This window comes from Heloderma suspectum, chromosome 5, assembly GCF_057233095.1.
Source record: "Heloderma suspectum isolate Gila_16-S chromosome 5, 16-S_ref, whole genome shotgun sequence".
NCBI lineage: Eukaryota > Metazoa > Chordata > Lepidosauria > Squamata > Helodermatidae > Heloderma > Heloderma suspectum.
The window spans coordinates 85,919,570-86,481,718 of record NC_139462.1 but is presented as its reverse complement, the minus strand read 5'-3'; the positions used below and the strand labels follow the sequence as shown (position 1 = coordinate 86,481,718).

General features: G+C 42.6%; 8 protein-coding genes and 1 non-coding gene across 27 annotated transcripts; 4 read left to right on the top strand and 5 right to left on the bottom strand.

Moving 5' to 3' along the window:
- The first annotated feature begins 28,295 nt into the window (after nucleotides 1–28,295).
- On the top strand, nucleotides 28,296–77,461 carry IRF2 (interferon regulatory factor 2). 4 transcript variants are annotated; one of them, XM_084856535.1, is made up of 10 exons: nucleotides 28,460–28,735; nucleotides 61,916–62,019; nucleotides 62,816–62,910; nucleotides 63,840–63,939; nucleotides 65,655–65,831; nucleotides 67,157–67,203; nucleotides 68,666–68,780; nucleotides 69,907–70,071; nucleotides 72,776–72,822; nucleotides 76,650–77,461. In XM_084856535.1, exons 3-10 carry the CDS (start codon nucleotides 62,824–62,826, stop codon nucleotides 76,968–76,970), a joined length of 1,059 nt encoding a protein of 352 aa, XP_084712661.1. In that variant the 5' UTR covers nucleotides 28,460–28,735; nucleotides 61,916–62,019; nucleotides 62,816–62,823; the 3' UTR covers nucleotides 76,971–77,461. The 4 variants fall into 4 exon arrangements, with proteins under 4 accessions (XP_084712660.1, XP_084712661.1, XP_084712659.1 ...); XM_084856534.1 differs by lacking the exon at nucleotides 61,916–62,019 and having other exon boundaries at nucleotides 28,296–28,735; XM_084856533.1 differs by lacking the exons at nucleotides 28,460–28,735; nucleotides 61,916–62,019 and adding an exon at nucleotides 28,942–29,362.
- A 30,092-nt stretch (nucleotides 77,462–107,553) lies between these two features.
- Nucleotides 107,554–162,596, top strand: ENPP6 (ectonucleotide pyrophosphatase/phosphodiesterase 6). The gene is made up of 8 exons (XM_084860300.1): nucleotides 107,554–107,948; nucleotides 129,685–129,864; nucleotides 140,146–140,257; nucleotides 142,937–143,078; nucleotides 148,648–148,827; nucleotides 150,363–150,500; nucleotides 157,890–158,013; nucleotides 160,055–162,596. The coding sequence occupies exons 1-8, from the start codon at nucleotides 107,711–107,713 to the stop codon at nucleotides 160,258–160,260; spliced, it is 1,320 nt and encodes a 439-aa protein (XP_084716426.1). The 5' UTR covers nucleotides 107,554–107,710; the 3' UTR covers nucleotides 160,261–162,596.
- A 7,609-nt stretch (nucleotides 162,597–170,205) lies between these two features.
- STOX2 (storkhead box 2) lies at nucleotides 170,206–377,190 on the bottom strand. 4 transcript variants are annotated; one of them, XM_084856531.1, is made up of 5 exons: nucleotides 282,697–282,714; nucleotides 232,426–232,717; nucleotides 216,491–216,643; nucleotides 189,712–191,974; nucleotides 170,206–182,357 (listed from the first exon to the last, which is right to left on the bottom strand). In XM_084856531.1, exons 2-5 carry the CDS (start codon nucleotides 232,472–232,474, stop codon nucleotides 182,162–182,164), a joined length of 2,661 nt encoding a protein of 886 aa, XP_084712657.1. In that variant the 5' UTR covers nucleotides 232,475–232,717; nucleotides 282,697–282,714; the 3' UTR covers nucleotides 170,206–182,161. The 4 variants fall into 4 exon arrangements, with proteins under 4 accessions (XP_084712657.1, XP_084712656.1, XP_084712654.1 ...); XM_084856530.1 differs by lacking the exon at nucleotides 282,697–282,714 and adding an exon at nucleotides 233,086–235,185; XM_084856528.1 differs by lacking the exons at nucleotides 232,426–232,717; nucleotides 282,697–282,714 and adding an exon at nucleotides 375,919–377,190.
- An 18,184-nt stretch (nucleotides 377,191–395,374) lies between these two features.
- On the bottom strand, nucleotides 395,375–439,466 carry TRAPPC11 (trafficking protein particle complex subunit 11). 6 transcript variants are annotated; one of them, XM_084856515.1, is made up of 32 exons: nucleotides 439,261–439,347; nucleotides 437,961–438,053; nucleotides 437,109–437,333; nucleotides 436,387–436,556; nucleotides 435,844–435,914; nucleotides 433,610–433,724; nucleotides 432,069–432,168; nucleotides 430,708–430,781; nucleotides 429,842–429,938; nucleotides 424,166–424,299; nucleotides 422,773–422,920; nucleotides 421,681–421,774; nucleotides 418,687–418,766; nucleotides 418,529–418,607; nucleotides 418,391–418,445; nucleotides 417,158–417,303; nucleotides 415,339–415,400; nucleotides 415,113–415,245; nucleotides 414,040–414,170; nucleotides 411,937–412,092; nucleotides 410,983–411,170; nucleotides 409,776–409,924; nucleotides 408,624–408,745; nucleotides 408,063–408,182; nucleotides 406,397–406,462; nucleotides 406,153–406,309; nucleotides 403,807–403,915; nucleotides 401,941–402,029; nucleotides 400,422–400,555; nucleotides 398,430–398,597; nucleotides 397,788–397,827; nucleotides 395,375–396,746 (listed from the first exon to the last, which is right to left on the bottom strand). In XM_084856515.1, exons 2-32 carry the CDS (start codon nucleotides 438,006–438,008, stop codon nucleotides 396,724–396,726), a joined length of 3,483 nt encoding a protein of 1,160 aa, XP_084712641.1. In that variant the 5' UTR covers nucleotides 438,009–438,053; nucleotides 439,261–439,347; the 3' UTR covers nucleotides 395,375–396,723. The 6 variants fall into 6 exon arrangements, with proteins under 6 accessions (XP_084712641.1, XP_084712647.1, XP_084712643.1 ...); XM_084856521.1 differs by lacking the exon at nucleotides 437,961–438,053 and having other exon boundaries at nucleotides 439,261–439,464; XM_084856517.1 differs by lacking the exon at nucleotides 437,961–438,053 and having other exon boundaries at nucleotides 439,304–439,390.
- A 302-nt stretch (nucleotides 439,467–439,768) lies between these two features.
- RWDD4 (RWD domain containing 4) lies at nucleotides 439,769–448,670 on the top strand. 7 transcript variants are annotated; one of them, XR_014792137.1, is made up of 8 exons: nucleotides 439,769–439,927; nucleotides 440,702–440,782; nucleotides 442,573–442,682; nucleotides 442,780–442,924; nucleotides 443,799–443,916; nucleotides 444,529–444,578; nucleotides 445,786–447,609; nucleotides 447,718–448,670. XR_014792137.1 is itself a non-coding variant. In XM_084856524.1 (8 exons), the coding sequence occupies exons 1-8, from the start codon at nucleotides 439,904–439,906 to the stop codon at nucleotides 445,816–445,818; spliced, it is 564 nt and encodes a 187-aa protein (XP_084712650.1). In that variant the 5' UTR covers nucleotides 439,769–439,903; the 3' UTR covers nucleotides 445,819–446,130. The 7 variants fall into 7 exon arrangements, 5 of the variants coding, with proteins under 5 accessions (XP_084712650.1, XP_084712651.1, XP_084712648.1 ...); XM_084856524.1 differs by lacking the exon at nucleotides 447,718–448,670 and adding an exon at nucleotides 444,742–444,744 and having other exon boundaries at nucleotides 445,786–446,130; XR_014792138.1 differs by lacking the exon at nucleotides 439,769–439,927 and adding an exon at nucleotides 440,065–440,290 and having other exon boundaries at nucleotides 445,786–447,430.
- Nucleotides 448,671–454,494: 5,824 nt separating this feature from the next.
- On the top strand, nucleotides 454,495–545,301 carry LOC146344075 (uncharacterized). The gene is made up of 29 exons (XM_084856512.1): nucleotides 454,495–454,545; nucleotides 456,462–456,539; nucleotides 456,623–456,715; nucleotides 458,857–459,406; nucleotides 460,700–460,899; nucleotides 461,285–461,694; nucleotides 463,992–464,146; nucleotides 464,244–464,452; nucleotides 465,218–465,357; nucleotides 467,239–467,349; nucleotides 481,614–481,772; nucleotides 483,802–483,925; nucleotides 485,807–486,016; nucleotides 490,387–491,267; nucleotides 491,790–491,929; nucleotides 493,362–493,490; nucleotides 499,469–499,800; nucleotides 507,413–507,546; nucleotides 508,516–508,644; nucleotides 511,589–511,836; nucleotides 513,763–513,931; nucleotides 515,316–515,517; nucleotides 515,675–515,805; nucleotides 516,415–516,575; nucleotides 520,764–520,918; nucleotides 534,084–534,290; nucleotides 534,866–534,960; nucleotides 535,892–536,013; nucleotides 542,062–545,301. Exons 1-29 carry the CDS (start codon nucleotides 454,495–454,497, stop codon nucleotides 542,298–542,300), a joined length of 5,964 nt encoding a protein of 1,987 aa, XP_084712638.1. The 3' UTR covers nucleotides 542,301–545,301.
- Nucleotides 541,190–550,324, bottom strand: ING2 (inhibitor of growth family member 2). The gene is made up of 2 exons (XM_084856514.1): nucleotides 549,710–550,324; nucleotides 541,190–547,286 (listed from the first exon to the last, which is right to left on the bottom strand). The coding sequence occupies exons 1-2, from the start codon at nucleotides 549,945–549,947 to the stop codon at nucleotides 546,616–546,618; spliced, it is 909 nt and encodes a 302-aa protein (XP_084712640.1). The 5' UTR covers nucleotides 549,948–550,324; the 3' UTR covers nucleotides 541,190–546,615.
- A 1,209-nt stretch (nucleotides 550,325–551,533) lies between these two features.
- On the bottom strand, nucleotides 551,534–551,827 carry LOC146344073 (RNase MRP). Its single transcript, XR_014792802.1, has one exon.
- Nucleotides 551,828–554,850: 3,023 nt separating this feature from the next.
- Nucleotides 554,851–561,846, bottom strand: CDKN2AIP (CDKN2A interacting protein). Of its 2 annotated transcripts, XM_084856511.1 has the most exons (4): nucleotides 561,366–561,846; nucleotides 559,492–559,619; nucleotides 558,775–558,983; nucleotides 554,851–558,702 (listed from the first exon to the last, which is right to left on the bottom strand). In XM_084856511.1, exons 1-4 carry the CDS (start codon nucleotides 561,644–561,646, stop codon nucleotides 557,428–557,430), a joined length of 1,893 nt encoding a protein of 630 aa, XP_084712637.1. In that variant the 5' UTR covers nucleotides 561,647–561,846; the 3' UTR covers nucleotides 554,851–557,427. The 2 variants fall into 2 exon arrangements, with proteins under 2 accessions (XP_084712637.1, XP_084712636.1); XM_084856510.1 differs by having other exon boundaries at nucleotides 554,851–558,983; nucleotides 561,366–561,743.
- Nucleotides 561,847–562,149: the final 303 nt, after the last annotated feature.

Sequence of the window (562,149 nt, the reverse complement as noted above, 5' to 3'; positions counted from 1 at the left end):
TAAACCACCATGGCTTATTGTGTAATTTGCAAGCAGTTTTCCCCTACCATGGTGGCTTATTAAGCCAAAATAAGCCACTCTGATAATCCATGGTCTGCAGTGAGGTTTATTTAAACCATTGTGGCTTATTGTGTCGTCCGGCTCTCCGCAGCGGCTTAAAGAGTGGCTTAAATATTGCCTACAGAGTTGCTTGGCAAGAACGGTCAAAACCCCTGCTACAGCCAGCAGAAGAGCAGCATCACGTAGCACCAATTGCCCTATATCCCAAGTGCACAACTGCAAAGTAGTTACTCAGTGCAACAATGCTACTGTGAAATAGTGCTACTGCAAAATAGTGCACAGTGGAGAATGAAACCTGTGTCAAAAGCATGCTACTGCCAGTGGGGAAGGAACACAGGGTTTTGATGGAGCATCGGGTGCCTCCCTACTAGGGGAAGCTGTGTATGAAGTTTTGTCCCGATCCTGCAAACTTCCAAGGGTTTATAGATGCTACCGCCTTTTTAGTGCAAACAGGGTTTTCACTCCTTTGAGCGGCTCAGAGAGAGGAACATGACATAGCTGCAGCGTAAGGGCAGAGAGTGGTATCCAGTGCAAAGGAAGCTGGGATACCATCCTGGCTGAGGGGGAGTCAGGATGGAGGGAGAAGGGGCCAGGGCAAGGAAAATAAGCTAAGCACAGTAGCTTATTTGTCTGATCATGTGTGGGATACAGTTAGGGATGCTGGAGAAATCTGCTGCAGACTCAAATGAGGCTGGATTCCAAAGAATCCAACCTCCAGAGTACACTGCAGACCAGCTGCACTCACCTCCACGTCCAGAAGAGTTCCCACAGGGCGGCTCTGCAGCTTTCTAAAAAACACGATACACTAATGGTAGCTTCCATTAGCCTATTGCAGGAAAATTACAGCCATAAATGGTGTATCGTACATCATTTGTGGCTGTAAAGCGCTTTTACCTAAATACAGCCGTAAACAGCTGCAATTTAGGTAAAAGGTGCTTTGCGGCCACAAATGGCATAAAATACACCATTCACGACCGTAATTTTCCTGCAATAGGCTAATGGAAGCTGCCATTAGTATCTTGTGTTTTTAGAAAGCCAGAGAGCCACTCCAGTGGATGCAGCAGGGCTCTGGAGGAATCCACGGGGCCCTAAGCAGCCCAAATTGCCCTGCAGTGGATGCCCCCTGGACTGGACATTGCGGGTTCGTACATCCCTAGATACAGTAGCTTATTGGCTACTACAAGTAGCTCATAAACCACCATGGCGTAAAGTGATGTGTGAACCCGCCCAGTGTTTCACTGATGTCCAAGAGCTGTAAATTAACATATAATTGCTGTTATATATATTCAAACAGTAATGGTATTTTGGGCATGCTTGCCGTGGGAATTTTTCTTCTGCAAGCAAAGATGCAAAGCTTAGTGAGTTGTCCCACAAATGTAAAAATAATAAACATTTAACAAAACGCTGTTTACTAGAAAATTAAAAGGGAGTACAATTTGTATCATTCTATTTTATCTTGTCAAATTTGTGGCATTTAATGAGAGATCATTGCCTAGTAGGAAATGCTGTCTTGTTTTGGGGAAGATAATCAAAGGCTTTAGATACCTGTACAGCTATCATCACGGAATGGAGTGTCTGAGAGCATCTCTATGCAAGAAGTAGTGCCTAGAGTGGTAAAAAAGATTTTAAACCAGGGATAAGCTAGACCACGATAGGCAACCTGTGGCCTTATAACTCCCATCAGCCCTAGCCAACATAGTCAATGAGGGATGATGGGAGTTGTAGGGAAAAACATTTTGAGGTCACAATTTGCCCACCCCAGTCAAGGCCAGAAATATTGGAACAAGGATAACTGTTTTGGCAGTTGACCTCTGTACACCACCACAATGAAGTTGAAAGGAAACACACCCAGATGGGAGCGAGGCCAGGACTTTCAGCTGTAATTCAAGGAGTTGGACAAAAGTGGGGCACTAACCATTCAGGAAGTACAGCCAGTGGCATACACCCCCATCATTGGTGGCTCATAAGTAATAGAACAAATGGCTGACAAGCAGCTGCATGGCCAGGTGTGGCCTGTTTCCTGGGTACCCCATGACCAATCAGGCAGATAAAAGGCCTGGAGGTGGTTCTGAGTGTTACATTTGCATGTGGTAGCTGTTCACTGGAACTCCCAACATGAGGTCCAAAGAGGTGTCCATGCAAGTGAAGGAGGCCATCGTTAGGCTGAGAAAACAAACTCATCAGAGAGAGAGCAAAAACAGGGGGAGTGACCAACACAACAGTTTGGAACATCCTGAAAAAGAAGGACTTAACTGGCAAGCTCAGTGACAGCAAAAGGCCTGGAAGACTACGGAAGACAACTAAAGTGGATGACGGCAGAATTCTGCTCATGGTGAAGAGGAACCCTTTCACAACATCTAGCCAGGGCAAGAACGCTCTTGAGGAGGTAGGCATGTCACTGTCAACATCTACAGTCAAGAGATGGCTTTATGAATGTAAATACAGAGGCTTCACAACAAGGTGCAAACCACTGGTAACACTCAAGAACAGACAGGCCAGATTAGCCTTTGCCTGCAAACACCTAAAAAAGCCTGCCCAGTTCTGGAATAAGATTCTTTGGACTGATGAAACCAAGATTAACTTGTACCAGAATGATGGGAAGAGAAAAGTATGGAGAAGGAAAGGAACAGCTCATGATCCAAAGCATACCACATCAGTCAAACATGGTGGAGGCAATGTGATGGCATGGGCATGTATGGCTGCCAATGGAACTGGGTCACTGGTGTTTATTAATGACCTGACTGCTGATAAAAACAGCAGGATGAATTCTGAAGTGTATAGGGCTATACTTTCTGCTCAGATTCAGCCGAATGCTGCCAACCTGATAGGACGCCGCTTCATATGGCAGATGGATAACGACCCAAAACATACAGCAAAAGCTACCCAAGAGTTTCTAAAGGCAAAGAAGAGGGATGTTCTTCAATGGCCAAGTCAGTCAACTGATCTCAAGCCACTAGAGCATGCTTCTTACTGAAGGCGAGACTGAAGGCAGAAAGACCCACAAACAAGCAGCAGCTGAAGGCAGCTGCAGTAAAGGCCTGGCAAAGCATCTCAAGAGAGGAAACTCAGCATTTGGTCATGTCCCTGGGTTCCAGACTTCAGGCAGTCATTGACTGCAAAGGATTTTCATCCAGGTATTAAAGGCAATCCTTAAATTTGAAATGATGTTGGTTTGTTCCATTACTTATGATCCACTAACGATGGGGGGCAAGGATATATGCCACTAAATGGTTAGTGCCCCACTTTTGTTAAACGCCTTGAATTACAGGTGAAAGTCCTGCCTTCGCTCCCATCTGGGTGTGTTTCCTTTCAACTTCAGTGTGGTGGTGTACAGAGGCCAACTGCCAAAACAGTTATCCTTGTTCCAATATTTCTGACCCTGACTGTAAAACAATGCAAAATTAGTGCTTTTTTCCAGCTAAGAAACCCATCCTCTTACTTCAGCTAGCTAGGCTAAACAAAATGTCAGCACTACTACTAGTGAAGCCTTTTAGTAGTGCGGGCTATCATTTATGACTATATCACGAATATCTCTTCCAAAAACCACACACACAAATCACCATAATTTATTTAGACACATTCCTGGAGGAGAAGGCTATCAATGACTACTAGTCCTGATGGCTATATGTGACCTCCAGTATCGGAGGCAGTATGCCTATATACACCACTTTCTGGGGAACATGGGTGGGGGGGGTTCTGTATTTTAATATATTGTACTTTCAACAGTCATCCATTCTGCACTGACCTTGACTAGCTTAGTTTATATTAATGCAAAAGCAAAGTGTGTGTGTGTGTGTGTGTGTGTATATATATATATATATATATTTGCAAGGAGAGACAAGAAGGCCTTCTTAAATGAACTATGCAAATAAATCGAGGAAAATAATAGAATGGTAAAGACTAGAGATCTTTTCAAGAAAATCGAAGGTATCAAGGGAACGTTTTGTGCAAAGACGGGCATGATAAAGGACAAAGAAGGCAGGGACCTAACAGAAGCAGATGAGATTAAGAAGAGGTGGAAAGAATACACAGAAGAACTATACAGGAAAGATCTGAATGTCCCTGATAGCCATGATAGTGCGGTCGCTGAACTTGAGCCGGACATCCTCGAGAGTGAAGTCAAGTGGGCCTTAGGAAGCATTACTAACAACAAAGCTAGCGGAGATGACAGTATTCCAGCTGAGCTATTTAAAATCCTAAAAGATGATGCTATTAAAGTGCTGCATTCAATGTACCAACAAATTTGGAACACCCAACAGTGGCCACAAGACTGGAAAAGGTCAGTTTACATTCCAATTCCAAAGAAGGGCAATGCCAAAGAGTGTTCAAACTACCGTACAATTGTGCTCATCTCACATGCCAGCAAGGTTATGCTCAAAATCCTACAAGCTAGGCTTCAGCAGTATATGAACTGAGAACTACCGGAAGTACAAGCTGGGTTTCGAAGAGGCAGAGGAACTAGAGATCAAATCACCAACATTCGCTGGATCATGGAGAAAGCAAGAGAATTCCAGAAAAACGTCTATTTCTGCTTCCTTGACTACGCTAAAGCCTTTGATTGTGTAGATCACAACAAACTGTGGCAAATACTTAAAGAGATGGGAGTACCAGACCACCTTACCTGTCTCCTGAGAAACCTGTACGAGGGTCAAGAAGCAACAGTGAGAACCAGACATGGAACAACCGATTGGTTCCAAATTGGGAAAGGAGTACGACAAGGCTGCATATTGTCGCCCTGCTTATTTAACTTATATGCAGAGTACATCATGAGAAATGCCAGGTTAGATGAATCACAGGTCGGAATTAAGATTGCCGGGAGAATTATCAACAACCTCCGATATGCAGACGATACCACCCTAATGGCAGAAAACGAAGAGGATCTCAAGAGCCTCTTGTTGAGGGTGAAAGAGGAGAGTGCAAAAGCTGGTTTGAAACTCAACATTAAAAAAACGAAGATCATGGCATCTGGCCCCATCACTTCCTGGCATATAGAAGGGGAAGAAATGGAAGCAGTGACAGATTTTATTTTCTTGGGCTCCAAGATGACCGCAGACAGTGACTGTAGCCGTGAAATTAAAAGACGCTTGCTCCTTGGGAGGAAAGCTATGGCAAACCTAGACAGCATAGTAAGAAGCAGAGACATCACCTTGCCGACAAAGGTCCGTCTAATCAAAGCTATGGTTTTCCCAGTAGTAATGTATGGCTGTGAGAGCTGGACTATAAGGAAGGCCAAGCGCCGAAGAATTGATGCTTTCGAACTGTGGTGCTGGAGAAGACTCTTACGAGTCCCCTGGACTGCAAGGAGGTCAAATCAGTCCATCCTAAAGGAAATCAACCCTGAGTGCTCATTGGAAGGACAGATACTGAAGCTGAAGCTCAAATATTTTGGCCACCTAATGCGAAGAGAAAACTCCCTGGAAAAGACCCTGATGCTGGGAAAGATTGAAGGCAAAAGGAGAAGGGGACGGCAGAGGATGAGATGGCTAGATAGCATCACCGATGCAATGAATATGAACTTGAGCACCCTCCGGGAGAGAGCGGAGGACAGGAAGGCCTGGCGTGCTATGGTCCATGGTGTCACAAAGAGTTGGACACGACTTAACAACTGAACAAAGCATATAATTAAATAACGCAAACTATGACCAAAATGGTCAAAAGAACTGCTTTTACATTTAGCTTGTGTGGATCAGATGTGCAAAGCTGCTACAGCAAAGTTGTTCTCCCTGGTTTTAAAATGCTGTACAATCTTGCAAGTGCTGAAAAATCCTAAGTCTCTTGGCTTTTGTTTTAAATAAAAAGGAAGGTAATGGTCTTGATTTTGCTGTGAAAAATGTTCACAGCAAAAATCAAGAGATACCAGTGGAGTTCTGAATGAGAATATTGGAATATGGGAGAAAAACCATTTGGCATAGCACCTACTCTCTGGCCTTCTACTGATACATACCCTTTCTCCTAAAATGCTTTCTCATTCCCAACATTTTTTCCCCACTTTATGGCAAAACAAACGAATGCACAGAGAGATAATATAATGAACTCTGCTATCTGAATACAGTACATAATAGTGTTTCAATCACTGACATCCCCTGAGAAGCATGTGTATCAGATATTCAACTTTCAAGAGTTACAAGAAGGTACATTTTAAAAAAATCAGCGTGGCAGCTGGACCTGCGATGTACTTTATTTTAAAACAGTACAGATAATTTAACAGAGTACAACTTTGATTAAGGGCCATTCAACCCATGAATAATGTTACTGTGACTGGCAATTGTACAAATTAATTACTTCAAGCTAACTCATGGTATTGATGCAGGGAGATTACATTTCATTATGTGTAGAAACTATATCTATGACCCTGAGCACACTTATATGGAAGTGTGAAACATTCCTATCTTTAAGGTTTTGTAACTTCTTAAAATTCAAGCCTACCTATTTCAGATAACTAAATAATAATTTCATCTTCTAGGTACCCTTCTGTCCAGCAGAATCAAGGCGTTTATTCAATATCCACTAACTATAATTACAACCTGAGTTTTGCCTCGTTTAATCTGGTCCCCAAAGTGATTTGTGAAAGCTGTTTCACAAACTACATTTTAGTAGTAAGTGTTACAGACCTGCTGCATTATTTATCATAGCACCCACCGCATGTATTTGTTAAAAACTTTATGTGTGAGGGAATCCTGCAACCCAAATGAATTGGAGGTAGGATTGCAGCCCAAATCACACAAAGGGGCCCTATACGCACTTACCTAGGAGTAAGCCCTACTGCACTCAGAGGGACCTATTTCTGTGTAGGTGGATGTACTCAGATGCATTAACTTTTTATTGCTATTTACTCCTAACGTGTTTACTATTGGAATTTACCTTGTAAACTCTGCGGGGCAGGGGACTCTTTTCTTTGGTAAAGTTACACTATGAAGCTCCCTGTAAACTTATGATCTTGTTGAAACCACCAGCACCACTGAAAGGAATCTCACTGTATTATTATTATTATTATTATTATTATTATTATTATTATTATTATCCTCCCACCTTTTCCCAGTACTGGGACTGTAAAGGCAGCTTTACAACATTACAAACTTGTACAGTTAAAACATTTAAATAGAAATATACAAAAGTTAAAAATATAATTAAATCATCAATAATATTAACATTGTATAAAATATCAGAATTTTAAAAGGCAACAACAATATAAACAATAGTATCAAACATATTCTCACAGGTCCAGACTATCCCCACAGGCTTGCTGGAACAAAAAAGTTTTTGCCTGCCTGTGGAAACATACCAAGGATGGTGCCACTCTTGCCTCCCTGGGAAGGGAGTTCTAGAGCCTTGGGGCAGCCAGTGAGAAGGCCCTCTCCTGCGTTCCCACCAGGCGAGCCTGTGATGGTGGTGGGACCCCGAGAAGGGCCTCCCTGGAAGAGCTCAGGGCACGAGAAGGCTCATAGGAGAGAATACAGTCTTTCAGATAACCTGGACCCAAGCCATATAGGGCTTTATAGGTCATGACCAGCACTTTGAATTGTGCCTGGAAACAGACTGGGAGCCAGTGAAGCTGTTTTAGCAGAGTTGTATGCTCGCTCTAGCCAGTCCCGTTCAACAGTCTGGCAGCAGCTCTTTGAACCAGCTGAAGTTTCCAAACACTCTTCAGAGGCAGCCCCATCCAGCTACTGGGATGGCATATCGATCTGCTACAGATGCAGATGCTGCACGCATCATAGACACTTTCAGGACCTTGGGATATACTGTCAAGCCTTGTAACAATCTTGCATGTAAAGAAACCATTGATGTTTTGCAAAACGGTGAGTAGCAACTTGATGGATGCATTACCAATTGTGTTGCAAGATTCCCCATCTGTCAGAACATCAGAAGCTAAGTAGGGTCAGCCCTGGTTAGTACTTGGATGGGAGACCGCCTGGGAATCAGGCTTCCTACACTGAGCAGGGGGTTGGACTCGATGGTCTTGTAGGCCCCTTCCAACCCTATGATTCTATGTACAGCGCGTTACAGTAATCCAAACGAGATGTAACTAAGGCATGTGTCACTGTGGCCAAGTCAGACATCTCAAGGACTATTATTGAAGTGTGCTGTGCGGGCATCAAATCATTACCACAGGGTGTCACTAGAGATAATAAAATAACTTGCACCGGATAAAAGAAGCTAAAGAGTGTCTTAGGTTAATTGAAAAGCAACATCCTCTGTGAAGTAATCTCATCTAGATGTATGTCTTAGGCTGCAATCTTACGCACACATATTTGTGAGGGTGTGTCACTCAACACAGTGAAACTTATTTCTGAATAAACACAGATAGGATTGTGTTTTATGTCAATCTCTTTTTTCTCTTTACACTGGCTTCCCTTCTCTTGTTGTATTCATTTTAGTTTTTTACTTTTAAATGCTTGCCCTCTGTTGCGCTACAGTAGGGATGGGCAGAAAATAGATCTCCAGATATTTTGGACTTTAACTCCTGCCAGCATGGCCAATGGTCAGGGATGCTGGGAATTGGTCCAAAACATCTGGAGATCAATTTCTGCCCATCCCTGCTCTAGAGAATGATTCATCTGTACACTCTGTACACTTCTCTGTACACTCCTCCTAGACCTCTGAATTCTTCTCCTCCAAAGATTAAATCAGGTTCCACATTTCCATTCATTTTCTTTGGCAACACCTTATCTTTGGAACTTATTACCTCCAGCTATTTGTCCCTACCAGTCTTTTAGAAGTACCCTGAGATATCTATTTTCATTTGTCTCTTCTAATTAATGGAAGGGTTTTAATTCAGTGTCTTACTCCATTGTATTCCCTTCAAATGAAGAAAAGGAAAAGATACAGATATATGTTTATAGGGCCGCCCTATATTGACAAGACAGATGAATCACTTCAGCCATTATAACCAGATTGGGGTGGGGTGGGGCAGTAGATGCTACAGCTTATATGTATAAAATGGCTTAACAGATCATTTTGAAACTTGGAGATATGGGAGAGGTAGGTTTGGTTCATGCCAATTTTGAGGCAGAAAGGATAAGAAATGGCTTATTTTGATAGGAGTTAAAGTTTGACAAATGACTCCAGCAGTTTGACAGGTTTTTGTCTGGTTTATTGCCATGCAGTTTGCTGGGGCCTGGACTGTCAGCTGATTTCTCCCATTTGTACTGTCTTTTGAAAAACATTTTTTGTATTAGGTCAAAGGGAATGCCTACTATTGAAGGAGAAAGTCACTTGTATTTGCTCAGAACTTGACTCCACAGTCATTGGAGTCTAGTGGGGGGTGTCCAGTGCTCTGTCTGATTGTGTTTCCTGGGATCAGTTTCCTCTGTTGCAGCCTGATGATGTGGACAAGACGCTTGAATCATCCTGTCCCACCACATGTATGCTTGATCCTTGCCCATCTTGGCTAATACAATCCAGCAGGGGTGGATTGGCTGGTTGGGTCCAGGGGGTGGTGCCTGCCGCCTTGAAAGAGGCTGTAGTGCACCCTTTCCTGAAGAGGACCTCCCTGGACCCAGAGGTATGTAAGAACTACCACTCCATTGCTCATATCCCCTTTTTGGGCAAGATGCTTGAGTCTGTTTGTGGCTGGGCAGCTTCAGACGTTCTTGGAAGAAACTGATTACCTGGACCCATTTTAGTCTGGCTTCAGGCCAGGGCACAGTACTGAAACGGCCTTGGTTGTTCTGACTTACGACCTATTCCAAATGAAAAATACAGAGAGTCTTACCCTGTTGGTCTTCTGGGATCTCTAAGCCGTTGATCATGCTATCTTGCTGAATTGGGTTTGTATTGTGGGAGTTGGGGCACTGTGCTACAGTGGTTCTGCTCCTACCTGCAGATAGTGGTAATGGGGGATTCCTGTTCTACCCCATGTCTATTAAGCTATGGGATGCCCCAGGGTTCTATTCTTTCCCCCATGCTGTTCAACATCTGTGTGAAGCCGCTGGGTGAGGTCATTAGTTTTGGCGTGAGATGTCACCAATATGCTGATGATGTTCAGCTCTACTTGTCCTTGTCATCAGAGTCAGCTGGGGCGGTGAAGGTACTGGACCAGTGCCTGGAGGCTGTAATGGGCTGGATGAGGGCCAATAAACTGAAGCTGAATCTTGACAAGATGGAAGCTCTGTGGATTGGTGGCTCCCAAGTCCAGGAATTGGGTAAGTGACCTGTCCTGGATGGGGTTGCAGTCCTCCTGAAGGAGCTTGGGAGTACTCCTAGATCTTTTTCTGTCACTGGAGCCCCAGGTGGACTCTGTGGCCCAGAGTACTTGGGGCCAGCTTCGGCTAATCTGTCAGCTATGGCCTTTCCTGGACAGGGATAACTTAGCCACAGTAGTGCACGTGCTGGTAACTTCCCGATTAGACTACTGTAATGCACTTTACGTGGGGCTGCCCTTGAAGCCAACTCGGAAATTGCAGCTAGTGCAGAATGCAGCAGCTACACTGTTGACTGGAACATCATGGAGAAATCATATAATGCCAGTTTTAAGGATTGCACTGGCTGCCAATATGCTTCTGGTCAGAATTCAAAATGCTGGTGATGACATTTAAAGCCATAAATGGCTTGAGACCTCGATATTTGAGGGAGCGCCTCTCCCTATATATGCCTACCTGGGGATTGAGATCTGTTGGAGGGGCCCTCCTCTGTGTCCCACCAGTGCGAGACACACACTATGGTGGGATGAGGGAGAGGGACATCTCTGCTGTGACACTCTAGTTGTGGAATGCCCTCCCCTTGGAGGCCCGATTGGTGCAAATGCTGGTTTCGTTTCAGCGCCAAGTTAAAATATGGCTTTTCACCAAAGCCTTTGAGGGCTAATTGAATTCCCTAAAGTTGCACACTGTTTCATTGTTTTAGATTTTCTAATTGGTATTAGCTTATTTAATGTTTTAATATGCTTATTTAAAGATATAATATTAAATGCTGGAAACTGTAGGCCTTTTCTCTGTCTAAACATGCATAGGATTGTGCCTTTAATCTTTTATACGGTTTAAATAGATTTTATCTGTATGCTGCCCTGAGATCTTAATGATATAGGGTGGGATACAAATTTTTAAATAAATAAAATACTATGTGCTTTACCTTAGTAGTAGTGTAACATGTTTGTAGTTTTTTATTAAAATGATGATAAAGTTTGACATGGCACACATTCAGTAGGGCCCTGTGTTGTCTAGCAATAGCTTTAGCTACATAAGCTGTCTGTTTGGAGTGGTGGAATGAGAGCCTGTGCGAGGGGGATGACAAGCCTGATTTATTTAGTAGCTCAGTTGGTTTATGACAGGGGTGGGCAACTTGTCACCCTCCAGATATTTTGGCCTACAATTCCCATCATCCCTCACCATTGGCTATGCTGACTAGGCTTGTTAGGAGTTGTAGATCAAAACTTCTGGAAGGCTACAAGTTGCTTTTCCCCTGGTTTAGAATGTGATGCTAATAACACCATGGTGATGGGTTTGATCCCCATAAAGGCCAAGAGGGCTTTTTTTAACCTTTGTTTTTTGCCTTACTCATTTACCTCAATTTTTAAATGAATTTAAAAACAGAGGCCAACAAGTGCACAATTAACCAAGTCAACTATTAAAGGAGGGAGTTCATCAAAGCATATGCAGAGTGCCTGATCATTATTTCTGAGAATTCACTTCTTTTTTTCAGACATTTTCTCCATTCAGCTGTTTCCTTTCCTCTATGGGGTGGATTGTGGATGCCATCTGAGTCATTCTTCTTCTGTTGGCAACTGAGTGATTCAGCTGTAGTTTCCCTTTTGTCTAGTTCTTTTGTACTTCCCAGACAGAGAGATTGCATCTAACTTGCTGTTTCTATTCTAAGATATGAAAAGGATTTAAGAGACAGAATATATGAGAAAGTGTGTGTGTGTGTGTGTGTGAGAGAGAGAGAGAAGTGCTTTGCCTAGTAGTAGTGTAACATGTTTGTTGTTTTTATTATAGAAATACAGTTTTTGGCCTATTTTAGCCTAAGGTTGGTAGTAAGGTTTGTTGCGGCACATGTGAAGTAGGGAGCTTAGTTGCCTAACAACAGTTTCAATTAAAGAAGCTGTCAGTGTAGAATGGTGGAATGAGAGCCCCTGAGAGGGGGATGACACACAGAATAAGAGGTTGGACTAGATGACCTTCAAGATCTCTTCCAACCCTATCATTCTGTGCATGGTATTGGTTGCTTGTTGGGTATTGCCTAAATAAGGGCCTTTAGCAGCTGTAATTTCCCTGCATTCTGGAGCTTACGTGAACATGGAAAACCCTTAACACAACATCTTAAATCGAACTTTTTTTGTTAATAGAATATTGATTAGAATGTGTATAGTATGTACACAAGAGGATTTACTACATACGTTCTACTGAACGTGCATAGGTCAGGGCATGGGAATGGAACCTCAGGCCCAGGGGCCAGATCCAGCCCTACAGAGACCCCAATCTGGTCCTCCACAGAAGGCCACCCCCCTTTCCCTGGCCCTGCCTGCTTTCCCCTGACTGCTGATTGTTTCATTGCTTCCCAGCTTTTGTACAGATCTTTCCCTCTATTTTAAAAGGCTGAAATGGCTCTCCTAAGGCTTAGTTTCTGGTAGTAAGAGCTTTAAGCTAAAATATGCTGGAATTTTTGGTCCAGCTCCAGCAGAATCTACAGGGACACACTCCACCTGTCCAGTTCTCAGCATAGATTATCCACCAAAGCAGTCTCTGCTCTATGACCAGGCCTAAATCCAGATGGAAATGGATCTAGATAAACCACCTTATTCAGAATCACCTGGAGCTCAAACACTACCACATGCTCTATGACCTTGCCCAAAAATGGAATGTTGGAGATTAGCCATATGTTTTCCAGGATGGTTTGGTTCAGGGTGGGTTTTTTAAACCACTGCCTCTTTCAGGCATGCTGGAGTCATACCCTTCTGTAAAGAGGTTTTCACCACTACTGCTACCTAGGAAGGGCAAGGGTCTAGCACACACATGGTAGGTCTCCCCTCTTCAGAACATCCTCAGGCAATACAAATTGAAATGTATCCATTTAAACTGTGCAAGCAGAGGGCAACAAGAGGCTCTTTAGATCTTCTTCGCTTTCTGTCATTAGGGTGGTATTGTCTGCGTAACTGAGGTTGTTGATAATTCTCCCGGCAATCTTAATTCCGACCTGTGATTCATCCAACCCGGTGTTTCTCATGATGTACTCTGCATATAAGTTAAATAAGCAGGGTGACAATATGCAGCCTTGTCGTCCTCCTTTCCCAATTTTGAACCAATCGGTTGTTCCATGTCTGGTTCTTACTGTTGCTTCTTGACCCTCGTACAGGTTTCTCAGGAGACAGCTAAGGTGGTCTGGTACTCCCATCTCTTTAAGAATTTGCCAGAGTTTGTTGTGATCCACACAATCAAAGGCTTTAGCGTAGTCAAGGAAGCAGAAATAGATGTTTTTCTGGAATTCCCTTGCTTTCTCCATGATCCAGCGAATGTTGGCGATTTGATCTCTAGTTCCTCTGCCTCTTCGAAACCCCACTTGTACTTCCGGTAGTTCTCGGTTCACATACTGCTGAAGCCTAGCTTGTAGGATTTTGAGCATAACCTTGCTGGCATGTGAAATGAGCGCAATTGTATGGTACTTTGAACACTCTTTGGCATTGCCCTTCTTTGGAATTGGAATTGGAATGTAAACTGAACTTTTCCAGTCTTGTGGCCACTGTTGAGCGTTCCAAATTTGTTGGCATATTGAGTGCAGCACTTTAACAGTATCATTAACATTAAAAAAACTAAGATCATGGCATCTGGCCCATCACCTCCTGGCATATAGAAGGGGAAGAAATGGAAGCAGTGACAGATTTTATTTTCTTGGGCTCCAAGATCACCGCAGACAGTGACTGTAGCCATGAAATTAAAAGACGCTTACTCCTGGGGAGGAAAGCTATGGCAAACCTAGACAGCATAGTAAGAAGCAGAGACATCACCTTGCCGACAAAGGTCCGCATAATCAAAGCTATGGTTTTCCCAGTAGTAACATATGGCTGTGGGAGTTGGACTATAAGGAAGGCCGAGTGCCGAAGAACTGAAGCTTTCAAACTGTGGTGCTGGAGAAGACTCTTACGAGTCCCCTGGACTGCAAGGAGGTCAAATCAGTCAATCCTAAAGGAAATCAACCCTGAGTGCTCCTTGGAAGGACAGATACTGAAGCTGAAGCTCAAATATTTTGGCCACCTAATGCGAAGAGAAAACCCCCTGGAAAAGACCCTGATGCCAGTATGGAAAGAGAATGAAAAGCATTCAGAGAAGAATATGAAGTAGAAAAAGACAAAACAATTGAGAATACTTGCCATCAGGCATTTGGGGAGCTGCCACATGTTTATCGTATTACAGCTGTTTTACATGGCACAAAATATGCCCACCAAGTGTCTATGATGGGCTAGTTTAAAGGTATCTGAAAAAAAAAATAGCATAAGGATACACCAAGAGGTTACATTTAGCTAATAGCAACACATCACAAGAAATAAACTATGAAATAACACCTTGTCCTAAGTTACATTTTGTAAATAGCAATGCAGCTGCTAAGTTCAGCTGTAATAACATAAATTGCTAGGGAATAAGACCCATGGAACACAGTGAGAATTACTTCCAAGTAAACATGCATAGGACTGCATGATTGCTTGGCTGCAAGTTCCTAAAGGTTGGTCTTTTATAGTGATGTTATATAACTTTGTTGAACATATTTGTAACACAAGAGAGTACCACCTCTTAATTCTTTTCCTAGTAGAGTGGTGCTTGAGTTATGAGGAATAATAGACAGATTATTACATTTGAGTATAATGAAATCTTCCTGTTCCCCTTTGCAGGTACATTTATTCATTAAGATAATGCTTATGAATCTTCTCAAACTCTGTACACATGATCTGCCTATCTAACCATTTACAAAACATTTACACTTTCAGATTATTTTCTTGCTCCCAGATTTTGAAGATGGCACCAGGATGCTCACAACAATTATTCTGGAAGGGGTCAGAAATCTAAATAGATGCATTTCTGTTGGGATATAAATTCTTAGTGCAAACATTTCCTTTACTTCCCACCCCTTACTAGCTCCTTGTTTAAGTAGTTGTGTGTGTTTTTTAAGTGGAGCTGGAGGGCAGAGAATAGGTTCTTTTCTTTTTCTAAAGCCACTTTTTCTGGCAGCTTACTCAAAACCACAGCACACATTTTTCCTGTTTTGATATGGTATTTAAAATAAATGTTAACAGAAAAAAATGCAAATCTATAATCTGCAAAGGGATTCCCCAGTAACGATGTGCATTAGCAATTACGTGCATTAAGGCAGAGGAACATATTTGGGAGGGGCTGAGATGAGCCCAGAATGACTGAGTGTATGTGCTATGACAGTCGGTTAAAAACTTGGTGAATACTGACAGTTACCAGTAATTGTTAAGATTTTAGCAACATGAAAGAAAGAGGTGTCAGAAAACTCTGACATTTAGCAATAAAGGCCAGCAACATTTTCTGTGGTGGGTTTGTAACCATCCAATGCAATGCAAGCTTCATTGCAACGATTTACTACTAAATCTCAAGGCCATCGGCAAACCAAAGTTCTGTGCCCAGCACCAGCCGTTGTAATGGCTAGGCCATCTGCCAGGGCCCATCCCTCCGCAAGGGGCTACCACCAACTAGACCGAACCCTCCAAATTGCTACAGTGATCACTGTGGTGCTGAGGAAGAGAAGAAGGAGCAAAAACACAAGGGGAATGATAGAGACTCTGTTGGGGCTTCCAGACAAAGGTGGCAGTAGTACGCTCAGCCAATGGACAGCATCATCACAAATACTGCTGGTTATCGTCGTTTGTTCTGTGTTTTAGAATGAAAGGTCAGCTTCCTGTTGATGCTGAAGTGACAAGAGGTGGGGACAAAAAGCGATCACAGGTTTAGAATCAGTAAGAGGAGAGTAAGCAGCAACAGAGAGGTGCAACAGCACTTGCCCTCTCCAGCTAGGTTTGTTTGTGACGTAAGCCATGGTCAAGGCCATCCTATACAAGTAAATTAAAAGAAATGAAGAGGAGATTCCACCATTTACCAAAGGCACTTGGCTGGCTTTGAGACTTACCAGGAGCTGTCAGCATTTCCTGGCATTTCCTGAAATTTCCTGCTAATGTCCTAAAAAAAATCTCCAAGGCCACCAACCTTTCACTACTTTTCTGACATTTGCCATAACATCTATGTCAATGCTTAGCTTAGCCATTTATCTTCCTGTCCAGTGCTGAATTAAAATTGCTGCTGGCCAGAATAGCAATACTTCCTCTACTACCTGGCAGAGAGAACATCCCGAGCCAAAGTCTGCTCTGTAACAGCAGGAAAAGCAGCATGGCACATGAGCAGGGAACACAAAGTGATTTATGACAGCTCCTCACACAGGAGCTCCAATGGTGTATGTCACTGCATTGCTCAACATGCAAATGACACTGCGATCCTAAACATGTCTACTCAGAAGTAAATCCCATTGAGTTCAATAGGACTTCTATGGGAGTAAGTGCATATAAAATTGCAGCCAAAATGTAATTAACAGCATGCTCCACTAGCGCTAGTACAGAATTCACTGCTTGACTTCCAAATGTACAAGAAGTTTGCCCATGCAGAAGCAAACCTAGTTCAAGCTTATGGTATATAGTATTTCGTGTACATTGCCATGACAAGAACCACCCTCTTCTTCCTGCCTAGTTAATTTTTCCCATCAACCAGATGCTGTAAAAACTTGAAAGGAATTTTCCAATTTCTGTCAGACTATCCCCATTGAGTGCAGTAGCAGCAATGTTCTTCATGGATCTATCTCACATTAAAGATGAGCAGACATTGGGGGGGGGGCAGTAATAAGAGAAATTGAGGTATCTCCAAATGGACATTGGAGTGGTGGTAGCTGATGGCCACCCTTTGGGAGATTTATTTGCTTTTAATTTGGGAACCTGCTGAGAGCGTAAGGTGAAGAGATTCATCATCATCATGATCTAGCTTGACCCAAAGATTTCCCACAGCCTTAATAACAGATCTCAGGAACAAACAGGACATGGCTTTCTTCCTGGCAGACATTAAGCTTGCAAAATCTCCTCTCTTTTTTCACTGGAACTCCAAGGTCCACCAAATGGGGCCAGGTGCAACACAATGGCTCAGGCAGACAAAAATTGAATTGAAAAAAAAAAAAACCTCTGATCATATGCTCAGCCCAGGAATTTGTTTTCAGTACCAGAATTGGATGTTTCACACAAATCCTTGTATACACAAAGCTACAGCTTCCCCCAGAGCTTTCTTGGTTTTAGCAGACTAATTTAGGAGGGGGCTTTTTGCTTATGCTATTTTAAAACCATTGGGAGTTGGAAATCCTTGCCAATCTACCACAAATTACCAAGAGATCTACCAGTAGATCCCAAACTACCTTCTGCCCATCTGGCTAGCTACTGTCAGAAGGCACAATTCTGAACTAGATGTAGTCTTGATATGGCCCACTCATCATGTTATTTTTGACCCAGCTATGGACCTAACCATAACATTATATACTTTTCCCCAATTCACAAAGTGAACTGGGAGACACAGCACTTCTGGCCTTTCTGGGTTCAGTATCTGTAACAAAAGGATTTCTTCAGAGTGCCCAGTTTTGATCCCAACAGGCAGTGGAGATACTTAGTTTGTTTATAAGATTTATATGTCTCTTAATATACTAAAATCTCAGTCCTTTACATACAAAAATACTACACAAACCTGACTCTTAAAAGTGAATATATAATACAGTAAAAAACAAACAGTTCCAATTTACAAAAAAAACAACAAAAAGCACTACAACAGAGCAAAGGCTTTATGACCACATATAGACACACACACACACACACACACACACACACACCTGAAATCACAGCTGCCAAATTGCTACTGAACTCTGGCTATGAGAAAAAAGCCCCGAGTGAGCATGATTTTGCATTTTAAAAAGGTAAGTGCTTCACATGTGCCTTGTTTTACTGTGAAAACACAGCTTTTTCCCTTGACACTGCCATGCACCACCAACATTTGCTGTCAATTTGGTGGTGGTGATTTGGGGGCAATGGGGACTGCAAAAGGGGTCAGGAGGGCCACATGTAGCCCACAGCTGATCTAAAGCATTATATTATTTCATATTGGAACCAGCCCTCAGAATCATTAGTCTATGTGTAGAAATGTAGATCTTTTGATAATGATATCTGAGCAGCAAATTGAAAATGTAAATTGACTCTGCTGTCACATGGAGTCTTTCTGACTTGAGCTCCTTTAGTCCATGGGCAAGGATGATTAGTGTGAACTAAAACATTAATGGAACTGAAATAGATAGAATGTCATAACCGAAATTAAAACTCCCTTGTCATGTAGTGCTTCACATTTGTCTGGCTGATTAATATCTATGTTGCCAATCAATATGTAAAATGCTTTGGGGAGTTATGTGCGGCACCAAATAAATTTAAAGTCATTATCTTCTCTCTCACTGAAAATAATTTATCTTTATTTAAACAGTGTGTTTCCTTTAGCAAATGCCTCTAGATTCTTTTGAATTTCAGATGATTTGATAAACAGAAAGGGTAATAAAGGTGTCACACTGAAAAGAAATTCTCAGAACACATGAATGGGAATTAATTTTGGCATCTGCCCAGAGGGGTTCTCCTGCCCTTTTTCAAGCCTTGGTACTGATAGTCTATGCTTTTGTCCAGTACATGAAATAAGTTTTTGCTTTTGATATATCCCTTGAGCAAAGATGAAAAGAGTGAAGTGTGAGAGTGATGGAAATGACCAGATGAAAAAAGAAGTGAAGACAGAGAGGCAAAGAGATGAATGAGTCATCATTGTCTGCATTCAAGAAACAGCACATCTAGGCCAGAAGTTCAACATCATCTTGTGGAATCATCTCACAAAGTGAATGGGCTGCAAAACAAACAAACAAAAATGATGGTCCACCAAACTATGGCCCACCACAAACCCCATCTCTCTACTGGCCTGAGAGATGTACCTGATTTATACCAAGACTGAAATCAGTCTTTGGGGGTTGGGGGTGGGGAGATGGAAGTTCTGTAAGCAAGGAAGTCTACTTGAATAATTTAGGTGGTCACTACCTTAGATGGCATAAAATAATTAGAGAAATTCATTATCTACCACAATTGGTGGATTGTATGTTTACTTCATGGACTATACAGGCCCTTCAGTCCATATTTCCCAGGGTAGTTAACAATGAAAAGGAAATACATTAACAGCAATGAAAGCCTTTAAAAGCCTACAATAAACAATAAAACAGCAAACAAAAACAGTGGTGTTAAAAACTCAATAGATGCTAATAGGCCTGGGAAAATAAAAAGGCCCTTGCCTGGCACTGAGACATCAGAGTAGGTGCTAGGGAAGCTTCCCTGGGTATTGAATTCCATAGGCAGGACACCACACCCAAGAAGACCCTCTCCCTAGTTGCCACCCACCTCACCTGAGATGGCAGAGACACCCAGAGGATGGTCTCTGAAGCCAATCTCAGTGCAGAGGGAAATTAGGGCCATCAGAAAGAAGCTGCACTATACCAGGTTGGAGCATTTATCCATCTAACCCAGTATTGTCTTTTCTGACTGATAGCAGCTCTCTAGAGTCTTTCATATTAACTGCTAACTTTTTTGTTAATTGGAGATGCCAGAGACTGAATGTGGAACCTTCTGCATGCAAAGCATTATGTTTTACCCCTGAGCCATGGTTCCTGGCTGCTTCAAGATGAGGATTTATTGTAGAATGACCATGGCTCCTTCACTCACATTTTATGGGCATCTAATCCTCCCATGTTTACCCACTGTATCTTCCATCTTTCCCCCCTTTCCACAAAAAACGCATTAAGGAAGAAAAGATGGAATAGCTGCACAGTGTTGTTTGACTGGTAACACTAGGACCTGTCTCTCTGGAAGCACTCAGGTTATCAAGAACAATAGCTAAATGGAATCCGGATGTTCAAAGGACAACTATGGGCTTCATCACACAGAGCTTTTATCCTGCGATTGAAATTGCTCCTTCATGGAAGTTTGCGGGCTCTTTACATGACGCCGTGACCCTCCTGCACTAAATGCCCTTTGTTCCGTTTTTAAATAGATCGCAGATAATGAACTATCAAATTACCCTTTGTGTTCTGCTTCAGTTTCCTCCGTGAAAAGAGTTACAGCGGCAAGAAGAGGCACAAGATCAATGACAGATAATGGAAGACTCAGATACAGGGAGAAGGGTGGGGGGAGAAAGGAAGTGCACGTAAAGGGACTCAGTTGTGATCCGACATTTAAAACGGAAGCAGAAAGCCCCATTCTAAATGCAGAATTTTAGGCTGGTGTAGAGATGCCCTATAGGACGCTTGAGACAAATAATGAGGAAGTGCTATTGCTTATATGTCTTGTTTGTGAGCTTCTCAGAGGCATCTGACTGGCCACTGTTGGAAACAGAATACTGGACTGGATGGATCTTTGATGTGACCCAGTTGGGCTCTTATGTCCCAGGACACTCTGTCAATGACCTTAAGGTGGCCATTCTTGAACACAGTGGTGCTGTACTGAAAATTGATCCCACAATTTTTTTTATCAGATTGAAAAGCAGTTGCTTTTGAAAAGACAATCAAAGGAGAAGAAAACTTTGGAGATATTGTTATGGGCTGAGTTTTGCGTTCCTGTGTTTACCTTAATTATGAGGTAGCTGAGGAGTGTATGTGACAGTCCTGTCTTTCATTGTATAATCAACTCTCTGACAGCCTTTAGCCTCCTCAGCTTCCCACACTTCAATTAAAGGGGAAAACATAATGAGGTAACTCCTCCCATAGGGCTTTTTGAGATCAGGAAATGCAGGCAGTCTGGGAGGCTCCAGAGCAATGGAGGGATGCATAATAGACAGGAAAAAACACACACACACACACAGAGCACCCTCCATAACCTTGTAGTGATTAGTTAAGCTCAAAAACACCACCCAAAGAAATTAAAAATAAAGTATAGAATGCCCTGGGAATGAAGTAGTAAAACAGAAACCTCTTCCATGGCAGGAAAAAACGTTTCAGGAAACTGGAGGACAGATTTTGGCACAGCACTAGCCCCATCTCTTCCCTATAGCTGGGCACAACTCTACCCCCCTCACACCTGCTACAAGGCTTTCAGGGATGTAGTGGTATTATAAGCATCTGTATTATAGACAAGGTGTATCTACCATCACCCCTCAGAAATTTAACATCTGGAAGACCCTAGGGAAAGTGCTGAACCCTGAAGAACAACTAGAGCTGAGCCAAAAAGTTTCAAAATATATTTTTCACAGAAAAGTTCCAAGATTTTCCTTCTTTTAACCCATGCCTAGAAATAAAAGGCCACTTTGCAGAATTTTCTTCACCTGGCGGGAGGAGGGTTGTGGCTTCCTTCCTTTTCTCTCCCCTACCACAAAGTCCTGGAATAAGGCTATCTATGGCACATTGTGGAGCATGCAAAATGGGGGCTAGGTTGCCAACACAGTCAATCCTGTTGCCACTTACAATGGCAAAAACAAAGAGAAACCTTAGGCAAAAAGAAGCTGTGCTACAACACTGCACTATAAATGGTGTCCCCTGCCTGTGAGAAACCACTGGAGGATTTCTCCTGCCCCTAGAGAAATTCAGTGAAATTGTCCCCTCCAACTCCACCATTCTTTCTGCCCACAAATAGGGTGGAGAATTTTGAGAGGCCTTTTGCACACAGCTCTATTTCAAAGACAGATACCAACATGAAATTCCTAAAATACAATTCATCAAGAGATTCAACTCTATTTTCTGTGGGTTGAATAAGGACAAAGGTCAATTCACTATTGTAAAGAGGGTGTGTTATCACCCAATAACGTTTTGTGAATGGCAAGTGTTAAGGTAATCAGCGCTGTCAGTACTTTTTGCATTTCAATTCCCTCTGAAAACACAGTTTACATCTCTCCTGGCACCCCAACCACCCAACATGTGCATATGAAATTGCCCATTTGAGGTTAACAATTCATGTATCTGGCGAAGTGGACAGTGTCCATGAAAGCTTATACCAGAATAAGGATGCAATCCTATGCATGGTTACACAGAAAAAAGTCTTACAATTCCCAGCATGCCGGGAATGCTGGGAGTTGTAGGAATATTTTCTGTCTAAACATGCATAGGGTTGCGCCCTTAATTTATTATTTATTTATAGTATTTTTATCCCGCTCCTCAGCCAAAAAAGACTCTCGGAGCAGCTTACAATCAATGAACAAAGAAGACAGTCCCTGCCCTCAGGCTTACAACCTAAAAAAGACAGGATGCACAAGGTGCCACAAGACTCTTTGTTGTTGTCGGTAGAATAGTTTCTCAAGGATTTTTCTTTTAATACAACTGAGGGGTAAGATATATCAAACTAACTGAGGAGTCCAGTAAGAATATTTTTTTTGTTTTATTGTATTCTATTTCAAAAATATTCTATACTGTTTTTCAGTTAAAAAACAATAATCCCAAAGCAGTTTAGGCTGCAATCCTATGCATCTTTAGACAGAAAAAAAAGTCCTACAACTCCCAGCATGCCCCAGCCAGCCATGCTGTCTGGGGCATGCTGGGAGTTGTAGGACCTTTTCTGTCCAAACATACATAGGATTGTACCCTTACAATATAAAATCATGATAAAATACAATAAAGCCAATAAATAAAACAATAAAACAGTGATAAAAACAATAAAAGCGCAATTAAAAGTGCAATCCTACACATGAAAAAGTCCTACAACTCCCAGCATCCCCCAGAATAGGAATTGTAGGACTTTTTTTTCCCATCTAAACATGCATAGGATTGCACCCTAAAATACCAAGGGGTAGTTGATGATACTCCCCTTCATGGATCACTGATCTTGGGAGTCAGCGAACTAAAATGGACAGGCATGGGCGAATTTAATTCAGGTGACCATCATATCTACTATTGTGGGCAAGAATCCCTTAGAAGAAATGGAGTAGCACTCATAGTCAACAAAAGGGTGGGAAAAGCAGTACTGGGGTACAATCTTAAAAATGATAGAAAGATCTCAGTACGAATCCAAGGCAAACCATTCAACATCACAGTAATTCAAGTCTATGCCCCAACCACTGAGGCCGAAGAAGCTGAGGTTGATCGGTTCTATGAAGACCTACAACACCTTCTAGAACTAACACCAAAAAAAGATGTCCTCTTCATCATAGGGGATTGGAATGCTAAAGTAGGAAATCAAGAAATCACCGGGATAACAGGCAGGCATGGCCTTGGTGTACAAAATGAAGCAGGACAAAAGCTAATAGAGTTTTGCCAAGAGAACACGCTGATCATAGCAAACACTCTTTTCCAACAGCACAAGAGGCGACTCTACACATGGACGTCACCAGATGGTCAATATCGAAATCAGATTGATTATGTCCTTTGCAGCCAAAGATGGAGAAGCTCCATACAGTCAGTAAAAACAAGACCTGGAGCTGACTGTGGCTCAGATCGTGAGCTCCTTCTTGCAAAATTTCGTCTTAAATTGAAGAACATCGGGAAAACCACTAAATCGTTCAGGTATGACCTAAATGATATCCCTGATGAATATACAGTGGAGGTGAGGAATAGATTTCAGGGATTAGACCTGATAGACAGAGTGCCTGAGGAACTATGGATGGAGGTCCGTAACATTGTTCAGGAGGCAGCAACGAAATCCATCCCAAAGAAAAAGAAATGCAAGAAAGCAAAGTGGCTGTCTGATGAGGCTTTACAAGTAGCTCACGAAAGAAGGGAAGCGAAAAGCAAGGGAGAAAGGGGAAGATATACCCAACTGAACGCAGAGTTCCAGAGAATAGCAAGGAGAGACAAGAAGGCCTTCTTAAATGAACAATGCAAAGAAATCGAGGAAAACAACAGAATGGGAAAGACTAGAGATCTCTTCAAGAAAATTGGAGATCTCAAGGGAACATTTTGTGCAAAGACGGGCATGATAAAGGACAAAGAAGGCAGGGACCTAACAGAAGCAGATGAGATTAAGAAGAGGTGGCAAGAATACACAGAAGAACTATACAGGAAAGATCTGAATGTCCCTGATAGCCATGATAGTGCGGTCATTGAACTTGAGCCGGACATCCTAGAGAGTGAAGTCAAGTGGGCCTTAGGAAGCATTGGTAACAACAAAGCTAGCGGAGATGACAGTATTCCAGCCGAACTATTTAAAATCCTAAAAGATGATGCTGTTAAAGTGCTGCATTCAATATGTCAGCAAATCTGGAACACTCAACAGTGGCCACAAGACTGGAAAAGGTCAGTTTACATTCCAATTCCAAAGAAGGGCAACGCCAAAGAGTGTTCAAACTACCGCACAATTGCGCTCATTTCACATGCCAGCAAGGTTATGCTCAAAATCCTACAAGCTAGGCTTCAGCAGTATGTGAACCGAGAACTACCGGAAGTACAAGCTGGGTTTAGAAGAGGCAGAGGAACTAGAGATCAAATCGCCAACATTCGCTGCATCATGGAGAAAGCAAGAGAATTCCAGAAAAACGTCTATTTCTGCTTCCTTGACTACGCTAAAGCCTTTGTGTGGATCACAACAAACTCTGGCAAATTCTTAAAGAGATGGGAGTACCAGACCACCTTACCTGTCTCCTGAGAAACCTGTACGAGGGTCAAGAAGCAACAGTAAGAACCAGACATGAACAACCGATTGGTTCAAAATTGGGAAAGGAGTACGACAAGGCTGCATATTGTCACCCTGCTTATTTAACTTATATGCAGAGTACATCATGAGAAATGCCGGGTTGGATGAATCAGAGGTCGGAATTAAGATTGCTGGGAGAATTATCAACAACCTCCGATATGCAGACGATACCACCCTAATGGCAGAAAGCGAAGAGGATCTAAAGAGCCTCTTGTTGAGGGTGAAAGAGGAGAGTGCAAAAGCTGGTTTGAAACTCAACATTAAAAAAACGAAGATCATGGCATCTGGCCCCATCACTTCCTGGCATATAGAAGGGGAAGAAATGGAAGCAGTGACAGATTTTACTTTCTTGGGCTCCAAGATCACCGCAGACGGTGACTGTAGCCATGAAATTAAAAGACGCTTGCTCCTTGGGAGGAAAGCTATGGCCAACCTAGACAGCATAGTAAGAAGCAGAGACATCACCTTGCCGACAAAGGTCCGTCTAATTAAAGCTATGGTTTTCCCAGTAGTAATGTATGGCTGTGAGAGCTGGACTATAAGGAAGGCTGAGCGCCGAAGAATTGATGCTTTCGAACTGTGGTGCTGGAGAAGACTCTTACGAGTCCCCTGGACAGGAAGGAGGTTAAATCAGTCCATCCTAAAGGAAATCAACCCTGACTGCTCATTAGAAGGACAGATACTGAAGCTGAAGCTCCAATATTTTGGCCACCTAATGCGAAGAGAAAACTCCCTGGAAAAGACCCTGATGCTGGGAAAGACTGAAGGCAAAAGGAGAAGGGGACGGCAGAGGATGAGATGGCTAGATAGCATCACGGATGCAATGAATATGAACTTGAGCACGCTCCGGGAGAGAGCGCAGGACAGGAAGGCCTGGCGTGCTATGGTCCATGGGGTCACGAAGAGTCGGACACGACTGAACGACTGAACAACAACAACAACAACAACAACAAGTTGACGATACTAGAAGTCAGGGAAATGCCTGGGCAAACAAGCGTGTCCACAGTTGTTGGCAGAAACGCTCCATACTTGGAGCCCGCCTGATCTCAATGGGGAGCTCATTCCACATGGTGAGCACCACAGCTGAGAAGACTGTCCTCTGGACCATGGCCGCATGAGCTTCAGTAGACTGCGGTATGGTCAGCAAGCCCTCCCCCTCAGAACATAAGGACCTGGATGGCATATACAGAATCCTACAGGAAAGTCCACAAAAGTAAGCTGTTGTTTAAATAAGACTATTGATTAAACAAGACTTAAACAAGACTAATTACAGGTCAGAATTAAGATTGCCGGGAGAATTATCAACAACCTCAGATACGCAGACAATACCACCCTAATGGCAGAAAGCGAAGAGGATCTAAAGAGCCTCTTGTTGAGGGTGAAAGAGGAGAGTGCAAAAGCTGGTTTGAAACTCAACATTAAAAAAACTAAGATCGTGGCATCTGGCCCTATCACTTCCTGGCATATAGAAGGGGAAGAAATGGAAGCAGTGACAGATTTTACTTTCTTGGGCTCCAAGATCACCGCAGACGGTGACTGTAGCCATGAAATTAAAAGACGCTTGCTCCTTGGGAGGAAAGCTATGGCCAACCTAGACAGCATAGTAAGAAGCAGAGACATCACCTTGCCGACAAAGGTCCGCATAATCAAAGCTATGGTTTTCCCAGTAGTAACGTATGGCTGTGAGAGCTGGACTATAAGGAAGGCTGAGCACCAAAGAATCGATGCTTTCAAACTGTGGTGCTGGAGAAGACTGTTACGAGTCCCCTGGACAGGAAGGAGGTTAAATCAGTCAATCCTAAAGGAAATCAACCCTGACTGCTCATTGGAAGGACAGATACTGAAGCTGAAGCTCAAATATTTTGAATATTTGAATATTTTGGCCACCTAATGCGAAAACTCCCTGGAAAAGACCCTGATGCTGGGAAAGATTGAAGGCAAAAGCAGAAGGGGGCGGCAGAGGATGAGATGGCTAGATAGCATCACCGATGCAATGAATATGGACTTGAGCACGCTCCCGGAGAGAGCGGCGGACAGGAAGGCCTGGCGTGCTATGGTCCATGGGGTCATGAAGAGTCGGACACGACTGAACGACTGAACAACAACAAAATATTTAATGATTAATCAAATTGCAGGAAACTACAATAGGAGACTACTGCAGGCAAAAATGACAGAGGAAATAATCCTGCATGAGCCAAACATGAAAAGCAATGTAAGGCCATCATCCAATGGCATTCAGTAGAGCAGCTTTTCCCAACCTGGTGCCCTCCAGATGTGTTGGACTTTGGCTCCCAGGATCTCCCAGCCAGCAATGCTGGGTGGAAGATGCTGGGAACCAAAGTCCAACACATCTAGATTAGGAAAAGCTGCAGTAGAGCATTCCACTCCCACACCGCCTTGCCAGCTGTGCAGCATCGTTACCAGCCCATGTGTTTCAACGCAAACCCATGTGCACCTCCCCTATAAATATCCACAAACTTGTTCTCTCCTAGGCTGCCATGCTTTTCCTGGGAATAACTTGCATACCAGGAGCCTGGGATAAGAGTGCGCTTGTGCATACATGCTCAGGAAATACAGAAGATCCAGCTTTACAACAAATGGTTTGACCAACATATACCTTGTGCCTGAGCACGCAGATGCAACACAGCCTGGCAGAAGAATGGAAAGCTACTATGTACATTCGGGCAGTGTGGGATACGAAACACTTTTATTTCTGCAGAAAAACTTGAAAAATATGCAGTCAATGTTTTTACTGAACACACAAGCCCAGATCCAAAGAACTGTGCAACTAATAACACATACAGAAGAGGGATCTGGTCCTGTGTTTCTTGAACAGTAGCACATATACTCCATGCAAAAAGAACACCTTTTGAAACTGAGAGGGCTTTCAGTTTGTCATAGGAATCTAGCATTCAAAGTTTTTTAAAAAAATTTAAAACATAATTCTACTGGGGAGCCCCAAGTTTTCAAACCATTCTTAAAAACAACAACAGTGTACACTCTGCTTTTTAAAATCCTCAGTTACTCCAGTCCTATGCATTCTTACTCAAAAGTCCTATTACACTCAGTGGGGCTTACTCCCAAGTAAGAGTGCACTGTATAGGATTGTCGCCCGAGCGAGGAAACCCGAGCATCGTACTTTCTGAATTTTCCCCCACAATGACAACTAGAAACGTACTCTTTTGGATATGAAATAACCCGACTCGCAGGACATAAGGGGGGGGGGGGGAAGCCAAATCGCATGATTCACGCCCTGCCTCTGTGCACGAAGCTTTCTAGTTGTTTTTGAAGCAGAGAGAATGGGAACGTCTTCCCCTCCAAAACTGCAGAGGCGTGCAAATGTCTCACTTCTCCTAAAAGAGTCTCTTCGCAGAAGGATCTGCAAGATGCTCAGCCAGACGCCATTCCGTCCCCAGGATACAGCATCCGATGTGGAGGAGGGCTGCAAAAAAAAAAAAAAAAAAGCGGGGGGAGGCGGCGATGGTGGGGGAATCGGTTGTTGTTTATAAGCCCTGGCTTTCCCTGCCGAGGAACTGAAACCTCTATTTCCGCCTCGCCCCCACCCCCTCTTTCCCCCCCACACACTGGCAGCGTGCTGAGGTCACTGTTGCTGGAGGGAAGTGAAAATGAAATCGACTTTTCTGAGAAATGATGAAAGCGGCTGCGCCTGCCAATGAGCGGCTGCGGCAAACTTCCGCACCTCTTTCTCTCCTTCCAGCCCCCACCTCCCCCTCGCTCGCTCTCCGCACAAACAGGCCTGGGAGAGGTGGAGGAGGGAGGGAGGGAGAGGGAGAAGGAAGGGAGGAAGGAGGGGAGGGGGAATTTCCAAGATTCGGCTCCTCGCGGCTTCTCTCCTTGTTTTGCTTTCGATCTGGACTAATCTCCGCCAAAAGCAGAGGAGGAATAACTTTTAGTTTTGCTCCCGCGATTTTATTCATCCGCCTGTTTTCCTTTCCATTTTGCGTCTCTTGGCAACCGTGATAACCTTGAGGAATTACATAAATACCGCGAAACAAATTATTGGTAAGATAAAACCAGAATTTCACCTTTAAAAATACGCGTTTTCATTAATTTTTATTTTTTGTAATCTACACATATACTTGACACACTCGCTTCCAGAAATAATTGTGTTTGAAAACAAAAAAATTAAAAGGCCAGGGCCGTTTCGGGTCATATGATTTTAGGCGCAGCTACTGGCAAGTGAAAGCAGGGCTTTTAATTTCACTTTTGGATTTGCAGAGGCAGGGAAGGGATCGGCTGGAAGGATGAGTTTCTCTCTCCGGCCCCGAAACGTGCGATTTACTTGGAGGGGTGCGGGATGATGAAAAATGTCAGCAGCAGAAACAAAGGCGAGGAGTGATTATGTTTCTCCACCGCCACCAACCCTACTAAAGGGTTGGTGGCAGGGAGCAGATCCGCTGGATTTCGGAGTGCGGAATAATAACTATCAGAATATAACAGAGCCAAGAAAGATCCCACCGGGGGAATCTGAACGAAGCAACTTTATTTAACTCCGGCGGAGGTTACGACAGGAGAGCTAATGGAGTTGCTAAGCTGGACACTTGTTGTTTTCGATCCCGGAATCCGTTGGCGATGCGGATATTATTTCTCGCAGCTGATCATCAGCCTCTTCGCGGCTGTGGAATAAAAGTAGGTGAGCGAGTGGGAATAGGAGCCCCCTTTAAAAAAAAATTTATGCAATTCTCTCCCTCGCCAGGGGTCGTGTGCACGAAACCGGGGGAGGAATTGTGCTTCTGCCCCACCCAGGACTTTGAACCCAGCGATGGCGGGATAAGGCCCAGCGTGGCGGTAGAAGGTGCTGCGCCGAGCGCCGCGGGCAGTTCCCCAGGCCATGCCGCAGCCGCCGCAGGCCTTCGCGTTTGAGCTGCGAGGAGATCGCGGGGGGCCCGTGCTTGGGAGGCAAATACGTGGGTGCTTGGTACTGTAGGGCGTCGTTCGCCGGCGCCGCCGCTTCTGCCTTTCCCCGCAGAGGCCTCGCGGCTGCCATCTAAGCCTAACCTGCCCCTCCCCAGTGCCTGTACGAGGAAGAACAAGGCAGCCACTCGCGTCGAGGGCGGGCTCGGCTAGATCTGGGGAGAAGGGGAGGAAGTTGCCACTTTCCCTAGGCAGCAACTGGTGCTTTGGGGAACCGGGGCGGGGGGCGGGGGGGAGGGCGCTCGAGCTGCGCTCCCCGCCTTGATGCCCCGCGAGCTCGGTTGTTACACAAGCCTGTCTCGGTCACTTCCTCTTCCTCAGCGGCCGGAGCGAGCCGTGACGTGGCGCCTCCCCTTGGCCAATCGGGTTGCGGCTTCGCGGCAGTCGAACGCGCGCCTGGGTACTTTTTCGGGTTGCGGCGGGGGAGGGGAGGGGGAGACCAGCTACATTTTGTTCCGGGAAGTTGGGGCTGGAGACCGCCAGGCTGGTTGGCGGCAGCAAAAACATTCATCTGCTTGGGGTGGGAGGGTTGTCAGATATCCCTGGGGCACCGATCTGATGCATTTTTGCTGGGAAGGAATAGGTTGGAAGCCGTATTTTTCTAGAGGACTGTTCCTCATTCCAGAACATTTTATTTATAGGTTTGTTTATAAGATTTATATGCCTCTTAATATAATAAAATCACTAAGTCCTTTACATACAAATATACTAAACAAACGCGACTCTTAAAAGTGCATATATAATACAATATAAAACACACAAAAAACGACAAAAAGCAATGCAACAGAGCAACAGCTTTATGACCACACATAGCCACACTTATTTCTTTACATATTGTATGTTGGCTACCACTAGTCCAGATGTATGCACTTGGAGAATGTACCCTAGAGCTGAATTGATAGTTCCAAAGGGTTATGATGCCACATTGGACAAGATCGAACCCCTTTATGCTGGATTAATTGATTAAACCAGAGTAGTTTTTGCCCAGCTTGAAGCGCTGATGCTAGTTACCTCTGGTGAGATGACAGCCACTTCTTCCTCTGTGTTTTAACTATCAGTGGCATATTTGGAGGCAGTCATGTGCAGGCTTGTGCCACATGGAGAACTAAGCTCACATTGTCTTTTAGTACAGCATGTGGCTCTTTTTGAGCAATAGTGCTGGTGTGCCCAAACTTGGTGCACACTGAGTTCTGTGCATCTTAAAAGTCTCATTCCTTTCAAGAGGACTTCAGTGCAACTAAATTGCACTGGGCCAGAGTCCATCAGTGTAAGGAAGTTCTGGTGTAAATGTTTGTTTGGAGCCTAAGGGTTTGTGGAGTTCTGGATGTTTGTTTATGGCGTTATTAAGCTTTATTTTCCCCCCACCTCAAAACTGGAAAATTGTACTAGATGGTCTGGCAGTACTAATTTGAGGAAATTATGACCATTTAAAAAAATTTAGTCTGCTTCTCTGGGCTTTTTCTGTTCCCTTGTCTTAGGAAAAGGACTTACCATTGACTCTGGAATCTAAATATTCCTAAAGGCTCAGTTGTTGCAAACACAGCAAAGTAATTTCCCACAACCACGTGTGGAAAGTAAGTCTGGGCACAGGTGCAATTCTCAATGAATTTTTCAGCTATGGCACAGTGTTTCTCAGGGCAGAAATTGGGTTTTTACTGAATCATACAGTTGGAAAGGACTTCAAAGCTCATATAGAATGACTGTTTAAAAATAATCTGAAAACTGTTAACCACAGGCCTGTATGTGCTCTTCTCTGTTAAAAACAACAACAAAAAACTGAACCAAAATTACCTTAACTCCATGCCATAGAATACAGAATTTTGTGATTTGGGCACAATTTGTAACACATATTTGCTATATTCTGTAATGCTGAAGCATGTGATGGGTTCATTGCTGAAGCTAAGCATATCTTAGCTTGATCAGTGCTTGGATGTGAGACTCACTGGGGGCCCCATGAGAAGTGCTCTGAGTTCCTTGAAAGTAATGTGTGATGTAAATGAAATCAGTAACCACATCTCCTCCTTCTGGTCATGGGTCTGGGCAAAGACACTGAATCTCAACCTCCTGACCAATGGTTTTCTTAAATACACCCTTCCAGCTTCTGCCACTTTTCCAGACATTATCAACACTATTTTAAAATGTGATAAGGCAGGCTTCCTCAACCTGGGGTAAGTGCAAACTGATATTTTAAGATTTGAATTACAAAAGATACAGCATTTCATTTTGTAACATGCAGTATATGCCCCTTTATAGTGTACCTTAGTTCCATCATATGGCCTCCACGAGGAAGACCTGCATGTATACCAATGCGCAGATGCTTCAGTATTCTAGGAATAAATAGAACCCACAGCTTTGAACCTGTTATATACATGTCACTTTAGCATTGTATTCTTCCATTGCTCAGGGGCCTAAAAAAAAAAAAATCAGCCAAGGTCAGCGTAGCAGAGAACATTACAATTAGATCTCACTGTTCTCACTTCGTGGAACTAGGTGTTTCTGGTCAACTAACAATTAGGAGCAAGGATCACCCCTTTTTTAATGCTAGGGAAGAGCCCTAGAACATGGGGCTGTTTGCACATAACAGTGGCATTTTGCAGCAAGATGTGTGCTGTGCATAAGCCAGTGGCCATTTGCAGCAACAACCTACGAATGCTTCATTCGTAGGTAGTTAGCGTGACATCTGAACTGGAACACTTTAGGTTATTTGTGGGTTAAACAACCCAAAGTTAACTTAAGAACAAATCATGGGTCCCCGCAAAACACGGGTTAATTAGCCCACAGTTTGCTATGGAATGCTGCTGTCATGTGCGAATCAGGTTCATGTGTAACAAGAAACAAAAGAGTCCTTACGAGCATCCATCAAAAGAGGATGAAATCTGTCAGCATCGGCACTTCTCTTCAGGAAATAAATACAACCTAGGAGGCAGAAATTCAATAGGGATAAGTGATTAAGAAACTGTATTTTATTTTTAAAAATATGTATGCTCCCTTTTTGGCCATAAATGGTATTTATTAGTTTAACAATTAATTTCAAAAAAACATCAAAATGACCATAATGACGCATAAGAGGGAGTGGGGGAGATAAAACAACAGAACATACATTTGCATAGCAAATAAAATGCAAATAGAACTCAGCAGTTAGATAATTTAGCAGCCAATAAACAAGTCAAGCAGACAAACATGGCACAACAAACACCAAACAGTACAACACGTTAATTAAACTTCCAAGGCCTGGGTAAACAGAACAGTCTGCCTGACACCTGAAAGATAGTAGAGAAGACACCAAGTGGATCTTGCTTGGGAGAGAATTTCACACTTTTTAATGTATTTGTTATCTAAAATCTTGGCTTCTATTGCTAACTGCCTTAAGCACCATTTCCTAGTAGAAAGGCAGGTATAAAGTAAGCAAGTAAATAAATAGATAACTCAGGGTACCACCATGGAAAATGCCCTTTCTGTGGTAGTTACCTGCAGGCAAAAGCACCTGGAGAAGGACCTCTGATTATGATCTCAGGTGCTGGGCAGGGGTGTAACACAAAGGACAAGATTCCCAAAGTTTCCTTGAATGAGAAATCTTGTTTCAACTGAGGAATGTTTTGGTTTCCATTTGATTTTGATGAAGCAATGAAATAGGATATGATCTGGAGATCTTGTCAAGAAACAGCTTTCCACTAACCACAACAACTGTAACCATTGCTTTTATATTATTTTATTTATTAAATTTCTTAATCGCCCATCTGGCCGGTCACCCGGCCACTCTGGGCGATGTACAGTAGTACAATTTAAAACAGTAAAATTACACTTTAAAACATCATTTAAAAATACCCTAACCCACCCCAAATGCCTGCCTGAACAACCAAGTTTTCAATGCGTGGCGGAAGCTCATTAAAGAGGGGGCATGGCGGAGTTCCCTAGGGAGGGAGTTCCACATAGTGGGGGCCACCATAGAGAAGGCCCTCTCCCTTGTCCTCACCAGCCTAGCTGTCCTGGCTGCTGGGACAGAGAGAAGGCCATCCGAGGCTGATCTTGTTGAGCGGCCTATCTGGTGTTAAAACCATATAGGGTTTTAAAGGTCTAAACCAACACTTTGAATTTGGCCCAGAAAACAACTGGTAGCCAGTGCAATTCCTTCAGCACCAGAGTGATGTGATCATGCTGGCAGCTGCTTTTAATCAGGCGAGCCACTGCGTTCTGCACCAGTGGCAGCACTGTCTTCAAGGGTAACCCCACGTAGAGCGCATTACAGTAGTCTAGACAAGAGGTGACCAGGGTATGTACTACCGATGGGAGCAGATGGTCGGGAAGATAGGGCTGCAGCCACGGTATCAGATGGAGTTGGTACAGCGCTGTCTGGCTCACAGCTGACACCTGAGCCTCCATGGACAGCTGGGAGACTAAAATGACCCCCAGGCTGCTGATCTGGTCTTTCAAGGGTAGCCGTACCCCATTCAACACCAGGTCAACATCCCCCAACCTCCTCTTGTCTCCCACCAAAAGTACCTCGGTCTTTTCAGGGTTCAGCTTCAGCTTATTCTTCCCCATCCAGCCACTCGCTGTCTCCAAACATTTGGACAGGGATTCTGCAGCCAACCCTGGTGAAGATTTGAATGAGAGATAGAGCTGCATGTCATCTGCATATTGATGACACCGCACCCCAAATCTCCTGATGATAGCCCCCAGTGGCTTCATATAGATGTTAAATAGCATCGGGGAGAGGATGGAACCCTGTGGCACCCCAGAAGTGAGCGGCCATGGGTCCAAAACCACCTCTCCCAGTGCTACCCTCTGGTACCTGCTGGAGAGGAAGGACTGGAACCACCGTAATACGATGTCTCCAATGCCCAACCTCTCCAGGCAGTCCAAGAGGATACCGTGGTCAACGGTATCAAAAGCCACTGAGAGGTCAAGGAGAACAAGGAAGGAGCATTCACCCCTATCCAAAGCCCTCCTCATATCATTCACCATGGCAACCAAGGCTGTTTCTTTCCCATGCCCAGGCCTGAAGCCCAATTGAAATGGATCTAGATAATCATCTTCTTCCAAGTTTGCCTTCAACTGCATCGTGTTGAGTTCTCCTGTAGTTCCTACCAAAGTAGAAAAATATTCCAGAAAATAACAGCAACAAAAATATAGTAACTTATTCTGTTCTCGTAGATCAAGGGTCCCCAACCTTTTTGGACCTGTGGGCACATTTGGGAACTGCTGTGGACACTACTACAAAATGGCTCCCACAGAGAATGTGGCTAGCCACATAATGGTTGCTGTGGGGGCCTGGCTAGTCAAAAGTGAGCTAAAGAGGTGAAGGGGGAAGGAATAATTGAGGCTAGAGGCTGGGAGGGAGGGGGAAATAGTAAGGCAAATGGGTAGAGGGGAGAGAAAGCACAAGACTAAAGGCTAGAAAGGGAGAGAAAGAAGAGTACTGTGACATTTTCCAAAGTTTTTAATAAAACATTTTTTTTAAGGGGGCAGGGAATGGAGAGCTTTGTTGGTGCCTTTGGAGATCCCTGCAGGTGCCATGGCACTCAGGGGCACCACAGTGGGGACCCCTGTCTTAGATGATTACTGTATTGCAGAATTAGAGTATAATTCTGCACTGAAAAGGTGACTGTGCCAAACAGTTCTGTCTCAATTTGATACCAACCCCTGGTTTGGTGAAGTCAGGCCTACACAGCTTAAATCCCAGCTGTTATGTGCGGTAACCCACCAGGGCTTGCTGTGTGCCCAGGACTGCAAAAACAAGGTAAGGGTATTGTTGTTGTAGGCAAGCTAGCAGGAGGCCACAATATAAGCCTTGGGGCTGCATTCAGCTTGCTGAGGCACAAAATGTGCCCACCTGGGTAAGGGTGTGGGTTTTCAGCTTCCCCCACTCCAGTCTAGCAGAACCTGTGGTAGATGCACTCATCTCTAGGATAGTTGCAAAACCTTTACATGGAATGTGATGCATTGTGCTTTTTTTGCTTGCTTTTTTTTTTTGGTTGTTGCTCTCCCATGTTAAGGATATTTGATTTATTATTGGGTATATTCAGTCATTACCTTACTGTCATTACATATTCAATAACTCTTAACCAATATGACTATAAGGTGCAGGGTTCCACAATTCCACTTGCTGTGGAATTCCACTATGGCAAATGACTCACGCCTTCTGGTGAATGTCTTAAGCTCCAGCCTTCCTTCCAACTTTGGAGCTGGGGAAGAGATGGTTTAGCACTGTAAGGGTGCAATCCTATGCATGTTTAGACAGAGAAAAGGCCTACAACTCCCAGCATTCCCCAGCCAGCCATGCTGGGGAATGCTGGGAGTTGTAGGCTTTTTCTCTGTCTAAACATGCATAGGATTGTTCCCTAAGTGCCTCAGAAGGGCAACCTGACAAACAGATGCTCCAGCCCTTCTCTGAAGTTTGGAGGTGGAGAGGGGTAGGGTAGCTTTCCCAGGCTGGGTTAGGGAGCTGTACTGTCCGGAGGTGAAAAGAGCTTCAGAAACACAGCTGTGTGGATAACCTGTTGCCACTTCTTTAGATCCAGCTTGAGAGAAGGGACAGTGGCGGGTCTTTTAATGCTGCATTTGGAGGTAGATAAGGGAGCTGGGATTGTTCCTGAGCTGTTCCTGAGTTTTGGAGGTAGAATATGAGGTCATTGATAAGACCCCACCCCTTGAAAGAGGGGCAAGTCTGGCAACCACTAATGTTTGTTTGGCCACCAAACCAAAATATGCAAAATGATCTAGTGTGTACAAACCCACCTTATGGGAAGAAAGTAATGAGTGACTAAGGTTCTTCCATGTTTATTTTAACATGGAATCTCTCTGACCACCTGATTAAAAACCCCATTTATCATGGGGAGAGCCCATGTAGTTAAGTGCAGGATGTCTCAGTTCATTGGCTACTTTCTCTCTAGAGGAGGAAACTGAGGGACACAGAAGAGCCTAAAACCCATACCAGGTTGCGAGTTCTTTGGATATAATGCCTGAGCAGGCTCTTGTTCTGAGTGAGAAAACTGGGATCATTTATGCATTGAAGTAGTATGAAACTGGATGTACTAGATTGAAAATAATGGTTTTTCTTTCAACTTGCATTAGCGAGATGGCAAACTTGGGGGGGGGAATCCTTTGCACAGAAGAAGGACATGGGATGGAATGGGGGCTATCCATTGTTAAGAGTGTATTCATGCCATCTGATCCTATGAATGTGGAATAAGAAGTAAGTCGGGGGTCCCCAATGTGGGGCTGCCAATGGACATTTCTCTTGGTGCCTGCCATGCTCCCTGCCCCTCAATTTTAATTTGATTTCCTAAGGTTATTTAAATTATTATTATTTAACTGGGAGGTTGCCATGCTGCAAAGCAAAGTGCTGCCCTCCAGCACCATCTTTATTTGTGTTCAACAGAGTTGTTTTGTGTTTTGGACCTCAGACCCCATCTCTCTGCCTTATATTTCTTGGGGAAGTTATTTTCTTTTAGTATCACCAGTTAGCCTTCTTGGAAATAAGTGTTTTGTGACTAGTCAAGCCCTACATGGCAGCTATTTTATTAATGAGCAAGCCCCTCACCCTAGCAGCCATTTTATGAGAGTGCCCGTGACACACTATCGACATTTCAAATGCACCAACTGACCCCGAAAGTTTGGGGACCCCTTTTGGTTGAACTTACTGGAATGTATTCTCAAGTAGGTGTGCATTCATAGGGGTTCTTGATCCCATTCACAAAAGTCTCCACCTGTACAAGCCCCGTTCCATTCCGAATGACTTTGACTGATGGGACACTTGGTGTATTAGCCTGCTGAGCTGCAATTTTAGAAACACTTGTAACCTCAAAACTACACTGATGTTGTTCTGCTTTACTGGCACAAGTGCTCTCAAAAGCACAGCCTGAGACACTAATTGACATGTATGAGTCATTTTTCAAGTGTTAAACAAGAACATACTGTGCTCCAAACATATTGTTGATGTTCTTTATAGTAACGTACTCTCAGCATCAATGGGTGCTTTTTTCCCTTTCTTTTTTTAACGGTGCCTGATGCTGTTGTACAGAACACTTGTTTTAAAAAAGCACCTTATTAGTTTTATTTTCTGTTTAAGGGATTTCTTTGCCATGAGTAGGAGTGTGGTGCAGGGCTACCCATCACATTCTGGGTGTATGAACTGTGTGCAAAAAAGAAAACTAATTGGCCGGGGTCCAAAAAGATCATTTAGGCACGCCCAGGGTTTTGTGCAAGCCTACTGGGGTTTGTTTTTACTTCTTTTGTTTGAACAGTAGATCTCCATGCTGTATCACAAACTATTTTTGTAAATCCCCTATGTTGCAAATGCAGTTTGCCATATGGCAGCCTTCTCCAACCTGGTGCCCTCCAGATGTTTTGGACTTCAACTCCCATCAGCCCCAACCAGCATGGCCAATGGTCAGAAATGCCACGAATTGTCATCCAAAACATCTGGAAGGCACCAGTTTGGGAAAGACTGGGGTAGAATCTTGGAGGTATACTTAAAAGTTCCAATTTCCACTGCATTTAGATGCAAGTTAATTTTCAAGTGATTTGTGTGTTTCGTTTTGTTTTAACTTTGCTTCTCTGTTTGTATGCTTTAAGAGTTTCATAAGTCATTCCTTTCAATCTCAGTTTCTCACCCAACAGGCAAGGTGTTCCTAGCGGTTGTACGCAAACACTGTGCTACTGGCTGCAGTGGCATTTTGTATAAAGTAAAGCAGTCTGTATGCTCAAAATACTACTTTTGTGATTAATAGGGAATACAAGAATGGTTGGATATTATGTTCTCACTAAAGGGCAATCGATCTAAAGAAAGGAGTGAGCAGCCACCAGCTGTGCACTCCTAATCTTTAAGGAGTGAGACTGTAGCTTTTGTTGTCTGAACAGCCCCAACTCCCATAAAAGTGAGGCAATCTGTGCATGCAAAAATCCCCACAAATTACAAAGCAAAAAGAGAAGAAGGGAAAGAAATTCTTAAAGCAATAGAATAAGGCGTACTCATAGAGCAGCTGCTGAATCATGGGGAAGTCCAGCGCACCTTGTCAGGCAAAATTCCCCTTGGCAGCTGGAAATGTTTGTTTATGGAGTGTGAGATTAAGCTTTCAGAGCTGATTTTGTAACGTACAGTACTGGACTTTTGTCCTTTTCCCTCCATACAACCGACAGTGCCCTTGAGCAGTTAAGTTCCTACCGTTATACTTTATTACTTAACCCCATACACACACACACAATAGTCTGTGCTCACAAGCAACCTATTTCTGCGTAGCTGCATGAAATCAATGGGACTGATTCAGATTTTGTGGTTAGCAGCTCCTAAATACCTTGTACCTTGATCTTCTGTGCTGCTCAACTTGGTTCCGATGCAATGCCAAGATTGTAGTTTGGTGCTCCAAGGAGGCGCCTTCAAGGAGCATCGTGCACCTGTGTTCCTTCCTTTACATTTTTCATTTTCATTTATTATATTTCCTCCCCTTGTCCTTGATGATTCCCTCCCTTCGTTCCTAGTTTGAAGCAAATCATTGCAATCCTGGTTTGTAGGACAAGCCCAAGGCATAATTTACCATTTCAGATGAAACCGTGCTACGGTTTGCCTCAGCGCAGGAGAGGAGGGAGAGAATCTCCACGCATGAGAGGAGGAGGAAATGTGCAGGCCTGTGCCGGCTTATAGGCTGGCTCTCATAGCACCAAACCATGGTTTGGCACTGCATCTGAACCAAGCCAGTGGCTCACAGGTTGTAAGGCTCCTGGTTCTGGCATGAGGGGGCCATTCATACCTAGTTGCCTCAGCGTGAGCACTGAATTGACTGCTTATGGACCTGGGAGCAAGGGGCGTTGCTGCAGTCTTTTGCCACTGCATCGGCTTAAGTGGCAGTTGGTTTGCAGGCCTTAAACCTGGACGCATATGTATATCCAAACAGACCACATCTGAGACAAAGTGATGTGCTGATCTAGGCACTTTTCAGGTTTTTCACAGTGTACTGACATCTTAACGTTTAGATGGTACACTGTACCATCTAATCCAAGCAGTTACGCAGGTGCATCTCCCTGCCGTGCTTTCATAACATGGCTGCTATGTTGGTCAAATGCAAGGGAAGGCAACCTGGTGTCTCCAAATGTTTTGCACTACTGCTCCAATAATCCCTGACCACCGGCCATCTTGGCTGGGGCAGATGAGAGTTGTAGCCAAAATGCCTGGTGGGTGCCAGGTTGCCTACGCCTGGTCTAACATCATGCTTTTGTTACATGGCTCTGGCAGAACAGTTGGGCAGTTGGCATCTCCCTTCCTAAGTGTTTCTTCGCTAGCGCAGTACATTTCAAGATGGTGCAGGTTGTTACTCTTTCCTTGACATCCATTCTGTACATTGTGTGGCATATGTTGCTAGTATAGAGGCAGCCAGGAAAGTATCCTGTTCCTCCACAATATGAGAGGCAGTCACAGCTAGAGACAGGTGACTTGTGCGCTTCCCAAAATACTTGGATAACTGGGAATAGGCTTTGTTGATGTCCACTGTATTTGGGGTCTGGAAAGAATTTTCAGCCATGTCAGTTTTGCTAGTGGGGAAGGTGAGGTTGCCTTTCCTTTTACCATGTGACTCTGATATTACTGTAAGCACCGCAGGGATATTACCTTTGTATTACGGACAGATATGCTGGCACAACTGTTAAATATGAAGGTGCATGACTGTGATCCAAAAAAGATATTAAACCAGCGCTCTTAGTTACTTTAATGGATTGTGCATTGGACTAAAACTGATTATATATGCAAGAATTCCAAGTTAAATGGTTTGTAGATCGCTGTGTAAATCTCTGGGCATCTTAACATTAAGAAAATGCTTTTCCTCATTCTGTAATAGTTGACAGAACTGATTATTAGAGCAAGAATGCTAGTATCATGTATCCCCACTGGCACTATTGCTGAGTATTAATAACCAATACTTTATATTATGTGTGTGTGTGTGTGTGTATGTATATATGTGTGTGTGTATGTGTGTGTGTGTATGTATATGTGTGTATATATATATATATATATATATATATATATATAAAAATTACAGTAGGATCAGCAGTAAACAGAAGCCACTTCTACTAAATGTTCCTATGATTTGAACTGATCAGTACATGAGCTCCATCCATGGAAGCATGGCAAAAATTTCCTTGAACAGAAAATTAAACTCCACATAAGGAGTAAAAACAACAACAAGTACTACAGTAGCAGACACTGTCCTTGTAATAATCAAGTGATTGTAATTTCCTGCTCACACCTACTTTAATTATTTTATTTTTGTAATTGCAAAGAAGTATATGTATTCATTATTATGGTTTTGGTATGGTTCAGATTGTTCACCTTTGAAACTCAACGTTACAGCAAGACTTGAATAAGCCATGCAGAGCAGAAATGAGCAAGTACAAACAAATACAGAAATATTCAACAGTGACACTTCCATGCTTGGGAAAATTCCAGGTCCTTAAAGATGAAGAGGGAGGTGGGGAACTCCAGTCTGTAAAGAGGTTTTGGGTTTTGATTTCCACCCTAAGTACAGGTGGTCTGAAGATGAGAATGGCTCTAGCCCAAAGCTGGCAGCTATTATGCTGACAATTGGAAGGTTTCAACTTAGTGGAGCTTAGCTGTGAGCAGCGAGAACAGCCCACACCCAGATAATAAAACAAACTCTTTAATCAAATATTATCACATACTTTTACTGCATTGTGCAAATAGCCATTGCTTCTGGTTACAGAGAACAGTTTTACAAAAACAAAGCTGAATATGAATAGCAAGTATAATTACAGCTTGTGAAGCTTGTACCTCAGATCATCTGAAATCTTGCTCTTGTGCACGTTCATCAGGTTAACATCACTGAAACATATTTGTTCTGGTTGCTATTTAGAAATGATAACGTACTCCTGTTCTGTATGGCACCAATTACTGGGGTATATGAAGTGTTCTTTAAGGACCCATTTATCCTTGGTCTCTTGCTTCTGTGTATTTTAAAGGGGAAAGCTGCTTCTGAAAAATATGTACACACTTCATAATGGTATGGGTGTAATTTGTACAAGGGTATCCATACCCAAGTACACATTTTGAGGCAAGCAGCTATTGGAGAAGAGTCTATATGTGATATATAGATATATGTCACGCTATTGTGTGTATGTTCAATTTATCACATGAAAATGTGTTTCTTTGAATTTTAAACTAGCTTGAACAGTGTTTTTGTTGAGGGGGAGAGGGTCATTATGATGATCTCCTGAAATAAATGGATGTAACTCCAAAATAAATCTCTTAAAGTTACACTGTTCTTTCAAAGAACCTGGCCCATTTATCTTAATTCGTCTTGCTTTTGGTACACATATAATTTCAGTGATATTTATTAAAAAGTGCCCTTCAAGCATAAGAGCTAATCTTTAATTCTGTTGTATGTGGATATAACTCAGATTTTCACCTGGGCAATTTTGGCTTTCCGTGATGGTGCAGCTCCCTAATAGCTCTCCAGGGGTGCTTCCAGGCAAGGTTTTTATGGAGCTATTACCCTACGTCATTCATGGAATTCTGTGGGAGATCTAGATGTCGTCATCTTCCACTCATAGCCCTCCCATGTTTTCCAACCTCTTCTTCTGTCTTTTTCCTTACTGCAGAAAATTGGTTAAGGAAGAAAAGACAGAATTGGTGCACAATGCCTTCTTCTTGATAGTTAGCAGTTGGAGCCCTCCATCTGGCAGCACCCCTAGAGTCCATAATGAAGGGGAATACTTGTACAAAGTATTTTTATATTTGTACGAGTACAAATATAAAAACAATTTGTTGCCCTTTTTAGAGAGCTGTCATTTTTTTCATGCATCCCATCACAGAGTAAATATGGAGTGGCCTGTCATCCACTCTAAGATTAACCAATGTTTCCTAGCAACTGCCTATATATGCCCTTACCACATGCTTTACCAGTTGTCTCCAGCTGAATTCTTGATGAACTCTATGTATGTCTTCAAGTAAGAGTTTAGCTGATACTTAGGCAACTGCCAATGCGTATCCTATTGTTTTTCTTTAGTGCTCCCCCCCCCCCACATACACATACTGCACCAGACAGGGAAGAGTCAACAATAGCAGTGGTTTTTGGCCTACGCTTTTGTCGTACATGTGAGTGCCTCCTGACTGCAGGAAGTCACTTCAAAAGCATGAAGTTCCTTGGCTAGGGGCCCAATAATATTTGGCGCAGGGTTGGGCATTTTACCTTGATTCTACAATAACAACGTTTTTTTTTTTTCAGTTAACATTTTGGTTAAACATCTACATTCACTGAAGTGACTGCGGGGTTGCATTTCCTAAGAAGTTAGCATGATACCCTGCACATTTGAGATTACAGTGCCACTTTTGTGAAGGTATTAAAGGCAAAATGTTTGTTCTTTGTTATAGCCTTGTGACTGGAGACTGGGTGGAGTAGACCTGTTTATGCATATTTCAGTCTTTTTGTCTTTTAAAATGCACGTTCAAATAAGCACTGGACTGCCTCAGCTTTTCTGTTTCATACAATATTCTAAGGAAGTTGGAGAAAGGTTCAGCTCTCTGATCCCTTTTTCATAGCATTCGGAATGTGACTTCAAGTATATGGATGGGATGAACAGTGGCATAATAGACATGGAAGGTAGTGTGTCTGGAAGTTAGTGTGTACACACACATGCACTTCAAGATGGATACAGTTTTCAAGGATCATTCCTTATTCCACTCAGCCTTCCCCTACCTGGTGCTCTCCAGATGTTTTGGACTTCAACTCCCATCAGTTCCAGCCAGCAGGGCCAATGCTTAGGAATGCTGGGAGCTGTATTCCAAACCATCAGGAGAGCACCAGGTTGGGGAAGGCTGACATAAGAGATATCAGTTGCCATCAGTTATCTGTGATCACATTGCATAGATCAGATTGGATGTATGTTATTTCATATCCCAACTGCGCTCTGGTCACCTTTGAACCTAAGTAGAGCCTGGCTAAATAGGCAGACTGCACTGCAGGACCGCAGGTTAGCATGGGTGAGTTTCCATATGCTCTGTGGAAAAGATTGCATGCATGTGAAGCTATGAACTTCTTCAGAAGTGTTTTGTGAAAAGAAAGTTGTGCGGGGAGGTCCTCTGGCTTCATGGGATTGCTTGCGTTTATCATCTGCTAGACGTTTGGTGGAATGCAAGTTTCATGTCCTGTGCGAAGACCATTCTTCCCTTTCTTTGTTGAAGTGCGAAAGGAAGCAGTGGAGAAACATGGAATCGATGGATGCATGTTGTTCTCCTTCCTTAAGAACTACACACAGGCACTGGCTTAATATTTATTTTCATGTGCCAAGAGCTTGGTTGAAGTGCGTGAAGGATCATAGTGCAACTCAGCTGCTTAGCTTCACTACTGTCTCTGTAATGCTAATATGATTGCCAGAGCAAGAAAACTGATCCTCATTTAATGAGGAAATAGAGCTCTGGAGGTTTGTCTAAATTAGGAAAACATATGAATGTCATCTCTTTTATCTCTGTGCACACTTGGACTCTTTCGTGGGTGTAGCCTTTCTCCCCTCACCCCCCATATCTTCGCCAGATGCATCAAGTTAGATGAAGCCTAAATTAGGGAAAATGTCAAAATGTGCTTTGAAGTAGCTGATTGGTGCATTTTCCATGTGTGGAACAACTGAGTTCAGATATACCCAGCAAGCCATATAATGTGTTCAGGGGATTTATAGGAGGATTTCAAAGGCAGTTACTTAAGACAATTAAGGTTAGAAGTGACTTATCTCAGTATACTTAAATACCTGTGCTAGAAAAATTTAAAATGGTGAAAAATGAGTGCCCAGGCCCACCATCCTGCTCCATTTGCCACCAGACACATGTGTAAGTGGGATGGGATAGGACATAAAGCGCTGCTAATGCCTTCCCGAGTGCTCCTTTGCCCATCTCCTGGCTTTAAATGGCCTTTAGAAAGTAGCACATATTTATGGCAAAACAGATGAAGATCAAATAGGTGCAGGTTGCCACTTGGCAGTTCCCCTGGGGGATTTGTTTCGCATGTATATTGGTGCTGTACAGCCAAATTACCCCCCATGGCAGCTTATAAGATCACAATATTAACAAATTTATTAAAAAGCAACAAATCCCATTAAAACCCACTAGAACAGAGATGCGTAATCTTTTGGGCCCTGAGGGCCACATCAAGCAGCACCAAGGAGCTGGTAGGTCGCGTGCGCGCTTGCTCTCTCTCTCTCTCTCTCTCTCTCTCTCACACACACACACAGACACACACACACAGTAAACCCGACCAACATAGCTATTTCCACACTTCTGTTGGTGGTATGGAAGCAATGATGCCAGCTGCTTCTGGTTCACTGGGTGAAGGAGTAGGTTTCAACTTCCTCCTCCCGGCAGCCTGACTAGCATCTCTGCTTTCGCACTGACACTAGCAGCATAGAAGCTGTGGGTTGCCAGTCTCCAGGCGACTCTGGTGAGCATTGCTGCTTCCATGTTGCTGACGGCAGTGTGAAAGCGGCGATGCTGGCTACTGTAGAATCACTTTAGCCTCCTCCTTTCCCCACACCCCGTACAGCCACTGCTGCTTCTGTGTGGCGGCCGTTAGCAGCGTGCAAGCAGCAGTGTCGATCAGGGGCAGCAGCAAAGGGAAGAAGGATTCAGCGGCATGGAGGGAACACTGGAGGCACAAAACATGCATCCAGGGAATGCATGCAGCCCACTAAAATACTGAACACTGCAGCAAATAAACACTACCAGGTCAGTTAAAAGCAGCAGTCTACCTCACCCTCCAAATTTCTGTTGGGATTGAAAACATTTGAACTGATTTTTGAAATGTGAGCCTCATAAAGTTCACCAAGGCGGTGAATAACTAAGAGAGGGAGCCAATGTTGAGAAGGCCCCATTCCTTTTTGCTACCAGCCTAACCTACGAGAAAGTGAGGATTTGGAAGAGGACCTCCTATGAAATCCTCCATGCATAGGGATGCTAGTAAGGGCTACTCCCAGATGGCTGCTCTTAGGCTTTGGAACTACCTCTAGTTCCATCTCTGTTATCCTCAGCAGGCAAATATCTTTTTATTCATGCAGGCTTTTGGCATGTACACTGATTTGCTGCTGAACTGGTTTTTTAATCTGGTGGGTGCTGTTACTTCTTACTGATATGCTTTTATTTGTCTTTTATTTATTTGTCTTTTACTGGATGTATATTCATTGATTATGAGTTTTAATGTTTTAAGCATTACTTGTCATTTTTTCATATTTTATTGTACACCACTTTGAGCAGTATTTTAGTGGAAAGGCAGGATGTAAATTTCATAAATAAGCAAGAAGATATTCACTTAGATAACCTGACTCAGTCCATTTATCTAACTACCTGTCTAGTTATAAAATTATTTCTGAGTCACTTTTCAGCCCAGAAGAAGCCCGCAAAGCAAATTTACAATTTACAACTTTTAAACAATTTAAAAACTTTAAAACATCATGTGACAGCAAAGTTAAGAACAGGCTTTTAAAAACAGAGCAGAGTAAATACATTTAAAATCACTTGGAAGCCAATTTAGGGTTTAAGAGGCTGCAACCAGCAGCTTGAATTGCACCATGAAATTAATTGGGAGCCAGTGCAGCTGTTTTAGCATGGGGTAGTAGGCCCCCTCCAGCTCGCCCCCGTAATTACACAGGTGGATGCATTTTGAACACATTAACATTTCCACGCAAGCCCTGTTCACACATTACTCATGCGAATAGGGTAAGCAGGATGGAAAGGGCGATGCTGTCATGGAAGTTCCTTGCACAATTTAGAGCCCTGCATTATCATTGTTCAAAATCACACAAGGATTCTCTCTGAGTACAGGTCCCCCCCTACTTCACAGGTGATGACATACACGACATTAGTGGGGGTGAAAGGAGCAGTGTACCTTTGGGGGAGCCTCTGCTGCTCCTTCACCAGGATTACCTTATTCATGTGAGTAATGTATGAATAGGGCAAATGTCTTCAGAGGCAGCCCCACATAAAAAATGTTATAATAGTCCAAGCTAGAAGTTCCCAAAGCATGTATCACGGTAGCCAAGTCATCTTTTTCTTGGAGCAGCCATAGCTGATGCACTGCCCTGAGCAGTTGGATGGCACGTTTGGCTATCGCCCCCATGTGGGGATCCACCAGCAATGTCTGGTACTCACCCTGGATAAATGGCGTATTGCATGACTGGATTAGTCTTGTGAAAGCATATATTTATGTGTGTCTAGGATTCTGCAAGCAGAAAGCAAGATACTCTTAAAGTGGTATTTACTAGGGATGTGCATCAGATTTGGCCAAAGTCTGAGCCAAATTGGGCCCCTTTGGAGTGTTTATGGTGCTCCCTGAAGAGACCAGAACCAAAGCTAGACCCTGCATAAGGCTTTGTTTGTGATTTGTCTTCAGAAAGGCAGACAGCGTATCTCCAAAAATAGTGTCTCTTGCTTTATTTCTCTAAACCAGGGGTCTACAACACAGGGACCTCCAGTGGTACCCAGAAAGCTTTCCACTCCCTGCCCCCTTCAAAATATATTGTTTTAATAAAAACCTTGGGGAAATTAGGGTAGTCTTCTTTCTCTCCCCTCTACCCCTTTGCCTTGCTGTTTCCATTCCCTCTCAGCCTCTAGATCTGCTTTTTCTCTCGCCACCTCTTTACCTTGCTGTTTCTCCCCCTCCTAGCCTTTAGTCTTGCTCTTTCTCTCCCTCTACCCCTTTGCCTTGTGATTTCCCCTTCCCTGCCAGCCTCTAGTCTCACTATTTCTCTCCCCCCAACACTCATGTTTTCAGCTCACTTTTGACTAGCCAGGCCTCCATGGTAGCTATTATGTGATTAGCCATATCTTCTGTGGGAACCATTTTGTGGTGGCACCCACAGCAGTTTATGAAATTCCCAAATGTGACCACGGGTCCAAAAAGGTTGGGGACCCCTGCTGTACACAGTCATGAAGGGGGAAGGAGGCTGAATGACTAACAGGTCCTTGTAATAGCAAGGGCTGGTTTACTAGGGATCCTTTTTTTCTTTTTTCTTTTGGATAACCTCAAAATGTAAAGGCTGCTCTTGCACAAATACCCCTACACCTATTCATCTGAAACTTGGTAGACTCGATTCCCTTAGAAGAAGCAACTATCCCTGCAAATTTCATCCAATTTTGCCAAGAAATAAAAATGTTATCAGGTGCTCCCATTTAAAAAATAAAAAATAAAAATCAAAGTATAAAGGTGCATAGCACAAAAATACCCCTGTGCATACTTTTCTAACATTTGAGAGGCATAATCCCCTCCTAAGGGGCTAGAGTGCCTGCAAATTTCATCCATGCTTGACAATAAAATAAAATCATTTCCCATGATAGTCCAGAGGAGCATGAAGCTTTGGATTTCTGAATCTCAACTTGGGTTTGGTATTTGAGTTGACATGGACAGCCTCTGAATCAGTCCAAGCAGAAATGGGGCATTTTCCAAAGCACCAAATCAGAGTCCAGATCAAATTTAGTGGTCAGAGCACATTTCTAGTATTTAGTGAGCAATTAGAATAAATGTTGCAAATTACCATGAAAACTTTGTGTACTTTATTGTAGATGCACGGCGGAGAGTCCTGAAGCCTATTTGGATGTTCCTTATGTATGTAGAATAAACACGGGAGGAGGGGGTCACAAATCAGCCAGCCTCACCCTCTCCTCACATGTTTCCATTGCTCAATACTCATGGAGGGCAAGTTTTTGAAGAGGAGAACTCCCTGTATCTGTGAAAGCTCCGCACAATTCAGAGTTCTGATTTTTGCGGTGTTCTCAATCATGTGGAGAACCTCCATGGATACAAGAGGTTTTCCTCTTCAGAAAGTTGCCCTCCACAACGGGAATGTGTGTGGGGGGGCTAGTGCACTCCCCCTCCTCGCATATTTATTCCTACACACACAAGGAGCGCCTGAATTGGGCTATGGTCAAATGTACATTCAAGGTTCAGAACTTTCTTGCATTCAGTGTTACTTAAAATAGGGCTGGTGCTGCTTTACATTCTGGACTGGGTCCAGCTTCAGTTCCGTGAATCCTATAATTAGAGTACAGATTCATCTGAGCAATTCTGTCTGGTCACACACAAGATAAGATCTAGGGTTATGAAATGAATGTGAGTTTGTGGAAGAGTTTCCCATTATGAAACAAAGCCTTGCCATTTAATTTTGTAAATCATATTTCCCAGGTGTAGATTTTGTGAAAGTATAAAAAAAACCATCTTTCTTCAGGAAGTTTTCCCCTATGTTAAATTGAAGGTTGTACCACAGATGTGGAGGCAGAGGTGGGATGAGGAACTTGAGTTCCCCTTTTATCTGACCTCTATTAACACCCATGAGCCTTGCTTTAGGGCAGCCCAGCAACTGTCCCTTCAGTGTGTAAGGGACATAGCCAAGGCCATGATCAAATGGGGCTTGTTAAGGTTGCGGAGGAGCAAGTATGTGGATGGGATCTTGTGGCTAACATGACACTGAACTGAAGAGAAGAGCTAGTTAACAAGACATGCTGGCTGCTGGTTTTCTATTTATACAGCTCAAGGCATAGATTGGGTTTCACTTTCTCTCCAGAGATGAAAAATCAGGGGAGGGACTTTGAGCCATACATAATTTGTAAGCATAGGTAAGGCCAGAATACATAGGTTTTCTCTGTCAGCCACTGATTCCTGGTGGTTTTCTTTGTACTATAAATCCTACTTGGGGAGCATAGTAAAGGAGGCTAGTATGGCCTATTTGTCTTAGTATGGACAGTTTTGTTTTAAACCTAGCATGACTGTAGGCAATGTCCACAGACGTGGCAAAAGTGGAGACAATGGGGCTGTTGTAGAGCATAGCCCACTGCAGTAGCTTATGGGAGATTTCCCCAAGAGGAGGCTACTGCTGCTAAGTCTAGTGGGATTTGCCCTGCTTAAGAGTGAGGAACCAAGGCGCTGTCTTCACAAGCAATTTAGTGCAAAGTCAGAGCAGTCTGAATTCCTTCGCGACAGATGACGTCGTCACCCACCCGCTGCCAAACAGCCACTTCCCCCTTGTAAAGCCACTTCCCTCTGAAACTCCTTTTACTCCAACTCTTTTTACTGAAAGCGACTCACTGGCGGTTTTACCACAGTGTGTCCTGTGCCCCCTGCATTAAATCCTGGGCGTGCCTCTGTGACCTAGCAGTGACATGGTCAAGGGGGCGGGATGCCCCATTCCCCCTTTTCCCCCCAATGAAAATAGTTTTTCCCATTCCCATTAAGAAAATCCACAGGAGCACAGCAGCAACCCCTCCCATTACCATAGTAGTGGGGATACTCAATCACCTTAGGCAGCCTGCTTTTAATTTTTAACATATCCCCCCTCTTCTGTGCATGTTTACTCAGAAGTAAGGAATAAATCTCACTCCCCTGCATTGAAAGCATTAAAGGATAACTTTAGTAACTCGCCCTGAAGTGCTCTTTCACGTCTCCAATGCTTTCTTAAATTGCTATTGCGATGTTGTGCTCAGGGAGAAGGAGAAAGGGGGCTGGAAGCAATAGGCAAAAGTGCACACATGGAAAAATGGGGTGGGAGCAATAACTCCTCACCAGATTGCTGGGATGTGGCAAAATTGATGGGGGGAGCTCTCAGGAGCCTTCAGATGCTGCACTGGAGAACTGGGGATTTTGGTTTCTTCAGGAAAAACTGCACACACAGGGAAAATTAGTTGCTCTCCATTCATAATGCAGTAGCAGAGGGGAGCTTGGACAGGGGCAGGAAACAAGCCTCTTATTGGTTGAGCAGCCCCTGCCAGTTTGATGACATTCAGTTCTACTCCCCACACCCCACCCGGAAGTATGTTTCTTTCACGTGCTGAAAACCAGATGTTAAAGATATGCTACACTCAGCTTATCTTGCTTCGTGTGTCCCTGACAAACCAAAGCCAATTCCATGAAAATCCAGGTAATACCCCAATGCGCTTCTCATTCTGTTGTCGTGAAGATCCCCCCAGAGAGACTTCTGTTTCTTTTGATACCTGCTCTGCTACAGGGGAACTTTTGCAAAAGTTGATCCCATAGAGCAAGGGCTCGATGGGAAGAACTGGGGCATCCTTGGTTCCTTGTTTTGCACCTGTCTGTTCTGGGGAGAGAGATTCATGTAGAGAACAGTAGTGTGTAAACTGATCCTCCTGTGGATAAGCTGCGGTTTCTATCCTGGCAGAGATTCCCATGGTTATGGTAGCTGGAAAGCTTGCTGCCGCAGTCACATGAATTCTTTTTTTAAAAAGTTCTTTTAATTTAAAATTTGAATTCTGATTTCAGGTTGTTCTTTCATTACATCATTCCAAATAAATTGATCACTTAATTTCCATATTATATCCATTCATAAATAAAAATATTAACAAAGAAGATCTATAACTTGTTCAAAGGCATACCAGTCAACTAGCCCCTAACAGTAAATAAGGTTGTATTGAATCCTGAACATTCTTGTTCCAATGTAAAATTAAAAGACTTAAGTTTTTCTATAAAATAATTATTTAATAACTGTTCTTCTCTGACTCCTATCATATTAGTTAATTTAATCATGGAGCCATATCCCATAACCTCATACATCAATTGTCAATTATGGGGTTGTTGTTGTTGTTCAGTCGTAAAGTCGTGTCTGACTCTTCGTGACCCCATGGACCATAGCACGCCAGGCCTTCCTGTCCTCCGCTCTCTCCCGGAGCGTGCTCAAGTTCATATTCATTGCATCGGTGATGCTATCTAGCCATCTCATCCTCTGCCATCCCCTTCTCCTTTTGCCTTCAATCTTTCCCAGCATCAGGGTCTTTTCCAGTGACAGTTATGGGGGGGGGGGGTTAATTCTCTTCAACATATAACTTATTGTCATATGGGTAGCCATCAGTAAATGAATAGTCATTTCCACATCATCAATTGAGACTATATCCTTAATATATCCAAATAAAAATACTAATGGGTCTAAAGAGAGCTCAGCACCTACAATTTTCATAATGTCATCCTTTATTGTCCTCCAAAAATTACTATTTGGGGGTGGGATGAAAAAAGTATGAAATATATTTACTCTGCTAGAACCATACATCCAACATCTATCCGCTGGGTGTGAGTTCTTACCAGGAAACTATCCGGGTATCTATTGACGCATGGCTCTTTGGGTCATGGCTTTGCACACAGATGTGTTTGCTTGTTTATTACATTTCTATACTGCCCGATAGCCGAAGCTCTCTGGGTGGTTCACAAGAATTAAAACCACAAAGTACAGAATAAAAATAGTATAAAATATAAAAGCTTAAAACTACAGTATAAAAATACATCCAGAATAAAACCTAGCAGCAATGCAGAAATTTAAAATACAGTAAAGATTTAAAACAGCAAAGTTAAAAGACTGTAATGCAAAAATGTTGGGAAAATACAAAAGTCTTCACCTGGCGCCTGAAAGAATGTAACGCAGGCGCCAGGCAAACCTCTGTAGGGAGCTTATTCCACAGCCAGGGTGCCACAGCAGAAAAGGCCCTCTTCCTGGTAGCCACCTGTCTCACTTCCTTTGGCAAGGGCTCCCGGAGAAGAACCCCTGTAGATGATAGGGTCTGGGCAGGTATATATGTTCACAGGGACAGTAGGGGCACATCGCTTATAAAGCCCTTTTGTAACACATGAACCAGACTTATATGTGCAATAGTATGTGTGTGTGAGGAGGACATGTGTTTTTCAGTGGTAGCAGTCCCCACTCCCCAAAGTTGTTCACCCCTGCTTTAAGTCTTTAAAGCAAGGCTGAATGACTTTTTAAAGGCTCTGACCTAACCAAATAAATGTTTTACCAAGTGTGACATCTACCCCTCAAGGACCTTTCTGAAGAATTTTAATTTGCCCATCTACCAGAAGGCACTTTAAAATAAGAACAAGAGCCCTGAAAGTAGTGAGAAAACTTGAAGGTTAACTACCCCTTGAGAGAAAAGGCAAAAATTACAGAGTTAACATGAATGATGGAGCGAGAGAAAAGGTCATTCAGTTACTCCTGTGGGTTCCACTTAAAACTATTTTTCCAGCTGCTGACAAAAATTGAAACTCAGCAAAATACCCAGTCCAGTTTCGTTTCTAATTTCTTCTCTATGTTGGTTTTCGTTTCTGTGTCGTTTCTGATTCTGACAAGATGTGCAGCCCCCAAAGTTGCACTTTCTGTATTACATCAGTGTTTCTAGCCAGTGAAGTTGATATTGAGGTTTATAAAGAATTGTTTAGAGATGCTTGGAAGCAACTTCCGTTATAGGCTCTGCCTATATAGAACAATTCCAGATATAAAATCATCTCCAACACTGTACCTTTTTATTTCACTTAAATGGGTGCAGATCTCCAAGACAGAGAAATGCCTGCTTCCTCCTTCTTATTATATATACCCATGCTAATTTTGAACCAATATAAGTGTGTATTAACTTTGATGCCAATCTAGTGCTGTCATCTATAAAAAAAACAATGGTGGCAAAAACTCTCCTTGAGTGGTATAGTATATAGATGGCCTGGTTTTAAATATATGAAATGCCTACTCAGGCATTCTCAACCTGAATAGAGCAAATGTGAAAAGAAAGAGTGCTCCAGCCTTGCCGGCCTCCATCGTTGCATTTGTTGCCCTCAACTCATAGAGGGCAACTCTCGTAACTGTTAAGGTCTCCTAGGACACACCACAGCTGATCACAAAGTCAGCATACTTCAAAGGGAAGTACTGGTGTGAAATTCCTGAACTACAATTTATCAGCAAATTTGATTCTATTCCATTTGCATGCAGGATTCTGGGTTTCTCTCCCACCATGTGTGTTCAGTTAGAATAGCATAACTAGAAAGACACACTCACTCATGACAGATGTTATAAATGGGTCTCTTTCTCAGTTCTTGGATTATTTACATTATAGAAAGGTCACAGAAATATAGCAGCACCTTGCATTTTCTGGCCTTTTGCCCCCATACTTTTCAGTTTATTTCTCTATACTCATGCATATATATTTGCCAGCTGAGAATAACACTTCATGTATCTGACAACTGTGGGCTCAGATCCACAAAACGTAAGCCTGTTGATTTTTAAGGTGCTACAGCTTGAACTTTTGCTACAACATACTCCTTTGTCAGAAGCTTGAACATTTTTGTGGAATTTTGGTATGTCTTAATAAACATATTATCCAACTGGATTTTGGATTGTTTTCTCATAGACCAGCACTGCTATCTTTTGCTTTCCCCCTCTGTCACTCATTTTCCTGGTTGTATAAATTTTCTTTATACTGGAGCTGGACTTTCTGAAGCACTGGATCTACTGCTCAAGAGGTACAAGAATAAACAAAGCATGTGTATGTTGGTTTGTGGCGATTAGAAGGAAAAAACCTGAGGCGCAGTTTTTGTTACATAGATATCTACATTAGTTCATTGGGGGAGGGGTTAGGAAAAGAATTGTATAGAGGTGCTATCTGATACTAATCAGTTTATTTACACTTTTATATCCATTATTGTTTCATGCATGTACTATTGGTTTGCGCTATGTCAGGCTATTGGAGAAGAGTGTTTGCGGAGTCATTAGAGGAAAGGCTTTGTATGCTGCTGATGGAAGAGATAGGCAAGTGAATGGGGGTCTATTCACACTGTGTTCTGTTTTGATCTCTGTGTGGGGTGGGGGGCAATTAAGAGCAGGCACGCTACATCCTCGCCTCTGGGCAAAATGTATGACCCCTGGCTTAAGATCTTATATTTTTATATACCAGTGAAAGGCACCAGCTTCTTTGTGGGGTGGGGGAACTCTGAGCAGTTCAGCATTTGTAGGGAAATGACAGGGAGATCTTCCTGGGGAAAAGGCCAAAGTTATCTGTCTGTCATCATTTTTGTATTCCATGCTTTCTCCAAGGCTCAGGATAGCACACATGGGATTTTCATGCCACCTATTAGTGATGTGGCTGCCCCACATGCAAGAATGCTGGCGGCCCAGGGGTAGTGTCAAGGGCTGAGGAGTGCCGGTGTGCGCTGCCCTCATGGTGCCTCTGGACATGGTCAGCAGAGAGTGGCACAGAGGTGCCAGCAGGGCAGGGCTGGGTTTCCCCTCAACCTGGAGCCTAGGGAGTTGGACTCAGATGCATGCCCTTGCCATTCTCCCAGGACCACGGGGAACCAAAATTATTCTTCAGGAAAACACATGGTGAGGTCCACATTCTCCAATTCCAGTTCCTTCCACAATAGGCTCTTTTAATCCATGTGGATAAATGGCTACTCACAGGTGTGTATGTGTGTGTGAGGGAAGGGGAGGGGGGAGAAATTGCTGAGGTGAGTATTCTGCAAGCCCACCCCAGCCCCCAAGGCCCAGGCCAATCCCTCTGCTTAGACATGGTTCTTCCCAGTGCAAACAGAGGGCTGCAGTAGCTTTCCTCAGAGCTGGCTCCATGAAGCTGGGCTTGCAAATAAGGAGATCCAGGAGAGGCAGTAGGCCCCACCACATATATCCCTTGCTGTGTCAGTGGATGTTGGATAGACGTGGGTCTTAATGTTGACAAACGGTGGGACTGAGCTGCAGCCTCATAGTACTGAGAAACGTACACCTAATTTGTATTTAAGTTTATGCCTCTGCACCCAACTGTAATTGCTTACAAGATGGCTAAATAGGAACTAGTTGTTTAAAGTTCAGCAGCAACAGAAACCCACGGCTTCCCCTCTTTTGCCTTTGTTCTTTGCACTGTGGTCTGAGACGGTAGTTTAACGTAGCGTAGACTTCTTGAGCTTTGACTTCCCCTGCCCCTTCTGAATTTATTGTGTCTTCTGCTTATGCCACACCATGTGGATGTGCAGAGATCCTCACACCCAGTCAAGTGCATGTAAAGATAGCTGTATTTTTGCCTCCTGGAAGGATGTCTCCAAGGCGCACAAAAGGTGGTGGCTGCACTAGTGTGCTTCAGCTGATAGGGGGAGTGAGAAGTTCTGACTGCCACAGGATCCTTCCCCTCCCTAAAATTTGTGGCAGGGGGTGGGTGGAGAACATCTCTCACAGCAGTGCCTGATTTTCTTTTTCTTGGATGCAACAGCAGTGGCAGTGCCAAGCTTTGACGTTGCTTATTTGAAAGTGCCCATGCTCTCCCTGCCAAAGCCATAACCTCGGGGAGAAAGGCTAAGTAGAGCCGTTCCCACTGACATGCTGGCTTTGCATAGGCACGTAGAATTGGTTGTGGGGGAAAGGCACCCTCCACATGTCTCAGGGCTTAAGAGGAAGGGGGAATCAGCAATGCTCGAACTCCCTGAGATTCTCTGAGCTCCGCGTTGAAGCTCAGACTCTCTCACTCCCATTTTCGATTGTGAACTTGTTTTCTTTTCGTTCAGATGGGGAAAGTGTGCATTTCAGTATGCCTTTTTTTTAGTATGCCTTTTTCCCCTCCATAAAATGTGAATATGTGTGTGTTTTTAAAAAATTCGAGTTAAAAACGAATCACAATGAAACTCTTGTAGAACCTTACCTAAGTCTCTTTTCCCCTTCTGGAAGCTAGTCCTGCCTCCCTCCAAATGAGTGCACCTCTCCACTCACCCACTTGGGATAGCTGTGCCACAAGAATTCAATGTTGCTAGTTGTGATGCTGGCCGCTGGCTTGGATGGCTTTAAAGGGGGATTAGACAAATTCATAGAATCATAGAATAGTAGGGTTGGAAGGGGCCTACAAGGCCATCGTGGAGGCCATCCTCCACAAGGATGGCCATCCACAAGGCCATCCTCCAATTCATGGAGGAAGAAGTCTATCTATGGCTACCAGACATGATTTCTTAGGGGCTAGAAGTCTCTGCTGCTACAGACCATCTGATGGTGTCATCACATCTGTATGACGGAGGTGAAGCTGCTTCCTAACCCAGCCGATTTAAGCATCATACTGCCCAATGGGGTTGTGTTGGCTGGCTGCTGAAGGGTAGTGCCAAATAATACTGCCTCTTTGCTGTCCATTAAGTGCCTGTTTGGAGCAGAGGTTAAGAATCACCTGCAGCCCCTTCTGTTGCCCAGCCCATGGAGTCCCCGTTTCATGTGCTACATTTGAGGGCAAAGGTACCGCATTGTTTCCCTGTTGTGGGAGAGGGTCAATTAAAAGCCAACTTGCAGTTGGTTGTTTGGTATTGGTTACCTGGGTGCGAGTGCAGGGACACTTGTTGGCCTGGAGGTAAATAAGGTTGCCATGAAGACTTCAGAGTAGAGAAATTCTCCTCCTGGAAGCTTGGATTCACAGGCTACATTTGGATGTGTGGCCATAACTTCATAAACCATGGTTTATGAAGCTGTGGGTGAGTGCTGTGGATTGTGTGAATGTTGCTGGATGCACTCTCCTGACTTGCAGTAACCCTGAGTTCTCCAATGTGTTCAAATCAAGATCCTCACTGCCAGCAACAAAGCCTTAGGAGAAGCATTTCAACTTTTTAGAATGGGGAAAAAACTGCACAAAAGCTAGAAAACCACCAAACTATCAGCAGCTGGAAGGAAGGGGGTGTGGTGTCTGGGGAGCCCCAAATGGATTTGGTCCCCAGGGCTGAGGTTCCCCACCCCTGATATATGGAGTGGGCCACAGCATTTTGGTAATTGTTGTAGTTATACTTCCATACCCTCATTGGATTGAATTGTTCTAGGATGTGATTTTTGTTATACATTTTGTCATTCCTGTGGGTTGCTTTTGCCTTCATGTCCTGTTTGTGAGCTTCCCATAGGCATATGATAGTTAAATGTGGACAACAGGATGGTGGAGAACCTGGACTTTTGGTTCGATCCAGCAGGGCTGCTCTTATGTTCACAGTGAATCTAGGGCTTCATAGCAGTAGAAGAAAGCTAGTCTGTTTTGCTCATGCGTACCAGCCTGTTGTTCATTTTGCAGCAAGAATTCTGGCATGGAGACCAAGCCTTTATGGAGTGATATATTGTGCAATAGGCTTTTCTATATAATCTCATATTACTTTCTTTGGACGACAAGAAGGACTTCTGGGGCTACTGGTTGTAGGGAATAACAAAAGTGTCCCTTCCTTTACACAACTTGCTTAATCCTGTTGCAAATCTGTTTTCATGGGCGAGGGCCACTTCTCATGTTACAGGTGTGCTGTCTTGAATTACATCCCAATGTGAAGGTGCTTGAAAAAGTAATGGAAGGTTTTTGGTACAAAAGGCCTGTCTCAAATAATAGAACCTCTGAACTCCAGTATAACTTCAAAGTCTTGCCAAGGAGCAGTTGTTCAGGGTGTGAGGTGAGCCTCTCAAAGAAGGCATGGACACCAGCCAGGCAATGTTTGATTGGGCTAGAATGCTAGATTGGACTAGAAGAGTACTAACCTATTGCTCCAGTTAATACACTGGAGAAGGTTTTTTACCTGATCTGTTGCCAGTCAAAAGGGACAATCCTGTTTTAGGGTGCTTCTTTCATGCACATGAAAGCATGCTAGACCTCTGGGGACCTCTTGCTTGCTTGCTTACACACAAGCCACAGACAGTAGCAAACTCTGCCAGTGCCTCAATTCAAGTTTCCGTGTACCACTTCTTCCCCACTCTGGATGCTGCTGCTCACTATCATTCTCCAACCATTGAGGGACTACCCCAGTTAACCATACTGGCCTAGATAGTGGAAATCAAACTGTGTACACAGCCACTATAGCTGTGCTTATTACAGTGTGAATCTACAACCCTCTCATATACATTTGCTTTCTTTTAGCCTTAAAAGCTGCTGGTTCTAGAGAATGTGGCCCATGCGGTCTCTGTGGTGCTGCACTGTATTAAACAATGCACAGTGCTATGGCAGATGTTATTCTTATGGTGGAAATAGTTTGTCGCTTGGATGCAATTGCTGCTTGGTCCAGGCGAGTGGTTAATTGCAAGGCTGAGTTAATTCTGTTTAGGGAGGCTCACTGGAAGATTTCTGCCATAAACTCTTATTTTCAGAGATAAATGTGTAGGATAACTCAGGCAGTTTCAGTACAAACACTCCAGGTGTAAGAGACCTACACTACTGCTGGGGCAGCATCTACTGTCTGTTTGGTGACTGGTCTTGAGAATATCTACACATTCTGGGAAGGGTAAGCTGGAAAAAATCAGAGGGATTACCTCACTCTTAATCCACAAATAAAGGAGGCCATTTTGCCCTCATTGGCCAGTATACCACTGAAAGAATTTGTCCATGCAGGAAGTGAAATTTATATTCTTCAACATTATCAGTTACTGCAAGTTGTTATTGGACATGACATGTCTGCAGGAGTACCTGATGGATACTATGTAGAGTCAAAACAGAAACACACCATAAGTGATATAGTTGTTTTGAAATTTTGACTGATTGTTTATAATTGGAGAGCCACTGTGGTGTAGTGGTGAGAGCATTGGACTGGGAGCCGGGAGATCCAGGTTCTAGTCCCCACTCAGCCAGGGAAGCTTACTGGGTGACTTTGGGCCAATCACAGACTCTCAGCCTAACCTATCTCACAGGGTTGTTGTCATGAGGATAAAATAGAGAGGAGGAGGATAATGTAAGCCGCCTTGAGTTCCTTGCAAGAGGAAAAAAGGTGGGATATAAATGCAATAAATAAATAAGGGAGCAATCCTTTGGCCACTAGTCAGCTGCTAGATGACCATAGGATATGTCGGTTTCTGGGAACCAATCTCCCCACTCTCCCACACTGCCTCGCAAGCAGCTTGGAATGGCCCCGCGCTCCGTGCTTGGAAGAGGAGCGCAGAGCGGTGAAAATGGGGCGTTCTGGGGGCCGTTCCGGGGCAGGGAAGGCGGACAGGCCCGCCCAACACATCCTATGTGTCATCCAGCAGCCACTTCCCCCGCTCTGCCATCCTGCGGCTAGACAGCTGAAATCAGCTGTCTAGCCGCAAATGCAGGGTGGCTGAAGCACGGAGCGGACGATCCCCTCTGTGCTTTTCCTGCCCTGCATTGGGTAGGCGGTCGCCTCTGAGTTAGGAAGCGGCTGCCTATCCCCATAGGATTGCACCCTAAATAAATGTTGTTTCGTAAAAATCCAATTGGCATAGTTGTACCACTAATCACTACAAATTTTGTAATTAACTGGTCTGGTGCAGTAGTGTAGGTCTCTTATACCTAGAGTGTTTGTACTAAAACTGTTATTGGGGATCTTGTCATTTCTCTTTTGGATAGCTCAGGCAGCCATTTCATACATAATGCAAAACCATTGGTTAGTTCTAAGTAAGTGCATGAGAAGCAGAGAGCTTTGCACCCCCCACCCCACCCTCTGGCACAGCTTCAAGAAAGAGATTAGAAGCATGTACTTAAAGTAGCTAGAGTTTTCCATATGTCCAAACTGGTGGATTCTGCTTAGTTTAAATTCTAGTTCATTAATAAGCCAAGATCATAAATCAGTTATATATTCTGACTTCTTTGAACAAACCAGAGTGTAAAGCAGCCTTCCCCAACATGGTGCCCACCAGGTGTTTTGCACTACAACTCCCAGCATTCCTGACCATTGGCCATGTTGGCTGAGGCGGATAAGTCCAAAACATCTGGAGAGCGCCAGGTTGGGGAAGCCTGGTTTAAAGTAATCATAATTCTCCCAAGTTCAAGCATAATGGGGAACTCTAATTAGATTAAAAGCAGAGGTGGATGCTTCCGATTGCCTCTTCACAGCCACGCTGGAGAAGGAAGGGGAAGGGGGAGCACACTGTAATATAGCGTTGCATGCAAAGTGGGCTATTTTTGTGTATTTTTGGACAAGTCTGAGATTTACCATAGTGGAACTTTGTATTTGCAAACTGGTAGGAGAACTGGACCTAAGAGTTTACTTTGCTATTTTACAAGGTTTTAAAAAAGTATTTAGCAGGTTATTAATTTTTATTATCTTAGTATCCTCAGATAATATCATTCTGGTTGCTGAGAATGGGTTCATATTTCAATTGGTTGTTTGGTCCAAACATGCATGTATTATGCACGATTGGACCAATTTGCACACATTAATTCGAATAGATATTTGCTGATATACATGTAGGATGACTAGTTCTCCATAGAGATGCAGACTGAAATGTGTGTGCATTAGGTATCCATATAACTAAAACACTTAGGGTGCAATCCTATGCGTGTTTAGACAGAAAAAAGTCCCACAATTCCCAGCATTCCCCAGCCAGCAATGCTGGGAGTTGTAGGACTTTTTTCTATCTAAACATGCATAGGATTGTGCCCTAAATAACTAAGTGCCAATGGACTCACCAGGAGCATCAACAAGGTTCAAAAAGTGCTCATGCACATTTGCCACAGAGATGCACTGAAAACAGTCTCCCAGTGATGAACTGTAGCTTCTTCAGCCCCACCATCAGTATTTGGAGTATCTTTCCATCCATATTGTCAGCATGATATTAATATTCTCCATGCTCCTGCCAGACAGATGCCAGTGGGGCCATGGACCTCATACTCTGCCAGTAGCAGCATTACCAAGTTGGCAGTAATGGTGGTGGTAAACTGTTACAGCTGGGGCATAACCCATTCATAGTCCATGTTAATCTGAAACTTGTTCATGTGATACAGAAGGCAAAGTGGAGACATTGTTAAGGGAATATCCATTCTGATCTGTGTCTTCATTTGATTATGGATATAAGAAATTATCTTGTTTGCTTCCTTGTCTTAGACCAGTGAAGCAGTCAATTTAACCATTTCTATACTATCCCATACCCTGTATAACCATCCAGAAATCCTTGGCTTCTTTCCACCTTTTTTTTTTTTTTTGCCTAGACTACTTTTGATGCTGTAAACATATCTGTTTGTTTGTTTGTGATATTTATATGCTGCTAAATACAATAAAATCTCAAGCAGTTCACATATAAATATTAAAATCACATTTACAATACAATATTAAAAACACAGCATTAAAAAAGCCCCAATATCTACTGACAGCGGACAATCAAACACCATTTAGCATTGCTGATAAAAGCAAATGAACACACTCTTAGAAATACTTCACCATCATATACACTAGGAGTTGAAAATGTGACTAGCAAATATATTTAGTTGTGTAAACTGAGACACTAATGGCACAAGTTGTTAGTTCTTTTGTACAAGCTTTGGCGCTCATTTTGTCCTGAAAATCACCCCCACCCCCTGAGTCTTATGCTAGCTATCTTAAAGTAATAGCCATTTTGAAATTCTTTTGACAGTGCACAAATAATGAACACCATAGTGAACAGTTCTTTGGATAGTTTGTTTTTAGAACAGTGCTACAGTGGTTGGCTTACATTTGGCATCTTTTTGACTAAGCAAGGAAAACATATTTGATCTCAGGAGGCTGTCCTGGCTTTTGTAAATTTACCTACCTGAATTCTACCTGTATTTGTTGATCCTAGCCTGAAGTCACTTCTATATTCACCACAACACAGCACACCATTGTACTTTCTTGAAGCATGACAACATCCATTTAGAGACTATGACATTCCCGATTCATGAAAACGTAAAGTATATGATGTCTAAAATTACATTTGCTTCATTTTACTAATATATTGCATTGAAGGTTCATCAATTACTGTATAGTATTATTTGCTCATGGGCCACTGTTAATAGTGTGTGGTATCTAATGCATGATTCCAACCATCCATAAAGTACAAAGCAAATTAAAATAGATGGGTGTAATCCAGCCAAAGTGCACAACAACCTGATCCTCTCCACGTTTCCTGAGAAGTGAGTCCCACTGAGTTCAAATGGGTCATCTCTTATTAAGAGTGCATAGGATTACATGCTTACTCATAAGTCTCCCTGAATTGAAAGAGACTTATTCAATTAAATGTGCATAGATTGCAGCCAGCATCTCACTGATTTCTGAGCTGAGCACATGCTTAGCTCTCCCAGTGAAATCAGTGAGACTCAAGTGAGTGTTTAACTTTTAATTATGACATGGGTACATAGAACTGATGTTGTAGCAGAAACGGCTAAGAGCTGTTTTCAGGGAATTATTATAAATTGTTGGAAAGCTCTGTCAAGTAAACAGTGATTAAACCTTCTCATGCAATCCCAGAGTTTGTCTCTCTAGATCAAAGGTCAGCCAGTGGGAAGGTTTGTATTGCCAGCGTTCTTGTTAGGCCTATTCTGTGAATGAGCAGGAACCTTTGTTGCCAAAACTGTCCAATGTTAAATAATACCATAAAGTTTATAATACTTTTTAAAAAATCGTTAATTTCTCTTCTGTATATAATAAAAAGGAAACTTGTCTGGTGTTCAAAATAATGTATTAGTGCTTCCTCTTCTTGCAGAGGAAACAATGCCAGTGGAAAGAATGCGGATGCGGCCATGGCTAGAGGAACAAATAAATTCAAACAAAATACCAGGCCTGAAATGGCTAAATGAGGTAAGGTGTGTCTGTATTTTTAAACAGTGATAACCAAATCAGACAGACAGTTGTTTCATCTATATTGATTTGGTGCTATGGGAATGAGACTTGTGCTCACGTGATCAAACCCATGTTTACAATCCTGGTTGGCAGAGCAGGCACAAACCAGTTTTCTGCTTCAGCTGTAACCAGAAACTATGGTTTGCTGCAGACCAGAAGTAAATAATTATGTGCAGTGTGCAAGGGGAGAATGAAGGCAATGAAGGAGGGAGCATGTGTGTTCCGGTTTTATTTCTGTAATACCAAACTGTGATTTGGCATTACGTGTGTAGCAAATAATAGCATTTGATATTCATGGCTTTCTGGAAAATGTTGAACTGACCGGTCAGGTTTGCTAATCTTATCCCACAACTAGATGTCATGGGTTGCCAGTTGCCAAAATATTTAAAAATTATTTTATGGCATGCCCTATTCTGAGGGTTCAGAGCAAGTTATGCCCATTTTCCAGATATGTACATTTCTGTCCCCAAGGGGTCCGCTGTAAGCAACATAACTAACTGAAATGTTTAGAAGACACCAATGAAATTTAAAATGCTTGCTTGAAATCACAGTAGCTCACATCCAATAGTACCTCAGTTAGAATATTTTTACATTCATACTGCAGCATATTCTATCCATGTGCCTTCTTGAGAACTTACCACAGGTTTAAGCCATGAAGGGGCACCTAAGTATTTTCAAATGTTTAGTGCGTTTGCTTAATCTCAAGAACATCAACAGCTATTTAGTTACTGACTTGTATTCTGTGGGGAAGTACTATTGAGCCAGAAAGTGATCAAGCGACAGAAAATATGTGCAACTGTACAACTGCAGTCTCTTTTATAAAACAACAAAATGTAAGACAATCTGTGCGTTAAATGTTGCCATTTCCACTTTGTTTACTTTTCCAGGAAAAGAAGATTTTTCAGATTCCTTGGATGCATGCTGCACGCCACGGGTGGGATGTTGAAAAAGATGCCCCGTTATTTAGGAACTGGGCCATTCACACAGGCAAGAGCAACTCATTTCTACTGGGCAGATTTATTGTGGGGCTTGCTTTCAATATAATTTTCTGTTTTGATTTCCCACATGATTATGCTGACTAGTGCCCCATGTATAGTGCAGTGAGCACATTGTACTCTTGTAGCTGCAAGGACTTATCCTGTTTAATCAGCTGGAGGAGGCAGACCCACACATGCATTCCTTTGCCTGCCCCATGCTGTCATCTCCATTCAGGTGAATAGGGAAGCCCTTTGAGCATGACAAGGTCATGTGCATAACAGAGGTATCCATGCTGATCATTGCTGATTTTATGGGTCCAAAATAGATAGATATGGACTAGAATTGAGCAATTTCCTGTGCACATCATGCACATGGTGTTCAGAACTTCTCGGCCTAACTGTAAAGCCCTGAAGGGATCTAGTTTACTACACTGGTAGCACGAAACCACAAATTGCAGAATCTGACTTGTGTCATATGGTCAGTTTGGCATCTGCAGCATTTGGCAGGGAAAGGAACATACAAGAAAATCATTTCCATGCTTGCTAGCACGCTGGTAAGTTTCAGTGTGTCTACACTAAAACCTCACTCAGCTTTGTGCAAGGGAAGGCTAGACACCTGCTGAGATGTCCTGCAAATTGTATGCTCTCAAAAAACAATTTCTACTTTCTTCAGCTCTGATTCATGCATAGCAGGCACCCACGGGGCAAGGCAGCACCATGGACAATTCAATGGGCAGAGGTCCCTTAAGCTTACACCACGTTAGTGCAATGATATTGTTGGATACATTCCCAAGTGGGCCACTTGCTCCAACAAAGGCTGGTGGTGATCTAAGACCTTATGAGTCTCTTCCCCCAGTCCTCCCTTCTCAGGCTCCACCCCTCTTGCTTGAAGAATGTGGGTCTTAAAAGGCCAACCCCTGGCCTACAGTCAAGCACTTCTTAGCCTTTCTGTGGCCTCCTTCCTGGCATGCTCCCTGCACCACTGGGCATGCACAGTAGTGCAGGAGGTACTTCACTCTTCTGGTGTGTTGGGCTCAGGGGGAGGTATCCATAAGGGTTTGGACTTGGATGCAGTGACAGGAGCCTGGTCTTGTCCACCAGCTGGTGGTACAGCAGCCCCAGAGTCTGGTGGCTTATCTTTCTCTGATTCAGAGCTTGAGACCAGGCCATGACATCTTCAACTGATTAGTGATTTTGGTTATTTGTACGCCTGGTGTACAGTCCAGTTCACACTTATGTTTCTCCAAGTAATCTTGCATATGGGAAGGATCTGTTTAATAACGTTTAAAAGAAATTACAGGAAGGATTTATTTTATAAACTAAGGGCGCAATCTTATGGATGTTTAGACAGAAGAAAGTCCTACAACTCCCAGGATTCCCCAGCCAACATATGCTGGTTGGGGAATACTGGCACTTGTAGGACTTTTTTCTGTCTAAACATGCATAAGATTGCACCCTAATAATATCGACATGTCAGTGAGTTTTGTGTAGGAACAAGTTTGGCAGATTATGCCAGCAGCATCTTTCATAGGCTTTCATTCAAATGTTCCCCACCCCATCCGGCATTCCTTTTTTTACAGTTCCTGCCTTTTCATGGCCTTCTTGTATTGCCTTTCCTTCCTCTCACTGAAATTAACCCAGTGCTAAGCTGTTGCTGCCAGAACATTCTCCTCAACTTAAAGTCAAATCCCAGTTCAATGATTACTTTTTTCTGTTCTTCCTTAGGAAAGTACCAGCCAGGAGTTGATAAAGCAGATCCAAAGACATGGAAGGCAAATTTTCGATGTGCTATGAACTCTTTACCTGATATTGAAGAAGTCAAAGACAAAAGCATAAAGAAAGGAAACAATGCCTTCAGGGTATACCGGATGCTGCCAATATCCGAGAGGCCTTCTAAGAAAGGTAGATGAAAGGAACATGGTGGGTCTAGCAAGTGGTTCGAGGATGGAGACTGATATGCTGGAAGTCTGAGAACTGTGCTGATTGTGCACCGCTGCTCATATTGTTTAAAGACAAGCTAGGTGCAGATGAATGGGCAGCTGTTTCCTTTGCGGCAGGGGCATGCGGACTGCAAAATCTCCATTCATAGTAATAATGTGTATAATGTCTTCAGTTCTGTGCTGAGACAAGGGGCAATTGCCCTTAGCTAAACAGATGAGGGGCAAATGGCTATAGCGAAGGCATAGGCAGCATGGTGCCCACGGGCACCAATGTGCCCCTGACACCTTTCTTGGTGCCTGGCAAGGTGCCCTACCCCTCCTGCTTACGTTTTTAATTAATACATTTTCTTGCCGGCAGCTGGGATTGCTGTGAAACCGGTTTCTGTTGGTGCTGAAAATTGTGGGTTCAAAGGACTTGTTTAGTGTGTGGAGCTCAAGACCCCACCTCTGCCTTATACTCAATCCTTGGGTCAGGTTACCTGTCCTTTGCCATACCTCCCATGGCAGCCGTTTTGTGGTGGCAACCAGGACAGTTTCTCAAATTGTGAGATGTGCCCCCAAAAGTTGCCTACCGCTCATCTAGCCCCATCTTCTTTTCCACCAAGCACTCCAAGAGACATCATCAAACCATTCATTTTTCTGATCCGACTGCTTATGACCAGTGAGGAGAAGGGCCGTAGGCATACACTTTGCATGCAGATGCAGAAGGTCCAGGTTCTGCATCTTTTTATTAAACTACAATCCCTGGCATCTGTAGTTTAATAAAAAGATCAGAAAACAACGACATCTGCTCGAGACCCACTGCTAGTTATAGTAGGCAATATTGGGCAAGATAGACAAATAGTCTGGCGTATGATCATTTCGTATGTTCCAGTGATGTGGGGCAGGATCAGAGAAATGCATGGTGCAATGATGTAGCATCATGCATTATATTTTGTTAGACATTCCCAGAAAGAGAGGAGAAAAAGAAACAGAGTGATGGCTCTGTGGCTCTTGCAACACCTATTTTCAGCCTGTATTCCTAATTTAGTGAGGCATTTCAGTCCTTGCTCATACTGGTGGTCTTGCAGGGCCAGCTGCAACAAATGCTGCTTTGCATCTTCCTGTAATTTTGATATGATCTCAATGGGTTGTTCCTTTCAAGTGCCACTGAAATGATTATTATGAACAATGTTAAGCTCAGTAGCTTTCCGATCTTTGGAGATGCTTGGGAGTTTGTTGGAGTCAAGCAAAATTGTCGAGTCTATCAGGAAACGATTGCAAAAAGTTTTCCTTATATTTCTACAGGAAAGAAACCCAAGCCAGACAAGGAAGACAAAGTGAAACAAATTAAGGTACTTTTTATCATTTCATGGACAAAGACATTACAATTTCAGGTTGGAAGAGTAATGGTAAACCTTTTCATGATACAGTACCTCCCAAAATGGCCCAAGAATTCTCTCTCTATACTAGTGCACTCTAAAGAAGGGCTTGATATCATTATAACAGCAGCCCTCTTCAGATAACATCCCTGCAATATGAGATGCAAGCACACATTACTTTGAATATGTAGCCAGCAGATGGATTTTTTTTTCTTTTTTACCCTAGAATAAGTGCAGGGATCTGGATTGGTACCCTAACACTCTCCTCCCTATTGTGGTTCTACTCTGGGACAGGAGCCCCACACCTAAAATTTGTAGTGCCAAATAGTGATCTGTTTGCATTAATAAGTCACTCTTTGGCAATATAAATTGCAGGCACAGGGAGGGGCAGCCAATTGGGACTGCAGTGCAGGGGAAGGAGTAAAGCTCCCTACCCCCACAGTAGGGCCCTGATCCAGATTGGGACTCCTGCATTTACTGTAGAGTAAAAAAAGAAAAAGACATAGCCACTAGCTACTTCTTTAAAGCAATGTTGTGCTTTCGCCTTCATAAAGGGCTAAACTACACAGGATCCTTCGCTATGGTGATGATGTACTACTTGGTCTAGATGGTTGCCCGTTTCTGCCCATTGTCATTGATGGTGTCCATTCTGCTGTTCTAAGAGATTTTATGGCGCAAAGAGAAATCACATGTAGTGCTGAGATCACTCTGAGGATCACTCAGTGGTCTTGGCATGCTGTTTGGCATCAGCAGGAGTGTTGAACAAATTTGCATAATTTATCTTGTGTTGCATAATTTATTTTGCCATTTCCCCCCATAATTCTGAGCAAGGAGCAATGCAGGACACTGAATTACCCAAGAGCCCCTCCAACCCTTGGACATCTTACCCAGCCAGCTTCTGAAATTTCAGCAGGCATTGCCCACACGCTGTTAAGCTTATGCTGTCAGGGTGCACTCCTATGCATGCTTAGACAGAAAAAAAATCCTACATGCTGACTGGGAAGTGCTGGGAGTGTATCATGCATTCCCTGCTCAAGGCACTTCACTGTATTTGGAGAGCTGTGATAAATATTTCATAAGAATAAACATTTGAGGCAGTACCTCACCCTTGTAGCTTGTAATACTAATTGTTCATTACAAACCACACATTAACATTTTTGGGAAGGCGCCTTATATATTTTGCACAGTGCTTTTATGTGTGCAAGCAAGATTTATATAAAAGGCCGGGCAGGGTTGCAGTTTCAGTTCTGATCTTGGAAAGTTTGCAATGTTTGTCTGCTTTAGTCTGGCTATACCATCATGGCTGAGAAGGTTGTGTTGAAGACAGTATGGTGAAGGGCAGGGTTAATAGGGGAGAGTCATGGGAGGAAAGGAGACAGTACTTCCACATACCTCCTCTTCTCCACAATCCTAACGCCCGGTGTTTTCTTTCTAGCAAGAACCAGAGGAGTCATCTTATGAACTGAGTAATGGAACAAGTCAGGGGTTTTCTGATTACTACTTATCTTCCACAATAAAAACTGAAGTCGACAGTACAATAAATATTGTAGGTAAGCAGTCCCAGCGCATTCCTTTTCGTATCTGGTAAACTCTTACAGCAGTAGCTTTGGCTTTTAAAGTTCAGTTTCACTATATTGTCAGTAACATGACAGAATGATCATAGCAACTGGATAATCTGGTTTAATTAGGAACCCTGGTAAAAGCTACTTGGAGCTGGCACAAATAAGAACAACGTATGTGTTTCTTTAGCTGGTGTGGGCCTTGATAGTGATCCAGACTTAGTCATGCTTAGAGTAGACACACTGAAATCAGTGGGACAAGTTAGTTGTGATTTCAGTGGGTCTACTCTAAGCATGTCGAAATCTGGAGCCAACCCTTTGTCACCAGTAAAAATCAGGAGCTTAAATAACTGTCCTCAGCTAGAATAAATATCCAGATTATGAGGAGAGAGATGAAATAAAAGAATTTTTATGGCTTCATCTGTAGCTAGAAAGACTTCTTGTTTTAAACTAAGGAAAACATAATACTTCTAATCATACACAAAAGCCCATGTTAATTACAGTTTTATAATCCCTATCAATGAAGGAATTTTTCAGATTAAATAGATTTTTTCCCTCTTCTTTGAGTGGCCCAATGTAAATGTGATTTTAATCCCCTGTGATTTTAGTCCCCTCTTTTGTAGATTGGGAACCAGCCTTGGAAATGTTTGCTTTTACCCCTTTCCTTCCCCATGGTTTAGCATTGCATCTATTCCAAGGGTGGACAGCTTGTGGCCCTCCAGATGTTTTGGCCTACAACTCCCATCAGTCCTATCCAGCATAGCCAATTGAGAGGGATCGTGGGAGTTGTAGGTCAAAACATCTGGACGGCCACAAGCTGGCCAACCCTGATCTACCACAGACTAACTACCAACTAACTACCATTAACTACCAACCTGTAGTTAATGCTAAGCAGGTTCCCTCTTAACCTGGTTTTCAAACCTTTGTTTCAGATTGCAGGTAAGATGGGTTATATGTTGAACCCTCTACCTAATGAACCAATCTTAGGACTAGATCCCTCTCTATTGTAGGGAATATTTTGGGTCCATGACAGTTCTTTTTGCTTAATTGTAATACATGCTTTTGATTAATATGACCATAGATAACCATCATTACACTTTCTTGTTTTCATCAAAAGTTGTAGGAGATACGCACTTTGAGGTTGGTCCTGAGGATCATATGATTGTTCCCAATCCTCCTGATGTTTGCCAAGTAGTGGAGGTGACAACAGAGTGTGATGACCAGCCCAGCAGTATGAGTCAACTATATCCGCTACAGATCTCCCCGGTCTCCTCCTATGTAGGTAAGCAACCTTGTACTGGCAAAAGAGCTTAAGGTCTTAGTTTAAGTTGCTGCCACATTTGAACTTTTGGTAGGTGCTTTTCTTTTCTGTTTTAGGATAGTTGGCAGAGATCCTGTTGGTGCCTTTGGGGAAAGAGCTTTCATAAACACATGTATGTCTTAATGTATTTTGTTGCTGTAAGCTGGCTTGGGAGGGCTTCTGCCCTGAAAGGCAACCAAAAAATGTTTTAAATAAAATACATAAAATGTATTTTGTTGTTGTTGTAAAACAAAAGAACTAATCCTGTTGTATTATACTGAAACAAAAATGGGAATTAAAATTGAATGTATCCTTACAAATATGTCCAGTATAGCTCACTGTGCATACAAAAATTATTAGGCAGATAATTCCTAAATAGGACAAAATCTAAATTTGAAAGGGCAAAAGTATCAGGTGTTATTCGATTTTCATTTATTTATATAAAATACTTATATCCCACCTTTCTGTCTTTTGCTAAATGGGGAAAATTCGCATTTTGTATGTGCACTTTTAAAAATGCATTTTTCCTGATGGAAAATGCGTGTTTTTCCCAATCAGAGTGGGGGTAAAACATGCTCACTTTCTGGAAAATTTGCCCATCCCTAGTATTATTGGATACATATGCTCTATACATTTCAGTCCAGTCAAAACTTTGGCGGCGGCATTTTGGACTAGTTGAAGTTTATGAGCAGTTTTCAGAGGCGCCCCCAAATAGAGTACATTACAGTAGTCTAATCTTGATGTTTCTAAGACATGGATGACCATGGCTCCGCCAGGAAAAGCCACAGCTGGTGAGCCAGCCTAAGCCAGTATAAGGCAGTCCTAGCCACCATCACTGCTTGAACATCCAGTTGCAGTGATGGATCCGGGAGTATCTAGGCTGTAAAACTGATCCTTAATGAGCAGGTCCAACCCCATCCAAAACAGGTTGGACACCCAAACCCCAATCAGCAGAACCTGAAAGAAAGAGAGAATTATTCTTAGCTTACAGTGTATCTTCCATCAACAAGGAAGAGTCTTTGGATTCATTTTGGGAAGGAGGGAAGTAATATGGAGGGAGGACATGGCCCCAATCCATGAGGGGCAGGTTAAGTGACCCACTGTACTTGTTCATCCAGATTTTTTTCTTCCTGTCCCTCCACCCCATATGGCAAGATGTTTTTTAGACATGAAGAATGAACATCGGGGAAGGTTTCTGGAGGGAAAACATGCCCATTAATGACCAATATCATCAGATCACAGCTTTGGGGGGAAGTGCAGGGTACAGAAGCCCTTGTTTATTGACCACTAGAAGCCCTGCTTGAAGTTGCCTTTGTTTTCTGTGCCTTGCCTGAGGAGCCCTAATCAATGTGTGTCCTGAGCATTGCTTCTTAAATGTAAGCACTGCCATGTTGTGTAACTTTCAAGGGATCCAGCCCAAAGCGCTGAATGTAATGGGAGGAAAATGGTTGCACAGTCCAGTTCATTGGTTCCTGCACATGTGGTAACTATTTTGCCTAGTTACCACTTCCAGCTGTGGCTCCTTTGAGGCTGTATGGGTTGTGTGAAGGGAGGAATGTCAGAATCCCTGATGTACCTGTGGAAGTCCCATGTGCAGCCCAGCCCAAAAGTGCAAGGTGGCATGATCAAGATAATTTATATGAGTGGCTTGTTATGAGAAGCTGCCATGAGTGGGCTTTTGTTTAGAAAGGTAGGACATACATTTCAGTATGTACGTAAATAAACAGCTTGATATATGCAGAATGGGAGCAGAAAGCGATGAGGTTTCCGTGCAGGCTTCAGGCGAACAGGTAATTTTGAAGCCTTGTAGTGGTGCTGTTGCACCTGGGAAACTTGGGCTCTCATGTGGTCTTCTGCATAAAACCCTGTTTATGTGGCAGTGAAACTGCGAAGGGTGTGAACTATAATATGTAATGGTAAACGCTTAGTTCTGGAAGAGCACAGCATAACATAACTCTAATACAGTTAAAAATAAGGCCTTGAGCCTGGAAGTCTAGATAAACATTACCAAGTGAAATAAGTTTTATTGCTTCTTGGGCGTGGGTGCTGATAGCAGTGCTTGGAGGTAAGCCAAAGGAATGTGCAAAGACTCTGCCGTGTGATTATGGCTGTAGCTGCAGGGACGATTGAGAAGAGGCTGTTGACCCTGAAGCAGGCTGACAAATAGTAATTTCCACATTTTGGCCCACAAACTGAAAGTTTTACATCCCCTTTTCTTTAGCAACTTCTAATTTTAGTGTAATCTTACCCTCCGTTTTTAGTTGTGTGACTGTATCCACCTGGCAGCATTGTGGCATTTTATTGTCCAGCTGCTTTCACACTGAGTATGCTGGTTCTGCATAAACCTTATAATGTTGACTTGGAGTCCATTGTTGGATACAGGGAGACATAATCTATTGTACCTAAAAACAAAACATTGTGTTGGATCCCAATTTAGTCATACTTGCAGTATTTATTTATTTATTTATTTATTTGTGGCATTTATATACCGCTGAATATAATAAAATCTCTCAGTGGTTCCCAATATTAAAATACAATTTTAAGAGTAGATTTACTCTTAAGTATGACTACATCTGGATCCAGCCCATTAACTATATGTAGTGGATTCCTGTTTATTTTGGCTATTGACAAGCAAGATGTTACATGTTTGCAGTACTCATATTGTTGCCCTCATTGTGTTCAACAGAAAGTGAAACGACAGATAGTATCCCAAGTGATGAAGAAAACACACAGGTAAGCATAGGACTATTAAGATATTTCCCCACCCCAAATATGCTTCAATTCATTACTTTTATGATTTCAAAATGTGGAGATTTTTAATTATTTGTCCAGTTGTTTGCTTGTTTGCTTAAGAATTTCTGTCCTTCCTTTTGTCCACAAAGGCCCCCAAGGCAGTTCACAACAGAATAAAAACAGTATACAATAAAATTAAAATCACAACAATTACATGTAAATAATACCCAAGAGATTTTAAATAACTGGAGCAGCATTGAAACAAACATAGCAGCAAAGGGAAAACCAACCATTAAAATAATCCAAACACCTGGTTAAACAAAAAGGTCTTCACCATTCCCCTAGAGGCCGAAAGAGAAGGAACCAACTAGAAGTGCCACAATCTTGGCACTGTTACTGAGAAGTACCTGTCCTGTATCCTAGACAATGAAGCTTCTGAAGGCAAAGAAAAGAATGCTGAGCAAGGCCTTAGGTGATGAACATAAAGGGTAAACAAGCACATGTCTTTCAAATGACTTGGTCCCAAACTATGGCACAGAAAGGTCCACAGTCTATCTGAACACAGTCCAAAAATCAAGACTGCTATCCCAAAACCTCTATTTCATAGCAAGGCCACTGAAATAAGTGATACTGCTTTGGCGTATGTGGTTTAGGGCACAATCCTATACATGTTTAGACAGAAAATATTCCTACAACTCCCAGCTTTCCCCATGCTGGTTGGGGAATGCTGGGAGATGTAGGACTTTTTTCTGTCTAAACGTGCATAGGATTGCACCCTTAAGAGCCAGTTGAAATGCAACTAGTGAAAATTGTCACTACATGGCTCTCCACACCTGCAGCAGTCTTCAGCTTTCCTCGTGGTCAAGTAGATCATGTGGCCCGTATGCATCCCAGCACCAACATTCTCCAGAGAGGTGTGGCGCTGGCAGGGCTACTTCACCATGCAGGCCAGCTGATCCATATGTGAAGTAAGTAACTAAATAAATGTTCTGTTTCAGCCAGTGGCTGTAACCATCTTGTTTCAGCTTGTGATGCTGGACCAATAAAGCAATACTAAAAATACAGCCGTCATGAGGCATATTCATGTTTCATCTCCAGTTCAGCAGACAGTGTTTGTACTCAGAAACTCCCTGGGGAACTTTGCTGTAGCTTTGGCAGCCGTTAGTTTTCCATTTGAGAAGTGGAATCAAGAAGTTACCACAACTCCTGTGGAGCTCCAGCCACAACAGCTCCAGAAGCTGTTTTCAGTAACAACCGTGCCACTCCAGTAACATTAGAATCACTCCCAGTTCAGCCTTAATTCAAGAATTTTGGCTTTGCTGGTTTACAGATCAGGCTGATGGAATCCGCTGAATAGGCCCTGGTGTCAATGCAAGGGAAATACTTGCCGCAGTATTAATATTCACACTTGGTGCTGGACAGGAGCCTCTCGTTCCTGCATGACACAGCTGTGCTGCAAAGGACTCCAAGGAAGGCCAGAAGAGGCCAAGCCTGTCCCCCTTCTTGTGTCCTCACGTAGACCTCTGTGCTGGTTTTGTGGCCCAGAACAGCCATTGAGGCCGCTGAACTGTACCACACATGGCTAGTAGTTATTTTGGCGCAATGTATATTTTCCACCTCAGCTTGCTTCCCCTCACACTTCAGCACTCATGGTATTACTGCACTTTAAGCCAAACCATAGGATAAGAGTATATGACACTACTTTGCCCTGTGAAATTAGCAGTAAAGTATTTCTGGGGAAATTAAACATACAGTTGGGAAGTTCTATGAACAAGCCATGGTGTGTGTATAAAAGCTATGCTGGGAATGCATTTGTTACAGCTTGTTTGTTTGTCATATCTTGGTCACAAGCTGCCACTTTTGGATTTCCTGAGTTCATGTGTGGTTGACACAATGGCAGGAAGTTCTCCTAACCATGATGGAAAGCTTCTTACACATGTGATGCCTGTGAGATGAAAAGTATTTCTGGCCAGCCTCTCATTCGGAGCATGAGAGAAAAATCAGGAGGAGAAAAAAAAAAATTTAAACTGCAGTTTTGATTGCTGACTTTTGTTTTTAACTCAGCTATTGGACCTGCTTTTGGAATTGTAGTTTCTGCATGTCTGTAAATTGAGGGCACAATTCAGCCAAAGTTAAGCATTTTGGATTCCCGTTGATCTCAGTGGTAAAGGGTTACGCCAAACGACTTGTAATGCAGGTAGATGCATTGCTTTAAATATGAGCCTGCCCCATCATGCGTACAGTGGGGGTGGACTGGGGTGAGAAGGTGATGTAAAATGCAAAGCAGGGGGGATTTGAGGCTAGGACCCTGCCTTTCACTGCTCACTCTGGTTCCAGACCCCCCACTCTTTCCTGATTGACATGTGATTGGAATACACCCTGATTTAGCCATACGCATGTAAGAGTACTTAACTTGGGTTGGATTGCACCTTAATGCACTCACCAAGTTTGACTTGGAATGTCCTGTCTCAGTAGGTCTGTGCAGATGTCCTCCTTCTTTATATATATATACTGAATATATATAAAGCCCCTACCATTAGCTTTATCCCATTGCCAATGTTGAAGTAAGCTGCAGTTGCCAGCCCAGTCAGTTTCTGTGCATGGACTGTGGAAGGAGCACCATTTCATCATTCACCGCAGGCAGCAAAAGGTCTTGGGCCAGCCCTGACTGAATGCATGGTGGGGGAGCCCTGCATCTGGTAGCAGAGAGGTGGGAAGCCTTTTTCAGCCTGAGCGCCAAATTGGTTCTGGACAAGCATGTTGGGGGCCACGTGCCAGCAGTGGGCAGGGCCACCTCACTGCTGGCATGCAGCCTCAGCACGATCACCCAAAGTCCATTAATTAAAACGCTCCTTCGTATGCACATACACACACAGTCAAGCTTCTAAGAAGCCACCGTGGGTGGCAGTGGAGGCTTTTAAAGGACCTAAATGCGCTGGCTGGGGGCATGATTTTTCAGGGCGGCTCGCAGAGTTGGGTTAACCCCTCCCTCCCTCCCTCCCTCCCTCCCTCCCTCCCAGCAACAACCCTGCCCCCCAAATGCTCCTATGCTGTAATTAGGCTGTTTAAAGCCTCTATTATCACCTCACTTGCAGTGTAGGGATGAGGAGGGGAAATCTCCTAACTCCAAGGGCAGGGACTGGGTGGGGAGCTCTTGTGGGCCATATCCAGCCCATGAGCCAGAGGTTCCCAGCCCTGTGCTTGCCCCACCCCTGACATCAGCATGTGCACCAGCCCCACTCCCTGACCTCTGCGTGTTTGGCAGAAGATCTGTATGGGCTGCCTACGCCACCTGGAGCCCTGGGCGACGTGATGAGCCTAGGCACGTTCAGTCATACATTCCCTAAAGGCATGGAAGTTAGGAGGCTGGGGCTGGCACATGTGCCCAGTGGGCATAGCTCCATTTCTCCCTCGACATATTTGGTATATGCATGGGAGGGAGATGTCTACACAGCCCTTTTATCACATTCCAGCATGGCCACAAAGCAAAACCCAGGACAGGGTATGCAAGTTAAAGGAGTGAAGTTACAGAGATATGGGAGAATCAATAAGGTCCCCTATCTATGGTGCAAAAGAAATACGCTGCAATATGGAGCACAGTTAATTAGGGACAAACGCAGCCTTGTGTCCTAAACACTGCTGCTCGGAGTCTTGCCTTTCTTGCCTTTTCCCCACCTTACCAGTATGATGACAACCATTTTGTAAACTCGATTATAGTGTCTCCTCTAGAACAGAGGACTTTTGCAATTGCAGGTAATGCCCTAATTGCAGGCTATCCTATATGTCATGCTAGCAGAATTGATAAACTGACGGTCTCTTCTTTGCAGGGTCAGCTTCAGTGGCAAAAGGAAAATGTTGGCGGCAAGCAATACTATAGCAACTTGGGGACAAGGAACCCCCCCTATCCACTTCCTGGCATGGCTACCTTTGTGACTTCTAACAAACCTGACCTCCAGGTCACCATCAAAGAAGAAAGCTGCCCTCTGCCTTACAACAGCACGTGGCCTTCTTTCTCAGAGTTCCCTCTCCAACAAATCATGTGTTCAGCTTCTACCAGTTACAGCAGCAGGCCGCCGGATCATGAGAACCGGGCAAGCGTTATCAAGAAAACATCAGATATTACTCAATCAAGGGTCAAGAGCAGCTAAGCCATAAGCTGGTATGTTCTTGGCAGATCTTGCGTTGTGGCTTTGAGGAACACATCTAACGTACATTCAACAAATCTAAGGAAAAAGCCTTGATAATGCAGAACATGACTGTGTCCAACTCCAGTACTGGAGCATTTTAAACTCAGGACTCCAGCCATCAGAATGTAGACATGAAGCAAGTTTGGAGTTCCAAGGTGACAAACCCTGGGGCTAGGGTTTCTAAGCCCTAGAAAAGAAGGCCCACATTGGTATGTTCCAGAGCTTCATCAAGAGGACCACCCCCCACCCACCGCCCTCGGAGTTGCTGCACTTCTTGTAGTTGAGGCCATAATGGAACTGAAAACCTTGGAATGGAAGAGAAAATGTGAACTAGCTGGATTTTTTTTCAGAATATATTGTGAATATGTACATAGCGCAGTACTAGCAATATTGCAGTCTGCTTTCGCACCTTATTAAAAAAAAAAAGCACTTGCAAAAAAGGCCTTTCATTATCTTGCTCTAATTAATGGCACACTTACACCCTCCCTCCTACTCCCAATGTTGTTCTTTCCCAAGGCTCATCCAGCTAATATGGCCTTGGACTATGGAAAAATGAATTAAATAGGAAGGTAAAATCTTCCCATGTACATTTCACAGATTGTTTTTAAGAGTGCTTGTCTTATATGTGTCTAATCTGCTATGCTTGAAAGCTGTGTGGTACAATAGAAGAAAATCTATTACAGGTATATTATGCAAATTCCCAGGTTTTAAAGAGAGAAAAAATACTCTAATTCTAACCAGAGTAAGCTTTTTTATTTTTTTATACAGTGGAATATTTTATTCTAAGTAAAATTCTAAAGTGAATATAATTGTTTCAAGTTTTTTATCTTTTCTACAGCAAATTTATAATTTTACAATTCAGAGTCTTGGTTGTCAGTAACAATTACATCTTTGTGGCACATTTTCTTTCATTTCTCTCTCTCTTTTTTTTTTTTTACAATTTGTAAAGGTGAAATAGCTTTTAATGAATTTTATGTAGCAATCAAACTATCCTGTGGATTGATAATAAATATTATATATAGTTAAGTTTTTAAACAAATACTTTGTCTGTGTTTATGGGATTTGATAAAAGGTATGAACTGAGAGGTATTGAGACATGAGTGAACCTTGACCAGTGGCAGGAGGAAACGGTGAATGCCTGTTCTAAAACCAACAGACACAATCCGACTGAAGTGAAGTATATTTTAAGTCTTGTTGCTTCTTCACCATTAAAACCAATGAAATTTCACAGTGCTTAAATTGGCCAGGACCATGCCCCACAGTTTCAAAAAGAATCGCCTGTATGTTATATTTAGTGTTAAAAGCGCTTTACAATTGCTCCATTTGCATATCATGGTAAGCCAGAATCCTGAGAATTCTGGCTTACTGTGAATGAGTGAGGGAGCTGGTACATGCTGCTCAATCGCTCCTGCATGGCTCTCCCTGATGGGGGGAGCTGCTTGCACTGCATTTACAGCATGAATAATTAACTTTCCTTCTGCCCTGCCTGACACAGTTCGACTGTACCTTACCTATTTTCCATCTTTTGCTACTGTAGTATATCTTTTTCATTTAATAGATATGTATGTGTGTATCAGTCATCATTGTATTGCTTTGGTAATAGTTTTGTTGCACAATGTTTTTGCATTTAGAAAAAAAACAAACCTCTTCAAGTAGCAGGTGAACATTATCCTGTTATTTTGACAATAACAAAATATCCTGTTCTTGGAAGTTGGTAATTTATCATACAGCGCAGATCCAGAGCACAACTAGGAAACCACAAGTGGGCATAAGCGTCACGCTCATGTCTGTTACTGATAATGGATTTTTCCAAGTATGCATTGTTTTTCTCATATGTTAGCAGTAATATCGTTGGCGTGCAGTGCAGCATTTTAACTGTTTCGTAACACCTGGGATGACAAGTCCAGATACCTGATGCAGTACTAAGAACGCTTAGAAAGGTCCTCCTTCTTTGGCCCAGTTCTGAGTATTCAGGATACAACTACATTTGGGCATTCTTCTTGAGCTGTGTAGATCCAGAATGTGACTTCTACTCCATGTCTCAGGGAGCATATGTCTTCCTAGAACAAAAGGATGCGTGATTCAAAATGCAATCCTATGCAAGTTTAGACCAAAAAAAGGGCCTACAACTCTCAGCATGCTGGCTAGGGAATACTGGGAATTGTAGGCCCTTTTTTCTGTCTAAACTTGCATAGGATTGCACTCTCAGTCTTCCTTATACATCAGGGATCCCTGGCTTGTCTAACTCCAAAGGGTTAAAAGAAAACCCCTTACCAACATATGCAATGGTTTTTCTATATGATGGCTCTGATCCACCAGCTCACAAGTGCAGCAGCCGGGTTAGATAATCAGCAACCCGGTGATCATCTGTTCAGAGAGAGAACAGAGAGGAGGCTAGATCCAGCTGTACCTCTGCTTTGCTATCACAGATTTTCTGACCAGGGCTACACATGTCCAGTCCCAGCACCTGGACTACGTGTGCAGTACCTGTTTCTGCATGCAGTTCTTCAGACAGCTTAGTGATATTCACATGACCCTGTAGCTGGACCAGGGCACATGAATTTACTGCAGGGCAGTGCCAAGTTCAAAGTTCGTTGAGTCAGCAAATAATCTGCAAGTATTTACAATAAAACATAATTATGGGTTTACTAGTTGCTCTTAGAGAAGTACGGATTTTGTTTAATCTGTTCCATCTGTGTTTTATAGATTGTGGGGTGTCCTTCATTCGTTGCCTGCTCATTAACGGAATTGGATTGGTTTTCCCCTTTGAAAAAGTACACGAAAAGATATGGCCCAATTTAGATAACTTTCAGCGGCACATAACATTTTGCGCTCCATGTCACCTGGAAGATGCCAGTCCATTGCAGAATCCGTGGGTCAGATTCATATAAATCTGAAGTTGGTTGAATCTGTTTCAGATTCCTCCAACATCCCTAGTAACTCTTCTTCAGTGACCTGTAAAAATATTTTTTAAAATCACCTAATAATAAAAACAATAACAGAGATACACTTCTAAGATAAACAAATTGCTAATAAATTGTCCTGATGTACCAATGTGGCACTGGATATTTAAGAGAACACCAACAGTAACACTGCCCTGTTGGCACACACTAATACAAACATAGTCTAGTGAGCACCTTGTACAGCAGGGACAACTTCAACTATGTCAATAAGGCATCCGTTCCACACCTGCTACTCTGAAACAAATACATAAGAAACTAAACAAATAGCTGTTAAAGGAAATACAAAGTACTTGTGGGGGCAGGGAAAATCTTGGAAGAAGAACAATGTTATAGAAACAAATACAAAGCAACTCTTTGTATCAGCTAAAAGCATCCACCAGATGGAGACAATTATTCTACTATAGCATTGGGTTCGTGTGGAGGTGTCCAAAGTGATACACAAAATAAAACATAACACCAATAAATAAATGCAACAAAACAATCACTAAACACACACACTCCACTAAAAATGCAATGAGAATACAGAATATTAAATCCAAAAGGGAGACAGGAAAAAATAAAGCAATCTATACAAGAACTAATTCAAAAACTTGCTGGAAATGAGAGTCATTATAAGACTGTGATGGGACACCGACAAAGCAGGAGACGCCCTAGCTTCCTATGACCTTGCTCATGCCCCCACCATTGAACCCCAGATGGCAGCATAACATGCAAAAGGTCATCAGCAGATGATGTCAGAGAGATGGTAGATTCAAAAGAAGGGGGAAATAGCTCTTCAGATGTTTGATCCATTTACAGTATGAAGTCCACCAAAGTGTTGTGCCTCCATGACATTCCAAAACAATATGAAGCAACCAGTCGTAGAAACTTCCCATTGCAGCTGCAGCAGCAGCTTTTGAATAAAATACATATTTGCTGTAAAATAAGGTAAGTTTGTCATTACTTCTGCCCTTGTCCCCACAATATGGACCAAGTATGTGATCACCTTCAAATAAGCACACAAAACTCCCATGTGTGTGTACATTCACTCATAAGAGTGGTCAATATTGTCCAAAATATTTGTAATTCAATTCAGTTAGAAGCATCATAATAACCCACCTCTACAAGTTTCCATGCAAAAAGACTGTGTCAATTGAAAAGTGAACTGTGCATGGATAAATATTATGATGTTTTTATTTTTAAACCCCTTCCCATTTACTCTTCTTGCCTGGCAGAAGTATTTGGAATGGTTAGCCTTTTCTTTGTCAAGCGTGATATCTGAGAGCCATCAAATTTAGGAACAATTCAGCAGCAGAGTTCACCATTAAAGCCTGTTCTCTCTCCTCATGCAATTACATTAAAAAGATTGTGTATATATATATATATATTATTAACAGATACATGATCATATTTTGTAAGCTGAGGTACAAAAAGGTTTGCAAAATTTAGGGAGCCAGTGAGATTTTCTAGGAGCGATATAGAAGGAGATAACTGGGGGTGTATCCAGATAGATAGCTTCTAGCACTTCTAATCAAAAGACATTGTGCAGCTATAACAACTTTCCTTCTGAATTTTTTAGGGGGAGAAAAAAGATGGAAGAAGCAGCTGGAAAACATGGGAGGGTTCCAAATGAGAGATGGCATTTGGATCCCCTGCAGAATTTGGTGAATTTTACAGGCAGAGCAATTGCACAATAAAAGCCTGGTCTAGAAGGACCTTTAATATCTAACACAAACTACTCTTTCCTTGATTCCTTCCACTTTTCAGCTGCAGTAGATTCCTCTATTAAGAAATCGTTTTGGCACCTTCTGTATCAGGAGGGTCAAGGCTGGCATGAGGGGTTGGCATCATAAGGGCACCTGTGAAGGTCCACACCCCTGCAAAGGGCCTACTGCCGACTTTTGTGTCTCTTGTCCTTGCTCCTCCTCCTCCTTTCTGTTGCTATCTAAGAGCAATGACAGGAGTGAGAAGACTGAGCATCACCTTCCACTTGCCTTGTACTCTCCCTATGGCTAGTTGTGTGGATTGGACCAAAGGGAGGGGACAAACAAAGGGGCAACGGTGACAGTGGCCAGTCAGAGATGTGGGCCCATCAAGTGCATCTTGCCCATGTCTTCCCCCAAAAGCTGGAGCCAGCACTGAGTAGGGTTGCCAAGGGTCGGTGTGTGCGTTTTTGCCAACTGTGTTCCTGTGCCTTTAACAACTACCCAAAATATTTAAACAAATTACATTTTTCTTGCCATGCCAGAAGCCTTTGTCCCTACTTACAGCAAGATTTGAAAGACTGATATTAAAACAGACTGTTAGCAATTAAGTAGACTGCATTCTAAAGTAGTAACATTGATTTTTTAAAAATCCAAAGGTTGTCATTCATCTGCACCTGGGGTATGTATAATCACATAATTTAGGTATCAAAACAAAGCTATTCTTTTCCTTGCATGTTCAATTTACATTTACTATGGGTCAGTAAGTGCAAGAAAGGGTGCTAATTACTGACGTGTACCCAACAATCCATAGACTTTGAACTTTAACACTATACACTATCTACCCATGAACGCTCATATAAGGCGTTGGATTACAAAACAAGCTCATTGTAATTGCCTTTGAACTTTAGAAGCATTAGACTGAAATCACTGAATATCTAGAAGATCCTATTGTAGCACAGATTACAGAGTTTTAACTTTAGCGCTGACTTGGGACTGTCTAGTTTTGTAGAAAATCACAGCTCATAGACAAAGTGAGCTGACTTGCCCTGAGCCAAAAAGATAGTGTAAAGACACATTATTATTAACAGATACACAACAATATTTTTTAAGCAGAGGCACAAACATGTTTGCAGACGTTAGGAGCAGTGAGATCTTCTAGGAGCCAGATATGGGGAGAACCTGGGGGTGTTTCCAGATGGACAGCTTCTAGTGCTACTAATCAAAAAGCATTGTGCGATTATTCCATCTTTCCTTCCTTAACAGAACTTTGGGGATAAGAAAAAAGATGGAAGAGGCAATGGAAAAACTTGGGAGGGTTACAAATGGAAGACAACATCTGGATCCCCTGTTGTTGTTGTTGTTGTTCAGTCGTTCAGTCGTGTCCGACTCTTCGTGACCCCATGGACCATAGCACACCAGGCCTTCCTGTCCTGCGCACTCTCCCGGAGTGTGCTCAGGTTCATATTCATTGCATCGGTGATGCTATCTAGCCATCTCATCCTCTGCCGTCCCCTTCTCCTTTTGCCTTCAGTCTTTCCCAGCATCAGGGTCTTTTCCAGAGAGTTTTCTCTTTGCATTAGGTGGCCAAAATATTTGAGCTTCAGCTTCAGTATCTGTCCTTCCAATGAGCACTCAGGGTTGATTTCCTTTAGGATTGACTGACTGGACCTCCTTGCAGTCCAGGGGACTCGTAAGAGTCTTCTCCAGCACCACAGTTCGAAAGCATCAATTCTTCGGCGCTTGGCCTTCCTTATAGTCCAGCTCTCACAGCCATACATTACTACTGGGAAAACCATAGCTTTGATTAGACGGACCTTTGTCGGCAAGGTGATGTCTCTGCTTCTTACTATGCTGTCTAGGCTGGCCATAGCTTTCCTCCCAAGGAGCAAGCGTCTTTTAATTTCATGGCTACAGTCACCGTCTGCGGTGATCTTGGAGCCCAAGAAAGTAAAATCTGTCACTGCTTCCATTTCTTCCCCTTCTATATGCCAGGAAGTGATGGGGCCAGATGCCATGATCTTAGTTTTTTTAATGTTGAGTTTCAAACCAGCTTTTGCACTCTCCTCTTTCACCCTCAACAAGAGACTCTTGAGATCCTCTTCGCTTTCTGCCATTAGGGTGGTATCGTCTGCATATCGGAGGTTGTTGATAATTCTCCCAGCAATCTTAATTCCAACCTCTGATTCATCCAACCCGGCGTTTCTCATGATGTACTCTGCATATAAGTTAAATAAGCAGGGTGACAATATGCAGCCTTGTATACAGGATACAGGATTATATACAGGATCCCCTGTAACAGATTGTAAATGGCAACTCACACTAAAAGCCTGGTCTAGAAGCAACCTGGATTCCTAGGTGCCAACCCATGGTCCACATTTTTTTTAAGGTACCTGTGGCTATTTGGCATTTGGATATTTTTCTTTCAGGCTGTGAATTTAAGTATATGTGTATTAATTTCAGGAACAGGATGATCTTGAGATCATATTAAGTTATACTTAAATATTCCCTTAATTTTGAATAAGGATTGCCAGCCTAAATGGTAAGTGATGGAAAAAGCTTAATCTGCTGCATTTCTGTGTTAAAAGCTCAGGAACAATGTTGTTGATGTAGGGTTTTTTAAAGTAGCAGTCCTATGAATAAATGTACACACTGTAAGTGTATTTGGTAATTTCAACAAAAAGTGTGGGCCTTTTGGAAACAAATACAATGTGGATAGATAAATTTGTAACCTAAGTTCTGTTTTTTGTTTTTCTTTAAAGTACTGAACTGCTAAAAAGACACAGCAGCTCAAACATGACTAATTAAGTAAATGCAAACATTATACTGCAAAACCTTGTCATAAAGATTGATGTTTTTACAGATCATCAAAACTCTGACACCTGAAAAACTGACTTTGTCAATATATGTTTGCACTTTCAGTTTACACAACTTGCTCAGCTAGTCCCTGCTCCAAGTTGCCATAGTAACAGTTCATGTGACTGCCTTGCCATGGTAACTGCATTTTATTTCCCAGCACCTGAATGACCTTAGAGCTATAGAACAATTCTTAAAGAAACAAGGTAGACAATTTTCTTGTGTAGGGAGGAAATATACACTCATACGTCCCAATCCTGTAATTTCTTGTGGGCGTTCATGATGGATTCTCCATTCACTTCAATAGAGGGAGAAATGCCACACACACACAGGGACACATGAACAGAATTCAAGTGAAAGGAGAAACCTACATGCACATGAGTTATGTACACACATTAAGCTCTAGTTCAGGGTGTTGTTGTTGTTGTTCAGTCGTTCAGTCGTGTCCGACTCTTCGTGTCCCCATGGACCATAGCACGCCAGGCCTTCCTGTCCTAGTTCAGGGTGATTAACATGCAATGTGATCCATTTTGCATTACATTATATTTAGAGCTTCAGTTGCATTTAGAAACAGACAACATTAGCGAACTAAAATAAATCTTCTGGCAGAGTACATCAAGAGAATAGGCATCATTCTTATTTCTAAGGGTAACTTTCAATTAATTCAAATATAAATAATAAACAAAAATATGAAAAATATAACATTGAATGAATCAGTAGACATATAGTATTTGAAATGCAGGTATAACATTAAATAAATTGATTGTATACCCTATTTCAAATATTGTATAGATAGATTATACAGAAAGATTTGACATTTTAATTTTTGCTGTTACTTACACACACAAAATTTAAATGTCTTCTGTTACCCTCTCAGTGTTTCAGATGTGAAATTATTGACAATCATAAACTGTGTAGCATACAGCATATACGAACGAACTTATGGAACTTAGTAGGTTTCAGGCACAATCTTATGTATGTTTAGACAGGAAACAGTGCTACAACTGTTTGCCAGCCAGCCATACTGGCTGGGGAATGCTGGGAGTTGTTGGACTTCTTCTTGTCTAAACACATATAGGATGTTGCCCTTTGTTTTTGTAGATTTGCAGCTTTCTAGTGACAAAGACCACTAGATCGCTGAGAATACTAACTTTTATTCCTGATATCCCTACTCAGTTGTTTTAGATGATTAGAAAATAGATATTATTGGATTAAATCCAACATCATGCTAGCGAGATGGGACTTTCTCCCTTTCCTCCCCCCACCCCCTCTGCTCTGGTGGGTATCCAAGCTGGAGGGGAGGCTTCAGGGAAGAGAGGATGGCCCTGCTCCCAGTTCTACTGATGGAGCTGTTTCCATCAGTAGAGTGACACAATTGGATACAAACCACTTTTAAAAACCTTAATGTTTTCAACGTTTTCTGGTTTCAGTGCTTTTTATATTTAACTATCAGAATGTTGTCTTCAAGCACAATCCTATATATGTCTACTCAGAAGTGTCCTGTCCACTCCGATGGGGCTTACTGCCAGGTAAATGGGCATAAGAGTACTTTAACAAACAATTATTTTACAAGGCTTCTGACTTAATATTAATTTTTAAAGGAAAATAAATAAATTATCTCCCTGTTAGTTATTCACTTCCTCTGCTATGCTGATATCCTTGCAATATATGTGCTGGAAACAGTAGTTTACATTCTTTTCCTGGTATTTATTCTAGAAACAGCTGGTGAAGTCAAGGCTAGCATCAGAACCCAACAAGGTTGGATACCAGCCCAGGGACAATGGATGGTTGGGTATGCCAAGACCCAGAACAATCCCTAACCTATCTTCCTTCTTGCTCTCCCAGCTGGATTAATGATCACTATACTGAGCAAGTGATATGTTCTCACTCAGTGTGGGTGGCTGCTGCTTTCAAATGAGGGTGTACATTTACAGATCAGTGCTGGTGAGTTTTGTTGACCTGGAATTTCCCAGGTGGGTGATATACCATCTCACAGAGACTTTGTGTCATATCTGTGTTCTGTATGATATTTAGCATTTAACTGATGCTATATGAAAGTAAACAAGTTTCCTAAAAGAAAAGCAAGTATGGTAGTACGCTGGGGGTTGGAGGGGGCATGAGATGTAGCAGCAAAGAGGGAGAAAGTTCCTGGAATATTACATTGGAATATTTTAACCTGGATACTGAGCAACATGCCCTCTCCTGCTGAGTTTTCCTTCTAGCTCCCTTTATTTATTTGTTCAATAGAGGTATATACTGCCAAACATATTTAGAATAGCTCTACGTTAACAAAATACATTATAAAATACAGTTAAAATACATAAAAATGGCTAAAACATTAATAAAAACATTAAAATAAATTAAAACACTGTAATTACAAATAAACAAACTGGGGACCACATTCACTCAAGGAAGGCCGGGGTAAAAAAATGTATCTTTAATTGGCACATAAAGCACGCTACAGTTGGCGCCTCCTGAATGCCAGTGGAGAGATAATTCCATAAATTGGGTTCCACCACAGAGGAGGCCCTGCTTCCTGGTTGCTGTGAGATGGCAACCTGCAAGTTGTAGTACAACCAGCAAGACCTCCTCTGATGATGTTAATGATCGCACAGGTCTGTACTGGGGAAGGTGATCTGTTGCTTCAAACTTATCAGTGCTTCTCTCCACACTCTCCTCAGAGATAATATCTTGCATAGTTTATGAACAAGTAGCCTTTCCCTTTGCCAGTGGCCAAGCTGGCTGGGAATTATGGGAGTTGCAGACCAACTTGGAGGGCACCAAGTTGTCATAGGATCAGAATAGTTGACCTAATAGCAGTCCTTTACCCCTCTCTGACATTAGAACAGCTCACTGCCACCAGTTTCATCGCCACCACAAAATCGCTTTGTCTTAGTGTATTATCATATAGATAATGAAGTAAATGTGCAAGGATTTCTAACCACTCAAGAACAGAAGATGAACAAACTGCTCCTAAATCTTGCTCAGTTTGAAGAAGAATCGGAGACGCAAAGGTAAAAGCGCTGCCAATGCTGAAGCTAAGGGAAGTAGTACCACTGCATAGTGAATAGGTTGAGAGAACAGACCTATTATTCCAATCCTAAACACACTGGCTGAGTTCACATATAATGTGAAATTATGTTGAACTGGATGTGTAACAGGCAAACTATGGTTTAGAGCTCAGCTCCGTAAATTCGTTCCTCAAGCAGTGTGGCAACCTCTTGAGACAGAGCAGCTCCAGTTTCCAGGGAGCTCCTTGGGGCAGAGCAATGATGCTGCCAATGGACTGAATTCAGAAGTAACAGTTTGCGCAGACAGTGATTTACAAACTGCTTCAAGCCATCATTTTCAGACTCACAATTTATGGGCAGGGGCAAATTTAGATATAATGCTAAATCAGTTTAATGTTGCATGAATTAGTTGCTCCCCCCCCCTCCTCCAGCATGTGCCAGAGGAGGAAATCAGAAGCATCTATTTCAGGTTTTATCCATTATGTATAAGAAGGACAAACTGGTTAGTTCAACTATGATGTATTGAAAGAAGCCAATATCAAAATGTGGTTTCTGATTCTGGCTTGTTAAAAGAAGCTATAGTTTAAATCAGAAGTGGGCAATCTGTGGCCCTCCAAATGTTTTGGCCTAGAATTCCCATCAGCCCTAGCCAGCATAACAAGTAGCGAGGGGTCATGGAAATTATAGGCCAAAACATCTGGAGGGCCACAAGTTGCCCACCTGCAGTTTAAACCCATCACAGTTTCTAGTTCAGCTGTAACAAACTGTGGTTAGTTTAAACCAAGAAGCGGGCATGGGCCCAAGGACTGAACAGGGTCATTCAGATGGTTTAGTGTTACATCTGAGCCAGGCCATTAAAAAACATGGTTTAGCTCAACCTTCCCCAACCTGGTACATTCCAGATGTTTTGGACTACAACTCCCAACATTCCTGACCACTGGCCATGCTGGCTGGAGCTGATAGAAGTTGAAGTCCAAAACATCTGGAATGTACCAAGTTCGTGAAGGCTGGTCTAGATAAACAAACCATGGTTTCACGTTATGCCTGAACCCTGGCTTCAACCTCATAGTTCCTATTGAGGTATATGTGCATTGAAATATGAATAGTAGATGATGTGTTAGGCATGCAGACACATCGTACAGTTTCGAGACAATGTGAAAACAAAGTGCTGCTTTATACTGAATGGATTCTTTATCTATCTAAACCAGTCCTACCCAGCTTGGTGCCCTCCAGATGTACCAGTTTTAAAATGATGGGGGTTGTAGCCCAACATATCTGGAGGGCACCTAGTTGGGGGCAGCTGGTCTAGATTGGTTCTGCCATCCTTCACTGGTCGCAGAACACTGAGCCTCTCAGGCAGTATCAATAGCAGAAAAGATGTAACAATTCTAGCCAAAGAGGTTGTGGCATTCTGTATAAGAGCAAATGAACAAACTCGGCCCAAAGCTCCCAGTATTTAGCTCTCCTTTTATAACTCTGGCTCTTTGGGCAACCAAATAGCAACTATGATGCAAGCTCATCAAATATTGCACTGCGGAAATAGGCCAATTCAAAAATAAACCACTTGCACTAAAACAGTTCAAAGGTTACATCAGATTGTTTTAAACACTCCCAGCTACGACTGTAATGTTAGAGCGCTTAGGCATTTCAGAAAACTGAGAGGTAAAATCAACAACCAAGTCAATGAAAGAGTACGTATTGCAAACCTTCATAGCCCACCTTTCCTCAAAAGAGCTTAAGGCAGCTAACAAGAATCATTTAACATCTCTTACAATCCAATACTAAAACTGCACCAGGAAAGAACACAATACAGCAGCAATAAAAATATTCAAAATCCAGACAGTTAAAACCAGTGCAAACAGCTACCTATAGTCAAAAGGCCTTCTTAAAAATGACGGTTTGGACCATCCTATGAGCCTGCCTTGGTAGGCAGTCACAAAAACAGCCATCCCCTTGGTCACAACTAAGCATATTTGGGGGGATGTTAAGACCATAAAAAGGACAGTGATATACTCTCCTGTAAGTTTCTCACTTTTTTCCTGGCTAGGCTCCTGTGCTTTTAAAAGCCACATCTTTGTCAGACATGCCAATAGGTGAAAGTTTTCCCATCACTCATTGCACCTCCATGCCAGGAAAAGATGCAATTCTTTAAAGCTGCATAACAGGAAGGAAGGTAGAAGCTCAGGAACCCTGCCAGTAAAAGGTGGGAACTGTAATGGCAGCATTATCTTTTTTAGTTGTTTGCCTTGGTATTATATTGCTGTCACGTAATAACAAAGCAACCTGATTTCCTTCCATTTCAATGTACAGGAGGACTACTATAAATTCCGCCTTTAGCAAACATGGCGCTGTAAGTACAGCAATGGTCTTGTACAACAGAGCCTAGGGTTCAAATCCTTGCTCAGCTATAAAGCAACTTAAATAGCCTCAGACAAGTCAGTTTCGCTCAGCCTAACTCACCTGAGAGGGTTTTTGACTGATCAGTAAACATGATTGCCACAAAAAGGGTGAAGCAGCTTTCTGACTCCAACCCCATATTATATATCACTTGAAGTGAAGGGATTGGGGTTGTTTTTGGACACCTCACAAATTCAACAGATATTGTTAGTTTTTGTTTTTAAATGGGTTTCTTGTCTTGAGAAATCCCATAACAGAAATGACCCCTTAGCCTTGGGTCAATCACTGTCCTTCAGCATAATAATTCTCACGGGATAATTGTGAAAATAAACTGGGATAGCTCCATGTGTTGGGACTAGAGCTGCATGCAAATGGCCTCTCAAAATTCTCCAGCCTATTTGTGGGCAGAGAAACTGGGGGGACAATTCACCAAATTTCTCCTAAGGGAGGAGAAAACTCCAACAGTTTCTCACAGATAGGGCTCGCTATTGGCACGGGTTGTAGCACAAGTTCTTTCTTTTTTTCCTATGGGTTTTTGGTTTATTGCACTGTTGCTGCAAGTAGCAACAGCATCAACTATGTTGAAGCTTCCACTTTTCTGAGGCAGAATTTTGAATTTCTTTTGGTTTTTGAGTTTACCTAATCACTACGAAGTGGCCAAGGGTGCAATGTGTGTTTTCTCTCTCTATTACACATCTTTCCACTGCTCTGCAGCAACCCAGGCCACCTGCCATTCCTGAACTGAAAAAGCTCCATGGGAGGAATTATCTCATGATGTCTTCCTCATGATAGCTTTAACTGCAGTGTGGGAAGCTGAGGAGGCTACAGGCTGCCACATAAATTATTGTACAATGAAATATAGGACAATCACGCACACTCCACCTGATAAGTAAAGTAAGGACAAGAACCCCAAACCCATCCCATGAGAATTTCTCTGAAATTTCTTCTCCTTTGAATTTCTTTTCAAAAGCAATTTCTTTTCTATCAATTTGAATGAGATTGGTTTAAAAAAATGTGGGAGAAGTTTTTGGCACAGCACTAGTCAGGACTGCAAAGTATGCACTGCCTCAAAGAATTACTGTTTTATTTTTTTGTACAGTACCGAAAAGGCAGCATGAGAAAATTATCAGTTTGCATGCCCTGCCTCTTTCAGCTTAAAAGGGGCCCACTGCCTATGATGGGGACCCCCCCACACACACACCCCAGATCCATGTGTTGTCTTGAACTCGTTGAAGGAAAGGCAAAATACAAACATAACTCCATCGAACAAAATGCTCAATATTGGTTTATCGTATTTATTTGTCAGGCTCAAAGAATTAAGTTACAGATGATTCCGGCCACAATATCTGAAACATGTCTACACAAATGAAAACAAAAGAGGCATGCACATGCGGCTTCTAAACATATTTACTAGGAAGTACACTAATAATCCGATCCTCATTGAGATGGACATACGTATGGGAATACATATGGGAAGTACATATGGGAATACATATGGGAATACATATAGGCATACATATGGGAAGTGGCATACGTGCTGTGCCAGCAGCAGAGAAGGATTTCTGCCTGTGGTACAACATCTCCACTACTGGAGGCCCCTCTGGTTCACCTGTGGAAAGGTCCACCAGTGTAGGCATCATGCTGTTGATGTTCCGCCAGTGATGGTGAGCAAAATGGAGCATTCTGGGGACATGTCAGTGGCAAGCTGAGGCTGCCACGCATCTGAAGGATTATCGGCGTGGTGTTTGCTTCACCATAAAATCTCCCCCCACCCAGCCATGTTGGCTGGGGAATGCTGGGAGTTATAGGACTTTTTTTCAGTCTACACATGCATAGGATTGCACCCTAAAGATCTTAAGGAGTCTTTCACGTGGTTGGAAGTGTGAGTGTGGTTCCCTTCAAGTTCTTCTTGCTCTAGCGCATGATTCACTTGCATCTGAATACAGAAAAGCTGTTGAGTGATTAAAGAGTCTTGTGAAACTTGAGAAGGAATCCTGCTCACTGCAGGGTAAACACTGCCCTGAGGGTTGTTTTCTGCTTCCCTTCAGCAGCCATGACAACAGCCAGTCACTTATAAAACAGTTGCTAGGACGCCAGCCAAGCACACAGTTGGAGGGAAGGAAACAGAAGGAATGCTGACATGGTGTCATTTAAATGCAAGGAAGACCTACATTTAAAATGTTCAGTAATTTCACTAGCATACTGTATAAGAAAATGTCACATACATATATTTTTCTGGAAAGAAATTATCGTGACGGTCATTGGGTAAGCTTGGCCCCAGGTCAGCTTAGCCTAACCCATGGGCTAGTCATGATGACAAAAGTGGGACAGCAGGCCATCCAAGCTCTCTGGAGTAAGGCTTGAGTTAGGTAATTTTAGATCTGGGCTGGGGGGGGGGAGGGGGGAAAGGCCTTTAGATGGCCATATGTATACAGCTAACATTTCTTTTCTCCATCACTTGATCTGCACTTAGAACAAAAAAGGTACATTCGTACAAATAAGGGGCAGGTAGATGATGATGATTCCCTATATTACTATATCCACAATTATTCTCATGGTTTAGAAGATTTACTAGGCATACAATGTACATAGATACATAGGAAGCTGCCTTATATGAAGATGCTGAGGCAGACTGATATGAAGCTGGCATCTTCTGCACTGTATAAAAATATAATAAAAGGGTTAGAGACAATTGGGAACAATACATCCATATTAATCAGTACATAACATTCATGACAACATTCTGTGTTTCAAGGACAAGCACCAGCTCAACCCACATCCATTTGCAAAGGGGGAAGAAAAGCTCTGAAAATAATGCCTTATAGGAATAACAATGCAATCCTATATATGTTTACAGAGCTAAATCCAAGTATGTTCTGTGAGGTTTACTTCCTAGTAAACATGTTTATGATTGAAGCCTAAGACATGCTGAAGTGCTTTAAAATTCTCCCCTCACCCACTTTAACTTCTTCCTAATGTCTTCTAAGCCTTTGCGTATAGTCACGCTCGCTCTAGTACTGGGTGCCAAATCCTACATGATTTTTTTAAAGCAAGTTTCTAGCTTCTTGACTTGTGAAAATGAAGATAAATCTGAACATGTGTGTGAAAATCAAGTCAAAGTTCGGGCAGAAGTTCCTGCACTTGGGGAGGCATGTTCAGTGCTCTGGATAGCTTCTTTCCCCTCCTCATGCAGATGCATAATATATTATACAAAATAAGTAAACATATGGAAAGCCGCTTCATTTGCTCAAGTCATTCAAATTTGGCTTTTCTTGGTGCAGAATTTAGATCTTTAATTTGCAATCCTATGAACAGTTACTTAGGAATTAGCCCCATTGAACTTAATCTATCTTCCTCCAAACTATACATACATAGGATTGCGCTGCTAAAGTACACAACACACAATCCCATCAGCAGCATTCAGGGAAAAACCACTCTCATTCCTAGATGCCCCCCACAAGATTATCTCAATAATTAAGAGGCAATTTTAATTGTTGCCATTTTTTTCATGCATTTGTACAATATACACACATTTATCTTCTTGCATTCTGAAATAGCCAGTTCTGTCACCAGAATACAATGCAGTGAGCTACCCCTAGCCATACAGCCATTATTTTTAAAGGTGTAGGTGAGTGGGGAAAATACTTTTCTTTTGTTTGGGTGGGCAGGATTAATGCAGAGTTCCACCGCATTAAAGTTTTAAAGTTTTGCATAGAAGAGCACTCCCTCTTTAGGATCAAAATGGCAAAACACTGCGGGGGTGGGGGGATATCCTGGCCAATGTATTTTGCACACAGCTGTATTTTTTATTGATCAGAAGTCAGAAAGAACCAGAAAGTAAGTTTAAACAATGCTGACACCTAGTGGTTGCACGCCACCCAGAAGACCAAGACGTTCCATGCTAGAACAAACTAAAGTCAATCTAGTCAAACATTCTTCAGTGCTTAGTATTTTTTTTTTTTTTTAAGTACAGTGCTCACTGCCTGTTTAAAAATTTTTTTAAGGGTGAACACTGATGCAGTTCGCACCTAATGGCTAACTATGGGCTAAACAACCCATAGTCAGCCATGGCTGCAGCAGAGCACGTGAGCGTGCTGCCTCTTGCAAGCTCACCACTTCTGCTTTCTTTCTGGATCACCAAACAACTAAGGAATGTCTCATTCCTGAGTTGTGGCCATGCCATGCAAACCCAACAATGGTTTGTTGTTGGGTTAAAACTCTGAGTTGTTTTCCCCTCAACAATCCAGAGTGCCAGGTTTGCACATCACGGCAACAACCCAGGAACATGGTATTCCTGGGTTGTTTGGCGATCTGGAAAGAAAGCGGAAGTGGTGTGCACACAAGGGAACACACTTGTTTGCTCTGGCGCAGCCATGGCTAACTATGGGTTGTTTAGTCCATAGTTAGCTGTTACATGTGACTGGGTCACTGTATCACTCCTTGGCATGGCTAATGCCTCCACATTCATTACCCAAAAGATAATAGTCCTGTTGGAGCACACATTATGATTGTATCACAGTCATAGTTTATGGTTTGGAGTTGTATCAATACAGCACCAATTAACAGTGGCCTTGTTGAAGTTACAACAGGTCTGGCTCTGGTCAGTGCCTAGATGGAGAACCACCTGAGAAAACCAAGCATGCTGCTTTCAGTTTCATGGTGGAAGAAAGGCAAAATATAAATGTACTAAAGCAAACATGATTGACATCAATGTTTTCTGTAGATGCTTGCCAAAGTACCCCAAATTCTCTTTAATGAAGAAGTAAACAAACAAACAAACATAGTGAACATACTCCCTTGGACAGCTTTTTGTTTTCTAGGAATTAAAAAAATTGTAGTGGTTGAATCTACCTTTATGCTAAATCAACTGTGCTGATGCAAGTGGACTTTCCCACTGCTTCCTTCTCATGGCAGTCCCTCCAGCCTCCTGAAAACGCTACACAGAGACCTAGTTCACACGACCACTATGGCTTAAATAAGCTACAGGGTAGGTTGTGCGAGGGTTAAACAACCCTTGCATAACCCTAAACCAAGGCATGGGTTATGCGAGGGTTGTTTAATTCTCACACAACCCACCCCCTGCTGGGTTTGGGCGACACAACAAGCCATAGTTGCAGCTTGAATATTCAAAATGATTGCCTGCCCACCCGCAAAGCTGCCCATTGAGTCAGGAGACCCTGCTGAATTGGGTGAGCTGTAGTGTTGGGGGATCCCCCAAAATCAGGCAGAGGGACATTCCATGAGTGGAGCCCTTCCTCTTGTGGAAGTTCTCTTCCTCTTGCAGAAGGCAGATCCTTGATCCAACCCTAGATGCAGTACTTATGTTCTATACTAGATAACATATGCATATATACTATAGTAATAGTTGGTGTACATGTTTCACCTATTTTCTTACTGATATTGCTTTGGTTTCTAGAAACCTTCTAAAATGGGGTCCCCAGCCCTTTTGAGATGGTGGGCACATCTGGAATTTTTAGAGAGTGTTGTGGTCACCGATTCATAAAATGGCTGCCATAGTGGGCATGGCCGATCACAAAACACTGATTTCCCAGAAGGCAAACTAGAAGAAAAGTAACTTTCCCAAGAACCTAAGTACAAGATAGAGGTGGGATCTGGGCTCCAAAATACAAAACCACTCTTTTGAACCCAAATAAAGATGGCACTGGAGGGCAGCCCTTCACTTTGCAGCATGCCAATCTCTCAATTAAAAAAATAATTTCAAAGATCATAAGAAATAAATATATACAAAACAACATCAGTTGAGCCAGTGTGGTGTAGTGGCTAGAGTGTTGGACTGGGAGTCGGGAGATCCGGGTTCTAGTCCCCACTCAGCCATGGAAGCTCACTGGGTGACTTTGGGGCAGTCACAAACTGTCAGCCGAAGCTACCTCATGGTTGTTGTTGGGAGGATAAAATGGAGAGGAGAAGGATTATATATGCCACCTTGGGTTCCTTAAGGAGGAAAAAAGGTGGGATATAAATGCAATACATTAAATAAACATCACCAGACTGTTGGAGGGGGTGTAATACATTAACTATGTACCATCATATGTGGTGGGAATGTGGACAAATACATAGCTTTTGGAGGCAGGTCTTTCAAGAATGCAGTAATATAACAGGAGTGGAGGTTCACATGGATCCTAAATTGGCACTACTATCTATCTTTAGTGGCCCTAATAAAAATTTACCAGACAAAGAAAAGCTGACTTTTATGATGATAGTGTCTTGTCCATTAATAGCAAAGAATTGGAAAGAATCTACAGATCTATCAATAATTCTAGTATAACTACCTTTGGAATATTGTGTTGGCTGAAAAACTAACTAAACAGATAAGGGCGCAAAGACAAAAAGAATCTAACACCTTCCATACAATCTGGTATAAATTCATTGACTATTAACAAACAGGGTTCCCAGAGAAAACCACCACCATGTCGCAGACAGATATGAAAAGATACATTTAAGGAGCAATCCTATGGCCACTAGACAGCAGCTAGACAGCCATAGGATATGCTGTTTTCCAGGAACCAACCTCAGAGCCTGTGCTCCTAGGTCGGTTCCCGGAAAACTGACCTCCCCCAATGTCTGTGCTGCCTCAGAGGCAGCGTGGAGAAACCTCGTCCTCCGCACTCAGAAGAGGAATGCAGAGCGGCTGAAAAGGGGTGGGGCTGGGAGCATTCCGGGGCGGGGAGAGCGGACAGCTTTTTCCGGCTGTCTAGCAGAAAAAGCAGAGCAGGAGAGGTGCGGAGGGAACGACCCTCCCCCCGCGTGCTTCTCCTGCCTTGCTTTGGATAGGCAGTCACCTCTGAGTTCTGAGACGGCCGCCTATATAGATAGGATTGCGCCCTTAGATAATTACAACTGAATCTTAAACCCTGAAGAACTTCTGTAGATAAATGTAAGGTAATTGATACACTGAAACTCCTGTGTTTCCTGTTGACTGTCATTGGATTTCCTATGTAATGTTCGTGTTTTGTTAGAATATTTTTATGTGCCCATTGATTACATTGAAACATGTGATTCAAACCCAAAAAAAATAATTTTAAAAAGAAAAGAAATAAAATTAAAAATTGGGCAGGGAGCTCAGCAGCCACCAAGAGAAGGGTATTCAGGTATTTTGGTCATTGTGGGCACCATGTTGTAAACCCCAGTTCTAAGTTTCTCCCTCCCTTTTAAAAACTTTCTGTGACCTAGGAAATATGTTTATGACACAGACACAACAAAATACATTATTTTGCTTATGAGTGATTGATTTTAAAAGAGAAAGAGAAGGAAGTTAATTTTATTCATAAATGATCTGCAGTTAGGAGTGAGCAGTGAACTGGCCAAGTTTGCTGATGACACAAATGATGTACAGTTGTTAAAACAAAAAGGGATTGTGAGGAACTCCAAAAGAATCTCTCTGAACTGGGATAATGGCATCAAAATGGCAAATGCAGTTCAATGTAAGCCAAGTGATGAATGTTGGGGCAAAAAAATTCCAACTTCAGATATAAGCTGATGGGATCTGAGCTAGCAGTGACTGACCAAGAAATTGGTCTGGAGGTTGTGGTGGACAACTTGATGAAAATGTCAACCCAGACAGAAAAAATGTCTGTCCAACCCCCAGCTGGGGAATGCTGGGGGTTGGAAGACTTTTTCTGAGTAAACATGCATCGGATTGCACCCTAAAATGGTCAATGGCCTGGAGCAACTCCCCTATGAGGTAAGGTTACAACATCTGCGATAGTTTAGCTTAGAAAAGAGGTGAGCATGGGAAGACATGATAGAGGTGTACACAATTATGCATGGTGTGGAGAAAGTAGATAGGGAGACGTCTTTTACAAGATGTAGTGATGGTCACCAATTTGGATGGCTTTAAAGGGGGAATGGACACATTCATGGAGGATAAGGCCACCAGTGGTTACTAGTCCTGATGACTATAAGCTATCTCCAATTTCAGAGGCAGTATGCCTACATACACCAGTTCCTGGGGAACATGGGCAGGAGGTAGAGGTGTACGAAACCCCCTTACCAGGGGTCCGTGGGGGGGAGGCGATCCACTGGCTCCACCCCGCAGCAAGTCCACAGAGCCACCAGCCGGCTCCGAAGTGCCAGCGATACAGCCACTATTGCTGTATCGCTGGTGGGCCGGATTGGCAGTCAATCCGGCCCACCAGCGATATGGCAATGGCGGCCGTATCACTGGCACTTCGGAGCCGGCCGGCAGGGAGGATCCGGCCAGCGAGGATTCCTCATGGAGGCAGAGGTAAGTCTTCCGATCCTCCACAGGGGGGGCGGATTCTTTTGAATCCGGCCTCGCTGGGGTCCGTGGAGGATTTCTCCCCCATCCCTAGCGGGAGGGTGCTGTTGCATTCATGTCTTGGTTGTGGGTTTCCTTTGGGCAGCTGGCTGGCCACTATGTGAACAGAATGCTGGACTAGGTGGACCCTTGGTATGATCCAGCATGGATCTTCTTGTGTTCTTATGATTAAGCATGCCAAGAAATCATACCTTTGACTTGGTTTCCTTATCCAAATGTGGGCTAATGTTGCTCAGTGGTGGAAAAAATACTCTGCATATGCTCAGGGACACTGTCTCATATTCACATTTGCCCAGGTTGTACCCTAGAATGGGGTGAGGGGTAGAATCCAGGGCTGAGCCCTTTCTCCAATAAAACTTACTTTTCCTAGATTGCATCCAAATAGTATGTAGCTTTACATATCATAACGACATAGAGGGACTGCAATAAAATGGTTGTTGTTACGCAACATTATGAAAAGTTTGGACCTGAAATATAAGGAGGGCTGTCCTAAGTTATATTTTTCTATCAGTCTCTGTCACTGGAAGAAGCTTCTATCATCCTCTAGATCAAAATGTTCAGCCAACTGTTTTAGCTCATTTTATTTGCTGATTCAAAAGCTCCCAGTCTGCATTTTTCTAATTAGTCAGCAATTAAAATCATGTGCAACCCATGCAATTAATGAGTAAACAAAAAGAGAGCGAACTGGAATAGAGAGACTAGATGTTTTGGCAGTTTAGGGGGTTTATTAGAGGAGTAACCTATCTCCATGCCAAACAATTTAAGTTTCAGTATTACTTGAGTACACAATTACTTACATGGGATAACTGAGGTCCTCAACCTAGTTCTCAAAGCAAGTGTTTGTATCACAGTTTCATGACCACACTGTTCTCTTTCAAGAATGTATTGCTAGAAAGGCCAACAAGCAGAAGAGATGGAAGCCATGGGCCTGTATTTGTTACTAGTTCTTTCTAGATCAAGACAAACCTTTAGGAGATGAAGGACAGAAGAGTCGGCCTCATTGGGTCGGTTCTCAGGTCACAATAAGCCACCATAAAAATAAGCTACAGTAGATTGGTTGCTCACGAACCCATGTTAGTCCCAACAGACGATCAGGCACTCTGCAGCTTGCCATGGCTTGCTTCACCCTTAGTCCTCCTGCCAGCTCCTGGCACATATCCCATGGGCCTTTGCAGCACAACCTCAGCAGCCTACAAATGTACTCATTAGTGGAGTAGAGTTTATTTTGTAGATTTGTTTTCATGTTCAGGAAGATTTGCACATATTGAATGTGTGTTTCCTGCCCCCATCTTTGGAGAGATTTAGTGTTATTCTTTTTTCATCTTTGGGGAGATTTGCGCAAATTTAACTTTTTTGTTTTTAAAAAACTTTCGGGGAGATTTGTGGAAGTTCACTAAAGTGCAGTAGCTACCTCTTCTGCATTCCATCTGCATTATTATTAACCTGTATTAGGGGGCTAGTGCAATAGTTACAGTAAGGGGAAAGTCACTCTCATTACTGCACACAAATAAAAGCTTGAGAGCAGCATGCATGTGCAGCTCAACACTGAATCTGCTTGGCTGCTAGAGATTCCAGGTGCCAGCACAAGGCTTGCACCTTTATTGACGCAAGTGAGCTGCTTTAAAAAACAGAGAAAGCAGGATGCTACCAATGGACCATGAAAGATTGCCAGCAAGTCTGCAATTCTGCTCTTGGCACTGTGCCTTGGATTTGCTCTTCTTTGTCATTCCAGGTTGCCCTCACCCTTTCTTGATACAGCTCTGACCCACACCGCTCAACTATTTGCTGGGCTGTCCTTGACGCTCTTAGACTGCTAAAGACTTACTTCTGAAAGTTCCTAATTCTTGGCTGACAAACTCTTTGTTTTGGCTCTGTTCTGGATCCTTGGACTTTGCACTGGCCTGGCTCCAACCACATTAAGTACGATCCGGTCTTTCACTTGGCTCTTGACAAAGAAGAGCTCCACAAGAGTACAAGGGGCAAAGACTGTTAAAAAAAATAAAGAACAGTTTTCTATTGAAAGGATGTCTTATCATAGCAAAATGGAGTCAAAATAATAACCATACATAATAATTATATAGTCCTTTTTCTTAACAGCTCGAAGTGTTTCATATACCTTATTTAAGTATAACGATTTCATAGTGTGGGCCAGCATTATTATTACCGTATTACAGACAGCAGAATGTAGAATGAGGCAGCAGACACAGAAGTTGAGGTTTAAAAGGCCACCACTAAAGGCAAAATCTTTGGCCAGGCTATTGTAAAAATAGACAAAGTACAGTTTTGTCACCCTCTATGCTCCTTTCTTACATGAAATGAACAGAACAGGTTCTGAGTTAAGCACTGGGAAACATAATGAGCAACTAATAATTATACCTAGCATTTTGTAGCATCACTTTGATCCCTGACAGCTTATGTGCATGGTCTTTCGGTTTTTTCATGGGTAGAATTGGCCCCTAAAGCCATCAGAGTAAAAAAAAACCTCAGTTTTTAACTAAATTAAAGTTAGGCAGGGGCTGAAACACCACATGGCAATTCACATGTTGTCATGGTTGAAGGACTACCTAGTACATGGGGTTGTGGAAGACTGACACAAAAGTTTTATAATGCCCCTCGCCCTGCTTCGGTATGCATTTAACTCTACCTGTCCATAAATTAAATGTGTATACTGCAAACAGAATATTAGAAACTCCTAAAGAAAAGTACTGGAGAAAATAAATGCAATCTGTGTAACAGCTGGGTAGGGCTCTTTGATGGGCCATCTTGCAGAACTTAATGACAGCTCACTGAATTTGCAGGAGCAGTGATAGCAAAAACAAATTCATCTAGTGATGCTTTGCTACTTAGAAAGGAGACAGAATAGATTCCAAGGTTTAACAGTTTGACATCCAGAGGTTTAAATTTAAGGATTTATTATTACGTAGAATATAGTGTTAACATAAGTTTTTTAATTGTCTCCATTAGAATATTTGAATATGAAATTACATTAGAATATTGCCATTTAAATCAGTTTTGTTTAGTAAATGTAGGCAGATTTCATTCATGTTAATGATGGCTATTATACTGATGATGATGGTTTTTATTACCTTATGGGTGCTACCCATTTAATGATACCTTTATACATGTATATATACTCACCATTTCTTTTGATTCTACTTTTGAATTCTAGAAAGGTATTCCTTTTTAACACCATTCAGAGTATTTTGTTGTTCGGTCATTAAGTCGTGTCCGACTCTTCGTGGCCCCATGGACCATAGCACGCCAGGCCTTCCTGTCCTGCGCTCTCTCCCGGAGCGTGCTCAAGTTCATATTCATTGCATCCGTGATACTATCTAGCCATCTCATCCTCTGCCGTCCCCTTCTCCTTTTGCCTTCAGTCTTTCCCAGCATCAGGGTCTTTTCCAGGGAGTTTTCTCTTCGCATTAGGTGGCCAAAATATTTGAGCTTCAGCTTCAGTATCTGTCCTTCCAATGAGCACTCAGGGTTGATTTCCTTTAGGATGGACTGATTGGACCTCCTTGCAGTCCAGGGGACTCGTAAGAGTCTTCTCCAGCACCACAGTTCGAAAGCATCAATTCTTCGGCGCTCAGCCTTCCTTATAGTCCAGCTCTCACAGCCATACATTACTATTGGGAAAAACATAGCTTTGATTATATGAACCTTTGTCGGCAAGGTGATGTCTCTGCTTCTTACTATGCTGTCTAGGTTTGCCATAGCTTTCCTCCCAAGGAGCAAGTGTCTTTGAATTTCATGGCTACAGTCACCGTCTGCAGTGATCCTGGAGCCCAAGAAAGTAAAATCTGTTACTGCTTCCATTTCTTCCCCTTCTATATGCCAGGAAGTGATGGGACCAGATGCCACGATCTTAGTTTTTTTAATGTTGAGTTTCAAACCAGCTTTTGCACTCTCCACTTTCACCCTCAACAAGAGGCTCTTTAGATCCTCTTCGCTTTCTGCCATTAGGGTGGTATTCTCTGCGTATCTGAGGTTGTTGATAATTCTCCCGGCAATCTTAATTCCGACCTGTGATTCATCCAACCCGGCATTTCTCATGATGTACTCTGCATATAAATTAAATAAGCAAGGTGACAATATGCAGCCTTGTCATACTCCTTTCCCAATTTGTAACCAATCGGTTGTTCCATGTCCGGTTCTTACTGTTGCTTCTTGACCCTCGTACAGGTTTCTCAGGAGACAGGTAAGGTGGTCTGGTACTCCCATCTCTTTAAGAATTTGCCACAGTTTGTTGTGATCCACACAATCAAAGTCTTTAGCGTAGTCAATGAAGCAGAAATAGATGTTTTTCTGGAATTCTCTTGCTTTCTCCATGATGCAGCGAATGTTGGCGATTTGATCTCTAGTTCCTCTGCCTATTCGAAACCCAGCTTGTACTTCCGGTAGTTCCCAGTTCACATGCTTTTGAAGCCTAGCTTGTAGGATTTTGAGCATAACCTTGCTGGCATGTGAAATGAGTGCAATTGTGCGGTAGTTTGAACACTCTTTGGCATTGCCCTTCTTTGGAATTGAAATGTCAACTGACCTTTCCCAGTCTTGTGGCCACTGTTGAGTGTTCCAAATTTGTTGGCATATTGAGTGCAGCACTTTAACAGCATCATCTTTTAGGATTTTAAGTAGCTCAGCTGGAATACTGTCATCTCCGCTAGCTTTGTTGTTAGTAATGCTTCCTAAGGCCCACTTGACTTCACTCTCGAGGATGTCTGGCTCAAGTTTAGTGATGCACTATCATGGCTATCAGGGACATTAAGATCTTTCCTGTATAGTTCTTCTGTGTATTCTTTCCTCCTCTTCTTAATCTCATCTGCTTCTGTTAGGTCCCTGCCTTCTTTGTCCTTTATCATGCCCATCTTTGCACAAAACGTTCCCTTGATATCTCCAATTTTTTTGAAAAGATCTCTAGTCTTTCCCATTCCATTGTTTTCCTCGATTTCTTTGTATTGTTCATTTAAGAAGGCCTTCTTGTCTCTCCTTGTTATTCTCTGGAACTCTGCATTTAGTTGGATATATCTTCCCCTTTCTCCCTTGCTTTTCGCTTCCCTTCTTTCCACAGCTACTTGTGAAGCCTCATCAGACAGCCACTTGGCTTTCTTGCATTTCTTTTTCTTTGGGATGGATTGAGTTGCTGCCTCCTGAACAATGTTACGGACCTCCGTCCATAGTTCCTCAGGCACTCTGTCTATCAGGTCTAATCCCTGAAATCTATTCCTCACCTCCACTGTATATTCATAAGGGATATGATTTAGGTCATACCTGAATGATTTAGTGGTTTTCCCTACTATCTTCAATTTTAGCCGAAATTTTGCAATAAGAAGCTCATGATCTGAGCTACAGTCAGCTCCAGGTCTTGTTTTTACTGACTGTATAGAGCTTCTCCATCTTTGGCTGCAAAGGACATAATCAATCTGATTTTGACATTGACCATCTGGTGATGTCCATGTGTAGAGTCGCCTCTTGTGCTGTTGGAAAAGAGTGTTTGCTATGATCAGCGTGTTCTCTTGGCAAAACTCTATTAGCCTTTGTCCTGCTTCATTTTGTACACCAAGGCCATGCTTGCCTGTTATCCCGGTGATTTCTTGACTTCCTACTTTAGCATTCCAATCCCCTATGATGAAGAGGACATCTTTTTTTGGTGTTAGTTCTAGAAGGTGTTGTAGGTCTTCATAGAACCGATCAACCTCAGCTTCTTCAGTCTCAGTGGTTGGGGCATAGACTTGAATTACTGCAATGTTGAATGCAAACATAAAACAAAAACAAAATGTAATATAAACAAAAATTGGTCAGCAGCACAATGTGCTGGATCTTAGAGAGAATTTGACATATAACAAGTAATTGGTCTCGATACGATACAAATGCCTTGATAATCTGAAACAGTCTGATAAGTAATTTAGGGAGTAATCCTATCTAGATCAACGGTCGCCTCCGACCCCAGAGGTGACCGCCTATCCAATGCAGGGTAGGGGCAGCGTGGAGGGGATGTTCCCCACCGCACTTCAGCTGCTCTGCATTCGCAGCTAGACAGCTGATTTCGGCTGCCTAGCCACAGGAAGTCAGAGCGGGGGGACCCCCAATGCCGGACAACGCATAAGAAGCATTGGAAAGGCACATCTGCCCTTCCCGCCCTCCCCGCCTTGGCCCGCCTCCAGGGACACCCTGTTTTTGCTGCTCCACACTCCTCTTCTGGGTGTGGAGTGCAGGGCCAATCCATACCGCCTACAAGGCAGCATGGGAGGGGGCAGTGGTCAGTTCTCAGGGAACCCATCTATCCTATGGCCGTCTAGCCGCTGACTAGCAGCCATAGGATTGCGCCATTAATTAATTTGAGTAGATAACATATTATATTTAGCCATTCAATTTTGCTGGACTCAATTTTTGGTTTCCAGTGTTTGGCAAAAACTATCCAAGCAGCTGTTAAGATGTAGAGAAGAGATGTATGGATTAAATGTACTTGACAAAATTCAACAAAAAATAATATTGAGCATATCATCTGTAACTGGAATATCTCATTGACAATATTCCAATATTTTCTGCCTCATAGGACAATGCCACCATATATGAAGAAAGTCCCATTTAGCTGACCAGCAAGACTAACACTTATGGTTATCTCATTGAACCAACTTCGAACTTGGCTGCATGATTAGATCCCTGCTTGCAATTAATCCTTAGAGTTCTGAATGATGTTAAGAAGGCAAATTTAGTGAGCTGTCATTATGTTTTGCAAGATGGTCCACCAAAGAGCCCTACACAGCTGTTACATATATTGCATTTGTTTTCTCCAGTACTTTTCTTCAGGAGTTTCTAAAATTATGTTTGCAGTATACACATTTACTTCATGGAAAATGGTGATATAGAGGTGTTATTCCTAATAAGAATAATTGCATTGAATGTATCTGAAAACTTGTGTCAATATGAAATACCAGTCCTTGATTCTGAGGTCCTTTTATATGCAGTAATAGGATTAACCTGACAACAAGCCAATATTTGCCACTAAATGGCAAATAATGCTCCTTTAATACCAGGCTAATGCAATCAAGTCAAACTGGTACAGAAGTTACCTTCAGCAGGCATTCCAATCTTTTGACAAAGTCCTGCTTTCCCCTATGTGATAAAGAAATAACTCTTATACGAGTTGTGCCTTTCCTACATCAGTTTTCTACTCCATGGTGTATAGTCTTGTTCACAGTGCCATTTTCACCACAGAATGCCTATCACTACAGCATTTCCTCTAAAGAACATAAGAAGCACACATCTAGTCCAGCATTCTGTTCCTACAATGATCAACAACATGCCTATGGGAATCCCACAAGCAGGACATGAGGGCAATAGCACCCTCCCACTCATGTTCCCCAGCAACTATTATTCAGAGGCATACTGCCTCTGAGACTGGAGGCAATGACCTGGTTCACACGTAATGATAAACCGTAATTTAATTAACCATGGTTTGTTGAATCGTGGATTGTCCTTAACGTTCATACCTGGAACTATGGGTTAACTATGGATTGTTAACCACAAACAATCCACAAGGAGAACCCATGGTTTGTTGTTGGGTTGTAAACTGGACTGTTTAAACCAGGGGTTGTCATTACCTGAGAAGCCAGAATTGTGGATTGTTCATGGGTTGTTTTGCCAGGCTACAGAGGCAGTGGGTAAAAGCAGTCACAAACTCCATTCTGTTTACATGCCAATACTGCAGTGCTGCAATGGCAGTTGCGATACAGGGGGAGAGCAGTCAAAGGAGGAGGGAAACAAACAAACCAATGACTGAGAAACCATGTGTCAGGAAGGACACTGAGCCCATAGAATCCCAGAGTAGTTCTGATTCTGAGGAAGAGCAGTCGCTCCTGGGAGAGGAGCGCGCTCCTCTTTCCCAGGGCCAACAGCTGACGGAGATTCCTCCCACCAGCATTCCTAGCTTAGATAGCAGTCCAGGGAGTGACAGAGCACAGGAAGCAGACTTGGTGGACGCGCGACGTCGACGCAGACAGCGGCGCCAAATGGAGGGCGCAGAAAGGAGGCGTAGTGCCCGGTTAGCGCGCAAACAACGACTGCGCCCAGAGGATCCAAGGGAAAAGGGGAGGGACTCTCCCTAGTCCTTAAGTTCAGGGGTCTGCCAGTAATTCCCTTTCAAACAGGGACCAACTGTTCCAACTTAGGGCATAGGTACTCTGCTGCTCAGATCTAGTTGCTAATTTGGTAGATTTGTTAAGTTGTAAAAGAGGAATAAAGCTTTGAAAAGAATCCATTTGTCTGTGTCTGGACTTGGCTACTGGATTAGACTAAGAGAGGATCCAAGGAGCCCTTGATACCATGGTTTGTTCAATCATCTCCCAAGACACCCTAGGTAGGGCAACAAACCATGGTTTAAATAAACCATGGGTTAGTGTTACATGTAAAGCAGGCCAATATGTAGTCATCATGACTAGCATCCATTGGTAGCCTTATCCTCCACTGATTTGTCTAATCCCCTTTTAAAGCCATCCAAGTTGGTGACCATCACTACATCTTGTGGTAGTAAATTCCATAGTTTAATTATGCACTGTGTGAAGAAGTACTTCTTTTTATCTGTCCTGAATCTCCCGCTATTCCTCTTCATGGGATGCCCCTGGGTTCTAGTATTATGACAGAAAGAGAAAAACCTCTTCCTATCCACTTTCTCCAAATAATGCATAATTCTACATATCTCTATCAAGTGTCCCCATACTCACCTTTTTTCTAAGCTAAAAAGCTCCAAACATTGTAACCTTCACTCAGACCATATAACCATATCGAACTGTAAAATACAAAGAGGCGTGCCCCCTGCTTTCCTCAGGAAATAGACTATAAATACAGCAAGCCTTTTACATATGGGGAAAATGTCTGCATTGGTTAACAAATATCTCTAAATTTGCAAATATCTGATACCAATGTAATAGAAGATAATATACAAGTTAAAGAGAGAAATAAAACTGACTCCTTATCTTTAAAATTATATTGACTTACTGACTTTAAGGGAAAGATTTAATACCCTTAGAAATGTATTTTGTTTTCAAATTTATCTATGTTCTATGAAGTGCTCTGAAAATCTGACAAGTCAGAACAGAGAGGCTCTATTATTACCATGTTAACCTTTTGCATGTCTAGGAAGCAGCATTAGATTTAATACACAGAAGTACGTGTCTTAGTCCAGCTCCTTTAGTGCTGTGTTTGTTCTCTAATTAGAAATGTGGTCAATGGCATCTCCCTACTTTATCTTAGAAGTCAATGTTCAAAATCTTACATTAGTTAGCCTGTAACTTTTAAACTCTGCCAAGTTCAATTGGTGCTACTGTCCCTTTAAACTCTGGAATTAAACCAGCAAAGTGAGAACAAGGAGTGAGGTCCAGTCCAGCCCTTGAGAGCAGCTTCAGATGCCTCATTCAGAGTTACTGCACAGGGACAGGCAGTGCTGAGAGTGCTGTCACTGCTCTGGCAAAACTCTGGCAACACTCCATCTACTAACATGGAAAAGCGCATGGCCCCCTCTCTCCTGCTTGTCCTCACCCTGGCAAGCTCATCCCTCGCACGTCAAAAGCTCTTGGTGTTCTTGATTGATGGGCTTCGCCATGATTATATCAGCGATGAAGTGCTAGAATCCTTGCCTGGCTTTAAAGAGATTGCCAACAGGGGAGTGAAAGTGGATTACCTAACACCAGACTTTCCCAGTCTTTCCTATCCAAACTATTATACACTGATGACCGGTGAGTACATTTTTTAACTTTCTCATTGCAGTGCTCTCAAAGTCCGACAGCCTGAACTGCTGCAGATCACATACGGTCACTAGGTTCCGTAACATGTGGGGATGAGTACAGACGATGAATGCTCATCTGAAAGCTTTCTCAGTGAAGTTGAAAAGGCATAATTGGAATGAGCTGTAAAAAAAAAAAAAAAAAGACAAATTAATCATTCACTCCACTATGACATAAGACACTTTTTGCACAGATATGATCTTGTCAAATAGTTAGAGCTTGTTGGCTCATTTCAAGAGCCCACAGTGTAAAAATGCAACCAGATAGTTTTAGTAAATGTACATTGACTTGTACTGTTCTATTTAAATTATAATAATTTGCTCTAAATTTGCATCTATATATAAATTAGCACTTGAAAATTTTATTTAACAGTACAAGTATTGACTTGAATTCTCCTCTCCAGAGAGAGAATTTACTAATGCATACCTGGCATTAGTAATAGTAATTAAGGGTGCAATCCTATGCATGTTTAGATAGAGAGAAAGCCTACAAGGAGTTGTAAGCCTTTTCTCTGTCTAAACATGCATAGGATTGCATCCTTAGGGAGCAATCCTATGGCCGCCAGTCAGCCATAGGATACGTCGGTTTCCGGGAGCTGACCTCGGAGTCCGCGCTCTGAGGTCGGTTCCCTGAGAACCGACCTTCCCCCCTTCCTGTGCTGCCTCACAGGCAGCTCGGAATGGCCCCGTGCTCGGCGCTTGGAAGAGAACTGCAGAGCAGTGAAAACAGGGTGTTCCAGGGGGCGTTCCGGGGCAGGGAAGGCAAGTGCCGGTACAACACATCCTATGTGTCGTCCAGGAGCCTCTTCCCCTGCTCTGCCTTCCCTCAGCTAGACAGCTGAAAGCGGCTGTCTAGCCACAAATGCAGGGTGGCTGAAGCGTGGAGGGGACAATCCCCTCCATGCTTCTGCCTGCACTGGATAGGCAGTCACTTCCGAGTTCAGAAGCGGCCACCTCTCCCAATAGGATTGAGCCCTAAATGATTCTTGAAGACAGAATACTTTTCTCAGCTGGTGCATATCCCATCATTGGAACATTAGATTCTGCTGAGTGTTCTTCCACACCTTTCAGTCACTGATTAAGACATATTTGGCTCACTGCTGAAAATGTACATACAAGTTTCGGGACAGTTTTAAAAAATACTTCATGATCTGAAACATTCCAACTAAAAATTAAAAGTCACATTAGATAAGGTTGTAATTATTTTCTTTTCCTTTTTGTGACCTGTCACATAGGAGAATACAAATGCTTCCATGCCTTGTTTGTACAGTAAATAATGCCTTTTGCTGTAAACCTGGGCAGCATCTAAGGTACTGTTCTGGGTTTGGGGATAGCCTGAATGATCTCTCAAGGATCCCCCAACTCTGTGAGTCTGGTTGTGAAAAGAGATGGTTAGAATGGGTCAAACTAGTTGGACATGTTTAGCCTGGCAGATTCCCTACTGTTATGGTGATTAGCCCCCCACTCCAAGGACTGTGCAAACTGAGTCTGGGGAGAGAACAACAGAAGCAAGCTAAGTGTGTGTGTTTAACAGTCTGTGCTGGAACTGGATCTGAAAAGGAGGCAGAGAGCTGACTTTGCTCTCTCTGCATGAAATCCCATGGGACTATGGGTTCCCCTAAACATCTGATGGGAAACAGGAGCCTGTTCTATATATTGTAGTATATTTGATGTATAATTGTTTTCCATTTTCTCAGCAATGTCTGCAATTGTTGTCCTGACCAGTTTTCATATGAATGGGCAGGATATTATTTCTATTTGTGTAATACATATTAGTAGTAAATAATGTTGTTGCAGGCACGAACATTCCAATATATGCTACGACAAGATTTTTTCACCCTTGGTAAACTGCCATTTATATAATTCTCTAGAATACCTTAAGGGCACAATCCTATGCATGTTTAGACAGGAAAAAGTCCGACAGCTCCCTATATTCCCCAGCCAGCCATGCATAGGATTGCACCATAAATGTTTTACAACCTGATTCTAAGCATTTGTGCCAACATCAATGCATGTGGCACTTGCATAACAAAACGCTTTGTAAAACCAGCATCACATCATGGTTTGTGGCTTTGTGCTGGTGCTCTGGTATGTATATTGTATTCTGTGATGGTACAATAGGCTTTATGATTGGCAGCTAACCACATCGGCTGGCCACTTAGATTACTTACCCTGGAAAAGTCCTATTCACTTCAACAGGAGTCCTTCAGGGTCAGCAGTTTGTGGACTGGAACTTCTGTAGTGTTTCCAAAGTTCACATTTCCTTCTTGATTCAGTTACACAGCAGGAATGCACAAGAAGAGAAAAGGAATATAAATAAGGGAAAATGTGTCCAGAAACTGCACACTGATCCTGGAACTGAAAGGCAAGACGAACATTTTGTATAAACTAAAGGCCACAACTTTATCAAACATAAAGGAACTGCCACAGTTTAATACATTCCTAGTTGTTATTATTGAATTCCAACATGTACACCTCTCCATTTCTTGGGATGAGCTGAGGGTGACAGTCTCATGGAGAATCAATCATCCCTACCCTGCAATGATGAAAAGTGCCACATTGTCTAAGTCCGCACAACACACTAACCCACAGTGGGTTGTTGTCTGAAACAACCCATGGTTGGTTAGCATGTCGTGTGAACCTTGATGGGGGGGGGATGTTTTAAATTACCCACTTCCCAATGGGACACCCATGTTTTTAAGGCTGGACTACACCCTTAGAGTGGTCCCCCACCTAGCCCGCCTCTACCTGTGCCAGCCTCCCCACTGCTTCATATGAAACTAGATGCCCACCCCACTTAATCCTGAAGATCGCTCTCACCACTTTTATTTTGACAGCTGTGACAACAGAAGTGGCTTCAGCAATCTTGAGGGAGAAGGGGAACTGCATGTGGGGCACCCTGAAAAATGGATGCAGGGGACTAGATGCAGCCTATCCTCAACTGCAACCCTGTATGTTTGCTAAGTGCAACATGCAGGGCTCCAGTCAGGGCAAGCTGGGTTTCTTCGTTAACCTGCTGTTGCGCAAGTAAGTGTACAGCAGTGATAAACTGAAGGAAAAAAACATTAAAAAATAGGGAGACATGAGTGCATGTTCCCTGGGCACAGGGAAGTACATAAAAGATTTTCCTGGCCCTGTTTTTGCTCAAAAACAGGGCTGGGAAATTTTTTTTTAAAGGGCTCTGACCACAGTCGCAATGGGGGACCTGGCAGGAGAAAATATGGGTTCTGCCGCCAAGTCCCCTGGGATGCCAGGTGGAGCCGGCTGAAAGACTGAGGGAGAAGTGGGGGAACAACCATTGCACTGTGGGTGGTGCACCCAGTCATCTGTTGAGTGCACCAACCATGCACTGGGGGTTGTTCACAAAACAACCGCCAGTGCATGGCTAGTCACCCATCATGGGTTAGCGTGTCATGCAAATGTGCCCAGTGTCTCAGAACTATGATGGGAGGTAGGGCAACAGGCCTTAAAAAGACAGATGGAGCCTATCTTCCATTGGCTACCCTGTGTAAAGCTGGAACTCTAAGCAAAGCCATGCCCCAGGACAGGGGTGGGTAACCTGGTGCCCTCCAGATGTTTTGGACTACAACTTCCACAACCCCTGACCATTGGTCATGGTGGCTGGCACTGATGGGAGTTGTAGTCAAAAACATCTGGAGGGCACCATGCACAATACTGCCCTTCCACCTACAATGCAAGGTGAGAGAGAAAGAGGCTAACATACATATGCATGCCAGGAAAGCTGTTTTTGCACAAGACAAATGGATACGTTGCCTCTTCAGTTTTATGTGTGAGATTTACTAGGCTGTGCTACTGTCGTACTCATCCCTTTCTGCATTCCCCACCTTCCTGCAACAGCAATTCATCCATCCAGGTCGAAATGTGGCTCTCCATTGAACGTTTGTGATGTGCATGCAGCCAAGCTTATGGATGTTTACATGGAAGCAAGTCCCCACTTTATTGAAATAAACTTTCTTCCAAGTAGCTGCCCATAGGACTCCAGCTTTAATTGTTTCTGAATGCTGAGTAGCGATTGCTGGTGGTGGTGTATCATACAGAGGACTATATAGTACTCTAGGAGAACACTGCCAATTAATATAATGCTTGGGCACACATAAATTGTGCTCCTAAAAGTTGAATCGAATAGTGTCATTCCATTAGCACAAAGCTTCTACCAATTGCGGAAACCCAAGTTTATCCTTGCGCAAGTGTCAGATCCAATACTTTGATTCCATTTGCACAAGCTGTTGGACAAGTTTTGTACAAGTCTTTGTGCAAGCCATTGTGCTAGCTGTTCATAAGGTGTTGCACAAGCTGTTGTACAATGCATTGCACCAGCTGTTCTACAATTTTTTTCACAGAACACTGCGGAAAGCACTACAAAAGCTGTTCTGCAAGTTATTGCACAAGGTGCTGCACAGAGTATTACAACAAAGTGTTGCTTGTGCTAGGTGTTCTAGTTATATCTGGCGTTATGCTAGCAGAAAAATTACAAGGGTTGGTGTTGCTCTCCCAGTGGTTGCACAACAGTAGTTTTATGTCTTCCCCACCCCCCCACCCCCCAGCACCGTTCTCCCTAGCACCTAGTGGCTTCCCTGATTCCCATGCTGCCTTTCTCCAGCTCTGCAGTTCCTTCCCTGATCTCTGCACTGTCTTCCCTACACCGCCGCCCCTCTCCCATGGCTTTCCCAATCCCTGTGGTGCACCGCGGTGCCAACCCCATTATAAAGGTAATCTACAATGATAGTCCTGTTCACAGAAATCCAGTAAACTCATGGCAATATTACTGCTTGAGTCACGCGGGCATCTTAGATAAGGGCCATCTTGTTCATTCTTGTTCAGTGTTTATGGCACACTATAACAGAGGATAGGCCCTAATCTCTCAGGGTGTTACCATTTTAGTGGATTGTTGCACATCTACCTAACTGACAACAGACTAGTGAGGCTGAGGCCTAAACAAGATCTTCCCTTGCAGCTTTTAAAAAAAGATTAAAAGAACCCATGGGAAAATCTGTATCATATGGTGCCCTGGTGCTGGGAGTGTGTGTGTGTATGTGTGTGTGGTAATTTCCCTCCCCTCATGCTGAGTTTTCCCAACCTAAATCCTGCCCCCACCCCAAAATAAGAGAACCTGTATATTCTCCCCTGCAGGGCAAAAATAGCAGCTTTGGAGGAAGAAGACTTTCAGTCAGGAGGAAAATAGCTTGTCTGAGCGTCCAGCACCAAAACACACCTTTGATCTCTCATTGGCTACTACACAGAACACCCATTTCACAGAAGAGAAATTAGTGAGGCTGGGGAACAAGGCCACAAATGTGTGCTTGTTGGGGGACAGGGTGGAAGGGAAAATCCCTTTTCCCAAGGGGCTGAAAGAGGTACACATACGTGAAAACACTTCATCTGTGATCCTCAAGGAAACAACCAAAATAAAAACTACAATAGAAAATGGGATCCAAGTGGGGGAGGCTGAGGTGTGTTTGCAAAATAGCTCGTCTAAATCCACCAAAATCCACCTACAATGGTCACAGACCAAGATCTTAAAATAACAAAAGGAGCCCCATCAAAGACGGACCTTGTCAAAGAATGAGAAATAGGAGAGCAAAGTGCTAACTTACCAGGGTTGAAGAGGCATGAAGATGGAAGGGGAGCTTTGCTGCCTGCCTGCCTGCCTGCTATGCTCCACCCCCACCCATTCCCTCTAACCTACATGGAACCCTGATTTCTCCCACATGGGGCTTTTCTAGTCCCTTTGTAAAACATTTCTTTTGCCCCACATCAGCTGCTGGGGACAGCACGGGGGAAAGGATCAAGAGAGGAATGGGGCAGGAGAAATAATGACAGAAAGCTCTCTCATGACTGCAGTGTTATGGAAAGAAGTTACCTATCTCAGAGTCTTCTTCAACCTTTCAAAAGTCAACTCCAGAGTCCTGATGTTGTTGTTCAGTCGTTAAGTTGTGTCCGACTCTTCGTGACCCCATGGACCATAGCACGCCAGGCCTTCCTATCCTCCACTCTCTCCCGGAGGGTGCTCAAGTTCATATTCATTGCATCGCTGATGCTATCTAGCCATCTCATCCTCTGCCGTCCCCTTCTCCTTTTGCCATCAATTTTTCCCAGCATCAGGGTCTTTTCCAGTGACTTTTCTCTTCGCATTAGGTGGCCAAAATATTTGAGCTTCAGCTTCAGTATCTGTCCTTCCAAGGAGCACTCAGGGTTGATTTCCTTTAGGATGGACTGATTGGACCTCCTTGCAGTCCAGGGGACTCGTAAGAGTCTTCTCCAGCACCACAGTTCGAAAGCATCAATTCTTCGGCGCTCAGCCTTCCTTATAGTCCAGCTCTCACAGCCATACATTACTACTGGGAAAACCATAGCTTTGATTAGACGGACCTTTGTCAGCAAGGTGATGTCTCTGCTTCTTACTATGCTGTCTAGGTTTGCCATAGCTTCCCTCCCAAGGAGCAAGCGTCTTTTAATTTCATGGCTACAGTCACCGTCTGTGGTGATCCTGGAGCCCAAGAAAGTAAAATCTGTCACTGCTTCCATTTCTTCCCCTTCTATATGCCAGGAAGTGATGGGGCCAGATGCCATGATCATAGTTTTTTTAATGTTGAGTTTCAAACCAGCTTTTGCACTCTCCTCTTTCACCCTCAACAAGAGGCTCTTGAGATCCTCTTCGCTTTCTGCCTTAGGGTGGCATCGTCTGCATATCTGAGGTTGTTGATAATTCCCCCGGCAATCTTAATTCCGACCTTCATCCAACCCGGCGTTTCTCATGATGTACTCGGCATATACATTAAATAAGCAGGGTGACAATATACAGCCTTGTCGTACTCCTTTCCCAATTTTGAACCAATCAGTTGTTCCATGTCCGGTTCTTACTGTTGCTTCTTGACCCTCGTACAGGTTTCTCAGGAGACAGGTAAGGTGGTCTGGTACTCCCATCTCTTTAAGAATTTGCCACAGTTTGTTGTGATCCACACAATCAAAGGCTTTAGCATAGTCAATGAAGCAGAAATAGATTTTTTTCTGGAAATCTCTTGCTTCCTCCATGATCCAGCGAATGTTGGTGATTTGATCTCTAGTTCCTCTGCCTCTTTGAAACTCAGCTTGTACTTCCGGTAGTTCTCCGTTCACATACTGTCGAAGCCTAGTTTGTAGGATTTTGAGCATAACCTTGCTGGCATGTGAAATGAGCGCAATTGTACAGTAGTTTGAACACTCTTTGGCATTGCCCTTCTTTGGAACTGGAATGTCAACTGACCTTTTCCAGTCTTGTGGCCACTGTTGAGTGTTCCAAATTAGTTGGCATATTGAGTGCAGCACTTTAACAGCATCATCTTTTAGGATTTTAAGTAGCTCAGCTGGAATATTGTCATCTCCGCTAGCTTTGTTGTTAGTAATGCTTCCTAAGGCCCACTTGACTTCACTCTCTAGGATGTCCGGCTCAAGTTCAGTGACGCACTATCATGGTTATCAGGGACATTCAGATCTTTCCTGTATAGTTCTTCTGTGTATTCTTTCCACCTCTACTTAATCTCATCTGCTTCTGTTAGGTCCCTGCCTTCTTTGTCCTTTATCATGCCCATCTTTGCACAAAACGTTCCCTTGATATCTCCAATTTTTTTTAAAAGATCTCTAGTTTTTCCCATTCTCTTGTTTTCCTCGATTTCTTTGCATTGTTCATTTAAGAAGGCCTTCTTGTCTCTCCTTGCTATTCTCTGGAACTCTGCATTTAGTTGGATATATCTTCCCCTTTCTCCCTTGCTTTTCACCCCCCTTTCCTCAGCTACTTCTAAACCGCCACTTTGCTTTCTTGCATTTCTTTTTCTTTGGGATGGATTTAGTTGCTGCCTCCTGAACAATGTTACAGAATTCCATCCATAGTTCCTCAGGCACTCTATCAGGTCTAATCCCTGAAATCTATTCCTCACCTCCACTGTATATGCATAAGGGATATGATTTAGGTCATACCTGAATGGTTTAGTGGTTTTCCCTACGTTCTTCAATTTAAGCCAAAATTGTGCAAGAAGCAGCTCATGATATGAGCCACAGTCAGCTCCAGGTCTTGCTTATATACGGTTAATTTCAGAGGAATTACTGGAAAATCTGTATCAGACAAATTATCTAGTCCAATGGTGGGCAAATCTGGATCTACTTGTAGATCTTCTGGTGAGGAAGAACAGTGGGATAATGCCGAGTGGATTTTTGTGTGGAAGGACTGTGAGCTCCGTTCAGTTTTGGTACTCAAATTCGTGGGATCACAGTTCTGTACTTCAGAGTTTAGGTCTTTTGCACCAGGCTCCAGTTTTTTAATCTTGAGGCTCTGGTGCAAAAACCAAGTAGCTCCCACAAGCCTGAAGTCTGTCCATCCCTTATCTAGCCCATAATGTTACAGCTCTCTGATTTGTAATGAATTTTCATACTTGCGCTGTCATTTATGAAGCTATTCTTGCAACTGGAAATAAGACAATACTACTCCTAACAACCTGAATGTATGGGTCTTGGTTTTTAGGCTCAAATTATGAAACACTTACATTTCCTTTCCCAAGCCCAGCTTAACAACAAGCAATTTTCTTGCTCTTTTAAGAGAAACTGAATCTGTTAATGTCATAACTCAGCTCAAAATTTTTTGGACTAAAACAAATACTGTCACTATTTAAATTTATCTAGCATCTCCCTACAACCCCATTGTTCTATTCAGTGCCTGGGATTTATAGACCAATGAGTACTACTAGTAATTTACAGCAATATGAAAACAAAAGCCAGCTGAATTCTTTTCTCTTTCTCCTTTTGCTCATTAAGTGGTTTCCCTTTGCTTTAAGTTTTGCTTCTCAGTTTGGGGGTGGGGGTAAGGAAATCATCATCATCATCCCACCTTTTCCCCAATACTGGGACTCAAGGCGGCTTTACGACACTAAAAACTTAAACAGTTTTTATCCATTGTACTGGAAATCAGAACTCTGTTTGGTTAGGAAAAGGGACATCACAACTACAGGAACCACTTAGAGAGCAGGTACAATGAACTCTGCTATGATCATGGACAGATTAGTTCAATCTTGTTTCAACAGTGGAATATAGTCATAAAATGAGAAAACAGCCTCGATAACAGCAGACCCAAGGCTAATTCACACTAGTACTTCAACCACATGTTTTTATATGCTTTGTACCAGAAAATATACTGAATAGCTGGTGCAGTATTGCTTGTCCTGTAGTGCTCTACATCTGAGTTTCTTTGTGTAAAAGTCAGCACTTTATTAACTTTACTGAAGCGTCTTTTGTTTGGACAGTCACTTCACAGTGCCCTTCATCCAGGCTGTTGTCCCCATCCCTTCCTCAAAATGAGACTCATATTGTGAGAAGCATGTGTGGTACATAACAGGGCAAAATGTGCCTTAAAAAGAGACTCCAGTACGGACTGTTCATGCACAAAACATCCCCTGTAATATTCTGCCTCCAAAGATTACTTCAAAAGATTTACGTTGTGCAAATTTGATATGACCCAACAACTCATAATCTGGGAACTGGGTAAAAACCTTTACCCTTTGTTTATATTGTTTTGCATGCCCTACACCCCTAAGTAGTGGGAAGTTCTAGGAGCGGCACCACCAGTTGTAAGTTACTTTGTATGCGAGAGCACTGGAACATGTCCTTGTAATATATGCTTTACTTACAAATTTATAAGCAGAGCAAGTGGAGCCAAACAGGCACTTCACAAGGCATAGTCCCAGAGATATATTTGGGCAACCCCCAAGGCTGCACCCCAGTTCGAGAAACCAGGGCTGGCATCAGGGTTTGGCACCAATGGGCACCTGCCAGGGTCCACTGCCAACTCTCAGAATCTTCTTCCTTCTTGTGCTCCCTCCTTCCTGTCATTGCTATTGCTACACTTGTTTGGGTCATACATCTCCACACACGTCAAAACCCATTTTCCTTGTTCGAGGCATAAGCCCCTCAGGAACAATGACAGACTAGGGAAAAAGTAACTTTAAGCATGTTAAGTTCTGTGGAAAAGAGTTTTCTGGAGGTACAAAAGGGGCGGAGTTGCCAAAACTACTTTTTGAAAAGAGGGGCAAATAGACACTGGATGGGTGTTTGGTGCTAGATGGAAGTTACCCACTTGTGTGGTTTTTATCTTGTACACTGCCTTGAGAGGGTTCCACCCTTAAAGGTGTCCTAGAAATAATTTTAGATGATAGATAGATAGATAGATAGATAGGGAGACTGGTTTTTGTGACTCCAAGAGTTCCATAGCCCAGGGTACTTAGGGTTAGGAAACTGCCCTTTTCATGTCAATAAAGGATGGCGGTCAGTCCTAGCAGTCAAGCATCTTTGTTTTTAGATGCAAGTCCTTCACTTGCTTAGCAACTATAAGTAGACTAGAAAGAAGCAGACACAAAATGGAGGCTATCTGGCAACACTGCTTGTTTATCTACCCTCACTGAATATGCAGACAGAGAGCTCCTGCTATTGGGCGGTAGAATGTAACAAACCAACAAACAAAAACAGGAGTGAGAAGACAGAGTAACATCCTCCACTTGCCTTTGCACTCTTTCTGTCTCTCTGGGCAGTTATGCAGACTGGGTAGAAAGGGCAAGTGAATGGACAGAGTGAGAGTGTCCAAGGAGTAGCAAGGAGGTGAAGGATCCACTAAGGACATCTTGGCCACCCACCCCCAAACCTGAAGCCAGCACTACTAGAAAATCTCAGTTCTGTTGCTATGTCTTCCCTGTCTTTTCCAAACTGCCAGCCACTGTTTGTCACACATATCTGCCCTACTCCTTAGCTGGAAGGGTTTCATTTTCTACAGGCTCTGATTAATGTCTCATTCAAAGAGACAAAGACCTGGTTTGCACTTAATGAGAAGCCACCATAGAGGAATGTCCCCTGGGGCTTCTTGTTGTGGCAGATGCCATTTTGAATATTTGAGCCATGGTGGGGGCATGCCATAGCTTGTAGGTACATGTGAACCCAGTGAGGGTGGGCTGTTGGGTTGCCTGACAAGCCACCCACAGCCCTAAAACAACCTATGGGTTCTGGATGGCTTGTCAAGCACCCCAACAACCCATCCTCGCTATGTTTGCACATAATGACAAGCTACGGCACCCTGGCCATGCCTTGAATATTCAAAATGGCAGCCACCACAGCAAGAAGCCCCACAGGGAAATGGTAGCATCTTGTCCTGTGGGAACGTGCCCAGAGAGATCCCCAGTTTTCAGAAGACCATCTCCTAATCATGAGCAATCATTGATGAAAAAACAACAACCATCCAGCCTGGACCATTAACCAGCTATCTGTCTAACAAAGGACTGGTTGTGCAACAGCTGTAACACCCTCCCCCAGCCCCAGTAATAAAAACAGAGGAAGGAGCCAAGCCACAAAAATGTCAACACAGGGTACATCCTTCAAACTCAAGGTCATTCAAAGTTCAGGCTAAAATCATACAATATAGCTTAAACCGAAGACAACACTTTGGTGGGTGACATTGTAGAGCTCCTTCACATTTGGGCATCAAGCTGCTGAATCCTTCAGTACTTCAGAAATATCAGGCATTGAAGCTTGATTATTTTATTTAAATTTATTTCTATAGGCTTGATCAGGCTAAATGTACTGGGGAGTGAAATGTAACATGCTAACCTGGGGCCTGTTTCCAAGACTGATTTACTCCGAACTGGCTGCGTGTGGAAGTTGTTAGGGATACCTGATGTCGTGGCCATCCAGCTGCCACCCCAGAGCTTATCACGGAAAAAAATGATTTCCTGAGACTACTTATAGTCCGATTCTTTTCCTTAATTCGGCTTGTCTGCGCTTCTGTTGTGGTGTACACCAACCTGCCACATTTACTCCAGTGTGTTAGCCCTGCCCAGATATGTGCCTTTCAAAGTGACTCCAGTCAAGGGGTGTTTCCCCAATGTTTTCCCACGTGCATTTTCCTGATGTTTCCACCATTTCCCTGCTGGCCACCAGAGTTCTTAAAAAAAAAAAAGAAGGATTAAACCAAAACAGTACTTTAGCACTATGTCACAAACCAGAAGTAAGCACTCCCCATTCACCAGCCACCAACTGTATCTATGTTGGACATTTAAAGCTGTTACTCTGTCAGGAGCTAAGGCTTACACTACTAAAAGATCCATGAAGTGAGGTGTGCATATATAAAGTTCCTTGCCAGATCACAGTTCTAGAGGTAGTTACTGCAGAATCCTCAGTTGTGCATTTAGAAGGCATCGCTATCACTCGACAGTGAAAAAAGGCCCAGTACTCCAGCAGCACCTCTATCCCCCATCTCTCACTATCTCATTATAACACTATTGTGCATTTCTTCCATAAGTATGCATACCCCCTATGTCAATATCTCGCTATCACTGTATCACTCAATCGCGAAATAGCACTAACATGTATTTGTGCTATCACACGACAGTGCATTAGTTCAGCGAGTCTTGCTAACTCCTGTTGTAGTCAATTAGGCTTGTTCCTGAAAGTTTGCTATCACGTGACAGCACATTTATTCAGGGGTGCCTGCTAATACAGAAGCCTGGTATTTAGAGGGAAAGGGGGGAAAAGGGGCGGAATTGGGCATAGGTCTGGAAAGTCTACTCAGAAGTAACTCCTGTTGCAGTCAATGAGGTTTGTTCCCAAATTTGCTGAGATTGCCATTAAGCCAAAAATACTAAGTACACCCAGGGTACATAATGTATTCATCTGGTAAAAGGCATAGTAACTTCCCTAATGGCTGTGGAGTGCTATTTCCAAAGCTTTGTATCTCTGCTGTTTGGTTCAAGGCTTTTAGGAGTAATTAATGCCAGCTTCAATCCTTTCCATCATTGCCTAACCAGGGGGGCAGGAGAAAGGCGAGTAGAGCTTGGAGGGGGGAGCCTCTCTTATTGGTTGAGCAGCCCCTGCCAGTCTGATGATGTTCACTTCTAATCCCCCCACCCCACCTGGAAGTATGTTTCTGTCAGCGACTTATAATGGTGCAGTGCAGTCCTTCGTGGAGCCCTGCCGATTCCATGAAAAAAACAATATTCCTTCATTTGCTTCACCCTTCCGTTGTCATGGAAACATGGCCCTGGAAGTAATTCTTTCCAGACTGACTGCACCTTATCTTCCTAGTCTAGTATAAAACCTGAGATAGCCTGCAACTACTCAGAGAACTGTGGGATGCTCAGGCCCAAATTTGGATGTATCCTCCTGGCTAGCGATGTCTGAAAAATTCATTTCAGTACATTTTAGATCAGAATTTACCCAGTTCTCGCTTCCTGGACTCGAATGCAATTTCCTATTTTCTGTACGTTTTCGAGCTTTCAATGCAATTTACAGACCAAAGAAAAGTGCATTCAAAAACACATACATTTGAAAAATACACATGAAAAAATGTGTACAATTGAAAAATGTACACAAAATCAATCAGAAAAAATGTGTACTTTTCAAAAATGCATCCATTTCGAAATGCATTTGGAAAATGTGCGCTGAAGTACGCACAAACTTTCATGTGAATAATAATTTTAAAAGCTCGCAATCCGATAGGGATACAAGTTGGGGCAAGCTTTGAGGTGGAATTCGGGGAACCTCAACTTGAGTTTTCCTGATTTGCACATCCCTCATCCTGGCAGCTGTGCGTGCGCCTGCCCTGTCACATATCAAGGGGTTGGTGGGGATCTAGTATTACATGAAAAGGAGAATACCAGGGCGGGAAACAAAACCTACCCATTTCTCCCATCTTACTTTGCTGTCTTTTTTATTTTTAAAGTCGTTTCCCACCAGTTTGGTTTTGATATGCGAAGTAAGCTGGGCAAGGAGAAAACTGCTTAAAACTACTGAGTGCAGTGAGGTACATGGGGCTTCCCATCTCCCCCACCTGCTCCTTTAGGTCCCTTGACATGGAGTTTTTATCCTATTGAGATTGTTCACTCACGGAACTTTGTGGGTCCTTTTCATGACGTCATTAACCTCCAGGGCACATCCAAAGGTATTTCCTGGTTATTTTGCTTCAAAAAGTTCCAGAACTAATGAACCATCTTTAAAAGTCGGATTGTTACGCTATTAAAACAGCCACTAGATGGCACTGTTTCATTGAGTTCTATGGAACCTTGAAAATTAAAGGCTTCCCGTCTCAGCAATCACATGGCTGCTGTCTGGGAGCCCGCGATAAACATGGAAAGGCTCCAGAACGGGAAGACTGTGGGGTTTTCCTTTAGTGTAAAGGCAGCCTTTATCTGTAAAGAATCATTCACATCCCATCTCTGCTTTGCCTGAGATCGGTGCATACACACCAACAAAATACACTTGCCTGCCCAGTCACATCTTGTTGTCTGTTGGGGTACTCTAGGACCTTGGAATTAATGCATCATAAACATTACAAAGGAGTGCCTGCTAAATGAAGGTGAATCAACCAGACCCGCCCTATTGCACATCTCTTTCTTTGCAATGTCACATTGCATAAATTAAATACACTTCCTTGAACCACCTTTGAAGGACTATGGTTGTCATACTTAGCATAGCTCTTGATAGATTGAATTAATAAAACACAAAAAAGCAATGCCTTCGCCCACAGTTCTTGCAAAGGAGCTACCAGCACTGGTGCTTGCCTTAGCAAATGCTCAAGTAGCAACAAGGCACACTACACAGCCGTTCTTTTCTTTCTGGCACTTGCTATGGTGAATCGATCCTTTGCATATCAGAAGCATTTAGCATTTCAGATTAATTGACTGGTGCTACAATTTCTTGAACAAGACACCTTGAGAACTCATGGTTTGTTGCTGGGTTGTTCTGGGTGGTTAACAAGCCACACTGCATGGTTAACAAGCAACCCTGTGGAAAATGTCCTGGGTTCAGAGAACACTCTAACCCACAGTTCAACAACAACCTACATTCAACCATGGAGTGTGAGTCAGAGTGTTGCATGAACAGCACGTCTTGCTGTAATGCTCACAAACACTGCCACCTTTTAATGAGGGAAGTTAGGTTGGATTTTGATATACTATTGGATGAAAACACCTGGTGGGTAGGAATCTAGAGAGGCCCTTTTTCCAGACCACCACCTTCAGAGGCGTGTTGGTGGCAACCTGAGAAAGGGCCTTTTTGGTGGTTGCTCCCAGGCTGTGGAACTGTCTCACAAGGAAGGCTAGGTTTGCTTCCTCTCTGCTGGCAGGCAAAGACTGCTTTTCTCAAGAAGGCCTTTGGCCTGTAAATGGGTCTGCTGGATTGGGTGCTGTTTTTAATTTTTTCTGTAATATGTTTTTATTGTATTTTAATGTATTTAATGTTTTAATACCCTGGACAAACTACGATTTGCAGGATTCTTTGGTGGAAATGATGACATTTAAGTTGATATAAGCCTCTAGTGATGATAGGCCTTAAGACTATATACTCACTGGCAACACTCCTGGAAAGGTACCTATGTATGTACCATCCTGAATCATAAACATTCAGATTCACAGATGTGCTAAAGTTTGCAATAATATCTTGCAAATATAGCATCATTTCTTCATCCAGTGTTCCAGTCCTGTTTTTTTAATCTTTATAGTCCATTTCCCCCGCCCCACCATCCCTTCACTGCCACAGAAGATTATCATTTCAGATAAAGAAAGAACAAATGAACTTTTAAAAACAGGTTCTTTGGGGCAAGCATCTAGAGACCTGAAGCACTAAACAGAAAGTAATATGGAAGTAGTTTTCTCTGTTTTCTAGAAGGGGTCAACAGCTCTTTAACCTACACTGCATTTCATCTAGGTTGACTGATGCTTGAAGATGGGAACTCCCTGGCATGTGAGGCTTGTCAGTGGCAATGAAGTGGAATCAGGAAGGTTACAACAGCAGGGAGATGTGTGAAAAAGTACTTTTCTAAGAGAAAGGAGAGGCTGTTGATGCTGAAGCTGGATAGGATATGTGGTGATGAAATGCTCCAGTGGAAATGTGGTCTTCTTTTTTTACAGATGGTTTAGATTCTAAATAAAGTTGTCATGAAAGCTTGGGTGAATGGCAGAAAGGTTTGTTAACTGTTGACAGAAGACCAGATCAACTGTAGCAACTTGATCACTATGTGTTGTATCCAGTGGTAGTCTAATTTATGTCCTACTCATTTCAGTAAAGCAGGACTAACATTGGATACAACCCCATATACCTGAGGTCTTCTTTCCACAAAGTAGTTCATTATTCTTTATTTCTCAGATATTATGAAGCCTTACAATGTAGGGCACCACATTAAAAGAGGAAGTATTCCAAGAGTCAGTCCATATGAACAAATTGTAATGGACTGAAAATGTGAACCTTTCTGCCAATAATGTGGCAGTAACAAGGGCCAGGTTCTTAGAGAGAGAGAGAGAGAGAGAGAGAGAGAGAGAGAGAGAGAGAGATTGGCAAAGCAACCACACAGAAATCTGAGAATTTAGATAGGCTACCTGGGTGCCTTAGACTGCAATTCCACTTCCAATGCACCAAGGTACAGGATGATGCAAAGAACTATATTTATTTTGAGGACCAAGTAAAGGGAAAGAGAAATGGGGATGAGGGGGGAAGTCTCTTTGTTAGAAGTGCCAAAGCCCTGTTGCATGAGTGGTTGGTCCTGTGAGTGCATGAACACAATAGGATACTACCCTCAGGCAACACCCAATAATGGTGATTCCAGCTCTCGCTTGGGGTATGCCAAGGTCAGAACTCTACTACTTTGGCAGATTAGCACAATAGATGGAAGTTATTCTTAAACCTAAGCGTTCAAACAAAGATTAAAAGCAATGTGTGAAGAGAAGGAGTGTTCCAGCCCCACCTCTCTCCCTGGCTTGCACGGAGAGCCCCCACGGATACAGGAGACTCCCCTCTTCAGACAGTTGCCCTTCATGAGTACAGAGCAACAAACGCGATGAGGGAGAGGGATGGGTTTCTCCTTAATCATTGTTTTTAACCCTTTTTTGAATGCCTTAACAGGGCTTCAGCATCTACAGATTCAGCACGAGGCAGTCTCAATAAATTCCCCCTTCCACCTGAAAATATGTCACATGGAATATATTCAAGCTCCCCTCAGCTCCACCCAACACAAAAAAGAAAGTATGAATATTGGAAACATAAAATCTGATATTCACACAACTTGGGCAGCTGGTACTCTAAGAAATCATGACTGGATTAGTAACTAATCCACCACACTCTTTACAAAGCAAAGCCCCCTCCTCTTTTACTCTCCTTCAGGCCTACTGACTTCCACATTTTCCTCATAGTTGCATGCTGCCTTTTTAATTCTAAACAGCTGCTTAAGACTGGAAAGATTAACGTTCTCTCTGCCTTGCACAGTGCTGAATGAATGAAGTCCATCACACCATGAATTTATTCTTCTCAAATGTCTCTTGAGCACCCTTGTGGTAAAGGCCTCTAAAGAAAGCATAGTATGTAAATTCCTTGGCCCAGCTGCTGAGAATAATCTTGTGTCCAATACAGGAAAGCTATAGTAGGCCTAAAACTTATACTTAGGGGGCATATCATCTGAAGATACAGAAGTACGTCACTCGCGTCAGTGTATGATATGACAAAACAACAGCTAGCTCTGCAGTCACACAGAGTGAGCTGCACAAGTACTCCTGAAGGCTAAAAATCTATAGATGGAGCTGGGGAAATATAGTGGTTAGAGTGTGAGCTATGAAGTAAGTTGCAAGTTCAAATCCCACCTCAGCCAAAAGTCACCCAGAGGCTCAGGCAAATTACTATTGCCTCAGCCATCCCACGTTTACTTTGTTGCTTTAAAAAACAACTGCCTTTCCACACTTCAAAGCAGCTTTCACAATGAGAAGAACAAACAAATACTATATTTTATTTAGGGATAATGATAGTAACCTACCTGACAGGGTTGTTGTAAGGATTGAGATAATGTGTGTAAAATGCTTTGAAAACTGAAAAAAGGAACATAACTATCAAGTGGTGTTATTATATTGGTTTATTCTCTTACTATGCTCCCTCTGTCTCTCTACATATACACTGAGCCACAACAACGGGTGGTTAAATGCAGCAGGGGAGGTTATAAATAGCCAGTAATTATGGCAACATTCATTGTTTTGCATAGTAATTTGCTTGTGCAGTTTTTAATTTCATCCACTGCATAGCTTTTTGTTTACACAAAATTACCAGTAGGGAAGAGATTGCTGCATGAAAGTAGGCAAACTGCAATAAAAAGATAGTGGCTGACATTAGTTTGGGGACAAATAAATTTGTTGGCAGACTTTTAGGAGTGTATTTAAACTACCATATTTTTGGTTTCTATCTCCTCTTTGGTTTTGCCATCACACAAAAACATTCTTTTCACAGCAGATAGAATCTTAGTAGAATCTGACATCTACTAAGTCCTAAAAGAATGTGCCTTTTGCCCTGTTGCTAAAAGGGGTCCTTAAATAGCCGGGAAATACTTTTCCCAGAACAGTTTAATTCTTCCTCGGAGCTCCTGGTTTGTGGGGTTTGTGGATTAATGTCTTCTCACAGCAGTAGTAATACAGTTGTAAAACGGCCTCCATGGAGAGGCTAGCTATGTAACATGTTTGTTGCAACAAGATTAGCAAAACTGTACTTGTTCCATTCCAGGACATTTTGTGGGAAGAGGTAAGAAGTAGTACTGTAACCTCTGGGTCAGCACCCAGGACTGGATACAGCATCTAGGAGTTATTCACCTTCTTTTATATTACGTCCTGGCTTGACTCCCTATCCAGGAATATCTGGAACCCCAATTTGGATGTCTCTGTAGCAGTCCCCCCCCCCCACACACACACACATAAACACATCCAAGATATGGGCAAAACCAGAATTTATTCAAATTAACAAACAACAGTACATCAACAAGAGATTAGCAACATGGATAAAACCAGAAAGATATCATCAAGTCCAACACTTCTCAGCTCCTCCCAGGGTGTAAAGTTATTTACTGATTTATGACCTGCCTTTCTCCCAAGAAAATGGTACTCAAGGTGTCTGATGTGCTAATGAAAGCCTATGTCCTTTAGCCTAACTCAGTTAAATGAAAGATGCAGTTGATGGGTAGGGATCACTTGCATTCCACAAAGATGCAAAATCTGAGTGTTGCAATATACTCTGTTCCAGTGTGAGCATCAGCAAATTGGGTGCATTGCAATATATCCTGCTCTAGTAGGGGGCAGCAGCAAAATGGGTGTGTTGCAATATAGACTCCAAGCAGAAGATGGCAGTAAAAAAGGCTCCTGGAGCTTTTTTTCTCTGAAGCTCCAAGCCAATAGGATTTGCAAAGACAGATCCAAACTGCTAGTGTAGCTTAAAACCTCCCATCCTAGTAGTGATTTCAACCAGGAAGGTTGAGCATGCCTATTTTTTTATTTCAGCCAATAGAAGTTACAGAAAAACCTAGCAAATCTCTTTTTAAAGCATTCAGCAGTAAGATACTTCAGGTTTTACAGACCCTGTAGTAACAAGATCTAACAGCAACGAGTCAGCTCTTTAATCATCACTCCATAAAAAGGAACGCGTGGTTCTTGCTCTCAACCTCCTTTCCTGATCAGATCAGCACCCCCTGTGCTCCCGCTGCCACTTGTGCTCCGGGTGACCCCACACTCAGACTGTTACTTAGGGTGGCTGCTGTCCCAAGCACCCATTTGTTCCATAACATATTCCAACAGTTATAATAAAGCCTATGTTGCAACTCCCTCTGCATGCAAATTGACTCCTTCACAGTGATGTATACATCTTGGGTTTTCCTACAATAGTAGTGCACTACCAGCCTCCACTACTTGATGGCTTATGTTTTTGTCTCCATACCTTCTTAGTACTGCTGCTACTCCTTTTTTCTTGTAATTGCGAGTTTATGTGTATATTTTATTGCTTGGGAGTTTAGTGTCATTCTATAGTAAGATTTTCTTATATAGAGAGATGATGTACATTCCCATGGGTGCTTTTCACAGAGAAGCGATCACTACGTAAAAGATGATACCTTTTGAGGAAGGATATCACAGAAGGTTGGATCCAAGATCTATCTTATGCTAGAGGATGGGGCCTTCCGCTCACAGAAGGACTCTGCTCACAGAAGGGCTCTTTGCCTGATTTTTTAGGATCCCCCTCCCCCCATACAACAGCTCATCCCATTCAGCAGGGTCTCCTGAGTCTCTGTGTAATGTTTTCACGGGGTTGGAGGACTGCTGTGGGAAGGAGGGGCGGTGGCAAACTATTGTGTGATGGAACACAGTTCCATGAGCTGGTCTTGTCATTTAAGCTATTGCAGACAGTTCCTTATTCAAAAAATGTGAAAACAGCCTTGCAATCGGAACTCATGCCTTGCGGCCTTGTTGAGTTTGCAGTGCAGGGAGACTGAACTGACAGCTGCCTGACCATCCACAACTGATCTTTGCTCTTTATTTCACAAACAATTTAATCACAGCAAAGGCCTGCATGGCACTCATATTAGGCACATTAGATACACAGAAGATCTGTGGCAGTTAAGAGATTCAAGGTCTTAAATGTCTAAAGATTGCTCACACATGGGAAGAAAAGCATTGGTGCGAGATGTTTCTATTGTGGATTATGGATGAAGGCAGATGTTACCATTGTAGAGCAGTGGGGCTAGCCTTCAATCCATTTGCCTTTTCCTTTCCAGGGTTGAGCTCTGTTAAACACATACACACACACACACACACACACACTCACAGTTCCGGAGCAGTTTTGCAACTCTTTTTAAAATGGTGCCATTAAAAAAAAAGGAATAAGGAGCAAGGTTCATATAGAAATGGTAAATGTACATGTGGCACTTTACAAATAAAAAAGGTGAGCATCCCACCCTCAGTTTAGGAGGCAGAATTGACAACTGATCCAGTGCTTAACTCACTGGAATGTACACCTGTCATTCAAATGGCGAATGGTGGTAAGCCAGATTTGCGCTGTGAGTGACAGGATAAATCCACTGTAACTTCTCTTTGTATCTTATGTTCGTCTTTGTAGTAAGTCATAAATAAGAACATAAACAAAGATGACCAAGAAATGAGTCCAATAGAGCCTTCCACATCCAAATACCAAGCAATTTCTTGAGAGACCAGGAGGTGCAGATGGGGATTGGGGGAGCCTAGTACCAAGCAGCTGTTCCTCTGCTTACCTTGACTTCCTTCCATAGCCATCCTTTGTCCTCAGTAGTGGTGAAAGTGGGAGAAGACAGATTGAATTTATTGGGGATGCAGCTACACAATGACACCACTGCCTCTCCCATCCTCCTATCCAGCGCCAATCAGTCCCTTCTGGATGTGTTCTCTGTTTGCACAAGGGTTGCCCACAGCATGGGTTCCCAGATGAAGGACAGACAAGTGAGAGGTTCAAACGGGCTACAGCAGCGTCACCCTTTTCTCTTCTTGTTTTATATGATAACAACACTAGATAACCAATCTAGATGGTTGATGAGAACAGATGTTGGAGGGATTGTACAAGTAATTTCATTCATCCATACTTGAGAGGCAGCAGTACTGTGCAGCTCCTCTGGAGGAAAACACAAACTAACAGTGCAGAAGATTCCCCCTCCCACATTGAATTTTTACCTTTATGTCTTTAGTTTCCACATCTGCAACATTTGAGCATGAGCAATTATTTATCTGGTCCTCAAAGAGATAGTTTCAGAATTTATTCTGCAGGGCTTTGAAAACAGTAAGGCAGCTTTATGACAGCTAAATATGATTGCGCACGTGAAACTATAAAGCAACTCTTTCACCTTCCAGGTCGCCACTGCGAGGTCCATCAAATGACTGGAAACTACATGTGGGATCCAGCTACAAATAAGTCTTTTGATATCGGCGTGAACGAAGAAAGCATGTTGCCTCTTTGGTGGAATGGATCAGAACCATTGTGGGTGACTATGATGAAAGCAAAGAGGAAAGTCTCTATGTACTATTGGCCTGGTTAGTATTGCTGAAGTCAGCATCTCTTCAACTGCTGACTAACATTGCAAGTTCTACTTTTTAACAGCTATGCAAAACAAGTTTATGACTGATTGCCTTGGCCCTGATCCAGCACAGAGCACACCTGGCGTCTTTTTGAAAAAGTTGCAGTCTCACAGACAGCTGCAATAGAATCCCACCCACCATTTGTTCCTCCTTCCACACAGATGATTGGAGGGATTTCAGCCTTTGACAAAGAGCTCAGCACACAGGGCAGTAGTGGTGGGTGGTTTCCCCTTTCTGTTGCCATCCTGTTTTGAATTTGGTGTTTTGTGTGTATTACTTTTTAAAGTGCCATGAACACTGATGGCGTGGTGGTGGTGGTGGAGGAGGAGGAAGAGGTGGTTGTCTTCATCATAATCGCTGTACTATTTAAATATAGGTCACTCGAAACGTACATTAAAAAAGGAGGACCACACCAAAACCTATGGGACAATCAAGTTTAAGCAACAGTGAGCTATCTTTAACACAGCCTTCCCCATCCTGTCAGCATCCCTGACAATTGGCCATGCTGGCTGGGTCTGTTAGGAGTTGCAGTCCAAAATGTCTGGAGAGCACCAGGTTGGAGAAGGCTGCTTTAACTATACAGAAAAGGTACATGCCAGTTAATTAGTGTAGCTACACTGAGGCCGATGTTAGCACTTCTCCGAAGTAACTAACTGATGGACTGCAGGCATGACATGCTATATAGATGGGCAAAACATTCTGACTTCCAGCTGCAAACTTTGTGCCCTGTGCCTTTGGTCTTAATCACCTTCATATGCAGTACTTCCAAATGGTTCAATTTTTGCTTAATTCTGTTCATACTGTAAAAAATCATACTGATTTCAATCTGTTTTCCAATAAGACTAACATGTTTATCAACACTATTAATGAATCATGCCATCCATGCTGGTTATCCATTGGAACGTTGATAGCATGCCCATATGCAAATAAAAGTAAACAATTTACTTTCCATGAAATATTTGTCTCTATATCCCAGACACGTACCACAGAATATATTGGTGAATTTCCTAGTTAACTAGTGACCCTGCTCAATCAACAAACCACGGTTTGGATGGTGGGTTCAGTGTGGGAACACTGAATACGAAACTGTCAATAAAACTCTGACATATGTACCGGATTATAAGCTTTGGGTGGTATCCAACTAGCTTCCCTCCAATGACAGAGGCTTCTGTCAGCAGAATGGGAAGGGACACAGTTTGCACCTATTCCCTGTCCTCCCTGAAGCCCTTTATACCCCCAGATCTGCTCTAGAGGATTGGAGGACCCTCCAGAGCAGAGTGCGAGGGGGGGGGGACAAAGGGCTACAGGAGAAGGGGGAATAGCTGAAATTTGCACCCCTCCTCATATCGCTGTTGGAAGTATTCTGTCAATGGAGGGAAAAGTTAAATTCCACCCTTTATTTGTACACATTTAATTCCACATTAATATTGTCTTTGTAGTTGTAATAGTTTGCTGTTAGCTCATGTCAGTGTGATATATATGCATGTCTCTCAGTGTGTATGTGCATATAGAGTGCCAACGATGCAGCTGATCAACTCATTCATGTCCTATGCTAGTTCACCTCATCCCACCGCATATGCACCAGTCACGTCACCCCTCATACAATACTGCGTAAGAGCATTCAACAGACACGGCAGTGTCTCAGCAACAGACAAACAAAAAAACACATAAATGGCAACAGTACAAATTTGTATTTGCTCAACTTTGATAGGGGGAGAAATAAGCCAAGCCATTCTTCCTTTCTTAAATAGGACAGCTGATGAACAACTAAAATATCACAGCACTTTAAGCTTAGCACACAAGTGGCTATAGCTGTCAAATGTTCCCCAAATCCATCAAAATACAATCTCATCTTGTGATAATTCCCAAATGATCACTACATAATATCAGCCTACCCAATTCTTATTAAAACTAGTATAGCATTATGAAGAATTAACGCCTTTCTATAAATTTTAAAACATGAGTAATTTTGTAATTGGAGAACAGATTCTCAACTTTCAACTAAGTTTAAAAACCATGAAAATTATTTTCATTAACTACTAAAAGATTTTTCATATATATATATATATCCATATATATATATATATATATATATCCATCCCAAGTAATGTATCTTTTTTCAGTGGCTAAACTATCCTATCCCAAGAGTTCAGGCGAGATAGATAGCAACATTTTAAATAACTATCTGATCAAAAACCATACAAGACAAAATAACCACTAACATTTAAAATACTAGATATCAAGCTACTAGATATTAAAAGAACTTCTAATAGCCACACAGAACAAGGTCTGAAAATTCATCTAGAACATACTAGAAGCTCAAAGCTGAAACTGCTGAAAATATTCTTATTTGATCTTAAAGGTTGCAGTTCCATGGAGCTGCTGCTGCAACCTGGGCATATCTCCATGCCCACATTTGGCCCAATGTGACATTGTGACCAGCACAGCAAGAGGTGAGGGGTGGGGAAAAGACCATTGTCACACCAAGTGCACAACATGATCCTGAATCAAGTGATTTCTCCACCTGCAGTCTGAAATGGTACAGTCTAGACATCTATAACAGCCTATCCTAAAGATCTATATGCCTCAGGTCACATGGCCTCTCATGACAAACCCAGGACTGGGCATGGATACCTATTTGGATCACTTATATTGTAGTCACAGAACAGCACAAATTATTTGTCTGCTACCAAACTTGTTACAGAGAAAGGATTACAATTCTCTGCTTCTTAAAAACAAACAAAACCCTGGTGATATATGTCATATTTTCAAATGACCATGCAGCTACTTGGTTTTTCAAGAGCATGGATAAGTTTGCTTCTACTGAAGTTTAATGGCTGCATCATCATGAGAAAAAATGTTGAAAAAATAAAGGAAAGAAACACCATTCAGATTCCATTCCTGTTTTTCCCTCTACACAAGACATTTCCCAGACCTTTTGCGCAGGTCTGGAAAGCTTTAAAAAGTGTTTGTTATGACATTCAGCATCCAACTGTTAAACCAATGTTTAGACATGCAATTTTAAAATGACAGAGGTTCAGGTCCCTGTGTCAAACATATAAAAGATGCAGAAAAACATACATTTTGTTATTGGAATAACCATTTATTTCTTAAAAGCTCAAATTGTATAGCTCAAATTATACTGTAAAATCAGTACAATACAAAATGGTGCAACTTGGGTATTCAAATGCTTTGAATACTGAACATTTGTATACAGAGCAAACTGAAAGATTGCAGACAGATGAAAGCTTTGTCAGATAGCTGAAAGTCATGCAACAAATGCAGAGTGACCCGTGATGTGCATGTACATCTCACTATAATATCTGTTCATAGTTTTTTGTAGTGCTTAAGAAACTGGAAAACTGTTTGACTGGAGATGACCGTGTGCCAAAAAATGTGTGCATATTCCACAGGGAATAAAGAATATAACTATCATATAACTTTCAGCTCTGAAAAGCTATGGTTTCCAGGTGGGTAGAGCAATCCTTGGGAGAGTGTCCCAGCGACCATAGGATAAGATAGATTCCTACTCCCAAGGCCGTAGACTCTGCAGTGACGTTGGGAGGGGGAAATCCAAGATCAGGCCATTCCCTTTCCAAGCCACCTCTTCCAAGGTCACAACAGCAACTTCAGAAGAGCTCGGGGAGGACAAAAAGGGGAAGGGATGGTGGACAGGGAGAGGAGAGGCATGGATCCACAGTATCCTACAGCCTCTCCATTCATGCCCACCACCAGTTAGTCAGTTAGGCAGGCTCAGGGGCCTGTCTAGCTGAAACTGCTTTTTTTTAAAGGAGGAACAGGGGGTGAAATTGCCTCTGCTGTTCTTCCCACCTTGCCTGGCTCTTGCCAGCAGGGCTTTGGATAGATGGATAGATCTCAGATCCTGCAAATAGAGGCCAAAAAACTATCTTTTGCAAGTCATACTTTTGGTCAGCATTTCTACTCATTGGCAAGTAGGAAATACAAAACACATAGTATTTGTCACTGCTCATGTGGGCTTTAAAATTTAGGCAAGTGTGCTTTATGAAGTTCTCTGTAGACTTTATTTATAAAATGCAGCAAAAAATAAAACAGGAAGTGGAAATGGAAAAGATTTATAACACAGATTCCAGACCATTAACTACTTAATGACTGAGCAGCAAGTATTTAAGGAGACAGCAAGCTCTCTGAGGACTTGGGCCTGGTGTCAGCACCTGGCAACCTACAGCAACTAGCAAAGCCACAGAGCCCTGGCAAGGCCCACCAGTGCTGACACTTGTCCTGAGCCTCCCCTAAGCCAGCCAGCTGTGAGCAGCCATTCTAATTTCCCACACAATGTCCTGAAGTGACACTGTATTTAGCATCCCAGGACATTGTGGGAAATTACAGCTGCAGCTACAATTTTCCAGGTAAACGTGAGTGACACCACTGATATATTAGGCAAGGGCCCACCAGAGGGTGTCCAGAATCCCCTCAAATCTGGAGATGTCCTTGATAAAGACTGGGGCTAAATCATCTGTTATGAGAAGTCTGCTGTAGTGTAGAGCCACAGGAAAAATCTGGATCTTGCTGTAACATATCTAAGAGCACTTCTGAGTAAAGGGCACGTTCATCACTTGCCCTGTGTTGCACTGTTTTAAAATAAAAATTTCCAAGTTCACAATATAAAAGCTGCCTCCTCATCACATGACAAGGGAGGATTATCAAACAAGGCTGTGGCCTAGGCCCTGTGCTTTTCATCATATGGCACTGGTGCATTGTACTAACTTTGCCCTTAAAATGTACCAGTTGAAAGGGCACTTCACAGCAGCATGGACTAGTGCCCATGATTTTCCAAATATAGCACGGGGGGGGGGGGTTATGGTGAAGGAAAAAAGTTATTAAAGTATGAGTTATGCATGTGCTTTGACCTGTAGAGCAGAAGATGTTTACTCAGAGGTGCCTTAAGACACTCAGCAATTTTCAAGTGGTTTGTTGGGGGGCTGAGTTTGAGAACCACTTATTAAGGACCCTTTACAGGAGAATATGCAAGTCTTCAAACTATAGGTGATCTACTGCTAATTCTTATGCAAGAGAAACTAGACTGGTGTGTGTGTAGGCACATGTATATACTCTTTGACTCTCTTAACTTTTATAATGGCATTTTAACAATTTGCAGGGCAAGTGGTTTTCACCTTGTCAAGACCATCCATACCGCTATAGTTTCACTATTAAATTATAATCCTCTTACCTACATGCCACTTAGGGAGCTTCCCACAGCTACTATGGGAGAGCAGTGTAATTCACACAGGGCTGCGCTGATCCCAACACTAACTGCTGCTAATCTGGATGATTCTTAGGATCAACAAGGGTGGCCCAGCAAATATTGTGCAAAAACAGAGGTGGAAGCTCCAGACTTCATCCTTGTTAGCACTTCCTTCTTGGAGGTACTTTCCTTCTTAATTCTGGGTTGGCACTACCAATTGTCACTGCTGAAAGCAACATCTGGAAATGCCTATAGATTTCCATTCATCCAGCTTCCAAAAATATTAAGTGACATGGGTCTTTACACGAGGCCTTTATCTTGGGCTCACGATTGGTGACTCACAGAAGTTTGCTGGTCATTTACATGATGACATCAACCTCCAGGGCACATCCAGCTGTATCTGATCTTTATCCCGCAAAAAAAAAAAAAAAACCCTTGAGATAATCCACTATTTAAATGTAAATCCACTTTAATGGCTTTGTGTAAATGTGCAGTTCTGCTACAGCCACAGCCTGGGAAGAAGAAGCTATTGAGAAGAGCAGGAAAATCTCCTCCAGTGTGTCTGCCTGTTGACCTGGGCTAAGAGGAGAGTTTTCTTGGCTGGGCTAGGAGAGGTCAAAGCAAGTGTGGAGCTGGCCAGGGGAGGAAGAAGAAGATGGTGACTCCCCATGTAAACAGTTGACAGCATCAAACCAACCCCCAATGCTGCTTTGAAGAGAGAAAGAGAGAGAGAGTTCAATCCCTCTAGAGACCCACTGATTCACTGCTTGCTCTCTGCCCCGAGGCTGCAGAGAACTTGTCTGTTTAAAGAGCTGATCTTTATCTCACCTAGAATGCAGGAACAGATGCCTTGGTAAATTGCGAAATAAACAGCCTTGTGTGATGAACCCTATGGCTGCAATTATATGTGGTTAACAACACTCTATTTAGAACACCAGTTAATAGCTCATTTCACACCTATGGATCAAACTTACATTGACAAGTATTCCAATATATATTACACTTTTGGAATAATTAATAGAAATTAGAATGACTTTGGATAATTCAGCTGTTATGCAATTTTAGTAGTAATCTAAATTACCCAATTTCAAAATTCTTGGCCTAAACATACAGGCTAGTCAGATGAACAAACTGATCAAAGCAAGGAATCTGTCCACTACAGCTATGGAAATATATCCCCAAGGGAATTTAATATGATTTGGGGGAAAAAATTAATCTCTGCAACCACATTATTGTTCACATTAGTTCATCTATCTTGGTATACATGAATCTGATTGTGTGTTAGTGTCCCACTAAATAATATACAGATTTGAAAGTATTCAATGTATCATTTATTTAGAGACAGCATCAGTTGTTTTTCTTCTAGAAGACTCTTCAGTGGAAGGACTTCCCACATGACTTGCTTTCTTCAGTGCAGGCACTGTTTCCCAGCCTTCAGTGAGGTTTATTCTCTCACTCTCTGGCTGCAATCCTATACCTGCTTTCCTAAGAGTAAGCTCCATTTAACTCAATGGGACTTAATTCTTAGACATATCTAGGGTTGCACTGTCAAAATAAGAACCAGATTACCCAAATTTAGGCAGCACTCCTGGCATGCTATGGTCCATGGGGTCACGAAGAGTCGGACACGACTGAACAACAACAACAACTTCCTGTATAGGCTAGGAAAACTTTGTCAATTTCCTTTCATTCCACCTTATGTGTTCATATCTTGGGACTATTTATGGAAATATACATTAAAGCACTATGATTTCAGGGCTCTTGGATTATTAAAAACTAAATTGCTTCTATTTTTTGTTGCTGAGCAGAGCATCTATGAATATTAATATTAAAACATGGTTCTGCTGTGTACAGAGCCCATGTTCTCCTTTAGGAGTTGTTGCCACAGGTTTCTAGGACTCCAAACATAGTGTATTTTGTTGGAAATGGCTTGAGGTGACAGAAAGTTAATTGTGTAAAATGCTTTAATAAGATCCTGTGGGCAAATAGATTCAACCATTCAATATACCAGTTCCACAAAGAGGTGTTCTGCATCAAAATACAAAATATTTGGTTAAAGTAGTTTTGAAATCTAGACTTTTACTGCACTTAATTTCTCAGAATACAGGGCAGTGTGACTGTTTACTCAGACCCAAATGGAACCAAACTTGTGGCAACCTTTGCTAACAGTTTTTTATTTTATTTTAATTACAGTTTGAAATTCAGCCAATTTTCTCAAATAAAAATAGCTTAATTCTAACAAGAAGCTAATTAAACAGATACTAAAATTACAATGTTTTGTATTGGGAGCTATCAGAGATATTAGGAACTGGTGTCTAAGTTAACATTTCTAATAAAATGTGAGTTTCAAGATGAGTGATTTTGTTTTGTTTGTTGACATTTTTCACTTGGTGATATTTGTATTGGTGATTTCAGTCTGAAAGCATTGTATTCCACTTAATTTATGTGTAAATGATTACTCTAAAAGGATTCAGTAAGTCAGCCTTGCTCAACCTGGTATCCTCCAGATGTGGTTGACCACAGCTCACATCATCCCCAGCCAGCATGATGCCCTGGGATTATGAGAGTTGTAGTCAAGGACACATGGAGGACACCAGTTGCAAGTGCTCGGTTTGCACAATCACAGAGGGGAAATAAGCCACAGTAGCTCCCCGTGTGTTGGTCACATGCCAGGGTGATTTGCATAATTACCCTTGACAGCATGGCTTGTCAGGTCATGTGAACCCAGCCAGGGTAGCTCAATGCCATGGGTAACAAGCCACCCAGAACCCTACAGTCGGTTCCAGCTTCTTCTTTCTGAAGAAGTGGACAAGTTGCTTTCATCTGTAAGGCCGACCACCTGCTTACTTGATCCTTGCCCATCTTGGCTCATTATGAGCTGCAGAGAGAGGCTGGGTGAGGGGATCAAGGCAGTGGTGAATGCCTCCCTTGAGGAGGGAGTGATGCCATCAGCCCTCAAGGAGGCAGTGATAAGACCGCTTTTAAAAAAGCCCTCCTTGGATACGCAAGTTCTGAACAACTTTCGCCCAGTCTCGAATCTGCCTTTTTTGGGCAAGGTTGGTGGTGATGCAGCGGGTGGTGGTGATGCAGTTGAAGGCACACTTGGAAGAAGCCGATTATCTAGATCCATTTCAGTCAGGCTTCAGGCCTGGGCATGGGACAGAAACGGCCTTGGTCGCCTCGGTGGATGATAGGAGGAGGGCTCTGGATAGGGGTGAATGCTCCTTCCTTGTTCTCCTCAATCTCTCAGTGGCTTTTGATACCGTTGACCATGGTATCCTCCTGGACTGCCTGGAGGGGTTGGGCATTGGAGACACTGTATTACGGTGGTTCCGGTCCTTCCTCTCCGGCAGGTACCAGAGGCTAGCACTGGGAGAGGAGGTTTTGGACCCGTGGCCACTCACTTGTGGGGTGCCACAGGGTTCCATCCTCTCCCCGATGCTATTTATCATCTATGTGAAGCCGCTGGGGGCTATAATCGGAGGTTTGGGGTGCGGTGTCATCAATATGCGGATGACATGCAGCTCTACCTCTCGTTCAACTCTTCACCAAGGTTGGCCGTAGAATCCCTGTCCAAATGTCTGGAGATGGTGAGTGGCTGGATGGGGAGGAATAAGCTGAAGCTGAACCCTAACAAGACCCAGGTACTTTTGGTGGGAGACAAGAGGAGGTTGGGGGATGTTGACCTGGTGTTGAATGGGGTACGGTTACCCTTGAAAGACCAGGTCCACAGTTTGGGGGTCATCTTAGACTCTCAGCTGTCCATGGAGGCTCAAGTGTCAGCTGTGAGCCAGACAGCGCTGTACCAACTCCATCTGATATGGCGGCTGCGCCCCTACCTTCCCAACCATCTGCTCCCATCGGTAATACATGCCTGATCTCCTCTCGTTTAGACTACTGTAATGCGCTCTACTTGAAGACAGTTCAGAAGCTGCAGCTGGTACAGAACGTGGTGGCTTGCCTGATTAAAGGCAGCCGCCAGCGAGATCACATCACTCCAGTGCTGAAGGATCTGCACTGGCTACCAGTTGTTTTCCGGGCCAAATTCAAGGTGTTGGTTTTGACCTTTAAAACCCTATATGGTTTTAAATATGGTGTTAAAACCATATATAAACCCTATATGGTTTTAACACCAGATAGGCCGCTCAACAAGATCGGCCTTGGATGGCCTTCTCTCTGTCCCATCAGCCAGGACAGTAGTGATGACGAGAGAGAGGGCCTTCTCTGTGGTGGCCCCCACTCTGTGGAACTCCTGCCCTAGGGAACTCTACCATGCCCCCTCTTTAATGAGCTTCCACCATGCATTAAAAACATGGTTGTTCAGGCAGGCATTTGGGGTGGGCTAGGGTAATTTTAGAAATGTGATCTTTTAATGTTGAATTTTATTTTGTAAACTGTTTTTATTGTTGTACATCACCCAGAGTGGCTCGCTAACTGGCCAGATGGGTGATTAATAAATTTAATAAATAAATACAATAAATACAATAGCACACATGCAAGGGGGGGATAAGCTACTGTGGCTTATTTCCCCCTCCGTGTTCATGCTAACCTGGTCAATGGCTGGGTTCAGACAACACAGTAACCCACACTCAAAAACTGAGTATGCGTTGAGTGTAGGTTGTTGTTGAAGTGTGGGTTATAGTGTTGTCTGAACCCAACCACACTAACAAACCATGGTTTGTTAAGCATGGACAACGCATGGTTAGGTTTCTTGTTAGGCTATGAACTGTGGGTTGTTCGTGGTTAACAAACCATGCTTTGTTATCGCAGCTGGGTTCAGACAACATGATAACCCATGTTTCAACAACACCCCATGGTTCAACGACAACCCACACTTAACCCATACTCAACCCTTAAGTGTGGGTTATTGTGTTGTCTGAACCCAGCCTATATATCAATCTGGGAGCAGAGCTCCTCAAATAAATCTATTGCTATCTTAAATCTTGTTGATAAATTCAAATTTGTCATTCAAAATTTGGAATTCGAGCAACTAATGAAATGTTTCTCTTTAGGCTGTGAAGTTGAAATCCTTGGAATCAGACCTACCTACTGCCTACCGTATTATAGTGTTCCAACAGATGGCAATTTCTCCAATGCTGTAAATAACGCTATTGAGTCTTTGAGGTAAAGTAATCCAAATACTGTATTTATTTATTTGTGGAATAAAAGCCTCTTTCTATAAGGTCAGCAACATTTATTGCTGAAAAGTAAGAGGTGAATCTGAGAAGCGGCTGAGATAGATATTACTTTCACCACACTGCCGCATATCCAAGTATGAATGGACAACTCAAAGGGTGGCTACTTCTGAATCTACAAACAAAGAGGAAACGCACCACTAAAAAAGAGGACAGCGATTTGCATAAGATCTGCATATGCTAATTTATATGTATAAATGCAAATTTAGAAATAGTTATTATAATTTAAATAGAAATACAGTACATCTTACCATAATGTGGAAGGCGGTGACCTGTGTGCCTTGTTCAGTCTGGTGTCCAGGTTCTGTTGAACGGTTACTTGAAGGCTCAGTCTTCCTTCTGATGGTTCTTTACTTTTAAACTGGACTTGGACTGGATAGCCCTTCAAATAGAGTACTGTCCTCTGTAAAAGAGGGCACATGGCCACCCTAACTCAACATGGCACAAGCAGTGTGTAGATGTCTAGCCCTGCCCTTCAGTAGACCAGACCTGAATCTCTAGCAAGCAGCAGTACAGGCCATAGAAAAAAGCTCAGACTAGGTGTCTAAATTGAGGAGCTATAAAGCTCTTGACCTGCTGTCAGCCCACTTTAACAGCAGAGCTAAAGAAATTCCTGCAGGAAGTGTTTTTAGTCTGTACATATCTTTAATCAAGGGCATATAATAAAAGTATATATTAGTTGTGTGAACATTTGTCTTTGTTCATCTGTATCACTGATTTGGCAGGCTGCTTCCAATAAATACTTGCAGCTCTAGAAAACAGAATGAATAGAAATAGATCATAAAATAGAATCAATCCACAAAATCAGTTTGGCCTGGTTTGCACGATTGCAGCGAGGGAAATACACCATGGTGGTTTATTTTGTCCACTGAATGTGCTGGTCATATACCAGCCAGATTTCCCTAATTACCCTCGCTGGTGCGGCTTGGTATATTGTCCGAATCTGAGCAGCATGGCTTATTGGGGGGTGAAGGTGCAGCAACCCTCAAATAACCCAACAACCCATGGGTTATTTGAGGGCTGCTCCCCCTCAAACAAGCCATGCTGCCCAGGTTTGGATGACACAGCAAGGTGTGCCAGTGCAGGTAATTAGGGAAATGTGACCGGCAGTGCAGCAGGGTTAACAAGCCACCATGGCTTGTTAACCATGCTGCGATCGTGCGAACTGTATGTGATTTTTACATGATAAAACTCGTGTAAAATTTTGACCTCAAAAAATTTCCAGTATGTATTTTGGGGCCTTAGTCAATACACGTTGTGGGTGGCCTAATAGAAATTCAAATTGCATCTGGGCTAGTTTCCATATGAACTGCATGTAAATATTACAAATAATCACAAAGGAATCTCCAGCACCTTCTCTATCAGAGCCAAACTAAACAGGATGTCACTCATGCATTTAAAACAAGCATGCTTAACCTGGCTGCTTTTATTTTGGAGAAAAAGCAGCAGTGGGCCTTTGATCCAGAACATGCTCTTAATCTGGATCAGGGCTGCACATTAGTTTTCTGCTGAAAATTTCCCCCTCCTGGCTGGTATTGGACTCTGAAAGAGCTATTTCCAGGTGCAAGAAGCCAGAGGCAAGTAATAGCCAGAAAACAAGCACAGGTCTCGAATTTGGACTGGGAGCAGGTTTTGGATAGGGGCCCCAGAGCTGCTTCCGCATCAACACCCCCCCCCCCCCGCAAAATAAAAGCAGCCGGGTTATGTATGCTTGACTACACATGACTAATGTAAGAGGTAGTTTGGCCCTCAGTTAGAATGGGCTGATATCAAGGCAAAACAAATTTGTAGTTTAGGTATGAGAAACAACAGGTGAGTCCCAAATGAAATGTTAAATTCTATTTGTGGGTCTCCTTAGTTAAAAGATATAAACTGGCATTACAGGACAGCATAAGAAGGATACTGAAAATTTCCTTTAGTGGGCACCAGAGATTTTCTGGTTTAGCTCTCACAAGACACTTCTTACAGATATTCCGTAATATTCTCACAGATTTTCAAGAAGTACAACAAAGTGTCTGTGTACACGCACATGTGTGTGGTGGGGAGTGGGAGTGGCATCACAGCAGCAGGTTCTGCCCCCAACCTCTGGATTAATTTGAACATGAGGAGAGAGCCTATGTGCAGACAAGACTACATGTGTAGGGACTTCTTCACATGATCAGGATCTCAGCTAAGCATGTAAGAAGTTGAGGTGATTGATGCATGGATATCATGGTGCAAATTTATCAGAGGAGGAGTGAGGGAGGAACGGTCCAATAAGAAGGGTGTAATCCTGGCTGGGAAGAGGGATATCATGATATTTCCACCCAGACATATTTTAGGTATAAGGTCTTCATGAGAAAAATGTAGCGCATTTTTCAGGAACAAAGGGTAGCAGGCTATAGGACACAGTGTGGTCTGCCCTTCCTTCCTTTGCCACATTTTGTAGTACATCACATGGAAAAACATCCCAGTCTAGATGCCAGACCTGAAAGACACCCTAAGGGCACAATCCTATGCATGTTTAGATAGAAATATATCCTGCAACTCTCAGCATGCCCCAGCCAGGATAGGACTGTGTCCTAAGAAACATTTTACCCTTAACTCTTTTGTGGTGTTGCCACTCCAGCAATGGCTCTGCAGATATGGCGGCAGTGTATTATGAACGGATTGATGTAGAAGGCCACCATTTCGGCCCGTCATCTATTCAGAGGAAGAATGCCTTAAAAGCTGTGGATAACGTATTGCACAATATGACTAAGCTTATCAAGGTTAGTATCACTCGGAAGCTAGAGTGTCCTTTTGTATTTTTTACCATGCTCTGTTCCTTATTCTTATTAAATATTCTTTGTAATTCTTCATCAAAGGCTGCTTCACATTGTACCAACTGTACTTGTGAGTATGCACAGTCATTCCAGGAAACTATGGCCAGTCATGGGTACTTGTGTCTTGTGGTAAAACATAATAGTGTACACGAATGTACACTTGGTGTGTCAGTCTTACCATGTGAAGTGGCCCTTACTAGGCATGGTAACATTACAACTTCTAAATGTGGAGAAGCCATAATTCAGTGTTGTACATGCAAAGGGTCCCAACGAGGGGGTCAGATCAGTCTTTTGCTGGGGCCCCAACACTAGCAGACACCCCGCCAGCAAAGTCAGAATGGCAGTGCATGGAACCTCCAATAAATCCAGTGGCAGAGTAAGATTTACCAGTTTCATACTCCAGCTGTTCCAAGTTAAAGGGGCCTCCTAAAGATGCCTAGTCTGATGGCCCCCAAATTCCCAGAGTCCCAAGTTCAGTGCCTCAGGTAGCAGAGCCAGTGCTCAAATTTGGAGGGGAAGGCAAGGGGTCCTTTTTATTTTATTTATTTTATTTATTATTAAATTTATTAATCGCCCATCTGGCTGGTCACCCAGCCACTCTGGGCGACGTACAGCGTATAATAAAACAGTTTAAAACAATAAAATTCTACAATAAAAACGTTTTCTAAAATACCCTAACCCACCCCAAATGCCTGCCTGAACAACCACGTTTTTAATGCACCGTGGAAGCTCATTAAAGAGGGGGCATGGCGGAGTTCCCTAGGGAGGGAGTTCCACAGAGTGGAGGCCACCACAGAGAAGGCCCTCTCCCTCGTCCCCACCAGTCTAGCTGTCCTGACTGATGGGACAGAGAGAAGGCCATCCGAGGCTGATCTTGTTAAGCGGCCTGTCTGGTGTCGCTGGAGGCGCTCCTTGAGATAGGCTGGGCCGGAACCGTATAGGGTTTTAAAGGTCAAAACTAACACCTTGAATTTGGCCCAGAAAACAACTGGTAACCAGTGCAACTCCTTCAGCACTGGAGTGATGTGAGCTCGCCGGCGGCTGCCTTTAATCAGGTGAGCCACCGCGTTCTGTACCATCTGCAGCTTCCGAACTGTCTTCAAGGGTAACCCCACGTAGAGCGCATTACAATAGTCTAAACAAGAGGAGACAAGGGCATGTACTACCGATGGGAGCAGATGGTTGGGAAGGAAGGGGCACAGCCGCCGTATCAGATGGAGTTGGTACAGCGCTGTCTGGCTCACAGCTGACACCTGAGCCTCCATGGACAGCTGGGAGTCCAAAATGACCCCCAGGCTGCGAACCTGGTCTTTCAAGGGTAACCGTACCCCATTCAACACCAGGTCAACATCCCCCAACCTCCTCTTGTCTCCCACCAAAAGTACCTCAGTCTTTTCAGGGTTCAGCTTCAGCTTATTCCTCCTCATCCAGCCACTCACCGTCTCCAGACATTTGGACAGGGATTCTGCAGCCAACCCTGGTGAAGATTTGAATGAGAGATAGAGCTGCGTGTCACCCGCATATTGATGACACTGCACACCAAACCTCCTGATGATAGCCCCCAGCGGCTTCACATAGATGTTAAATAGCATCGGGGAGAGGATGGAACCCTGTGGCACCCCACAAGTAAGTGGCCACGGGTCCGAAACCTCCTCTCCCAGTGCTACCCTCTGGTACCTGCCAGAGAGGAAGGACTGGAACCACCGCAATACGGTGTCTCCAATGCCCAACCCCTCCAGGCGGTCCAGGAGGAAACCGTGGTTAACGGTATCAAAAGCTGCTGAGAGGTCGAGGAGGACAAGGAAGGAGCATTCACCCCTATCCAGAGCCCTCCTCATATCATCTACCAAGGCGACCAAGGCCGTTTCTGTCCCATGCCCAAGCCTGAAGCCTGACTGAAATGGGTCTAGATAATCCTTAATTAAATCCACAAGCCCTTCTGACGCCCACCCAAATTTTGGACAAATCATGCTCTCCGGAGGGGCTGTCATAAAAGGTAAGGTGTCAGACTCTCTTTGCCTCCCTCCCCACTACAATTTGATAGCTAAGCAGGGCTGGGAGCAACCACTTCCTCAAGTTGTTGGATTGGATTGGAATATATGCTAATATGTTCCTTCAAAGGATGGTAACATTCATTATATTAAACTGGAAACCCCATGGGAAGGGACTGCTTGCATTCTGAACAGCACCTAACACTTTGCTGATATATAATAAATGTACTAAGTAGAGTTGACTACATCTTGTACCCATAACAAATTGACTCATGTCATCCAGATTACAGCATTCCACAAACAGAATCAAGAGTAAGGTGAAACTGTAGCCTGCCTCCTCACAAGGGTGGCAATGTGGGGAAATAGACAACTTATTCTGTAGTGATGATATTGCCTACAAGGTCCTAATCTGGATCTTTAAAGCCTTTCTTGGCCTGGGACATGCATGTATAGTGTCTCTCCACATATGAAATCCATAAGCACCCCAGACATTTAAGACTTATGTGTAACACTCTGCTCAAGATCCCATTACTGAAAGAGGCTAGAATGAGTGTAAGCAGGAAAAGGGCCTTATGCAATTGTCCCTGCTACTCCATGTCTTAACCCAACTCCTACTGGATTTAACATGGTAAGTCATTATTGTATTTTTAAAGAAACCATGAGCGATAAAGGCCCTGATTCAGAAGTTAGTCACACCCAAGTCTTGTTGAAATCAATGGGGTAAGTTAGTTGTGAAGAAGCAGATGTTATCATCAAAAATAGCTGGACCCAGCCCTATCATTAGGCATAGTGAGACAACCATTTCAGGCAGCAGATGCTGGGAGGCAGCAACAAGATGGCAGAGGACAGAGCTGTGTGTTTCATGTGGCATGCCTTGTGCCCCCTAACCTACCTTGCTGCCTCCTGGTACAGAAGAGGATATTGTCCCCTCACCAGTGTTTAACTGCCAGTCTGGTCTACTTCTGTACATTGAAAGGGAGGAGAGTACCATCTTGTCCTTTGCCTGAGCCAGAAAAAATGTCTTGGGCCAGCCCTGACCCTCCATATGGCAAATCATCCCTGCCCCAGCAGGAATGTTAAGAAATACTCAACACATGAATTGGGAACATCACAATGTATGTTCTGCCACTCCCAGCCATCACCACTGAGAATATGGTGGCATCCCCATCATAAACCTGTATTCCACCTCTAACTTATACAATCTGAAGAGAAAACAGAGTATACACCTCTAACTTAAGTCCCACTGATTTCAATTTAAATGGGACTACCTTTTTCTGGATAGATTTAAGGGATTAGACCTGATAGACAGAGTGCCTGAGGAACTATGGATGGAGGTCCATAACATTGTTCAGGAGGCAGCAACTAAATCCATCCCAAAGAAAAATAAATGCAAGAAAGCAAAGTGGCTGTCTGATGAGGCTTTACAAGTAGCTGCGGAAAGAAGGGAAGCGAAAAGCAAGGAAGAAAGGGGAAGATATACCCAACGGAATGCAGATTTCCAGAGAATAGCAAGGAGAGTTCATTTAAGGCCTTCTTAAATGAACAATGCAAAGAAATTGAGGAAAACAACAGAATGGGAAAGACTAGAGATCTCTTCAAGAAAATCGGAGATCTCAAGGGAACGTTTTGTGCAAAGATGGGCATGATAAAGGATAAAGAAGGCAGGGACCTAACAGAAGCAGATGAGATTAAGAAGAGGTGGAAAGAATACACAGAAGAACTATACAGGAAAGATCTTAATGTCCCTGATAGCCATGATAGTGCGGTCACTGAACTTGAGCCAGACATCCTAGAGAGTGAAGTCAAGTGGGCCTTAGGGAGCATTACTAACAATAAAGCTAGCGGAGATGACAGTCTTCCAGCTGAGCTATTTAAGATCCTAAAAGATGATGCTGTTAAAGTGCTGCACTCAATATGCCAACAAATTTGGAACACTCAACAATGGCCACAAGACTGGAAAAGGTCAGTTTACATTCCATTTCCAAAGAAGGGTAATGCCAAAGAGTGTTCAAACTACTGTACAATTGTGCTCATTTCACATGCCAGCAAGGTTATGCTCAAAATCCAACAAGCTAGGCTTCAGCAGTAGGTGAACCGAGAACTACCGGAAGTACAAGCTGGGTTTTGAAGAGGCAGAGGAACTAGAGATCAAATCGCCAACATTCGCTGGATTATGGAGAAAGCAAGAGAATTCCAGAAAAACGTCTATTTCTGCTTCATTGTCTACACTAAAGCCTTTGATTGTGTGGATCACAACAAACTCTGGCAAATTCTTAAAGAGATGGGAGTACCAGACCACCTTACCTGTCTCCTGAGAAACCTGTACGAGGGTCAAGAAGCAACAGTAAGAACCGGACATGGAACAACCGATTGGTTCAAAATTGGGAAAGGAGTACGACAAGGCTGTATATTGTCGCCCTGCTTATTTAATTTATATGCAGAGTACATCATGAGAAATGCTGGGTTGGATGAATCATAGGTCGGAATTAAGATTGCCGGGAGAATTATCAACAAACTCAGATACGCAGACGATACCACCCTAATGGCAGAAAGTGAAGAGGATCTAAAGAGCCTCTTGTTGAGGGTGGAAGTGGAGAGTGCAAAAGCTGGTTTGAAACTCAGCATTAAAAAAACTAAGATCATGGCATCTGGCCCCATCACTTCCTGGTATATAGAAGGGGAAGAAATGGAAGCAGTGACCGGTTTTATTTTTGTGGACTCCAAGATCACCGCAGACGGTGACTGTAGCCATGAAATTAAAAGACGCTTGCTCCTTGGGAGGAAAGGTATGGCAAACCTAGACAGCATAGTAAGAAGCAGAGACATCACCTTGCCGACAAAGGTTCGTATAATCAAAGCTATGGTTTTCCCAGTAGCAACGTATGGCTGTGAGAGCTGGACTATAAGGAAGGCTGAGCGCCAAAGAATCAATGCTTTCCAACTGTGGTGCTGGAGAAGACTCTTACGAGTCCCCTGGACTGCAAGGAGGTCCAATCAGTCAATCCTAAAGGAAATCAACCCTGAGTGCTCCTTGGAAGGACAGATACTGAAGCTGAAGCTCAAATATTTTGGCCACCTAATGCAAAGAGAAAACTCCCTGGAAAAGACCTTGATGCTGGGAAAGATTGAAGGCAAAAGGAGAAGGGGACGGCAGAGGATGAGATGGCTAGATAGCATCAGCGATGCAATGAATATGGACTTGAGCACGCTCCAGGAGAGAGTGGAGGATAGGAAGGCCTGGTGTGCTATGGTCCATGGGGTCACAAAGAGTCGGACACGACTTAACAACTGAACAACAACCTTTTTCTGGATCATGAGAATTTTTATTCTAAAATCATCCCCTTTAATACTGTCAGCTCCACAGGGAGTGAGGAAGGGTGGATGAAGGGATTAATCCCCAGTGTGCATTGTCTCATATCAATGGCATTGCAGGTAAGGAGAATCTGCTTACCAAACTGGAAAGGGGGAGGCACATTATGTTCTTTTCAAGCTGTAATCACAATCTTTTTTTACTATCTTGACAGGACAAGGGCCTGCAGAATGACCTGAATGTCATTCTTTTCTCGGATCATGGGATGACTGACATTTACTGGATGGAAAAAGTGATTGAACTGAGAAACTGTATCAACATGAGTGATGTTATACAAGTAAAGGACCGAGGGCCTGTTGTAAGCCTGTGGCCCGCCAAACAGAAGCAGCTTGAGGCAAGGGAAACAGCCACCTTTTCTCTTCCTTAATCCACCTTTTCTCTTCCTTAATCCACCTTCCTTAATCCACCTTAATCCACCATTATTCTGTGCTTTATTGTAATTTTCTACACCCTATTCTGCTGCTCAGCCACACCACACTCTTGCCTTCCTTCTGCATTCAAAAACATACCATTATACTCTGCCAGAGAAAGGAAAATGGATAAATTCTTGGCGTCTGGGTTGTAACCATGAACAACCCAGAAAGAGAACCCATGGTTTGTCGTTGGGTTGTGAACTCTGGTTTGTTCATGGTTAACAACCCATAGTTAAAGCACAGTGTAGGGTTCACACATAACAACAACCCATGATTCAACAACAACCTATACTCAATCCATACTCTGGGTTGTCATTACATGCAAACCAGGTCAGTGTTTACAGCTTTTTCACAATGGTTACAGAGGGAGAGGCATCTTCTCTATCCTGCCAACTGTTTACGGTGGGATGTGAGGGAAGCTGGCTCTCCTGGTCTGCTGACGATGGAGAACTGAGAGTAGAAAGATTCAGCCTTCTCCAACCTGATGCCTTCCAGATGTTTTGGACATCAACTCCCATCAGCCCCCTTCCACTCCTATCCTTATATGGAGAACCTGGGGAAATGTAACACTTTTAGAGACACAATCTGAGTTCTCTGGGACCTCCAAAGCTCTTGAGATAGCCCTGAGGCTTTGCGGTTGGTCCACTTTAGTTTGGGATGCCTTGGAAGACATCTGCTTTGCCTTGGAAGAGCCCCGCATTGATCCAAAGCAGCCCGGTTCAGCTTAGGATTCAACCAAACCAAATGCATTATTCCTAACAAAGTAAAATACGTTGTCTTCCCAAAATGCCCAATAATTTCCTGAAGCTTCTTGTTCAAACTGGAGTAACTTTTGCCCTGAAAGTGTAAATAAATTACTCTCTCTCAACATTATGGAACCCTAGAGTCCGTACAACACTGTGTATTCTCTTATACATTTCTCTCTCTTCCTTCCCTGACATGATTTTAACTATTCTCTGTGCTAGGCAGAACTCTTCTATAGATTTGTTTCAATGTTCAAAGGCAAACTCTGCTTGATGGCCATTCAATAAGCATCCCAGTTGTTGGCATCTATCCAATCTTTTTTTTTTTTCAAAGTCAAAAGATTTATTGAATGGCTATTGGATAGCTATTGCTTTCAACAGCCCCAAATGACCCAGTAAAATAAACCCAAGAGATATTGGAATAGGGTCTGTTACATCCTTGTGCAAAATCAGAGAGGATATGGATGGAGAAGAAAGCCTAAATTTGCTTCCCCCCTCTAATCTCCTTATTTCTTAGTTCATTTCTTAGTTCAAATTTTTATGATGAAAATTTTCCAAAGCCTTTCCCATACAAGTTAAGAAGTCCACAGTATACATAATACTTAAAAAATAAGGGAAATGTGTCTTACAACAATTGGTATTCAGTGTGATCATCCATGCTGACTTGTAGTAATTATGTGCATTAAGATTTCATAACTTTTGTTTCTTTGCAGGTGTATAACAAGCTGAAAAATGTGCCACACATGACCGTTTACATGAAAGAGGATATCCCTGCTAGATTCTATTATAAAAAAGGGAAATTTGTCTCTCCTTTGACACTTGTTGCTGAAGAAGGATGGTTCATAGTGGAGGTAAATCATGGCTGGCTGGGGAATGCTGGCAGTTGTGGGACTTTTTTTCTGTCTAAACATGCATAGGATTGCTCCCTAACTGTATTTGGATGAAACGTGAGAAGTTAACACTCGCTCAGTGTAAAAAGCTGAAGTCACATTTGAATTTCAGGAATATACGAAGATGTTTACAGCTATTTTAATTAACTATTTTAATTAGTTATTCTAAAATTATTTTCACATTACCAAGATCAGGATGGAGAACAGTTTTACATGTTTCAGGTTTCTTTTATAAATGCTAGAAACATTGTCAGACCCTTACAGTAGGCACTATCCAACTGTGTCATGCTGTTAGCACAAATGATGTTGCATTAGCAGAAACTAGGTTCTAAACTATGCACAAGAGGAGAACCCAACTAAAGCTACATTTGTGCAATTGTCTGTGCATTGCACTTGTGCAATTGTAATGCGCAGCCACTTGCACAATAGAAAGATTCAGCAGAGCTCTGCTAGTGCTATTTGAGTTTGTCGAATGACAACATTGGATACTGGCCATTATACACAGAGTTATGTCTGCTTTTCTCCTCCTCGATTTTTATTGTTTCTTGTTGTTGGGGATATCTTCCTATTTCACTACTCCTGAGTGACGCTATTAGTTCATTATCAACAGAATCAATGTAAAAATGATTTTCAAATGACATATGATTTCAAAGTAATAATAAATTTTCCATTTTTCCCTATCGAAGTGTTAACACTGCCAAGTGTTACCTTATTATATCTAAGTTGTTCAAAAAGCATTATTGTTGGAAGTGCTTTAACAACTTAAAATTGTTTAATTAATCAGCACCTCATATAATTTTGAAAAGGCATAAGCAGAGAATGGAGTTTAGTAACATGTTTGTAATGTTAGGCCCATTCAGTAGTCTGCATATATAAAACATTTCTTAAAAACCCAGATTCAGCCTGTAAGATTTATGACATTGTAAGATTTGGAGATATAAGGCAGTGTCCAATGGTGTCATTCCACAAACTCAAATAGCACTAATAATGTGCAAACGCTTGCACACTGGAAAGGCTTGGTGGAATGCCACTAGAGCTATTTGAGTTTGCAAAATGACACCATTGGATGCTGCCCTATATCTCCAAGTGTTACAATGGCATAAGTCTTACAGGTTGGGTCTTAATTTTGGAACTGAACAGGTTGCGCAAATATAACTTTAGTTGGACTCTCCTCTCGTACATAGTTCAGAACCTAATGTCATTTGCACTAGTGGAAATAATCTGCTGAATTTCTGCATTAGGGCAGTTATTAAAATTACAGGACCCCTGGTAGAAAAAGGCAACGACAACTCTAAGTATGATTGTACTTGGGTCCTACCCTATGATCACCTTTAATATATATTATCAAAATAACATGTGTTTAAAACTGCCAATATTCAGGGCTAGTCTATGAAAATTCTAGACATTTCACAGGAAAGAAGGGAGGCAAATTAGGATATCTCAGAGCCAGCTTTTCTACTTTTGCGTTCTGATATAATGCGGAGATTTTATTATGAGATTGAGGGTACTTTCATATCCATGCTCTCACATAGAGCATGGTCTAATGCACAAAATGGAGCAGTTTTGCCAGTGCTAAGCAAGTTTGGGTCTGGTCACTGCCTGGATGGGAGACCATAGCTCTGTTTGGGCATTCTAAAAACTATTTATTTGCACAGGCAATCAGGGCTCTATTTTGTAGATGTCTGCATGGACATCAGGGGAATGGGGAAGTGCTGTGTGCTCTGTTCCCTGATTGCATGTGCAAATAAATAGTTTTCAGAATGCCCGAATAGGGCTCATAATGTACCCTTATGTATGCCAGTGTTAGTTCCTATGAAAGAAATATAGTATATCCATGAAATATAAGCAAAACAAAGAGAAGTTCAAAGGGACCTTCTCAAACCGGTGAGAGGTAACGAGCGGGGTACCGCAGGGCTCAGTCCTGGGCCCAGTGCTCTTCAACATTTTCATTAATTACTTGGAGGAGGAGGTGCAGGGAATGCTGATCAAATTTGCAGATGACACAAAATTGAGTGGGATAGCTAATACCCTGGATGACAAACAAAATTCAGAGTGAACTTGAGAGGCTGGAGTGCTGGGCTGAAAACATCAGAATGAAATTTAATAGGGATAAATGCCAAGTTCTGCACCTAGGAAAAAGAAACCCAATACACAGTTACAAGATGGGGGATACATGGCTCAACAATACAAGTGAGATGGATCTTGGAATTGCTGTAGATCACAAGCTGAATATGAGCCAACAATGTGATGTGGCTGCAAAAAAGGCAAATGCTATTTTGGGCTGCATTAATAGAAGCATAGCTTCCAAATCACAGGAAGTACTAGTTCCCCTCTACTCAGCACTGGCTAGGCCTCATCTGGAGTACTGTGTCCAGTTCTGGGCACCACACTTGAAGAAGGATGCAGACAAACTGGAGAGGGTTCAGAGGAGGGCAACGAAGATGATCAGGGGACTGGAAACAAAGCTCTATGAGGAGAGACTGAAAGAACTGGGCACGTTTAGCCTTGAGAAGAGAAGACTGAGGGGAGATATGATAGCACTCTTCAAGTACTTGAAAGGTTGTCACAGAGAGGAAGGCCAGCATCTCTTCTTGATCATCCCAGAGTGCAGGACACGGAATCATGGGCTCAAGTTACAGGAAGCCAGATTCCGGCTGAACATCAGGGAAAACTTCCTGACTGTTAGAGCAATGTGACAATGGAACCAATTACCAAGGGAGGTAGTGGGCTCTCCCACACTGGAGGCATTTAAGACTGGACAGCCATCTGTCAGGGATGCTCTGACTTGGATTCCTGCATTGAGCAAGGGGTTGGACTCGATGGCCTTGTAGGCCCCTCCCAATCCTACTATTTTATGAAGTCTTTTACTGCAACAGTAAAATACTTGACTTCTGAACTGTTCACACTGTTAACTTGGTGGAGAGGACTTTATTGTGGAGTAAACTGTTAGAAAGGTGTGAATATTTATTTAGGAAATTTGTAAGCTGCCCCCTTCAGCATATGCTCCACTCCCAAGGCAGAACAGTTAAAAGAATAAAACTATAAAATGAAAAAATCAACAGTTAAACAATATATAACACAGGGATAGCAGCAACCAATAAAGCCAGACCAAAGTGTAAAACTGCAATTGAAGTAACTATTCAGTGTTCTGAAATACCTGGACAAATTTTTTAAAAGCCATTGCCTGGTATCAAGTGCAAGACCAACGAGCTTCTCTGGGGAGGGCATTTCAAATCCAAGGTGTCACGTCCAAGAAGGCATCTTTGGTCATCACCTGCTTAATCTCAGATAGTTATTTTTAATATTTATAGGCTACATTATAACAAAACATTTTCAGATAGCAGAGGAATACACCCTAAGTCTGGGGTGGAAAGTCATATAGGCAAATGGAAGGTCAATAAGCAAATGCTATTTTGGGCTGCATTAATAGACACATAGCTTCCAAATCCCAGGAAGTACTAGTTCCCCTCTACTCAGCACTGGTTAGACCTCATCTGGAGTACTGTGTCCAGTTCTGGGCACCACACTTGAAGAAGGATGCAAACAAACTGGAGAGGGTTCAGAGGAGGGCAACGAAGATGATCAGGGGACTGGAAACAAAGCCCTATGAGGAGAGACTGAAAGAACTGGGCATGTTTAGCCTTGAGAAGAGAAGACTGAGGGGAGATATGATAGCACTCTTCAAGTACTTGAAAGGTTGTCACAGAGAGGAAGGCCAGCATCTCTTCTCAATCATTCCAGAGTGCAGGATGCGGAATCATCGGCTCAAGTTATAGGAAGCCAGATTCCGGCTGAATATCAGGAAAAACTTCCTGACTGTTAGAGCAATATGACAACGGAACCAATTACCTAGGGAGGTAGTGGGCTCTCCCACACTGCAGGCGTTCAAGACGAGGCTGGACAGCCATCTGTCAGGGATGCTCTGACTTGGATTCCTGCATTGAGCAGGGGGTTGGACTCGATGGCCTTGTAGGCCCCTTCCAACCCTACTATTCTATGATTCTATGATATGATACCTGTGGTCTGCTATCAGTAACAAGCACCAATTCCAGCTGTATTATTTGGGGAGAGCAGTAGGAACATGAGCTCAGTATCTCAGCTAGATCTCTTGCATCACCCGTTAGTGCCTCTTTTGCTTTTGTAAGCAATTGCCAAAAGCGACATTCGTTGGAAGCTAAGTGACCCCCAGGGAGGGCAGCTGGGCCTAGAGGTCTTCATGAACAAATAATGTTGAATTTCCAAATCAACCTATTTTAACTGATTAATTCCTATCAGATTACTTCCTGCCACAAGTGCTAGCACAGAGAATAAGTCATTATTAAGGACCCCATTAATAAACGTTGTTGATTTGGCTGGCTCCACAGGTCTTCCTTTCCCAGACAGAACAGAAGTAGAGCTCATCATTAAAGATATCTTTAATGTCTTTAAAACATTAAAGACCATGTAAAACATGGTCTTACAACACCTGGAGTCTGATTATCAGAGCTGATCCAGTAGGTACCTTCTGGAGCTTCCTAAAGTATGAGCAACAGAAGGACCTGTTGTGATTTGGGTACTGCTAGGGATAAATATGCACAGTTTGAATGCCACCTGCATCACACATCATTATCTCTCCTGTTGAATTTGAGCCTTATACGTTGGAGAGATTCATGATTTCAGCTATACCCAGATCCTGCATACAGCCACTGCTTTCACATTAGCTTATTCAAATTCCCCTTCCTTTTTGAGTGATTCTGACAACAACACAAATGACTGATGGCTCAACCCAAGAATGATGCCCTTTCAATTTATGGTTTCAGTGAATTTGAGCTAGTAACACGATAAATTGATCCTGGGCTGCCTTTTGATTTTTATTCTATTTATGATGAGAATCTATGCCTAGAAACTGTCAGCGCTGTAGTCATTTAAAAAAAAAAACACAACACCTTGAAAACTTCAGAATCCCAAGAGTAGCCATATATTTCTTTGTATCTAATAGTCAGCAGATGCACTAGATAATTGAACAATTCTAGCTGACAAATTAAATCTGTTTCCTTTTCTCTATCTATTTACACTGACAGCATTCAGAGTGAGCAAAGAAGAAAATGGACTCCCTTAGCATACTGCAGGGCCCTCTTGCACTGCTGTTCTGTTTAATTCAGTTCCAGAGAGCTAACCGTCAGTGGCCTGAACACCATTAGGCAGCGTCTACCATGTTTGCTATCATCCGCCTATGGCCTGCCAAAGCTTACCTAATTTGCAAACTCTCTAGAATCAGCATGACATAACTCAAGTTAAGCCTTTCAACAGCAGACATCGCTGTTGGCTCAGTTAGTGGTGTGTCAAAACCAAGAAATTAAATGTCCTCTGTTCAGGCTGTTGTATAAAGAGAATGGGTATGTCAGCACATACTGAGCATGCAGTCCAAAAGCACAGCAACTTTCATTTTATGTGCACACCTTCAAATGCAATACAGATTTTCTAGAATTTGTAAGTAAATGGTGATTTCATAAAACTGATATGCCAGCAGAGTGAAGTGGAAGGCTAAAAATAATTATAATTATCATAGAAAGTGGGAACTGAGTCAGTGGAAAGCATATATACAAAGTAGGCATGAGGCTGGCCCTCCAGCTGTGACCCATCGCTTGTTGCAGCTGTCATGGCTGATGTGACAATGTACCAACCCCCAATACACACACACACACACACACACACAGTGCTTTTCTGACTGAAGAGGAAGCATAGACTGCAACAGGGATTTGGTGCATAGGGTGGTGCAACTCAGTAGAATGTTGGACAATGAGTTCTGGACTCTCAGATACAGAATATAGAGCAGAAAGAACCCTAATGTATGTGGTTCAAAGAGCAGCTCAAAGAGTTGCTATGACCTCTTCTCAAATTTCATCAAGGCTTACTCAAAAATGTCTCCAATGTCAACAAGTTATCCTGAATTGTTCTCACAATTACTGATAATGCAAGTTAAAAAGATGTCTGAGTTTTCTAGGTGCTCTTTGAAAAGATGGGGGTCACCTTGCAAAACAATATTGATCCAACTGTGTTAATAAAATAATGCTTAATGGTAAGTAAGCAATACTGAATGGTCATATAGAATGACCAACTAGACCAGTTATACCTAAGAGTTGTCATTTGCAATGGTATTCTGGCCATTGTGTGAATAGAATGCTGGACTAGATGGACCCTTGGTCTGATCCAGCATGGCTCTTCTTATATTCTTTTGTTCTATTCTGCTTTTTCATCTAGTATGCCATTTCTATTTTTTTTTTTTATCCCAGCACCCTTATGTCTATAAAAGGCAAAACTTAAATCACCATGTAAAACTAAACCTAAGGCTGCAGTCCTGTACACACACCCTAATTAAGTTCCACTGAGCTGGTAACTTTTTTCCAGCTTTGACTGGTTCCAGCTGTGGCCTTTCATAGTCTGTGATAACCTGGCTACAGTGAAACATACTCTGGTAACCTCCAGGTTGGATTACAGTAATGTGTTATATGTGAGGCTGCCCCTGAAGATAGTTTGGAAGCTTCAACTAGTGCAGAATTACGCAGATGGGATTCTGACGATTTTGAGTAGGTGGAACCATATTACACCAATTCTGAATTCTATTGTCTTCCCATTTGCTCCTGAGCCCAATTCAAGGTGCTGGTGCTTACCTTTAAAGCTCCAAACAGTTTGGGATCCAAATACTTTAGGAAGCACCTCCTCCCATACCAACCTGCCTGTATGTTGGGATAATTGGATGGGTTCCTTCTCCAGGTGTCTTTGGTCAGAGAAGTGTATTAGGAAGGAATGAAGGAGGGGGCCTTTTCTGTGCTGGTGTCTTGACTCGAATGCCCTCCCAAGGGATATTCACCTGACACCAGCATTGTATTCTTTTAGGCTCCAGGTTAAAATGTTTGTTTGCCTGCACATTTTAATTATTCTTTTAAAACACTGTGACATGCTTTTAGCTGGTTGATGAGTTCCTTTTATTCCCCACATTTTTGGACTTTTTATTTTATTGTTGATGTGCTGTTTTCTTTGTACACTGTTCCAGAACCCACTTTGATGCGTGAAAGGTGGTATAGGTTTTTTAAAACTGAGTTTTTAAAACTCAATGGGACCTACACCTAAGTAGACATGTATCATATCCTTTGCATATGTTCTGTATTTTCAGTACTGTGACCTTTTGTCAATGCAACTAAATACAATTACTTACTTAATTTAATATCTTCATTCTTTAAATCCATTCATACCAACAACCACCTTTTCTTGGAAGGAGGTTTGATTGGTTTCACAAGGAAATCTCTTCCCAAGTAGGTAGCTTGAGATACTTAACAAGTTGATGCTGTACAGAGTTTCTTTTCCCTGCAGAGCAAACATACCCTTCCGTTTTGGGAGAATGGCACTGGAAAAAGAAATGCCTGGCAAAATGGATGGCATGGTTATGATAATGAACTGATGGATATGAGAGGATTCTTCCTTGCATATGGGCCAGGTAGGACAACCAGAGAAGTAGATAATCACCATAAAGCCCTTTCCTTCCTTTTTCTGTTGCAGTTTTTAGCACTGTGTTAATTGCACATGGATGAGATAGTTCATTGTGAAAAATCAGCTGGTCCACTAGGGTACAAGGAAGCAGACACAGAGTTACACTACTTTTAGCTCCCATGTCTCTTTCAAAGTGCTTGGTCAAATAACATTTGTTTTACCAGCATAATGGCCCAGCTACCTTGTTAAAATGTCAGTGTAGTAGCTGTTATGATTCACTTAAGGGTGCATAACTAATAAAGTCTCTTCCTGTTAATGCAGTTGTGACTTGCTGGAGAGCACAGAATGAGAAAGTGTAAAATTTGCATAATTTGGGATCATAAATTATTTAAATCCTAATCCGAAATTTGTCACCAGCCACAGCAATACATGCACAGCTTTTTTCCTAGATCTGGACCAATCCAAAATTATTCAAAGCTGAGATGATGAAGCCTCAGGCTGGGTTTCTTCAAATTCCACCCCAAGCCACCTCCAGCCCACAAAATAGGGTGCATGAGCCACACCATTTTCTAAAGTGGTATACACAAGAGTGTATCAGCAGCCACCTGTCCAACTGCCATCGATTTACCAAATCTGAAGAACCACATCCTACAATTATAATTGGGAGGATTGAGTTGGTTCTTTATCAAGTAAGATCCAAAGCCAAGATAGTAAAATATGTAGCTATATGCTCTGATACTGTATCTCACTGTATTACCGTAACTGGGCATACTTTGATGTAGTAGAAAGGTAGAGAAACATTACTGTACAAACTCTTGAAAATGAAGATTATCATGGGTATAAACGGAGGCATATTTTAGGTATGTGCATCACAACTGCCAAAGAAGAAGATATGGCACATTCACCCAAGGTTACTTTACAGAAATAAGTCTTAGCTGGATACTGTCCAAGGCTGATCCAGCACAGCAAGCAGGCATGCATAGTTGGGAGCAAGCAGAATTGTTACCATGGAATCCATCCAATTGGGCTGAGATGCTAGTGGAGAAAGAGGCAAAGTGAAGTCAAGAGCCAAAGATATGATTAAAGGAAGCAGGAACAGGGAGGAGCAGACAATACCAAAAACAATACAGGAGCACAATGGAACAATAAACTAGTACTTAAACTAGGTGTTCAGAACCTCTTTCATCCCGAAGGCCGAACTCCATTTTGGGAAAGATCTCAGTGGCCGCATTCCAGTGGTGAGTGGACTGAAAGCAAAAGGAACAGGGCTAAAGGCAAAAGGAGAGGGGCAAAAGTACGACGAATACCAGCATATTGTAGCTTAAGAGCGCAGTGCTATCGGGATGCCCGTCGGCTTCCAAATGAGGAATCTGAACTATCCCATGGCTCCCCAGATGCTGCCTAGGGGCCATAGGATTGCTCTCCAAAGCTCTTACTGTTAGTAACTAAGCCTCAAGAGAGGCATTTCAACCTTTTAGAATGGGAAGGAACTGTACAAAAGCCAGGAAACTGCCAAACGACTGGGAGTTGGGGAAAGTGGGTAGGGCAAGAGGAGGGGGCATGGCCATTTGGGGAACCCTGGAGGGCCAAACAGGGATCCTAAGAGGGGCTGGATTTGGCCCACAGGCCTGAAATTCTTCACACTTGGTTTAAACAATAGCTCTAGAAATATCTGTATGTGCCCAAGGTCAGCAAGATCCAGTAATTAGGGCTGGAGGTTCTACCTTGTTCATCCAGAAACCTCTGATGATGGACCAGGTAATGATCAGGTTTCCACATGGTTGAGGGAATTTTTAAATCAACTTCACACATGGGATGGCCACTTGGTTTAAGTATTCATGTGAGCACTAAGCAAAAACTAAACATTTAAATGGTGGCCATGCTTGCTAACTTTTAATTTTGTTGCTACCTAACTTTATCAGATACTTGCACTTATGCAAAATGAGACAAACATTAACTCCCAGAACATTGGAATTTATTTAGCCTGTGTAGCACTTCCATCAATACTAGTGGTTTAAAATGCCTCATTTGTTGTCATTTTATTTTAGATTTCAAGTCTAACTTCAGAGCAGCACCAATCAGATCGGTTGACGTTTATAACATTATGTGCAAAGTTGCAGGAATACAGCCACAGCCAAACAATGGATCCTGGTCGAGAGTGGAGTGCATGTTAAAAAATAATGCCAATTTGGCACAGTCATTCCAGTGGAGCAGCTGTGTGCTGGCACTAATTCTGTTTTCATTGTTCGTATAACAGACCTTGTTACTCTGGTCCCAATACAATGTCAGTCAGTGTGTCCAGTCCCCCCCCCCCCCCGCTGCCCTTCATCATTTGAATAGCGGCATTAACAGAATGCTGTCTGGGGAAGATTGTGCAAATTCATTTCTAAAAAGTTAAGCCTGCTTTCAAGTGCTCATGGACCCTAAGAAACAAATCTCATGTTTGCTCCTTCTTGGGGTGGGTAGGTGCAGCCTGTGCATTACTAAAGACAGAAAGAGGAAACACTTTCAGTGGTACCCCATCTCCAGGCCCTAAATCAATCTCCAGGTGACCAAAGCAAATGCTGAAGGCTCACCATCACTGAGCAATAAGATTAGTGATTCTTTATTTGTATCTTTGCAGGCTTTCTGGATTTGCATTTTTCTGTCCTTAGATGATGTGGAGAAATATCCATGTGCTCCCTGGATATCCACCCCCACATATGCCATTGCCCACCCTGTGCACCAGTCATTTTTTCTAAGCCAGAAGTAGGCAACCTGTCCTCCAGATACTTTGGACTACAAGTCCCATCCTCCCTGACCATTGGTCATGCTTGGTGGGTCTTGATGGGAGTTGTAGTCCAAACATCTGGAGTACACCAGGGTGTCTACCCCTGCTTTAAACTATTGTTTTTAATCTGTGGATGGCCTTCCCTGACATGAAGACTGGCATTTGGCAATACAATTGTAGGCGTTTACATAAGGGAAAGTCTACCTGATTTTACTAGAGGTTGCAATGCCATTCAATTTCAAAAAAATGTTAAGGAACCAGGTGCCCATTTTCTATACTGGCATGGAAACTGGCCCACATCAGTATCATAAGCCAATTCCCTCTCTTCATTCTTGTTGTATGTTGATGCTGTTGATGTGTATGATTTCATATATATTTTTAATACTTCCAATGGAAAATAAAACAGAATCCTTACTGTCTGGAACTCATGTAGCCACATTTAAAATGTGTTCCCAACTTAGCTTAATGCCAGAGTCACCATATTTAGTAATTAGCATTTCCTTGCATTCAGGCCATTCACATAAATTAGAGTGCACTGTCTTGTAGAAAAGGGACAGACATCAAAAACCTTCCATTGTTTTAAAGAGGAGACAAGAGTGTATATGCTCAGCATAACTGCCCGAGCAAAATTTGCATAGGGAATGTGAAATATCAGCGTGAACGTTAAAAACAGCTTTCAAAAAATCCTCTGTTAAAGTAATTGTGATTACACATATCACAGACCTAGAATACATCATATCTTTGACTGCTTTGAGAGAAGCTCTTTCAAGGATAACTACAATGCATGAGCATCTGCGTGTCTCAAACCCACATATACAGATATTAAGCCTGACAAAAGAGTTCTGTAATAACTGGTAAACATTTATGCAATTTTAAAGCTCAAGTGAACCATCAAATCCATTGGAAGGGGGAAAAAAGAAAAGGAAAGGAAAGAAAAGCAGTCTTTTGTTATTAGGCTATTGAGTATAAAAGGCAATTTAGTTCTCTCTAAGCATTTGCAGTAGCTGGGAAACAAACATTTATTGTTTAGAGGTCTGTGTTTCTCATTAATAGACAGACCAGCCTCTTTCAATTTTTTGGAGCACTTTCCTCCTCCTTGCCATTGAAAAAGATAAAATCATCATTCAAAACCATCATTAAAATTTCTGAATTGTAAGTTTCAATTTTCCAACAAGATAGTCAAATAGGAAGAACCACTATAACAGTACAGTTAATCTTCTATATTCTTGTGACCAAAAAGTTTCAGTTATTCCTTTGCCTCCATTATGCATCATCTTCAATCCTAAATGCATTTACAGGGCAATTCTATACATGTCTACTCAGGAGTAGGTTCCACTATGTTCAATGAAACTTGTATCCCAGTAAGTGTGCACAGAAAGTGTGCACAGAATTAGCCACTTTGTTTATTAAATACAATGCAAATTTAGCATAAAACTTCTTTGTGACAGTTGAATTATTCCAGATTTCACCAGTGGAATACAGTTTTGAATTGAACCATTATTGTATGCATATAGGAAATAAGTGCCTTTATTGAATGATGCAGGATCTCTTGAACAATTATTGTGGGGCGGTTTTGAAGGTGTATGCAGTTTATTAGGGGCTTTGTGCAAATACGTACAGCATGATACCTTGCTAACATGATGGTCCCCAAAGATACCAAGCATTTGTAAGGGAAACAAGAGAAGTAGCTATTCCTGGGGCTGATTGACTTCAAGAAAAACGATTTAATTATGTCCTCAGTATTTGTATGTTTTGTATTGATTCATGTTACAATTCAAAAAGAAAATCAAGTATTTGTACTATAAAACCCCAATGTGTATAGATCATAAGCAGATACATGTTTTTAAAACATGGAAATACTAAACAATAGCTAAAAAGCACCAAAGAGCTTGGCTTGGCAATTGCTACATCAAGGAACTCAGTTTGGTTCTCTTCTCATGGCCTAACTAGTTATGAAGTTAAATGTGTCTTTGCACTTAACAAACATGTTTTAAAAATGCAAATAGCTGTTGGGGGTAGGGGCTGACAATTATTCGATCACAGCAGGTGCAGAGGGTGAGTTTACTTCTTTCCTCCCTTGCTGCAATCCTGATGAATGGCTCCTCTGAAGCTGCTATTTGCATTGGGCAGAGCCTTCCCCCTCCTTGGCATCATGGGGGATTTCCTTCCAATGCAAATAGGTTCTTCAGAAGAACAGTTTTCACCAGGGTGGCAGCAGAGGAGGAAAGGGTTAAATTTCCCCATCTCACCTCCTGTGATCCCCAAAATTATCAGCCGTCTAGACCCAGCTGCTTTTTTGCATTTAAAAAGGAGCATGTTTAATGCAAGAACACACTGAATGTCACTCCTGGCTTGGCCCCCAGTAGCAAAGTTTTGATTTAAAACAGTCTGGTACATGGGTGGGGCCAGGAGGTGGAGTTTGGGGCAGGTCTGGAGGCAGATTTTGGTGCACATTAAAGGACCATGGGATACATGTAACAGCAATAACTTTCTATTTACTTCCATGGCTGGTGCTGGTAAGCATGGGAGGTTTAGCTTAGCCTTCCTCAACCTGGTGCCCTCTAGATGGTGTTGGACTACTATCATGTCCCAGCTAGCCTGGCTGGTTGGAGCATGCTGGGAGTTGTAGACCAACATATCTGGAGAGCACCAGGTTGGGGAAGGTTGGCTTAGCCAGTACTTGCATTTTAACACGAGATGGAGAACCCACCTGGAGAAGTGTGTGTAAGACCAATCTCCCAACACCTGCCCTTCCGTGCTGCTATATTGCTCTGTCCCACTTCATCATTTTTCTTCTGGTACCCAGCCACCCTCTGCACAACATAGCTCATGAAATGAGACCATAGAAGAACCATCTGCATGCATCCAGCAGTCTCACATGCAACAGTATGTAAACTGCTTTGGCAGAATCCATTCATTGAACTTAGTGCCAATGCAAGTGGGCATACAAAAAACTCTGGCAAACCTGCCAACATTTCCAGCATTTCTACAAAAAATCCTTGCATCTGACTGTGGGGATCTCCCTAGGTGCCCCCCCCCCCAGTTGACTACTCTACTTTGGACAGAAATGGTCAACAGTGTTGGAGACTTATCCTGATTCATAATCAGCTTAATGAATGATGGCACTGTTCAATCATCAAAATAGGACATCCAGGTTGGAAAATGGAAAGTAAACTAGATAATACAATTTTCTAAGGGTAGGATAATCTTTCCAGAAGTATTTAAAATAAAATTAAACATTTAAATATGATGCTTTCTCTCTCTCTTTCCATGGTGCATATAGATAGACGATAGATAGGAAGATAGGACAAAAAGGTTGATATGTCTGTTGCAGCAAGAGTCTTCTTTGAAGCGTGTGTATGTGGGGTGGGAGAGGGAGAATTCTACAAGGTCCAGGCCTTGCTCTGTTGAAATAAACAGGACCATGGACACTGATATAAAATTGTACTCAGTACAGGATCAGTTCTTAAGGTATATTCACACACCTCAAATTGTGAAACCTCTAGATAGTTTTAAGGGCTTCCTCACATGTACACAACACAACGCAGATTGCAACATGCAGTGATTCTGCTGTCTGGCTTCCTCAGTTTGCGCAGACAGGGAAGAGTAACCCTCCAGACCAGTAAAGGTATTGGTGAGAAACTGAACATATTGCTTGGACTTGTGTGATGTCATCTGTGTGATATATTTTAATTACATTTTTATTTTGCCCGTCCTCCAAGGAAAAATATATGTGGAGTATATGGTTCTCTCCCCACCCCTGGTTCTACCCTCACAACCACACTGTGAGGTAGGATAACAGAGAGAATCCCAAGTACACCCAGTTGAGATTCAAAATTAGTGGGGATTTGAGCCCAGTCCTCATCTTGCAATTTTTTTTTAAAAAAAATGCCACTGGTATTTTTTTGAGGTACAACCCTTGGGGCAGCCATGTATAATCCATCTCAAGGCCTCAGTTCATAGAAATTATGACTCCAACCAATTAGGGTGGGCAGGGGCCCAAGGACCAAATTTAGTTTCAGAGACGCTCTCAGGGGCTGCATTCCAGTGGTGGGCAGGGTCAAAGGCAAAAGGGGTGGGACAAAAAGTACCAGGACATTGTGGTTAAGAGAGCAATCCTACCAGGATAGGCAGTCGCCTCCGAACTTGGAGGTGACCGCCTATCCAAGGCAGGGCAGGAGAAGCACAGAAGGGATCATCCCCTCTGCGCTTCAGCTGCCTTGCATTTGCGGCTAGTTGGCTGATTTCGGCTGTCTAGCTACGGGAAAGCGGAGCGGGGGAAGCAGCTGCTGGACAACACGTTGCAGGCGTTGTACCAGCATTTCTGCCCTCCCTGCCCCAGAATGCCCCGTTTTCGCTGCTCTGCACTCCTCTTCTGAGCGCAGGGCTGTTCTGAGCTGCCTGCGAGGCAGCGCGGGAGGGGGGAAGGTCATTTCTCAGGGAACTGACCTTGGAGTGCGGGCTGTGAGGTCAGTTCCCAGAAACCGATATATCCTATGGCCGTATAGCCACTGACTAGCAGCCATAGGATTGCTCCCTAAAGCTCTTATTGACAGTAGCTAAGCCTTAGAGGAGAGCCATGTCAACCTTTTAGAATGGGGGGAAAAACTGCACAAAAGCCAAGAAACCATCAAGAAAGGTTGGGGGAAAAGGGAGCAGTGCCATCTGGAGGAAGCCTAGAGGGCTACATTGGGACCCCTGGGCCAGAGGTTCCCTGCCTAACTAGGTCCCCACTTGTGCAGGCTTCCGCAGCATTCATGCAGGGCCCACCTTGTGCGTATGACCTTGTAGTCTGCTTAAAAATAACAACAACTGAGCTTCTCAGGATGCCAGTGACCAGAAACCTTATGGACACAGGCTAGATAGCTTTAGTAAGATGTATATTTACATTGTAGAATATTATTAGGAATCGTGTATATATTACCACAACATTTGTGTAACATTCCAACAGTCTGTTACACAGACCAGTTTAAATGTTTTGATTATGACATTCTATTAGCTTAATCTTACTCATGTCTAAGCCAAGTGCAGAAGGCAGGTGGAAGATAGATGGCTGATAGAATTAATTTTTCCAACAACGCCCATGGCTTCTCAGCAAGAGAGTAACATGTATATGTAGTATTACTACACTCAGGCATTGGCACGCTCTGAGCGAGTAAGGGCCCCATATAATGCTATTTGGGACAGTGGCTCTTGCAACATGGACCTCTTTAAAGCAATACTAATGTCTTATTTCAAAGAACACTGAATAGTCATCAATTATGTGTGCCTTTAAGTAGCTACAGAATTAGGTTGCAATTATTCTCAAGTAATTGCACTGATGTCAGCTCATAAGGAGACATTGTTTGCAAGCCATTACTAAATCCTCAAGGAAGTGCCTCTACAGTCACTTCAAAAACAGAATAAAGATGTTTAGTTATCTCTTTAGACCATGAAAACTACGTGCAGGCTAAAGCTCAGAGACAAGACACTTCTTGCCTGTGGCACATGCGTATGTATCTCCCATTATTACCAAACTCAGAGCTCCCTCTCCTGGCCTTACAGAGGCCTACCCTTCTACTTTTAAAATAAGTAAATTTCAAATACTCAAGAGATTATTTTTTTTCTTACATACATACATCTTTCCTTTATAAAAACAACCTGAAAAACAATATTCTGTAATTATTATTCAGGTTTTATAACTGAATAGTTGTGGCCAGAGTGATTCCATGGAAATCTGCAAATTTTCATTTTTAACAGATTTTTTTTGCACCAATTTACAGCAAAAAGGAGAAAGACAGAGATCCAGATACCATGGCCTAGTTCGCACTGAGCAAGCCAGTGTGTTAGTGCAAGTGGCTCAATCACTTCCGCTTGGCTCCTCGTGTCAGTAGGAGTAGCTAAACAAACCTTGGGTTACAACTTCGGCATACTGGGAGAGAGACAAGCCAGAGTTCTGAGTTTCGATGTAACGCTAACCAAGCCAGAAACTGAGGAATCATGCATTTGTATCCAGTATATTGTTTCAGCTTCTTGAACAAAAAAGAACACAAAGACATAATTTTAATCCAACTCTTCCCCTCTCTCCCAAGCATAGGGAAGTTTTGACATCAGTGCCACCTCTGGTAATCTGAACCAACAATATCAGAGATGGTACCATCAAGTCCAGATGGAAGCATACCTTACTTTCTAACATGCATAAAAACAGGCATTAGGTATACATGCTGCTTAAAGTTGAAAATACATGTTTTATTTTAACAAGCGAAGGAGAAAAAGTCCTTTATTGAAATTCAGAAAAGAAGCAATGAGAACACGTGTGTGTGTGTGTGTGTGTGTGTGTGTGAAACCAGTGATAATGTCAGTTGTTCAAGTGATGGTTACTTTATATGTCACACTTATTGCAGTAGGCTTAGGGTTGCTTCAGACAAAGGCCCATGCATGTAGGTTGTACACATGGCAGTGCACAGGAGAGCAAATTGGGCATAAGCACCCTCTTCTAAATGTGAAGCTAGGCTCTGTGTGTGTACAAGTAAAGGCCCCTGTTTAGTGTGAAAAAGGAATGGATGCAGCATGGATCCCTACTTACATACACATGGATATACAGAGCCCTGGGTTATGCTAAAAGTCCTACAACAGGGGTGGGAAACCTTGGGGGGGGTGCTAGGGGCCATTTTTCACTTAGGCCCCACCCTGGTGAACCAGAATCCATGGGTGGGCTGTGCACTCTGCAGGACAACAGGAAATACTGCCAGCAGCAAACCGCTAAGGAAGCCTAAAATGTCCAAATCTTACTTATTTTTTCAAGCAAGATTTGGCCTATTTAAGCTTCTGCAGGGGTAGCAAACTGCTACAGAAACCTAAAACAGTCAAATCTCCTTTGAAAATTGCTGGCATTTTTGTTTTTGCCACCATTGTGAATTTCGGCAGCAAAGGCTGCATGCTGTCTGCCTATCTCTGTTCTACAGTGTGGTAGCTGTGCTGCCCCAGCCCACTCCCCAATTTTAGCCAAGTCATGCTCCTGTAGCCTCTTAAAAACAGTGTATGCATGTATGCAGCCAACACTGGGGGCAGTGTATGAAACAGTTCTTTGTCAATTTAATATTTGAAAAACCTGTTTTACTGCATTGTTTTCCCCATCATCATTTACTGCCATCGGCAAAATGTTTAAAACTTGGATATAGCTGCACAAACCACACATTATGCTGCTTACCTGCTATTTAGCCTTTGTTGTGCTATTCTGTGTCAGGACACACGTTCCCTAAATAGAAGTATTTTAACTATTTCAAAGTTTTGTTCAAAGAAAAGGCATTTCAGGAAGAAAACAAAGGGAAAAAATCCAAATGGAAATCTAAAGAAGCCCATGATTCCTACACCTTCCAATTTCTTTCAGCTTGCCATCTAATTGTTTGTATGAAGACAATATTATTGCTTTCATTGCATTTTACAGAGTAACATAAACCAAAACCAAAAGAGATCCCTGCCCCAAGATACTTACCATCTAAATTTCAACGGTGAGGAAAACAACTTAGGAACAGAAAGGAGATGCAAGGGTGAAAAGCTTTCTCCCACCTTTCATCTTCATGGAGGACCTGGAGTTCCAGTGTTGACTGAGAGGGAGAAAAATCTCTCGTTTTCTACATTTTCTACACCTCTATCATTTTATAACCTAGTATAGATAAATACTACATATTAACATTGTGATTCCTATATTTGTTGAGAGAGTAACATAATTTGTTCAGTCGTTCAGTCGTGTCCGACTCTTCGTGACCCCATGGACCATAGCACGCCAGGCCTTCCTGTCCTGCGCTCTCTCCCGGAGTGTGCTCAAGTCCATATTCATTGCATCAGTGATGCTATCTAGCCATCTCATCCTCTGCCGTCCCCTTCTCCTTTTGCCTTCAGTTTTTCCCAGCATCAGGGTCTTTTCCAGGGAGTTTTCTCTTCGCATTAGATGGCCAAAATATTTGAGCTTCAGCTTCAGTATCTGTCCTTCCAAGGAGCACTCAGGGTTGATTTCCTTTAGGATGGACTGATTTGACCTCCTTGCAGTCCAGGGGACTCGTAAGAGTCTTCTCCAGCACCACAGTTCGAAAGCATCAATTCTTTGGCGCTCAGCCTTCCTTAGAGTCCAGCTCTCACAGCCATACATTACTACTGGGAAAACCATAGCTTTGATTAGACGGACCTTTGTCAGCAAGGTGATGTCTCTGCTTCTTACTATGCTGTCTAGGTTTGCCATAGCTTTCCTCCCAAGGAGCAAGCGTCTTTTAATTTCATGGCTGCAGTCACCGTCTGCGGTGATCTTGGAGCCCAAGAAAATAAAATCTGTCACTGCTTCCATTTCTTCCCTTTCTATATGCCAGGAAGTGATGGGGCCAGATGCCATGATCTTCGTTTTTTTAATGTTGAGTTTCGAAACAGCTTTTGCACTCTCCTCTTTCACCCTCAACAAGAGGCTCTTTAGATCCTCTTCGCTTTCTGCCATTAGGGTGGTATCGTCTGCATATCGGAGGTTGTTGATAATTCTCCCGGCAATCTTAATTCCGACCTGTGATTCATCCAACCCGACGTTTCTCATGATGTACTCTGCATATAAGTTAAATAAGCAGGGCGACAATATGCAGCCTTGTCGCACTCCTTTCCCAATTTTGAACCAATTGGTTGTTCCATGTCCGGTTGTTACTGTTGCTTTTTGACCCTCGTACAGGTTTCTCAGGAGACAGGTAAGGTGGTCTGGTACTCCCATCACTTTAAGAATTTGCCAGAGTTTGTTGTGATCCACACAATCAAAGGCTTTGGCGTAGTCAATGAAGCAGAAATAGACATTTTTCTGGAATTCTCTTGCTTTCTCCATGATCCAGCGAAGGTTGGCTATTTCTTTTACTGAATCACTTAAAATAAACAACTTATAGCAAGATTTCAGACTGCAGAAGGTTGGGGATTAAGTATGCCTGTTTGGAACAAAACAACATACATTTTTTACTCCAGTTCTAAACGCATTTGCTTGGAATATGTTCCTGTGAAACCTGTTGTGCCTACTTCCAAGTAATACTTCGAATTTGGCTGTTTCTGTAGTTACATGTCTAAGGGTTGCATCTTATAACATAGTATCTCAAAGTGCAAAACGTATGCATGTTTAGACAGAAAACATGTCTAAACGTACATACGATTGGCCCCTTAGTGACAAAAGAGTGAAACAGCTGGGTTACAATTTGAAGAGGTTTACTAAAGGGATGGCTGTGATTTCAAGGATTTTCAGAACAATGTTGCAAATATAATCACTATTATTAAGTTAGGCATTTTAATAATTGACTGAGGGGATTATTAATTTTTGTATTGTCTATGCTAAGGGTTAACCAGGAGAGACCAACCCAAATGAAGGGTTCTGAGAGGTCCTAGATGCTGATTTTTGATAGCTGAACTTTAATTTGAAAGTTGTGTTTCCTCCTTCTCTTTGTTTTCACTTTATATGTTGCCACCTTTGGAAAAAGGTACGCAAACACTCTTTAATGCTTATTTTTTTTTCTTTCTCTGGGTTATTCTATTAACTTTCTAAATTGCTAAGCTCTTCCTTTTCTTCACTATATACGCTACTGTCAACACTTTGCCACACACCATCTATTTTTGCACTCACATACTGTAAAGATCTTTCATCACTTCTTACATTCTTACCATTTTCTTAGTTTTAAATTGCTTCTCTCTGAACGTCAACATCTGATCTGTGATTTTTGCCTTATTTTTTCTCTGTCATTGTACATCCTTAGATGTACAATGCTTTCATCTTTATTCCTTTTATAATTTTTGCTCACTCACTATTTTTCTGTTTATATTATTTGTTTTCCCTCTTGCCTATCACTCTGCTATATTTTTCCCCTCAGTCCCATAAACTGGTCTGCAATACCATCTGTAACCCCTTTTCTCTTAACTAGTCTGCCATGGTTGTGATCAGGTTTTACTGCTGTTTTTCAGACCATCTGTCACTCTTACCATTCACTTCGCTCATCTCCCCCTCCCCTCCCCTCCCCTCCACTCCCCCCACTTCCACATCTACTGAAAGTGAGTGGGATGCACACTTTCCTTGCATTCTGCCCAGCTTTCCTCATATTTAGTGAAGCTAGATCTTCCCCCCTTGTTTTTTCACTTACTTTTATCAATTGAGATTTTTTTAAAAAAACAATAACATGATTTTGCTGTGTACCTCCAACCAGGGATGTTCAAGGATTTTGTTTGGTCTGAGTCTTTATGGGAACTGAGCTGATTTGAACTACCTAGACTAATATGCAGATCAGAACACTTGTTCTTCCATATTCTCACTTCTCTGAATTTTGCAATAGAGTTTATGACTCAAATAATATACTGAAGTACATATAAATACATATTTTAGGTAAAAATGTGTTTTGGGGCTAAAATGTGTGCAAAAATGTGTTGTAGGGTAAAATGCATATAAAATGTGTATGAAAAAATACATTTACAATAATATAAATTTCATGTTTTTTTTTAATTGATATGGAAACAGGATGGAGTGGACTTATGAATGAACACATGAAAACTGACTTGGACCCCAAATAAAATGATCCATCCATCCCTACCTGTCACTCGCGGTTGCTATCCCCTTTGGCATTTAGCCTATCTATGCATAGGATATGCACAGGAACGGTGATAATAAGTCTTGTATAGCCAAATATTATTTCTCTCTCATTTAATAGATAATGTGAAGCAACAAGATTATGGCAACACACAGCAAGAATTAGAACCTCAATGAAGCCATTTGCTTCTTCTTAGGGATCATACAAAACAACTCACCAAAAGCCACTTCTTTGTGGCATGAAAGATGAGAGAAAGAATGCATGAGTCCATGACTCAACTATAGCAAATGGGTAAATCCACAGGCTTTTCATCAAGAACAAATTCCTGAAAACATGTTGTTCCATAATGTCCTTTTATAAAACAGAGGGTAAAAAAAGACTTGGTATTATTCACAGCAAACATGTAAACTCTTTACAAATCGTTTTCTTCGATGTTTTGCTATATGCCAAAATATAAGGAATTACTCTCATGAGAAGAAGGGAGAGAGGGAGATTCCTTACCTGAAAACCTCTTAAGATACACCAGGGAAATCACATAATGGAATGGCATCTGTATACAGCGAAGATATAACACATTGGGAATGTTACTGCTGTTTTGGTTCTAGAGAAAGCTACACCCACACAAAGTTAATTCCTGTAAACATGGGAGGCTGGGTCAGGGTAACCAGGTATCTAGAATAGCAGTGTCCAGTTCGACAATAAGACTCCATCCAACTAGACGTTACCTACTGCTACAGACTGTATGTATGACAGCATCAGCTGCTACAGGGCATGTTCTGAGTGGATCACATTCTATCCCATTCCAATATTCCATTTTTTTTTCATTACTGCCAAGGTGTCAACACAGAAAAAGGTAGCAGAATAGGATCTCTCCAGTGGCAGATTGGAGAAAATATCGTTTTTAAGATTAAGCTTCTAGCCTCATTTATCACCAAAACTAGCCAATATTCTAAATCATAAACCGTTTTGTGTAAGAGAGGAGTTTGTGATCACTCCAGACCAAGTTGTTGTTAAACTTTCAGAGGATTGTGCTATGACAGAGGTTTGTTATCAGAGTTCAGAATTTAAAAGAATGTCTTATTTAGTATTGATATCACACTGACACAAGCTTCAGAATATAGCCAAAATGGACCAAAAGGAAGGAGTCAGCATCCTTGGGGAAACACCAGGGTTTGCTGAAGTACAAAGAAGATGGGAGGACCACAAGGGGCAAACTCCCTGAAAGAATGCTCAGTGGCCACAGAATGCTGAATATCTATGGGGGCGTGGGGTGGCGGCGGCATGGAATGAACGGAATGGAGTATCCTTGAAGAGATGATGACTGGAATACTGAACCAGAGCATTCCAAACTGCAACATTTTGTTGTATACTCCACATGTGACTGTATAATAATTAGGTTTAATAATGCACTGAAGGAAGTGTAATTTGTGTATGGCTGCTTCAAGTTGAGGTCCCTGTTTAGTTAAGAAACTTGGATTGATTTCACAACGTTCCCCTCACCCCAAATCTGTTGGGTCACAAAACATGATTAATGTAACATCACACGTAAACACATGCACATTTGTATCTTAAAGAAGACAGTCGCTGGTAACCACAGCATGAATACTTACTAGTACATTGATCATTTCCTACACAGCAAATTTAATTGAATACATCATCAACACGTGAAGTGCTGGGTTTAGACCAGGTTCAACTCCTTCACTTAGACATCAAGATCTCTTTGAGTGGTCTTGGAATAGTCACTCTAGGCCTCTACCTTCTTACAGGTATTTACATACATACTTCATGAAAGCCCACCCCAAGACAAGTTTCAGCATGCCTTCTCTGTCTGGTGGCAGCCATCTTTTTATTGGGAAGAGGTGCCACGTAAAAAGAGTCAGTCCGACCCTGACTTGCATTGCAATATGACTTGGTTAAATGATTTATATAGGAATTTTAAACCATATTTTTATGAATACACACTGGATTCGCCAAACCAGGAAGGGCACAACTCATGAAGTTTCCTTTATTCATTTTAAATAACCTAAACTGGCAAAAGGGATCTTGGGTGTGCAAAAAACGGTTGTGAACATGAACATTTCCTGAAAAACAAAAAAATTTAAAACTGCTGGATCTCAAGACTTAAAAATCAGATTCATCCGAACTTTGGCCAGTTTATAAGCACTCACCACATATATTTCCTGACTCAAGTTTTGACTAGTTGGAACATATAATCTTGATTTTATTATTAGAATATTCAAGCATTATGATAGAACACTGACTCATCTGCCTTAACTATAAGGGCACAATCCTATGAATGTTTACACAGAAAGAAGTCCTACAACTCCCAATGCTGGGAGTTGTAGGACTTTTTTCTGTCTAAACATGTGTAGGATTGCACCCTAAATTGGCTACCAAACCAGTCTACATAAGTGGCAGGTTGTTCAAAGTTAACAGTCAATAAAGAAATAGGATGCTCTTCCAAGCAAAGGAATTGCGTGGTAGTAATGGACAGGAGCTGGCTAAGAAGTGAATATACACACAGGCAGCAACCCTATAGCCACCACTGACCTGGGAGTAAGCCCTACTTTAATGAATGGGACTTACTTCTAAGTAGACATGTATAGCATTGCTCTGGCAGTGAAGGGAACAAAATGCAAAGTAAGCTGTGGAAAGTAACAGAGACCCTATTCAGAGACTTAGGAAGCAGTTTTATACATTTTGATCACCCTGTGGAAGATATCTGGGCTGAGACAGCACAGCTGTCTGTGAGAAATGGGCCAAGCCTCAGGAAGTCAGCTGTAAAATGAAGGGAAATAAGCTGGGAACCTCTGGCTGGGTGAAGAAAAACCTCTGAGATGCTTTGGGAAAAGGAATTAGGAAGTTTGAGAGGGGAGAGACTGGAGCTCCCTCAAGCCAATCAGCAAGTTTACCAGTCATTTCTCAGGGAAGTAATGTATTTCAGTAAGACACATACAGCAGAGATAAAGCTTCACTGAGGTAATCATCTTACAGAGTGGAAGAACAGTTTTGCCCAAGGGAATATTCTAAAGTGTATGCTGAATATACCCTGCTTCAAGCTAAACTGGACATTTCCCCCATAGATTGCACAGTTACTGGTTTGTCATTCCTCTCCCCAAGAAACTATGTTCTGAGAGGGAAGCTAGGGATCTCTCAGTACCCTCACCAAAACTACGATTCCTAGGGTTATTTGAGAAGACATGACAATTAAACTAGTATAAAAGCAATATTAATGTTTAGTGTATATATGGCCATAACAAACGCTGTAGGTCAACCTCTTCATTACATACATTGTAAAGGAAATGCTGGGTATGCCGAAAGACCCAAGTTCAACACCTGGCATCTCCAATTACAGGATCTTAAGTAGGCGGTGCTAGGAAAGACCCCTCACTGACTGAGGCACTGGAGAGTCACTGCCAATCAGAGTAAGTTTGGGAGAGCTGGACCAATGCCCTCATTATAAGGCAGCTCCATGGTGTCATTTCATAATATAATCTAACCAACATCTGTTTTCTGCATAGCATTTTTGCTGACTAAGGAAAGACATTACAATTATTATCAATTTCATTTTTCAATAAACTAACAAACCTGATTTCTGAAAGATTCTTTAGTAAATTCTACTCTAATTATGGTCATGATGGCAAGAGACACCTGGAGCTTTGTTTAAAAAAAGTCTTCTTTAACTCTTAATGATACTACTGTGGGGAAAGCCCATACCTCAGTGATAAAGCACATGCATTGCATGGACAGTTAAATGCACTCAGACATTAAAGGCTGGAAATTCCCTCTTCCTGAGAACTGAAGAGAACTGCTACTGGTTGGAGTAGACACAATAGTTGGCTGGATGGGTCAATGGTGAGATGGCATAAGGCAGCTTTGCATAATCAAAAATACTCCTGTTTCTAACATAGAAAGTATAACATGCGCATGATAAAATGAGCTGAAAACACAGAACACAACTAGCAAACACATTTTTTCCACAGCAGTGGCATTTGCAAAATAAAATAAAAAAAGACTTGGAAAACGTAACATATAACCAAATGTTATTTAATATTTTAAAAAGTAACACAATCCAAAATGGATATTTCACACAACACTACATAAACAACATGAACACAATATTACCACATGGAGGGACTTTCAAATATAGACTTACAAAAATCCCTGTCCTTTTTTCTTTTTTAAGTTATTATACTAAGCATGACAAGTTATCATCATTTACAATATGGTACACTGACACAATAAAAACCATGTCACAAATGTGCTGTTATAAATCAGTAACGTTAAGGGAAGACATTTCATGAACTGTAATTATTTCATATGAAATACTATACAATATAAACAGAACATCCAGCTTGGATGACCTTTACAGCAACCAGAGACCAAGTAATTTTATTTTTTTTTTCAGTGCAAACACATTTATACAAGGCAGTCTTGGTTGCAAAACTCCCTTCTAGCATACAGTAAGTCCCACTTGCATTTATTAACTCATTTAAACCTAATGCAACAGTCACATTCAGTCACTCACAGAAGGTTACCTGCAGAATTATGATCCCTTTAAATGTAAGTCTCTTGTTCATACAGAAGTTAACATCTGTGCCAATTACTTGACGGGCCCTATTTAGATCTTTTACGCTCAAGGTGGGTGTCTGATGTATTTTGATATATATTCATATATATAGCACACTGTAACCGCTAATCGGACTATTGTTCTGCATGGCTGTGTACTAGCATCAAGGGGTGTGTGGGTGAGTTTTTCATAGAAAGAATAGTTTGCTTAACGTTTCTTAAAGTACCCAGAACAACTCACAGTGGAGGCACTCTGGTGAGTTTGTGAAGTGTTTATGTGTCACCATATACTTGGCACGATGGGAGTCTGGCAGGTAGAATATGATATACACAATGGCTGTGTTCTGAGAACCTTCCCCCTACAAAAGCAAATCCTGCTGCCAGCATTCAGAAAGGTTGTCTCTCACCATGAACTCTCCTTGTCCACTTATAGAGTAGCTATTCTACTGTATATGAGGCTCCAGAAGCTACCAATATATTAATATGGCGTTTGCTTCTCAGTCACATGATGCTGGAACAGCCACCAGATTTCATCTTAACCATGGGAATAGATGGTTTCATCATACTAGGTGCTTAGGTCATGGCCATACTATTTAGTGGCCCCGTCTAACTCACTCCCATGCCCACCAAAATGAAGTTGGGTTGGTAGCCATGTATTACATTCCACCAGGCACCTTATGCCCCCTGTCCTTGCAGATCCAAGGCAAACTGCAATATCGTGAGTGAAAGTACAAAATGCTTAATTTCACAGACAATCTATCCCCTCTTCCACATCTATCTTACATTGTATTTATTTAATACATGTCACAAAACACTTCTATGCACTCACCCCGCTGGGCTGATCTGGGACCATTTTCACAACATGTTAATGTGAGGAAAAAATTTTTAAAACTCAGAATAACCAAACCATTTTAAAACACAGAGGCTAAGTATTTTCTGCTAATTTCAATTGCATTAAGCATTATTTGCACCAATCGAAGTGAAAGCAGATTTGGAATGATAGTGTAAAAATATCGTGTGATATATCTCACTATCTTTGATTTAATTCCATTACCCAATCCAGTAACAGCATCTAGTGTGTGAATATGTAGTAGAGCAAACACCAACAAAGCTGGATGGAAAGAGAAATCTACATCCAGCCACTGGTTTCTGTGCTCTCAGAAATGCCATGATGGTCACCTGTTAGGCAAAAGAAGGTTACCTAGATTGTCTAATGGACAGAGAGGACTACTGCACTTTGGAAGAGCTGTAAAGGGTGCAAATCAAATAATCTGGATTGGGACAATTATTTTCCTGATTAGTACTGAAAGTGATTTTTTTTAAAGCTGTCAACAAAATAAATCAGAAGTTTTTCTGTTTAATAACAATGCTTCTCTAGAGGAGCAGAAAGAAGTATAAACTACAGCAGACTCTAATTTATCGAACTTAGCAACTTCATATTAGGAAAAGCCCTGTGTAAAATATATTTTAATGCTTGTATTAATTTTACTGCTTTTTCACTAGTTGGAATGGCTATGTTGCTAGAAGTGAAACATTTTGGCACTCCAGTAAGAGCCGTTGCAAGGCTCCAAAATTGTTTCTCTTCTTTAATAGCTTCAGTGTTAGCACTGATTTTAAATATAAAACTAATATTCATTGTAAGTAGGCAGCCAAAGGGTGCACCAAAGCACAATAAACTCAAGTCAGCTGAGGGCAATCCTTTATTTGACAGATTTATGAATCCAAGAACACTTACTTAGAAGCAAGTCCCACTGGTTTTAATGGAACTTATTTCCATTAGTTGTTAACTTTGTGAAGCACTTGAGATCCTCTGGTAAAAGGCACAATATCAGTGCAACATATTACCACTCTTTCATGAACTGGTCTTTATACCAACTCACTTTGCCAAAAAAACGAAAAGGAGTTGCCACTTCCTCTGACTGACAACTATTGCTGGTGATTTACTAAGGACGAGAATGCTTTTTAACGATGAAGGTATGTTATACTAATTTACTTATTATATTCAGGGCTGCATGTATTCAATGTGTCCATGACTGCACTATCCAAGTATTGAATATGGGTCTGGCATCGGAGTTAGCATACTCGGAATCTCTGCATAGATTGAAATCACAAGATTTCAGAAAGGCTCTGCGGGTGACTGCTAGGACTTGCGTCCTATGTGCAGTTCCTACCTCCTGACCACCTTACGCCTCACCTTCCAAGGCTAGCAGAAGCAGAAAAAAATGTATTTAACTTGCACAAGTTGGCTCTTCTTGGTACAGGATGTGGATTACTTTGCTGTGGATTTGGACTTTTTCAGGCACAGAACAATCACAGCCCTGTGTACAATAAAGCCAGTATTATTTTAACCAATTAAAAAGGTTCTCACAGTATGCTCCTCGAATCCTGTTTATTATTTCTCTATGAGAAATATGACATGGATTGATTTGAGTCCCCTAAAAATGTATCTAGCACATCTATAAAAATTACAGTTGTTGAAGGGCAGCTGCCACTTAGGATGGTTCTGTAATTAGCTTATTTATCTTAACTGCTCCTCATTTTTTAATTGAGTATCTAAAAGGAAAACACTATTACATCTTATTTGGTGGTTCTGTTACTATTAATGTCAGGATTTCAGACTATTTACTTCATTGTGAAAAAGATTAAACTCTATAGTACTCAACTCCCGAGATGCATAAGATTGAGAAAATGGAGAGCGTATCACACCAGTAGCCCATTTGAAGGTAGATAATGCAAGGATTTAAGCTAAGCACCGGTGTGATATGTTGCCATAAATGAAGGCAGAATAGGGCCCAAAGTGTTTAAATGGAGACAATTAAAATACCTGGTGTGTCTTCTGCTAAGCCCCAAACTGCCAGTCATATTCCATATACTGTATATATTAACAGGCTTCTAAATTACAAGCAACATTTTACTTTCTACCAGGTAGAAACTTCAGTAGAAATGGAAAGACAAAGGACAATTTTGACCCCCATTTTGTTTATCTAAAAGATACTATAACCTTTGTATAAAACCTTGTATTACTAAAGCCAAAGGCCAATTGAATACAGTAACAGGAAATCATGGCAATGAAAAATGACTTCATATGCAAGCACTGACACACAAGAGAACGTCATGGCCTTTTTCTTCATAAAGTTTTTAACGCTGCTCTTAACAATACCCTTTTTAAAAACGTGTTGCTGCATTTCATCAAATTCATGGAGGTAGTTATATGTGTAAAAAATTTTTTTACCATAAAAGTAACATGTTGTATTATAATAATACATATCAAGTGTGCAAAATGCCGACAGATTTGTGTTGACCCTTTAAAGTTGAACACAACATAGAGTTTCAATGCATTCTGGTTTTGTAAACCTTTCAGTTGATACATTAAAAGGAGGATGATAGATGATCAACCATGTAATACAAGGTCATCATGATTTCATCACATTTTGAGTGACAAAAACACTCAAGCTCCATTCCTGTGGGTACATATCTATAATCTTAAAATGAGTTTTCCTTATATTTCTTTTATAAAGAATGCACAATAGGAATGTTTCTTTTTGTAACTTTTGTTTATATTACATTTTCTGAGAGTCACATTATCGCTAATAAAACGCCATAAACATATTCTTGGCTAGACCATGTCAACGTTAGCAAGAGCTTTTTAAAGCTTGTCTTTGGGAACCTTTAAATGTGAACTGAGGGAAAATTTATAGTTTAACATTGGAATGATGTCTTTTATATAACTGCTACATGTATCAATTTCAATAATTTTAACTAAAGGAAGAGTTTTTCACCATTTTCATAGTAATATCTCTCCCATTCACATTTTAATACTACATTTTAATTTTGCTTTCAGCTATACATTAAGATACCATTTCAGCAATTTTACTTAGTGAACTGATACATACTATAAATATCAGAGTACATCTCCCAAAAAAATCATAGCTACTGTAGTGTGATAGAAATTTCCTCCCCAAAACCTAATGACTCTGGAGTTTGCGTGTATTAAATATGCCCAGAGTTACAGATGTAAGCAATAAGATTTGTCAGGCAATGTATTTCTGGGTTATTACAACACAGCTTCGAAGGTATTTATAAGGCAAGAGGCCAAATGACTAACCAACCAAGCAGCATAATAATCTCCATTATATGCACTGAGCCCTATCTTAATGCTCATAGCAAATAGAATTTGTACATGATAATAAAGAAAGCATCTAGACCTGATCATTTACTGGTTGTTCTAAATATAAGGGCTGCAACTCAAATCTTCACATGACTCAAAAGGCTCAGTGTGCACAATGGGATTACATGCATGGAACACTTCCCAACACCAAAGAGAAAGAAAGCTGTTCTGGCTGTTCACAACTCCAATCCCTGCGTATGTACCAGAGCCCCTGGATTTGCAAACCAATAATCTACCCAAGTGTAAACTGAAACCAATTGTGCCCAGTCTTTATAAAGCTATTCCATAAGCACCTGAAAGCTGTTTAAAACTGGTTTAAGGTAAGAGTGCACCTTCAGAAGACAACACAGAACACAAGTGAAGCTTGAAAAGGTTATACAAATCATCACCAGTACCTGATGAAAATACTTTAATGGTACGCTTGATCATATCACCTGGATATCAACAAAAGACAGATAGTGTAAATGTCAATGCATACAACAATTTACACTACTTCTGATCTTTCTTATTGTATTTTATATTTCAACTTGCACCACCATTACGATTGTATGAATGAAAACAGATTTTCTGCAGTATGGGGTTTCATAAAAAACTGACAGCAGAATTTGGCCCTTTATGCTTTTCAAGTTTACTCTTGATATTGTGTATCTCTCTACACATTAACCTAGAATAGCTTTTTAAAAATAAATTACTTTGGATTACCAGTTTCAGGACATACAAATTAGATATAATAAACCTGTGGATACAGCACTTTTGTTATCAACTTTGTGAGACTCACAAAAGAGGTAAAGTGATGTATTTTATTGAACTAACCTTTGTTGATGAAAAACTTAGCAAGCTTTTGAATACATCAATGAATCGTTTGTTATTGTCTCTTATTCTCTAAGATCAGACAAGTAATCTCTCTTTATCACTGTTCCTTTATGACACATTTAATTTCAATTCATATGATTGTTTTTAAACTAAGTATTTCCATACAATGTTTACTCACAAAGAAATGTAATTCAATAAAAGGCCTGAAGTTTATTAGTCTCGCAATCTGTTCTCTACAGTGTATGCTAGTTTCAATAGCCTAATTTAGGCACTCTAAAAGCTACATAAAATAGAAATATAATATGTCCTTCCATAGAAAGAAATCAACTCTTCAGGCCATTATTCATCATTTGTATCACAAAGAGCTTTCTTCTTCTTTTTTGTTCAAACAAATTATTTGATATTAATAATAATTTGGGGTAACAACTGAAGTGACCATCTAACTTGATTTATACTAACAAAAACTGTTTATTACCTCTTCTATCACTTAGTGATGTGCTGCAATCAAAGTTAGCTTTCTCCTTCAATTCAAAGTCTTATAGCCCTGCTTGCACTAGGGGAAATTAAGAAATAAGTTTTAGATAAACATCTTATACTTTTTAAAGAAATCAAATAAAGTAAAAATAGATAACAACTCCATTATCTCCCACTTCTTCACACATCTTTAAAACATGACCTCTTTTGACTTACTTTTGCTATGGATTCTTGCAAGATCATGTCACGAAGACTCACAGTGAAAATGACAGATGTATAAATAATTCACAGGTAGAGCTGAGGTCTTTCCTACTCTCATTTGGCATCATTTCCTTTCAAGGTGACCCTTAGCTATTTACTTTCAATGACGGCTCAGTTTCTAAAGGAAAATAATCAACTCTGTGGCAAATACTTTAACCAGTGGTAGGGGGCATCACATATCTGTGGCATTTTTAAATGAAGTTGGCAACTGCATGACATTGAAAATGCAGATTACACTTACAGTGTCTAGACTTTCATATATGTGCTCAGTTACGATTAAGTGAAGCAAAAGTGTACATATTATCCCTACTGCTATTCTGTTGCTACAGAGCCGCAAAATGTGAAAAGCAATACTTTGAAATAAAGTTTTCTTTGTTGCCCCCAGCCTATGTAGCAGCACAGTTTAAGTAGGCACACAAACTGTGCAGTTGAGATGCCTGGCTTTTTTTTCCCCTCCCAAAGATGTAAACATCAGTCCCAGTGTCATAAACTTTGCTGTATGGGATGAGACAGAAGATCTGAGGCAGAAGCACTATCAAACACTTGTAACAGAAGCTTGCAGACAATTAGCAGGTTTCTGCAGTTTTTCAGTTTCACTTGTTGGAGGGTCGGCAGTTGCTCGGAAGCTGAATGTTGGGCCTGCACCACCATGCGCGGGACTGAGAGCTGGGTTCTGACGTCTGTTGCTTTCAACAATGCTTGAAGTGTTGGAAGCTAAGCTCTCACGAGTACTAAAGAGAGAGAAAAAACAAACATACATATAACATATGTACATATTCATCTGCCTGCCAGAAGGAAAAGAGAATGGAAAAATATATAAAGGACTTCCTTCATTTGCACACAATGGTTTCACTAAGAGAACCATCTTAGTTTGACTAACAATATATCCAGGTCTGTGCACACTGCAGATTCTACCCAAGTGCTGAAAAAGCAATGAACTTTGTACTGGATACAGAAATCAGCATCCTGGGAACTGAATCTTGCTTTATTTATTCATTTACTTATTATTTTAGAAAAGCGGATTTCTAGCCTTTATGGTTAGACAATAGCTTTGAATGTCTGTTCCAAAACCAGAAGGGGTCTCATTAGTTATCAGGGGGTGGAATTTCAGTGTCCTGTGGAGCCCTTTGCCCCTTCCTAGCAATTGAATTGCAGAACTAAATATATAAAATAAGTAAATACACACTACTTATTTAATTGGCATACCACATTCTGGTTGCAGAATCCAGCCTGTTTTGGTGCAGAACCAAAATTTTGAACGTATGTATAAATTTTGAACTTAAAAAAAAAAAGCACAGAAGCTCCTTCCAAAACAGACCTTAGGAGGCAATCCACAGTGACCATATTTTAAACAAACAAACAAACAAACAAACACAGAACATGGAAAACAAGTCATGGAGATAAGCAGTATTAGTGCTAATTATTATTAAGAATTAATATACTAATATTTTAAATACTTGGAATTTAATATTGAGCCTATGTTAGGACCCTGAATTGGCAATTCAAGTGGGGCAATCAATATATTCATATTGCAGGGGAAATGTTGCACCTTTGCATTCCAGACTGGGGTACTCAAGAACAGGATCAGCTGTGTAGCTGCATAACTGAACTAAGATGAGAGAATTACTGTTGCATCACAAGCTTCACTGAGCACTGGCACTTATCCCTCCTTACACAGCATATAGAACATTACAGGGGAAATCTGAAAAGGTTTTAGAAGTGATTTCTAATATAGAATATACTTCCAGCATGACATTTTTTCCATAATTTTATCTGGCAACCATGACCAAAGACTGAACTTACGTCTAGTCCATACATATTTTAGGTAGGGATGCTACCAATCAAAACATGCATCTGAAAATAATAATGGAAGGCAACTGGGAATTACAGGTATAACAAGTGAAACTGGATAGTCATTAGGCACAACAAAAGGCAGATGGAAAAAATCTGTATGTGTACCAACAAGACTGGCAATAGGTTTGCTTATGATTTCCATAATTTCCTTCTGTTACCCTCCAATTCTTCTCATCTTTGACTGAATGCTTTCTGTGGATAGTAAATTTGCTTCAGTGTGCTGCTTGCATAATTAGATATCATTCATGCTTATGTTAAGAATAGCAGGTTGGCTCTTTTTAATTTTTCATCCTCTGCTCCTCCCTACTCCAATTCCACATTCACTGGCCATTTACATCTCATCTGAAGTTGTACTGTTCACTTTATGGTAAATCTTTTCCAAACAGCCAATTGCTCTTTTATGGTAAATCTTATGGTAAATCTTTATGGTAAATCTTTTCCAAACAACAAAATAAACCCATCAGAGAGATAGCAAAAACAGTGGGAGCGGCCAATACAATAGTTTGGAACATCCTGAAAAAGAAGGAATTAACTGGCAAGCTCAGCAACAGCAAAAGGTCTGGAAGACCACGGAAGACAACTAAAGTGGATGATCGCAGAATTCTGCTCATGGTGAAGAGGAACCCTTTCACAACATCTAGCCAGGGCAAGAACACTCTTGAGGAGGGAGGCATGTCACTGTCAACATCTAAAGTCAAGAGATGGCTTTATGAATGGAAATACAGAGGCTTCACAACAAGGTGCAAACCACTGGTAATGCTCAAGAACAGACAGGCCAGATTAGCCTTTGCCAGCAAACACCTAAAAAAGCCTGCCCAGTTCTGGAATAAGATTCTTTGGACCGATGAAACCAAGATTAACTTGTACCAGAATGATGGGAAGAGAAAAGTATGGAGAAGGAAACGAACAGCTCATGATCCAAAGCATACCACATCATGTGTCAAACATGGTGGAGGCAGTGTTATGGCACGGGCATGTATGGCTGCCAATGGAACCGGGTCACTGGTGTTTATTGATGACCTGACTGCTGATAAAAGCAGCAGGACGAATTCTGAAGTGTATAGGGCTATACTTTCTGCTCAGATTCAGCCGAATACTGCCAAACTGATAGGATGCCGCTTCATATTGCAGATGGATCATGACCCAAAACATACAGCAAAAGCTATCCCAGAGTTTCTCCAGGCAAAGAAGTGGGATGTTCTTCAATGGCCAAGTCAGTCACCTGATCTCAACCCAACAGAGCATGCTTTTCACTTACTGAAGACAAGACCGAAGGCAGAAAGACCCATAAACAAGCAGCAGCTGAAGGCAGCTGCAGTAAAGGCCTGGCAAAGCATCTCGAGGGAGGAAACTCAGCATTTGGTCATGTCCATGGGTTCCAGACTTCAGGCAATCATTGACTGCAAAGGATTTTCATCCAGGTATGAAAGGCGACCCTTAAGTTTGAAATGATGTTGGTTTGTTCCATTACTTATGAGCCACCAATGATGGGGGTGTGTGTGTATGCCACTGGCTGTACTTCCTGAATGGTTAGTGCCCCACTTTTGTCACACCCCTTGAATTACAGCTGAAAGTCCTGCCTTCGCTCCCACCTGGGTGTGTTTCCTTTCAACTTCAATGTGGTGGGGTACAGAGGCCAACTGCCAAAACAGTTATCCTTGCTCCAATATTTCTGGCCCTGACCGTATCACATTACCCATGAACAATAAAACAGAATGAATATGCCTGGCACACATCTCATAGAATATGTACAGAGGAAATATGGTGGTATGAACTACTGGCTGGAGCTCACAGCAGCAATGTAACTACTGTTGTTGAACAAGGATGCTGACTGAACCGTTAACACCAACTTGGATTGTTTTCCTGCAAATTATCTTTCTTTTATTATCTTCAGCACCACTTCAGGAGCTTGGATAATACTCCAAAGCAGCAACCACAGGAGTCGGCAAAAGATAACTTCAGAAATCAGAAAAGAGAAACAACACAGCAGCATCAATCTCGGATATTGGTGGGAAATAGGGAAGATACTCTCATTTCCCTCCAGTGGCCTAGATTCATTTTCTTCAACATCAGAAGAGATATTCTTGTCAGGGTAGGTGGGCTGAGGGAGGGTTCATGTCCTTCCAAATGGGAACTAATTACGACTCTATGTCTGCTGTTTGAGTGAATGCAATACAGTTTGTAATATACATACCTAGAAATTATATAAATAATAACAAATTAGACAAATATAATTTTAAGATACATATTCATCAACAGTATGCATGTTCTCTTTTTTTCTTTCCACCAAAATTAGATACCATTATAAACTTGTTATTATAACTGTAATCATACAAATATCTTTCGTCCAGTCTTTTTGTGGCAAGATCATTGAGCGGGTGGTGGCGATGCAGTTGAAGGCATACTTGGAAGAAGCCGATTATCTAGATCCATTTCAGTCGGGCTTCCGGCCTGGGCATGGGACAGAAATGGCCTTGGTCGCTTTGGTAGATGCTATGAGGAGGGCTTTGGATAGGGACGAATGCTCCTTCCTTGTTCTCCTCAATCTCTCAGCGGCTTTTGATACCGTTGACCACGGTATCCTCCTGGACCGCCTGGAGGGGCTGGGCATTGGAGACACCGTATTGCGGTGGTTCCAGTCCTTCCTCTCCAGCAGGTACCAGTAGCACTAGGAGAGGAGGTGTCGTACCCGTGGCCGCTCACGTGTGGGGTGCCACAGGGTTCCATCCTCTCCCCGATGCTATTTAACATCTATGTGAAGCCGCTGGGGGCTATCACAGGATGTTTGGGCTGCGGTGTCATCAATATGCGGATGACACACAGCTCTACCTCTCATTCAAATCTTCACCAGGGTTGGCTGTGGCATCCCTGTCTAAATGTCTGGAGACGGTGAGGCTTCCCTGTCAATTTCCTCTTTAGTGTGAAGCATGATTTGTTTTGCTGTGAAGTTCAAATCAGCAAAATAAGATTAGCATTTGTTCTCCAGTCAAGAATCAGAAACCTACTTCAATTCATGGGCCAGCACTAACCACAGTTTGGGGATTTATACGTTAGAGCAAATTATAGTTTATTTGTTTGTTTATTTGCTGCGGTTTGCACTAAAGAGGAAGCTGGTAAGTTGTGTATGGGAGGGGAGAATGGAAGAGGGAGTGGGGGAAAGCTGCAGTTTGTCCAGTCCATGCAGGATCATCTGAAGTAAGCCATAGTTATTACAACTGGAATACCCTCTCTATACATATATTGGGAAAGTGTGTGAGAAGGGAAATCCACCCCCCTACTAATCAGAAAATGCTGATGAAAGGCCATTTAAAGGGCAGAAACTAATCTGCACTGATATTTTGAAAACTTGTCCTAAACTTCCCTGAGCTAGTGAAGAATAAGGCAAATCAAGCAGGGAGTATGACGAGAGGAATGAAAAGGGTTCAGTTTGAGGTAGAGAGTGGGTGAGAGACTGAGAGAATGAGAAAGATTGTAAGAGAGGTTAGATTACAAATCCTTCAAAAAGGAAACAAGATCTGCCTCTTACATTCATAAGAATATGAATAGCATGAAACTGACATAAAGAGGCCCTCTCTGAGGCAGCCAAATAGAATCCCTTCTCCACGTATATACTGGGAAAGGCACCCATCATTTCCTCAGTCATTATGTGAAATACCGTAAGAGGCAGGCAGGTTGCTTGACAGAGACAATTAAGTTTACAAAACTACCTGCACTAATCCAGTTATTTGTCTGGCCTCCAAAAGCTCCAAGCCCAGAAGAAGAGAGGCCAATTTGAAAAATAACAACATCGTTCTGTGGGAGCTGACCAGAAAACAAAGGCAACAGCAAGTTTTATAGAAACTCAGAGACACTAGTAATCCTTGGCACAGAAACCTAGCTTTCCAGGTACAGGTGTCCTGAGTAACAGCAAAATGCAGCTGTCAGGAAAGCAGGACGTCTTCCCAGATCCAAATACCACTCAGATCAAGCTAACAATGCCACTTTATACATGGCAAATTTCTCCCAGAGATGTCTGTGAAGGAAAAATGTCACATGTTTCCACAGTCTGATCACCAAATCTGAGTATTTCTACCAGTTCAGATTTTGCTTAAGGTTAAGGAAGAGTGTAGTTGGAACCTGGATCTGTTATCGTGTTCTTCCCTTTCATCCTGCTCTCTGACCTCAGAAGATACAACTTCAGTTTAGCTACCGTTAGAGAACAGAGATATTCTTCTCAATGGGCCTGTTCATATGACATGGCGGCTGACTGTGGCTTAATTCACCTGAGGGGGCTGTTGTGTTGCGTTCCTGCAGCTGCCATTGTTGCATGGTGCCCATGGGCACCCAGTTTGCCATGTTGTGTGCTTAGACAACCCTCAAATAACCCTAAAACAAGCCATGGGTTCTTTGAGGATTGTGTAACCCTCAAACAACCCCTGCTGCCTGGGTTCACATGATATGACAAGCCACGGCAAGCCAGGCGTCATGCAAAAATGGTGCCTGTGGGCCCCACGGCACAACACAACAGCCCCTGCAGGTAAATTAAACCACGGCGGGCTGTTGTGTCATGTGAACCAGGTCAATGAGTTGTACCGCCATTATCGTTGGTCTCTCTGTAAGGTTATCGGTTTGTCTTAAGAGACGTAATAAAAATATCCCACCTTGAATGGTCTGCTTTTAGAGCAAGGGCCATAAAGACAGGCTGGATGGGCAAGTATGAGCCAATGGTAGTGTTACAAGGTCTACAGTTTCTGATACATGGCCTGCCTTGATGACAGCTGCTACTATTGCCTTGTTTGTCTGCAGCTCAGCTATCTACCGTTGCTGTGGTTGCCTACTCTGACAGCACTGTAGTCAAGCAAACTGCTGTGCAGGACACTGGGAAAGAGACAGCCCTGCTTGTGGCATCTCTGAATGCCTCTTCTCCTCTGTGCTGCTTCTCTTCCTACTGGTCCTTTTCTAGGAGTGGACTGACACAGCACAGCCAGCCCTGCATCTATGCCAGTCCTGGCCCAACTATGTTCACCTCCAGCAAAAATGAGTGGGCACTTGGAGCACTTCACAAAAAAGTAGCAGAAAGCTTAACTCTGCATTGCTACCAAGGGCTGGCAAAAACATTTTCAGATGACACGTGAAGAAAGATAGGGCAAAAGACAATCATGGTTTGTTAGTCTTTAGAACCCATTATTTTTTGTATATTTCTATTTGTCAGAGAGGCCTGAAAGAGTCATTGATTTGTATTTCCCAGGCAAATAAGTACAGTGCAGAGAAATCTGAAGCACAATTGGGGATGTGTATGTAGGGAAGTTCATAAAAACTGCAGAATTCCTCTGCAGGATGTTGCAAAATCCAATTTCAAGAATCTCAGCTTTCATTTAAAAAACAAACGATTTTCTAGCTTTGGGGGTTGCAAAGATATACTTGACAGTGTGTGAGCAATGCCTGGTGAAATCACAGAAACTGGAAGAATTGCTGAATAGGTTTGCAAGAGTCAGGAGCAAAGGGCTTCGATGTTCTACATAGCTCCTTGTCTCTGCCTACAACCACACAGCAGAATAAATCCCCTCCCCCAATAATCTTTTAACTTTTTTCAGCCTGGGATTTATCCGTAAGTGAACACACACCATGGGAAAACCTTTGGACATTTAGGAAGATTTTCTTTGTTACTTTGGTCTTAATGACAAACAATACCAAAATCATTCCATAAGTGTGCAAAGATTGCCATGGTTTACTGTTCATTACAAGCAAAGAGTGACTTCATAGCAACCCAAGAGTTTTAACAACAGGCTGACTCTACTGTGTAATGGGATTCCATGCCTGCATGCATGGGCCTCAGATATACAGTCCATACCGGCAGGCATTTTGCCACACATCTGCACTTAAGGGAAAGTAATAATCCTCCTTATCACATGGCAACATGATAAAGATGACCAAGCTACCCAGAGCAAGGGAGTTCATCCTGAAGTAGTTTGGTTGACTATATGGGCTGAAAGGCTGCTAATCTACTGCTGACCTAGCCATCCTCTGAAATAGCTGTGATTAACCCCAAATAATGTCTGCTGGCTGCCTAATTTGGGATAAATAACAAGTCAACCAACATAAAGACTGCCTTAAACTGCAGGGAAAGACGGCCATAAAAGCCTATAAATGAATAATAGTACAGCCAAACAATACTTAATGCGCATTAATACATATGATATGATAATGTAAAAACAAAATATTATAGGCGATCAATTCATTTTAAGGTCCTACCGTGGAGAATTGAACCCACTATCAACGGTGATGCTGCTGCTGTCCATGCTGTCCAGTCTCGCTGAATGCGTGGCTCTCTGGTTGTTGCCGTTTTCAGTTTCCTTTGGAGTGAGGAGAGTGAGATTCTTCTCAAACTTCCTTTGCAGGTCTCTTTCTTTTTCCCGCTCAAGAAGCCACTGCATAGTGCCCACATCATCCCGATTCTTCTCTTCTTCAGCATTCTTATTTGTCCCTTCCTCAGAGTCATCATCATCAGATACATTGTAATAATCAAAGGATGCTTCTTGGTTTCCAGCTGTCTCTTGCTGTCTCTGTGAAACAGGCATGACTTGCGTAACTGAAGTTACCATCACTTGTTCGAGTTTGTCACATCTGCTTGGCAATGTGTCAGAAGCTGTCTTTTGATGCGGTTTTAATAGCGGCACACCAGGCTTGTGAAAACTGTTAACAGATAGGGTACTGTGGAGAGGTTTAAAAAGTGTGTCTTTGCTAAATATTTCTTTCCTCTTATCAAGGCTACTAGATTCCGTGTTGTGATGTTGAACCAGTCGGCCATTTGCAATCACTTCAGGGGTTTGGCTACTAGCAATTGGCCCACTGCTGCTGCTTGGCCCTTTAGGCGACTCCTCTTTGTGCACCCCAGGTTCTCTGGCCATGTGCTGTGACTGTCTTTCTGAGGGAGACACTTTTTTAATACTATCCGTCAAAGTCATTGTGTCATGGTCGTCTTTATTTTTTCCCAAAGGTGAAGGAGCAGTAAGTACAGTTTCGCTGGAAGTGTTACACTGAAAATAATCATCAATGGCTGATTTTGTTGTACAGGAGTTGAGCTCATTATAAGCTGGTAAATTCTCTGCTGGCTTGGTTTGTTCCAATAGGCTACAGGAAGTGGGGGTTTCTGGAGTTTTTTCAGGTTTAACTATCTCTTTGTAGTTTGCAGATGACATCAGAGCCCTTTGATGACTGAGTGATTGTGAAGGCCTTAAGGTGTTATCATCAATGTACGTTTGGCTGGTTGTTTGGTCATCTTGGCTGCATGCTTCAGCTATGTCTTCAGGTGTACCTAAAGGACCAGCACCCAGAGGTCCTTTTGAGTTATCCATTGATCGAGACCGCTCCTTGGCTTTATTAGACCTCTCATTTCTTGATCTTCGGTCCTGCGTATGGCTGTGGCTTCGATGGACCTTAGAATGGGAGCTTCCCCTTGAAGGTTCCGGAAAAGGCATCTCAGTTCTCCTTTTGGCGAGTTCACCAGATACATCCCATTCAGGTGTCATAGGAAAGTGAGATTCAAGAACATTAGGGCTGCTGTGCATGATAAAATTGTCCCTTTTGTGTTCTATTATGAAGCAGCCTTCCCGTGGAGACCTTGTGAGGGGATCATAGAAATCATACTCTCTTTCACCTGGGATGTCCAAATGGGAAGCCTCTGAAGGATCTCCTTTAGAGACCCGAGTTTTGCTGTGTGACCGAGATTTTCCGTGAGACTTCCTATGACTCCTGCTCTTTTTGCTTCTCCCACTATGGTGAGCTGAAGATCCAGCCTTGCTTCTTTGAGCTTTTTCTTCTTCAAGTTTCTTCATTAGTGCAGTGTGCCTCATGACATTTTCTACAGTCAAATCTGGGTTAATACGCCTAATAATCTCCATCTCTACCTCCCTAGGTATTGTGGTGGGGGTATCTTCATCCCTCAAAGGCCATTCTTCAGGAGGAAACTGGGCAGAAAAATTAGCCAGCTGTTTTGTCTTATCCTTTTTGAAACTCAGTCGAAACAATTTTAGCCCAAATTTTTTAGACTGTTTTTCTCCATCTTTAGGCTTTGTAAGTGTCTCTGTTTTGTAAGAAAAATTTACAGTACTTTTACTTTTTTCAGTGGGTGGCACCTGGCACAGAGAAGGGGGGCAATAGGAGTCCTTGCAGTCTTTTGCTGATTTCCTCTGTAGAGTGGAGGCATGCATACTGTGCAAGTCTTCTCTGCAACAATGGCAAGAGTCGCAGTGGTTTTTGGGTAACGTTCGGTCTCTGACACAGCCGGAGGTGGAAGGAGTTATAGTTCCTTGCTGTGGAGAGGTACACTGAGACCTGTCAGGTATCCTCTCATCCAGATGGTACCATTTACTGTTAGTTCTTATAAGGGATGGTGTTATAAAATAAGTCTGTGGGGTCACAATGAAGTAGCCATCTGGAGTTGGGTATATTTTCCTCTCTCGTACAAGCATATTTAAGGTATGACGAAGGATTTCGGGACTTGGAGTTGGAACACCTGAAAACAAACAATGAAATGTATTCATGAGATGCATTTTATCATGGAAAAATCAGTTTTCTTTTTAAGCCCCTCCCCAAAATATCCAGATTATGGACATGATCCTGAAAATAAGAGTGTCCTGAGCAAGTAAAACTTGGTCAAGCAGCGCAGTCCAGCTTTCACCAACTTGGCACCCTCTAAATGTGTTTGGACTGCAACTCCAATAATTCACAGACAGCACAGCCAATGTGGAAATAATGGAAGCTGCAGTTCAACACATCTGGAAGGCACCAGGTTTGGGAAAGATGCTCTGCTGTTTTTGTTTTTAACTGATCTCTTCCACCTCTAGCCTCTAACTTATTACCTATAAAGGCAAAGGACTAGTGGAATGTGAAGAACTCTATTTATTCCTAAAGTGGTGGTAAACCTTAAGGTTCAACATCATACCTCTACACCAAGCTCCAAACTGAAAATCCTGAGAAAATATTGCATGTAAATATTTATATCCTAATTAGCTGAATTATTTCTTAGAACACAAAAGCAAGGTAGCAAAGGGCACAATTCTGCTGTTTGGGAAAATATCTAGGTCAACATTTCCTTGATAAATCTCCATTATATCTTAAACTATGATCTTAAGAAGAGTGAAACCCAACATAGACTTGGGGGAAAGGGTTATTTCCATGTCAGGCTAAAGTCAGATTGTACCCAATTTTTCTATGCAGACATGCAGTACACTGATAGTTCTGGATGACTTTCATCTTTTCAAAATCAATAGATTTTGATTTTGAATTAAGGTTAAAGTCAGGTAAAATCCACAAATTTCAAGACCAGTTGGAAAATGGAACAGGTTGACTAGAGAGACTGTGGAGGTTTTATGCAAAAGCTGGACAAATAATATATCTTTAAAGAGGTTGCTTTGGTATGAAGATGACAAGCAAGTTATCTTTAAGACTGTTCTTTTCCACAGCATCAGGACTGCTTTGATATACAACCAGATAGTGTTTTGATATACAACTGTGCAGCTACAATATGAGATGCTGCACAAATTGAACTTCTCCATACTATTATAGGCATGGACCAACTTTTTAAAGCAACCCAACAGATCCTGCATATTCTATTAGTACTAAGCAAGATACTACTGAACTAACAGGTAAATTAATGGAAACTTCCACCACAACTAAAAATAGTTATACAACAAATCAAGCTTGTTTCACCTGCCTTCCTAGTAAATGTGTTGCAGCCGTCATACACATAATGCAGACTTTCAGATCATTTTCCTGTTTGTGATTGAAAAAGTAGAAGAAAAAGTGACTAATAAAGTGGAACAATTTACCATAAAATGTGTGAGGCTATGCTAGATTTTTAATGTCATTTTAATGTCATCATACAATTATGAAAAAATTCAACTATTTGAAAAAAAGCTTGAATTGTATCACATTAGTTAAATTTCACCTCTAGACATATTAATTTTCCTATGACAAAACTGGTAATATGATACAAATATAGAAATATGATTCAAATACAGAAATAAAAGTTTTACACAGTCTCTCTTACACACAATTACTCAGTTCACACATCATGGTGGCAAATCATGGTTACTTAACCTACGATTCACAGAGACACACGTCACCTGCGAGCCTCCATGTTTTCTCTAAGCAACCTCCATGGCTTGTTGTTGGATTAACCACTGGTTAGTTTAGCCCCCCTAAACAATCCATCAGTCTGGGTTCACACATCGTGCTTACAACCTCTGACTGTGCTGATTGGAGGTTGCGTATGGAAAACGGAAGCAGCTTATGCCACTATTATGTGCAAACTGGCCCAATGAAAAAGAGAAACTGAAATTATATCTATATGCAAGTTGTGAAGGTTTAAAGCCTACAGAGACAAAGGGAAAAAAGGTCAGGCTTAGAGGCCTGGAGTTTTCTTTTGGGAGGGGGTAACCCTGAGAGGGATAGTTTCATTTCTCCACTTAAGTTTCATTTCTTCAGGTTTGAAGCAGTACTTTTGGTTTTGAGGGAGGGGAGTATATAAAGAGAGAGAGAGAAAGAGAGAGAGAGAGAGAGAGCACCACCAAGGGCAGAGACAGCCGGAGCCTGAAGTGAGAGCAGAGCCTGAAGAGTGAGCAGGAAGAAGCAGCCTAGAAAAGTCTAAAGACAGCTAGGGTAAAGGAACTTGCATTTTGCAACTTTTATTTCATTTTAATGCCTTTTAATTTTATTTTCTTTTAATGCCTTTTGTATCACTCAGCTCTATTGTATAAATACCTTCAGTTGTGATTTGCTGGCTTTAAATTTACCAGTAAATTGTTGTGGTTAAACCCTGTGTCTGGTGTGTCAATCACCCCACATCTACAGCCTAAACCCCACGTTATTGGGAGAGGATTAAAAGAAGGGAATTGGACGCTTAAGAAGGCAAGAGATCCTTAAGGAGTTGCTCAGGGAGTCCAGGTCATAAGTAGAACCTTGACTCAAGTACCGTGGAAAAAAAAGTTTACAGAATGAAATAAAGCAGACAATGTCTAATATAGAAGGAAAATGCATACAGCTTTCAAATTATTTTCTTTTTCAAAATTAGTGATGGGCAAGCTAATCTTGGCTCATCTCATAATTAGCTCTGTTTTTCTAAGCTCTCTCAAAGAACTTTCCAAAAAAGCTTGGGGGGTTTCCATGTGTTCTCCAACCAAGTTTGGGAACACCACATCCAGGGGAGTTAGATCTCAGCCCTCCCCCAAATCCCTTCCCTAAAACAAGTGGGGAGAGAGTTCCCAATGCCTCTGAACTTAATCCACTAAGCAGAGAGACACTGGGTACTTTATTTCCCAGACTCCCATGAAGCAATGGATGCTCCATAGGAGCATCTAGGTCTGGTTTAAAGAGGAAGCCTCTTCCACTGCTGAAGCATTCCACAGTAGCCTGTCCTGCTGCTGCCCCTCCCTTCTTCACAAAGGTAAGTTTTGGGAAAGGGAGCATTGCTACCAAGGAGGGTTGCTTCATGGCAGGAAACGCTTATCCCAGGGCACACCATTATAAACCAAATGCGAATTTCAGGGGGGTTTTGGTTCAACCTATACAGTTTTATTGTTTTCTGAAATGGATGCATTCATTTTTGGACCCAGTTCCAAAATTCAGCCCCAACACTATTCAAAATGGAAGAACTCTGGTGGCGGTCATCCAATGCAAATACACTGTGCTATGTTCCAGAGAAACAACAGGAACAGCTTCTCCAGGCACCATGAATTTCACTTGTGGAACTCATTGTCACAGAGTGCTGTGATTGCTCATTCTCCTGAGAGATGATTGGTGGTTGAAAAAAGTGCTCAGGATCCATCCAATTCAGTTTGGAGGGCAACTGGTTTAGGCAGCCTTTCCCAACCTGATGCCCTCCAGATGTTTTAGACAACAGCTCCTATCACCCCTGACCATGTTGGGTGGGGATAATGGGAGTTCGAGACCAACAACTGGAGAACACCAGTTTGGGGAAAGAATGAACAATGCACTAAGAAGAATGTAATTAGCTTGTGAGTTGTGACAACAAAGTTGTGCCCCCTTTTCTTTTTCCCTAACTATAACCACCTGCTAACAGAAGCATCTGAAAAAAGAAAATAAAAACTGGCACAGTTGCTGACTGAGAAGGGTGGGAGGAACACAGAGAAGGATCTAGCAAGGTGAGCACAGACACAGCAGCAGCCTCTCTTACCAGTATGCCAAAGGAAGAGAAAGGTAACAGGTTCTGGTCCTGCTACCTAAATAAAATTAGTGCAATGACTTGGCATAGCAGTCACTAATTTTGCATGCAGATATATGCCTAAAGAAGTAAGGAATCTTCCTCTATCATCTTCCTGGGGTTTTCATGCCAATGTTTCTATACCAGTCCCTCAAATTAGATATGCTCATGGATGAAATATTTTATTTGGAGGAAAAACAGGAAGACAGATAGAAATATACATACACATGGAGATGGGGAAAGAGGGGAGGAAATGTTAGCTCTCTCCTTCACTTTAACTAAATGCCCCTTCATATACTATGGGATGGTTCACACTATCATTATAGCCCACCGTGGCTTATTTAATCCATTGTGGGTTGCAGCATGTACCAGCAGCCATGATTTGTCATGACGTCTGAAACTAGGCAGCAGGGGTTGTTTGAAGGTAAACAGCCCTCAAATAACCCATGGTCATTTGTGGGGTTATTTGAAGGTTGTTTAACCCTCAAACAACCCTTGCTGTCCAGGTTTGGACAACACGACAAACCATGGCAACTCCCCACTGGGGATTGACTAATCAAAATGGCCACCAGCATGTGCTGCAACCCTTAAATAAGCCACCGTGGGCTGCAGTGATCGTGAGGACTTGGCCTTTGTGTTAGAAAGCCAAGGCTCCCTGGTATGCATATCCCAAACAATTGTATGGACTGGCTCCCTCCCACACTACATATTCTTAATGCTTCCACTCCATGACAACTCATTTAATATTAACTCCCTTGCCTACTCTTCCATGACTTTCTGAATTTTCAATCAACATTTCTTCTCTTTTCTCTTCAAGATCACCTTCAAACAAAGCTTTAGATCCACAGTTAATCATCCTCTAGCTGTCCTATTCTAGATTCAACTAGAATCTTTTGTTGTTCAGTCGTTCAGTCGTGTCCAACTCTTCGAAAGCTCTCCTTGATGCAGAGTATGGATTTGGGGAATATAAATGTATCTCAATGCCAGTACCTAATACCAAAGAGAGTAATTTTGCTTGTCTTTATTTGAAATAGTTTTCTTATAGTTTTAAGCCTATAGTTTTGTCATTAACAAAAATGTTAATGTTTTGTCATTAACAAAACTATAGGACTTTTTCCTGTCTATATATGCACAGGATTGCGTTCTTAAATAAATTAGATTTCAACCTTAAATAGTCCAGCAAATTAAAAGCTAAATGCCAATTTTTTAAAAAAGTGATCTTGTATGTCTGAAGATTTCTCTTAAAAACTACCAAAATGATCAACTGAGGGCCATAATCTATCATATTCAATTATATCAATTTCACAGTTGCAGAAAGACAGAACAAAGCCTAAATGCCATATTAAAGATCATACAAAATTCACACTACAACTGGGACTAGCAATCAGATTGGATAAACTTCCCTTAGAAGACATTTGTATTCCAACTTCATCTTCAAAAACCTACGTCATTCCTACATTTCCCCCATAAATTCTTCCAATAATAAGAAAACAGAACTTATACAAGCTGGAATTTAAAATACTGCTCAGCAGCAGTGTTGTTATTTAAGACTGTGCTTTAATAATTCAAAAGCAAAATCTGTCTGGACACTGAATCATCAGACATGTACATTTTCTGCATCTCAAGAGAGTGTACTGTACCCTCCACTGAACTTCCAGACAGACGATTATGTCTTGTTTATTGCTCACAAAGAACGCTAACCTAAGGTGAACCCAGTTAAATGTAAGACACATTTCAAACTGCTATGTATAAACTGGAAACAATTTAGAAAGAAAATGTATAGAAATCCTACTTTTTGAGAAACGTTACTATGAAGCACGGCAGCGGTCAGAAAATGATTTCTTCACTTCTCAAAACAGCAACATTAATACTTATATTGCATTTCAGTTTTTTACCGTGCTTAGATATTACTATACAGTATATTAATTTTGTATACTATATTGCCAGTCTAAATAGCCAAATGTGCCTATTCGCCTTCCAGAATAAATACACCTTTTGTTCCCGTGTGTATATTCTAACAAGTGGTGCCACCTCTACAAAGGCCCTTTGGAATTATTGGCACTTTCCTGCCTGGTGTTTCTGGTGGATGGCTGGTTCACTATGTAATAGGATTTCTAATATGCCATTAGAAAGCCTAGCCGACAGTAGGAATAAATGGTAAATTCTCCAGTGTAGAGATGTGGACAGTGGGTTTCCACATGGATCTGTTTTGGGACAAATGCTTTTCAACTTCTTCATAAATGATCTGGAATTAGGAGTGAGCAGTGAAGTGGCCAAGTTTGCCGATGACACCAAATTATTTAGGGTGGTGAAAACAAAAAGGGATTGTGAGGAGCAACAAAAGGATCTCACCCAACTGGGAGAAGGGGCATCTAAGGGAACAATCCTATCGGGATAGGCAGCCACTTCTGAACTCGTAAGCTATCCAATGCAGGGTGGGTGAAGCGCAGAGAGGATCTTCTCCTCCACGCTCTGGCCACACTACATTTGCGGCTAGATGGCCGATTTCGGCCCTCTAGCTGTGGGACTTCTGCATGCGGGGCAGAAGCCAGATGATGCATAGGAAGCGTTGTACTGGCACTTCCACACTCCCTGCCCCCAGGAACGCCCCCTTTTGCCCAGCTACACGCTGCTCTTCCAAGTGGGAGCCTGGGGACGATCTATGCTGCCTATGAGGGGGCGGGCAGACGTTTTTCCGGGAAACGACCTTGGAGCACGGGCTCTGAGGTCGGATCCCGAAAACTGAACAATCCTATGGCCGTCTAGCTGCTGTCCAGCAGCCATAGGATTGCACTCTAAATGGCAACTGTGGTTCAATGTAAGTGAAGCGATGCACGTTGTGGCAAAAAATCCCAACTTCAAGTATAACCTGATGGGATCTGAGCTAGTGGTGACTGACCAAGAAAGAGATCTTGGGGTTGTGGTGGACAGCTCAATGAAAATATTGACCCAGCTGCTGTAAAAAAGGCAAACTCCATGTTAGGCATAATTAGGAATGGAACTGAGAATAAAACTGCCAATATCAAACCTCCCTTATCTAAATCTATGATGAATACTGTGAAAAGTTCTGGTCGCTGTACCTAAAAAAAAAAGATGTCGTGGAGCTGGGAAAAGTGAAGAAAAGGGCAACTAAAATGATCAACGGCTGGAGCAATTCCCCTATGAGGAAAGGTTACAATAACTGGGATTGCTTAGCTTGGAAAAAAGGTGAGTAAGGGGAGACGTGATAGAGGTGTATAAAATTACGCATGATGTGGAGAATGTGGATAGGCAGACATTTTTCTCCCTCTCTCATAATACTAGAACCTGGGGTCATCCCATGAAACTGATTGGTGGGAGATTTTGGACAGATAAAAGGAAGGACTTCTTCACATAGCACATGGTCAAACTATGGAATTCGCTACCACAAGGAGTAGTGATGGGCACCGATCTGGATGGCTTTAAAAGGGCTTTAGACAAATTCCTGGAGAAGGTTATCAACAGCTACTAGTCCTGATGCAGCTATGCTACCTCCAGTATCAGAGGCAGTGAGACTTTGTACACCAGTTGCTGGGGAACATGGGTGGGATGGTGCTGTTACACTCATGTCCTGCTTGTGGGTTCCTGGCCGACAGCTGGTTGGCCACTGTGTGAACAGAATGCTGGACTAGATGGACCCTTGGTCTGATCAAGCATAGCTGTTCTTTCCCTGGCTTGGGTTCAGTTGAGTATTATTCTATCCATCTTCAAAAAAATATTAGACATCACTTTACAATACTGAACATTAAACAATTTCTTTTCTTAACAAGGACATAGATATTCCTAAAAAGGAACTGGACTTAGTTGTTTAATGTACATCATTATATGTGCTAGCTAAGAGACTGATAAGGGATTTTATGCTCTCTTTTTCCCATTTTCTTTTTACAGAGCTCAGTATATTTTCTGTTTTGCTGAATATACTATAGTTTTATTTAACTATTTATTTGCTTCTGGGCTGTTCAAAGCTCTTGCCACCATTAAGCCTCAAGCCAACTGCTTCAAAGTTCAAACACATTATTCCTGTTATGTTACTGAAGGAGGGCGGGCGGCAGGGGGTTGGAGAGAAGCAGTAGTTTGGATGGCTGTATTAAATAACAAAATGTGTATAGACCTACATCATTTTTACTGATTCCCAGGAATCTATAGCTATCTTGGAGCAAGAAAAGACTTGGGTAATTGTGCTGCCTGAGCATTCTCCCTATGAAACCGGATGCTCTGTAGCAAGTAGCAAATTAAGTAGCAAGCAGGGCACTTAGCACAACAGGAGCCAGCTTGAATCCATTTATCTTGTGTTTGGTTTCCCTGTCAGCCATTAACTAAAACACTGATGCTAACATAATTAGAAAAGAGCTTCATGAAGTAAGGAAATGTTCCTCACCCCACCCACAGCCCTTGTTTCCTTCTCAAAGACACTTGTCTTATTTATCTAGCAAGTGGCCTCCATGTGTTCTGTGGTGTTATCTATTTCACAGGCAGGGAAGTAAGTCTTACATAGACCTATTTGAATAAGCCTTACGTTGGCTATTTCTTCATGAAGTCCATCCCTCTAACTTTAAGAAGTCTGGGTGTCCATATGACCCAAAATTTGAGAGCAACTTCTGGAGAATAGTCAGTAAATGCTAGCTTCATGTAGCACAGTAGTATACAGTCAGGGCCAGAAATATTGGAACAAAGATAACTGTTTTGGCAGTTGGCCTCTGTACACCACCACATTGAAGTTGAGAGAAAACACACTCAGATGGGAGCGAAGGCAGGACTTGCAGCTGTAATTCAAGGGGTTTGACAAAAGTGGGGCACTAACCATTCAGGAAGGACAGCCAGTGGCATACACACACACCCATCGTTGGTGGCTCATAAGTAATGGAACGAATGGCTGACAAGCAGCTGCATGGCCAGGTGTGGCCTGTTTCCTGGGTTCCCCATGACCAATCAAGCAGATAAAAGGCCTGGAGGTGGTTCTGAGTGTTACATTTGCATTTGGTAGCTGTTCACTGGAACTCCCAACATGAGGTCCAAAGAGGTCCTTCCTGAAATGGTTAGTGCCCCACTTTTGTCAAGCCCCTTGAATTACAGCTGAAAGTCCTGACTTCGCTCCCATCTGGGTGTGTTTCCTTTCAACTTCAATGTGGTGGTGTACAGAGGCCAACTGCCAAAACAGTTATCCTTGTTCCGATATTTCTGGCCCTGACTGTATAAGCTGTACTTTGTCTTTTGAGAGTCTGCAATTTAAAGATCATGTGGATTTATCCCTGGAGTACCTGGATCCATGATCCCCTTCATGGATCACTGCCTTGTTGTGGCGAAGGGGCTTGCGTAACTCAGTGAAGCCATAAGCTATGCCGTGCAGGGCCACCCAAGACGGACAGGTCATGGCAGAGAGTTCTGACAAAATGTGGTCCACTGGAGAAGGAAATGGCAACCCACTCCAGTATTCTTGCCAAGAAAACCCCATGGAATGTATCACAAGGCTAAAAGATATGACGCCGGAAGATGAGCCCCTCAGGTCAGAAGGTGTCCAATATGCTACTGGGGAAGAGCAGAGGGTATTTCCAAGTAGCGCCAGAAAGAGTGAAGCGGCTGGGCCAAACCCGAAAGGACACTCAGCTGTGGATGTGTCTGGTGGTGAAAAGAAAATCCGATGCTGTAAAGAACAATATTGTTTAGGAACCTGGAATGTCAGATCAATGAATCAAGGTAAGCTGGAGGTGGTCAAACATGAGATGGCAAGATTGAACATCGACATCTTGGGAATCAGCGAACTAAAATGGACAGGCATGGGCGAATTTAATTCAGGTGACCATCATATCTACTATTGTGGGCAAGAATCCCTTAGAAGAAATGGAGTAGCATTCATAGTCAACAAAAGGGTGGGAAAAGCAGTACTGGGGTACAATCTTAAAAATGATAGAATGATCTCAGTACGAATCTAAGGCAAACCATTCAACATCACAGTAATTCAAGTCTATGCCCCAACCACTGAGGCCGAAGAAGCTGAGGTTGATCGGTTCTATGAAGACCTACAACACCTTCTAGAACTAACACCAAAAAAAGATGTCCTCTTCATCATAGGGGATTGGAATGCTAAAGTAGGAAATCAAGAAATCACCGGGATAACAGGCAGGCATGGCCTTGGTGTACAAAATGAAGCAGGACAAAAGCTAATAGAGTTTTGCCAAGAGAACACGCTGATCATAGCAAACACTCTTTTCCAACAGCACAAGAGGCGACTCTACACATGGACGTCACCAGATGGTCAATATCGAAATCAGATTGATTATGTCCTTTGCAGCCAAAGATGGAGAAGCTCCATACAGTCAGTAAAAACAAGACCTGGAGCTGACTGTGGCTCAGATCATGAGCTCCTTCTTGCAAAATTTCGTCTTAAATTGAAGAACGTCGGGAAAACCACTAAATCGTTCAGGTATGACCTAAATCATATCCCTGATGAATATACAGTGGAGGTGAGGAATAGATTTCAGGGATTAGACCTGATAGACAGAGTGCCTGAGGAACTATGGATGGAGGTCCGTAACATTGTTCAGGAGGCAGCAACGAAATCCATCCCAAAGAAAAAGAAATGCAAGAAAGCAAAGTGGCTGTCTGATGAGGCTTTACAAGTAGCTCACGAAAGAAGGGAAGCGAAAAGCAAGGGAGAAAGGGGAAGATATACCCAACTGAACGCAGAGTTCCAGAGAATAGCAAGGAGAGACAAGAAGGCCTTCTTAAATGAACAATGCAAAGAAATCGAGGAAAACAACAGAATGGGAAAGACTAGAGATCTCTTCAAGAAAATTGGAGATCTCAAGGGAACATTTTGTGCAAAGACGGGCATGATAAAGGACAAAGAAGGCAGGGACCTAACAGAAGCAGATGAGATTAAGAAGAGGTGGCAAGAATACACAGAAGAACTATACAGGAAAGATCTGAATGTCCCTGATAGCCATGATAGTGTGGTCATTGAACTTGAGCTGGACATCCTAGAGAGTGAAGTCAAGTGGGCCTTAGGAAGCATTGGTAACAACAAAGCTAGCGGAGATGACAGTATTCCAGCCGAACTATTTAAAATCCTAAAAGATGATGCTGTTAAAGTGCTGCATTCAATATGTCAGCAAATCTGGAACACTCAACAGTGGCCACAAGACTGGAAAAGGTCAGTTTACATTCCAATTCCAAAGAAGGGCAACGCCAAAGAGTGTTCAAACTACCGCACAATTGCGCTCATTTCACATGCCAGCAAGGTGATGCTCAAAATCCTACAAGCTAGGCTTCAGCAGTACGCGAACCGAGAACTACCAGAAGTACAAGCTGGGTTTAGAAGAGGCAGAGGAACTAGAGATCAAATCGCCAACATTCGCTGCATCATGGAGAAAGCAAGAGAACTCCAGAAAAACGTCTATTTCTGCTTCATTGACTACGCTAAAGCCTTTGATTGTGTGGATCACAACAAACTGTGGCAAATTCTTAAAGTGATGGGAGTACCAGACCACCTTACCTGTCTCCTGAGAAACCTGTACGAGGGTCAAGAAGCAACAGTAAGAACCAGACATGGAACAACCGAGTGGTTCAAAATTGGGAAAGGAGTACGACAAGGCTGCATATTGTCACCCTGCTTATTTAACTTATATGCAGAGTACATCATGAGAAATGCCGGGTTGGATGAATCAGAGGTCGGAATTAAGATTGCTGGGAGAATTATCAACAACCTCCGATATGCAGACGATACCACCCTAATGGCAGAAAGCGAAGAGGATCTCAAGAGCCTCTTGTTGAGGGTGAAAGAGGAGAGTGCAAAAGCTGGTTTGAAACTCAACATTAAAAAAACGAAGATCATGGCATCTGGCCCCATCACTTCCTGGCATATAGAAGGGGAAGAAATGGAAGCAGTGACAGATTTTACTTTCTTGGGCTCCAAGATCACCGCAGACGGTGACTGTAGCCATGAAATTAAAAGACGCTTGCTCCTGGGGAGGAAAGCTGTGGCCAACCTAGACAGCATAGTAAGAAGCAGAGACATCACCTTGCCGACAAAGGTCCGTCTAATCAAAGCTATGGTTTTCCCAGTAGTAATGTATGGCTGTGAGAGCTGGACTATAAGGAAGGCTGAGCGCCGAAGAATTGATGCTTTCGAACTGTGGTGCTGGAGAAGACTCTTACGAGTCCCCTGGACTGCAAGGAGGTCCAATCAGTCCATCCTAAAGGAAATCAACCCTGAGTGCTCATTGGAAGGACAGATAATGAAGCTGAAGCTCCAATATTTTGGCCACCTAATGCGAAGAGAAAACTCCCTGGAAAAGACCCTGATGCTGGGAAAGACTGAAGGCAAAAGGAGAAGGGGACGGCAGAGGATGAGATGGCTAGATAGCATCACGGATGCAATGAATATGAACTTGAGCACGCTCCGGGAGAGAGCGCAGGACAGGAAGGCCTGGCGTGCTATGGTCCATGGGGTCACGAAGAGTCGGACACGACTGAACGACTGAACAACAACAACAACAACAACCTGGATAAGGGTGTGGCCATCCCAGAATACTTTGAGGTACTTTGCTTTGTAACAAGGTGATCTTTCAATCAACAAACTTTCTTTGGTTTTGGCTTTTATTCAGGTGGGTGTATTGTGTCTCAGCAGATGTTTTAAGTACAGAATAAAGGGATTACATGTCCCACAATTCAATGGCTGGGTTTGCATGATTGCGGGGGTAGAAGAAGCCATCGCGGTTTCTCCCCCCGCCTCTGCGCACAACTGGCATTTGCATAATTACCGGGAATTCAGTGGGGGTTGCCATGTTGTCTGAACCTGGTGCGCATCGCAGTGGGGGTGACTTTGTACCCACCCCACAACCCCTACTGCACATCGTGGATTCTAGGGTGGGTACAAACCTACTCCCACTGTGCGCCAGGTTCGGACAACATGGCAGCCCCCACTGCATCCTGGGTAATTATGCAAATGCTGGTTGCACCCACAACATGTGCGAGAATGAGGAGAAATCCATGATAGCTTCTTTTATCCCTGTGATTGTCCGAACCCAGTCAATGGATCAATGTCAGGCATCAAGGTGGCTTAGGCATAGTCAGGAATGTTCAAATCTGTCCCAGAGGAGTTCTCAGTGAGATAAGTGTGTTGGATTACCAGAACAGTGTTTCGACCTGTAACACATAATAAATGGATACTTCTCAATTACATTGAATGTATCAGAAAGCATATATGCCAAAACAAAAATGTCCATATATGCCAGTAACTGGTATGAACTTACAAAAATTACAGACAGCTTTTGGTACCTTAGGGAACCCCCCCCCCCAAAGTTTAATGCTACACTTATTACAACTTATCTTATGTGAGCAAGATTTTGAGTTCCCTAGAATTCTTCTTCAGGTGGGATGTTAAAAAAAAGAACAAAAGCTGGGATGAGAGGTGCAGGAGAGAGAATGTCCTGGTTCACATGTCATGCCAATTCCTGGGTTGTTTAATCCAGGAACTGCCAGCGGTGTGTGGGAGCAAGCATGCTCTAACGGTCGGGAAGCTTTTCTTGATGTCCAGCCGGAATCTGGCTTCCTGTAACTTGAGCCCATTATTCCGTGCCCTGCACTCTGGGATGATCGAAAAGAGAACCTGGCCTTCTTCTCTGTGACAACCTTTCAAGTACTTGAAGAGTGCTATCATATCTCCCCGCAGTCTTCTCTTCTCAAGGCTAAACATACCCAGTTCTTTCAGTGTCTCCTCACAGGGATTTGTTTCCAGTCCCCTGATCATCTTTGTTGCCCTCCTCTGAACCCTCTCCATCTGAAGAATGTCTGCATTCTTCTTAAAGTGTGGTGTCCAGAACCACAGTACTCAAGATGGGGCCTAACCAGTGGTGAGTAGAGGGGAACTAGTACTTCCCAGGATTCGGAAGCTATACTTCTGTTAATGCAGCCCAATGCAGCATCTGCCTTTTTTGCAGCCATATCACATTGTTGGCTCATACTCAGCTTGTGATCTACAACATTTCCAAGATCCTTCTTGCTTGTAGTATTGTTGAGCCAAGTATTCTTCATCTTGTAACTGTGCATTTGGTTTCTTTTTCCTAGGTGCAGAACTTGGCATTTATCCCTATTAAATTTCATTCTGATGTTTTCAGCCCAGCACTCCAGCTTCTCAAGTTCACTCTGAATTTTCTCGTCCAGGGTATTAGCTATCCCGCCCAATTTTGTGTCATCTGCAAATTTGATCAGCATTCCCTGCACCTCCTCCTCCAAGTAATTAATGAAAATGTTGAAGAGCACTGGGCCCAGGACTGAGCTTTGTGGTACCCCGCTCATTACCTCTCCCCAGTTTGAGAAGTTACCAGGGAGAATGTGACCTTGTTGATTCTCCTTGATCTCTTGGCAGCTTTCGATACCATCGACCATGGTATCCTTCTCGGGCGATTGAGTTGGGAGTGGGAGACTCTGCATTGCATTGATTTCGCTTCTACTTGGATGGTCAGCTCCAGAAGGTGGTACTTGGGGGATATTGCTTGGCCCCATGGACTCTCCAGTATGGAGTTTCGCAGGGGTGGGTTTTGTCCCCCATGTTATTCAACATCTACATGAAACCACTGAGTGTGGTCATCCAGAGTTTTGGAATGTGCTATCATCAGTATGCTGATGACACACAGCTGTATTTCTCCTTTTCATCTTCTTCAGGTAAGGCTGTGGAAATGCTAAATCAGTGCCTGGCTGCGACAATGGACTGGATGAGGGCTAATAAACTGAAACTTAATCCAGACAAGACTGAGATGCTGTTAGTGGGTGGTTCTGCTGACCAGATGGAGGGTGCGCAACCTGTTCTGGATGGGGTTGTACTCCCCTTGAAGGAGCAGGTTTGTAGCTTGGGGGTCCTGCTGGAGCCATCTTTGTCACTTGAGTCTCAAGTAACCTCAGTGGCATGGAGTGCCTTCTACCAACTTCAGTTGGTGGCCCAACTATGCCCATATCTGGACAGGGATAGCCTGGCTTCAGTTGTCTATGCTCTCGGAACCTCCAAGTTAGATTACTGCAATGCACTCTATGTGGGGCTGCCTTTGAAGTCAGTCCGGAAGCTGCAGCTTGTGCAAAATGCAGCAGCCAGACTGATAACGGGGACAGAAGGTCTGAACATATAAGACCGATTCTGACCCGCTTGCATTGGCTGCCTATATGCTTCCAAGCCCAATTCAAAGGGCTGGTTTTGACATATAAAGCCCTTCATTGCTTGGGACCACAGTACCTGACAGAACGCCTCTCACGGCATGAACCAACCTGTACGCTACGCTTTGCATCTAAGGCCCTCCTCCATGACCCTCCTCTGAGGGAGGCTTGGAGGGCGGCAAAAAGGGAGAGGGCCTTTTCGGTGGTTGCTCCCCATTTATGGAATACTCTTTCTGAGGAGCCCCACCTGGCACCAACATTGTCATCTTTTCAGCGCCAGGTTTATTTATTTATTTATTTATTTCATTTCATTTCTATACTGCCCAATAGCCGAAGCTCTCTGGGCAGTTCACAAAAATTAAATCCAAGCAACACACAATAAAACAATTTAAAATATACAGAACATTAAAACCACAATATAACAATACAACCACAATAAAACCTAGCAGCAGTGCAGGAGTTTAAAATACAGATTTAAAACAGCAAAGGTAAAAATTTAGAAAGCGAAAATGCTAAAATGCCTGGGAAAATAAAAAGGTCTTCACCTGGCGCTGAAAGGAATACAATGTAGGCGCCAGGCGAACCTCACTAGGGAGCTCATTCCAGAGCCGGGGTGCCACAGCAGAAAAAGCCCTCCTCCTAGTAGCCACCCGCCTCACTTCCTTTGGCAGGGGCTCACGGAGAAGGGCCGCTGATGATGATCTTAAGGTCCGGGCAGGCACATATGGGAGGAGGCGATCCTTCAGGTAACCTGGCCCCAAGCCGTTAATGGCTTTGAATGTTAACACCAGCACTTTGAATCGGGCCCGGAAATGGACTGGCAGCCAGTGCAGCTGAAAAAGTACTGGCGTAATATGAGCTTGCAGGCCAGTCCCTGTTAACAATCTTACTGCCCTATTTTGGACCAGCTGAAGTTTCCGGACCGTTTTCAAAGGCAGCCCCACATATAACGCATTGCAGTAATCCAGATGAGAAGTTATCAGAGCATGGATAACTGTAGCTAGGCTATCTCTGTCCAGATAAGGGCGTAGTTGGTATACCAGCCTAAGCTGATAAAAAGTGCTCCGTGCCACTGAGTTCACCTGTGCCTCAAGTGACAGTTCTGGATTCAAAAGGGTTAAAACTGCTCTCTTCTCTCAGGCATTTGGCAGCATATGATGAGTCTCTTGATTGTCTCTGGCTGATTGTTTTTAATATATGCTGTTGTATGTGTCATTACGTGAATGGTGTTTATATTTTATATAATGTATTATAATGGTTTTTAATTTCTGTGAACCGCCCAGAGAACTTCAGCTATGGGGTGGTATAGAAATATAATAAATGAAATGAAATGTTAAGCACTCTTTGAGTTTGATTCTGTAGCCAACTGTGGATCCACCTGATAGTTGTTTAATCTAGTTTGCTAATCAGGATATCATAGGCACTTTGTCGAAAGCTTTGCTGAAGTCCAGATATATTATGTCCACGGCATTCCCACAGTCCACAAGGGAGGTTACCTGATCAAAAAATGAGATCAGATTAGTCTTGCAGGATTTGTTCGTGACAAATCCATGTTGGCTTTGAGTAGCGGGCTCTCCCACACTGGAAGTATTCAAGATGAAGCTGGTCAGCCACTTGTCAGGGACTTGGATTCCTGCATTGAGCAGGGGGTGGACTCGATGGTTTTATAGGCCACTTCCAACCCTACTATTCTATGATTCTACGATAATCACTGCATTGTTTTCAAGGTGCTTACAGACTGATTGCTTTATAAACTGCTCCAGAATTTTCCCAGGGATTGATGTCAGACTGACTGGTCTGTAGTTCCCAGGTTCCTCCTTTTCGCCTTTTTTGAAGATAGAGACAACATTAGCCCTCCTCCAGTCATCTGGCACTTCATCCGCCCTCCATGATTTCTCAAAGAGAATACACAGTGGTTCTGAGAGTTCTGCCAGTTCCTTTATTACTCTAGGATGCAGTTCATCTGGCCCTGGAGATTTGAACTCATTCAAAGTAATTAGGTGTTCCTTGACCATATGCCTATCGATCTCAAGCTGCAATCCTGCCCCTTCAGCCTGTACTTCGCCTTTGCCGTGTGTGTGTGTGTGTGTGTGTGTGTGTGTGTGAGAGAGAGAGAGAGAGAAAGAATGAGAGAGAGAGACAGAGACACCCTCTTTCGGGAGAAGACTGAGCCAAAGTAGGAATTGAGCACTTCTGCCTTTTCTTTGTCATCTGTTATCATTTTGCCATCCTCACTGAATAGTTGAACCACCATTTCTTTTCTCTGTCTTTTATTATGTACATATCTGAAGAAAGCCTTTTTGTTGCTTTTAGCATCCCTTGCTAACCTCAGCTCATTATCAGCTTTAGCCTTCCTAATGCCATCCCAGAAAGTCTGTGCTACATGCCTGTACTCTTCCTTTGTAGCTTGGCCTTCCTTCCACTTTCTGTATATGTCCTTTTTTTCAGGTCATCTCTAAGTTTGTTGTGAAGCCACACTGGCTTCACCTGTTGTCTTTCACCTTTTTTTCTTGTTGGAATTGTTTGTGATTGTGCCTTTAGAATTTCCTTTTTTAAAAACTCCCATCTTGGACTCCTTTTCTCATTAGAGTCGCCTGTTCTGAGTTTATTAAAATTAGCTTTCCTAAAATCCAGGGTACGCGTTTGGCTACAATCAGCTTTTGCTTCCTTTAGAACCAAGAACTCAAGTATAACATGGTCACTTTCCCCCAGAGTTCCCATAACTGCTACTTTATCCACTAAGTCATCTCTGTTGGTTAGGATCAAGTCAAGGATAGCTGATCCTCTAGTTCCTCCCTCCATTTTCTGTAGGAGGAAGTTATCAGCAACACAAGTCAGGAATTTCTTGGAGGGGCCATGTTTTGCAGAATTTGTCTCCCAACAGTTATCGGGGAAATTGAAGTCCCCCATTACTACTACATCATGCTTCCTTGAAACACTGGCAATTTGCTTTTCAAAAGTTTCATCCTCATCTTCTCTTTGATTGGGTGGTTGGTAGTAGACTCCGACCACCATGTTCCTTTTATTTTTCGCTCCATTTATTTTAACCCAGATGCTCTTGATAGGGCTACCAAGTCATCCTCCTGTATTTCTGTGCAGAGATATGTATTTTAACATATAGTGTGACTCCACCTCCCTTTCTGTTCCTCCTGTTCTTTTTGAACAAGTTGTATCTTTCAATTGCTGTATTCCACTCATGGGAGTCACCCCACCGAGTTTCAGTTACACCTATCAAGTCCTAATTCCCTCTTGTATTAAGAGTTCAAGTTCATTCTGTTTGCTTCCCATACTCTGGGCATTAGTCTATAGACATCGAAGACCATGTGCTTTCTTCCTACATTTTTTTGAAGACTATTATTGGGCGCTATTAGAGCTGTTCTCTCTGCTGTGTTGCATAAGCCTTCGTCTGCTGTTACCCCCAACTTTAAGTCTCCCTCTCCCATAGGATTCAGTTTAATGCCCTCCTGATGAAGTTCCTCATGCTGCAGCCAAACACATTCTTCCCAGCCCTTGTGAGGTGCAACCCATCCCTTGCCAGCAGTCCATCTTCCAGAAAGTATAGCCTGTGGTCCCAGAATCCAAATCTCTCACGTCAGCACCACCTTCGCAGGCGATCATTCACCCGGAGTATTTTTCTTTCCCTTTCTATCCCTGTTCTAACTACTGGAAGGATGGATGAGAAAACTATCTGGGTCCCAAAGTTCTTGAATTTCCTTCCCAAAGCTTCAAAGTCTGATGTTATAGCTCTGCTTGGCAGTATCATTTGTTCCCACATGGATGAGAAGAAAGGCATATATGTCAGTAGGCAACCCTTCAGTCACAGCTCTAATCCGTCCTCCTAGGAGACAGCATTCCTAGTGAGTCCATGGGTCTTCATGACATTCTTGGGTTTCAATCCCACACAGCAAGGAGTCTCCCACAACTACTACTCTTCTCTTCTTGTTGTTGTAGGCCTTGGTTTCATTGCCTCTGCTTGACTGACCTTCAGCCTCTTGCTCGTTCTCATGCGGTGTCCCTTGTAATTTCTCCTCTACAGGTTGTCCTCCAGTCTCATCCTCAAGTACCTGAAAATGGCTCCATAGTTCCACTGCTTCCACTGGTGCAGGATGGCTTCTAGTTGCCACCCTTTTCCAAGGAGTATCTTCTACTTCATTTTTCCTCACCTCAGCATTCTCCTCTCTTGCCTCAGCTTGCTGTTGCTCTTCTAGCTCCTGTACTTCATTCTGCTTTAGTTCCACTGTTATGTCTAAGAACTCTTCTTCTCCAATTCCCTGGAGGGTCAACACTCACTGCTCCAGTCCTCTTAGTTTCTCTTCCTACAGTGTAATCAGCTTGCACTTGTTGCACACGTAGGCCATGTTGATCTCAGGCAAGAAAACAAACATTGCACACACCTTGCAGATCACCACCACTGGAGAGCCTTTTCCTTCTATAGTCTCTATTCCCGTTTTATTTCTAGCTTTCTGATTGTACTAGCCTGTGCTTTGTCCTCTATACGCTGCCGAACTCCTGTTTGCTCTCCTGGTTCGCTCGCTCTGATCGCTCGCTCTCTGGAAGCTTGCTTGCTCGCCTGTATAGCCCCTAGACCAGCTGGGGAAGCTTCCTCTGCTCTGCTCAGTTAGGAGTCAGGAAACAGAATGAAACTCCCCACCCACACAGCTGCTGAAAGTAATCAGGCCACACCAGTCCCAGCTGAATATTCACTACAGGACATTTTAAATCTTGCCAAATAATTATCAGATCAATAACCAACGTATATAAAACAGCAGCACTCCCCTTCCCCACCCTTTTAAGTAAACCAGCCCTAAACTATAACAATCCAGGGTATGTTCTAGTAGAACTGGTGTTTCTCCACTATGAATATAGATTTATAAAGTAATTTCCAAATACTGCTAGATCTTCTAAAATGATTTTCTCCTGAGCTGTTACTGTGGCTTAACAAGGGATTAAAAAACCCTATCGTTTGCTCATGATATTCTTAGTTTAAGATGTAGAGTGTTTGCAATGTGATATTATAAATAATTAGGATACCTTATTTTTTTTATATAGCCAAGGCCCAGATTTGTAGCTGCTCTATTGCTCAGCAAACCAGATGTAAAAACCTGCACCGAGGAAGGATATTTTTGTTCCAAGGGCATGATTTTAAAACTACAGAATTCTAAGGGGCACTGTAGAAATCACGTAGCAGTGATTTCAAAACAGTTTGAGCAGTGCAGCTTTGGGTGAGCAACCACTTCTGAACCATGTGGGTTGTACCAGTTTGCACACGCACACTGGATATTAGCAATGCTAACGACTGCAGTGGTGATCTAGTGGTGTTGGGATTGCACCAGTGGTGTTCGTGTAGCCAGAAAAGTTCTGTTATTATTAGTTGTTGTTACTGGTGGTACCAATTTCTGCAACTGCAAAGTGATAACTATAATGGAAACAAAATATTGGTACTATTAAAATGTTCATATGACCATCACACACAAAATGCCAATTATATGAAACAGTTCTAAAACTCATGAATCTCACATCCACAAAAAAAATCCTAACCTTGCCAGAGAAATGATGACAAGGAGTTTGTAATTCACCAGAACATGTGAGAATGGAAGCAGAGTAGAAAACAGCTCTGTGGGGAACTTTAAGTACTAGCAGATTAGCCTTAAGTCCAACTAGATCATCAGGAAATTCTATAACTTGTTGATGAGAAAGGCACAATTATAAGAAGACAATAAGTATAGGCAAATCAATCTAGATTTCTTGGGATTTCAATATGAAAGGTCAATGGACAGCACGGGAGAAGTGTGGAAGAATATCACACTCAAGGACTGAACCTTTTACTTAGGGCAGATGCTACTGGAAGAAAATACTACTTTAGAAAAATATGATGAAGTAGACTCCAACTGTCACTGTTACTGGGCCTAGTCCTCAGTTCAGCTCTTAAGAAGTGCCTGCATGGAAGAATTTTTGATTAATTGGAAATTGCTTGAGAGAGAGGCAGGGAAAAATATGAAGTAGACTCCTATTTGCCATAATGACTAAGGCCTAGCCATCTCGACAATGTGGCTTCTATTTTAGAAAGCCCTCCGCTCCATTTTGGGGAGTCAGAAAAGCTAGTCTGTTTATGAGTATTGTTGCCAAAGAGATCAATTTCATCTCCATTTTGTCTCCATATTATCACTTTGGCTCAAAAGTCTCATTTTGTCAGGAAAAGTTAGTTGGCAAGAAATTAGGACAGGTTGCACTTGGCAGGTCCTGTTGACACTCTCTGTTGAAATGGAAAAAGGAGTGCCACCGTTCTCTACATGCTGGCCTGGAATCACTTGGTCTCATGCAAGCCGTCTCCTCCACTTCCTAAAGCAATCAAGGCACCACCACACTGCTTATTAATTGGCTATTGGAAGCCCTGAGTTCTTATGTGACCTTCCAGTCTTGCAGCATAAACTCAGCCTGACTGATATCTGAAGGTGTCCATCCTTGTACCCTGTCACCCAGCAATCCCTACCCAGTAGGGTCTTGCCATAACTGAAGAATGCCTGCTGTTCCTACCTTGTTTTTCGATTCACTAAGGACCCTCATTCCCCCACCCCCACCCCACTGTATTTTCAAATAGACCATGAGGAATGAGAAGGCATAACTTGTTCCCTCTCTATTTCTACCTTGCCAGTATTCCAGTTTCTAATGCTTCCTCCCTCCTTCCCTCCAGCTGCTCCCAAATGCTGAAACATCGCTGTGCATCTTTGGCTTGCTGCATCTCACTTCACATTCTCCCTCTATCCCGCTCTGAAACAAACTTCAAAAGTTAATACATAATTTGCCTTTTTTGTTTTACTTTCTCTGTAAAACTCTCTTGCTGAAAAGCTCCAACTGGCATCTCTGTTGCTCCTTCCGAGTATCTTATAAGGACACTTTGCTACCCAGACTAAAGACCCTAAAGTTATGCATACTCTGCTCCTGTGTTTGTTGGTAAATGTGCTAGTGTCTGAGCCAGCTCTACTAAAATGACAGCAGCCTGTCCTCTAGCAGAATACAGGCAGGGCTGCAGAAGGGAAACGGTTCCACTAGCACTAGAGCTAAATTCCTCCAAGTCATTTGTGTTGCAGAAGGGCTTATTCCTGGGACACAGAAAAGTAGGCTTCATACATGTACAGAGATCTGTGTCCCAAGCAAGCATACCAAGCAAGTGAGGTAACAGTATTGTATATCCGTCACATATGGTGAAGGCCAGTTCCATAATGCTCCCTGACCAGGCCTTTCCAGAAATTTTTTGGGTATTGTTTGTCGGCCTGTTCTCTGGTTTTCTACATGTGAATGCTAATACATTTGTTATTAGGCAAAAACTAGTTACACAACTCAGCCTTCACTGGCATAACAAAGGAAACCTCTTATTAACACAAGTTGCCATGATTGGCTTTTCACAAGCCCTGCCTCTTGCCAACTTGTACAATACTAACTGGTCCCTCTGTCCAGGACAGGAGGGCACCTGAAGGCTATAGAATTTAAAAAATAGGGTAGCCCAAATCTCCCTTTAGTGTTCACTCTACCAGATGCTGATTTTAAGTATATGTCGGGCCAGTTTGCATGTCATGTTAAGCCACTGTGGGTTAATTCACCCACAGGGGTTCTGAGACATGTGCCAGCTGCCATTTTGAATATACAAGCCACAGTGGGGGTGTACCACAGCTTATCATATTGTGTGAACCTGGGCATCGTGGGTTATTTGAGGGTTTAACAACCCTTGGATATCCCTTGGGTTGTTCTAGAGTTATCCAAAGGTTCTTTAACCCCCAAATAACCCACAACACCTCAGTTTGCACAGCACGACAAGCTACAGTGCTGGCCCACTGCGGCTTGCATATTCAAAACAGTGGCCATCTCAGTGTGCATCTCAAGAGTCCCCATGGTGAACCAGGTCACTGCTTTGTGTGAACTGGTCCATATCCCACAGCTATATATTTCCTCTCTTTTTCTTTAGATATGGATCCTCTCACTGAGAGTACTAGGATTATTAACTCCATCAGAAGTGGAAGTGGTAATCAGAAGGATTGCTTTTCATGTTGATGACATGTTAATTTACCTGTCAGATGCTGACATTTTATTACTTGGAAAGGAGTCATTTGGAAATTGAGTCAATACAAAATTAAGATACATATCAAGGCATACACACACGCGCACACTGACAAGGCAGCAGATGTGTGCAAGCTAAGTTTCCAAATGATAGGAGACAGCCATCAATTTGTACAAATTATTAATCAGCTGGGTAGGAGGTTTGCGACCTGCATGAACTGGTCTCCATGATATTCCACCTGTGGCATCAAGAATTAAATGAAACGGATTGGGAAATGGTAGGCCCAATAAGATCTCTACTTAGACTCTGACATAAGTGAAAGAAACGAATCAGAAGCACTTCTACATTTCTGACTTATGTCGAAATGTGCTCTGAAACAGCTACATAAGCAAGCCCTCCCAAGCTATTATGGAAGGTCAACTATTAAATGCAAATACGAATAAGGGGAGAAAAAGGCTCAAAAACCAAAGCTGAACTGAGGCATGGAGAGACAACTGAAATATCAGTTACTATTCTGAGAGGGAACACTTCATTAGAAAATTCTAACTGGCATATATAGTATGGAAAAAATATATTTTATAATGATAGGGCAGTATCCAATGGGGCCTCTATGCAATTGACATAGCACTAGCTTAAGTGACCTCTAGTGCGATGCTAATAGTGTACGCTGGTGTAACCATTTTGAAAACCTGCCATGCCAGCTTACATTATTGTTGTTGCACTAGAGGTCACTTACGCTAGCATTATGTCAGTTGTGGCCCATTGGATACTGCCCACAGTCAGGCATAAACTAAAGAAAGTTAATCTTTTGGAAATCTAATGATTCACTAGTAGTTGACAACAAAAAAGTCTGGCATGTACTAAAGAAAGTTAATATTTTGAAAATCAAATGATTCTGTAGTGGTGGAGGGCAAACCACTGCAACAATGTTCTAGGACAGCCTTCCCCAATTTGATACTCTCCAAATGTTTTGAATTACAACTCCCAGCTTCCTGACCACTGATCATGCTGGCTTGGACTGTGGGAACTGAAGTCTAAAACTTCTGGAGGGCACCAGGTTGAGGAAGACTGTTCTACTACAAGAGAAAACTGCAAAAAAAATCTATTCCCACTTTGGAAGAGTGACACTTTCACAACTCATGTTCTTACTATCAGGTTTAAGAAAGATACTCCAACTTTGAGCTAATAAGAGACTGTGGTCAATTTGCCTTAAAGTCTATTGCAAACCTAACCTATAGACTATGCCAGTGTGCTGACATCTCTTAGGAGGTATATTTTTGTCAGATAAGAGTAACAGTGCACTAATTAATTTCCATGTGTATAAATCCAGACTATGCATATAAAATATTTTTAATATCTAGTGCCCAGTAGAAATTTGTATTAAATTTTACTGATTGCTTTCTTGCAGTTGCTACAGATGAACTGCATGTTAAAATTACTTATGACTGAGAATGACTGATGGAACTACTACAGTAATCTGAATATACATCTTTTAAAAACAACAAACTTGTAAAACTTTTACAAGGGTCTATGAAAATGCCTTTAAAAAATCTTGGTCAATGTGAGCAAAGATACATTAGCATATATTTTACCTGGGAAGCAGGTTGTTAGGTGTTCCATTAGTGCTTCTTGTGTGACTTGTTTTCGTGCTGAGTTCATTGCAGAGATGGCCAAACAAAGAATTTCCCCAAGTGGGATAAACTGTGATTGGCTGATGGGAGACATACTGATGGGTGATACATCACCTGCGGAGAGAAAATGAACTTTCAGGCAGGTATTTTTCTTAGCATTCATTATAACAAGTTGACTCTGTAGAGACGGAGTGATGCTTCCTTCATAGTTTTGCAATAAACCACAATAAAAGATTAAAATTAGAAAAATCAGACATTTTTGCAATAAAATTTACAATATTAAAACATACTGAATCCCAAGTCTTGGCTTAAAAGGGGGGAGGGGATGAAGTAGTGAGGAGGTTAACATGTGTAAGTCTTAAGCAGTATGGGAACGTAACAGGCTACACTTGTAATTAAGATCCTTAGGAGTTACTGTTTCTTTTTCAAATCTGCAGTATGTATTAAAAGCAGAGATATGTGGGCAATTCTAGAAAACTCTGTATAATAGAGGACAAAGTTGTAGCCAATGATTCATTTTATCAGTGGCATCAAGAATTAAATGAAAAGGATTGGGAAATGGTAGGCCCCAAAATCACTGGCTGTGTGATCTGAGAAGTACTGATAATGGAGAACCTGACAGACAAATTTGATGGCTAAAAAGACTAAGCAGCTTTTCAAGTACTGAAGGGTTTAAGTTTTAAACAAAAAACTACCTCGGGTGATAGAAATATTTGTATTTATGCATACAGCTATAGGTGTACATACTACTAAATATAGCCACTAAAAATGTTATTTTCATTAATAACGTTGTTTAAAAGACATCCTCAATTTGTTGGCATAACAAATTTTTTTTCAAAAATGAGCATAGCAGGAGTTCAGCAATAGATGGGCACCACAAATATCAGAAAAACTCATCAGTGAACAACTTGGGATGTGTTTCCACCCTATCAGCTTCACTTTGCCTGCAACTTTGTTGCGATGTTTCCCCAATCGCATCTTCTCCTTTTCCAGTTTCCACAGTACTTAAAAGTCCCGGATTATCATTGCTGTAGCATGGGGCTCTGTGCAGTTTCCACTGAGCTCTAACTGAATTATTTTCTTGATGGCTGGGTGGAGTCCTAGTGGAGTCTGGGTTGGGTCTGATTACCTCATCAGTGTTCCCACCTCCTCGGCTGTGATTCCAGGACAACGGAAGGAGAAGCTAATGGAGGAGTATGAGAATTTTAAAAAGGAAGCTTTGCTGTGGCTTTCCCCCAATCCCCCCTTTCTCCTTTCCCCTGAAAGTCCAGATGTACCTGCATTTCAGGAGCAAGCCTCATTGAGCACAATGGGAGTTACTTCCAAGTAGACTCACATATACTTGTGCTGGGAAAGGGGGGGAGAACACAAAGAGGGAAACTAGCCCCCATTTTAACCCAGAGAACCTCATTGACCACAATGGGAGTTACTTCTGAACAGACATAACGGGTTTGTTGTGGGAAAGAGAGCAAAACCAGCCCCCATTTTAATGCACAGGATCTCTATACGGAAGCTGTGAATGAGTTACGTCCTAAGGTAATGGACCAAAGCCTCGAGATCACGCTTAATCACTTAATCGCATTTAAGGAATTGGGCTTTAATGTGTGCCATTTCAATTGAGGGGGAATCTCAGCCTCATCCACTGCAATGAGAGTTACTTCTGAGGAGTCACTAATGGGTTTGTTGTGGGAAAGAAACTGAAACGAGCCCCCATTTTAATGCACATGATCTCTACATGGAAGCTGTGAAGGAGTTACATCCTAAGGCAATGGACTGAAGCCTCGAGATCGGTCTTAATTGCATTTAAGGAACTGAGGGCTTTGATATGTGCCGTATCAGTTGAGGGGCTTCTCTGTTACTTCTATGGTCACTGAGAGGGGAAGCTTCATTCAGCACAATGGGAGAAAAAAAAAACCTTGACTGGGGTCATGGGCTGTGTTCTAGTGCTTATTTTCAATGGTGTTTTAAAAGTTGGTCCCTCAGCATCCTACTCCAAAACAGTGATGAAACTTCCGGAAAACAGACAGGGAAAGGGTTGGGTCACTGAGGTCAGAGCAGCACACCCACAAAGGCTGGGCTACACACCCCATGGGCAGGACTATGATACCAGACCCAGTGCAATTCTGGAAACAGGTCAGTAATGGAGCCACGGTAAGCTGGAAAAGTCAGACTATAAGCAGTCTCAGAAGAAGCAGTTGTTCAGTGATAAAATGCGGGGCTGGTGCTGAATGGCCACGACGTCACGGAAACACAGAGACCTCACTGCGCAGCCAGGTTGGAGTAAATCGCTGGTGGTAACACAGCCTTGGTTTTCAAAAGAGAAGCTTAGGGATTCACAGAAGAAATATCAGCACTGACAGACTGTTACATTATTTTCCTCAGAATGAACTGCATTTTTACTTTATTGGGTCATTTATCCAAGCATCTTCCCTTCATCATCTTCTCAAAATGTGTGTACTCCAGTGAATTTTTGAAGAGAAATAAAAATGTCACATTAAACATTTTAGGCAACAGTTCCCTGTGATAAGCAAACTTAAGGGTCAAAAGTATCATATGCATGATACTTCAAGTTTGAATCTTGTCTATTGTTTCAGGGCTAGTTCTTACTGAAGTGGTAAACTTGTGTCTCAGTTGCACCACTTCAGGCTGCAATGAGGGATAGGGGATCATATTACTGAAGATTTCCCCATACAAAATACCCTCTTCCCATAGAAAACTAGATGTGAGAGAGAAGGGTTCTAGCCTAGCTTCTTCCTGACACCTAGTTTTCTGTGTGCACAGATCATGTAAGCCCCCAGCCGCGGTCTGAAGAGTGCAGGTTTACTACTTCAGTGAAATCTAGGCCTCTGTTATAACTTGCCCCCCAGATGGTCCCTAATGTACGCCTATATTTAATAGCAGCAAGTAAGTGCATGAACTGGAAGTCTTCTTTACTAACAAAGAATATAAAAACTAAGCAGTGAGAGAATAAGGAGGCCTTCTGGATTCAAATTCATTTCAGGATGGATTTCCATCTTTAGACAAATATTCATGGCCTGGGGCTCACTCCCCATGGAGGCTTGTCACATCTGCTCTCACCATTCTAAGGGCCAAGCTAGACATAACTTTTTAGAAGTAAACTGCAGGTGCAGGGGCTCCTCTGAGAGCTCTCCCCCCACCCAAAATAGTAGGCACAGTCCCACTCCAATATGGATCAGAATCACAGCAGGGAGCAAAGTTTTAAAGAGCCACCACCCCCTTCTCCACGCCAGGGCCCCAATCTATATTGGGGCTCCCATGTCTTCAATTCACTTTTTAAAAGCCATTCATGCAATTGTGCATTGTATGAGTGGCATGACATCTAGTTTGGCCCACAGATGTACTCATTTTACTCTGGAATTTTAGCTGCTCTGTTTATGCCAAGAAATCCATTTTTCTTCTGTGTTTTAGCAGCCTATACAGTTCCATTCCATAAGGCTGAGCCTGCACGCATTCGTCAGGCCACCTGGGTGTGTTGTCACATGCCATCCCTGGGCTTCAAGGCCAAAGCAGAACCCTCACTAATTGGGCTGAACGAGTTCAGCTGAGTGCTGATGAGAACTTTCTGCTCCTCAGAAAACCAGAGCAGATTGTTTCCACCCAGCTCATTATTGGCTGACAGGGATCACTTCAGATTTGCTAAAGGCTTCGGGTAAATGGGGATGGTGGTGGGGACATGCCTGGATTTTTGCTTGCTTTCATTTGGTCCTGTTCAATGTTTGTTTTGGAAGGTTCACTTCCTGAGGACTATTGAAGACTGGTGCTGGTACGTATACACAGGTTCAGTCAATTTTGTTTTTTTGCCCTGTAAGTATTGTTTCCAAACATTGCTCTGGTTCTTTTGTATGCTATTCCCTTTCTTTTCCCCTTTTATAAATAAACTTAACACCTATCATATTTGAATGTGTGTACTTTATTCCAATTGGCTTGGTACTAAATCCAGAGCTTTCCTCTTGGTTATTGCTACTGTTTCAGGCCTAGGGCTTTGAAACAGAAGGTGCTGTCGTGGGCTCTTGTTTCATAAGCCTTAGGGTGTGTTGTAAGGTCTAGGAGCCTCATGGCTCAGGCTGAGTTGGATGTATGGGGTGGTGGCAGCCTACCTTGCTGGATTGGTGTTCAATCCAAGCAACCTTTTTTCCCTTCTACATTGCTGGGGGTTGGGGCTCCTGTCACAGCTTAGTTGCATGGTTTTATTGGTTTCAATTTGTAAAGCCATTCTGAGAGACCTTTTAGACTGAAAAATGGGGCATAAATTCTCTAAATAATTTTTTTTTAAATAAAGGATGCTGAAATCCTGATATCCGCCTATCAAAACCACAGTATTTTTCACACAGCATTACATTATCCAGAAGGGTAGCCATGTCAATCTGCTGCAACAAAAAGCAAGAAATAGGCTTTCTCTTAGTCTTTAAGGTGCCACAGTGTTTGTGAACATACAGGACATAATCTAGTACTGAACTGAACATGCCAATTTCAATGGGCTTATGGGCACCCAACTAACTATCTGTGCTGGATTCCAAAAGGGTGAGCATGTCAGAGAGGTGCAGCAATCCAACAAAGAGTCTTGGGGCATGTTGCATGACAGCTTCTGTATTGAATTGTGGACAGTACATTTAGCTGTGAGATAAAATATGCAGCTACTATTTTTTTAGTTAAACCAAAGCATTTACTAGTACAAAACAAATTGCTTCTGAATGCTTCTGCAAAGCTTGAAACTATTTTGATGTTTCCACTCTAAACACTTATATTGGTTATAAAGACAAATGGAAAGTCTGATAAATGTTTATGTGAGCCTAATTGCTCCTGTCTCCTAAAAGCCTATCATAATTCACTCCCTTTTTCCTTAGAGAATTACTAGTTCTTGTTTATCATGACAGGGCAATCCTCATTTATCTTCACTGCTGCCACAGTTAATTCTATAGGCTAGGGTTGTCTATAAGCCATCTACCAGAGATAATTTGTGACTCCTCATCTAAAAAGACAAATACATTAGTAAAGCTCACAAAGAACCAGTGACAGCTACTCTTCCTCTCACCTACAGAGGTACTAATTTGTTACATTTTATCCCAAATATCCTTCAGGACCAGAAAATTACAAGTACCCTCTGACTGTATTTAAGCAAAGAACTTCTGAGATGTTCAAAGAACAAAAACACTTTGATTTTAAATTTAACTGATCATTACAAAATATATCTTGTAGACCCTTAAAAAAGAATACTTGCTATGATGTATTTACTAGTCTTTCAGGGGAAAAACCAATTCTTAAAAAAAAACAACTATTTTTCTTAATAAAAAGTTTGGTTTCTTCTGAATACCACAATTCTTGGGTGGGTGTGGGGAAATCAACCATATGGCTCCCATTAACTTGGAATGATGCTAGCTTGAATCAGCTCTCCTTTGAAATTAAATTACTATATTCAACTTTCCAATGTTTATGTTCCAAATTAAAAGGCAAACTATGGACTACAGAAAAAATGTTTTTGCAACTTGACTATACATTTTGTTCAAATGCCCCCACAACGGGGTTTCATCACCGTTGCTACTAAGTGAAAGAAACAGCAGTCAACCTAAAAAGAAAATAAAAAACTGTTCCTTGTGACTTTCTTATTATACTAGGTCAGCAGTCTGAAAATGTTCATCATGCAGAACTTGCTTGAGCAAATACAATGCTTCTTATAGATGCTACATAACATGCATCATTATCCCATTTTAGAGATGGGCAAAAAGAAAATGAAATCTACAGCTAAGCTTGGAGCAACATAGATTATTGTGATTCTCAATCCAGAAGTCCACTTACAGAGTCACTTGTTCTATGTACTATAAAATTTATTTGCTACACATACTATATTTTATATGAGATTTTAAAAATTGCAACACTGAAGGGAAAAAAACACATCAAAGCGTCTGTCGTGCCAATAACACAGTATCCAATTTTTCAATACATTTGTTCGTTTGTGGTCTGGAATGATTTCATGTAAAGTACTTTTGGAGCTATTGTCAGGGGTCCACATGTTTGGTTGCCTCAGCAAGTGTTCCACTGCCCTCTGGTGAACATGAAAAAACAAGCTCGTCCTCTTCGCCAGCTTGGAGCTAAGGAGGGGATTGTCCATGTAGTTGCACTGCACTCTTGAGCTGCTCCTCAGCCCAAGCAAGAGAAGAGGGTTGGGGGCTGTCTCTCTGATGCTGGGCTGACGAGATGCAAAGACAGGACTTCAGGCATTTTCTAATAGTTATTTTGTATGAATTGTGGTGTGATTTTTTACTTTTTAAAAGCCATAGAAGTCAATGGAGCAAAAGGCTTCTGCATGCAACTGATTTGAGCTGGAAGGCTGTTGGATGTAATTTAAGTAGAATGACCTTTTTGTAACCTGAAAGGTATTCTGTATGGGGCATTTTGGTGAAAATGCAAACCAGCCTCAACTCCACCATGTAATATGAACATTCAGCTATATTAGAGGGCTATCATAAGCCATTATCTCTCAGCTACAGGCCCACACCCTGCAATATGGGGGAAATAGGTTGTACTGGCAATTTAAAAATTACCTTTTTCTCCCTGAAAAAGAACATGAACTCCTGCCTTTGCTGCTATCTTACCAGATTTCACTATTATTATTGACTGTTTGGGTTGAGATCCTAGAAGCTGAAGAGGTCATTTTCCTTCTTTGGGTTTTCTCCTTGCTTGGATTGTACATTTACTAATTATTGTTCGCTAAGAGAGCTTTTTGTTATTGGGTGGACTAAAAATGTAATAAATAAATATTATTTAAAACATGTTGATGTTTTATCCATTTTATTATCTATCTCTATGTAACCTTGAGCTGTTTTTCGTCTTTTCCTTGGAAAGCTTATGATGACTTATGTATGTATGTATGAATGTTTTGTATACCACCCAACAGGCAAATCCCTTAGGGCAGTTTACAGTCATAAAAAACAAAAACAAATAACAAAACCAGAAATACAACAATAAAAACATCAAAGTAATATTATATTAAACATTAAAAACATTAAGGGGCCTACGTAAAATTCATGATCAGAACAAATATTAAAGATTAAATGCCTTCTGGAAGAAGAAACTCTTAACCCGACATCTAAATGTATACAGTGAAGATGCCTGGGTGAATCTCCACAGATGGGCCGGGGGGGGACGGGGGACTACAGAGAAGGCTGTGTCTCTGGTAGCCACCCATCGCACCATTGTGGGTGGCATCACGTAGAGAAGAGTCGCCAGAAATGCTTAGCAATCAGGCAGGAACATTTGGGAGAAGGTGCTCCTACTACCATGGTCCGTCCACTAAATAGATTTAAAATTTAATTCCTTTTCTGTTTTAAAGGTCTCCAAAGTGAAAAACATAGAAGAATAAAATCCACCACAAAGAAAAACAAACACAAGCAACAACAGTTCACTATGGCCTTGTAGGCCCCTTCCAACCCTACTATTCTATGATATTGATATATGGCTATAGGATGGCAGATGTAATTGAACTTTTCTTTAGACATTCTATTTAATAATGGATGACCACTGGGAGTGATGTCCAAGATCCTAATAATGGAAAAATATTAAAAATATATTAATATTAAAAATATCCTGTTTAATATTATATATATATATATATATATATATATAGAGAGAGAGAGAGAGAGAGAGATCTATATGTCGATATCAACATAGGATATAGATATTGAATCATTCAGTCTAATTTATTGCAGTCCATATCTTAAAAGTCCTAATTAAGTAAATATATGGGACTATAAGATTCTGGTACTGAATTCTCTTTCTCTGCTTTCAGAACCACTGATTTTTCCCTCCTACTAAAACTCAGGTAATACCTTTAACCTTTGTAGATTAATAATCCTGGCAAATGTTTATGCTAATGTATCAATAAATGTGTTATAATACTCTGGTGCTGGGCCATCAGTGCCAGGAGATTTATTGTTAAGTAGATTATTTCTTTGTTTCTGCACCACTCAATAGCTGAAGCTCTCTGGGCGGTTCACAAAAATTACTTTCTCAACTGTAATTGGTGTAACATATCTTGGAAAAATGCTGGGATATTCCAAGTTATTAAATTCCGTAAAATATATTTTAACTTACTTTTGTATTAAAAAGCATGAACAAGTCAGCAATTTTGTCTGAAGACCTTGCCAGCTGATTTTAACTGATAATGATTTTGACAATTTATTTAACTGACAATTTATTTTGTCTGTTCTTAACCATTTAGCAGAATTTAAACTTTAAAAGGCTTATTACTAAACTCAAAATGTTTCTTCCTCAAGAAACAAGCTTAAAAGGCTTCTTCAAATCTAATTCTCTTCAAAAATTAAATTTATAGTACAGAGATACATCATCTGGGTCATTATTCAAAGATTCTATTTGATCAACAGGCTGTATAGTTTCCTTTCTTTTCTATTGATTTAAAAATAAAATTAAAACAATTTGGTAAATGTCTTTCCATCATCTGAAATAACTGACTTCTATTTATTTATTTATTTTATTTATTGCATTTATATCCCGCCTTTTTTCCTCTTGCAAGGAACCCAAGGCAGCTTACATTATCCTCCTCCTCTCCATTATATCCTCACAACAACAACCCTGTGAGGTAGGTTGGGCTGAGAGTGTGTGACTGGCCCAAAGTCACCCAGTGAGCTTCCATGGCCGAGTGGGAACTAGAACCCAGATCTCCCAGCTCCCGGTCCAACACTCTTGCCACTACACCACACTGGCTCCCTTCTGGTGTAGTTTTAAATTGAAAGTATTTTTCCAGGTCCCCACTTCTTTATTTTAAACCAAAATAGTATGTAATCTATATTGTTTGGAAGATGTTACCAGCTAGAACCCAAGGTATCAACATCCAGCTGTTGCCTGTATTGCCCATGGTGCCAATTTTAATTTCTTGAATACAAGTCATAATACTAGGTGGAACAAAAAAATAATAATTTCAATCCGGCATTAGGCCCAATTTTGCAACAGAATTTGCCTTGGTCGCCCTATGGATAACCTTTGCCTAGAGAGAGTTGGGGAGGGGAGATCCTGTTGATTCTCTTGGATCTCTCAGAGGCTTTCAATACCATTGACCATGGCATCTTTCTGGATCAGCTGTCTGTGTTGGGAGTTGGGGGCACTGTTTTACAGTGGTCCCATTCCTATTTGGATTGTCCTTTCCTGAAGGTCGTGCTGGAGAATTATTGCTCTGTTCCATGGCAATTATATCATGGGTTCCTCAGGGCACAATTTTATCCCCCATGCTATTTAACATCTATATGAAAATGCTGGAAGTTATCTGGAGATGTGGGGTGAAGTGTCATACATATGTTGATAACACCCAGCTCTACTTGTCCTTTTCATCTAACCCAGGTGAGGCAGTGGATTCCTGAATCAGTGCCTGAGCAAGTTAATGGACTAGATGAAGGCCAACAATCTGAAGCTCACTCCAGACAAGAAGGGGGTGCAGTTAGCAGGTGATTTGTCTGCCCAGTTGAGTGGCATTCAAGCTGTTCTGGAGGGGGTTCCACTCCCTCCAGGTGCAGAGCTTGGGGGTGCTCCTGGATCCATCATTGCCACTTGAGGCCCAAGTGGCCAGGAGCGCCTTTTATCAGCTTAGGTTGATATACCAGCAGTAGAGCATTTAGTGTTGCAGCACCCACCCTCTGGAATGCATTACCAAGTCTCATTAGACAGACCTCCATAATGCTGATGTTTCAGCAGTAAGGTACCAGCTGAACATAACTGTATAGAAATTATCTCCTACATTCATACAGTATATTACCTGGAGGACATTAGCAAATCCAATTCCATATCTCATTCCCTGCTTTTGATGGGGGCCAAACAAATTTAAGTGATGTCCTGATGCAAAACGAGGCTCTTAAGCATCACATATCTTCCTTTGACTTCTTTATTCACATCTTGAAAATAATGTAAATTACTATTTCTTATTATTGTATATTACTACCTCTTACTCTCTCCTTAATTCTGTATATTTTTATTCTGCTTTTTTGTCTGATACAGGTTTACAAAGTGGCTAACAAAAAACAAAGACTTAACAGTATCATCACTGAACAATAAAATAGATTTTTAAAAAAACAAATCCAAAGGATGCAAGGAAATACATACCACATTAGAAGCTGTATCATCCAGATCTGGCATTTATTTTATTTTCCTGTTTTCTTTATCTAAAACATGTTTCTTGTATAAATAAAACATGAGCTCCCACTTACCTAAGTAATCTCAAAAAAATTATCTTCCTTTTTTATGCTGACCCATAAAATTTTGCATACTTCCACACTTCCTACCTTCTAAGAATAAAAATAGTCAAAAGAAAAAACAGAATTCTACAGTCAGGGTCAGAAATATTGGAGCAAGGATAACTGTTTTGGCAGTTGGCCCCTGTACACCACCACATCGAAGTTGAAAGGAAACACACCCAGATGGGAGCGAAGTCAGGACTCTGAGCTGTAATTCAAGGGGTTGGACAAAAGTGGGGCACTAACCATTCAGGAAGGACAGCCAGTGGCATACACACACACCCATCGTTGGTGGCTCATAAGTAATGGAACAAATGGCTAACAAGCAGCTGCATGGCTGGGTGTGGCCTGTTTCCTGGGTTCCCCATAACCAATCAAGCAGATAAAAGGCCTGGAGGTGATTCTGGGTGTTACATTTGCATTTGGTGGCTGTTCACTGGAACCCGCAATGTGAGGTCCAAAGAGGGCCATCATTAGGCTGAGGAAACAAAATAAACCCATCAGAGAGATAGCAAAAACAGTGGGAGTGGCCAATACAACAGTTCGGAATATCCTGAAAAAGAAGGAATTAACTGGCAAGCTCAGCAACATCAAAAGGTCTGGAAGACCACGGAAGACGACTCAAGTGGATGACCACAGAATTCTGCTCATGGTGAAGAGGAACCCTTTCACAACATCTAGCCAGGGCAAGAACGCTCTTGAGGAGGGAGGCATGTCACTGTCAACATCTATAGTCAAGAGATGGCTTTATGAATGGAAATACAGAGGCCAGCAAACACCTAAAAAAGCCTGCCCAGTTCTGGAATAAGATTCTTTGGACTGATGAAACCAAGATTAACTTGTACCAGAATGATGGGAAGAGAAAAGTATGGAGAAGGAAAGGAGCAGCTCATGATCCAAAGCATACCACCTCATCTGTCAAACAGGGTGGAGGCAGTGTTATGGCACGGGCATGTATGGCTGCCAATGGAACCGGGTCACTGGTGTTTATTGATGACCTGACTGCTGAGAAAACCAGCAGCATGAATTCTGAAGTGTATAGGCCTATACTTTCTGCTCAGATTCAGCCGAATGCTGCCACACTGATAGGATGCCACTTCACATTGCAGATGGATCATGACCCAAAACATACAGCAAAAGCTACCCCAGAGTTTCTCCAGGCAAAGAAGTGGGATGTTCTTCAATGGCCAAGTCAGTCACCTGATCTCCACCCAAAAGAGCATGCTTTTCACTTACTGAAGACAAGACCGAAGGCAGAAAGACCCACAAATAAGCAGCAGCTGAAGGCAGCTGCAGCGAAGGCCTGGCAAAGCATCTCGAGGGAGCAAACTCAGCATTTGGTCATGTCCATCGGTTCCAGACTTCAGGCAGTCATTGGCTGCAAAGGATTTTCATCCAGGTATGAAAGGCGATCCTTAAGTTTGAAATGATGTTGGTTTGTTCCATTACTTATGAGCCACCAATGATGGGGGTGTGTGTATGCCACTGGCTGTCCTTCCCGAATGGTTAGTGCCCCACTTTTGTCAAACCCCTTGAATTACAGTTGAAAGTCCTGACTTCGCTCCCATCTGGGTGTGTTTCCTTTCAACTTCAATGTAGTGGTGTACAGAGGCCAACTGCCAAAACAGTTATCCTTGCTCCAATATTTCTGGCCCTGATTGTATCTCCTTCTTGTGTGTCCTCTAAAATGTTCAACAATTCGCCTCTTCACTGTTCTAATTTAGGGGCATTCATTTCTAATTAACATCCTTAATTTAAATAATATACTAACTAATAGTTATATCGCCTCAATCTTTCAGTTAGGAATTAGAATTCACAACTTTGGAAAGTGTATCTGGGTATAAGTAATTGAAAATTAGTAGCTTATGCCTTTCAGCAATAAGCTTTTCCCCAGGTATTTCAGGCTTGTTTCAGTGAAGGCTTCAGGTGTCAAATGGCGTCTCCCATGCAACACTTCTGCTTTGAAGCACAGGTTTTCTGGTTGCCTACTGCAATCTTAGAAGGAAAGAGTGGAAGTTTTCTCCTAAGGGTGCAGCTGTAGACAGGATCCCTCTTCCACCCAAGACCTTGAAGGGAACGGTCACTATTGGCCACATCTGAGAGCCCAAAAAGTTCAGGCATACTCCAGGGGAGGCTTCAGGTGTCAAAACACCCATTCCCTCGTAATACTTCTGTTCCAGAGTACCCACATACTACATCTTATCTTTATGCATGTTCTATCCTATACATCAGAGTTGGCTGTCATATCTACACAAAGGCAGACGAGCATGGGAAATTTCCCTTGCTTCCAGTCATGATCCAATGCACAACCAGAAATGTTTAATTTTTATGAACCACCCAGAGAGCTTCAGCTATTGGGTGGTATAGAAATGAAATGAATAAATAATTAAATGTAACAAGGAACAACCATATTGAAAATGTTTGTCATCATACCAGAGCAAGGGGATACATCACTATAGACTTTGCAAGTTTGTTTCAGATATGCTGAATGTTTTCAACCAGAATATACCATCTGAAGTGTTACTACTGAGATGTTTTCATACTGTCTTGGGGAAGCAATTCTATTTTCCTACTAATTAGAGTAGCAGTTAACTGTACAATAATTTCTGCTTTCTGCTAGACACTATGCTCTACATATCAACAAAGCTTCTGCTAGTTAACATTTTCTGGCCATAGAATATTATGGGTTAACGTGTGTGTGTGTGTGTGTTTGTGTGTGTGTCTGAGAGAGAGAGAGAGAGAGAGAGAGAATGAACACACATGTATATTTCCACAGGCGCAGTAGAAACATAATTGTTACAAGGGGAACCTGCAAAAACATGTTCCAGTGTGGAGTACTTCTGTTCATGGCAGGCTAGTTGGAACCCTGCCCTCTTCCAAGATACTCCATTCCATTGATACTCCCACTGGTTTTCCATTTTTCCCTCTCTTTCAGCCAGCCTTCTATGGTGACTGCATGTGCTCAGTCTTCGTTGGGATTTTCCTCCTAAGGGTTTTGGGGGGGGGGGATTTCGGAAAACCTTGGGGTTTCCCCAAGCCTGCTGATATCCCCCTGCTGTGCATTTTGGCTACGCAAGGGCTGGCACTCAGACAACCAAATTTGCTATTAGTAGAATATATGATGAGTATAGGAATCTGGGTAATGAAGTGTGCCACTGAAGAAAGAGATGGGTATGGGAATGGTAAAAAAGTTAAAGTTAACAATTACTTTTTTGAAAACAGAAAAAAAGCATACACATTTTCCAAATTCCAGGATCAGTTTGCAGGGACAGAATTCAAACATGAATATATGTTTGTTTTCTAAACTTGACCAAATCCAATACAGTGACTGAAAGGCGGACTGTTCTTTTCTGTTCCTGAAATATTTCTCCATATGAACACTGCTGCTTCAACATGCTGGACCCTTTAAATTGTGAAACTGGAATTCAGTTAATAGGATTTGGATACCGAAGCAATGATGGCAACAGACATGACTTAAACAAAAAATCTTGCTCGGCGTATTGACAAGCACCAATAAGTTTCTGCTGTTTTAAATCTGTTACTGTATTTTAAACCTTTGCATTGCTGCTAGGTTTTATTTTGGTTTTTACTTCTATTTAGATTGTAATTTTAAATTTTTAAACTTTTATAGTGTATCTTATGTTGAATTTTATGGTTTTAATTGTTGTGAACTGCCCAGAGAGCTTCAGCTATTGGGAGGTATAAAAATGTAATAAATAAATGCATAAATAAAATTTAATAAAGAGAGCTATCCTATGGCCCGCTAGACACTGTCTAGCGGGCCACAGGATATGCTCATTTCCGGGAACCGACCTCGGAGCCTGCACACAGAGGTCAGTTCCGGGAAAACCGACCGCCTCTCTCGTCTGCGCTGCCTCGGAGGCAGTGCAGAGAAACCCCATCCTCCACACTCACAACAGGACCATGGAGTGACTGAAAAGGGGCGGGGCTGGGGTCATTCTGGGGCGGGAAGCTGCGCATACAACACATCCGCGGTTTCCTCTCCTGGCCACCCCACCCACCCCTAGACAGCTCTCTAGCGAAGAACAGCAAGGCAGGAGAGGTGTGGAAGGAACGATTCCCCCCCCCTCCTGCCTTGCTTTGGTGAGGCGGTCGCCTCCGAGTTCAGAGGCAGCCACCTATCTAGTTAGGATTGCGCCCAAAATCTCCTCTACTATGGGATCAGAGATATATATGCTTGTAGTAACAAAACACTCATCTTTAAAACAAGAGATAACTAAACAGACATTGAACATAAAAGTCCTAAAAAAGAACAAACACGTTTTCAGTCTGAATCTATATTGCCCCTCTTAAAAGTCTTTTTGATTAGACTATATTTTCTCAAGTTACCAACCTGGGAAACTCAAGGCAAATTTATGGATGTTTTCAAGGATAGCGAACAGATTTTAAAATGAAAACACCGAACAACTGCACTCATCTCCACATGAAAATGATATCCATCAAATACACCAATCACACTATAACTGAGATGTTATAGACAAAGACTGCTTGTTTGAAATATTTAGAGCTGGATCCCGACTTGGTCATACTTAGAGCAGACCACTGAAATAAATGGGACTTAAGTTAGTCATGATTAACTTAAGTCCTATTGATTTCGATGGGTCAATTCCAAGCATGACTAACTTAGTCTGGATCCAACTCATAGCATTTTCTTTTTTAAAAAAGCAAAAGACAAAAAAGGATTGTGGAAAATTTACTATTTCGAAATCAGTGGATGCATAAATCACACAATATGCTAAAAAAGGGGGTGGTCTTATAGATATGGTTCCTTGCTTTGCAAAAATAAATTAAAAACTACAAAATAGATATAACAATATTATATAAAGGTCTATACTAAAGATACAAACCAACACCACTGGAACTGAAAGACTACAAATATGGCTTTACAATGGATGCACCTTACCTTCAAAATTAGGCTATAATCAAGATCCCATTACCTATAAATTGATCATAGTTAAGGACTACAGCAATGCCTGGGCAAGAAGAGCAGATGTTAACTCATCAAACAGTAGAGCACAAAAGCAAATAGCTGGAAAGGGCTTGTAGAATGTGTCTTGCTATTCATTAATTTGCTTTACAGTATCAAGTCTACTCAGCATTTCTAGAGCAGTTGGATTATCTACTTTCTGCTTCTACTCTCTGGAATGGAGGCACTCACAATCATAGGAAAAGCAATACGCCACTGCAATGCCTCAGGATTCTGCAGTGTCATCTTCTGCCTGGTTCTCTGCAAAGTGAAGTCATATGAAAGGATTGGCCAACCTCACTTATCACTACTATACCTAGAATCCTTTGTAAGCTGAAATGAGTAATTGCTCTGAGAAATGCTATAGTACAGTGTTCCAGGTTTCCCAGAGTGTCATGTACATATTTTTTTGCCTTTGCAACTTAGCTTTTGGGAATTTGCCTAGCTGCACAATATAACAGAAACAAAACAGCTGAAGTGGTCAAAAGAGCTGATTGCAGGAATCATCACCACGACTGGTTACAAATGTACTGCCCAGACAGGATTTTCTAAAGGAAAATAAAGCAGTCTAGACCATACGCAGGACCTAAGATCCGAAGTGCTAATGCCTATTCATATTTTACATTCATATAGCAGAAAGTAAATTCACTTACCAGCCTTTACTATAACCACAGTTTCCTGAATTGTTCTCTTTTTTACCATGGAAAAAGAATTTGCAGAGCACTTGAGCAGTAAAGAATTCTGTGTATCAAACTTGCAGTTGAAGACTGTTTTGTCAAAGATTCAAATGGTGAACAAGTCCTTGCAGGCTCGCTTCTCATCATCCTATTCATTTTGTTATGCATGCACCAAAAAGAAAGCCTTGAAACCACGCCAGTAAGTTGGTAGAAAATGTCAAACAGCTCCAAAGACAGAGAGCCAGCAAAACTGTTGCTTCTCTTGCTCCTGACAAAGAAGGTAACATTCCAGATGAGGTCACTGTGTGAGGTTACTCTCAATGTGAGATTTATATTTGCTTGGCTAGAGTCTGCTAAATACAGTAAAAGCAGGTATGGGCTTATAGGAGGTTGCATAGCAGCCATGAAAACATATTTTATATTCTGTGTAAGGGCGAAGGGGAATATAGTACTTAGCAGTTGGAAAGTGTATATTCAGGGCCTGCAGTTGCAAGAAACAGTGCCTGGGATATGGATGGAGAAGGGCAGAACCAAAAAAGAGGACACCGATCTGCATAAAAATTGCATATGTTAATTTATAAGTATAGATGTACATTTAGAAATTATAATTATAATTTAAATAGAAATACATCTCACCATAGTGTGGAAGACTGTGACCAGGTGACTTGTGGTGCCTGCCTGTTCAGTTGTCCAGATGTTAACTGATGATGGGCAACAGTTCTTACAGTTCTTTATCTGTAAACTGGAATTGAGCAGGGCAGCCTTTCAAGTAGAGGACAGTCCTCTGGCAGCCCTTCATTAGAGGGCTGTCCTATGTAAAAGAGGGCACATGGCCACTCTAGGATGTAGTGAAAGGGAAACTACCTAGCAAGTTGCAGTCATCAGTTGTATGTAGCCACTGGCCCTATAGAACTGAACATTTCCCAGGACACTTGGCTAACAGAAGGTTGCAGCCAAGAGAGTCAAATGGTGCTATTCTACATGGAACTCCAACTTCAAAACCTCTGCACTATAACAATTGTGCTAAAAGGTTAGCATTTCAAAAGTGGTTAGTTCCTTCCTACTCAGGCCTTGTCTGTGATGAGAGAGTAAGAGCACATTATTAAGGGGGGGGGGAATCACAAAATAAAAACAGTTTAGATAGCAAAGAAGAATTTGAGAAAATAGGTCCCTTTCAAGAAACAAGAAAGAGGACTTCCACAAAGTCCTTTTACATCTTGCTAACCTTTGCCACTTGAGCACACTCTGGGAGAGAGTGGAGGACAGGAAGGCCTGGTGTGCTATGGTCCATGGGGTCACGAAGAGTTGGACACAACTTAATGACTGAACAACAACAACCTTTGCCACCGAACAGCCTAAGATGCAATCTCGAGCTACAATCCTAAACACACTTATGAGGGAGTAAGCCCAACTGTACACTGTAAACACGTGTAGGATAGTTCTGTAAGTTTAATTCAGAGACATTTAAACGTCTCTGAATTAAAAGATGACAGAACAAACTGACCACAAAACTGCACCCTGAAGTTCAAATTGGTGTGTTGATGAAATGCCAGTGAGCATTCCTTGAAGCCAAGATCTGCCAATGGAGATACACAGCTGCTGCTCCTAGGAAGTATTTAATTCTGTGCTGCCTTGCAATGATTTCTCACAGACCTTAAGGCAGGCAGGGAGCATAAATAAAGAAGACGTCCTATCTGCTTTTGCAACAGTGCTTTCTAATCTTTGACAGTTCAAGACCCAGATAGTTCAGGAACAGTTTTCTTTAAAAAGCGGAGAAAGACACTGTAATATGTATAATAAGCTACTCAAAATCAGAGTATGTAACATTCACTTGGAAGCAAAAGGAATCTATACCAAAATATGTATTTTTTTAAAGCCTTGTTTTATAGGTGGCGATTTCTAGAAGTGGTTTTCAAAGCCCCCATTTATTAAAGCAAAATTGCCCCCAAATTAAAAATAAAACAAAATTGGTAGCATAAACTGACAGAAAAGGAATTTTAGTTTAATAAAATGAACTTTTCCACTGAATGGACAGGATTGTTCTGGGTAAAAGAGCATCCTTTTTCATATTCCTGTGGTACTATGTATATTATAATCAAAATGAGAAAAACCTATATATAACTATCTCTCATAGAACAATGAGAATTTTTAATATTATCGTCTTATTTAATTGGGAATTTGGGGACACAATCAAATTTGCAAATTGACTGACAGATTTTTTTTTTCACTCATTCTGATCCAGACGTTGCCTCTCATGAACAGAAGGGCTCCTTCTGCATGCAGGCTTCTGATCTGGCGGAGGAATCCTGCTGGGTGAACAAGGGAGGAGGCAATTTTTGTCTATTCCCCCTCTATCCCCCCTATGCCCCAAGAAAATCTACTCTGGAAAGTTGGGAGATCCTCTGGAGCAATGTAGGAGGGAAAGGGAAAAATCACTGAAGACTTCCTTCCCCCTCATTTCCAACAGTAGGAGTGTTCCGAGCAGAATTCCACTCAGCAGATGCTACTGCTGACAGAAACAAAATCTGTATCCAACCCATAAAAATGAAATGAAATAAAGTTTTCAGTGGTAATTTAATACATTTCTAGAGAAATGTCATGGCTTCTCTATAAGGTTTGCACATCATCAATGGTTCAGATTCCACCCTATAATGGTGAATTTGATCCAATTACAAAGTAAAGAGGAACCACTGATGTGTTGTTGTTGTTCAGTCGTTAAGTTGTCTCCGACTCTTCGTGACCCCATGGACCATAGCACGCCAGGCCTTCCTGTCCTCCGCTCTCTCCCGGAGTGTGCTCAAGTCCATATTCATTGCATCAGTGATGCTATCTAGCCATCTCATCCTCTGCCGTCCCCTTCTCCTTTTGCCTTCAGTCTTTCCCAGCATCAGGGTCTTTTCCAGGGAGTTTTCTCTTCGCATTAGGTGGCCAAAATATTTGAGCTTCAGCTTCAGTATCTGTCCTTCCAATGAGCACTCAGGGTTGATTTCCTTTAGGATTGACTGATTGGACCTCCTTGCAGTCCAGGGGACTCGTAAGAGTCTTCTCCAGCACCACAGTTCGAACGCATCAATTCTTCGGTGCTCAGCTTTCCTTATAGTCCAGCTCTCACAGCCATACGTTACTACTGGGAAAACCATAGCTTTGATTAACCACTGATGTACATGCATACAAATTGTGATTTCAAGCTATGAACGTAAATGAAATGTGTTAACAAAGCTAAGTGAAGCTCTGTTCATCACTCAAAAGCCATGTGAATGACAGAAGATATCATGACTAATTTTTTGATCCTTGCCCATCTTGGCTCATTATGAGCTGCAGAGAGAGACTGGGTGAGGGAATCAAGGCAGTGGTGAATGCCTCCCTTGAGGAGGGAGTGATGCCATCAGCCCTCAAGGAGGCAGTGATAAGACCGCTCTTAAAGAAGCCCTCCTTGGATCCTCAAGTTTTGAACAACTTTCACCCAGTCTCAAATCTGCCATTTTTGGGCAAGGTGACTGAGCGGGTGGTGGCGGTGAAGGCACACTTGGAAGAAACTGATTATCTAGACCCATTTCAGTCGGGCTTCAGGCCTGGGCATGGGACAGGAACGGCCTTGGTCGCCTTGGTGGATGATATGAGGAGGGCTCTGGATAGGGGTGAATGCTCCTTCCTTGTTCTCCTCGACCTCTCAGCGGCTTTTGATACCGTTGACCACGGTATCCTCCTGGACCGCCTGGAGGGGTTGGGTATTGGGGACACCGTATTGCAGTGGTTCCAGTCCTTCCTCTCCGGCAGGTACCAGAGGGTAGCACTGGGAGAGGAGGTTTCGGACCCGTGGCCACTTACTTGTGGGGTGCCACAGGGTTCCATCCTCTCCCCGATGCTATTTAACATCTATGTGAAGCCGCTGGGGGCTATCATCAGGAGGTTTGGGGTGCAGTGTCATCAATATGCGGATGACATGCAGCTCTACCTCTCGTTTAAATCTTCACCAAGGTTGGCCGTAGAATCCCTGTCCAAATGTCTGGAGACGGTGAGTGGCTGGATGGGGAGGAATAGGCTGAAGCTGAACCCTGACAAGACCGAGGTACTTTTGGTGGGAGACAAGAGGAGGCTGGGGGATGTTGACCTGGTGTTGAATGGGGTACGGCTACCCTTGAAAGACCAGATCCGCAGCCTGGGGGTCATTTTGGACTCCCAGCTGTCCATGGAGGCTCAGGTGTCAGCTGTGAGCCAGACAGCGCTGTATCAACTCCATCTGATACGGCAGCTGCGCCCCTTCCTTCCCGACCATCTGCTCCCATCAGTAGTACATGCCCTGGTCGCCTCTCGTTTAGACTACTGTAATGCGCTCTACGTGGGGTTACCCTTGAAGACGGTTCAGAAATTGCCGCTGGTACAGAACGCGGCGGCTCGCCTGATTAAAGGCAGCCGCCGGCGAGATCACATCACTCCAGTGCTGAAGGAGTTGCACTGGTTACCAGTTATTTTCCGAGCCAAATTCAAGGTGTTGGTTTTGACCTTTAAAACCCTATATGGTTCCGGCCCAGGCTATCTTAAGGAGCACCTCCAGCAGCACCAGATAGGCCGCTTAACAAGATCTGCCTCGGATGGCCCTCTCTCTGTCCCATCATCCAGGACAGCTAGACTGGTGGGGACGAGGGAGAGGGCCTTTTCTGTGGTGGCCCCCACTCTGTGGAACTCCCTCCCTAGGGAACTCTGTCATGCCCCCTCTTTAATGAGCTTCCGTCATCCATTAAAAACGTTGTTGTTCAGGCAGGCATTTGGGGTGGGTTAGGGTATTTTAGAAAATGTTTTTATTGTAGAATTTTATTGTTTTAAACTGTTTTTATTGTATGTTGTACATCGCCCAGAGTGGCTGGGTGACCAGCCAGATGGGCGATTAATAAATTTAATAATAAATAAATAAATAAATGACTAATTTTTTGAACAGAACTCTGTACAACCTATCAGCAAAAAGTGGCCCTATGCTTGTTCTTTGCTGGCACTGTAAACACAATCCTTAAAAATAGCTGTGATATTCACATTGCAGGAACAAAAATATGTATATGAAGCAAGGTGCTTGGCAATTCAAGTATTTTTTTTATAAATAATCCAGTGAAATTTTAGTGGGACTTAGTTCTGAAACATGCAGGTTGCAGTCCCACACAATACTACATGTGTATATAAACCTGAGACTATCTGTAGGTTTTCAATCACATGTGGATTCACACAAGAAAACACCAAACCATGCGGTCTGCCAAGTTCCCTGCGCAACTAGCTAGACAGCGATGCCCTAGAAGTGGATTTGAAACTGTGCCTTCATGGAACCCTTTCCATATCTCTGCTAAACAATCCCTTTCTGTCTGCTGCTGTTTTGCATGCTGCAGACAGCTCACACCAGAATGCTAACCAGGCCTTGAGGCTTCATCTTTGACCTGGATGAACTGAGTGTGCATTCTGTCCTGCAACTATGCCTTGTAAGGGAAGATTGATAAGCACAGGGCAAGGAGCATTTCAGGCAAGCTTGTCTACCATTACTGATTTTCTCGGTGAGGGATTGCCAATAAGCTATGAAGAACCCAGGGTTCCCAGGAACACACAGTTTGAAAATCACTATCCTAGAACATGCCCAGAAGATGAGATTCAATGTATACTCTAGGTTTCTGTGGTGCCACACCTGGCAGTGGCTGAACATCATGGGGGAAGTTGGACCAGGGAATAATTTTTACTTCCTCCCCATCACACTGGCAAGTGATCAGGCCTCGCCCTATAGTGAGAAAAATGGCTTAGATCAGGTGCTTCTGGGCAAGGTGTAGAGGAGAGAGCAGTGGCCTACATGATGACTCTCCATCACACTGGCATGTGAACAGAGCTCCCCACCACACTCCCATGAGCTCAAAAAACAGGTACCAGTTCCTATATCTTAACAAAACTAGAAGGAGCCCAAGATAGAACCCAGGAAATATATTTTCATTAATTATGCTGCTCCAGGCTAAAACACATAAGGGAGGTTCACATGAACTCCTCTGGACATTTAATGAATGTATGGTGATTGGTGAGATTCTCTGGGCCATGTAGGCTAGCCCTGCCCACTGCTGGAACAGCACACTGCCTCCCCCCATGAGTTTTTCCACACGTGCAAATGTACATGCTGAGAGCTCCTACACTCGAGCAGCCGTGCTGCCCAATCAGCATCCCTCCTCAAGTGTAGTAATTATGTATGCATACATGTGTATATGTGGAAAATTCTTTTTTTATGAACCTCCAGTGGGTATTCATCAAGTAGGAGAAGGTAGCATGTGGAACAATGATATACATCATTTATTATTTATTTATTTATTTATTTATTAAATTTATTAATCGCCCATCTGACTGGTCACCCAGCCACTCTGGGCGATGTACAACCCACCATAAAACAATTTAAAACAATAAAATTTTACCATAAACATTTTTTTTTAAATACCCTAACCCACCCCAAATGCCTGCCTGAACAACCACGTTTTTAATGCAGGACAGAAGCTCATTAAAGAGGGGGCATGACGGAGTTCCCTAGGGAGCTCATTCATTCATTCATTCACCCCTGCCATAAGGTAGAGGCAGGGGATGGCTCTGATTGGCACATAGCACATTTCTGGTAGGGAGAGTACTTTTCCACCATGAAACCTTCAAGGAGAACCAGATGGAACATCCCCAGCAACAGTAAGATCTAAGATAAGGCCTGGAGTGTGGATAGTTACATCATCATCATCCCCCCAGAGCCTTTTTCAGTCACTGCATTAAAAAATGTATGTTACTATGTTTATTATGTAGCTTACAAAGAATGAATGCCTTAATTTGCTTGTTTTCCTGTTCCCTGGAGTAAATTGTAAGCCTGCGGGTAGGAATTGTGATGATTTTTAGTTCTTGTACTAGATTCTGGTAATTAATACATAGAAGAAACTTTAAATGCTTTTACCTGAGAGCAAGCTCCATTGAAAAGAATCAAACACACTACTGAGTATACATGAACAGGACTGCACTAAAAGCACCCTTTTCAGCAAACATTTTCCTCCATATCTATAGAATGACTCTAATGGAAGAGTACACATTGAAAACCATTATGTTTTAAAATCCTCATTAATTATTAGTGAAAGACCAGTGAACAGAATAATCTCTATTGGCCGATTTATAGATCTCTCAACCAGTTCTCTTTATTACTGAAAGAAATTATCCTGCCCTACTTCAAAAAAGTGTAGGGTGATATACATCCTCATCTTCACAACAACCTTGTGAAGTACGTTGGTGACTGAGATTGGGAGAGATTGCAACTGGCCCAAAGTAACCCAGGGAGCTTCAAAACCTGGGGATTTTAACATAGGTCTCTCTAGTCCAAGCTCTCATCTGCTAACCTGACATTAAGCATCAGATGCTGTTCCAGGAATCATTCCAGAAATATTTCTACAGAGGAAAACATGGGCTTGGGAGAGTTCCTAAGTAAATATCCAGATCTGAAGTAATCCAAATCTGCTAGCTTCAGCGGTAATCAGAAGAGATTTAAAACCATACATACAGTCAGGGCCAGAAATATTGGAACAAGGATCACAGTTTTGGCAGTTGGCCTCTGTACACCACCACACTGAAGTTGAAAGGAAAGACACCCAGATGGGAGCAAAGTCAGGACTTTCAGCTGTAATTCAAGGGGCTTGACAAAAGTAGGGCACTAACCATTTGGGAAGGACAGCCAGTGGCATACACACATCCCCATCGTTGGTGGCTCATAAGTAATGGAACAAACCAACAACATTTCAAACTTAAGGATCGCCTTTAATACCTGGATGAAAATCCTTTGCAGTCAATGACTGCCTGAAGTCTGGAACCCAGGGACATGACCAAATGCTGAGTTTGCTCCCTCGAGATGCTTTGCCAGGCCTTCACTGCAGCTGCCTTCAGCTGCTGCTTGTTTGTGGGTCTTTCTGCCTTCAGTCTTGTCTTCAGTAAGTGAAAAGCATGCTCTATTGGGTGGAGATCAGGTGACTGACTTGGCCATTGAAGAACATCCCACTTCTTTGCCTTCAGAAACTCTGGGGTAGCTTTTGCTGTATGTTTTGGGTCATGATCCATCTGCAATATGAAGCGGCGTCCTATCAGTTTGGCAGCATTCGGCTGAATCTGAGCAGAAAGTATAGCCCTGTACACTTCAGAATTTATCCTGCTGCGTTTATCAGCAGTCAGGTCATCAATAAACACCAGTGACCCGGTTCCATTGGCAGCCATACATGCCCGTGCCATAACACTGCCTTCACCATGTCTGACGCATGATGTGGTATGCTTTGGATCATGAGCTGTTCGTTTCCTTCTCCCTACTTTTCTCTTCCCATCATTCTGGTACAAGTTAATCTTGGTTTCATCAGTCCAAAGAATCTTATTCCAGAACTGGGCAGGCTTTTTTAGGTGTTTGCTGGAAAAGACTAATCTGGCCTGTCTGTTTTTGAGCATTACCAGTGGTTTGCACCTTGTTGTGAAGCCTCTGTATTTACATTCATAAAGCCGTCTCTTGACTGTAGATGTTGACAATGACATGCGTACCTCCTCAAGAGTGTTACTGACCTGGCTAGATGTTGTGAAAGGGTTCCTCTTCACCATGAGCTGAATTCCGCAGTCATCCACTTTAGTTATCTTCCGTGGTCTTCCAGGCCTTTTGCTGTTGCTGAGCTTGCCAGTTAATTCCTTCTTTTTCTGGATGTTCCAAACTGTGTTGTGTTGGCCACTCCCACTGTTTTTGCTATCTCTCTGATGGGTTTATTTTGTTTCCTCAGCCTAATGATGACCTCCTTCACTCACATGGACACCTCTTTGGACCTCATGTTGGGGGTTCCAGTGAACAGCTACCACATGCAAATGTAACACTCAGATGCAAATGTAACACCTCCAGGCCTTTCATCTCCTTGATTGGTCATGGGGTACCCAGGAAACAGGCCACACCCGGCCATGCAGCTGCTTGTCAGCCATTCCTTCCATTACTTATGAGCCACCAATGATGGGTGTGTGTGTATGCCACTGGCTGTACTTCCTGAATGGTTAGTGCCCCACTTTTGTCAAACCCCTTGAATTACAGCTGAAAGTCCTGACTTCGCTCCCATCTGGGTGTGTTTCCTTTCAACTTCGATGTGGTGGTGTACAGAGGCCACCTGCCAAAACAGTTATCCTTGTTCCAGTATTGCTGGCCCTGACTGTATATAAATAAGCCTGTAGGCAACTGTAAGTGATGCATCAAGCAATACAGACCATTATTCTATAAGAATACAGTGTAAAGATGTACACAGTAACTGAAACGCACTGATTATTAATTTTGAATTACACTAAAGCAAAGATTACTTCTAGTGCTTTTGACACATAACCAAGCTTTCTGGTATATAATCTCTCTCTCTCTTTCTCACACACATACACACACACACACACACAGAATAAGGAAGATCCACACATAGATCCAAATATCACAGATCATCTTATCTTCCTGGATTAGGTTCCCTACACGGAAAGGAAAAATCTGTTACCAGCTCCTGGAATGTGCTCACTCTAACTTATAGGTTAAGGTAGACCCATGTGAGATCAGACCAAGACCTGTCTAGTCCACCATTCTGTTTTCACAGTGGTAAAACAGATGCCTATGGGAAGCCCACAACAGGGTATGAATGCAACAGCACCCTCCCGCTTGTATCTCCCAGCAGTTGATATTCAGTGATACAGCAGGCATGCAGGGAAATTATTCCTTAAAATTATTTACTTCAGTGTACAAATAAAACTATAATGGAAACAGAAGCAATTATTTCAGCAAATCTTTTTGGCTCATATAATCTATATTACATATAGATTAATATGTTATATTAATCTATATTATACCATCCTCTTTTCCCCTTTAATTAAAAAGGGGATCATCTTATATGCAGTCAACAAGTCAGCCTATTAAGTCATCATGACTAATAGCCATTGATAGCCTTTTCCTCCATGAATCTGTCGAATCCCCTTTTAAAGCTGCCCAAGCTGGTGGCCATCACTACATCATGTAGCAAATTCCATAACTTAACTATGCACTATGTGAAGAACTACTTCCTTTTATCTGTCCTGAATCTCCCATCATTAGATGACCCTCAGCCAGAGTATTATGTTAGAGAGAGAACATATCCATTTTCTCCACACCATGTATAATTGTCATGTCTCTATCATGTCTCCCCTTACTCATCTTTTTCCTAAGTTAAAAAGCACCAAACACTGTAACCTATCCTTACATGGGGAATTACTCTAGCCCCATGACCATTCTGGTTGTCCCTTTCTGCACGTTTTCCAGTTCTACCATATCTTTTTGAGGTCTGAAAACGTCTTGGATTTCTCAGCTTCTCTGTCACCAATACCTGTGTCTTCTCTCCCTACATCTACAGTAGACAAAAAAACTTCCGTACTTCCCATTGCCTGCACCAGATATACCCATCCCAACCAGCAGTGAGACATCCTGGGGGTGGGGGAACCAGCACATGTATTATTTCACTCTGACTGTACTGCACTCTGTTTTCCTGGCCATTTACCATGCTTCCTGCTAAGTCATATATTTCTTCTCCTAATGCAGAAAAAAGAAAAGGAAAAACTCAGCTGCTTTCTTGCATGACTGCTGCTACATGCCAAATTATTAGCCAGAAAACTCTAGCAAGGCGCAAACTGCAGTTCCACTGACAGTATAGTACAGGAAGGGGAAGCAGCAATGGCAATACAGTATTTTCTCAGTTGAGCCAGACAGCCAACATTGTACCAGTTGCACTACCATGGCTGGTGAACTGGAGTTTTTCAACATTCATTCCGATTGCCAGCACTAGTTACTGAAAATCTCCAATTTTTGGCCCCAGTCAGCAAGGCTTCACTGTGGGGAAAGTAGTCACAGTACTTTCACTGTGGGGAAGGTAGTCACAGTAGCATCATGTATAAATCATAAGGCATCAGAAACCACACTCCTGTACAATTTTGAATGCTCCTGCCCCCTTTTGCCCTGGCTTCCTCCTTAATATACTTTCCTTCTTTTATATACTTTTTATATATTTTCACTCTCTTCACTAGAGATGTGAAAGCCAGGAAAGAAAACAAAAACAACACTTTTACAGAAAGACTAGAGATGTAATATGTCTGGAAATAATGAAGCCATGGGGAAAAACTTTTTTTAATCCTCTCTGTAAGATTACCAGGATAGTTATTTATTTCATTCCTTATTAAAATTATTGATCTAAACTATATTTTACTGATAGAGATTTATGCTCAGTTTCCCAACATGTGAGTAGAGTCACCATTGTGACTCTATTGTAAATGTGCATTCTTGACAGCTTGGGTTTTGTTCCATAGAGTCCTGTGTTTCTGATGCTATAGCAGTCATTTAATGTAGTTCTAATCTATTCAGACAAGAATTACAAATTTACGGAGTTTACTTTTTAATGTTTTAAAATATAATGATAATTTATGAGCAACCTAAGTTATACATAAAATAACTTTAGGAACAGAAAGGCTGCTTTATGTTCCTAAAGCAGCCCTCTCCAACCTGTTGCCCTCCGGATGTTTTGGACTACAGTGCCTAGCATTCCTGACCACTGGCCATGCTGCCAAAGGCTGATGGGAGCTGAAGGCCAATATATCTGGAGGGCACCAGATTGGGGAAGGTAGTTTTAAAGCAACAAAGAGCATTAAACAGGGGGAGTGCAACCCTGTTAATTCTGCTTGATCTCTCATCGGCTTTTGATACCATCGACCATGGTATCCTCCTGGATCGATTCTGTGGGATGGGTATCGGAGACACTGTGTTACAATGGTTCCGGTCCTACCTATGGGGCCGATTTCAGAGAGTAACATTGGGTGACTATGCCTTGGCCCCTTGGCAACTGAGTTACGGGGTGCCGCAGGGATGATCTTGTCCTCAATGTTGTTTAACATCTATATGAAGGTGCTGGGAGTGGTCATTAGGGGATTTGGAGCCAAACACCATCAGTATGCTGGTGACCTGCAGCTCTATCTCCCTGTGACATCTGAATCAGGAGAAGCTGTGCAAGTCCTGGATCAGTGCCTAGACTCAATAATTGGCTGGATGAGGACCAATAAACTGAAGCTGAATCCTGGCAAGAAAGAAGCCCTGTTGGTGCGTGGTTCCCAGGGCCGGGAGATAGGCTTATTGCCTGTTCTGGATGGGGTTGCACTCCCTCTGAAAGATCAAGTTCGTAGTCTGGGGGTACTCCTAGGTTCATCATTGTCACTGGAGGTCCAAGTGGCTGTGGCGGCTCAGAATGCCTTTTACCAGCTTCGGCTGTTTGTCAGCTACAGCCTCCCCTGTACAGGGAAAGCTTCGCCACAGTGGTACAGGCACTAGTAACCTCAAGACTGGATTATTGCAATGCACTCTATGTGGGGCTGCCCTTGAGGCTGGTCCGGAAGCTGGAGCTAGTACGGAATACAGCGTCTTGGCTGTTGTCAAGAGCTGCCCCTTTTTAGCATATAACTCCTTTGCTGAGGGTACTGCACTGGCTGCTTATTTGCTACCGAGCCAGGTTTAAGGTATTGGTACTAGTGTACAAAGCCCTAACAACTTGGGACCAGGATACCTGAGAGAGCGCTTTCTTCTTTACCAATCTGCCTGGTCATTGAGGTCATCAGAGGGCATGTCCCTGGTGGTTCCACATGGACCTATGGCCCGGTTGGAGTCCACCAGGAAAAGAGCCTTCAGCGTGGTGGCCCCCTTCCTGTGGAACTTCCTGCCTTTGGAGGTCAGGCAGGCACCAACGTTGTGTTGCTTTCAGTGCCTCCTGAAGACACTGTTCTTTTGAGGGGCCTTCCTTGAGTGACCAGCCATGGTTCATTAAATTTGGAATTTGTTTCTTTTAAAATGTTTTAATTTTTTTAATATTGTGTTTTATTCTTTTATCTGTTGTTTACTGCTCTGAAATCTTTGAGGTGGAGTGGTATATAAATATTGTAAATAAATAAAATAAAAATTAAATATTGCTTAGTTTTCAATTCTTTCTAAAACTTCCATTTTTTTTCTCTCTCTCTCTCTCTCATGCACACACATGGAAAAAAAACCATGTTTTTTCCCCATGGCCTCCAAATTTCCAGAAATTTTACATCTCTACTCTTCACCCTCTAAGGCATGCTTCCTACCAATTTTTAAATTCTATTTTCCATTACAGCAAGACTAGTCAGTGCCCCTTAGATTATCGGGGAACACGCATATATCACCACTGATGGTCAGAAATAGTGAAATGCTGAGCAGGGTCAACAGCTTTTTCTCTAGAGGTCCTCGTTCCCTTGGGAGTAATCTGCGTGCGAGAAGTGGGCAGGGCGAAAGCCAAAATTGGAAGAGGTCACCCCCTTTCTATTCTCTGCCACTCCATTCTCTCTCTCTGCTTTTATTTTAAATATACAAACATACCCCCTCTCTTTCTGACACTCCCTTCTGTCTCTCTCTTACTCTTCCTTCCCACCCAGTGGGCTGCCAGGGAAGGACAGATTGCTCTGGCCCAAGGCCTGAACTGACCATTTGCTAAGGGACGCATTAAATTAGGCTGAGAAGTTACCTAGGGAGGTAGTGGGCTCTCCCACATTGGAAGCATTCAAGATGAAGCTGGACAGCCACTTGTCAGGGATGCTTTGACTTGGATTCCTGCATTGAGCAGGGGGTTGGACTCGATAGTCGGTCCCTTCCAACCCTACTATTCTATGATTCTAAGTGCAGGTTGCCTGCCTGTCTGCTAGAGGAGTACTGCATTGCTCCCACAAGAAACCAAAGACTGAAAGAAGAGTGCAAAATACCTCCATTAGCTCTACTAGGCATGCCCACAAAGTGCAACAGCAGGGTTGCTGCAGCTAGTGCAACATTAAAATGCCCAGTGGTAGAGTCATGTTTGGGGGTTTTAAGTACTGTGTCATATACGAACAGTTTCTCTTTTCTTCCTTTTCTTGAACCTTGCTTGGCTGCACCTCCTACACATATTAAAGCTTTATACCTAATGAGGGTGATATGTGAATTTGTACTTGCATGTGCAAACCTGATAATTATCCAGCAAGCTTCTTTGATTTGGTTATGCAAGTGCTCAAACAGGGCAAACAGACACACAGGGTAATGATGCCTTAACATTATTTACCTCAAATGCAATTACAATTGAAACAGACAAGCAATTATTTCAGCAAATCTTATTGGCTCAGAACTCTACTTTATACAATCTTCTTTTCGCCTTTAGTGTAAAAAAAAAAAAAAAGGATTGTCAGATATGCAGTCAACAAGTCTTAATGCCAGAGTCAAGTTCTCCACAAACACAATATAGCTTGTTAATACTTTTCGGCCTTAGAAAGAATAATTGTTTTAAAATAATGCAGGGCACTTCCAGCATTACCATCAGCATCCCAATGTGCTAAGCAATTCTCCAGACCATAATAGGTCTTAGAACTACACTGAGATGTTTCCAACTCCATGCTGGGATTACTTATTTTCATTTATACAGAACTGTCCATTATAAATTCTCACATCTCCTACATGTAACTGAGAAACCCAAATCCTAGCATTCAAATAATGGTACAACTTGGACACTCTTTCCAAAGGTGATCAGAAAGTAACTCCGAACTTTCTTCTCTCCCACACCAATCCCTATTATCATGGTTTACAAAGGGAGACGTCAGCATACTTCCAACTATGCCGGTGCGACGTGATTATGCTGAAAGCGGCTCTTCCCGAGTCATGTCAATCAATCTGTCCACAGATAAATCCTAAAATTGCTCTCCTTCAATTCCCACATCCTACTACATAAACATACATAGAAATCATATAACGTGCATGGAGGGTAGTTAGTTCAAAAGGGAATGAAAATAATCTACATTGAAGCCTTTCAAATATCCAGTCCATAATCCCAAAAGATTCAAAAGCATTACCTCACCGCTGCTTTGAGACAAACTGAGCGTTCACTCTGGGTCCTACCCAGCATTCCCTGGTCCACACAAAGACAACAGAGGTGTAACCAATCACATTGTGGCTAGCAGGCGCTGTTTGAAAGCTCCCTCCCTACACTGCCCATTGACATGCTAGCTGGCAGCCTGCTGAACTTGTCGTCATGGCAACACATCCCAGCTGCTCTCCACTGAGGCTTGTTACATTACTCAGCCCCCCCCCGCCCCTTTTCACCACTCACGTTTGCTAATTAAAAATTTAGGCCTATGTTTTGCATATTGGAAGCAAACAGAAACAAAACAGACTCCTCACTACGGAAGAGCTGAAAATGCACAATTGAAAACAGAGGACTTGCTATCGCCAATCAATGGACAGCTGTATAGACCTGGACAGATGGAACTTGTCACTAAAGCTTGTCTTTGTTTTGCAGCAAACATGCAGAGATATAAAGACACTCCACCCGGTTACAAACCTTGCAGACCATGCTGAAACAGACGTATTGCGCTCTCTCTCTCTCTCGGTATCTTTTCTGCCCAGATTGCTTAAATATTCCTTTCCTGATCCTCTGCATGTTAAAGCGGCACCAACAGAATTCCAAATTGCCACAGGTAATGAGTGCAGGCATTGTGTGGGAGAAGATCCTAGTGAAGCTGCCAATATGGTAAGTGAAGCAATGGGGAAAAGGGGGTGAGGTGAAGTAGAAGAAGGGACAAATCAAAACTTTCAACATGCCGCCTGCTCAGTGATTTATATCCTTACCTAATATTTTTGTTAAGGACCACTACACGTGCCATGTCACTCACCAACCAAAAAGTATGGCTATGATCCTCAGGACACTTATATACCTGGGAGTAAGCCCCATTGAACTTAATGGGACTCACACCTGGCAGACATGCAAAGGACTGTGCTATTAGAAAGGGGATAACTTTGCAAGATCCCTATACATGAAAAAGGAGCAAGGATCCAAAAAAGGGCAATAAATGGTTGAATCGAGTGATCAAATTTATATGATTAAATTAGTACATTCAACTAGTAAAATGCCCATCTTGATGAGGACGGAAAGGTGGTAAGAAGGACTGTTTATGGCACAGATCCTTGGTAACGGTTTCTGAGACCATGAGCCTTTCTGCACGAGGCTTTTATTGTGCACTCATGATTCATCACTCATGGTAGTTTGCGGGTCTTTTTCCAGAGCCTCTCTGGAATGGCTTTGCAACATTATGGAGGATTTTTTTTTCTGATAAGTTTGGTATGTTTCTCAATGGCGTTATAGAAGCCTTGTGTATTTGTGCAATTCTACTATGCCACAGTGCCACCTAGTGGTTGTATAATGGAGCATATAGAAAGGCAGAGAAAGAAAAACACTGGAAAAAAACACGTACAAAGGAGCCAATCTTAATCCTGCAAAGAATCCAGAAGCAGAAACTTCAGTACAGGTGCAGGTTAAAAGCCACATGTAGAAAAGCCCCATGACATGCCATGTTCCCTCTCAACTGTGTTCCAGATTGCAACCCCTCTACATTGTCCCATAGCACTCAGAGACTCACTGAGAATATACTCATCTATCTGCATAATTCCACCATTTAATCTGTTTCTTGGTCTTGTTAAAGTGCAACTAAGAGATGGAATCCAACAGCTTACTTTCACAGGGATGGCCCCAGAGCCCAGGCTATGAAAGAAGCATGGACCAAAGACATGACAATGGACGTATGGCTCTGTTCGCAGCAGCAGATATCAGGGGAACATCAGCCACATTGTCTGGTGGCAGAGATACATTCTCTAGCCTCATGGGATATAAGTGGCAACAGGGTGGGGGGAGGATGGATGGGAACCTGGTGTCAGCTGAGGAGGAAGTGGGAAGAGGGAATAAGCTGGGAGACATTTAAAGGCTAGAAGTAGTCCAGGGAGGATACTCCCAGACTTCAGCTGAGTGCCTGGAAGCTGAGGCAGGAGAGAGGAGAAGGAAAGTCAGTTATCTTCGACGAATCATGGCTTCTCCGTGATTTTTTTTTTCCTAATTCAGGCATGATCTTCGAAGATTCAAAAATTAGAAGATTTGAAGCTTCACATCTTCGAATTTTCGAATCTTCGAAGATCATGCCTGAATTAGAAAAAAAAATCGTGGAGAAGCCACGATTAATTAATTTTTAAATTTTTTAAAAAACTCCCGAAGCGGGGGATAGGCGGGGGTAACACTTAGTTTCATTTGTAGGGATAGAACAACCCCTGCTCAATGCAGGAAGCCTGATTCCCAGGTGGTCGCCCATCCAACTACTGACCGGGGCCGACCCTGCTTAGCTTCCGAGATCAGACAAGCGCGCGCACATTCAGCCCTTTGCTTGTTGCTGAGGAAACATTGAGTGCTGAGGAAGCTATGTGATCAGTAGTTGGAAGACGATATGGGGCCGTCGAGAGCTCTGAGTGTGGTGGGCGTGGAATCAGCAGAAACAGGAGAGCCTTCGTCTTTAAGAGCAGGAAAACAGCACAGTGCTTGAGTGTGAACCAAGCTCGTGCATTCGATGAAGCACTGCAACGGGGGAAATGGGTGAGTATGGATAATCACGTTTTAATGTGAGAACATTTAACCCGACAGGACACTGAATTCATTGCGATGGTGGGCGCAATGTAGATTGGCCCCATGTCTCAACTACTCGCAACCACAGACTAAACCAGAGGTAGACCGCTTGTGACCCTCTTGAAGTTTTGGCCTACAACTCCCAGAAACCCTAGCCAGCACAGCCAATAGTAAGGGATGATGGGAGTTGTAAGCCAAAAACCTGGAGGAACACAAGATGCCCATCCCTAGACTAAACTGATAAGACTCGCACAGTATACCATACTTTGAGCTCCTTTAGAAACTCCTCCCCCACTGCCACCACCACCACCACCACCCAGCCCACAAGGCCGAAGCAAAGCTGCCCAGTGAAAATAATGGAGAAACTGCTAGTCACTTCAACCACCTGTGTTTATTATTAGAGGGATCACAAAGAAGAGAAACAGGTTCTCAAGATGCAAGATACAATTTATTATAAGAAGCCCAATGTGTTTTGGCCTTTTTTCTTATTTTAGGCCTTCTTCAGGGGGCTGTAACGTAAAGGATAATAAAATTTACAAATAGGACAACACATAGTTTAAACGTTACTGCTAGACAAATTGCCTCAGAGGCTAATACATGCATATTTGTAAATTTTATGCTAATGGCTTCATCTATCAAGAATTTAAAAGGCATCACTTTCAGCAGACTCCAGAACTTGCAAATCTACTTTCATTATCAAAGTGGGACACTATATACATTTCCAAACGCCGTATGGCATACGAGTAGAACTAGTGGTTTATTTACCTTAGTAATGTCGTTTCTGACCAGAACTGGACACTTCCAGAAAGTGCTAGAAGAAATTAAGCAACTTTGGCAGAATGTTTGAATCTTCATCTTCCTGCCCAGTCTCAGCTTCTCACAACAATGAGAAAGTGTTTCCTGAGTACATTGGCTAATAAGCCAGTTACTTAGAAGCATAAATTCCATGTAAGTTGTCTTGAGCTTTTTTTAAAAAAATGGACAGGTTGGATGTTTTAAAGGACACCACAGAGTTGATCTCTGGAACTCTTTACCACATGATATGGCAGCCTTGCCAAAAAACCCACAAAGGTTATTAGCCTACAACTTCTTCTACTGCCTATCTGCCCATGCATCCCTATGTTTCAGTCATTTGTAGCACATTAACTGCCTGACACAAAAGAAGAACTGATCTGCTTCCACTTTTCAAGCGAAAAAGAAGCAGCTCTTACTCACTAAAGATGACTAGGTGAGTGGCTGTTTACAAAACTGTGATATAGAAGTGGTCAACAATGTTATTTTTTAAAAAATAAGAATTATGGATAATCACTAATAGCCAATTAACGGTCCTAAAATGGTAAAGGAATAGACTGCAACCAAGCCAGCCCCATTTAATGTTCAAAACAGATCCTCGAAGGAACCTAGAGAACTGGCTATTCTTAGAAATAGGGTACTGGGCTGAATAGACTATTTTTTTCTTCACTACTTCCATGGTAGTGTGTTCCAAAGTGAGGTGTATCTTATGTGGAAGATTACTTGTTTTCATCAGTTTTTAACCTGGCACTCATTTTTATTTATTTCAAAAGGTGATTTCTAATTTATACTTTGGTAATGAAGAAGAGCCAGTTTCCAGCACCATTTTAAGTGGTCACTTTTAAGTGATCTTCATGTACTAAATTAGTTGTAGCATATACATTTGTCATATCAGGAGAAAATTCCAGATGTGGGTAGAACCAGGCCATGGACAATCATGATCTCAGCATGTCTGAGCATTCACAAGGCTGGGTGAAAAAGACACAGCTATCTACCAAAAACTTAACTTGGGTTGAGTAAAGCAGCCTTCAGTTAATAAAACAAAACATTAAAAGGAAAAGTAGAGGAACCCAACTCAGCCCCATTCAGAATGTAACTTTCTTTGCAGTTGGCTAAGCTTTTGTCTGGATTCTTCACCTTAATTTTCAACTCCTACATTGATGAAATTAAGCCAAGGTCACTGTGTGAGTCAGGAGTGAAGTCTACAGTCTCTATCACATAGAAAAGATATAAAGCTTTGCTCTGTCTCTACTGTCTTCATCCCTGACAGACTAGCAGGCTACAGCATGCATTGAAAAGTCAGTTGAGGATGTGTGCCAAATATTTGCTGTGACTAGCACAAGCAACTGAAGAAACAAATGCACACAATTCTCCCCTGATGAAATCTCAACTACTGTCCTGGTGCATATGATAAATCACTCAGCATTGGCTTACCTTTCATACACACTTCTGAATTCAATTTAATCTCTAAACCATACACACAGATATGAACACACGAGTGAGCACATGATCCCAACTAATTATCACTGCATGAGCAAAACAAAATGTTTGTCATACCAATACTGTTGCACCGGTAGACAGCTACACTAGCAGAACCCCTACCTGATGGGACACCATCAGTGCAAACTGCAAAAATGGGTTGGAGTTGGGGCATGTGTGGGAGAAGGGGTGCTTAACCAGAATCCTCTGCTAGCCCCCAACCTTAGTTTTTTAATCACAAACAACCCCACAGTTCACAAACCATGGGTTCTCTTCATGAGTTGTTTGTGGCTAACAAACCATGGTTTGTTAGTGTAGGTGGGTTCATACAACGCCATCAACCTACATTTCAATAACCCACACTCAACCTTGAGTGTAGGTTGTTGTGTTGTGTGAACTGGAAGTCTACTGCTACAACTGGGGCTGCAGGAGTGAAACACCCAACACATGTAGCTGAGATGAGAGGCCCACCAGTGGTAAGCCTATATTCCAAAGTACAACTCCTGAATATCCACCATTTTTCCTTCCAAAGTACTGCAAGCTACGCAGATCATACCCTGGCAACAGAATGCTTCCCTTTCCAAATGCAATATGGGGAAACAGTATATTGGTTTTAACGAACTGTATTTACTCAACAGAACTGCAGTATCTGCCATAAATACGACACAAAACAAGTATGCAGTTTACATTGAGGACTGGCTGTACATCTTGCTGAGCTTGCACTGCAGAGGGCAATGGGAAACATGGTCACCTTCGTTTGTGAATACTCTATTACTGCAGGAGCTGGTCAAACATATGTGATGTAATCTTCCTTGTAGGATCAGAGCAAGAGCACATGACAGCACAAACATTGAAGATAGAGTTCCATTACAACACCATAAATGAGATGAATGAGCGTTGCCTTAATAATCAGTTCTCTCTCCCAATAGGCAACTCCCCAACTGCAGACATGAAGACGACAGCACACTCATTGGAAGAATGGGGACCCTAGCTGAGTCATGCACATCAGAAAAGCACTTAAGTAATGGCATTGTTTCTTAAATACACATTAAACAAGCACTAGGTCAGAGATAATGTCTCTTGTAAGTGCTGCTCAATTCTGCATCACTATCCCCGTGTTACTCTTGTCTTTCCACAGGAACCACTCAAAGAAGTAAGGACATTCACCACTCAGTGCCCTGGAAACCACAAGCAAGGTCAACAGCAGAGAAAGTAACCAGTCCGAAACTATCTGTTCCTATGTGGACTGCTACCATTTTCTTCCTAGGGTTCCTTACAAAAGTACATGATGGACAGAAATGTAGCAGATGCAGCTATACCAAGCATAAAGATGCAGTAATGGAGAACACTGCATCTGTCACTCAGTTGTCTGTCTTGTGCAGTTTTTTCACCCGTGCCCCCAGCGTCCACATGTTAAGTGTGGAAATGCAATGGAGAAGCCTACATGCACAGGCTTCTATGGGAGTTGGAACCCCAATCATGCAGGGTTCCAAGCTCCCATAGAGGCCAAAGCGTATATTCTTTCCTGCTCAGACCTCCACGCTCAAGGTCCACCGCAAACCTTCACACGTGAAGGGTGCTAGGGTGTAGGACGGCTTTCATGAAATCATGGTTTCACTGCAGTGACTGTGTGTGGATTGATGCCTTCCATGCTTGGGGTACTGTTGGCAAGTGTCACTGTGACTCATGGGTGGCAACAGAGTTGCCAGGGATTCTGTGGGCGTGCTGTCAGTGGTGCTGTTCTTACCCTTTTTCCTAGTGCTATTCTTGTGTGGTTTTCTCTGCTGCTGAGAGTGCAACTATGTCTCCCAGTATAGCGGGACTGTAGGTTTGGCCTGTCTAACCATTCTGTTTTGAGGGCATGATTTTTGGAATAAGTGCCTCAGACAACACTTACAGAACCTACTGAACTTACCTCACCAGGTCAATAATGTTTTGACAACTTGGAATACTGTGTACAGTTCTGGTCAACGTACCTAAAAAAAGATATTGTAGAGCTGGAAAAGGTGCAGAAAAGGGCAACTAAAATGATCAAGGGGCTGGAGCATCTCCCCTATGAGAGAAGGTTACAACGGCTAGGATTGTTTAGCTTGGAAAAAAGGAGGGTAAGGGGAGACATAATAGAGGTCTACAAAATTATGCATCATGTGGAGAATGTGGATAGGGAGACATTTTTGTCCCTCTCTCAAAATACTAGAACCTGGGGTCATCCTATGAAGCTGATTGGTGGGAGATTCAGGACAGATAAAAGGAAGTGCTTCTTCACACAGCGCATAGTTAAACTATGGCATTCGCTACCACAGGAAGTAGTGATGGCCACCAGTTTGGATGGCTTTAAAAGGGGGTTAGCCAATTCCTGGAGGAAAAGGCTATCAATGACTACTACTCTTGGTGGCTATGTGCTACCTCCAGCACCAGAGGCAGTGAGCCTATGTACACCAGTTGCTGGGAAACATGGGTGGGAGGGTGCTGTTGCGCTCATGCTCTGCTTGTGCGTTCCCAGTCAACAGCTGGTTGGCCACTGTGTGAACAGAAAATCCTGGACTAGATGGACCCTTGGTCTGATTCAGCATGGCTCTTCTTATGTTCTTAAATTGTAAATTCAATGGTTATTTATTCTTGCATATCAAACTAGAATTAGACAATCACATGCTTGGACCCATGAATCCATAAAAGTTTCATCATCCGCACCACCATCTCAACAAGCCACATATACTAAAAACGCTGTATGCATTGGTTATGTTTGTGTCTTCTAAAGGGTTCATGAGGGGCTAAGCTGGGATGAGGCCAAGCTGTGAGGCAGCTTAGCCTTAGGCACAGTGCCCAGCACTCTTAAAAGTATGTGTGTGTGTTGGGGGGGGGGAATCTGCCTATTAAGAATTCAACATATTTAGGAAGGATCTTTCCCAGTGGTGGTTTGTGCCTCCAAAGAAAGTGGAGGTCCTACAAGTCCACCAGTCTTCTAAGCTACCACTAACATCTAGTGGGTCAAGCAGATGGAAACTGGCAGGTCAGGACGCCCCTCAGAAAAACATTCCTTTCATCTAAGGTGTACAGCTGATTGCATATAATTACATGTCCTCTGTCACTAAGTCCTCTGACCCTGCATGATATCATGTCCCCACGTATCAACACAATCTTGAATATGATTGTGCCACAATCAGAAAGCAAAAAATAATCTACATGCAAAACATATACCACAAGATAGTGTGTCAAGACACGAACCATAGGTCAGGGTTGCACATGCTATGTATCGTATGATCAAGAAATCAGAATACAAAACGTTTTCTAGAAAACATTTTAGAGATGGCAACCATCTTCAGAGGAATCAGAGGAAGTATCAAAATGGGAGAGGGATTTGCCTGCATAACCAGATCCAGACATTCCTACAGCCCAAGAAAAAGAAAAGCCCATGTTGCCAGCACCTCTCTGTCCTAAGATCATGTCATCCTCAGACTCTACAGACTCTAGCTGAGAAAACCCAGCAGGAACACGGGCTCTCCGTGACATTGGAGTCAATGGCTACCAAAGGAGGCTGGACCCCTTTTAACTGAACAGCCTTCATTCACTGCAGGCAGATCTAGCCACCCAAATAGAACTACAGCTCTATGTAAGGCTCAGTCTGGATTTGCTTATGGTTGAAGCATTCAGCCTGATCTTCACACAAAACTATCCAGGGTGCTACCTGGTTTGGTTGACTTTGCCTCACTGGAACCTGACCTTTGCTTTTCTCAATGTTTGTCTTTTCAGAACCCACAAGTACTGATCATCTTCTGCAAAGCATAAACACAAGGGAATGTTAGATGTGTTCTACAACAAACACTCAGATTACAGTGGACAGTGGTGAAGCTGCTAACAGTGACTTGCATGTGCCCCCGATAACATGAAAAACCCTCTGTGATATATTCAATGTTGGATCTCACACATTGCACTTTCTGATCTGAGATATGCAGGAGTGCCTTTTCAGACAAATTGATATGGGAAGTGTTCCCTAAATGTGGAAAGGTTGACAACTACCATGATATTTGTGACAAACCCTATATTATGATATAACCCAACAGTGTCCCCTTGAGCATCTGGTAAGTTGGCACCATGCTGGGACACTGAATGGGCTTATCTCACTTTTTGTTCTCCAACATGCATTCAAAATTTAAGTTCTTTTTTATAACAGGCTACCTACTTTGAGAGATGGCTAGATAGCATAACCGATGCAATGAATATGAACTTGAGCACACTCCAGGAGAGAGCGGAGGACAGGAAGGCCTGGAGTGCTATGGTCCATGGGGTCACGAAGGATCGGACACGACTTAACGACTGAACAACAACAACCTACTTTGAACTGGCTGCTCTTTTGAGATTTAAGTCAGAAATGGAGGGTATCACAAAACAATTGTCTGTGTGTATGCTTAGGGCTGGCTTTTACTGTACTCAGATTCCCACAAAAGTGAGACCTTGCTCACTGCTTGGCATCTTCCTAATAATAACTAAATAGAAGCCAATATGTTCTCTCATTTTCTCTGACCATCCTCTCTGCAATGAACTCTGCATATGGTCTGAAACCCAAGGTAACATGTAACTGGGTAAGTTAGACTTACTTTATTGATTTTATTTGAAATTCTGCATGAGAGAGAGATTGTTGCCTTCCTTTGTTTTCCCTTTTTCCTAACCCATCGCCAAGTTAACTCCTTTTTTATATTTGAGACATTGGCTCTGTTGGCTTAAAAGGGATTTTCTCACTAAAACCCCCCAAAAGTGCCCCATGATATCCTGATGAGCAAACTAGCTCAAAGTGGGCTAGGTGAAACAACGATCCCATGGATCCACAGTTGGCTACAGAATCGGACTCAAAGAGTGCTTATCAATGGGATCTTCTCAAATTGGGCAGAGGTAACGAGTGGGGTACCACAGGGCTCAGTCCTGGGCCCAGTGCTCTTCCACAATTTCATTAATTACTTGGAGGAGGAGGTGCAGGGAATGCTGATCAGATTTGCAGATGACACAAAACTGGGTGGGATAGCTAATACTTTGGAAGACAGAAACAAAATTCAAAGCGATCTTGATAGACTGGAGCACTGGGCAGAAAACAATAGCATGACATTTAATAGGGATAAATGCCAAGTTCTGCACCTAGGAAAAAGAAACCAAATGCACAGTTACAAGATGGGGGATACGTGGCTCAACAATACTACAAGCGAGAAGGATCTTGGAATTGCTGTAGATCACAAGCTGAATATAAGCCAACAACGTGATGTGGCTGCAAAAAAGGCAAATGCTCTTTTGAGCTGTATTAATAGAAGCATAGCTTCCAAATCCCGGGAAGTACTAGTTCCCCTCTACTCAGCACTGGTTAGGTTTCATCTGGAGTACTGTGTCCAGTTCTGGGCACTGCACTTGAAGAAGGATGCAGACAAGCTGGAGAGGGTTCAGAGGAGGGCAACAAAGATGATCAGGGGACTGGAAACAAAGCCCTATGAAGAGAGACGGAAAGAACTGGGCATTTTAGCCTTGGGAAGAGAAGACCGAGGGTAGATATGATAGCGCTCTTCAAGTACTTGAAAGGTTGTCACAGAGAGGAAGGCCAGCATCTCTTCTCCATCATCCCAGATGGCAGGACACGAAATAATGGTCTCAAGTTACAGGAAGCCAGATTCCGGCTGAACATCAGGAGGAACTTCCTGACTGTTAGAGCAATATGGCGATGGAACCAATTACCTAGGGAGGTAGTGGGCTCTCCCACACTGGAGGCATTCAAGACAAGGCTGGACAGCAATCCGTCAGGGATGTTCTGACTTGGATTCCTGAATTGAGCAGGTTTGGACTCGATGGCCTTGTAGGCCCCTTCCATCCCTACTATTCTATGATTCTTACATGCAGGACTGTACAGATGCAAAACCACCACCTGTGGTCTTAGAATTTTCACAAGGTTTTGTTAAGTTCTGTATTTCTGGAATTTGGGTAGGAATCCAAAGTGCCTTTCTTTTTATTTTTTTCCTTAGAGCTGGCCTAAAGAGAGGGGTTCTTGGCAGAAGGGCCAAGAAATTCCCCAAGCAGCCGGACAGACTAAGGAGTGTCAGGAGGTTCAACTTAACTGGTAGCAACCCAGCAAAAATTTTTTGGGAGGAACCCTTGTAAAGAAGGAGTTCATCAGCAGGGAAAGTCATCCTCTATAACAATATGCTATTTTGTACCAGTTATGAATATTCAGCAAATATTCAAGCATTCAGAAAATTTCAAGTATTAAACAACAAAAATCACAAAGGAGAAATCTGAGGTACATTTTCAGGACCAAATTCATCTCAGCATTCTTAGGAACTGAGCTAACAATCAAGACAGCAACACAATTCATTTTTTTCAGCCACCTATCAAGGCAGAAGAGGTACATATTACAGTTGCTGAAATGCAGATCTGGGAAAAGTTTGCTAGCGAGTGGAACATTACTGTGAAAGCCAAGTTGACTCAGAACCCAGATTATTAGGGAACACACCATAGCAAGGGTGCAGAGAACATGTTCTGGCTATTGTCACTGGGTAGTATGTTGCCATTTTGCACATGGTGCCTGTCAAGTAGGAAACAAGTGCCCCAAAGATGTTGAATTTCTTCTCTTATTGCTTACACTGAATGCAGGCTAATGTTTTACACACATGTTCTACTTGAATTAACAGAATGAAGATAATGGCAAAAACAGACAAACCAGCTCCTGTGGCCTACAGGACTGGGGGTATTTTTCAAATCATGATTCTGAAAACAATCGCAGTCCTCGACATTATATGTTTGGGATGTGTGCCACTGAGCAGAACAGATTAATGTTTGCAAAAAGGAAAGAAAATAGTGAGAAAATTCCCCCACACATCCTGCTTTTCAAAGAACATAAAGGATTTTTAAACTGTCCTTTTGTTTTAAAACCTTGTCTGTTAAACACACAGTGACTAGCATAAACTCCTGGCTCCATTCAAAGCTGTAACGTAAGTCCCATTGATTTTAACAAAGCCAGGATATCGTCCACAGGGTTAACCGAGATATGTACAATTTCTATAGTAACCTTCTCTATTGTTTATTTGCCATTCATTTTTTATAATGCCCTTGAGTGCTGGCAATTCTTTTTCTCTTTTTAATAGCACTCAATTATTGCACTTCATCATACCTGGCTGGGGGGTGGATGTAAAACATACTAAGCTCCATCAGCACTGCTTGGCACTTCTACAAACCTACATAAAACAGATTATTCCCCTCAAACTTCTTGCACTCCAGTTCTAGCACAGACAGAGTAGTCCAGACATTTGTACAAGAGAGTAGTTTTGTTTCTTCATCGTGAACAATAATTTGATGCAATCATAATAGATCATATTCCCATTTTATTTGTTTTATTAAAGTCTTCCAGTTCATATAAAATATCAAGTGCTTGCATGAACAATGAAGACCACATTCAGGAGCAATGATAAACTAGGTGGAACATATGGAAAAAGAAACTTCACACAAGTCCATGCAGATGTAAGATTTCCAGTTTCAAATCATAACTATGGCTAGGAGGTTGGGAGCATGCATCTGGCTTACATGCTCTCTGCTCTCCCATCTCATGTGCATGAATCCCACTTCCCTTTCCTTTTTTGGAGCTAACCATGGTAAACAGTAAATCTTCATTAATGCTAATGATGGCTAGTTTCAAACCAGGGTTTGTAACCAGGGTTAGAAGTGGGTTTGCAAACTTGTTCATCTCATGTCCCCACATGTATTCCATCACTTCCTCCAAAGCATTATTTCCTTTTTCCCTATTTAAAAAAGAAAATATTTAGTCACAAAATATAGGTACTACAAGGAGTTTGGTGCAGTGCCATCATTAGGAAAACCAGATTGTGTTGTGGGCTTGCACGTTCTCTCTTCCTCACTTCTCTCTCTCCTTGGCCTGTGCAAATTCTCCCTTACCTTTTTGAAGGTAAGCATGGAACAATACTATGTCAGCACTGATGTTAACAGTATCCATAATTAGCATTAACATCAATGCAGACATAACGCTGCACCATGCTTACCTTCAAAAAGATAATGGACACATTGAATCTCAGCTGGCAGGGCTTCTGGGAGCAGTGTACAGGAAGTAACATAACAGCGAATATTGTTTCAGCAAAACACCTGCACTAACATTAAGAAGAAATATTCTTGTTAAGGCCAAGGCTTGGAGAGTGTTAGTTTATACTAATAGATTTTTATTGTTGCTGTTTCCTTTAAGTTCATAATATCCATTTTTCTTCCTGTTCCTTATCACTGAAATTCCTTTCCACCTGATGTTCAACTAGCCTCTTGACTACTTTAATCAAATGTCTGCTCAAAATTTTTCTTTTCACTCTGCCTCATCCTGACTGATTTTCCTCCTCCATTTCTTGCTGTCTCACCTTTTTTGACTATAAATATATAAGCAGGGCTGGCCTTAGCTTTTTTATTTTATACATCTTTATAAACCAACCAACAAAACAAAATCACAAATCTAGGTTTGTAATTTTCCACTCAACTGCTGGGGAAATGGTTTCTGGGTGAGTGATGCTATGTTATGGTGGCTGAGCTGCAGACGTCCCATCTTTCCTCTTATAGCCTAAATGGCTATTCACCTTTTAGAGCTACAGTATATGGCAATAATAGCTTAGGAAAGGTTCCTCCTGTGCAAGCACCGAGTCATTACTGACTCGTAGACGGACGCCGCTTTCGCTGGTGTTTTCATGGCACACTATAGCGGGGTGGTTTGCCATTGCCTTCCCCAGTCGTGACTACCTTTCCCCCAGCAAGCTGGGTACTCATTTTACCGACCTTGGAAGGATGGAAGGCTGAGTCGACGTGAGCTGGCTACCTGGGACCCAGCTTCCGCTGGGATCGAACTCAGGTCGTGGGGAGAGTTTCAGTTGCAATACTGCCGCCTACCACTCTGCGCCGCATGAGGCTTACATGACTTTAAAAAGGGATTAAACAATTCATGGGGAATAGGCTTGTTAACAGCAGTTAGCTGTGTTAAATGTAACCTCCATGTTCAAAACCAGTTATCTCCCTGACTAGCAGAGACGGGGGACAGGCAGGAATGGCTAATCATGCTATACCCTGTTGTTCTGCATCTTTTCAGAGGCATCTGACTAGCCACTGCTGGAGAGAAAGTCCTTTGCTAAGAGGGACCTTTGGTCTGATCCAGCAAGGCAGCTACATTCTTGAGATTATTTACTAGTATTCTGGAATACTTATGGCTGAGCTGCACCAGATTCCAAGATAGACTCAGTTCAGTTAACAAACTTCAAGCTGCATGCTCAAAATTCTGCACTAATCAGACTATAATTAAAATGCTGGAAGTATTTGCTGGAACTAAGTAAAGGCCCAAGTGAGCAAGCACAAAGTGGCACAAAAAATTAATACATCTATTCCATCTGCAACAACATATACAGTAGCCATTTTTAACATGAGATTTTGTAAGACTAATGGAGACTGATGGCATGTTTCTCTAGCTCCTGGATGGGCAACCTGCCGCCTGCAGAAACTTGGGCTCTGCCCACTCCCCTACCCAAGACCCTCCCCCTGGCCTGGAGGCTTTGGGAGGAGATGGGGAGATAAATCTTGTTATCACCGATTACAGATCTAGATCCAACCTCACAGCATCCAAGAACTAGCCCAGCCTATCCTTGTACCCCAGTCACACTGAGAACTTTTTTTGCAGCGGGAGAACTCCCCTTCTCATAGCCTTTTTGCCTCCAGACTGCTTTATATGTGTCATGTCAGGGACACCATGCAGTGGTGCACTACACTGCTTCTGGCAAGGTCAGTCATGCCTAGGAAGCACTAGTTAGTCCCTGGCAGGGATAGATGTAGAATACCTTATTGATGTAGAAAACTAATATACTGTTGTGAAAAGTGAAAGAGAGAACTTTAGATTTTTGCTGTAAGGGCAGGGTGGTGGTGGTAAGAAAGAGAATTACAACGGAACTTAGCACTACAGTCAAATAAGGAAAAAATATTTCAAAATGCTAGGTACTAAAGTCAAGATGATTTTATATCAGCTTTACAGAGGGAAGGAATGTAAAAACTAATAAAAACACATCAAAGTTTTTAAAGTACTTGGACAACTCCAAGACTATTTTCTTTCCAGCCTTAATTCCATGGAAATTATAATGGAATAAAACCAAACCATCACAGACATATCAAATAGACCCATAGACTATCTCCTTATTAGATTACATATTGGTCATTTGCTGTTGAAGGCAAAATGGTCAATTTGTCCCTAAATTATTTTTTATATCCCAAAGCAATAGCAGATTATTAGTTGTTCTTATAAAAAACTCCATTCACTAAGAAGTTGCATGTAAAAACATAACTGTGCATCATACATACAATTCTGTTGTCATGCTTCTAATAACTAACCTCCTTCCCTTTTCTTCCATAAGTAATCCTTCAAGTGTGGAAAACACTATGTAAAATTGCAGGGATTCATGTAAGAAAGTCTGTAACCCTGAGCAGCTACTGAAGCTGCAGATGCAAAAGTAACTTCAATGGCAAGTCAAAACAAAAAACAAAATACTGTGTATTGACCAGTAAGCACTACTGTTTGTTTCCCTTTCAGTGGCAAGGCAGAAAATACATTAGAATAACTAAAAAGGGTAGATGCAGTGTCTCTGCTGACCTGAAAACAATCCATTAGAAGTTGACAGGGCAGCACAAAACAACACTGAGAAACACATACACACACAGAGAAATAGACAGACACCATCACTCGTGCAGCTGCACCCATTCAGCAAGGGAGCCGGCAGATAACTTTGCTCCTGTAAATTATGCCAGCCATCTCTGTTCCATCTTGTAGCCAGTGATTAATCACTCTCCGGTGGAGTAACTCATGCAATGCAGACCATGGAAAAGGGGGAGGGGGGACACCGTGGGAATTTTATGCCTAGCTGGGAAATCCTTTCATCTACCTGTGAAACTGAAAGTGGTGCAACCAATGAAGTGGAAATACAAGACAGTATTTTTCATGACTGGATGTGTGTGATGGTATCCCAAGATCTGCAGCAAGACAACAATTACTCTCTTTATATTAAGAATTTATAGAGCTAAGCAAACTTTTTTATTTTATCATCCATTAAGGCAAGCAATTTCCTGTAGGCTGCAGACACTGACACCAAGAAACACCAACAAGCCCACTTTTCAGGTTAGAAACATATGGCTGAGAATCACTGTATAGTAGTCCTAGCCAGTATATTTATATACTGCATTTTTCACAAATACATTGTGCTCAAAGTGGTTCACAGAATAAACAAATAAAAACACACTACAATATATCATTGATATCCCAACAATTACAATTCATTTAAAATACTGAAGGTTGGATCCAGGATCTGCCTTCAGTGAGAGGAAGAGCTCCACACACGCTTGAATTTTGGGGATGTCCCCTCACACACACACACACACACACACACACACACCAGAGCTCACCCCATTCAGCAGGATCTCCTGACTCTGTGTAGCATGTTCAAAGACCTGAAGCGGCTGCTGTGGGAAGGGGAGGGGGAGGGAAGGACCCAGTGCAGTTGATCCAGTTTAAATCTGGATCCAATGCCTTAAGTTTAAATTAACATGAAAGACACTAATGGGCCACTTAACAATATCCACTACCAAAAATATCAACATTATACTCAACATTAAACAATTCATTAAGCAATTCATATTAAGAGAGGCAACAATAAGAAACTTCTCCCACATCAAACTAGCAGCAAAATAGGAAAGATAAAACAAAAATTAATTATCCTTAGCAGCAGCAACCTCTGACCATGCATACTATATTACTAGACACAAACACAGCCAAGGTATTATGGTGCCCAGTGAGCCAAAGATTTGAAATCATGACTCCAAGTCTGGCATGTTAAACACTGTTGCACAATAAACCCTTTTGAATACTCCATACAAATAAGTTCTGGGCACTATTCAAATTGATCCTGGATGAAGAATCTGCTTTCTACCATTAGAGGGATACATTCAGACAATGGGGCGGCTCACATGAAACAACAGTGTGTGCGGGTATGTGCGGTTGCGATTTTAAGTATGCAACCTCTGCTCAAGGGCTATTGTGTAAGGCGAATCCAGCAAGCATGGGTTATGCAGGGGTTAAACAACCCTCACATAACCCATGCCCTGTTGTTTTTGTTGTTGTTCAGTCGTGTCCGACTCTTCGTGACCCCATGGACCATAGCACACCAGGCCTTCCTGTCCTGCGCTCTCTCCCGGAGGCCCTGTTGTTTAACCCTTGCCTAACCCATGCTTGCTAGGCTCTCACGACATGACAACCCCCAAGCAGGGGTTGGATATGCAATATGGTACCTGTGGGCGCCACGGCTCGTCATAGCTTAACTAACCCACGACGAGCCGTGGTATGCTGCCTGAATCCAGTCTAGAGCTAACCACATGCTAGCCACTAAAAAGGTTATTCCATGCAGTGGAAATCACCTGTAGCCTCTAGTCATGTGGAAAATCCCGCATTACTGAAGACCGCTGCCATTAAGATGAAGATCCATTTATAGGAAACATTAGACAGTTGACTGCGTAAAAACTGCCACAGGCAGGGACAACTTGTTCAGCTCCACGTGCCTCAATGGCAACATATCACAAACTGTAGCTGATGATTGTGGCAAATGATAATCATAATTTGAATATCACTTTTGAAAAATTGGTAGCAATCACATTTCAAACTACTACCACAGTTCACTATGATACAGTCATTCTGGCTGGCAGTTGACAGAAACAGGATGTGAGGCTAGATTGACCTTTTGCCTAATCCAGCAAGGCTGATATTTGTATGCTCAGGACATTCTAGGCCCCTTGCCTACATTTTAAAAAATAAATAAATCTACAGCCCTTTTATTTATGGAATAAGAAAACTGTGTAGGCAGCATTCTACCGAACTTCTTGTTAATAAGTATATCTGCTTGTGGCTTCCACTGTTCTAGCTAACGAGTTGGATCCAGACATGCTGTCCATAGAATTGCACCTTTGGTTCCAACCCAATGAGTAAATTTGTACACCATGCATAGATACCTTTAGGCTATCTTTCCACAGGATTTCTGGCTACAGGCCTGCTTATGTCTCTCACTGTTCTGATTCTGTGTCACAATGTAGGCTTGGGTTTTTAACTTCCCCAATGGTTGAGCATTTGTATCTGTAAACGCGAACACACACACACACACACACACACACAGAGTTTACTTAAAGAAAAGGTTCTGACAAAAGAGAAAGAATGTGAGGAATGGTTAGGAATAGGGGCAGACAGACTTTACTCAAACCAATTGGAGGAAAGGTTTGTACCCCTTTCATGCAGTACAAAACTTCTATGCAACGAAACTGAAAGAACTGAAATCGAAAAACTAAACAGAAATGTGTGGCAGATCACACAGTAGTGCATTACAAACTTCATCACCTTGCATAGTTATCAGTAGCGACCTGCACAAGAATTAAATGCACCTTTCTTATTTTCTGCTGTCTTAAAAGTAAAATTATCAGGAGAGAGAGAGAGAGAGAGAGAATTCCTGCAATTAAGAGTTGACTGTTCTGCACCCTTAACACAGAAAAGCCATCTGGTTGGCTTATCACATTACAACACTAACTTCCAAAAATGTGGAGCAATTTAAACCTCTAAGCCACTCAGCTTTAGCAGGAGACAAGCATATGTGATTAGCGGTATACTTGTTTCACAGTAATACCTTAATAAAAGCACTTTATGCAAAGAACTTTCTAAGACTTGACTAACATATACTATTTGAAAACTGAGTTAATTATTCTGGACACTTCCAGTAAAGATTTGCTTTTTCACATGGTTACATTCTTATATGTTTTATCTACATATTGAGCATTATTGATGGCCCAAAATAAACAAATTTCAATTTCAAATACTGAACTAAGCCATCACATTTGACAATGAGGTTACACCAGTGGACTATTATGGATTGTCTGAAAACAAGGAGGAATTCTCCTGTAGGGTTTTCTCTTCTGAGATAATTAATTTTAAAAATATAACATCAATATGTTTATTACAGCAGCGTTCTTTTAAAATGATTTAATTATTTAATAAGACAAATCTACCTGCAGATCCAAACAAACTTCCTTTAAAAAAACAAAAGTCTGATAAGCACTGGTGATTAGATGAGTAGACACCAGATAGAATTCAACTACTTTTGGCCAGTTAAAATTTCTCTGTTCAGGTATTTTTTACTGGTTTAGAATTAGCATGGAGAAAATCCACAATGGAAGAAGACTAATGCTAAATTGTGAACTACTGAATCTCAAGATCATTTGAGTGATTGTACTGGTAAATTGAAACACCACAGCTAATTTCCTCTTAATGTTGGAGGTCTGGGAATTTTTTAACAAAGAATCCTATCTAAAGAAGCTCACTGGCAATGAACCCTTTAGTATGAATTTAACAGCTTGAGCACAGTCATGTTTATACAGAAGTAATTTCAACTGATTTGAATGGAAAACCCTGCAAAATGTATGTGCTTCATACTAAGACACAAGCATTATTAAAATGAATTACAGATAAAGTCCTAAACATAGCATAGAGCACAATTCTATGCATGTTTAGACAGAAAAAGTCCTATAACTCCCAGCATTCCCCAACCAGTCTGACTAGCTGGGGAATGCTGCAAGTTTTATTACTTTTTTCTGTCTAAACATGCATAGGATTGCTCCCCTATAAAATTGTGTATATGAACCATTAGGTACTTACATGTCATGGTGAGTTACTGCAGCTCCCAAAGTCAGACACCCTAATTAAAGACCCAAACACAATTCTCTTCACTCAGTCATCACATGTGAAATCTTACAGATGGCTTTGTTAACACAGGTTAAGAAGAAAAGGCTGGCAATTCTTGTGCTTATCCTACAATATCTGCCAACAGTGGTTTCTTACAAAATTATTTAACTCTTTGCAATATTAAGATTTCCATAGTGTTACCCCAAGGAAAACCTATAGCTTTTTACTGAAAAACTTAGCTGAATGAAGAGAGAAAAGGGAAAGAAAATTATCAGAATGAAAGAATGAACAAATAGTTCCTTTGGAATCTGCACAACCTAGCTAAGAAAGGAATGTATGATTATCTGAATGCGATATATGATTATGGACAATTGGAAAGCTTTGTACTATATTTTATGGGAAGGATGAGAGCTGATGACAGGATTTGAGGTTGAAAGCTGAGCCACTGCAAATTAAAAACAGCAGAATGCCTTGGATAAAAAAAATTGCTAGCCAGAACATATTTGTGAGCTATAACATATTTCAGTGGCTATAACAGCAAACAAGAGAAACAACAACAAAAGACAGACAGACAAATGGTTAGTAGTTGTGCTTTTCATTGGGAATTCTCCACAGAATGGAAGTTTGTTATTTATATTGGGAGGCATGTGTCCTGAAATGATACAAAAATATTTAACATCTTGGAATGTACTCTGCAGAGAAAATCTGGTTCAACAAGGTTGTTGAACCTAGCTGTTGTGCTGTGTGAACCCAGCCATGCTAATAAACCATGGTGTGTTAATCACGAACAACCTACAGTTCACAACCTAACACCAAACCATGGATTCTTTCATGGATTTTTCATGGTTAACAAACCATGGATTGTTATCGCAGCTGGGTTCACACAATACAACCACTCACGGTTCAACAACTCACATTCAATTCATACTCAACCTTGAGTGTGGGTTGTCATGTTGTGTGAACCCAGCCAATGGGTCTTACCATTCAAGACCAAGCCACCACAAACTACTTTGCATTACAACAGGGAACAATATATTGTTGCTGGCAAAAATCATTTCTCCTCCAGTTACTGTGAAGATTGCAGGTGAAATGAGAAGGAACAAGGACGCCAGGGGTGGGGTGGGGGTGGCAGAGGTTGTCAGCAACTCAGCATCCCTGCTAATAAAAAAGTGCTGACACTGCATACCTGCAAGTCCTGTTTCCAACTACACCACAGCATAGCAGGCAAGTAGAGTCTTGGGCTTGGAACTAGGTATGATGGGGGATTTTGTTTGGTCCACATTTCAAAATGAAACAGTCTGATCCACACCTCCCGGACGAATGTGTGGATCAGAACACGGTTATTCTTTGGATTTCACACTTTACTGAATTTTGCTATGCAGTTCTTGGCTTAGAAAACATGCCAAAATGCATATTTAAAAACAAATCTGTACGTGGATTAAAGAATGTAGATTAACATGGAAATGGAATGGATTTACGAATGTACACCTGCAAAACTGACACAGACTGAAAATACTCTCCATCTCTACTTGGAACACAGAGGCAAAAGGGGTTCACTCTGAATAGTGGGGAAGAAGAGTGCTTCTTCCACCCTATGTGCTTCTCAACTGAGGATTTTTCTTTCTTTCTTACAACTCCTATCTCCCAATCCCACCTTGTGAGGGACTCCTTTTAGCTGAGAAGCATAAGTTACAAGGGGGAAAGGGGGAAATTCAAAGTTTCAAGTAAGTAGCGTTGAAAAGAGAACCTCACTGCTGGTCTCATGTATCAGGCTGGGTCTACATATGAAGCAAGATGAGGTGACAATTTTATCTTGAGGTAATAGAGTAAATCATACCATTTCAGACAGCAGGTGGAAGGTGCAATGTTTACATTCTCCCCCACATTAAAAACGCACTCCAGTTGTTGTTTTTTAAACTAGCACATCAAGGGGGGGGGAAGGAGCTAGCCCACTCCCAGCTGTGTTAGTTTTGTGTTTGCAGGGAGTTTCACACACACAAAGGAGCAATCAAAAATGTGCCTACACACCTGCAGTCTGAAGATGTAAAACACCACCGCATTTTGCTATATCTGGATCACACCTGGTACCACAAAACCCAAATCCAGTCCTGTGAGAAAGTTCATGTGAGAGCCACTTATTTAAGCCTCATTTAGGACTGAACTTGGCCACCAGTCATGGACATTAGCAAGGCAGTTCTCACTTGGTGGCCCCAGCACCATCAAAGCAGGTGAGGCAGGTGGGTTACTAGAGAGAAGGCCTTTGGAGTTGTGGAATGCACTCCAAGAGAGGCTTGTCTGGCACCTCTGTTGTGATCATCATCATCAGGAGAAGACACGTCACCTTTTCAGTTTTAAAATATGTTTTAATGCTTTTTAGACCACTGGCACTACTGTTTTATCTGCTCCTGGATTTTTCTGGCGTTGTTTTAATCCGTTTTTTATTTTATGCTATGTTGTTTTTATATTTTATGGTTTAAAATGTTTTCTTCTGTAAACTTCTAAAGAATTTCTGGTTAAGGAGTGGTATAAAAATGCTGTAAATAAACTCCCCCCACCATTCCCCCCCCCCAAGCGTTCATCAGTACAAGTTCTCTTTGGCTTATAATACCACATTAATATTCTGCTTTGACTGTAACTAATGTTAATCTACTGGTATACTCAGTATTCACACATAACTAGTGATTAACGCTAATGGGACTCGAGTATGCACATCAAGGCAAGAAAGATGTCCCTTGTGATATAATTATTCTGTAAGTCCAATATTAATAGTATGCATATGGAAAAGGAAACATATTCCACCTATGAACTGCACAACACCAAAGTAGATTATGCATTAGACTCAATATACTTGATTTCCATTTTAGCTCTTTCTCCTTGGGCAAACTGCTCCTAGATTATCTGAATTACAAGAGAACGGTACTTGCCCCCTTCCCCAAATGTGGCAGCCAACTAACAGCATAAAAATCTTTGGTCTCCAATTATTGCATTATTTAAATCAAGCACTATAGCCAGTTTAAATGCTAACTGGCAAGAGTTTGGAAATATTCTCTGCTTATATCTCAGAACATGGCTATGGAAAGAAGTTAAACTTCCATTTGGTACAATAACCCACACTTCCCTATCTTGCAATGCTTACTGGCCACATATAGACTACTGGATATGTAACTGGCCCAGTAAGGCAACTGGGTAGGTATATTAAAGTTAATATCCCTGGGTAGGTATATTAAAGTTTATGGCACAGCAGAAACTAGTCCATATTGTGTCACTTACTAATCTTGTTGAAAATACAAGGGAATTCTTTAATCAGAGACTTGTTCCCAATAATTCAGGCAGTCTTAAAAAGAGGACAGCAAGCCAGTAAAGCTCAGGAACCTGAATAAAACGTGAAGAAAGCTTGTAGGTCAACAACAGCCCTCACCTGAACCTGTGCAAGGTAAATGTGGGGACATTAGACCCACCCCTAAAATCTGTTCTACCTTGACTTTCACACGCTTAGCACAGGGGTCTGAAACAGTTCCTACACAGACAGTCTGGGTGGATGCACTTAGATGTTTATTATTATTATTATTATTATTATTATTATTATAGTCACCTTTCCACAAATGTCATGAAGACGACAATTCAAATAAAAATACATAAAAACATAAAAGCAAGTAAACCACATTAAAACATTTATTTATTGAATCAGGAAACCCAGAACTGAGGCCAAGTTTGGAAGAGGGAAATAGACTTGGGAGTCCAGCAAGAAATATTTAAAAGTGAGAGAAACACTACAAGGTGTGTATCCCAATGAAGCTTCCTCCTTCACTAGATACTAGATAGCACTCTTCAAGTACTTGAAAGGTTGTCACGGAGAAGAAGGCCAGGATCTCTTCTTGATCATCCCAGAGTGCAGGTCATAATGGAATAATGGGCTCAAGTTACAGGAAGTCAGATTCCGTCTGAACATCAGGAAAAACGTCCTGACTCTTAGAGCAATATGACAATGGAACCAATTACCTAGGAGGTGGTGGGCTCTCCCACACTGGAGGCATTCAGGACGAGGCTGGACGGGATGCTCTGACTTGGATTCCTGCATTGAACAGGGGGTTGGACTCGATGGCCTTGTAGGCTCCTTCCAACCCTACTATTCTATGATTCTACTATAGGTAGGGACTCCATGCCCAATCATAAACCAAGCCAGGACAACTTACTTCCTTTGGTTCTTAAGTGACATGTTTGAGTACATTACTGTTCTGGTTTCAACTCAAGAAGTGTACCACTGGGGCCAAATAAAAAATTCTTCTGATCACACAGTGAAGGTGTGTGTGATAGGTTTCTTTACTCCAGTGTCAGCATGTGCAGCCCCAGTGTGAATCAGGACCTTGGTGCTCCAGGAACAGGGGTTAAACCTTCCACCTCTCCATTTTTGTCCCAAAATTCCACCTCCCCATGAGACTGGTTTAAAAACACAACAACAAAAAAGCCTCCATTGACTCCAATTGAGACTTTTTTTTTAACCCCCTTACCCATAGGAGAGGTAGAATAGGAGAGGTAGAATTTCAGAACTTCAAAACAGGGTGGGGGGAAGGTTTAACCCCGCCTCCCGGAGGGCCATCCGAATTAGGGCCACACACACTTATACTGGAGTAAAAAAAAAAGCCTATCATGCATCGCTTCACTATGTGTGATTGGAAGAACATTTGGTTGGGCCCTTGGTGTGGTCTTCCCACAGCTCTTGCCACATCATAGACTTAAAATGGGTGTTGAAAGTCACCTGATGGGAACGTCTATATGTTTAAAAATAAGGTGGGTTACCATTCTCGCAAGGCAACTGGGTTTCAAACTTCAACATCCTGATAGACAAATTTAAACCAAGGTTCTTGATTTCATGCTGAATTACATACAGCCCAATCATATGGAAGCTGAGCACATAACACTTATGTGACTTCAGTCAGCTTACTCTCAACTAAGTGTGCACAGGACTAGCTTGACATAAGTGAGCCATGCCTCCTTCCATGTTTACATAATCTCACTCCTGCATGACTGGGAGGAGTTTGCAAGCTTTTACTTTTGCATACCTTTAACCGAGATTTATTTGTTGGTTAATATCACCTTTCAGGGTACAAACCCTTCTAAGATGGCTCACAAGTAACATAAAATATATTATTAAAATCACAATAACATGTAAAAGATCATCAGAATCCTTGCCACAGGGCAGTTGGTGGTATATATTCAACTTGGAACAGGAGCAGGTACCTTGTTCCCACCTGCCTCCCTTTCTCTCCTGGAACCATTCCCACAGGGCAGCTGATGACAGATGTCCCTGTAGGAGAATGGGAAATCCAACTGGAGCAGACCTCAATGTCTTCTTTGTTCTCCAGCCTCCCTCATGTCGTTTAGTGCCCATGACAAATAACTATGGTTTCTTACAAACAAGCCAACTTCAAACCATGGGTTATGAAGCTGGCTTGTTGACACTAACTATTGCTCGTATTGAGCACAGTTACCAAGTTAAATAACACAGGAAGCTGTAGTTAATTGAAAGCAGAAGCAAAAGCTTCTTAACTCCACTTTACCACATGATAGGTGGAGAAGGGAGGAGACAGAGTGTGAGCCCAGGAAAGGTAGGTTGACCACTGATTACCCTACAGCAGCTTTCCCCAGCCTGGTGCCCTCCAGATATGTTGAACTCAACTCCCAGTATCCTCCAGCCAGCATGCATCCTGAGAGTTGTAGTCCAACACATCTGGAGGGCACCAGGTTGGGGAAGGCTGCCCTACAGAATACCGATCACAAAGAATTCTTGCCATACATACTCATTTCAAAGCCTGAGTAATGGAAAAATATATAGTTTTCATTTAGGATCAGGGACGTCAATATATCCTACATGTTGACGTTCAGGTGGGAAATCCAGTAATGGGAGATTTTTAAAGCTGTATCAATAAGGTTTAAAGTTTCAGACTGAAATGCCACTTGCTTTTTGAAAGAGCTTCCATTGGCCTGGCAGTTGCAGACCACAGGAACCCCATGGAGCCCACTTCCCTCTATCCAACCTAATATCTTCCTTCTTCAACCCTTCCTAATAAACACACAGCACTAAGGGTGATCGTATGCAATAACCTAGGGCTATCAGTTCTACCTCCAACTCCCCATTTGCCAGAAACTGACCTTCCATTCAACTATGCTTTTAAGAAGGTATAATATTGTGGCTTATAAATAGAACTGAAAAGCTAAGTTATCCAGTATATATTATTTTGATCATTATACGTGGTGAGAAAGTTCAACACACACACACACAGCCACAGGTCATGGCCAGCTATAAGCACAAATGGAAATCAGTAGGAAATTGGGAAAAAGGGGGAAAAGGTACCCAGGTGGATATCACAATAGTTTAGAGAATGCAATGCTACGATTTAGAGATGTGTCCTTATGATTGAGATCTTACATAGTGAACTTTGCTTTCTCAGGCATAAATCAACATTTCTCATAAAGGGCTTTTATTTCATTTAGCCACAGCAGGAAATGATGGAAAGAAAGAAAGAAAGAAAGAAAACAGGAAGCTAACAATTCCCCCTCTTTTCTAGTCTTTGCATTAGTAGGAATCAGGAACTAACTATTATCAAGAGTGGTTTCAAATAAGTAAGCAGAGAGCTGCCTTGGTTTTAAATGCCACACAGTTTCCATAGAATAACATGGAGGCATTTTTATTGTGCTCTACTTTTTAAAGTATTATATAAAAACAAAAAGAAAATCGGAAACAGATAACTTGAAGTTTAGGCTTGATTAGTCAAGAGATGTACTAAGTCAGTTTCCCCGGGCAGGGGGGGCCTCTAATTACTCAAACCCCACTATGCCATTGGGAATTAAAATCCAGTATCACAACCACATAAGACAGAATTAAGTATATTGAATATCATAATAATCATCAGATATTTATATCTTAGAATATCCACAAGCCCACATTCTCAATAAAATAACAAACCAACCTCTTTCAGTAATGGGTACTCCCCGAATCAAATTCCTCCTCCAGATCTCTGTAGGTTATTTCAGTGCTTCAGCTCTACCTGTTGATCCCTGACGCACCTGCAGCCTAATTGTCTGTTTGCTGGGACTGTTTCAAAAACCTCAGGAAATTCTGGTAAGCTTTGTATCAGATGCTCAGTCCTTCAGACCGTTAGTTTATGCCTCAACACCAACCTTGTTGGATAAGGTTCTATCAGTGCCAGCCTGCAAAGAGATATTATCCTAGTTGGAGCTGTTTGGGAATTCCACTGTTGAGAACTTGCTTTAGGCTTCATTTCTGAAACAAGTTTATTGTGCTTGTTGTTAAGTCCCATCAGTATGTCCCGACAGGCACAAATCATCAGAAGAAAACATACAGAAGATGTTCATTTACCTGTTCTTCACACTGTTAGTTTTAACCAATGAAACAAACAAACAAATATGGCAGGTGTACAATCATCAATTCACAAATCAGTTTTTGGGGCACTGGCTCTGTAGAGAGCTTTTTTTCCTATTTGAGTGTGACAATTCAAAGTCTGAAACTGTAATCCTACTGCAAGAAATTAGGCAAACATTATTGCAATTCTTCACCTGCCCCACCAAAGCCTTCCTCAAACTGGTACCCACTACATGTTTTGGACTTCAACTCCCATCAGCTCCAGCCACCATGGCCAGTGGTCAGGAATGCTGGGGGTTGTGGTCCAAAACATTTGGAGGGTAACAGGTTGGGGAAGGCTGCCGCATCCTATTCAGAGTTAAGCTATCAATAGCAATCTGTTCCATGTTCATGGCAAAACTGTCTTAGAGCGCAATCTGGCCCCTAGACAGTGTCTGAGGGACCACAGGATGCTGGAGATTTTTCCCTCCAAGGCCTCACACAATGCTACAACCTCAGAGGGCGGAAACTGAGAGGAGATTCCCACCCCATTCACACCATCCCTCCCAGCTGCCATATAAAGCTCAGCAGTGGCTTCCTGTCCTGAGGTCAGTGTAGCGAACTCAGGGGGAGAGGAAATAAGCATGTTGGGTTGGGTAAGTGGGCAGGGAGTGGAGAGGCTGTGGATCCACTGCCCCCAATAGTGAGACTCAGCTAGATGGGCTTAGAGGCTCATCTAGCAAGGAATGCAGTTAAGGAGGATGGAGAGATGAAAATAGCCTCCATAATAGCCAGTAAGAGTCTGGCAGGGCACTGGATACTAGGAAGCCTCCAATCTTGGAGACTTCTGTCATTCAAGCAGCAATCTCATAGGACTGGGGTATAAATCAAATGAACAAAATTCTGCTTGAAATTTCTTTTATTAAGAATGATGTGCAGCTTTTCTTAGCAGACTGCATTTATGCTGAGCTAAATAGAAGACCCTCCTTATTCTTTTCTAATTACAGGAGTCACGTTTTCTGAAATGTGATGAAAAAACAGTTATTTGGGGTTGGTAAGCAATTGGATGACATGGTGAAAGTGATAACACCACTTAATAACAGTAATCCTACATCATCTATTGCTGATATTTTGAAAAGGGAAGTTCTTACAAAGTCACCAGGTAGGAAGAAGTAGAAAATTCTTAGGAAGCCACAGGGGGTTCACCTATGGGTCAGTGGTTTGAACTGACAACAAAGTCCTGAACTTTAACTTCACTAATGGATCACCCTATTAAAACACTAGGAAGTAGTGTGTTAGAATGTCTTCACATAATTTCCCCGTTCAAGTATTTTTATCATTTAGTACACTATCCAAAGCCACATTTCCCAAGGATATCTTGGCTAAATGTCTACTTCTAAAATGAAAAGCTAGTAAATTTAGTTCAGGCTTAAGGAAGCAAATCTACAAAGTTAGTTGATAATGAAGGGAGAGAAAAACTTCAGTGTATTTCAATGTATCTCTTACCATGCTCAATGTTTTTAAAGGTCAATTGATGATCTCAGTGCAGTCAGATTATGAAGAAATCCTAGAATACTGTAATGGAAGTCATGTTCTCATAATAACATTGGTGATTTGATGAAACAGCATGTGTACCATGAGAATTACTCATTCTACAAGGTCTATGTATGTATATGTATACGCATGTGCACGCACGCACACACACACGAAGTGCATATTTCAGAAACAAAAGGTCAAAATTTATTTATTACATTTCTATACAGCCCAATAGCCAAAGCTCTCTGGGCAGTTCACAACAAGCAGCAATCCATCTTCTTTTGCCCTAACCTCATAAGAGATAATCAGCTCTTTTTATCCTTCACTTACCTCTCATTACCTCAAATGTAATGCTTACCTAATTCACTGCTACTACGATGCCTATACCCAAAGAATAAAAAAAATTATCACATGCTAACTGCAATCCTAGACACACTCACCTGAGAGTAAGACCCACTGAGTGTACATGTTCTGAATAAGCATGTATAGGACTGTACTGCACAAGTACAGGGTCTAAACCATTTTATATAGTGAAGATTCTTGCTCCAGGGAATTTGCCATCTACATATAAGACAGGAAAAGGTGGGAGAATGAAATTCTGTTCAGGCATTCCTAATTAGAGTACAGTAAACACACAAGGAGGGTGAGTGTGCTAGCCCCACCCCACCCTCCGACAGTGTTGCTGTCATCACGCTCTACACCAGTGGTCTCCAAAGTGGAGTGCGCGCACCCCAGGGGGTTCACAAGACAATCCACTGGGGTGTGTGAGCTGCCTGATAATTGAGCAGCCTCCCGCTGCCCTGATGAGCTACCACTGTGTGCAATGATGGCGCAGGGAGCAGGATGGGAGAGGAGCCGAGAGAGAAGTTCCACAGCATTTCTCTCTTGGCTCCAGTCCTATCCTGCCCCTGCTGTGGCCACCAAGAGCAACTGCACCATCGGAGCAGCTGCCATCCTGCTGAAGGACAGCAGGAAGATTAACCCCTCCTCCTTCGCCCACTCCTTCCCTGTATCTCAACTGCCAATGAGGCAGTGCAGTGCTGGCATGTAAAGAGGCTGGGTTGTAGAGTGCTCTTGCCCACTGCTTCTGTAGCCTAGTGAAACAACCCATGATTCTGTGTTCGCACGTAATCACCACCCATGGTTTAAACAGCCCACATTTCACAACCCAACAACAAACCATGGATTCTGTTTGTGGGTTGTTCATGGTTAACAACCCACAGTTATCCTATAGTTCTGGGTTCACATTCAACAAACCCACGATTCAACAAACTATGGTTAATTAAACCATGGTTTGTCATTATGCATTATGTGCAAACCAAGTCAGTTTGTTGGGTTGTGAACTCTGGGTTGTTTAAACTCTGGGTTATCATTACATGTGAACCCAGAACCATAGGTTGTTTCGCCAGACTACAGAGGTAGCAGGCAAGAGTGGTAGAAAAACCCCAAGCTGTTCTACATGCAAGTACAACAGTACAGAAAAGGCATTTGGGATACAGGGCAGGAACAGGCAAAAGAGGAGAGAAACAAACAACCAAGGGGTTGAGAAAACAAACCATTATTTGTTCAATCATCTGCCAGACAAACTCTGGATAGGCCAACAAACCATGGATTAAATTAACCATGTGTTAGCATTATGTGTTTCCATTCTTCAGATAAGCAGCCCAAGGTTCAGAAGAATCAGTAAACAATAGACAAGTTTGCATGTTGTGCTAAGCCACCCTGAAGATAAGCCAGTGTAGGTTGGTTGTTCGCTCAATAACCCACATTACTCTTGACAGATGATCGGGAACACTGCAGCTTGATGTGAGTTGTTTCCCTCTTAGTCCTCTCACCTCCTCCTGGCATGTATCCCAGGCACCTTTCCAGCAGAAATCCTAGCCCAGCATACCGATAGCCCTCTCTTGTCAATATCCTTGACAATTTCATCCTCCACTTTGGGGCCTGCCTGGCTAGTGAACACATTTTTTTAATAGGTTGCAACACCTACTCCCAAAGTAATTACACCCCCCCCAAAAAACTCCTTCTCCTGCGGCTGCCCCTTCATGCTTGTCACTTCCCTCCACTGTTAGCTTTCAGATATACATACGGGTTACAGAGCAGTGACAGAAATCAGTAAAGATACGAAAATTTCAAGGTAGAGCAGGAAGTAAGGGGGATTGGTAAAGATATGCAAATTTCAAGGTAAAGATACACAAATTTCAAGGGAGAGCAGGGAGTGAGGGGGATCAGTAAAAATATGCAAATTTCAAGGCTGAGTGGTAAATATATGCACATTTCAAGGCAGACAAATGAGGTGGATTGCTAAATATATGCACATTTAAAGGCAGAGTAGTAAAATGTATTGGAAAATTATGTAAATTTTATAGTCATGGACTTTTGAATGTGCACACTTGCACAAGATCAGGAAAAAAAAGGTTGCGACCACATTTGGGACATTCTCGTGTCCTTTCTTCTCAATTTTTAGGAGTACGGGGTGGAGGGTACTGACAAGAGATGAGGGAGGATGGCAGTGGCAGTAGTGAGATTGGGAGAAGTGGCAGGGGGGTTTGCCACTCTTCCTAGGCAGCTCTCTAGCTGTTTCCAACAACCCACGATGAAGTCGCCATGTTGGGTTTGGACAATATGACAAGCCACCCTGAACAACCGAACAAGCCATGGGTCCTCAAGGTGGCTTGTTTGTGAAAATGAGTCCTTGATGAAAAAACTGTTCTGGCTTCAGACATCACAACAAGCTACCCTAAAACAACCCACAGTGATAACCCACTATGGCTTACTATGTCATAAGAACCAGATCAGTATGTTTAGTAACATGTTTATTTATTTGCACACAAACCATCACCTATTTTTAAATTGAGCTAAGAAGGTCAGTATGAATTTCTTCCTCAAAGCACTATTGGGCTCCTACTTAAAACAACCACCACCTAAAAGGCTGCTTTCCATTTGAATGTACACACCATGTGAACGTAACACAATCAAGTAGGTTATTTGTTCATTAACAAAATTAGTACTCAACATTAAGCTTTGGCTTTGTGTTAAGACTTGAATTTGGTCCCTTAAATACTTCCTCACAACCCCAAACCACTGATTGGTGTAGCAATGGGGAAAAGTCACAAAACAAAATTTAGCTATTAATAATACAATTTTAAGTCTGCTTAAAAAAAAACGAGTAACAATTCTGGTAGTAGACAACTGCAGAAAGACTTTCATTCAAGCTCTCCTCTTCTGAACATTCAGCTGTTCAGTTTAAAATGATAGACTGTTCTCTACCACATGTGAATACACTGCCAAGAATCCCTACAACCTTTCTTGAAACAGCTTCATGAGGATGTAAATGTTTTCTGCTCATAAGGAATCTAAATCTGCTATATCAGTTTCTCATTGTATATGTAGCAGCACATGCGTAGGCTCTCTTAACTAGAACTCAACTTCTTCCACTAAATTTAAGTAAGAGGTTTCTAACACATGATTAAGTACAAATACATAATAGATGAAGCTTTTTTTTTTAATCCTGGCCCGCTCTTCAGAAGTAAAAGCAGCATACCATCAGCTTTGCTGTTTTAGCACAACTTTTTCCATTGGTTTGCAACAATTTGTCAATATTATAGTATCTACCCATTTCCCTCATTTTCAAGTTACAAAATTTATTAGGCTAGGTCTATTCAAAATCTCTCTAAATGCAAAGGTCAAACATGTTTATTGTTATAGTTTTGATTTCTTTGAAAGGCATAAAAGCTAGTGAGTTTTCCTATGGGAAATTTATATTTTTGGCATGAACAATAGACCAGCTATGTGGCCTCTGAACCCTGTGGTTACTCAGAAGCCTAAAGAAACTCTGGATTGTAGCAGAGGGCATCCACTGACAGAAATTATTAGGCACAATTCCCTATATCCATGTTCACCGTGAAAATCTCACTTTATCCATTTGTTTCTTTCATGGGCTGGCAATCAGCTTTGTCAATACCATCTACTGTTTATGAGTAGCCTACTCTGAAGAATATTCAAAATGTTAATACTAAGCACTGAAGTTCCTTACCGTAAATCAATGTTCAGGTGCATTATTATTTATTATGAATACTTTAAAAATGCTAGTCTATTTAAAGATTCATTTGAAAAACAGCATATCAGATTAGATATCTTAGACGTTTTTCTGTACTCAGTACTCTTGTACCCACTTACAGAAACACTTACTATGAGTGTTCTACCATATAAAAAGTTAAAAGAAAATTTGAATTAGGCCTGGTTTAATAAACTTACATTTCTAGGATGCCCCATCTGAAAAAGACTCAGTAAATAATAATGAGTTCCGGCAGGGGGGCGCGGGGGGGGGGGGGAGACAAAGAATCAACCTTAAACAAGCAGCACTTTCTTCCATCTCTCAAACAATATAGCACTTATTTAAAAGGGACCACAACAATACTAAGTGTGATTAGGCTAAATGACTAGACAAACAGAATGCAGCAGTTTGAAAAGCCCCCATGTCAAGGCTCTCTCTCCTGTAAAACATTTTGGGTGACAAAGAAAGCATTTGTATTCACAGTCACTGCAACTTTTATGCAAGAAGACTTCCTATAGATTTCCTGTCAGGAAGAGAGCTTCCTTTTAAAATTGCCAGAGTGTTTAGATTCAGTACCCATTCCTCCCAAAACCAATATTTGGAAAGGCAAAGGACAGAGTTCATTAAAAAAAAAAAAAAAGTCAACCCACAATGAGGCCAAAATTACTTTTCCAGCTACAGTGTCACATGCTAGATTTGCTTTACATCACTCTTCTTTCAACTGATACTTGCACTATACTCCTAACAATTATAGAGTATTACTCATAGTGGATTTGTCACCTGCTCGCTCTTCCCCCACCCCACTCAACCCTCAATACACACCATACGTTCTTGCACTGTAGCACTGCAGATCATTGCCTCCAGGATATTCAGGGATGTAACATCCCATTTACAATGTTATGACACAATAGGCATCCCATCCCCCAAACAGGTACAAGTTCACATATATATATCTATATATCTATATCTATATACACACACAGACACAGACAAGTCGATATTGATGATTATCAAGCTGGATCATACAATCTCTCAAGTTTCTGCTTTTATGAATACAGAGTATTGTGTGTGTTTAATTCATATTAATTGCTATAAAACTCTTAGGGGGATACATACATTGCAAAATAACTGTACCGACAAGACTGATTTCCAGAAAAACAAAGAAACCTGATAGTTCTTTTTAACAGTCTTAATATAGTTCCACAAAGCTAACTGACAACACAGTTAGATGTGATCTAATTATTCTGATCTAAAATGTCCCAAATCTAAAAACAAAACAAAACACCCTGCATTAAGTGATAATGAACACCGTATACAGCAAGGGCAGATTTGTCATAGGTGTATTACTGAATGTAGTGCAGCAATCAAACTCGAGATGATATAGCTGCTTTTCAGTTCTTTAAGTATTGTCATTTCTCTTAATGCATGGCTTCTGTGGAAACAGAAACGCCTGTTGACCAAAACTTATTCAAACAATATGCCCATAAAATATTTCTCCTTTATGTTTATGGTTGCTGACAAAAGAATGTTCACAAGAGATTCTTAAGTCTTTGGAATCCATTGCTGGCTAGAGAGACATATTTATTAGAAAGAAAAAGGGATCGAGTTAAGTAGGTAAGTTACTGACAACCACTCGCTTTGGCTTAAAACCAGGGATGGGGAAAAGAAGGGCGCTGGATAACCTTTGCAGCTATGTTCAATAAATCTTCAGTTCTTTAAGCTAAAGTGAGCTTTACGGGGAAAAATAAACCTTGATAATAAATGGTTATTTGACATCATGGCAATGAAACGGTTATATCTGACTGTCACACTAACAAAGCACTCAAACAACAAAGGAGATTTCCAGGATGTTTTGCCCTTCCCTACACCATTCTCTCAAATATTATTTTCATTCTCTCTTGAATGTCTGAATATTAAAAGCCATCATAGGTTGAATGAAATACAGGCATTACTTTAAGGGAACAATTTGAGGCATTTCCTTCCATAATTCTTGATTACAAGAGGAAGTCGTCCCCTTTTTATAATCTTCTAACACTTTATTGTTATATCTCATTTGTGCTCTTATCCTGCCTTGCATGCACAAACATGTTGGTGCAGTATCCATTATTTCTAAAGAGCTTCCACTGAAGCAATGAATAGATGGAACATACACATGTGATACACATCCGCAGACACTCTGTCCTCCCTACATATAAATGCTTACATTTATACTCTTTTTATCTCCAAAAAGAACTTCCCCAGACAAAACAGTCAACTGGAACAAGGCAACCACATTCATAGGGCCACAATGGCACTGACACTTTTTGTTTAGAAAATGAAACACAGACATGTCTATTGAGATAATTGCATTTAGCTAGATTAGGCGACAATATCTGGTTTGGCAATCATTCTTCAGCACGAGGAGCCCAGGGATGTGTGTCCACAATCACAGCTCCCAGGCATTTTGATTTGTTGAAATACAGATCTGACCACTTCTCTCTCTTTCTCTCCATATATATTTGGGGGAGGGGGGCTCGAAGGCTTTAAACACCATATTGAGAAGGCCCTGCCGTGAATCTTCCTGAGGTACAAAATGGTGGATGTGAGCTTTAAAAGAAATTGCATTATTCATTACAACCTGTGTTAATCAGGCACAACCTTTACTCAGCGCAGGGGAGATAAACAAACATGCAAGACCAAGCCTTGAAACAAACAAGACAGATGTACATGCGCGCGCGCGGGCGCGCACACACACACACACACACACACACGCCGTGTTACAGACCTGATGTCATGTAGCCCCGTGATGCCTGGGAAAGGAAAGCTGGTGGGAAATGTTTGTGCAGGCGGTAGTCCTTCTCGCTGCGGGACCTCACGCGATCAGAAGCCCGGTCAGAGAAATCAGAGCTAGGCCAGGCTCGCCGCAAGGTTGTACTCCGGGTCTTCTTCATGTTGAGGCTACCTGCAGTCTAACCCGGCGCGAGCAGCAGCCGGAGCCAGGCCTCGCGGCTCGCTCCCGGCCCTCGTTTTACATCCGTCTCTTTACAGGCCCGGCCCGGCCCGGCTCGGCACGCCACATTTTGCCACCGCCTCGCCCATCGTCAAGCAGCGAGCGGCAGGCCCGTGCCCTGGCGCCCCTCCGGAAGATCCAGTTTTACACACATCCCACAACGCACCCCCCTCATTGGCACTCGGGCCCGGCTCGGCGCTCCCCGAGTCAGCAAGCGGAGGGGAGGCAAACCGTGCGGCTCCCGAGGAGGAGGTCGCGGCGGCGGCGGGAGCCCGAGAAAGGGGGCGGGGGCGAGGGAAGAGACCTGCCGCGGGGAGGCTCCGGGGCCCCAAACAATAGCTCGATTCAGCGCCGAAAGGCTCAGCCGGGGCACAAAAGGCCCGAGCCGACGAGGCGCAGCGCACGGCCTGCGCGCTTGACCCGACCGGCTGCAGGAAGCCCAGCGAGGGAGCGTCCACGCCGCGCTGCCATAGGAGTGCTGGCCGCGGCCAAAAGCTGAGCCCCCCTGCCCGCCTCCAGCCTATCGGGGCCCCAGCAAAACATCGGCGAGGCAGCCTAAGGAATCATGGCTGCAGCGGCCGGCCGGCCGGCGGCCCTCCTCCGCGCGCAGCAGCACCGCCGCCTCCCCCCCCCGCCGCCTCCCCCCGCACCGGCAGGACGCGGTCTTCATTCCGGGTGGACGGCGGCCCGCACGCCGCGGAAAGCCGGCCCGGGGCGGGTGGGCATCACGGCCGAGGCTCCCGCGTCCCTTCCGCGCTCCTGCGGCTGCGGCTGGCACGTCGCCTGTCCTCTCCGCCTGCCAGCTTATTTGCCCGTCGTCGCAATGTGCGCCGCCTACGTCGGCCTGTCAGCCGGGCCAGCTCCTGCAGCCTCGGGACCGCCAGACCGCAAGCTTGATCCGAAGGGGGTGTGTGTGTGGGGGGGGGGGCGTTTGGCTTTCCGAAAAGCCGGCGTGCCTCGCCTGCTCGGCTTGCCTCTGCTGCTCCGCTCCGCCTGGCATACAGGGGGTCGCTACTGAAGGGCAGGAAACTACGCAGCCACCGAGTCTTATGCTAATCAAGGAGCTGTCTTAAGGCAGACGCGCTGAGCCCGTCAGGCGGCACACTTTCATGTGCATTAGCCTTAGGCTCGCCCAGACCTTGGCTTGTGCCCCAGCCTGTAATCAGCTTGCCCGTATTTGCATAAAAAGTTGAATTTTAGTTGTTGTTGTTTTTAAAGGGCAATCCAGCTTCCTCCTCCTCCTCCTGCTCCCTTCTCACAAAGGAAACAAAACAAAACTCTTCGTTTTTGAAACCAAGCCGGCTTGCAGGATTTCTCAGCTTGCTCTAGTGCTAAACAACGGATTTAGGAAAAGAAAAAATACCCCCCACCCAAAGAAAGAGGGGTGGAGGGAACCCATTCATTTGACATCTGGAGAGGAACACCAGGACAAAGTAATCGAGCTGCTTTGAGGCAGCTACTCCTTTGTTGGCCCTTCTCTCCACGAGCACACTGCCAACCAAACAGGATCTGTGAAAAAGGCCCATGATCTCTTTTACAAGCCAAGGCTCCCATATAGCTATTCCTAGCCCAACAGCCAATCACTGCAGCACAATAATGCACACAGTTGCGTACTGAGAGGAGAGGTCCGGTTCCTTTTGAGATGTGTGGTTTGCCAGAGAGCACACAAGCTGCAAGAGCATAACTGTTATGTCTGGAGGTTTAGAGGGATATCCCCACCACCACCTTTACCTCTCTTGCAAAAGGAATTTTAACTATGCTGCTTTTAACCACAAAGCTCTTAAGGCCAAGACTTCTATTTTGAAATAACATTATTTACTATTGAACATATCAGATATTTGCCTCCCTACCCTCACTCATTTCTAACCTTTCATTTGTTACTCAACTCTCCAAACTTTTTTTTCAAATGTCCTTATATGATATGAACAATGATATAAAGCAAGTAGACTATAGAGGTGAAATGAATTTCCAACAAGGCTTTCCTGTGTGGAGCTGAAAGGGTGAATTTCTCACATGCACTGCTACAGATCAATCAGTCTGGAAAAAAATTATTTTCACTACTGGGCTCACTGGTTACCACAAAAGCTTTTGCTTCCCAGAGCTACTGAAAGGCTATAGTGAGACTTGAATACCCTTCCTTTCTTCCAGAGAACAAGTTTCTTGTCATTTATATGTCCTGTAATTTATTTCTGTAGACATGACTTCATTCAAGAGTGGGCACCTTGTGACCCTCCAGGTGTTTTGGCCTTCAGCTCCCATCAGCCATTGCCAGCATAGCCAATGGTCAGGGGAAATGGGAGTTGTAGGACAAAACATCTGGAGGGCCACAAGTTGCCTACCCCTGCCATAAATACTTCCTTTCAAAGTTGCCCAAGGATATTTAGCATTGCACACGTTTGTTGCCATAAGTTGTCACCTGAAAATTTGCTTGTTACGGCTTCTAACCACTGTGCAAAACCTTTCAGGTTAAATCAGTAGGAAGGTCACTCATAAGCCATTTCTCCATCCTGTGGTCTGATCCAAGAGCATATCACAGGATAGAGATAATCAATGTGAAACAGTGCACAAGCACCGTGTCAGCAAGTCACAGTAATTAGGCAGAGATGTGTCATAAATTGAAGCAAGTGTTCAGAGAGGAGGACCTTGCTGTCTCGCTGTTGTCATCCTGCAAACACCCACACCTAAAGGTGGGGAGGGGGGAATCAAAGCATGTTTCAGAGTCACGCACAATGGTCTGGTTCAGATGATCATATCTCAGTTTAATAAGATGAGCCATGAAAGAGCCCATGCACACAGCACCTTCCTTCCACCTCGACATGCTACAATTAACCCTAGAAGTCTTCAATTAAGTGTAGTTTCCATCAAACCATAGTTTAACATCCTGGCTTGTTCCAGAGCTAATAATCATGGTTTCCAAGTTTGGATGAAATTGGAAGCTGTGGTTACTTGAAGACTCACTGGTTTATCACCATGTGGAGAAGTGAAGGGATGGCTCAACTGCACAAGCAAAGGCCCATGCATATCCTAGCTTATTAAGATAGAAATATAGGAAGCTGCCTTATACTGAGCCAGACCATTGATCCATCTAGCCCAGTACTGTCAACACTGATGGGCAGCAGCTCTCCAGGGTTTCAGGCATGAGTATCCTACCCTACTTGGATATGCCAGGGATCGAGCCTAGCGCCTTCTTCATTCAAAGCATATCTCCACCACTGAGCTATGGCACCTATCCAAATTGTATGGGATTCCACACCAGGCCAGTTTTTTGCTGTCTTGGGTTATTCATGGGATGCTGTATTTCTCTACTGAATTTAAAATTCCACCCTCCATAGATAACTTTGCTGCTCTTCAGCTGATCACTCACTGAGTAGTAAAAAAAGAAAAAAGCGAATTAAGGACCTCTGATATTGCTAGGACCTTATTTCAACTCATTCAACCTCTAATTCACCCCTGAACGTGTAAACAAGTCAGAGGTTGAAGTGAGTTCAGAACATTAACCCTCGGCCAAGATAACAGATTGGTAAAGAAATCCTTTGCCTTCCCTGGTTTATCTATGAGTATCAATTCATCACACAGGCCAAGCAGTAGATTTTTCCATTAACACAAGTTTAATTTACCAATGACAATCATCAAATAGTTTTCCTTGTTTTACAAACAGAAAAAGTGCATCCATTATACAAGAACATAACTATCTCTTTAAATATACTTTCTAGACTCAGAGTATACTGCTAAGGCTAATCATGGTAGGGGCTCTTTAGAAAATCATATGGAAAAGCCCTGGGACACAATAATCAATGGCAGTCAATGTCACTGCTCCAAACAAGTCGGTGGGAATAAATGCAAGTCTTTGACGCTTCAAGGTCAAGCTGCCAAATTTCTGCCACTCAAGACACCTCAATCCCAGTGGTCTTTTGTTTCCAGTACAACACAACAAAACATATCCATTGTCACCACAAGAAATTAACCAGCTGTCAAAGGCTACATCAGTTTTCCCACTTAAAATCATATTAAACTGTGCAAGGTCCTCACTACATTCATAAAGTTAATTATAAATAGGCATATCTGTAATGGAATGGTAAATAAATTCACATACTGTTTAAGCTAACAACAACAAAAAATGTCTCCCTTACTGTCAAAGTATTCAACACTTTTAAAAAGTCAGGAATTTAAAAGGTACAACTTTGAAAGTAATTGGAAAGGAATAAATTGAAGCTTCTTTAACAGAGAGTAGTCAACAATGGAAGTCCTATATACATCTGCATCACTTAACTTATTCATAACATATCTAGACACAAGAGTGAATAAGCAGCTAACAGTTTGCAGACACCAAAGTATACAGAATAATAAAAGCTCAAAATAGACACAAAGATATATACAAGGGGGTCTCTCCATACTGAATGATAAGACAAAATATACTAGCAGATATACTAGCAGATATACTAGCAGAACTTGAGCACGCTCCGGGAGAGAGCGCAGGACAGGAAGGCCTGGCGTGCTATGGTCCATGGGGTCACGAAGAGTCGGACACGACTGAACGACTGAACAACAACAACAACTAGCAGATAAAATTTGCTGCTAGTAAGTGCAAGGTAATACACTCTGGGGACATATAATCTTAACAATACATGCACACTCATAGGCTGGCTGCAACTACTTAGGAAATAGATCATAATAGAAAGCCCACCAAGAATGGCAACCCAGTGTGCTGCAACAACATAGTTTTTAAAACAGATTAGGTAAATTCATAGAGGGTAAGAGTTTAGCCATGACAAATGGATGCAGTGCTCAAATGCATGCCTCTGACTATCAGATACTGTACACAAGAAATAGGGGAATGATGTTATTTTGTCTTGCACATACCAGTTCCTCGGACATTGGGTTAATTCCTGCTGTCTTCTCCAGTCTTAAAACTGGTGCTAGAACAGCACTACTGCGGCACCAGCAGTTTTTTCAGCCTCTAAAATTAGTATTTTGGTCAGGGATCAAGGCCACCACTCAATAATGAGCAAAAAGCAGCAGGACATATATGCATCTCAGTGTTAGTATTCATTCAACCCATAGAGAGTTCATCGGTTCAAACTGTATACGTTAATTTGTAGGACCAGGCTGAGATTATGAACAGGTTTTGTCCAAAAGCTCAAGCAGCATGAATTCAGAGCTCCCCATCCATCTACCTCTTCCAGGGTTAGGTATGTGGGGGCAATGGTTGCCCAGTAAGTGTTATAGGTGACTGTTTTAAATTGGAGATTGCAGAAATGGCCCGACATCACTGGGTGTTGTAGAGTATCACTACAGGTGTCTTTGACACAGTTTCTACTAATTTGCCACTTGTATAGAGAGGTAGAGAGGTTAGAAATATGAGAGATGAGGCCTGAATTTCTTATACAGAAAAATTGTATTGGGACTTTCTATACACAAGGGATAGCAATCACAAATGCGGCAGTACCAACAGATCAAATGAAATAAGCCTATTTCCCCTCTGTCCCTTTCAAAAGAAGATGGCCTTTGTGAGTGACCCAGTATCAGGCTACCACTATCCTTTGATTTTAGGAGGTCCCAAACTTGGGGCATTTGTCGCTAATACTCTTAATTTGTTCCTTTTCAAGAATGATCATCATCATTTAGATCAGATATACAAAAGGTGCCACAAAAAAGGAACAGGTGGGCAAGACTCACAATCTTTTGACTGCCTATAACTTATTGCAACATAAAGATTATTTTCACTGATGGAATTAAATTAGCACTACGGTTGCTAGTTTGGTTCATTTAGGCTATAGAGTCTACCTTCTTGGACACAATGTTTGAAAAAATATTTTTAAACCTTTAAAAAAAAATCACACACAACAATTCCAAGGCTGATGGTGCAAAATCAGGATCTTTCAGATTTAAAGGCTGGAGCCATTCAAATGTCCTCAGGTTAGTCTGCTGCTTACCTCCAGAAAGACAGCAGGTATATTATGTTGCTGTACTAATCCAGATTTAATTACAGAACCTCTTAATCTTATTCCAGATCATAGTTCTTTCCCTTTTTCAGGTTCTGAAATACATGGTAACAGGAAGGCAATGCTTCTGTGCACATATCCTTTGGATGGATTTTGTTCTGTTCTACAATGTGTTTATTTTTATTTTTATTATAAAACACAATTTTTAGTCAATTAAGTTTCCCTCATTTAGAGAAAAAAAAATCCTGCCTATATCCTATTCTGGTTTCTTCTGAAAGTATTTACCGCATTTTTACCGCATTTAAACAAACAAAAACACACTGGAGGAATCAGAGCATGGGTAACTTGATTACCCAGTTACAAAGCCGTGTGCTCACAAGTACACATTTCACACGTTACAACCTTCATAACTCAACGAAGGCTCACAGTTTTTACCACATATTTTAAAAAAAGCTAAAGGTAAACCACATCTGAAGCCATGTTTGCATGAACCGTTATTTCAGTTTAAGAAACTCTAATACTCTTGGAGTTTACGATTATGTTCTGTCCCTGTGACAGAGGGGTGAAATCAGAAGGACACCAGAATACACAGTCCTTAAGAGGGGTCCACATCTCTACCATTTGTTCACATGAACCCGATCACAGAAACTGTTTATTCATGTGAACATGACCTGAACAGGGTGTACACAACCTGTTTTCAGGGTGCCGTTGCACACACTAGAGTAGGCCCTCACACCTGGAGAGCAAAGGGCCAATCCTAGCTTCCAAAGACTTCTCATCTAGTTCCCAGCATAGCTTTTCCTCCATATGCACTCCAGCCACTTTCTTCCAAGCTCAGCTATAGGGAAAGGCCTCCTTAATTCCCTCTTTCTTGGTACCCTTATAGAATTCTCTTACTGTTATTTTTATTAAAAGACTTTTAATAATAAATGACTTTTCGACCCACCAGGGCCCTCAACGCGATGTACAATTTAAACCAAACGAAATAACAACGGAGTAAAACTAAAGCCAAATGAAATGAAATCACAACAGAATAAAAGCCAAAATAAAACTTTCTTTAAAACAAGCCAGAACAATATGAAAATCCATGAAAGCCCAGCAAAACAGTGCAGATAGTACTGCCCATCTAAAACTCTGTAGAGATGGAGCCAAACTGACTTCAAGAGGGTGGGAGTTCCATAGTTGGGGTGCTGCTACAGAAATGGTCCTGTCTCGTGTACCCACCAACCTAGCCTCTCTTGGTGGTGGGATATACAAAAAGGCCCCTGATTAAGGTCACACGTTACAGGCAGGATCATAAAGGAGGAACCACTCTTTCAGATATCTGGATCCCAAGCCATTTAACCAGCACCTTGAACTGGGCTCGAAAACAAATAGGAAGCCAGTGTAGTTGGTTCAAGACTGGTGATATATGGTCTATAAAGTACACACCAAACAACAGTCTGCCTGCTGCATTTTGCACTAGCTGTAGTTTCCAGATGCTTTTCAAGGACAGCTCCACATAGAGCATATTGGCACCAGTTGAAAAAGAGAGACAGCACTGATGGTCATCAGCATAGCGATGAGATCCAGCCCCCAAACTCCAGGTGACCTCTGAGGATAACACAGAGCCCTGAGGAAGCCCTTAAGCTAACAACCCTGAACCCAAGCAACAGTCCCCCAGAACCACCTTCTGGGATCTTTCAGTCAAATAGGACCTGCCCTCAAGGCCATATCAGTCAAACATCCCAGAAGGATAACATGATCAATGGCAGTGTTTGCTATTGAGAGGTCCAGCAGAACCAACAGGGATGTACTCACGCTGTCTAGTTCTTGGCACAGAACTTCCATCAAGGCATACCAAGGTTGTTTCTTCCCCAAACCAGGCCAGGACCCAGATATTCTGTTCTGACTCTGTCACACCAAGTGTCTTCCAGTGCTGGTGAGGCCTGGGTTTCAGGGTTCAACTATGAATTGGGTCTTTACCAGGATTTGGGGCAAATCATGTTTCCCAGGGAGGCAGAAGCAGGAAGAGGACAGCACCATGGAGAGCTCAGAATGGTGCTGGGGCTGGAAATAGGGATGTACAGACTGTGTAAAATCTGCTCCATCTGTGTTTCACCGATTGTCAGGTGTCTTTTGTTCCGTCGTCTGCCCACAGACGGATGAGAATAATTTTTTCATCATGCAGAAAAATCTACGAATAATTACGTAAGTATTTACATAAATATTTACATAATTTACCTCAGTATGTAACATTTAGCGTATTGTCCCCCATTCCATTCAATGTATCCTCAGCAGAAACTTGCATATTTTCCTACGAATATATATGTGTAAATTTCGGGAAAGTAAAAAAAAATCCCAAAGTCCACAGAGTCTGCGCAGCCTGAGGAGGGCACTCTGCAGCAGATTCTTAGAAATTCAAACTCATTTTAGTCCGTCTCACATTTCTCCTGCATCCCTAGCTGGAAGCCAAACATGTTTGTCTGTATGTTGCTCCAACAAGCAGCAGATCATAGCTGAGCCTTAACTAGGGGTTCAGCTATGGCATGCTGGTGTCTTCATAGCTGGAGTCCTCAGAGTCCGAAGATGGCAATGCAACCTCCTCTGGACTCAGGGCACCAGGTCCCTAGAGTCTTCCTGGAGAACTGAATCCTGAGGAGGTGGAAGCCTTGTGACACCTTTCTGTAACCAAATCTTCTCACGAACAGTTACTTCAGGAACCTCTTATGTTGAGGAGTCAGGATCCTGTGAGGACAAGGGTTTGGTGTAATGGTCCATGACACCAGATTGGAATGGATAGAAATAATCAGTTTCATCATCACTCTGTTGCTCAATTCTATGCAGAGGTTAATAGGAGGAAGTAGCTAAGATGCCAAAATAAAGGCTCTGCCAAAGCCTTTACTGATGTTTCCACTGAGGATGAGAGGATCATAGAATAGTAGGGTTAGAAGGAGCCTATAAGACCATGGAGTCCAACCTCCTGCCCAATGCAGGAATCTAAGTCAAAGTATCCCTGACAGATGGCTGTCCAGCTTCTTCTTGAATGCCTCCAGTGTGGGAGAGCCCACTGCCTCCCTGGGTAACTGGTTCCATTTAATTGGATTAAAGCACCCTTTACCTTGTATCTTGGTTTGTGTGGGAATCAGCCAATGTGTAGAGCCAATGTTGCTGCTTCCCCCAGGCTTTGCTCATTTCAAAACATAGCCCGAGTTAAAAACGAGTTGTTGACCAGGGCTCTCGAGCAAACTGCTAGGCCATTTGAAAGACCACATTCTCCCATATGAGCCTGCCTGGGTTTTAGGATCCTCAGGAGAGAGCCTTCCCTCTATATCACCACTATCAGAGGCACACTTGATGGGAACATGAGAAAGGGCCTTCTCAGCGGCAGCTCCCAGACTCCGGAACTTCCTGCCAAGGGATGCCAGGTTAGCTCCACCTCTGTTATCTGTCTGCCAGTAGGCAAAGGTATTTTTATTCAGACAGGTTTTTGTCATCTAAGATGATTTGCTACCAAATTGGGTCTTAATCTGGTGGGTTCTTTCTATTGTGTTTTTTATGTGTCTTTTATTTTTATTTTTTGTTTTATTGTATTGGGTGGTTGTGACGTTCCTGCCCGAGGTTCCACCTTTCCCCAGCCTCCTCCTAAGAAACTCCCTCAGGAACGTCTGCTTTCACTTTGGGACAGCTGTACACACTGTCCCACAAGCTTCAGCCCTTTTACTCTCTCGCTGGGTTCCAGAGAGACCTAATATGCTCAGTTGGTTTTCTCAACCCACTACAGGAAAAGTAACCAGGAAATAGATATAGTAACAGTAGCATAAAATCAAACAACAAATAGAAATTTGGATTTTTAATAACAAAGATGAATTTAAAACAAGAAGAGTTATATGTTATTGCTATTAATCAATGCTTGATCCTAACTTCCCTACCTACTCTACCCCTTCTAAAATACTATACACAAACCCCACCAACTAGATATTGCTTCCAGGATCCCCAAGACCCTATCTGACTAACTGTCATCTCACCCTTTGTATAACCTCAGAATCCCCACACATACTCAGGCCCTTCCCACCTTTCACTTCCTCTCTGGCATACTATTAACCCTATCTTACCTGGGTTAAATTTAACAATATAAAATTGTAACTTTGTAAATTTTTCCTCTGTATTTTATTGTTAGCTGCCTTGAGCAGTATTTTAGTGGAAAGACAAGATATAAATCTAATAAATAAATAAATAAATAGCATACAGTGAACCACCATTCCTGGGGAACAAGGCAAGTAACTGATGAAATAAGTATGGCAGGCAGGCAGAAATGGAATGGCAGAGTTATGGGAAATGGAAGTACAAAAGGTGTGGTATGCTAAAAGCAGAAATCACTTCTGAATGCTCATGGTGGCAGGTTGTGCCCACAGAGCAAGAGCAAAGGAAAGTGATTAAACAAGCAAACTAACCATGTCTCCAAAGCTCATCATGGATTTTGCCCTCAGTACTGAAAAAGTCAGCGCTCTCTACAGCCAAGACACTGTAACAGAGGATATTCTTAGAGTAAAGTGGACATCATTGATATTCTCAAATTTCACCTGGCTGATTTAAGATTTTACAAGACTCCCCGCTTTCATAACATGTAGAATATAATGTAGAGATTAAGCAAAAAATAGGGATAGGATGCTGTCAGTACATTTCTGCGTAGCAATTTTCCAGGGCTGTATACAAGTCAAAGGCTGTGACGTAGAGGAGCTCAGCGGAAGGATCAGGTTGCACAATGAGCCATTTTCTTTTCTCAAACTCATCTCTACATTGCACTGCAAGGTGCTTTAAAAACTCTTCCAAATTTGAAGGGGGAAAAAGCACTGCTTGTGATAAGAGCTTGGGCTGGAAAGGATCCTTGATTGGGAAAACAAAACAAAAGTCCTGTTGCATGTGTGGTGCTTTGAGAACATGTAAATGGCTGTCAGGATTGTGGCCTGCTTATAATCCATCCATCTTATTTTTACATTGCACAGGAGAACAATGGTAAATTCAGCAGAAATGCCCTATGCTACCAATGCAGTGTGCTAATAGCAATTGTGGCATATGAGGCAGGGCAGGATTACTGTGTTTTCCTCCAATCCAGTATCATATTGTCAGGGTGCATGCAGGATAAACATTCCTCCTACTTCGGGGAGCTGAAAACATCCACACTGTGATTTCCCTGCATTTGTATTGCGGAGATGCATCTTAGCCATACATCACAAGTATTTACTCCACCCGCCATTTGGAAGAGGGCAGCAAAGCTACCGCAACAGGAGGTAACCATCACTATAGTGATGGATGCTGTGACAAAAAACAAAAACAAAACAGAAGAGTCCAATCAGTGACGAGGCAGACAGAAGATATGATGGTCTTGATCTGGCCTGTGGACCACCTGTTGGGTCCCTTTTGCTTTATATCATTTCTCTTTAGTTTCTCAACTAAAATACATTACTGTACTAATGCATGGTGCTAAATGCTGCAACATTCAACAGCTGCTCTCCAGTTACAGACAAGATTTTACAGACAGTAGCTTTAAAAAGCCACAGGGTAAGTCACTTTGCCTGTGAACTCTTTGATGAAGATTGGCTGGGGGGGGGGGGGAGACAGACAGGTGTCTACCGTTATATATGGACAACAGATAAAAACATGTAAAAGTACTTGCCAGAGGAAATGTATGATCTTCTTCCCTTCTAGTCTTCCCATTAACATGTTGTCATTTAAAATAATAGGCAATGCAGCTGGCTTCTACATGTCAATTTGTGGCCTTTTGTGCAATAGATATTTAACACTGTGGAAGACAAAGTTGAGACCAGTGTTCATCCCAGCCTAAACTGCTATTTAATTTGTCTATATGTTTATGTAATTTGTTTTAATTCCATGTTTTCTCCCACTTTCTTTTACATAAATAGATTTTCATGTAGTTGGTAGGCAAGTGCCACATCTTCTGTATTGGCCTTCCACCGCCTGGTGCCCTCCAGATGTGTTAGACTACTTCAGTCTGGCTGGCTGGGGGATGCTGGAAGTTGTAGTCCAATGCATCTGGAGGGTACCAGATTGGGGGAGGCTGTTGTATATCATTTCTATTACTCTATATGTAAAAAAAAAAATGACCTTAGGAATTATGGGAGTTGGGACCGACATAGACCAGGTTTGCCTGATTAAGGAACCTGTGGTTTGTTAACCATGGGTTGTTTGGGAGGGAGTGAATGAATGTCCTGACTCCCAACCACTTGCCCACTTCCAGTGTGCTAAACAACCTAGGGATGCCCCGTGCCTGGGTTATTCTCTGTGATATGCAAAGCCAGAACTCTGGGTTGTTGATGGAGAAACAACCCAGAGTTAGAACCCATGGTTTGTTCTTGTATTATAACTCTGTGTTGTTTCTCCCACAACATTCCAGAGTTCCAGGTTCACATGTTCACAGGGATGTTTAGTGTGCTGGCATGGGCAAGCAGTCAGGAGCCAGAATGCTCCCTCCCTCATGTGTACTCCCAAACAACCATGGGTTATTTAATCATGCAAACCAGGTCACTGACCGATTTGGATAACACACCACAGCTCGTCATAGGTTATTTAACCCATGGTGGGCTGTCGTGTCATACGAACAGCCCCACTGTGTGTATTGGGGGGAAGGAAAACATAGGGATAGTGGATACTCACAACCACGCCACCAAAAATTCCTTGTTTTCCCTCGTACTGTGAAAAAATCAGTAAATGTATTAACAGGAAACTGTATTAAAATTAAACCTATTAATGGTACTGTAGCAAGGATAATACAATAGCCAGTAACACTTTAAGTGTTAACCACTATTTGAATCATTGTACAAGTGGTGCTTTAGCACCACAAAAGAAAAGCATTGCCCAAAATAAATTAGTGAGGTTGGAATGAGGCAAACAGTTTCACATGTAAAGCCTACAGAAGACAAAGGAGAGATTCAGCCATTCTTCCCTCCCCTCAGAACTGTAGCCAACTAATTCCAACTGAGTCTATTTAGCTTGAACATGAAAACCAATTCATAGAGGAATGGCCATTTGGATTGAAACATTGCAGCTTCTCTACTACTTTGCATTCCCTATTCCCTCCAACACCCTCCCCCTTTTTGTCTTTTGTGATTTTTTAGATTATAAACCTGAAGGAAGGGATGGTCCTAACTTTTAATTATGTATAGAACCTAGCTTTCTATGCACAGTTGTGATATATGATACTTTGCCTCAGTGTAGTTTTATAACAATTATATTACTCACCCACCCACACAACATATATCCAGAGACTATGCACAATGAAGCACATGGGCTGCTCAAGGGATGACAAGCCACATGTTATGCTTGCATAATTGTGAACATTTTCCTGTATGTTTTCCCTCTACACATAAGCACTGCATCCAAAGATGGAATCTGGCAAAAGTGAACCATGCAATGCTCTCAGCTCTTTTTTTAAACAATGGTTGCTTTTTGGCTGTGTAGTCATATATGACTAAACTTGTGTGGATATTTCCATACAGCAGCCTCCTCACTAGGTAGGCATTTGGAGCACAGTGGATTGGTCCAGAGGCTTTATGTTACTTATCCTTAGCCATATGACGATACGAAGGAACTTTTTTAGGTGTTTGCAGGGGTACCCATGTTAGTCTTTTCCAACAAAGAGTCTTGTGGCACCAAAAAGGGTAATAAATTTGTAGTCTTTAAGGTGCCACAAGAGTCTTTGTTGTTTTTTAAAGTGTGTGTGTTTTAATAACCTACACCAAATTATCCCTTCTAAAAGAAATAGACTTCAATATTGTGGCAGCCATCAAAGGCTTATGTTCAAAAGATCTTATGTCCAAATAACAATTTTCACCAAGAAAATATTTAAATTGAGTAAGAAGCTACACATCTATATACCCAAACCACGTTAGCATCTGTACTTTTAAAATTTCAGACTCTTAACTGTAAAACCTTTAATAAAATAACGGGGGGGGGGGGGGATGGATACTATTATTGAGCTGTCCATAAAGAACCTCCTGCTAGCATTCTTTCAGCACATCCCCAGATGTACCTAATCTGAACATAAAAGGGTGGGATTAAACCTGCCAAGATTAAAACTTCCTGCAGTTTCAAGCTTCAAGACTGGTGATTTAAATCCATGGTTACTTGCACCCTTTGAAATGTGAAATACTAACATATACACCCACACACGTTATAAACAGGACCATGCAGATTCAAGACATAAATCTTGAATAGCATATTCATTTTATTTTTTGAATCATGTTTCTAGCCTTCTTACATGCAGACAAAAATTAGAAGAGATGAGAGCAAATGGAGAGATTCCAGAGGTAAGGGGATATTTCACTATTTGTACCACCAAATCAGTGCCAGATTTATTCCCTGTGAGTGGCAGTTGCTGTAGTGTACCAAATGTGTACATCATACTGGAACAAATAATCCAAAACTAATTTGCAACCATGGCTAGGTTTGTGCAGATGTAAAATGACACCATGGATAATGCTGGGTAAGGAAGCCAGAAAACAGGAGGAGGCAGAAAACATGAAAGTCCATTGCCTGGTCCCATGGATAAGAGACTGTGAATGTTCTATCTGCACTGACCATAGTAGATAACTATACAATAGTTAAACTTCTAAAAGTAAACTGACTGAAAACAGAAAACTGAAAATGTGTTCATACATCAACATTTTAAAATGTTTTCCCTTTTAACATGAAATACAGCAGGATATATAGACATAGATGTGTGTGAACCCATGACTCTTTTATTTACTTTTGTTTTTATTATAATTACTATAGTGCTGATGATTTAATAGCACTTCCCCCCACCCCCAAGTAATTTTATATTATTTTTTGGCAGTCAAATATTCTAGCACAAAAACTAAAAGGGCTAGAACATCATGAGTAATTAGTATAATTTTACCTACTGACAGCATAAGTACTGATCAAGACATGTTTTCAAGGTTCAGTAACTTTTTTGAGGTTAGCAGTACTGAATTTCATGCAAGAAAGGGAAGTTAGAATGATAGTTTGAATGAGGAGCACAGAACGAAAAATACACATTATTTTCGTTTTGACAAATCTCACAACAGTCATGATTTAGAAAAGAACAGCACAATTATCATATAGTAGACTTCGGACTAGAAAAAAAAACATGTCAGCTTCCAAACTTGGGAGAAATAACATCTATCATCAAATTAGTTTCCTCCTTTGTCCAAGGAGTTCAGAGCAGCGCAGAGTTACCACATTTTAGCCTTCTCTACAACTCAGAGGCTGCATTCAGTCAATCAAATTTTAGCTTAATAAGCCAAGATATGTACTACTTTCATCCACCCACCTGCAGCCACTTTGGTCCTTCCTTCACACAAGCAAATGAATAAGCCAAAAAGCCACAGTTAATCCCATTACATCTGAAGCGGGACTATAGTTAATAGTTTCCGAACATGTCAGGATACCAAGCCAACTTTAAAACATGGCTTTGTATCCTGGTTTCTTTGGAAATCATTAACCATAGTTCCCCAGTTCGAATGTAATGGGTGAACTGCAGCTTCCTGGCTTGTTTTGTCATTCATGTGAAGGGAGAAGTGAAGTGGGGGCAAAACCAATGGGTTGTTGTGCACAAGAATGCACCCTGCACCTCTTCCACTTTAATGCACAACCCATGATTAGCTCCTTCATAGGTTGTGGATGTGTAAACCCAGATCATGGGTTAACTGCTGGGTTGTTTAGCCCCTAAAATAACCCACCAGTCCAGATTCACACATCGCACTCCACAATCTACAAAGGAGCTGATCATGGGTTGTGCATTAAAGTGGAAGAGGAGAACGTGCTGCAGGCAGCATGCCTGTTCATGCACAAGAACCCATCAGGTTTTTTTTTTAAGGGTGTAGCCTCTCTGGCCATGCAACTTGTGGCAAAAAATATTTTTAAAACCCCTCCAGCAGTACGCAGGCTTCCCCTCTTGCATACATATTTTTTCCTTGGATTACAGCTGGGTTACCACATGTCACATGGCAACAAATTCATTTTGCATGATCACAGCTCAAACACACCCATAGTTCTTTATGTATTTATTACATTTTTTATACCACCCAATAGCCAAAGCTCTTTTGAGATATGAAAACCACAAGTAGGCACATACATGTTGACATAGAAATACAGCATGTCTTCATAAGTTCCTAAAAAATCCGTGGCAATCACAAAGTTCATTGGATGTGTACATGTGTGCGCTTGTCATTCACATGGCCATATCTCCACGTAGCTGCAAGCAAGAACCTGAGAATGACCACATTTAGGGAATGTGAACCAGAAAGGTCTGCATGTACAAAACAATCCTTAATAACCACATCCAGAAATGCAATAGTAATCCATTCCAGAATAAAGGTAAGCCTATTATTATTCTTTTTTTCTCGATAGAAAAACCTTTTGGTCACGGTCTATCAAAAACAGAAGGAGGAGGACAATTCATTATTAGCATAAGAAGCGTTACATACTAGGCAAGATTTATGAGCACCATCTGTTTGCCCGTATAACTCAATATTTTTTTCTCTGCCAAATAAGATTTTTACCAGAACAGATAAATAAGCTTTAGGATATACTCTGAAAACAACAGAGAAAGTTAAATGTTTCTTCAGCTGCTCTCCAGTGTGGCTGGGCAGCCTTTTGCACTCTTCAGACTCAGGTCAAACTGACCAGAGCTATCACCTGATAATAATGTGCGGGGAGGGCTATGCTTAGAACTAGTGTTATAAATGTCATTCCATTATCTTTCATTCATTTCATTGATCCATTTCAGAATGTGCCTTAGGGTAATAAGGTCCCTCTTTAATTTTCAAATATATTAGGACTGCTAACTTTTAATGAATCTGTTTTCTTCCACTGTCAAAGATTTCATATTTGCATGTAATTTATATAGGGACACATCTATGATCTATTAAGTATATACATGCACAAACACTGTTGAGGTAAACAGATGAAAAAGAAAAACCCATGAACTGCTTTGCACAATTATGACCCCACGGACTCAGTCAAAACGAGTTACCATGTTCTCCACCATTCAAGGACAATAAAAACAATGAAACAAAAATGATTCAGAAGCTCAGTTAAATACTAAACTGAAACTGGATACAAAAGATGAGAAGTGCAAAACAAAGATGACCAAATGGTCCTCCTTATGTAATGGAAAAAATCCACCAAGATAGTGGATCTATCCACTATCCACCAAGATCCACCAAAAATTGCAGCCTGTGGGCCCCAGGCAGGCCTGGCAACTTCCAGCATCTGCCACTGCCAAAAAGTGTGTGTGTGGGGGGGACACTCTAGGAACAGGCTCTATTGTTCCTGCCAGAGAAGACTTTTTCCTAGAACATCCCTGGAGCATCCTAGGAAGCAGGCAGGAAATGTTGAGTGCTGCTTCCTAGGATGCTCCAGGGACACTCTAGGAATGAGGCTTCTATAGCAAGAAGTATAGAGCCTGATACTAGAGCATTTGTGTTCTTTTTTGGTGAGCAGGTTGGGTTGGCTGTGACTCCAGCACCTTGATGCTGTGATATGGAACAGATGCTGTTGCTGCAAGACCAAGGCCTGTTACTGCTGGTATGCATGTGTGTCAGACAGAGAGAGAGGTAGGTAGGTAAGTAGGTTGGGGGGGGTGCGTGCATGCGTGAGAGAGAGAGTTGTATATGACTTTATAGGACAAACACATGCAACCCTGCCATGTCAGCAGACAACTGATGCATCCTCCAGGGTTGAAAAGGTTGCGTACCCCTGCTCCAACACTATACTGTTACATATTTGCAAGTTTCATGTTGGGCATAATTAGGAAAGGTATCGAAAATAAATCTCCCACTATCATACCCCCCTTATACAAATCTATGGTGCAACTACACTTGGCATACTGCGTATGGTTCTGGTCACAGCACCTAAAATAGGATATTGTAGAGTTGGAAACAGTGCAGAAAAAGGCAACTAAAAGGATCAAGAGGCTGGAGCAACTCCCCTATGAGGAAAGGTTACAATAACTGGGATTGTTCAGCTTGGAAAAATGGCGAGTAAGGGGAGACATGATAGAGGTGTACAAAATTATGCATGGTGTGGTGAATGTGGATAGGGAGACATTTTTCTCCCTCTCTGATAATACTAGAGCCCGGGGTCATCCCATGAAGCTGATGAGTGGGAGATTTAGGACAGATAAAAAGGCGTACTTCTTCACACAGCGCATAGTTAAACTATAGCATTCACTACCACAAGATGTAGTGATGGCCACCAGTTTGGATGGCTTTAAAAGGGGGTTAGACAGATTCATAGAAGATAAAACTATTAATCACTACTAGTCCTAATGGCTATATTCTACTGGCAGTATCAGAGGCAATATGCCTATGTACACCAGTTACTGGGGAACATGAGTGGAAGGGTGCTCTTGCATTAATGTCTTACTTGTGGACTTCCCACAGGCAGCTGGTTGGCGGCTGTGTGAACAGAATGCTGGACTAGACGGACCTTTGGTCTGCTCCAGCATGGCTCTTCTTATATTCATTATTTGTAAAAATGTGGCAGTAAACTGTCATTGCAGACTTCAGAAACCATAAAAAACATTACTTCTGCATACTGCAGACATTAAAATTGAATTATTAGGGCCAAACTAAACATTCTATCTAGCATGCTTGCTAGTTTTCTTTACCTCTGTGTAAGCACGCATGGCCCCAATTCAGATTGGCACCATGGCACTTCAGGAGGTGGAGTTATATCTTTCCCCCACCCATTTTTTCCCACGAAATCCCAGGCACACACACACCCTGCGTGGTTTATGAGAACAACAACAACACATTCCTGTGACTGCAATGGAACGTCTTTTTCTAACTCCCCCACAAGGGGTGGGTGGAATTTCACAAAACAAACAAACAAACAAAAAACCAGGTTGGGGAAATGGTTTAACCCCCCCAACCCCCAGTTACTGGAGCACCATGGTCCCAATCTGAATTCGGGCCACATGTGCTTACACAGAGGTAAAGAAAATGAACACGCATGGCTCCACTATGTGTACTAGACAAAACATTTAGTCTGGCCTTTAGCTGGGGGTATGAAGAGGGTTTTTCTTCTTCGAAACTTTTGTTCGTCATATAAAATTTGCAGACTGTTTTAAGCTGCACACAGCATCAGTTCGAAAAGCTTGAAGAAAAGTTTAATGCAGCTACAATGTTATGCTTAGCCTACAATGTAACCTATTTATACTTAGATCAATGTCTGAGGCCCTTCTCCGTATTTCCCCACCATCTGACTTAAAGCAGGTAGACTCACAGGAGGGAACATTTTCAGTCCTGCACTACAGTTGTGAAAGACACCCACCTTGCCCCATAGATCAGCCTTCTACAACCTCCAGATGTGCCCTCCAGATGCGCCAAGTGCAGCTCCCAGCCATGGCCATGCTGGCTAGGGATGATGGGAGTTGTATTGCCACACATCTGGAGAACACCAGCTTAGAAGAAGGTGTCATACCTGATGACCTTCCACCATGCTGTTAAGACCACACTTTTTTATATAAAGCATTTGGAAGGAGCCTGCTACCATACTGAATTCTGGTTCCTGACTGATTTTACTGTGTGTTCTTGCTGCTGCTGCTATTCCTTATATTGTATTCAGATTGGTTATAATGGTTTACAGATTTTGTTAGCCATCTTGGGGGCCTTTTAAAAACATACAGGCAGGGTATCAATAGAACTTCACAATAATCCATGTGAACAAACAGGCCTTTGCCAGAGTATTTTTTCACTACTTTGCTTCAGCTCCTTCTCCTTGCAAAACAGAAAGAAGAAAACAGTGTTGTACTTCTAAAGCAAAAGTAGAGGCAAGGTTACAGGGCTACCACCAAAACAGGCAGCCCCACACTGAGTCCTTAACACAATAATATCACAATGTGATTGTGTGGCAACACACAACACTAACATGTTACAGCATTGGGTACAGGAGGCAGAGATGTGGGGATGTTGTTTTTGGTGGCAAGCACTCCATCTCGAATGACAAGAGTTTTCACCTAAGTCTTATATTCTATTCATCAGGAAATATTTGTAGGGTCCCAGGTCTGTTTGTATCGTTCAGTTCAACCCATCTCCATAGTATGCAGGCATGAAACATACAACAATGCCTGAAAGTGACAACCATGGGTGAAAACGGGAACACAACTAATATTTTTAAAACCCCATAAAAAACAAGGGGTGGGGGAGGGAGCATCCACAGTCGCTTTCCACACATCTCTCAACTTTCTTGGTAGTCAACTCTTTGCTAGAAAAAGTAAGATAGAAGCAATATTTTAGAAAGCAATTGTATGTTACAACTTTTAAAAAGTATTCAGCTAAGGAACAAAACCCCATGTTTGCTTCAGGTTTTGACATAAAACAGTGCCCTCTACTGCACAAATAAAGAACTGCAGCGCCTAACAATGGCATTAAAATTAAATACTAATATATCTTTTAACGCACTGCTAACAATCATTATTTTTCTTAGTTTATACTTTTCAGTAATTAGACTCAATGAGTGTATAACACTGGGTCCAAAGTTAGGTTACCCACCCTTTTTTCCTCTTAGTATGGTTTATTCTTTCTGGTGGCAACTACATGTCTTGCTAATCACAAAGCAAACCCAGAATAATGTAGAATTACTGGCAGAGAGACTGAAATAAAAATTCTGTTATGTAGCAAAAAGTCTAGATGGAGCATTCATCCACCAGTGTGGCTGTTCTTATGTTAAATACTCAGCAGAGTTGTATCTAAACACAGATACTGAGCCACCCTTAACTTATTGCAGTCAAAACTTGAGGCGAAAATCTAAGTTGGTACCAAATACCCGTTTTACCATTTAATACTTCAAACTGCATAAACTGGTGTGTTGGGCATTCTTTTGTCTTTATGCTCACAACTTGAAAAGAGTGAAAGGCAGACAGAAGGAACAAAGAATCTGAAGAGGATTTATTGATTGTCAGGCAGATCCAGGGAGGTCTGCTAGCATTGGAACACCAATATTTAATCTGATTCTCAAATCTTATGTACTTTCTTTAAGAAGATTAACATATATTCTCTTGTTGCAAACTATGCATTCTGACTGCCTAATGAACTGGAAGTGTTGCTGTTTTTTGAAGATACAGGACTTGTGTGTCCTGTAAGATGCAGTTTTACTCAAAAGTGATTGTGCTAATATAGACAAAGAGGCAAGCAAGATGAGGGAAGCTGTAGTTGAGTAGCTTAAAAAATAAAGCAATGAAAGGATTCATGTACACTAACTCCATATACATTTAGGGTGTATTTGCTCTGAATCGAGGCCAGGATACAAAAGATTAGGAATCATATTTTTTGTATCTAGCTAGAAGAGAAAACAAATTTATAATCTTGAGCTTGCAATTAACAAGTAAAAAGAACTCTCAGCTAGATGGTGAAGAAATCCTAAACAGAACAGAGATAGAAAATAAAGATAGAAGCACAGATATGATATGATATGCTGAACAACTGCATTCTTGAATACACGAGACTTTACACGGAGTACCTCACAAAGGGAAGAAGCCCAGTGCAAGAACAGAAACAGGCACATAGCCAAGCCGCCATAGACAATGAGCTGCGGCCCACTCTACATCCTCCATGCAGAGGTTTGGGCCAGAAAATCCATTAATTTACAAAAACATTAGGCATGCCCCTGGTTTTCCACAGCATCCCTCATACTGCCACAAGGGCTTTGTCTAGACTAGGATTTAAGGGTTGCATTAGCTTATCCTAGCATCTAGCTTAATCAGTGTATGTATAAGAAAGTATGTATTGTATACATTATTCCATACATTAGACCTGTAAAACTGTAGCTCTCACAATCCACTTAAATTAGCACACAGACATTTAAAACCAAGTTATTCACAGTAACATTGGCAGGAGCAACGGCCCAGCTTTACGAGGGGGTGCAGACATACAGCTGCTCATGGCAATCTGGTGACAAGGGCACAAGCAGCTCCTTGCAGAAGGACCTAAACCCATCTGAAGCACTGGCACAGTGGCAGCCACCGCACCAGTGCTTTTCCTGATGCCCCATGTGAATCAACGGTGCCTTGGAAAGTGCGTATGCACTCTGTTCGGGGGGAGATGTGGTGCGGATGTAGACAGCTATGACCCCTTCATGAGAGATCCTGAGGGCAATTAGAACAGCCCAAGAACTACTGTGCTTGTGTTGAAGGCTTTGAAATGGCAACTTGGATATAGCTGCATGCCAACTGCTGGCTATATTATTTGTAGCCAAACTTGCCTGCCACCATTGTGCCATGAATTAACGTATGGTCAAGTTAAACCTAAGAGGTCTGTAAGTTGCATTATGGATTAATGAACAACTGTGATACATTATCCATTGTGTTTTGCAATATACTGGAAATAACACCCAGAGATAGATAGATAGATAGATAGATAGATAGATAGATAGATAGATAGATAGATAGATAGATAGATATCCCTGTATTAAACAGGTTAACAAACTCACTCTGCAGATTTGCAGAGAAACATTTTTGTCATCTTTTGCCAACTTTCTGGCTTTTGACAGTCTGCGGCTGTCTAATTACAAGTAACAATCCTGATCTTTCTTTCAAGTTTTAATACATTTTAAAAATGCTTTCTTTAAACCACATCTTGAATCTCACACATGCTTTAAAGGTGTGAAAACTCCTGAGCCATTTTGGGCTCTGTACCATTTACTAAAACGGTCATCAACTTGTAAAAAGCCTTCTTCTTTTTAAATGTACATGTGATGAGCAAACCCAGATTTCATTTGGTCTACAGTATTTTTAAAGGGTAAATATGTGACTATTTTGTTGATGTTGTCTCCTTAAAAAAATCTTTGCAAATTTCTAAATTTGAAGAAAAACAATACATCCTAACTTTAAAAACAAATTCCAGTATTAATGGGATCCATAAATTGGCTTTAGAAGCAGAGAGTCAAACGTGTGTTATGGAGGTGGGCCCCATGGATAAAGATCATAGCTGTTACTTGATTCAAGTAGGCCCATTTTTTCAGGCCTCTTCCTCTTTTCTCTATCCTCCCAGCCTCCCTCCATAAAAGCACTGCATCAAGGAGGCTCCTTTGAACAAATTGACCGGCCTCCATCTTAGGATCAGCACCCAATTTTCAATGACAAATATATGCATTCATCGCATCATAACATGTAGGGGAAAGGCCAAAGATAAGAGGCTGGGCACATACTTTGCATGCAGATGGTCCAAGATGCAATCCCAGGAATCTCCAGGTGGAGGTGGGAAAGACTCCTGTGAAAACCTGGAGAACCACTGACCAGGGCCGGCACCAGCCTCCAGTGGGCCATATCAGAGTGCTGCCAATGGTCCCTCACTTACACACCACCCAAGCCACACCCACTCACCTGCTGCCCCCCCACCGCCAGCCAGCTAGCCCTCCCTCCCTCCCTCCTTTCTTTTTCTTTTTTCATCCTGGCAGTGGGGCAACTCTTCCTCCTCTTATGGCAGCCCCCACCCTCCCCTAGCCCAGCCAGCCCCACTGGCAAAAGGAAGTGCCACAGCAGCAGCCCCGACAACCCTGCAGGGCTCCCAGGGCTCCATTTTTAATTTTGTTTAAAACAACAACAACACAACACTACGTTTTGAGTAGTAGTGATCTGAACCAATCAGATGCTGTCTTTCAGGGGACAGCCAACGAGAGCACAGGAGTGGCAAAGCCGTAGCCTTTTTGCTGCTCCTGTGCCCTCTGCCTTTTTGTCTCACTCACTCGTGCACTCACTCGCGCACTCACGCAGTCGCTCTCTTTCTGAGGTAGCTGCTCAGTCTCTGCAGGGGCTCTCTAGCTTTGCCTTCTTTAGCTGTGGCCCAGCTGCTTGCTTGGATGACATGGCAGGGAATGGGAGAGAGACCTGGTGCTCAGCGTCACTATGAATGCATATATCAGGTGGGGTGGGCAGAGAAGAACCCTCCACAGAGCCCAGGAAAGGCCATCACGGGGCCTCAGCGGTGGTGCCTGGAGCCAAAGTGGCTTCCACTTGAAAAAAACAGTGCAGATCGCTGATTTAAAGAATGTATGTGCTGCCCTTCAACCAAACAGGTTCCCAGAGGCTTGCAGATCAATAAAAATAAAGACACAAAAGGAAGAAGGGACGGGAAAAGGAAAACAGGATTGACCTAAGAAAAGGACTAAACCCAGGGCCTCCTAAATACAAAGCATGTAGTCTACGACACAGCTAAACCCCCTCTCTCTGCTTAAAAGCTTTTCCAGAATATTCCAATATTAACCCTATTTTAAAAAGTGATTTCCCCCCCTCCCCCCAAGTAACAGAACCGGATAAATACTGAAAAGATTATTTAAGCAAGAAGGTTGTAGACAGAATGAGCAACTAACCAACCAATACATCCTTAGCTTTAAAATGGTCTGAAGCCAAAGTTGAGATAAGGTTATATGGTAAGTAGGGAACACAGAAGATATGCCCGACTGGTGAAATATAAGATACAAAGGCCTTCTTTGTAAAGGGAGAGAGGGATGGAATATGATCAGAGAAAGGGCCTGTTGACAGAATCGAGGAAGACTGAAGAAAATGACCTTGTCACTGAAAAGTGTTTACCTTAAAGAACTGAGTAATAATAACACTGGATCTTTATTACTGAGTTGAAGGAATCTGGGGTAGTGGGGCAGGCAGGAAATCTGTATTACAATGCTACAGGTAGGACAGCCTTTCCCAACCTGGTAACCTCCTGACGTTGGACTCCAATGCCTATTATCCCAGCCATCCTGATGGGAGTTGTAGTCCAATACATCTGGAGAGCACCAGGTTGGGAAAGGCTGAGGTAGGTTGTTGATATGATTCATACAATACTCATGGAAGTTCCAGTCTTTTAATTGAGTTACATCATCATGGAATAAAAGATAATGACCACAGATTAACCATATAAATCCAGAATTTGGCATGAAAATCAGCATCCTGAAAATTAAGAGCTTTCTAAAGAGGTTTTTATCCCTTAGGATTTCAAATGGGGTAAAGCACCAAAAACTTTGCTGGCCACCTATATTGATAACTCAAAGAATAAATTAAAGGTCTGTTCAGTTTCCAGCGGTCAGGGAACAGGGTTTCAATCTAACCAGCTTTCAGTGCCACAATAACTCTGGTTACCGCAACAATCACAAAAATTACTCCAGTCACACATTAAAAACTAACTAGCCATCCCTCCCAGTTATATATTTCTCTGCCCTTACTATCCGTAAATCTCCATGGCCTTCCATGACCCGCTTCTTTTGCTTTGTGCTCTCTCAGTAAGCAAATCCATGCAGCTTTACCTAATCTACATAATTAATTTTAAGACGGGGCTTAACTCATAACAGGGCATAATGTATGCAATTCTCTGGTAATACCCTTTCACGGATCAGCATGAGAAGCATGGACTTCTACTTCAGTGTGGAAGCCAAGAATAAGCAGAGCATAACCATATTCTGATCATACCCAGTTGTGGTAAATTCATCCTCAAACTGCTTGACTAAGTACAGGCTGGCAGAAGTCCTATAAGGCAGCCACATGAAGTCTCCATTGGAGGTTAGAACTATTATCCCTACCATCAAACAGCAACACAAGCTACAACCCCCTCTCCCCCATGCCATACCCACTACAGATGGGTAATCTTTTCCTCTGTTGGCAATCCAGTCCCATTCTCCCAATGCACATGAACTCTGACCTTGAATTGGAGCTGCCATCTGAATGCCAGCACCAGTTTCTTTCCCTATAATACCACCCACCACTTTTGTCTATAGTTTTGTCAATAATTTTCCCTCACTCAAAGCCCAGTACAACACTGTACTCTGCTGCATCCAGTCTATCACTCTGATCAACTTCAGCTTAACGCTGGCTCCTCTGTTACTCCTCTCAACAACTTGCTTACTAACTTGATCTCAGTTCTATCCCAATTCCTAACTTGATCTCAGTCCTATCCCGATTCCTCACTTGATCTCAGTCCTATCCCGATTCCTAATGCTGTATTTAACTATGACTACTATGAAATGCCCCTTCATGGATCACTGCCTTGTTGTGGCGAAGGGGCTTGCGTAACTCAGTGAAGCCATAAGCTATGCCGTGCAGGGCCACCCAAGACGGACAGGTCATGGCAGAGAGTTCTGACAAAATGTGGTCCACTGGAGAAGGAAATGGCAACCCACTCCAGTATTCTTGCCAAGAAAACCCCATGGAACGTATCACAAGGCTAAAAGATATGACGCCGGAAGATGAGCCCCTCAGGTCGGAAGGTGTCCAATATACTACTGGGGAAGAGCAGAGGGTATTTCCAAGTAGCGCCAGAAAGAGCGAAGCGGCTGGGCCAAACCCAAAAGGACACTCAGCTGTGGATGTGTCTGGTGGTGAAAAGAAAATCCGATGCTGTAAAGAACAATATTGTTTAGGAACCTGGAATGTCAGATCAATGAATCAAGGTAAGCTGGAGGTGGTCAAACATGAGATGGCAAGATTGAACATCGACATCTTGGGAATCAGCGAACTAAAATGGACAGGCATGGGTGAATTTAATTCAGGTGACTATCATATCTACTATTGTGGGCAACAATCCCTTAGAAGAAATGGAGTAGCACTCATAGTCAACAAAAGGGTGGGAAAAGCAGTACTGGGGTACAATCTTAAAAATGATAGAATGATCTCAGTACGAATCCAAGGCAAACCATTCAACATCACAGTAATTCAAGTCTATGCCCCAACCACTGAGGCCGAAGAAGCTGAGGTTGATCGGTTCTATGAAGACCTACAACACCTTCTAGAACTAACACCAAAAAAAGATGTCCTCTTCATCATAGGGGATTGGAATGCTAAAGCAGGAAGTCAAGAAATCACTGGGATAACAGGCAGGCATGGCCTTGGTGTACAAAATGAAGCAGGACAAAAGCTAATAGAGTTTTGCCAAGAGAACATGCTGATCATAGCAAACACTCTTTTCCAACAGCACAAGAGGCGACTCTACACATGGACGTCACCAGATGGTCAATATCGAAATCAGATGGATTATGTCCTTTGCAGCCAAAGATGGAGAAGCTCCATACAGTCAGTAAAAACAAGACCTGGAGCTGACTGTGGCTCAGATCATGAGCTGCTTCTTGCAAAATTTCGGCTTAAATTGAAGAACGTCGGGAAAACCACTAAACCGTTCAGGTATGACCTAAATCATATCCCTGATGAATATACAGTGGAGGTGAGGAATAGATTGAAGGGATTAGACCTGATAGACAGAGTGCCTGAGGAGCTATGGACGGAGGTCCGTAACATTGTTCAGGAGGCAGCAACGAAATCCATCCCAAAGAAAAAGAAATGCAAGAAAGCAAAGTGGCTGTCTGATGAGGCTTTACAAGTAGCTCACGAAAGAAGGGAAGCGAAAAGCAAGGGAGAAAGGGGAAGATATACCCAACTGAATGCAGAGTTCCAGAGAATAGCAAGGAGAGACAAGAAGGCCTTCTTAAATGAACAATGCAAAGAAATCGAGGAAAACAACAGAATGGGAAAGACTAGAGATCTCTTCAAGAAAATTGGAGATCTCAAGGGAACGTTTTGTGCAAAGACGGGCATGATAAAGGACAAAGAAGGCAGGGACCTAACAGAAGCAGATGAGATTAAGAAGAGGTGGCAAGAATACACAGAAGAACTATACAGGAAAGATCTGAATGTCCCTGATAACCATGATAATGCGGTCACTGAACTTGAGCTGGACATCCTAGAGAGTGAAGTCAACTGGGCCTTAGGAAGCATTACTAACAATAAAGCTAGCGGAGATGACAGTATTCCAGCTGAGCTATTTAAAATCCTAAAAGATGATGCTGTTAAAGTGCTGCACTCAATATGCCAACACATTTGGAACACTCAACAGTGGCCACAAGACTGGAAAAGGTCAGTTTACATTCCAATTCCAAAGAAGGGCAATGCCAAAGAGTGTTCAAACTACCGCACCATTGCGCTCATTTCACATGCCAGCAAGGTGATGCTCAAAATCCTACAAGCTAGGCTTCAGCAGTATGCGAACCAAGAACTACCAGAAGTACAAGCTGGGTTTAGAAGAGGCAGAGGAACTAGAGATCAAATCGCCAACATTCGCTGCATCATGGAGAAAGCAAGAGAATTCCAGAAAAACGTCTATTTCTGCTTCATTGACTACGCTAAAGCCTTTGATTGTGTGGATCACAACAAACTGTGGCAAATTCTTAAAGTGATGGGAGTACCAGACCACCTTACCTGTCTCCTGAGAAACCTGTACGAGGGTCAAGAAGCAACAGTAAGAACCAGACATGGAACAACCGAGTGGTTCAAAATTGGGAAAGGAGTACGACAAGGCTGCATATTGTCACCCTGCTTATTTAACTTATATGCAGAGTACATCATGAGAAATGCCGGGTTGGATGAATCAGAGGTCGGAATTAAGATTGCTGGGAGAATTATCAACAACCTCCGATATGCAGACGATACCACCCTAATGGCAGAAAGCGAAGAGGATCTCAAGAGCCTCTTGTTGAGGGTGAAAGAGGAGAGTACAAAAGCTGGTTTGAAACTCAACATTAAAAAAACGAAGATCATGGCATCTGGCCCCATCACTTCCTGGCATATAGAAGGGGAAGAAATGGAAGCAGTGACAGATTTTACTTTCTTGGGCTCCAAGATCACCACAGATGGTGACTGTAGCCATGAAATTAAAAGACGCTTGCTCCTTGGGAGGAAAGCTATGGCCAACCTAGACAGCATAGTAAGAAGCAGAGACATCACCTTGCCGACAAAGGTCCGTCTAATCAAAGCTATGGTTTTCCCAGTAGTAATGTATGGCTGTGAGAGCTGGACTATAAGGAAGGCTGAGCGCCGAAGAATTGATGCTTTCGAACTGTGGTGCTAGAGAAGACTCTTACGAGTCCCCTGGACTGCAAGGAGGTCAAATCAGTCCATCCTAAAGGAAATCAACCCTGAGTGCTCATTGGAAGGACAGATAATGAAGCTGAAGCTCCAATATTTTGGCCACCTAATGCGAAGAGAAAACTCCCTGGAAAAGACCCTGATGCTGGGAAAGACTGAAGGCAAAAGGAGAAGGGGACGGCAGAGGATGAGATGGCTAGATAGCATCACGGATGCAATGAATATGAACTTGAGCACGCTCCGGGAGAGAGCGCAGGACAGGAAGGCCTGGCGTGCTATGGTCCATGGGGTCACGAAGAGTCGGACACGACTGAACGACTGAACAACAACAACAACAACAACTATGAAATGCTGCCCATGGTCAATGATTGAAAGAAATAAAAATATTCCACTGTATATATATTGTATATATTGTAGGGTTGATTAAAAAAATCAGTGATTTTCTTTTTAAAAAATCAAGAAAATTAGATTTTTAAATTTTAAATTGGATTTTTAAAAATTTAAATCACATTTCAAATGTTTCTTAAAACAATTAGAAAAAAAGAGCTTAGGTAAAAGATACCTAATTATGTTCTAAGACTATGTTAACAGCAGTTTATGGAGCTGGAAGATAACCTGAGCAGCCCTGTTCTGCACTGCAGGTGGTATACAGAAGTGCATGCTCTCTCTCTCTCTCAAGACCTTGCCTCTCTCTAAGAGCAAAGATAGAGAAGGTCAATGAATAGAGGATTTGGGGAGATGGAGTAGATATGAACAAGGAGGAGGACTCTGGACATAAATGCAAGGGATGGGGGAGGGAATAGAAAGTGAAACAAAAAGTGAACAGAACATGTTCATGCAGTCCTGACTCCTGAGGAAACTTTTGCTGCATGTATCCTCCACTGTGTACCTACCTTCTAATGAAACCTACATCTCTGAATATGTATTAAGGTTATATTAAACAATAATGTACTTCTACTAAAAATGATTAAATTGAATCTTCCTCACTAGTGATTTACATCATTAAAATTGAGTCCTTCAGAGAAGTGATTTAAACCATGATTTAAACCAATTTGATTTAAATCAAATCAACCCTGATATATTGCTGTAGCTCTATCTCTACTCCTGTCAGCCCACAATGTGGTTTTGGTCCTCAACTGTAAATGCCTTGGAAAACTCTAAGAAAATTAATTAGTGTGTATGCAGGGGGAAGTATATAAAATACTACTCTGCTCATATTTCAGCTTTCACTAGAAATCACTTGACCTCAGAGAATCTAAGAAGACAAACGACAAAAGGAAACCACTATACAAACTTGAAACTAAAACAGACAGAAGAGGGAAAGAAAGGATGTAATATATGCCAAAAAGAAAACGTGCCCCAAACAAAAGTTTTAAATCTAGCCAGTAAAGAATGTTTTTTTAAGTGGCTTTTACAATACCCTCGTTCTGCAATGTTTACATAGGAGAGTTCTTGGGAAGGGGAAGCTGTCAAATATCGTTAGATTGGTAAAATTATACATCACTAGTTTATTGCTGCAACCCTATTTTTCCAGACTTCTTGCCAATTTTTGGCTTTTAAGACTTCACTGATTTTTGTGAGACTCTGTACTGTATTAAAAAATGTACTTTGGACAAAATATGTGAACTCCAAATTAAACAATGGAAAAGGGAGAAACAGGCAAATGCTGAGTTTTGTAGACAGGCATTGCAGAAACACTGGACCGTCCATTAAATAATGACAGTGAGGTAGATGTTCCAGCACTTCTGTCCTAACTCATTTTAAAAGAAGCTTGAAGCTTTATTAAACCACTTTTATTTTAAAGGAAGCAATGTTTGAATGATTAGATGTACTCTTGATTTTGCCCTTTAAGATTACAACTATAATGTATGTATAAAGTTCCATCCTCTGCTCATGAACAGGCAAGTGGGAACCTTGTAGGGCAGCTTTCCTCAACCTGGTGCCCCCCAAATGTGCTGGACCGCAACGCCCATGATTCCCAGTCAGCATGGCCAGTAGATTATGGATTTCAGGAGTTGCAGTCCAACACATCTGGAGAAGGCTTTTGAAGGGCGCTTTTGCACTCATGTCCCACTTTTGGGGTCTCCCACAGGCAGCTGTTTGGTCATTGTGTGAACAGAGTGTTGGATTAGATGGACCCTTGGACTGATCCAGCATGGCTCTTCTGACGTTTGTGCACAAGGGAAGTCAATGAACACACGAAGCTTCCTGAGACTGAGTCACAGCACTGGTCTATCTACTCCTGTAGTGCAAGTGCTCTGCCAGTGGGCTACAGCCCCTTCCAGCTCAAAATTAGTTATTCATGTCTGGTACTGGTGGCTCTTCAGACTCTGAGAGGGCTCTTCCCCAGCTGGGCTGTATGAGATCATTTTAGCTAGAAATGTCAGGGGCGCAAACTGGGACTTTCAGTATGCAAAGCATGTGCTCTATCACAGGGTTATGATGACCCTCCAGAGAAGGATATTAGGATCAGTAATTTGCAGATGGAGACATCTATTGCAATATTAGGCGAAATAGTACTAGAATCCTTTAAATAAAAGACTGCACATTTTTTAAAAATCCTCAAGATAATTTTAGAAAGGAATTTTAAATTCTCTTTAAAAATTAAAATCAGACATTTGCCATCCACTTTAAAACTCGCTCAGTGAAACAGACTCATGCAGCAACAATATACTAGAGTGGATGTAGCAACAATATACAAGAGCTATTTTTACAATCCTTATCAGAATAATTATCTACTGGTCAGTCTAGCAATTAAAACAATAATACGATAATTTTGTTTGATCGCAGGTTTGCCTAATCCAATATTTATCACAGGAAACACGTATAGGATGACTTTGAGGCACATCATGTATACCTTATTAATTTATGCTGAAAGTAATGTTTACTTTACAAATTATTTATTGCAGTTATTTATTATTTCTTTGTTTATACTGACCTCTAGTGGTAGAAAGAAGTACAGCATATTCTATGTGCCTGAGAGCTGCGATGCAATATTGCTTTAACCAGTCAGATGTGCCCTTCAGTGGGTTACGTGGCCAAGGAGGTCCACCCTAAGACAACAAACTGACATAGATATTTCTCAGGTTCTGCCCCTAAAAAAAAAACTGGGTTATGAATTGATATTTTATTGACTAAAGGGCAGCTAGATTCTGTTTTCACACTATACATTAACTCTGTAATAAAAATGTATTTAACTTTGGTAGAGTACCTTCAGCAAGCCTTTGAAGACAGAACTCATTGCTATAATAACCAGATCAGACTTCGAATTCACTTACTGAGTCATGTCCAGATTTTGTAAGAAGATGGGGGAATGTTTGCAGAAATATTTCCTCCTGTGTGATAAAATCATCTGGGGGATGCCCTGCACAACCTATTAAAAGGTGTGGAAGAGGCAACATCATGGTAGATACTTTATCCTACGTTAACGGACTTACAACAATGGAACAACAGGAGGAAAAACACCAGGATTATCCTTGGGCTCAGCTCACACTCCAAATGACAGATGAGCAGAATGCTGCTGTTGACTAATTTATTGTGCATAGCTGGGGTACGGAAAATGTGAGTACACTAAAACATAGTCCATTGTGACATTCCAGGATTTAGCAAAGATATGATCATAGGAGTCAATGTACAAATAGGTACACTGCAGGTGTTTTAGGAAAGCAAAGGAAAGGGTCAAAACATGGGCAACAGCAGGAAGTCATAAAACCTACTTTAGTAGTGAAGTCCATTTCCCTTTATAAAAGAATGACAGATCTTTCCTGTTTCCAGAACTGGTTTCTAAAGCAAAAGGTAGGTTGAAAGCAAACACTATTTCATAGCAAGAAATAAAAAGCAGCTAACATCCTGATTCTAAATACATCCAGTTGAAGCAAAATCTATTGAAATTCAGCAGGGTTTTAAATGCAGCCCTGCAAACAAATCCATAAAACATTTTACTGTCCCCACATACCTATACTGGTCACTTGCGGCCTAAAGGAGAGGGGGGGAAAGGGCCAACTTATGGAAAGTTGGCTTACTTGGTTGTTTGGAATTGATATTTTACTCTCCACAGACGATAACAAAATGAAAGAGCCACTAGATCAGCTTTCCCCAACTTTGCTCCCTCTGGACGTGTTGGACTACAGCTCCCATCATCCCCAGCCAGCAGAACCATTTGCACTAGGTACAGCCTGAATGTCTTGTACTTCCCAGGGGTAACCAGGAGCTAGTTCCAAGCCACAGCCACTTCCTCTGGTCTGAGGGGAAGAGAAGACCACATGCTGAAAGCTCTGTAAAACCTTTACTTAAACATTGGTTTAGAAAGCAGAGTTTGTTTGCTGCTGTATGCCATCCCACAATCTTGAAACACAGGTATCCAGTCAAAGAGCTACTGACAACCCCGACATATTGCAAAGTAACAATCAGAATTTATATATCACATTTTTAAGAGCGTTCAAAACCACCTCTCATACGTTAGCTCAGCAATCCTTACAGTAACTCTGCAAAGTAGACCAGTATTATTTTCCCCCTGCTGCAAATACGTCCCCGCCCCTTATTGAGGCAGAGAAATTAGCAGGCTTGCCAAAGGCCATACTCCTACACACACATGTACCTGGGAGTAAGCCCCATTTAACTTAATGGGTCTTACTTATGAACAGACATGAGCAGAATTGCACCGATAAGGTGCAATCCTATGCATGTTTAGCCAGAAAAAAAGTCCTTCAAGTCCCAGCATTCCCCAACTCATGTGGCTGGATGGGGAATGCTTGGAATTGTAGGACTTTTTTCTGTCTAAGCATGCACATAATTGCACAGTTAGTGAGTTTAGGGTCTATAGGACATTGAGATGGAAATTTCCTAGCTCCTGCTGCTCCCATGTGCTCAGGGACAAGATTGTAAGGGATCAGCAATAGGATTCTTTTTTGTGATGTTTAAAAAAACACTGGTTTGTATTAACATTACAAACCAGTGGCTTGTATTAACATTAGCATTATGGTTCTGTATATATGGTTCTGTATGCAAAAGTATACAATGTATGAGAGACATCCATTTGCTAATGGCTTGGAATGCATAAACTTGATCCCTGGAACTAGGGGACTGAGTCAGTAACCAACCGGGCATAGCTTCATATAATATACATGTATTTTAACATGTACTCTGAGAGAATGTCACATGCAGCAACTTAAAACAAGGTAAATGCTTTTAATAGTTCACTTACACAATTAAAACCATTTCAAAGTTAGCATTTAAACTAGTCCCAAGGCTATTGTCAAAACAAAAATCAACGCTTTGAATTAATTAGCATTAAACGCTACCTTAAACTTACTGAGAATGTGTACATTGTCCTAAGAATTTAAAATATTATGCACTGAAAAGAAAAAGATCAGAACAAAGATGAGTCACAGGCGAGAAATTCTTAAAGGATCCAATACATTTACAGTGCTTATTATAGTGGCACAAATGGAAAACCACAAACACTCACTCAAAGATGATGTTATTCATTCTCCTCACCTCTTCTCAAAGAACAGGGGACATGTGCTGCAAGTAGCTAAGGTGTGAAAAGAGATGTGAAACACAAAGCATGTACAATGAGGAGCAAAAGATGGTTGGAAGGCAGCAGAAGATAATCTCTACAGCAGGGATGGAAAACCTGAGGCCTTCCAGAAGTAGTTGTCAGGAGCGCCCTAGCAGCCTCTTTCAGTAGACCCCAACAGCCAACTCAAGACACAGACAAAAGGATTCTTTTCAAGGCTTTAATCCTTTTAAAGCATAATGACTCTTTCAGATGCTAATCACCAGCGACTAAGCAATGAACAGCAGAGTAGCCTATGCTCCGAGTAGGCAGTAGATCCCTGTTTGAAGGAGAGTCACTTGAAGACCCTGAAGTTATGGGCAAGGGAGAGATCCTCCCTCTTTCCCTTGGATCCACGGGAGGCGGCCGTTGCTTGCGTGCCAAACGGGTGCTACGCCTCCTTTCCGCGCCCTCCATCGCTCGTCGCTCCCTGCGTCTGCGTCGAGCGTCCAGCAAGCCCCCCTCCCGCACTTTCTCACTGCTAGGATCACTATCTATCTCAGGAATGCCGGCAGGAGGAATCTGTGCCAGCTGCTGTGCCTGTGAGGGATGAGCTGGCTCCTCTCCCATGGATCGCTGATCCTCCTCAGAATCAGAACTGCTCTGGGGTTCTATCGGCTCAGTTTCCACCCTGACAGCAGTTGGCCTACAGCTCCCATGATCCCTCACCATTGGCTAGGCTGGCTAGGGCTGATGGGAGTTGCAGCCCAACATCTAGACAGACAGAGGTTCCCCACCCCTGCTCTACAAGGAGATGCTGGGGCTCAAGTCTACCTGGAAACCCTACTCCCCAATCCTATCATTGCTGAAAAGCAAAGGACAGGCATTCTGGATCTGCGCTCAGGAGCATATTCTTCTTCTTCATTGTTCCTTCATTTATGATTCTGCTGAGCGCCACCAGTGGAGCAGCTAGGGCTGGACCTTGAGAGCCAATTCCAGGTCCCCACAGCCAGAGGACAGGGGGCAAATAAGGGAGAGGGCCTTCCTGGTAGAAGTTCCCAATTATGAAATGGTCTGCCCGGCAAGGTCCACTTGGCACCAACATTGTATCTTTTTGGTGCCAGGTTAAAGCCTCCTTCTTTCAGGCATTTGACAGCAAGTGATGAGATTTTAAACAGGTCCTGGATGTTTCTTACTGTTGACTGGTTAGCATTGTTTTAGCTATATGTGTGTCTGTGTGTGTGCTGTTTGTTTATATGTTTGCATGTAAATGCTTCCATAATGTATTTTTAATAGTTTTTAATCTTTGTAAACTGCCCAGAGAGCTTCAGTATTGGGTAGTATAGAAATGTAATAACATGAAATGAAATAACTACCCAGAGGAAGGCTGGTGATGAGAGCATCAGAGCACCAGAAGAAAACCCCATTTAATTTCTGTAATGTACGGATTGGGCCCAGCACCTCTGCAGATGTGCCCCAAGGACACAAGAGACCTGATTCTGAGTCAGATGGGGAAGGGGAGGTAGAAGGTGCTGCTGAGGAATCAAAGTTGCAGGAGAAGGAGGTCAAGTGAGAATAACAGTGACAGAGAGCATGAAGCCCAGCTGCCGCCTAAACATTTGGGCCAGGCTGGGCCCTCAGAACCTGTGGGAACGCAGGCTCCTAACAAAGAGGAGGAGGGGGTAGAAATAAGAGACCCATGAGTTAGACATCAGTTGAAAAGGGAGGTGCAACGCAGGGTCACAAAGCACTCCCAAGAGGTTTGCATCAAGGGAGGTGGCCCCATGCAAAGATCCACCTTGCGGGCAGGACTTGGTAGGCCACTCAGGTTGAGAAGGGAAGCCTGCAGTAGCCACCTGCAGCTTTGAACAACTCTCTTTCATAGTGCTTTATCCCCGAGTAGCTGCCTAAAGCCTACACGATACTGTATTACGCAAAGCTTGCTACGGAAGCCTGTCCCTAATTGCTTCATGAATTAGGGGCCACTGTAGCCTGGGACAATGCCTGCTTGTCTGTAGTTTGCATAATAAAAGGAACTGAAGAAATACGACTTAACAGCTTAACTGCAAAGAAAGCCAGGGGCCGGGCATCTGACATGTAGTCATGATGGTGCTATGATTTAAGTGAGTTTAAAATGTGAAACTGCATATGCTCAGAGTGGGTTTTTTTTTTTTAAATCTGGGCTGGCAAACAGTTTTGTTGTGATTATTCTAACACATCAGGTACATAGAAGCAGTTGTGCAGCACGGAAAGGTGGTTGGTGGTGGAGAGAGATGTCAGTTGAGTGCTTCACAACTGAAGTAATACACGTGGCATTCTAAAGGGGTCCCCATAAGACCATTCAGGGTCAAAAATTAGCTAGCTGCACCACTGAGTGCCACTGTGGAAAGCATTAGACACCAAACACATATCTTCCTTCCTATGTAATAAGGGAGGCAGCCATGGCCTTCCCTCTGTAGAGTTGTGAAGCAGCGATAGTTTCCAATAAGCCACCTCTCTCTCTAACACTCCATCAATGACGTACACTTTGTCTCAGATAAAAAGGCACCAGTCTGGGAGGGAAAGAGTATTTGTACTTTTGGATAGGGAGAAATGGAAGAGGAGGGGACACCTGTCTCCCTCGGGCATGACCTGAGCCCTCCCACCGGGGCTCAGGCTGGCTTGAAACAGATCTTGGGTGTGTATATAAGGAGGAAGGGCAGGAACTTCTTTGGAAATCATGGTTGTTTTGATAGACAGATGGATGTATCTGAAGAGGCAGGTACACAGTGTCCAAATGGACCAGGTTAGGTAAATGTCAAGAAAGAACACATTCTTATAGCCTGCTGTTTATTGCTACTACTTAATCTACATAGTGTTGCTACCCAATAGTGTTCCTGTCACACTAGTTAATGGATAACTTTCAGTTACCACAGATATCTCCTGACTCTAAAAGCAAATGTACCAGTCTGCATCACAGAAGTTCTGTGCCAATTAAGATTCTGTATGATATAAGATGCTATTTGAATCAGAATGCTCACAAAAATTGAAACTCTTGAATTGTTTACTTTGCATCTCTCCCTCTCCCTCTCTCCAAAAAAAAAAGAAAAAAAAAGATGGGTACACTTATTTTTTTAATTACCTTACATAACAAGCCTAAAGTAGATGGAAGACCAAATCCCAAACAGATCAATCTTTGCAACTGGTTGGTTAGACAAGAATTGAATTGTTTATTGCTTCCTGTAATTATTATCAATTTCACACCATTTCCTCTCAATTATGAGAAGTTACACCCTTTCCTTGCAAACATATATTTTTATACAGCCAAGACTGGTTTCCTTCCTGGCTGGTGATAATACACAAACCAGATACTCTCGGTTTCTAGTTTTAATTTGTACTGAAAATCAAGTTCTCCGTGAGGCTTGTTTCACTGGAGTTGTTTTTTTTTAAATTTTAATGAAAAACTAGCATTCTGGAACTCTCTAGAATTTTTATCAAGTCCCTTTAGCCTTAAAATTCAAAGCAGATCCAACTATAAAATAACCCCAACCAATGAAAGCTACTAGATAATGCCTTGTGTATCAAGAGAATCTGAAGCACTCCAAGCCAAACAGTATCTTGTCTAACTCCAGCTGATTAAAAGAATCCCTGGCCTTTCTTTAAATAAGTATAAAAGCATTATTCTCTTAGAATTTGGCCCTAATTTGCATATTTACATAAAGATGACCTCATTCCAAGTCAAGGTTTGGTCCTTTTTGTGTTTATAGCCTTATTCAACCTTGGCAGAATGCCAGCAATGTTCTCATTTGGCATACACAGTCAATCTATTTTTTATTTTCCCTCAGTAAACAAACCTGTTGTTGTTGTTCAGTCGTTCAGTCGTGTCCGACTCTTCGTGAACCCATGGACCATAGCACGCCAGGCCTTCCTGTCCTGCGCTCTCTCCCGGAGCGTGCTCAAGTTCATATTCATTGCATCCGTGATGCTATCTAGCCATCTCATCCTCTGCCATCCCCTTCTCCTTTTGCCTTCAGTCTTTCCCAGCATCAGGGTCTTTTCCAGAGAGTTTTCTCTTCGCATTAGGTGGCCAAAATATTTGAGCTTCAGCTTCAGTATCTGTCCTTCCAATGAGCACTCAGGGTTGATTTCCTTTAGGATGGACTGATTTGACCTCCTTGCAGTCCAGGGGACTCGTAAGAGTCTTCTCTAGCACCACAGTTCGAAAGCATCAATTCTTCGGCGCTCAGCCTTCCTTATAGTCCAGCTCTCACAGCCATACATTACTACTGGGAAAACCATAGCTTTGATTAGACGGACCTTTGTCGGCAAGGTGATGTCTCTGCTTCTTACTATGCTGTCTAGGTTGGCCATAGCTTTCCTCCCAAGGAGCAAGCGTCTTTTAATTTCATGGCTACAGTCACTGTCTGCGGTGATCTTGGAGCCCAAGAAAGTAAAATCTGTCACTGCTTCCATTTCTTCCCCTTCTATATGCCAGGAAGTGATGGGGCCAGATGCCATGATCTTCGTTTTTTTAATGTTGAGTTTCAAACCAGCTTTTGCACTCTCCTCTTTCACCCTCAACAAGAGGCTCTTGAGATCCTCTTCGCTTTCTGCCATTAGGGTGGTATCGTCTGCATATCGGAGGTTGTTGATAATTCTCCCAGCAATCTTAATTCCGACCTCTGATTCATCCAACCCGGCATTTCTCATGATGTACTCTGCATATAAGTTAAATAAGCAGGGTGACAATATGCAGCCTTGTCGTACTCCTTTCCCAATTTTGAACCACTCGGTTGTTCCATGTCTGGTTCTTACTGTTGCTTCTTGACCCTCGTACAGGTTTCTCAGGAGACAGGTAAGGTGGTCTGGTACTCCCATCACTTTAAGAATTTGCCACAGTTTGTTGTGATCCACACAATCAAAGGCTTTAGCGTAGTCAATGAAGCAGAAATAGACGTTTTTCTGGAATTCTCTTGCTTTCTCCATGATGCAGCGAACATTGGCGATTTGATCTCTAGTTCCTCTGCCTCTTCTAAACCCCACTTGTACTTCCGGTAGTTCTCGGTTCGCATACTGCTGAAGCCTAGCTTGTAGGATTTTGAGCATCACCTTGCTGGCATGTGAAATGAGCGCAATTGTGCGGTAGTTTGAACACTCTTTGGCGTTGCCCTTCTTTGGAATTGGAATGTAAACTGACCTTTTCCAGTCTTGCGGCCATTGTTGAGTGTTCCAAATTTGTTGGCATATTGAATGCTGCACTTTAACAGCATCATCTTTTAGGATTTTAAATAGCTCAGCTGGAATACTGTCATCTCCACTAGCTTTGTTGTTAGTAATGCTTCCTAAGGCCCACTTGACTTCACTCTCTAGGATGTCCGGCTCAAGTTCAGTGACGGCACTATCATGGCTATCAGGGACATTCAGATCTTTCCTGTATAGTTCTTCTGTGTATTCTTGCCACCTCTTCTTAATCTCATCTGCTTCTGTTAGGTCCCTGCCTTCTTTGTCCTTTATCATGCCCGTGTTTGAACAAAACGTTCCCTTGAGATCTCCGATTTTCTTGAAGAGATCTCTAGTCTTTCCCATTCTGTTGTTTTCCTCGATTTCTTTGCATTGTTCATTTAAGAAGGCCTTCTTGTCTCTCCTTGCTATTCTCTGGAACTCTGCATTCAGTTGGGTATATCTTCCCCTTTCTCCCTTGCTTTTCGCTTCCCTTCTTTCCTCAGCTACTTGTAAAGCCTCATCAGACAGCCACTTGGCTTTCTTGCATTTCTTTTTCTTTGGGATGGATTTCGTTGCTGCCTCCTGAACAATGTTACAGACCTCTGTCCATAGTTCCTCAGGCACTCTGTCTATCAGGTCTAATCCCTGAAATCTATTCCTCACCTCCACTGTGTATTCATCAGGGATATGATTTAGGTCATACCTGAATGGTTTAGTGGTTTTCCCTACGTTCTTCAATTTAAGCTGAAATTTTGCAACAAGAAGCTCATGATCTGAGCCACAGTCAGCTCCAGGTCTTGTTTTTACTGACTGTATAGAGCTTCTCCATCTTTGGCTGCAAAGGACATAATCAATCTGATTTCGATATTGACCATCTGGTGATGTCCATGTGTAGAGTCGCCTCTTGTGCTGTTGGAAAAGAGTGTTTGCTATGATCAGCGTGTTCTCTTGGCAAAACTCTATTAGCCTTTGTCCTGCTTCATTCTGTACACCAAGGCCATGCTTGCCTGTTATCCCGGTGATTTCTTGACTTCCTACTTTAGCATTCCAATCCCCTATGATGAAGAGGACATCTTTTTTTGGTGTTAGTTCTAGAAGGTGTTGTAGGTCTTCATAGAACCGATCAACCTCAGCTTCTTCGGCCTCAGTGGTTGGGGCATAGACTTGAATTACTGTGATGTTGAATGGTTTGCCTTGGATTCGTACTGAGATCATTCTATCATTTTTAAGATTGTACCCCAGTACTGCTTTTCCCACCCTTTTGTTGACTATGAGTGCTACTCCATTTCTTCTAAGGGATTCTTGCCCACAATAGTAGATATGATGGTCACCTGAATTAAATTTGCCCATGCCTGTCCATTTTAGTTCGCTGATTCCCAAGATGTCAATGTTCAATCTTGCCATCTCATGTTTGACCACCTCCAACTTACCTTGATTCATTGATCTGACATTCCAGGTTCCTAAACAATATTGTTCTTTACAGCATCCGATTTTCTTTTCACCACCAGACACATCCACAGCTGAGTGTCCTTTCGGCTTTGGCCCAGCCGCTTCACTCTTTCTGGTGCTACTTGGAAATACCCTCTGCTCTTCCCCAGTAGTATATTGGACACCTTCCGACCTGAGGGGCTCATCTTCCGGTGTCATCTCTTTTAGCCTTGTGATACGTTCCATGGGGTTTTCTTGGCAAGAATACTGGAGTGGGTTGCCATTTCCTTCTCCAGTGGACCACATTTTGTCAGAACTCTCTGCCATGACCTGTCCGTCTTGGGTGGCCTTGCACGGCATAGCTTATGGCTTCATTGAGTTACACAAGCCCCTTCGCCACAACAAGGCAGTGATCCATGAAACAAACCTGACTTCTTGATAAACTTCAGTGTACAAAAACTTTCTTCGAATAATCTTTTAACAATGAATACTGTCTTCCATATTTTTTCCATTACTTTTAAGCTCTAATCAAGACAGGCAGGTCTTAGCAACTCTGCCTAAATCCCGCTTTGCATATCAATAGTGACTTGCATCTACCGATCTCACAATGATTTGCAAACAATGATTCACATATTTTTAAGTAGAGAAGTCTCCTACTCATGTTTGTAAGCAATTCTCTATAAATTAAAAGAAACAAACAAATTTGAATGAAATTATAAAATAAATGAAAGAGGTGAGACATATTAAGCATACAACTTCAAACAACTCAATTAGCAAACACATGGGAGAGAATGCAGGGTTTTAAAAAAAAAATCCAAGTCCTTTGCTATTCTGCTTATGCAACGTATGGGAACAAAAAAAATCTTGTAATGTTATGTATTCTAGGGGGTACTGCGGGTTAGTTATTGTTTTTGAACCTTGGCAGCTCCTGTAGAATTGGGAGCAGGAACAGTGGGAGGAGTTTCTGCTAAGCCCTCACTTCTGTGTGTGCTGAATAAAGAACAGTGTGTTTGAGGCCTGATAATACCTGCAGTCATTCCTACTACCAAAACAACAGGTAAAGTGACACCAATCAATTTCTGTTGCTAAAAAATTCAAAAGTAACAGTAGAGTAACTTTTAATTCCAAGTGTCCTGAAGTTGTGAGCAAGATTTTGAGTGCCCCAGAACTCTTCTTCAGGCTACTCTAACCATGACTGAAACAAGATATCCAACCACTAAGAAGTCCTATTTAGTGATGGGCAGACTTTCCCCAATAGGAATTATAATTTTCTCGTCAAGTTACAGATTCCTTGGTCCAATTCTGGACGAAGGTTCTCCTTTCTTTTGAGATCTTGTTGTGCATATATGAACTGTTGTGCATGTGCATTAACTCAGTGCGTCTTGCGAACTATAGTATGGCATCAGGCTACGTGTCATGACATCATGCATCACTACATTATCTTCCCGTTTCCGACTGGCTGTTTTCATGTGCTCTACAATGTACCCTACAGTTGGTACGGAGCAGCTGGAGGTGGATGAAACATCTGCGGTGCGTGTTGGAGCTGCAGAAGAGGCAGCTGCTCCAGCAGCAAGCAGGATGCCTCACTCGTGCTGTTTCTTCAAACCTGATTGGTCTATTGAAGAATTTTAAATCCAAACTTTTAAACTGATTTGTTTGGAAAACAGTAACTAAAAGGTTAAAGTAGGGGTGTCGGACTTCTTTCAGCCCAAGGGCTGAATTCCATTTCAGAGAAGCTCTTGGGGGGGGGACGGGATGACATTCTGGTGGTGGGCGAGGCTGAACAAAGCACAAAAGGGTGGAGTCAACATTTCAGGTATATTTTACTTAAAGCTCTGAATTGCCTCTCCTGAAGCCTCAGGAGAGGCAATTCCACCCTTCAGAATGGGTAAAAACTGCAAAAGCCAGGAAACCAAGGAACAATCAGCAGTCAGGAAAAGGGAGGTTGGGCTGGAATGAGACCCCAGGAGGGCCAGATCTAACCCATGGCCTGAGCTTCAACACTGCTGGGTTAAACTGCCATCATTTCACAAGCATGAGCATGCAAATGGAACATTCACATTTCCTACAGAAAGTAAAGGGTTAAACCAACCAACATCAGGACGAGTGCAGAAAGGTGGAGTTTTTAGGTAGTCATGCAGATCGTGCAGGCACAGAACAGAGATACCCATTTCTAGTCAATCTTGGTTTGAATAATGAAAATACTAAAGTTTGTTGATAGCCACCCAGGTTCAGTACTCATATACGAATTATGAACATTAAAAGATTCTACCAATGAACCACCTAATTTTGAGTTTCAACGGCATCCCTAGTGCCATTCCATGTCCTTAGTACTTAGTTAAGATTCTGTATCAAGTCATTTTGTCTTGGGGAAGTTCCTGAAAAGAGGAGATCTATGCTGGAGACTTGTGCTTTGTTTGACTTGCAGATTCCCAAAGAAGTCTGTTCCTCGAAGCAAGTATTTCAACACCCTGGTCCATTAACTTAATATTTTGAAGCCCAAATAGGCTCAGTTCAAAAGGGCAGTGCCACATCCTTTGGTCTTTGGGGATAATGGTGAAGGTAATTAGGCCACACTGTATTAAAAACACACAGAGAAGTGATCAATTATGTACACGAAGTGGCTTCTGTCAGGCTTCGGCTGAGATGTATGAAGTAACTGTAGCCACACCACAACTGTTGTGAATTGAGCTTGGATTATCATGGTTTTCAGATGCATGTATTTATTACTCTTAAAATTATGGGGTTTTATAATGATTGTACACCACTTTGGCTACAGTAAATTTGTCCTCGGTGCTAAAGAGATGCAAGAAATGGTGGCAAAACCGATGCTCAGTTTACAGCACTATGGATAGAAAGGCCAAGAAGAGTTGCATCGCTTAGTAAGCAGTGTTAAAATAAATAATGTGAGTTGATAGTTACTTTCATGGTGTGCATTAAATAAATTATTGCATGCAGGGGACATTTCAGGGGCTGAATACATGCAAAATTATGCAGCCAGTTCAACTAAAATAGAAACACAACAGCCCATGCCCCTTACTGTGCTCTACCTTAACCCCAACATTCATTGTGGTTGCATACTTCTGTGCTATCTTGCATACTATAAAGGGCTAGAAGGTTTTAAAGACAACAAACAGAATTCTATGCAAAGAGCATTGTACAAATACCTGGAGGTTTCTTTAAAAAATCTCTGCTATTTTGTAAATCATTTTCCTGTCAACCATGACCAAATATTCAACCCTACTTAACTGCCATATTTATGATACTTTATTCTTCACCAAAATTATCAGCTGCTCGTCATTGTCATGTTTAAGTGGTGATTTATTTTAAAATATACCCAACACATGGCCTAGACCCAAAATCAGCTGCTTTTTTGTAACTGCTCCTAATAAAGCAGATAGATATGTATGCCATTTAGTTCTGTCTGCAGTCTACAGGCATGTTTAAATAAAGAGAATAAAGATGAAAGCAAGATAAAGATTTATTAAAATACTTTTTTTAACTGCCTAGCTTTTATTTGATTAAGTGGACTCAAAAGTTCCACTTAAGTCACAAAAGACAAAATTTCATACATGTAAGAAAGAACTTGTATATAGGAAATTTTAATTTAGTTTTAATTTTGCATGAAGTACTACAAGGTAGACAAGACAGACAGACACAGGTGCTTTCATAATATGTGACAAGATACCCACCTGAGATCCACTTAGTTTTCTACCTAGAAGTAGCTACTTCCATGTAGGAAAAGTTGTCTACCAAAAGAAAAGACAACCAAACAGAGTTTCATGTCGCAAATGAAGCAAAACACTTGTAAAACTTCAGCTGAATTAACGAATTAATCACACTTTAAAACTTTTTGATTATGCTATTTGTTCTTGATTCTTTCTCTGTTTTTTTTTTTCCCCCCCTTATGGTGCTTTGGATTTGTCTGAGCTACCCTTAAATAAACCATTCAAGTATTGTACCTTGTGGCATTAATCACGTGTTACTGGACCATTACCTAGGCTACTCAGATCATGCAGAGAGATAAGAATTGATATTAAGGCTGCAATCCTACACAAATTTACCTGAGAAAAAGCCTCAGTGAACACTGTGTGACTTACTTCTAAGTAAATATGCACAGGACAGTGCTGCAAGATTCTACTTCAATAGTTCCCAATATGCTTTATGACTGAAAGTTTAACTCCTCAGTGCAATAATTTCTAAACCTCTCGTTTTATTCAAACAGACTACCCTCATTCAGTATCTGAATATTCTAAATACGATACATTTCTGAATATTTTTCTGGTGATTTGCGGGGGGGGGGGTATTTTCATCTCTTTGGAAATTTCTTTTGGGATTTTTGTTTTGTTTTGCCTCTTTTGTGTTTTGGAAATTTGCTTTGTTAAATCCACCTCAAAAGCCTTTATTCTCTCTCTCTCTCTCTCTCTCTCTCACTCACACACACACACACACACACACACAGCATTGCAGGTATGCTCTCTCATGCTTACTCCTGAACAATTCAGTCCTCCTTATTTCTGAGTAGAATCATAGAATAGTAGGATTGGAAGGGGCCTATTAGACCATCAAGTCTAACTGATCTACCATCAAGTAGATAGGCATAAGATGGATTTTTGTACTGCACTGCTTCTCACTGTGACATCTGAGCAGATACGCAGAAGTGTAGTTTAGGAGATGCTTTTTGGTGAACAAGTGAACTGTGGATGCTCTGAGAATTTACTGCTGGGTTCCAAAGATTGCTGTTCTGTGTGGCTCTGAGGATATCGTCACCATCATCCCAACCCCTGCACACTGAGGTTTGCAGGCATGCTTTCTGTGTCTTCTTTTGCAATGAATTATTGATGATGATGATGTTGATGATGGGTGAATTCCTCACCCTGCATTGTTTTACATGATCTTAAAAGGTATTTGGTTCTCAGTGCAATAGGAGTTGTTGCTGGAACAGGAGAATTGGACCCAAATTAATGTTTTTGTGTGGAGCCCCCCCCCCCCCGCTTTGTACTCATGATCTTAAAGGTAGAGCCTCAGTTTTCCTTTTCTGTGATATGGGCTCCTGGCGATTCAAAAGACAGCTCTGCCTTTGGTGACTCTGGGCTCTGCCCACCAGTGCCAGTAGGCACCAGCTGCCCACCTCCCTTGTTCTGATCCTGGGTTATTATCTTGATTTGTCTGTTATCAAGCCAGAGTTCCCTCTGTCAGACATAACTCTAACTTCATGCAAGACAGGCTCTTTGCACTACAAGCAGCATCTGATGAAAAGAGAAATGGGGAAGTGAGGGAAGAACGAAGGAAGACCAAATTTCCATAGTAGCAATATGTAACAGTTATTAGCACTACTGAGTTCCACACACATTATTTCTGTAATCCTTACAAAATAACTATAAGGTAAAAAAAGGTAGAGGTGTCCCCAGCCAGTCGTGTCCGACCCTAGGGTGTGGTGCTCATCTCCATTTCTAAGCCGAAGAGCCAGCGCTGTCCGAAGACGCTTCCGTGGTCATGTGGCCGGCATGACTGAACACCAAGGTGCACGGAACGCTGTTACCTTTCCCGCCGAAGCGGTACCTATTTATCTACTTGCAATTTCTTGCTTTCGAACTGCTAGGTTGGGACTGAAGACAGGAGCTCACTCCGTCACGCGGCACTCGGGTCTTGAACTGCTGTCCTGTCGACCTTCCAGTCTGCAGTTCAGCGTCTTAACCACTAAGCCACCGCGGCCCCTAACTATAAGGTAGGTCAGTATTATTAGCTGAAAGATGGTGGCTCGCAAAAGAGGTCATGACAGAGGTGAGACTCGAACTGAGTATTATTTTTTAAATTAATTTATTCCATTTCTGTATCATCCAAATCATGGAAGATACCTGGGCAGTTCACAAAGCAAGACTTAAAACCATAAAAATGGTGTGTGTGTTTGTGTGTGTGTGTGTGCACACGCATGTGTGTATATATACACACACACACACATACATACAAACAAACAAACAAACATTAAAGGGGTTAAAACAGAATAGAATTAAGAGTACAAACCACAGTAAAAGCCAGCAGCAGTGTAAGGATCTTAAAACACACGAACACATTTAATTTTTTTTTTTTTTTACTAAAAGGCTACAAAAAGGCTGGGAAAATAAAAAGGCCTTCACCCGGCACCAAACTATTACAAAGTAATATTATACTTTCAACACCTTGCTCCTAATGCAGTGAATGTATACCCAACTTCCCAGACCTGAGTAGTTGTACTAAATTTGGGCTACATGGTAAATAAACTTGGTGCTTTTACAGAATGTAGCCCAAGGCCTCTTGCCCATTGCTCAAAAGGGAATTATCTAAAGTATTCTTTAAAATTACTTCCTTCACCGTGTAGCTTCTTGATTAGTAAACACTCATTTTTACTAGAAGCTTTGTAATTATATAACTCCTAGGAGGTTATCTTATTTTTCTCTCTGTGACAGACATAAATCAATAGATTCACTCACTTCTCCTTTCTTAAAGAAAACCATCATCGGGCAAAGGGGACAGAGGTGTGCCTTTAAAAAAAGATGGAAGGCCATACAAAATGCCCTGGCATACCAATGCACTGACCCCATGAAACTGGAGTATAGAGAAATTAAGCTGCGGCACATCTGACCTAGCACATCAACATTCTCCAGATCTCTGAGGAAGATTAGAGCACACAAATTTTTACACACACCCCATCCCCCCCCCACACACACACAGAAGTCAAACAGTCAAGAATAATTTTAATAGCTGACTAGCCACAGGGTCCTGTAATCTGCTTTACCTGTGCCATATCAATATACAATACCTCACAAAGTTTACCCCAGTTCCTCATGTCAGATTAGGATGAGATCTCATACAGCAGAAGCCAAAAACATTTCAGTCTCTTTTGCTGATAAGGCAACGGGCCAAAACAAAATAAAAACCTTATCGGTAATTTCTGCCCATGTAATGCCTTCCCTTCCCTAGGACTTGACATTGGACACTTTAGTTGGATTTGTACCCAATTCTATTCCACAAGTTCACACACTTATAAAATCTCTGTTACAAGCGGATTTACATACTGCAGTCATCTCAGCAGTTTCCCACCCCCTACTCCTGCCCTGCATTGTTGAGAAGAGCTTGCCACATCAATTTCGCTAGATTTCTCATAATTCTACAGAATTGATTTTCTTATGTTCTTATATGGAAGCCTTTTTTCTTCCCGACAGTTTTGTAATGCTCAAAAATACATTTTTTTTCAAACTTCAATTTTTTGATTTTTGTTATTATTTACTGTTTGTAAAACATTATCCCCTTTTTCCCCCCCAAAAAATAAATTCAAGGTGGCTTACAAATTAAAACATCATACAATATAAAAAAGGATATAGACTCACAGTATCATAACAACAATTTCTAAAACAATGATCGTAGAGGAACAGTGTTGCTCTATACCACAGGTGGAAAACTGGCCCATGAGGGCCTCCCTATCTAGCCCATGGCCTCCTCCTCCTTGTCCTTGCAGAAGCTTTTTAAAAAAACTTTCATTGGTGCCAATAAAAACTTTTCTTAAAGCCGATTAAAGCACCGGGGGGGGGGAGATTTGGGGGAGGGATCACAGCTGGGGAGGGCTAACCCTCTACTCTCCATGTACTGTGATCCTCCCCCAACATTGCCCCCCTCATATGGCAATAAATGTTTTTATAAAGCTTTTTTAAAAGCTTAACTGCTGTATGGGTGGCACTGTGTGGGGAATTCACAGCTGGAGAGATAAGAATTTCCTCTGTCCTCCCCACATATTGCGATATTCCCATCCCTCACAAAGCAATACTGAGAGCTTCTTTCAAATCTTTTTTGTTGCGTAGTGGGGTGAGGAGGGGAAGCAATGGGGCACAAAGCGAGAGATGGGAGAGGAGAGGGCTATTGAGGTAGCATTCCTGGTGTAAAACAATATTATGATTCCTTCATCCGTCAGCACTGTTCCTTCCAAATAAGTGGGTCTTTAAATGAGGTGTTTAAAGTACTCCAGAAGGTTCAGTATGTTTATTTAATGGCATGAGCACCATACAATGAACGAAGTATGACCATGTCACATTTTGTGATGTAGCAATGTGTTTAGAAGGCTTCTGTTATGTCATCAAAGCAGAAGGATCAGTGTTGTGTTTGGTGAGTGTGAGGGCACTCATGGGGGGCTGCACTGCCAACCCCTGTTCTCGATTGTTTGTCCAGGCTGGACCTAGGAAGCACACTGTTCCTGTGGTTCCAGGTCTTCTTGGAAGAGCTGTCTCTAAAGGTGACGCTAGGACACCTCTCTTCCACCCATGACCACTGTTTGTGGGGTACACAAGGTTCCATCTTGTCTCCCTTGTTCATTTGTTTTTAACATCCACATGAAACTGTTGGGGGAAGTCATCCAGATATTTCGACTGAAGTGTCACCAGTATACAGATGATTCTCACCTCTTGTTTCCATCTACTTATACTGGGGAGGTTGTGGAACTCTTCAATCAGTGTCTGCAGGTGGTTTTGGGGTGGATGAGGGGAACATGAAAATTTAATTCAGACAAGATGGAGGTGCTTGGGTAGGAAAATGGCTATTCTGGATGAAAGTTTACAGCTGGTCTTCAATGGGGTTGCACTCCCACTGAAGGACCAAGTATGCTGTTTGGGAGTTATCCTGGACTCTGCGTTAACTGGGAAAACTTAGGTGGCAGCAATAGCCAGGAGGGCTTTTTACCAGTTTAGGCTGGTACTCCAGCTGTGGCCCTATCTGGAAAGGGCAGGCCTTGACTCAGTTATCATGTCCTAGCGACATCTAGGCTAGACTATGGTAATGTGCTCTATGCAGGACTGCCTCTAAAGATGGTTTGTAAACCTAAGCTGGTACAGAATGCGGCCACATGAGTACTGGCGGGGCACAGTGGTTGGACCATTTGACACCTGTACTGCACCATTTGCACTGGATGCGGTGTTTCCAAGCCCCTTAAAGTTGACATACAAATGTCATAAACAAATGGACAGAACGGCCATAAGCATTGCTCAATGTCACAACATACAGTCAGGGCCAGAAATATTGGAACAAGGATAACTGTTTTGGCAGTTGGCCAATGTACACCATGACATTGAAGTTGAAAGGAAACACACCCAGATGGGAGTGAAGTCAGGACTTTCAGCTGTAATTCAAGGGGTTTGACTAAAGTGGGGCACTAACCATTCTGGAAGTACAGCCAGTAGCATACACAAACACCCATCATTGGTGGCTCATAAGTAATGGAACAAACCAACATCATTTCAAACTTAAGGATCACCTTTAATACCGGATGAAAATCCTTTGCAGTCAATGACTGCCTGAAGTCTGGAACCCAGGGACATGACCAAATGCTGAGTTTCCTCCCTCGAGATGCTTTGCCAGGCCTTTACTGCAGCTGCCTTCAGCTGCTGCTTTTTTGTGGGCCTTTCGGCCTTCAGTCTTGTCTTCAGGAAAAGCATGCTCTGTTGGGTGGAGATCAGGTGACTGACTTGGCCACTGAAGAACATCCCACTTCTTTGCCTTCAGAAACTCTTGGGTAGCTTTTGCTGTATGTTTTGGGTCATGATCCATCTGCAATATGAAGTGGCGTCCTATCAGTTTGGCAGCATTCTGCTGAATCTGAGCAGAAAGTATAGCCCTATACACTTCAGAATTCATCCTGCTGCATTTATCAGCAGTCAGGTCATCAATAAACACCAGTGACCCAGTTCCACTGGCAGCCATACATGCCCATGCCATAACACTGCCTCCACCATGTTTGACACATGATGTGGTATGCTTTGGATCATGAGCTGTTCCTTTCCTTCTCCATACTTCTCTCTTCCCATCATTCTGGTACAAGTTAATCTTGGTTTCATCAGTCCAAAAAATCTTATTCCAGAACTGGGCAGGCTTTTTTAGGTGTTTGCTGGCAAAGGCTAATCTGGCCTTTCAGTTCTTGAGTGTTACCAGTGGTTTGCACCTTGTTGTGAGGCCTCTGTATTTCCATTCATAAAGCCATCTCTTGACTGTAGATGTTGACAATGACATACCTACCTCCGCAAGAGCATTCTTGACCTGGCCAGATGTTGTGAAAGGGTTCCTCTTCACCATGAGCAGAATTCTGCCGTCATCCACTTGAGTTGTCTTCTGTGGTCTTCCAGGCCTTTTGCTGTTGCTGAGCTTGCCAGTTCATTCCTTCTTTTTCAGGATGTTCAAACTGTTGTATTGGCCACTCCCACTGTTTCTGCTATCTCTCTGATGGGTTTATGTTGTTTCCTCAGCCTAATGATGGCCTCCTTCACTCTCATGGACACCTCTTTGGACCTCATGTTGGGAGTTCCAGCGAACAGCTACCAAATGCAGATGTAACACTCAGAACCACCTCCAGGCCTTTTATCTGCTTGATTGGTTATGGGGTGCCCAGGAAACAGGCCACACCTGGCCATGCAGCTTGTCAGCCATTTGTTCCATTACTTAAGAGCCACCAACGATGTGTGTGTGTGTATGCCACTGGCTGTCCTTCCTGAATGGTTAGTGCCCCACTTTTGTCAAACCCCTTGAATTACAGCTGAAAGCCCTGACTTCACTCCCATCTGGGTGTGTTTCCTTTCAGCTTCAATGTGGTGGTGTACAGAGGCCACCTGCCAAAACAGTTATCCTTGTTCCAATATTTCTGGCCCTGACTGTAGCTGCACCAAACTTATTTTTGGTTGTAATCAGACTGAAGACCTGGTAAATTAGACCTGGTAAATTAGTTGTTGTTCTGTCATTGTATCTGAACCCTAGGGAAAAATTCTTATCATATATTCTTCAGCAATACACTGATTCAGCACCCCATGATCTAGTGGTATAATCATTGGCTAACGAACAAGCATGTATTACCTATATGGTAGTCAAGAAGATACATTCCAGCATTATTTTTAAAAAGGGAATTGCTCTCATTTATAAATTTAGGACTCCGTTTTCTTCCCTCTCTGACATCATGGACTATACCAGTATAGCCTAGTGGATGAAGGAAATCCTGTTCTCTATGAAATGATACTATTTTTTGCTTTATCATTGAATCTTTGTACATTGGTTATGTACAATCATATTTTATAGAACCTTATTTCATTGTAACATCCTTTGGCTAAAGATTACTGTACTGTAGCTGCACCTATGTTTCAGAAGTATGGATTATAACAATCAAGGTAGACAGCTATTAGTCAAATTGCTTCTGCCATATGACACAGTGTATGTCATGCACTTCCTGAGCTACATGCCTTCACTGGCTATGACACAGTAAGTGCTTTTGCTGTTCGTTGCAAACTTGCTGCACTAAAACTTGTACAAGCTTGCCTAGAATTTCAGGTGACAGTTTCACAACTTGAAAAAACAATCAACATACCATCAGAACCTTTAAAATGCCTTGAAGTTTTTACATGGTGTCTGTATGGCTTCAAGAACACATGAGATTTACGCATGAGTTACACTACATTATTTTCTGTACCAAAAAGGGTGTAGCAGAATCATACCTACTGCCACCTTGCTGCAATTCCCTTCAGTAACACATTCATTGTGCTAATTACCAAAACTAAATAGATAAACAAACTGGAAAAATGCCGGTCCCAGTTTGCACACATTCCCCAGCCAGAGGATTATGGATGGACGATGGCAGGGGATACTTACCATACAGCAGATGACTAGAAAACCAGCACCAAAGTTCGTTCTGGAACTGTTGTCCTTCAGGTGTAAACAGTCTTGTTTACACTTACACATACCTGTATGAACAATGGTTTCATGCGAATGGCAATCAATATGTCATGTAGAACACCGTGATAGCCAAGACAATGAAAACAACTTTGAATTTGTCCTTGAAGGAGATAATGATGACAGTGACTTTTATGAGAAGTTTGTTCTTTAGCTTTGCTATATTTGTGGATTTGTGAATGTGGTTATGGTAGCAACGTGCAGCCATAATAAAAAGTACTGTCATAGAATACTTTCATTTTCTCTTTCACTTCTCATCTTTCATTTTCATCTCTCAGACTTTAATTTCACATGGAATACATTGCAGTTTTTACACTGTTTTGTCAGCTCGTGCTCACATTTAAGTATTACACAGTTTCCATTATTTATTTACACAATTAAGATTGCAAAAATATGGTCCCTGGTAGGGCATCCTAGAGGCAATAGGATAGATTAGATCTTCCCATCCAAGGATGGAGAAAGAGGGGGGGCAGGGGGAGATCTGACTTCAATTATCCCCTCCCAAGCCCCTATGGAAACTTCCAAGGTCCTTTCCTCTTCGATATTTCTCAACTCTATACAGCAAGCCAAGGAAAAATTAACCAAAGGACAATCATTCATAAAACAGCAACAGTTCATAGAACAACAATTATAAAGGGAACAGCATCAACATAATAAGGCAAGAAGACATTTAGGAAAATGCGCTCTTAAAGAGCCATGTTTTGAACAACCACCTAAAAGCACAGAGTGTTATGATTTGACAAATCTCACTTGGTAGGGCATCCCACATAGAATGTCTCATTATTATTATTATTATTATTATTGACTGCAATCTTGAAAAGCAGCTAAGAAATACATTAAATAACTACAATATTTATTGTTATAGAAAATGGAGAATCTTAATGAACTTCTGCTATGAAAATAAATAAATAAATCTGGCCCATCTCATAGTGAGTTATCTTGAAGACACAAAGCTTGGATAGGGCAACAGTACCATGATGGCAGATTCAGGTGACTGTCGTGGGAGTGCAGACAAAAGTAGGGCCAACCTTAACAAATAACCCCAGACCTTAAGGCCCATGAGCACAGCCCCCGCAAGATACACCTTTATCATTCAGATGTATATGCAGTGGCGGCTGATGCCCGCTGTGGCTGAGGACAGGACAGCTAATGGTAGGTGAAGCCAAGGCATTTCAAGTAGGTGGAGCCATGGTGGCAACCCATTGCACAGAAAAGGGGACCTGATGCAAATTAACTTTGAGATCATACTTGCAAAGCAGACTGAAAAACCAGGAAAAAATTGAAAAATAGGGGGGGGGGAATAGTAAAGAGTCGAAGCTCCCAGGGTTGGCCTCTCTCTCTCTCTCTCTCTCTCTCTCTCTCTCTCTCTCAAACACACACACAAATCTCACTTTAAACTCACAAAGGGAGTTTAAAGTAAAACTTACTTTAAAGTAAACTTACTTTAAACTCTGGCAGCAGCTGCCCCATTTCTTCCAGTTTCTCTCAAGAGCCCAGCAGGCACAGAAAGAACAAATTAAAAAAAACCATACTAAGTACACCGATTGGGTGTGGGTGTTCTGAAGGGCCACCCTGTTCACGACCAAAAAGCCAGATCCTGACTGGCTCTAGGAGAACCAATGAGCGCCATATTTGGAAATGCAGCAGAGTGTCCAAGAAGGAAGGTAGCAGGCAGTCCAAGAAGGCCACCCGCTGCCCTCCTAGAGAAATTCATTAGCGGCTGAGGATGCCTTAGCCAGACGAGACCAAGGAAGAAAGAGAGCTGGAAGGTATGCTCAGAAGCATCAGCCAGTGCCTCTCTACCCCAGCCGCTGCCATAATGGATCTTGAGAGGAAACCGCACAGTAAGTGAACGCCTTGCTCTATCTGGGGGAAGGGAAAGAATGGTAGAAGGGCACCTCTTTGTTAAAGAGAAACAAATGAACAATAAATCTATAATCTGGAATTGCTGGCTAAAGTGCAAGAGATTTCCATACAATTTACAAGATGCCGCAGAAGGTACACAGAAAAAAGAAATCTCCTCAGGACTATAGTGAAGAGAAATATGCCTTGACATATGTTCTTATGGACTTCTCAGCAGTTAAGATAACATATGTATTATGAGAATGCTCAGTTTCAGCAGTCTTTTCACACAGGGAAAGACAATAAAGTCTATAGGCCACATCTATACTGTCAAGGCTATTCTACCAGGAAAAAATTCTCTGTTCATTTTCCTGAAATAACCAGCACGCAGGTGAGTCACCACACGGCACCAGCACAGGGCGTATGGTCTAGGGAAGAGCCTTGGAAAGCAGGATGCCGCCTGCAGGAATTATATTACCTATTCTTGCTTTTAGCGATTTTGTAACTGGGAGAGAAGAATTCATTCCCAGTTTTAATTAATGTGTAAGTGCAGTAAAGAAGTGTCAAGCATTTTATTACCTGGCAACCCCTTACTCAAGTAAACTTACTCAAGCATAACCATTATTGAATTTCAGTAGCACTCTTGATCAAAGTGTGTATGGTTTATAGTTGCTGTTGTTCAGTCGTTAAGTCGTGTCCGACTCTTCGTGACCCCATGGACCATAGCACGCCAGGCCTTCCTGTCCTCCGCTGTTTCCCGGAGTGTGCTCAAATTCATATTCATTGCATCGGTGATGCTATCTAGCCATCTCATCCTCTGCCATCCCCTTCTCTTTTTGCCTTTAATCTTTCCCAGCATCAGGGTCTTTTCCAGAGAGTTTTCTTTGTCCTTTATCATGCCCGTCTTTGCACAAAACGTTCCCTTGAGATCTCCGATTTTCTTGAAGAGATCTCTAGTCTTTCCCATACTGTTGTTTTCCTCAATTTCTTTGCATTGTTCATTTAAGAAGGCCTTCTTGTCTCTCCTTGCTATTCTCTGGAACTCTGCATTCAGTTGGATATATCTTCCCATTTCTCCCTTGTTTTTCGCTTCCCTTCTTTCCTCAGCTACTTGTAAAGCCTCATCAGACAGCCACTTTGCTTTCTTGCATTTCTTTGTCAGGGTAGAAACTGAGCCGATAGAACCCCAGAGCAGTTCTGATTCTGAGGAGGATCAGCAATCCGTGGGAGAGGAGCTAGCTTATCCCTCATAGGCACAGCAGCTGGCAGATTCCTCCTGCCAGCATTCCTGAGATAGTGACCCTGGCAGTGAGAAAGTGCGGGAGGTGGCTTGCTAGATGCTCGACGCAGACGCAAGGAGCGACGAGCGATGGAGGGCGTGGAAAGGAGGCATAGCACCCGTTTGGCACGCAAGCAATGGCCGCCACCTGTGGACCCAAGGGAAAGAGGGAGGATCTCTCCCTAACCCATAAGTTCAGGGTCTTCAAGTAATTCTCCTTCAAACGGGGACCAACTGCCTACCCGGAGCATAGGCTACTCTGCTGTTCATTGCTTACTCACTGCTGATTAGCATCTGAAAGAGTCATTAAGTTGTAAAAGGATTAAAGCCTTGAAAAGAATCCTTTTGTCTGTGTCTTGAGTTGGCTATTGGGGTCTACTGAAAGAGGCCGCTAGGGCGCTCCTGACATTCTTTTTCTTTGGGATGGATTTAGTTGCTGCCCCCTGAACGTTATGGACCTCTGTCCATAGTTCCTCAGGCACTCTGTCTATCAGGTCTAATCCCTGAAATCTATTCCTCACCTCCACTGTATATTCATAAGGGATATGATTTAGGTCATACCTGAATGGTTTAGTGGTTTTCCCTACGTTCTTCAATTTCAGCCGAAATTTTGCAAGAAGCAGCTCAAGATCTGAGCCACAGTCAGCTCCAGGTCTTGTTTTTACTGACTGTATTGAGCTTCTCCATCTTTGGCTGCAAAGGACATAATCAATCTGATTTCGATATTGACCATCTGGTGATGTCCATATGTAGAGTCACCTCTTGTGCTGTTGGAAAAGGGTGTTTGCTTTGATCAGCGTGTTCTCTTGGCAAAACTCTTATTAGCCTTTGTCCTGCTTCATTTTGTACACCAAGGCCATGCTTGCCTGTTATCCCGGTGATTTCTTGACTTCCTACTTTAGCATTCCAATCCCCTATGATGAAGAGGGCATCTTTTTTTGGTGTTAGTTCTAGAAGGTGTTGTAGGTCTTCATAGAACCGATCCACCTCAGCTTCTTCGGCCTCAGTGGTTGAGGCATAGACTTGAATTACTGTGATGTTGAATGGTTTGCCTTGGATTTGTACTGAGATCATTCTATCGTTTTTGAGATTGTACCCCAGTACTGCTTTTCCCACCCTTTTGTTGACTATGAGTGCTACTCCATTTCTTTTAAGGGATTCTTGCCCACAGTAGTAGATATAATGGTCACCTGAATTAAATTTGCCCATGCTTGTCCATTTTAGTTCGCTGATTCCCAAAATGTCGATGTTCAATCTTGCCATCTCATGTTTGACCACCTCCACCTTACCTTGATTCATTGATCTTACATTCTAGGTTCCTAAACAATACTGTTCTTTAAGCATCGGACTTTCTTTTCACCACCAGACACATCCACAGCTGAGTGTCCTTTCGGCTTTGGCCCAGCCGCTTCACTCTTTCTGGCGCTACTTGGAAATTCCCTCTGCTCTTCCCCAGTAGTTTATTGGACACCTTCCGACCTGAGGGGCTCATCTTCCGGCGTCGTATCTTTTAGCCTTGTGATACGTTCCATGGGGTTTTCTTGGCAAGAATACTGGAGCGGGTTGCCATTTCCTTCTCCAGTGGACCACATTTTGTCAGAATTCTCCACCATGACCTGTCCGTCTTGGGTGGCCCTGCACAGCATAGCTTATGGCTTCACTGAGTTACGCAAGCCCCTTCGCCACAACAAGGCAGTGATCCATGAAGGGGATGGTTTATAGTAGGGGTGGCCAACTTGTGGTCCTCCAGTAGTTGTTGCACTACAACCCCCATCATCCCTGTCCATTGGCATGTTGGTTGGGATTGATAGGAGCTGGAGTCTAACATCATCTGGAGGGCCACCCTTAGTTTATAGACTGTTATATCAGAGCACTTAAGAGGGACAGCCAGGAAGTCCCCTGTTCAAATTTTACCTCAGCCATATATTCATTAGGGGATCTTAGCAAGTCACTATTCTCTTAGCCTGCCATCCCCAACTAAAATATGGGGATAATAATAGTGACCTCATTTGCAGGGCCATTACGTAAAGATTACTTTGATAATTTACATGGGCTCCTTTGAACACTTTAAAACATGCTTTATGTTTTATGCATAATAACAACCACCACAAGAGCCACCACTGTTCTCCAAAACAAAGGCTGCAATCCCATACACACCTACCTGGGTGTTAAGTCCTGTTTTATAAGACTGCACTGTAAATCACATCCAACGCTGCCATCTGCTTACGCTGTTGACATATCACTAGTGTAAACAACCTCTAGCACTGTGCCAATAGTGTAAGCTGACACAACGGGTTTCCCTGGAAAACCTGCTGGGCCAGCTTCTGGTATTGGTCCACCACTAGAAGTTGCTTACACTAGCAGTAGGTCAATAGCATATGCAGACCGGCAATGTTGGATACTGCCCAACAAATTGGCACAACCTTAGAATGCAAACATACAAACAAAAATGGTCTTTGCTGAAGAGAAAGCAATATGTAAAAGCTCTTCAGCAGTCTGATTAAGTAGACATTGCTTTAACCTTCTTCTTACCTCCCCTCCCAACTCCCACTACAAGTGACTGTGAAGATTCTGACAAATGTTTTGGAATAGAGGTGTCAAAAAGTTTTCACAGTGGGGCACAGCATTGTCCCTTCTCTAACAAGCACACAGCTAACAATGCAGTAACTTGTCCAGACATTGCTGGTTAATATGAAAAAATAGCTTCAAGTGACTGGATCAAAGGGAACATGCCTTGCTTAATAAAATTAGATTTACTCCAGCCAGGGTATTAGACAGACAGCTGTTGATCCTGGGTTTAGAAAGTCTTAGACTTACTGTCTGGGCTTGCAAATATTGTCAAGTATCTACATGGATACTTCCCATAGCATATGTGGCCAAAGAAACATCAGTGTTTGTGAATATTTTCATCTTTAGCTCCTTGTTCATCTGACATTGAATGTATAGGCACGTTTTCTCAAAAGCTGAACAACAGTCTTATAAAAGCTACATAGTTAACATTGCCGTAACTGAAAAGTATTGGCAGAATTATTATTTCCCAATTTTTCCTATATACCTTTGAATGCTCAGAAATAGAATAGGAAGAAAATGACAATCTCAAGTGCTTCTGTATATGACAAAAGGTGCCTGCTAATGTATACAGGGATAGCCTCCAAAGATGCCTCAATATTCGATAAAATGTTACGCCATTATGTAATATTATGCAGAGCTCCATGTAAAAATGTTTGCTTTATATCCACACTGTTATGGCATGGGGCTGTAGTTGCTCCTGAAAATCGCGTTTATGTGGCTGGAGCTCTATGCGTCAGGTGCAACTTTTGAATTTACTTTCTGTGTGGGTCAGCCAAATTGCATGGTGAGTGACTAAGCCAGCATCACACATCCCAGGGGCTGGCAGTGCTGGCATGGCTACTTACTGTGCATTCCAGATCACCCACGTGCAGGAGTGTTTATTGACATCAGACATGTTACTGAGGTAGCTTTTGAATTGGGCCTTAGAATGTATTTGTGCTCACAGTTTATCCTGGCTTACCGATGGATGTGTCCCTATTGCTGCAGGGTTCACACTTGAACAGAGGTAGTTCAAGCAATCCTGCAAATAAGTCTGCAAGGATGGCAACCACCTAAACTCTACTCCAGATACATCTCCCCCACCCTGCCTCTTCTCTATGCCAGTTCCCATTACACAATGCAATCTTCAACTGAGAAACTTTGGTGTATGCCAGGGGTGGATTACCTTTTTCAAAGAAGCTCTGGGGGGCCACAATTCAGTGGGAGGTGGGGGCTGGGGGGCCACAATTCAGTGGCAGGTGGGGGCTAAGGGGCCAAAACGACAAAAAACTCCAGCACTTTGTAGCTTGAAGTGCTTATTGCCAGGAACTAAGCCTTAGGAGAGGCATCTCAAACTTTTAGAATGGGGGGGCAGAAAGCTGGGACACCATCAAACTATCAGTGGCTAGGGTAAAGTAGGTGAAGCCAGGGAAAGGAAGCATGGCCAATTCAGGAACCATGGAGGGCTAGTTTTGGCTCCGGGCCTGAAGTTTCCAACCCCTGGTCTATGCCATTTCAGCTTCCTACCTCTGGCTTTAAGGTACAGAGGAGAGCCAACATCCAGAATACTACTGCTGCATTAGGCTGCCAGAAGAGATACAGGATATATGGACATATTGCTTCCACACTAGCAGTAGTTCCTCAACTAGAGAAACACAGCACTACATTGTGGTACCTGCCAATTACACAATCCCTCTTATTTCTGTTATTACCACACACTAAAAGAAAGAGAACTGTAGATTATTTACATACACTAGGGATGTACGAATCCCTTACCTTGCTCCACTGAGGGCATCCGCGGTGGGGGGGAGGCGCTCCATCCCTTCCCCCGGAATCCTCGACGGGGGGGGGGAGGCGCGCCATCCCTCCCCTTGGAATCCTGCCTGGCCGGCTCTGCTCCATGGCCAAGCCGCAGAGCCACCGGCCGGCTCCAGCCGCCCGCAGCCAGACATCTGGCCGCTGGGCAGCCCTGCAGGGACGCAAATGGCAGCTGTCGTAGCCACCGCCATTTGCGTCCCTGTATTGAGCCGTGATAGGCTACGTAAATATTTAAGTGGCCTATCACGGCAGGGGGAAGAACCCCAGTGTATGCAAATGGCGGCGGCTACCACCATTTGCGTACGCTGGTTTTTTCCCCCCCCTGCCATGATAGGCTATGTAAATAATTACGTAGCTGATCACGGCAGGGGGAAAAAAAACTCCAGTGTACGCAAATGGCGGTAGCCGCTGCCATATGCGTACGCTGGGGTTTTCCAACCCCCGCCGTGATAGGCTACATAAATACTTACGTCGCCTATCACGGCCTCCGCAGGGACGCAAATGGCGTCCTTGCGTTAGCCGTGATAGGCTACGTAAGTATTTATGTAGCCTATCATGGCTTGAAGAGGAGGAAGCGAATGGTGGCCAGGACGGCCGCCATTCACAAAGCAGCGCAGACGAAACAACGTAAGTGCTCCATTTCGTGCGCCTTTCGTGGGGTGGGGGCGGCGGGGACTTCGTCCGGCACGCCTTTCGTGGGGGGGCGGGGGCTTCGTTCCGCAACGGATTTCGAGGGGCCGAATGCACTGGCATTCGGCCTCACCGAGATCCATCGCGGAATTCTCTGACATCCCTACAAACAGCTAGTGGCGACAGTAACAGTATTGGTCTTCATATATACTTTTGATAGATGGAAACCTGAACTCGAGTCACCTTGAGTGTGAATCAGCATAGCCCACCTTTGATTATAGACTTTGGGATGCTGAATGCAAATTTCAAGGTTAACCGGCCATCTGACCCTATTCCTTTTGTCAGAAATAGCCAGTGTTGCCATATTCACAGAAAGAAAAACACAGTCATGGACAGTGTGTAACTTGCCTATTGCCCATGAAATGTTAATATATACAAATGTGGTGTTAAAGAGCCACTGCATGCACTACTGTGTTGTATTTTGAGCATATCACAATTTCAGTGGCAATGTCTTATAATATATTGATCTTTTAATATATTTGTATGTTTGACACTTTTGTACATTGCTGAAGGACAGGGTATAACATTTCAGAAATGAACAAACAAATATAGATTTGTAACATTTTATTTTGCTTGCAGCTACTGTTTGCAAAGCTGATCTGAATAGTGCCCACTGAACTGTGTGATAAGAGAAAAGCTTCAGATAGGTGTTCACTGACATATAGTTTGAGCGCTGACGGTTCTGAAAACCTAGCACTGTTTAAAGAAGAAAGAAACAAGAAGTTAGTGAACGTCAGGAGGAAAGAGACTCCTACTTGGAGGAAGCAATGAACATTCTAAGCAAACTTAGACTGCACCAAATCCTGATTTGAGGCACTATCATCCAGGAATATTGCACATTATCAGCATTTTAGCCACCTTGAGTGCTGTCTTTCTTGGTCGCAAGCCAGGGTCTAAATCAAATAGATAAATAAATACAGTGTCTCGTGCAACTGTACATACATTTGGCACCTCTGACAGCAGTAAAGCAAGAACAAAAGAGTACACAGACAAAAACCACTCGCTGATGTTTCCCTATCATTGTTACATTTTGGGCAACTGTTATCACTATAAACAGGCAGAAAACAAAACCAAACATAATTGTCACCGAAACATCTACAAAAATATGGTTAGCCATCAAGTGGTACCAAAATGTTAATACAAATACAAGGTGTAGGGCTTAATAGCAAAGGAGCTTCAAAAGCACGGTAAGCGTTGCAAACAATACATAGCAGTAGCAATGTTACAGGTAGTGTAGAATGAGAAAGCAATTATGAAGTGCATGCTAGTATAATGCCGCTTATCAAAATGTGGGTAGCAGTAAAAGAAAATATTTCCCAAAGAAAAGTGCCACTGAATTCAATATACAGTTTTGCAGCCACAGACATAGATTCAAGTGCAAACATTGTCTGGTTCAAAAAAATGAACATAAGCTTATTTCTAATGCTGAACAAAATAAAAGTTCATATTAGAACAAACTGGTGTGTCATCTTTAAAGTGTGTGAAGAAGCAGTTGTGAATCAAGCAACTAACATACTGACAACAGATATTCTGCATCTGTTGAAGGATGCTATGCTACTACCATGGCCTCCCAACAGCACATAACTTTGCCAAGTACATCAGGCAACCCCAATGTGATTAGACAATTTTATGATCGTGGAGATTTAGGCAGTGCACATCAGCAGCTACAGTCATGCTCCAAATACATGCTCACATGATAAGTGAAGGAAAACGAAAGAATGGTGGCCCGTTGGCATGGCACCTGGCTATACTGATGTTATCATTTTTTTATTAGAACATTTTCCTGACATCAGCCAAACACACATCCTAGAAAATGGGAGGTGGGGGAGACACACACAGGAAAACAAATTATTCTGCCCTGTAGAATCCTACCAGATGTGACCAAGAATGGCAGTCTTGGGACTACATGTCTCGAAGTCAAACTATTAGATTTCATCTTTCTTATAAACAGTGATTATGGGGTGGAAAGTTTTCCAAAATGGAACATTTTGGAATAGCTCTACCTCTCGTTTCCATCTGCATATCCCAGGGAGGCTGTGGAACTCTTGAATCAGTGTCTGGAGGCTGTTTTGGGATGGATGAGAGTGAACAAGCTGAAACTTAATCCAGACAAGAGGGAGGAGCTGTGGGTTGGGAAACCAACTACTTCGGATGGAGGTTTACAACTCGTCTTAGATGGGGTTGCACTCCCCCTAAAAGACTAAGTGCCCAGTTTGGGAGTCTTCCTGGACTCTGAGCTAACTGGGGAAGCCCGGGTGGCTGCGTTGTCCAGGAGTGCTTTTTACCAGCTTAGACTGGTACACCAGCTGTGGCCCTATCTGGAGAGGATGGATCTTGCCTCAATTATCCACACACTACTGACTTGGAGGCTTACGGCCATCCAATGTAGAGCAGGAGGACTGGTGGAGGCAATCTCCGCCTCCATGCTCCTCCTGCTCTGCAATTTAGCTAGACGAGCTTTTTCGTCTGTCTAGCTGGGGCTTTGCAGAGCAGGAGGGAAGGAGGCTCGAGAGGCCTGGGGATATGGCATAAACCGGCCTCTCCAGTCCCCTTCCCTCCCTGCCCACCAGCATGCCCCCTTTCCCTCCTCTCCGAGGTCATCTTTGCAACCTTGGAGTGGTAGCTGGCACAGTTCTCTCTGCACCAGCTATGATGGGAAGGGGACAGGGAGCTCGGATCCAGGAATCCAAACTATCCTGTAGCCCCCAGACTCTGTCTAGGGGCCATAGAAATGCCCCCTTAGTGTGTCAACAGTTTTCAGGACTTGTGTGTGTGTTTTTTTCTTTAAACAATGTAAGGAAAGTACATGCTATCATCTTTAATTCTTTACAAGCGTTCCAGTAAAAATGTCTATATAGTGTAACATTTAAATCACATTAAGCATGCTTTAATTTTTCCCCTCAAACATTTCAGGTCACATACTTGTGGTGTATTGGTCCAAAAATTAACATGAGGTACTTTTTTTTTTTTTAGCTTTGTCATTTACTAAATATGAGTAAAATAAACATGGTAAACTAGATCTCTTTTTAACAAAACAAAATCTATGCATTCTGATTAACAAATCAGATCTGTGCATTTGCAAAAACAAACATCAAACAAAAAATACCAACAACAGCAGAAAACAGGCTTATTCCACACAGCAAGAACAGTATTAAATAAGACAAGCAATGGCAAAATGCTGTTAGATGTCACAGATACCAGCCAAGTATTAACATGATTAAAATTAACTTGGATAGTTTGCAGTTAGTCAAATCACCAACTGCCTATAAAAGATAAGTTACAATTTACAAAATATGGCTTAAAGGAAAAGGACACTCATGAGTTCTGAAAGAGAATACGAAAAAATAAAAGCAACAAAATATAACTGAAACTGCACTTGGAGAGAGCAATCCTAAAGCCCCTAGTCAGAATCTGGAGGGGCCACAGAATATTTTGGACTCCTGGATCCAAAGTGAGAGGCAGCTCTCCAACCTCAGACCCAGGAGTCCAAGCTCCTCACACACACACACACACACACACACACACACGCATCCTTGCAGTTAGTGCAGAGAGAACCCTGCTGGCTGCCACTCCAAGGTCACAAAGGCGACCTTGGGGGGAAAGTAAATAGAGTGTTCCCATGGGAAGCGAGGGTACTGCAGAGGCCAGCTTACACAGTATCTCCAGGCCCCACCAGCCTCCTTCCCTCGCCCTCTGCAGTGCCCCAGCTAGATGGGCGAAAAGGCCTGTCTAGCTTAAATGCAGAGTGGGAGGTGCGTCAGAAGCAACTATCACCTCTGCTGCACCCCCTGCTTTGCACTGAATGCTCGTAAGCCTCCAAGTTCGGAGGGTGGATCTCATAGGACTGAACCCTAAATACAGATTAATCCACAACTGAGCCATGCTACACTTCATGGGGTGGGGGTATTGCATTGCCAGCCTCTAGGCTATTTAGCCCTGACCAACCAGGGCCAGGATACCTGAAATTTTGGCACTCCAGGGGTTGCCTAATTTGCCTTTATGACCTCTGGTGATTATAGTCAGGCCAACTCTGATGGGAATAGTTAGCAAAAAAGGTTGATCATGTTCTGTCCAGGGCAAGTTTCCTCGGGCTGAGGCAGTATCCCTGGTTCAATAGTGTCCCTACTTCAGTAAAAAGATGAGCTGCTACATCACATGCTTTTAAAACTAAAAGGCAGAACGAAAATAAAAGTTCAATTACAGATCAAAAGGTAAAACCCTATCATTATTAAGCTCATAGCAAAAGCATTTAAGATGTAGCAAGTCAGATTTCCCCCGCAGGGATCTTTCCAATGCATTCCTTGCTGGGCAACATTGTTAACTGTGATCTGACAAAAGGCGAACAAGCTTAACAGTAACCAGAATGCCTATTTATCCTAAAAAGACAGAATTAGAAGTAATGTATCCTTTCATATAATTATTCCAAGATAAACATCTGAGGAAAATTATAAGGTACACACTGATGAGGTATGCACACTGCGGAAGCATGAATGATGCTGCCTTAAACTACCAATATTAACCAATACTGTATTGGGCACATGTAAGGCATGTGCTCTTATTCCATTTCATTTATTATATTTCTATACCACCTCATAGCCGAAGCTCTCTGGGCGGTTCACAACAAATAAGAAACATTAAAATACATTGCACAAAGTACGAAAAAGTATTTGCATAAAAACATATAGACAGGTAACACACACACGGACAACCTATACCTAAACCTTGGGCTATGGCCGCTCTACCACAAGTAGGTGAAGCAACAGCTCTTCAAGTTCACAAATAACATGGATGGTCAACCTGCAACACAAGTGCCATGAATGACATGGGCTGTGGAGGTTTGTGGCACACTTGGATAGAAGCAAGAGAATTCGTTGGTCTAGATGTGACCTGAGATTGAGCTTACGCTCCTCCCTGCCTCTTCAACAGTGGGCCGCTGGCCTGTTCTCAAGCTCAGTGGACTAGCAGCAAAGCCACCCCAAGGTACATGGGGCTATAAGTATACTGTAGCACTATCATTATAGTTTGGACTTGATATGTGGCACACTTCAAAAAAAAGTCAGCCACCACTGGAGTGGCATGTGTACACATTACTCTCTGCAGTTGTCAGGGCTGAGCTGCAGATAGAAACTTGGAAACCAGTGGGGTAGAGCAATTTACTCCAAGCTGGCTGCATTTGGAGATTGTTTGGGATACACTATGTCATGGCCATCCAGCAGCCACCCCGGAATTTATCAGGGAAAAAACGGATTTCCTGAGACTGCTTAAAGTCCGATTCTTTTCCTTAAGTCGGGTTCTCCCTGGTATAGTTGCTGTGTGCCCCAACCCCCACACTGACCTTGGGTATGCTAGCCCTGCCCAGGGGGGGGTGCCTTTCACCATGACCCCGGTCAAGGCGTGTTTCCTGTGTGTTTCCCATCCCTGCACAAGCCAATTAGGGTCTACTCAGAAGTAATTCCCATTGCGGTCAATGACGCTTGTCCCCTGAATGCCCACATTGGAATTTACAGAGATCCCCCTCAATTGAGATGGCACAGTTTAAAGCACAAATGCCCTAAATGCTGTAAAGCATGATCTTGAGGGTCCAATTCTCCATTGTTTGGTTTATTGCCTTAGGAAGTAACTACTTCACACCTTCATTATAGAGATCCTGCACAGCATCAGGTAAGAAAGGGGGCTGGTTTCCCATCCCTGTGTTGTGTGTCCCCCCCCCCCCGTCTTTCCCAGCACAAGCATGTGTGTGTCTGCTCGGAAGTAACTCCCACTGTGCTCAATGAGTCTTGCTCCTGAAATGCAGGTGCATCTGGACTTTCAGGGGAAAGGAGAAAGGGGAGAGAGCGGGGGGGGGGGGCTCTCTTATTGGTTTGAGCAGCCCCTGCCAGTCAAGATGTCATTCACTCCAACCCCCACCAGGAAGTATGTTCTGTAAAGCGATTTTTACTAGTGCAGAGCACTTGCTCATGGAGCCCTGCATGGATCAAAGTGCAGTAAAGCCGATTCCTTTTTTAAAAAAATCCAGTACTCCTTCATTTGCGTCTCCTTCCATTGTCATGGAAACACCCCCCAAGACTTGTACAAGGGGGTCAGAATGAGGGCAGGGTTCTACATTTTCACACAGCACAGTAAGTAAGCTGCCACAGTCTGCCAAGCATGGTGAAGTAAGCTTTTCTTCCAGACCTGAGGTGGCAAAGGTGACAGAGGATCATCCTGGAGCTGTATGGCAATCCTTACTCCATCCCAGCTCCAAGATTTGGTTAGAGACCAGGAAGAGAAGACTAGAAATGGACTGGCTATTGCATTCTTGAGGTGACTGGCACATCTCAGCTTCATAAGACTACATAACCAAACTCTGGCACAAGAAAGGAGACAAAAGGCTTCCTTGGGCACTGCTCAGCCAAAATGTCCAGAACTCCTCGGCCAAGCAGCAGCCAAAGAGACAATGCCCCTTGTTTCCTCTCCTATGGGAAAGGGAGTGGGGGGTTTCCTTGGGCTTTGCTCTGCCAAGGAGCCTGAACTGGCAAGATGAGGTGCAGATAAGCACAGTTTTTGGCTTGGTGCCCAAAGCCAGCTAGACATTGAAGATCCTTGGCTGAGGAGTCAGTTCTGAGGATCAAAGTCAGCAGTAAGAACTAGGAAGGCTGCTGTGGTCCACATGAAGATCCAGGTCAAACAGGAAGCATGTTATAGCTCTTCCTCCTGAGGAGGGCTCATGACCAGCCATGAACTTGGAATCCAGACTTTGTGGATGCCTGATTTTCCCTGGTCACTTTGGATGGTGTGGGGGGTGGGGTGATCGATCTTGAGCTAGTTCAGTTCTTTGCTCTTTGTATCATTCACCCAGATATGACGGGGTTTTCAATTTTAACTCTGATAGAAACATGCAGCTTTCTCCTGTTTCTTACTGCCAGGACTGACCTCTTCTATAGAACTGTGAACTTAAACAGATGCCCCCCAACAATATTTAATTCCAGCTCCAATCAGTACCTCAGTTATTGGTTTCTTCACATGTCTCCTCCTTAAGGTTTCTGTTGATATATCCTAGAATACTGTGTTGGGTGTATCTCTATAAGAAAAGGAACCCAGCCTCTCTCATTATCTTTTCCTTTGTGCAAAAGTGTATTGTGAGTGCAACCTCACAGTAACGTCCCTTGGGTGTGAGGCCGGCTTGTTGATCAGCTGGCTACCCTGTGGGCATGTTCCACTGCTGCTGCCACGCCCTTGTTCAGCTCCAAAATTTATGCTAGCCAAGTAGAAATGAAAGACTCTAAATTGGTCCCTTCCGCTTTCTTATAAAGCTTTGAAAGCACAGAGTATTCCTTCGGCACAAATATTCATGGTCTTCAATTTTTAGGCGCATTTTCTCCTCCTGTTTCTACAACCACTTACCTCCAGTTGAAGAGCGAGACCCAAATCCATTGCGCTATATGCTGTGCTTTTGTGTTTGGCAACAATTTTATTCAATTGCTGATGCAAAGGCGCTTTTGCTTCCTGTAAATCCACAATGGCTTTTGACTAGCTTCAGGCTCCTCGAGCAAGAGCTTTGGATCCCCCTTAATTCCTACCTCACGCTACTCTGCAAGGCTTGCAGAAGCCTCTTAAGAACGTAAGAACATAAGAAGAGCCATGCTGAATCAGGCCAAGGGTCCATCCAGACCAGCATTCTGTTCACAGAGTGACCAACCAGCTGTTGACCAGGAACCCACAAGCAGGACGTACGCGCAACAGCACCCTCCCACCCATGTTCCCCATCAACTGCTGTACACATGCTCATTGCCTCTGGTACTGGAAGTAGCACACACTCTTATCAGGTCCTCAGATGCACTCTTGCTTTTGGGAGTTGAAATCAGGTGCCTTTCCAGGCTCTGGGGATTTTCTGGTACAACACAATCCTATGCATGTCTACTCAGAAGTAAGTGCCACTGCATTTACTATCAGGTAACTGTAGATAGGATTGTAGAGTAAATCTCTTGCCCCTTCCCCATCCAGCTCATCCCATTACCTTCCTACTTATCACTATTGTGCTGCTTTTAGAAGCCTTTGAAGTGTCCTGGAAGGGAGAGAGCACAGGCTGAATGCATCTGTCACTCCTGGATCAAAAGGAAGCTTTCCAAAACAAAAATTCTTTCTTGTTAATCATTTGCCAACTACAATTCAAGGCTACTCACATAAAAATACAATACTGGATTTGTGCATTTTGACTTCTACTGGTATGTGATAAGGAGCAAATCAATTGGATTGTTGATTAACTACACTAAGCAGCTTTAAAGGTTCCTGCACAAGAAAACCTAACTTAGGGTGCAATCCTATGCATGTTTAGTCAGAAAAAAAGTCCTACAACAACTTGCCTAAACATGCTTAGGATTGCATCCTTATATACCCAACTTGCCTTATTTACTTATTTTAAGAGCATAAAACCACCCCTGCTGGATCAAACTGAACACCTATCTAGTCCAGCATTCTGATCCCACACTGGCCAACGAGATGCCTACAAAAAGCCCACAAGCAGGACATGAGCTCAATAGCAACTTCCTGCTTATATTCCCTAGCAACTGGTACTGAGAGGCATACTGCCTCTGATATTGGAGATAGCCTATAGCCATCATGACTGGTAGCCATTGATAACCTTATCTTCCATGAATATGTCTTATTCCCCTTTTAAACCGTTCAAGTTTGCAACCATCACTACTTCTTGTGGCAACACATTCCATAGTTTAACTATGCACTGTGTGAAGTAGTACTTCCTTTTATCTGTCCTGAATCGCCCACTGTTCAGCTTCATCGGATGATTCCAGGTTCTAGTATTATGAGGGAGGAAAGCTTCTCCCAATCCACTTTTTCCACACCATGTGGGAATTGTGCATTTATTCCTACTCTCTGCTTCCTGTTCTTTAACCAGTTACTGATGCACAAGAGGACCTATCCTGTTATCCCATGACTGCTTTGGTAACAGACGTTGTCAAAAGCCATTTGAAGATCCAAGTAAACGATGTCTACCAGATCACCCCTATTCACATGCTTGTTGACATTCTCAAAGGACTGTAAAAAGGTTAGCGAGACATGACTTACCTTTGCAGAGGCCATGTTGATTCTTCTTTAGCAACGTTTGTCCTTCTATATGCTTGATAAGTTTATCTTTAATAATGCTTTCCACCAATTTAGCTGGAGCATATTTAAACTGACCAGTCTGTAATTTCCTGGATCCCCCCTGAATCTCTTTTTAGAACTTCATGTTGTATTGGCAACTTTCCAGTCCTCTGGTACAGAGGCCGATCTTAGCGACATGTCATATATTTCTGTTAGAAGATCAGCAATTTCACATTAGAGTTGTTTAAGAGCTCTCAGGTGGATACCGTCTGGAACTAGTGATTTGTTTTCAATTTGTCATTATGGTCTAGAATTTCATTGCTTATCACTACTATTTGCATCAGTTCTTCAGACTCCCTTCCTGAAAAAGCCAGTTCAAGCATAGATATCTGCCCTACATCTTCTGCAGTGAAGACGGATGGAAAGAATTCATTCAGCTTCTCTTCAGTCTCCTTATCCTTCTTTTTCTTAATTTGAAGCAATACATTTTAATACAGATGGGGGGAAAGCAACACTGTTAATACTGGAACCTGTAAGCTATAATCAAACCCATAAGCTATAATGTCTCAGAGGCATTATTAGAAAATAAAATGGTGAGTAGCTGCAGCCCAGCCCTTTGTTTTAAAGTGTGCCCAGCCACACAGAAAAAAATAAAAGGTAAGCTGGGTATACAGAGAGCACCCTAAAGAGACAGAGTGAGGGGGATGTTTTGCCTGTGCTGTGTATGTATGTGTTTTACCTGGCTTTTTCGATCTGTGTATGTGTTACTGTTTCTTTGAGCATCACTATTTTGCCTTCTGTGAAATAAGTATTTTGTTATGCTTTGTGGGGTTAAATGATTTGGAATTTGGGGCACAGACTCCACCTATGCCTTGTACTCATTTTTTTTTGCCAAGTTACTTATCTCAGAGCCTCATCAGTTTTCCCTTTGTGAAATGGGTGTTGGAACAGAGGGCTGAAAAGAGTAGTAACTCTGCTGTAACTTACATGGTTGGGTGGAGAGAGGAATTGTGAACAGTGAGAACAGAGGGAATTGAAATACAGAGAGTACAGACCATGATAATTACCTTATTAACAGTAGCCATTCACATATCAGTTGTTGGGCAATAGCACCAATTCAGCAATGCAAGGAATCTGCAACCGACTAACATGGCTACCCCTCTGGGAATTGCCACCCTTTTATAGAAACCATAATCATGATCTTATTCACATAAAAAAGATGCAACCACCTGCCTCAGAATTAATTTCTCAACGTAACCTATATTTTACACCTATCCAGCCTTCTGGTTGCCCTGTCAGCCCAGGTACCTTGGTGAGCGGGCCAAGCCACCCACAGGATCTTTGCCTGCTCCTTTGCAATGCCAGGTCAGTCCAGAATACGATCACAACCATCCATGATTTAATCTTGGATGAAAAGGCTGACCTGGTATGCATTATGGAGACTTGGCGGGGGGAGATAAGCAGGCCTGTATGGACACAGCTTCTCCTGGTCAGGCACTCCATAGTAGAGCAGGGAGGAGAAGCAGACAGGGAGGTGGTGTAGCAGTGGTCCGCAAAGACATCCCCCTGACCAGACCCACTCTGAAGGAACTGGCTCGCGTCGAATGTGTATACCTCAGCCTCGGGACTAGAGACAGATTGGGAATTCTGTTAGTGTGCTGGCCACACCGCTACCTAACAGAGTCCCTGACTGAGCTCACGGAGCTGGTTTCAGAACTGGTGTTGGAGCCACCCAGGTTTTTAGTCCTGGGCAACTTCAACATTCCCCTCTGGTCCAGCTTGCCAGTAGTAGCTCAGGAGTTCATGGTGACCATGACAACCATGGGCCTGTCCCAGGTGGTCAAGAGGCCGACACATGAACCTGGTCACATGCTCAATTTGATCTTTTGCTCCAAACAGGAGAATGCTATGTGCGTGGATATTTTATCTGTCTCCATGTTGTCATGGACGGATCACTGTCTGGTCAGGGCTGGTATCACAGATACTACCCACCTCCGCAGGGTTGGAGGACCAATTAAGACGGTCCACCCCGAAGGCTGATGGATCCATTGCGATTCCAAAATGCCTTGGGGGGTTTCTTGGCTGGTGCCAACACCGACCCTGTCAAGTCACTGGTCTCTGTGTGGAATGAAGATCTGGCCAGGGTTATTGACACGGTCCCTCCTAGACAGCCTCTCCTACCCACTTCCAAACAAGCTCCATGGTTTACAGAAGAACTGAGGGAGCTGAAGCGGCAAGGATGACGACTACAGCGCCGATGATAGAACTGGCAGCCACACACAAGAGGACCTTTTCCTTTGCTGCCCCTCAGTTGTGGAATGACCTGTCGGTTGAAATGTGCTTGCTGACCTCACTGAAGGTTTTTAAGCAGGCATTAAAGACTATTATTCCGGCAGGCCTTCCCTTTTTAGGACTCTTGTTCCTTTTGCTGACTTTTGTCTACTGTTTTTAAGCTGTGTGGTTTTAAGCTGTGTTTTATTGTTGGATTTTTAAAAAATGTTTTTAGGTCAAAGTTATTTTTAGTTAAAAGTTAGTTAGTTGTTTGTATATTGTTTGTATGCTTTTATGTAAATGGTTTTTAAACTTTGTATATTGTATTTTAATGTTTTAGCTTTTGTAAACTGCCCAGAGAGCTTCAGCTATGGGGTGGTATAGAAATGTAATAAATAATAATAACCATCATGTCATATTAGCACACAAAAATATATATATCATTCCAATCCTAGGCTAAAATACATTACAGTCTTCATGTTGCAAACTGAATGAAACAAAGTTATACTGGAGACTCATCAACATGCCTCCCATTTACTATTGTGAAATGTTGAATGTCAACATGCATAATATATCCTGCAGCTAAATCAATTCAGAGAACAACATGGCAGCAAACATCAGGTAGAACATCATCTAGAAATGATGAAATTATCCAACAGCAGGCAGGATAGAGGCACGTACTCAATTCTGAAAGGGAGTTAATATTCCTGTTTTCTTCTCACCTTAAAATGTATCTGTCAGTGAAAATACTGAAATTAAATATCTGTTAAATTAAAGCAATGTTCGTAACACCAAGACCTGAGGCTTTCCAAAGTGCTTTATTCAGTGTACAAGGTAAGTTTACTGTAAGCAGCCACTGCGTTGCTCTAGAGATCTCATCATCAGATACCAAACCTTCTGCTGGTTAATACTTGACAGTGAAGGTCTAGAATGTGCATGAGTCACCGAATATGAACTCTTCTTTGGAGAAAGAGGCACCAATTAAATGGTGTTCATACTTGCTATGGTTGATTCCATGGGAAAGGGCTTAATCAAGATTTTGCAATGTAGTTATTAGAAGGATGTTTGTATAACATTTCCATACTCACTATATACAATCATAACATAGGAAAGGAAGTTATTTATTATTGGTCACCTCATAAAATAAATTCTCTACAAGCTACTATGACAGTAAAAAAGAATGTTTCATTTGTTTCTGTAGCTAAGTAACTGCCCTTAAAAAGCAATTAAAATTAAGCTTTCATGTAGGAATTGTAATGTGTGACTGAGTATACCACAATTAACTGAGTTCATTTCCTAAAGATGTGCTTATATCCTTCAAGAATTACACTTAGTTCTTAAAAAACCCAACACTGCAAGGGCTACTTTCTCCAGTGGAGATAATGTCCATGCACCACTTAAAACTATGCACAGAATTATTAACTTAGCCCAATGAAGCACTATGCTTTAATTATATGGTGATATGCAGTTTTGAAAACAAGTTCTAACAAATAAAATGTTCAGCATAATCCTATGCAGTGCAGTGCCTAAAAGTAAAATATTCTAATAGCCATGGCTTGGATCTAAGATAAGGAAGTTCATGGAAGAAAAGTTTCCTCCTGTCCCCTACAGCCAACTACAACCCCTGCAAAACCTCTCTGCAGGATTGGTGGAAGCTCCTGAACAATGTAGGATGGAGTGTGGGAGGGAGAAGATAACAGGAAACATTCCTGAAATTAAACTTCCTTAAATCAAATGTTCCTTAGGATCCAAGAATGCAAACAGACAACACCCAAACTGCCTCCTTGTTTTCTTTGCAGAAATTTTGGAACAATATTTAGTGGTATTAAATTTTTAAGAGAGCTCAGCTTTCACAAAATGGACACAGTCCAGCCAAACTTAAACATTTTTGAACCCTGATTATTTCAGTGGTAGAGTTAACCACATGTTTACTTTTTTGCCATGTAAAGTTTTAAATATGAAATTTAATAATAGTTAACTTTGATTGGATTATGCCCAGTGCGTTTAAGACAGGGTTGTGGATGTCTGTGCCAGTTTATTTTTACATTGTCTCAGACAATGCCACAACCAGACAATACTGTCTGAACCTCATCCTATGCCCAGCCCTGTTGCCATCTTTCCCCCATTTCACTCATAGCATCTGGGGAAAGGGAGTGCTGACCTTAGTATCTCATTAAAGATTTATTAATTTTCTTGCCACTGGAAGATGTCACTTGTCCCAGCACCCCGATTCATTATGAAAGCAATTTTCCTTTAAACGTTATGCAACTCAATGCACACTTATTTGGGAGTAAACCCAACTAAATGGACTTACTTCTGAATAAACATAGTATTGGGCCAAATGACAGCAGCCCAGCAGTCTAGTCTCTGATCCTGGCATGGGTCAAACACCCCAGAGGCAGATAACATGGTCATGGATGGGCTGAAGGTCCAGATCAGGCAAACAAGGCCCAAGGCCGAGACACAGCCAGAAGGTAGGCCAAGGGTTGGGGGTACTGGGTTGGGCAAATGAGAAGCAAAGGACCAGAGCCAAGAATGTAATCAAAAGGAAACCAGATGAGATTAGACAAAGCAGTCTGAGCTATTATTCTGTCAGATTACTTGCTCAGACTGACAAATACAGCTTGAAGCAAAAGTTATATACAACCAGCCAGGCCCCTATCGGTCCATCACATCACATGGCCCTTGTTGGACTGAAGAATTTAAGATTAATCTTTAAGATCACCTACCAAGACCATTCTCCACATACCATTTCCTTCAGATGCACAAAAATCAAAGACCCAGCTTGTTTACCCACCATTACTTATTTTAAATCATTATATCCTGCTCTTCCTCCTTAAGGAGACCAGAGTGGTGTACACTGAAATCAATAAAAATACAAACAAGCAGTAGCACACAAGACTCACAGCAGCCAAAATATCTAGAAGGGCTCGACAGCCTGATTAGAAAGAATTTTTTTTACTGTCCTCCTAAACACAAGGAAGGAATGAGTCATATGGATCTCCTGAGAGAGAAGGTTCCAGAAGTGGGGGGCAGCCACAAAAACGGCCCTCTTGCATGCTGTCACGTTATGAATACCTGTCAGATAGCAAGAAGGGCCTCCATGGAAGATCTTAATTCTCAGGCAGGATTACATGGAGGAAAGCAATCCTTCAGATGACAGAAGCCTGGCTGCAGCATTCTGAGCCAATTGAAGTTTCCAAAGAGTCTTAAAAAAACAGGCCAATGTGAACTGCATTACAATAATCAAGATGCCCTCTTCATCCAGCCCACTACAGACATCAAGTACTTGTCTAGGATATCTACGGCCTCCCTGGCATTGTTATAAAGGGAGATATAGAGCCATGTATCATCACCATACTGATGACACTGCACCCCAAGATTCCGGACAACCTTTCCCATACGTCCATGTAGATGTTAAACAGCATGGGGGACAGAATAAAACCCAGAGGAACACCACAAACCAAAAGCCATGGGATTGAACCAAAATCACCCAGTATCACTTTCTGGAAAAGTCCTTCCATGAAGGACCAGAGCCACTGCAAAATAGTGCCTCCACTGCCCAACCCAGATAGACAATCTAGAAGGATACAATGGTCAATGGTACTGAATGCCACTTAGAGATCCAGCAGAATCAACACTTCCCCTGACTAATTCTCAGCAAATGTCATGTGCTGAAGGGGCTGTTTCAGTCCCATTAATTTAAAAAAAAAAAATCCAGCCCACTATCTTCAAGGAAGAAGTGACTAAAAGTTAATAATACTGGGAAGTCTAATACCAAAGGAAGAAAAGCAGCAAAGGGCATGTCCTTAGCAGACTGACTACTAATATAGATCAATGTTTGAAAACAGCACCAGAAATCCTCCAGAAATTAGGGTTTCCTTCCCTCCAAATCATCCTCTAACCAATGCTCACCAATACAAGGAAAATTCAATTGCTGTATTCCAGTCATGAGAGTCATCCCACCAAGTCTCAGTTATACCTATCAAGTCATAATTTCCCTCCTGTATTAAGAGTTCCAGTTCGTTCTGTTTGTTTCCCATACTCTGGGCATTAGTATATAGACATCGAAGACCATGTGCTTCATAGTCTGGCTTTCTTCCTACATGTGTCTGAAGACTATTATTGGGCGCTATCAGAGCTGTTCTCTCCGTTGCAGTGCATGCGCCTATGTCCATTGTTACCCCCAACATTACATCTCCCTTCCCCGTAGGATTCAGTTTAAAGCCCTCCTGATGAAGTTCTTCATGCTGTGGCCAAACACATTCTTCCCATCCTTTGTGAGGTGCAACCTGTCCCTTGCCAACAGCCCATCTTCCAGGAAGTATAGCCCGTGGTCCCAGAATCCAAATCTCTCTCGTTGGCACCACCTTCATAGCCAGTCATTCACCCGGAATATTTTTTGTTCCCCTTCTATCCCTCTTCTAACTACTGGAAGGATGGATGAGAAAACTATCTGGGCCTCAAAGTTCTTGAGTTTCCTTCCCAAAGCTTCAAAGTCCAACATGATTTCTTCGTAGCTCCACTTGGTGGTATCATTTGTTCCCACATGGATAAGAAGAAAGGGATACCTGTCAGTGGGCTTTATGAGTGCAGGCAACCTTTCAGTCACATCTCTAATTCGTCCTCCTGGAAGACAACATACCTGGCGAGTCCACGGGTCTTCGCAACATACTTGGGTCTCGATCCCACGCAGCAAGGAGTCTCCCACTACCACCACTCTTCTCTTCTTCTTGTTGTAGGCCTGGGTTTTATCGCCTCTGTTTGACTGACCTTCAGCCTCTTGCTCACTCTCATGTAGGTTCCCCTGTGATTCTTCCTCTGCAGGCTGTCCTCTAGTCTCATCCGCAAGTACCTGGAATCGGTTCCACAGCTCCACTGCTTCCACTGGTGCAGAGTGGCGTCTAGTTCTTCTCCTAACTGTCACCCTTTTCCAAGGAGTATCCTCTACTCCATTTTTCTTCACCTCAGCATTTCCCACTGCCTCATCTTGCTGTTGCTCTTCAAGCTTCTGGTCTTCCCTTTGCTGCTGTAGTTCCCCCATTCTGTCCAAGAACTCTTCGTGTTCTCTTATTCCCCGGAGGGTCGACAGTCGCCGCTCCAGTCCACTTACTTTTTCTTCCAGCAGCATGATCAACTTGCACTTGTTGCAGGTGTAGGCCATGTTGTTCTCAGGCAAGAACACAAACATTGCACACACCTTGCAGGTCACCACCACTGGAGAGTCCTGTCCTTCCATTGCCTCTTTTCCCTTTTTGTGTCTAGCTTTACTAGCCTGTGCCTGCTCCTCTACTCAGTAGAGGTTAAAAGCAGAGTCCCACTGGTGTGAAAGTGTGTGTTACAAGACAAATAAATGAAAAAAAGTTAGTTAAAAAAAATAAAAATGAAAAAATGAAAAAAATAATAATAAAAAAATGTTAGGGGCCTCCCCCTTGACCTCCCCTGCCGAACTCCCCTGGCCAACTCCTGTTTGCTCCCCCTGTTCGCTCCCCCTGTTCGCTCACTCTGGTCGCTCGCTTGCTTCTATAGTCCCTGGACCAGCTGGAGCAGCTTTCTCTGCTCTGCTCTGCTCTGCTCAGCTGGGAGGCGGGAAACAGACTGAAGCTTCCCGCCCGCTCAGCTGCTGGGAGTACTCAGGCCACACACCCCCAGTTCAGTTGGAGCTGTCAGAAGCACCTGGTGAGCTCACAGCCAGTCAGAAGGATAAAGGGCAGCCCCCTGGGCTTCCTGCAGCCCACTTACCTCTTAGCCTCTGTCTCCTTTGTCTCTTCTACCACTGCAACTCCCCTGGCCAACTCCTGTTTGCTCCCCCTGTTCGCTCGCTCTGGTCACTCGCTCTCTGGGAGCTTGCTTGCTTCTGTAGTCCCTGGACCAGCTGGAGCAGCTTGCATATGTTTAAACATATGCAAAAACAAGCAAGTGACAATTTACACCACCAGTATTTGGGCAGCGTCTAAGGCTGCCTGTGTGCTAGTGGGACAACAGGAAATTAGCAGATCCTTAAGCAAATGGAAATGAGCCAAAACACGTGTTTCTAGAATTGGGTAGGTTAGCAGTGCTCAGCTGACCTGTCCTGTTCTGGAAATGAGTGTTTCCACACATTTTCAGGGTTGCTTTAGGAAGCGCTAGCTTCCTGTTGCGCTAGCAGTGGGTCCTGCAGGAGTAACAGAAACATCAAGAGTTCAGCAGCAGTATAGGACCATCCTTGCATTTCTATAGTCAAGTGCCTAAGATTTTTCTTCCTTTTAGTACATTAACAAATATTTCCAAACAAAAAGTTATTTATTTATTATTTTCTATACCACCCAATAGCTGAAGTTCTGCTTCAATCTATTCTAAATATTTCTCATAAACACTTCATATCCAGTCCTAAAAATAATATGTAATGTAGGATTATGACCTTAATGGTGTATTTCCCACAGTTAACACACACACACACCAGTTTTATCATTAGTACTTTACTCACAGTAGGCCTAACTCAGCAGCAGGACGGAAAAATCACATATACATGCAATGGACATGGGGAGCTTTGCTGAGGGAAGAACAGCTAACCTGAGTTATATAATAACCGAGTCTAATATTTTTCTTTATTTAAACACATCAGTACAAGTCAATCGTTATGGATTTCACCAGCTTGCGAGGACAATAATTACAAAAAGACCAAATCCCCATAAAATATTCCTAGTCATTATGATTCTTTAAAACTATATAAACATTATTGTTATATAAAAATAAACACATATTTTGTTGCACTTTTGCCCCAACACAGGAAATCCTGACTAAATTCAATGCAAAAGTGAAATACAAAAATATAAAACCTATGGATTCAAATTTGCAGGTAAGACTTGCACTGTAATGCTAGAAAGGGGGATTACCGAGAGAGGAATAAAATAATTCACTTTTTAAAAACAGTGAAAAAGTTTGACAAAATTTTAATATATAGATTCAGTTGAATGTGCAATTGTCATTGCCCCTCAAATGTTTACAGCAGGTAATATAATAATTTTTCTAGTTTGTGGAAGAGCTAGGATAATATAGGGAAAATCATCTTTCCCAGAAAATCCTGTATTATCTCTGTACTTTTCAATCCAAATTCTAACAAAGATGGGCACATAGGCTTTTTCCAAGGGCACTTGGCTGCAGGTATTGCCCCTTACCAAGACTAGATACTAGATGGGCAAATTAAGTCACTTGCTCTGTTCCAAGAAGATATGAGAGAATTTGACTCTCCCTTTTAAAACATATTGAGAATAATTTAATGGCTGAAAGGCGAAGGGGGCAAGATTAAATATTATCTTGTTTTGAACAGATTCTAATTTTGAGGCCCAAGAAGTCATTCTCTTCATTATATCATGTCTTATCAGGCATGTAAAGAAGGATAATCCAGAGGATGTTGCAAAATGGGCTTTGAACCTACTGACAACTTTCAATGGGGAATTGGTCCTACTGGTGAAATAAGCCATAAGCTATGCCGTGCAGGGCCACCCAAGACGGACAGGTCATGGCGGAGAGTTCTGACAAAATGTGGTCCACTGGAGAAGGAAATGGCAACCCACTCCAGTATTCTTGCCAAGAAAAACCCATGGAACGTATCACAAGGCTAAAAGATAGGACGTCGGAAGATGAGCCCCTCAGGTCGGAAGGTGTCCAATATACTACTGGGGAAGAGCAGAGGGAATTTCCAAGTAGTGCCAGAAAGAGAGAAGCGGCTTGGCCAAAGCCGAAAGGACACTCAGCTGTGGATGTGTCTGGTGGGGAAAAGAAAATCTGATGCTGTAAAGAACAATATTGTTTAGGAACCTGGAATGTCAGATCAATGAATCAAGGTAAGCTGGAGGTGGTCAAACATGAGATGGCAAGACTGAACATTGACATCTTGGGAATCAGCGAACTAAAATGGACAAGCACGGGCGAATTTAATTCAGGTGACCACTATATCTACTACTGTGGGCAAGAATCCCTTAGAAGAAATGGAGTAGCACTCATAGTCAATAAAAGGGTGGGAAAAGCAGTTGTTGTTGTTGTTCAGTCGTTCAGTCGTGTCCGACTCTTCGTGACCCCATGCACCATAGCACGCCAGGCCTTCCTGGTCTGCACTCTCTCCTGGAGCGTGCTCAAGTTCATATTCATTGCATCGGTGATGCTATCTAGCCATCTCATCCTCTGCCGTCCCCTTCTCCTTTTGCCTTCAGTCTTTCCCAGCATCAGGGTCTTTTCCAGAGAGTTTTCTCTTCGCATTAGGTGGCCAAAATATTTGAGCTTCACCTTCAGTATCTGTCCTTCCAATGAGCACTCAGGGTTGATTTCCTTTAGAATGGACTGATTGGACCTCCTTGCACTCCAGGGGACTCGTAAGAGTCTTCTCCAGCACCACAATTCGAAAGCATCAATTCTTCAGCGCTCAGCCTTCCTTATAGTCCAGCTCTCACAGCCATACATTACTACTGGGAAAACCATAGCTTTGATTAGACGGACCTTTGTCGGTAAGGTGATGTCTCTGCTTCTTACTATGCTGTCTAGGTTTGCCATAGCTTTCCTCCCAAGGAGCAAGCGTCTTTGAATTTCATGGCTACAGTCACCGTCTGCGGTGATCTTGGAGCCCAAGAAAGTAAAATCTGTCACTGCTTCCATTTCTTCCCCTTCTATATGCCAGGAGGTGATAGGGCCAGATGCCATGATCTTAGTTTTTTTAATGTTGAGTTTCAAACCAGCTTTTGCACTCTCCTCTTTCACCCTCAACAAGAGGCTCTTTAGATCCTCTTCGCTTTCTGCCATTAGGGTGGTATCGTCTGCATATCGGAGGTTGTTGATAATTCTCCCAGCAATCTTAATTCCGACCTCTGATTCATCCAACCCGGCATTTCTCATGATGTACTCTGCATATAAGTTAAATAAGCAGGGTGACAATATGCAGCCTTGTCGTACTCCTTTCCCAATTTTGAACCACTCGGTTGTTCCATGTCTGGTTCTTACTGTTGCTTCTTGACCCTCGTACAGGTTTCTCAAGGGACAGGTAAGGTGGTGCATCACAGTAATTCAAGTCTATGCCCCAACCACTGAGGCCGAAGAAGCTGAGGTGGATCGGTTCTATGAAGACCTACAACACCTTCTAGAACTAACACCAAAAAAAGATGTCCTCTCATCATAGGGGATTGGAATGCTAAAGTAGGAAGTCAAGAAATCACCGGGATAACAGGCAAGCATGGCCTTGGTGTACAAAATGAAGCAGGACAAAAGCTAATAGAGTTTTGCCAAGAGAACACGCTGATCATAGCAAACACTCTTTTCCAACAGCACAAGAGGCGACTCTACACATGGACATCACCAGATGGTCAATATCGAAATCAGACTGATTATCTACTTAGCAGCCAAAGATGGAGAAGCTCTATACAGTCAGTAGAAACAAGACCTGGAGCTGACTGTGGCTCAGGTCACAAGCTGCTTCTTGCAAAATTTCGGCTGAAATTGAAGAACGTAGGGAAAACCACTAAACCGTTCAGGTATGACCTAAATCATATCCCTGATGAATATACAGTGGAGGTGAGGAATAGATTTCAGGGATTAGACCTGATAGACAGAGTGCCTGAGGAACTATGGATGGAGGTCCGTATCATTGTTCAGGAGGCAGCAACGAAATCCATCCCAAAGAAAAAGAAATGCAAGAAAGCCAAGTGGCTGTCTGATGAGGCTTTACAAGTAGCTGAGGAAAGAAGGGAAGCGAAAAGCAAGGGAGAAAGGGGAAGATATATCCAACTGAATGCAGAGTTCCATAGAATAGCAGGGAGAGACAAGAAGGCCTTCTTAAATGAACAATGCAAAGAAATTGAGGAAAACAACAGAATGGGAAAGACTAGAGATCTCTTCAAGAAAATCGGAGATCTCAAGGGAACGTTTTGTGCCAAGACGGGCATGATAAAGGACAAAGAAGCCAGGGACCTATCAGAAGCTGATGAGATTAAGAAAAGGTGGAAAGAATACACAGAAGAACTATACAGGAAAGATCTTAATGTCCCTGATAACCATGATAATGCGGTCACTGAACTTGAGCTGGACATCCTAGAGAGTGAAGTCAAGTGGGCCTTAGGAAGCATTACTAACAATAAAGCTAGCGGAGATGACAGTATTCCAGCTGAGCTATTTAAAATCCTAAAAGATGATGCTGTTAAAGTGCTGCACTCAATATGCCAACACATTTGGAACACTCAACAGTGGCCACAAGACTGGAAAAGGTCAGTTTACATTCCAATTCCAAAGAAGGGCAACGCCAAAGAGTGTTCGAACTACCGTACAATTGCGCTCATTTCCAGGGATGGGGGAGAATTTCTCCCCGAAACTTCGGGGGGCCGAGTGCCAACGTATTCGGCCCCCCGAAGTAGTTTCCGGGAGAAATTCTCCGCACCCCCCCACCCCCGCCAGGATGGGACTTACCTTTCCCGAATGTCCCTCCCGGCGGCGGTTCCCGACGGCGGTTTGGCAGGTCTTCGGGGGGAGCTGAACTTCGGGGGGAGCAGCGAAGCGCCTCCCCCCCACCGCGAAGCAAGCTGCGAGACCAGGTAAGTGGTTTTCGTGCACCCCTACTCATTTCACATGCCAGCAAGGTTATGCTCAAAATCCTACAAGTTGGCTTCAGCAGTATGTGAACCGAGAACTACCGGAAGTACAAGCTGGGTTTCGAAGAGGCAGAGGAACTAGAGATCAAATCGCCAACATTTGCTGGATCTTGGAGAAAGCAAGAGAATTCCAGAAAAACGTCTATTTCTGCTTCATTGACTACGCTAAAGCCTTTGATTGTGTGGATCACAACAAACTGTGGCAAATTCTTAAAGGGATGGGAGTACCAGACCACCTTACCTGTCTCCTGAGAAACCTGTACGAGGGTCAAGAAGCAACAGTAAGAACCGGACATGGAACAACCGAGTGGTTCAAAATTGGGAAAGGAGTACGACAAGGCTGTATATTGTTGCCCTGCTTATTTAACTTATATGCAGAGTACATCATGAGAAACGCCGGGTTGGATGAATCACAGGTCGGAATTAAGATTGCCGGGGGAATTATCAACAACCTCAGATGTGCAGATGATACCACCCTAATGGCAGAAAGCGAAGAGGATCTCAAGAGCCTCTTGTTGAGGGTGAAAGAGGAGAGTGCAAAAGCTGGTTTGAAACTCAACATTAAAAACCTAAGATCATGGCATCTGGCCCCATCACTTCCTGGCATATAGAAGGGGAAGAAATGGAAGCAGTGACAGATTTTATTTTCTTGGGCTCCAAGATCACCGCAGACGGTGACTGTAGCCATGAAATTCAAAGACGCTTGCTCCTTGGGAGGAAAGCTATGGCAAACCTAGACAGCATAGTAAGAAGCAGAGACATCACCTTGCCGACAAAGGTCCGTCTAATCAAAGCTATGGTTTTCCCAGTAGTAATGTATGGCTGTGAGAGCTGGACTATAAGGAAGGCTGAGCGCCAAAGAATTGATGCTTTCAAAATGTGGTGCTGGAGAAGACTCTTACAAGTCCCCTGGACTGCAAGGAGGTCAAATCAGTCCATCCTAAAGGAAATCAACCCTGAGTGCTCATTGGAAGGACAAATACTGAAGCTGAAGCTCAAATATTTTGGCCACCTAATGCGAAGAGAAAACTCTCTGGAAAAGACCCTGATGCTGGGAAAGACTGAAGGCAAAAGGAGAAGGGGACGGCAGAGGATGAGATGGCTAGATAGCATCACCGATGCAATGAATATGAATTTCAGCACACTCCGGGAGACAGTGGAGGACAGGAAGGTCTGGCGTGCTATGGTCCATGGGGTCACGAAGAGTCAGACATGACTTACAACTGAACAACAACAAGAAGCATCCTTCTTGATGAGAAATGTGTTAAAATAATTATCCAGTGGTATCTCACCCCAGTTGTTATCAGAGATAACTAAGAATTTTATGGATTTATGTTTGAAATGTGACAAGGTCAAAGGTGACTTCATTCACTACTAGTAGATGTATTAGATGATGATGCTAGGAGCAATAAACAACATCCTCAAGGAAGATTGACTTTAGGTCTGAAAGCGTTTTTGTGAACCTTTACAAAAACGGAACGCTTCAAAAGACTTCATTGTTCCACATGGTTGCTGCAGCCAGAATTCTATATGCTAAATATTGGAGGTTTAAACAGATTCCAAAATTGAAGAAACTGTATGCTAAATTGTGCAACTCAACAGTTTTTGAGCAAATTGAGCAAACCTAACACAGTCCATCTAGGTGAACCAAGTCTGAGTAATATTAATAAGTCTGTGTAATATTAATGCTTGAGTTGAAATATTTCAAATATGTAATGTAACGATTTTTAATCCTTTTCTGTTATGGCAGGACTATGACATTCCTGCCAAAAAAAAATAATTAAAAGGAATTACAATACAATGGGTTGGACCCAGACTTAGTCATGCTTAGAATGGGACTTAGTCATGACTAACTTGTCCTATTAATTTCAGTGGGTCTGCTCTAAGCATGTCTAGGTCTCGATCCAAACCACTGTTTCTGGAAGGAAAAAAAGAGCTTCTTTGGCTTTCAAATTTTGTTGTTGTTGTTTAAAAGTATATGGCTGCTGAAGTGGAAAAGCGGTCAAATATTCAGCCTTTAACAACATTTGTTTAATAATTAACAAAACACACACAATAATATTTTTAAACCATTCACAAAACCAGTACAGACACGGGAAAAAGATGTGTTGTTTGCCACAGTGACATTACAATCCAATAGGTGTCCATCAATACACATCCACATTTCAGACTAAACTGATCCCAGTGATAAGTTAAGGAGAAAAATCACCATTTCCCCTTTAGCAAAATATTTCTATGCAAGCACTGAGAAGTATCATATCTTCACAACAGAAATTACATCTCAATGATGTCTGAATCCCCCATAATGAATTAGCAAGCTTACACTACTTTACCTACCTTGCAAGGCCCTAAAACGAATGAAAAGATAACTGCCAGAACCATTTGTTTCTGTTGCCAATAGTAAAAGTGATGTTATGAATGAACCTTAAAATTCCTCCTTAAGACATTTCATCCCTGTGAAACCAAAAACTCCAGCCCTGAAAAGAAGTCTCCATGGTTTAAGTGAGATTGTTAGGAACATGACAGTAACCACTTTGTGACCCTTAATGAATTAGCTGCATTTAACGTGTTCTACCTGATTCTATAGCTATCCACCAATGACCAGAAAATTATCACAAAGCACCATTCCTGGGACCTAAAATTAGCAAGGAATTAAGTTAAAGAAGGAGAAAAGAGAGGAAAGTACAGGGGACAGAAGAATGTGCAAACTCAGCCAACTCAGAGAACTGCATAATAGCCTCTCTGTCGTCATGCATGATAGCATATAAACAATGGACAATATTCCATCTGAGCTCACTATTCCAGACTGCTACTAGTGCTATTTAGTTCAATTATTGTGTAGACCTTTCTTGAAAATTTATTGTTCGGGGGAGAAAATCACCTTTTAATTGAGGAAACTGGCTTCTCAATCATACGAATTATTTTATCCTAAAGTTTGTTAACTTGCTCCAACTGTATGTAGTACCTTCCTCGCTTTTTAACACTGATATAATTTTTTCAAGCACGACTCCTGCTTAACATCAAATTCAGCAAGTGTGCACTGTAGAAAGAGTTACAACAGTGAAACTAGACAAATGTGAACCATTACTGGGTATCCCCCCGCCAGCCCGCACACAAAAAATGAGTGAGCTGCAACAGGTGGTTTTGGGGAGAAATTTAAAAAATCCATGGTAGACAAAGTTTGTCAATAAATATAACTAAGGGAAATGGAAACAAAATGATTTTTCATTGTTTGCTGTAGATAACTTGAAGTCGTCCTGCCTAAGGCCTCCAGACTAAGCTGAGAGGCGTTGAAGTATCAATCACAGATTAGAACAGTGACCATCAACAGCTTTTCATCAGTTTCTCCCTGCTGCAACACCTTCTTGCATGCCATTCTCAGCAAGTTCTTGCCCTTTGAATGCTGACCTTTGTGTCCTCAAAATAGCAAAATATTGTACAAAGCTCCATCTCCAGCCAACCTTAAATGTAGACACACCCTCCAATTTCCTAACACTTGAGTAACTCTGGTAATTACATGGTATTAAATAAACTCATTACAGCATATTGCAGTATAGCCATTTAGCATAAGAAGCAAATACAAAGAATCCAACAACTACACATGCTAAAAGAGAATACAGAGGGCTGCGAAGGATATTAAAGTCCCATTCCCTGACTTTTTGTAAGCCCTGACAGCCTGGCTTGCACTGAAGTTCCTGTCAGTGGCAGTTATTGGTCATGGGTCTTTTAATGTTTCCCAACTATACATACAGTAAGAACAGCAGTGCAGTCTGTTATACCACTTCAATACCACTGACCATGTCATGTCGAAACAAATACCATAAATGTTTCTACTACATAAGTAATGAGGAAAAATTCTCACACACACTTCTTTACAACAATTTTTTTAGAAGTACACTAATTTCAAGATTAGAAGCAAAGATAGTTCACAGCTGCAGAAAGATTCCCCCTTTGGGGACTGTGCAATTACTCAGATCTTTCACTCACAGAAACATGATGGACACACCAATTACAGTGTAAAGACCATCCTTCGCACTGTTTAGAGTTCCAACATTTTTATTTTAATATCCAATTTGTAGTACATATAAATTCAAGGTATAGTGTACACTCTATTATGAATGTAGCTTTCCCCTCACCCCTGATTATGTTCTTTTTACAAGAACTATAACCCTAGTTGAAGTGACTGCATCTTAAAATGAAACATACCTTATACTTGCAATGCTGAAATCCTCATATGATTTCCACTGGCATGAGTTCAGATGTAAGACCAAGCTATTGTTTAGCATTACATGAGCAAGCCTCAGGCCTGTGTGTTCTCTGCCCTACTCCTTGTTTTGTGTCCCAATTGCCATTACATCGGAACTAGCAAAGTCTGTTTTATTACTGTCCCCCAATCTAGAATAGCAAACCACAGTTTGATTGTGGCTTACAATTCTGCTTTGGAGGGTTAACGCAAGACAGTTGGCCAGTTCAGATGTAATCGCAAGCTATGGTTTCTGCAAAAGAAGGATGGTGCAAGGGGAAAAGAAAGGGAGAAGCAAAACAGGAACCATGAAGCTCACTCACCTAATGCCAAACCATATGTGATGTTACATCTGAACCAACTCACTGGGGCTATTTGCATGACACAATAGCCCCACCATGGGTTATTTAATGCATGTAGGGCTTATGGAGCTGCCATTTTGAATATGCAACCCCCACTCAGGGTTTGTCATGTCATGCGAACCTAGAGAGCATGGGTTATGTGAGGTTTAAACAACCCTTGCAAAACCCATACTCTGTTTTAGGGTTATGCAAGGGTTGTTCAGCGCTCGCATAACCCACACTTGCCAGGTTTGCATGACATGGCAACCCCCATGGAGACGTTGCATATACAACTTGGCATCTGCGGGCGCTGCAGCTCGTTGTAGCTTATTTGACCCACAACAAACCATGGCATGTCATCCGAACCTAGTCATTGTGAACTTACATCATAAGTAATCTAAAGTGGGTGAAAAAACTCAACGTAGAAAAATTACAAATAAGTATATCTGTGATTATGCAAGGTGAGATTTTGAAAAATTACATAGCAGTGACCCTTAATAATACTGGACCATTACTAATTTCCAGTAACGTTAATATTTTCAGTCAACATTTAAAACAAAGCAAAACTTAACATATCATCTTGCAAACTCACAAAGTAAAAGAAAAGTAAGAAGTCTTCCAAGAACAATATAGCAGCAAAAAGACAACAAAACGACGACACCAGCAATATACCACACTTGCTTTGAATTTGGTTTTTAGAACAATTATTCCATAAGAGTATTTACACGTGATACTACATAACAATATGGCTCATCCCATACAAACCTGGAATGAGTGCTCAGGAGTCAGAAGATGGAATAATTATGAAGGAAAGAAGATACTTTACTAATAAAGAATGTGTTAAAATTCATACGTTAACAGATACCAGGTTGTTGCGCTGCAAGACTAAGGAGGAAGGGGTCATATCTCAGTTGCAGAGCACATGCTGTATATGCAGAAGGAAAGTTCAGTCCCTGGCATCTCCAGTTTAAAGGATCACATAGCGGGTGATGGGACACACAGAACTGCTGCCAGTTAGAGTAAATAGTTCTGGGCTAGATGATTCAGTATAAGTCAGGTGTGTGGATATGGATGTTTCATACTGCATGATTTCCATACTAGAAAAGCTATGGTATGAACTAGCCCTATCTGTACAAATGTTCAAGGGTCCACAAATACGAGACAACAGATTGACTGAGTCAAGCAGAAACTTAAGTTCTGGAAGTGAGCAAGAAAAGCCTTTAGTATACTCTGCCACAGAGAAGTAACAATGCTTTTTGTTTTTTTTTTACAAAACCATCTAGATGCCATCCCAAAACATGTTGGTGCCCAAGGCACAAAATCAAAATGGCATCTCCACGGTGGTTAAAAACAATACACTGAATAACTGACACTTTACTGAACTTTGGGACAGCTCTCCTGACAAATCCAGATCAAGATCAGGGGAACTGGGGAATGTTGACAATAAATCTAGAAAAGTGCATGTCACTTGAACAGTTGACCCCACATCCCAAAAAGATAGACTGTGACCTGTCAGTAATAAGCAGTTCAACATAACTGCTTTAGTTGATTGGGGAAATACAAAATACAACATGCTGTTAATAACACGGGCATAAAAGCTTGAATGAAGTTTGCAAAGAGCTAATAAACAACATGAAGTTATCCCCATGTCAATTCCTGCATAATTTACTAACCCAAACTAGAATGCTAACCTTTCGCTGGACTCACAGTGCGATCCTTTGCATATCTACTCAGAAGTAAGCTTCACTGAGTTTAATGGGATTTACTCCCAGGCAAGTATGTAAACGATTGGTGCCTCTATAGCTACGCAAAAGCATTTCCCTTGACTAAGATTTTTTAATCAGAATTTTCAACCACTTGTTCACCTGTGGAAGCAAAAGTAGAAGTGCTTACTGGATAAGACGCCATTACACAAAGAATTACACAGAAGTCTTCACTAGAGTGATTATGTGTGCATAACAAACACGCTCTTCCAACAACCTAAAAGACGACTTTATACATGGACTTCACCAGATGGTTGACACCGAAATCAGATTGACTACATCCTTTGTAGCCAAAGGTGGTGGACATCTATACAGTAGGTAAAAGCGAGACCTGGAGCTGACTGTAGTTCAGATCACCAACTTCTTATTGCACAATTTAGGATCAGGCTAAAGAGAATAGGGAAGACCCACAGATCAGTTAGATATGAGCTCACTAATATTCCTAATGAATATGCAGTGGAGGTGAAGAATAGATTTAAGGGACTAGATTTAGTAGATTGGGTCCCAGAAGAACTATGGACAGAAGTTCGCAACATTGTTCAGGAGGCAGCAACAAAAAATGTCCCAAAGAAAAAGAAAACCAAGAAGGCAAGATGGCTGTCTGCTGAGATACTGAAAGTAGCCCAAGAAAGAAGGAAAGCAAAAGGCAACAGTGAAAGGGGGAGATATGCCCAATTAAATGCAAAATTCCAGAGGTTAGCCAGAAGAGATAAGGAATTATTTTTAAACAAGCAACGCATGGAAGTGTAAGAATAGGAAGGACAAGAGACCTCTTCCAGAAAATTAGAAACATCGGAGGTAAATTCCAGGAAAAAATAGGTATGATCAAAAACAAAGATGGCAAGGACCTAACAGAAGCAGAAGAGATCAAGAAAAGGTGGCAAGAATATATGGAAGGTCCATATAGGAAGGATAATAATATCAGGGATAGATTTGATGGTGTGGTCTAGAGCCAGACATCCAGAAGAGTGAGATTGAATGGGCCTTAAGAAGTATTGCTAATAACAAGGCAGCAGGAGACGACGGTATCCCAGCTGAACTGTTTAAAATCTTGCAAGATGATGTTGTCAAGGTGATGCATGCCATATGCCAGCAAATTTGGAAAACACAAGAATGGCCACAAGATTGGAAAAAATCAACTTATATCCCCATACCAAAAAAGGGAAACACTAAAGAATGTTCAAACTATCGAACAGTGGCACTTATTTCACATGCCAGTAAGGTAATGCTCAAGATCTTGCAAGGTAGACTCCAGCAATTCATGGAACGAGAATTGCCAGATGTACAAGCTGGGTTTAGAAAAGGCAGAGAAACTAGAGACCAAATTGCCAATATCCGCTGGATGATGGAGAAAGCCAGGGAGTTTCAGAAAAACATCTATTTCTGTTTTATTGACTATTCTAAAGCCTTTGACTGTGTGGATCATTACAAACTGTGGCAAGTTCTTGGTGGCATGGGGATACCGAGTCATCTTGTCTGCCTCCTGAGGAATCTGTATAATGACCAAATAGCAGCGGTATGAACAGACCACGGAACAACAGACTGGTTTAAGATTGGGAAAGGAGTACGGCAGGGTTGTATACTCTCACCCTACCTATTCAACCTGTACACAGAACACATCATGCGACGTGCTGGGCTTGATGAAGCCAAGGCTGGAGTTAAAATGGCTGGAAGAAACATTAACAATCTCAGATATGCAGATGATACCACTTTGATGGCTGAAAGCGAGGAGGAGCTGAGGAACCTTATGACGACGGTGAAAGAAGAAAGTGCAAAAGCTGGGTTGCAGTTAAACCTCAAAAAAACCAAGATTATGGCAACCAGCTTGATTGATAACTGGCAAATTGAGGGAGAAAACGTGGAGGCAGTGACAGACTATGTCTTTTTAGGCGCAAAGATTACTGCAGACGCTGACTGCAGCCAGGAAATCAGAAGACGTTTACTTCTTGGGAGGACACCAATGACAAATCTTGATAAAATAGTGAAGAGCAGAGACATCACACTGACAACAAAGGTCCACATAGTTAAAGCAATGGTATTCCCCATAGTAACCTATGGCTGCGAGAGCTGGACCATAAGGAAGGCTGAGCGAAGGAAGATAGATGCTTTTGAACTGTGGTGTTGGAGGAAAATTCTGAGAGTGCCTTGGACTGCAAGAAGATCAAACCAGTCCATACTCCAGGAAATAAAGCCAGACTGCTCACTTGAGGGAATATTAAAGGCAAAAATGAAGTACTTTGGCCACATAATGAGAAGACATGATACCCTGGAGAAGATGGTGATGCTAGGGCAAGTGGAAGGCAAAAGGAAGAGGGGCCGACCAAGGGCAAGATGGATGGATGATATTCTGGAGGTGACGGACTCAACCTTGGGGGAGCTGGGGGTGGCGACGGCCGACAGGAAGCTCTGGCATGGGCTGGTCCATGAAGTCACGAAGAGTTGGAAGCGACTGAACGAATAAACAACAACTTCACTAGAGTGACAAATACTGCATTTCTCTGCTAGCGCTGGAAAGAGGCAACATTTTCAGGCACAATCTGAAAAAACGTAATTCATACAATTCACACATAAGCGCAGCTAATATTATAAACATAGCTTATTATAGAGAATGCCAGTACTGGTCAATAATGAAATCTCCCAAGCATCTACCATTGAGACACAGTGAGTAAAAGTTTACTGCAAAATAAAACAAACCCTAAGAAATGTCCCAGGTACAGGAGATTTCAGGACAGACTCTCCAAGACCTTGGTGAAGGGCTGGCAAAAGCAAAAACATTCCCAGTGTTTCCCCAATATATGTTTTTTAAAAAAACACTTTCATTCCCCCCCCCAGGTTCTTATTATTTCCCCATATGCAAATCTACAGCCGCCTGGGCTGCCATATACTCTTTTATCCACCAAATGATAGAAGAGTATAAGGTGATGCAAAACAGACCTGGAGACTTCAGCAGAACACTGAAAATCTTATGAAAACCAATGGCTGCCAACCACAGACTCAAGTTTGGTAACTGGCCCCAGTCCTTAAATTCACAAACAACCAATGGGGGACTTTGTTATTATGCCAGAAATCCCTGATTTAAAATGTTGGGCATGTACACCTTGCTAGCCTAGAGATCCATATCTGATATAGGAAAAGAAAGAAAAGAGGAGGCAGTCAATAGCCAGCCTGGGGTGTGGGGGAAAGGAGAGGAGAGAGATAATACTTTCCTCACTTCTAATATGCCAATCAGAACAAGTGCATCAGCAAGCGCTGCCTGTCAAAAAGATAGATACAGCTGGAGACAGGTCTGACAGACACGTACAATGCTGAGGGAGAGAACTTTTCTCAGCATTTTACCTGTCGAACCTGTCTCCAATTGTAGCTCTCGCTGACGCGCCAGTAAAATAACAGGATATCCATTTCTGATGACAGACAGTGGGCCACTTCTCAGTGAGTACGACTTAGAAAGTTACATCGTTTTCAGGAATCCAGCACTGTTTGCTTTAATTTATACGCACCCCCCTTCATCTGTCAAAAGCAAAACCGACTGGTAAGAATACACAGGGAAAGGGGTAGCGGGGGACGGCGTGGAAAGGCGGGGGGGGGGGAGAAAGCCACGCTCGTTATTTCTAGGGAGGCGCCCAGACCTCCTGCCTGCCCGCCCGCCCGGGGGCCACAGGGCCAAGAACTGCACGCGGGCTCGGAGAGTCCCTCCAGTTGCCCGGGGGGAGGCGGGCATCCGCGGGCGCAGCCCCAGCGCGCAGGCGCGAGCCTCCCCGCCCGCGTCCGCGGGGGGACGCAGCTGCGCGGCCCGCCCGGCCGCGGCTTGCCCCGGCGCGCACTCACCCAGGCACTCGATGCGGAAGCCGGCGGGGGGCTTGAGGGCCCTGCGCATCCAGCCCTCGCGCAGCGCCTCCAGGTGCTCCTCCTTGCCCTGGAGCAGCAGCACCTGCTCGTCGATCCAGCCCAGGAAGAAGGTCTCGGCCACCGCCGCCGTCACCTTCCTGTTCCAGAAATGCTGCATGTTCTCCTGCTTGAAGTCGGCGAAGATCTCGTAGCCGATGCGGTGGCGACCCAGCTCGGCGCCCGCCGCCGGTTCTCCCGCGGCTCGCCGCCGCGCGCCCGCATCTTCGCCGTCCCCCGCCTCGCCGCCGCCGGGGCCCTCCTCTTTCTTCTGCTGCGGCTCGTCTGGCTGCCTGGCCGGGCGCGAGGCAGCCCCGCCGCCGCCGCCGGGGCTGAGGACGATGGCCAAGGAGTGCGGGGCAATCTGCAAGAACTTCTCCGTCCGGCGAGGCATCTCCGCGCCGGAGGAGCCCTCGGGCGCGGCGCTGTGCGCAGAAGCAACGGGCCGCCGCCGGGCAGAGCGCGGCGCGGCGCGGCGCCGCTGCTCCCAGCTCAGCCGGGACCGCCCCTGCCGGGCCAGCGACAGGTTCGGCGTCTCCCGCCAGCCCGCCCCGCCTGCTCCTGGCTGCTGCACGTGGGGCGCCCTACCCGCCTCCCGGCCGCTGGGCTTCGCCCTGGCGGCTCCTCCTCCTCCTCGGGCCCCTCCGCTGCCCTCCTGCTCCCCGACACGGCCCGGGCTAACCACGTTATTAGTTACAAGACGTAAACCTTTTCCTCATAGCGTTGAAAGGTGGCCAAGTCTCTCTCTCTCTCTCTCTCTCCCCCCCCCCCCCCGTGTATTTTACCACTAGGCGAAAAGCAGCCGTTCGGCAAGGGAAGGGTTGTAGACGCTTGTAGATTGTAGTGGCTTGTAGACGCGCGGATGGAAATAACATCGCCTCAGTCCTGCCGTGCAGCCCTGGATTCAGAGCGCAATCCTGTGCCTGTTTAGACAGAAAGACGAGTTGTTTTCTGGCTAAACATACATGGGATTACACCCTTAATGGCGTTTCACAACTTGATCCCCCTCCACCCGCTCTCCAGCTGTCATTCTGTGCTTTAAAACTGCGTGTGCATTCTTGATAGAATATTGTTCTAATATTCCTGTTAAAGCAAAACTATTCGCCAGCCCCTGTTTTTTAAAAAAAATACTCTGAGCATGTGCAGTTTTGCACTTTAAACTCACTTAAATCATAGCACCCTCATGATTACAAGAATAAAATAGTTTGCTTCGCCTCCCCTAATGCCCTCATCAGCTGCTGCTTTCTGGGTGATTCTTTGGGTGGATACCCCCCTGGGCTGTGGAAGCCTGGATTTTGCCCCCAAGGCCCAGCCCTGGCTGCAGCACTGGAAGCAATGACCCAAAATACACAATCTGCTCACAATTTACATTTCACGTAAAATAAGACACCAAACAAGATAATGTGTACAGACATTTTGACTTAAATGTTCCTTTATGCTAGCTGTACAGACAGCAAACTTGGCAACTGCTCTTGTCATATTTTTTATAATCTGGAGACTACAGACAGCATACAACATTTGTTTTGGCTGCTATTTAGAATTAAGATAATGAGTCATTTTAATTATTTTGTTTTACCACTGGCATGATTCAGCCAAAGTAGCATGCTTTTTAATGTGAATCAGCAAAAAGGCTCTGAGCACCTTTGTGACTAAAGTAGCAAGGTTGTCTGAAACAGTTGTTGTTGTTGTTCAGTCGTGTCCGACTCTTCATGACCCCATGGACCATAGCACGCCAGGCCTTCCTGTCCTCCGCTCTCTCCCGGAGCGTGCTCAAGTTCATATTCATTGCATCCGTGATGCTATCTAGCCATCTCATCCTCTGCCATCCCCTTCTCCTTTTGCCTTCAGTCTTTCCCAGCATCAAGGTCTTTTCCAGGGAGTTTTCTCTTTGCATTAGGTGGCCAAAATATTTGAGCTTCAGCTTCAGTATCTGTCCTTCCAATGAGCACTCAGGGTTGATTTCCTTTAGGATGGACTGATTTGACCTCCTTGCAGTCCAGGGGACTTGTAAGAGTCTTCTCCAGCACCACAGTTCGAAAGCATCAATTCTTCGGCGCTCAGCCTTCCTTATAGTCCAGCTCTCACAGCCATACATTACTACTGGGAAAACCATAGCTTTGATTAGACGGACCTTTGTCAGCAAGGTGATCTCTCTGCTTCTTACTATGCTGTCTAGGTTTGCCATAGCTTTCCTCCCAAGGAGCAAGCGTCTTTGAATTTCATGGCTACAGTCACCGTCTGCGGTGATCTTGGAGCCCAAGAAAGTAAAATCTGTCACTGCTTCCATTTCTTCTCCTTCTATATGACAGGAAGTGATGGGGCCAGATGCCATGATCTTAGTTTTTTTAATGTTGAGTTTCAAACCAGCTTTTGCACTCTCCTCTTTCACCCTCAACAAGAGGCTCTTGAGATCCTCTTCGCTTTCTGCCATTACGGTGGTATCGTCTGCATATCGGAGGTTGTTGATAATTCTCCCAGCAATCTTAATTCCGACCTCTGATTCATCCAACCCGGCGTTTCTCATGATGTACTCTGCATATAAGTTGAAAAAGCAGGGTGACAATATGCAGCCTTGTCGTACTCCTTTCCCAATTTTGAACCACTCGGTTGTTCCATGTCTGGTTCTTACTGTTGCTTCTCGACCCTCGTACAGGTTTCTCAGGAGACAGGTAAGGTGGTCTGGTACTCCCATCCCTTTAAGAATTTGCCACAGTTTGTTGTGATCCACACAATCAAAGGCTTTAGCGTAGTCAATGAAGCAGAAATAGACGTTTTTCTGGAATTCTCTTGCTTTCTCCATGATGCAGCGAATGTTGGCGATTTGATCTCTAGTTCCTCTGCCTCTTCGAAACCCAGCTTGTACTCCCGGTAGTTCTCGGTTCGCATACTGCTGAAGCCTAGCTTGTAGGATTTTGAGCATCACCTTGCTGGCATGTGAAATGAGCACAATTGTGCGGTAGTTTGAACACTCTTTGGCGTTGCCCTTCTTTGGAATTGGAATGTAAACTGACCCTTTCCAGTCTTGCGGCCATTGTTGAGTGTTCCAAATGTGTTGGCATATTGAGTGCAGCACTTTAACAGCATCATCTTTTAGGATTTTAAATAGCTCAGCTGGAATACTGTCATCTCCGCTAGCTTTGTTGTTACTAATGCTTCCTAAGGCCCACTTGACTTCACTCTCAAGGATGTCTGGCTCAAGTTCAGTGACCGCACTATCATGGCTATCAGGGACATTCAGATCTTTCCTGTATAGTTCTTCTGTGTATTCTTGCCACCTCTTCTTAATCTCATCTGCATCTGTTAGGTCCCTGCCTTCTTTGTCCTTTATCATGCCCGTCTTGGCACAAAACGTTCCCTTGAGATCTCCGATTTTCTTGAAGAGATCTCTAGTCTTTCCCATTCTGTTGTTTTCCTCAATTTCTTTGCATTGTTCATTTAAGAAGGCCTTCTTGTCTCTCCCTGCTATTCTCTGGAACTCTGCATTCAGTTGGATATATCTTCCCCTTTCTCCCTTGCTTTTCGCTTCCCTTCTTTCCTCAGCTACTTGTAAAGCCTCATCAGACAGCCACTTGGCTTTCTTGCATTTCTTTTTCTTTGGGATGGATTTCGTTGCTGCCTCCTGAACAATGATACGGACCTCCATCCATAGTTCCTCAGGCACTCTGTCTACCAGGTCTAATCCCTGAAATCTATTCCTCACCTCCACTGTATATTCATCAGGGATATGATTTAGGTCATACCTGAATGGTTTAGTGGTTTTCCCTATGTTCTTCAATTTAAGCCGAAATTTTGCAAGAAGCAGCTCATGATCTGAGCCACAGTCAGCTCCAGGTCTTGTTTTGACTGACTGTATACAGCTTCTCCACCTTTGGCTGCAAAGGACATAATCAATCTGATTTCGATATTGACCATCTGGTGATGTCCATGTGTAGAGTCGTCTCTTGTGCTGTTGGAAAAGAGTGTTTGCTATGATCAGCGTGTTCTCTTGGCAAAACTCTATTAGCTTTTGTCCTTCTTCATTTTGTACACCAAGGCCATGCCTGCCTGTTATCCAAGTGATTTCTTGACTTCCTGCTTTAGCATTCCAATCCCCTATGATGAAGAGGACATCTTTTTTTGGTGTTAGTTCTAGAAGGTGTTGTAGGTCTTCATAGAACCGATCAACCTCAGCTTCTTCGGCCTCAGTGGTTGGGGCATAGACTTGAATTACTGTGATGTTGAATGGTTTGCCTTGGATTCGTACTGAGATCATTCTATCGTTTTTAAGATTGTACCCCAGTACTGCTTTTCCCACCCTTTTGTTGACTATGAGTGCTACTCCATTTCTTCTAAGGGATTCTTGCCCACAATAGTAGATATGATGGTCACCTGAATTAAATTCGCCCATGCCTGTCCATTTTAGTTCACTGATTCCCAAGATGTCGATGTTCAATCTTGCCATCTCATGTTTGACCACCTCCACCTTACCTTGATTCATTGATCTAACATTCCAGGTTCCTAAACAATATTGTTCTTTACAGCATCGGATTTTCTTTTCACCGCCAGACACATCCACAGCTGAGTGTCCTTTCGGCTTTGGCCCAGCCGCTTCACTCTTTCTGTCGCTACTTGGAAATACCCTCTGCTCTTCCCCAGTAGTTTATTGGACACCTTCCGACCTGAGGGGCTCATCTTCCGGCGTCATATCTTTTAGCCTTGTGATACGTTCCATGGGGTTTTCTTGGCAAGAATACTGGAGTGGGTTGCCATTTCCTTCTCCAGTGGACCACATTTTGTCAGAACTCTCTGCCATGACCTGTCCGTCTTGGGTGGCCCTGCACAGCATAGCTTATGGCTTCACTGAGTTACGCAAGCCCCTTCGCCACAACAAGGCAGTGATCCATGAAGGGGTCTGAAACAGTACCGTTGATTTAAATGGGAGAGTTAAGTACGCATTTATTTCTCATCTGTTAAATTCAGTGGGACCGAAAGTGTTTTACTTTTGCCAAGGTGCGGTAAGGAACTGCATTTCAACACCCAGTGTACTGTATCTAATTACAATAGTTCATCCAAGGGCATAAAAATGTTGTCTGATAAAATTTTCCAAATTAAACAGTGCAGTAAAAGCATTTTGTTACATTTATATCCTGCCTTTCCTTCAAGGAGCCCAAGGCAGCATACATGATCCTCCTCCCCCTTGTTTTCCTCTTCAGTTTTCTCCGTGAAAAGTGGCAAGAAGAGGTGCGAGATCAATGAAAGATAATGGAAGACTCCGGGAGAAAGAAGGAGAAAGGGGTGGGGGAAAAGGAAGCGGGTGAAAAGGGGAGTCGTGATTCTGCATTTAAAATGGAAGCAGAAAGCCCCATTTTAAATGCAGGATTTTAGGCTGGTGTAGAGATGCCCTAAGGCTGACAAGAGCCTTAGGCACCATGACAAACATCCTGATAAAGGGAAGTGCAATTTTAACATGTATAAGGGAACAATCCTTTGGCCCCTAGACACTGTCTGAAGGGCCACAGCATTGTCCAGAGTCAATTCTGACATCGGAAGGGGAGCCGGAGATCCAACCCTCCTCCCTCTCCCCACCCATGAGTAAAGAACCACACCAGCTGGTCTCTGAGGTCAGGAGCTGGACCTCAGAGAGGGGAAAAAGGGAGTGTTCCAGTGGGCAGGGAGGGGAGGAGACCAGAGAGGCCAGGATATGAGCTATTCTGCCAGCTTTTTTCTCTCCCACTCCAAAAAACCTTCACTAGATGGGCAAAAAAGCTGGCCAGTGAACAATGCGGGACAGGGAATTGAAGAGAAGATCTCCTCCATCATTCCTCCTGGCCTGCATAGGAAGATCGGAAGCTTCTAAGTTTCTGCCCTGGATTGGAAGATCAGAAGCCCCTATGGCCTAAAAGTGTTAAACATGTCTTGTGAATCAGACATCATGAAACAAAGATACCGTAATATTTTCCCTTCAATGCTTCCATGCAAGGGACGAGTCTTGTTAGGTGCTGCACAGTCCCTTGGTTTACTGTTACCATCCTTTCCAGCTGCTGATGTTAACAGCAGATCTAATGTCATGGATTGTGGTGGCTGTGTTCTACATTAATGACAGCACCATTTAAATTGCAATAATACCTTGATCCTTCATTCTCTGCTTTCTCTCCTTCCCTATATACCTTTGAAAACACATTTTTAAAAATATATATAACACTCTCATGTTATTTACTGGAACAGATAACATAGGACTTTTCATGACTACTCTTGCTTGTTGAAACTAGTTTAATTTACGCATGCATGTGGGAAGGAAAATGTTAAGAACAAAGTCAGTGAAAAGATAATTGTGGGTAATTTGTCTAAAGGGTTTTTGGCTGGGGCAGCAATAGTACTTTCACACACATGGACAGCATATCATACTCAGGGCTGATACTACTCAAGTCAGTATAAGTCTTTTTCTTTAGTTGACAAACTGCACCATATATTGAAAATACCGAATTGCCCGTGAAGGAACTTAAGCAAGCAGCATTCCTAGTTTTTGTTTAAAGCTGTAGATTCCTTCTAAACCCATAGTAGCCTGAGTCCAGCCAGTCCACACAATCAAACAAGCCAAGGTGACTTGTTTCAATTGGTGGTGTGTGCCAGGTGCACTTAGCTAAATTACCTGCCTGGGAGCAGCTGGTGTTGCCTGAACCCAGGTGGCATGGCTTGCTTGAGGGGGGGGAATCCTCAAATAACCCTACAAGAGGCCATATGTTATTTAAGGGTTGTCTCCCCCTCAAGCAAGCCATACCACTTGGGTTCTGACAACATGACAAGCCATGCCCAGGCAGGTAATTAGACTAATGATGCCCAGCCCGTGACGCCAATTTAAACAAGCCACCTTACTTTAAATAAGCCACAGTGGCTTGTTTAAATTGGTGGCATGTGCCGGTGCATCCTGGCACCATTAGCCTAATTAAATAAGCCATGGTGGCTTGTTTTGATCATGCAAACTGGGTCAATATCTGAACATATACTGAAGAATTGCCTTTCTCTTTAACTCATACTTGCTCCTATTGTGGGGCACAGAATAGGGTGGGCAGGAGACCAAAAAAAAAAATTTACTGTTAGATGAAGAATGTGTCAAAGGTCCTGTGGAGTAAGAATCCTGTCATGCCACCACACTATTTCCTTACAAAAATCACAATTAGATTATTACTTTCAGGCAGATGAGGATTAGGTTCCTCATTTGTACGGTTACAAGGATAATTAGCTGGCATCACGCCTCAGCATTGACTGAACCTATTCCAATATGATTTTTACATATTGGGTGGTTCCCAAGAATGCAAAACATTAGGATTATAATGTCAGCCAAAATGTCTCATTTCTCCCTTCCCCACACCTTACATTACTCACCTTTTCCACCTAAAACAAAAAGAAAACTACAAACATCTTTTCTATATGTTGTTTTCTTCATGCTTAATATGCAAGTGGTACCAAAGTGTGAGCTGAATTTAATGCTGTAGGTTAAGTAGATTTAAAATGCCTTACACCTCCCTAGTGCATGAGGTTTGTGCTGACTTAGCACTTTTAGAACTTGGGTTGTTGTTGAGTTGCTAAGTCGTGTCCGACTCTTCGTGACCCCATAGACCATAGTACACCAGGCCTTCCTGTCCTCCACTCTCTCCCGGAGTGTGCTCAAGTTCATATTCATCGCATTGGTGATGCTATCTAGCCATCTCATCCTCTGCTGTCCCCTTCTCCTTTTGCCTTCAGTCTTTCCCAGCATCAGGGTCTTTTCCAGTGGTAGAACTTGGGTACTAGTGTGCAAATGAACATCACATTTGAAACCTTTTGCAACTTGAGGAAAGGAGGGAGAGTGGGTGAGAACTAACTGCTGGCCCCTCGCATGCCCTTTATCTCTTTAGGAGTTTGCTAGCCAGCTCCTCCACGAGAACAGAATCACCTGGTAGCCAGGGAGATGCCCAATGTGGGGTTATGCCTAAAGACAGTTGGAGATTAGCACTGTTGCTACCAGTTTTTTCATTTCACCTGAGAATAATTGTTTTTCAGGGCCTAGGCCAGCTTTCCCCATCCTGGTGCTCTCTAGATGTGTTGCATTGCAACTTCCATTATCCCCAGCCAACATTGTCACCCCATGCTGACTGGGGATGATGGGAGTTGCGATCTACACATCTGGAGAGCACCAGGATGGGGCCTAGATACTTCCTCAGGAAGTGATGGAGAGAGCTGCAGCTTCCGGACCAGCCTTAGGGGCAGCCCCACATAGAGCACATTGCAGTAGTCCAGTCTTGAGGTTACTAGCACCTGTACCACTGTGACCGAGCTATCCCTGTCCAGAAGAGGCTGTAACTGGCATACTAGTCAAAGCTGGTAAAAGGCCCTCCAAGCCACCATGGCCACGTGGGCCCTCCAGTGACAGTGATGGATTTAGGAGTACCCCCAGACTACAAATCTGATCTTTCAAAGGGAGCAGAACCGCATGCAGAAAAGGAAATAAGTCTATCTCCTGGACTCAGGAACCACTCATCCACAGGGCTTCCATCTCGCCAAGATTCAGCTTCAGTTTATTGGTCCTCATCCAGCCCATCATTGAGTCTAAGCACTGATCCAGAGCTTGCACAGCCTCACCTGATTCAGATGTCACAGGGAGACAGACCTGTGTTTCATCAGCATACTGATGACACTTTGCTCCAAATCCACTAATGACCACTCTCAGCAGCTTCATATAGAAGTTGAACAACATTGGGGACAAGATGGTACCCTGCAGATCCCCATAGTTCAATTGCCAAGAGGCTGAGAAATAATCACACAATGTTACTGTCTGAAATTGGCCCCACAGGTAAGACTGGAATCACTCTAATACAGTGCCTCCAATGCTCAACCCATGGAGTTGATTCAGGAGGATACTATGGTTGATGGTATCAAAAGCCAACGAGAGATCAAGCAAAATTAACATGATTGTCCCATTCTTGACAAAGGTCATCCATCAGGATGACCAGGGCTAAGTTGGTCTTGTAATGGGTTGAAACCCAGATTGGGATGGTTCTAAATAATCAGTAACCTCCAAGAAGTGCCTGCAGTTCCTCCACCATAACCCTCTGAAGTTGGAGGCAACCGCCTATCCAGTGCAGGGCAGGCAGAGCACGGAGGGAATCTTCTCCCCCATGCTCTGCTGCCCTGCATTTGTGGCTAGATGGCCGATTTTGGCCGTCTAGCCACAGGATTTCAGAGCGGGGGCGGGGCGAGGCCAGATGATGCATAGGAAGCATTATGCCAGCACTTCTGCACTCCCCTCCCGGCCCCTGGGAGTGCCTCCTTTTGCCCCACTGCATACTGCTCTTCAGAGCGCAGAGCTTGGCGACGATCCACACTGCTGGGGGGGGGAGGTGGTTTTCCCGGACCCGACCTCAGAGTGCAGGCTCCAAGGTCGGTTCCCTGGAGCCGAACAATCCTATGGCCGTCTAGCTGCTGTTGAGTGGCCATAGGATTGTGCCCTATGAAAGGGAGTATTCATGGCTGGGCAGTAGTTGTGAAATACTATTGGGTCCAGAGAGTTTTTTTTCAGGGGATTTTCAGAGTGGGGTTTTTAATGGGTTGCTAATTTCAAAGTGATATTCAATCCTTAGAAACAACCAAATGAAAATAGCATGAGAAAAGAACACTTTTCAGTGCTCTAATGACAAAATCCACCAGCAATTCGTGACTATTCTTACGTGGATTATATCCTTTTAATTAATGTTAAATGTATATGTACATAAAGTATGTGAGATTTGGACCGCCACCATTTTCTGCAGTCCTGCTTTAGGATAAACTGAATTATTACTCTCAACAGCTCTTCCAGTGTGCAGCAATGCTTTATAATCTTGATCTTGCTCATAAACATGCATCACTATAAACTAGCCTTCCCCAACCTAGTACCCACCCTCCAGATGTGTTGGACTGCAACTCCCATCATTCCCAACCCATGCAGAATATCATTAAGGTTATGTCGCTAATACCACCCTTTTGTTTTTTCCTGAGGGGTCATGCTTAAGGGTCAAACTACAAATGATATTACTTTCTGTTCTTAAATTGTGCGTAACACTGCCCCTTTTATTCTGAAGGAAAAGCAAGCAGCTGATCAGCAGCTGTTGCTGGCAAGGAGAGGATTCAACAGTAAACAGCAATCTCTACTCCCCCTGTCCTGCAGCAGAGGCTGGAAAACAGTGGGGGCGGACAGGATCCCCCTGCCAGGAAACCCCCGGAATGACTCTCCACACCATCTCAAAACTTAATCTCAGCAGGAGAGCAGTTTTAAAGCCTGTCTACTTATGAAATCATTTCCCTTATTAATAAAGTGGGTGTCTGTGTAGACTTGCTGGGTGCCAAAATGATTAATGACATTTATATTTTGTCTTTCCTCCAAGGAGCTCAAGATAGTGTACATGGTTCTGTCCCTCCCCGGTTCTTATATTTGCAACAATCCTGTGAGGTAGATTAGGCTGAGAGCAAGAGAGAAAACATTGCTGGCCCAAGTTCAGGCAGTGAGTGAGCTTCATGACCAAGTGGGGATGTAAATCTGGATTGCCCCAATCCTAGTTTGAGACTGTAACCCAGAGGTGGAAAACCTGTGGCTCTCCAAATCTTTTGACTAAACCTCCCACGATCGCTGGCTATTGGCTATGCTGGCTGGGGCTCATGGGAGTTGCAGTCCAATATAACTTGTTGCCCTCCAATATAACCCGGAAGGCCACAAGTTCTACACTGCTGCTCTAGCCACTACAGCACACTGGCTTAGGGAGAGGGCAGGAGCAGGTCCCTGCTGCGGTGTAAATCAGGCATACCATCTCTTTGCTGTTTAAGAGAATCTGCATGGTAGGAAGCATGCTAGACCCTTGCTTCCCATCCCACTGGCCTTCAAAGATGGTAGAAACTCTACCTTCCCACTAACTCTCTACTGAACTGCATTCCTTCTGTCCTCAGATACATCAGGCACTAGGACTCCACATCACAGGACAGATAAAGGCCAGCAAGGGCTGGTAAAAATGCTGTCCCCCTCACGGTTATCCCTCAGAATGCAATGTGATGGGCCACAAAAGACCACTGCCTCACATGCTCCAAGGGACACCAAGGCACAGGAGAGGCTTCCCTGCACCGTACACCTCCAGTTATTTCTGGATTGATCCCACAACATGCTAGAAAGCAGCAGGTCCTGGGTCCCCTCCAGAGCCAGCTCCAGGTTTGAGTGGATCATGGGCAAAGCACCCTCCATACAGTCTCCCAATATCAGGTGGCCCTAGTGAACCTACCTGAAGACAGGGTATGACAAAAATCACCTGCTTGTTATGTTGTTCTGTTTTGATATATTAATATTAATGTGCTTAGCTTTGTAGGGAAAGTATGTACAGGTGTGAAGTTTTGAGGCCTACAGAGGCAATGGGAAAAAGAGGTCAGGCTTACAGGCCTGGAATTTTCTGTTGGGAGAGGTTAACCCTGAGAGGAGTAATTTCATTTCTCTGGTTAAGTTTCATTTCTTCAGGTTTGAAGCAGTACTTTCCGTTTTGAGGGAGGAGGGTAGAGAGAGAGAGAGAGCCAGAGCCAGTAAGAACAGAGACAGCCAGAGCTTGAAGTGAGAACAGAGTCTGAAGAGTGAGCAGGTAGAAGCAGCCTAGAAAAGTCTAAGGGCAGCTAGGGTAAAGGAACTTGCATTTTGCAATTTTTATTTTCTTTTAATGCCTTTTGTATCACCTAGCTCTATGGTGTAAGTACCTTTAATTGTGATTTGTTTGCTTTACATCTACTAGTAAACTGTTCTGGTTAAACCCTGTGTCTAGAGTGTCAGTCACCCCACATCTACAGCCTAAACCCCATGTTCCTGGAAAGAGGAGGTAAAAACAGGAAGGTGGGACTCTTAAGGAGGCAAGAGATCCTTAAGGAGTTGCTCAAGACATCCAGGTCATAAGGAGAACCTTGACAACAGGTAAGATGGGGTTAACTGTGGATGGGGCTTGTGCGTGATTGGCTGTTTTAGTTCTACCTGAGGTGAATGGGTAATGTCTGAGGAGGGTTTGTTTTCAGTTTAGCTAGGAGTTTTGTGGGGAGATATGGTTTGGAGTTCAACAGAGCAACATTTTGGATGGGGAGGGAGGATTTAGTGGGGTAGTGAGGCAGGTTTAGGCTAATTAACAAGATCTATGTAAAATAAATAATAACATCTATAATACTGAAATAACATCTCAAAAATAATAAAAGTTTATTTTATTTTCCTGAGTTAAATCCGTGTGCCAGCTTGGTCTTCATTTACAGTACCTTATTCATGAACTCATAATAGCCAGCACTCACTTCCCAAATTAGAAGTATCAGGAACAGTGATAGAATCGACACACTTGGTGTTAATTGTGGCTGGGTGAAAGGTTAGCCAAGTCAGTGGGTACAACTGACTTGGCAGTGACGTCCCACTCTTTTAGGCATATTATCCTAGGCATGAAGGGATAATAGGGGAAAGCCTGAGTAAATGGAGGGATGGTCATCACATGGGGCAAATGGAAGTGGTGGCAGTGTGCAGACAACTGTACCAAGAGAGAGGAGTGTGAGATGGTTGCAGCAAGCAGCAGCACTGAAGCACAACATTCTATTTCCTCCCACAATGGCCCCAGTGTAGTCTTGCTTCAGAGCTATAGGAAGCATATATTTCAAATTTTAAAATGTTACAAGAAATAATTTTAAACAAACTCTTTGCATGAAGTAAACATATAAATAAGATTTTAAAAGCAAACTTTCAAATCCAGCAAACACTGTATTTAATGTATAGTTTTAAAGGGGATGGAATGTAAAAAGTAGGCTGGAGCAAAATACACTCACTGGGTCTTCAGTTGTGTTTATATAATAACCTTTTAGGAAGAAAAAACAGACTGCTTCATTGTACAATAGCCTGCAGGTCTGGACACACCCTACAACATTCTGCCATCACTATGACAAGATCAATAAAGGAAAGCACTTTCACTTAAAATGGAAAGGAAATCACTAACATATTTTTTAAAACATGCCATCGGACAATGTGATTTTTCCCTTGTCTCTTCAATAGCTACTATTTTAAGCATATGTACGGATGTTAAACGATTTGCCACAAGATTGTTCACAGTCAAAAGTTTTCTGAAGGCCACCTTTCTTCAGCACCTGACAATATGAAGTGTCTCCAATCCCCACTAGATGTGTGAGGCTGCATCCAAGATTTACCAAGAACATGGATTTTGAGGAGGGATTTGAAGTAAGACAGATAGATGTGTTCTGAAAGGGAGCTCTGAGCATTAGGGGTAGAAAGAGTGGAGTTATTTAATAGAGGAGCAGGATACTGGTGGATGGCTGAGATTAGTGAAGCTGGAAGAGCAAAGAACACAGGCAGGGATATATGGGGATGTGATGTTGAAAGAAGAAGAGGGCACGGCTATGGAGAGCTGGTTCTCTGCCTGTCAAGCAAGCAAGTGGTAGTGAGGAGGAGAAGTGAGAGCAACTGGTAACAATTGGTGGTGAAAAAGTAGAGTCACTGAGGGAGAGGACTAATGGAGGGTGCCTTGCCCAGGGTCCAAAAACCTGGGGCTGGCACTGTTGGGAGGAAAGATGCAAAAACTAGTCTTGGATATACTGGGTTTGAGATGGTAATGAGACATCCAAGTTGAAACATCAGAAAAGAAGTTGGAGCAATTGGATGTAGGGGGAAAGTTCTGCAGTAGAGAAAAGTAAGTGTCAGCAGTATAGGTGCTACTGAAAGCCATCGATTCTGATGAGGCCACCAGGGGCATGTGCAGAGAGAGAACAGTAGAGGGCAGAGACAGATCCTGAGAGACCCCAGTAGAGAGAGGGCGGAAAGCAGAGAAAGATCTTTGTTGTTGTTCAGTTGTCAAGTCGTGTCCGACTCTTCGTGACCCCATGGACCATAGCACGCGAGGCCTTCCGGTCCTCCGCTCTCTCCCGGAGTGTGTTCAAGAGTAGTAGATATAATGGTCACCTGAATTAAATTCGCACATGCTTGTCCATTTTAGTTCGCTGGTTCCCAAGATGTCGATGTTCAATCTTGCCATCTCATGTTTGACCACCTCCAGCTTACCTTGATTCATTGATCTTACATTCCAGGATCCTAAACCATATTGTTCTTTACAGCATCGGATTTTCTTTTCACCACCAGACACATCCACAGCTGAGTGTCCTTTCGGCTTTGGCCCAGCCGCTTCACTCTTTCTGGCGCTACTTGGAAATTCCCTCTGCTTTTCCCTGGTAGTATATTGGACACTTTCCGACCTGAGGGGCTCATCTTCTGGCATCATATCTTTTAGCCTTGTGATACGTTCCATGGGGTTTTCTTGGCAAGAATCCTGGAGTGGGTTGCCATTTCCTTCTCCAGTGGACCACTTTGTGTCAGAGCTCTCCACCATGACCTGTCCATCTTGGGTGGCCCTGCACGGCATAGCTTATGGCTTCACTGAGTTACGCAAGCCCCTTCGCCACAACAAGGCAGTGATCCATGAAGGGGTAAAGGAAAGGTTCCTCCTTTGCAAGCTCCGGTCATTACTGACCCCTAGAGGGATGCTGCTTACGCTGGTGTTTTCATGGCAGACTGTCGCGGGGTGGTTTGCCATTGCCTTCCCCAGTCGTGACTACCTTTCCCCCAGCAAGCTGGGTACTCATTTTACCAACCTCGGAAGAATAGAAGGCTGAGTCGACCTGAGCTGGCTACCTGCGACCCGGCTTCCGCTGGGATCGAACTCAGGTCGTGGGGAGAGTTTTGGTTGCAAGACTGCCGCCTACCACTCTGCGCCACACGAGGCTGAAAGATCTTTACCCTGTGGAAATTTTGAATGAGAGAGTAGACAGGCAGGAAGAGAAACTAATGCCAGAGGACAGAGATACAAAACCTAATGCACGAAGGTAGTCAAGCATCAGAAAGTAATCAGAGGCATCAGAGAAGCCGGGGAGTACAAAGAATTTGGCAGTGAGGAAATCAGTTCTTTTAAAGAGTACAAGTTCAATGGAGTGCAGAGGGTAGAAGCCAGATTACAGGGGGTTGAGAGGAGCTGGAGGAAAGTTGAGACAGCAGAATTATATAGGATCCTCCAAGAGTCTGGAGGCAAAGGGAGCATGGACAAAGATGATCAAATTAGGCACTAGCACTGGGAATTAGGCAAACAGTTAATTAGAAAGAAGAGCACAGCAAGACGTTTGAGCTGAAGACAGAAACTGCAGAGTCTGAAGAAAAAACAGGCAACACTTTTCAGAAAGCAACAGAATCAGTGGACTGCAAGTCACAGAAAGAGCAAAATTCTGCCTGGCATATGATATGACCAGCTTTACCTGGGGCCTGGACTAAAGGGTGGGATAAGCTTAGCAGCATTAGCAGACAGTCTTGCTGTGTCCGATCGATCGTCGCTTTACCTCCTTCAGTACAGTGCACAGACCACCTTCCCCATACTCTGCCTTTTTCAGTAAGGCAGGTACCCTGTTTCAGAGATTTGGAATCGCTTGGCAGTGGGACTTTTCTCCCATTTTTATGACTGAAACTTATTCCTTGCAGGTCTTCTCCCCTGCTATGAAAGTATCTTAATCTCACTACTAAGATTTGTTTTAGAATAACTTATGGAAAGTCCTTAGTGACTATCAGAATGGCTCCTTGCAGTTCATTCTGAAGTGTTTCTACCAGGAGCTGTGCCACTTCTCCTTTGCATTCCCTAGGCTTCTTGAGCATAGAGCCAAGTTGGAGGGGATTGAGGCTAGCACCATGTATAGCTTCTGCCCGCTTGAAGTGTTTGACTATAACTCATATGTTGTTTTGTTTCTTCCTTGTTCCCTGGCCATGCTTGACTTTTTCATGTTCTAGAGGTAGCAAGAATTTCAGCTTGGCTGTTGTGTTTCTTGCTTGGACTGGTGCCCTCCAGATGTTTTGTAGTACAACTCCCAGATTGCCTGACCATTAGCCGTACTGGTGGAGCAGATAGGAGTTGACGTTCAAAACATCTGGAGGGCACCAGGCCGGGGTAGCACTGAATCTGTCCAAGGTGCAACAATGACACCGAGAACTTCCCACTAGATGTGTTTCATAGTACATTCATTGTAGTGTACTAAGATGAGGTAAGTACATGCTTGTCACTTTAAAGCCAGGAACAACTGAAGAGTAAATTTCATCACTCTCTCATTTCTTGCAAGAATAATTTAGTGCAAAATAGCGTGGCTGCAACTGTTACCTTTTATTCACGAATGGTAAAAATTTACAAAGGTGTGCTGCAGCACCAAAACTTCACAGAGCCTGGGAGAGAAAATAGACACTTAGTTAATTAGGGGGTGTTATCTGGCTTAATTTCCCCAACATTGCACCATTCTAAAACTTTCCCAACGCTGCTAGCTATTTGAGCATTGTGAAGTGTGGTTCATTTTAATAATGTTCTCTTAGAAGATCATTCCAATGTTTAAGTCACCTTCTGGTTTGCCTAGGCAACGTGACTAGTCTGGCCAATTAAACACTCTGGCTTAAGTGAGGCATTAGGACATGCTTTCCATAAATGAAGTGCTCTGTCAGTTCCCCTGGGATACAGGTAAAATAAGTACCATCACAGTTGGCCTACCTATCCAAAATGATCTACCCTAGTTTCCATAGGCACCCCCAGAGACCAGAAAAAGTGGGCTCCTTTGTTAGGGGCCTTTCCTTTCAGGAGCCTGGCTGCTGGTTCATGCACCCACCATTCACCCTCTTCCTTCCTTTTTCTCTCCCACCACGCAGTGCTTATCCTCTTCTTTTGGGTTGGAGCTCTATTGAGAGTGGCTGGGTGACCAGCCAGATGGGCGATTAATAATTTTAATAATAAAATAAAATAAAATAAATATTGACAAGCTAGGGGTAGGGATGGTCATCAACATGGCAGCTATGTATGCCTGCTTTCCTGTTTAGAGGGAAAAGCACCCATGCCATTCCACTGGTTGCAAGGGTTGTCATAAATATGAGAGATATGTATTATAAATATGTCTTAATTATCTTTAAATTTTATTGAGTGGCTTGTGCAAAAAGTCACAATAGCATCTCATGCTTGGCAAAAATGGATAGGTATCATCCAGGCAATCATGCTGTATATTTACTGACAGATATTAAAAGGGAGAGGAAGAAAAAAAGATAGGGAGAGGAAGAAAAAAAGAAAAAAAGTAAGTAGCCATGGATCTGTGTTGCCATGGGCCACTTCACACATTATAGGAAAAGATGGACCTGCATGGTTTCCACAGAACCTTGACTATATTTTTTTCTGTATTGTATGTGGGAAACCCATGTATGATACTTAAGTGGAAAACTATGCCTAAGAACCACAACTGGACGGGTTGCCCAGGCACGCATTTCCCATGTTTGCACGCCAAAAATTGCTTCAATTATTACTCATTATGATGGTTGAAATGATGTGGCAACCAGTCTTTTCTTAATATCTGCAACAACCCTGAGACTAAAGAAACAGACCAGCCTTGAAAACTCTTACTAGGTAGTGGCTCTTACAGGTCTGCTTGCAATGTTCTCCTTTATCAGAGGTTCAGGGATGGTGCACAGGCAAAGTCCCTGCCTGAAATCTGTAAAGCTCCAAGGGGAGGAGCTGCTGTGGCCTTCAATTCTGCCTTGCATAATATTGTACCAAAGCAGCTGTCATTATGTTGGCAAATATGTTTGATACAAGAGGCAAATACCATGTCCCGTCCACTTTAATTGCCTTCTTTTACTCCATTTTATATTCTTGGGTCCTTTTCTTCTTCCCCCATATTACTCTACCTCTTTTCCTAATATTTGTTTATAGTCCATCTACACAGGCAGATGTTTTAATTAAAAGGATATGAAGCAAATTATCTCCAGTTCACACCTCTTCATTGCCCTTTCCTGTACCATGCAATAATGTATTTTATATGCTGCCCTTCGTATACATAACTAGCTTTCATGGACTTGGCATAGAATCATAGGGTTGGAAGGGGCCTATACAAGATGATTGAGTCCAACCCACTGCTCAGTTCAGGAAGCCTGATTCCCAGGCAGTCTCCCATCCAAGTACTAACCAGGGCTGACCTTGCTTAGCTTCCGAGATCAGATGAGACTGGGAGAATCACAGGAAAGAAAACAAAAATTTTCCTGCAAAATCCTATCCTACTTTGTAGAATCACTGAAACTTCCAAAGTCTATGTGGTGTAGTTGATGGGTTGTCAGGCCTAGATTGGAGAAACCTAGGTTCAAATCCCTGCTTGACCAGAAGAATCTTATTAGGTAACCTTGGTAAGTCTCTTTCAGCCTACCCTTATTCATAGTAAGGATAAAATGGGGAAACCCAATGTAAGCCATTGCTCCTTGTCCTGTATTTAGTGAGCAGTATATGACAATGGTGGATATTGCTAGCAAAGCAATCCTGACCCACACTGCTCTGCCTTACCTGCCATCCTGGATTTGGCATGGAATGCTAGGGTTCTGCTTGATATCTCTATCTTAAACAACTGCTAATAGTGGAAACACACAAAGAATAAGGATGTGTGTATTTTATCCTCACTTCAAACTTTGAAAGATCATAATTGTGCTTGTGAATGTACTTGAATTGCATTAAAATTTCTAAGAAGCCAAAACAAAACAAGTTCTTGAACCTCAGCCCCATATTCTGTTGCCATGGCTGTGCTGTTGCAGCTCAACTCTTGCAAGGGCTAGTAAACTTAAAGTTTGAAGATCAGCTTTGAGTTCCCTGTATGAGGATGGGGAACTTACCCACTTTTATTTTCTCTACTTCAACTCTTTCCCCTGCCTGTAAAGTAAAAAGCCTTTATTATATTAATTTCCAAGAGTAGACACTTAGTTTGCTCCTAGATGGCTACTTACCCCCAGCAACAGTAGCTCTTTTGTAGCAGGCACATTTGGATTTGTGCACCTAATACCCACAATCTACGTAATGTCTATGTCAGACCATATGCTTATTGATACTAGTACAAGTGTCACAGAACACTGGTGTAAAACGATCTATAATAATGCTAAATGCTAGTGTTGGTAGTACATTGATATGTGAACCTCTTTCCAGATCACATTTCTGCCATTTTAAAGTATAATCTGCTAAATCACTTACCGACAATACCACCAAGACATGAATCTATCCGTTTTAGAAGTTGCTCTAAAGTTTAGGATAGCACTAGTTGGTGCTCAAATAGCATTTTGAACATTCTGAAGTGCTTTACATATATTACCTCAGCAATATAGCAACAGACCTGAAAGGTGAGTCAGTTGTATCTCCATATTGCCGAGGGGGGAGAGGAGGAACTGAAGTCAAGAGAATAATAGCTTGCTTAAGGCCACCTAGTGAGTTCATGGGTGAGGAGATCTTTGAACTAGGGGATCTCCCAGCTCACACCATTAGCTACTACGGTACATCAGATTTTATCTTCCTTTAAATAAAAAAATACTATGGATATCCAAAAGCCAAAGCTTAAATTAATTTATTAGTTAAACAATGGGAAAATTTCACAAAACAGATTTTATTTACATGATTTACTGTAAATTTTCTAAAGAGCATTTCACATGAACATTGATAAATGAATTTCTCTTAACTAGCTAACTGACGTTCTACATGCAGAGTTACCCTGATAAAAGGAAGGTGGCTTGGCTGGGTAAGGGTTTTGCGGCTGGATGATTCTACTGCAGTATAGTGGCCTTTTCCATAAAATAGTTTCCAATTTATAGATAGCAACTACAGTTTACAGTAGAAAGTATTTTTGAGCCAATAAGTAGTAACAGGCCTGTCCTAAAAAAATGAAGTATATGATTTCACATACGTATGCATTAATCAAAAGGTTCAGCTTCTCCCAAAAGGCCTACCATGGCATGGCTTTATGGGAAAATTCTGCAAGGGTGGTTGGCATTTCTTAGACACACGTGGCTCCTTGAAAACAAGATCTAGCCACATAATTCCGTAGTACTGAATCATTTAGAGTTTCTCTTCTCCTGTAGCAAAAGACTGAACAACTGGTGTGCCTGAAGAAGCCTGGATTTGCCTATTGGTTGTATAGCAGCTTAAAGTTCCCCTTAGGGGCCATCAGTGTCTCAGTGCTGTGGGTTCCTTCCTTCCTACTGACATTCACCAGTACCTTTACCTGGTCCCCTGGAGTAAAGAAAACCCCGCAAAAGCAGCTTCACAGTAGCTAGCGCTGCACCACTTAGTAGCCAGCAAGTCTCAAGCATCACCAGGTGTTACTACAAAATGACATATTTGTTCATTCAACACCTGGAATTATCCATCATGTTCCAAGTAGCTGGAGCCTGCTGAGACAATAAGGATATGAATGGGTCCTGTTCTTTACACAGAATGTAGAGTGGCACAAAAACAAGGTTCTACAAGGAAATTTCAGTGCTATAAAATTTGAGAGAAGAATCAGTCATTGCAACAAAATCCACAGGCATTGCACCTCAAGACGACACTACTGAAGCCAGAATTATTATTTTCATTTTGGCCAAGTTAACTTCACCCATTTTGCCAAAATATTCCATATACATAATAAATAACACATCCATTTAACTTTCAGAAAAGTCAAAAGACTTGCATTAAATAAAACACTGACTTTGTCCTGTGTATTTATTTGTTAGAATCAAGTCCACAAAGAGAATTAGTTAATCCTGGCAGTTGTTACCAATCTACAGATGACGTTTTTTGTTTGTAGCTTGAGCAAAGCTAGAATTTGAAAAAGAAGCAAAGTTCTATATATGCTGTGCAAAACTCTTTCCCTTGTGCCTGAATCCTCAGTTATGCAGCAGCAATCGAAGCATCATCTGGTTGACGGCCCTGTGGCTTTAGAATAAAAAGAGAACAAATGTAATATTACATTTAATCTGCAATTATACAGCACAACTACATTCAGTCTATATACTAATATTAGTTTCATATATTTTGCAATTCACCTCAGCCTGAAATCCATCATAGTATAATCCATCTTGCAGTCTAATACTACGTAAAGGCCCCACAGTGATTGCCTGAGGTTCTACCCCTAAGCATATTTAACTGCAAGCAAGTCCCATTGAAAACAACGAGTGCTGAGGGATTGTTAGAACAAATATTAAGCTAAGGCTACAAGAAAGCAGTGAAATTCAGGTTATCATGGTATTACATTCATTTATTGGTAGAAATATAAACAGCACGTTTCCACACTCCTACAATAATTCTTCCTTTGTCTGACCATCTGCTTTTAACCCTATCTGTAAAACTTCAAACAAAAAGGAAGACTCTGCAGAGTTTGGTTGTGTGTCAGAGACAGACAGATAAAAGCAGATATTAGATGCCAACTGTACTTACAGCATCCTTTTTTTTTTGCACTTTTATTAAGTTGTCTCAATAGCAAAGAACATTTATCTACTGTCTGTCATTTTGTGGAACTAACAATAACACATAATCCTTTAATACTACAGAAAATAAACATTTACCACATAAATGGAAACTTTAGAGCATGAACGATAAGAATCCCATCAGATTTTCAGAATCTTATCTAGCTTTCAAAAGTTTAGAAAAGCAGAGGATTGTTACCAGGGGTTGTTACATTGAGACACCAGGTACAATTGCTTAAAATACAGCCAAGAACAGATTACAACACAGGGCATGATGTGCATAGTTTCTTTGCCTGGGGCAGCAGGCTTATGTCTCTAGCTGGCTGTAAGTGTAGATGACTGATCTAAAAGGCATATTGACTGTCAGAATTTGTGGGAAACGCCCATCCTTTCTGGCTGTAGTGCAATCAAGCAGAATGCAAAGCCTCTTCGCTATGAAGGGGGGATTAAGTTGGTTTTTACTATATACTTCACAAAAGGCACATCACATTTTTTCAAGGATTTCACTAACTCTGCCTGGACAGGTCTCTTCCTAGCCACCAGCGTAATTCCTGCCATGAAAAGGGGGGTAGGGGGGGAGAAGAGAAAAGCCATTCACCAACTTCATAGTAGCTAAATAACTCCAATATCATATGCAAAGTCTAGCTAATACTGAAGAAGCCATCAGTGCTCTGACTTCATGATATGCTCTTTCCAATTCTAGTTATTTGCAAATGCGATTTAGCATCTTGTTCATTTATAACCCAAAGAGATTTACTCTATCCTGAAAATCTATTTCAATGTATAATTTTCCAGAGTACCAAAATGTAATAGGGAATGAAGCTATTCCACTGAATAAAGGCAAAAGCTTGAGCACTGAAGAACATTTTACAGGATTGAATGAAACGACATAGCTGGCTGTAACGTAACGCTTCTTAGAAGCCCAATTAAATAAGGATCAAATACAGTCAACAAAAGCCTCCTTGAATGACTGTCAGCCAAATTATAGACTCCATTCTTATATTTTGCAATTCCCAGGTAGATGTTGCACCAACTTTAAACGTCTAACCTAACTATATAGCTGATTATATAGTCAAATTAATCCACTGTCTTTAAGAGTGAAATACATGCTGAAAGAGCTCTAAACAGCTTTGCTGCCTTTACTATACCTTACCTTTACAAAGATGTGCGTTGGTATAAACCTTCTAAGCAGCTGGTTAGTGAAGTGTGGAAACCGTAGCAGGTTGATATTGAGTGATGGCAGCTGTTGATATCCAGCCATGAGAGGGTAGAAGTTGTATAACATTTCTTGTTCAGTACCAGGAAGGATTCGCAATCTTATCTACAAAGTACAGCCCAAAGTCTCTAATCAGAATCCTTATTTTGGATACACACCACAATCCAGATTTTTTTTTAATTATTAAATTTGACTATGTTTGCATTACATAAATCAAAGACTGCTTGAAACAGTCAATCATGTGTGTGCCTTATTTATTCTAATTTAATTTCTCAACCTCCACATTCTTCAACAATGTCCTTGCAATTTCACTTCCAGTCTGTGTGTATCTAGTAGACCCTAGAAGGATTGTTAATTAGTTAAAAACCAGTCATGTATGTCACATACACACTGCTTTTCAAACCCTGTTAGAGCTTTCCATGTAATGGGGGCAATGCAGGTAAATGGTGTGGTTTTCTAGACTGAATACATACTTTTCTTTCTTACCCCTACCATCTTAATTTTCCCCCGGTTTTGCAAATGTGATTTAGCATCTTGTTAATTTATAACCCAAAGAGATTTACTTTATCTTGAAAATCTATTTCAATGTATCATTTTTCAAAGTACCAAAATGTAATAGGGAATGCAGCTATTTCACTGAATAAAGGGAAAAGCTAGAGCACTGAAGAACATTTTACAGGAAGTTCTAGACTACTCTTAATTACTGATAAATGCAAGGTTTCCTAAGGAACCTGGTTATTTGGGCTTGTGTATGTATTAAGGTATGATAAGAACATAAGAGGAACCATGCTGGATAAAACCAAGGGTCCATCTAGTTCAGCATTCTGTTTGCACAGTGCCTGTGGGAAGTCCAAAAGGAGCGATCGCAATAGCACCATCCTGCACCTACTCCCCAGCAACGGGTGCAAAGAGAGGCACCGCCTCCGATATTGGAGGTAGTATATATCCATTATGACTAGTAGCATGACAGTCTCATCTTCCGTGTATTTGTCTAATCACCTTCATCCAAATTGGTGGCCATCACTACATCTTGTGGTAGCAAATTCCATAGTTTAACTATGCACTATGTGAAGAACTACTTCCTTTAATCTGTACTGAATCTCCCACCATTCAGCTTCCTGGGATGACCCCAGGTTCTAGTATTATGAGAGAGGGAGAAAAATGTCTCCCTGTCTACTTTCTCCACCCCATGCATAGTTTTGTACTCCTCTATCATGTCCACCCTACTACTTGCCTTTTTCCCCTAAGCTAAACAATCCCAGCCATTGTAACCTTTCCTAGTAGGAGAGTTGCTCCTAGTCCCTTGATTCATTTTGGTTGCCCCTTTCTGCACCTTTTACAAATCTACAATATCCTTTTTGAGATGCAGTGACCAAAACTGTATACAGTATTCCAAATGTGGTTGCACCATAGATTGTATAATGGCAGTATGGTATCAGCAGTTATATTTCCGATCCCTTTCGTAATTATGTCCAACATAGAATTTGCCTTCTTCACAGCAACTGCACCACACGTCGACATTTTTATCAAACTGTTCACCACAACCCCAATATCTTTTTCTTGGTGAATCACCGCTAGCTCAGATTCCATCAACATATTCGTGAAGTTGGGACTTTTTGCCTCACTTTACACTGGCTTACATTGAGCTGCATTTGCCCATTCTCCCAGTTTGGAGAGATCCTTGTGGAGCTCTTCACAATCTCTTTTTGTTTCAACCACCCTAAATAATTTGCAAACTTGGCCATACTATTTATAAATAACCAATTGTTGCTCTTTCCTACAGCCCATGTTTCACAAGAAAAGCAGATGCAGATTTCTGAGATTTCTATTTATTGATTTAGAGCGAATTGCACAAAAGTAATGGCTGAAGAGTAAGTGCCGATAGAATTCAAAACAGGCTCAAAAGTCTAAGCATGTCATAGCCCATACCTGCTTAAGGCCAGAAAACATGAAGGCATCACTGGGTTCCACTGACACTTCTACATCTTGAACTAAATTAGTCTTATTCTGTAGGTGATATTTTACAGGCAAGGATTCTCTGACTCGACCAAATGAGGGCAGATCTTTGGAAAGAAAGTGCAACAGTGGTTTATATACATAAGGCATTTCATAGTTCTGTTTCAACTTTACAAGAATATATTAACACTATTTAGGATTATCTACCTCAGAGACCAAGAAGATAAAATGTTTTGAGAAGCAATCAAACACTGGAGTAACCATGCAAAAATTATGAGCTAAAGTACCACTAAGAAAATATGATTAGTTCTCTTTTCAAACTCTGAACGTTGCTGAAATGCTGCAAGGCAAATTCCATCTGTCACTCATGTGTCAGTCATCAGAACTAAGAGAAAAGGAAAAGTGGTGCACCACAATATACAGTTAAACACAGAAATGGGATAGCCAATTTTAGTGTTTTGTTTTTATAAATGGAAATGGCATTTAAGACTTCAGTAACAAATCAATGGAAGTTAGGTGGCTGGCAGACCAATCCACAAACCTGTTAAATCAGAATACTTCAAGCCATTTCAGTACCATCAACTTTAATAAGACTTTTTTTAAAAAAGCTTATGATCAAAACAGCCAACAGCAGAGCAAACAAGTCAAAGAAATTCTTGCAGGTAACCCTGCAAGAAAAATAGGTTGGTAACCCTGGTGCTACAGGAGAAGCCATGTACTGGAAGTAGCGATTCTGCTTGAACCATTTAGGATTAGAAAAGTGAGGGATCATTCGAGAGATTCATGGTGTAGTGACTAGTGTGATGTACATGGACCAGAGGTCCTGGGTTCAAATCCTTGCTAGGCTATGAAGCTTGCTGTGTTACTTGTGCCACTCACTATTTCTCAGGCTAACACAAGTAAGCTCCCCTTTACCCTTAAGAGTGGGATCTAAAATACAATAAATAAGTCCAATAGCAACATTCTTCTGTAGTTTTTGTTTGTTTCTGTGTGATGAATTGATGTTTAAGAGGTCACTTTAGGCCAACAAAGAGTACCTCTCACAAACATTTTATATGACAGAAACACAAGACAATAAGGGGAACCTACATCTATTGAACAGGGGTGTTAAAACGAGTCTTCCCCAAAACTGGTGCCTTCCAAATACAGGGGACTACATGATATCTGGAGATGATGGGATTTGTAATCCAGCACATCTATAGAACACTGTGTTGGGGAAGATGTGGCAACTGTGAAGGTGATGCTGCCTGCTGATTTCTTTGCCTTTCTTATGTTGTGTTTTAGGAGTAGGAGTGACTCAGGTGAATCTTTAAGATACAACGGAGATGACCTAAAAAACAACAACCAAGTGCTTTGTCCACAAACTGGTTAATAAAGCAACATTTTCATGATATCCTCCCAGAATCAGTTTTTAAACTGCAATAAGGTTTTGGGAATTTTGTAAAATCAGCATATGAGGCAAAGTTTGACTTTATGCATACATTAGCATTACCTGCGTTAACATGAAGTGGGATACTTTCTGCAATAACGTGGGGGAGTGTGATCACAGTATTAACAGGTATGCTCTTCACAGCTGAGCTCCTTTATAAAAAAAACACGTAGATGCATATTTTTAACATGAGGTTCACTATAAAAAAATCAGCAGTAAATGATTACTTAATTTTCACAGTTTTAAAGGTAACAGGAAAGTTAAAAGAAACTCAACAAATTAAGAGTTGAACGACAAGGGACAGAAAGGCATGCATACATACAACCTATGGTAGGGATACACAACCTACAGCTCCCCAAGGCCTTTACTGAGGTCCCCATCGGTGTCCGGACCTACCATTAAATTCCCCTCCACCACTTGTATTCTCTACTCCCTCCGTGAGAGTTCCTCATACAGATCACTCTTTCCCTGCCACTGCTAGCAGCAAGGAAAGAATGACCTGTTTCAGGATCCTTGGGACAAGTGTGTGCATGTGTAAGTCCTATGCCAGCATCATGTGCAGCCCTTGGAGCTGAAAAGGTTGCGCACCCCTAATCTATGTGACAGATAGCACAGAATTTTCCAACTCAGTCTGGAGTAAGTCACAGAAATAATTCTGAAGAATGACACAGCTGATAAAACACAAAAACATATTTAGGAGGCAGTTCTTCAGGGGAGCAGACAAACTTAGTTCTTTTGTTTTACAGCTTTAATATTTCCAACAGCTCTTTCCAATCAATACAGATTCTATTTTTTCAAAGGCTTTAATTCTAGGTCCAAACTTTGAGTATAAAAACCACAGAAAGGGCATGACTTTAGGAATAAGTGAGATCTGGAAGATAAATTCTACAGACAGATCTGGGCTGCTGAATTTCAGGTTCTCCATAGAATACTATCTGGATCCTACATAAAACTACACATTTACTGGTATTCAGGAGGTTTCCTGCTGCCTAGGCTCTGCCAGGCCTTTCCACATGATACAAATAAAGGCTGCTACAGAAGGTTTCAGCCTGCACAGCTTGGATTATGGCCTCCTCACCATCCTTATAAAGTAATTGGACTTGTGAGGACACCCAAATCCAAGCCCATGGAAGTAGAAGCATTCATTGTCACATAACATTTTGGACATGGATTTGAAACAGAAGCATTCAGGGCAGATGTGTAGGCTTTGACCTGCGTGTGGACGGCCCTCGCACATGACTGTGCAGGCCAGGAAAGGCAACAGGAAAATCCTGATCCATGCCAGGCAAGCTAAAAGTTTTTGCAAAGGCTTCTAGGCATCAGGTGGGCCCTTACAAGCCAGGAAGAACCAGATGAAGAATTCCGCAAGTCACCTGCCCAACCCAAGTACAAAGTGGGTTCCACAAGATGAATTTAAAACTCCAACCAGAATTCTGCTTTGAGCAACATTTGCTGTCAACTCTGCTTTTCAGCACTATATTTTGGAAATGACTCCTAGTTCATTCTGCTAAGGGCCTGATTCTCAAGTGTGCATTGTTGGGGAGGGACATGGGGAGCCTCCCCTACCTAGAGGGGGGCACAAACTCCTTGGTTCAGTTGAAAATCTGCTCTTCATTGGAGAGAGACATGCCAGCCTGCCTTTACATGCTCACAAACTTTGAACGGCTAGGGTTCTTGAGAGACATGGCAACCCCCTACTTGAGATGTTTCTCCACAGGCTCTTTCCAGCTTAGCTATTTCCTCAGCCTTTTTAAATGACTATGAGGGCTGGCTCAAAAAAATAAGAGGAGTCCAGATATCCATGCCTTCACTTTATTTTGCCTGAATGGTACGCAGGAAGACTTGAACTGCGACACTACTGAATTCATCAGTAAGGGAAGAAATATGCAACACTAACACTTGTTTGTAGAAGTAGAGAGGAACAGTTACCTTTTCCAGGAAATTACATAACATCCAGTAGCCACTCCACCTTGTCCAGTAACTGGTGGACAACGAAGGCAAAAACATTCACTAGCACTCTCGCCTGTCTGTAGAACAACTATTAGAAAAGTCAGGTTCAGTCTAAAGTTGAAAAAGTTACTCAGATCCTAAATAAATCTGAAAATCTATTTTATAAATACACTTTATATGTCATGCACATCAACAAGCAAGTGTAGTAAAATATACCAAATACTGTATGAAGACAAAGAGGCATAGGTATGTACATGCATGCACACTGTACAGAGATTTCTTCACCCTTCCCCAGGAAAAAGCAGGGGTAACTCATATAGAGGAATCAACTGAACAGCAGTCATTTCATCAAAAAAGGTAGGTTTATAGGTTAGTAAGTATCCTAAAGGTCATCAAGCAGAACCAAGCCATCTGTGATAGAGGAAAAATCAGAATTACTTAATTGTAGAAATACTAATTCACTTCGTAGCAAGTGTGACAAGATGGGCTTGTTCACACATAACTATGGCAAACTGTGGGTTAATTAAACCACAATTGGCTGTGGTGTATGCCAGGTGCATTCCGCCACCATTTTGCATAAGCAACCTTTGACTGGGTTGATTGGAGGTTGTTATATGACATCTGAACCCGGGCACTATGGTAATTGTGGGTTAAACAACCCAAAGTTAACCTAACAAATGATTGTATGTTAACTGTGGGTCGCTTAACACCTGATTAACATATAGCATCCAGGTTCGGATGTCACATAGCAACCTTCGATCAGCCTGACCAGAGACTGCATATGCAAATAAATTAACCCATGATTTTCCGCTGTTAAGTGTGGTTGATATTTACTTGGTGATGGAAGACATGCAGGGAAAGTACCCTACAAGGAAATTGGGTTAATCTCTTATACAATATTTTTTTAAAGCTGAGGCCAGGGCTGGGCAGATGATGGATTGGGATTTACTAGTAGATCTGTGTGTTTTGCAACAGACTGGCGAAGATTTCTGACTCCCAATTGTTTAACAGTGGTAGCAACAAAATAGCTCCCCTTGCTCCCATGAGATGCAAAATTTCTGGAAATGTTGGGGCCATGGAAAAAAACCAGTTTTCTGGGAGGAGTGGGGTTGGAAAACTTGAAAATTTTGGAAAACTTGGAAAATAAGCAATATTTATTTTTTTAGCTCTTTTTACACTTTGTTGCTTTAAGACAGCCTTCCCCACTCTAAAGTCACTTTGTTGCTTTAAGACAGCCTTCCCCAACCTGGTGCCCTCCAGATATTTTGGACTTCCGCTCCCATCAGCCTCAGGCAGCATGGTCAATGGTTAGTAATGCTGGCACTGTAGTCCAAAACATCCGGAGGGCACCGGGTTGGGGAGGGCTGCTTTAGGAACATAAAGCACACTTTCTGTTCCTAAAGTTATTTTATGTATAATTTAGGTTGCTCATAAAATTCTAATTATATTTTAAAACTTTTAAAAGTAAACTGAGTTAGTGAATTTGTAATTCTTGTCTGAATAGATTAGAACGACATTAAATGACTGCTACAGCATCAGAAACACAGGACTCCATAGAACAAAACCTAAGCTGTCAAGAATGCACATTTACAGTCAAGAATGCACAATGGTGATGCTACTCACATGCTTAGTCACATGCTTACTCACAAGCATAAATGTCTATCAGTAAAATACACTTTATATCAATAATTTTAATAAGGAATGGAATAAATAACTATGACAGGAATGTTACAGAGAGGATTAAAAAAAAACATTTCCCACATGGCTTCATTATTTCCAGACATTTTACATCTCTAGTCTTTCTATAAGAGTGTTCTTATTCCATAGTTTTTAGAAATCATTTTGGGGGAGTAAAGGCTGGGTAACAATATATAAATACTTTGTCTTAAATTCTAAAAGAAAATATTTCATAATCCAAAGCTGTTCAATTTTTCGGGAACAAAAAGAGTGTTCAGGAAAACAACCATTTTTCCAGGCCTCCACATCTCTATGCCTCCCTGAATTCTGCTGTTGAAATGAAGATAGATTAGAGTGACCAGGAGTGGATTTGTGTCTGGAAGGACTGTAATTCTAAGTGTATTTCTTTTGAACCAGGCTGCAGTTGGTGGATCTTGGGGTTCTGATAAAAAAACAAAGTAGATTCTGCAAACCTAAGTCTGCCCACCCCTAGCTTTGGCTACACTAACTCTCATGATATAAATTTAAATGATCATATTTTAAAAAGCAACTACTTTTGCCAGATATAATGTATTAACCCTCAATTAATCTCTTCCCAGTTGTAATCCCAGAAGTGCGTCCTTTAAGAATATGTAGTTAGCTTCTCACCATTTTCCACGTAAGATTCTAACTGATCCACCGGTGTCATAGAAGGAGAAAGCTGCAGCTGGGTGGTTACAACAGTAAGGGCCCAGGGTGAAGCACTTAGGATGTCTGTCATCAGTAAAAATGGTATGTCTGCAAAGACTTTATCTAAATGCTCAAACTGCCAGGAAGAGGAACAAAGGGTAGGTTATTTTACTGCTCGCGTTGTCTATCCAGCTATGTTTTCTTTCAGATTTCCATCACATACCTTAGCTGAGACAAACTTAACAGTGACATCAAAAGGAAATACTGTCTCTATAGTAACTGTTTCATCCTGCATAAAAGAGAGAGAGTAAATTGCCTTCCATTTCTGATTTCGATGGACCAACATCAGAACATAAGTAACAAAAGTTACTTCCTCTGCCACCCCTCCTGCTCAGTATTGACCTGTCATCTGGATGACACATCTTCAAATGGTTTGATCATATGCAGACTAGTATTCTGCTACCCCAGATTAGCTGCATTCTTGATATATACATTAACCTTAAAAATTCATAGGTTTTACTCCAGTTGTCCCACGTTGTACCACTAAATATTTTAGCACCAGAGTAATTTAGCGTCCTAATCCCAACATGTTATGTCAGGTCTGCATAGCTCATGGTTCACTAAGCTGAACTCATGTATGGTGACCCACCAGTGGCTCAATAAACACCCTATTTACTGCTGCCCTGCAAGACTGCAAAACTACAACAGCTGGCACACACCTGACAGGACATAATACACAACTGATAGACTATATTCAACTTATTGGGTCCCAAGTTGCACAGACCAGCATCAGATGGGAATATATTTCCATATACTCAGAATCAGAGTGTTCACCAATTCCTGCTACCTCTTAAGTCCGCCTTCTCTCAGTTATAAGGAAGTACACCCACTAACTCTCTAAGCCAGGCGTGGGCAGAAGGTAGATCTCCAGATGTTTGGGATCAACTCCCAGAAGGCCCTGACAGCATGGCCAATGGTCAGGAAGGCTGCAAGCTGAAGTCCAAAACATCTGGAGATCTACTTTCTGCCCACCCGTGCTCTAGGCCTCTTGTCACTGGAATCACTGATCAATACGCTTATCAGAATGAATAATGAATTACAGTTTCTCTTAATTAGAGGTGTGAAAGGCTGTGGGGGGGGGGCGGGGACACACACGAGAAAAATGGAAGGAGGACAGTAAACAGGATTCCCCCCCCTTTTCTTGCTCTTCATATCTCTATTCTTAATGTGCATCTCTCTGGTTGACCACATTGTGCACTATCCACCCCATCTGTTTATTTTTTATTCATTCTCTCTCCCGCCCCCTCACACACACACACATATACACATACATATATATATTTCATAAACATGTTACATTTTTTAAGCCATACACTTTTATGAAGGCAGCTGCATTCTTAGAAATGGCAAGCCATTTCTATGACTACATCTGCCAAAGGCTCCCAAAGTGCAAGCCTAGTCATCCTAAAAAATGCAAGCTCCTCCCATAGATTGCATCCTTCCTAGTGAGTATATATGGGAGAGGGGGACCTTATTAAGCTAGGGCCCATCTAAAAGTACTGAAGAAGAACAAGCATCTCCCTATGAACTTCGTTGTTTCCCTAAAGACAGGCAACTTCGGAGAGGGTGGTAACCATATCAGGCCCCCCCCCCCCATTTCCTATTTCACACAAAATCCTGTGGTGGTGTGGGAAGCAATCACTAGGAACAGCTGCTATACCACTCTTTTAAGGGCTATTCCATACTGGATTTCAATAGAACTTACATATAAGCATGCTCAGGAATTGGTTACACTCATGAAAACCTTCTATTTTAACTAGTGATGCCCACTAGGACACAATTTGAGGGCCTTCCATTGAAAATCAATTGCTCCAGCTAGTCCAACATACCCTGTGACACTTGCAGAGGATCTCTTTCCCCTCAATGGTTGCACTCACTAGGTAGGAAACATATACGAGAAACATCCTAGTACCAACTGTTCCACAGTGAATATATATAGCTTTTTCCAGCTTTAAAACAAGCAAAAACACAAAAGAGGGAGTGATTAGACCAAAAATAAAACAGTCAACATCCTAAGTGCAATAACTCAGATGTTCTAATTTCAAGCATAGTCGCATTCAAAAGCACTTGTATGTGTGCAAACTAATCCATCATTTGTTTTTCTGGATTGTTTCTCATCTTACTATGGAAAAAAGCATGTTTGTAGTTTGCAGTATATGCAAACAAATATTTGGAGGAAGTATGAATTCAGGAACTGTGTCCCACTTTATTGCCTTCCATACATTCTGGCCCTGATCAAAAAGACGTTATTTATGCTTAAGTCCTATTGAAATTAAAGGGAACTTAAGTACAATCTTGTCTGGACTGGGGTCTGTATCTACATGTAACTTAACTAAATCCATCACTAAATTTCATACTTGTTATGCTGATAAAATACAGCGCGTGCTTACCTTTTCACCTGGTTGCAAGTCTCCTACAGGGATATCTGGAAGTAGGGCAGGATAGGAATCATCACACATTTCTGTTCCATTTAGAGTCACATGAGTTTTCTGAGTCAGGTTTGCATCTTGGCCTATAATAAAATGAAAAAAACCTAATATTTTAGGAAGATTGTATTAATTATGTCTATCATGGTAACAAATAGGAAGGATGTGAAGTTATATGCATTACCAAAACACAGTCAAGAGCAACTGCATGCAGCAAATAGGCTCACATCAAAACTGAGCTCATATAAGCTTACGTTCTTCAGAACTATACTGTATCATCTTTTTTTTAATGAACAGATAAAGCTTTAAAAATCTTCAAAGAACACATTTTGCTAGATTGCAGACACATGTCATCATGACTGCAGCAAGTCTTGTAATTTTCATTCCAAGAATGGCTGATTCCATTTCAAGGCAACCTCAGAAGCTGCAAGATTTGTTACCAAGGAAAATTGTTGCTTTCAATTTTGAATGTCAACTATTCTTAAATGTCAAAATATTATCTTGTGATGGAGTTGCATTGAGAAAATTCACCACGTTTTCCATTTTATCAGTAAAAGAACACGTGCACCAAAATCTAATCTCATTTACAATGGTTAAGGACTAACTGATATGTCATAAATGAAAACCATATCAACTTATACAAATGAATATTCTCTCTCTAAAGACAGCAGGCTTACAAGTCAGCATTATTGGATAATGGTGATGCCAGCAGTAATTCATGGACTGGACTGCAAACTTTTTTACTACTGAAAACAGACCTCTGGGTGGTATCCAATTCAGGACTCCCACCAACAGAACTGCTTCCTTCAGCACCTCCCTGTACACCCTCAAAATCTGCTCCAGAGGGTTGGGGGACCCTACAGAGTAGATGGTGGGGCAGGGTTCAGGAGCTTCAGCAGGGAGGAGAAAGTCTGTTTGTGCAATGTCGGATTTCTTGCTCAGATTTGTCTTCAACCATCAACTTCAACTGTCTAGTTATTCATTCATTCATTCATTCATTCATTCATCATGTTTTAAAATTGTATAGGAGAATGGGGTTATTTAATCCTTTCCATAATGAGACCATCACCGTCTATAGGGATTCTGAGCCAGTACATCACATCATATAATGAATACCTGGTTTTAAGCCTGCTGTGAGCTTTACGTCTTTGGCAACTGTCTTCTCGTGGGACTGGATTGTCACAACCAAACAGTACATTTCATTTGTCAGGGCAGGAGGTTCATGACTAAGCTGGACAGAAATGTTTGGCACTCTAGAAATGATCCTTTAATAAAAACAAGAAAAAGATCAACTGCCTGCTGTATCTTATAGACTGGTCTTATCCCCTGCTCTAGCCGTTGCAGCACAAGCCTCTGCTTGTGCTGTAACAGCAGCATTCTATGAAAGGTAGGCAGGGCAGAACAATCACATTTTGTTCTGCATACCTTTCAAAACTCCACCAATCTCTCCCCTTCTCACATACTCTTTAAAATGTCACAAGTTTGCAATAATAACTGGCTAGAGCCATTACCATGGCCCTGAGGATGCTGTACTAAGGAGCAGGAGATGCCCAGCATTCACCCAGTCTCTAGTCAAAACAGATCTTATACAGTTGTTTGGGGAGACTTTCTTGCACTTTAGAAGTAGTAATGTCGATGGCAGGTGTCAGCCCACATACAGTGCTGGATCCCAGTGCTGAAGCAAAGGGGTGGGGTGGGGATGTCTTTCCCCCATCTAAAAGACTTAAATTTGCCCACCTTAAGAAAATGACAGGATTTGGGGGCCTGACAGCTGATAGCTAACAAAAAGGCAGGAGAAGGAGAGAACAGGTGCAAGCCTTTTCCAGAGTAGCTAAAGAAAGTAAATCATGTCATAATCCTGTCAGCAAATGGAGTTTTTTCAATCTCTGCTGTTGCTAGGCAAACTTTAAAGAACATTTTCTTCAAAACTATAATAGTTAAAACAACTATTCATGTTCCCCTACCTATTGACTATGTAATGCAGTCATGGGGCCAATACTGATATCTGATAATTCCCTCAGTTACTGAGAAGTTCCTGCTATTCCCATTTTACAAATGGGAAGGAGCAAGGCTTCTTGAGAGTGACTTGCCATCCAGCAAGTCTGTGGTACAGCAGGGGTATCGACCTAGGTCAACATTCCACCACTCTGTCCCGTGGCTCTGATGAATGCCAGAATTGGGCATTTTTCTCTCTCAACTATTTGTAAATTCAGAGCAGTATCTGGTATAAAATCAAATGGAAGTATTGGCTGCATATATCACAGTAACAAAATCATGTGTGCTGGGAAAAAGCATCTTCCATTACACGACCATTTCCACTTACATGGTGCTTGCCTGAACAGTAAGGCTGTCCCAATGAACTTCATTATCTGGAAGTTTTGGTCGCCTTTTGAAGGAACGAGCAGCCAGCAATGCTTCTTGAGAAGAAGCAGCATCTCCTCCTCCTCCATGCCAGTTCACAATCACACACCTGCCATTCTCACCACCAAGAATCAAATCCACTGATGTGATCTGAAAGACAGACAGGTATCAATTTCCCCACCCCAGTCAATTTAGTATGTGCCAAAGACATGTACAATCTTCCATGTGTGCCAAAGACATTTACAATTTAAAAATTGAGCCATAACCTCTACTATCTGCCTGCCTCCAGTGACATTCCGCTGAAGCACCTCAGTGTTCTGAAGGGTCTGTATGGAGGGCCAATTTGAACCTTTGGAAGAGTTCCAAATTTTTCTTACCATGAACAGTGAACAAACTAACACCATGCCAACATTACTGCATGTTTATTCAGAAGTCACTTAAATTGAGTTCAGTAGGACCTCCCATTGCAACTGAGATGTGCATAAAATTGCAACTGCAGTACTCCTATCTTTTTCAGAAGATCTGCTACAAAGACTGCAATTTCACCCACAACTCACAATACTGAGTTATGTGGCACCGCAACTCTCAGCACTGTACTGGTGCAGTGGCTCTGACACATGATCCTATTTTTTTTTGTTAAAACAGCAAACCAGTGTGTTAGTGCTGACACACTAACACAGTGTGATCACTGTGTTAGTGTTAACACACTCCTGAACTGTAATCAGCAATGCCATGAATATTTTTTAAGGCAGCCTTCCCCAACCTGGTGCTCTCCAGATGTTTTAGACTTCAACTCCCATCAGCCCCAGCCAGCATGGGCAATGGTCACGAATGCTGGAAGCCAAACCATCTGGAGGGCACCAGGTTGGGGAAGGCTGTTTTAAGATAACAGTTTGAATACTGGGTAAGGACTTACCTCAATCTTCTTTCCCACATCCTCCGTTTTTGCCACAAATTTGAAAGTGAACTTCTTTGTCTTACCAGGGATAAGACACAATGTGCCCTGTGTGGATGGTTCCAGGATTTCACTTTTTTGACAGGCTTCTTCTACCACACAGTACTGATTGTATTCCTATGCCAAGAAAAAAAGATACATTATTTTTTCCCCCAGAAGTAGGATTGTATAGCAAAATCTGACACACTGGAATTACTGTGAAATCCTGCCATACTTTTTAGAACTACTGTGCATGAAACTTAGTAAATCATATTACGCATCTCATACCAGAGCAGCAATTCAACATATAAACTTATGTAGGATAATAGGTGTCCTTTAAAAGCAATTATAAGGGCAACTAAGAATAGTTTGGTATTGCATTTCAAAGCAATTTAACATAAGTAATACTTTCCAAGAAAAAAATTAATCTAGGGTTGTATTCAATTGTATCATTCTGTCAGTGGAAGGAAACTGCTGACAGAATGGATTTCTCTCTCCCCTCTGCAGTATCCTGTGCCCCCACCCCCACTCCAAATCTGTTCTAGAGGCTGAACCTTCTGGAGCAGATCTGGGGCATGTGCAGCAGGAAGGAGAGGACAGAGAAGTCCCATTGTGCACACAGACTTCTGCTCACATGACCCTTAATTTATTTAGGGTGGCAACATTTAGGCTGCAAATTATGCCCACTTAGTTGAGAGTAAGCCCCAAATTAAATAGGATTTACTTCTCAGTAGTTAGATCAGCTCTCCTCAATCTCGTGCCCCCTAGATATGTTGAACTACAACCCCCATCATCCCCAACCAGCTTGTTCACTCAATTAACTGAAAAACTAAGAGGGAAGGTGCTATGCGCAAAAAACACCCAAAAGGAAAAAATCCCCGAACACCACTGATTATGGACTGTGATAGTTATTTATTTGTTGTGCAAATGTCTAAAAAACTAATGGACTATACAAAAACTATTTATATAAGTATATATTTTTTATATTTATATAATCTGACAGAACAGACAAGTTTCTACAGAAGCAGAAACAGGCTCATCTAGGAGATCAATTGCTCCTGAGGAAGAGACATAGTCTTGAAACGAGTCGAGCACTTTGATCTGCCTAAAAAATAAATAATTTTTATATAGTCTATGAGTATTTTAGAGATTTGCACAACAAATAAATAACTATTACAGTCCATAATCAGTGGCACTTTTTGATTTGTTTTTCTTTTTGGTGTTTTTCATTCAATTAACTGGGCAGGAAAAATGTTAAGTTTAATGCAAAGGGTTACAATGTGGTTGGCAGGTACCATCTTAAAAGAAGTATTCTCCTTTCTTTTATACAGGAAGGAATGCCTCTTCCATGGCAGCAGCTGCTGCCACATGTGTAATCACCTAAAACCAATTTGCAAAGTACCACAAAAGAATTCAAGATACGTTTTACTCATGTCATTAAATCAATTCTGAACCAGAAGGATCACTATCTAATTTTTTTTAAAAAAAATACGGATTCCAAAAAGCTAAAACAATAAACTGAAAAGGAAGTGTTGACATTGGGCTGTGATAAGACTATCACATTTTGGCATAATAAACAGATATAAATGAGTAATTTGCATGTGTGCAATGGTTAACATGGCACACATGTTAGCCACTGTTTTTTTTTATGTTTTATGTATTTTATTGCTGTGAGCCGCCTTGGAAAGGCTTCTGGCCTGCAAGGCGGCCTAGAAATATTTTAAATAAATAATAATTAAAAAAACAGCTTCAAAGTAAGCTAGAATAAGAAGACATGGTTTGAAGCTGGTTTCATATCCTGGCTTCTTTCGAAGCCATTAACCATAGTTTCCTGGTTTAGATGAAACATGAAAACTACAGTTAATTGAAGAAATGCCTAGTTTGTTCGCTCCTGCTGCAAAGGAAGGAGCAAAGGGACTGAGTGTATGCCCACAAAGCTCATTCTTATCTTTAGATATTAGCTGAGATATGATCATGCAAACCAGCCTATTTTGTACATTAAAATTGTTAGCAGAATATGTCAACTTCATTTATACCATCAAGAAGATATTAAGCTTTTTTAGAGGAACACTTAAAAAAAATTACCTGATTATTGAAACTGACACATAACTTAGAAAACCGGATAGGATGCGGGCAATCAGCTTTCAAGTATATGTCAAACTTAACTGGTGCATCAACATGAAAACTTGGAGCAAGAAATTTGGCTTTGCATTGCACTAGAATTCAGAGAAAAAACAAAACCACAAAAAACACGTGTTATTAAAATGACTGTCAAAATAGAGTATTTCATAATAGGCCATTGATAGATTAACTTTGCTGGATTAGTAAAAAAGAGAGTATGGACTGCTTTTCTAACTTGTTCTAGCTGAAGGCAAGGAACACTTGAATGTAATCCCTAGCTGCAATTGAAGAAGTTGATTTAGATATACAGTAGACAAAGTTTCTGCTGCCTTTGTACTTCAGCAGCTCCTATTTCTGAAGATGCAAACAACTTTCTACTTTAAATATACTTTTTGGCTTTCCTCATAAGTACTGCCAGTGCATACAGCTGTTCCACCACCACCACCACCACCACCACCCAAATGCGATGGATTGTTAACTGCTATACAGATTTGAGTGTTATGTTACTTTTAAAATATTTTTAAATTTTAAATATATTCCCTCTCCAGATGACTTTTTTACTCCAGCTTATTTAATAGATCATTGAAACACCATGCAAAAGTAGAGTTTTTGTACCACTACCAAGATAATCCAAATAACATTATTTCTGAGCAGGAAAGAAAGCAAATATAGCAAAGCTCAGTTATCTTCATGGCTCCACACTAGTGAGACTTATCAGAATATTATGTCAATACATATTCTGCAGTGGAAATGTAAAATGTGCACACAACCATTTTAGTGTAAACATATTTCTGCAGAAATATGCTAGTACGCTTTATTTGAAATATTTTATACCACCTGTCATCTTATACCAGGAATGTTGTATAAAGCCCCTACTTCAAGACTAGTAGGAGTGTGCATACTAGAAATGTTAACTTACAGAAATATACAGATGGCTGTTTACAGAGTTAAAATATGTACTGTTATTATCTCTTCAATTATTCCTCCAACAGTGCATGCAAATGTTATTGTTTATTATAAAAAGTTTTGATACATACCAAATGGAACAAAATCCTGCACTTCTATTGTAAAAATATTACCGCCTGCCAGAGAAACTCTGTCAGCCCACAACTTCTGTGCAGCTTTCACAGAAAGAGTATCACAGTCTGGTTCTGGATCGGGATTCTCATTCTGAATTCAAAACAAGAATTTAACTGATCAGCTCTAGATGTAGGATTTATAAATGTTAGACTCTTTCAGAGAAGTTAAAGTCTACCTACTGACCATGAGAACTTTGATCAGATTCTTTCCTATTCGAGATTTTTGATCCTCTTTCAAAGTAGATGCTAATGAAAAAGAAAAAAACAAATGAGAAAAAAAGAATAATGCCCATCTTCAGTTTTTAAGGCAGGGTTTCTTCCAATTACAATTCTAAAATACTTGCAGATGTGCAAGTAACTTTCCTCAGCCATCTTCTCACCTGAAATATAGGCCTAGTTTTCACAAGCAGCAGATGAGCAAATTCATGTCTTGACAATACCGCCACAGGCTGGGGCTCTCATGACTGAATGCCCTATTACACAAAACCCAGTCTTCACACATTGAAAACCAGCATCAGGAAAAACGCTAGGTTAGTGCCTTTCCCATACATGCCAGTTTTCTATATGCAAGGATTCATTTTGTATGGAGGAGCATTCAGTCATGTGAGCCCCTGCCTGTAGTCTGAAAGACACAGGTTTACCACATCACTTGCTGTTTGTGAGAATTAGGCCATAGTGAGGTAAGATAACATTAGTAAGTTAAGTTTCAAATTAACTTTTGAGGCTATTTTTAAAGAGGAAGTATCTCCAGTATAAAACATAATATGTTTATATTTCAGGGTTTAAAATCATGGGAAAAATACTGGGCAATAATCAGTTAAGTAAATAAATAGAAAAATCCCAGGAGGGCTGAACAGACAACCAGAGGCTGTGTTTGGACACAACAAAAAGCTATGGTTTATTGTGATGGGAATAAGTAGCAAAGTGCCTTGGGTTCACATGCTCCCCTCCTAGCTTCTCCTCCTCTGGCATGACTTTGAGGGGATCAGAAGCTTCCATTTCCACTTAGATTACCTGCAGTTTAGTGTGTCAAATCATAAACTGTGGTTGATCTATGAACTATGGTTTGAAGTTGGCTGGTTTCCACTAACCACAGTTAAATTAACTAGGTTTTAGTTTTTTCTAGGTTTGGACAACATGGCAAGCTGTGGTTAATGTGAAAATAGAAGTGAAAGCTTCTGAACTCCTCCTTGCAGCCACACCAGAGGAGAAGGGTGAAAGCACATGAGCTCAGGAGGGAGACTAGGCTTGTTTTCTTAAGTGTTCTCTTCAACCTTCTCCAACCTGGTGCCCTTCAGATGTCTTGGACTACAAGTTCTATTACCCCAGGCAGCATGGCGACTGTCTTCAAGATTATGCTAGCTGTGATACATACACACTTCATCTAAAAAGAAAGCATTTGTTTCCTTTAAATTTCTTTTATTTATATCCAAATTTAACTGATCATTGAACACTCAATCAAGATTTCTTTAAACTGGGCAACTGTCTTACATACAGAACTGTTTATTTCAGGTTTAAGCATGTGCAATGCTTTCTTCAACTCTGCAAACTTTTGGCCAGCATTCAAAATATAAATGAACTTGTGCAGGAGAAAATATGGAACCAACTTCAGATGAAGTGCAAAATGGCTTGACTTTTGTTAAATAAAGGCTTCACACCCAACACAAGGTCTCAATTAACTTTATTTAGAGACCAAAGGATAAAAGCATAAAGAAAACAAAGTAACATCACACTTATAAAAATGCAGGATTACCGCTCCCTGCTAGCTGCATGTATGTGTATGTATATGTGTGTGTGTGTGTATACAGACACACACACACACACACCGCTCACATTCTCTAGTCACAACAACCAAGAAGAGATCCCTTAATGATACAGCGGTCCTTTTTGGAAGAACTGCTCCATACACCACTTCAAGTGTCTGTGGATCTACCCATGCCTGTACTGAGAAGTATTCAAGCTAAAATAGTTATTTAACACAGAAATGCAATACATTTCCTTACCCCTTCCCAGGAGCTCTAATGAGTATGTAATGTAATCTTTTATTTGAGCCATGAGATAGGAACATTTAAGTGCTGTGATCAGGATAGAAGTAAGAAGGGTCCACCATCCTTCACTACGGTAATCACACAAAACATAATCGAGCAGCCTGGAAGAAGATTGAGAAAGGTGGTATTTAAACAAGCAAATGGAGCTGGCAATGCTTATAAAACCAAAAGAGCAATCCTATGCTCTCTGAGTAACGCCTCCACTCCTTCCTATGCTTCATTGGGTCTTGCCAGCAGGCTGGAAGTCAGCAGAGAAGTGGGGCTTACTGTATTTTTCGTCTGCCTGTTGATGGAAGAAAAATCAGCCCTTCCCTTTGCTGGGAATAGAAGATAAACATTTAGACATACCCTTGAGCAAGTCTAAATGGTTTTCTGGGTTGGGGGTGTAGCTAGGAGCTTGGAGGGCTTAGGATCCTTGGCCACTCCCACCCCCACCAGTACACCCCAGAATGCCCGATTTCCTCACTCTATGAGGTCGGAGTTCTCCCTCATAGAGGAAGTCAATGCAGAAACCTCTGTGGTGGCTGAGAGGAGCACAAAGGAAGGCTCCAACACAAGAAAAAAACCCTATTTATGACATCACAGTCATTTTTCTGAACAATCCTATTGTCCCTGGGACACTGTCTAGAGATCAAAGGACTGCTCTCTAAGAAGTGAAATACATTAAATTAGTTCTGTTCATAAATAGGCATGTACAGCTCAAGATGGTCTCAGTATACTGATGTACCAGAAGTCTTTGGCAATGATCCAGAGCAATGTGTGTGCATCAATAGGCTGTTTATATATTCACCCACTGAAGGTCAGCACCATTGGCTTCAATCATGCCAACAACCCATTTTAAGGATAGAGGAGTCCTTTGACTTCCCCACACATTAGTGATCGACAGTTTCCAAGCCAACCAGCTCTTGGTGCTACTCACTTAAAAGACAGCAGCCACAGGCTCTGTATAAGAGAAGCCGGAAACAGGTTTCAAATGCATGGTTCCCATTCAAAAAAGAAACTCCTTGCAGGATGGGTGCAACCTTGTATATACTAATGAAGACTGAATGAAAAAAAAACCCTCAAAAAGATACAATTCTATTTTTTACAGATTGCTGGAAATCCCAATTCTTACTTACAGTTACTAAATAAATTCAAAAAATAAGTATGCAAAAGTATGCAACAGGACATTTATAAAATCATACTTACTTCAAAGCTTTGGTGTAATCTTTAGCATAGTAATATTCTTCACCCATCTGAACCACTAAAAAGAACATCAGATTATTTCCAATATTAAAAACCACTGTAAAAGATAATTTGAAAATTGGTTTGACAACTGAAACTTACTCAAGTGACTTTTCATTCTTGGGCATTTGTACTTCTTGAATTGGGCAACTGCATTACTCAGCAAGGTGATTATCAACTCCTAATGAATAAAAAGAATTAATATAGTTATATTTATACTTGCAATGAGAAACTATAAATATTTTTGAAATCTGACTTACAGAGTGAAGAACCTTCTTCTCGTTCAGTTGCAGTGCCAAAATTCCTATCTTTTCCTTTTCAGGATCACTGAGATCAAAACCTGCATACGACAATGAAAAATCCATCCTAATGTGTTTTGCACAGCCTCAGTATGAAGTGTACACACTTTGTTATTAGATGCAAGCTTAGTTCTAATTCAAGAGTGCTCAGATTCTAAACACTGCTGTATCTTAGGAGAAAGAATGTTTTAGAATTCAGCAGTATTCTTTGTTCTTTTAGGAAGATCGCTCTAAAACATATGCTCAAATAATTGAGCATAGTAATACATGTATATCTGAGTGCCGTGCTTTAAGAAAAGTCTACTAGGAAAATTATTGCTCCTAACAAAGATAAAACCTCACAATTCATTGTTTCTTGGCAACAGCTGATAACAGAGGTGATTCAGAAAAGTAGCACTTATTTGATTGTTGCTGTTTTAAAGGCTACCAATAATTATGCAAGTCTCATATCACATATTGGCAAGGTCTGCATTTATCTAGAAAACACATTCTAATCTCTAACTCCTCTTTTGAACAAAACATTTAAAACCAGAGGCTTAATTCACAGTGATCCAAATCCCCACATGTACTCTGAAATGTACAAGTAGCTTTTTCATGCACAGGCCATCCCATTCATATGGAGCAGATCTCCATGTGCAAAGGAATATACATACAAATCTGTTACCTCCATTGAAATAAATGGGGCAGGCATTAGATGTGGGGGAGCTCTGTGTATGCAAAGGGACACCTGGACCTGTATCAAGGTGCTGGGCTGATCGCATCAAAAATAACTGCATCGAATGGCACGTCAGTAATTAGAATAGTAGTTTTCAAACATTCTGTTTCGTAGAAATTATTTCTAAACTGATATGCCTACTGAGGAACTTCAGCATGTATGTTACATAATGTCTCAAGAACAGAAGAAGAGCCATGCTGGATCAGACCAAGGTCTTCTGCAGTGAAAAGAGATGAAAATAATCTTTCAGCTTCTCAGCAATCTCCTTATCTAGTACTCCTTTAACTCCATTGTCATCCAGTGGTCTAATTGCCTCCCTAGCTGGTTTCCTGCTTCTGATAGATTTAAAGAACTCCTTATTGTTGGACTTGATGTTGCTTGCAATATGCTACTCAAAATGCTTTTTTGCATCTCTTATTGTCTGCTGGCATCGCCTTTGTGCAAGTTTGCACTCCCTGTTGTCCTCTTCATTTGGGCAAGACTTCCATTTTCTGAAAGAAGCCCTTTTCTTCTAATAGCTTCCTTGACATTGTTCATTAATCATGCTGGCGACCTAGTGGACTTGGTGCTACCTTTCCTAACCTGTGGTATACATTCTACTGAGTGTCTATTATTGTGGTTTTGAGTATTTCCAAGCATTTTGAAGGGATTTAACGTCCTTGATGCTCCCTGTCAACTTCCTTTTTACCAGTTCCGTCATTTTGGAGATGTTTTCTTTTTCAAAGGCAAATGTTACTGTGTTGGACTTCCTCAGCAATTTCCCACTTACATATATACTAAATCTGATAGCACTGCGGTCACTGTTTCCAATTAGTTCGACAATGCTCACATCTTGTACTAGGTCCTGGGTGGCACCGCTTCCAGGGTCACCTCCCCTCTGGTTGGTTCCATGACCAACTGTTCTAGGGCACAGTTGTTTAGGGCATCGAGAAATTTAACTGCTTTGACATGAGTGGAACACGCATTTATCCAGTTGATGTGGGGTAACTGAAATCACTCATAATTACAACACTTCTTCATTTGAAGCCTCCCTGATTTCGTTTTCCATCCCAACACTATGCTGAATGTTCTGATCTGGGGAACGATAGCATGTTCCTAGCACTAAATTACTTTTGGAGCCTGGTATTGTCACCTGCAGCACTTCTGTGGAAGAGTCTGCCCCTTTTAGGTTTTCTAGTCTGCTTGACACTATGTCCTCTTTGATGTACGAGAAACACCTCCAGTACACCCTTGCCTGTCCTTCCTATAGAGTTTATCTCCAGAGATTACTGTACCCCACTGGTTCTCACCATTCCAACAGGTTTCCATAATGCCCACTATATTTAGGCAATCCTTTAAAACCAGGCACTCCAACTCTCCTGTTTTGGCTCAGAGGCTTCTAGCATTTGTATAGAAACACCTATACATGTGTCCCTCCCCAGATGTCTCTGGCAATGAATCTTCTGCTCTGGCCCTTACGCCTCTTTGGCTATCATGCTTCACCATATGCTCCTGGCCTATTCCCTCCCTTCCTCATTTGGGCAACTAGAAACATTTTCATCTTCATCTCCCAGGGGTGATTCAACCCAAACCAGATGCTTACCAGCTCCTGTCAGCTTTCCCCCAGTGTTCAGTTTAAAAGCTGCTCTGCCACCATTTTTCTCTTAAGCACCAGCAGTCTGGGTCCATTTTGGCTCAAGTGGAGCAACTCTCTCTTGTACAGACCTGGCTTGTCCCAAAATGTTCCCCAGTGCCTAACAAATCTGAACCCCTCCTCTCTACCCCACTGTCTCATCCATGCATTGAGACTCCTCAGCTTCACCTGTCTTGCTGGCCCTGCACGTGGAACAGACAGCATTTCAAAGAAAGCCACCTTAGAGCTCCTGGATTTCAGCCCCCTACTTAGCAACCTAGATTTGGCTTCCAGGATCTCACAACTACATTTCCCCATGCTGTCTTGTAGGTAAGCCTGGGATAGAGTCAGTGGACTACAACCACTGACTCCACCCCAGCCTTATCTACAAGACAGCACTGTCTTATTCAAGGCCATATTTTAGGGCACCCTCCCTTAATGCTGTGCACTGAAGCGTAAGATCAGCAACAGCTGGCAAACTGCCTTTCAAGGAAGCTTGGACTCCCAATTACCAACCTTCTCATGTGGGAATCTCTGATAAGCTTTGTAGGAACTACAAGGCTCTCTAGAACACGGCTAAGATTTTGTTGTGTAGGTTCTGTAGGTGAAAAATAGGGGAAATATTTACTTAGTATTCCCTGCCTCCATGGCCTTTGTCCATAGAAGTCAAGCATTCCAGTTTGAGTTTCCAGTGGATCCGGATTGGGATACATCACAGAAGGCTGTAAATTCAGCAGAGAATTTAATCTTTAAAATGCATGATTTTTAAACCACAAACAATCCAGGAACTATGGCTTGCTGTTGGGTTGTGAACTCTGAGTTCATTATTAACTACCCATAGTTAAACCACAGTGGAGGTTTCACAAATAACAACAAGCAGTACTCAACCCATACTCTGCGTTGTCGTTATATGCGAACTAGGCCACAGAGACCTGCGCATGTCAAGGATTCTGGATTATGTTTCAAGACTAAAAACCAGCTGTTTTAATTTCCTTTTTCTTAGTTGCTCAGGTAACCTTCAATGAACAGACATCTTTACATCCAGCATGGTCAATCATTCATCAGACAAAATAATATATAAACATATAATTAAGAAAGACTGCAGACTTTAAATTATTTCGATTGTACAACACATGCATTTGCCTTACTATACAATCCTAGCCTTTGTAAATGACAGCCTCTGTGCACTGACAAGTAACGTTATGACTTCATAGAATGGTTACAGCAGAGATTAGACAGATGACTCTTCAGTGTGGACTCATTAGTTTAAAACACTGACCTCCACACCTACAATTTTTATTCTGAATGTTACCTGGTATCAATTTAGGAGCTATCCTTTATTGAAATTAACTCAGGCATCAAAATAAGTTGTTTCCAGCCTTACTATTATGTCCTATGTGTAACAGGTATGGCTTTCAGGCAGCCTATGCCCAATATTAGCTGCAAAGCCACACATGAACTACTTGCATGAATGCCAACACATACAGGAATGAGCATGGGTCAGCTTTTTGCACAGTATTGCAACTACAATTGAGTATCAATAGCATGACGAAAACTGTATGACATCAGTATTTACATAACTAACTTAGCAGGCAGAAGCACAACTAGCTATAAGTCACCATGGAAATACTAAAAACTGCATTTGCTTGGCACAGAAAACCTTGTAAGATCAAGGCCTTACACAGGACCTTAGACAATTGTAAGACAATCTATGACTCACCTCGTGACTACAGAGATTATTAGACAATTGCTTCCGTTCTTGTGCATAGTATGCTGCCTGCTGGTAATAAAAACCTGGATTTTGTGTCTGTATAGCTGTCAATCCTAGTTTAATAGCTTCATCGAACAAGTCTCCAAAAGCCTGAAATCTGTTTTAAAAACCCACAGACAAACGCACTTTAGAGATTTTCAAGAAGTTGAGCTGAAAATAGAAGCAGAATGAGCAACCCACAACTCATGGGCCAAACAAAATCCTGACTTCCTAGGACCCAGAGAACCCTAACTCTAAGGGAAGAAATCAAAGCTTTCCAATTATCATGGCTGCGTGGGAAAGTTTGAAAACAGGGCAATATGTGCCTTAAACCAGAACAATTTAAAAACAAGAACAAACAGCAAATATACCGTTATATGTTTCATGTTTTGTTTAACATCTGTAACAAAGTTAACTATTCACTACATGGGTTGTCATTACATGCAAACCAAGCCAGAGTAAAGAATAAATTACTCTATCACTAAAAGGTCCCTGTTTAGTTTACAGCACTCTGACGCAGACAGTATATATAGAGACTTCACAAGCTATTGGTAAAGGTTTAATTTGTCATGCAAATCAACCTTTATTTGCTTTAAAGCAAGTTGTAGAATTTAAAAAAACTGGAAGCCTTTGCTGAAATATGTACCACAAACTTTAAACTGCACACATACTATGGAACATCCATGGTAAGAATGTCTGTGACAAGAAGACACTGGGCCCATTTACACAGTTAAACAGCCCACCATAGCTTATTTAAATAAGCCATGGTAGCTGCACTGTGTGCTGGCAGCCATTTTGGATATGCACCGGCCAACCACAGCTTGCCATGTCTGGGTAGTACGGGTAGTACGAGGGTTAAACAGCCCATGGTCTGCTCTAAGGTTGTTTAACCCTCGCATAACCCCTGCCACCTGGATTCACATGACACAACAAGTTGCAGTCAGACAGTGAATATTCAGATCCTGCCTGGCATGCATCACAGCCCACCATGGCTTAAATAAGCCACAGTGGGTTATTTTGATTGTACAAACTGGGTCACTGAAATCTAAGTTATCAGCCCAAGAAAAAATAAAGCCAGTTTTATCCAAAGGAAAATGTTTGAGGCTTAGACCAGAGTTACTTTGGTTCATATCCCAGTTCATCCACTAAGCAGCCTTAGGCAAGTCATTACTTCAGCCTTAGCTCTTCCTCTGTATAACAGGAATAACGACAAGCTTCCTCACAGAACTAGTTACAGCTGATGATGAATGTGGTAACAATTATGAAATACCTTGCAAACAAACAGCAGTACATTCATTTCAGCTTGAATCATTTCACTTATTCACTAATCACAATATTAAAATTACTTAGTAGAATAACATACTGTTTTGACATCCAGGCAGCATGCTCAAAAGCCAACTCCGCACTCCCTATTTTTTTCTTGCACAAGTCTATGTGTTTTCTAAACTGTGCAATTGCATCCAGTGGTGTATTATGCTGAAAACACAGACGACAGATCTAAAAAGAATTGACGTTTGAACACTTTGATTAAAATATTTTATATGATCACATTCACAATTATAATACAATGCAATTGTGGTAGCTTAATGGTAACAATACAACACAAGAACTAGTTTTATATTTTCTGTGCTCCTCTCCACCCTTTCCCCCTCCATAATATAGATGCTTTTGTGGCAATATGTATGACAAGGAATACATCATATGTGAATTGGGGGAGGGATTTCATGAGTAGGCGGTTCAGATACATTTAATCCACATATTTTATGCAATTTACAATTTAAATATTCAAAATAATAACACTGAAATAATGAATGCAAGACTTCACAAGTTTCAACCCATAGTTTGGTGTTCTTCTTAGCCCCAAGGCTAAAAAAATCAAGTTTCTACCTGTGCTTTTGTGACAATGGTTATTTCTGGCCCCATTAACTTATCATTGCAGAAACTCCATTGTTTGCACCCTCGAATGCCTCACTGTCCATTCTTCATGTCCCAGGACCATATTTTTCTACCTATTTTCAGTGCATTCACTGGGTACTACTCCTTATGACTATGTAGAGGCCCAGTTACACTATGGCTGTATCCATACACCACACCAAGGTTTGTAGAAACCATAGTTTAGCCAAATGTACCAGAAAACGATGGCTTAGAGCTGCTGGTCTGCTCAGCGCTCCTATTTCTAAGTGCAGTGGCTTCCAGAAGCAAACCACTGGTCATAAGTACGCTTGTCAATTTAGACATCAGACTAAGCTTCCTTAACTATGTCTTGATATATTATTTCAACTGAACCTGTGTCAGTATGGACAGCATGCCTCAGTATCAGTCCTATCCAAGCTGCAGGCATACTATTGTTTCCCATCTTCATGGCAAGGTTCACTCTCTTTTCTTACCTGAGGCCACCTTGCCTCAGATCTGCCCATAAAACTCATTTCAAGTGCCAGCTCTTCTTCTGCTCACTCTATTGCTGTATAGGACATGAAGAAATGCCATTATGTTCGGCAGGAACGCGGATTTTACCTTGCTCAGTCTACCTACACTGCCTCCTCAGTCAAGTTCCATTCATTCAAGATACCCAACTGTGAAATATCCCTGGCCCTCAAATTATTCACCAGGGGCGTCTGCTACGAGATGTCCTAAGAAGTGCCAAAAGGGAGCTGAATGTCAAGGACATGTGGTATTCAAAAATACTAGTAGGTTCGTATTAGCAGTATTAGGGATTATCAGTAGGCCTCCAACAAGCTTTCTATGTCTGGCTCTTTGAAGTTCCCAGATCTATTGAACATACCCACAATTCTACAGAATTATCAAGCCTTTACTAAAAGCAATGTCAGTCTGCAGTTTATGCTTTAGAAGCACCATTTTTCAGAAACACACAACATGATGCCTTAGAGCACAGGTAGGCAACATGTGGCCTACATGCAGCCCTCAGAGGCCCTGATTTAGACTGCTGCAGGTGGCTAAGCTCCCAAATCCCCTCCCTCTCACAGGCCTGTTGCTCAATTGTTTGGCAGGCTGGGGGGAGCAGGATTTTGAGAAGGAGGCACACAGGAAGGGTTATTTCCTGTGTGGTTTCTAATCACAATCCTGGAACCCCTCTCTGCTGCTCTGTTGACTGGCACTGAGAACAGGGTTGAGTAGAGGGGGAAGGTGTGGCAACTGTGATGTGGAGGATGGCAAATGGGGATGACTCTGCCTGTGCACCATCCTCACCATCACAATTGTACGCCCCCAGTCTGGCAGACAGCTGTTTAGTAGACTGGGGGAGTGTGATTTAAATGGAGAGAACCATGTGCCATCCTTCCATTTGGATCATATACCTCCTTCTCCCAGTGCCAATCATTTGGGCAGTGAGAAAAGGAGAATGCACAACGGGATCTCAGCATATAGGGGGAAGATTTAAATGTCCCCATCCCCCTGTGCTGAAACAAAATGGGGGGGGAGGAGAGTGTTTCTGTGGGGAGAGGATGTGTGTGTGTGCATAAGGGAAGAAAGGTGCATGTGTATGAGGGAGTGGAGTGAACATGAGAGAGAGAGAGAGAGAGAGACAGAGAGAGAGACAGAGAGAGGAAGGAAGGAGGGAAGGAAATGGAGGGGATGCTGGCTCTGGACATACTCACTGCTGCTATGTGGCCCCCAAGCCACCTCTGCATGCTGCCCTCAACGAGGCAAAAAGAGTTGCCCACCCCAATATAGAGTACAAATGCACTCGCACAAATCAGCAAATTACAGATGTATTTGAGCCTATTTAAGAAGCAGTATAGTTCTCTCCCCTTCATGGATCACTGCCTTGTTGTGGCGAAGGGGCTTGCGTAACTCAGTGAAGCCATAAGCTATGCCGTGCAGGGCCACCCAAGACGGACAGGTCATGGCAGAGAGTTCTGACAAAATGTGGTCCACTGGAGAAGGAAATGGCAACCCACTCCAGTATTCTTGCCAAGAAAACCCCATGGAACGTATCACAAGGCTAAAAGAGATGACGCCGGAAGATGAGCCCCTCAGGTCGGAAGGTGTCCAATATGCTACTGGGGAAGAGCAGAGGGTATTTCCAAGTAGCGACAGAAAGAGTGAAGCGGCTGGGCCAAAGCCGAAAGGACACTCAGCTGTGGATGTGTCTGGCGGTGAAAAGAAAATCCGATGCTGTAAAGAACAATATTGTTTAGGAACCTGGAATGTCAGATCAATGAATCAAGGTAAGCTGGAGGTGGTCAAACATGAGATGGCAAGATTGAACATCGACATCTTGGGAATCAGCGAACTCAAATGGACAGGCATGGGCGAATTTAATTCAGGTGACCATCATATCTACTATTGTGGGCAAGAATCCCTTAGAAGAAATGGAGTAGCACTCATAGTCAACAAAAGGGTGGGAAAAGCAGTACTGGGGTACAATCTTAAAAATGATAGAATGATCTCAGTACGAATCCAAGGCAAACCATTCAACATCACAGTAATTCAAGTCTATGCCCCAACCACTGAGGCCGAAGAAGCTGAGGTTGATCGGTTCTATGAAGACCTACAACACCTTCTAGAACTAACACCAAAAAAAGATGTCCTCTTCATCATAGGGGATTGGAATGCTAAAGTAGGAAGTCAAGAAATCACCGGGATAACAGGCAGGCATGGCCTTGGTGTACAAAATGAAGCAGGACAAAAGCTAATAGAGTTTTGCCAAGAGAACACGCTGATCATAGCAAACACTCTTTTCCAACAGCACAAGAGGCGACTCCACACATGGACGTCACCAGATGGTCAATATCGAAATCAGATTGATTATGTCCTTTGCAGCCAAAGATGGAGAAGCTCCATACAGTCAGTAAAAACAAGACCTGGAGCTGACTGTGGCTCAGATCATGAGCTGCTTCTTGCAAAATTTCGGCTTAAATTGAAGAACATCGGGAAAACCACTAAACCGTTCAGGTATGACCTCAATCATATCCCTGATGAATATACAGTGGAGGTGAGGAATAGATTTCAGGGATTAGACCTGATAGACAGAGTGCCTGAGGAACTATGGACGGAGGTCCGTAACATTGTTCAGGAGGCAGCAACGAAATCCGTCCCAAAGAAAAAGAAATGCAAGAAAGCCAAGTGGCTGTCTGATGAGGCTTTACAAGTAGCTCACGAAAGAAGGGAAGCGAAAAGCAAGGGAGAAAGGGGAAGATATACCCAACTGAATGCAGAGTTCCAGAGAATAGCAAGGAGAGACAAGAAGGCCTTCTTAAATGAACAATGCAAAGAAATTGAGGAAAACAACAGAATGGGAAAGACTAGAGATCTCTTCAAGAAAATTGGAGATGTCAAGGGAACGTTTTGTGCAAAGACGGGCATGATAAAGGACAAAGAAGGCAGGGACCTAACAGAAGCAGATGAGATTAAGAAGAGGTGGCAAGAATACACAGAAGAACTATACAGGAAAGATCTGAATGTCCCTGATAGCCATGATAGTGCGGTCACTGAACTTGAGCCGGACATCCTCGAGAGTGAAGTCAAGTGGGCCTTAGGAAGCATTAGTAACAACAAAGCTAGCGGAGATGACAGTATTCCAGCTGAGCTATTTAAAATCCTAAAAGATGATGCTGTTAAAGTGCTGCATTCAATATGCCAACAAATCTGGAACACTCAACAGTGGCCACAAGACTGGAAAAGGTCAGTTTACATTCCAATTCCAAAGAAGGGCAACGCCAAAGAGTGTTCAAACTACCGCACAATTGCGCTCATTTCACATGCCAGCAAGGTGATGCTCAAAATCCTACAAGCTAGGCTTCAGCAGTATGCGAACCGAGAACTACCGGAAGTACAAGCTGGGTTTCGAAGAGGCAGAGGAACTAGAGATCAAATCGCCAACATTCGCTGGATCATGGAGAAAGCAAGAGAATTCCAGAAAAACGTCTATTTCTGCTTCATTGACTATGCTAAAGCCTTTGATTGTGTGGATCACAACAAACTGTGGCAAATTCTTAAAGTGATGGGAGTACCAGACCACCTTACCTGTCTCCTGAGAAACCTGTACGAGGGTCAAGAAGCAACAGTAAGAACCAGAGATGGAACAACCGATTGGTTCAAAATTGGGAAAGGAGTACGACAAGGCTGCATATTGTCACCCTGCTTATTTAACTTATATGCAGAGTACATCATGAGAAATGCCGGGTTGGATGAATCAGAGGTCGGAATTAAGATTGCTGGGAGAATTATCAACAACCTCCGATATGCAGACGATACCACCCTAATGGCAGAAAGCGAAGAGGATCTCAAGAGCCTCTTGTTGAGGGTGAAAGAGGAGAGTGCAAAAGCTGGTTTGAAACTCAACATTAAAAAAACTAAGATCATGTCATCTGGCCCTATCACTTCCTGGCATATAGAAGGGGAAGAAATGGAAGCAGTGACAGATTTTACTTTCTTGGGCTCCAAGATCACCACAGATGGTGACTGTAGCCATGAAATTAAAAGACGCTTGCTCCTTGGGAGGAAAGCTATGGCCAACCTAGACAGCATAGTAAGAAGCAGAGACATCACCTTGCCGACAAAGGTCCGTCTAATCAAAGCTATGGTTTTCCCAGTAGTAATGTATGGCTGTGAGAGCTGGACTATAAGGAAGGCTGAGCGCCGAAGAATTGATGCTTTCGAACTGTGGTGCTGGAGAAGACTCTTACGAGTCCCCTGGACTGCAAGGAGGTCAAATCAGTCCATCCTAAAGGAAATCAACCCTGACTGCTCATTGGAAGGACAGATACTGAAGCTGAAGCTCCAATATTTTGGCCACCTAATGCGAAGAGAAAACTCCCTGGAAAAGACCCTGATGCTGGGAAAGACTGAAGGCAAAAGGAGAAGGGGACGGCAGAGGATGAGATGGCTAGATAGCATCACCGATGCAACGAATATGAACTTGAGCACGCTCCGGGAGAGAGCGCAGGACAGGAAGGCCTGGCGTGCTATGGTCCATGGGGTCACGAAGAGTCGGACACGACTGAACGACTGAACAACAACAACAACATAGTTCTCTAGCTTCCTTCTATATCTTTAAAGTTGAATAAACAGTTGTTACCTTGTAATTTATAAATCCTGCCATCGTCTTGATTTCCAGCATATTGGTTTCATGAGCTCTCAATTCATGTACAAGATTATATGCAGTTCTGTAGTTTCTAAATAAGACATTTTATTCATTTATAAAATAAATAGAAGAAGATATAGTGAACACACAATCTAGAAAGGTCCAAAACAAATGTAACAAATCCTGGTGCTCCCCTTTCTCCTCAGCACGAATAATGAATCCCTCTAGGATATTAACAACACACTGAAGCTACTCAAAGTTATATTTACTCAAAGGAGGGCAAGCCAATCCTCCTTGAATCCTGCAATTAGTGCACTGCTGTGCCTCCTCTCAGATAATTTCTCAAGAAACCAGTATTCTAGCTGTATGCTGAAAGGATTTGTTCACCATGCTGTAGTGAATGAGTCCCTTTTAGGATTAAACGTGTGTACTGCTTCTCCTTTGCCTGAGTAAAGTTCCTTGATGGGAGATACAACATACTCCTTGAAGTAGTGCAAATGCATATCAGAAACATAGGAAACATAGGAAGCTGCCTTATACTGAGTCAGCCCATTGGTCCATCCAGCCCAGTATCATCAGCTCTAACTGGCAGTGGCTCTCCAGGATTTCAGGCAGGATTCCTTTCTAGCCTTACTAGGAGATGCCAGGGATTGAACTTGGGACCTCCTGTATGTAAAGCATGTGCTCTACCACTGAGCTATGGTCCCCCCTTTACTCAGGGAGAGCAACAACATGCTGCTTTAGAAATGACAGTACTCTCCTTTCCACTGTCTCCCATCCCCACCCCTCCCACAAGTGGACGAGACCCTTTTCTTTATGCGGGGGAAGTAGTAAGATTATGGCTCCGTATGAGTACTTACTTTAGAGCATTCTGTGTGTCCTGCTTCAACTCACTGAAGAATGCTATTTTGAATTGATGTCTAACAAACAAAAGCTGCAACACAACCAATTTGCAACATTTCAAAACTGTGATCTTAATTTTTAACCACCAATGTTTTAACATAGACAAGAGCAATAAAGACCAGTATCAGGCTCAGATACTGCCAAAAAACAACCAGCAATTGAAGACACTTATTTCGATAGGCTTTTACTTTTATTGTATATGTTTTACTCTTGCTGCTGCTAGATTTTAATTAATTTAATTTCTATCCCACATTTCTGCCAAAATGGCACTCAACGTGACTAATAAAATGCAAGTTAAAAAAAATTAAACCATAACATAAAAACTGAACCATAGAAACACAATTTAAAAAAAGACAATAAAGTAACCTCAGCATGTATGTTGAAGTCCCCCAACAGAACAAGCCAGGGAGACTCTAGCACCACCCCTGAGACCACACCAGCTAGTTCAGGAAGGGAGCCTGGTAGGTAGTACACCAACAGAGTGCCTATTCTGTCCCGAACACCCACCTTCCACTTAAAATTGAAGGACTGCGTGATGGGGCACCTGATCAAGTGGATAAGAGTCATGATAAATCACCGCAACTCCACCTCCCCACCTCCCAGGTCTTGCCTACTGCAACTTGGGGAACCCAGGTGGGCAAACCTGGGGAGATTTACTCCCCCAGTCTCATCCAACCAGGCCTCTGTGGTACAGGCTGTGTGCATTGCTTTAAGTGTTGGTTGCATTTTGTTATTGGTTTTATAAAATGTTGCACTTGCATTCTCATTGATTACATTATATGGTTTTAGGAGTATGTTGTACCTTGCTCTGGGAACCTTTAATAGAAGAGTGGGATATAATTCTCTCCCATGAGACAGCTTCCCAGTCAAAGTGATGAACTGAAGAGCAGTATTTCCTGCTACTGAAAATAAGCCTTTGAGCAGAATCCAACGGGGCCGCTGCACTTACGTAACTGATGTTGCAATAGCGTAAGCTGGCATGACGGGTTTTCCAGGGAAACCCATTGTGCTAGCTTATGCTATTGGCACTGCACTAGAGGTTGTTTACGCTAGCACTAGGTCAATTGCATAACCACAGCACCCCCGTTGGATACTACCCATTATGTTGAAATGGGTACACATTTCACTTGGTACACACTTGGAAAGTACACATTTATTTTAATACCAGTTTACCCACTGATGTCTGAATGGTGGGAGCATTCAGTGGGTAACTCTTAAAAAAAATACATAACAATAACAAGATTTGCAATAAATTCTGTACTGCTAAATACTTCAGCAATGGTAGACAGATAATTCTAATAGAAGTTATTAGTTATACCTGATGTGTTGTTTTGTTTAGATATTCTTTATGAGATTTTACCCTTCGGATTTCTGTATAGTAGTAGGTCTGTGCATGTTCATAGAAAGCATTCTCTAACCTATGAAGGAAAATGGCACACAACGTCTTAAAAATAAAATTAGAAAGAGGACATCCAACATATGCAGAAGTCAAATTACAATTTGAAGCAATTTGCTATGCTCTGAAAATAAAGCTGGCACGTAAGTAACTAGAATGGACCTCTGATGAGGCTCGGGACTTCCCCACACAAATTGCTCAAAATTCACCCCAACTATATTTTACATTTTCAAGTCAAATCAATTTGGTGAACATTATATAAGAATGCCCCTTCATGGATCACTGCCTTGCTGCGGAAAAAGGGACTTGCGTAACTCAGTGAAGCCATAAGCTATGCCGTGCAGGGCCACCCAAGACGGACAGGTCATGGCAGAGAGTTCTGACACAATGTGGTCCACTGGAGAAGGAAATGGCAACCCACTCCAGTATTCTTGCCAAGAAAACCCCATGGAACGTATCACAAGGCTACGGGAGAGAGCACAGGACAGGAAGACCTGGCGTGCTATGGTCCATGGGGTCACGAAGAGTTGGACACGACTGAACGACTGAACAACAACATATAAGAATGACCCATAATAACCATGCTTATACAGGGGTAGGATATTCCTACTTATGAAGATGAGATTTATAACATCTGATTCAACCACAACCTGCCTTTGTTGTGATGTTTTCCAAAAACACATCTTAAATTAATATTTAAAACATTTTTATACTACTCTTCATCCTTTTTGGATTTCAGTTTGGCGTAAAACAAATGACACAGAACACAAACTGCAGGACACAACTGCAGAACACAAAGAAAAAGACCTACTACTCCCAGCATTCTCCAGCCCGCATGTTTCTACTTTTTTCTGTCTAAACATAGCATAGAATTGCACCCTAAAATGCCTGGGTAAACAAAATGTTTTCATCCAACACCAAAATGATTGTAACACTGGCATGGTACTAGGTGAGCTTCCCGAGAGAGGTTATTCCAGAGCTGGGGTACCACTGCTGAAAAAGCCCTCTGTTGTTCCTAAAAATACTGTACCTCAGAGGAGGCACCTGAAGGAGAGCTTCAGCAGAAGATCTCAAAACACAGGCAGATGTATCTATCTATAGGCCAGCTGCGTTGAATGGGGGCACATAGCCTTTCCAGAATTAAAATGGAGGTGGATTAATGTTTTACTAGAAACACATAAAATGTAAATAATGATTTTCGTAGATGTTCTATACTTTATGTCAAACGGTAAAAAGATTGAAAGAAACAACACATCTGAAAGATAACGTGTTTAATTTGGAGATGTTTTAAAACAGTCCACAACTCCTTTCTTAAAGGTAGCCATATGAACACCCTTATATGTTTACTCAGAACTAAGTCCCAGTGAGCTCAATGGGGCTTACTTGGAAACATGCATGGACAGGATTTCAGCCATCATCAAGAAAAGGCATAGAAAGGCCTATCTCTCCCATAATTAACTTACCTTATAATATAACCTACAAGATGATCAGTGTGTGGCAAAACAAACAGGGATTTTCCAGAGAGATCACAAGCATTGCATAAAGCTCCTGCTCTGTCAGAAGCAATAACATCTTCTCCTTAAAAAAAAAACAACACCCAACAACATTAAGAAACTATATGAAAAACCTTAATCTACAGTCTTCACAAACCTTATTAAGCTACATCTACAAAATAGTAAATTGCCATCTACTTCATCTGAAACGTTATAGATCACTCCAGTGGTTCTCAACCGGTGGTGTGCATACCACTGGTGGGACGTAGAAGTAGTCTAGGTGGAATGTGGGGTTTTCATAGCAATAACTAAAAATTCCCTTAGGAATAATACTACTGCAATTTTTTAATTATCTTTATTTTACAGTAGCAGTAACATTTATACTCAGCAGTATTGTTACAATTTTCAACTACTAATAGAATTATTTTTGTTTCTGTTTTAAAGCCATAGCAATAAAATTTACTCCCCAACAATACTAGTGCATTTTAGGGTGCAATCCTATGGCTGCTAGTCAGGGCTAGATGGCAGCCATAGGATAGGCCGGTTCCCGGGAACCAACCTTGAAGCCCGTGCTTTGAGGCTGGTTCCCTGAGAACCGACCTCCACCCTCCAGCACGCTGCCTTGTAGGCAGCGTGAATTGGCCCTGCACTCCACGCTCGTAAGAACAGTGCAGAGCAGCGAAAACGGGGAGTTCCTGGGGCTGGGCGGAAGTGCCTTTCCAATGTTTCCTATTCGTTGTCCGGCCTCCACCCCACCCTGAATTCCTGCAGCCAAACAGCCGAAATTGGCTGTCTAGCCACAAATGCAAGGTGGCTGAAGCACAGAGGATAAGGATAACAACCCCTCCACGCTGCTCCTGCCCTGCATTGGATAGGCGGTTGCCTCCGAGTTCAGAGGCGGCCGCCGATCCCAATAGGATTGTGCCCTTAATGTCTTTAAAACGTACCGTAAATAATAAAATAACAGAATGCCTGTAAACTTATAAATGTCTTTGGAAAAAGTGGGCTTTTTGTTTCTAGCATGGTGGGGCCCAGGTTCCTTGACAGAGTGACTGGTGGGACCTAAGATATGAAAGGTTGAGAACCACTGGTCAGTCAATGACTTCATGGAGTAGTTTTTAGAGCTGTATAGGTAAAGAGAAAATCTCACAAAAGGAGACTCCAGTTCTCCATAGCCCATTACAGCAGAGGTTTCACAAGCTATTCTGACCCCAGTGCTCCTCAGTTATAAATTACAACGGATAGCACCAGCTGGAGTGATCTTCTGATCCATTAACAGTGAAGGGGCAATAACCTGACTGCTTTCAAGCTGCAAAACTAATCTGTGGTTCAGCATAACCTGCATCTCTGAAGTGAGCAGCTTTGCTCTGAAACATGGTTTGAGAAACTGGCCAGATATGTAGCTCCTATAAATTTATTTATATGAATGATTAATGAAGATTTTGCATCTTGGAGAAGTATTACAAAATACAATGGAAAACCTTAAATGCATTTTCACATTCTCTAGCAGCTTGGACCCCCAAATGCAATAATTTAACAGATTTGGTTTTTTAGATTTCAGTTATATTATATTAAATGGCTTGGATCCCCAGAGAAGTTAAGAACGTTCATGAAAGGAAAGTTTCTTACCAGCCCGCCCCCGTAGCCACCCAAGCTCTCCCACAAAAAGCCTCACTGGAGGATTGGAGGGCCCTCCTGAACAATGTTAGCAGGGTGTGGATGGTCACTGGGGGAGTGAGAATAATCCCACCCAATTTTGTGTGATTCCACCCTCCTGCAAATGCAATCCCATATTGATCAGGAGGGTCCACCAATCCTCCAAAGAGGTTTCTCGGTGGTCACAAGTGATTAAAGGGAAGAGGAGGCTACAGGAAACCTTCATTCTGTGAATTTTTTAATGGTAACTTATCTAGGGATCCAAGCCAATATCTCTTTATTAAAATGTCTCTTCCTAAATAAATCCCTTATATTTGTCTTGTGTTCTAATTTTGAAGTCTTTCCTAGTGAAATATAATCTTACCCAACTATTGTATACTACAAGCTGTAGCACTGCTACACAAAAATGTGGAACCTACAGTTTATACCATGTTTTTGTATGGTCACTGCCTTCCAATCAAAAATAACTACATAGCGCAATTTAGATGACTGTGTTTATTTCAAACCTGATCATTTCAGCTTTCATCTCAAGTCAAAATGTACATTACCTGGAGGTAATGGTGTTTTCTTTTGAATCAAAACTACAGCAACTTTTGTGTTTCTTCCCTGCAAACTCTGCCTGTAAGAACAATACATAATGCCACCCTCAGGATTGTATGAAGCGGAACTTTTAAGTCTATAAAAATACCATACGTATTGAAAAGTTACATGAAGTAAAACCTAATCAACTAAAAGCAGGCATACTTTGTTCTTCTTTTAGACAGACAACAGCAAATACACTATATGGTGTGTGTGTGTGTGTGTGTGTGTGATGTATAAATCTCATGGGGCTCAGAAGGAGAAGGAATCTTACTTGCCACTTATGTCAGATTTCTTAAGGGGGGCACAGAATCTAAAAAAGGGGGGGTTCAGCATTGCAATTTGGACACTATAAAGTTTCTGATTTAAAGGGCCCTCTCATATGTGAAAGTCAGCAACATGTATTCTAGAAGAAGAAGAAAGGAGCATGTGAAACATGACTTTTTTCTAGGCACATTTGCATTAAGCAAACAAAGAACAGTTAAGACTTCAGAAATCAACTGAAATTATACCTGACAATTTCAACTCTAGTAGCACACTCTGACTGTTTTTCTTTCCACTGTGGCTCATCCCAGTCCAGTTCATAGAACACCACAACAAGTGCAGGCACCAAATTCAGATGCTTGTTCATCCAACCAGTCTTCAAGATGCCTTTTGGAATGTACCATTCATATGACGTTCTCTGCAAGCATTGACAAACTTAAAGTGAGCTGCCCTCTCTGTTCTTATGTACATTTGGACAATTTCTTATACATTTGTGCCAGGCCTTAAACATTCTACTTTTTCCCATGCCACTCTTGATCATGGCTATTGGAAGTTACATAAGGAACAAAACCTTTGTCTTCCTTACCCTAATATTACAATCTTAAGCACATACACTAGGAAGTACATCTCACTAGACTGAGGAGGCTTACTTCTGAGTAAACATGTTTAAGATTGCACTACGTTTGTCTCAACAGAACTGCAAACCAACATCATGTTTTGTGCAAGATACAGTGGAGGGTTTCCAGCCTATTTAATTACTCAGTTTTTAGATTTAAGCTACAATACCTCACTTGCATTTGAAAGCTTCCCTTTAACAGTGTTAATTGCAGCATTTAAATAACCTTCAAGTGGGAAACTGATTACTCAAACACTCAAAGAATCACTGCAGATAGCAACTTATTCATTGTAAAATAAAGTTAGTGTCAACACATGATCCTTGACTTTCATATTATAAGACTTAAAGCAATACCTTTGTTCTACATTTAGGATACTCATGATCACCGGGGAGTACTTTAAAAGAAATTGGTACTCTGTCCGCTCTCCTGTTAGCACAAAAGGCATCCCAAACTGCCCGATGAACAGCATTATACACTACATCCAATCCTGTGAGTGTAACAAACGCCATAGGCCGGCAACATAGCTCCACTGGAAAGTCCCACTGTGAAGGGCTCATCTTGACAGTATGCAATAAAATCTGAAATAGTAAGGTTACATATATTCAAAACAATTTTTCCAACAAATATTCCAACACGTATTATTGGCACATTGATAGCCTAAAACGGAAAAAAATAGAACTCTTCCAATGCTGTTGTTTTTAAATTTCCCTGTACGATCTCACTAAACTCTTCTCCTATCCAAAAGCTGATAATACAGGTGTCTATAATTTATACTACTACAGCATATTAAAATATTAAGATTGAACGGCTTCCACTATCTTGTTTGCACTTTGATGGGAAAAGCCACAACCAGTGAAATTTTCATTTTTACACTCTTAAAGCTGAATATATCTACTCCTAGTCTGATCCCAACAACCCCCCACCCAGATTTAACAATATATTTGCAATGTGGAGGGGTGGGTAGATTGCTTATGGGAAAAATGTGCAATCGTTAACATATATTATTGCTGGATTTATAGGTTGCGATATCTACAACTAGAGTTGATAAGCTCTTGTTCAGAGATGATCCTGAAGGTTCTCCTTCAGGTGAGGACTGGCAACCTATGTAAAGCTGACAGATTGACTCCAAACCAACAAACAACCTTTAGTTTCAGGATTTACACATATAGTACTTTAGGACTAACAAATACTGATGTTTGACTTACTTTCTTTGTATGTGTAAGTCCAAGTGCTGAGTATGCATGACCTTTCATACACTCAAGGCATTTATCTAAGCCAGGATGTAGAATTCCACCTTACTGACAAGTGTATAACAAGTCAAATCAAAAGGAAGAGATGCAACCACTCTAGGTTCTAGTAGACATTGCAGTATAGCCCCCATGTGCCTTGAAGTAGTTTTGCCTGTAGTCTAAACAGGGGGGGGGGATCTCCAGATGTTTTGAACTTCAACTCACAGCATTCCTCACCATTGGCCAGGATAGCAGGGGCTTCTGGGAGTTGAAATCCAAAACATCTGGAGATCTACCTTCCACCCACCCCTGGGGTCTAAACTGAACTAGGCAGAAGGGCAAGGTACAACTCTAGGCCATAGCCTGGCCTATAGGCCACCCTGCTGCTACCCATGGGTACTTCAACAGGTTGCCTGCCTAGGATCTTTTTAAAAAATTAAAAGGAGAATGGGGTTAAACCAAATTAATTCATTAAACCAAATTAATAAGCACGCAGTTAGTGTGCTTATAAGGGCCTTACTACTTCACAAAATCCACCACCAGCCTTTTACTCTGAGGTACATAACGTTTGAGACTTTCTCCCAGCACTCAGCTTCAAGACTTTGGGGAACCCTGGCCAGGAGGACATCAATGGCCCCCTTAAGCAGAGAGAGCAACACAGAGACCAAATAGTTCGTACGTCAAGCGAGCCCACACGCCAATTTAATATACTGTGCATTTTTTGCTCTCTTCTATTTATGCATAGATCTTATTTGCTGCTATTATAATTTTATTGGTTTGATTGGATTAATTGCATTGTTTTGGTAACTTCCGTCAGCCGCCTTGGGAGCTCTGCAGGCTGAAGGTATGGGATATGAAATGTAATGGGCTGGGTCTAGGCACAGTTACATCTAGAGCAGACCCATGACTAACTGAAGTCCCACTGGCTGGCCGGGCCATGCTAGGAGTTGTAGCCCAACACCTCTGCAGGGCACCAGCTTGGGGAAGGCTGGTCTGCTATGACTAAGTCTGGGCCCACCCACGCAGCCTTCACCTCCCCAGTCCATCTTGTAACTAAAGGGCAGCGCCACCCATTCCATAACCGCTTTGCCTAGGATCGGCCTGACTTTTCGGAGGTTCTGCCAGCTTCCTGAGCCACCCGGTTTGCCCGTGGGGACGAGGTCGTCCCTGGCCTGGCCACCCGCTGCAGCCAGCTCTGCCTTCTTCAGCGAGCACGTCTGCCGGTCCCGCATCCCCCCCCGGCCGTCCCCTCCTTCTCAACCTCCCTCCGCCCCACCTGCGCTGCAAGGACCCTCCTCAGCGAGGAAGAAGCACCGCACCGCCAGCGGCGGGGGCTCCGCTCAGCCTCCAGTGACACCGCCCATGCAAAGGCCCGGCCCGGCCGCAGGAGAGACAGGGACGACTCCGCGCAGCAGCCGAAGGCCCGAGCTCCGAAGTCAGCAAGCAAGGGGGGAGACGACCAGCTGAGAGCGACAGCTCCAGCCAACCAACGGGCGCGGCGAATGCTGAGTAAACGAAGCCAAGCATTGGAGCGCGCTCGGGGGCGGGCAGAGTTAAAGTTCAACCAAAGGACCAATGAAAAGAGGAAGGGGCAAGGAGGCGGGGCGACGACCACGGACCGCCCCGGCTTGGGGGCAGCCGAGGGAAACCAGAGGGCGTCGCTGAAGGGACCGGGCCAATAGTTGGCCGGAACAAGTTGAACGCGGTAGGCGCGCTATCCAATAAGTGGTAAGGAGGCGAGGCCCGCCACCCCTCCTCCCTCTTGTCATTTTCGGCGCCTGCGCACAGCGGGCCAGTCGGGGGTGCGCGGGTCCCACTCTGTGTTAGCGGCAAGGCAGACGCCCCGGCTCCCCGAAGGACGGTGGGAGGGGGTGCAGTGGAAGGGATCCAGGGAGGAGGGTCTTCTCCGGCGTCGAGTCATGACGGCGAACGAGGACCAGGAGGTGAGAGGCGGACGAGGCGAAAAGACCACGCTGAGGGGAGCGGCGTGCCGGTGACGAAGGGGTTAAGGCACCTTCGGAAGGGGCGGGGCTAGCGAGTGCAGAGAGCCCCCCCTCGTTCCAGCCTTCTTCCTGTCCCTGGGGGGGGCGGCTTTTGGAGAGGGGGTGGCGTGCTGCTTTGTCACAGCCTTCCCCAATCGGGTGCCCTCCAGATGTGTTGCACGCCAACTCCCATCGACCCCAGCCAGTGTGGTCAGGAATGCTGGGAGCTGTGGTCCAAAACATCTCCAGGGGACCAGACTGGGGAAGGCTGCTCTGTCAGCTGCATGATAGATAGAAAATCCATGATGGGGAGAAAATCAACAGGTGAATTTATTTACTGTGCTGCAGCCTTCCCCCAACCTGGTGCCTTCCAGATGCGATGGGCTACAACTCCTGTTATCCCTAGCCAGCACGCTGGCTGGGGGTAATAGGAGTTGTAGCCCAGCGCAACTGGAAGGCATGGGGGTTGGGGAAGGCTGCTCTATTGTGCAATAAGATTTAAGATGAAGTTAATTCAATATTAATATTGAAATGGACTGCACACAATTTAAGAAGTAATCATGCAAACAGGGGCCACCAAGAGCACAAACCACCTCTGTTAGCTATGTGCCCATGGTCCTCTACTGTAGTATTACCCTTATTTATGACTGTCTTTCAGCTTTTACAGACATGTGATTTTTTATGTCTGATTTTCAGATTTTAAACTGTTAACAGTTTTCTTGTACTTCCTTTCAGATGGAGTTAGAAGCCTTACGTTCAATTTATGAAGGCGATGAGTGTTTTAGGGAACTTAGTCCCATTTCCTTTCAATATAGGGTGAGTGTGTATGAAGACATTTAATTAAAAGTAATCCATATTTACTTGAAATTTTTAGGTTCTGATTTGTACAAAAAGGTATGAGAATCTTTGAGAGCCAGTGTGGTGTAGTGGCTAGAGTGTTGGACTGGGAGTCGGGAGATCCGGGTTCTAGTCCCCACTCGGCCATGGAAGCTCACTGGGTGACTTTGGGCCAGTCACACACTCTTAGCCCAGCCTATCTCACAGGGTTCTTGTTGTGAGGCTAAAATGGAGAGGAGGAGATTATGTATGCCGCCTTGGGTTCCTTAGGAGGAAAAAAGGTGGGATATAAATGTAATAAATATCTGAGCAACTCAGGATTGAATCTAGCATTAGTCCTACTTAGAGTAGACCCATTGAAATGAGTGGTACTTCTGATAGTTAGACTCACTTAAGTCCCATTCATTTCAATGGGTGTACTCTATGGGTCCTACTGTAAGTTGGACTAACACTGGATTCAATCCATGGTTCAATTACAAGGGCAGAAATACACTGAAAGGTTATATGGATGCTGAAGGGGGGGGGGGCATAGCTCAGTGGTACAGCACATGTTTTGCATGCAGAAGGTCCCAGGTTCAATCCCCGGCATATCCAGGTAGGGCTAGGAAGGAATCCTGCCTAAAACTCTGGAGAACCACTGCCAGTCAGTGTTAATAATACTTGGCTAGATGGACCAATGGTATAAGGCAGTTTCCTATGAAGGCTTAAGGCTATAGGTTAACATAGAAATCGTATGTACCATAATTATTAAATTACTTTAAAAAGGTAACTTTGCAGTACGGTCATATGCATGTTTACTCAGAAATAAGTCCCACTGTGTTCAGCTTACTCAACAGTGCGTTTAGGATTGCAGCCTCAAGCTTATTATGAAAGACCAGGTGTAAATTCAGAGTTAGAAGTACAGACCTCAAATTGGTAGTTATATCTGAAGGGGAGGACTGAGCTGAAGGAGCTGTTGACTTGCTTTAGCAGACCAACTACTTTGTAGTAAAGGGGTTGTCTTTATTAATTGTAAAAGGGGAGCAAAATACTTCCAAGAACCTGGTCAGATACTCATTTCTTACACCTGAGCTGAGTAAGAGCTCAGGCTTGCACTCTCTCCCCAAGGAGAAAATAACAACTAACCTAGTGTAATATGGGTTTATCTGTACCTGATTTCTGTGAGCTCACTATTTACTCCCTTGCCTTCTGAGGACAGATACCAGGTTCAGGGAGATACTTGGTATAGATAAATCTGGTATTGTGCTAAGTTGTTTTTAATGGACAAGAAGGGGCAAGAGCATGTATGAATCTGTGACATGATTTCCCCCATCATACATGGCTCAGAAATCAATGTATTGCTAGGATTTAAATACACAATTGTCTAATACAGTTGTGTAAAAAGTAGTACATTATTTTCATAGGACTGCCAGCATTACAATTGTGAGGTTAGACCTAGATTCATAATTAACAATCTACTTAGAATTACACAATAATGATTCTGTATTTCTTTAGATCGGGATAGATTACCTACGGAACAAATGTCCTTTGGTTATTGATTTCTTGTAGGAGTTTTATGGATTCTATGATGTAATATTTTACATCAGTACTGATTGAATTTGAAGTCTTCCCTTCTGTGAAGACACAATTCTACTTGAAAATTACCAAAATAATAAAATCAACAAGGGGTATAAGAAATGAAGCTGTTACAAAACAAGTGTATTTGTTCTATTGATTAAAAACTAGATTTACTGGATTCCTGCACAGCCATGATTATAAATATTTTTCAGATAGGTGAAAATGGAGACCCTAAAGCCTTTTTAATAGAAATATCATGGCCAGAAACATACCCCCAAACAGCTCCAGTCATATCTATGGATGCATTCTTCAACAATGCCATGTGAGTAGTCCAGCTTTAAGACTTACAAGTGTCTTCCTTCTGGAAAAAAACTTATTTTTCATTTATCTCTATAAGAAAATTCTGTGCTGTTTCCTAGATCCTCAGCCATAAAGCAAAGTATATTGGAAAAATTAATGGAGGAAGTTACAGTTAACCTTGGAACCTCGATGACATACACAATTTTTGAATATGCCAAAGATAATAAAGAACTGTTCATGGAAAACCAGCCTGTTAATACTGTGGTAAGCCTATAATTTCAGTTATTGATCTGTCTCCAAAATATGAATGTTTTTAAATATTAAAAAGCTGATGCCAGGCAAACTGCCAGTGCAAGAATAAATTCACAGTCCTAGAAATCCTTTAGATTCCTATAATCTAGTAACTGGGATACAAATCAGTGTCCTGGATACTGATACTAAAAATGTCTGAATAATCATATCTAGAAAGTGATGGTATATTGTTCTCTGATTACAATATTATATTCACTTCATTAGGTGAATAAGGAGCAATGATTAAAAATAGTACCTGTTATGCCAAATAAAACTGTATGCATTGTCAATGAAGATAATGTTTACTTGCAGAACAAATGTATTTAATAATGAGGTTTCACTTCCAGTAAATGCTAAGTTCCCAGTGTAGTTGTAATTGGAAAAACTTAGCTGGTTCTCATGTAACAGTGGCATTCAGTGGCAAATTGTGCATTAATTAATCCATGATTTGCGGGGATGCGCCTTGTGTGCGAGCTGCTTCCGATTTGCAGCAACAACCTACAAACTCATAGTTTGTTCTTAGGTTAACTTTGGGGTGTTTAACCCACGAATAACCCAAAGTGTACAGGTTTGGAGGTCACACTAATAACCTACAAACAGGGCATTTGTAGGTTGTTCCTGCAAACCGGAAGCAGCGTGCGTCCCCACAAATAATGACTTAAGTAATTAACCCATGATTTGCCAGTGAATGCTGCTGCTATGTGCGAACAGGCTCACTTGTGTGTTTGAAAATCTGAAGCTGTTATCTTTGACTAGATGAAGGAAGCAAGAAACCAAGAATGAGAGGAAACTAACATAAAGTGCCAATAAGTTGCGGAAAATTCTTACTAAAAAGTTACATTTTTAGACAGCATTGAACAATTGCATCTCAACTGGGCATCCTGATACAGCACAACCAAGTAAGAAAAAAGAGAAAAAGGAACAGTTGACTAAAACACAAAAACGAAAGTTAGCAGACAAAACAGGTTTGTATAGGCACTCCATGCTTTTCTTTCTTTCAGATTTTTTTTTAAAGATACATTTTCTTATTCCTAGTCTTGTGTGACTTAGAAATAGGTCTTACCTACACAGAATTTAACAAATATTTGTCATAGAATGTGATTTTACCAGTATAGTATATTATATTTTTGTATAGAGCTGACAATTTGAGGTGCTTTACAAATAATAATAGAATGTTTGACAGTACTTTGTCGTTTATGATTACAGTTAATGTTTTCATTAAACACTGAGTCAGTTGACATATAACACCAAACCATGGTTTGGCACTTTGGGGATAAACCCTGTGCTCATGTGCTTCCGCTTCACCTTTTGCACTTTAGTTTAGTTATTTGCTGGTGAATGACACACAAATCATGGTTTGCTACTGTGTATCTAACAGTAAACTGCTTTGCTGCAAACACGAAAGAGCTAAATAGTAAAGAGTGTGTGTAGGGAAAAGAGGAAATCGCTGAGTCAAAGGACTGGTCATGTTCTGTAGTTTCATGTGAATTGACCGACTGAGTTCAGAATAATTATTTGAATTTAAATCTGAAATTTAAAAATTAACAACTTTTTAATGGTGTTTTTGTTTTGGATAGATCACAAAGGGGAGCTTCCTCGAGGATGGAATTGGGTTGATGTAATCAAGGTAACATGGTTGACAATTTTTTAAAAAAGTAATGCACAAACTTTCAGGAGACTTTTAGCAGCATCTAATCCCTCTCTCTCTGTCTCTTTCTTTTTTTCTTTTTCTTTTACATGAATGTTTTGGACATGAATGACATTTGGATTCTCTCCTTGTTTTTAAGTAGCATGTAAGTATTTCAGTCTTTGAATTGTTGTGCTTGTTTTTGAAATGCATCTTTAATCCCAAGGAAGGTTATCTGGATACCTTTTCTCCTCTGATCGGTTTTTAGGGCATGTTAATACCCTGATCCTAACATGAAAATGATTTACATTGATTTAGGCGTCCAGTCATGCAGTGCAGGAGGAGCAGCAGAGGCCATCTTGCCTCCGTGTTCTCCAGCCTTACAGATTTCGCTAGATGGGGCTTTTTAGCATGTTTAGTGAGGGTGCTTTGGAGGGGGAAGGAAGGAGGCTCAGGATAAATCATATCCTGGTCTCTCTTGTCTCCTCCCCTCCCTGCCTACCAGAACACCCCCTTTCCTCTTCCTCCAAGGTCACTTTTCCAATCTTGGGGGGCAGCTGGTACAGTTCTTTCTGCGCCAGCTGTGAGGAAGAGGACGGTCAGATCTCCAACTCCCCCTTCAGACCTCAGAAGGGGAAATCTGAACAATCCTATGGTCCCTGGAATGCTCACCCAGAGATTGTAGGATTGCTCTCCTAGTATCTTACAAACCTAATGTGTAGCACACAATTGAGCAGAGTAATGGTGAGATGATGGCAGGATTGGTGTGGGGAAGGAGTCACTTGGGTGCCATTTTAAGAGCTTCATACATTGATGTGATTTGCATGCCTAATATTTTATAACAGTTGACAGAAGGATTGTATGAGAAGCAAAACAGAAATGGGCCTGCAAAGTATAGGATACTTGCTGCCACAAGCTACTTTGTCTGATGCAGCCTGATTTTATAAATTTTTGACAAGACTGGCAATTTTATGGACCTATTAAAATGTAATTAGAATGTATTAGATATTCAATATGCATCTAAATGTATTAGAATTCAAAGTAGTAATTGTTTTCATATTAAGCCGCCATGCAGAAAAAGTTAGTTGTGTAATGGAATCTTAGTAGTTTGCAACAAAATTGTCCCATTGATTTCAGTGGGTTTTAAGAGTCTCTAGATTGGGCCAAGAAAAATGCAAGACACTGAACATTTTTTTTTTTTTTACAGCTAAGCAAAACGGGCTCCAAGGATGATGAATAAGTGGATTTTTATATAGGAAATGTCAAGTTTTATTACAACACATTCTAGAGTCAACTACATTTCTTTCTTTTTTCACTTACATTTTATAAAATGACAGTTCCTCATACATTTGAATTTGTAAAGGTGTGCTCAACAGGAATGACATTTTTCTGGTGTTTATCACGTTCTTCATATCACTTGTTTGCCTTTAAGGAAGATGCTGCAGATGGTGGTGTCATTCTATTTGGATTCCAGCTGTCATGACTGTACAACAATATGTAATTTTAATGTATATTGTTTCATACTGTATTAAATCATGAACATCTCTGATGATAAATCAACTAAAGTATGGTTACTTTACGACTCCTATCCCCTAACGAAGTCCCAACCTCCTAATGTGTTGTTTTTATTATGTTCCCAGGCTTATCTAAAGGATTACAAGTTTTGTCTTATTCTGTATTTAATTATTACATAATTACCTCACTGTAATTTCAAATACTATTCATTATTTATCCAGCCTTTGGGCTAAAATATACAACTGTGGGAGTGTTTTAGTAGGCTAAAGTTATGGATAATATGATTTTGCTTGAATTATGATTTTTTAAAATGTATTTTACACCCCAATGCTAGGGTCCCTCTTTAGCAGGGTTGGGGAACCGTGACTCCTCCAGATATTATTGAACTCCAGCTCCGATCAGCCCCAGCTGGCATAGCCAGGGATAATGGGAGTTTTAGTCAAATAATATCTGGAGGGCCAAAAGTTCCTCACTCCTGTGCTATAGCATGGCTTCCTTGCAGTAATATACTCATAATCCTTTGCACTTCATCAGTATAATAGAAACCTAGATAATACCACTCTACACAAAAGATAACCTTGAAACATCTACATCAATTTCCATGGTAACTCTTTGATCATCTATTACTCACAACAATGGTTCATACCAATGATGCACCCACGTTGGTCTGTTGGCTGAATGGGTAATCATTAATCAGTCTCTGACAAAGAAAGAATGCCCCCATTATTTAACTAAAATCAGTCACATAGTCCACATACAGTGTACAGCTAGGGAGGCTACAGTACCTGTGGCACAAGCCCATGGGGCAAGGGGCAGGAGTGTAGCAACAGGGATTATGTTTCCTGTAAGCAAGTCTGTAGTAATAATTCTTCTGCCAGGCAAATAGAAAGGAGGACCATTGTATTGACATAGCTGCCAAGCCCATAGACCAGTGAGCAGCAGGTGGGCATGGATAATCCATTAACCCCCTAGGAGAAGGGTTGAGATCCACTATGTGATCAGTGCTCACACACTGTTGTTAGAACACGCCACATAACCTGTCATATGTTGGGAACAAACATTTCTAAAAGAGGAGATAGGCGTTTGAGTGCCATCCTAGGGAGATGGTGAAGTAACAGCTTGCTTTTAGGGGGTGCTGCAAGCAAAAATTATTATGGATGAAAAAGCAAGAAGGAACAGGGCTAGAAAGTGCACCTCCCACATTAGGGACTAATATCTTACCAAACAACTGCAGCAGTATGCAAAAGAAAGACCTATTATGTGGCCACACAGTGCCCTAGCTTATGACAAGTATGTAGATCAGACTTCATTGAACCATAGCTCAATGGAACAGAACAGCCTTAATACACATAAGGTCCCAAGTTCAATCCCTGGATAAGATTGTAGCTTGGTTTATCACACCAGCACTAACTGGGGAGGGTGGGGGATGTCACAAGGGTGGTTAATAAGCCATGGTGGCATGTTAACCACACCTGTGCATGCTGGCTGATTTTCTTAATTACCCTCTCTGGCTGCAGCTTATGATGTCCAAACCTGGTGAGGGTAGGTGGCTGGGGTGGTTAACAAACCACCTAGCAACCCTACAACAGACTGTGGATTCTGGCCGGTTTGTTAATCACCCCAGCCACCCATCCTTGCTGGGTTGAGACACCACAATGACGAGGGTAACTGGGGAAATAAGCTGGAACATGACTGGCGGGGTGGTTAACAAGCTACTGTGGCTTATTAACCACTGTTGTGTCATGAGAACCCCGTCAGTGAATTGTCAGGATACACCCTATCATTTTTGCTAGTGCTCCAGTGGCCACAGACCTTAAGCATTGTCAGTGCTTAAATGGGAGGCAGCCGTGGTTAACAAATCCCATGCCCTATCCACTGATCCCCTCACGTTATAGCCAAATCATGCCACCTCTTCCACAGGTATAGATGAAAGTACACATTCCCATCTGCCTGTCAGCACAGATGGATGTATATGCTATCCGTCACCACTGACTTGACAGCAAGTGATCTTACCTTTGTATATGAAGTCATTGTTCTCATTTACTCATCTGCAAGGATGGAGCTTTAAATATAATTAGACTTCTGATTATTATATTTTAAAGGGATAGATATAACTCTTAGAACAGTTAATGAATGCCACATGTGGTTGTAAACACACTAGGGAGTAAGCTCAGAACACAGTTGAACTTAGTTCTGAGTAAATGTGTAGGATTGCACGGTATGAAGATCTGTAGTGAAGAAATGATGAGTACTAACACCAACATACATTTTCTCATTTGAAAATGCATTTCTTGTAGTTCATATTGGTCCCTGTCAAAAGGTTGTATTGTACCAGCTTTGGATGCTATCCTGACTCCATTTATTTCAGTTTTGGTTATTTTCTTCCCTTTGTAAATGAGTAAAGGGATGAAAGTAACCATTCCACTGAGTGGGTATGTAAGATGGATTTTGTATAGCTGAGCTTTCTTGTATCAGAAAATTCTCTTTACTACATAAATAGTAATGGAGCGTGAGATGCCTTAATGCTATCTATTTTTTATTGTTGGGGGGAGGGGTTTAAATAAATATTTATCTTCCATATTGTGTATTTATTTGCGTTTAGGCCATATATGCAAACAGTGGGCACAGTGTAACCAAAGCTATGCAGTATTTCAGTGGAAGAGTTGAACACACATTTCAGTCTTCCCTATTAAATTCATTGAGACTTAAAAGTACTTAAATTTGTCTGGACAAGATTATGTGTCTGCGTAGCATTAAATATGGATATCCCAGAAGTCAAGTATTACTATTTATATGGATATCCCAGAAGTCAAGTATTACTATTTATATGGATATCCCAGAAGTCATGTATCACTACTATCAAAACAAAAGTTAACAATATACTAGTAACTGGACAAATCAGAGAAGTGACCCTGTCTGTGTGCCAAGAGCTTCCAATAAAACTAAAGCAAAATATTAAGAGGTGGATAACAAGGGTTGGTTAGGGGTGGCAGAGGGCAGAGTGTAAACATTCAGAAGACAGCATGAAAACGGGTTTATAGATATAGAGGAAAAAGCCATGTAAACCCAAGGTGGATTTTTTGGTAAGGATTTAAAGATGAAGAGGGAGTTTGGTAGAGCAGGGGATTCTGTTCTAGACACAAGCAGCAATGTGCAAGGAGACAATGATGGAAGAAGGGGGAAATGGGACGGGGGATTAACAACAAAAGCAGACGAGTTGGTATATGCTGCAAAGAATATGGAAAATAGTGCCAGGAATAATTGATGTTGAGGTGGCTGACAGCAAGCCAGTGAATATACCTCAAATAAGGGAAATAGTGACAGGAGAGGGATCACTTTAGCAGGGAAAGTACAAAGTTAGATACCGCTGTTTGTAGAAGGAAGATGTCATATGGCCTATGATCAAATGAGTTATTCTAATTTCTTACTATTTTTCTGGAAAAGGCTAGGGCACAGATCATTTAAGGTTTGGTCCTATAATGATCCTCAGAAGAAAAGATGTGAGAAAGGTTAAAATGTTTCTGGAACAACCCTTGTTGGAATTAATTTAAAAGCATCACAAAAATGAACAGGATATGAAAGTTGACGACTTGTTATTTAAAGAAAAAAATCACCCTGTTATGTGTTCTGGTCTTCAGAAAGCACCATTTCATTTATCGGTGGGCAATATAATTCTCTCAAACTGGGTGGAAAATCTGGTATGTCGAGTACTTGGCACGAAGTATTTTTATTTCATTTCATTTCTATACCGCCCAATAGCCAAAGTAGTGACACAAATTCTTCGGTTTTGTACAAAGGAAGTTATTCCTATAAATCTATACTAGCAAACACTGACATTTTGGGGGAATAGATCTGTGATTCATCACTGCTGTTCTGCTGATTGGAGGTTGGGGGGGGTGTCTCATATTTGAGGCTGCCAGCTATAGAAGATGGTGTGCTCTTATTCAGTAGCCCCCTAAGAGAGAGGAAGCTTCTTGTTGCTGGTTTCTTTGCGGTATAAATTCAGTTACCATGACAATTTATCTGAATAGACCAGTTGGGAGAAAACAAACAAACTGGAATCGGTCGCCCCCTCCTTTTCTTCTGCAGCGTAACACGAAGTCAGATTTGTTAGGCTCTTGAAGGAAGACATTGAAAGGTAGGATATCTGTTTACTCTTCAGACAATACTGACTGATCTTTAGCAGCATGGTGCAGTACAGGACACACATTGTTTATACACTGTCATGGCAATTTATACCTTCGAATATATTGCTGCAAATCAGCTCTATCTTCCAACTGTGTTCCTTTGACTTCGAAAATGTGTAACCAGATCTAGTTTAAAATGGCATCTTTTAGTTCACTTGCGTCAGCTCATCCTTTTAATACTTCTAACTACATGAAGAGTTGGTTATCTATAGCATCTGTCACCGAGTAGAGGAATTGTGATCATCCTCACCAAAGTGCTCAGACTTTGGACTAATTGATACAATTTCACAGTGGTCACCACTTCTGTGTGGTTGGATCAAGTTTCACTAGTGTCATGTATAAACAGGTACCATGTGTGGGGTCAGCTATCCCAATGTGAGAAGTACAGCATCCACTATCTCAAAGAGGTTTTTGTAGAGAGGTGTTACTGAAGTAGTTGAGTGTGTGGTGATGCTTCTTGCCAGTTGTCCACGCAGAGATGCCACTATGCATCAAGCTTTTAAAGTGGCCGTTATGCAGCAAGTGGTTGTTTAGTCATTTTGAGAATAATAATAATAATAATAATAATAATAATAATAATATTTATATCCCACCTTTTCCCCAATACTGGTACTCAAAGCGGCTTTACAACATTAAAAACTTGTTCAATTGAAACATATAAATAGAAATATACAAAAATTAAAAATATAATTTAATCATCAATAATATTAAAATTGTATAAAAATTTAGAATTTGAAAAGCCAGCAACAATATAAACAATAGTATCAATCCACCATATTCTCACAGGTCCAGACTATCTATCCCCACAGGCCTGCCGGAACAAAAAAGTTTTTGCCTGCCTGTGAAAACATACCAAGGAGGGTGCCACTCTCACCTCCCTGGGAAGGGAGTTCCAGAGCCTTGGGGCAGCCACCAAGAAGGCCCTCTCCTGCGTTCCCACCAGGCAAGCCTGTGATGGTGGCAGGATCATGAGAAGGGCCTCCCCTGAAGATCACAGGGCACAAGCAGGTTCCTAAGGGAGAATATGATCTTTCAGTTTACCTGGACCCGAGCCATATAGGGCTTTATAGGACATGACTAGCACTTTGAATTGTGCCTGGAAACAGACTGGGAGCCAGTGGAGCTGTTTTAGCTGGGGAGTTGTATGCTCCCTGTAGCCAGCCCCAGTCAACAGTCTGGCAGCAGCTCTTTGAACCAGCTGAAGTTTCCAGACACTCTTCAAAGGCAGCCCCATGTAAAGTGCATTACAGTAATCCAAACAGGATGTAACTAAGGCATGTGTCACTGTGGCCAAGTCAGACATCTCAAGGAACGGGCATAGCTGATGCAATAGCTTTAACTGTGCAAATGCACTCCTGGCCACCGCTGAAACTTGGGCATCCAGGCTCAGGGGTGAATCCATAAGTACACCCAAGCTGTGAACCTGTATCTTCAGGGGGAGTGTAACCCCATCCAGCATAAGCTGTATCCCTATTCCCTGATCTGCCTTTTGACTGATCAGGAGCAACTCTGTCTTGTCTGGATTAAGCCTCAATTTATTTGCCCTCATCCAGTCCATTACTGCTGACAGACACTAGTTTAGCACTGGAACAGCTTCCTTGCAATTAGATGGAAAGGAAAAGTAGAGTTGGGTGTCATCAGCATACTAGTGACACCGAACCCCAAAACGCCAGGCAACATCTCCCATTGGTTTCATGTATATGTTAAATAGCAATGGGGAGACAAAATAGAACCCTGAGGAACTCCACAGAAGTCGAACAGAAGTCTCCCAGCACCACCTTCTGGGCCCACCCCTCCAAGAAGGAATGGAGCCACTGTAAAACTAATGTAGTGTACACCACATGCTGAACCGCTAAGAGGATCTTTAATTTTATCGGCATAGCATTTGGGACCTTTCAGAGATCATAGCGAGTTGAGTTTACAAGATCATCATCTGAGTGGGAACAGAAACATTTCAATTACTATCACAGTGACAAAAAGAATGGAAACTCTTGCAGTGCTTTCATGGACTAGTGTAAGCTTTTGTGACAAGCAGCAAGAAGTAGGGCCTTATGATGACTTTTGTGAAGAGGAATAGCTATAGTAAAGTTATTTGTGTCAACAGTACCATTTCAGACCTCCTGTAGAGGAAATAAGGATTATTTTATTCATACCAAGTGTTTTCCAGGGCAGTTGACAATAAGATAAATAACAATTAAAAATACAAAATCAGAATAAAAACTAACAATAAGACAAGCAATTAAAAGCAGATGAAAAAGGTTAAAGCTTAGAGGTTAAGTTTTATCTGTGAACTTTATGTCATTCAGGAGCCATTTTGACCTCATAGTGCTTTTTCAACAGAAGGAGATAGTTGCTGCTCAATTCAGCATGGTTACATCTTATAATTTAGCCCTGGAATCTCCAGTGTGGTGCCTGTGAGTGCCTATGTGCCCAAGGCCACCTTTCTTGGTACTCGCTAGGCTCCTAGCCCCTCCTGATTTTTATTCTATGTATATATGTTATGCATCTCTCTCTCTCTCTCTCTCTCTCTCTCTGGCAGGCTGGTTTTCTGCAAAGCAAAGTGCTGCCTTCCAGTGTCACATTCATTCAGGTTCAAATAAATGGTTTTGTGTTTTGGAACTCAGACCCCTCCTCTGTCTTGTACTTAGGTTCTTGGGCAAGTTACTTTTTGTTTAGACTCACTAGTTTGGCTCCTGGGAAATGAGTGTTCTGTCATTGGCCATGCCCACCATGGCAGCCATTTTATGAATTAGCAAGGTATCCCATAGCAGCCATTTTGTGAAAGCACCCACAACATTCTCTCAAAATTCCAGTTGTGCCCACCAACCCAGAAAAGTTGGTGACCCCTGCACAATTTATTAATTGTTGTTGGGTGGCTGTTTTTGCCAGTAGATAAGTTCCAGAGAGTATCACTTTCCCCCTGACAATGATTTTGTACAGTGAGAAGGAAAAACTGTAGTTTTGTTCAGGCTGCAGCCAAAAAGATAGGCCTTCTGCTGAGTATTTTGAATGTTGCCATTGGTGGGAAAGGGGTAAGGCATTGCAAGCAGATAAAGAGGATGTGCTAGGATGCTGTAAAGCTGAAATGTTGTAAGTAGATAAGAAAACTGTGCTGGAAGGTTATGTTGCCTGTATGTACATGTTTCAGCTGCAGTAGCCCCCACTAGCATGTCAGTATCTGATTGGCTGACAGCTGCGGCGCAGCAAGAAATTGCAAACTATATAACTTACTGCTTATCTGTACCAAGGTGTGGACCTCCCGTGTGTGTGATTCACCCATGCTAGTATGCTCTGTTCAGAATCTGCTCGTGTGGACCTCCTGAAATGTGTGCGATCCACCCATACTAGCATGATCTGCTTAATAAAGGCTTATAGTGTCAGAAGACCCGCAGCCTGCTGTGTTCCTTGGGAAGGTCTGAAAATTTTCCTCCACAACAGGAATGTTTTAAGATAAAAATGTTACGATTATAACTTGAAGTTAGATTTCTCTCCTCAGTTATAAACTGAGATAGATAACATAATTGACCCTCTCTAACCAATAACCTAGAACATTATACTGAACGGCTAACCCCATTATTATCACTATAAATAATGTTCACAGACTGTATTTGGCTCATTCTCTTTCCACTTGTTTCTTAGTATTGGGGCTGGGGCTCTAGTCAACAACTCTTCAAAGGAGGCTGGAACTTGTATGGCAACTCAAACAGGTTTTGCCACTAGACGTTGCCATGGGTTAGCGCTGCCTGAGAACCCTAACCAGTAAACTCATCCACTTCCATAAGCCAAGAAGAGGAGAAGGAAAATAAGGGAAGAGGAGATTATTTTTTTGTTTGCTGTTTGGAAGCATCCATGAGACTGAACACCCCTGGTACTTCATGGGTATTTTGTAAACACATCTCAAAGTTTGTACTTCTCAAATACAAACTCGGAAAAGAAGAATGATAGAGGTTTGTGATCTGTTGATAATATATTCGTTACACAAGAGTACCTGTAATGAGATCAGTGAGCTACCTTTTACTGTTACCTTCTAAGTAAAATTATATCTCTGGAAGGAGGCATAAAAAGATACTCAGAGATATGTTTGGATTATGATTAACTGATTCCTAGTGGAAGAGAAAGCTAAAACAATCTGGTAATGCCGAAGAGGCAATGAAATAGAACCTTTTTCAAAAAGAGCTTTCTGTATTTGCATATTAAACATCTGTGCAAAAACTATGCCAACAGCTTATACAAAAGGAAAATTGCCTCAGAAGCCTTTACATACAGTAAGTACCATATGAAGACATCACAGTGAAATGTTAGATTCAACATGTAATTTTAAGCTATTTTTGTTTATATATGTTTCTGTTCTAATATATATTTATTTCAGCCTGAAATTTTGAGAGGTGGAGGGAAACACATTACGAATCGGGTATTAGAACTAGATAGCAGAGGAAGAGGAGGGGAGGGGAAAAGCTTGTGATTATTCCAGATACATGTACTTTAGCTTATTTACAGTAGAAGATTGGTTCAAGGGGGTTGTTCTTAAGTTTCAAAGAAAATTTTAATTATTTTTCCACATACTTTGTATACAAATACTAAGCTACATATTAAAAAGCAGAGTCAGTGAGAACATACACATAATGAAGTCAACAAGGAATCAATTTTTTTTATCACTGGGCATAGATTAGTTTTAATAAAATTGGTACAGACAATTTACAGAAGCTATATATACTTGTCTAGCTTTACAACAATGCAAATAATTACTTCTACTGGTCTCAAATGAATAAATTCTTGCAAAATTGGAGAATAGGCAAGATTTTATGCTGTATTGTTTTTCTACAGGGTGATAAAGAAACAACTGTTTTACCTCCAATTCACAAGAGATCAATGGAGAATGTGATGACTGTATGTATATTTGAATAATGATATAATTTACATTATGTGTAGTAGAAACCAATGCACATTTGCTTGAAAGTAAGTCACACTGTATTTAATGAGACTTACTCCCTAGTAAGTGTGTTTAGGGATTGATGCTTAGTAAGTGTGTTTAGGGATTTGACCCAGTGAGTCAAAGTGAAATGAACTAAAACCTGGAATGAACTTTTTTTCCCTGAACCATTATCTGAAAGTCTCTGTTGAAACTTGAACCAGAACAAACTGAGCATGGGTGTCTGCTGAAATTTTTCTAGGACTGGGGGTGGGGGCAAATCTTCACAGCAGTTTGTGGTTGTAATTCGTGCACATAGCGCGCAGTGCTACAACACACCTGTGCACTTTCCTTGTGTGTGTTCTTTGTTGCTTGGCGTCACATTCCATGACATTTAGAAGCCTATACAGAGTAGTAAAAGATCCTGAGAACTGAACAGCACTAATGCAGAAGAATGTTATATTCATGAAGCATGATGAACTCCAATAAAACCTTATTTGAAGTGAGAGATTAAAAAAACACCCATAGGAACAAGAGAGAAAAAACCTAGATGCACAAACACAGTACAGCTGCCTTGAGAATATCATAATGTATATTTTATGGCGTTTATTTTCACTAAAAATGTAAAGATTTGACTCTCTAATGGTGTTCCCAGCTGCAATTGGCTAGGGCTTAGCATCATGCGTGTGTTAATATTTTCCTTCTTATCATAAAGGTGACATCATCATGTAGCCAATCATATTTGGCTATCTGATAACATAACTTGGGGCAAATGAAAATAATTTAGAGTGAGGGCAAGGTCTATTCAGGAAGTATTACTTCACTCTGAATTAGCTTTGTTTCCTGTGAATGATATCACATAGCCAAATCTGATTAGTTATGTGAGAACTTCACTGTTACTAAGATGAAGGTTGATTTGAAGGGAGCAATTATGCCAAAGGTGCAGTGGGGGGGGGGGGTTCTGAAGTCCTCATCAGCCTGAATGCCGGGTACAGAGGAAAGCACGGCCCACACCACCTTTCTTTAATGCCCTCTTCAAAGACAATTGCAAAACAAATCCTCTTAAAAATCACAGAGAACAGAGGTACTTTTCGTGAGGGGAGAAAAATCTTGTTACAGCTCAGGCCCCTATATAGAGTGCTGAAGGAGACATTAGTATCACCTTCTTTGTGTGTTATGAACATAACCAGTTAAAATAAAAAGCTTAAATGGTTAATTGGGGAGTTTACTGATGAGGCATTGCTTTTAATTTAAATACTGAATTACTTCTAGAAACTAAAATGTCGTTCGCACATACCATATATGAAAATAACGGAAGAAACAGACACACAAGTGCGGACGCACTTAAAGGTAGGTGATTAATTCTTGCCTTTAACATTTTTGGAAGGGCTGGAATGCAACGTTTCTCTAACATCTGCTTTCCTTGCCTCTAGCACCACATGTATTTCCATTTTGCTAAAAGGTTGAATCACACATCGAATAAAAATCAACCATACTTGAGAAACCCAGATACATTTATTCGAAGGGTAAGACACATCACCAGACAAACAACACTGCTAGTTCAGCTACAGATTTAGCCCCAGCCCCGTCGCCTCCATGCCACCAAACAGCAGATGAGGTGGTAAACTTGTCTCAGCTGTACATCAAATGACAGGTGAAAGCTGACATGAAAGAATGCCTCCCACTGAAAAACAATTCCCATACAGAGAAACCTAGTATGCCTAGGAGAAGGCTAGGCTAGACATCTTCCTCCCCCGACATCTAGTTTTATATACACAGGGAATGTTTTTATATAGAGAAACATTCCATCGTCTCAGTTCTAACTTCCACCCACAACTACAGTCTGAAGTAGTACAGTCCTCCAGGTAGAGGTTTACCACCTCATCTGCTGATTGTGAGAACTTGGTCAGAGAAATAGGATCCAGCCTTGGAGGTCATCTAGTCCAACTCTTGCTCAGTGCAGGATCTGCAGTGCAGGATGCAGCTACAACATCCATGACAGGTGGCCATCCTGCCTCTGCTTGAATATCTCCAGCGAAGGAGAACCCACCACCTCCTGAGGCCCTACCATTAGACAGAGTGAAGCAGTTGCTTCAGGCAGCAGATGCTGGGAGGTGGCAGCAAGGTATTGGAGAAAAAAAGCTGTGGGGTCATGTGGCCTGCCCAGCACGCCTAAGCTAGCTTGCTGCCTTCAGGTGTAGTGGAGGATGCTGTCCACTGCCAATGTCAAAGGAAGATTCAACTGCCGGTCTGGTTGGCTTTGGAGAGGGGGCGCCATCTTGTCCTTTGCCTCAGGCAGCAAAATGTCATGGGCCATCCCTGTCCTGAGGCAGTCTATTTCACTGCTGAACAGCCCCCAAAAGAGAGAATTTGTGTTATAAATAAATAAATGTAACTCCAAGGGATGAGAAATTGGCACCGCTCCACTTATGCAGAATAACACAGCTCTTGAATCTTTTGAGGAAGCAGATGTATACTACAGTGCCATGTGATACCAATAATAGATATAGGCTGCATTTGGATGCGATGATAAGCCAGGGTTCCCAAGAATCCTAGCTTATGTTTACAAGCAGCGTGCTTGTGCCTGCTGCCAGATCTCTCCCACTTTGGACCACCTGTAAACCGGAGCAGCTAACACAGTGGTAGGCAGAAGGTAGATTCCAGATGTTTTGGAATTCAACTCCCAGAATTCCTGCCCATTGGCCATGCTAGAAGGGGCTTCTGGGAGGCAAGGCTAGGCTAGAGATCTGGACATCTACCTTCTGCTCACCAAGGACCACCATAGTTTGTTTATTGTAACCTCTGAACCAGGAATTCCGGCTTGTCTCTCCCCAGGCAAGCTAGAGTCATCAGCCAACAACAAACCGTGGCTGCTCCCACTTGCATGAGGAGCCAAGTAGGAGTAATCAGGCAGTGGGCTCCTTCACACTGAGCTTTATCCTGCGATTGAGACTGCTCCTTCACGGACGTTTGCGGGCTCTTGATGCTGTGATCATCCAAGGCACCTCCTGCACTAAATGCCCTTTGTTCCGTTTTTAAATAGATCACAGATAATGAGCTATCAAATTATCCCACTGTGTTCCACTTCAGTTTCCTCTGTCAAAAGAGTTAAAGCGGGAAGAAGAGGAGTGAGATCAATGAAAGATAATGGAAGACTCAGATACGGGGAGAAGGGCGGGGGGAGGAAACACATGTAAAGGGAGTCAGTGGTGATCCTGCATTTAAAACGGAAGCAGAAAGCCCCATTTTAAATGCAGAATTTTAGGCTGGTGTAGAGATGCCCAGTGTCTAAGCACACTGCTCAGTCTTGATCAGTCTAAGTTCCCCAGAGCCCTGGCTTTTTGGGACATGTGACCTGCAACCGCATCTATATCTACCCCCTCTGCATTGTTACCCTTTCCAGATCAAGATCCTTGCAGATAACATTGGTGCTACGTAAAGTACTTCAAATTAAGAAAGCTTTAAAATCATGAAAGCATAATTTAAGCTTCCTCTTCCATCCTACTCCTGCAGCTCTTTTATGTGCTACTTCCACTGAAGGCAATGCACATTTTGTGTGTAGGCTGAGTTCCAGAAATCCATGCTCATCAGTCATCACTATATATTTTATTTAAATAGTAATTGAGAAAGGCTGTTTAACTAATTGTGAGTCTGTTTTTTCCTTTAGCTTGAAGCAAACACTATAGATTACTTCCAATGTGACCGTGCATCTTTCAGTGTCTGCTCAGATGAATCTCTGGGTTGGGATGAGACCCCTGGACTGACTAAAAAGGAATTAAATTCCAGACACAAGGAAGCAGAAACACAGAGATCAATGCTTACAAACAAATGGCTCCTCCAAACACAAACAAGTGCTGAAATAATTCATTTGGAAAACACTGGGGCAACTGATGAAAAGAAAATCAACAGAAGCATGTTATCAGATTCTCTGTGGTTATCAGGTGTAAATGCTTCAAAAGATAAAGAAGCAGACAGAGCTGCTCACAATGGATCTTCATCTTTAACTGCACCACCACATCTGAAAACCCAGACTGAAAAAATAAAATCTTTTAGTGCTCCCTTGCTGAAAAACCAGGGAACAACTAATGATACAAAATGTTATCAGGGCAGCCCTGCAGACGGTGACAGAAACAGGGCTGTAATTAGCGGACAAATCAATTTGCCGTATTCATCCAGAAAGAAAATCTTCATAATCTATATTTGTGGAGGCTACCAAGGTACAGCCAGGAGGATTGGACGCTTGTGTTCAAAAAAGATCTCAAATCTAATCTAAAAGCAGAAAAATCCAAATACTAGAATATATTTCCACAAGGAGTCTTGTGTGGCACCTTAAAGTCATTCTCATATATATATGAGAATATATATAAAACCTTTCATGGACTAGAGTCCACTTCATCAGGTGTGAGTCCATGAAAGCTTATGTCACAGTAACCTTGTTAGTTTTAAGAGTGCCACAAAACTCTGTTGTTTTTGCTGACTTCCCCACTGGAAATGTTTATACAGGAAGGTAGTTACTAATGCAGACTTTAGATTAGTTCTTTTATTCCAAGAACTTTATCTCAAAATTTGCGAAGGAGGGTTGGGATCCATATACATGGGAGGCAATGTTTGTAGAAACAGTCAGGTGTTGGAAAAGTAAAGCTGGAGACATACATTTTTTAAATAGGAGAGAGGCATCGCTTCCCATGGCTTACAACACTTACATTTCTATTACCTTTGGTCAAATAGGATTTTCAAACAATACAAAAACCTGTCAGTGACAAAAGTGGGACAGATGCACATACCAAGAGCAGTAAATGCTTTTTCAAAGTATCCCTCAACTCTCTAAAATGTACTGTAGTCTGTCTCCAGTTTGTGAATTCTTCTCTCAGTAAAAGCAGTTCTTCTTTCTGACTCCAGGGAAGCCTCATTCAGAACCCCTTTAGTTTTATAAGACTCTAACTGACAATGCAATCCTATACATGTCTACTCAGAAGTAAGACCCATTAAATCCCAAGTAAGTGGGGAAGGGTTGTAGTTCAGTGGTACAGCACATCCTTGGCATGCAGAAGGCCCAGGTTTGATCCCCTGCATCTCCAGGTAGGGCTGGGATGAAAGACCCCTGTCTGAGGACTTGGAGAACTGCCAGCAGTCAGTGTTGACAATAGTGGGCTAGATAGACCAAGGGTCGGACTCAGTATTAGGCAATTTCTTATGTTCCTATAAGAACTAGAAACTTGTTTCTTTTAAAAATATAATGTGGTTTCCTGGGATTCCATAGTGTCTACCAGATTCTCCATTAATTATGCAAGTTCAGCAAATCTGCATACATCTGCTTGTTCTGCACAAGTTACGTCACTTCTGTAGTCATGGGAAATGGTAAGCAATAACACTGAAGTTCTGCATACTGACTATACAGTTTATAAAACACTGGAAGACTGACATTTGTTTCTTTATCTCCAGATGCTGTAAAGGGTTGCTTTTCATCAGCATAAAGTGATTTAGGCAATATGTGTCATTATTTTAATCAGATTCAGAAGTAGAACGAAATGCATTAATGGAGAAGTCCTTTCCTTGGCTGTACAGCTATTGTAAAGAGAGAGATTATGATTTCCGGATGGTGGACCTGAGGTGGGGGATAAAAGATGGTATCACTAATGGTCATCATATGGCATCCCTACATATGAAGACGTTAAGGAAATGCCAGCAATTGGGATTCCAAACCTTTGTTGTAAGTTGGCATACAATTGCATGTGTTAAGCATTTTGTTTTTTACAGTGCAGTTTTGTACATATCCATTCAGAGTCCCATTGTTTTAAATGGGGCTTACTCCCAGGTAAGTATAAAAAAGATTGCAACCTCAATGTCATTTCAGTGCCTTGCTTTTTCTGCTTTATGAACCCATTTACATTACAAATTTATTGAAGAGAAGAAAAAGCAGAGCCACACATCAAAACAAAATTTGTTGCACCTGGATCATCCCTGGTAGCATTTGCTTGATCAGGTCATCTGCTTATTGACACAGTATGGAATACCACTGGCTTCACAGAACAATAAGTGCATCAGGGCTGTATTTGTTTTCTGTAAACCTATTTTCTTTACTATTTCTATTTCAGGTTTTCATTGGACAAAAGCATGATGATCCCTCTCTCCCAGAAATAATAACCAAGGAGAATTTTGAGGTAATTAAAGCCACAGTTGAACACATGAAGCTGAGTACCAAAACATCAAAGCATATCTTGTCTGGTGGTTTGAAGGAAGAAACTCGAGTAGACAAAAAAGATGATATTCAAAGTGATGTTAGTCAAGATGTCCTGGGCTCTGATGTACCAAAAGAACTTGAAGCTGAGCCAAAAAGCAAGAAGGATTATGAAATTATTAATCCAGATGGGCAAGACTTGCCTAATACTTCTCTACTCCCCCCAAAGACTGTAGCTGAATATGAGAGAGAACTTCAGCTTCTTAGTCAATGGTATAGGATGGATGAAAACTGCATCCCTGCAGTTTACAGGCTTCAGCCTATTAGGTTGGTTGACTTTTGATTTTTCAACTACAGAATAACGTTCTTTTCCTACTCTTTCTTTACGATGATGATGATGATATTTATACTGTATACTGTCTTTCTTGAAGCAAGCCTTAACCCAAGGTTGTGTACACAAAGATAAAAATAAACATGCAGTATTAAAATTGAATAAAAACAGCTTTTAAAACCACTCAGATGAAGTGTAATATAAACTAACTAGTGTATATAGTTAGCAGGTTAAAATATTTAAAAGGATTTTCTAAAAAGAAAAAGTTGCTGTTTTTTACCTGCCTGCTACAAGTAAAAATGAAAACCATTCCGGGAAACTCACAATTTCCAACTTTATTATCCTTCTGCTGGCAGGCAAATACATTTTTTATTCAGGCAGACTTCTGGTTGCTAAGCTGTCTTGTTCACTGACCTGGTGGGTGTTGTTCGTTTCTTATTTCTTTGTAACCGATGTTTTTTTTAACTGATATGTTTTAATTGATGTTACATAATTAAAACATAGCCACATTTTATCTGTTTTGTATTATTGTTAGTTGCCTTGAGCAATATTTTTAGTGGAAAGGCAGGATATTAAATAAGTACGTAAATAAATAAGGGAGCAATCCTATGGCTGCTAGTCAGCGGCTAGATGGCCATAGGATATCCTGTTTTCCGGAAACCGACCTCAGAGCCCGTGCTCTGAGGTCAGTTCCTGGAGAACCAACCTTCCCCCCATTCCATGCTGCCTCACAGGCAGCGCAGAACAGCCCTGTGCTCCGCACTCGCAAGAGGAGCACAGAGCTGCCAAAATCGGGTATTCTGGAAGGGGTGTGTGTTCCAGGACGGTGAAGGCAGAAATGCCTGTACGACACATCCAACGTGTTGTACAGCAGCCGCCTCCTCCTCTGCTTAGCTCTCCCTTGGCTGGACAGCTGCAATCAGCTGTCTAGCTGAAAATTCAGGGCAGGAGAAGCACGGAGGGAATGATCCCCTCCATGCTTCTCCTGCCCTGCACTGGATAGGTGGTCACCTCCGAGTTCGGAGGTGGCCGCCTATCTGCACAGGATTGTGCCCTAAATAAAGCACTTCCACTGCCTCACCTGGGTCTGATGAAAAAGAGAGATAGAGGTGCATGTCATCATTTCCAGGTGACCTCACTCAGTGGTTTCATGTAGATGTTAAATAGCATGGGGGATAAGATGGAGGCCTGCAGAACTGCCAAGTATAAATGACATGGGGTTGAAGAGAAATTCGTCACCACCACATTTTAGAAACTGTCATCCAAATACAGCAGAACCACTGTAGAGCTGTACCACTCACACCTTACTCAGACAACTTCTCCAGAATAATTGTTTAAATTTATTTATTACATTTATATCCCACCTTTCCATTAAAATTGTATTTATTTATTTATTACATTTTTAAACCACTCGATAAACAATAAGCTAACAATAAAATACAGAAAAAATGACAGTTACATTAAAACATTAAAAATCAACTAAAACACATCCAATAAAAATGCATTAAATGAAACACAAATAAAACTAAAAAGCAAGTAAAAAAAATCAATAAGAAATAAATAACAGCACTCACCACAGGAAGACTCAATTCAGTAGCAAATAAGCTTAGTTGCCAAAAGCCTGCCTGAATAAAAATGTCTTGCCTGCTGGTGGAAGGTTAACAGAAATTGAACTAGCCTCACCTCCCTTGGCAGGGAGTTCCAAAGCTGGGAGCAGCCACTGAGAAGGACCTCCTTCATGTTCCCATCAAGTGTGCCTCTGATAGTGGTGGCACCAAGAGATGGGACTCCCCTGATTATCTTAAAACCCAGGCACGTTCATAATGGAGAATGTGGTCTTCTGGATAGCCTGGTCCCAGCCCTTATTGAAAGCCACTGAGAGAACCAGGAGGGGGTTCCACAGGGGGCAACCAAGAGAAGTTTCAGTGCCAAAACCCAGGTCCCATCTATACAGAGACGCTTTCCAATGCAATTCAGTTAAAAATCGTGTTTTCATAAAATCAAATTTGCTCCCCGCACAGCACACACAGCCAATTAAAGTGGCATCTACAAAAAATAAATGAACCACTTTTGTGTGGCAGATGAGAAATGGCATTAGTTCAGGCATATATGGGTGGAGTCTCCCAATATCAACAAGCTTCCTTTTTAAAAAAAAAACCTTGGCTCCGTGCTGAGTAAATGCAGTGCAAGTGAATGGGAATTACTCCCAAGTGGACATGTGTAGTCAGCTGCTTTCAGGGCAAAATTTGAGTTTGCAGGCTATTTCTCACAATATTTCATGTTGTCTACACAGCACAGCGTACAGAGATATATTCAGCAAAGATCCTACTCGCAGGCAACAAGCTAAGAACAAATGGCTGGTGTCTTTTCAGAAACTGCATAAGATATTTCAAGAATATGCCCCAATTGCTCTTGGCCAAGAAGCTGCCACCACACTGCTCAAAACAGGTGAGGAGGACATTCAAAATAAAGTTTAATATTGCTTTATTAAGGGGGAGGGGGAGGTATTCTAGTAGTTTAAGTAAAACTATTTCTGTTCTGCAAGTTTTGCAACAAGAAGTGGATCAAGGATTCCAGGTCCAGGGACCTTGTGAGGATCATTGTCACTGCTTCAAAAGAAATATCACCGACCTGCAGTGTGGTCTGTCAAGTCCGCAGGCATCAAAATATATTGACATCCACCCACTGAGAACAGAGATCAACAAAACAATGCACGAAGCACATCAGACCTTTGTGAAAAGCATTCATTCTAGGGTAGGTTAATCAGAACATCCCAATTTTCTAGGTTGGAAATATTTCAAGAGGCCATCCATAATGCAACATGGGATCTGAGAGTTGTACCATGTCATCCTATAACATTGCAAGGAATTCTGCAGTCTCTTTCTTGGACAGTGCAGCTGCTCGGGTATAACATTAGGAATATTCTTTCCCTAATCTGCCAAAGACCACATTGTCAGTAGGCAAAATACTGTTATTCCTGTTTATCACTGCACTTTTACATAGTGGACCAACAGCATTTTCTGCACCTTGCCTTCCAGTAAGTCAACATTTCTGGTTTTTTCAGATAACATTTCTAAATACTGTTATATACATTTCCACATACACACATTTGGCCTTAATTTCAATTATTTTAATCCTATTGTTTGGATTTGCAAGCTTAATCAGATATGCTTTTTAAAGCTTTGTTCCTCTTCCTACCTACCACTACTTCCACCACCTCTCCTTCTCACTAGGCACTGAGTTTCTTGAGCCATACTTATTTCTCATCCTCTGGACCTAAACATGAATGAAAGTCCAATGGAAGCAAGGTAGAGACTTTCATGACCAGGTAGAACCCTACAAAGCACATACAAATATCATCCCTTCATCTTTTTTCTGTCTATACACCAACATCCTAACCCTAAACACATTAGTAGAAATCAAATACCACATCTTTAATTCCAGTAGGTATCCTTTTCAGCACTGTTCACTTAGCTGTTTGCTTGCTTTGGTAGTTGATATGGAAGATTATCTTTACAGCTACGTCACACAAATATCTACTGCAAGAACGTTAGCTGGGGAAAAGATGGAATCAGCCCCACCAGCAATCGATCCCATGCCTACTACCTTGAGTGCCTTTGCAATGACTTTCAGAAAATTGCTATCAACCACTTTAACAGGTCAGCCATGTAAATTACTTGTTAGGAAAATGGTGAAGAATGATGTGATTGTAAGGCTAGGTTCCATTAGACTTCAGTATCCAATTGGCTTTCCCATGATGCTTTAATTAATCAAAAGCTTAAGAAATAGGGCAGAAAATAATTTCTGGTGTACTGATGCAAGGAGGATTAGGCAGTTTCATGGATAATATGCCTTTCCATGGGTATTAAACATTATCACTGAGAACAGAACTTCATGTTTAGAGATCATATACCTGTGACTACCAAATACTGGGAATTAATAATAAACTTATTAATAAGCTTATACACTTCCTAGTAGTATCTGATTGGCCTATATTAGTAACAGAATGCTGGATTAAGTAGATGCAGCAAATCATTCTTATGTTTTGGCAAGTGTGTGTGTGTGTTGACTAAAACTATACTATAGTGAGGCTTCCTTCTCAAGAAACAATGCAAACCTTCCCAAAGTCTGATCTTCTCTCCACCAGGCATAACATCATATGAGACAATCACGTGCTTTACACTTCCAATAAACCTTCTAAAATACCATTTCTACATTGACTTCCAGCTTCTTCTGTCAACACAACAAATGGGCATAAAGGCCTGGAGCAGGGGTGCAGAACCAGTCTGGCCCTCCAGGGTTCCCCAGAGGCCACACTCCCTTCCCCTAATACCAGTTGTTTGGTGTTTTTCCAGCTTTTCTGCAGTCTCCCCCCCCCCATTCTAACAGGTTGAAATGTTTCTCCTAAGGCTTAGTTACTGGCAGTAAGAACTCTAAGCTAACATATGCTGGTATTTTTTGCCCCCATCCCATCCCGTTTGCCTTCAGCCCTACCCACCACTAGAATGTGGCCCCGAGAGCTTCTCTGAAATGGAATTCGGCCCTCGGGCTGAAAGAGGTTCAACACCTCTGGTCTGGAGGGTGAGATGGCCATTCAGTGACATTTAATGCTATGGAAATTGTATAAAACATATAGGAAACTGTATAAAACATATAGGGTTGGACCCAGTCTTAGTCATACTTAGAGTAGACCCATTGATTTCAATGGGTGTAGTTAAGTATGACTACATCTGGATCCAACCTATAAAACAGGAGAAAAGAAATACTAACACTCCTGATAAGATAACGGTGATTTTTAATCGCATGTGGCAATGCCAAAAACCCATACCATTTTGGAAAATGAGCCTGAGGCTTGTTCCTGTGGTGCCAAAACATGTTTTGGTACCACATCTGAACCAGCCCAGTGACAGCAGTAACCATTTCAGAGGATAGTGGATCTGGCATTACACCTCCAGATTAGCCTTCCACGTAAAGCAAGCCTCAGGCTCATTTTCCAAAATGGTATGGGTTTTTTGCATCACCACATACGATTAAAAAGCACCATTGTCTTCTTGGCAGTGTTAATATTGCTGATGGCACCACCATGTTAGTTTGTCATTTCTGTTATGCTAAACCCCCAGCGTGACAAAAAGATGGAAGTGAGAAGTTTTAGGGTTGTATCCAATGTTAACCCTACTTACAGTAGACTTACTGAAATGAATGGGATTTACATTCAATTAACACTGGATACAACTCATTTGATAGAAACTTTAGTATATTTAATATAATATGTTAGAGTGAATGTCAGAAATTTGTGATTGACAACAATCATATGAGAATGTTGACAACCCCAGGCACATTTTGTGTATGGCTTTTAAAAGAATGATAATTTTCTTAATTGCCAGAGATACACTTTTGACTGCTGAAGATTGGGATTACGATTATCAATATTCATCAGTCATGCTGGTCAACAACCACATGATTTCTGGCATTCACTGTCACATACATGTGATCTTGAAATATGCTTTAAAGCTTTTTTTCCCATGTTCTGATTTGGCCAGAATAATCAGCTCAAAGGATGTTCCAGAAAGGCTACATAAAAGAAGAAAGCAGGCATTTAAAACTCACAATGATGAAGAGATTTTGGAACATATCCAACACTGTCAGGCCTTGTAAGTTTAGTAATTTTTTGTGGCTTAATTTGCATTGATCATGCTTCATCACAGAGAACATACTGAGGGTGGAGACTAGTGAGAATAATTTATCTGATATATGTTGTCATTTAAAGATGTAAGAACAGCCTTTTACTAGCTGCCTGGACTGACTGAGGATGTTCTAAGCAAGCACAAGGCTAATCTGCCCATTTATTCAGGCCACATTCTGGTCATTCAACAAGAGAACACAAAGGAAAATTAAATGATATATAGTCAGGGCCAGAAATATTGGAACAAGGATAACTGTTTTGGCAGTTGGCCTCTGTACACCACCACATTGAAGTTGAAAGGAAACACACCCAGATGGGAGCGAAGTCAGGACTTTCAGCTGTAATTCAAGGGGTGTGACAAAAATGGAGCACTAACCATTCAGGAAGGACAGCCAGTGGCATACACACACACGCATCGTTGGTGGCTCATAAGTAATGGAACAAACCAATATCATTTCAAACTTAAGGCTCGCCTTTAATACCTGGATGAAAATCCTTTGCAGTCAATGACTGCCTGAAGTCTGGAACCCAGGGACATGACCAAATGCTGAGTTTCCTCCCTCGAGATGCTTTGCCAGGCCTTTACTGCAGCTGCTTCCAGCTGCTGCTCGTTTGTGGGTCTTTCTGCCTTCAGTCTTGTTTTCAGTAAGTGAAAAGCATGCTCTATTGGGTTGAGATCAGGTGACTGACTTGGCCATTGAAGAACATCCCACTTCTTTGCCTTCAGAAACTCTTGGGTAGCTTTTGCTGCATGTTTTGAGTCATTATCCAACTGCAATGTGAAGCGGCGTCCTATCGGTTTGGCAGCATTCGGCTGAATCTGAGCAGAAAGTACAGCCCTATAAATTCATCCTGCTGCTTTTGTCAGCGGTCAGGTCATCAATAAACACTAGTGACCCGGTTCAATTGGCAGCCATACATGCCCATGCCGTAACACTGCCTCCACCATGTTTGACACATGATGTGGTATGCTTTAGATCATGAGCTGTTCGTTTCCTTCTCCCTACTTTTCTCTTCCCATCATTCTGGTACAAGTTAATCTTGGTTTCATCATTCCAAAGAATCTTATTCCAGAACTGGGCAGGCTTTTTTAGGTGTTTGCTGGCAAAGGCTAATCTGGCCTTTTGGTTCTTGAGCGTTACCAGTGGTTTGCACCTTGTTGTGAAGCCTCTGTATTTACATTCATAAAGTCATCTCTTGGCTGTAGATGTTGACAGTGACATGCCTACCTCCTCAAGAGCATTCTTGACCTGGCTAGATGTTATGAAAGGGTTCCTCTTCACCATGAGCAGAATTCTGCGGTCATCCACTTTAGTTGTCTTCCGTGGTCTCCCAGGCCTTTTGCTGTTGCTGAGCTTGCCAGTTAATTCCTTCTTTTTCAGGATGTTCCAAACTGTTGTATTGGCCACTCCCACTGTTTCTGCTATCTCTCTGATGGGTTTATGTTGTTTCCTCAGCCTAATGATGGCCTCCTTCACTTGCATGGACACCTCTTTGGACCTCATATTGGGGGTTCCAGTGAACAGCTACCAAATGCAAACGTAACACTCAGAACCACCTCCAGACTTTTATCTGCTTGATTGGTCATGGGGTACCCAGGAAACGTAGAACATAGGGAAAACCACTAAACCTTTCAGGTATGACCTAAATCATATCCCTGATGAATATACAGTGGAGGTGAGGAATAGATTTCAGGGATTAGACCTGATAGACAGAGTGCCTGAGGAACTATGGACGGAGGTCCGTAACATTGTTCAGGAGGCAGCAACGAAATCCGTCCCAAAGAAAAAGAAATGCAAGAAAGCCAAGTGGCTGTCTGATGAGGCTCACGAAAGAAGGGAAGCGAAAAGGAAAGGAGAAAGGGGAAGATATACCCAACTGAATGCAGAGTTCCAGAGAATAGCAAGGAGAGACAAGAAGGCCTTCTTAAATGAACAATGCAAAGAAATCGAGGAAAACAACAGAATGGGAAAGACTAGAGATCTCTTCAAGAAAATTGGAGATCTCAAGGGAACGTTTTGTGCAAAGATGGGCATGATAAAGGACAAAGAAGGCAGGGACCTAACAGAAGCAGATGAGATTAAGAAGAGGTGGCAAGAATACACAGAAGAACTATACAGGAAAGATCTTAATGTCCCTGATAGCCATGATAGTGCGGTCACTGAACTTGAGCCGGACATCCTAGAGAGTGAAGTCAAGTGGGCCTTAGGAAGCATTAGTAACAACAAAGCTAGCAGAGATGACAGTATTCCAGCTGAGCTATTTAAAATCCTAAAAGATGATGCTGTTAAAGTGCTGCATTCAATATGCCAACAAATTTGGAACACTCAGCAATGGCCGCAAGACTGGAAAAGGTCAGTTTACATTCCAATTCCAAAGAAGGGCAATGCCAAAGAGTGTTCAAACTACCGCACAATTGCGCTCATTTCACATGCCAGCAAGGTGATGCTCAAAATCCTACAAGCTAGGCTTCAGCAGTATGCGAACCGAGAACTACCGGAAGTACAAGCTGGGTTTCGAAGAGGCAGAAGAACTAGAGATCAAATCGCCAACATTTGCTGCATCATGGAGAAAGCAAGAGAATTCCAGAAAAACGTCTATTTCTGCTTCATTGACTACGCTAAAGCCTTTGATTGTGTGGATCACAACAAACTGTGGCAAATTCTTAAAGTGATGGGAGTACCAGACCACCTTACCTGTCTCCTGAGAAACCTGTACAAGGGTCAAGAAGCAACAGTAAGAACCAGAGATGAAACAACCGATTGGTTCAAAATTGGGAAAGGAGTACGACAAGGCTGCATATTGTCACCCTGCTTATTTAACTTATATGCAGAGTACATCATGAGAAATGCCGGGTTGGATGAATCAGAGGTCGGAATTAAGATTGCCGGGAGAATTATCAACAACCTCCGATATGCAGACGATACCACCCTAATGGCAGAAAGCGAAGAGGATCTCAAGAGCCTCTTGTTGAGGGTGAAAGAGGAGAGTGCAAAAGCTGGTTTGAAACTCAACATTAAAAAAACTAAGATCATGTCATCTGGCCCTATCACTTCCTGGCATATAGAAGGGGAAGAAATGGAAGCAGTGACAGATTTTACTTTCTTGGGCTCCAAGATCACCGCAGACGGTGACTGTAGCCATGAAATTAAAAGACGCTTGCTCCTTGGGAGGAAAGCTATGGCAAACCTAGACAGCATAGTAAGAAGCAGAGACATCACCTTGCCGACAAAGGTCCGTCTAATCAAAGCTATGGTTTTCCCAGTAGTAATGTATGGCTGTGAGAGCTGGACTATAAGGAAGGCTGAGCACCGAAGAATTGATGCTTTCGAACTGTGGTGCTGGAGAAGACTCTTACGAGTCCCCTGGACTGCAAGGAGGTCAAATCAGTCCATCCTAAAGGAAATCAACCCTGAGTGCTCATTGGAAGGACAGATACTGAAGCTGAAGCTGAAATATTTTGGCCACCTAATGCGAAGAGAAAACTCCCTGGAAAAGACCCTGATGCTGGGAAAGACTGAAGGCAAAAGGAGAAGGGGACGGCAGAGGATGAGATGGCTAGATAGCATCACGGATGCAATGAATATGAACTTGAGCACGCTCCGGGAGAGAGCGCAGGACAGGAAGGCCTGGCGTGCTATGGTCCATGGGGTCACGAAGAGTCGGACACGACTGAACGACTGAGCAACAACAACAGCCCAGGAAACAGGCCACACCTGGCCATGCAGCTGCTTGTCACCCATTCATTCCATTACTTATGAGCCACCAACGATGGGGTGTGTGTGTATGCCACTGGCTGACCTTCCTGAATGGTTAGTGCCCCACTTTTGTCAAACCCCTTGAATTAAAGCTGAAGGTCCTGACTTCGCTCCCAACTGGGTGTGTTTCCTTTCAACTTCAATGTGGTGGTGTACAGAGGCCAACTGCCAAAACAGTTATCCTTGTTCCAATATTTCTGGCCCTGACTGTAATAGAATCATTCCTAGGAAAAAGATTTACCTAGGAAAAGATGTTTGTGCAAATCATGTATTATCTGTTATCACCAACAACAACACCTTTTGCCATTAAGATGATGCACAGCAAAGTTTCCTAGTGCCCTGCAGGGCTGCTTGTACTAATAGGCTGGTTAAGGCAAGCCACCTCAGGTGGTAGATTTTGGTGTATTATTAAAGGGGAGCATATTATTCATTATTTAGCTCTATGATTGCATTTTTTTTTACTACCACAGAGGGCACTATTTGAATATGCTGCCTTTGACACCAAAAGGTCTTAGGCCATCACTGGTCCTTTTGTACTAATACAGCACTACTCCACAATACAGTAGCCTCAAGAGTAGTAACACTCATGACTGGAATACAGAATTCCATGAATTCCATGGAATTCTCATGACTGGAATACAGCAATTGAAGGATATAACTTGTTCAAAAAGAACAGGAGGAACAGAAAGGGAGGTGGAGTTGCACTGTATGTGAAAAATACATATCTCTGCACAAAAATACAGGAGGATGAGCTTGGTAGCCCCATCGAGAGCATCTGGATCAAAATAAATGGAGCAAAGAATAAAAGGAACCTGGTGGTCGGAGTCTACTACTGGCCACCCAACCAAGGAGAAGAAGAGGATGAAACTTTTGAAAAGGAAATAGCCAATGTTTTAAGGAAGCATGATGTACTGTAATGGGGGACTTCAATTTTCCCGATATTGGTTGGGAGACAAATTCTGCAAAACATGGCCCCTCCAGGAAATTCCTGACTTGTGTGGCAGATGATTTCCTCCTACAGAAAGTAGAGGAAGGAACTAGAGGATCGGCTATCCTTGACTTGATCCTAACCAACAGAGATGACTTAGTGGATAAAGTGGCAGTCACAGGAACTCTGGGGGAAAGCAGCCATGTTGTACTTGAGTTCTTGGTTCTAAGGGAAGCAAAAGCCGAGTGTAGTCAAACGCGTACCCTGGATTTTAGGAAAGCTGATTTTAATAAACTCAGAACAATGATCAGTAAGGTCCCATGGCAAGCGACGCTAACAAGAAAAGGAGTCCAAGATGGGTGGGAGCTTTTAAAAAAGGAAATTCTCAAGGCACAATCACAAGCAATTCCAACAAGAAGAAAAGGTGGAAGACAACAGAAGAAGCCAATGTGGCTTCACAAAAAGCTTAGGGATGACCTGAAAACAAAAAAGGACACGTATAGGAAGTGGAAAGAAGGCCAAGTAACAAAGGAAGAGTACAGGCAGGTAGCACAGAATTACAGGGATGGCATCAGAAAGGCTAAAGCTGAAAACGAGCTGAGGTTAGCGAGGGATGCTAAAAACAACAAAAAGGCTTTCTTCAGCTACGTGCATATTAAAAGGCAGAGGAAAGAAATGGTTGTTCAGCTATTAAATAAGGATGGCAAAACTATAACAGATGACAAAGAAAAGGCAGAGCTGCTCAATTCCTACTTTGGCTCAGTCTTCTCCCAAAAGAGGGTCTATGACCCCCCTGGCAAAGGCGAAGTGCAGGCTGAAGGGGCAGGATTGCAGCTTGAGATCGATAGGCATATGGTCAAGGAACACCTAATTACTTTGAATGAGTTCAAATCTCCAGGGCCAGATGAACTGCATCCTAGAGTAATAAAGGAACGGCAGAAGAACTCTCAGAACTGCTGTCTATTCCCTTTGAGAAATCATGGAGGATGGGGGAAGTGCCAGATGACTGGAGGAGGGCTAATGTTGTCCCTATCTTCAAAAAGGGTAAAAAGGAGGAACCTGGGAACTACAGACCAGTCAGTCTGACATCAATCCCAGGGAAAATTCTGGAGCAGATAAAACAATCCATCTGGAAGCACCTTGAAAACAATGCCGTGATTACTCAAAGCCAACATGGATTTGTCAAAAACAAGTCCTGCCAGACAAATCTGATCTCATTTTTTGATCAAGTAACCTCTCTTGTAGACTGTGGGAATGCTGTAGACATCATATACCTCGACTTCAGCAAAGCTGTCGACAAAGTGCCCCATGATATCCTGATGAGCAAACTAGTTCAAAGTGGGCTAGATAAAACAACGATCCGGTGGATCCACAGTTGGCTACAGAATCGGACTCAGAGAGTGCTTATCAATGGGACCTTCTCAAATTGGGCAGAGGTAACGAGTGGGGAACCACAGGGCTCAGTCCTGGGCCCAATGCTCTTCCACATTTTTATTAATGACTTGGAGGAGGAGGTGCAGGGAATGCTGATCAAATTCGCAGATGACACAAAATTGGGCGGGATAGCTAATACCTTGGAAGACAGAAACAAAATTCAAAGTGATCTGGATAGACTGGAGCGCTGGGCAGAAAACAAGAGAATGACATTTAATAGGGATAAATGCCAAGTTCTGCGCCTAGGAAAAAGAAACCAAATGCACAGTTACAAGATGGGGGATACATGGCTCAACAACACTACAAGCGAGAAGGATCTTGGAATTGTTGTCGATCACAAGCTGAATATGAGCCAACAATGTGATGTGGCTGCAAAAAAGGCAAATGCTCTTTTGGGCTGCATTAATAGAAGCATAGCTTCCAAATCCCGGGAAGTACTAGTTCCCCTCTACTCAGCACTGGTTAGGCCTCATCTGGAGTACTGTGTCCAGTTCTGGGCACCACACTTGAAGAAGGATGCAGACAAACTGGAGAGGGTTCAGAGGAGGGCAATAAAGATGATCAGAGGACTGGAAACAAAGCCCTATGAAGAGAGACTGAAAGAACTGGGCATGTTTAGCCTTGAGAAGAGAAGACTGAGGGGAGATATGATAGCACTCTTCAAGTACTTGAAAAGTTGTCACAGAGAAGGCCAGGATCGCTTCTTGATCATCCCAGAGTGCAGGACACGGAATAATGGTCTCAAGTTACAGGAAGCCGGATTCCGGCTGAACGTCAGGAAAAACGTCCTGACTCTTAGAGCAATATGACAATGGAACCAATTACCTAGGGAGGTGGTGGGCTCTCCCACACTGGAGGCGTTCAAGACGAGGCTGGACAGCCATCTGTCAGGGATGCTCTGACTTGGATTCCTGCATTGAGCAGGGGGTTGGACTCGATGGCCTTGTAGGCCCCTTCCAACCCCACTATTCTATGATTCTATGAACACTATGAAGTGATCCCCTTCATGGATCACTGCCTTGTTGTGGCAAAGGGGCTTGCGTAACTCAGTGAAGCCATAAGCTATGCTGTGCAGGGCCACCCAAGACGGACAGGACATGGCAGAGAGTTCTGACAAAATGTGGTCCACTGGAGAAGGAAATGGCAACCCACTCCAGTATTCTTGCCAAGAAAACCCCATGGAACGTATCACAAGGCTAAAAGATATGACGCCGGAAGATGAGCCCCTCAGGTCGGAAGGTGTCCAATATACTACTGGGGAAGAGCAGAGGGTATTTCCAAGTAGCGCCAGAAAGAGTGAAGCTGCTGGGCCAAAGCCGAAAGGACACTCAGCTGTGGATGTGTCTGGTGGTGAAAAGAAAATCCGATGCTGTAAAGAACAATATTGTTTAGGAACCTGGAATGTTAGATCAATGAATCAAGGTAAGCTGGAGGTGGTCAAACATGAGATGGCAAGATTGAACATCGACATCTTGGGAATCAGTGAACTAAAATGGACAGGCATGGGCGAATTTAATTCAGGTGACCATCATATCTACTATTGTGGCCAAGAATCCATTAGAAGAAATGGAGTAGCACTCATAGTCAACAAAAGGGTGGGAAAAGCAGTACTGGGGTACAATCTTAAAAATGATAGAATGATCTCAGTACGAATCCAAGGCAAACCATTCAACATCACAGTAATTCAAGTCTATGCCCCAACCACTGAGGCCGAAGAAGCTGAGGTTGATCGGTTCTATGAAGACCTCCAACACCTTCTAGAACTAACACCAAAAAAATATGTCCTCTTCATCATAGGGGACTGGAATGCTAAAGTAGGAAGTCAAGAAATCAACAGGATAACAGGCAGGCATGGCCACGGTGTACAAAATGAAGCAGGACAAAAGCTAATAGAGTTTTGCCAAGAGAACACGCTGATCATAGCAAACACTCTTTTCCAACAACACAAGAGACGACTCTACACATGGACATCACCAGATAGTCAATATCGAAATCAGATTGATTATGTCCTTTGCAGCCAAAGATGGAGAAGCTCCATACAGTCAGTAAAAACAAGACCTGGAGCTGACTGTGGCTCAGATCATGAGCTGCTTCTTGCAAAATTTCGGCTGAAATTGAAGAACGTAGGGAAAACCACTAAACCATTCAGGTATGACCTAAATCATATCCCTTATGAATATACAGTGGAAGTGAGGAATAGATTTCAGGGATTAGACCTGATAGACAGAGTGCCTGAGGAACTATGGACGGAGGTCCGTAACATTGTTCAGGAGGCAGCAACGAAATCCATCCCAAAGAAAAAGAAATGCAAGAAAGCCAAGTGGCTGTCTGATGAGGCTTTACAAGTAGCTGAGGAAAAAAGGGAAGCAAAAAGCAAGGGAGAAAGGGGAAGATATATCCAACTGAATGCAGATTTCCAGAGAATAGCAAGGAGAGACAAGAAGGCCTTCTTAAATGAACAATGCAAGGAAATCGAGGAAAACAACAGAATGGGAAAGACTAGAGATCTCTTCAAGAAAATTGGAGATCTCAAGGGAACGTTTTGTGCAAAGACGGGCATGATAAAGGACAAAGAAGGCAGGGACCTCACAGAAGCAGATGAGATTAAGAAGAGGTGGCAAGAATACACAGAAGAACTATACAGGAAAGATCTTAATGTCCTTGATAGCCATGATAGTAATGTCCTTGATAGCCATGATAGTGCGGTCACTGAACTTGAGCCGGACATCCTCGAGAGTGAAGTCAAGTGGGCCTTAGGAAGCATTAGTAACAACAAAGCTAGCAGAGATGACAGTATTCCAGCTGAGCTATTTAAAATCCTAAAAGATGATGCTGTTAAAGTGCTGCATTCAATATGCCAACAAATTTGGAACACTCAGCAATGGCCGCAAGACTGGAAAAGGTCAGTTTACATTCCAATTCCAAAGAAGGGCAATGCCAAAGAGTGTTCAAACTACCGCACAATTGCGCTCATTTCACATGCCAGCAAGGTGATGCTCAAAATCCTACAAGCTAGGCTTCAGCAGCATGTGAACCGAGAACTACCGGAAGTACAAACTGGGTTTCGAAGAGGCAGAGGAACTAGAGATCAAATCGCCAACATTCGCTGCATCATGGAGAAAGCAAGAGAATTCCAGAAAAACATCTATTTCTGTTTCATTGACTACGCTAAAGCCTTCGATTGTGTGGATCACAACAAACTCTGGCAAATTCTTAAAGAGATGGGAGTACCAGACCACCTTACCTGTCTCCTGAGAAACCTGTACAAGGGTCAAGAAGCAACAGTAAGAACCGGACAAGGAACAACCAACTGGTTCAAAATTGGGAAAGGAGTACGACAAGGCTGCATATTGTCACCCTGCTTATTTAACTTATATGCGGAGTACATCATGAGAAATGCCGGGTTGGATGAATCAGAGGTCGGAATTAAGATTGCTGGGAGAATTATCAACAACCTCCGATATGCAGACGATACCACCCTAATGGCAGAAAGTGAAGAGGATCTCAAGAGCCTCTTGTTGAGGGTGAAAGAGGAGAGTGCAAAAGCTGGTTTGAAACTCAACATTAAAAAAACTAAGATCATGGCATCTGGCCCCATCACTTCCTGGCACATAGAAGGGGAAGAATTGGAAGCAGTGACAGATTTTACTTTCTTGGGCTCCAAGATCACTGCAGACGGTGACTGTAGCCATGAAATTAAAAGACGCTTGCTCCTTGGGAGGAAAGCTATGGCAAACCTAGACAGCATAGTAAGAAGCAGAGACATCACCTTGCCAACAAAGGTCCGTCTAATCAAAGCTATGGTTTTCCCAGTAGTAATGTATGGCTGTGAGAGCTGGACTATAAGGAAGGCTGAGCGCCGAAGAATTGATGCTTTCGAACTGTGGTGCTGGAGAAGACTCTTACGAGTCCCCTGGACTGCAAGGAGGTCAAATCAGTCCATCCTAAAGGAAATCAACCCTGAGTGCTCATTGGAAGGACAGATACTGAAGCTGAAGCTCAAATATTTTGGCCACCTAATGCGAAGAGAAAACTCTCTGGAAAAGACCCTGATGCTGGGAAAGACTGAAGGCAAAAGGAGAAGGGGACGGCAGAGGATGAGATGGCTAGATAGCATCACCGATGCAATGAATATGAACCTGAGCACACTCTGGGAGAGTGCGCAGGACAGGAAGGCCTGGCATGCTATGGTCCATGGGGTCACGAAGAGTCGGACACGACTGAACGACTGAACAACAATGAACACTAGTTTCAGAACAGTGTCTGGCAGTATGCTGTAAGCATAGCATTATGCTAGCCCCAGGGCTCCTGTAAGTTTGGATTTTTTCTCTTCCTTGCAAGAGTAACTATAGAACTGTGATGGCTGCTAATTCACATGATCATTTCAGCTCACAGAAATCATGGTTTTTAGTCAGCCAGTGTCAACTTCTAGTCACCTCAGCCTATGACAAGCTAATAGTTCTCACGCTGGTAATAAAAAACATAGAATTCAGCTCGGATTGGCTTTTGCCACACCACCGCAAGTGTTTCTGAGCATTTGCACTGGCAGCCCAATAGCCAATCGACAGTGCATTTAGCTTAGTGGTGGCATGCTCTTGATTGGGCCAGCCAGTTTGGAAGTCATGATGAGCCATGGGTTACTTGACCCTTGGGGTGCTGTGGTGTGTGTCGGCCACTGTTTTGAATATGCAAGCCCCAGCCAGTGGTTGGTGTGGCTTGCCATGTTGTATGAATCCAGGCGGCGGGGGTTGTGTGAGGGTTAAATAACAGGCCATGGGCTATGCAAGGGTTGTTTAACCCTCAGAGAACCACCATCACCTGGGTTCACACAACACAACAAGCAGTGGTTTGAATATTCAAAATGGGCATGCAAACTGGCCTAGTCTCACCACAGGCAGAAACCTCCATGGGTGGACTGAAGATCACAGCTCTCAGCCACAGACTGAAATACAAATGAAAATGCAACCTAAGAAACAGCTTGTTGAAAATGGTTACAGTGAGCAGACTTAAATCCAAAATCCAGATTAGCACAGCCTTTTTTATTAGGATCAACTTAAATGTCACTATAGAGCCAGCAGGCTTTCAAATGCTTCAGAACTCTTCCTCAGGGAGGATGACAAAAACACACACATACACACACAAAGTGGGGAAAGAAAAAGGTAGCATGATGTTAGAGCCAGTTTAAAGATGTTGTGGCTTTAATGTTATGCCAGCTTCCCACTTCACCCTCCTGTTTTGCAAATGCAGGTATAGCTCAGCCCCACTGTAGATTTCCCTTTCCCCCCTATGGACTGAGATAGCTATCTGGTTTTTTAATGACAAAAAAACAGGTTTAGGACAGGGGGAAATACATAAAAAAATATTGTTATGCTTGTCCCATCTGCTGAGTGGCGAGCTGTTCCAAGGGTGCCGTGCTTTGGTTTCTTATGGAAGGAGGCGTATGGGTGTTTTGTAATATGAGTTTATTTACAAATACAGAGGCCGAGTGTAGATGGAGGCAAACAGCTGAAACACTCCAGCAAATTTCACTGCCCCACATCAGATCTCTTAGAGGCAGCCAGCATCCCAAAATCCTTCCTGAGCTTACAGCTCAGCCCTGGCTCTCCCAGGCCCAATCTACACAGCTGATTTAGTGCAGATCGACAGCACATCAGGGTCATTCATGGAAGATGATGCTGTCGCCAGTCTGCAGCCACCCCACATGTTCCCTCTGGAAAAGGCGCATTTTCAGAAAGTCCTTTTAGTGAACCTCTTTTCCTTAAATGTGGCTCCCGCATGGTTCTGCTGCAATGTCCCCTGTCCCCCCGCATTAAATCCTGGGTGTGCCTATTTCTGTGACCTGGTGGGACCGCCCCCCCTCTTTTTCCCCATTCGCTGTAGGGCTGCTTTCCCATTCACAATATCTAGCCTCTTTTTACCATTCACACTATCCAAGTATTGAAACAGTATTGTTTCAGGCATTCAGAATAGCACAGTAGCTGCTTTCTCCATTCACGGTAGGTAGCCTGTATTTCCCATTCAGAAAATCACAGTAGCGCTGTTTCAGGCGTTCAGAATAGTGCAGTAGCTGCTTTCCCCATTCACAGTAGGTAGCCTGTATTTCCCATTCAGAAAATCACAGTAGCGCTGTTTCAGGCGTTCAGAATAGTACAGTAGCTGCTTTCCCCATTCACAGTAGGTAGCCTGTATTTCCCATTCAGAAGAGTGCAATAGCATTCTTTCAGGCATTCAGAATAGTGCAGTAGCAGCTTTCCCCATTCACAGTACGTAGCCTATATTTCCCATTCACAATAATGCAGTATCTTTTAATCTTTCACAATATCCCAATGGTGGATGATGTCTGGAATAGATCATCCTCCCCCTTTGCAATCAACACCACAGAGAGTCAAAGCTTCAGGCTATTACGACTTTATTTTGCTAAAGACTAGCCTTTCTACAAATGCAAAGTCAAGGAAGCTCTCAGCCTGCCCCAGGCCCTAAACAACTAATCTGCTATCTCTAATTAGAGAAGACAAACCGGAGGGTAGTGAAGTTGCTGAGTTTCTTTGTGAACCTCACAGCCAAACTTGCTTCGCAGTGATTCCCCTCCCTTAGGTGGCTCCCTCCTACATTGGCTTCTCAGAGTGGCTGTCTTGGTGGAGCATCTGAGTCCTGTCCCTAACTTTACCCACTTTGCCTTGCGACATGCTTTGGCATCTCTCAAGTTAAGCCCCTCTTCCTCTTCCTTCTCGGAAACTTGAGTTCTAACCGTGGAGAGGGGAGGCAGCAACTCAGCCTGGGCCATCTGTTTGTTAAGGCCTTTGGAGGAATCTCTCCCAGTCTTGGGGCTCTAGGGAAGGTTCCTCCCCTGGGTTCTGATCTAGCTGTTCCAACTCTGATTCAGAATCAGAGCTGTCAGACATCTTAAGGGGTTTGGACTCATCACTGACAGATGAGAGGGGAGAGGTGTGTGGTAAACTAGAAGCTTAATTCAGCACTTCCAGTAAAATTCCCTTAGCAGGGGAGGGTGGACATGGGCGGGGAATAAACCTCTCTCATCCCCTGAGCAGCACCTATGGGGTTGATGTCATTTAGTTCTACTCTGCCCACCCAACCCCAAAGTATGGGGGTCTCAAGTGCTGTGTGTCCCATGAAAGCAGGTTTTTTAGGTAGTGTATACTTCACTTTTCTTGTTTTGTGTGTCCCAGACAGACCAAACAATTTCATGAAAATCCAGATATAACTGGAAAGCGCTTCTCATTCCATTTCCATGTAGATGGAACTCCAGTCTGTCTTACACAAAAAATGCACTCTGTCTCCTAATATGCTTCTATTGTTTTCCACTCACACCTGGCTGGCCCCCTCCCTTTGGGTGGAGAGGGGAGAATAAGGATAAATCTTCTTGTCCACTCACCTCCTAGCAGTCCTGGACCATTTATTTACCTGTAGTTTCCTTAACAAAATATATGCTTGGCAACGTGGCCACTGATTATTAAGGACCTTCTGCAGGTATTCTGGGCCCCATTAACTCTCTCCTGTCCAAACCTTCAACCTCACAATATAATATACCCCTCACACACTGTCAGGGTTTATACAATTACCACAGCCCACCCATCACTGCAGGCTTAAATAAACCACGATGGGCCATGGCATGTGCTGGGCAGCTTCTAAATATTCAAGCTGCGACCACGGCTTGTGTTGTCCAGCGAGGGTAGGTTATTGGCATGGTTTTTGACACCACCCAGAACCCATGGGCTGTTTTAGGGTTGTGGGTGGTTTGTTAACCACACCAACAACCCCCCCTCACTGGGTTTGGATGACATGACAAACCACGGTCACAGCTTGAGTATTCAAGATGACCGCTCACACAAGCTGCAGCCCACCATGGCTTAAGTAAGCTGCAACGGGCTGCTTGATCATGCAAATTGGCCTACTGTAGTAAAAGTAAACATTTTTGAGTGTCAGTGTGAAGCATGGCTCCAGTTTTAGTTCAGGACAAATGTGTGCTTCATCAGTGGAAGGTTTGGGGGAAACTGAACAGTGCTTTTCCTGAGCCTATATAGAATTGGAGCTTTAGCCTACACTATAGCAACCAAATAAAAAGTATCTTGTTGGTTTTTCTGTCTCAAATAGAGTTAAACATGTAAGAGGAAGAGAAATGTTTTTGTGCAAGCTGAAGAATCAGGTTACAACTTTAAACAGAGGGCTAACTGTAGTTTGTGGAGAGGCTGGATGCGGAAAAAGTAGCATCACAGCAAAGGCAGCTTTGTTGGCTTCTAACTGGATCTCTGGGTAAGGAACTCTCATGCTTACTATTGTCGGCAGGGAATTTATGCAGAGGATGGGATTATGTTACTTAAAGGAGTTTTCAGTTTTTGTAGTTGTAGAGGAGAGTTTGAAAGCATACAGTTTTCCCTTCAGCCTTCCCCCGCCCGCCCCCCAAGCAGTAGAGATCTGGAACATAGGCAAAATATCTTGAATAGACACAATAAATCCAGTATAAAGTCCATTGTCCCCTGTGCCCAGCTCCTAGATGCTGCCCACTACCATATTTGCTTCCTATGTTTTACCCTGGCTTGTACTGCAGAGTGTTTTGAATTCTATGAAACACATTATTCCAAGTTGATAAAAATATACAAATTACATTCATCTCTCTATTTTTGCATATTTTATACCAAGCTCAGCAATTAGTTTCACAGGTTTCTTGACTGCATTTATTGAATTTGTATAGGCCACTAATCAGAACAGATTTGTTTGTTTGTACGTACAGACCATCACAAAGCAAATGTCTAACAAAAGATAATGAATTTCAATATAAGGATAACATATTTACATAAAGTTATGCCCGGATCATATAGAACGTCTTGGTAAAATAAATAAATTTACACAAGCTTATATAACATCACACATTAATTTAAAATTCTGAATCTCCCTGACAGGGCACAACATTCTCCTTTAAGAATTTTTCACTAACCTCAATTACTGTAGATAACAAACATGTAGTCTCTTCCAGTAGATATCTATCTTGCCCACATAGCAGATAGATTACAGTCTCGTGGACAGACTTCCCCAAATCTCTCTAAAATTTGACCCAATATTATTCCCTTAGCACATTATACAAAGGACAATATATTATCATATCTACCACCTACTTACAATAAGATCTTCCACCTGTTTTAAGCCACAAGGGCAGGAATGCTTGGAATAAGGCCACCAATCAATATATGTTCTCTGGATAGCTCCGCACACAAAGAATAAAATACAATATTAAAATATAAAGTACAGTCCCTAAAATACAACAACAAGGATAACAAAATGCCATATGAAAACTTAGCAGGTTATAGAATAGAATAGAACTCAAACACCGAGAGCCCGGTTTGTTTAGGTCTAAACATTTTAAAGCGAGCAGCAAGCGAGCCTCCCTTCCTCCACTGGGAAGGCTATTCTGTAGCGTGAGAGTGAGTGCCAACAGGGAAAACAGGGCCACCTGCCTCACTCCATTTTGTTGGGGGCATACAGAACAGGACCTCTGAAGAGGATCTTAAGGTTCAGATAGATAGGAGCAGGTGAGCTTTCAGATAACCTGGTGTGAAAGTTTGAGCCCTACAGAGGCAAGGAAAAGAAAAAAGTCAGGCCTAGAGGCCTGCGGGGGGTGTGTGTGTTATGCTGGGAGGGGGTATCCCTGAGAAGAGTAGTTTTATTTTCCTGATTTAGGTTTCATTTCTTCAGGTCTGAAACAGTACTTTCAGTTTTGGGGAAGGAGGAGATATAAAGGGAGAGAGAGTCAGAGAGGGACAGAGGAAGACCAGAAGCATGAGGAGAAAGCAGGAAGAAGGTCTCAGTGCAGCTAGGGTAGAGGAACTTGAGTTTTTGCAACCTTTATTTTCTCTTAATACCTTTTGTATCGCTTAGCTCTATTACAACTAAATTACCTTCAGTTGTAATTTACTTGCTTTAATTTACCAGTAAACTGTTGTGGTTAAAACCCAAGTGTCTGAACTGCCAGTCACCCCATGAAGTTTAAAAGAAGGAAGCTTGGACTCTTAAGGAGGCAAAAGATCCCTAAGGAATTGCTCAAGGGGTCCAGGTCATAAGGGGAACCCTGGTACCTGTTCATATGCTGTTAAAGGTTTTAAAGTTTAAAATCAGCCCTTTAAATTGGGCCTGGAAATGGACCTGGGAGCAGGTGCCATTTAAGTACACCCTCAACTGGATGATATGTTAAATGCATGTATGCATTTACTATAAATAAAGCTACAAGTAATATTTTCTGATGGGGTGAAAAAAAGAGCTCCAATTTTTTTTCCCCATTTTAATGCAGGAACCTCCGAGTTGTAATTCGATTTATTGGTGTCACTGGTGAAAGCAAAAATATCCGACTGATGCTGTTGAGTCTGTGCTACCAGATAGCTGATATTTACAATGTCTCTGTTAATTTATCTGAGGTAACAAGTTTAAATTTTGCTTCTTTTTAAAGCTCAGTAATTATACTAGTGCATTTTTATGGTCCCCCTCCTCCTTTTTCATCTAATATAGAAATAAAGTTATGTACTCTGAGTGAAGGACTACAAAATATGTACAGCATAATGCTGATCAGATAATGAAGGGACAGAATCCAGATATTAGGCTTTTCTACACAAGGCATTTATCACATCCTCCTCATTCGCTGCTCACTCTTGTTTACAGGTTCTTTAGATGATGTTGTGACTATCCAGTTTTGTTTCTGTGCCTAATCAGCATTTTATGTGAGTCTTTCTTTAGAGCAGGGAAAATGCAGCATTTAATTGTGAAAGCAAAAGAAAACATAATTTCTTCTTGTGTATTTGCGCTATTCTGCTATACCACAGTGCCACCTAGAGGTTATATAGCGGAAAAGCAGGAAAGAAAGACTCCTTGTGTAATGCCTGGATCTTATTTCTGCGACAAAATCAAAAGTAGATACAGTGGATTAAGAGCCAATTAACTGTCTCATGTAGAGACACTCAGTATCTTTTCAGTGGATGAGCACTGCTGTCAAGGCTGACAGTCCACATGATCTGTTCAACATGGGGAAGCAAGAGGAATCCTCATGCACATGATCATCAAACACTGTACAAGTGCACAGCAGCCCATTCCTGTGCAAGAACATCTCTGAGGTTATCAGGCATGTGTCTGAAAATGTTCTCCTTCAAGACCTATTGCTCATGCCTTTTAATTTTTTACAAGCCATTAGGACTTTCTAGAATCTCTTGGCTTCCCATTTTCTCTCTCTCTTTGCTGAGTTGACATTGTGTCTCAGTAGTACCTTACTCCTTCATCATAATCTGTCATTCTATGTTTTCCCATGGTTGTGTAAATGTAGACAAAACCGCACCACCTATGCATAAAAGGGAGATATCAGCAGACTCAGGGTAACCCTGAAGTTTGCCGGGGTATGAAACAACAACACCCCACCATCCCCACAGAAAAACAGTCCAGTGCTAACTCAGTGGCATTGAAAGTTGACAGACAGAAAACAAAACCTTGACAACTGGATGGGTAATGAAACAGAGTGCCTTAGAACTGGGTGGGAGGGGGAATAGAATGGAGTGGTTGGATAAGAAGGAGGGAGGAAGAGACGCAGAGGTGCTGTTCACGTGTAATGCTACGCCGCCGAGGGTTAATTTCCCCACAAGGCTTAGTGGAACGTTCCAGCTGCCATTTTGAATATGCAGACGGTGGCAACAGTGCACTTGTAGCTTGCCGTGTAATGTAAATCTGGTGTCATGGGTTGTTTGGGGGGATAGACAACCCTCAGATAATCCATAGCTTGTTTTTGGGTTATTTGAGTGTTGTCTAACTTCTCAAATAACCCATGATGCTGGGTTGGCATGACACAGCAAACCATGGCAAGTAGAGGCACCCGTGGGTACCATGCAAAAAGGATGCCCAGCATGACATGACAGCCCCCACAGCGCAATTAAGCCATGGTGGGCTGTCGTGCCATGCGAACCAGGTCAGAGATAAAAAGGGTAGGCAGAATCATCTAATTGTTTGGATAGGTCATTTCCCGTCTCACACTGAGAAGCTATTTTAAAAGGTTCCCAGGAATAAAAGTGACAGCTCCCCATAGATATCAATGGAGAAATCAAAGATTTTAATGTAGCTAGGACTGGGCACTAGTGTATCAAACCCCCACCCCCCAGAAAAAAAAAGTCTGAACTGGCAAGAGAGAGAAGGAAATGGAAGTGGCTGGAACCCTGAACAGAAGCCCTTCTTGTATTCAATAACAGCCATTGTGACATAACACAAAGTACAAACCCCCCAGCTAGGGACAGGCTAAAATGTTTCCTGTGTTTCTCAAAAAGGATTTTGAAGGATTGATGGAAGAGTTTCCCTCTTTACTGAAATTTGCTACGCAAGACAAGCCACTCCTTATATGTCTGGATGGTATAGATGAATTCTCAGATGAATATGATGCTGATCTTTCTTGGATACCTACTGAATTACCCAAGAATGTATATTTTATTGCTTCCACGTGCACTGAATCAGGTTTTCCATGCTTAACAAAACTGAAGGTAAAACTCTATCCTATTGGTTTGTTTTCACTCCACACTTTTTCAAACAGTGGGAAGTTCTGGAGCAGCTTGATAGGGTCAGGTTCCTTTGAAGGAGAAAGCATTGGAGACTGGCAGAGCAATCCTGCGTACATATCTACCCAGAAATCAGTCCCACTAAGTTCAATGGGGCTTACTCCCAGGTGTAGGATTGCAGCCTTAAAGGCCTTGATCTAACCCACCATGAGCACAAACACCCATGTATGGAGGGTTCCCTAGCATAGGACATAGAGCCTTATCTACGATCACCCCATCCTCAGGGAAATACAAACCCTGTCCTCACACCTTGCATTCCTTGAACAAGTGGAAGGGGGTAGGCTGGGTGGGAATATGGGAGGCACATCCAGGCTTCCTATTTCCTGTAACAGACTGGCACACTGTGTGCCCATGGGCATGGGCCTCAGCGGAGAACAAGATTAGGTTATGCTCTATGCAGAGCCCTCTGCATGCAGGTGCTGTACCCACAGTGAACTGGATCAAGCCCATGGTGTTTGCTTGTTTATAGATTGAATAGGAAGGTAGTAAACAGGCAGGAAGTACTAGATTCACAGTGGCTCCCTCCCAAAGCAACAGCAGCACTCTAAAGAACCAAGATTCTTCTTCTAGCCTAGAAAAGCTTTCTTCCTCTGGTCGACTACAAACTGCTCTGTTTACTTTCCTAGCATGCATACCTTTTTTACTTCTAGAAAAAAGTCCAAAACTGGCCTTTGAGAGAGCTGTGTATGATACATTCCAGGAGCTTGGAACGGCCAAATGCTCCTCAATACCCCATTAATTAGGACCCTACTGTTCACTGCCAAGTGACTGGCAATACAAGAATCTAAAGAGGGGGGACCGTTTTCCCTAACAGAATAAAATGGCTTTAATAAGTAAATAGCAGGGAAGGGAAGGCACATGTGACTGCTGCAATTTTAATAATTATTTCATTACAATTAAAGAGCTATTCAGCATTCTTGCACTTGGGTGCCTCCCAAATTTTCTCCTTCAGAATGATGCAGGATCCGAAAACAATTGCTACTGTGATCTGAATTCTAAACACCAAGCTATCTATCTAGGCGTCATGACTGAAATACTTGTGGTCTCTTTGAAGCACAAAGTGGATCTGAGCAGGACAACTCTGTGACCTGGTTTGTACATAATGGTTGTGTGCTGCTGCCATTTTGGATATATAACCTCCGATTGGCCCAATCAGAGGTTGCTCTGTGACGTGTGAACCTGGACACTATGGGTTAATCATGGGTTAAGGGAGCAATCCTATGGCCACTAGACGCTGTCTAGAGGGCCATCGGATATGCTCATTTCTGGGAACCGACCTTGGACCCCGCGCTCTGAGGTCAGTTCCCAGAAAACTGACCTCCCTGCTCGTCCACGCTGCCTCTGAGGCAGCGCAGAGAAGCCCCATCCCGCATTCAGAAGAGGAGTGCGGAGCGACTGAAAAGGGGCGTTCTGGGGGGGCATTCTAGGGCAGGGAGAGCGGAGCTACACATATGACACATCCAATGTGTCATACGGCAGCTTCCTCTCCTGGCGCCCCCCCTCCCCCCGCAGCTAGACAGATGAAAACGGCTGTCTAGCGAAAAATAGCAGGGCAGGAGAGGCACGGAGGGAAAGATCCCCCCTGTGCCTCTCCTGCCTTGCTTTGGATAGGCGGTCGCCTCCGAGTTTGGAGGCAGCCGCCTACCTTGATAGGATTGCGCCCTAAATAACCTAAAGTAAACCTACAATTTAACCTTGGGTTGTAGGTTAAACTACAATTAGTAGTTTAACCCACAATTAACTCGTAGTATCTCGGTTTACACATCATAGAGCAACTTCCAGTTGAACTGTTTAGAGGTTGCATATTCAAAATGGCAGCGGTACATGTTGGACACGCATCCCATCAAATCATGTGTTAATTAACCCATGATTTGCCACCATTATGTGTGAACAAGTTCTGCATCCCAGAAATTAAAGCAGCAGCCTGCTTGTACAAAAGAGGGGCAAGTTGCTGTTTGCATCAAGATACCTAAAACAAGTCGCCTGACTATGTGCTTTCAGTTTATCAAGTTAACCCCCCACCCACCACCACCACCACCACCACCACAAGAGTGGCCTTATACTGAGTTAGACCATCTAGCCCAACAGGGTTTCCTCCAAGGCCTCAGGCAAAGATCTTCTCCAGCCTTTATCACCAAGATTCTTCAAATGGAAATGTCAGACAGTGAGCCTGGGACTCTGCTACATGCTAAGCCTGCATGTAGCAGAGTCCCTGGGCCAATCTACATGGGCGATTTAATGTAGTGGTAGAGCACATTGGGATCATTTGTGACAGATGATGCTGTCGCCAATCTGCCCCTATCCCACAGCATCTGTCCCAAAAATGCACATTTTTGGAAAGTCCTTTTACTTTGTTTTTTTTCTTAGATACGGCTCCAGAGCAGTTCCGTGGCAGTGCGCTGTGTCCCCCCTCATTAAATCCTGGAGGTGCCGCTGTGACCTGAAAGTGACATGGTCAAAGGGTGGGGCTGCCCTTCCTCCCCCCCTCATTCCCTCTTTTTCCCCATTTGTGGTAGGACTGCTTTCACAATAAGTAGCCTCCTTTTCCCATTCCTAATAGCAGTAGCACTGCTTCATTCGCAATAGTGGAGTAGCCCGTTTATATGTAGTGCACAATAAAGAATACACAGAGCTGAAGGAGAAAGGGCAGCCAGTAGCAGGAGCCTGCAGCTGGAATATTTTGCAGTCATGTTACTGCAATACACCTACAACTAAGGAATACCCAGAAGAGAAGGAGAGAGGGTGGCCAGTCCTGGTATTTTGCAATCGTGATATGCCTATAGCTTCTCAGTCACGCAATACGCCTACAACTAAGGAATACCCAGAAGAGAAGGAGAAAGGGCAGCCAGTACAGCAAGGGAGCATGGACAAGCTGGGAACAAAACTCCCCAATCACGAATCACACTGGGTTGCCCCTTCAGAGTAATGCAGCAGTTTACTTTTTTCATTCACAGATAGCAGCCGCTGACTCATTCACGTTTCTCCTTCAGAATAGTCCCCTGTGTGTGTGATTCTCCTGTGTGTTTGTGGGAAGGAGAAGGAGACTTAGTCTGGGTCAGGGAAGAGGAAGCTGCAGCAGCAGTAACCTCCACTGCTGACTCCAGAGCACTAGCAGAGGAGACAATTCCAGCCCTTTCCCTCTGTGCAGGACCTAGGTGCCTCCTGTCTGCCCGCCCATCGGTCTGTCCCCAGGCTTCAGTATTGCTGGTTCACAGTCAGTGGATGCAAGGGGGAGAGGTGTAGGGTAAACTATCTGACATGACTCATCTCTTCCATTAAACTCCCCGGAGCAGTGGAACATGGAGAGGGACAGGAGCAAGCCTCTCTCATTGGTTGAGCAGCATCTATGGGGTTTATGACATTCACGTCAACCAGTGGGACTCCGCCCATCTAAGTGCAAAGTAAAGTGGACCAAAGAGCAGTTTGACCTGTGAAAAGTGGGTTTTAAGGTAGTGTTTACTCCGCATTGTTTGCTTCGTGTGCCTTTGGAAGGACCAAAAGTGATTTCATGAAAATCCGGATAATACCAGAAGCGCTTCTCGTTCCATTTCCATGTAGACGCTGCCTGCATCTTTTAGGACATTTCCCTTTCCTAATTTGCTGTGTTGTGCAATCCTTACACAAAATTGATTATTCAAATGATTGCAGTGGACCAGTGTAAGATTCTGAAATCCCTCATTTATAAGCTAGTTGAGAAGAGCAGTTCAAGAAAGCAGCATTTTGTTGCCTAGTAGGTTTAGGTCAGAATCCCACTTGAGACCCAAATTGGGAATATGAAACCTACCCCTTCTCACTTCTTATCTTCCTGTGTTTCTCTGCTCGAAGCTGTTTTTCTCCAGCCTGCCTTCAGTAGTGGAAGTGATCCAGGCTAGGGCGGAAAACTAAAAATGAGCATGGGGAGGTAAGATGGGAAAGGGTGCTCATACGCCCCTACTCCATTTAGTCTAAAAGCTAAAAAAACACCAACCACAAATAAAGCCAGCCCTGATTTATAGCCAAACTGGCATGCCCGTTTTGTCATCACACCCAAGACCAGTTTGGCCCTGAGTTTGTTGAAAATCAGAAGACCAGACCTGTGAAATACTGAGGAAACCTATAAAGGCATAGTAGTCTGCCCCACAAATCTGGCTACTGGATGAAAAGGAGCAGAAATCTCAGTATAAAGTGAAGTCTCTTTTGGTTTTGATATTTTAGTTAGACTGTCTTGTATTAGGTTGCAGAAGTGACACCAACTCATTTGACTTTAGTCAGACTTGGAGACAATGTGATAACTGAGATATGCTTATTTCCTTCAGAAAATTACAGTGGAAGAGAATATTCTACAAATACCTCCTTTAACACTGGGGGAAATCAATGAGATTATCAGTTCATGGTTAGAAAAGGATCATCGAAGACTCTCCAAAAACCAGCATGATCACTTAATGGAAGCATGCACAGCCTGCCCACTACCACTTTATATACGCTGTGCTTATAAGGAGTCTTGTTTATGGACATCTTTCATCCCAGAGACAGAGATGTATCTCCCTCAAAACATACCTGACATGTATTCATGGACACTGAGCAGAATGGAAAAATCCCATGGGGAACAGGTGGTAAAAAGGATGGCAACTTATGTGTCACTTTCAAGAAATGGCATAACTCAAGAAGAGCTGCTGGATCTTATGTCAATGGATGATGTGGTCATTCAAGAAGTAGCTAAATTCCAAAAAGCCTCCATTTCAGCATTCCCACTAGTGATGTGGTTAAAGCTTTTGGATGATCTTGGAGAGCATCTGAGAGAACAAAGAACAGACAACACTTACGTCTTTAATTGGGCTCACATGTCTCTGAAACATGTCTGCATGGAGAGATATCTCAAAGCACAGGATACCCAAGTATCACTACATGCTTCCTTTGCAGACTACTACCTCGGTAGAATTTCCCATGAACTCAGGAAGTGCCGTGACCTGTCTACGTTTCAGCCCCTGGCCTGGACTTTGAAAAGAGAATCCAAGATCAGCTACATCTTTAATGTTCGTAAGCTCTTTGGGACTCCGTATCATCTCATCAGATCTAAGAATATTATTCTTCTAATCAAAGAATGTCTCTTTAATTATGAGTTTCTCTTGCACAAATCCCGGGCTTCATCAATTATCAGTGTTGAAGAGGATCTCAGAGCAGCTATCAATGCAGACAGGTGGGTTCACAACACTAGAACAGTAGTGGGAAAGTCTAAGCCATCACAAACACACAGAACTCTAATTTACTCAGCCATCCATAATCCTATCACTAATATGGTAGAATAGTCTATAGTGCTGTTTCAGAATCCACTTTAAATCAGAGTTATGTTCACATAAGGCATAAGCGGGGAACCTGTGGCCTTCCAGATGTTGGTGGGTTCCAACTCTCATCAGCCTCAGACAGCATGGCCAGTGGTCAGGGATGATGGGAGTGGTAGGCCAACAACATTTGGAAGAGCACAGATTTCCCACCCTTGAAATAGAGAGACTTCCAAAATTCTAGCTACATGTCATTTCAAGTTCTGTAAATTTAGTTTCCATCCTACTCATCTTGCCTTATGTTTTGAACAGTAAATAGTTGAGTCCTTCATTATTTCTACACGAAAATCACTTAAGACACATCTAGTGTTTGATTAATATGAGAGCAAAGAAATACCACACAGAATGTGCTGACCCATTTCCTCCCCCCACCCCCCCAGGACTATACCTGACTTAACTTTATTAAGTGAAGCTCTCAAGTTATCCAAGGAGGTTTTAATACAAGACCCATCTCAGATGGCTTCACAGCTGATAGGTCGCCTTCATCAGATTGTGGCAGCAGATAAACCAGTAGCCCCAGGTACTGTAAATTGTGAAACTTGGATCGTTAAAGAATTCTTTAATTTTTCTATATTTCTGATTTTTCTATATTTTGTTTTAGCTCTAGCCATTATTTGTCACCACTGGGACATAAGCAAGTAAGGAAGAACCAAACTATGCTTACATAGCTGGAGGATTTATCCTAGAAATTACAAGGCAGGAACAAGCAGGGTGAAAGCAAATGCAAGAAGGTAGTTCACCAAATAAACAAAGCCTGAACAACCCAGGTTTAAACTGGAAGCTTTTACAGCTAAGCCAGGTCATGGAGAATCAACAGCCTGTTCAGGGTTGAGCCATCCTGGAGCCTGGAGAGAGAGTAGCAAGTACCACTTCTTTCTCCCTCCACTCTGCAGCTAATGTGGTTCACCAGAAGATCCAGATTTTAAAGATACATGAGCAATTATTTCAATTAGAGGTGCTGGTGAAGTTTGATGGGGTCAGGTCTGGAAATGAGCTTTTGGGGCTCAATAATGCCTCAAAGGAAAGGCAAGCATTAGAAGCCTTCAAGTTCTTCAAATGAAAACCCAAGCCAGAGAAGAACTCCCAATACATGCTTTTCAAAGACCTGCTTTGAAAGGCTTTTCTTGGTAAATAGGGTGGCCACTTATGCATCACCAAAAAAAGAGGTCAAAAGAGGCACTGACTAGTATAACATTTGCATGTACTAATTTATATGTATAAATTCAAACTGAGAAATAATTACTATAATATCAATAGAAATACAGTACATCTCACCATAGTGGGGAAGTCTGTGACCAGTTGACTGCCTGCTCTTAGTCCATTTTCCTGGTGCTAAGTGTTGATGGGCAACTTCAAGGCCCCTGCTCCCCTGAAACCAGACTTTGACTGGACAGACAGCCCTTCAAATAGAGGACTGTCCTCTATGAAGTAGGACACATGGCCACCCTAATACTTGGAAACAAAAGCCCACCTGTTCTACAATGGACCCTTTGCTGCTTAGCATAGGGGGCTAGTTTGAACAGCAGGCTGCTTTGAAGGGCTGCCTTGCCTCCTGGAGAAATTTCGTGAATTTAGATTGGTTTGGCAATCAACCAAGCCATTTCCTGATTTGGTGGGGAAATAGCTTGGATCATTTCCATGCTAATCTGACATGAGTTTGAAGGAGTTTACTTATCTGAAATTTTAAGAACTATAAGACTCGCTTGTAATTTGTAATTAATTTTTAGGAAAACCATGGTAATCTTACCCTGAAAAGCAAAATACACAATAGCTCTTACTGGTGGGGAAACTGGGTTTCCACATCATAGATCTTGCATCTGAAAAACTTAAATCCATTTTAAAGAATAAAGGATTGGGAGTGACAGAATAAAAATGGCACCATTTAATATTTGCTATGGTTTTAAAAGCCAGCCCATTTAGTAACTATCATATATTGTTCCATGTTGATTCAGGTGATCCCAAAAAATATATCTATCTGCCAGCTCTTTTGTCCCAGTGTCAGAAATCTTCCATTCCTGTCCTTTTACCTTCAACATCCTGCCTTATAGCTCCTGGTGGCCTTCTCTGTGACTTTCTGAAAGGTAAGTGAAAAAGAATATTAACCTGTTACCATTTATTGGCTAATCTATGCAGATTTTCCAAGCAGTCTGATTTCTATAAGATTTGCTAAAGACAAGGTTTAAGAAACTTTTAAACTTACGGAGGCCATAAACCAGCCTTCCCCAAACTTGTGCCCTTCAGATGATTTGAACTCTATCTCCCATCAGCCTCAGTCAGTACAGTCAATGGTCAAGGATGATGGGAGTTGCAGTTAGGGATGTACGAAAGTCACTTACCTTTCGCGGATTATGTTGATGGTGGGGGGGGAGGCGTTCCATCCCTCCCCCCGGAATCCTCGACGGGGGGGGAGGTGCTCTGTTCCTCCCCCCCAGAATCCTCCGCAGCCGGCTGTGCTCTGCGGCAGCTCTGCGGAGCAGCCGGCCAGGCTCAGCCAGGCCAGAGCCGTCCGCAGCCAGATTTCCGGCTGCGGAGGGCTCTGGGGGGGGGGGAACCCGCGTACGCAAATGGCGGCGGCTACGGCCGCCGCCATTTGTGTTCCTTATTTTTGCCGTCTTAATCTACGTAAATATTTACGTAGACTAAGACGGCGAAAATAAGGGGAATGCAAATAGCGTAGTGGACGCTATTTGCATTCCCCTCATTTTCGCCGTCTTAGTCTACGTAAATATTTACGTAGACTAAGACGGCCCAAAATAAGGAACGCAAATGGCGGCAGCCGTAGCTGCCACCATTTGCATGCGCCTTTTTTTTTTTTTACCCAGACGTTTTAGGCTACGTAAAAATTTACTTCGCTTATCATGTCTCTGTAAAAAAAACAAAAAACAAACTGCAAATGGCGACGGCAGCCGGTCGGAAGACCAGCAGCTGCTGCCGCCGGAGCCACCGCCGCCGCCCGGAAGATCTGCCCCAGGTAAGTCTCGTCCTGGGGGGGATCCGCAGGGGGGTGGCAGGCTGTTCCGCCACAGATTTCAGGGGGCCGAATGCACTGGCATTCAGCCTCACCGAGATCCGTGGCGGAATTCTCTGCCATCCCTAGTTGCAGTTCAGAACATCTGGAGGTCACCAGCTTGGGGAAAGCTGGTTTATGGCCTCCATAAGTTTAAAGGTTTCTGGTAACCTTTGCCTGATGTATCTTAAAATCTTTCCATTTAAATCTCTTCCACACTACTAGCAAACAAATTTGACTTTTTAACACTTTGGATGGAAAAATTCCACTTTACTCCTAAGACGTTGTATTGCCCTATCTGCCTGTTTACTGTCACTGTGCTGTTATAGTCATTGGTACTTTGTCTTATTAAACAAAATCTTATGATTGGACCAGAAGCAAAATAATTACCTACATCTCATTTGTCATTTCCAAACACAATTTCTATTGCGACACCAACATAAGTGTCTCAATAGAAAAGAGAACCCTTGGTTGCTTGCTGAGTTGTGAACTCTAGGTTGTTCGTGGTTAACAACCCACAGTTAAACCATAGTCCAGGGTTTGGATGTAACGACAACCCATGATTCAACGACAACCCATACTCAACCCGTACTCTGGGTTGTGGTTATGTACAAACCAGGATATCAGTTTTATTGTGCTCTCTGTTAGGATCACTGGGGGAGGGGATGGAGAGAACTGCATTGGAGGTGATGCTATGGATTGCAGGGGAAAGGGGGAATAGAAAATCGCTAGCCTACTCCTTTCTTCAGTGAGAATCCTCTGCTGGATCCTGGTTCCCTCCACAAAAGGAAGGAGCCCTTTCTTTCACAGAGGGACAAGTCTGGAACCAACTAATTAAAAAAAAAAAGTTAGAAAAGTTAAAAGCGAGCATGCTGAATCAGAGCATATCCCTTCCAATGTTAGTTTAAAAAAAAAAAAGAATCTGTATTTATTTCTTTTCATTATTGGAAATGTCAGTTGATTTCCACAAGTGCTCTCAAAGCAGCTAACAAATCCAAAAAAATAAAACTATAAAATCAATTACAATAATAAAACTAAACAGCAGCTAGAAAAACAGAGCAGACAGATAAAGAGCATCTCTACATCCGCCTAAAAATCCTACATTTAAAATGGGGCTTTCTGCTTCCGTTTTAAATGCAGGATCACTACGGACTTTACACATGCTTCCTTCCCTGTTGTTGTTCAGTCGTTCAGTCGTGTCCGACTCTTCGTGACCCCATGGACCATAGCACGCCAGGCCTTCCTGTCCTGCGCTCTCTCCTGGAGCGTGCTCAAGTTCATATTCATTGCATCCGTGATGCTATCTAGCCATCTCATCCTCTGCCGTCCCCTTCTCCTTTTGCCTTCAGTCTTTCCCAGCATCAGGGTCTTTTCCAGGGAGTTTTCTCTTCGCATTAGGTGGCCAAAATATTGGAGCTTCAGCTTTAGTATCTGTCCTTCCAATGAGCAGTCAGGGTTGATTTCCTTTAGGATGGACTGATTTGACCTCCTTGCAGTCCAGGGGACTCGTAAGAGTCTTCTCCAGCACCACAGTTCGAAAGCATCAATTCTTCGGCGCTCAGCCTTCCTTATAGTCCAGCTCTCACAGCCATACATTACTACTGGGAAAACCATAGCTTTGATTAGACGGACCTTTGTCGGCAAGGTGATGTCTCTGCTTCTTACTATGCTGTCTAGGTTTGCCATAGCTTTCCTCCCAAGGAGCAAGCGTCTTTTAATTTCATGGCTACAGTCACCGTCTGCAGTGATCTTGGAGCCCAAGAAAGTAAAATCTGTCACTGCTTCCATTTCTTCCCCTTCTATATGCCAGGAAGTGATAGGGCCAGATGCCATGATCTTAGTTTTTTTAATGTTGAGTTTCAAACCAGCTTTTGCACTCTCCTCTTTCACCCTCAACAAGAGGCTCTTGAGATCCTCTTCGCTTTCTGCCATTAGGGTGGTATCGTCTGCATATCGGAGGTTGTTGATAATTCTCCCGGCAATCTTAATTCCGACCTCTGATTCATCCAACCCGGCATTTCTCATGATGTACTCTGCATATAAGTTAAACAAGCAGGGTGACAATATGCAGCCTTGTCGTACTCCTTTCCCAATTTTGAACCAATCGGTTGTTCCATCTCTGGTTCTTACTGTTGCTTCTTGACCCTCGTACAGGTTTCTCAGGAGACAGGTAAGGTGGTCTGGTACTCCCATCACTTTAAGAATTTGCCACAGTTTGTTGTGATCCACACAATCAAAGGCTTTAGCGTAGTCAATGAAGCAGAAATAGATGTTTTTCTGGAATTCTCTTGCTTTCTCCATGATGCAGCGAATGTTGGCGATTTGATCTCTAGTTCCTCTGCCTCTTCGAAACCCAGCTTGTACTTCCGGTAGTTCTCGGTTCGCATACTGCTGAAGCCTAGCTTGTAGGATTTTGAGCATCACCTTGCTGGCATGTGAAATGAGCGCAATTGTGCGGTAGTTTGAACACTCTTTGGCGTTGCCCTTCTTTGGAATTGGAATGTAAACTGACCTTTTCCAGTCTTGTGGCCACTGTTGAGTGTTCCAGATTTGTTGGCATATTGAGTGCAGCACTTTAACAGCATCATCTTTTAGGATTTTAAATAGCTCAGCTGGAATACTGTCATCTCCGCTAGCTTTGTTGTTACTAATGCTTCCTAAGGCCCACTTGACTTCACTCTCGAGGATGTCCGGCTCAAGTTCAGTGACCGCACTATCATGGCTATCAGGGACATTCAGATCTTTCCTGTATAGTTCTTCTGTGTATTCTTGCCACCTCTTCTTAATCTCATCTGCTTCTGTGAGGTCCCTGCCTTCTTTGTCCTTTATCATGCCCGTCTTTGCACAAAACGTTCCCTTGAGATCTCCAATTTTCTTGAAGAGATCTCTAGTCTTTCCCATTCTGTTGTTTTCCTCGATTTCTTTGCATTGTTCATTTAAGAAGGCCTTCTTGTCTCTTCTTGCTATTCTCTGGAACTCTGCATTCAGTTGGGTATATCTTCCCCTTTCTCCTTTGCTTTTCGCTTCCCTTCTTTCGTGAGCTACTTGTAAAGCCTCATCAGACAGCCACTTGGCTTTCTTGCATTTCTTTTTCTTTGGGATGGATTTCGTTGCTGCCTCCTGAACAATGTTACAGACCTCCGTCCATAGTTCCTCAGGCACTCTGTCTATCAGGTCTAATCCCTGAAATCTATTCTTCACCTCCACTGCATATTCATCAGGGATATGATTGAGGTCATACCTGAAAGGTTTAGTGGTTTTCCCTACGTTCTTCAATTTCAGCCGAAATTTTGCAAGAAGCAGCTCGTGATCTGAGCCACAGTCAGCTCCAGGTCTTGTTTTTACTGACTGTATGGAGCTTCTCCATCTTTGGCTGCAAAGGACATAATCAATCTGATTTCGATATTGACCATCTGGTGACGTCCATGTGTAGAGTCGCCTCTTGTGCTGTTGGAAAAGAGTGTTTGCTATGATCAGCATGTTCTCTTGGCAAAACTCTATTAGCTTTTGTCCTGCTTCATTTTGTACACCAAGGCCATGCCTGCCTGTTATCCCGGTGATTTCTTGACTTCCTACTTTAGCATTCCAATCCCCTATGATGAAGAGGACATCTTTTTTTGGTGTTAGTTCTAGAAGGTGTTGTAGGTCTTCATAGAACCGATCAACCTCAGCTTCTTCGGCCTCAGTGGTTGGGGCATAGACTTGAATTACTGTGATGTTGAATGGTTTGCCTTGGATTCGTACTGAGATCATTCTATCATTTTTAAGATTGTACCCCAGTACTGCTTTTCCCACCCTTTTGTTGACTATGAGTGCTACTCCATTTCTTCTAAGGGATTCTTGCCCACAATAGTAGATATGATGGTCACCTGAATTAAATTCGCCCATGCCTGTCCATTTTAGTTCGCTGATTCCCAAGATGTCGATGTTCAATCTTGCCATCTCATGTTTGACCACCTCCAGCTTACCTTGATTCATTGATCTGACATTCCAGGTTCCTAAACAATATTGTTCTTTACAGCATCGGATTTTCTTTTCACCGCCAGACACATCCACAGCTGAGTGTCCTTTCGGCTTTGGCCCAGCCGCTTCACTCTTTCTGGAGCTACTTGGAAATACCCTCTGCTCTTCCCCAGTAGTATATTGGACACCTTCCGACCTGAGGGGCTCATCTTCCGGCGTCATATCTTTTAGCCTTGTGATACGTTCCATGGGGTTTTCTTGGCAAGAATACTGGAGTGGGTTGCCATTTCCTTCTCCAGTGGACCACATTTTGTCAGAACTCTCTGCCATGACCTGTCCGTCTTGGGTGGCCCTGCACGGCATAGCTTATGGCTTCACTGAGTTACGCAAGCCCCTTTGCCACAACAAGGCAGTGATCCATCCCTTCCTTCCCTGCCCCCTGCTTTTCTCCCCTTATCTGAGTCTTCCATATGTTTCATTATACAGCCGCTAGATGGCGCTGTGGTCTAGCTCCTCTTATTGCGACTTTTCCTTTTTCATGAGGGAACTCAAGTGTGGTAATTTGATAGCTCATTATCTCCAATCTTTTAAAAATGGAATAAAGCTCATTTAGTGCAGGAAACGCCCTGGAGGTTGATGTCATCTAAAGGACCCGCAAACTTCTGTGAATAACCAATCTCAATAGCAGGATAAAAGTTCCGTGTGAAGAAGCCCAAAGCCGTAATCAACCATAAGGTACTTGAGAAACTATCTTAGTGTATGGTATGTTATGTCAAGGCAGGCAGCCCTTCAGATCCATGTAGAATTTTTGTGCAGAATTCCTCTGGTTATTTTCACCCATCCTTGCCCAAAAAAGTAAACATGTCAATAAGTATTGCAAGATCGTCAACATTTAAATAGATTAGAAATTGTTACCTGGCATGCATAGTTCTCAGACTACCCATTCCACCTGTTGAAATATTAAAATGTGCTTGAAAGAGCTACCCATTTCTCTGAGTTTCCAAGGAAAGTCATCAATTCAAACTGATTTCACTGAAGACACCTGTGCCCCTGTGAGAATTCTGAAATTGTTCTGCCATGAATCTGTAGGTCACTTGGACAGAATTACAGCAATTGGAGAAACCCAGAAGGAACTCATTGTTGCAACAGTCTCCAGTGATGGTGCTTTGAAATTGTGGGATTTGAGGGTTGGCAAAGCCGTCTTTGCTCTGTATGCAGTTGGACAGAATGTCAGTGCTATTGCTGTATGTTTGGAGAACAAGTTGGTGGCTGTGTCTGACAGAACCACCATTAAAATCTGGGATCTTTCCTTGGAAAGAGTGGTATATGCAGCTGGCGAGTTTTTGGATACTCCAATACTAACATCTGCAATGAATGGACAACTCCTGCTTGTTTTTTTTAACGGCAATCACAAGGTTCAGGTGAGTTTGTTAGTTTTTTTAAAATGACTTAAAGTGACATTGGTATTTCATCAACTGTTAACATTTGTTTAGGCAACTGGCAGTGCAATCCTATGTGTGTCTACTGAGAAGTAAGACCAATTGTGTTCAATGGGCCCTACTTCCAGATAAGTGTGCATACTGTATAGGATTGCAGCATAAGAGCTTTAAAAAGATACAATAATTAATGGCAATTCTCTGCCTAATATTCTCTGCCTAACTTTCGACACATGATCTTAGCTAAAAGGCCGAGAAGCAAATCCGGGAGATAGGCTCATTGCCTGCTCTGGATGGTGCTGCACTCCTCTTGAAGATCAGGTTCGTAGTCTGGGGGAACTCCTAGATCCATCACAGTCTCTGGAAGCCCAAGTGGCTGTGGCGGCTTGGAGTGCCTTTTACCAGCTTCAGATAGTTTGCCAGCTACGGCCTCTCCTGGAGAGGTTAGCTTGGCCACAGTGGTACAGGTGCAAATAACCCCAAGACTGGATTACTGCAATGCACTCTATGTGGGGCTGCCCTTGAGGCTGGTCCGGAAGCAGGAGCTAGTGCTGAACACAGCAGCTCGGCTGTTGTTAGGAGCTGCCCCTTCTCAGCATGCAAGTCCTTTGCGGAGGGAACTGCGCTGGCTGCCTATTCACCACCGGGCCAGGTTTAAGGTTTTAGTACTAGTGTACAAAGCCCTAAACAACTTGGGACCAGGATTCCTGAGAGAGCGCCTTCTCCCTTACCAACCTGCCCGGTCACTGGGGTCATCGAAGGACATGTCCCTGGTGGTTCCACAAGGATCCATGGCCTGGCTGGAGTCCACCAGGAAAAGAGCCTTCAGTGTAGTGGCCCCCTTCCTGTGGAACTCCCTGCCTTTGGAGGTCAGGCAGGCGCCAACGTTGTGCTGTTTCCAGCACCTCCTGAAAACATCTTTATTTGAGGAAGTCTTCCTTGATTGACCAGTCACAGTTTTATCAGAGTTCTGTTTCTTTTTTAAAAAAAATAGTAATTATTTCAACACGGTGTTTTATTCTTTTATCCTATTTTGTATTTTTATTGTTCACCACTCCAGAATCTGTCTGGATGTGGAGTGGTATACAAGTGTTGTAAATAACTTTCAGTGAAGGTTAGATATGCCCCCTTTACATGTACCTGAAGTAAGATGGCCACGACCTCTTCTCCAGTTACTCCCACAAATGTATAAAAATGTCTGTGCATACAGTGGGTTTCCTTGCATGTTTATACAACAACACCCCTTTTGGAGTGTTACTGCTTGTGTGTTATGTAAATGAAGCCCAATCACATTAAGGGAGGGACCATAGGCATGTTTCCACCAGCAATTTACTCCGAACTGGCTGTGTGTGGAGGTCATTAGGGATTCATGACGTCGTGGCCATCCAGCAGCTGCTCTGGAGTTTATCACAGAAAAACTGGTTCTTCTGAGAGGGGTTATAGTCTGACATTTCCTCTTTACTTCGACTCGGCTATGGTCCTGTTGGGGTGTGTTCCATCACCCACGTTTGTGTTGGTATCACAGTCCTGCCCATGAGGGCGTGTAGCCCTGCCCATGTGGGTGTGTTGCTCACCTGCCCATGACCTCACTGACCCAGCCCTTTCCCTCCCAGTTTTCCAGAAGTTTCACCACCATTTTGGAGCAGGATGCTGAGGGACAAACTTTTTTAAAACCATTGAAAATAAGCACTAGGTCACTAGTGCGTATAACCGTGCTATCACAGGCAAGCGACTACTCCCACTACAGCCTGAAAATCAGCTTTATCTCAGGGCAGTTCCCCAGAACTACACGTGGGGAGGATCCACTAATATTCCTTTGCATCATTTGGACCCAGGAAACTATGCTGCAAGCATCATAGTCCAGCAGTTTTTGTATTGCACACTAAGGCACTATCTCATTTTAACACTCAGTCAGTATCTCACTATCACTCTATCACTCAGTCGCGAAAAGGCAGTAACACGCATTTGTCCTATCGTGAAAGAGCTCATTACGTCAGGGCTTCCTGCTAACTCCTGCTGTAGTCAGTGAGGGTTGCTCCCCAAAATGCACTATCATGTGTTTGCGCTATTGTGCATTTATTCAGAGGCGCCTGCTAATGCGGAAGCCTGGTATTTAGAGGGAAAGGGGAAAAAATGGGTGGAATCGGGATTAGGTCTGGGAAGTCTACTCAAAAGTAACTCCCACTGTGGTCAATGAGGCTTGTTCTCGAGATTGCTATTAAAGGGAGTAGAACCTGGAGGGGGGAGCCTCTCTTATTGGTTGAGCAACCCCTGCCAGTCTGATGATATTAATTTCCAATCCCACCACCCCACCTGGAAGTACGTTTCTGTCAGAGAATTATAATGGTGCGGTGCAGTCCTTCATGGAGCCCTGCACGGAGCCATGCTGATTCCATGAAAAATCTGATATTCCTTCATTTGCTTCACCCTTCTGTTGTCATGGAAACATGGCCATAGCTCAGTTGCCCTGCACCTGCTTTGCATACAGACGTTTCCAGGTAAGAAGCCCATCTGAAACTCCGAAGAGTCATTGCCAGTCTGCGTAGAATCAAACAATACTGAGCTAGATGGAGCAGAGGTCTGATTCAGTATGAGGAAGCTTCTTGGGTTCATATGGCTTTATATTTTGATCTGTTCCTAGGAGCAATGTGGGAGCAACTATGTCTACTCATGTATATATAACGGGGGTGTAACTTAGTTTCAGTTTCAGCAGTACCTAGCAATTACTAACTTTTTCTGGATGAAGGCATACGTAGATTCTTCTTTGTGGTCTCTGCATCACACATACAGGCTCTGCACCTGTGCAGAGACTTGTTCGGGAAACTTCCAAGCTGCAAATTTTTTTTTGGTGGGAATCCTCCCCCACTGTCTCTGGCATATATAGTGTGGGTTCCCGCCTTCCCCTCAGTTCCTTGTTGACCGCCTTAGCGCTACTTCGTGGGGAACGTCTTTCAACATTCTGTCTCGCTGTATTTCTATCTTATCTAAACCTCATTTCTTCCTTCATCTTATTTTTCTTCTTTATCTTCAGAATAAGAGAAAATGAAAGAGAGTGGGGAGAGAGAGAGAGATGGAGATTGTTGGTGGTGTTGGGGAGCGTCGTTCACCTCAGCGGTGATGCATTTTTTCTTCCTCGGCCTGTGGCCCCAAAACCTCCGTTTAGAATGTGCACGGCCTGTGGCAGTAAGGTGCCCTCTTCGGATGGCCACTCCTTATGTCTTCTTTGTTTGGGGGAATCCCACAAGGTTGAAACTTGCCACCACTGCCAATCGCTATCAAAACAGGCTCGCAAGAACAGGTCCGCTTGACTAAAAGCAATCCTGTGGCAACAGGCCCTTCAGGCGGTTGAGATGCTAAGGCACAGACACCCAGGGACCAGCCTTCCGTGGCCCCTTCTACAAGTACAGAAGTGGTCATTGTGACCCAGTCTTCCCCCCCAGCTCACCACTGAGCCGGTGCGAGTAGACCCACCTACTCTGGGAAGGAGCTTGGCCATTTTGGCGGCAAAAAAGCTCTCAAAACGGGCAAAATGCCCTAAACCAGCGGCGGATGCACCGGAAAAGAAGGGGAAAAAGAAATCCTCCAAACAACAGGAAAAGGAGTGGGATCTCCCACCTCCTCCTCCTTTACTGGATTCTCCTATTCATGTTGTGCCCACCACACACACGATTACTCTGGAACTCGCCTCTACGGTCTCAGAGGGTGAGTTGAGGGATACACCAACCCCACCACCCTGTCCAACTCAGACAGCCATGGGACGGAGATCCAGGTCTCCAACACCGCATCGTTATGACATCCAGTCATCTCGGTATCAACCCGCACTTTCCCCTTGACAGCCTTCTCAATACCAGTCTCCGGATCGATACTGTCGGGATCATTGGACGGGACAATACGACCGTGATCACTCACGTTCCCCATCCCATCTCCCACCCACGACAGCATTTGGGTGCGGATTGGAGACTCCATAGGGACCGTGATCTCTTCCTCGATTGCTCCTGCTACCTAAGAGCTACTTCGCCATCGCATGCTCTCTTTCAGTCTGGGCAATGCTCTGGCTTCGACACCCAGGACGTTTTCTGCCCTCCTCCTCCGGAGTACCAAGGCACTCGATGTTCTTAGCAATACACCAAACCAGTCGGGACCATCAAGCCCCGCCACCTCCTGTTCCACCTCATGCCTCCGCTGTGGTTCAACGACCTATTCAATCGCAGGAACCTGGGGAGGACCACCAGTCTGACTCCTCATGTTCCTCAGTTCCTCCATCTATCTCATCACTGGACGATGTTGTCGGGACGTGAGATAGAGCCTCGCCTTCTGAAGACATGGGCCACTTCTCTGAACAAGTGCTGAGAATGGCACAATAAATGGCCATCGAGGTCCAACAACTCCCCTAACAGATTCACAATCCGGTATTTGATGCTGTTGGAATGGACCTGTCCACACCGGTGGCTATCCCTTTTCTTCCAGCCCTGCTGAGTGCAGTCCAACAGACCTGGAAAGCACCTTTGTCCTTGACCCCGATGTCCAAGAGGCTGGAATCGACGTACAAGGTTCAAGAGACGGATGCATCTTTCCTCGTCTCACATCTGAAACCGAACTCCATAATTGTGGAGTCTGCCCAAGGTCGCTCGCAGAAAGCACATGCCTCGCCTGTGGATAAGGAGGGTCGCAAACTTGATATCTTTGGATGTCGTCTCTACTCCTCAGCGGCACTGGGGCTCAGAATTTCCAACTACCAGGCGATGATGGCCAGGTATCAGCTCTTCCTCTGGGAGAAAATGGACTCCCTCATTGCATACCTCCCTGAGGATCAACACGACTTAGCTAGAATGTTTCATGCTGAGGCATCCAAGCTCTCTCGTCAACAGATCAACACTGCCCATCATCAAGCGGACTGCAATGCTAAGAGCATGATGGGATCCATTGCCCTAAGGCGGCTGGGGGCCTAACTCCTGAAGCCTGCTCGCAGATAGAAAATCTACCCTTCAACAGCGAGGGTTTATTCATTGCCAACACGGATGACCAGATGGACTCCATGCAGAAAGCCAGAATGACTGCTCATAAGATGGGCATCGGTCAAGCCCAGCAACAACAGCAGCAGCATGCTCCGTACCGTCAGCGTTGCTGGTACCGAAACCAGACCTATCCACCTTGGCAATCTGGGGACCGGACACCCAGATTCCCACAGCAGCAGCAGAGAAAAAGCTACTCCTTCCACAGGTTCCAACAAAAGGCGAAGGGTGAGGGATTCTCTAAACGTTGTCTTTGACTTCAGTTCCATTCCCCTCCATACCGACAATTACAATCCACCTTTCGGAGACCTCCTGAGCCAATATTACCCGGCATGGGCAAGAGTGACGTCGGACAACTGGGTGCTAGCTATTGTCCGTCACCGATACAGAATACAATTCAACACACCTCTGCCTTTGTGTCTAGTCCAGGTCACTCTGCCTTCGGAGGTCCTCCACAAAGAAACTCAATCTCTCTTACGAAAGGGCGCCATTCAATGCATTCATCCAAACGTCGGTACGGAGGGGTTCTTCTCCAGGTACTTCACGGTACCGAAACAGGATGGAGACTTTCAGTCCATTCTCGACCTTTGTGACCTGAACAAGTTTGTCACCCCCAAGAAGTTCAGGATGACAACTCTAGCCACAATTCTCCCACTCCTACGGAAGGGCTCTTGGTTTGCCACAATCGATCTCGAAGACGTGTACTTTCACGTAGCCATAGAATGCTCACACAGAAAGTTCCTCTGCTTTGCAATCGGAGCAGAACTGTTCCAGTTCAACGTCTTGCCATTTGGCCTCTCAACAGCCCCATGTGTATTTACCCAGTGCATGGCTGTGGTCTGCGCTTACCTCTGTCTTCAGGGAGTAGAAATCTACCTGTATCTAGATAATTGGCTACTGGTGGCCTCCTCCTGAGAAGCTGTACCGCGTGATATCGTGATTGTCTTGGATCTTCTTCCGGCATTGGGACTACAAATCAAGGAGAAGTCTCACTTGACCCCCATTCGAACGGTTCAATTTATAGGGGCCATCCTCAATTCCAAATCTGAATATTGTTTTTCCTCCAACATCTTTTCAGCAAAGGCCTGAAGTACCCCTCTATCAGGGCGTATGCTTCAGCGATTTCTGCTATGAGGGGCAACATTGATGGGTGCTCCATATTCAGCCACCCCTTATGCAAGCAATTCCTGCGAGGACTCAGAAACTTGGCTCCTCCAGTGAGAGACTTCGTTCCTCAGTGGGACCTAACCTTGGTGTTTAACACCCTCACGTCACATTCGAATCGCTTGCTACAATGGACTTGAGGCTGCTGTCTTGGAAGGTCGCCTTCCTGATAGCCATTATGATATCGAGGAGAGTGAGCGAATGCTCCGCATTGCGAATAGACTCACATTACACTGTATTTCACAAGGAAAAGGTGGTCCTGCATCTGGACTTAGCATTCCTCCCGAAGGTGGTCACGGACTTCCATCTTAATCAACTGATTGTGCTCCCTGCCTTCTTTCCATCCCCAGCTTCTGATTTGGAATGATGGGTACACATTCCAGATGTCCGGAGAGCACTGGCCTTCTATAAGTCATGGACCGAGCCTTTCCACAACTCACAATGGCTCTTCCTATGCTATGGGGGACCCAATAAGGGCTCTCCAGTCTCCTCACAGAGGCTGGCATCCTGGATCGTACACACTGTTCGATTGGCATATGAGGTTGCTGGGAGACCCCTACTGACTCAAATTCAAGCGCACTTGACAAGGGGCGTGTCGACTTCCACTGCCTTTGCAAGAGGTGTTCCCATCGTAGACTTGTGTAAGGCGGCCACCTGGTCTAAGCCTTTTACCTTCATTAAGCACTACAGACTGGACGTCCGAGCTTGAGTGGACTGTGCCTTTGGCAGGGCTGTGCTTTCGTCGGTACTACATTGAGACACCGACCCACCTCTGGTAAGTTAGTTTGTTACTTGCCCATATGTGTGATGCACAGAGACCACAAAGAAGAAAGTCAGGTTGCTTACCTGTAACTGTAGTTCTTCGAGTGGTAATCTGTGCATTCACACACACACACACACACACACACACACACCATCTCCACTTCGGTGTCAACTTGACTGTTGGTACTGAGGTGTTCTTCTTGGTCTGGGACTACTTGCAGTCTCAAGGAACTGAGGGGAAAGCGGGAACCCACACTATATATGCCAGAGACGGTGGGGGAGGGGTTCCCACCCCAAAAAACTATGCAGCTTGGAAGTTTCCTGAACTAGTCTCCACGCAGGTGCAGAGCCCATATGTGTGAATGCACAGATGACCACTCGAAGAACTACAGTTACAGGTAAGCAACATGACTTTACCAGGCACTGGTAGATATTTTGCTGCTGATTTGGGGAACAGCATGATGGGGAGAGAGATGGGATTCAAACCTTTAATTACATTCCTTGAATATCCAAATGTTTTACTTCTTTTTTCTTCATCATACATTCCACACTTTGGCCTCAGAAAGGAGGGAGGGAAAGACATACAGAATGGTTTTAAATTGATATGAAACGTTTGGCAGCCAGTTAAGCCCATCCATTTTCATGTCATATTGTTTCAGGTTTTTGATCTCACTCACTCATGCCAGTTGCTCCATGAAGTATACCTTTATACAGAAGAAGTGCCTATTCACAAGAACCATTCCATACTGGTATCGAAGAATTCAGTAAAAGATTACGTTCTGTGCGCCTTTAGGTTTGTAATAGAAGTTAATGCACTGTATGAAAATTAATTATTAAAATCTTCCGCATAGCAAAAATTCTTGGTTTGCAGCATCTAATGGATTTTATGAAGAGAAGTTGTGGCAAATAAGTTGTGGGGGCCACTCTGTCACTTCTTTGACATATTCTCAGTGCTCTCCAGCACAAGATTCTCCCTGTTTCTGCCCATAGTACCACCATGCCCAAATGCTTCAATCCCAAACTATATGGCACATGTTTCCCTCCACAATCCAAATTATATAACACAGAATTGTAAGTGTGTGTGTGTGTGTGTGTGAGAGAGAGAGAGAGACAGAGATAGAAAGAGGAAGAGAACAAGAAAGAGATTACAATAAACCTCCCAAAGTTATCATAGAATCAGAAGGGGCCTACAAGACCATCAAGTCCAACCCCCTGCTCAATGCAGGAAGCCTGATTCCCAGGCAGTCTCCCATCCAAGTACTACCCAGGTCTGACCCTGCTTAGCTTCCGAGATCAGACGAGATTAGGCACATCCAGCCGTTGTATAATATGTTCTGGAACCTGGGTGTTGAAGGAATAAAATCCATAGCTTTGTGCACCTGCTTGTTAGGCAACGTGGTTTGCAACCAACCAAAGACATCTAGTGATGGCAAGACAAGTACCTGATCCCTTTTGGAATACTAGTAAGCTACCTGGCTTTAAGACTAGTAGGGCTTGAAAAAAATAAGGATGCGTTTGAAACATTAATGTTTTGTGGGAGGAATGATTTCTGAAAAGGAGGACTCCAGCATGGCTCCACGGCTAGATTTTTCTCTGTACTTTTTCTTTCTGTTCATGCTAAATTCAAATTCTTGTTGACATTCAAACTTGCACCTTCTTTAGAGGCGCATGTGAGTCTTCGGCTTTGCTTGAGCATGACTACTACCTGTAGATTTTGTAGCATTATGAGATCCATAAGTATTTTCTCCCCTCTTTCTTGTAGAAGTGGAAGTGAAGCAATGGTCTTCAGTGGCAAGAAGGGAAAAGTAGTTGCTAAGCTGAAAAGCCAGGAACCAATGGCAGCTGCTGAGGATGTGGCTGTAACTAAGGAATACTTCCTGGTGATCTTCAGGTAGTACTACTCAGACGCCAGTAAATAACTCTCTTTGCCCTCCTCCTTCTTGGCTTTCTGTTTGCCATTCCATTTTACATTAAACATTATCTTTATTTCCGGGGGCCTGGTAATATGGTCAATATATGAAGTCACTCACAGTGCAATTCTATACATGTCTACATAGTAGTAAGCTCTAGTGAGTTCAGTGGGACTTTCTCCCAGGTAAGTGAGCATAGAGTTGTAGCCTCAGGTTGTACAGTGGTCTTCTAAAGCAGGGGTGGGCAAACTGTGGCTGTCCAGATGCTGTAGGGCTTCAGCTCCCATCAGCCCCAGCCAGCATAGCCAGTGGTCAGGGAAGATGGGAATTGTGGTCCAACAACATCTGGAAAGCAACAGGTTCCCCATCCCTGTTCTAAAGGAAGCACAGGACCACAAAGGTATGATGATCTCATCACTAATTGCCTAATTTTTCACATGTATTCCTTCATGACCCTCTCCTTTTAAAATACTTCCCTTAAATCAGACTTGAGATGAATGTGGACACTACAGGGGTCTTGGTTAACCACTTGAAACTGTTTTCATGACTTCAGGAGGTTTATTAGGACAAAATTTGAAAACATCTGGGTTAAACCAACCATATGATAAGTTCTTAACCAATTTCAGTCTTTTTTATTAGCACTAATACTAATGATCACTTCTAATTTGTAACATACTTTATAACTTATATTTTGTTGGCCTGTGGTGTAGATAACTATTAGTCCTATTTTAAATGTGAGGAAATTAAGCCTGATCGTAATTTACCCAAGAAGCCCATACACTGACTTTTTTTGAATGAGCCACGGTGGGTTAGTGTGTGTGCTGGGCGGCTTTTGACTATTTGAGCCCCAACCACGGCTTGTTGTGTCATCTGAACCCGGTGGGGGTGGGTTGGGTGGACTTATTGACACTCTCAAAGAACTCTAGAAGGTTACTGAGACAAAACTTACCTTTGTGGAAGTCATTTTGATTCTTTTTCAGCAGGGCCTCTCCTTGTATATGCTTACTACTTTTATCTTTAATAATGCCTTCAACCAATTTACCCGGAACAGACATTAAGCTAACTGGCCTGTAATTTCCCGGATCCCCCCTGGATCCCTTTTTAAAAATTGGTGTTACATTGGCCATCTTTCAGTCCTCTGGTATAGAGGCTGATCTAAGGGACATGTTGCATACTTCAGTTAGAAGATCAGCAATTTTATATTTGAGTTCTTTAAGAATTCTATGATGGATACCATCTCGGCCCGGTGATTTATTTACTTTCAACTTATCAGTAAGGTTGAGAACTTCATCGTTTGTCACCACTATTTGCCTCAGTTCCTCAGACTCCCCTCCTGAAAACGTCAGTTCAGGCACAGGTATCTGTCCTGTATCTTCTGCACTAAAGATGGATGAAAAGAATTCATTCAGCTTCTCTGCAATCTCCTTGTCCTCCTTCGTTACTCCTTTAACTCCATTGTCATCCAATGGTCCAACTGTCTCCCTAACTGGTTTCCTGCTTCTGATACATTGAAGGAATTATTTATTGTTGGCCTTGATATTGTTAGTGATATGCTCTGCAAAATTATTTTTTGCATCTTTTATTGCCTGCTTACATTGCCTTTGTGCAAGCTTGTGCTGTGTTTTGTTTTCCTCACTTGGGCAACACTTCCATTTTCTAAAGGAAGCTCTCTTGTCTCTAATAGCTCCATTAACATTGCTCGATAACCATGCCGGCGACCTCTTGGACTTGGTGCTACCTTTCCTAACCTGCGGTATACATTTTAGCTGGGTTTCTATTATTGTGGTTCTGAGTAATCTCTAAGCATTTTGAAGGGATTTAATCCCCTTGACTCCCCCCTTTAACTTCCTTTTCACCAGTTACCTGATTTTAGAGAAGTTTCCTCTTTTGAAGTCAAATGTGACTGTGTTGGACTTCCTTGGCAATTTCCCATTTAAATATATATTAAATCTGATAGTACTGTGATCACTGTTTCCAATTGGTTCAACAATATTTACATCTCGTACTAGGTCCTGGGTGACACCATTTAGGATTAAATCCAAGGTCACCTCCCCTCTGGTCGGTTCCATGACCAACTATTCTAGAGCATAATTGTTTAGGGCATCAAGACATTTAACCCCTCTGTCATGGCTGGAACATGCATTTATCCAATCATTGTGGGGGTAATTGAAGTTGCCCATTATTACAACACTTCCTTGTTTGGAGGCCTCCCTGATTTTGTTTTCTATCTCAAGGTCACTCTGAGCATTCTGGTCAGGGGACAATAGCATGTTCCTAGCACTAAATTAGTTTTGGAGCCTGGCATTGTCACCCACAGTTCTTCCATGGAAGAGCCTACCCCTTTTAGGTGTTCTGGTCTGCTCGAAACTATGTCTTCTTTGACGTACAGGGCAACACCTTCCCTGTCTTTCCAATAGTTTATATCCAGAGATGATTGTATCCCACTGGGTTTCTCCACTCCACCAGGTTTCTGTAATGCCCACTATATCCAGGTTTTCCTTTAAAATCAAGCACTCCAACTCTCCCATTTGGGCTCAGAGGCTTCTAGCATTTGCATAAGAACATCTATACATGGTATCCCCCCCAAGATGCCTCTGGCGTGTGCATCTTTTGCCATGAGACGTTGGCCCCTTTGATTGGCGATTATGTTCTGCCATGTACTCCTGGCCTATTTCCTCCCCTTCTACATCTGGGCAATCAAAAACATTTTCATCTTCATCCCTTTGGGATGATTTAACCCAAATCTTCCCAGCTCCTGCCAGTAGATCTTTTTTATACTTTTCACAACATAGCTGCATTTGAATGCAAGTTTTTCTTTCACTCTTTTAAACATAATCTTTCCAGCGCTACTGCTTTTCAGCTATGCCCAGGAATGGTCCTTCTAATGTCTGTTCAGACAATCCCACACTAATTCTCTCATTATAGGTGTCCCTTCATGAGACAGCGTGAGATTGTGCATATAGAGCTCTACAATGTCCACACCTTTACCTATGCTCACAGTCTGAAGGGATGCTGCAATGATTATATTCACACTTTTGCTGTGAATAATTTGGGCACTCATCTTGTGGCTTTCAGCCCCATCCCAAACACCAACACCACTGAGATTGTGTCATGGAACCTGGAGTCTGAAGACCACAAACACCTGGCTAAATTTCCTTCAGTCCCAGCTGGTGGTGAGTGACCTTTCTAGGCAGTTCAAAAACCTCTATAGAAAATGTGTTTTATAGTAGTCCAGAAGCAAGAGAGGTGCACCAGTCAACAATGAAAGCAAGAGGGAAGTATCAAAATATGGGGTTGACTCATAACATCCATCACTATGCGACTCTAGACAAGTTCACCAGGAAATCATAATCTGAAAACAGAGATATCTGTATACTGAAGCTAACATCAAATAATACCATGGTGATCATTCAGTAAATGAAGACAATACAATTCATACAATGTACACTGATTCACATGTGCACCAGTTTCTTCAACATGCTGCAGGAGAAAGATGACTCTCAAGAGACAAGGACCTGGGGACTGCATAGACCCACTGGCTATAATATACAAATTAGATGCCTACATTTTATACACTGCTAACTTATAAAATAATTTATATTTTAATTTTAAGAAGCATGCTGCGCCTATCACACATTGGTCAATATTAAAAACAATGGGTCTTGTGGCATCTTAAAAGTCAAATGTATTATGGCATAAGCTTTCATGGATTATAGTCCACTTTATCAGATGCATGAGGTGTTTTCTTAACGTAAAGTTTTCTTAAGTCCCTGAAGTTTTTATCTTAAAAAGCATCATGAAGGTTAGAGCAACAACAAAAATATGAAAACTAGGGAAACAGCACAATAAGAATTGTTAACCACCACTTGCTCAGGCCTGGTTGGGAAACTCAACAGCTGTGAAAAGTTTGGGTACTTTGTGGAAGTCAGTAGACATTTTGTCGAGCTGACAGCTGAAAAGGACTGTGGACCTCTTCTTCCCTGATAAAACAAATTATATTTTAAGCTTGTGTTTGATACCAAGTAATCTCTGTTACTGCCTTTTATGCAAGCTTTCCCCCTTGGACTCACCCCCAGGGCTTGAGCCAGTGCTATTGTTAATGCCAGACCTCAGCCCCTGAACTTATTTATTTATTTATTTATTTATTGCATTTATACCCCGCCTTTCTCCCTCTCGCAAGGAACTCAAGGCAGCTTACATTATCCTCCTCCTCACCGTTGTATCCTCACAACAACAACCCTGTGAGGTAGGTTGGGCTGAGAGTCTGTGACTGGCCCAAAGTCACCCAGTGAGCTTCCATGGCCAAGTGGGGACTAGAACCCGGATCTCCCAGCTCCCAGTCCGTCACTCTCAGCACTACACTACACTGGCTCTCATTGAAGGAATAATACAGAAGAGAGCACCCTTTTCACAAGGGCCCTCCACATGTTCACTGACCACATAGAAGAGGGAACAGAGCTGGTCCCACCTCCAATGCCAACATGACTGTTTGCTCCTACCCCCCTGGCAGAAGCACTAAATAGAGGAGCCTGTGTGTGTAAACTGCTGTATGTGCATCAGCTCGTCCACACATCAAACTTGTATTTGAGCAAATGCGGTGTGACTTTACTTAACTATGGGCAACCACAGCCAGTGTCCCAAATCCTAGGCTTAGAGAAAAGACTTCTCTGCAGCTTGGTACTTCACTTTAGAAATTAAGCACGGCCCAGCTGCCCAGTTCAACAAAGAAAATTGCCTGTCATCTAACTGGCTCAGTGAAAACGCAGTAGGTGTAGACTTAGGAAGCTGCCTTATGCTGACTCAGATCATTAGTCCTTCTAGCCCAGTATGGCAACACTGACTGGCAGCAGCTCTCCAGGGTTTCAGGGAGAATTCTTCCCAGCCCTACCTGGACATGCCAGGAATTGAACCCGCAAACTTCTGTATGCAAAGCATGTGCTCTATCACTGAGCTATGGCCCCTTCATTGTCTTGTTAAATGGTCACATTGTTAAATGATCACAGCTATATTATGCAGTGTTGCAGTTTGATGAACAATGGTACATGATGAATAATGGTACAAAATATATATATATATTTTAAATTATCATAAAAATGTAGGTGTATGCTCTGACCTTCGATACTGTTTAGCATTCTGTGATGGGGACAATTACCTTCGGTCCTGGAACTTGGCTTCCAAGATCAATGACCAGTCTTTGACTGTCACTGCAAGCAAAGCAAAGAAAACAAATGGTATCCAGGATATTGTGACAATGGAGAACTATTCCAGGTAATAAGAATCCAAAAGACACCTTTACCAATGTATTAATCTCTATTTTAAATATTGTTCTTGGCAAACAACATTTAAATAAATCCCCCCAGCATCTTTCAAAAGCAATTCCTACATGTTCCATGCAGTCAGAAAAATTCAGAGGTCTTGATGCTGAAGACAGAGTTGTAGCATGCTTGTGATGGTAGTAATCTAAGATGTCTGATCCCTGGCATTGCCCAAACACTTCCAGGCTTACCTTCCTAACCATCAGGTCTAGAAATTAAACAAAAATTCAGAACAGATCACCAAGTTCTGTGTACTAGCACATGAAATGGATCCTCCGAGACCCATTTTCCAGGTACCAAAGGACAGTATAAAATATGCACACATCACTGACAATTCAAGTTTTACATACACTTTCACCATAGATGCAGATGCATATCAGTGTTGGAGATAACTAGGAGATCTAACATGAGGCAGCATGGCTCAGAGCTGGTAAGGAAGAGCAGCCCAGATGATCACATTTTTTTATCAGGCTGCTGGCCATTTTTCATAGGCGGAAGAACAGTTGTGGTTCAGAGTCATTCTGCATTATAGCATTTTTCTATAAGATACAAACATACCTCACCCAGTTTGCACGTAACGGCAGCCAATCATGGCTTAATTAACCCACAATAGTTAACCCACGATTTGCTGGGTTGTGTGCTGTGTGTGGGCTGTTGCCATTTTGCATAATCAACCTCTAATAGGCCTGATTGAGGTTGTTGTGGGACATGCGAACCTAGACACTATGCGTTATTTGTGGGTTAAACAACCCAAAGGTAACCCTCAATTAGTTCTTAGGTTAAGTTGTTCAACCCATGAATAACCCATAGTGTCTGAGTTCACATGTCACGCAATAACCTGCAGGCTGATCAAAGGATGATTATGCAAAGTGGAAGCGGCTCTCATGCAACACACAACCCCACCATTATGTGCAAATGGCTCTGTTCTTGTTCATTTGCTGTGCTGAAGTGGCAACTGCTGGAGACATAGAGACAGCTTTCCATTTTCATAGATATGTCAACATAGGTGCAACTCGTGACAACACAGGCGTTCGGAGTATAGATCAACCACCAATTGCACAGATTTATATTGCAGTTAGGATACATCTTATCCTAATTCTGTGGCATGAAGCCCCTGAGAGATGCAGCTCTGTGTAGAACTAACACCCTTGTTTTCATGCACTAAAATGAAAAGAGAAAAATGAAGGGCAAAGTGTTTGGCAAGTAGTGGATGACTGATGGTGGTAAATTCGTCTGCCCCACCATTCCTGTCCCCACCTCCTCCAGTGCAGAAATAACACTTGCAGAACTTTTGGCATATATCAGTAACAAGACTCTTCATTACATTCTTTCCCAAGGTATGCTGTGTGCCGAAATACGAGTCCAGGAGTCATAACAGTGTGGAACATAATGAAATCAAAGTGTAAACACAATGCTGTGAGAGTGGAGAGAGGGCTAGTAGAGAATATGGATATAGTGTTGGTTAGAGACATGAAACTTTATGTCCTTACAGACAAAGGAATGGCCTCTTTTGCGGATCCTCCGAGACCCATTTTCCAGGTACCAAATATAGCTTTGTTCTATAAATACTGATAGTTTGCTTTTCCGTTGTTGGCAATAAAGCCGAGGCTGTTAAGAAAGAGCCACAGCTGCCAAGAAAATAATGTGCATATATTTTCCCTACTGGAAGCAGAAATATGTTTTTATGCCATTCCAGACCCTGTTAGTTTATGACCTCCTGAAAAAGAAGTACATAAAGAAGCAGACTGGCCTTTACATAAATCCCTGTCCAAATGATGAATACAGGATCCTTGAAGGAGGCCTTCTACTTGGTCTCTCAGAGAATAGGTAAGATTTTTGCAGCTACTGAGAAGGTAATGTTATCCTTGCTTCTGTTATTATCACATTGAAAGGAATGTGGATATGCCAACATTATGATTAGACTAGAAGGCCTCGAAGTTTCAAAATTCAGCTAACTCATGCTTGTAGAAGCATGGTGGGATGAAAAAGCAATGGAGCTCCTATGTTTGCTAAGCTCAAATCAGAAGTCACTGGTCCATTTTAAGGATGAGAATAGAAAATCAAGAAGATGTAACAATTCTTATGTTACCAAAATTTGGATTAATTTTAGAAACATTAGGTCAGTATTTCTCAGACTTTGTAAACTCAGGCAGCTTCTAAACCTACTATACTTTCTTTATACAACTTGATTTAAATTGTTTTCTTGTAAATTGTCTTGGGTGTTTTAATACAGAAAGACAATTCATATGTTTATAAATAAAACTTAAGTTACAAGATTTGCAATTACAGAATGAATTATTAACTGAATCAGAAAGATTGTATTTCATTTTCTTGCACATCTTTAGATAAAACTAGTTCTATAACTACCTTGAGGCCTTAGAAAGTCACTATGGCATAAGTCCTGTTTGCTTTGTCTTGTCCATACTATATTTTCAGAGACCATTTTATCATCTGGAACTTAGAAACGGGATTTATTAAGGATCGAATAAGGCCAGAATACAAGGACAAGTTTTCTTTGCAAGCTGCTCAACCTAACCATTCCTTGTCCAAGGAAAACATGAAACTATACAAAGGAGTCTTGTCTAAAGAAACAACAGGTTTCAAACACTTCATTCTAATTTAAGGCTATACTGCTGAAACTGAAACTGATCATTACATGCAAGATTACTGATGAGCAATAGTAGCCAAAGCATATATAATTCCTTGGCAAATGTGAGTGAGTAATCACGGAGAGTCCATGGTATTTACTTAAATCACATATTTAATACAATTTATTTTAAATATACATCAGAGATGAATATGTGAAAATTGTACAGAAGACTTAGACTACTACCTTGTTCTTGAGCTGTGTAATCCAACAGTCATCTACATACATAGACAACAAGACGTAGACGGGGTTCGCCCATGGTGGGTTGTTGTGTCATCCGTACCCAGTGCATTTTCCACAGGGTGGCTTAATTTTTGCAAACAAGGCACTCTGAGAACCCATGGCTTGTTGTAGGGTTGTTCATAGCCATGGTGGGTTGTCATGTTGTCCAAACCCAGGATAGTGATTTTATCATGGGTTGCTGGGGTCAGCTACTGAGCCACTTGGCAAGCACAGCAAAGAAGCCCATGCCACTCTTTGCCATCTCACCAGTACCACCTCCTTTGCCAATGACTGCCCCTCCACCGATGCTCAAATGGCACTTTGGAGGGCCTGAGTCTTCAACAAGTCCAGAAAGGGAAGATATTGGCTCCCCTGCTTTTTGCAGTGACTTTTTGGAACAGTTACTGCAGCAACTGCAGCAGTAACTGCTCTGTTCACCAGTTTCTTTTTGCTTTTAATTTCTTACTGTCGCTCTTGCGCACTTGCTCCCAGCAGACTGACAGCTGCTGGGAACATTGCGCTAAATTCCTGCACGTTCTACTGCTCAGCCATGATTTTTGCCTAATTTCCCTGTTTTGTCCTGGTCTATGTCATCCTCCTCCACTCTTGCCTCCCCCCCGCCCTCTTTCTGCATTCCCTTTCTCCATTCTGCAAAAAGAATGGAGGCCAATATCTCCCCTTTCTGGACTTGCTGGAGATGCTGGGAAGCACTGAATGGGAGGACACTCACAAGTGTCAGTTCAACACTTAAAAGTGAGAGGATAACATTGCCAAGTTGGAGATATCCCCCTCCCCCTTTAGTGCACTTATTGGTCTTACATTTTTCCCCTTTTTCGGTGCTTCTTGACTGTGCAAATGGGTTCCTCCTCTCCCTTAGTATTATTTCCCCCCCAGTCCTTGTCAATTGTGTGCAAATTAGCCTATCTGCAGTCTCCCCTTGTCAATGTCCTTGTATGTTACATACTCCACTTCAGTGCTCTTGACTGAAGCTGCAACCTACAAGGACATTGACAAGGCAAGACTGCACATATTGGAAGGTGAAAGAACATGATTTTTTAAAAAATTACGACTACATCTGTGTACACCCAAAGCACCAAAATTGTTTTTTTTAAAGGTGGTGAACAACAAGGGGTAGTGATCGGAGCGGGGAGGGGGCTGGGATGAGGAGACAAGAAGGGTTCTGCCGCAGAGGCACCTGGGATACATGCCGGAGCTGGCTGTAGGACTGAGGGGGAAGGAGGGGGAGAACTAGCCACAGCAAACCCGATTGTCTGTCAGGCATACCATGGGTTGTTCAGTGAACAACGAACCCACCATGGTTTATTCCCAGGGTGGCTTAACGTGACGTGCAAACCTGCCCATAGAATAGATACAATAATATATTTTGTTAAACCAGCTAGTCATTTATGAACCACCTATAGAGCTGTAGCTGATGGGAGGTATAGAAATGTAATAAATAAATAAGAAAGCATTGCAGGCTTTTAGAGGGATACTTCAGGGAGACAGATCACATAATTTTTAAAAACATCTACACAAAGCCATTGGAAGAGTTTGTCCAGGGATTTGGGATGAGGTATCATCAGTATGCTAATGACACCAAGCACTACTTCACATTTTAAACCAATCCAGGTGAAGCAGTGGCAGTTCTGAACACCTGTCTGGAAACTATGATAGACTGGATCAGGATGAATAAATATAAGCTTAATTCAGATAAAACATAAATAATTGTGGGGGACTCAGTGGATAAATAATTGTGGGGGACTCAGTGGATAAATAATTATGGGGGACTCAGTGGATAAATAATTGTGGGGGACTCAGTGGATAAATAATTGTGGGGGACTCAACTGGGAAAATGCCTGTTCTGGGTGAGATTATAGTCTCCTAAGAGGACCAGGGTCAGAACTACACCTCATGTAGTATCAATACAATCCCATCACGGTGATGGTATATCCCTCTTGTGAGTTTATACCTCATAGCACACGTTGCAGTATTTTGGATAATGCAGAATAAAAAGTGGGAAATAATGCTAGAAAAGCAGTACAGGGAATATGTAATGTGCCCCAACAGCTATCAGTGCACTTCAGTACCAGTAAAAAGCACTAGTGTAGATCTAGCCCAGGTGCCTAGTTTGGGAGGTACTACTAGACGAGGCACTGTTTCTGGAGGCCCCATTTGAAGTCGTAATAAAATAGTGCCTTTTATCAGCTTCAGGCTGACATGCCAACTTCATCTGCTACTAGAAGATACCAACTGCACTGCCTAACTAATCTGTTTCCAGGTATAATTCAAGATGCTGGTTTCACCTTTAAAACCCCAAAAGGCCTAGCCCTGATTATCTCAGATAATGCTTCTTCCTTTATGAGCCCCTCCAATTATTACTATTTACCAAGGATGCCTTGCTAAAGACTCCAGTATTTCTGGAGGCAAATCTAGCCTCCACAAGAAGCAGCGGGCCTACCATGATGCAGGCAACTTTTTTTTAAATGCCCTGTCTCTGGAGGTTCATATGGCTCCATCTTTATTTTCTTTCAGTAGGCAAGAAAATTTGTTGTTGATTTGTCTTTTGTAGTTGATTTATTAGATTCCGCTGTTTATATTTTGCTTTTAGATGGCTTATATTGTCATTTTAAATTTGATAATTTTTAATTGATAATTTTTAATTGAAAAGTGGTATAACTAAAATAGTTTAACTTTCCAGCTTTAAAAACTGTGTAAACAGCTCATGGCACTATTTTTAAGTTGATGGAATAGTTAGTTACTCTAAGGTTTCATAAAGTGTTTCCTGCTATTTTCTCTAAAATACACAGTACTAAGTCTTGTGCGCAAAGAAAGCATGCTTGCTACTGTATTTGCCTTCTTAGCATGATACTCCCACAAGTACTCTCAAAGCGACAGCTGCATTGAATCTTTTACTCTTTTATGGATTAGTAGCAGCAGGAGAGAAGGGGAAAATAGCCATGCAGGAAGACAGCTTAAGAAGTGAAGTTTGTGAAGCAGTAGAACATGATAACAGAATAGTAGGGTTGGAAGGGGCCTACAAGGCCATCGAGTCCCCTGTTCGATCGAGTGATGGGGCAGGGGAGAGAAAAATAGCCTTGCTGATGTTCACTACTTTTATAAATGCTACTTTAAATGGTAAAGGGAAGAAAGATGCAAGAATTTATAAAATAGTTTACAGGGCAGTGCTGTAGAACCCGTCATTAATGGCACAGACACTGTCCAATAGAAGCCTGCTCTACGCATATCACCACCACATCTCATATAGCACTCAGTAGCAAGTGTGCCATGCAAGGGTGAGGAGAATTGCTTTCTCCAGCAAATACATATTGCAGCTTGAATGCTGGATAGATGTGATAATCCAGCACCAGCACCTATCCTGGCCTAGATCCACTACAACAAAGGAACACCAGCGGTGCTTCTGTTGCTCCGCCCCCCCCCCCCCCCGGTCTCTAAAAGCTTTTATAACAAGTTTGCTCCCAGTTGTATTAGATAGACACTTTAGCAAAGCAGGACAGGAAGCTATGGTCAGGATCCAGAGAATCATGTTCAGTACACCCAAGAGATATTTAAATGTGATTTCTCCGAAACAGCAACACACATGGTTGCATAGCAAACAGCTTTTAAAATGTAGGGGAGTTCCAGAAGCAGTTTGTGATTTGTCATTTGGGACCATCAGTTCAAAGTGAAAAAATTGACCAAGCACATGCAAGCTCTTGTGGGAGCCTAAAGTAGTACTTTGGATCCTGGCCTAATCTCCCATCTGTAACATTAGACTCCAACATTATTTTGTATCACATCTTACCAAAACACTCTTGGTGGCCTACAACTATTAAAATTCTCTGATGCAGATATTAAAATTACAATTACAACTTATTTGTAATACATATTATATGTATTTACATTGCTTATATTTCAGCGTTATGGCTTCCTTGGGAAAGGCGAAATGAAACTAAGACTGGAAAGAAAAGGAGATGGGAAAAGGCAGCAAAACTGAAGATGGATATATTACAAGAACTAGCTAATGAGAAGAGCAATGCTATTCACCAATACCTTTTGAGTGGCGATGAGAAGGTGAGAGGCAATGTCCTAAGCACTGTATGGCTTGGTTTGCACATAACGACAACCCATGAGTTGTTTCACTCATGGGTTGTTAAGGCCAAGCATAAGTGAATGAGCATGCTGCCTCCTGCCCACCACTTCTGCTTTGCATCCACTTTGCATCTGTTGTTAGTCATAATGTCCAAATCTGGCACTCTGGGTTGCTGAGGATTAATCAACCTAGAGTTTGAGCCCATGGTTTGTCATCAGGTTTAAACCCTGGATTGTTTAACCCTCAACAACCCAGAGTGCCAGGTTTGGACATAACAAGTAGCAACCCAGGGAGGGGCTTTCCTGGGTTGTTTTGAAAGTGGCGAGTGGGCAGGAGGCAAAGTGCTCACTTAGTCCTGCGTGGCCCTGACAACTCATGGGTTGCTTAACCCATGAACTGGCGTTACGTGCAACCCAGGTCTATATTTATTGAAATGCCAACGTTCTAACAGGGTGCTTCCAGACAGACTGTTCCTAGCTCTACCAAACAAAACACAGCTATTTCGTCTTTTCCTCCTTAACAGATTTGTTCTGTGGAAAGCAAAAGACAGAAGAAGCAGTAGGAAAACGTAGGAGAGTTATGCAATGAAGATACTGTCATCTGGACACACACTTCTAAATAAAATTCAGTGAAGAGTCAGGGGGATTGCACACTAAAGGCCTCATTAGGAAGTGCCCGCAATTGACTTTTCTTTTAGTGCCTTGCAAGCACGGTATACTTCAACATATTTCGGACTGTACGTTCTTGGAAATGGCCCTGTGCAATTGCTGGCTTCGCAGATTAGATCTTAAAATTCAGGTCATGTGCCCTTTAACATAAAGATTCTTCAACAGTTAAAGAACAGACAGATTGCTACCTGTAACTGTAGTTCTTCGAGTGGTCATCTGTGCATTCACACATATGGGCTCTGCACCTGTGTGGTGCCCTGATTTGGGAAGCTTCTGTAGCTGAGAAGTTTGGGCGGAAACCCCTTCCCCCACTGTCCTAGTGCGTATGTCCCTAGTTGGTTTCCACTTAGTCCCTCAATTACTTTGAGACCGACATTGTAGCCTTGGAACCGAGAAGAAATACCTTCAGTAACCAACATCGATTTCGAGTATGACACTGAAGAGTGTCATAGTTTTGTAGCGGGTGGGTTGTGTGAATGCATAGATGACCACTTGATGAACTACAGTTACAGGTAGTAACCTGTCTTTTTTCTTCGTCGTCTCTATACATCACCCATATGGGTGAACAGCAAGCTGACAGGTTGGTGTCCTATCACAAAACCGCACAACCAAAAGTACAGTCAGATCTAGCCCGAACATCCAGTCTCTAATGTCTAACTAAGGTAGACAGTGTCGACCAGGTTGCAGTGCAGTACAGTTCAGGAATGGCAACCCCTCTGTTGAATCATGCGACCAATATCACTACTGCACAAGTAGAATGAGCTTGGACTGGGACAGACAGTTCAAGTCCAGCCAGCTCATATGACAGCATGATGGTCTTGACAACCCAGGAGGCGAAGTGCTGAGTTGAGAGAGGCTGGCCCTTGCATTTGCCACTGTAGCAGACAAAGAGGCGAAGCAAAAGTCTGAACTGCTCAGTCCTTGACCTGTAGAAAGCCAAAGCACCACGCACATCGAGTCTATGCAATGTTGACTCCAGAGGTATAGACAGGGAGGCAAAGAACACAGGCAGGATATTGTCCTGGTTCAAATGAAAGTCCATCATGAGTTTAGGTAAGAAAGAGGGGTCAGGTCTGAGGACCATCTTGTCTTGGTGAAAACTGAGATAGAGCTGGTCTATCCCTGAGTGCGCAGAGTTCACTAGACAGCAGATAAATAAACTCTGAGAGACGACAGTTTGAGTCCTCTCTTGAAGAGGGAGAGGAGGAATTGAAGTATCTATTGGTTGAAAACATTATTAAAGATAAAATTAGTAGGCTTATAGAAGGACAAGCCCTGCTGAAAAAGAATCAACATGGCTTCCACAAAGGTAAGTTCTGTCTCACTAACCTAGAGTTCTTTGAGAGTGTCGATAAACATGTAGACAGGGGTGATCTGGTAGACATTGTTTACCTGGACTTCCAAAAAGCTTTTGACAAAGTTCCTCACCAAAGACTCCTTAGCAAACTTAGCAGTTATGGAATAAGAGGACAGGTCCTCTTATGGATCAGTAACTGGTTAAAGAACAGAAAGCAGAGAGTAGGCATAAATGGTAAATTCTTCCAATGGAGGGAAGTAAATAGTGGGGTCCCACAGGGATCTGTATTAGGACCAATGCTTTTCAACCTGTTCATAAATGATCTGGAATTAGGAGTGAGCAGTGAAGTGGTTAAGTCTGCGGATGACACCAAATTATTTAGGGTGGTTAAAACAAAAAGTGATGGTGAAGAGCTCCAAAAGGATCTAACCAAACTGGGAGAATGGGCATCTAAATGGCAAATGCAGGTCAATGTAAGCAAGTGTAAAGTGATGCACGTTGGGGCAAAAAATCCCACCTTCAAGTATAGCCTGATAGGATCTGAGCTAGCGGTGACTGACCAGGAAAGAGATCTTGGGGTTGTGGTGGACAGATCAAAGAAGATATCAACCCAGTGTGTGGCCACTGTAAAAAAGGCAAACTCCATGTTAGGCATAATTAGAAAAAGAATTGAGAATAAACCTGCCAATATCGTACTGCCCCTATACAAATCTATGGTGCGGCCACACTTGGAATACTGTGTACAGTTCTGGTCACACCTAAAAAGGGTATTGTAGAGCTGGAAAAGGTGCAGAAAAGGACAACTAAACTGATCAAGGGGCTGGAGCATCTCCCCTATGAGAGAAGGTTACAACAGCTGGGATTGTTAACTTGGAAAAAGGAGGGTAAGGGGAGACATAATAGAGGTTTACAAAATTATGCATGGTGTGGAGAATGTGGATAGGGAGACATTTTTCTCCCTCTCTCAAAATACTAGAACCTGGGGTCATCCTATGAAGCTGATTGGTGGGAGATTCAGAACAAATGAAAGGAAGTACTTCTTATGGAATCCACTACCACAAGGTGTAGTGATCGCCACCAATTTGGATGGCTTTAAAAGTGGGTTGGACAAATTCCTGAAGAAAAGGCTATCAGTGGCTAGTAGTCCTGATGGCTATGTGCTATCTCCAGTACCAGAGGCAGTGAGCCTCTGTACACCAGTTGCTGGGGAACATGGGTGGGAGGATGCTGTTGTGCTCATGCCCTGCTTGTGGGTTCCCAGTCAGCAGCTAGTTGGCCACTGTGTGAACAGAATGCTGGACTAGATAGACCCTTGGTCTGATCCAGCATGGCTCTTCTTATGTTCTTATCTAGTATAGGGAGCACTGGAATGGGTGGAAGAACTAAGCGTGACCAAAGGGGAAAAAGCAGTCCATTTCTTCATGTATGAACGTTGTATAGAGGGCTTACGAGCAGCATCAAGGATTTTTTGTATTGATGCTAGGACCGGTTCAGTCTCTGTCACATGATCTTCCACACTGTCAGGTGGAGGGTCACTGAGTCTGTGTGTCAGATCTGGCCATTCTCCCTGGTGAGAAGAGACAGATGAGATGGAAGATGACAGTACTGACCTTGCATCCTGAGCAGCGGGGCGAACCATGGTTGGCAAGGCCACCAAGGAGTTACGAGGATGCATTCGGTACCATCCATCCCAATTTTCGCCAGAACCCCAGTGATCAGTGGGAATGGCAAGGGAGGGGGAAGGTAGAACAGCGCTCCCGTCCATTTGAGAATGAAAGCATCCCCCCCACGAACCTGCACCACAGCCTGCTTGGCTGCAGAAATTCTTCCACACAGCATTGTCCCAAGTGGCGAATATGTTTGCATGTGGCATGCTGCCCCAGCTCTGAAACAGAGTCCTCAGGACTGACCTGTCCAACTCCCACTTGTAGGAGGTAAGCTTGCTCTGGCTCAGCTGGTCTGCCAGGAGATTGTCCACACCAGCAACTTGATTTGCAATCAGTCCAATCCAATGAGGTAAGCACTAGCGAAAAAAATTTTAACGTTAGAGCAAGGAGCAGGAGCAACCTCGTACCCCCTTCCTTGTTCAGATACGCAAGAACCATGGTATTGTCCAAGGTGACCTGGACCAATCTGCCCACTAGGTCCAGCTTGAATGGTTGAAGGGCCTTTTTCACCACCCTGAGCTCTAGGAGGTTGATATGTTGCCTCGCCTCCATGGCTGACCATTGTCCATGGACCATAAGGCCCGAGCAATGAGCTCCCCAACCCGAGAGTGATGCATCTGTAGTTACTACTTGGGATGGAGAGGATTGAAGGAAGGGCATGCCCACTGACAGGTTGGCCAGTACTGTCTACCACTGTAGAGAGTCCCTGACATCCTATGGAAGCCACAGCTTGCTTCAGCAGGCTTGGTATTGAAATTGCATATCAGCCAGTTCTGGAGAGGTCTCATATTCAAACGAGCATAGCGGACTACGGACATCATTGCAGCCATCAGGCCTAACAGATGCTGGCTCTTGAGTGCTGAAATGGCCTTGCAATGGTTTAGCTCTGCTTCCAACGAGATCAGCAGCTACATTGGGTTCATTGGGAGGAACGCTCTGCCCAAGCAAAAGTCCAGGGGAGCCCCAGTGAACTGCAGACTTGGAGTTGGTTGTAGGTGAGATTTTTCAAGGTTGAGGCAAAGTCCCAGGCTCTGAAGGTAGGGATGTCGGAGAATTCCACCACGGATTTCAGTGAGGCTGAATGCACTGGCATTCGGCCCCACGAAATCCGTGGCGGAACGGCCTCCCACCCCCTGCCACCCCGCAGAATCCCCCTGGAACGAAACTTACCTGCGGCGGCGGCGGCTGGTCGTTTGGCCGGCTGTGGCAGCCACCATTTGCGTCCTGCCAAGCTGCCATGATAGGCTACGTAAGTATTTACGTAGCCTATCACAGCAAAGAGCAGGGATGCAAACGGCGGCCGCTACGCCGTTTGCGCCGCTGCTCTTTCCGTGATAGGCTACGTAAGTGTTTACGTAGCCTATCACGGAAAGAGCAGAGGCGCAAACGGCGTAGCGGCCGCCGTTTGTGTCCCTGCTCTTTGCCGTGATAGGCTACGTAAATACTTACATAGCCTATCACGTCAGCCTGGCTGGACGCAAATGGCGGCCACTACGGTGGCCGCCATTTGCATCCGCAGCAGCCTGGCCGCGGCCAGAACTCCGGCTGCGGACGGCCGTGGAGCGGAGCTGACCAGAGAGGATTCCGGGGGGAGGGACGGAGCGCCTCCCCCCCACCGCAGAAGCCCCCACAATGGAACAAGGTAAGGGATTCGTACATCCCTATCTGAAGGAGATTGCAGGTCACCTCTATCGACCAAAGAAGATGGTTCTGTGTCAGTGCCACCAACAGCCAATTGTTGATGTATGAGTACACCTCGACACCTTGTATCCAGAGATGGGAGCAGACCACTGCCATACACTTGGTTAATACTCAGGACGGTGGAGAGGCCAAAGGGTAGCACCCAGAAGTAGTAGTAGACATCAGGACCAATGGCGAATTGGAGATAATGTTGGAATGACTCCTCTATGGCGATATGAAAATATGTGTCCTTGAGGTGGATAGGGGCAAACGAATCACCTTGAGAGAGAAGAGGGAGGATGGATGCTAGAGAGACCATGCGGAATGTCCTGGGTGAAATGTACAGATTTGGTTCTTGGAGGTCCAGGATCGGTTGGAGTCTTCCATCCTTCTTTGGTACTGTGAAGCAGTTCGTGTAGAACCCATCACGGAGATACAAACATGGAATGGGTATGATGGCTCCCTTCCCAAGGAGAGTATCAGCCTCCTGGTAGAGAATAGGAGATGGAGCCATGACCTTTATGGTATTGAGCGGAGGGAGGATATCAAACTCGATCCTGGAGCCCCTCCATACGATGGAAAGAACCCAGGAATCTGATGTGATGATGCACCAGGTCCAATGATAAGAGGACAGAAGAGTTCTGAAGATGGGACGACAAGTGCAGGGATGAAAAAGAAGGTAGTCTGAGTGAAAGGTGCCGCTTGTTTCTACTGTCTGTCTTGTGGAGATAGTTATGGAACTTCAAAGTCAAGAAAGACATTCCCTATGTCGTCGCTTGAAAGCATTGCTGTTGCACTGGCCCCAGCTGGTGGGGTAGATATCGGGTGGTGGAACCTTCAAACCAATGTCATTGCCTGGATGGCTGCTGGGGCATAAAACCCATTTGCCATGGTAAAGGCCTTCTGGACTGAGTCTAATGCGTTGTCAGTGTTTGGATTAAACAACCCTTAACCACTGAAGGGCAGGTCTTCGATGCAGGCGCTAGTCTCCTGCAGAAGGCCAGCCAACCTCAACTAGGTGTGGCGATGCAGGGCGATGGAACCAACAAGTACTTCTGGGATGTTGGAGAAATCCATCGTGGATTCAAATGAGGCCAGATTCTTTTGAATCTGGCCTCAGGAATCTGCAGTGGATCGGCACCACTTACCTCCGCTCCAGGAGGATTGGAGGCAGAACGGCACTCAGCTGCTTCTTGCCGGCCAAAGCTGTTCGCCTCCTCCCTGCCGATCGCCATTTCTTAAAAAAAGAAGAAGCAGTGATTAGCAGGATGTGCCCATAGACTAATACACAAATAGAGCCATGAATCTTGTGTATAAGCCTATGGACACATAGACCTATACACAAGATTCATGGCTCTATTTGCGTCTACGGGCACATCCTGCCGACCGCCTTTTTTTTTTTTATGGCGATCGGCAGGGAGGAGATGAATGGCTCTGGCCAGCAGGCAGCAAGGTAAGTGGCCCCCAAGCTGGGCTCCTCCCCCCCCCCCCCGGAATCCTTGCAGAGTGGAGCCGCTCCAGAGGATTCCGAGGGCAGGAGGAACGGCTCCCCCCCCCATGGATTCCCCACCGGACAGACGGTGGGGAATCCATACATCCCTACTTCTGAGTCAAAGTCAACTTCATGGCAAGATGTATTTATTTGCTGCCTCGACAGCTTCAAAGCCTCGGATTGGAAGAGGCAACCTAACTCCTTGTTGTCATCCAGAAGATGCTCAAGGAGCTGCCCAGCATTATTCCCTAAAGGTAGCTGGTATCCAGACATAGACACCTGATAATTCGAGATCTTTAGACCCATTGCAGGGTAGGAATATAATGTCCTCCCAAGTAGGTCAAGGCATCTGTCCTCTTTGTCAGTTGGAGAAGAATGTGCCCTACGAGCCTTCCCCTGTGCCACCTTGACAGCCATGGCGTTTGTGGCCAGATGCTTGAATAGGTAATTGGCATGAGCCTCTTGTAAGCAATACATCCCCTCCAAGCACTTGGACGTTGGTGGCATAGTGGAGGGGGCTTTCCAGCATTGTTTAATGGTCTCCTCTAGTGCAGGGAGGAGAGGGATAGCCACTGGTTAGGATAGTTCTGCATTCATGGCTTTGAAAACTGGATCCTGCACCGTGGAGGCTACCTGTTGGGTCTCTAGGCCCAAGGCCTGTGCCATTCTCAGAACCTGACTAGAAAATTGTCCCAGGTGCTCTGATGTGAACACAGCATCATTCAGCCTGAAAACTGTATCAGGCAAGGAGATGGAAAGAGGGCAGGAGGTCTGAGTTGTGGTGTTGGATTGATAGCCTTCCATATCAGAAAGCAGAGGTTCCTCTGCTGGAACCTGACCCAGAGCCTATTCTCTCCCTCAATGGGATGTCACTGATGCTAGTCTGTGAGAGTGACTGTAGCTTAGCCAGCGGCTGGTTTGTAGCCAGAATGGTCCGCAGCTGCGCTGTCTGTAGCAGCAATCAAGCAGATGGTGCAGTCAGTGTAGTCAGAGCGGGTGCACGAAAAGTGTCCTCGATCTGGAGGTCTCAATACCATTGCTGATGAGTGTTGTCAGTAATGACTTAAGGAGGATCAGGATGGCAAGGAGGATAGTAAGAACTGTAAGAATCATCACAGTCTTCAACCCAGTCCTGGTGTCTCCTGTATTGCGAGTCCCAGGCTGAATGTTTATCCCACTCATAGAATGGTGACCTAGACTTGTCCTGATAGTGGCTTTGCTCATAAAAACTAGGAGGATGAGCTCTGTTAGAAGAAGCAACCAAGTAGATTGAATCTGGTGATTGTGAATGCCAATCACAGCTTGTGTCAAACCCTTCTAGTTGGTTAAGGTGAGGTGGCAAAATGGGCAGATCCGTTGGGGACAGATCTTGGATCTCACCCTCCATTGTCAATGTGATCGGAATAGGCTGCCCAGCAGGTGTTGGATTCACTATACAAATTCGTGAAAATAACATTGGTGGAGCATGTGGTACAGTCATTGGTACAGGGGACTGTGCTCAACCCTGAGGCATGGATGGAGCAGTAAGAAACATGTCCGGTACTGGAGGTCACTGTTGATTCCAAGATGCTGGAACAGAATTGGGTGGAATGGTTGGAAGCGAGGAACACGCTTCATCCTGAGTTGGAGTGCCTGGAGACACAGCTGATCGTGGAGGTCGCTGTTGATCCCCAGATACTTGCGCAGAGTCGGGAAGAGTGGAGGAGCCCAAGGGGCATGCTCGATCCCAAGTGAGGTAATACAACCTTTTACAAGTCTTTTTCTTCCTTTTCAGCTTGGAAGAAGACAGGCTAGCTTGGTTTGAATCTTTAGCCTTTTTGGTTAGCTTCTTAGCCAATGAGAACATCAAAGATCAGCCCAGAGTGGGAGGAACTTGTGTACGCTGACTACGACATTGAAGGAATGAAAACCCCAACACTGGAGCAGGCTCCTGAGTGGCAGGCAAATTGTATGAGGGAGAAATTGAGGTTCCTGCCACACCTTTTGGATCATTGGCAGCTTCCAGTGCATGTTTCCAGAGCGTGGCTTTCAGCTGGTCAGAACAATTTTGCCTCACCTGCTTTGAAAAGGCTTGGCAATGAGGACAAGCCTCAACAAGTGGCCCTCTCCAAGGCAGAAAAGCCAAAGAGGACGCCAGTCGGACAGCGGTAACTTGGCTCCACAATGGACACACTTTCTAAACAGCGCCTTAAGGGCCATATGCTCATAACAGCAATCGCAAGATTGCGAAAAGCAAATCAAATAAAAACAACACAAAGAGTAAAGATAGAAAAAAGGTTGACAGAAAGAAGACAGAAAGAATAAAACCTCAGCTGAAAAAGCAGTTTCAGATTGAACTGAGCGTAATAGAAGTTCCCTCATGAGGCTACCACATTGGCGGTTGAAAGACAACTGAAGGAATAAGTGGGACCATGCTAGGGACATGCACACTGGGGTGGTGGGGGAAGAGTTCCCGCCAAAATTCCTCAGCTATAGAAGTTTCCTGGCTCTGCTCAGGCGCAGAGCCCATGTGTGTGATGCACAGAGACCATGAAGAACTCTATGTTAAAGGGCATGCAACCTTAATTTTGTTGTATGATTATGAACTTGATTTATTAAACATTAATAGCAGTTGATTAGGAAACTGGATATACCTCATATGTAAGTTCTACTTAGATTGCAAGCATATGGGCAGGGTTTTGTTGTTAGTTGTTTTATGATGCATACAACCGTGTTTTCTTTAGGTGTTTAAAATGATAATTACAGCTTGGAAACTAGTGGTTGGTTGCCCCTCCCCACAGGGAAGAGCTGCTTCCATTGACTGAAGGAGCCTTGATCAACAGACTCCTCACTGCAGGAAGGGGTGGGGCAGCCAATTCCTCCTTCCCCATTCAGCCCCCAGCAGCAACTCAAACACTGTTCTGGAGGGGTCCCCTAACTCCCCAGAGCGGATTCTCATGGACAAAGGGACTGCAAGGGAGAGCAAGGATTGTCACCCCACCTCTTTCTCCAGCAGGATCATCCCGTTTGCAGCGTTCCACTCCACATAACCTTGCCTGGCCCAACTTTATATCCTGAACAAGAAAGAGGGAGAGAGTTTATGCATGTGTGTGTATAAACAGTGACTGCATGAGCCTCTCTTGATTCTTTATGTATATGCAAGAACTGAGTAGGATTCATATTAAACTTGCAATAACCTTGCTAACAGTTTAGTTCCATGAATTAGTTTAAATTTAAGAACACGAAGGAACTGAATTTTGCAGGCTTGTTTGCTATCATGTAACAGGTTGCTTTTAAGAAGCTGCACTCTGGGTGTGCATGTGTACACCAAGAGTCTCCAGTGGTAGCACTATTGCTGGAACATAATCAGGCTGAGGTGACTTTGATAGACCCTGGGTCCTGTCAGGCAAATACAGTCAGGGCCAGAAATATTGGAACAAGGATAACTGTTTTGGCAGGTGGCCTCTGTACACCACCACTCTGAGGTTGAAAGGAAACACACCCAGATGGGAGCGAAGTCAGGACTTTCAGCTGTAATTCAAGGGGTTTGGCAAAAGTGGGGCACTAACCATTCAGGAAGGACAGCCAGTGGCATACACACACACCCATCGTTGGTGGCTCACAAGTAATGGAACAAACCAACATCATGTCAAACTTAAGGATTGCCTTTAATATCTGGATGAAAATCCTTTGCAGTCAATGACTGCCTGAAGTCTGGAACCCAGGGTCATGAGAGTTTCCTCCCTCAAGATGCTTTGCCAGGCCTTTACTGCAGCTGCTTTCAGCTGTTGCTTATTTGTGGGTCTTTCTGCCTTCAGTCTTCAATAAGTGAAAAGCATGGTCTATTGGGTTGAGATCAGGTGACTGACTTGGCCATTGAAGAACATCCCACTTCTTTGCCTTCAGAAACTCTTGGGTAGCTTTTGCTGTATGTTTTGGGTCATTATCCATCTGCAATATGAAGTGGCATCCTATCAGTTTGGCAGCATCTGGCCGAATCTGAGCAGAAAGTATAGCCCTATACACTTCAGAATTCATCCTGCTGCTTTTGTCAGCAGTCAGGTCATCAATAAACACCAGTGACCTGGTTCCATTGGCAGTCATACATGCCCATGCCATAACACTGCCTCCACCATGTCTGACACATGATGTGGTATGCTTTGGATCATGAGCTGTTCCTTTCTTTCTCCATACTTTTCCCATCATTCTGGTACAAGTTAATCTCGGTTTCATCAGTCCAAAGAATCTTATTCCAGAACTGGGCAGGCTTTTTTAGGTGTTTGCTGGCAAAGGCTAATCTGGCCGTTTGGTTCTTGAGCATTACCAGTGGTTTGCACCTTGTTATGAAGCCTCTGTATTTCCATTCATAAAGCTGTCTCTTGCTAGGGATGGGGGAGAATTTCTCCCCGAAACTTCAGGGGGCCGAGTGCCAACACATTCGGTCCTCCGAAGGTTGTTCGGGGAGAAATTCTCTGCCCCCCCGCCCGGGATGGGACTTACCTTTCACGAATGTCCCTCCCGGCGGCGGGTCCCGGCGGCGGTTCAGCAGGTCTTCGTCAGGGGCGGGGGCGGCAGCCGGTCTTTTGACCGGCAGCCGCCGCCGCCATTACAAGAAAAGTAAAAAAAAACAAACACGCCCCTGTGATAGGCTACGTAACGATTAACGTAGCCTATCACGGCTAGATTTGCAAAGTCAGCCGTGATAGGCTACATTAATCGTCACGTAGCCTATCACGGGTGACTTTAAAAAAAACCCACGCAAATAGCGTTGCCCTTATTTTCGCCGTAGTCTACTTAAATCTTTACGTAGACTACAGGGACTAAATAAGGAACGCGAATGGCGGCTCCCTATGGGGGCCGCCATTTGCGTACGTGCTTTTTTTTTTTTTTCAAACTCACCCGTGATAGGCTACGTGACGATTAACATAGCCTATCACGGCTGACTTTGCAGATCTAGCCATGATAGGCTACGTTAATCATTACGTAGCCTATCACAGGGGCGTTTTTTTTTTTCCTTTTGAAGTTCGCGGCCGGGGAGATGGGGCGGTTCTCACCGGCCTGAATTTCGGCCGGGCGAGGCGGGAAGCCTCCCCCCCGGCCTGAATTTCGGCCGGGCGAGGGGGGAAGCCTCCCCCCCCAGCCTGAACTTCGGGGGGAGCAGCGAAGCGCCTCCCCCCCACCGCAAAGCAAGCTGCGAGACCAGGTAAGTGACTTTCGTGCATCCCTACTCTTGACTGTAGATGTTGACAATGACATGCCTACCTCCTCAAGAGCATTCTTGACCTGGCTAGATGTTGTGAAAGGGTTCCTCTTCACCCTGAGCAGCATTCTGCCGTCATCCACTTTAGTTTTCTTCCGTGGTCTGCCAGGCCTTTTGCTGTTGCTGAGCTTGCCAGTTAATTCCTTCTTTTTCAGGATGTTCCAAACTGTTGTATTGGCCACTCCCAATGTTTTTGCTATCTCTCTGATGGGTTTATTTTGTTTCCTCAGCCTAATGATGGCCTCCTTCACTCACAGGGACACCTCTTTGGACCTCATGTTGGGAACAGCTACCAAATGCAAATGTAACACTCAGAACCACCTCCAGGCCTTTTATCTGCTTGATTGGTCATGGAGTACCCAGGAAACAGGCCACACCTGGCCGTGCAGCTGCTTGTCAGCCATTTGTTCCATTACTTATGAGCCACCAACAATGGGTGTGTGTGTATGCCAGTGGCTGCACTTCCTGAATGGTTAGTGCCCCACTTTTGTCAAGCCCCTTGAATTACAGCTGAAAGTCCTGACTTCGCTCCCATCTGGGTGTGTTTCCTTTCAACTTCAATGTGGTGGTGTACAGAGTCCAACTGCCAAAACAGTTATCCTTGTTCCAATATTTCTGGCCCTGACTGTACATGCTCCTTGAGACAGAGTATTTTCTTTGCGGGCATCAATATGTTGGGTCCTTAATTAGACCTAGTTAGCTCTGATAGAAGATGAGATATTTAGCAAATGAGCCACTGCATCACTCCAGGAATGCTCCTCCTCTTGCAGGACATGCAGGATTCTCAAAGGATATATGGAGCAAGAGAGGGGATCCGAACTCATTGGCAGTATAAAGGTGAAGAGGGGTTGGTGGAATTCTGCCAGTCCGTTTAGCAAAGGTGATAACATCATTGCCTTTCACCCCTTCATTCCTACATACCTAGCTGGCCTATGTTTAATTAGGTTTGTCCAGCTTTGGTGGTATAGGACTATTGCTAAGCCCTTTTATTTAGCTGCTAGTTGCTGAGAAGGTAATTGAACCAACATTTCACAGAAACACATTTGTGATCCAAGATCTCCTCCCCCCCCCTTTTTTTTTTAACCATCCCACTCTCTTCTTAGGTAGCAGTGTGTTCCTACTATGCACATCACCTGTCAGTATTCAGCTTGGAAACCATGTCCCATCTCCACACTCTTGAGAGCAGGGAATCCATGCTTTTCTTACACAATGCTGCCTTGACCTATAATGGGCATTACCTGGTGCTCTCCAATTACAGCGAGGAGGAGAAAGTGAGCTATGTAACACTATGGAATTTAGCCACGGGAAAGGTATTGTTTCTGAAATATTTTTGCAATGATAGAAGATCTGCTTTGCAATTACGCTTCTCTGCAGTTAGGGAGCACATTCGATCAGCAGTCAGAACTTCTTTGCAAATGGTTTGCTAATGTGATTTACACTGAGCACCACTCTCTTTCAAGCTCTACTTATAGAAGTTTAAAAATGATGGTACAAAGTATTCCAGTTCTAGAACTTTTGGGCCTGGTGTCCTGTCACCCATCCATCCTGCCCCAATCCAGACACCCAGGCCTATCAGCTTGCTTCCAGCTCCCAATCCAGCTTCTAGTAGGATACCCATTTCTTGGCGCAGGCTCTTCACTAATACATTATATATTGTTGTTTAAAAGTAACAGAAGAACATGAACCAACGAAGCACTGGAAGGGTGGGAAAGGGCAGGAGAACATTACCTCCAATGAAGCAGTGCTCCAGTCTGCCATCTATAGTCACCTATAGGAAAGAGTAGCCTTACATGCTAGGATAGGTGATCTGTAATTTATCCCATAAAGAGGTGTCAGTGCATAGCAAAATACTTACAATTGGTTTCTCTCTCCCTTAAAAATGTAGGTTAGGAAAAGATTAAAAAATGAGCCAAATGTCTGCTGTACAGCTATTACTGCTGATGCTAGTAGAATAATTTTTGGAGCAATGATGGAAAACAGGTAAGTAAAAAGCCAATGTTTGCCCAGTAAATCACACAGTTCTTTTGAACAAAGACTTCTGGTAGTTTTGTGAGAGACAGCTGGAGACATATGTAAGGGTTTCCGGTATGCTACGTTTTAGGCTTTCAACCGTAAGCTCATGAGAAACACAGATAAGCCTCGTTATGTGCAGGAAATTTTAAGCACACACTAGATAAAGGGCTACTTTTCAGGGGAGCCATCTCTCCTGGTGGCAGAGTTGCAAATACCTCATAGCCCTTCTTCAGGCCTAGCAGCAAAAAGTTTCAGTTACTGCTACCTAATGCAACAATTTTGATTTAGTCATATAGGCATTGCTCTTAAGGACCAGAAGTAACTTCTGCCAGGAACAAGGGATTGCACATTCCAAATGCATGTTGCCTCCCCACCCAAACAGTAGAGGCCCATGCTGCATCACAAACTATTCTTGAAAGCCCTTTGAGTTTCAAAAGCTTCTTGCCTGTGGAGCAAGCTAGTATTTATATTTTTAGTACTAAGACTTTACAGATCCTAAAGCACTGGCTGCTCTCCAAACAAAAGCAGAGAAATGGGCCATTTCCTTGATGGCTACTCCTATATGGGCCACTTAGGTTACAAAGGCAAAATGGTGCAATTAATCCAGTAACAAGAGAACCTGAAGGAGTTATCAAAACTTTTAAGTGTTAGAAGAATCAACTATGAATTAACCACAATAGTATTTGGCAAAAGAATATCCACTTACCTAAGGCTAGATTGTTAACGTTATGTCCCCCTAAATTAGTATGCTGTGCAGTACTCCAGATTTCACTGAACAGGAGAGCAGGTTGAAGAAAATGCAAATTTTTGTTCACTGTTTATATACAAGTTATTGTCCAATCTGTCTTTCATACTGAACACTACAGAACTGATGAAATCTTCATTTCGTGACTTCTAGGATTAAGATTTGGGATCCATTTAAGCACAGACACAAATTAATTCAAGGTTATGAAGGTCTTCATCTGACTGTGAACAGCAAACTGCACATATTAGATGGGACAAAGGCTGTCCTGCTTGCAGGTTTGTTAAAAAATTTATATTCTAAAGTGGCAGCTTTTGGAGACAGTGAGGCTAGAAAATGCTCAGCAACATATCCGGAAGTATTATTTTAGTTACATAAAGCCTAAAATCAATTCAGTTTTCACCCATAGGTAGCTTTATTTGTCATCAGTTGTTAGCTTAACCATTGATGGTACAGCAAAGGTATACCTTTATAAAAGGTATCACTGAAACAGGTGCATTTTTATAGAATGCACCTAAAAAGAATGAGAACTCGTCTCAAAGTATATGTTGACATGGTTTTTAACTTTTCAGCCACCCTGTGCAAATAGCTTCATCAGCTTTATACATCTTAAAACCACACTATCCCAGTAAGAAAACCTAGCTGCATGGATGCAACTCTGTTTCTAAACATTAGCATCACTGCTTCTGCATGAAGCACTGGCAAGTGACTTTTCAATCTTAATTTCTGTTTACCATACTGACTGTTTATAGAGTACTCGGCATGCATTGTTATGTCATTGTATTTCCTGGCAGTTGATTCCCAGGCTTACTGCAAAATACTGGACCAAATTAAAAAGAAATTAACCTGTCTTAATGATTGAGCCAAGACCTGGAAGCTTGTTAAAGTCCATACATTGGATTCACATTTCTCCCCCAACCTATAATCCAGGACTTTCCATAATTAAGCAAATTTGTGAATGTAAGAAAAACAGATCAAGGCATCATGAATTTTAAATTAATAGCATAAAGGCATGACCTAGTAAAGTCCTTTAGGCAAAAACCTATTGCTTAGAAATGCCTGCTATAACTGTGCTTAAGTGTATATTTTTACCTAAAGAAATGTTAAGCGTGGTAATAAACTGTGTGTGTATTTTTGCACCTCAGAATAAGGTAAAGTGCCCTTTAATCTGAACAGATCTGCATCCCTGCCAGCATGTTACAAAAGCATTCCAACTAAAGTACACTGTAGCATGTGACCAGGGAACATTTGCTAAAAGAGAAACATCACATTTTAAGAGAACTATCTTTATGAAGAGGACATCATTTTTCCATAAATAGCTTAGGAAGATTAATAGGGGTGGGGGTACAGAACCTATAGAAAATGGAGCCCTGTAAAACATGGTTCATACTACAGTAAATTCTAAAGCAATTACAGTTGTCTTCAATATTTTTTAAAAAACAAATTTTTCACTGCAATACAGAAGAGCAAATCACTTCAGCCTCAAGCATGAGCATGCACATTTCCCACTCCAACTTCCTTTGCTAGAAAAGGCAAGAGGATAGCATGGGCTTTTCCATAGTCTGCATTTACAGCATTAGTGTGTATCTGATCTTCAGGCATCTGATACAACGTGCAACCAAACAAGCAGTGTAGCTTCTGTCTGCGTTAATTACTCTTGCGATACTTCACTTGATGATAGTCTTGATTTATCTATCCTTTTACAACCAAACAACATGAATGCAGGCTAAATGAACAGTAATCCAGTGGCCATTTAGCAATTAATTTAACAGGGATCATACTTTAATCTGAAAAGGTCTTTAAGAGTCAGCAGCATTGGGTCTACTGACTGAGCCTCCCTTGCAAGTCAAGACACAAATGAGGTCTTTAATTCCCTCACCTCCACTATGACCAGCGACAGAGGCTTTGGCAAAAAACCCCACTTACTCATCTCAGTTCTCACTCCTGTTTCCCTGCATCTTGAATCACGCATGAGTGAGCCATTAGCGTGCATGAGGAAAGAACTCTGCCAAAGCATCTCCACTGTAGAGAGGATGAGGTTAGACACACCTCTGTTAGTCTTAGTACAGGAGAAAGCTGCTGAAGTGCAAGGGGTGGTGGTGGTAGCAGCAGCTGGGGACCATGCTGAGGCCAGAGGGAAAGCCCCTGGGGAGCAGATTGGATTCTCAGTTGCTCATCCTTATCTATTATAACTCAGAGATTCAGTTCAAGCATCACAAAACCTGATCTTCAAACCATGGCTTGGAAATTGGGGAAGTGCAGCAGTCTTACAGATTCCACTCCACTACCACCCCATTTCCTTGGTTGCTCTAACCATAGTTTGCCATGACACCCATATCAGGCAAACTATGGTTAGCATTCATACTACCCAGGAATTGGTTGTGTACTATGGTTTGCCAATCCACTTCAAACCATAGTTTGGGGACAGTTGATGGTTAGCTGTAACCACCCTTGGCCCAATTTGGACATCACAGAAACTATAGCTACAGAAAACCAGGAAAGGGAGAAGGGAGTGCATAAGCCCAGATGCCCAATGTCCAAGTCATGATTTGCAGACTAGTGTTTTCTGAATTGAGCCAGTGTTTAATTTAGACACCTGCATTAAAAAAAACTTAGTGATTACTATGCCCAACTAAAAGAATCTTATTATTTATTTGAAGTATTTTTATGCCACTCCTAATCCACAGCTGCTTACATATTAATAAAACAAGACAGAGGGCAGGCTCGCACGTCACACCAAGCCAACCTGCAAATAAGCCATGCTGGGTTGGTTGTTTGCAGAGCCACCCACAGAATGCAGACAGATGATCAGGCCTGCCATGGCTTGTTCTCGCGGTCGTTCCCCCTCAATCCTCCAGCCAGGTCTGGCACATATCCTAGGCACCTTTGTGGCAGAACCCGCCTTGTCTCCTCGTCCCAGCCCCCTCCCCGCACCAATCACTACTCCTTCTCGTTCACCACTTTTTTCCCCCAGCACTTCAGGACTACGCAAATAGGGTCGAATTTTTTAATTACTATATCTTTTCCCATTCATTTGCAAGTGTGCAGGAGTGCACTTTCACCTGTCTGATATGTGTAGCCTTGCCTTGTCAATTTCCTTGTATGATTCAGCAGTCAAAGGGAGCTCTGAAACGGGAGAAGTACAGTCAGGGCCAGAAATATTGGAACAAGGATAACTGTTTTGGCAGTTCACCTCTGTACACCACCACACTGAAGTTGAAAGGAAACACACCCAGATGGGAGCGAAGGCAGGACTTTCAGCTGTAATTCAAGGGGTTTGGCAAAAGCGGGGCACTAACCATTCAGGAAGGACAGCCAGTGGCATACACCCCCCCCCCCAATCGTTGGTGGCTCATAAGTAATGGAACAAACCAACATCTTTTCAAACTTAAGGGTCGCCTTTCATACCTGGATGAAAATCCTTTGTAGTCAATGACTGCCTGAAGTCTGGAACCCAGGGACATGACCAAATGTTGAGTTCCCTCCCTCGAGATGCCAGGCCTTTACTGCAGCTGCCTTCAGCTGCTGCTTGTTTGTGGGTCTTTCTGCCTTCAGTCTTGTCTACAGTAAGTGAAAAGCATGCTCTGTTGGGTGGAGATCAGGTGACTGACTTGGCCATTGAAGAACATCCCACTTCTTTGCCTTCAGAAACTCTTGGGTAGCTTTTGCTGTATGTTTTGGGTCATTATCCATATCTGCAATATGAAGCGGCATCCTATCAGTTTGGCAGCATTCAACTAAATCTGAGCAGAAAGTATAGCCCTATACACTTCAGAATTCATCCTGCTGCTTTTATTAGCAGTCAGGTCATCAATAAATACCAGTGACCCAGTTCCATTGGCAGCCATACATGCCCATGCCATAACACTGCCTCCACCATGTCTGACACATGATGTGGTATGCTTTGGATCGTGAGCTGTTCCTTTCCTTCTCCATACTTTTCTCTCCCCATCATTCTGGTACAAGTTAATCTTGGTTTCATCAGTCCAAAGAATCTTATTCCAGAACTGGGCAGGCTTTTTTAGGTGTTTGCTGGAAAAGGCTAATCTGGCCTGTCTGTTCTTGAGCGTTACCAGTGGTTTGCACCTTGTTGTGAAGCCTCTGTATTTACATTCATAAAGCTGTCTCTTGACTGTAGATGTTGACAATGACATGCCTACCTCCTCAAGAGCATTCTTGACCGGGCTAGATGTTGTGAAAGGGTTCCTCTTCACCCTGAGCAGCATTCTGCCGTCATCCATTTTAGTTGCCTTCCATGGTCTGCCAGGCCTTTTGCTGTTGCTGAGCTTGCCAGTTAATTCCTTCTTTTTCAGGATGTTCCAAATTGTTGTATTGGCCACTCCCACTGTTTTTGCTATCTCTCTGATGGGTTTATTTTGCTTCCTCGGCCTAATGATGGCCTCCTTCACTCACATGGACACCTCTTTGGACCTCATGTTGGGAGTTCCAGTGAACAGCTACCAAATGCAAATGTAACACTCAGAACCACCTCCAGGCCTTTTATCTGCTTGATTGGCCACGGAGTACCCAGGAAACAGGCCACACCTGGCCATGCAGCTGCTTGTCAGCCATTCATTCCATTACTTATGAGCCACTAATGATGGGTGTGTGTATGCCACTGGCTGTCCTTCCTAAATGGTTAGTGCCCCACTTCTGTCAAACCCCTTGAATTACAGCTGAAAGTCCTGACTTCACTCCCATCTGAGAGTGTTTCCTTTCAACTTCAATGTGGTGGTGTACAGAGTCCAACTGCCAAAACAGTTATCCTTGTTCCAATATTTCTGGCACTGACTGTAGATGCACCAAAAGCTGGTCCGGCGGTTGGGGGGGGGGCGGCGGCGGGGGGGGCAGCAATATCTCCCACTTGGCAATGTAATCCTCTCACTTTTAGGTGTTGAACTAACACTTGTCAGTGTCCACCTCCCATTCAACATGTCGAGTCTCCAGAAAGGGGAGATATCAGCTCCCCTGCTTTTTGGCGCCTCCTTCTCTGAGCAGTGACTGCTGCAGTTACCGCTCTTTGGTTATTGCACATATTGGACAGGCAAACATGCTCTCTTCCGCACTTGCAAAGAAATGGGGGGGAGTTACCCCATTTGCGTACTCCTGAAGCACCAAAAAAGTAAAGGTGGCAAACAAGTGATGGCCCTACCACAGTGCTGTTTGGGCATTGGTGGAGGGGCAGTCACTGGTGAGGGAGGCTGGAGGCAGCGCTGGCGAGATTGTGAAGAGTGTCATGGGCTTTTTTGCTGCTCTTGCCAAGCGGTTCTGTAGCCGATCTCAGCAACCCATGATAAAATCACTGTTCTGGGTTCAGATGACACAACAACCCACTATAGCTAAGAACCACCGTACAACAAGCCGTGGGCTCTCAAGGTGGATTGTTCATGAAAATTAAGCCAGGAGAACACACTGGGTTTGGACGAGTTGTCATGTTGTGTGAAGCTAATCAGAATCTTGCATCCTAATCATATAGACATTGCAGTTGTGGCAGAGTAAACACCAAAAATAACTCATGTTACACTTCATATTATGTGCATATATTCCATGATAATGTCACCTCTATGGATTTTTCAGCATTACTGTTTACCTTTGTACTGCATGTGAATGAACAAAGATAAGATTTCCAGTTTTGAGTTCAGATCCATAGCTCCACAGAACAACCCACATGAGCCCTGGGCTGTTCCCATCAGAGTAGGAGTAGGTTTAATTGATGACATTCTTGTTCCAACCTTAGCACCTCTGCTGCTTTCTCCTTTCTTCTACATGGCATCATCAAGCAGTTGTTGCACAGTCCAAATCAAAATTCCTGTGTTTAAAAAAAAGTTTAATCTGGGCAGAGGCCAGGCAGAACCCACAAGACAGCCTATTTATTATCTTCGCATAAGCAAAGTCATACAGGCACCACAGCAAAGGTGTTAGACATGGGAGCACAAGAAGCGGCAGCAGACACACTCAAGAAAAATAATTTCACAAATCTGCTTAGCTACAACTATGCCCTTTATAAACATGAATTTATCTTCTGAACAGATTATTTCCAACACAGATATTGAGATGGAAGTCCAGGTGCAGGTGTTACTGTCGAAGTGCCATGAAATAACTTTAAAACGTCTAATTCTGTTATTGCATTGATCTAAGAATTCTATAGGCTATTTTGTTCACTATTAGGAAGTTACACCAAGGGGCAAATATGTAAATATTCATTTATATTTTGTAGCTATGGATTTAACCAACATGAGAGGGCTGCTATTACAATTCTTAGAATAGGAGGGAGAGCAGTATCTAAGCAGGATGCAATTCAATATTATGTACATTTTCCTCATTAGGTGAAGTCAGTCTCTGGAACTTGGAAAGTGGCACAGTTATATCCATCTTTACACCAGACAGCAAAATCTCCTGCATGACCATTGCCTTTGACAGAAGGGCAGTTCTTTTAGGCTTGAGTGATAGTCCTACTCTCATTACTTTGAAAATGCTGAGCATCAACACTGCTGCAAGTTCAACAGGAAAAGATTTGTTTGGAGAAGAATCGTCAAGCAGTGAAGAGGAGCCCACAGTTACTTAAGAACCACATTTTAAACAAAATGAGAAACTGAGCATATGAATGAAAATGCAAATATTGCATAATCAGGCCTTTGAAAAATATTAATTTAAAACATATCCACTGGCTTAAGAGAGAACCACTACAAAACACTTTGTAATTGGAAACTTACACCCTAAGTATTTACATTTAGGCTGGTAATAGCAGATATTTCCTGGCCTTGTGCATCAAGATCCAAATATTTTGGAAGTAGCAGAAACTCGTATCTATGTCGCCACTACTATTTTTTGTGAGATTAGAGGACATATTGTACCCTAAACATAAAATGGCCAAACAAATTGATTTTAATAGCAATCATAGAAACAGAAAAATATGGGTGACCTTTGTGTTGAAGAGAGGCTAAGACGTATTTGGGATACTTTATTGCTCACATACTTGATTAGCTCTGGTGAAGGTAGAGAAAGGGTTATCAAGTTTTATTATGGTAGTTGGAATCAATCCTTAGTTTTGGAATAGATATAATAATCAGAATGTTTCAATGGAACTATTGATATAACCGAATTTACTGCTAAATTAATATTACTGGGTTTGATCCAACGCTGTTACTCTGCCAACGGAAACAGTTCCATCAGTGGAACGGGGGGGGGGGATACCCCCTCTGCAACCCAATGCATGCCTTCAAAATCTGCTCTGTAGGGCTAGGGAACCTTCTGGAGCAGATTTTTGTTTGCCATAGAGGGCTGCGGAGGGGAGGAGAGGGGGAGAAAGTCCAACTTCTGCCAGCATGGCATTGGATCTAACCCATAATAAATATCTGCATTAATGTTAGGCAACAGCTGTTTTATTATGAATATGTATCTAATATTATGCTAATTAATCTTATACAATGCTAAGGTAAGAGATTCATACTTTTTAGTGATGCTAAAATAGGCGAATTCTTGCTGACTAGTTAGTCATATGGACTGAAATTAGGTTAACATATCTCAAAACATGATTTAAAACCAAGAATTCTCCTATCCCTATTTGGCTGCAGTGCAGTTGGTTTGGTACAGCTTATTCCTTGCATAAATGCACTGGCATAAACACTAGTTGCAGCCATCTCTCCCTTTGACACATCATTACGCTGACTTTACATGGAGTGAGTACATGTTTGTAAGGAAGCCCAGCTTAGGGTGAATGCTCTGTACTTGCTGTGCAAAATTAAGTGATGCCAGTTCTCTCCAACATCTACTGTACAACAACTTCTAATGAAAGATGCTACCATTTTGTATCAGCCAGGCATCTTCATTTTTTAGTAATACTGTGTGAGAATTCATTCAGACTTTTCTTCCACAAATGCCCTTTCTTTTTATATTACGAGATGTACAGATAACTTTTAAGATGTTTGTGCAGCATGACATAGAATGCATTCAGTTATTTAAATTACACTTGCTGGTTACTCTTTCCCCCCTCCTTCCTGTCGCTAAGAGATATGCTGCTAAATTTAGGGAGACTAGAGGCAAAGAATGCTACTCAACTGTCACTCATGCCTATAAGGCTTCTTGCAAGGAGTCTTGCAGGACTCCCACTTACTGTCAACAAAATTCATAGAACTTTAAGATGTGCATGTATATCATGCAGTGATAGCCAAGGAAGTCAAGAGGAACCTTGATCATCATACCAAATATGGTGGCTTTCACTAGACCTCTAGTACTTCAACAAGCCATATTACAGCTAATGTTCAAGACCCTTTTCAGATAGAAAGGAAAGAAGATGGCAAAGGGTTGTGTGTGGTGTTACATGCATGTATTAAGGCTTTTCAACCCCACTCCACCCTAAATGCCTGTCAAAGCACATTCTGGAATGGTATTCTGTGTGTCAAAGGGAGACTGGTGTGAATGGAAAAATTGACAGCCTCCTTATGCATGCACAGAAGCATCTTATGTACATACACAGAGTTCTTTGGACCCCAGCCTAAGAGTGCATTATTGAAAAAAATGGGGCAATATAATAAACATTCTGTTCCATTTTTACAACCAAAATGGATTTTATTCATAAACCATAGCATGCAAAAGATTAGACTCAGGTAATTTATACACTCTAGTGGCACATTTCTCATCTGCACGTGCCTGGGCTTACAAAAGTTAGAACCAAGAGGGAGATTGTCAAATCACAGCAAGCAAAGTTATTTAAAAATCAAAATAGAACTTCATAGCAATGACAGTTATTTTAAAAATGGGAAATATTTTACTAAAGTAGGGCTAAGAGTCAGGTTTCCATCAGAAGTAGAGGAGACATAAGAATTGCCGATTCTTCAGGGCATTTCCAGTTTAGCAATTGTGCAGATATTTAATGCACAGTATTGCTTGCAGAATTACTGTACCTACAAAGAGACCTGAAGTAGACAAGTAGTTTTATGATCACTGGAAGTTGTAGAGTATGGTGTTAAGTACACAGCAGCCAATAGAACTAAAACCCTTCCTAAGTCTACTCAATCAGCTGGGATCAAGCTATTGTGCAATATAGGCTCCCTTTCCTTTATTCATCAAAGAGATGTGTGTGTGGTGGTGGCAATTGCAACAGCGTGCTAATAGTCTGGGACTTAATTTTTCTGTCAATTGCATGATTTTGTTCAAGATAGGGGGAAAGCAAGTAGATATTCAAAATAAAGACACATTTACAGCTAAATTATGAACCTGCAGTTACTTTCCCCTTAACAACAGAAGCCATCATATTTATGGAAGAAAGCTATTCCGTTTTGACTGGGAGATAGTTCACGATCAGTCTAGCAACAAGAAATTCATGAGACACAGTTTCAGGTTGAGATGAAACAAGTGTCTTATGCCTCTACAGAGCACAGAAGTAATGATTCAGCTGATATTCCTGATTTGTAACAGCAGTAGTTCCCAGTTAAGCTGGGTAATATCTAAACTTCTGGACATACTGCTGCTCACCCTTACAAAATGAAGCTATCCATCTTAACAGAAACATCTGGTTCACAGTTTGTAATAAAAAACATTTCCGTGGTACCCAGAACTTTTTCAAAGCTCAGTAAAAAGACACAACAGTGCTACAGAAATGTTATTTTGTTTGTTGTTGTAGAAACAAGAATTTGATACTGGAATTTAATCTTGGCCTGTTTATCCCTTTACATTGCTATCGCCTTGCATGCACATTGTAACATCCGTGAAATGCAAAAGGAACACTCTAACCTGCCAGAGAGGAAAAGAATTTGCTATCTGGAAAAACGTATGGCATTATGTAAGACTAAGACTACAGCAATTTATCATCACATTTGGCAAGGAACACTCTATTAAAGACATTATGTCTGGTTTTGGAGCACCTTCTGTTATTGTCTCTTCCAAATATATGTCCTGGTTTCTTATCTGTAAGGTTTTACTAATAGTCACTACAGTTGAGGAGCATAATTGCTTTCTTCTACATCTACTGTATCCCTCTTCTATAAGAGGGCAGTTGTTTTTACTACTACTGCACTTGGATCAGCCCTAAGAGCCTGGAAGGCAAGAAATTCAATTAAAAATACTAGTCCAGACAAACTCTTATAACTGTCCACAGACTGACAGATATAGTACTTGCACATCCTTTGAACGTCTAAAACTTTTAAACATGATTATATGTTCCTGCCATCATTCAGTGAGTCAGTGGCAAGATGGCACAACAGGAGTTAAGAAGCTAAGGGGCAGAATGGGAAAAACAACTAGCCTCAGTTTAGAACTGCCATTATAAAGCTGAATGGGACTTTTCTAGTCATCAGTATTTCATCATTTAATATACTTTCTCTAAACAAACTTCTAAACTCACCACTACAAGATTAACATAAAATAAATTAATGACATATAGGGAGATCACATGGAAGGCAAGGAGATTGGCTCTTCATCTTGAAAGACTTAAAATGTAAAGTTAGATTGTAGATCCCAACTGAAAATGTTATCTTTAAGACTGAAGACTTAAAAGCATCATAGAACAAATGTGTTCTCAGCAGAATGAGCTATAATGGGCTAAAGTTACAACTGCAATAGACACACTTGTCTTAACATGATTATCACTCCAGTCCTTCCTCATCAGGCATCACCATAATTCCACAGTTAAAAAGAGTGAGGGACCCAGAACTCTTGAACTCCCTCTGTGCTACTCCCAATGTGACCCTGTTTGAAGAATTTGGTTATTTAGTGCAGAATATTCAAAAGCACAAAAAGTACTAACATCTATTAATACTCCATTAGTACTGTATACTTTAAAAAGTATTGCATAGTTTTATGCATTATTCTAAAATACTAGTCTGCTTATTAATCAGTTTTTAATAAAAACCACGCAGCTTTCAATGCATTTACAGCATTGACTACCTCGATCTTCTATCTTTTTTGGATTTGTCTGTACATTTATCCATAGTCTTCTCATTGTCTCCTCTGCACTTGGGGCAATACCATTTCCCCTTTGGTTTGTAAGTGAGTCCAACACATGAAAAGTGAAACCACTCAATGGGACATAGTTCATTGTCACACCCTATCATTTCTCCGTAAGACACTTGGTCACAGAGACAGTAAGTTGGCTCATTAGGGTCTACTGCAAAGTCTACTGGAGAAGCTTCCCTTTCTTGTTTAGCTTTAGAGCGCTTCTTTTTCTTAGCTGATTTGGATCTCTTTTCTTTAGGTGGCTGGTCATCATACTCATCAATTCCATTTGCTATATGGCATATGTCACGGCTTTCACTGGTACGCTGCCGCCGGGGCCTTCGTGAAGATCTTTCTGGTTGACAAGGATCCACTTTTGACTTTTCAATTGTTTTTTCAGTATCTGACAGATCTTGGAAACACTGAGAGTGAGACTCTATTTGCCGGGCTCTGTTCTCCACTAACTCAAGCATCTGAGTAACTATTTGGATTTTCTCATCTCCAAGCTCTTGACTGTTGATCAGGGCTCGCTGAAGATGCTGCTGCAAACGCTTTTTCTGAGCAGGATCATCTTCATTCTTGTATTTCTCATACACTTCATCAATTTCTTTTAATGCTTCTGTCAAAAAGAAGAAGAAGTCAGTATAAGCATATCACAAACTAGAACTCCCCAAGCTGCTGTTTTCAAGTTAACAAGTATTATTTATATTAAAAAAGTAAGTGATCGTACATACCAGTGTTATTTAATATAGCACACACTTCCAGGTAACAGCAACATTTTAGGACCAAAAATCATGATCTGTCAAGTCTCTTGTGAAGTATAAAGAAACAGCAAAGGTAATCTTCACTTCTCCATCTTCCCACTCTGCATTTTTCACTAGACTGGCTTTTTAGCCTGTCTAGTTGGGGCACTTTGAATGGGGAGGAAAGAAGACTGGAGAAGCCTTAGGATAGCTCATATCCTGGCCTCTCCAGTCTCCTCCCCTCCATGTCCACTGAAATGCCCCCTTTCCCCCTCTCCAAGGTCACTTTTCCAACCTCGGAGAACAGCTGGTGCAGTTCTTTCTGCATTCTTTCTGCGCTGGCTGCAAGGGGGCAGGAGAGGGCTGGATCTCAGACTCCCCCTTCCAAGGTCGGAGCAGTGTCTCTGACCTCAGAGGGGGGACTCCGAACAATCCTATGGCCCCTGAGATGCTGTCTAGGGGCCACAGGATTGCTTCGTCATTTAACGTATAAGACAAAAAAGTGAACTTTATAAAGTGAGATAATTGGATTTGGTGTGCCAAATCTAAACACTAGCAACTAAAATCTAATGGAAATATGTTGTCTGACAAATGTCTCCTCCTCCAGTATGATAGAAGACAGACCATCTAGTCGGTTGCAGTGTGGTGGTAGCTTTTGAAAGAAGAAATGGAACAGAACAGATTCATTGGCAAGGTCGGTATAGCCAGCAGCTATACTGGTGCCTATACCTGCTCTAAAAAGTGGAGCAGTTACATCACCCACTAATACCAATGAGGCACTGCAAAGTTGTACCCAACTATTTGGGGGGAAAATGGTGTTTTAAGGTTGCAGCCCTCTGAACATTTACTTGTAAATCCCATTGAACTCAGTGAGACTTACTTTTTCATAGACTGGTCTGTAAGTGAATTTCTAGCCTCTAGAGTCGTTCTGAATTCTAAGAGAGACTAAAGCCTTCCTCTCCCAGGATTGATTTTCATTTCTTGTTGCCCATGTCTTGGTGCAGAAACTCCCACTGGGAGAAGAGGCACAAGGTCAATTTTAAAAAGTGAAGTAGTACAATGAAGAGGAAAAACAGACTGTTTGGTTTTCCTGCTCTCTTCTCCCCCACCCCACATCCTATCTGAAATGGCAACAAGAAAGAGCAAGCTGTTTTGTTTTTTTAAATTTACACTTTGAGCACTGTAAATTGCTCTGTCTGTACATTTACAGGGAAGTTGCTGTTAAACTTATTTGGAGAAAAGGCATCATGCTTCAGCACCCCTCTCCCCACTTGAATATCATATACACAACGTCATATACTTGTATGCTACACTAGCCTAGAGGAGCTACAGTATGCACAGTCACTAAAATGGACTAAAACACCATTAAGAGAATAGGCAAAATCCATATTTTTCACCACCATCGTTGCAAGTATAGGAGGGTTGTAAACAAAGCAGCTAACTAGTGGTAAATGACCTTGAGTTATGTACTCTTAAGCCAGGCACCCCAGCCATTAGTAAGGAAAGGGACACCTTACTCCCTATGGGAACCACCTTCTGTTAGATGATAAATTTATACTCTGCCTGGCTAGCTAAGCCCTGTAAGCCAGACTTGGGAACTGAATGACACACAAGCATACAGGTGTTTTGGTGATCACTGTACCGCGCGGGGGAGGAGAGAGACTCTAATATTTTAGGGCGAGATCTACTATACAACAATTTAAAAGCAAAAGTACGAGCGAACCGTGCATGTTCTTTGTGGGGCTGTAAGGAAGGAAGCGTGTAGATTGAAGTTAGGATCTCAGAACATTTGGGCCGATGCTTGCTGCTAGACCCCGGGGAGGCTGCTCACACACTGCACGGGTATTATCAACCCCACCCCATGTACCTTAGCTTAAAACAGATACCAGACAAGATACACCGTGCCACCCGACTCAGCTCCCTCAGCTGTGCCACAGGTGTGGGTATGTGTGAGGGCAGAACGGGGCGGGCATGTGCCGTCACAGCCAGCCCACCACGCCAATAGCCCCAATGCCGAGATATATTCCCCGACCCGGCCACTTTCCCCAAGTTCACACCGAACCCCAAGGCGGGTGTCACGGACCTGGGTGGGGGCAAGGGGAGGGTGGCCATTTTCTCTCACCCCTCCAAGCATCTGGCGGCGGCGGGGGGGGCGCGGGAAGGAGTGAAGCGCCCCCCTTTCGAAGGGAGGACGGATGGGGGGGCACTGCCGTTACCGCCTCCACCACCACCACCACCACCTCGCGCGCGCACACACACACACACACACACACACACGCTGCCCGCCCCCCTCACTCACCCCGGCAGCGCGTGTCCATCTCGCGCAGGAGCGAGGCCAGCCTCTGCATGTCCAGCGGCAACGACTCGACGCACTCCAGGTAGTCTTGCACGTAGCGCGCCAGGAGCCTCTCTGACACCCCGCCGCACGGGAAACCGGCGACACCCCCAGCCCCGCCGGCTGCAGCGGCGGCAGAACCGGCCGCCGCCGCCCCAGACCCCGCCCCCCCAGGCTGTTGCCCCGGCGACCCCAACATCATTACGCGACGTGACACCCCCGCCCGCCCGCCCGCCTGCTCCCTCAGCAGACTCGGATTCAGCGAGTAAGGCGGGGAGGGGGGGAGAGGGGAGAGGAAGCCCCCGAGGCTGCTGCTTTAATCGGCAGAGGCGGCCGCGGGGGGAAAAAAAAAAAGCTCTCCTCCCTCACTTGGAACTCCCCGCCTCTTTTTCCCTTCCGCGCACCCCCCTTTTTCGATCGCAGAGTACGCATGCGCGAGGCCTTGTCCTTATAAGGTGCGGCTGGTTCGCATTCTCCCGCCTTCTCCTTACGACTGATGCCATTGGTCCGGACTGATGGGACGTGAGAAGACAACCGGGGGGGGGGAGATTGAGAGGCGGAGTTTTACTTAAAGGGGCATCATTGCAGGCTGCTTTTCCTTCCCCCTCCTTGCCAGTGTCTGATCTCAATGGAACTATCAATTTCTCTAGCCCCGCCCCCTTAGAATTTTCCTGTAGCCAATCCTCTGCCGGGAGGGACGGAAATGAAGCTGTAGAAACCAACCCCCTGCCTACACTGTCTCCTCGCCTCCCGCCCATTTTACTTGCATCGCAATCGTTGGCAGCACCGGCGCGTGAAAGAAAGAAAGAAGACTCAGGAAATATGAGAGTTGCAAATAGGAGTGGAGAACAAGAAAAGTGATTTTAGGGCGCACATGGGATTTGGGAGAGGGAATTTTTTGCCTCGAGAGTTTTTGTGAATAGAAATGTACTCCTAAACGCAGTCATTTAATTTCTTTAATCGCATTTGTATCGCATCCTTCCTCCAAGGGCTTCAGGGCTATGTCCCCTGCTCCTCCCCCCTCCCCGCATTTTACTTTCACAGCAACCCTGCGAGGTAGGTTATGCTGAAAGGTAGCGATTGGCCCAAGGTCTCCTAAGTGAGAGCTTCATGACTGGGTGAGGATTTGAACCTATCCTCCCGCCCGCCCCCCCAATGCTCTCCGATCGCCACAGTGCCGGTGTGCCACTAACCACTACGCTACACTGACTTCGAAGTAGGATTTTATTCCGAGTCGGGCTACAGGCTGCACTTAACGTGGGAGTAAGTCCCGGTGGGACGTGCTTCATGGGATTTATTGCTGGACACCGCCTGGATATGTTCTTCATGACAACCGGTATAGAAATATTTTAATATTGCTTATCTGCCCTGATCTACACAAGCGAGCAGGAACTGGAACGGTGCTACTAGTAGGTAGGCTTCCATCCTATGTAAGACCCATTGAACTCCGTGGGATTTCTGAGTAAACGCGCCCAGGCTGGCACTATCCGTTCGTTGCCTATTGACTCCTATGAAGTACCACGCTTTTGTTACCAAGACTAAAACTGCTATTTTTTTTAACAGTTCTTTCGCCGCCGTCTTGCGGAATCATTTTCCGGCACAGTTTAGAGCTTTATCTAGATTACAAGGCGCATTCTAAGAAGGCTGCGTGTATGTGTCGCGATTCTGCAGTAGACAGGACAGCTTCCGTTCACGTATCGTTGTGCAAGTGGGCGAGCCTCGCTCAGCCCATTGCGGTAAGCGGGAACGGCTAGACAGGCACTCCCGCGGGTATGCCAAAAAGGAACAGGCGTCCCGAGAATGAGCCCCGTTCTGTTGGTGCGGCGGCGTCTCTGCGAAAGACGCGCAGACGCACTACCTGCGTAACTATGAGGGTGACGAGAGGCCCCTCCCACGCTCACCCGCTCGGCCCTGGGGGCTTCTTGGCGGTGGAAGCATGAGCTTGCGAGACGGGTTGTTGCACGCCGGAAAGCGCGCGGCACTCTCTGCCCAAGGTCCGGGGACTTTCCCCTAGGCGGGCACGGGGCCCACGAGGAACCAGTCCTCCGTACGTAGCCTAGAGAGCAGGTCTTCAGAACGCCCTGCGAATTAGTATGTGGCCTGCCCCCTTATAAATCCCTGCTCGTGGAGTTCTTTTTGGCCTATAGCGAGCAAAAATAAGTGCGACACGTTCCCATTTTAGTTGAAATCCCAGCACTAAGGCTCTCATAGTTCCCTGATCGCTGTCTATCGCTTGGGGGTTTTGGGGTGGCGGAGGTGGTTATTCTTTATTACGGGAGTTCAGTGTGATTGTGTCTACGCGATAAACTTGCGCACATATATTATGCAAATTTCACCTACCGCCCCGCCCCTTACTGCAGAGAACAAAACAGGAAATAAAATGCGCTCTACTTGAGCAAGGATGCAATTGTTTGAATAGCCAAGGAAAAAATTCCCAATTTGATATTTTCTGGGGTGTTCGGAAACTGGGAGAGCTGTATAAAGGGAAGACTTATTGACAGCAAGGGAAGTTAATGCTGGAGTGCGCAGGAGGTAGATCTCCAGAGGTTGTGACTTCAACTCCCAGAAGCCTCTAGCAGCACAACCAATGGTCAGGAATGGAGGGAGTCCGAAACATCTGGAGATCTACTTTCTGTCCGCCCCTGCCCTAGGCATTGTGTCAGGAAAAAAGGGGGGCAGAGACCACTGCTTTTCCTTATCAGGGCTTATTTAAATAACTGCTTACAAGGGTATATATTCTTAGACCCTGTATTTTAAGAATTAATACAGATACTTAGCCCTGGAAGAGAGGAAGAGCCACTTTAAGCACATGCAAAGTGCCTTTCAGTCCTCACTGTAATTGTCACTAGATTCCACCCATGCAAGCCTACTAATAAGACTTTCTGGCTCAGAAGGCATGGCTGCTAGCAAAGCTTGAGCCCCAGTTCTGCTTGATTTAGAAAGTCAACACTGTTCCAACATACTGGGCAGGGCTTCTTCCCTCTTAAGAAACTGTATATAGTGTTTTCTGTAATGTTTTCAATCTTTGGTGGAGCTGCAAGCAGAGAAACAATGACATTCATATACAACCTTCCCACAATTCAGTTATGAATATAGATCTTTAAAATGTGTTATTTAAATGTTTTGCTAATATTTCCACCTTGTGCGCTGGAGATAACATTCCATCATATGGATTCTTATAAAGTGCTACAGCATCTAGCTTGTATCGTACATTTATAACTGTGACTGAACTCTATTTACAGAGATTTGTCATTGTAAACTTCCAGTACTTCCATATAGAAAAAGTAATGCTTCCTATGAAAGGTATCTAATCCTTTTGGACTGATTGCTCTATTTTTCAGATTTAAACCAAAGGGTTCTAAGTTTAGAAAGCCGTGATAAAGAAAAGGAGAACAATCTGAACACTGCCATTTTCTGTAGGATTCATTATCTATTCAAGTAGGACCTTCCTCTGCTGAGATAAAGATATCTGCTGCCTTACCCAGTTCTCATTTTGAGCAGACATTAGATGGGCTATATTACTACAATCCTTGTGTAGTTATGTCTTTATCTTCCAGTTGGTTATTCTGTATGCAAGAACACAGAGTAAGACTTCTAAATTATTAAACAAGAGCAACCATTTGTCAGTTCAAAAATGATTCGAGGCAGGCCTTACTGCCAATAACCTACTTACAGACAACCCTTCAACTTGAAATACCAACAGAATAGGATTACCCAAGACATGGGCCTGGGAAACAAATCCCATATAAGAGTGGAGAACCTCACACCTGGAGTCCCAATTTGGCCCTCCTGCGGTTCCTTGAGTTTCCCCACACCCTTTCCCCCCAACCAGTGATTGGTAGTTTCCCAGTTTTGTGCAGCTTTTTGCTCATCCCCAAAAGTTGAAATGCCTCTCCTGAAGTGTAGTTACTGGCAATAACAACTTTAAAGCTACAATTTCTTTTGCATTTTTTGCCCCACTGCTTTTGCCACCATCATCCTTAACCACCACTGGAATGTGCCTCCCCGCCCAAACTTCTCAGAAACTGAATGTAGCCCTTGGGCTGAAAGAGGCTCCCACCCCTGCCATATAACAAACCCTGCAGCCAGATGTAATCTCCTTATACTCTGGTTAATATTCACTGTACCCAGGAACAGTTTTAATGTCAAGAGCTGATTTACCTGCATATTCCTCAACGCCATGTCTTTTTTGCTCTTTATTTAGGCAAGCACAACATGCCTAGACAAAGAGAATGAGTACCTGAATGTATCATACTAAAAATGGAAACCTACAGAAATAGGGGAGCCCCCCTGGACATTTTATCCATAGGGGCAGACCCTAGAGTTGCTATGCTGAGCAGCTTACAACCCTAGTCCACTGCCTACTTATCCAGTTATGTAGTTAGGAATACCTAATATGCTGTAGACACATTTTGGACAACACCCAGAACTGTTAAATAGTGCTTTAAAACATGCAGAAGATTATACCTCTCCCCCTACACCCACCGCCTTACTTTGTTGTTTAGTTTCCGGCAAAATCTATTCTTCACAAAACTACCTCAGATTGTCTCAAGTAAAATTGCCAATTCCATTGCTGCTTCACTTCACCAGTGTACAACTGGATGCAGATGTGGTTGTGTTTGACTCACTTTCATACACAGCTGGGCACCACCCACTTCCATGCAGGTATGTTTAACAGTGTAAAATGGAGATCCCAAGCCAAACCAGAAGGCAAGGAATGTGGTTCTGCCTATAGAGATAGAAAGGCTATCTCTATAGGCACAAGTGTGCAAACAGTCAAAGGTTTATCTGATGTTGGTGTTGCAGCAGATCTCACCAAAGGCAGTTTTGGGGGGGAAGTGGAAACCGCTGAATCCTCAACATCAAAATCCTGGCTGCACATGAACTTCTGTTCACCACGCACATATTACTACTTCAGCCTGCAGGCCAAATTAGGAAGCATAAGTGGATTTGTAGAACACACTTTAATAGAAAAAATGACAGTCAAGCTTCTCTGCTCCAGCATTTGCACTACATGATCTATCATGTCGTATAAATAGAAACTGAACTCCAAATTTTGTTTTTCCAATGGTTATGAAAGAAGTTTGACACATTTAACTCTGAACCGTAAACAATTAAAAATGCCTTTATTTAAATGAATATTTTTACATGGACTGCCACTTTTCTTTAAGAAACCGATCAGCTACCACATAATTTATTTACTTATTTATTATCTACCATTCCTACACAAGATACCAATTTCAAATGCATTTGAATAGAATGTAAAGATCTGAATACTGGTTTGGATCCCATGCCAAGTTCTCTCAAAGAAGTTCACAGAAGGGACTTTTCCACTTCTCCTGCCACCAGCAGCCTCCCCTGAAGATCTCCTGAGGGTCAAAGGACCTCCTGAACAATGTAGGATAGGGCACAGGGCAGCTACTGGGGGCAGGGAGAATCAGCAAAAATCACATTTGGAGCCTAAGATAAGTTAATTTAAAGAAGTTCAAGGAAGGGAAGTTTTCCATCCCCTCCTCCCCTGTGACCCATCACACATTGTTCAGGAAGCCTCCCCATGGCCCTCACAAAGGCTTTTGGTGGGGTGCAGGTGGCTGCAGCGGGAGGATGGGAAATTTTCCTTCTATGAACTTTTAAAAAGTTAACTTATGTAGTATCCAAGCCATTGTGCTTTCTGCTGATCAGGTGAATTGCATTATTTTAGCAATTGCAGGAAATGCTTTGTTGTAATTTGCTTCTTGTATTTGAGTTGCCAGATTGAATGAAGGAATCGTATCTTGATCCCAAATGTAGAGTTTTGGTCCTGATTGTCAGATCAGCACAGCTAGCTACTGTCTTGGAATATTTGTTGCACACAAAAGCTACACCCAAAATTATGCAGTGTGGGGAAAATAACTAGTGATGGAAGACTTCTTCATTAACTGTCAAAATACATTTGTGAGTAAGTCAGAATATTCCACCAACACAAAGCCATTAAAACAAGCAAGTAACTAACAGTTTGATCTAGACTTAGTCATACTTAGAGTAGACCCACTGAAATCAATGGTAGTTAAGGTAGTCATCCCTAACTTACGTACCATTGATTTCAATGAATCTACTCGAAGTATGACTTAGTCTGGATCCAACCACATAGTTAATACTCCCCCCCACTCCTAAACGCCCCCCCCCCCAAATATTCAAAAACAATTCAAGTTTAGCTATGATCCAGAGAGCTACATTCACACAAAAACGTATGGATTAGTCTTCCCCTGCACAAGCAGTTCTTCCACTACTGGTTACTTTTAAAGCTGAATGCAGAACAGTTGATGGAACCAGGAGGGAAAAAATCACATGCTCTGCTATGTGCATGGAGACCACCCGGCATCTCTGAATCACAGCTTTTATTAATAAGATCACTCCATTTCCCACAGGCTGCTGCATGACAGATATTTAGCTTCTATTTATGGAAACATGCCTGAAAGGCAATTATATATGGTCAACCTTATTTACTATAATACCAACTGAAACGTATTTCAGTCACCTCCTATGAACTGAGGAATGATCTATCAATGTAGAGGAGTTTCCACATTACCCATATAGAGCATTTCTTAATATGTAGGTAAAGGAACACCTGTGCATTTATTTATTTTATTGTTATCCTGCCTTTCTGCCCCAAATACCAGGCACTCAAGGCGGCTACATGTAGAACTATATGCAGGCAACACAGCACTGCAGAGCTTTGGATCACGTTCAGTGCAACAAGTTTTATTTCCAGAACCTAATTAGTATATTTGTATGAACATACTGACGTCTCAAAGTCAGAGTGCAATGTGGAAGTTTGAATAAAATTAGCACTTCGTGCGAGTTGCAGAAGTTGCTAATTAATACCACAGGGTTTAAGGGCAAATATCAAAGATATAAAATGGACTGTTAGTTAAAAAGTGCTCAATGAAAGAAGCGTATCACATAAAATCTAATATTTTTCTCAAATTATTGCAGACATAAAATATACTTAATATAGAAAGCTGTATTTATTTGAAAAAGTGAAAGTGGGCTTTCTCACAAAAATAAGAAGTTAAATCTGCTTAGAGATGTTTTTAGTGATATAAGTAATCTAACAGGGTTTTTTTTACTGACAATGTGCAAGTATGACATTAAAATAGGACCAGCTTGAATTTAATTCTTGAATTAAGATTTAAAATATTACTACTTCATTAAAATAATCCAAATCAACTGTTTTCTTACTTAACAGGCATATGAACATTATGAGCCACACACAAAGCAGGTGATTAAATGTTTGACTGAATTTTTAAGACAACTTACTACCATTAAGGTACAATGGTACTTGTCTACATACTTGTTTGCAGCTAAAAAAGGATATGGGTTCAGAAGTGAGCATTACTGCTACCAAATTGTAGGAGTTACAAAATTAGACTGTACTGAACAGCAAACTGTACCTTAATTATTTTGTTAAAAAATAGAAGGCTTAGGTAGACTATTTAGCAAATAAAACAGCACACTAATGTGCTATATATGTTAAGGCATACCTCTGCACGCTTTACATCTATAACAAATTATTTACATTTGCTACTGAGTGAAAAGAACAAGAATGGTATTTGTTCTGCAAAACTGAGAATTGAGAAATACAAAATATCTGGGAATCTAATTTAGTGTACAAAAGTAATTCAGTTATTTGTGATAAAACATTATTTGCTAGTAAAAGCAGTGACTGCTTCACTGTTCTGCAATATTTCTTGAGGATTTCTTAAAGCAGGAGGTAAATTTAACGGTTTTGATTCTTCATCAAGAAGCACCAAATCTTCAATTTCCCTTCCTTTGTACTTCCGTTTACATAATTTCACAATAACCTTCTTCTTGAGAAATAGTTTCAGTGCCTCCCTTGAAGCAACTGCTTTGGCATTTTCCTTACTTTTTCCACAGCCAGTACCCAAATATACAGATCTGCATCTCAGTTCACAGACCACACTTTCCTGAGAGCTTTTATTCTGAGGTAAATCTGCAAGCTCTTTCAGTGGAACAAATTCAACATCTAATGTTGCCTTTACAGACTGAACAGATGAGTTTAAGAGTTCTACATGATTGACATTGGGGCCAAACCCTCCAACAGCAACCAGCTTCCAAGCAACAGCTTTGTATAGTCTATTGAAAAAAGGTTGCCTCTCTTTTGCATCTTCACTCGTTAGTAATTTGCATGGCACTTTAGCAGGAACTACACTTGTGTGTGAACTGCTTTTTGAAGCTAACACTGCAGTACCTTCCAAGCTAATTTTCTTTTCAGATGGTAACATGTTTTCAGATTTGGATTCTGAAGGTTTAGTTAAACAATAATTCATCTTTGACTCAGGGCCAGGCAAAGAAGAAGCCAGAGCTGATTTGTGCCTAAGAGCTGCTGTAGATTCATAATTAGCAACTTTGGCTTCTATTCTTACTCCAGGCGAAGACGCCGCGGGCGCCACCTTCTGCGCCACAGGCGAAGACGCCGCGGGCGCCACCTTCTGCGCCACAGGCGAAGACGCCGCGGGCGCCACCTTCTGCGCCACAGGCGAAGACGCCGCGGGCGCCACCTTCTGCGCCACAGGCGAAGACGCCGCGGGCGCCACCTTCTGCGCCACAGGCGAAGACGCCGCGGGCGCCACCTTCTGCGCCACAGGCGAAGACGCCGCGGGCGCCACCTTCTGCGCCACAGGCGAAGACGCCGCGGGCGCCACCTTCTGCGCCACAGGCGAAGACGCCGCGGGCGCCACCTTCTGCGCCACAGGCGAAGACGCCGCGGGCGCCACCTTCTGCGCCACAGGCGAAGACGCCGCGGGCGCCACCTTCTGCGCCACAGGCGAAGACGCCGCGGGCGCCACCTTCTGCGCCACAGGCGAAGACGCCGCGGGCGCCACCTTCTGCGCCACAGGCGAAGACGCCGCGGGCGCCACCTTCTGCGCCACAGGCGAAGACGCCGCGGGCGCCACCTTCTGCGCCACAGGCGAAGACGCCGCGGGCGCCACCTTCTGCGCCACAGGCGAAGACGCCGCGGGCGCCACCTTCTGCGCCACAGACGCTACCTTCTGGGCTCCTGTCAAAGACAGCGGCCTCTCCAGATTTTTGTGTGCCTCTTTTCCTGGGTCCTTCATAGGTTCAGTATCTGTTTCCATGGGCACTTCTGCCTTTGTAGATTTTGCATCACTGCCACCAACTTCTGAAGCTTCGTCTGTGCCAACAGCTCGTTTCTTGCAAGGCTTTTCTGGCCCTTCTAGAAAGTATAAACAAATTATGTCTGTAATTCTGAGTAAATTTAACTGTCCTTAATCAAACAGCACAACATAGAGCCAGAGTCAAGGAACTTTAGTTACCTTAAGGTCTTAACCATTTCATGTAATAAAAGATTGACTTCACAACAGTTTTACAAGTCTATCAGATGGGTGCCTTGTGCATTCAAGGTAGATATCGCACCCCCATTGTTTATGGCTTGGATCAAAAGCAATGCTTTTGCTTACAACTGCTACAAAACTGGTAACAAACCACAGTGAAAGGCATAAAGTATGAAGGTCTCATGGTAATTAACACCTCTACATCAATTAAAGGAAGTTCACCTTGCTCTCACTTAAGCAATTTTAAGATTTATCAAAGCAAAACAAAAAGTTAAACAACTAATAATATCTAAAGTACTGACAATTTTAAGAATGAAACCAACTAAAGTTTGAGAGGCTAACATGTAGATTCATTTCCTATGTGTATTTGCACAGCTATTATCTGCTAACCATTGCTACTGGATATGCCTCGTTTCACCTTGGCAACCAGTTCATCTCTCAGAGTGTGGGTTGGTGCATTGGTCACTGTGATGCCTGCAGCCATGTCCATCACTTTTTCCATCACTTGTGGAGGATACCTGAATGGGAAAAGGCAGCAGTTAGCACTTCGAATAATAATTTATTCCATTATCTTTAAACAGTCAACTCTTACAATGGTATAGTCTGGATTTCACATACTGTAAAACCCACACACACCAGATCTTAAGCATTATGGCAATTAGGGCTCAGAGAAGGGGACAGTGACAACAGAATAACTATCTCCAGGGACTAAATGTTTCCAGACATCTAGTTGCATAGATGCCCAAATTTTGCTGCCTTCATCTATGACTTTGAAGTACTTTAAAATTCAGATTATCAGTGCTGTGGAATGGAGATGCAGTGCTTCAATGTGTTGATGTAACAACAATCCATTAACAGCCCTAGTCAATAGGGTGGTACACTGGGTTGGATCCAGACTAATTTATTTATTGAAAACATTTTAATACTACTCTTCATTCTGCTTAGAATTCCAGCATTTTGAACAATTAATTAAACCACAATGTAAAATACAACAATTAAATCCCTTAATTCTTAAAAGCATACACAAGTTAAAATGCCTGGGTGAACAGAAATGTTTTAGCCTGGCTGGCACCAGGAAGGTTGTAACCTGGGCACCTGGTGAGCCTCTAAGGGAGGACATTCTACAGTTGCCACTGCCAAGACCACCCTTTCCTTTGTTGACAGGTACCATAACTGATAAAAGCACCTGAAGAAGGGCCTCAGCTAACTTAAGTCCCAGTGATTTCAATGGCAACTAAGTGCAACTAGTCAATGTCTGAATTTAGCCCACTGTGTTGAACTGAAGACTTCTCTTATGTCTTAATCAAGTACAACTTAAATAGGGGGACAGCAACCTTCCATTCAGGCTGACTGTTCAAAAGAGATTCCAATTGTTTTTTTATCTCAGGAAACTGAGATGACTGCCTCTTGCCTTGATGTCATCTCAATTTTCTGAGATGAAAATCCTGAAATGATTTGAGCCTCAATGTGGTTTAAACACAATATACACCCCCGGTGCTTTCACATAATGATTTTGCCCTCAGCATTCCAGGCTCTGGACAAACAAAAATCAGAAAATAAGTCTAGACAGGTTAACTTACACCCACAAAGCCTTTGAAGCACCATGGTGCTGCCCTTCAACAGATGTCAACTCTACCAGATTAGAATTAGTGAAAACTTCACCACAGTGGACTTTTATGCTCAAATAATCTATGCTCAAACGTGTTTGATTAACATTAATTATGTTAATCAAATAAATGATTAACGTAATAGGGGGAGTCACGGAAGAGAGTAGCAGCAGCTACAGGTACAGGAGGCAACTACCTTGATAAAGCTAAACAGGTCTGGGTCTGTTCAGTGCCTGAATGTGAGACCATCTAGTAATCCCATGTATGCCACTCCATGATGGAAGAAAGGCAGGATATAAATGTAACAATACTTCTGCCATTAGAAAAACCTGCATCTTCCTCATTTGCTAATCAAGGAAGGCACCAATGCAATCTTCCACAAGACCACTGTCATCCTGCTCATAAGAATAGATCACATAGGCGATCATCATTTTTTGCACATAAGCCAACTGCAGAAATATCTGCACTGGCTCTTAAAGCCAGTCACAGATTTATAACAACAATCAGGCTGTACCTGAGTTTTCTTTTTACGTTTACTTGATTTTAACGTGAACATTTTAAGGAACGAGCCATTCCCCTTAACAAAATGCACAATTTTACGGAAACAAATGTTTAAAACTGATATTCTTCAGCAGGTGACTAATGTCAGCGACTCACTGGCATCCCAGGAAGACGTGGTTGGCCCACACCATGGAGAAAGAGACGAGGCGCCGCAGGTCCGCGCTGTCGTTGCCGTCCTTCCCGCTAAGAGACAAGGGCAGGGCCTCCCCGTTGCGAATCAAGAACTCCCGGCGGTGCTGCCAGTGCTGTTCGGGCTCACACTCCCCGCGCAGCTTCTCCAACCAGGCAAAGCCGGCATCGCCCGCTTCCCCCATTTTCTCATTCTCTTGGCTGGACACAGAGCCGGGCCCCGCGGCGGCGGCCTCCCCGTCGGCCATGGGCCGCAGGGAACCAGTCCTTGGCGGGCAGACGCCTGCTGCAGCTCACCCTCCGCTGTTCACCACCGGCGGCCTAGGAACAGGAACTGTTCGCCGCCGGCCTAGGAAGCAACGGGAAGCGCGGGCCTGTTTCCCGCCTGAACGGGCGCTGCTATTGCGGATATTGCAGCGGTCGTGCAAACGCCTCCTCCCCTCTCGATGATCACATCAGAAGCTGCCGATCCCTCACTCCCAAGATCCGGCTACCCATTATGACATCACTTCCGGCGCAACGCGCCACTTCCTGCTGATGATAAAGAGATGCGCGTCCTTCCCACAGTCCTTTGCTTGCCCGAGCTCGCGGATGGGGAAAAAAAGGAAGAGCGACGCCACTACAACCTCCCACTTCCGGTTTCTGTAGGGGTGCCTTCTTAGGCCAGGGGGGAGCGTAATGCCAAATAGGAAAGCCGTTTTCTGTAGGTTGCCAGTTCGAATTTTTTGTTTTCTGTAAATGCTCCCCCTCA

Excerpts from the sequence above, each read along its gene's own strand:
- IRF2 (XM_084856532.1), top strand. The coding sequence starts at position 29,306 with ATGCGGATATTATTTCTCGCAGCTGATCATCAGCCTCTTCGCGGCTGT. Across the intron at positions 65,832-67,156 it reads CGAGAGGCCTTCTAAGAAAG|GAAAGAAACCCAAGCCAGAC; the intron begins GTAGATGAAAGG and ends ATATTTCTACAG. Across the intron at positions 70,072-72,775 it reads CCCGGTCTCCTCCTATGTAG|AAAGTGAAACGACAGATAGT; the intron begins GTAAGCAACCTT and ends TGTGTTCAACAG.
- ENPP6 (XM_084860300.1), top strand. The coding sequence starts at position 107,711 with ATGGAAAAGCGCATGGCCCCCTCTCTCCTGCTTGTCCTCACCCTGGCA. Across the intron at positions 129,865-140,145 it reads CTCTATGTACTATTGGCCTG|GCTGTGAAGTTGAAATCCTT; the intron begins GTTAGTATTGCT and ends GTTTCTCTTTAG. Across the intron at positions 150,501-157,889 it reads AAGGATGGTTCATAGTGGAG|AGCAAACATACCCTTCCGTT; the intron begins GTAAATCATGGC and ends TTTTCCCTGCAG.
- STOX2 (XM_084856528.1), bottom strand. The coding sequence starts at position 376,369 with ATGCCTCGCCGGACGGAGAAGTTCTTGCAGATTGCCCCGCACTCCTTG. Across the intron at positions 191,975-216,490 it reads CCTAACAACCTGCTTCCCAG|GTGTTCCAACTCCAAGTCCC; the intron begins GTAAAATATATG and ends GTTTGTTTTCAG. Across the intron at positions 182,358-189,711 it reads AGTGGGTTCAATTCTCCACG|TACTCGTGAGAGCTTAGCTT; the intron begins GTAGGACCTTAA and ends CTCTCTCTTTAG.
- TRAPPC11 (XM_084856515.1), bottom strand. The coding sequence starts at position 438,008 with ATGAAAGGTCATGCATACTCAGCACTTGGACTTACACATACAAAGAAA. Across the intron at positions 415,246-415,338 it reads ATCTGATCAAAGTTCTCATG|AATGAGAATCCCGATCCAGA; the intron begins GTCAGTAGGTAG and ends TTTTGAATTCAG. Across the intron at positions 414,171-415,112 it reads GCAGGATTTTGTTCCATTTG|TGCAATGCAAAGCCAAATTT; the intron begins GTATGTATCAAA and ends TCTGAATTCTAG.
- RWDD4 (XM_084856522.1), top strand. The coding sequence starts at position 439,904 with ATGACGGCGAACGAGGACCAGGAG. Across the intron at positions 442,925-443,798 it reads ACCAGCCTGTTAATACTGTG|ACAGCATTGAACAATTGCAT; the intron begins GTAAGCCTATAA and ends TTACATTTTTAG. Across the intron at positions 444,579-444,741 it reads ATTGGGTTGATGTAATCAAG|CATGTAAGTATTTCAGTCTT; the intron begins GTAACATGGTTG and ends GTTTTTAAGTAG.
- LOC146344075 (XM_084856512.1), top strand. The coding sequence starts at position 454,495 with ATGCCAACAGCTTATACAAAAGGAAAATTGCCTCAGAAGCCTTTACAT. Across the intron at positions 467,350-481,613 it reads ATCCAACACTGTCAGGCCTT|AGTTAAACATGTAAGAGGAA; the intron begins GTAAGTTTAGTA and ends TGTCTCAAATAG. Across the intron at positions 515,518-515,674 it reads CTCCGAGACCCATTTTCCAG|ACCCTGTTAGTTTATGACCT; the intron begins GTACCAAATATA and ends ATGCCATTCCAG.
- ING2 (XM_084856514.1), bottom strand. The coding sequence starts at position 549,947 with ATGATGTTGGGGTCGCCGGGGCAACAGCCTGGGGGGGCGGGGTCTGGG. Across the intron at positions 547,287-549,709 it reads GATGGACACGCGCTGCCGGG|AAGCATTAAAAGAAATTGAT; the intron begins GTGAGTGAGGGG and ends TCTTTTTGACAG.
- CDKN2AIP (XM_084856510.1), bottom strand. The coding sequence starts at position 561,646 with ATGGCCGACGGGGAGGCCGCCGCCGCGGGGCCCGGCTCTGTGTCCAGC. Across the intron at positions 559,620-561,365 it reads CACGTCTTCCTGGGATGCCA|GTATCCTCCACAAGTGATGG; the intron begins GTGAGTCGCTGA and ends TTTCCCATTCAG. Across the intron at positions 558,984-559,491 it reads AGGCATATCCAGTAGCAATG|AAGGGCCAGAAAAGCCTTGC; the intron begins GTTAGCAGATAA and ends TATACTTTCTAG.